This window comes from Eupeodes corollae, chromosome 2, assembly GCF_945859685.1.
Source record: "Eupeodes corollae chromosome 2, idEupCoro1.1, whole genome shotgun sequence".
Taxonomy (NCBI): domain Eukaryota; kingdom Metazoa; phylum Arthropoda; class Insecta; order Diptera; family Syrphidae; genus Eupeodes; species Eupeodes corollae.
Genome location: NC_079148.1, coordinates 130,745,532 through 131,322,247, shown reverse-complemented (window position 1 = coordinate 131,322,247; position 576,716 = coordinate 130,745,532). Strand labels below are relative to the sequence as shown.

General features: G+C 33.5%; 12 protein-coding genes across 15 annotated transcripts; 6 read left to right on the top strand and 6 right to left on the bottom strand.

Moving 5' to 3' along the window:
- The first annotated feature begins 204,908 nt into the window (after positions 1-204,908).
- LOC129944007 (uncharacterized protein DDB_G0271670) lies at positions 204,909-225,508 on the top strand. The gene is made up of 4 exons (XM_056053131.1): positions 204,909-205,044; positions 220,654-220,742; positions 220,823-221,186; positions 221,250-225,508. Exons 2-4 carry the CDS (start codon positions 220,654-220,656, stop codon positions 222,375-222,377), a joined length of 1,581 nt encoding a protein of 526 aa, XP_055909106.1. The 5' UTR covers positions 204,909-205,044; the 3' UTR covers positions 222,378-225,508.
- Positions 204,979-209,218, bottom strand: LOC129944008 (scoloptoxin SSD976-like). The gene is made up of 4 exons (XM_056053132.1): positions 205,924-209,218; positions 205,728-205,865; positions 205,318-205,664; positions 204,979-205,264 (listed from the first exon to the last, which is right to left on the bottom strand). Exons 1-4 carry the CDS (start codon positions 206,083-206,085, stop codon positions 204,979-204,981), a joined length of 933 nt encoding a protein of 310 aa, XP_055909107.1. The 5' UTR covers positions 206,086-209,218.
- A 37,184-nt stretch (positions 225,509-262,692) lies between the features above and the next one.
- LOC129947313 (uncharacterized) lies at positions 262,693-264,288 on the top strand. The gene is made up of 4 exons (XM_056057833.1): positions 262,693-262,807; positions 263,269-263,417; positions 263,582-264,034; positions 264,159-264,288. Exons 1-4 carry the CDS (start codon positions 262,779-262,781, stop codon positions 264,284-264,286), a joined length of 759 nt encoding a protein of 252 aa, XP_055913808.1. The 5' UTR covers positions 262,693-262,778; the 3' UTR covers positions 264,287-264,288.
- Positions 264,289-272,222: 7,934 nt separating this feature from the next.
- Positions 272,223-273,812, top strand: LOC129946118 (protein argonaute-2-like). Its single transcript, XM_056056159.1, has 3 exons — positions 272,223-272,375; positions 272,443-273,579; positions 273,640-273,812. The coding sequence occupies exons 1-3, from the start codon at positions 272,348-272,350 to the stop codon at positions 273,696-273,698; spliced, it is 1,224 nt and encodes a 407-aa protein (XP_055912134.1). The 5' UTR covers positions 272,223-272,347; the 3' UTR covers positions 273,699-273,812.
- A 5,890-nt stretch (positions 273,813-279,702) lies between these two features.
- Positions 279,703-280,800, top strand: LOC129947465 (trithorax group protein osa-like). Its single transcript, XM_056058028.1, has 2 exons — positions 279,703-279,961; positions 280,027-280,800. Exons 1-2 carry the CDS (start codon positions 279,940-279,942, stop codon positions 280,707-280,709), a joined length of 705 nt encoding a protein of 234 aa, XP_055914003.1. The 5' UTR covers positions 279,703-279,939; the 3' UTR covers positions 280,710-280,800.
- On the bottom strand, positions 280,766-281,321 carry LOC129947466 (uncharacterized). Its single transcript, XM_056058029.1, has 2 exons — positions 281,165-281,321; positions 280,766-281,092 (listed from the first exon to the last, which is right to left on the bottom strand). Exons 1-2 carry the CDS (start codon positions 281,193-281,195, stop codon positions 280,818-280,820), a joined length of 306 nt encoding a protein of 101 aa, XP_055914004.1. The 5' UTR covers positions 281,196-281,321; the 3' UTR covers positions 280,766-280,817.
- A 14,973-nt stretch (positions 281,322-296,294) lies between these two features.
- On the bottom strand, positions 296,295-297,065 carry LOC129946022 (uncharacterized). The gene is made up of 3 exons (XM_056056030.1): positions 296,906-297,065; positions 296,561-296,842; positions 296,295-296,494 (listed from the first exon to the last, which is right to left on the bottom strand). The coding sequence occupies exons 1-3, from the start codon at positions 296,937-296,939 to the stop codon at positions 296,451-296,453; spliced, it is 360 nt and encodes a 119-aa protein (XP_055912005.1). The 5' UTR covers positions 296,940-297,065; the 3' UTR covers positions 296,295-296,450.
- Positions 297,066-306,984: 9,919 nt separating this feature from the next.
- Positions 306,985-310,889, bottom strand: LOC129945668 (DIS3-like exonuclease 2). Its single transcript, XM_056055513.1, has 4 exons — positions 309,734-310,889; positions 308,315-309,680; positions 308,133-308,252; positions 306,985-308,078 (listed from the first exon to the last, which is right to left on the bottom strand). Exons 1-4 carry the CDS (start codon positions 310,755-310,757, stop codon positions 307,436-307,438), a joined length of 3,153 nt encoding a protein of 1,050 aa, XP_055911488.1. The 5' UTR covers positions 310,758-310,889; the 3' UTR covers positions 306,985-307,435.
- Positions 310,890-312,330: 1,441 nt separating this feature from the next.
- LOC129945669 (enhanced level of genomic instability 1) lies at positions 312,331-325,898 on the top strand. Its single transcript, XM_056055514.1, has 3 exons — positions 312,331-313,756; positions 314,519-317,332; positions 325,480-325,898. Exons 1-3 carry the CDS (start codon positions 312,954-312,956, stop codon positions 325,757-325,759), a joined length of 3,897 nt encoding a protein of 1,298 aa, XP_055911489.1. The 5' UTR covers positions 312,331-312,953; the 3' UTR covers positions 325,760-325,898.
- Positions 325,893-326,747, bottom strand: LOC129945670 (cytochrome b5). The gene is made up of 2 exons (XM_056055515.1): positions 326,408-326,747; positions 325,893-326,337 (listed from the first exon to the last, which is right to left on the bottom strand). Exons 1-2 carry the CDS (start codon positions 326,651-326,653, stop codon positions 326,227-326,229), a joined length of 357 nt encoding a protein of 118 aa, XP_055911490.1. The 5' UTR covers positions 326,654-326,747; the 3' UTR covers positions 325,893-326,226.
- Positions 326,748-337,035: 10,288 nt separating this feature from the next.
- On the bottom strand, positions 337,036-572,130 carry LOC129947898 (serine-rich adhesin for platelets). 4 transcript variants are annotated; one of them, XM_056058650.1, is made up of 12 exons: positions 571,108-572,130; positions 404,980-406,618; positions 346,841-346,952; positions 342,615-342,840; positions 342,366-342,548; positions 339,991-342,162; positions 339,807-339,925; positions 339,611-339,748; positions 339,274-339,548; positions 339,086-339,174; positions 338,843-339,007; positions 337,036-338,757 (listed from the first exon to the last, which is right to left on the bottom strand). In XM_056058650.1, exons 2-12 carry the CDS (start codon positions 406,197-406,199, stop codon positions 338,552-338,554), a joined length of 4,905 nt encoding a protein of 1,634 aa, XP_055914625.1. In that variant the 5' UTR covers positions 406,200-406,618; positions 571,108-572,130; the 3' UTR covers positions 337,036-338,551. The 4 variants fall into 4 exon arrangements, with proteins under 4 accessions (XP_055914625.1, XP_055914627.1, XP_055914626.1 ...); XM_056058652.1 differs by having other exon boundaries at positions 337,036-338,739; XM_056058651.1 differs by having other exon boundaries at positions 339,997-342,162.
- On the top strand, positions 538,910-539,749 carry LOC129947900 (uncharacterized). Its single transcript, XM_056058654.1, has 2 exons — positions 538,910-539,240; positions 539,293-539,749. The coding sequence occupies exons 1-2, from the start codon at positions 538,995-538,997 to the stop codon at positions 539,656-539,658; spliced, it is 612 nt and encodes a 203-aa protein (XP_055914629.1). The 5' UTR covers positions 538,910-538,994; the 3' UTR covers positions 539,659-539,749.
- Positions 572,131-576,716: the final 4,586 nt, after the last annotated feature.

Genomic DNA, 576,716 nt, shown 5'->3' with positions numbered 1-576,716 from the left:
AAAAATAAAGCTGAAGCTGAAGCTAATACTTGCGATGACATCTAACGAGGACGTTAATTTATGGATATATAATTGTTGAAATTAATTTTCGCACTTCGTGAGATAAGAGTATAGAGCTACATCTCGTAACTGCATTTCCGCTGTTTTTTTGCCCATTGATTCTTTTCACAAAAAAAAAAAAAAAAGACAAAATTGAATTAAGGAAGAATTCCACTATATGACCAAAAAGAGTTAGCAGTGAAAAGGTTTTTGACTTGACTTTGGAAAATTATGTAGAATTGTCTGTTCGTATTTTTCTTTTTATTATTAAACAAAAAAAGTTACGGCCATTTTTTTTGTGAACTTTGAATGCAAACATTTATCAAACTTCGTCCACATTGAATGTACCTAAAAATACATTTATCATTTTTGATGGACAAAAAGATTGCCATTGAAGTACATCATCAGCACAAGGAACAACTACATCATCATCATCCAGATATCCCATCATGAACAGTCGATTTTATTGTGATTTTGGAAGAAAAGCACAGGGTGTTATTGAAGTTTTGGTTTGTCAAAGATTTAAAAAATTCAACTCATTATAGAAATCAATTGACCTTTATGTCTGTTGGTTTCTGTAATAATGCTGTCAAGGACTTTTAAAATTCAGCAGTTTTTTATTCGTCGAACTTTTTTTATGGGAAGACAAGTTTGACCTTTCTTATTCCACATAGAGAGTTATTGTAATCGGTCCGATTTGGCGATTTGAATTCTTTGAAATTTGTGGATGGTCCCTAGAATCCAAATCAAACATTTTGAAAGAGATGTCAGTGTTTGGAGTGTACGTACTTTCAGGTTACCATTGTACATCAACTTCAAAGGGATTTTGTTTTACAGATAAAAACATCAAAAGATGCGGAAAGAACTTTCAAAAAAATGTATATAGTGCTTTATTTACTTTCAATTAAAAAAGTGAACATTTTAGTTTATCCCAAATACCTCAAAACAGAAATCTAAAAAATACACTATTAAAAGTTGGTAAAAAATGATCTTCCACTCGAATATCTTTTCAAAAATTAAAGATACTGCATTCAAACTAAAAAATTAATTTTTTGTCGTCAACAGTCAGTTTTTTTTTATAGAAATAAGAATCTTCATAAAATACTACGCAAAATTTGTGTTCTATTCAAATATTTAAAGAATAATTGAAAGTTTTGACTTTAAAATTTAAAAAAATCCAATTGGTATTTATTTTATACGAAATAAAAACGTTAAAAAAAATCTGTTAAAATTGACATAAATTAGTTTTCGATTGAAGATTTGGGGAACAAAAACAGATATTGAAGTCAAACTTAATTTATCATATTATTATTAATAAAATTGTTAACTTTTAATTAATTTTTATGAAAAAATGTTAATCAACAACTTGTTTTTCAAAACACTTTTTCTAGCTTGCACAAGAGTTGATATTAATATTTTTTGTTTAACTTTCAGAAATACCGTCAGACCGGAAAGATTCGTTTTAAAAACCATATTATTTAAGGAACCTTTTGTTTTTTTCTTTTGCAACACAAATTGATTAGAAAAACTTCCACCATTAAAATAAGCATCTTGTTTTGGTGTAATGCATTTTTTTTCAATTAAATGCAAAACTGCATTGATTGAGCAAATGACGGCATTTCGAAGATTTATCCAGCACCACACTAAGAATGTTCTTATTATCTCAACTCAACAAATATTTGATTTGGGAACAAAGGTATCGATAGAGAACGTAAATAATATATAGGTTCTCGAGTTTTTATTCGACGAATGTTCTTACTAAAAAGATCTTAAGAGATGAAAACTGAATTAAGCTTGGCTTTAAGAAAATGTTTAGTACTTACTTACTTACTTAAGGTGGCGCTACAGTCCGGGGCGGACCTGGGCCTCAACCAACAAGCGTCTCCAGCCAGCTCGGTCCCTAGCTAGCTGTCTCCAGTTTCGCACGCCAAGTTGGTTGAGGTCCTCCCCCACCTGGGTGCGCCACCTGAGTCGCGGTCTTCCTCTACTGCGCCGTCCCTCGGGATTGGATTCGAAGACTTTCCGGGCTGGAGCGTTGATGTCCATCCGCTCTACATGACCTAGTCATCTAAGCCGTTGGACTTTGATTCTGCTAACTAGGTCAGTGTCGCTGTACAGCCCGAACAGCTCGTCGTTATATCTTCTCCTCCATTCTCCATCTATGCGTACGGGACCAAAAATCACCCGAAGAATTTTTCTCTCGAAGCATCCTAAGACGCTCTCATCTTTCTTTGACAGGGTCCAGGCCTCAGCGCCATAAATGAGAACCGGGATGATGAGTGTCTTATAGATGGTGATTTTACTTGCTCGAGAGAGGACTTTACTTCTCAATTGCCTTCTAAGTCCAAAGAAGCAGCGATTTGCAAGAGTTATTCTTCGTTTGATTTCAGCGCTGGTGTCGTTGTCTGCATTAATAGCGGTGCCTAGGTAGACAAAGTCCTTAACTACCTCAAAGTTATAGCTGTCCATGGTGACGTTTTGTCCAAGACGTCGTCGTTCAGTGTCCTTTTTTGATGCCAGCATATACATGGTCTTGCCCTCATTGACCACTAAACCCATCTTCTTCGCTTCCGTCGCAATGCTCAAAAACGCTCCACTGACATCACGCTTTGATCTTTCAATTATGTCAATATCATCTGCGTATCAGAGTAATTGGATGGATCTTTGGAAGATTGTGCCTCTAGTGTTGACGGTTGAGTTTTGCACAATTCTTTCCAGAACGATGTTGAAGAAGTCTCATGACAGTGCATCGCCTTGTCTAAAACCTTTTTTTACATCAAATGCATCGGTAAGATCTTTTCCGACCTTGATAGAGCAGCGTGCATTCTCCATCGTCATTCTGCACAAACGGATAAGTTTGACAGGGATGCCAAAACTAGACATTGCTCGGTAGAGCTCTTCCCTATAGATGCTGTCATACGTGGCTTTGGAATCGATAAAGAGATGGTGGGTATCGATTTGAAGCTCCTGGTTTTTTTCCAAGATCTGCCGTAGTGTGAATATTTGGTCGATAGTGGACTTTCCTGGTCTGAGGCCACACTGATAAGGACCAATCAGGTTGTTGAAGAATGGCTTCAGACGTTCACATAATACGGCACAGAGGATCTTATACGCAATGTTAAGGAGACTGATGCCTCTGTAGTTGGAGGGTCTCCTTTTTTATGTATCGGGCACACTATGCTGAGATTCCACTCATCGGGCATGCTTTCTTCTGACCAAATTTTGCAGATGAGTTGGTGCATGCTCCCTACCAAGTCATCGCCTGCTGCTTTGAATAGTTCGGCGGTGATGCCGTCAGCGCCAGCAGCTTTGTTTGACTTAAGTTTAGATATAGCTATCTTCACTTCGTCAAGGTCGGGTAGGCGGAATTGTTGATCTGCGTCGCCGAGGTTGAGTGGTTCTATCTCCCTTACAGCGGAATTTGGTTCGTCATCGCCGTTATATAATTTGGAGAAGTGATCTTTCCATATTCTCAGCATCGACTGTGGTTCTACTACGATGTTCCCTTGATCGTCTTTACCTTTTGGTAAAATTTACGAACGTCATTCCTGTTGTGACATCCCTCTATATCCTCGATCGCGCGCTTCTCATGCTCTCTTTTTTTTCCGTCTAGGAAGCCGGTGTTCCTCTCTCCTCTTCTGCTCGTAGAGCTCGCGAGCAGCTCTCGTCCTTTTGTGCAGCGCCGTTTTGTATGCCTCTTGTTTCGCTGCGTGAGCTTGCCGGCATTCGTCGTCAAACCAGGGGTTTCGCTGTGGTGGCCGTGTGAAACCTAGCACTTCAGAGGCGGCATCTCTGATGGCTGCAAGGCAATGTTGCCACTGGTTTTCAATGCTTAATGCAGGAAGCATAGGACTCCTTAGGAGGTTATTAGAGACTCGATCGGAAAAGGACATGGCAGTCTCTTGCGATTGTAGCCGTCTAACGTCGAATATTCTCACAGTACTTCCTTGTTTTGGCTTGGATCGGGATATCCGTAGCCGTACCTTGGCTACAACGAGGTAGTGGTCCGAGTCAATGTTGGCCCCCCGGAATGTTCGGATATCCTGGATACTGGAGAAGTGTCGTGCGTCGATCGCAATGTGGTCAATCTGGTTGACGGTTGATTGATCAGGAGATTTTCATGTCCCCTTGTGGATATTAAGATGCGTGAACTGCGTACTAGCTACCAGAACATCTCGCCCCGCAGCGAAATCGACCAGCCTGAATCCGTTGTCGGAGGTAGTGTCATGCAGGCTGTATCTCCTGATTATGCCACCAAAGCTGTCTTCTCTTCCTAGCTTGGCATTAAAATCTCCTAAGACAATTTTAATGTCATAGCCAGGGCACTGCTCATATGTCTTGTCCAAGAGCTCGAAGAATATATCTTTGGTGTCTTCATCTTTCTCCTCTGTTGGGGCATGCGCGCATATTAGGCTTATGTTGGCGAATTTAGCCTTGATGCGGATTGTCGTGATGCGCTCGCTCACACTGTTGAAACTTAAGACTTTTTGCCTGAGCCTAGTTCCAACAACAAATCCACACCCAAATAGACGCTGTCTTTGTTCTCGGTAGTAGTCGCCGTAGTAGATATCGAGTCTTTTAGTTTGCGTTTGCCCGGTCCATCCCATCGCACTTCTTGGATGGCTATAATATCTGCCTTGCAGTAGTTTAGGGCTTCCGCTAATTGTTCGGCTGCACGTGGTCTGTTAAGCGACCTAACATTCCACGTACATATCCGAAGTTCGTTGTCCTTATTTCGTTTGCGTGGGTTGTCAACAGTGAATCCGTCCGTATCCGAGGCTTGTTGTTGCTTCGAAACTATTATGTTTTTACGTGGCCAGGAAGTCACCCCGTCGGCACAACCCCCAACCTGGAGGGCCAGATCCTTAGTATAACTCCAAGAAAGGGGAGCCGGATGAACCGCTCCTTATAGGCCTGGGCTCCGAATATGTCGAAGAAGCCCTATAAGGTGTTCACTAAGTAGTTCAACCTTACTGGAACTGTAGACGCCACCGTTGATTCCATCTCGAGAATTCGTCCGCTGCCGCCTGGATAAGGAGAGGTGCCTTAGTGGAAACACCTCTCCCCCCCTCTCTCGTTTGCTGCCCCAACAACTTTCCACTTTGGTTGGAGCCCAATCTCCAGTTGAGGTACTAGGCACCCGATGTTCACCGCGGGGAGGTGAGAGTAAGAGTTGATAGTCAGAGGTGGTGTTTGAGAAAAACCTGTGGACGCTTGTGTCCTCTTGAATGCCATTTCATCATCAACCATCATTCATCGTCTACCATTTGAACATCAAAAAAAATGTTAAGTGCTCTCTGATAATTCAAAAAATGATATAATTATCTTAAAACTTAGTGAAGAGCCTTCAAACAAAAATTATGTTGCGTAGAAAAACTCTAATTCTCGTATTTTTAAAATTAATATATTAATTGTTTTACGTATATAAAAATTGTGTTGAATTAAATTGAGGATTTATAAAACAATTTAATTTTAAACTGCAAATATCTCAAAAGCCAATCAAGATATCGATTAAATTTTATAGTATACTTTTTTGTTATAATTTCGAAATAAAATCTACGAACGGTTTTTTTAGATCTGAAACAAAAAAAATATTCGTCACCTCAAAAAACGTTTTTGAAAAGTGTTAGTTTTTTTTAAGAAAAATGGGATTGACAAAAAATACTATTAAAAAAGGTTGAAATTGGTTTTCAACTTAAGTATCTTAGGAACAGGGATAAAGTACTGAAATAAAACTTATTGTTTCATATGCAAAATATTGCTGTTAAAAATTATGATTTTTTATTTTCGAAGAATTTAGTTGATTTCTTTTGTAAAAAATGTAATTTAATTTTTTTTACAAAGTAAGAAATTCTACACAAATCAATTAAAAATTGGTGAAAATTAATTTTCGATTCAAATATCTTGAGATGTTAATAAGTGTTTTTCTTGTTTTTTTTGCTTGTTGTCATCATATTTTTTATTTATTTTCAATTTGTGTCAGTGCCGCCAGGTCTGGAGATAAAAGAAAAAAGTATGATTTAATCCAAATATTGAATAAAGAAAAATATCCCATGAAAAAGTAAGGGATTCTTACGAAACGATGGGAGAAAGAATGAAGTAGTTTTTATTTGCATTCCCAAACCAAAAAAGACCAAAAGAGCCTATTTTCAACACAATCAATAAAAACAAGTTCAAAGACTGGGTCAAACACAATCAACAATATCAAACAAATATATTTGTTTCAAACTATTTTTACTTTATACAAAGTCTTATTGTTAATATTTTGTTAACCTTTTAGAAATATCCTATCTGCAGTAAAATAAAAACTTAACAAAAAAAATTATAAACATTGCTAAATATTAATTTTAAAGTTTTTTTTTTTAATTTGAAGTCTAGTTGTTAATATTTGGTTACATTTTACAAAAATTTAAATAATTTTGAAGCTCTACCAAAATGACTACCCTATTAACTTATAGCCTTTTAACACCAAACCCAAAACCGGATTTTCGGCAAAAAGTTTTCGAAAACCCAAAAATCGTTCAAAAAGAACATTTACACGTTTTCCTTTGACATTTAAATTTGTTTAACACCGGCTGTCAAATTTTGTTGAGCAAAATATGAAGATTTTGTTAAACTTTTTTTCATTATCTCAAGCCTCTACCATAAAAAACGTCGTTTTCCAAGTACTTCCTTTCACAGTGAAGGTGTTCTATATGGTATGTATTCTGTCAAGATTAAATTTTTTTTAAACTCTTGAAGTGCAAACATTCTCCTTAGGATTTGTCTTAGCCGTCAACAGCCTTAAGTCGAAATTTTTTTCTGTGCTGTGATAGAGCAGCATATCAGCGCAGCGCTGTAACGCTAGCTTGTCTCGAAGAAGAGTTTCAACTGAAGTTCTGTGGATATATTGTAGCCGTCCGAGCAGATTCTGAACGATTTCGTGTAGGTCCTTATAGCCGGAGCAGAAAAGGTCAATTCCTAGTTGCAGATTCGTACCAAAATCACACTTATATAAAGCGATCACTGAAGCTGTTATGATGGGCTGCAATTTCTTCATGACTATCTCTTTGAGGACTCGCCTGACTTGTCCTGAGGATCTTCTTGATGTTGGCATCGCTATCCATCAAGGCGATAGCCCACTGTTGTGGATTTATTTACTGGAACAACGATTCCCACATTGTGTCGTCACACCACATGGCATAGTGAATCCCCGTTCCTCGCTTAACAAAGAGCGTTTGAAGGAGCATAAAAGAACCGCCAATGCCGGGGCTTTTATTCTCGCCGTTAGTAAATTTTCCCGAAATTTTTTCTGTTGCCACGCAGCTCCCCCAAAGTTTCCTTTTTTGTTTATTTTTTTCTCCCATATTCTGTAAATAAAAACAAAAGCAATAATTCTTATTTTGTAAAGAATTTGTATAAATAATATTACTTACTTCTACCAAATTTATTTCAAAATTAAATGTTTGCTTTTTACAGCAACCATCAGCTGTTGTATTTATAATAATTTGAGCGCTGAATGTGTCGAAAGGTTTGTTTGTTTAGTTCAACTTTGAATTACTACAAGTTTTCGATAGGTTTTATATAAAACTTGTGGTTTACGAAAACTTGTTATTTACCAAAAATGTATGGGAAAACTTGAGTTTTCGATGTAGGTTTTCGGAAAAAACCGATAATTTCACGAAAACCGGGTTTTGGACTTGGTGTGAAAAGCCTATTACTAATTATGTTTCCATATAAAACAACTGAAACTTAAATATTTGTTTGCAAATATTCGCAAAAGTGTAACCCTACTTCAATGCCAATATCCATGGGTGGCACTTGCAAAGAGGACATTGAACAGCATTCAATTCTAGGTATATTCATCACATACCATCTTTTGTAGAGTGAACATCACCAAAATAACTGTTAAGTTTTTATGTTTTCTCAGACGATGCGAGAAATGTTGTACCCTTTTTAATCTGCATTCGATTTACAAAGCATTTAATCGTCAGAAACTTCAGGGGGCTGGTGCCCCCATTAATTTACTTTAGTCTTTTGGATACAATTGAAAGGAGAGCTCTAAAAATGATAGAAAATCATTCGGTTACTGCTATTAAACACCGCCGTCGCCGCTGTAAGGTCCAATCCCTATTATTATTCTATCGTCATTTTCATAAACAATACCCTAGCGAAATGGCAAATTGCATTCTTCGCCTTTAATACCTGTGCTTCTAGGAATGCTCATCAGCTTACTCTAGAGTCCAATCCCGGACGTGCTTTTAAGTAGCACACTACACGAATGTGGAATGCTCTCTTATCCTATCCTCCTTTTTTTATTGTTCGCACTTTGTTTAATCATTATAAGGGTATTCAAACCCCGCAAAAGCCTAAAACTTATGTTTTAATTCTTCATTAAGGATGATGAAATTTTTTAATTATGAAATACCCTGTACAACCAAGAAAAATCTTACTAAGCTACACGGAAATAATCTAAGACGTTTTGTAAAAAAGAATAAAAAAAAGGTTCCATCATATCAAAAGATTCTTTGTTCAAATTATACGTTTATATAAACCGTGAACATTTTTTAACTACTGCCGCTGCTGCTACTTCTGCTGCAAGTTTCACGTAGCTCAATCAAGACTTCAAACGGTGGAGATAATAATTACACGAATAAACAAATTGCATGGTTCATTGCATCTTCTTTTAACAATGACGATGTTGAAGATTGTGATGATGATGATGGCTATTGCTATGGCGATGATGACAACGAGCTACGCGACGGACGCGAAGACTTCAGAGTCATAACTTAAGTCCAATGACTTTTAACATTTACTCTTTTTGTAACTCATTACACAAAAATAATTCAGTTTACTTAAAAGATGTGACATTTAAACACGTAGGACCATTATACATAAAATCAAATATGTTACTTAATTAAAACTTTTTGCCAGTTAGAGTTGTTAAAATTAAAACAAAAGAAAGCATAGGGTGGAAAAATAGTTTATCCTCCCCATTTCGATTAAGAATGGGATGAATTTCAAATATTTTGTTAATTAAAATAACATATTTGTTTTTTTTTTCAAAAAGCTGCTGTTCTGTGAAAACCAATAGATGTTATATTTTAATTTGCAAAAATTTAGATTTGAGCGTAGAACTCGTATAAAACGTATATTTTGTGATAACAATAATACAAACAAAAAATGAATAATCAAATGATGAGTACGCGTTTATAAGCAACCTACCCAAAGCTCCAATTGTACATTGAACTGCTTTGTTATACTCGAAATAATATCGTACTACATTTATACGAGAGTACGTAGAAATAAAAATGAACTAATTATGGCCGTCTAGACGAATCGAATCACAATCACACAAATGATAAGCGAAAGGGGCTGCGAAATTATACGCAGCTATATAATAACGTATAAATACCTAAAGTAGTTTAACAATAATTGATTCACCTGGGTTAATAGGTATACACGAGTATTATAGTGAGTTTGATTTGGCGAAAGTTTCACGCTGCTGGTCGTTGCCTTAAAAACGTATGGTTGATAGATTTTGGTCTATTTGGAGGAAGTGACTTATCATAAAATATAATTTTGTTTATATACAAATATTTGTATTTACAAGGAACCATATTTAATAAGTTAAAATATTAAAGAAGATACTGAAGTTATCAGTTTTATAGGATAGGTATCTTTAGGAGGTATCTAGATCCAAAATTACATTTTTATATAAATATATATTTTTTGGGAAACCCAGACACTTATAATCATTTTTCCACGGTTTTTGAAATTGTAGAGATAAAAATCCGAATATTTTTTAATACCCCATACTTTTAACTGATTGATTGATTAATTAATAACGAAAAAAATCAAATGTTGCCATGATAAGCTAAATTTTGAATATGGAAGCATTGGTTGTCTTCTACATGACTTATTCATGACTAGCACTTCTTTAGATATAAAATCTGGTTAGGTTAGTACGAAAATTAAATAGGGAAAATAAAATTGTGATTTTGAATACTGCTGACAAGTTCTGTTTGAAAAATTTCATATTTGATAAAATTTTATTCAATTACTAAAAAAATTGTGAGCAAATGATAGAAGCACCTGTGTGAGAAAGTATTTGGTTGATGATAAATTAAAGTTTTAGGGACAGGTTACAATCATTCTTGTTATCGAAATTCTATTAAGGGGGATTTTTTAGGTTTAGTATCCCAAGTATTTAGATTAAAAAGACAATAGTATATGAGATAACTATTTCAATGAAAAAAAAATGATCATGCATATCTAATACCAGAAATACAGAATTATCGTCTTTTTAAAATATGTAAGAAAGTTTTTCAAAACAAAACCACATAACATTAAAAAAAAGCATTAAATCTTTATTGGAATCGATAGTACTGTTCATATAATTTAATGTTTGAATATTATTTCATGCAAATGTTGACCTTGTTTGCGCCTCAAATGGTTGATCTGCTAGCTCCAATTTTGACATACTCTTTCCAACATTTCGGTTACGATTCGCATCATCTTTGAAGAAGTACGGTGCACTGTTGCCAACAGCCCAAAAACCGCTCCAAATTGTGACTTTTTCTGGATGCATTGGTAGCTCTTGCAATACTTCTGGCTGATATTCACTCCAAAATCGATAATTCTGCTTATTAACGTACCAATTGAGCCAAAAATGAGCTTCGTCACTGAACACAATTTTTCGGTAAAAAAGTGGATCTTCGGCTAACTTTCCAAGAGCCCATTCACCAAAAATTTTACGTTGCAGTAGGCCGTTCGGCTTCAATTCTTGTCCCAGCTGTATTTTAAAAGCCATCACACCTAAATCCTTTCGCGAAATTGTCCACGTTGTTGAGTAACAGAGGCCCAATTGCCACTAAGGGCGACGAATCGATAATTGATGGTCATCATTAGCACTGGCCTATACAAGAATATTGGTGGTGTAATGTCCAACATTGTAAATTTGGTGCGAAATTTAGTCACAATAGCCCAAATAGCCGTATCAGTGGGTCGATTAAACTGACCATAAAATAGAAGAAGCATGCGATGAACTTTCTTATTAGAGCACACATTTTGATACTAAAATTCATTATTTTGCAAGTTTTGTTCGTTTTTAAGACGATTCATGATTAAATTTTAGACCAAACTGAAGATGTTTGACAGTGAAATGCTGCTTCAGCTGTTTAAACCAGTGTTGCCAAAAAGATAATAATTAAAAAATCACCATTGACTCTGGTTTAGCTTGAAATAAAAGTCGGAAGTCGACATCATCTCAATTATGTTACCAAAAAAATATCAGCACAAAATTGTTGTTCGCAAAATTTTTAGTGCGAACAAAATTTGAGACGGAAATAGAAAAAACAAAATTCAACTTTTTAAATTTATTGGAAAAATAAACAAAAAATTGAGCAAGAGTACACATAAAATAAATAAAATAATGTTTAAAGATTTGAAAATATGCCTTAATATATCTTCAAAAATTTTAATGCCTTTTAATTTCTCAAAAAAAACTCATTTTTTAAAAATAATTTCCGAGCGTTTTTCCTAAGTTTATATTAACTTTTAATATATGTTTTGTATTTAGTTATTAAGTCCCTATTTATACAGGTTTTGCTTAAGAATGTCTTTAAAAAATGTTAGCACGTTCATGAGATACAGAATTTTGAAATAAAAATTCAAATATTTCTTAAAAATGCAAAAAAAAATTACACGTTTATATTAATATCAAATATTGTGTATTCCTAAAGAATTGTTCTAATGGGCTTATAACTTCCTAAGAAAATTTTGGAACAAGACAACAGTTCCTGGGGTGCATTCTGATATCCTTCTGGAGAAATACAAACATTAATTTTTATGTGAATACCATTTTAGGAAAAACGCCACCTAAAAAATCCATTGATTTAATTTAAATTTTTGTTTTTTTTAGGAAAAAATTGTATGTCCTCTAGATCTACTTGGTCTTCCATTTGAAATCTTAAAAAACAAAAGAAAAAATCCTGAAGCAAATCTGGTTAAAGTATTAGATTTCAAGTTTGAATTTTTTTAGGTTTTACCATCTTAGCCATGTTTTACTAGAATCTAGCATTTAAATTCGAATTGATTAATACATAGTTCCAATACGTCCCAAGTCAAAACATATTACGATATTAAGGAAATTCGAACATTTGTTGTCAACTAAACTTAGCAACCCTTGAGTCAAGTGGTTGACTTTTTAATATAAACCACTTATAAAAGGGAATGAATTATTAAGTTTTATTAAACAAAAAACAAAATTTTTGATTATATTAATATTTTTACTAATGCAAGACATTCCACTTATTTTTTTTTAAACATTTCTTGTAAATTCAAAAAATGTTATTTAATCTTTTTTTTGACTGAAATTCTTTTTTAAGCTAGACATTTTAAGCATGAATTGATTATTAAGTAGATACCGCACAATCCTATGAATTTTCTTCAAATGCGTTTTTGTTCATAAGTTTAATATTAAGTTTAGTAATCAGCTCGAATGTTGTGAAATTGCAAACATCAGATATTTTTTTAAAATAATTTCTTGGCATATTAGTTTCAAAATATTTTGCTTTAATATGAAAAACTCCTAGTATCATAATTGTACATTAATTAAACTTCTATAACATTTAAAATGACGCAGAATGAGTTAATTTTTAAGAAAGCTCAAAGTTTTGTTTCTTATTTACTGAAAAAAAGTTAATTTATTTTTAGTTTGAAGAAGAAATGACAAAATTAAGTTAAAAACTGCATTTATTCAGAAGAATATTCCAACAAGATTTTTTATTTTATCATTTTTATGACGTGCACGTTGATATTACAGTCCAAGCAAGAGTTAAAAGAGCCTCAAATTTGAAAATTAGTCATTCAACATTTCATAAAAGAGAGATTGTGCCATTGTTAATATGGCATAACTTTCCCTTTGCAATGAAATGAACTTTCATTGCCTTTAAAAAATTGTCCTAGTTTTGAATAACATAATGCAACCACTTATTGCAAACCGTCTGTTAGTCAGAATAGTTAAACTTACGAAGCATAAATATTGTCGTTTTTGGACTAATTAATTAAACTTATTGCATAAAAGAAAAATTCTGCTAAATGACTTTAAGTATGCTTCACCACTGAAAAAGTTGGCTTAGAGAAAAATCATACAAAAATGTTTATTTTAATTTATTAGTTTAACAATAAATACCAAACATAAATCAGAACGTCTGCTCAAGACTCTGCATAACAACAAGTTAAAGTCTGTGCTGATGAGATGGAAGATCGTAGCAATTAGCCCATTCTAACCTCTTCGACTCAAATTTCAAAAACCTTGCACCAGTTTTAGTCGGTATTTCAAAAAAAGCATACATTGGTGACCAGACCCTGAAATGCTATTAGAAAATTGGTCAAACAAATGTTATAAAAAGTACCTTTATAACAAAATGAACAGAAAATCGCTTCAATTCCCTTTTCATGCAACCAATAATTGAATTAGTCTTACTAATTTTTGAGTGAATGTGTAGTAAAAACTTTAATTTTCCATCAAATAACAAACCAAAGATAGGCATTTCATTCACACGAAATTATGCTACTCCGTCAAACATGTAATTAAAAGAAATTGCAGAAAGCTTTCTTGTCAAGCTTATAGTTTTACATTTATCAACGTTAGAAGCAGATATTTTCGAAAAACCCAACAAATACAGATTTGAAAGGGTTCATTAAAATTGTAATGCAATTAGAGTTCTTCAACACAGAAAAAAAACATTTATAAATATGGTAAAGGTAATAGGGCCTAAATGACTACCTTGTGGAATTCCAGAGTGAATTTTGAGCTTGTTTGATTTGCAACCATTACAATGTAAATAGTATGATATATCCAATAAATAAGATTATTGCCATTTTATGTTCACAAAAACTTAGCTTTCTTAATTCAACAAGTTAATCTTGATGTGAGAGTTTGTCAAACGCCTTACCCAAAGTCAATAAAAATACAGTCCAATTTTTGTTTGCGTTTAAGTTAAAATTAAAAAAGTAAAAGATGACTTACACATTTTTTTTAAATAGTAGATGGTACACCAGCAATACTTTGCTATGTTTTGTGGCATTTAATAAGTAGTATAGTAGAAAATTCCCAAGAAAACGCATCGGTAGTAGCCAGATTTTTGTATTTCAAAATTGGTGCAACTGAAAGAAAATCTGTCAGAATAAAAAGTTTTGGGAAAATCAAAAGTTAATATTAACTTCATCAAAAGAAACTAACTAAAACTAATTCATTGGACAATTCTCAAGAAGAAATGGTAAGAAAACATCTGGAAATTGAGGTTCTATAAAAATAGTTCATTTAATAATTGCATGTTTGGTATAAACTAAAGACGTCAAGACTGGGGTTTGTTCGTAGACTACTACATTAACATGTGGTATTGAAGCGAGCTTGAAGGTCGTCTAAATTCCTTTTATAACTGAATCGAGTTTAAATGAGCTTGATTTGACTCGATACCGGTCGGGAATCGGTGTCGATTTAAAATTTGTGAAGAAATCCTTGAGTTGGTTTTACAGATCATGCATTATGGTCTGTTTATTTGCATGTTTGTGTACAAAAAAATATAGTTTTGTTTTAATCGAAGTAAAAAATGGACATGGAGTAGGTAGCATATTCTTATATGCTGCTCAACTATTCAGTTCTTCATTATTCAACACGAATCAAACTATTTCACTTGCACTTCATAAGAAACATCGAAACACCATTTGCATTTAAGAAAGTGTTGTCAAACTTAATCATTTTTAAATCATCTTTTGCGGTGGAAACACCAAAAAGATTTATTTAATCTGAACTGAGATAAACCTTTGGTGAAAACATACCAAAACTCAACAGTCCATTTTTATTAACAAAACCAAATAATTTCAACAGTAATAGATTGTTTTTCGTTAGCCAATGGAAAACACATGGTTCCAATGCACAACTACTCAACGAACACAGCCATCGAGATACAAATGGAATATCAATCGTACCAACGAACGAAATCACATAAGATCCATTTGAGACTCGTATAAATGTCAAAAAACCATCCGTAGTAAGATTCTACTTTAACTTTTATCGGTAGTATTTATACTACGGATATTGTTTTTGTTATTTGTGTAAAAACCTACTGTACTTTTGATAAATTTTTAAACAAAACACGGGTAATATTAAAGTTCATATCAGTCAGTTAAGTAAAAGATTTCAATAAATCAGAGTCTTGATCAATGACCATCAATGGTTGGAATAAACCCAATATTCTGGTAGAATATACGAGGAATATTTTTTTTCCCAGGTAACATTTTCCCCAGTATTCCTGGCAAAAATATACCAGAATTCTGGTAGAATATACCAGGAATATTTTTTTCCTGGCTTGATAGGTATACTGTACTAAAATATGATTTTTACCAAAGAGGAAAATATATACTAGACAATAAAATTCCTGGTTTTATTTACCAGAAAAAAGATAGTTCTTAAACTCATAGAATTTCTGGTATTAAGTACCAGAAGGCTGGTTTTATGTACCAGGAAAAATATACCAGAGAATAAATTTCCTGGTTCTATTTACCACCTTCCAGATAATCTTCATTTTACCAGGAAAAAAATACTTTCTACCAGGACGCTGGTCTTATTTACAAAAAAAAAATTTCTGTCAAAAATTTTACCAGTAAACCAAATTTCTGTTAAATAAAATCAAATTTTTGTTTACGAGGAAATCTGGAGCTATTTACCATGAAATCTGGAGTATTTTACCAAAGAGGCCTGACAAAAGTTGAGTTCTTTAACGATCAACCCAACTTTTATGAAGTTCTGGTCTAGAATTACCAAACAAGCACTTTCCTTATTGTTATAAACTTTTTTACCTAATTTCCGATAAAAGTCAGTTTCATACAATTTAGACTCTTTTTTATTTGACTATCATAGAAAGTTTGTTAAACTTACTTATAAACACTTAACAATTCTTTTAAGCACTCCCTAATTAAATCCCTTTTTTTAGGTTATTTGGTGTTTTTGTTTGAATATCTATTAAATGAAAGCTAATGTTTCTTGCACAGTCTTTACTTTAATAGAATATAATAGATTCCTTTTTAATCTTCCAGATTCTCCCAATACAACGAATAACTTTCCATCAGACTTGCTGCATTTTATTTTACAAAAGGTGAGTTGTATTGTGTAGAACATCCTCAATTTGTATGTTAATTTATTCTTTCTAAATCCGCACCCGCTATACTTTCAGTAATAGAACTTTGAAAAACTGAAACAAAATTTAATTCTATTCTAAAACTTCTTTAATTGTTCTCAATGTTTTTTTTTCTTCTAATTTCCCTTTATAAACCTCGCTTCAATGAAAAATGCGCTTTGGTCAAAAAGTATTTTAAACAAAGATTAATCTTCTTTCAGTTACGTCGGTCGTCGTTACTGAGATAATATAATTAGAAGTATGTCAATTTGGTAAATTAAAGCCACTAGAGTTTAAATCATAAACTCAATCTATATTTCTTGACAGTTTTTCGAAAAGATACAATAACGAGAAAAAAAAATTGCAAAGTCTGGATAAGGTTTGACTGAATGTCAAGCAACCCCTTTTCTTTGTCATCACGCGAGTATGGTCTCTGTTTTTTAACCCTTTTATGAGTTCTTTCTTTTAACATTTTATTGTAACAAGTTAAAAAAGAGATGGACAGTTGACGGTTTAACTACCCTTGGATAGGCATTCGGTCTAGTCGACTTCCTGCTTCCTGTTTTTGCACACGATTAATAAGCCTTTTTTGTTGTAGGAAGGTTGTTTGCCTTATCCTTTAACGGTAGGACATATGTAGTATTAGAGAATTTAAAAGGGACAACAAAAACATACTAAAATAAAAAGAATTATGATTGCTTTCAAATAAAATTCATGCTAAACATGGAAATGCATTTCTTTTTGAATAAGAGGGATGACTTTTTAGCGTGCATGTCCTTTTTTAAATGTATTTTTATTTGTTCGTCCTTGATTTCGGCTAAGTTATTGCATTATGGGTAAACAAACACTGTCTGTCTTATTTCTTGTTTCAAAACATTTTGAAAATATACGAATTACTTGAACATGCTTTGATTTTTGTGGGTCTTATGTGCAGAGAATTCCTTTAAATGAGAAGCAAAAAGAGAAGAGATTAAAAATTTTATGCTTAGACTAAAAATATCTGAAAATATCAACTTCTACAGCTTCTTTAGTAAAAATAGGATTTTAATTAAAATTCTGTTATTTATTTAACATTTGATAGCTAATAAATCCAAAAAAGATTAACATACATGAATATTTTAACAGGACAAAGATCGTTGACATAAATTAGTGTTTCAGACAGTTTTTATGTATCACTTTAAATTAAGCAATCAATTAAAATAAAATTAAATAAATTTAAACAGGTTAGATAAAAGAAGCTAGGTAGGTACATATATCTACGAATGTGATAGCTCTTTACCGCAAACATGTATCCGGCTTTCTGATGTCTGACTCTGACTGGAGACATATAACTTTTTATGCATAGCTCTGTTAATTACTTGTATATAGTTTTTCGAAAACAAAACGATGAGTCGTAAAGCCGCAATTGTAATACATGCAACTTTATTTTTATCACATTTATTTGTTTCTTAATTCGGTGACCTTGTTTGTTGGATATGAGGTTTCTTTTTTTTAAATTTTATTTATTGTTTGTTTGTTTTTGCGGGAAATTCTGTCTGCGACGAGTCTGTTAATGTAATTCAGTCAAGCCAACCACCAGACAGGCGGAAAGCATCTGTGCATGTCAGAGAGTCAGCGGGATCAATTTTCTTCACCGACAAAAAAGATCATACCAACTATGCATGTATCTAGTTGTATCTCGTTGATTATGTTGCAGAATTATTTTTATTCCATTCGCCCTAGCTTACCCTAGAAAGTATTAAAATGCATAGAGACGCATTTAATATGCAGCACTGCCAGACGCAAAATGTTGATATTTTTTTTTATTTCATAAAATTATGACACAGCTTCAATGTTTCGTTTTTAGAACTCGTAGTTATTGCTCATACCCTAAAAACACTCATTTTTAAAAATTGAACTTAACTGATGGAACCGCAAGACTAGAGTCAGTAAAAAGTTCTTAAGACGAAGCACGAAGGGGAAGAGATTGAATATTTTTAACGGATATGGAGCAATACAGTAAAAAGGATTCAAAATACTGACAGAAAGGCCCAAAAGAAGCGAAATACCAAAGATCCCAAGAGATTTTAAAGAGACTTAGCCAAGGACAAAAACTTGAGACAAAGTTTTTAAATTCAATCACCTGGTAAATTGTTTAAAAATGCGAAAATTTCTACGGATACAACTGATTTCTTGACTTTTAAAGAGAGAATACAAAACCAAGACCTAGAAGTTCGTTGACTTTTTCTATTTTGCATAAATTCTTAAACAGAGTCGTACAAAAATATTAAAAAAACAAATTAAAAAAAATTACAATTACTAGTAATTGAATTACTTGTAATTGAAGTGATCATACACTTTTCTAATTACTTTTAATTGAAATTAAAAAATGTTAATTATTAACAAGACGTATTAGAAAAGCGTTTTAAAGCAATTAAATTGCGTAAAAGTAATTGAAAACAGATGTAATGATCAAATAAGCTGTAATGATCGTTTTTTAGGTAAACATTAGTCTTGAAATTGTAACTTAAAGTAATAGAAATCTGTATTCTTTCAATCATTGTTATTAGAAAAAGGTCAATTATTTGTAATTGAATTGAATGCTGAAGTTAATAAAAAGAACAAAGCACTATTTCTCAACTCTCTTCCTAAACTCTCCTAAAGTGACTATTCGAATTTTTTGTAAAAATGGTCTCTAGTAACTTTTGGCAAATAAAATTATAAATTATGTGGTGCAACAGTCCGTTGAGAACTAGGGCCTGTAGTGACTTACTACTCTCGACCAACTCTGCATGTGACCAAAATTGTCAGGGATGAAGGGGACCTACAACAAGTAAATTATTAAACTAAATTGACTTAAAATCATAGTCACAAAAAACATATTTTTTTAAAATTAAATTTTCTGTGAAAGTAGATACTTACTTACTTAAGGTGGCGCTACAGTCCGGGGTGGACCTGGGTTTGAACCAAAAATACGTCTTCAGCCAGCTCAGTCCCTAGCTACCTGTCTCCAGTTTCGAACGCCAAGTTGGGTGAGGTCTTCACCCACCTGCGTGCTCCACCAGAGTCGCGGTCTTAATCTACTGCGCTGTCCCTCGGAATTGGAATCGACGACCTTCCGGGCTGGAGCGTTGATGTCCATTCGCTCTACATGACCTAGCCATCTAAGCCGTTGGACTTTAATTCTGTTCAGTGTCGCTGTACGTTAAATTTTCTCCTCTATTCTCCATCTGTGCATACTGGACCAAAAATCACCCGAATTTCTCGATGCATCCTAAGACACTCTCATCTCTCTTTGACAGGGTCCAGGCCTCAGTGCCATAAATGAGCACCGGGATAATGAGTGTCTTATAGATGGTGATTTAGATGCTTGAGATACGACCTCACTACTAAATTGCCTTCTAAACCCAAAGAAGCAGCGATTTGCAAGAGATATTCTTCGTTCGATTTCAGCGCAGGGGCTGGTGTGGTTGTCTGAGTTTATAGCAGTGCCTAGGTTGGCAAAGTCCTTAACTACCTCGAAGTTATAGCTGTCCATGGTGACTTTTTGTCCAACACGTCGTTGTTCAATGTCCTTTTTTGATGACAGCATATACTTGGTCTTGCCCTCATTGACCACTAAACCCATCTTCTTCGCTTCCGTCGCAATGCTCAAAAATGCTCCACTGACATCACGCTTTCATCTTCCAATTATGTTAATATCATCTCTGTATCCGAGTAATTGGATGGACTTTTGGAAGATTGTGCCTCTAGTGTTGACGGTTGAGTTTTGCACAATTCTTTCCAGAACGATATTAAAGAAGTTGCATGACATCAAAGGCATCGGTGATATGTTTTCCGACATTGGGAGAGCAGAGTGGAGTCTCCATCGTGATTCTGCGCAAATGGATAAGTTTGACAGGGTGCCAAAACTAGACATTGCTCTGTAGAGTTCTTCCCTATAGATGCTGTCATACGCGGCTTTAAAATAGATAAACAGATGGTGGGTATCGATTTGAAGTTCCTGGGTTTCCTCCCAAGAAAGTAGATGGCTTAAAAATTTTACAAAAATATTCCACGACAAAAAGCAAATTAAAACCAACCTAAGGCAGCCAAAAAATACTGCATTTTTCATTTTCAATATGTTACTAAATTATTCAACAATTTTTTTAACAAAAATAAGCTCCAAATATTTTAAACAGATTTAAAAACAAAGCCTCAATAAAACTGCTTAAAAAATTCTTGAGCCTCTTTTAATCTTTTTCAAAAATTTGTTTTTCATTTTCCTACGTTGACCTTAACCATGAACTCTTTCGTCTATTGAGAATTTTTAGCTATACAAAAACCACTTCTATGAAAAGTCATGCTCTTCACTAAGAACAGTTATATATCCTTACCTTCTTTTTTTGTTTATTTGAAGGCTTTAAGCTGATAAACCTTCCAACTGAATCTTCTTCAACTGGTGTTTATCTTGAAACCCTTAAATCAAAAAAAAAAAGAAGAAGATTCAAATAAATGGCAATGCTGATAGTTATGTACGAGAGTGGAGTACCAACCCAAGACCAACCACCCGGGCATTTTTGTTGCACCAGAGAAAGGCCGGCTCGACACGGCTAGCTAGAAGACATCAGCGAGTCGTCTGCAGCAGCCATACACACTACACACTGTCTGTCATATTGTCTGCTTTTAATTAACGTCATGACGAATGATTATGCTGCTCCTCTACGTCGTCGTAGTCTCAGTCTGTGTGGCATGGCATCATCATCGTCAGAGTCAGCGTTAACGTCAGCCTCAGCTTCAGCTTCAGCAACAGAGCCAGAACCAGAGCCAGAGCGGCAGCCAGTCATCCAGTTGTGGTGGTAGTGATGGCCTTGTGCTGTCATATCCCATTGATTAACAAGCTAGGATAGCTTTTGAGGTTTTTCTCTTCTGTTCGTTGTATACATACGTACGAATAATACGACCAACTGGGCTCTTGTTTTTGTTTGTTCTACTATATTTTTTCTTACTGCTGTTGCTGCTGCTTCTGCTGCCATTTCTGTAGGCATATAACTCCATCGCCATCGTGCCGTGCATTAAATTTGATCTGTCAATAAGAAACCCTCAAGTGCATTCCGACCAAGAGAGCCATAGCACATCCAACAACGACACGATGCAATCAAAAAGAAAAAAAAAAAGAAAATAAGCAAAGACAAAAAAAGTTGTTATGCATTTTATTGTCAACAACAACATCAACCGCCGCCACGCCGCGTCGAGAGACCGCCATGGCCAAAAAATAGGGCTTGACAAAAACAAAATAAACACACACACACACAAAAAAACTATGTGGAAAAACAAAGGGACTTTTTCGCAGAGCCAGGATTGTTATTTGGTAGCGCAGTGGTGGTAGTGGCTTTGCCAAAAGGATTCAACGACGACCGACGGCGACGATGACGACGACGACGTTGATGACATCCTGCATGGAATTGGTATCAAATTACCCTATTTTTTTGTTGTTGATATTTTTGTGTTTTTTGTTGTTGCATTTTTTTTCGTCATTGCATTTGAAAACAAAAAATGTCCAAACTAAATTCTCAAATTATTATCGACGACTACGACAACGACGCTATGACGCTGTTCCAACCGACAACGATGATATTTCTGTGGCCGCTATCCAAGCCGCGTCGTCGCTGCTGAAACCGCCGGCCGCCGCCACTGCCGCCGGACAGTTGAACCTAAAGTTGATCCTGTACCTTTCGAGAGGACGAAAACAAATCATGGTTTGTTTTTTTCTTCCATCTTTTTTGTTGTTGCGACATTTAACTTGGAGCATGATGATGTTGAAAATGCACTTTTCTGCTGCAATGAACACACTGCATGCAACGCCTTCCACACGCTACAATGCTTTTGTTTCATTCATCCATCATGATTTTTTTTTTACATTTTATTTTAAACTTGTTTTATTTTTTGGTGGGAGCCATGCCAAGAGGGATTCAGGGAAAGAAGCTAAAAATCCACCATCCACCAAGGAAGGATTTGTTAGTGATTGTTGGTTCCTTCAGAAAATGCTCTGAAATAAGATTTACAAGGAAGAAAATCTCCACTCCACATGAATAATACTGTAAAATATAGGCTTTCAGAACTAACGACATTCAATGTTACTTTATTTTAAGGTTAAAAGAAAACGGTCGTAAGGATTGAAACCGAATAACTAAATAAGACAAAAGTTACGTATTCGTCTATGTGCACCATTAGAAAATTCAGCCAAGCTCATCATACTCCGAGTTTTTATGGAGAAAAAGGAAAGGGTTCCAGAGAATGAGCTTGGTTGTACAAATAGATCTTCTAGACATTCCAAAAGACAGTATGATCAAAAAATATAAATATTTCGAAACAGAGTTATGTTCCAAGAAAGAGTGGATAAGTAAAAATATAAACAACATCCTTAAATTAAGTACAACTTATAGTTTGAGAAACTCTGAAGAGACTGTTTTATTAGTCTTTGGCATAGAACCAAAATACATATTGGACAGTTCACTAGTTTCTTCCAGGTGAAAGTCAACGCGTTAGAAATATGCGCGAAGTGCAATATTGAAAAGTACTTCAGAAACCATAGCAGTACCATCATGTATCAGATGAAGAAGCAGAATCTCTAGCAAACCAGAAAGCGCCTTAGAGGGACCAGGAGCTGTATTGTGGCATAGGATAAAATTAGGTCAGAAAACAAATCAGTGGAAGAGGCTTTAAAATCAAAATTGATAAATAAGCTTCACAGACTAGGACAAATTCAAGTACTTGGAACAAGTTTAACCTGAAGGTTAAACGTTTGTGGCCTTATATCGAAAAAACACGATGATCGTTTCAGTCTTATTGACGTAGACTAGTGACTTCACTTAATTCCACAGAAAACGGCGACATTAACTCACAAGATCTTTGAGGACAATTAAGGGATCCGTCACGTGAAACTACGCGGTTAATAAATGTTGCCTTCCATAAATCTACTGTGGCATGAGCTGTAGGACATGCTACGCCTCGCCTTACCCGTCTAGTTGAAACTACAGCTCCTGATACACATCATGGTTCTTCGATGGATGAACGAAAAAGTGAATAGTCATTTATCTATAGCGGTCACCATTGATTGTAACGCTCTGGTCAGGATAGTTTTAGGAAAAGTACGAAACAATTATAATACCAACTCATAAAACACACCAAACAGTCAGTTTTGGTGAATGTGTCTCGACATACACTTGAGGATTATCATCATTCTAAATGCTGCAGTTTCGATTATTGATCGTAAAATTTTAACATCACTTAATTAATTATTATGTTAAATGGAAGCGTTGATCAGGCATCAATAACTTTTATCAACGAACTTAAAATAATTATACTCGTAAAAACAAACATACATAAAGAAGGAAAAGCATTTTATCACCTAGAAGGATTCAAACAGGAGGTGTTAAATCGAAATCTTTAAATTGTAAAGAGTTATCAGATCAAATAGGACAAATTAAAAAAAAAACGAATATTTACTCAAGGCACAACAACTTGAATTATCTGAAGAACTATTTGGACATGATGGTATCGAAAAGATTAATGAACGTAATAACTAAATACATACGAATTGACAAAGTTAATAGCGTAATAAATGCAGCCGTAATTGATAATGGTATTACCGATCAGGAAGCAATTATCCAGCTTATTAGAGAAGAGAATTGGAGGATGTACAATAGACTATTTCAAAAGTTTGATAATACGAGTATATATACAAAATCAACATACCAGCGAAAGACAGTTAAAAAAAGACAAAACAATCCATGGATAACAACAACATTAATAGATGAATGTAAAAGAAGGGATATTCTATACAGAAGATGGAAAAACAATCGGAAAAATTTAGCATTATGAAAAAGAGTATAAAACCCTACGTAACGAAATCAATAAACACATATCAGTACAAAAATCAAACTATTACAAGGACATGTTTATAGTTTTATTAACGAAATAATAGGACGAAAAGAAAACGAATATTGGCGAAGCATTGGAAAAAAAAATTAAAACAGAGATTAATGGAACTGGCGGAGTTTTTCTCTTCTCAGAATCTCCATAAATACAATATAAAAACGTCGAACAACATCAATGACACAGTGGAAAGTTAAATATTTTCATATGCAACTAATGTCACTGAGATTGAAAACATTCCCGAAACACTTGGAGAAAATAAGGCTTCAGGATTTGATGGAATCAGATCAATTGATATAAAAAGCTTTGTCTTTGTTCCTATTCTATACAAATTATATCATTTGAGTATAAATCAAACTTAAAAACCATCAACCTTAAAAACAGCAGTTGTAAGGCCGATTTACAAAGCTGGAGCAAAGGAGCAACCAAACAACTTTAGGCCTTTATCAATTCTTCCAGTTATTGAAAAATGTTTGGAAGGTTTTGTTGACAAACATGCATTGATTTACAGAAGCCAGTATGGTTTTCAGAAGGGTAAAATAAAGGAAAGTTACTTGGTGAGTTTGTGAATTGTGTCAACGAAAGTTTAGATAAGAGACATCACGAATTAGTAATTTTCATCGACTTTAGTAAGGCGTTTGACACATTAAAACACTCAAATCTTATCTAAGCTGTAAGAAGAATTGGCTCTATGGCTCATTGGCTGACAGAATATCTGCAAAACAGAACATTTTGTGTTAAAATCAAAGATGCTGTGAGTAAGAAAAAAGTGATGAGAAATGGAGTTCCGCAGGGATCTAAATTGGGTCCATTTTTTTTTGTCTTATACACTAATGAATTGCTACGACTCTTGAAACAAAGGATTTCCTTCGCTTTTGCCGATGATACGGCTATTGTCGTTCGTCATAGTTCTCTTGATATGGCAACAAAGATAATTCAAGAAGAATTCAACATGGCAGTTAAATGGTGTCACGAAAACGACTTGCATCAACTGCAAAAATGATGCATATCAGAAGTCCACAGTTTAAACCGAAAAAACAAAAGATTTATTAACAGAATGATGAATGCCCTAAAACGCAAAAAGAATGCATCGAATTAGTAAGCAACCAGAAGTATTTGGGAGTATTAAAAGGCAGTCACTTTTTATGGGATAAACACATAGACTAATTGAGGATGGATCTAAAGAAAGCGATGTTTGCACTATCTCATCTAAAATACCACACTAAGCACGATGTTTTAAAACACGTATAGTACTCGTTGATGGAATCTATGAAAGATACAATATGGTATAATTGCTTGTGGTAATGGAGCAAAAACTCACATTATAAAAAATACAGCTATAAAAGAAATTAACAACAACTATCGACAAACGTATGACACACTTTTTAAGCCACTACAAGTTGAAGATATTTTTAAGATGACAACCATTATAGAATACTTTGATGACAACCTATTCGAAACCAATTCAACACCAGAAGACGTTCATAAGGAATTTTACAGATACCGAGAAACAACAAAAACTACGGGAGACGTAAAATTCACCGTAAACGACACCGTACCAAGCATAATCAACGGACTATCAAAGCAAATTGTCGTGATTCTAAACTTTAAAAAAAAAAACGAAAAAAAGAACTAACAAAATATTTCATTAATTTTACAAAATAAAATTGTATATATACTTTATTATAATCGATACTTATATTTTTTTATTTCTTTAAATTAAACTTTGAAATTGCACTTTATATAAAATCGTAAACTTTGCTTACTTTTATTTTAATGTAATTGATAGATATTCTTCTGTAGACAAGCTTCGGCTTCGCAGATACTATCATAAAAACCGTATTCAGAATAGTGTTGCAAAGTTCCTTTATGAAGTCTTCTGGTGCAGTCCATTAGAGGGCATTAAAGATTTCTAGGTCGCAGTGCATTAGAACTTCATTAACCTACTTATTCATTCTTACAAGTGTTGTATTAATTTTTTTAAAGGAAAATTACATTATCATAGGAGCAGCAAAATCGGTCAAACTTTTTGAAACAATATGAACCCAATGGAAAATCCATATTTCGGAATTCTTTAAAAAAAAAATGTATTAATACACGAATTCTTGCGATAAACTCAATTATCTCCTGTTATTGCGTTAAACAATCCGTGTTACACCCGCTACATACAATTCATGCCTAAGAAGCGAAAATATTCTGAATTTAAAATTGCTGAAAAGGACATTTATTTCGGTTTCTTTGTACTTAGATTCTGAATAGCTCTCACTTAGCCACTACTCAGGCCCTAATGTACTTAAATGCAGCCCCTTTTTAAAAATTGAAGTTCAAGAAATAAAAAAGATGGCGAATGAATATATATGTAAGTACGTTTATTTTGTTGGCCATAAATGCATTGGCAGGACATCATATTGTGTCGCCGTCGTTCGTCGCCGCGCGTCGATGAATGCATTTTATGAACCGATTAACGATGACTGCTGTAAAAGTGCATCATATGACATAAACATTAAAAAAAAAATCACAAATACATACAAAAATCATGTACACACACAAGACATAATTCAAGTCGTCCTTTCCCATGGAAATTTACCATCAGCAGCAACAGAAACAGCAGCATCAACGTGTGCATTGTTGGATTCTTTTTTTTGTTCTGATAAATCCTAGAGACCTTGATGGATGGCAAATGTATGCAGAGTGCATATTGCATACTGCACATTGCATCTGTATATACGAGGACTACAAGGACAAAAGTGCATTGCATTTTGGTGGGACAGATTTTACTTGCTGTCGTTTATTCTTAGGTACTATACTCTGATGTGAAACTAAAGATTTTATCTACCAGTTTTAAAACTTGAAGTTATAACCCTCCCCTTTGTGTGCTGTTCGTTTTTGAATGCGTTTTTTTTTAAGTTGACCATTCAGGCTTTATTGTATAGCTATAAAAATGTATGTGAAAAGTAAAGGGATGAATGCATTTTTTGAAAGTGCATCTACATACCTAATGCAGTTTTTATTTATTTTGTTTTTTGTTGGAAGGACAAAATATAGGTATGCATATTTTTTGCTTATTTTTCGAGTGATTATTAAAAAATTGTGTGCAGCAATGGATAAAAGAATAAGTTGTTGAAGGTATAGATTATTTTATATCATATTTCACATCAGAACTGAAATGCAGCTCAGATTTCAAAAAATCATATAAAAAAATTATAATAAAACTAAAACAAAATGGTTGTGATGCATTCATTCAAAGTGCATTTAAGCGGATGTTCCTCAGAAGTAGAAATGTTTAAATAAATATGGTCGACAAATAATATATTTTTTATGGAGAAGATCCTGATCTTAATGTCACACACCACACATTCCAAAGTGTTTACAATCTAAAAGATCTTGAGCTCATTAAATGCCAAACTAAGCTTTAGTTTGAAAGAGTACTTTATTCAGACCTCTTAGAAGACATGTTCAATGATTTTTTCCGAAGTAAGAAATAAAAATAAAGGAGTATGTTTACATTATTAGATTTGTGACAGTATTGTTGTCAAAATGTGTAATACAAAATATTAAATCAAAAGTGTTCCATTCAATTTAGAAGTTTAATTTGATGTTACTAATGTGATTCTTAAATACTATCAATTTTCATTTTTGGATTGTTGTGCTTGTTAATTTATTTTTACACATAATGAAATGGTTTTGAAATATAGGAATTATTTTTATCAAATACTATAGTATATAGTTTTCAAAATATAAAAACTGTTACGTTTGTAACACAACTTTTAAACGAAAAGGAGTAAATTTGCTGAAAACATAAAAATGGTGTTTTCTAAAGTGTCACTGAACACATTATGTATATTTTAACTACAACCAAACGTGTTCTGAGTTGAAAATAATATAGAGGACATATTTTTAAAGATCTAAATTATTAAAAATATATCATAAAGTTTAAAAGAAAAAAATGAGTAACATTTGTTTAAAGTTAGCAGTTCAGTAAATTAAAATTTTTAAAGGATCCTTTCTTTTGTTCGTACCAAAAAATTAATTTTTTTTCCAATTTTTATGTAGCGGCAATTATCCATCAAATTAAAGAGACATCTCATTTTAAAATACAGCAGTAAAAATCCCTGGCTCGGTATTATATAATAGACTCAACAAGTGGCTCGAATCTGAGGAAATATTAAACGAATCCCAAGCTGGCTTTAGAAAAAACTACTCGACAACTGACCAAATTTTTTCATTAATAAATATTGCTGATATTTATAAAAGTAAAGGAAAAAAGCTTTACGCTTTTTTGTGGATTTTCGAACAGCCTTCGATTTAATCCCCGGGAAGCACTTTTTTAAAAGATTTATAAATATTGAATCTCAACTAAACTTATATCTGTCATTAGAGCCATGTGCGACGAAAATGTTGCATGAGTTTGGGATGGAAATTCTCTTTCAGATGAGTTTGGTACTTCAACGGGCGTTAAGCAAGGATGCGTTTTAAGTACTCTTCACTTTATCTTATACATAAATGATATAACTGATTCGGTGGAAGGTGGTATTCATTTAAAAGTTAAGAATATTCCAGGATTGATGTTCGCGGCCGATAAAGTTTTTCTAGCTGAAACTATAGACGGGATGCAGCTAATGATAAATAGGCTTCAACTTTATTACAAAACATGTAAGTAATGCTTTCTAAATCAAAAATGATGATTTTCAGAAACGGTGGTGGGTGATATTATGGGAGAGAGAATTGGATGGTTGACAAGGAACCGATAGAAATAGTAAAGGAGTACCAGTATCTAGGAGTTTTGACTGCATTTAACTTGAATCTAGAAAAACATTTACAATTCAAATTGCTGGAAGCAAAGCGTGCTATGTGTTCTGTGTGGAGAAGTTGCATTATAAGAAATAGCGTTTCGCACATAGCTAAACACAAAGTATTTCGAGCTACCGCAATTGCAATACTGTTTTACGGAACACGAGTATGGGGGTATCGATCGTTTCAAGCTGTGGAAAAGTTCCTCAGTTTTTGTTTTTATTAGAAGTACTTTCAAGTTGCCAAGTACGACGTCCAACTATATGTTACATCTTGAAACAGACATACTTAAATTACATTTCAACTACTTGTCAAGAGTTTTGGCGATGGGTGACGAAAGAATTTTGCGAATATTACTGACAAAAGCTATCAATTCTGAAGTTTCATGTGTTAAAGCGTGGAAGAAACTGACAATTGAATGCTAAACTTCTTTTTCAATAACAGCTGATGAAAGTATAGAGGTGCTTAAGTTGAATTTTGATGGCTTGCTGAAAAAAGTCGGCAACATGATGTACGATAAGTTTATCAGTGAATCTAAAGCATCTATTTACAGATCTTACTACAGTAAAGTTAACCATTTCTTGAACCACAACACCTACTTCTCGGCCAAAAACAGTACACAAAAAATCAGCTTGTTATTTAAAATAAGAGGTGAACAATTTGAACTACATTCCTCACCGTCCAGAATTGCCAATATTGTGCGATTTATGCAATCGCAAAGAATGGGAAGATGTATTTCATTTCCTGGGAGATTGTCCAATACTCAAGGAGTTCCGAAAGCGCTATTTTGGGATAGATATACTCGGTTTAGAAGAAACGATCAACATCTTGATTGGAGAACTAGTTTGTAACCTTCTGTTGTATGATTACTTATTGAAAGCTCTTCGCTAAAGAACCACAATAGTTGAGGAACATTTTTAAGGTTTTAAAGTTTAAAAAATTATAAAGATTATTTTATTGAATTGTATCTAATCGGCTTTTTTTCGTAAACAAACATTTAGAAATTAGAAATATGTTAGTGTGGTAGACGGCCTCCGGCCAAACCATTAAAAGACTTGTGTAATCTTACAACTATATAAGAATATAATGTTTTGTTCTTGTATCTTTTGAAGTAAATAAAACTAAACTAACTTAACTTTTAGGAACTAAGCACTTTGCTATTAAAGAAATAAAAATTAACTTGCTTTAAAGTAACAAACCGAACATTTTTCTATAAATAGTAGAGTAGAAAATTCCCAAGAAAACCCATCGGCAGTAGCCAGATTTTTGTATTTAAAAAAAAATTGGTACAACTGAAAGAAGACCTGTCAGAATAAAAATATAAAAAAAACACAAATAGAAGAAAGTTTTTTTCAAAATCAAAAGTTAAAATTAACTTCATCGAAAAAAAACTAACAAAAAATAAAAAAATGGACAATTTTCATAAAGAAATGAAGAAATGCTAAGAAAACTCTTGGAAAATGAGATTTAAAAGTTTTAACCAAACAATTTGACAAAAAAAAACTTCAAGAAACGGGGTTTGTTCGTAGACTACATCATTAACATGTGTTCTTATAGCGAGCTTGACATTCGAATCAATTCTTTATATAACTGTTAAACTTAATCATTTCTTGTGCGGTGGAAACACCAAAGAGATTTATTTAATCTAAACTGAGATAAGCATAACTTAACTATTTTTTCTATTGTTTTCTCTTGCAAAATAAGCCCAACTATCCATTTTCATTAACAAAACTAAATAATATCAACAGTAACAGATTGATTTTTTCCCCAATGGAAAACCCATAATTCCAAATGCACAACTACTTAACGAACACAGCCATCGAGATACAAATAAGCACATGATATTTATTCGAGACTCGTTTAAATGTCAAATACCCATCCGTAGTAAGATTCTACTTTAAATTTTATCGGAAGTATTCAAACTGCGTATATTGTTTTTGTTATTCGTGTAAAATACTACTATACTATTTATAGATTTGCCAATAAAACACAGGTAATAGTTGCAGAGTTATTTGAGGTGCTTTACTTGTTTCTCATCCAATTTCCTCATCTTTGTACGTTACAACATATCTATCAATCGACAGCGACAAATTGCCGCCATTTGCAAAAATGAATTCACATGTACATTATGACATAACTCTTACGTCTCTTTGACATTTGATAAGACTTCTTTTGCGTATGTTGCCTTTGATGTATAATTGCATTAGCAATGATATGTAATCAGCACTTTAGGTACTGAAACTTCAAAAATGCTATCAAGGCCTGTATTTGCCATGCAGATAAGTTGTTGATGACTACGTTGTAGAAATGTCTGCGTATTGAGGGTGCAACTCTATTTATAATGTGAATTCAATTAAATTAGAAACAACCAAATTGGTCCTTAGTTTGGGCCTCATGTGAAAACATGTTAACTTAAATTTACATTTGTATTGAATGTTTTTCAAGAACTGCATAAAAGGTTGACCTGTGTTTCAAAGCTTGTACCTTAAGGCGAATAATTCTTGTATGTCAAATTTGGAGTTTTGGTGATTCCTATTTAAAATCAATTTCAAAAACTATGTTAATGATTTTTAAATGTTGGGTCTTTTTGTATCCCTTGTTAGTTTTTATGGAATCTCTTATAGGCTAAAAAGTGAGTAGTTTTAAAAAAAAATTATAACACTTTTGTTATATATTTGAAAGTCTTGAGCGGCGTTCAAGAAAGAAAACAGAAGCACAGTTCGAAAATAAAAGTGCTTGAACTTGAACTAAGTTTCCTTAACCGAATCAAATGTCATATTTGTATTCTTAAAACTAAGTCTTACCTTGAATCAAATTAAAAAATGAGTTCCTCTTGGCTTAAATAAGTCCCAGTGATAATATTTAGCCTTAGGTTCTTTGGTCATATTGCCGCTTGCGTGTATTAAAAAAAAACTAGACAAAAACAAAAAATCTATCAGAAACCGCCTCCAGTAAGCTCGGAATAATTGCTCAATTTTTGTACAGTGAATGGACTTTCGTCATTCTCGTCATCATCATCATGCGATAAAACGAAAATTCTAATCATACAGTCAAAGTCTCTGTTTCTAAGTCTGATGATTGCGGGATTGTGTGAGCATTTAATTTGTTTTTAACTGTAGTACAGCAGATACTATCATTTTTTTCTCGGCGTTTTTTTTTCGCGTTGTTGGCGGCCATGCTACTAGTGTGTAGTAAAATTGCAATATATTTATATTTTTTTATTTCATTTTTCAATTAAAATAATTGCACTCTCCATCGTCGTCGTCGGTCGTCGGCGTAAATTGCTTTTATGATAACTTTAGTGGCAGTGGCAGTAGGGCGGTGGGCAGCAGCGGGACGACGCATTCATTTTCACAGAGAACGTGTGCGCAATAACTGCAATTGTTGCTCAATTAAAATATTCGCACTCGCGAACTTGTCCGGTAAAAAGTGGAGTGGAGCGGTGTGGCAGCAGCGTGTAGATTGGCGTTGTATGATGTGTAGTGTACAGTTGTACATTGCCAACGCGTTATGCTCGTCGTCGACAATTTTATTGAAGGTTTGTATAGTTATGTAAGGCGATATAGGTATACCCACCTAAGGCAGACAATCCGTGTTTGAATTTTTTCCACAGCTTTTTATCGCGTGCCGTCTTTTCATACTTTGTCCTACCTGCCAGCTAGTTTGATGCAAGCGCAACAATGTTGCAACGTTTTGATTGCAAACATCATACATAGGTATGTGCTAAGGTCTACTCAATAGAAAGGTACCTAACATTCCTTTGTTTTTAATACTCTGAATTGCGAATCGGATTGCATCTCCGTCACTGCCGCCGCCACCGCTGACGCCAAAGTAGCACCCGCCACTGAAGCTTTACAGAAAACTGTTTAAGAGTCAACAAAATTTACAATAAAAAAAGAAGCCTCTCATGCGATATATTAGCAAAGCTAATTGCAATATAAGTTCGCATCTTTTCGCTTCGCAATTCGCAATCTGTCTGAGAATTTTCGCTCTTGTTGAAGGCCACGCCATCAACATCATCAATGGAAGCATTTTACTGATGACCAGACGACTGACACACAATAATGCAAGACATTGTTATAAAAAAAAACTTGTCCGTCAAGCAGCGTGTTGTCGTCGCGTCGTCGTTGTAGTCTGCTGGTTGACCGTAGCCCAGTTTATATAAAGTATCCCCGACAGTAAAGATTCTCTATATGGTCAGTAGTAGAAAATGCATTTAAAGGGTGTTTATGTTGACTTTCAAAAGTAAAAAAGTTTTGAAATTGAAAAAAAAAGAATTCTCTCTTGTGATCTCTAGACTGCCAAAGAGCCAATTATTGAAATCCATTACTGACGGAGAGATAGCGGTTATTGTTAGCAAATTTAGTTTACCGAGTCGGAAGCTGTAATTCTGTAGATCAAAAAAGCTTATTCGAAATTTTTGTGAAGGGTGGTTTTTTGAAAGCTATAAGAAAGTTTTTGAATAAAACACATACAATTAAGAAAAATGAATAATATCTTTATTTGAATCGATAGTATGCTCTTGAACTCGATCAAAAGGTTGATGAGCTTACAGCAGCCCTCAATAAAGCCATGGAAACTGCCTGCCCCCTCACTACATTGCGGGGAAAGAAGAAACCATATTGGTGGGATGCTGAACTAGATATACTCAGGAAAGGTTGTAGAAGGCTTTTTAATCCAGCAAAAAAGACTAGACATCCCCAAGATTGGGACTCCTATAAAGAATCCCTCAAAAAGTATAAACTAGAATTGAGAATAGCCAAAAGATCGTCATGGAGATCCTTCTGTAACTCCATAGAAGAATCCTTTGGTGGCATCAAGTATAAGGAAGATTCTCTCGACAGATCGAAACATGCCTAGTTGTCTTAAAAACTCAGATGGTACATGGACTATCTCTTAGACACCCACTTTCCGGATAGCTCCCAATCTGTTAATACAACAAAAAGTTCCGGGTCGGGTATTAACTTAATTTTTCCTCAAGGTCTGGTTACAAAAGAAAAATTGACATGGGCTCTGAATAGTTTCATACCTTACAAATCTCCAGGTCCAGATCAAATCGTACCAGCGTATACTATTGATATAACTTCGCCTATCATTGAGATGATCTTCAAAAGTTGTATAAATCTGGTCTATATAACTCAGAGATGGAGAGATATAAAGGTAGTTTTCATTACCAAGGCGGGCAAAAGGGAAATCGGTAGAAACAGCCTTGCACACTCTGGTAAGAAGTATCGAATACTCCCTAGAGAAAAAAGAATATACTATGGTGGCCTTCTTGGATATTGAGGGCGCTTTCAACAACGTTGACACATCCGCTATCACTTCTGCTATGACGACCTTAAACGTCGAATACTCAATCTGTGAGTTGATTAATCTAATGCTTAAAAGCAGGATCATCAACTCTAGTTTGGGAGATTCTTGCACAAAAAGGTCTGTCAGTAGAGGCGCTCCGCAAGGTGGTGTTCTGTCCCCTCTCCTGTGGAACATAGTGGTTAACGAACTACTAATATCCCTTGTGAGGGAAGGCTACAGAGTGATTGCGTATGCCGATGATGTTGCTATCGCCGTCACAGGGGAACATCCTAATACACTGAGAGACCTCCTCCAAAATGCACTCAATATGCTCACTAGATGGGCTGATCACTCCGGACTTAGTATTAATCCTCAAAAAACAGACCTCGTCCTTTTCACACGGAAATACAAGATCCCAGTAATTGTACCTCCTTCAATAAAAGGTATACCACTAATTTTTACCAATGAAGCCAAATACCTTGGTCTGATATTGGACAAAAAATTAAGTCGGAAATCCAATATACAGGAAAGAGTTAAAAAAGCTACAGTAGCTCTTTTCCTTTGCAAGAAAGCTATAGGAAGCAAATGGGGTTTTCAACCTCGCATAACCTACTGGCTGTACACATCGGTCATCCGACCAATACTTATGTACGGGGTTGCAGTATGGTGGACTGCACTGGAGAAAGTCACATACTGCGACATACTCAGCAGAGTTCAGCGAACTGCATGTCTCTGCATAAGCGGGGCATTGAGAACCACACCCTCAGCAGCGTTAGACACTCTCCTCCATCTGACACCCCTCGACATCTTCAGTAAACAAGTGGCAGCGAGTACAGCAATAAGACTCGACGCCTCATCTCAATGGACCAACAACAATGTGGGGCACTCCATCATTTTGACCCTCTTTGGTTCTATACAAGTACATAGACTACACTATTTCTAAACCCCTATTTGGAAAAAAACTTCCAGGTATCCATTCCGTCCAGAGATGAATGGGAAGACAAAAAACTCCTGGATAACAAAAGTATTTATTTTTATACAGATGGATCCAAGACAAGGAGTTGGTAGTGGTGTGTAATCAGAAAAGCTTAATCTAAGCATCTCATTCCACCTCCCTAATCATTGTATCGTCTTTCAAGAGGAAATTTTAGCGATAAAAGAGGTTCTCTCCTGGCTAAGAGAAAACGTGATATCTACTTCTGATATCCGCATCTTCTCTGACAGTTAGGCTGCTATCAAATCCCTTGACGGTGTCTCAACCAAATCTCTAACGGCCCTGGATTGTCGATCGTCTCTTATGGAGATGGCGCAGCAATTTAACATTCACCTCTGTTGGGTGCCGGGCCACAGAGACATCACAGGAAATTGTAAAAACGATGAACTCGCTAAAAATGGAACCGTCATACCTATTTCACCTGAAAGTTAGAAGATAGGTATACCTATAGCTACAAGTAAACTTATTATAAAAGAAACAGCTTTTGCGATAGCAAATTCAAGGTGGCACAGCTTACCAATATGCGCAGCCACAAAACTCATATGGCCTTCACTGGACCTAAAGCGCTCTAAAGACTTGTTATCTCAAAGCAGACTTCATACTAGCTCCCTAATAGGTGTCCTTACGGGACACTGTCTTATAGGCAGACACGCAATACGACTTGGTGTAGCCTCAAATGACTTCTGTAGGAACTGTATGGACGAAGAAGAAGAGGAAACAATCTCTCATCTCCTCTGCACTTGCCTTGCTCTTTCACTCAGACGCAAACTTCATCTGGGGGACTACTCTTTTGATAATCCCAGTGAACTAGCTAAAAAGGATATCAAATATCTTCTTCGCTTTATACATAGCTCAAAATGGTTCGACTAGTAAGAAGTAATTCTATAGATTCATGTGGTCTAAGTGTGTGGATTTTAATCCGCAGCCACGTTAACCTAACCTAACGGTCCATATAATTTAATGTTTGAAGATTATTCCATGCAAATGTTGACCTTGACTACGCCTCAAACGGTCCATCTGCTTAATCCAATTTTGGCTTTCTCTTTGTATCTCAATAATAAATGATTCAATGTAGTCTACCAATAGTCTAAAGGCGTTAAACACAGGATCTGACGGCCAATTGACCAGTCCCGACCGTGAAATAAAATGTTCACCGAACTCGCCTTTCAATAAGTCCATTGTTGCGCGTGCTGTGTGGCATGAGGCACCGTCTTTTTGAACCCACATGTCATGCAAGTGAAGCTCTTGCATTTTGGGCAAAAAAAAGTTGGATATCTTCTCACGGTAGCACTCACCATTCACAGTAACGTTACGATTCGCATCATCTTTGAAGAAGTACAGTCTGCCAGCCCAAAAATCTCACCAAACTGTGATTTTTTCTGGTGCATTGGTAGCTCTTGAAATGCTTCTGGCAGATATTCACTACAAAATTGAACATTCTGCTTATTTACGTACCCAAAAATAAGATTCGTCGGTGAACACAATTTTTCGGTAAAAATGTGTATCTTCGACAAACTTTCCAAGAGCCCATTCACCAAAAATGTTACGATGCAGTTGGTCGTTTAGCTTCAATTCTTGCATCAACTGTATTTTGAAAGGCATCACATCTAAATCCTCCCGCAAAATTGTACACGTTGTTGAGTAACAGGGGCCCAATTGCTGTGAACGGTGCCCAATCGATAATTGATGGTCATTATTAGAACTGACCGATACGGCTGCGATATTTTCTTCAGTTCGAACACTTAGTAATCGGGTTGGTGGTTTAATGCCCAACAATGTAAATTTGGTGCGAAATTTAGTCACAATAGCCCGAATAGCCGATTCAGTGGGTCGATTAATCTGACCATAAAATGGAAGAAGCGCTCGATTAACTTTCTTAACAGTGCACGCATTTTGATAATATTTTTAAATACAATAATTTGCAAACGTTTTTCTTTTGTAAGACGGTTCATGGTTAAATTTTAGACCATAATGAAGATGTTGGAAAGTAAAGTAAAACAAAACACGAAACGTGCGTCAGATGTTTAAATCAGTGTTGCCAAAAAGGTAATAGCTAAAAAATCACCCTTTATTTCCAAAACACCCTGTCAAACGCATGCACTATTTGCCGTACCATAAAGCCTCCTCTCCTTTACATCTATTGGTGTAACGTGTTGAACGAGATTGATAATAATTGAAAATGCATACTAGCTTTACTAAATATAGTTATTGCATGCGTGCGTCATCCACGACTCACTGTCCGTTGGCATTGTCATATGTCGGCTATTAGATGTCTGGCTGTCGGTCGTCGCGTCGTCATCGTGCGTCGGGAAAAAATATGTCGTCTGCAGCTATAATGCAGAACTAAACTGGCCTGGTTCGTGCTTATCGCTATAAAAGTCAACCGATAACCATAGCTGGCAGCAAAAAGCCGACGTTAATTGGGGGAGACGCAACTTATATATATACAAAAAATTAATACTAAAAAAATAAAAGTCTTATATTTCACATGCAATATATTATGCAAACATCGTCGTTAGTCGGTTCGGTAGTCGATAAGTGTACAAACTCAGCTACTGGTATGTTTGATGATGGGGAGGATTTAATATGAGGCGGCCAGCACCCCGAACCCCGAACCTGAACCCGAACATTGCAACCGATAATTTATTATTTGCTGTCTGTCTATGGTCTACTGATAGTCTAGTGTCTGTGACACACTCTGGCCTCTAAGTTAAGAACATACCTATGTATACAGGGTGGCGCAAAAATTTGTTAGTGTGTGTGAAAATTAACACTACTCACAAATTTGTTCAGAAAAAAGTCCTTAAGTTTTCAAGTGACTTATATCTTTTTGACGTGCATTTTGTAACTGATGCAAATGTCAAAGTAGGAATGAAATTTGCCACCATTTGTAAGAATTTAGTAAGAGTGTTGACCGTTGCGCCACCTTGTGTGGACTTTTTATGGAGTGAGCCATTCATTTCTATAGACAATTTCAAAAGCTAGATCTAACACCTGTCATCAACTACGATCGACTTCGTTTGACAGCGACCATCAAATGCGGTCAGTGCTAATTCAAGAATAGATTTATGGAAATTTTGCCATGAAAATATCAAAATAATATGTTTTTTTTCTGCTTCGTGTGATATTCACGTGATGATGAGAAGTTATATTATTAAATATGGACGCGAAGTGTGTGAGAGTTGGGAAAAAATAATTTAATGGCAGATTATGACGGATCTAATCATCATCATCATCATAGGAGCTGTCAAACATTTTATTTTTGTTGTTAGTTTGAACTAAATAATGATTGGGTGGCAACAGCGCCGCAGACATCTGAAGTGATAAATGATTAGGAAATCACTTCATATATAGAACTGACACTTTTATTGTTGTAACGGACGGCGGCGGCGGCATAATGTTTCATAATGCATTGCTAACATGACGTGTCTATAAAATGACATGAAGTCATGCAATTTGTCAATTTAAAAGGCAATCATTTTTTGTACTTTAAAGTTTGCCTTTTTATGCAGAAGGCGGTATGTTTTTGATGATTACACATATGACTATTTGAATCTGTAAGAAATCAGAAATCAGTTGCGGTTATCGTTTGAGTTGCGAGATAATTCAACAAAAATAGTTTTTAATGAGATGAAATACCGAACTTGACATAAATGTTCTGCAACTATTGATTGTTTTAATTTGTTTTAGTTCTGAGAATTTCAAGAGAATAAAATAGTTTGTGAATTTTACTCGGGCGCCATTTAGCAACTTTTTCTTAGAAGCACAACTTTCTTAATTTATGATTTAATTGTTTTAGTAACCCCAAATGAAATCTCCATTGATTGATAAATTGAACATCATGAATTTTCAGTTTTTAACTTCTCATACGAAGTTACTGTAATCGGTCTAATATGCCATTTTGACATTTCTCGACGTTTCAAGGTCCCTTAGATGTTAATACAATTTTTTTTTAGAGAGATATGTGTATGTTCGCAAAGTTTTTTCCGTCGTCCATAGCTTAAGAACCAGCAGAGTCATCGAATTCAAATAAATTTTGTTGTACAAATAATAATGCAAAAAGATGAAAAAAAAGGACTCTCAAAAAGTAAGTGGGTGGTTATTTTAACATAGCAGTTTAAAAAAGGTGATCATTTCGGCTAACCCAAAATATCTCACGAACCAATAACGCTAGCAACTTGAACTTAATTTTATATTATATATAGTAACGTGATACAAAAGAAGTATAATTTTGGAAAAAAATTCAATTAACGGTTTTTTTATAAAGCAAAACAAATAAAAAAATATGTTCTTACCTCAAAAATTTTACGAATACAAAATGATTTTATCTCCAAAACAATTTTTGCAACAAAAAATATTGTTTTTAACATTTGGTAAAATTTTAAGAAAAATCAAATTGACAGTTTTTCTTATAAAAAATAAAAACCTAAACAAAAATATTAATAAAAGTTGGTTAAAATTGGATTTCAGCTCAAATATATTTTCAAAAATTTGAAATATTGGCTTCAAACTAATTTTATCTTATAAGAAATATTGTTTTCAACATTCGATAAAATTTTGAAAAAAATCGAATCGAGTGTTTTTTACAAAAAATAAAACTCTAAAAAAACAATACTAAAACTTGGTAAAAATTTACTTTCGACACAAATAGCTTTTCAAAAATTCAAAATTTTGGCTTCAAACTTATTTTATTTCACAGAAAATATTGTTTTTAATATTCAGTAGTTTTTAAATAAGAATCCTACAGTCCGTTTTTTCATAAAAAATAAAATCTACAAAAAATAGTACGCAAATTTTTTAAAAATTGATAAGAGTACATAAAGACAAACTTTTAAGCAAGACAAATCGACCGACGGGATGGGAAGTTATCAGTGTGGGTCGCATCCCAGCCTCTTTTTTGTATTAGTTCTGCAGCGCAATATAATTATACTTATGGCCGAAAAAATTGAATTTTTGAAAAAAAGCTATGAATTTCTGGATAAATAATAAAACAGTTTTTGCTTTCTGCTGTTCAGTACATTTTTCTTAGAAATAAGGATTTTTTGTTTTGTTGGTTTAATTGTTTTAAGAAACTTATTGGTGGGATCTAAATAAATATTAAATAGATTCATACAAAGGCTTTAGACCTCCGGCTGTTTTCAAAAGTATCAAATGTCTCAGTAAGAATGATGGCCTATTTTTGTATTTATTTTATTTATTTGTATGCTATTCAAAAATTGTATGTACATTATTTGGGCACTAGCCCAAATATGAGAATTATATTCAAATTTGGGACGAATGTTAACCTTGTAAATTATAGCAAGATCAAAAGAGGTAAAAAAGTTCCAAGCACTTAGCATAATTTTTGACGATGTTAAATATGTGATCAATTTCAAGGGATCGTTTGTGATGCAAATACTGAACTGAAAGCTGTTCAGACTCCTCGATGCGAGTACCACTTATTGAAAGTTTCATTGGGTGAGGGTTAAGCTTTTGCGACGGAAGACAGCATTGAGTTTTTGATTCCTCATTAAATAATGCTGTCAAAAATATAATGTATTGTGCTTACCACAAGTTGCCGTTGGTAGTTCAAATCTAAAGGACAAGGATAAGAATCTAAAACTCATATGAAAAGCTGAGGTTACTGGTCATCAGCAAAACAATTAAGTGGGTTAATAGTTTCAGAAAAAAGATCATTAGTAAAATTAACACCATCGTTTATTTTTTTGGATATCAGATTTAAACCCATCCACTACTACTTGAATTAAATGTGCTTAAACGTAATTTTAGTCCAACAAGAAAAAAAACTAATTAATACCAAATGACCGCATTTTCGTTAAAAGAGCTTGATGCCCAACTCTATCAAATACGTTAGGAAGAACAAGTACTTTCTCCAAAACAATTTTGTTCCCCTGTTCGGTAGGATAAACCATGAAATCACCAGTGAACGTATTGATTCTAAAACCATACTGCCTGTCATTAGGAAGCTTTTGTTATTGAAATTATTTCTTAAGCTGAAAACTGATTAGCTTTTCCATCACTTTGAAAATAAAGGACAAGTGCAATTGGACGTTAGTTAGTTCTTCCTCGGTTGTCATTTAGCGATTTTTATCTTTAATTATTTACAGTTACTTACTTACTTACTTACTTAAGGTGGCGTTACAGTCCGGGGCGGACCTGGGCCTCAACCAACAAGCGTCTCCAGCCTCTAGCTAGCTGTCTCCAGTTTCGCACGCCAAGTTGGTTGAGGTTCTCTCCCACCTGGGTGCGCCACCTGAGTCGCGGTCTTCCTCTACTGCACCGTCCCTCGGCATTGGTGCCGCTGTACAGCCCGTACAGTTCGTCGTTATATCTTCTTCTCCATTCTTCATCTATGCGTACGGGAACAAAAATCACCCGAAGAATTTTTCTCTCGAATCATCCTAAGACGCTCTCATCTTTCTTTGACAGGGTCCAGGCCTCAGCGCCATAAATGAGAACCGGGATGATGAGTGTCTTATAGATGGTGATTTTACATGCTCGAGAGAGGACATTACTTCTCAATTGCCTTCTAAGTCCAAAGAAGCAGCGATTTGCAAGAGTTATTCTTCGTTTGCTTTCAGCGCTGGTGTCGTTGTCTGCATTAATAGCGGTGCCTAGGTAGACAAAGTCCTTAACTACCTCAAAGTTATAGCTGTCCATGGTGACGTTTTGTCCAAGACGTCGTTGTTCAATGTCCTTTTTTGATGACAGCATATACTTGGTCTTGCCCTCATTGACCACTAAACCCATCTTCTTCGCTTCCTTCGCAATGCTCAAAAATGCTCCACTGACATCACGTGTCGATCTTCCAATTATGTCAATATCATCAGCGTATCCGAGTAATTGGATGGACCTTTGGAAGATTGTGCCTCTAGTGTTGACGGTTGAATTTGCACAATTCTTTTCAGAACGATGTTGAAGAAGTCGCATGACAGTGCATTGTCTAAAAGCTCTTTTGACATCAAATGAATCGGTAATATCTTTTCTGACCTTGATAGAGCAGCGTGCATTCTCCATCGTCATTCTGCACAAACGGATAAGTTTGACAGGGTGCCAAAACTAGACATTGCTCGGTAGAGCTCTTCCCTATAGATGCTGTCATACGCGGCTTTAAAATCGATAAAGATGGTGGGTATCGATTTGAAGCTCCTGGGATTTTTCCAAGATCTGCCGTAGTGTGAATATTTGGTCGATTTTTACTTTTGCTATAGAAGAACCTGTTGCTAGTATTTTATAAACTACTGGTTTTCTAGACCTTAACTCAATAAATAGTGAATAACTTTACATAAAACTCCGAAGTCATGACATTTTAGTTCTTGCTCGGGCACCATTTAGAGATTTGCATGTTCAATAATATACGGTTTTTATGAATTATTTAGTTTGCAGCTTAGGGTAAAAAACAATACTTTAGAAGAAGAAATATTTGAGTGTTAACAGTTGCATTGTTTTTTCCTGAACACCGTTTATTTTAATAAATATGATTTAAAATCATGAAAATGAAGTAATGGTTGGGGTCATCAGAAGATGACCATTACACCTTGTCTTGACGCATATTTTCTTTTTTTTTCATAGCAAGGCAATACAAATAGCTACAATTTATCTTCTTTGAAGACTTGTAGCAACTATATAATTCACAGTAGCTGTATGTAGCTCGGATTATGTGGAATCTCGATCTATTCGACAAAATATGCGTCAAGACAAAGTGAAGGTAATGGTCATCTTCTGATGAACCCAACCATTACATCGGGGCGAAACGCATATATGAAACGCATATATGAACACCATTTTCATGATTTTAAATCATATTTATTAAAACAATACTTTAGTTTTTCACTTATATATGTTTATTTGTCATCACTTGTAAAATTCAAATCAAAGTAGCCCATGAGTTTTTGTATATTGTAAGGGGAATTTCCTAATAATATGATCTTTTATGTTTAAATACATTCGTTCCTTCTTTTCATTCATTGCTTGTATGAACGCCTAAGCGGATTCATTAAAAAGATTAAAATCAAAAGGTGTTTTTTTATTTAAAATTCCAATATGAATTATTGGACTTCCAGACCTGAACTCTAAATATAATAAAAAACTTTATATAAAAACGTAAATCACCAATTTCGTGAATTTTGAGTTCTGGCTCGGGCGCCATTTATTGTTTGTTTATTTATTATTGCTATTAAAATGAATCTTGCTAGTATTTTCACTCAAAAATGTACTGAGTTGACATAAAAATACCCGTCATAAAAATAAAAATAAACCCTTTTTGAACTTTTATGTAAAAATTCAGATTTTTATCGAACAGAAAATGAAAAAAAATACAACAGAATTTGAAATTCAAACTATGTTTCTACCCTCTTTTATTCTATTTAATTTTTTAAGCAAGAGACACATCCACCATGTTGATATTGTTGGACTGTGATGTTTTGATTGTGTCTGGCGAATTATTATCCACATAGTATCTCCGACTCCGCGCATGTGCATTTGTGCATGCGTAAATCGTGATTTAAATTTTCTGTCGATTTGACATGCATCTTCCTTGGATCCTCAAAATATATAAGGTATCGGTTTTGTTGGTTTGGTATACGCTGTAGGGTGATTGCATGCTGCTTGCTGCATCAGTTCGTTCCGTTGCCCTTTTTTCCAAATGCAGCAATTGTTTTAATTTGTTTTATACATTTTTTACTTTTCGTTCCCCGATGCGATGTCTTTGGCTTTAGCTGTCCGGTCTGCATTCTGTATAATGTCCGCTTTGATTTTTCATCGCACTATCTGTCTGGCTTATTATATTCTCATTCAACAAAGCTGTACAGCTGTGTGGTGTCTTTTATTTGGTCCTGATGCATATATAAGAATCCCCATCTTCAGACACCACAATAATCATCATTATCATCATTCGCATCATTTGCAGCATCATCATCTACTTGGGGCAGAAACTGAAGAGAGCACATATTCAAAAAACATATAAAAACACAGAAACAAAACTTAAAAAACAACACATCAGAAAGGCAACATCTTTGACTTGTTGCCCATCCGTGCTATGTGCGGACAGACGGACAAAAACAAAATTGCTATCAAGTCCGCAGCAAATGGTAAATGGATGAAGCTGAAGAATTCCCATCCAGAAGAAGTTTAAGGCAACTACGGAAAAAATGCCAGTTTTAAGATGCAACGAATGAGATTAACTGAAGGGTTCGCCTCTCCTCGAACTTTGGATGCATTTTTCTGTTCCATCCGCACAGTCCAAGACCAACCAACCAACGACGGACCGACCAAACGTCGTCGACCAACGATGACAACGATGGAGACGTTGACGAAGGCAGAAGGAGCAGGGAGGCATCTGCTTTGTTTCGAAGATGCGCACATGCATTCTAATTTTTCCCAACAGACACCGGGAATTTATTCGTTTTTTTTTTTTCTACCGCTGCTGTTGTTGTTTTTGTTGATGCTAGATGCTGGATGCACTTAAACTCCACTCTTCTTCAGGGCGCAGCAGAATCAGCATCAGCAGCCTCCAGATACGACAACGACGTTAACGGACGGACGCGACGGTGTGTGTTGGTTCTTCGCATTCGTTCTGCCCATTTTCTGTATTCTTTTGGGGGTATTATAATAAATTCTTGTACTGGGATGTGCAGCAGTAGGACACATGCGGTACTCTGGCCTAGCCTGGCTTGGCCTGCCCTGCCACGTCAAATACAAAACGAAGCCTCTTCTGTTGCACATCCAGGAGGATAAGGCGAGTGTTGTTGTGTCCAGTCTGGCTTCAATCCCTATACCATGAAGGCGCACAAAAAAGTTTAGAAAACAAAAAACCTAAGCCAAGGTCCCGAAAACAGCAAAAACGTTGATGATCCTTGGATGTTTTGGTTTTTTGTTGTGTTATTTTATTCTGTCCCACCATCATCGTCGTCGTCTGTTGGGGATGGTGGTTCCCAATCAGAGAGGAATCGGCGAACCAGAGTCCTCTTTGGAATCTTATATTCTCGTGTTTTTTTCTTCCTGTTGTTGTTGTTACATTCGTTGGTTTTTTGTTTTTGGTTGCAGCTTGCCTGCCATCCAGCTAGCCATCCAAAGCAAAAGTCAAAACCAGAGCCAGACCCAGTTTGATGATGCGGATGATTGTGGCAGAAGATATTTTATGCATTTTCGCTGCTATGCACCTCTTTGGCCATCACACCATCTCCTCCGCATGACTCTGCCGCAGCCATAGGCCAGGCCAGGGAGTGTGTCCTTGGGTTCCAGATTACGGATGAGGATTACATTTTTTTTTGTCAATATTCCTTTTACCATCAGTCGAAGGCCAAAAATAGATGCACATACATATTTATGTTTGTAGGTATAGGAAGGAAGGATTGTTACAGACAGCTTCAGCTTCGAAGTGATGCAGTGGGGAAGGAAAAAATGAATATATTTTTGTTTGTCTTCGCTTGCAACTCGGTCTTGCTTTGGCCCGCCACCATCAGAGCAGGTGTAATAAATTAAGAAGGATTTAGATGGATTTCAAAAACAACAAAAAAAAACTTTAAAAAAAAAGGATAAATTGAAGCAGCATACAAAAAGGAAACATGCGTGATATAGATACACTTTGGCTGATTGTTGTTGTTCTCATTGTTTTGTTAGCTTGATGATGTTTAAGTCAGTTTTTTGTTTTTTTGTAACTTTGCTTCAACTTGTCTAGGAGGTTCTTGTTATAAATTGTTCATATAAGAAAAAGAGCAGCTGCTCCTGATTCGGATTCGGAATTAATGTTTGGACCTGGTTTTTTTCAAGGTCGATTAAGTGCAGGAAGTTGTTATTTTTTTGTACCAGAGTTTTTGCAGGGCTGTAATTGAAACAGGAAGAAATCGGACATTTGATTTGGTGGTTTGTGGCAGAAGATGCAACTTTTTAAACTGAAAATGAGTTTTTTTTTGAGTTTTTTACCATCAACCAACCAACCTTAGTAATTTGCTTTTAAATGGACGTACAAAATATCGTTTATTTTCAACAGCAATTCCGCAAGGACATTTTATTTCCCTTGTTGTCAAAAATGTTCTATGTAACATGAAAAAATTTGTTGTCTTCACAGGACCTCAAAACTTATTTTGAATTACCCACCCGCCGTTTGGGTTTAGTAAAGTGTTGTCAAATCCCTCAATATTAAACAGCTTAAAGCATATACCAGAAGACCGAGATCAAATCGACAACGTATAAGTATGGAACGAAATTCGCCTAGATTATGTGACACTGTCATTATAAATATTGAGTTAAATATTTTGTTTATTTAACAAGATGACCCGGCCACGCGTTGCTGTGTCTAACGTTTTTTTTTGTCATAACATCGGACATGGGCAGGGCACTACTATGGTTTCCTAAATAGATGCCATTTGTAACAAAACATGGTGACCTTCATGTCTGATTTTCTACTACCGTTACCCCTTTTTCAATAAAATAAATATTAACAAACGAAGATGGAAACGTCAAAATTTGTATAAAAAGTAAATGGTTTGGGATTTCAAGGAGAAAGGATTTAAACACAATTGATCAACATTTTCGTACAGTTCATGTATATATATAAATTTTTAGTTAACCTGTCTTTCGATACTACACTTTTTACTACACTTGAAAATGCAACACATAAACAAACCTTAACCAGATATGGATATTTTTTAGCCTTGATACTTATTTATAGTCATGGCAAAAGCTCAACGAATTGTAAACTGTAACCTTTTACGGTACGGTAAAATCTGAGGGTATCATTGAAATACGTGGCCATAGGACCACTTTAACTTTAAACTTCCCATTTAGAATGGTTGCTTCGAGAATACTTCCAGTGATTTATTCGATGACCAAACTTGTACCGTAGCATTATTAAGGTGGATTCAAATTACGAAGGAGAATAAAAGGTGAACCAATGATTAATCGAAGGCATTCCAAGTGCATCTAGAGAAATGAAAAATTCAATTGGAAAATAAACACTACCATTTTCATTAACAACAGTATGTTACATCTAGAAGTTAATTACTTAAACATCAACGTTTTTGGCTGCCAAAATAGCCCGTTGACTAAATCATCTGTATATCCATAAAAATACTCTGAATTAATTCATTTTTTTCCTGAAGAATAGTGCAGAAATTGTCTGGCAGTTTAATGCATTGCGTATTTCGTTGTATAATATTATTCACTGTAGTTTGAATTTAATTTATACTTCAGTCTAAATTGTGGTTTAAGTGGTAGGACGAGCAGAAAATACTCTTGACTTGTTTCTTACCTCTGACCCTGGTAAGTAAACTATTAGTGTTTTATCTCCTCTAGGCACATCTGATTGTGTCATATCAGCAAATTCTCGTGTAAAAACTCTCCAGTTAAAGAAAGAGCCCCTACGAGAACCGTTTGGCAATACGAGAAAGCCAACTGGGACGGACTCAATAATTATATTATGATCTTTAACTGGTCACTATGCTACCTCGACAGTGACGTTGAAGCCATCGCTGATATGATCACAAGTTTGATTTTCCTGGAAATGAGAACTTTTATCCCGAATAAGGTTAAAAGCATCAGAACTAAGGAAAACCCATGGTCCGATACGAGCTGTAAAGAGATTATTAGGGTCAAGAAGGTAAGTTTCCGTTGTTTTAAAGCGAATCCAACTGAGAAAAACCGGAAGCTTTTTCATCTGTCTTGCTCGTAAGGTCTCGTTCCGAACGGATGGAAAACCGCATTTTTCCAGCCTATTACCAAAAAAAGGCGAAACTTCCTCACCCTCTAATTACCGACCGATTGCACTTACGTAACTTCTTTCCAAGGTCATGGAAACGCTGATTAATTATCAGCTCAAGAAATATCTCGAAGATCGAAATCTTCTCAATGACAATACGGCTTTCGTAGCAATAGGTCCACATGTGATCTCATGGTTCATCTCACCGAACAGTGGAGAAAATCTTTACATCGCTTTGGAGAAAGTAAGATTATTGCACTTGATATTTCAAAAGCATTCGATAGGGTTTGGCATCAGGCTCTCTTATCGAAAATGCGTGCTTTCGGTTATCATGAATCCCTCCTTTATTGGATTAGTAATTACCTTTCAGTTGTTCAATACAAGTTGTATTGGATAGATTTAAGTCTGAAAAATACAAAATAAATTCTGGTGTGCATCAGGGCTCTGTTCTGTCTCCAACAATCTTTCTCATGTTTAATTAATGATCTCCTGTCTACAACTTCTAATCCAACATATTGTTTCGCCGACGATAGTACTCTTAGCTTTTCATATTCAATATAAGATTCAAGACTTATATACGTCGAAAGCTTGAGTATAGCTCCCATATCTGGGCTGGTGCTTCTGCAACTTACTTAAGCCTCTTGGATAGTATTGAACGTAGAGCATTTAGATTGATTGGTGATATTACCATCATAAGATCATTTACGTGACTTGAACATCGTCAAAATGTTTCTTGTCTCTCCAAAAAAGTGATGTGTATTTTTAGAGTTACTTTCATCAAAGTAATTTGGCGCCTCGGAATAGCCCAGGTTTCGATACTCGTCGTGGAATCGTGATTGAAGCACTCTATTTTTGTGTTTCGTTCAAAGTATTTTTAAACATTTTGTTGATGTTTTCATATGCAGTGCTTTGCATTGTTGTTCAGTTAAATTTAATGTTGACCTCAATAAAGAATTTTGATCACTTGATTGCTCAGTAGATCTGCTTTCTTACATTAACATCTGAAAGTTTTCTCAGTAATCAATTTTCGGGAAATCTGTTTTTTGAAATGAAGTTCTAGTGCTAAAAAGAAAGATTTTGAAAGTCCTGTTTCTCAATTGACCACGTAATTTGGTGTCTTACTGGATAAGGAAAAACATCGCTTGAAAAAAACCCTTTTTCACTTCCCTCTTTGAAGAAGTTCGACCAAGGTAGCATTTATTGACTTTTTAGACGTTGTAAGTCGAGTTACTACCAGACACTTGTTTCAATTAGATATTTTAATTTCATCGTTGTCAAAAGTCAATTTTTCTTCAGCTGCCCAGCACTCGCCGTTGCATTGTGAAAAATCACTACTTCAGATTTTGTTAACTTCACAAGTATATTCTATTTTAAACATGTGAAGCTATTTATTATTGTTTGTAAGGAAGCCGGATTATCGAAATCAAACCAAAATCGTTGGCATAAAGTAAGACCCGTTCAGATCAAAGTCTAGGTCGTTCCGAAACTAGATAAATAGCAAAGCACTGAAAACGCATAACAGGGCACCTTGATTGATAGGAAAGAAGTCCTGACGTTAGTTTCATTCCATTCCATAACGTGTGTACCTAGTTTCAACCAGTTTCAGAATGAAAGTTTGAAAGAGCGCGAGACACTAAATTCCAGGTTTAGTCCGAGGAATTTCTTCGGGCAATTTCTGGGCTGGCTGTCAAAATCGATTTGACGTTCACGGCAAGTAATTGCAGACGAAAAATAGACATGTGTGTCGCCTATTGGCAAAGGGTTGTTCAAGTAATTCTTTTATTTTCATTTTAGTTTTGGTAAATGTGAATATCGTTACTATTTTGTATTCCTTTAATGAATCAGATGATTTTCATTAAATTTGTAGTACAAAAAAAGAATATATAATTGTCAATATTTATTGAAAATTGAAGTGATTTTTTGAGAAAAAAACATATTTAAGTTTCATAATTAAAAGAATAATATTATTTTTATTTAATACAAACATAAATTTACTTTAGTTGATATTTATTTCACTGAATTCTTATTCATGATTAAGTTTATTAAAATTTATCAATGATTTTCTGTAACTCTTCTTGAGTATATTTTTTGTCGTTAAATAAATAGTCCAAACTCGTGCAAACTGGTGCGAAACCCTTTCTAGACATTTTGATAGTTTGCTTTCTGAGAGCATTTCATCCTCACTACTCAAATTTGACATTGGATTAAGTTTTAGTGCGAGAAATGTCTGGAACACAGTTAATTTTGTTGCAATAGAGAGTTTGGAATTCATTCAAAATTTGATTTTCTTCCACCCATCGATTAAATAAATTTAAAAGAACAATGCTGAATAACTTGCATATAGTATTCTTAAAAGACAGACCTAGTAGTTGACTAAATCGTTACAGTTTATGTTTCTTTATAATGCTTCCAAAGATCTTCGAGATAAAATGAAAATTATGTTAAAAGTCAAGTATTAAGCTATCATTTTGATGTCATTGTCCTTAGATTTGTTTTAAACCTTTTTGACATTTAAAAATCACTTAAGGTATTCCTTTTTATTATTATAAAAATTCCGTACCCGTTCTTAAATGTATGGCAAACACTTTACACACAATAAGTTCAAAAAGTAAACGAATTGATCAAATGTCATTATCAGTTATTAAATTAAGAACCATGATGAAACCAATGTTTCACAAGAACACAAACATGCTAAATATTTTATGACATCTGCCATTCATAAATAGTAACTCTCAACTATTAACATGTACATAAAAATAAATTAATGACATTCTAATCTGAGTCTGTCCAAAAAACTAAACTTGTTCCGGAAATTCTTGATAATAACAATAACATTCGATGATAGCAATAAATTTTATTAATTTTTGGGTTTATATGTGGTGCGGCGCCTTTCCAAATATGATTTTTTCCATAGAAATCACCTTTTAACCCACGCTTCCATCGAATGTTAGAAAAATGAAATAACTTAATCGATATCTTAGTCATTTTAACAAACGCAGCACACCATCATATTAGCAGACACAGAACAGAGCCATCCAGCTGAAGCACATCGAATTGTATTTATGTGAACGTGCATTAAACAAATACATTGTCCATACGTCCTACATACGTATGATGAAAACTTTGCATGGGCATGATTTTAAATCTCAGTTCACACTTCATTTGACAATCAACGCAAAACGAAAAACAAAATCCAGTTCAAACAAACAAAAACCCAAAGCTGTTGCTGTAAAAAAGAAACAAAAACATTATACTTTATATTTGAACAATAAGGCCATTCTTTGTGTTCCAAATTCAGTAGACACAAAAATCATCAGACAGACTGACAGCCAGATATAAAGAGTCAAATCAAATCGCGCACCCCCGCTCTACAACTGTCAAAATCACAGACACGAGACGATTATGACAAAATAATGCTATCAGACAAACAACACACATACTTACATACATACCTTCATACATACATACATTATACTTAAAAACAAAATACCAAATGTGTGCATTCAATCACGGATCACGGAATCGTTGTTTTTTTATTTTATTGTTGCTAAAGAGAAAATAAAAATAATAAAATACAAAATTGGACGTGATTTTCGGGTAGAAACAGAATTTAAAGTCGGATTAGCTTTGACTAAGACGATAATCACGACTTTGCAGATGGATTTTTAATCTTAAAGGACATCAGAAAATTCCAGACAAATTATAAAATATTCAAACAAAAAACCCCAAAAATAATGATGTTGTGTGGGTGAGAAATGGAAATTAAAAATTTAACAACAAACATTTTGAAAACAAAAAAAATGTGTCATCATCAGCAGAATGAAGTGTCAAGTGGTTTGTTTGGAGTAATACCTAAAATGTCAAGGGCGTAGCTGGAAAATGTTGATAGAGGAGTGAATATGACAGCACATCTCTAAATTTTCTTAATTATAATTTTAAAAAAGCTTAAGGTCATTCTTAGATGAAATTCAGATTCGCTTTACTTCATTTTGACGTTTCATCATTTGATTTCACTTTTATTTTGATAAATATAAAGAGAGAGGTAGATTTTTTTTTTCAAAAATTTCGAGTCTTCGAAAATGACAGGACTTTAAAACGCTCACAGCTTTTTGCAGTGTTCTAATAGGATTCCTCTGAGGCCACTCATTTTGCATTTTGACGTCTCAACATTGTTACTGTCAAAGCGACGTAAGTTAATATTTCGTTGTAAGGGTTCTCTTTTAAAAATTTGAAATTGCCAATATGACCAAAACCAATTTAGAAGGGTAAGTTTACATCGGTCAATTAACATTTTAACAATATAATTTGGTACAACTCAATATTAGCGTTTTAAACTGAATAGAAATATTTTCAATTGTAAAAATGTAAATTTAAGGAAAGATTAGAATATTCCAATATTTGCTTCACTAAATGGTTTCAATTAAACAAAACGACAACTGACAACTTAAGGATTTGAACATGCAAAATAATAAACTATTTTGTTTTATTAATTACACTTCGTGTCACAACCTTTTTTTGTTTTTATTTCACGATATTTTTTAAACCATCACGTGTTTTTTTTTGGAAAACCCCAAATGAATGAATGAGGTATATATTAAATTTATATTGTAAACAAATATTTTGAATTAAGTTGATAAATACAAGCTTTATAGCGGTGCTTTGAAAGAAGGCCATACAAAGTTCCTGTTTTTTTGTGTCACATGAATAGGGACAAGGTCTAAATTTACCCATAAGCGTGTTTCAAAGCAGATAAAAGGATGCTGTGATTGTATGGGAGCTTAGTGCGAGTATTAATTTGATAGAATCAAGACCGAATTCAAACTCCCCGGGTTCTCTACAAAACCATCCGTTTTATAACCAGTGAAATCAAAAGTCATATACAACACAAAGGAAGAGTCAGTAATGCAACATCATTTCAGGAAAGCCGGATGATAGTGAGAGCTCCTTCAAATTAAAGGATGGTATTATTACTGGACTATGGAGCTGGATTTTCAAAGCTCTAAAATCGCTCACATATCAATTCTGGAACGAGCTTTTCAGCAGATTCCTGAATTATTGGGAGGACAACGAATGACTTTCCAAAACGATAATGCACCAATACATAGCGTACGGACAATAAAAGCCTTGATTCAGGGTAAAAATTTGAACCTATTACCTTGGCTCGCATATTCTCCTGACCTGAACATCATGAAGGACGTGTGGAAATAGCTTTCAAGAAAAGTTGGGCTTCAATTTTGCTCAACTATCTAACAGCTTTCTATGAATCCATGCAACACAAGTAACTTGAAGTAAATCAGAAATCTGGAGGCAGCACATATTACTAAAAATAATTTTAATCCATTCAATAAAACCAGGGGTGGAATCGGCTAAGGTGATTGTTGACTATCAATTTTTTTGATAGTCAAATTGACTATCCTTTTCATTCCGTCTGTGTAAGATGATTCAACTCAATTCAATTCGATTGAACCATTTCAGATTCAAATTGTCAAAATTCGTTGTTGCCTTGGTGAAATTTTAAATTGATTCTTATAAAATATCTAAATAAAAGTTACAAATTGGTTTATTTTGAATAAAATTCTTACTTTTCTTGCTTTTTTCGAATGTCGTAAGCTATGTCGGTCACAGGAATGTGTTTTTTAAAAGAAACAAAGTGAAATTAGAAAATTTTCCAGTCGTTTGTGTAACGTCTGGTAGCTCTATTCGGAATAAACAAATTTGTTTGAACACGGCTATCACATTTTTTTGTGATAGTTTTTAAGGTATCAAATTGACTATCACCTTATGTAGATCAAATTCGATCATTTTGATTGTCATCTATCAACAATCACCTTTACCGATTCCACCCCAGTATTTATCTAAACCATAAGATTTGTTTGTTATTTTCTTTACTTTAAAGGGTCTAACTGGTAAATTTAGATTTGGTCCCTATTCATGTGACACAAAGAAACAGGTTCTTTTTATGACCTTTCTTTCAAAAAAAACCGCCATAAAACATACCTAGTTCATTCATTTGAAAGATATCGTTAAATAAAAACGAAAATAGTTTGTCCCTATTCAAATGACACCAAGTGTACTCTTAAAGTCTAAACTGACAGCTGTCAATTTTTTGCCAGAGCTAGCAACGAATGTAAATCTATCCGAATTTTTCGGACATGCTTCAACTTTTGGTAACTCAATTTTAATCTCAAACTTAAGGTTTCATTCGAAAGCATTTGGATACGGCCTTGCCATAAGTAGCCATTGGCTGTTTTGACGTTTGACTCCCGCTCTCAAAGTCACTCCACATCCACATCGCCCAACCCTGGAATCGAATGCACAGAAGCTGCTTACTTATGTCGGCAGCCAGACAAAAAGCCATAAACATTTCATTGTTATTTTGTTTTGTGGCTTTTAGTTTATTTTTCTTTTGGTTTGGTTATTTATATTTTTGTTTGTTTTAATTTTATTTTAGAGTTTCTTTTCGTCTTTTGCAACGCTTCTGTTTTTTTTTTTTGTTGTTAATTTGTTTGCAATTTTTAATTTAATTCGGTAGCCAAAAGAAGCAAACTACCACAAAAACGCATCATCATCCACATCGAGTGTGATGCGGGCTTGGGCATCGGGATTGGGATTGGGCAACTTGCGTCTCGCTGCTTTTCGCTGCGTCGTCGTCGGCAAAATATGGTGCGATGTTTATGTTTGACTTTATACTGCACCCAAACCCAACCCAGCCGGCATTGCCATCATCGCCATCGCCAGCCGATGATGATGGCGGGCAATTGAAGCTATTTTTGGCACACAAACGATATTTATCAGGGTAATAAAATAAAGTTAAACACGTGTGCGAACGAGCTCTTTTTGACTCCTTCAGCCAACCAAGCCTGTAGAGCTCGGGCAAGTGGTGATGAATTTTATATATACACTTTTTTTTGACCAATAAACCAATGGATTTTTAATAGTCACATTCAATTGAATTCAAATGAAGAAGAATTAATATTTTGGTTTTATTGCAAAATAAACGAAGGCATGAGTTTTTAATAGTTTCAACGTTTATTTTTGAAGAGGATTGATGATGTGGTTGATGTGTAGAGAGTGTTTTAGATACAATAAAAAAAGCTGAATGTTGGCGGTTGACGTTGCAGGTTCGGAAAAGGTATTCAAATTTGAAAAACAAAGAACCGTAAAAAAGCAGTTAAAAAGCAACTAAAGGTTTATTACTGTCTGCGGCATGATGATATGTTTGACATTTTAAATAAACAATCATTTTTATGATATTCACTTTCAGACTTTCACGCAAAATTAAAGACAATATGTTTTTTATAGATGTTGTGCTTTTTGAGAAATTTAAATCAATTGTAGTTATTATTTGTTGGTTTTAAATTTTCTAATGTTTTGCTAAGTTACTAAATTTAAATCTTAATTTAACAATCTTGCGAAAACATGATAGATCGGTTAAAATGTGTGAATTATGGCACAGAAAATCATCACTTGACACTAAAAATTCATTAAGCTCTCAAACTTGTGTGTTTTTTTCAAGTTGAAATGTTGTCGATCTAAAGTTTTGTTATGCACTTTTGAGTTTGAAAATTGTCATATTTTTAGAAATTTAAACAATTTTGGAATGACTTGCGTAATTTTGCATAATAGACACTTTCGAGTTTTGAAATATCTTCTTCCTTTTTACAACAACTTTTACGATTCCGCTGGCGTTCCCACGAGCTTTAATAAACCTGTTATATTTTCAATATTTAAGAAAGGTGATGCTAGCTTTTCAGAGAATTACAGAGTTATATCAATATAAAATTCCATTAGAAAAGTATTTGCTAGAATTCTATACAAAAGACTTATCAATTGTGTAGAATCAAACAATAGCCTAAGTATATTTCAAAATTTCTAAATTTTACGAACATTTTGTATGTAAAACTTATGCTGCAGTTTGGGATGGGGCTGACATTTAATGTTGGTTTCAGACTACTGCAGGTGTTCCCCAAGGATTTTAACTAATCCCAACCTTGTTTGCCCTCTACATTAATAATATTTCAGATAATTTACCCGGTGGGGTTTGTTTGCTGATATTCGTATTAACGGATAACCCATCTTCTCTCCAGCTACAAATCAATAGGGTCCAAACGTACTGCAATATCTTGGACCTTAAAAAAAGGTTGAGAGAAGAAAGGTGGTTCCTTAACAACCAACCTATTGACATACTACAGCAATTCAAATATCTGGGAGTCTTAATGTGTGCTAACGGTAGCTTCAATAAACAAGTTCAGCGTAAGAGTAAGGAAGCTAAAGTAGAATTATCACATTCGCTCTATTCTTAAAACTAAAATACAAGCCTAAAGTAGTTACTTTGGAAAAATTTCGGTTGTCATTAAACGGTTTAAATGAATATTGTTTTCGAAATTTAGGTAAGTTCGTTTTACTTCCTCATAGCTCAGCTGCTGCTAAGTGGACACTTTTTTTTATTTACTTTGACTAAAACTAAAGCCAGACTTAATTTTGATACCATTAATAATATAATGCTGCCCAAAGAACTTCAAAATGAGACAAATAATCAAATCGTTTGGTCTGCAAAATAATTTTTAATTTCCCATAGGAAGTTATTGTAATGGGTCCGATTTGTCAAATTAAAAATTTTGACATTTCTCGACGTTTCAAGCTCACTGGACTCGAAATAAAATGTTTTTAGAAAGATGTCTGTGAGTGCGTGTGTACGTATGTACGTTCGTACATCCGAACGTCCTTACGTTCGCGACGTTTTTTTCGTCCTGCATAGCTTAAGAACCAGAAGAGATATCAACTACAAATAAATTTGATTGTACAGATAATAAGGCAGAAAGATGCAGAAAGGGCTCTCAAGAAAATTGCGTGAGTGGTTTTTTTTACCATAGCACTTTGAAAAAAAGGTGAAAATTTTGGTTAACCCTAAATATCTTACGAACCAAAAAGGCTAGAAACTTGAATTAAATTTTATATAATATATTGTAACGTGATACCAAATAGGTATATTTTTTGAAAAAAATCAATATAACGGGATTTTTTATAAATCAATAAAACTGAAAAAAAAATTTGTCACCTCCAAAATTTTACGACTGAAATATGATTTCATCTCTAAAGCAATTTTGCGCAACGAAGAATAATGTTTTTGACATCTGATAAAATTTTGAGAAAAATCTAATTGACAGTTTTTTTATAAAAAATAAAAATCTAAAAAAAACATTACTCAAAGTTCATAAAAATTGAATATCGATTCAAATATCTTTTCAAAAACTTGAAATTTGAGCTTCAAGCTTATTTTTTCTTATAAGAAATATTGTTTCAACATTTTGAAAAATGTTGGGAAAATCGAATCGACAGTTTTCTTACAAAAAATAAAAGCCTAAAAAAAATGTATAAAAGTTGGTAAAAATGGATTTTCGACTCAAATATCTTTTCAAAACTTTGAGATATTGGCTTTAATTTATCTTGTTTTCAACATTCAGTTAAAGTTTGGAAAAAATCGAATTGAGAGTTGTTTTTACAAAAAATTAAAAACCGAAAAAAAAATTAACAAAAGTTGGTAAAAAATTATTTCGACTCAAATATCTTTTAAAAACTTTGAGATAAAAGCTTCTTACTAATTTTTTCTTATAAAAAATATTTTGTTTTCAACATTAGGACAAATTTTGCGAAAAATCAAATTGACAGTTTTCTTACAAAAAATAAAAACCTAAAAAAAACGTATAAAAGTTGGTAAAAATTGATTTTTGACTCAAATATTTTAAATCGACAGACGGGATGGAAAGTTATCAGTGTGGGTCGCATCCCAGCCTCTTTTTTAAAATTAATTTTATATAAATTTTACTAAGCGATAGTATTTGATCTCCGACATAATGTTAACATATTATGATCTTAAAAAAAGAACTGATAACTTTCCATCCTGTCTGTCGATCTGCCTTGCTTAAATGGTTTGTAGGCTTTCGTGTTTTGTTAAAAAGTTGTCAATTGAATTATTCTAACAAATATAAAAACTTACAACAATGTTTTGAATATGATGAAATAGTTTGATTTTAAAATCAATTTCTTTCAACGAAATTTTTAGTCGAAAAACTTTAGCAGCACTTCCGAACTATCTTTTTGTAGATTTAAGATTTGTATGAAAAAAACTGACTGTTGGATTTTCATAAAAAAACTACAGAATGTCGGAAACAATATTCTTCAAAGAAATTAAATTAAAGCCAATATTTTTTTTTAATTTTTGAAAAGATATTTAAGTCGAAAGTAATTTTTAACAACTTTTAGTAAAGTTTTTCTTAGTTTTTAATATTTTATTAAAAAAAATATAAACTCGATTTTTCTTAAAATTTTAGCAGACCTCAAGAACGTTATTCTTTGTTCCATACAATCATTTCGGAGATATAACCCTTTTTTTTCGTCAAATATTGGAGGTGACAGTTATTCTTTTGTAAGCTTTATTGATTTATACAAATTGGATTTTTTCATATTATTATATATTTCAAAATATAAAATTTAATTCGAGTCGCTAGCGTTATTGGACTGTGAGCTACTTTTTTGTTTAAATTGCTGCTGTTAGGAAAACTCCCACTCAATTTCTCAATTTCAATTTCCTTTCTGTATCTTGCTGTATTATTATCTGTATAACAAAATTTATTTGAAGCGATACCTTTACTGGTACGGACGTACGAAAGTACTCACACACATGTTTATTTAGACTCTAGAAACCTTGGAAATTTCCAATTCTACAAATCGAAGTTAAAAACTGTTGCGGAGAAATATTATTTTGGTCTTTTTTTGGTACGATTGGTCATTTTTATTTTCAGCTTTGGTCATGCAAATTTTTTTCAAGTGGCAACCGTGAACATAATGTGGCCAACTTTCTTCTCAAACAAAAACATAATCTTGGAATCTAATTACCCAGTTTTCCAAGCAACCATTAACACTTGCTTGTCTTACAGTATTCAAGTTTTTGGTCACACCTATTTTGAAGAACTTGAGTTGATACAACGTCTTTTTTTCAAAAGATTATTTCGGTTACCTGATTCGATTCCAACCTATGCAATTCATGTTGAGTCTGGAATTGCGTCGATTTATATTAAAAATTTGAAAATGCATTGAGCTTTTTTAACAAAATTAATGAGTCGAATCTTCCTACATCTATTATGAAGGTTCTTTTGCGAACAGAATCATCGCCATTTAAGGAATGGACTCAACTTGCCCGATTGCATAATGTTTCTCTTGAACTGAATGAGTTTAACATAGATAACTGTCAAGATATCTTTTCGAATGTTATCGCAAAAGTTGATGAAAATATATATCTTCAACATCTAAATAGAGCATCATTATCGTCAATAAAAAAAATATAAGTCAATAAGAGAAATATATATAAAAAAAACTTCTTAAATACTAATGCCACAAATTATTTCAATAAAAGACTTTCTGGGAGAGCTTTAGATACAATTTTCAGAGCAAGGGTTGAATTATATTTCTCATCGGTCAGATCTACCTCTCCTTTGCAATTATAGTAACACTGTAACAGAAATGAGCGTGACGATATTTGCCATTTTATAGCTATTGGTCCGATACTATAAGAAATTCGAAGGCTCTATTTTCAACATAGTGTCCTCTCTAGAGAACAAATGTTTGGTGTAATGAACGGAAATAAAGGAATAATAATAATACAGTCTGTTTTTATAAATTGGATTTTTATATTACGAATGATCCATGATGGTTCACGCAATTGTGCTTCAGAGAGGATTTTTGCAGGCAGTAAACTTAAGTTCACTGGTTCAAATAAAAATCTATCTAAAACCTTGTATCGACAAATGGCAAGATTTTTCGAAACTTACAAAAACGCGGCCTTTCGCAATCTAAAGCTCTGCAAATTTTTCTCCGTGACTTGGCCTTGCATCTGTTCTAAAATCAACTGGCTTATGTTTTCAAATTTAACTACTTACCATATAAAACGATATAATGTTCGCTGAATATGCTCAAAATATCTATTGACAAAATAAAATCCGGAAATCAGTCAAATTTCTATATAAACGGATGCATCAATGAAAAAACAGCCTTAACACTACGTGCTCCACAGGTGAATGGTAATCGAAGGTGATGTAGCTGTTGGTTATTCGAAGTTGCAGGTCTGTGTGAATAGCCGTACAATGCACACTGTCCCTTAAAGCTAAAATAGTATTTTCTAATAGGGATTTGACATTTAATTTGTGAACGCACCTTTTCACTTATCATCGAACTGTCATTACGCTCTAAAGAATTGGGCATCGCTCATAGCACATTATGGCGTAAGGTTTACTTAAACCTATGAATAATCAGGTTGACCCAAGAATTAAGGCCGATTTACAATTTGAAGCGAAATACGTTCTCCGATTAGTCAAAACCCCGTATCACCTTAGTCTTCCTTTAAATTCAGCCTTATTTAGGTTCCAGAGTCATGTAGAATTGGACTTTTTTGGATGCACTTCATTTATATCTTAAATTTGTGCATTGCAAAGGTTTCTACATGACAGAGAATCCTTAATTGCTTATACTAGATTGTAGGTAGTTGAATTATTTTTGCTAAACTATTCAACTTCGAATTATTATAATTTCATATCCTTCCCATTGACATCTTTCAAATAAATCTCCTTAGCCAATTAATTAATAACTTACAAATGAACATCTGCTGCTGCTGCATAACATTGCTCCAAGCATAAGAATCCAGCATTCAGCATCCACATCCTTGCTTATAAATTCCGAATATATAAAAGATATGTATACCTTCATGATGGTTTGCAAATCGAATAAATTTCGCGGCAACATTGTTGCTTATCGTGTTATAACAATCTTATTCCCCCCTCCCCCTTCCTTATATTACAAAGTCGTTTATCCATTATAAATAAATATATCTGCCAAGAAGCAAGCCGCAGAGAGCTCCTTCATAAAATGACTTTGACTTCACCACCCAGCCAGTAAATTGTGCCATTGAAGGCAAAAATGGCACAAAAAAAAAAGAGAACTCAGTGAGTGCTCCGAGCTTGAACTCACTAAGACTCACAATTCACTGTCACATCGTTCGCATGAATCAGATTCATCATCGTCCAATTTTTTGTATCTTTTAGATTTCTTCCAGCGCACATGAAAAGTCAAAAATTATTTATTTATTGCGCTGTTGTCGTGTTACTTGTCAGTGGTAAAATGCAAAAACGTTTACCTCGCATTTGTGTGTACAGAGTGTAGACACAGCTTCAAGGAGTCTAGCCCGCATTGACTAATGAGACGGAAAAGTTTGGCTTTTGCCTTGACCGCCAACTAGTTTGGCTTTTTGAATTCTTGAATGGATAATTATTATGTGAGTATAAAAGATACTTAGACTTTGTATAGTACTAGAGCTACCCTTCTGCTTTAGAGAGCTGGACGAGTAGGCACTTCCGCTGCCGACACTCCAGCCGCGCGCCACCGCCCTTAAACACCGTACATAATTTGAATAATCTTACCGCCAGACTCAAGTAAAAATAAAACTTAACTCCTTCATCACATCGTAAAAGCAAAAAAGTCAAAACACAAAAAAGGACCGGGAACGACGGAGACGGAGACGGAGACGGAGACGGAGACGGAGGACGAAGACGGGAACAACAAAAAGGAATTCTCTGTGAGGTCCTCCTGTCTGGTATTACGACTCTCCTGCCGCTGCCAAAACTTCTTCTGCCACAATCATCAAGCAATATACCAATACCAGCGCAGAGCGCAGCGCCACCTACCCCTATATATGCTCTTGGACAGCTTAGGCCCAGACCAGACCAACCTGCATGATATACAAAAAGTCTTTTCCTTCGTTTCGGTTTCAGGATGTTGATGGTGGCGGTAGCGGCGGACGGTGGCGGGCAGAATTAGTTTGTTGGCGATGACGAAGACGAAAACGAAATCGACGACAACGAGACGATGAGAACTCACCCCAAAAACGTCTGCTGACTTGATGCATCAGTAATGTAGGACTACGCATTTGTTATAATACAAAACGTAACAGTATTGTTATGTTTTTGTTTTCATACTTGTATGAGTGCAGACACCCTTTTTTATGTCTTTTGTGTTAATGTGTGTGTTTGTGTATGGATGTATGTTGGTTGCGTGGTGCAAAATTTAAATGGGTTAACCTTGAAAATAGTCCAGAGCCAGACGATATTTTTAGACGTAAAATTCCTCACGTGCACACAAAACGAGGGATGATGACGACAACCATAGATAAATTTCAGTTACTAAAAATGAAATAAATAAAAATGTATAAGGAATAAGAAAATGTATGAAAGAGATCAATGAAAATCCAAAAAGATAGAACGAGAGGGTAGATATTAAAGGGCGCGCAAATAATGTATACAAATAAAAAATAAATACAATATTTGTCTATCTATATAAAAGGGGGCGAGATTTTTGTTTTATTGTTGCGTGATGACATTGGCATTGGCTCTAATAATATGGTATCAAATTTATTAGGTAGGTACCCATTACTACCTGATTAAAGTTTTGGTATTTCCAAATAGACATTGATATTATTTTTTTTGTAAAAGAGTTCGTGAAGTTAGGTACCTTCCTAGGTACAGTAGAGGTCTTATATTGAAGAAAAGTTACTTATCAAATGAATGGATTTTACTTTTACTCTCGTGAATTTCCGCTTTACTTATTTATAGCTTAATTCTGAAATTAATGAAAAATATATACCTACGTTAAAAAATGGCCCAAACAATGTGCATATCTTTGATTGTTTGTCCTAAATTATAAACTTAACGAATTAATGTAACTAATTTTCCACATAATTAGAAAGTTTTAAAAATCTTTAATTTATAAATAAATCGATATTTACTATTATTTGTATACTTATTTTGCTGAACGCATTCATTGACAAATTCAACTCATCATATTGGCTGACAGAAGTATGGATGCTGGCTGTTTTTTTGTATATCTGTCTCAAGTTAAAGTTATTCATCTTGGCGTTATAGCCTTTTCACACCAAACCCAAAACCGAAAATCGTTTAGACCGAACATTTACACGTTTTCATTTGACATTTCAACTTGTTTAACACCGACTGTCAAATTTTGTACTGATGACAAAATTCGTAAGTAAAAAGTTTTGATCTTCTCAAAAAATTGTGAAAATAAACTGAATTCTAAGCAATTCAAATGGATTTTAACGTAACACTAGCTCGTCTAGAAAAAGAGTTTGAACTGAAGTTCTGGGTACGGCGGAAGGGGCTCACGACATGAACCAACAAGAACTACAAGCTCGCTTGGCTGCAGGAGATTTTTGCTGAGTTTAACCATCTTACTCAGCTTGACAATGAGCTTACTCGTATATCAGACGCTAACGGCCGAGCAGAAAATACACTTGACTTGTTTCTCACTTCTGATCCTGATAAGTACTGGGACGGTCTCAACAATTTCTTCAGGACCTTTAACTGGTCGCTATGCTTCCTCAGTAGCGACGTAGACAACTTATTTGCAAGGCAGTTCGCCAAAAATTCCACCTTACCAGATAGTGTCATGACTCCCCCAGTTCATGAACGCGTAAATGATTCTATGGGACCAATCTTTTTTCGTACTCCAACTGTGGCGAGAGTTCTTAAAGATCTTAACATTCATAAATCCGCTGGCCCAGATGGTATCCCCGCTATTATTCTGAAGAGGTATTCTTCCACTCTAGCAAAACCACTGCGTAAGCTTTTCCATCTATCCTATTCTTCTGGGCTCGTTCCGAGTAGTTGGAAAACTGCATTTGTTTAGCCAATCCCAAAAAGCACTAACGTCCCTTCTTTCTAAGGTCATGGAAACGCTGATTAATTATCAGCTTAAGAAATATCTTGAGGAACGGAAGCTTCTCAATGACCGGCATTTTTATTTCGGCAATTCGTAACAATAGGTCCACTGGTGATCTCATGGTTGGAGAAAGTAACATTATTGCACTTGATATTTCAAAGGAATTTGATAAAGTCTGGCATCTTGCTCTCTTATCAAAAATGCATGCATTCGGTATCGACGAATCTCTTCTTCGTTGGATTAGAAATTTTCTTTCGAACCGTTCAATACAAGTTGTTTTGGACGGATTTAAGTCTGAAACTCATCAAATAAACGCTGGTGTGCCCAGGGCTCCGTTTTGTCTCCGACCCTTTTCCTCATTTTTATAAATGATCTATTGTCTGCTACTTCTAATCCAATACATTGTTTCGCTGACGATAGTACTCTTAGCTTTTCATATTCGTTTCCAGACTAACAACCCTACTCTTCGGATGTGGAACTGCAACGGCAAAATATGATTAGCTCATTAAATTCCGATCTACACAGCATTGTACAATGGGGAATAAAAAAACGTGGGGAGTTTAATGCTTCGAAAACGCAATGTCTTTCATCGTTAAAGTGAGATAAACCATCTTTGCCACTATCTATCTAAATTTCGCAAGATGTCTAGGTTTTTTGAGATGTTGCAAGAAATTTTTCTCTCCATCTGATCTGGCTACAATATACAAAACCTGTATACGTCCGAAACTTGAATATAACTCTCATCTCTGGGCTGGTGCGCCAGTAACTTATTTAAGCCTCTTGGACAGTATTCAAAAAAGAGCTATTAAAATGATTGGTGACATTAACATCATCATCTCGTTTACATCACTCGAACATCGACGCAAGGTTTCTTGCCTCACCCTTTTTACCGTTATTTTAACGGACTATTGTCTAGACAAATAGCCAGTTGCATTCCTCCCCTTAAACAATTTAACCGTAATACCCGCGCTTCTAGGAATGCCCATCAGTTTACCCTTGAGCCCAACTTGGGCCGTAGTATGAAGTAAAGAGATTCTTTTTTTTATCCGTACTACACGAATGTGGAACGCCTTGCCACGCTCTTTCTTTCCCTGTCATTGCAATGTTCAGAAATTTAAAACCAATGTACACCGACACCTCCTATCCAACCCTTCCTTCTTTTCCTAATGCTCACACTGTGTCTTTGGGATATTAAAGGTATAAAAAAACATTTTAGTGTTTGCTAATTATAAAAAAAAGCCATCCTCTTAGTTCACTTCAACCGGTCCAAACAATTCATTAAGGAGAACCTAATTGTGTAGAAAATATATCATAGAATCAACAACAAACAAAATTGTTGCAATACAAATTTATTTATTTAAAAAAATTTCATTTTCTTTCACAACAAATTCAACCCAAAATACTAAGCTTATGACTATTACTTCTGTTGACCAAATGTGCCTTCAGAATCGCCATATATTGTGGCCGTCCGAGCAACTTATGGGCTGGGTTGAGAAGATTCTGAACGATTTCGTGTAGGTCCTTATGGCCGGAGTAGAAAAGGTCAATCCCTAGTTCCAAATACGTACCAAAATCACACTCATCCAAAGCGATCATTGAAGCTGTTATGATGAACTGCAATTTCTCCATGACTATCTCTTAGACTTCTTCCTTTAAAGACTCAGCTGGTTTGTCCAATGTACTGAGGAACTTATCGCCTTTCTCAAGTCTTCCTTGTCCTTGGGGTCGTCACTTTTCAAAGAGTCTGAAACTTTGGAGGATCATAAAAGAACCGCTAGTGCAGCAAATAGCCAACGGGGCTATTATTCTCGACGTTGGCAAATTTTCATGCAATTTTTCCCCAAAGTTAACTTTTTTTTTCTCTTCCATATTTTGTAAATAAAAACAAAAAGAAATAATTCTTATTTGGTAAGGAAGTTGTATAAATAATTAGCTACCACGACCAAACTCATTTCAAAATGAAATATTTGTTTTGACAGCAGCCATTAGCTGTTTTGTCTACATTAATTTGAGCGCTGATTGTTTCGAAACGTTTGTTTGTTTATTAGTCAAAAGACGATTTTTACCAAGTTTAATAGCATTTATTCTTAAACGTTTTTATTTCTTATGTAAGCAAATACAATTGGATGAATAAAATTAATTTGAAATCAATATATTCTTCTATTATTCACGAGATATCGAGAATCGAACATCTACAACTATTTTTTGTAGATTTCATATTTTGTGTACAAAAAACTCACAGTTGGATTTTTTACTAAACAATTACTGAATGTCCAAAATAATATTTTCTGTGAGGTAAAATTATTTTGAAGCCCATATTTTTTTAAAAGTAAATTTGTACCAAGGTTTTTTTTTGTAAAAAAAACTGTCAATTCGATTTGTCTCAAAATCCTACCGAATATTGAAAACAATATTTCTTATAAGATAAAATTAGTTTGAAACCATAATATGAAATTTTTTAAAAGATATTTAAATCGAACGTTTTTATCAACTTTTAGTAATGTTTTCTTTTAAGTTTTTAGGGTCCTTGAAACGTCGAGAAATGTCAAAATTTTCAATTTGACAAATCGAATCCATTACAATAACTTGCTTTTTGAAGTTATGTAATAAAAGAACGCCCAAACTGTTAGTTGTTAATTTGCCCTAAAGAATTTTGTAATTCTGAATTAAGGTGTTATGACATAGGAGTTGGGCTTTGTGACATTTATTTTGGGCATTACGACTTTTATCTTTCTTATGCCTTATCAACCAATGACATATAACCCAAATCAAAAAATGACATAAAGTTAAACATCGTACAAAATATAATTAAGAAAACGCAATATGGCATTGGTTTTGGGCTTTGTGCCATTTTATTCTAAAAAAGTCATAGGGCAATAAAACCCTTTAAGGCGATATTGCAGTCTCATTAAGACTGAATGCTTCTTTTTATTTGAAATGTCATAAGACCCAAAATAGTTTAAACGCCCAAGGGTTCGGTAATATTGCACCAATCCAACAACAACAAAATGTTAACACAATTGTTTTCAGCTCTATGACATTTTTAATTGTTTTTAATTTTTAGGCAAAAAGACCTAACTCCATTTAGCTTTGATAACTTTTTGGAATACTTTGGGTTGTTTCTTGTTGGCTATAATTTACATTAAAAAAAATCCCAACCAGAAAACGAAAATGAATATTGAAAGGTAAACTATGTATATGTTGCTTTTATTATTTGTACAATAGCATTCACGAAAAACTAAACATTTTCAAAAAAATGCATTAAATCTTCACTTGATTTGTCAAAAGAAAAAAATGCTTGATAAAACGAAACCGATGTCTTCGACCGACGAACCGAACAAACAACATCAACTGAAAAACTATTACATGCAGTGTCAAAAACCGTGAACTTTGATTTTTGATTATTATATTAAATACGGATAAAGTAAGTAATGGCTCTAACACAGTTAAAATGGCTCCCCGGAATGACCCTATCATTTTCTTTCTTACACTGCATATCCGGATAAAGTTTTATATTTAAAACCACCTTTTTCAAATTGGGTCCGGCTATTCGTCACTATCCATACATTATTTGTCATGAATCTCAACTATGGTTAGGATATGCTCTCTACAGACCGAATTGTTAACTGAACCTATAGTGTTTTTTTTTGTTATTCGGATATTCAAATCTTTAGTTCGGAAATAATAGCTAATATACGACCAAATTCAGCAAATTTGGTGATTGCGATAGACACAGAAGCTTAACCTGAATACAGCATGTCTTAAACTACCCGAAAATCTCCTTACTGACTTTTTGACCACACCCATTATTTAAAGAGTGCATATACAAGTACATATATGTTGGTAAGAGCATAATGGTCTTACGTAGGACTGTCACGTTAGGGTTCTTGGTTTCAATCCCTGTCTGTGCTTTTTTCACTGGTATTGGCTCTTGTGAGGAATTAACTAATCCTCAAGGAGTAATGCTTGTCCTTAAAAGTGCTTTCTCAAATCAGTCGTTCCGAATCGGCACATAAACTGTTGGTTCCCTCTATCCTTGAAATTACCCTCACGTAAAGAAATGGTTAAGAGCTATTGGTCTCTAGGCGTTGGTTCTTCACGAGCTGTTTCGCCATCTAATTTAAACGGTGATTTTTTAAGAGCTTGAGAACTTTAAAAAAAAAAAAAACGCATAAAATTTGCAAAATCTCATCGATTCTTTATTTGAAACGTTAGATTGGTCCATGAAATTTACTTTTTGAAGATAATTTCATTTAAATGTTGACCGCGGCTGCGTCTTAGGTGGTCCATTCGGAAAGTCCAATTTTGGGTAACTTTTTCGAGCATTTCGGCCGGAATAGCCCGAATTTCTTCGGAAATGTTGTCTTCAAAAGCTGGAATAGTTGTTGGCTTATTTGTGTAGACTTTAGACTTGACGTAGCCCCACAAAAAATAGTCTAAAGGCGTCAAATCGCATGATCTTGGTGGCCAACTTACCGGTCCATTCCTTGAGATGAATTGTTCTCCGAAGTTTTCCCTCAAAATGGCCATAGAATCGCGAGCTGTGTGGCATGTAGCGCCATCTTGTTGAAACCACATGTCAACCAATTTCAGTTCTTCCATTTTTGGCAACAAAAAGTTTGTTAGCATTGAACGATAGCGATCGCCATTCACCGTAACGTTGCGTCCAACAGCATCTTTGAAAAAATACGGTCCAATGATTCCACCAGCGTACAAACCACACCAAACAGTGCATTTTTCGGGATGCATGGGCAGTTCTTGAACGGCTTCTGGTTGCTCTTCACTCCAAATGCGGCAATTTTGCTTATTTACGTAGCCATTCAACCAGAAATGAACCTCATCGCTGAACAAAATTTGTCGATAAAAAAGCGGATTTTCTGCCAACTTTTCTAGGGCCCATCCACTGAAAATTCGACGTTGTGGCAGATCGTTCGGCTTCAGTTCTTGCACGAGCTGTATTTTATACGGTTTTACACCAAGGTCTTTGCGTAAAATCTTCCATGTGGTCGAATAACACAAACCCAATTGCTGCGAACGGCGACGAATCGACATTTCACGGTCTTCAGCAACACTCTCAGAAACAGACGCAATATTCTCTTCTGTACGCACTGTACGCATTCGTGTGGTTGGTTTAATGTCCAATAAAGTAAACTGAGTGCGAAACTTGGTCACAATCGCATTAATTGTTTGCTCACTTGGTCGATTATGTAGACCATAAATCGGACGTAAAGCGCGAAACACATTTCGAACCGAACACTGATTTTGGTAATGTAATTCAATGATTTGCAAGCGTTGCTCGTTAGTAAGTCTATTCATGATGAAATGTCAAAGCATACTGAGCATCTTTCTCTTTTACACCATGTCTGAAATCCCGCGTGATCTGTCAAATACTAATGCATGAAAATCCTAACCTCAAAAAAATCACCCTTTATTTTATCATAAACAGATTAATATTTAAGAAGTAAAACTTCTATATTTAAAACAATGTTAATAAGCTTTCAGAAAAAATAAAAGATATTTTTGATAGGGATCCATAAAATAACTATCTCTCATTGTGAAAGTCTTGGGTTGATATAAGTTTTTAAATTGGTGGATATGATCTGATCTTAAGAATTTCTATATTCTGCATTTTCAATTAATTTCTTTCAAAATTGTATTCAATCTCCTGTCTAAATTTTCTTGCCTTCACTTTAAATACAAAATTCAATAAAAATGCAATCTCATACCTAAAATGCATTAGATGGATAGGTATTGTGATATGCGTCCTGCAAAAAAAACAAAATAAATATCACACACACATTCATAAAATATAAAAACCATAAGACAGTAAAACAAAACAAAAAAAACAATCGTCTCCCTCAAGGGTAGTTCTTCACGAAAGGTTTGACATTGAAACTCTTTTCAAGCCAGAAAAACAAAAAAAAATACAAGCCAAGACAATAATTTGGTAAATTGCTTAAACGTCCTTCATCGTCCAGACCCAGACAGACACGCAAACCTAAAAAACACAAGAATAAACAAAAAAAAACAAAAAACAAAAAAGCGTCATGTATCTAAATTCAAAATAAAACTCATCAACAATGTCGTTAGTATTTGCTTATAAAACAAAGTATTTCCTTTTTTTTCGAATTCACTGGTTATGGGTTTCCCAGAAGAGTTCTTGAGTTTTGACTGCGTTTTAATGAACAAGCTTTATTCGTTTTCTGATTAAGAGTGAAAAGCCTCTGTTTGTAGGTATAAAAACTTCGACGGCATACATTTAGAAAACCACAAGCATTTGTACTATTCATTTTGAGCTTACGTGTGTCGTAATTTAGTGCTTAAGCCACTAAAGTCTTTCTCTATTCCTAATTTTCGATGATGAAAAATTCTTGAGGAGTTAAATTTGGTTCTTTTAAAATGAAAAAATAAAATAAAATACATTTTAAAAAATTGGGCTCTACATTAGCCTTAAGATAATTTGAAGATCTCTGACAAAACAAACACTACCCTTACTGGTTGATGCATTAAATGTAGCTACATTTTGGTTTTCCTTTTTCTTTTTTTGGGGATGAATGTGGACAAAAGTAATAGACCAAAGTGACATGAACACGAACAAAGTTGATAATTTTATTTAAAATACAAAATGAAAACTCCACCCTCTTGTCTGGTTTATAGTAAAAGCGTAATATAGGCATACGAGGATATAGGAAAGGAATATGCAACCCTTTTTGTCATAATAGACAGACACTTCATTCAGACTTCACTAATACAAATCATTCTTATAATATGCTTTTATAATACATACAAATGATTGACATCAATGCTGGGGGTCTTTAACTTCGAAAACATTTTACGTCAGGGAAGTTTTATTTTTTTTTTTTTGACAGGAGTGAAAAGATTTAAATTTTTTTTGTCCGGAAATGACCAAAACTTAAATGGTAATTTGAATGCAGTCATTCAAAACTGGCTGGAGATCGATATCAAAAAAACGATAGGAACATATTAGGTAGATGGACTTCCGTAGGGCGCCATTTTGAAGTGTATTTGACAATCAGTTTATGTATTTGAAGTTAAAAAAATAATAGTAGAGTCTTTGTGGAAGGGCTAATGATTAAAGAATATAATAGATGTTTTTTTAGTTATAAAACTTGAGTTGACATGGAATTTATTTTACTCAAAAGATAATTTTCTTGGATGCCCGCACCAACACGTTCGGTTTTTTTCGGACATATTCTAATCTGAAGGCCCAATTCTGTTGACTTTTTCTAACATTTATGGCCGTATATCGGCAATAATGCTGCGAATGTTGCCCTCCAAGTGTTCTATCGCTTATCAACGTGGGCTAGCTACTATAAATCTATAAAGTGAATGTGGTTAGGTACCAAGCGTTTCTTTTAATAAACCAATTGTGTCACGAGCTGTGTTTTATGTTTAGCCTTCTTGTGAATACCACAGCTCCTGCGAATCATTGATGAACCAAAAAGTCAGTAGTTATTTCTCTATAATGCTTATCATCGACCATAACCACCTGCTCAGTATCGTTTTAAAAGAATTATATACCGATAATTACTCCAGCAAACAATCAGCTTCTGTAGGTGTTACGCCTGTCTTGTGTTGTATTGAAAATTCAATCAACCAAAAGTGAGCTACATCACTAAACAAAATTCTAGCGATACGTATTTCGAACAGAATTAAGATTTTCAAAATAAATGTGCACAATTTGGAAGCGTTGTTTAGGAGTCAGTCTCTTTATGTTGAAATGTCAAGCTAATTGAAAAATAAATCACTTGACAGCTAACAAAATGGACACCTGTTAAAATAGTGTTGCCAACTAAAAGTTCTACATATCTTTAAAAAATAACACTCGGTACAAAACAAAATTAAAAAAGGCCAAACTGATAACTTCCCATCCCGTTTGTCGATTTGTCTTGATTAAAAGTTTGTCTTTGTATATGTACTAGTATCAAATTTTACCAAATTTGCGTATTTTTTTGTGTAGATTATATTTTTTATGAAAAAACAGACTGTTGGATTTTTATATAAAAATTACTGAATATCGAAAATAATATTTTCTGTGAAATAAAAAAAATTTGAAGCCAAAATTTTTAATTTTTGAAAAGCTTTTGAGTCGAAAGTTAATTTTTACCAAGTTTTAGTATTGTTTTTTTTTTTTTTTTTTTTAGTTTTATTTTATGTACAAAAATGTCAATTCGATTTTTCTCAAAATTTGTTCTAATGTTGAAATAATATTTCATATAAGTAAAAATTAGTTGGAAGCTATTATCTCAAATTTTTGAAAATATATTTGAGTCAAAATCATTTTTTAACAACTTTTATTAATTTTTTTTCGGTTTTTATTTTTTATAAAAAAAACTGCCAATTCGATTTTTCTCAACATTTCTCAGAATATTGAAAACAACATTTCTTATAAGATAAAATAAGTTTGAACCCTAATTTTTAAGTTTTTGAAAAGTTATTTGAATCGATATTCAATTTTTACAAACTTTGAGTAATGCTTTTTTTAGATTTTTATTTTTTATACAAAAATTTTTCTCAAAATTTTAGCAGATGTCAAAAACATTATTCTTCGTTGCACAAAATTGTTTTGGAGATGAAATCACATTTTAGTCGTAAGATTTTGGAGGTGATACATTTTTTTCAGTTTTTTTGATTTATAAATAAAAAACCGTTAAATGGATTTTTTTTTTCAAAAAATATACTTCTTTGATATCACGATACACTATATTATATATAATTTAGGGTTAACCAAAACTTTCACCTTTTTTCAAACGGCTATGGTAAAAGAACCATCCACGCAATTTTCTTGAGAGCCCTTTCTGCATCTTTCTGCATTATTATCAGTATAACAAAATTTATTTGAAATCGATATCTCTTTTGGGTTTTGAGCTATGGACGACGAAAAAAACGTCGCGAACGTACGGACGTACGGACGTACGAACGTACATACATACACATGCACGCACAGACATCTTTCTAAAAATCATTTATTTCTACTCTAGGGAACTTGAAACGTCGAGAAATGTCAAAATTTTCAATTTGACAAATCGGACCCATTAAAATAACTTCCTATTTGAAGTTAAAAAGAGGCTGAGATGCGACCCACACTGATAACTTCAAATCCTATCTGCCGATTTGTCTTGCTTAAAACTTTGTATGTTTTCGTGTTGGGGTAAAAAAGTAGTCAATTAAATTATTCTTAAAAAAATTAAAATTAACAACAATATTTAAAAAAAAGAAAAATTTAGGTTGAAAATCTAGTTTTGTTAAAAATTTGTTTACCAAGTTAAGTAGCATTTCTTAAACTTTTACATATTGGATATTCGAAATTTATTTGAGAGTTTTACCAAGTTAGGGTACTATTTTTTGTAGGTTTTATGTTTTTTTGAAAAAACGGACTGTTGGATTTTTATAAAAAAAACTAGTGAATATCGAAAACAATATTTTCTATGAAATAGAAAAAATTTGAAGACAATATTTTTAATTTTTGAAAAGCTATTTGAATCGAAAGTAAATTTTTATTAAGATTTAGTATTTTTTTTGCTAGGTTTTTATTTTTTTTTAAACTGTCAGTTAGATTTTGAGTTGATGTTGACAACAATATTTTTAAAAAGAAAAAAAAAACAATATCTCACAGTTTTGAGAAGATATTTAGTCGAAAATCAATTTTTACAAACTTTTGTTAAATTTTGTTTTAAGTTTTTATTTTTTGTAAAAAAACTATCAATTTGATTTTTCTTAAAATTTCACTGAATATTGAAAACAATTTTTTTATAAAAGATAAAGGTTGTTTTAAGCTAATATTTCAGAGTTTTAAAAGGATATTTGATTCGAAAATCTATTTTTACCAACTTTTATTAATTTGCTTTGTGTAGAATTTTATTTTTTGGAAGAAGACTGTCAATTCGATTTTTCTCAAAAATTTGCAGATATTTCTGCTTTATTATCGGTATTAAATTTATTTGAAGTCTATACTGGTCCTTAAGCTATCAACGACGAAAAAACTTCCCGAACGTACGGGGACGTACGTACACACTCACGCACAGACAACTCTTTAAACATTTTTTATTTCGACTCTAAGGACCTTGAAACGTCGAGAAATGTACAAATTTTCAATTCGACAAAACGGACCTATTATAATAACTTCTTATTTGAAGTTCAAAAGTTTTTTGTGACTAATGGGAAGAGTTCAATTTAATTTTTGTACAGTTTTGTATTAAAATTTCACTTCAAAAGTAATATTAATGTGTTTTACTTATTACACTTTGTTCGAGCCACTTAAAAAAGTTGATTGGGAAGAAATGCAGACAATGATTTATAGAAAACAAAAACAAATACAAAAGTCAATCTCAAAGTCAAATTCCCTTTAAGTCTATCAAAATTAAACCCTCTCACTCTCACCTATCTCTACCTCTGCAACATGTTTATGTCTAGCTATCAAGTTCTGCATGTGTTCGTGTTTATAATCAAATTCATTTTATGTATAAAATCCCTGTAAGCTCACAAAAATGTTCATTAACTTTTTCTTACCCAAAAATACCTACCTACATACATATGTATTGTTATATGAAGGCTAAAGGTACACCTAAGTTATACCATTTTCAAGTCACTTACTTTGATTCCACTCACATAAAATCTAATTCAATTGAAGCCAATTTTTAGCCTTGCAGCATATTCATTCAAGAAATCTCACTCCTATACTTTTCAGGGTTTTAAATTGTTGGCATACTAGTTATACCTATAAACATACCTAAGTATACCTTTTTCTCTGTTATCCTATTTTATGCTAAAGGCTACACAGTCCAGGCAAAAGTCTCCTCTTAAGCACCTCTTTCATTTACTCCACTTGGTTGCACCGTCAAGCAGTACTTTAATCATTTTTCTAATGTCCATTCATTCGACCTCATGGAAAGTGAACGTCTGTCCTTTGAAAACAAAACAAGACCAAAAAAGGAAAATAATCAAAAACAAAAAAGTAAGTCTGTTGCTGCTACATATTATACTGCTACTGGTGTGTATCAATCTTCCACGCAGCACAGACAAGACTTGAGACTTCATCTGACTGTGTCTAGCTACAAAGATGGTAATTCCTCGCCTCCACACTGATGCTTTCAGTTTCTTTCTTACTTTTTTCATTTTCATCAAAAAGATGGAATTTGATGCTGTTAATCCAGTGTTCCGACAAGGACGTGCTACAACAGAAAACTCAACAAAAAAAGTAGACACTGTCCGAAAGAAATAAAACGAAACAAAAAACAGACAATAAAATGAAACGAATACAAATAAGAACATAGAAGAAGCAGCATCAGAAGCACCAGGACCAGGACCTATTATGGCGCACTCCATCACACATAAGGTATTATAGCAAGGCAACTCCTCTGTTGAAATTGAAGCACCATTGTCATGATGACAGAGAGTTCGGGCACCATGCAAGAAACTGAACCGAACCAGAATTCAGTACCACCACAACATCCCATATAAGCTATAAAGTAGCAAAGACCATAACCAAAACGAACACAAGTCAAGCCAGACCAGACCAGAGTACCAGACACTGGCGTAGACTTCGTTATGCGAATTCGAGACAATTTCCTTGAAATAAGTTAATTCGATTCAATGGAAATGTGTGCGAGGAAAAAATGTGTGTCCTTCACAAAAATTTACCAACCAGACACCCCGTTTCTCACTTTCGTTCCCAGATACACGTAGCACACGCAAGAAAAGCCGTTTTCGTGTGCGTTGTATAGGATGGAATGTGTAGCCATACATGTGGAACCCAAATGCGGAAGAATTCCCGAGCTATGACAAGGCAAGTGGTTTTATAAAAGTTTCCATTTAATACTGCCTATTGTCATTTAAATTTTAAGTTATTTGCTTTGTGTTAAAAGTTTAAAAAAGAAAGATTTTACCAAACACGTTCCCATTTACAGAGTGTGGGACTTAGTTCATTTTCTACGCTCTGTTAAATAAAGATAGTAAGAATTATGCTTTGACCCGAATTATGCTTTGAAAAGACATTGTTTAAAAGACTTTTTACCTAGCCTAAAATTAGTCCAGGTTCACATAGAAATTAAGTTTGACGACCATTTTATGTAAAGTTTATTTGATGCCATTCAAAAGCAAGTTTGTCAGTGTGAAGCAAGTTCCAAATCAAACCAAGATTATAAAGGAGTTTTCAATTGGCGCGGGTAGATTTTGGTTCCCCGTGGCTGCCATTTTGTTTTGGTGACATCTATCAAAATGTTTGTTTATTATTCAGTTCTTTATGCCAAATTATTATTTCAAGTTCCACGATTGAACAGCACGTTCAAATTATCAAAATGATGGTTCGTTAACGCAGTTGTTGCACACGGCCATTTTACGGTAGATGTGGTGACAGTTCAAAGTCGACACTTCAACGTTTGGTGGCCAAATTTTAAACCACCGGTTCAGTAAACAATCAGCCAATACCCGTACGTTCAAGGAAAGCAAGATCGTTCGAGAAAATGGCCGCGGGCCATGTAAGTGTACAGCAGAACCCGAGGCAGTCTATTCCTCGCCGTGGACAAGAACTCGGCCTTTCGCAGACTTCAACTTGGCGAATTTTGCGTCGGGACTTGAGCATACACTTTTACAGGATCCAACTGACCCAGAAGCTAAACGTTCATGACCATAGACAACGCTGTTTGTTCGCTGACTGGACTTCGATTCGTTTGGAAGAGTACCTCAATTTTGTCCGAAAACCATCTTTAGTGACGAGGCGCTATTTTGGATGAATGGCTGTGTTAATTACAGTCTCCGTTAAACTTGAAGTTAACTTACCAAATTGCATAAGTTAAAAAAAAATGTAAATTATCTAAAGACTTAATTAATATTATATTTAGCAGTTTTTCTAAACTCAAGTTAAACAAAAGAAAACAAAAAAGCCTTTACACCAAATCAAAAACCTTAAATGCAATTCTTTGACTTTAGACCTTTTTACCTAACGCTAAAGAATTGTTTTGAGAACATTATTAATGGAGAATTGAAGTCAAATAGGGTTCGGAGTTTTGCAAAGTCTGCTGATTGCTGTCAAAAAGGAACTTATAGTTTTGGAGTACTTTGCAATAAATTATTCTACAACTCTGTCATCCCCTTCAAAGCAATCCTTTTGAGCAGCTACTCAACGGTTCCAACGCGTTTTCTATGCTTCATTTAACATTTCTTGAACGCTACGACTGGGATGTCCATAAGTACTCTCTAGGTACGAGGGTGCTATGGGGTTTGGTTTCCGGAAAATATTGGAAAAACTAGCTGTTATCTCCTGTTATAACTCCACTATTATCGGTTAAATATTTTCTGACTGTTTCACGGTTTAATTCCGAGGCCAACAATCAAACTGTTGAACCCCGCTAAACACGGATTAGAACGCTTACATGCTGAGCATTTGCATCAGGCTGCAATTTGTTTGGTCTCCCGTTCCGCGGCTTATCGTCCTGGGAAGGGATTTAATACACTACCATTTGCTCTTTAACAATTTTAGGATATGTTTCTGAAGCTGTTTCGCCGACATGTTACTCTTAATTTCGTTTCAGCATTTTTGTGACAAGCACCACAAGCTAGAGCAATGGTAAGTATATCAATTGGGAGGGAAAGGGGAAGGGAATTTCAGGGTCGCTAGTTCACCACAAGCGTTATAATAAAATAAGTCTCAGTACTTGTCCCACCTCTTGCCATTTAACCCACACTATTATTCTAGACCTAAAGTAAAGAATCTGAAAGAAGATCTTTAAAAAAGGAGTTGATCCTCCGATAGCAATAAGCTCTCAAGTGTACGCAATTACTTGCAATCGTTAATAATTGAACAGTACAAAAATGCTAAATGCTTTTTTAAAAGAAGACTTACTTCTATATTCTGGTGAACAGTCCTGGCCTTTAATTAAAAGCATAATGACTCATTTATAGGCCCAGGTCATAAAAGGCTCAAAACCAAATTTCTTCTATTACTATAGTCAAAGATTGTGTCCCTTCCCAAAAACAGATAAAAAGTTCAAATCTATGCAGAAAATGTGATCTTTTTTATTAAACCCTTATTAACATCCCCATAATTTTACTCTCCTTAATGCTTCTTAATGATATTCCCCTCCAAAAATGGACCATCGCTTCTGTTTCGCACATTAAAACAAAACTTGCATGTTGTAGCTGTTCCAACGGAATTAATAAATTGCTCATTATGTTATCAAAACCTACATACCTACCTATCTATACGTGTAGCTTTTATAAAAGCGGCTTATACCTCACATTGAACAGATTGCCTTAAAATCAGAAACAGACGCATTATAGCCTATAACGTCGTGTAGTGTCTGTTCAATAAGGTATAAAGGTACACACCACATCACTTTCTATAGAAAAGCACATAAGTTCTGTGTGTACAAATGCAGACTCACTTATCTCACCGCCTCTACGCCTATACCTATCGTAAATGTGTGACCACGTCAAAGCCTCAATAAGCTCGATAATACCTACCTTATATCTACCTTTATCCGAATACGATGGCGATGGGTATAGGCTGTGTGTAATAAATTGATTTCGTTCGTTCGTTCGAACACCCTTTCGAATTTAACTTAGCTCTGCCGAGCCGCTCGCCATCGCCATCGTAGCTCCTCTGTCTGCCTGTCTCATAAGTCCTTCCTTAGTCGTGTCTGATATGTATGGTATGTATTATGTCCTCGCAGCCCAAGCAAGGATTTATTCAATTCAATTCCGTCATAAAACCAAAGGATATGACATTTTAAGACTGCCCCCTGCGTGTGCAGCCCAATTTGAATACAACATCAGCCGTGTATTTATGGTAGAAATCGTCTACCAGCCTTTTCCTTTATCCAGGGGTTAACTGAATATACCCTTTCTTAAATATTATCTGTACCGACGGACGACGCGACGCACGGAGTAAGCGACGTGTGTGTACGGTATGTGGGTTGGTTGCAACTACTTTATTACTTTCGGAAAGAGCTCGTTGTTGGTCTGGACACCAACAAGCAGGAGGACACATCATCAGACATTTGGTCACTGGACACTGGGTCTGGGAGCGCATTAAATGTCATTTGAATGAGCCTCCGTCTGCCGGCTTCGTATTCGTCGTCATCGTCGTTCTCTTTGGGACAAATATCCAGTGCCTGGGCAGTTGGCCGAAACGAAAGTGTGTGTGTTTGATTCGATTCTTCGTCTGGGAGTCGTCCCTGCCGCTCCCGCATTGGACAGGATACTCTAACCGACGACACCAACACGAGGCACAATTCGTCTCTTCTCTATTGCTACATCCCTTTCTCTCACACATATGAGCGTATCTATATCGCCATCCCGACTTTCGTCGTCGTCGTCGGCATTTGGTTCTTTCTGTGGAGTTCCTAGTTTTTATTCGTCCTTTTTTCTAGACCGATTTTGGAAATGGTAATGGCCATCCGTTGTTGGTGCGGTCGGGTTTTGCTTTTTAGTGCCCTGTGTGTATCCTGTGAGTATGTCCTGTCCTGTCCTGAGTGCACAATTGGATATGCACATAAATTCCATGTTGCAATGGCAATGGCGATGGTCACTGGTCACTAGTCCGGTACACAGGGACACTGCCGTAAGGGATTTTAGGTCGGTTTTCCTGCAGTTGGTTTTGTTTACTGCCCGGCATGGCAATAGCAATAGTGGTGGACAATCGGTTTATGTATTTTTTGTAACGTCCCGTTGTTGTTTTTTCTGTCTGTCTGATTTTGAACTCGGAACTGCATGCAGCTTCCTACCTTCCCACATGAACAAATTGAAGTTGCAGGAGTTGCAATGCAATGTGCTAAAATATTTTGGGTCAGACAGAACTTACTTTGACCAACCACCAACGGCAAAAGCAAAAGCAACAGCAACAGCCACAGCCGCAACGGGTGGCCCCGGTCATCCAGGACAGTTATAATCGAAATGGTTTGGGATAAAGTGAATGTGAATTCTGATAGTGCAGACAGGATATAGAGAGATGGTAAAAGAATCCACTATGAGGGAGGCGAAAAAAACAAAAACCATAAAGAACCATGGCCAGCAATGGTATAGAGGCAGTCAGACAGACAGACAGACGAACATTACCACACATAGTAAAACTGTCATTTGAAAAGTGAATAAAAAATCGATTTTGGATTTTCCATTTTCCATTTTCCATTTTGCATTTCGAAATTTTATTTTATTTCATTTTATTCACTGTCTGCGCGCACAACACAAATGCCAACGCCAATTATGTGGAATTACAGCGTGCGGGAGTCTGACAACCGACAATGTACCACTATAAGGTGATTGAGTGATTCTCATTGACGATGATGATGGGAGGAGTTACCTCGCTAGAACTTACTTTTTATGCATACAAAGGCTGTTCTCCATTTCCAAAAGTTGTTGGCGATGAGGCGTGGCTGATGTGGATAACACTTTTGGTTGTGGATTAGGAGCATTTTTCGCCAATGGAAGGGTTAAAAAACAATTTTCATGTAAATATATGTGAACGAAAACAAAATTTAGGTAAGAAATCTACAAGGTTCAAGATTTGTGTATGATAAGGGATTCGAATGCCTTCAACAAGCCAAAGACAGTGTGAGCATTTGGGAAAAATGAAGACTTTAGGAGAAAATGTGCATTGGTTTGAATTCTTTGACATTTCTGTGTCAGCGAAAGACAGAGCATAACAAGGCTTTCCACATTCGTGTAGTACGGCTATAGAACGAATTTTTGTACCTAAAAGTTCGACCGATGAAAAGGGTTTTTCAATAACGGCGGGTGGATGAGCAAAATGTGAGTCGTGGAGTTTGCTGTGTGGCACAGTGGGTTCAATTTGAGCCACAAGAAATTAGTTATCATCGTAATTTAGCGCTCGCTGTTGACGGTGACCGCCTCGCTAGAGTCGTTTTAAAAAACTAGAGACCAATTACGCCGCAGGCCTAAAATCCACACCAAACCTGATGAACCTCGCGTTGGTTGGTGTCGTCCTATATGTGTCGCTCGTCCCATCACTAAAAAATTGAGATCTTCTTCCAAACGATTCGAAGCCCGGTCAGAGAACAAACGGCGTTGTCTATGGTAAAACAACCAAAACATTTTTAACCGATAAAGGTGGAGTTAGTACAGGAGATGACAGCTAGTTTTTGCAATATGTTCCGGAAACCAAACCCCAAAGCACCCTCGTACCTATAGAGAAACTTATGGACATTCCAGTCGTAGCGTTCATGAAGTGTTAAATGAAGCATAGAAAACGCGTTGGAACCGCTGTGTAGCTACTCAAAATGATTGCTTTGAAGGGGATGACAGAGTTGTAGAATAATTTATTGCAAAGTACTCCGAAACCATAAGTTTCCTTTGGACAACATTTAGCAGACATTGCAAAACTAAGAACCCTATTTGACTTTAATTCTCTATTAAAAGTTCTCAAAATAATTCTTTGACGTTAGGTAAAAAGGTCTTAAGTCAAAGAATTGCATTGTAGGTTTTTGATTTGGGTCAAAGGTTTTTTTTGTTCTCTTTTGTTTAATTTAAGTTTAGAAAAATTGCTAAATATAGTATTAATTTAGTTTTTAGACTGTTTACATGTCATTTTGGTAAATTAACTTCAAGTTTAACTAGTATAAGGTGAGAACAGCCATTCATCCAAAAATGCGCCTCGTCACTAAAGATGATTTTATGGCCAAAATTGGAGTCCTCTTCCAATAATAAACAAAATATTTGATAGATGTCAAGAAAACAAAATGACCGCCACGGGTTGCCAAAATCTACCCGCGCCAATTGAAAAACACTTTATAAAGGAATTTTAAATGTTAACAAGATGAAAAGAAGAGACAAATCTCTTGGATTGTTTCAAAAAACCCTAAAATTTTGCAGAATTTCCAGTAGCTTCATGAATATGATTGTTCCACAGAAGATGATTGCTGATGTATAATGCCATTGGCATGCCTTTGGTCAAAAACCACGAACGGTAAAGACGTTATGATAATGAGTTTATTCGCACAGAGTAGGACACTTGTATTTGTTTATTGGAATCTTTCTACGGTTATAGATTTATGAAACAAAAGTTTATTTACTTATTCTCATCAATTAGAGATCTAAACATCTACAATTAGATTACAATAGGTAATCGATGCTCCAACATAATTTCTGAATTAAAAACCTTGCAAATTTTGTTGGATCATTTTAATTCTATTTGAATGAATATTGTAGTAAGGATTCCAAATCACACAACAGTATTCTAAGTTTGATCTAACATAGGAGTTAAATAGAGATTTAAGAACAAAAGGGTCCTGGAAGTCTTTTGAAGTACGTTAAGAAAACTAAATATTTAATTGGATTTAGCTACAATATTCTATATTCTTCATAAAGTTTAAATTTGAATCGAAAAATACACCAAGATCCTTTTACTCTAAAATTCGTTTAAGAACAATGTTATTAATTTTGTAATCAAAATGAATTTTACCGAAAATTGCGACAAAGGGAAAAAACTTGGCATTTATTAACATTCAAGAATAATTGGTTAGTTGTACACCATTCTGTAAACTTTTGGAGATAAGTTTGCAAAAGAATACAATCATTTGAAGAATTTATGCATCTAAAAAACTTTTAATCATCTGCAAATAAAAGTGTACTAGAATTCAAGGAGATATCAGCCAAGTTTCTGATAAATATTAGAAAAGAAGGGGACCAAGATGGCTTCCTTGCGGGACAACCGAGGTAACAATAATTGGACTAAAGAGCACTTGATCAATACAAACGAATTATACATGACCCCTTAGAAAGATCTCCAACCTTTTCAACTATTTAAGTGAAAACCAAATTGTCTCAGTTTTTCAATCAAAATAGTTTGAAATTAAATAACATCAATTTGGTAGCCTTCTTTTAGTTTATTTAAATCGAAATTGGAAAAGAGAGAAAGATTAGTGGTTGTGGATCATCCTGCAATAAAGTCATGTTAAAAAGGTGAAATATGCTCTTTAATTTTCTCCGAGAGTTTCGGTATACTTGATAATTTACAAATAGGACGGCAGTTATTTACTTCCTGTTTAGGACCAGTTTTATTAATTGGAGAAAGAAACGATGTTTTCCAAACTGAAACAAATTCACCTTTCCCAAGAGAAGCATTAAAAATATAATAAAGGGGCTCAAATATAGCAAAAGCACATTTCTTCAAATAACTTGGTGGAATTTCATCAGGGCCTTGCTTACTTTTCGTATTAATTTTCTTAAAGATAAATCATATTTTCAAGAACGGATATACATAACAATTTTAAGCTGCTGTTAAAGGAAAATATAGCTTCTAGAAAAGACCAATAAGTTCACTTATTAAAAATCGTATTTATTTTTATAAAGTCTCTACTGAAAGTCTAAATTTTGTCTCTGGTTATTAAAAAGTGAAATTTATTTCCAACACGTAATAAATCAACATCACTGATGCGTTTAGGCTCAGCAGCGCAGGCAGTGCAACAATTTGCAACAATGTTGCAAAGTTTTATTATGCGTTATGTAAATACGATTGTAATCAAGATATAATAACGAGTTTGCTTTATTTTTATTTTTACGTTAACTGGACTTGAAACAAACAACAAGAAACCAAATGACAGGCGGCTATTTAATTTATGCCTGCATTGCTGCCGTGGATATTGCTGTCGCTCACCGCCGCCGCGCCGGCCGTGGTGTTGCGTGGTTTGATGGCCTGGCGGCAAAAATAAAAGTTATAAGAAAACAAAAGCAAAAGTAAACAGTAGCAACTTCTTAAAATCAGTAGGGATCATATTCACACTCTTAAAAACTGATAGCTTTATCTGCTGCACAGCACGCATTGCATCTGCATGTGAAAACGTTAACTGTGTCGCAAAAATACGAAGTGTATGGTCTTTTTTACGGCCTGAATTCAATAAAAAAAGAGTTATACAAAATGACGATCAGCAGAAGACCTTGACAAAATGCATACAAAGCTAAGGAAATAGGGATTATTGGTGAAAAATTTAATAAATTCACATCACACGAAATAATTTTTAAAATCCCGGTATTATATCACAATAATTTTTTTGTATTTGGCAATTTTTAAGTTAGAAGCATTGGAACAGTTTTGAATTTTAGAGTAAAATTTAATCTGTAGAGTTTTTCAATAAAGGATTTATTTTTAATAGACCACTTTATAAGGAGTTGTCACTTTTATAGTTGTTATATTTTGGACAGTTGATAGTTAAATTAATCAGAATGGAACGACACATGCTTAAACAACGCATTTAATATACTAAAATTCACTATAAAAATGGCGAAAGCACTGCCAGAAAAGTGTTCTGACCATGTCATTTTTAGATAGTATCTTATGATTTAAAACCATTGGGTAATTTTTTTGGCTACGAGACAAATGAAGTCAATACTATACAAATGAATCAAGAACTTAAACATAGGCGTTTTTCGAAGACATACAACCGGGAATTAGTCAATTCTTCATGGAAAATCTTATGAACAGTAAATGGTGTTGTAACTTTAACCGATGTGGTAATATGGCTGACATTTGTACATTGCTAATAGTTTATACCTTTTTAGGTGAATAAAATATTCTATACTTTATATTTTGCTTTACACTTTTCATCCTCTGTATTTAAAACATTTGAGTGTAAGAAAAATGTTTGAGAACTGTTTGCTTGATAATAAAACAGAAATACTCGTTAAATAGCCGTTTTTGCAATCTTTGGCAGTCTTTAACTTACGTCGCCGATGCTAGGTTTTATGAGACTTCTTCATAATGTTTAAAACACGAAAATGAAGTTATAATCAAATTTTTAACTTGCTATCTCTCATTCCTAGGTTAAACTCCTTTTTAACTCGACTTTGAATATTTCGAGCATCAAGCAGAAATCAGAGAAAATTGGTATTTTCATTTCATTGCAGGTTGGCCTTGAAAATTACACTTGGAAAATAAGAGCTTTAATTCCCATCAACATAACTAATTAAACTTTATCAATTTCTTTTCCTTAAACTATCAAATATTTTCCAAAATGAAGAAACTATCGAATTTATCAAAATTTGACCCTTAATTATTTATAAATAATTGATTTTTTGTAATATTCAAAATTATTTCAGCTTTTGTTAATATTTATATAAATTGAGGTATCATTCCTTCATATACCTGCCCCCATCTAAGGTATGTTCTTTCATTTGATTTGACTAGACTCTTTTCGTCTTAATTTATTCAAATAAAACCACTTATTGTGAAGTTGTGCATGAAATGATTCCATTCATCTCAAAGCATACACATATACAACACACTATCTGTCTAGCCTTTTTGAATTGCTATATTTACTTGAATAATTTCTATCGGCCAATGTGTCCTTGTGATACTTTGGAACTTTGGTCGGTCGATGTTTGAAAAGGGGATTCATAAGAGTTTTATACTGAATCCAAAAGAAGATTATATTTTTGTCTGCTTATATGTACGTAAACGTAATTGTTCTTTTGAGAGACGTTTTGATGAAATGGACTTTAGGTTATAGCTAAGATTTATTTATAAATAGGTACTATTAATATTCATAGGAATTTTTCGTCTCTTGTTCTTTCCACCGATCTTAGAACAGTCTACATGGGTGGGGATATCTAGGATGCTAGATAATAGATATGGTATCGTCTTGCTACATTCGTCAACTAGTTTTCGTCGTGAAAAGGCTTAAGTTTCTATATAAAGAATTCTAAATTTTATATCGTTTATATTTTATCGAGATTGAAAAATCATGATCAACTAATTCATCGTTCAGACTAAAAGGAACAACGATCCTGAAGACACCAAAAAAGCAACAAGTCTGACAATGTATAAGATGTTTGAAAAAAAGAAACAAACATTTTATGAAGGTCATGATAGGAGTGTAAGGAATTAAAAGGGTTACAAGCAATGCAGTTCGTTGGAACAAATTTTAGATGAACCACTGTTGACGGGTTCCCAAACAAGTAGGCACGATGATATTCGTCTGGTTTAGACTAGAAGGTACTAAAGAGCTTGTGACATATGGGAACTATGTATGTATATATGGCAAGTTTTGTATTCGTACAAAGTTCCGAACTCAAGATTTCAATCAAAAATGATATTACGATGGTTAAGAATTCGAAAAAAGTAGGTCCCGCGATTCCAATCTCCTACAGCCTAAACCATTGGGTGATTGAGTTCAAACTTGGAAGTTAAGGTTTTCAGCAGATTCGCGTTACGTGTTTTTCTCATTTTTTGTTTTAAGATCAAAACTAACAGTTGGTTAGGAGAATGCACCAACTTATCTGTAAGATATGGTCGGAAGAAAGCATGCCCAATAAATGGAACCGCAATATTATTTGCCGAAAAAAGGAGGCCCTCTAAACTGCATCAACTATAGAGGAATCAGCCTGCTAAACATCGCCTATAAAATCTTCTCAGCCGTAATATGTGAACGTCTAAAGCCCATCGTAAACAACCTGATAGGTTCTTATCAGTGTGGTTTTAGACCAGGAAAGTCCACAGTTAATCAAATATTCACATTACGGCAGATCCTGGAAAAACCCCAAGGACACCAAATCGCCACCCGCCATCTTTTCATCGATTTCAATGCCGCATATGACAGCATCTACAGGGACGAGCTGTATAGAGCCATGTCTAGTTTTTTCATCCCTGCCAAGCTCTAGCTAGGGACCGAGCTAGATGGAGAAGTTTGTTGGGTGAGGCCCTAGTTCACACAAGACTGTTGCGCCACCTTAAGTAAGTAAGTAAGTATTAGGAATTCTAAATTTTAAATAGTTTATATTTTTTATCGCGGTTGAAAAAATCATGATCAACTAATTCATCGTTGAGACTAAAAGAAAAACGATCCTGAAGAGACCAAAAAAACAAGGTTGACAATTCCGAAGAAACTAAAGAGACGAACAATAAGGACAAGACCAAAAACGACGAGGCCATTAAGACTGACGAGGAAAATAAGGACGAAGGAGAAAATAAGGACGAAGGAGGAAATAAGGCTGACAAGGCCAACGAGACTGGAGCGACGATACAGTTGATGAGACCAATGAGACCGACTTTTCCAAAGAAAACGGTAAACCGACGATACGAGCTCGGTGTTGAAAAAATGCAAAATGACAACGAGGCCGACAAGGTTGAAGAATTCGAAGAAACCAGCGAGACTGACTATAATATCGAACGAGAATAGGTAAATTTGACCGTAGAAAAACTACTAGATCGACAATACCATCCAGACCAGGAACCAGGAGGAACCAACCTGACCGTCGAGGTTGACAAATCCGAAACAAACGAAAAAACCACAAACAAGATCAACGCTACAGAAGAACTCAAGGAGTCTACTAATGTCTCACTAATGAGTCAAGCTTCGGTTCAATTAATCTACTAGACCTGCCTCTCCAAGAGTAATTCTTGTCATCAAAAGTGCTTTCTCAAATTTTCCGTTCGGATTCGGCTTAAAGCTCTAGGTCCCCTCCATCCCTGTCAACAGTACTCGCACACAGGAATGGTTGAGAGTTGTATGTCACTAGACCCTAGTTGTCAACGGACTGTTATGATACCCGATATATTAAATTCCTATAGGAAGTTATTGTAAAGGGTTTGATTTGAAAATTTTGACATTTCTCGACGTTTCAAGGTCCCTAGAGTCGAAATATGTAAGAAAGATGCAAACAAATTGCGTGGGTGGTTTTCTTACCATAGTAGTTTAAAACAATGTTGGTTAACCCTAAATATCTCACGAACCAATGACGCTAGAGACTTGAATTAAATTTTATATTATATATTGTAAGGTGAGACCAATCAAGTACAATTTTGGAAAAAATCCAATTAACAGTTTTTTTTAATAAAATTTTTACGACTAAAATACGATTTCATCTCCAAAACAATTTTGTACACTGGAGAAAGATGTTTTTGAAATTTGATAAAATTTTAAGAAAAATCTAATAGACAGTTTTTTTTAGAAAAAAATAAAAACCTTAAACAAAATTAATAAAACTTGCTAAAAATTGACTTTCGACTCAAATATTTTTTCAAAACTTTGAGACATTGCTTTTAACTACTTTAATATTTCAAAAAATATTGTAGTCAACAATTGATAGAATTTTGGAAAAAATCGAATTGACAATTATAAAAAAAAAGATTAAAAACCTAAAAAAAACTTAACAAAAGTTGGTAAAAATTGATTTTCTACTAAAATATCTTTTCTAAAATTTGAGATTTTGGCTTCAACCTAATTTTAACTTATAAGAAATATTTTTTTCAACATTAGCACACACTTTGAGAAAAATGGAATCGACAGTTTTTTTACAAAAAATAAAAACCTAAAAAAACACAATACTAAAACTTGAAAAAAATTTACTTTCGACTCAAATAACTTTTCAAAAATTAAAAATATTGGCTTCAAACTTATTTTATTTCATAGAAAACATTATTTTCGATATTCAATAAAATAAAATCTACACAAAATAGTACGAAAATTTGGTAAAAATTACAATAACAAACTTTGAAGCACGACAAATTGACAGACAGGATGGGAAGTTATTAGTGTGGGTCGCATTCAGCCTCGTTTGTTTTTATTTAATCGGCTAGACCGATGAAACCAATGGGACTGAAGAAACTAACGAGGTCAACGAGACTGAAAAAATTTACAGGATTGACGAGCCCAACGAGACTGATAATACCAACAAATTTAAAAAAAACCAACAAGTTCGACTAGATCATTAAGACAAACGTATTTGAAGAAAACAACGGGATCGAAAAAACCCAACGACTAAAACTTCGAAAGAAACAGCTTCGGTCTTGTCTGGTTTCAGATGCTTGAAAGCAATTTTCTTATCTTGTCTCTGCTTAATACAGCTTTTAAACTAAATTGAGACTTTTCTAGTCTCTTCGGTCTTTTTATTTTCAATGAACTAGATAAATATTCTGATAAATAGAAATTACCCAGAAAATGGTTGCACAAAAAAAGTTTTATTCCATAATAAACGTTTCTTGAAACAGATAAACCTTTTTAAGAAATTCTTCGTTTTGAACTTTCTTTATTTTCTCTTTACGACTTCTTCCATTTTATTCCACAATACAAACAATAAAATTCTTCAAATCATCACAATACCGCTTTTTAATAGCCCCCTGTATCTCCCAGGCTGCACAATTCATCGTCTTTACCACACATTTATCACCACAAAAAGACTTGAAGTCATCATTATGCGTCACGCTGTGAGCCGCCTTCCATAATCCAATCCTTTTATCCTCCATCCATAATATATTCTCGTTACAATATAACTCTGCAGACAGACAGCGAGAAATAAACTAATACCAACATACATATGTTTATGCAAATGACAAGTTGAATCCTTTTTAGCAAAACACATTGCAACAGTACTTAGAGCGAGCTAGTGTGTGTAGCATCAGCTTAAGCCTTAATGACGATTATTGGCAAAAAGACAAATGAAAGCCAAAATGGAATTCACTTTCCATCAAAAATAGAATAAAATCTATTTATGACAATGCAAGCATCAGTAGACATCGAAATTGCCAAGCCACACATTATGCCACCAACGCTCTACCTTACACCAACCATGCCACCATTTTTTCCAACTCTAGCCACAAAGTCAACCCTTCATAACCAAAGACCCCTGGATTCTCATTCTGATGACAAAAAAAAGAATGCAAAATTATCGTGAAATCAATGCTATAAGGCTCACATTTGAATACACACGCATCACCAACCCTTCCCCGACATCCATAGAAGATGCGATTCGAAGGTTGGACCTGGACCGATATTATTTGTCTTTTCATTTGCTACTAACTTTGCTCTCGTTCGTCTTCGTTTGCATTTGAATTGGAAGCTGTGTATCTCCAAGTCTACGATGACGATGCTGACGACTTCGAATACGACTACAACGAAAACGACTACGACGGGTAGTCCTTGCATTTAATGACTGCCAGACAATTATGGCAGGGGGTAGTCTCTTTACCACCCCCACGAAGTACAAACTTACTCAATGGCAGCAAGTCTGTCTGTAAAGTAAATTTCCCAAAAAAAACGTAGGTATATTCATTGGAACGAGCATACAGACAAAACGAGACGAAAATGGTGGAGGGTGAGGGAGAAGGACGATAAAATACTCGTCGTCTCGTAATAATAAAAGCGAAATTTTCGTCCTTAACAGACGTCCTCCAAACAGAAAGTGAGAGTGCATTCGAATGAAGACGAAGGGCGGAATGGGTTAAGGGCTGATGCCAGACGCTCCTGATTGTTGTAAGGCAGGCCAGATCCAGAACCAGAGCCAGACAAAATATTAAATACACACAGGGACACTATGGGATCAGGATCAGCAGCGGCAACGGCAGCCAGCAAGGGAAGGATATACTATACGTTACGTACTATACCATAGCTTTGGCTCTGGCTGGATGACTGCCTGACTGGATGCTCCTGCACTGCTTCTGGCTGTGGTTATGGCAGTGGCAGTGGGTAGTGGGTATAGTAGCAGTGCTGCTGATGCTCATTGACTATATGAAAAGAAAGGCAGACAGACGGAAAAGCGGCAGCAGCGGAAGTAAAATGGTTTCAGGACTTTCAATACAGAAATTATGTGTGCGCAGCCCTTTTGTGTATCTACCTACCTTACCGACCGACCGACCTATGTGTGTTTGTATGTTGGTTGTATTTATTTGAAAAATGGGCTGAGGGAGAAAAACCCTTTCATTATGGTTGCCGGCACGATTAGGGCTGATAAGTTTTCGTTGTTTTCTATATTATAGTATAGGTTGGCAAAGGTTCTATAGGTAGAAGGTGGAGTATTGGTATATGTAGCACGTGAGTTAGTGAGTGGGTGATGGATACTAGAACGCTTATGCTTCGGCTTTTAACTGCTAATGCTGCAACATGGCTATGAAGCACGTGGATTAAATGAAAAGATATACCCATGAGTTGTGGGATGATAAACGGCGAGACGGGTTGAGAGAGAGTTGGGATAAAATATGTTTTCTAGAATGTTCTGTTCATACCTCCCGCAAAGAATCGCAGTTATTTAAATTACAGATTGTTTTTTTATCATTTTTTTGGAAAAGGAAATGTATGTAAAAAGAAATGAATAACAATCGTCTAAGTAATAAAAATTCGACTTATTTCCTGAAGGCACTCAATAGAAAAAGATTTGATTTTATTTCTTTTTAGATGCCTTTTATTTAAAATATAATAGTGACGGTTTAAGAAAACTAGTATCTGCCTTGTTGTTGCAACTTTTTCCACCTGTATACCGATCTGACGGACTGAATATAATTACGATTGGATATTAGATTTTCGAATTAAGCTCAGCTTAAGGGGGGGGGGGGGGGTTCGATTAGGTGAATATTTTATTAATCAAAGTGGTCAATAAAATTGAAATAAAATTGATATCAAAATATTTTCGAAGTACGACGAGGTGAATTTCTACAAGTCGTATTGAAACTTTTTACTGGAAGTTTACCAAAACCAGCAGCTGAAAAATTAGCCTTCAAGTCAACTTACAAAATAAAAGAAAGGTTTTATTCTCCAGAAAGGAAATTTAAATTATGTTTTATTACCTGGAAAACCTTGGCCGAAGCCGGGATTAAAAACCAGGATCTTTTATAAAAGAAAGAGATACAAATTGAATTATTGAGATTGATGGAAGGTCAATTCTCGATAAATGATTTGCAAAAGAAAATGATGGATACAACGATAAAAACCGATTAGAGAAATCAAGAACAAAACAAAATTTTTAACTAAATAAAAACTTAAAGAAAAACCATCGTACGAAACAAAATTACTTTATGTAGGTCTTTCCAAAAAAAATTCCTTCACACAATTTTTCTTTCGTCAAAAGGCTTTGGGCGCAAATTCAAAATTGGCCATCATCATGCTTGAGCTTGACCCTACCGGCTACTTGCCCTCAGGCAATTCTCTCGGATCTTTGGCGTGGTGATCGATTTGTCTCGGTCCCGCAACTTCCTCTATCGATAAGATTGGAGTGTGCGACCGAGAAGCCAGGTATCTTTATTGCACGCGATCTCTTTAAAGAGGTGATGCGATCACCCAGTAGCTCAACGAGTGAGTTCAGCTCTTCACTTTCGAACCCATTCCAGCCAAGACTTTCTTGAAAAATCGTGTGGAATTCCTCGCGTTACCGAGTACCTACACGAGCTAGATTTTGGTTGAGGAAAAACTACTTATGTCGGGTTGAAGGAAGTCCGTAGCCAAGCCTATAATTAAAATAAAAGTTATTAAGATATTCTTGGAATGATTTTTCAATCGTTAATACTTTATGACGGGCCCTCGGCCATTCTAAGTTAAAGTTGGTGTGACTTTTCTACACACATTGTTGGGCATGGGTATCGTCTTCATGCCTTGATGATCTTGTGCAACCAATACGTGGGTCAACCGTCGCACAATTCGTTGGTGTGGAATCCTTTCGCACACTTTGGTGAGACCTGTTAAATTTGCTTTCTCAAAATGCTAGGAAAGTAGGTCACTGGCTGAAGGTTCAGGTTTCTACTAAACTCTTCTAGAATTTTGTGGCCGCAGATAGAATTCAAAAAAAAATTTAATGCAAGATTGTAATTAAATAATTTGAAAACAATGGTGGCTTTTTTGAACACACCATACTTTCAATTAATTTTTTAGAAGCTTTTCAACTATCATTTTTAGATTTCCTGAGCCCCAAATACAAACCTTGTGATTAATCACTACCCGTGTTTTTTGGTATTCTTAAAATAGCATAGTAGAAAATTCCCAAGAAAACGCATCGGCAGTAGCCAGTTTTATGTATTAAAAAAATAATACAACTTAAAGAAGATATGTCAGAATAATAATAAAAAAAATACAAATACAAGAAAGTTTTGTGAAAATCAAAAGTTAAAATTAACTTCAGCAAAAAAAAAAACTAACTAAAACTAATAAATTGGACAATTTTCAACATGAAATGTTAAGAAAACGTCTGGAAGATTCTATAAAAAAGTTGATTTAACCATTGCTTTAAGCAGGGGGTTTGTTCGTAGACTACTACATTTACCTGTGGTGTTGCGGTTCGAAATAAAGAAGAAGAGATTCGTAGATTCCAAAAGTATGGCGATTGATTGATTTGTGGCCTTTTGTTTACTGAACCTTCAAAGTATTAAGACCTGATGAATCATTATACAAAATACTTTATAATATCGCATGTGGAATATCCAACTCAAACGATCTAAGAGGACTGAAAAAATGTATGTTTTAAGTGCGGTTTACATATGGTGTCAGTTCCTTATATTACAAACTTGTACCAACGCCTCTCAATTTTCCACAAGTTAAACTATTGCCAATTGACAACTTATTACTCCAAAAAATGAAGAACTACAAAATGTTCCTCATTAGTTTATTGGATTTTAGAAATTTCAGTTTGTTGTTTTGAATGTTGTATTGTTTCATTTCTAGTTAAAGGGAAGTTCATACTTCTCGAGTGTCAAAATCTGACAGCAAAAAAGTGCCTGATGACTTAAAAGAAGACCATTTAGTATTGAAACATTTTATTGAAAATCTCTATATTTAAAGATTAGTTATATATCAATTTCAACTCTGACATGTATGACATTTGATTGAGTGTAAAAATTTAGTAAGCGAGCTTAAAGTAAAGCTGGTAACTAGGTATTAAAATGTTTAAATCAGTGCAAAGCTACGCTAGTTCTTGATATGTTTTCATTTCTGTAAATTTGGATGATGAAGATTAAGTTGAGATATTTTTCCGATTCACCATTTTTGTGTTATTAATCCTTATATCCAAAAACACCTGTCGATGACATCAACGTGAATATAGGAACACTAAGATAAACTCCCAAGCAATTGACCCCATTTACTTAAGAGCAACCGCAACTCCAACTATTTCACTAGAACGCAATGTCATCAAAAGTTTATAAATAAGTAGTATTATTATGTATATTGCATTTATATATTATTGAGCATTAAGTAATAGAAAATTATTCTAATCAAATAAGAGACAAATTAAAAATAATATAGAATAATTTTGTAAAACAAATAAGCTATTATTGAATCTAATTGCCCACCCGAGGTAATATCGATTTCAATAAAAAAATTTGGGGGCTCAACCGGGACATAAAGCTTCTTTTATAATATAAAAATCTCAATAAATTTTTGAAGTCGGACGGTTTAATTGTTTCGACAGCGGGATAATGCGTAGTCTTTATTTTGTTGGTAATCATTTTAATTTAATAACTGTTGGTTATTAATACTGAATATTTTTAGTGAAGCAAAACTATTCTACAACTTTAATTTCTATCTATACACATATATTCATGGAAATATTTGAGCTTCTTTAATTTTCAAGCTTGGACCCAGCGAGCTTACATCGGCGTAAGAACAAAAAAAACTCAATTTTTTCCCAAAAGACAGCTAAACTACTACACTCCAAAACTACTTATGGAAGTTCATGAAATGTAATTTCAACCTTTTGATTTTCTTTTAAAACGAACAATAACTTTCTAAACGAAATCCAAAAAGAACGTTTGATTAGACCTTACCCAAGCTGACAATTAGTTGGTTAAGCAAAACTATAATGTCACAAAAGGGATATATAGTTTTGTATTGAAATAGGTTCAAGACGTTAAGAAATTATATAACTAAAAACTTAAATCAGTCGTTAAAACTGTAATTTCAGAAAATCACACAAAAATAAAATTCTAGACTTGAAAAAATCGACAATGGTTTTGTCTACTTCCTTAAAATCATAATTAACAGTTTATATTTAATATTTGATAAGATATATTGAAAATGAGACAAATACTTCAATTTTTAAAAAATTCCACTTTATTAAAAAAAAAATGTCTTATCTAACCTAAAAAAAAAAAGAATTCATCAATGTTCAATATTTTTGAATCATCAATTTTAAATTAACATCTTATTTAATAGAAAAATCGGATTATCTTATCAATTCTATGGGCAGATTCAAAAAATTAATATTTTTATTTTGTCTAACCTCTTTAGTATCAGTTAGAGCAGCGATATTGATAAAGTGAGTGATGATTCCATTTTTTTGTTTGTATTAAAAGAAACTTCATAAAACTTCTAATGCAGTACAACCTGACGTGTTCGCTATTAGCAAAAATCAATTATCGTTACCTCAAAGCTTAAATGTATACTCGTATATTTTAAAACCTTGAAATTACACTTTACAATATGACTTAAGTTCTTAACCATACTATAAGTGTATAATAACTTAACTTACAGTGACTATTTTGTAATATAATACATATAAGGTAATTAACCTCTGCATTATCGATACTCGTGTTATTTCGAAATTGTTTAATAGTTTTATTAGTTTCCGTATAGTACATTCTATCTGTTGGAATAATTGTAATCTAGTTGCAACATTGTAACCAATTTGCTTTATCGCACGCTTTCAAAGGTTTCATGGTTTAAGTCTAAGTACTTTTATACATAAATATGTACTGGATGACGAATATTTCATCATTTAGTTAACCAGACATCAGCTAACATTTAGTTTTGTGATGTCTGGCATGAACTAACCACACAACTGATAAGGCCGTTGTCGCGTTCGTCGTTGGGGCGTCCAATGCCATTGTCTGCCTCAAGATAATGAAGTATTGTATAAGTTAAAAATTATCACTCACCATATAAAACATTATACACAAAAAAATTGATAGAAATAATCAAATAAAAGATGACAAGTTTTACAAACGGCGGCGATAATGGTAGCAATACATTTAGCTTTTTTTTAATGTACTTAGATTTTAGACACTTAAGTTGAAGTTGTTGAGTTTTATGGGTACTTTTGAGCAGGCGGCAATATCAGCAAAGAAATATGTTACAAGTTCAATTACATCATGGAATCATAGAGGGAGTCATTATACAATGCTTTTGAATGTTCTCCATGCATCTATGCACGGAAAATAGCTGCTTGGAATTATCACGTAGCAATGAAAAGATAATTTTTTTAAACCCCAAGAAAACATGTACAAACCTCCTTCCCTGATAACAGTTCTCGGCCACAGGAATGGTTCCAGAGTTGTAAGTCACTAGGCCTTAGTTTCCAAGGGACTCTTGTGCCACCTAATTTTTTTTTTTTTTTATAACCATACAATTAAAAATAAAAAGTACGTATACGCCCAGGTGACGTCTTTTATTTTTCAATATATAAATGTAGTTTAACTGAGGACTAGATCGTTGAGCATACCTTAACCTAAAACAATAATATTTGGATTTTTTTCCTTGCGAATGGAGCTTAAGAACTGTTTCGGAAAAGCAAATTTAACGAGTTGAACACTTTTAGAATAATTGTAAATTTACCTGGTATTTCATAACACACAAAAAGCACGATTTTAGTTTTAAGTCGGATTGATTTTTCAAATGTTTTTACTCGTTTTTGGAGCAATCGCAGTTCTTAACAACATTATGTTTCCAATAATCTAAAAGAAAAACACAAGACATTTGCGCAAAGGTTAAGGCCCAAATCTGGCTAAAATTCCATAACTGTCAGTTATTTCTTGGTCTCGTGGTTTTTCTCGTAAATATTCTAGTTTCGCAAAACTCCGAATGAGGTTTTAAGTTTGAAATAACGTCCAATAATAGTGTTTAAGAACTATGATAAAATAATATAAAAGTAAAGGGTTTTCCAATACCCTTGGTTTGATGGTAAGTGCGTAGGACTGCCATGCAAAAGGTCTTGGTTTCAATTCTTATTACTACCCTTATTTCTACATAATAAGCATTTTATTGTATGAGTACTATTAAAGGGAGAAAGGGGTTGAAATGAGGTGTCGGGGCACATTGGTTTTCAATTCCTAAATATTGCAATGACTTGAAAAAACAGAATGTAGTAACTCAATAAATAATCGTGTAGTTCGACTAAAGAACGAACCTCTGTACTTAACAATACAACCGAAGTTGGGCTCGAGGGTATATTGATGAGCATTCCTAGAAGCGCGAGTATTACGGTTGAACTGTTTAAGGGTAGGAATGCAACTGGCTATTTCTCTAGAATATAAATTGTCCAAATATCGGAAAAGGAGGGTGAGACATGAATCATTTCGACGATGTTCAAGCGACGTAAATGATCTTATGATGGTTATATCACCAATCAATCTAAATGCTCTACTCTCAATACTGTCTAAGAGGCTTAAGTAAGTTGCAGGAGCACCCTACCAGATATGGGAGTTATACTCAAGCTTTGAAATTTTATAAGTTTTGAAGATAACAGCCAGATCAGAGGGGGAGAAAAAATTCTTGCATCGCCTTAGAAAACCCAAACATCTTGTGGAATTTTTGGCGACATCGCGTAAGTGATCATTCCACAAAAGGTGGTTAGTGATACAGATAGGGAGAATATCGAGATGTTCCGTCTCCTCCCCCCTTGCCATCTATGGATAATGGCAAGGGCGGTTTATCTCGCTTTAACAATACAAGAAAGCATTCTGTTTTGGGAGCATTAAATTCCACGCGGTTTTTTAATCCCAATTGTACAATGCTTTTTAGGTCAGAACTAAATGAGTTTATCATATTTTGACGTTGCAGCTCCACATCCGAAGAAGAGGGATGTGAATCTGAAAACGAATATGAAAAGCTAAGAGTACTGTCGTCAGCGAAACAATGGATTGGATTAGAAGTTGCAGACAGGAGATCATTTATAAAAATGAGAAAGAGTGTTGGAGATAGAATGGAGCCCTGGGGCACACCAGTATATATTTTGTGGTTTTCAGACTTGAATCTATCCAATACAACTTCTATTGAACGTTTCAAAAACTAATTATAAACCAATAAAGAAGGGATACACCAAACCGGAAGCACGCATTTTCGATAAGAGAGTCTGATGCCAAACCCTAACAAATGCTTTTGAAATACCAAGTGCAATTTAGTTACTTTCTCCAAAGCGATGTAAGGGTTTGCTCCACTGTTCGGAGAGATGAACCATGAGATCATCAGTGGACTTATTGCCAAGAAAGACGTATTGTCGGCCATCAAGAAGCTTTCGATCTTCGAGATATTTCTTGAGCTTATAATTAATGAGCTTTTCCATGACCTTGGAAATAAGCTACGATAGTGCAATCGGTCGGTAATTAGAGTGTAAGGAAGATTCGCATTTTTTTTTGGAATAGGCTGCATAAATGTGTGGACAGATGATAAAGTGGTTTTTCCAGCGTTGAAGAAAAACTCTTCAGATCAATAGCATTGATACCATCTAGACCAGCGGATTTGTGTATGCTAAGATCTTTTAGGACTCTCGCCACAGAACTAGTGCAAAAAAAGATTGGCCCCACAGAATCACTTACGCGCTCGATGACAGGCGGACTCATAAGCAAAGAGATTAGTTTTCTCTAAAGAGCTAACAAAAGGAGTATAATTGACAACGAGCGTAGGAACCGAGGCAGAGGAAGAATTCCTCATATTTTTTTTTACAAATGACCTCAAATTTTTACTGCTTGTGTTTCTGTCTCGGTTACTGCCTCTTGCAAAGAATTCTTCAAGAGTGATTCGAGTCATATAAACTGTAGGTCCCTTTAATCTCTGACATTACTCGCTTTCAGAAATGGTTTAGACTTGTGCGTCATTAGACCCTAGTTCGCTTCTAGATGTTGCGCCATCTAATTTCAATTATTTATGTGCAGATGTATTTTTCTTTTAAAGTACGTATACGCCCAGGTAAACCTTTTTTATTTTCGATGTAAGAATATAGTTGGGCTAAAAAACCGATGATGGAAGTGTGGATCCTTGATTTTCTTATGAGGCTACCTTCAAGCAATTTTAATAACTTAAGTGTGCTCTTATAAAATTGAAGGTTAAGTACTCTAAAGCAAATTGATTTTTTTACTCTTCTTGAATAATTGTACACCTGCCTCTTAACATAAAAAGCACAATGTGAATTTTTACTATCGGGGCTTTTAAAGTTCCTGATGATTTTGTTTTCCCAGGTGATTAATTTTTCCAATGTTCCTTCAAACTTTTTAACCCATTTAATGCAGATCTTCACAATTAAAACAATTGACCGAGAAATAAATTTAAAGTTTTTGAAAAAACGAAGTGAAAATGAACTCCATTTAAAGCTTAGATAAGGCTTATAAAAGAATCTAAAATAAAAACTCTAGAAAGTTGTTGCATTTGCCGAAAATCTTGAGAAAAATATATTTGTAATTCCCGTGGCATGAGGGTTAGCGCGGTGGACTGTCATCCCAGAAGTCTTGAGTTCGATTACTGCCTGTGCCATCTTAATTTTTTTTGCAGAGGTTTTGCCTCTTGCAGAAATTGAAAATTTCTCCAAGAATAATTCTTTTCATGAAAAGTGCTTTGTCAAATCAGCTGTTCGGATGCGGCTTGAAACTGTAGGTCCCCTCAAATCTGACAACAATACGCGCACACAGGATTGGATTAGAGTCGTAAGTCACTAGATCCTTGTTCTGAACGGACTGTTGCGCCACCTAATTAATTTATTTATTTTTATTTTTGAATTTTTATTGCTCGCTTTTAACAAGCAATTCAGAGTCTTTTGACAAATCAGACAAAGGGCTAGCACCGAAATAAGACCTATTGAGATTTTTTGGAGATGACGAGATTTGTGAGCCTCGACAAAAAGGTATTCTTTTTCATTACATTTTAGATACCAGAGGACTTATCATAGCTTTATTTTAAAGACCTACAAAATTACCTTGTAGAGAGAAGATATCAAAATAAGTAAGCGCTTTCTTAGCTTTCCCTTCAGACATGTTGTTAATAATCGAAAACTTGGAATGATATCCTCAAACTTTTATGCTATCAAGACCTTTTGAAAGAGTTCACACAACTTAAGTGATTTGGCTGAAGAAGTTTTCACTTAAATTTCAAACATTAATATTTTAGTACCTAGTTGATGTTTAATCCATTCCTGACATCAAATTCCAGAATCATAAAATGAAGCTTTATAAAGGCAATATTAGTTTGCAAAAGTCCATGATGGCAACTATTAAATTTATGGAAAATTAATCGGGAAGTAGGATTCGTAAAGTGTTGATAATTGCAAATCATGTATATGTACTTTTTTATACATATGCATCTTGTAATAAAATTTTTCAAAAGTGTAAATATTGGTAGGTACATTGTACTCTTCAACACGTTTACCTTTCAACTCGTATATCCTCCTCCAAAGGTGCACAGACAACGCATGTATCATCAATTAACTCCGGCTTTATGCAATATTCATGCACTCTAAATCCAGGTCCAAAAGCCTATGCCTACATACGATATACCAGCAGAAGTTGCAGAATCAGCATCAACAGCAACCCAGTAACAGCAACAGCAACAACCATAGCGACATCGACATCAATGACAATGTACGATGCAGTATAAGCCCGCATATAAGTGCCAAGTCACTTAATATCTGCAGCTTAACTGTCAGAGCGCGGAGAATGTCGTATTTCATTCGTTAGTTGCATCGATTTAACACACCATCACCCTCCAAGTTGCAAAAATGTATGCAGACAACAAAATGTGCAGAAAGCAGCAAACCAACCAACAACGACGAGCCAACAATATACAAAAAAAAAAACATTAAAATGAATTCGACAATGACATGCGGGTCAGACGGCTTATCATAATTATATGCGCAGACAGCCAGACAGCACCAGGAAGGCTGACAACAACAACAACAAAAGAAACAATAAAAAAAAGAAAACACCATCCAGACAGACAAAGAGACAGACAGACAACACTGGTGCGATGGAAAAAGAACAACCCGCGCCAAGTCAAACTCGAGTGGAGTCGCAGTCGCAGTCGATAGGCCTCAAGCGTCAAGCGTCAAGAGAGTTTCACGAATAAGTAGAAGTACCAATACCTACCTAAAAAAACTTTAAGTTGAGTCTCGTGTTGACGATGTCAGTCGACTTTATGGCAAATAGCACTCGAATTCAATTCCATGGACATTGATGGTGGATGATTCTTTCTTTCTCTTTTTCTCTCTCTCTTTTTTGACGTTATTGGTCTGTTTTTTTCCTTTTTTTGCGCAGATGACAGCATGGAGGGTGATGAAGTGAAAAAGGACCCTTATGTTTCTTTCTGTTGCTGCTGCTGCTGATGCAATTTGCATTTGATGGTTCCATCTAATTCTTTGACTTGCCCGCGGCGCGGTGGTGGTGTTGGTGGCCGGCAACAGAAACAGCAACGACCGGTAGGTCGGTCGGTCGGCACGACGACGCCGATGTCATAAGCACATCGATATGGCAAACGATGACGGTATTTCAAATCTTAAAGTATGATTCAAGTAGAAGTTTCGTCTTCTTGTTATTTCTTTTTCTTTTCGAAGAAATCATTTTTGTCAGAGATAAGTTCGTGTTATGGGGTTCTTTTGGAAAACATGACCGCTAAACACGACTGATGTGCCTCCTTCCAGCAAGAGTCAAATGCATTTCTAAAGTCGAAATGTATGTCTGGAGAATACCTTTATAAAAACCAATATCCATCAAAATTAGTCTCATCATCGGAGTAGAATTTCAAGTTCTCAAGAATTTGCTTCAATTCTGCGAAAATGCTTAAAGTCGTTGCACAAGAAAGTAGAACTTGGGCCCACTACAATTCAACTCAATCTGTCAATGTTTTAAAAATGGCGGCATTGTCAATAACCAAAACACTGCATTACCCCATAGCTTTTATAAAAACTGACAGTTCACGTCTAAATCAGTCCATGAGAAAAATATATATTGCTACTTATCGTGACGTAGTTCTGGGATGAATTTATGTTCAAGCTTTGTTCTTTTTTTCATGGTTTCACTTTATTTCCTTGCATAGGTTAGTATAGCTTAAGTGCTAACCATTTCTTCTACCTGGAAGTTATATGTAGGCACACCGTTTCCACATGCAACACTGACGGAAACCAGACGCGAAAAACAAACTCACAAAATACAAAAAAAAGAAGAGATATCACGTTTGTGTCAAGGTGAATTTTTGCTACAATGTTGCAAACCATCTTATAAATATATGCTGCTGCCACGCCCGCCGCACCACATCGCGAGTAAATCCCGCCATAAGCCATCACCATTACTTTATCCCGCCATGAACGTGATTTTTTTTTTCTTAATTTTTTGTTTTCTATATCAACCGTCATTTTAACAAAATTTATGCGAATGGGTTAGGCCCAGGTGTGTGTCGTTGTTGATAATATTTTTTGTAGGCATTTTTTTCTTACCTTTTTTGAGTAGATTTTATTTTTCTTTTGGTTCAAAACAACACAAAGTAAAAATTCAACTCAATGTTTCCTGTCGCCCGTCACTGCCAAGAGCGTTACGTCGTCGTTTTTTTTAAGTTGTTTGAATTTGTCAAGGACGTTTAAGCCTTTGGCAATGAACTTGTAAATATTGTTTTAAAGGCTATATATTAGATGCACATAATGCAGGTCTATGAATTTATTGTTTTGCTAGCTCAGTAATTAACCCTGTACATACTCGTTTGTTGTACTTGGGGCTTAAAACGAGTTCATTTGATGCACCCGAGTATTCACACCTTAATGATATAAGGGCAAATTTCACCAGGCTTGAAATTCAATTTATAACAATAATATGTTCACTTTTGAGAAATAAATTAGAAATAAAAATTAATACATGCAAAAAAAATGTATACTTTTCAAAAAGAAAACATGCTCTGGCAACCCTTTTTAACTTTAACTTAACTTTGACTAAAAATTTGTTCACACATAAACATTTTCGGAAAATCCGCTTTAACCACAGAATAGGTACATAGGTCTAAAATTGAAGTATTTGGACGCTTTTAAGGAAAAAAGCCCTTCCGATTTAACAGCTCTTGAGAATTAACATCCGAGAAAATAGACATAACCTTTTCCTGATAGTACCTTTTAGGGGGATAAGTTAAGTTATTGTGATTCCTGAATGAACTTTATATACATTGACTCGTGTCTTATTAAATATTAATAAAACAATTCAATCATATGACTTACAGCTTTGAATTTCTTTAGTTTTATTTAGAATATAGTATAGGGTCTTGCGGAGAACTTTAAGTTGGCAACACTATTTTAACTGGCGTCAATTTTGACAGCTGTCAAGTGGTTTATTTCTAGTTGGGTTTGGCAAGGCAAGATTGTCTATAGTCTCATGGATACGTCAATTTACAAAACTGCAGCTTTTGGAGTGAAGATCTTCCTCAAGTGTATGTTGATACACTGTAAAGGGTCTTTCACATGAGAGCGAACAACAAATGGACGAACAAAAGTGATTTTACACATTTGAAAACGTCAGTTTCAAACAAAAACACATTTAATTTATAAAAAACCAATTGACTCTTATTTTAGGATTATAAAATTTGCATTTTGTTCTCTAAAATAAGACAACTTTGTAAAAACAATTTGGTAGTAACGAATTGCCGTGTGGTTGCTACGAACTGTCAAACAAACCTCAAACTGTCAAACCTCAAATGTATACCACTCTTGTTTTTTTCGTTGAAAAGGGTTATTATAAATTGACAGTTCGTCGCTGTCTGCGAATAGAAATAAAGCTCATGTGAAATAAAAGTCAAATATGCGAACATCCACAATTCGCAGTTCGTAGCTCATGTGCTTTACTTCTACAAAAACCCGTGAATTACAGCCCAAGATCGTGTGATTTAAAGCCACTTGACTATTTTCTGTGGGATATACGAAGTCGGTTTCCGACAAGTCCAAAGCAATTGAATACTTGGAGGACAGAATTCGCTGTGTTTTTGCTGATACACGGTTACAAATGTTGGAAAAAGTGTTGAAAATTTGACCTTTAAAGACTAGGCATATATTCAAATGAAAAAGCCGAAAGAACATCTTTTGAATAAAGTAAATTTCATGTCAATTGAAAAAGTTATCTTTGTTTTATTTCCCTTCAAAGTTCTACACCTTTGAAAACACCCTCTTTATATTGTCTTTCCTGCTACGTTGCGAATTTTCTTCATAATGAGTCATGGCTGTTGGAGTTTATTGAAAAACTCTGGGTCAATTTGCACACATTTTGATGACAGGGAATAAAAGCTTGCAACTTATTCCAAAATCCACTAAACTGTCAATATTACGAAAAAGTTGTTTAACTGTCAAAATAAAATTACAAAGATGAATAATTATTGAAGACTTAAATATGTGCTTAATCATCGACAACATGAACATGATAGATTTATATCGCTCGAACACCGCCGCACAGTGGTTCACCTAGTAGGTCAAAAGTCGAAAATTTAAGGTCAAAGTTGTTTACTTTTTTTTTGAAAATGTTATCTAATAACGGAACATTTTAATCCCAAGCCAGTTTTTTTCTTTAAACTGTTTTCTTTATGTTAAGATCAATCGTGTTAGTTGGGTGATTTTCCAATTTCGGCAAAGTTTAAATTTTATTCAACGTCGTGATTTATTTAATGTTTGGCGTGACTTGAAGAACTTAGGGGTTACTATCAAGTATAAAGAAACGTTGAACGCCTTTATTGAAATCTACAACTTGGAACAATCTAATGATAAGAAAAAAAGATCAACAGCATGTGTAAGTAGTTTTTAAAAAGATGGCACAAGGCTTCAAGAAATGATTGTTATTTCTTAACTAAGAATGAAGATTGGCTAAACGCTTTAGACACTAAAAATAATGATCCAGGTTCCAGTAGAACTCAACAAGGTAGACCAGAAAAAAGCTTTCTCGAAAGTTCATCCGGACTAAAAGGAGACGCATTGCAAGTATTGCTTCAATTGATCCGGATATAGCTTCTACTTTACGAAATTGTAAGGCAACACATAAAAAAGGACTTAACGTTTGTGATGCTCATCGTCAAAAAAAGGACTAAAAGCATGGATGAGGATTGTTCCCATCGTATGGAATGGTGATTAAGGCAAAGAAATAATATTATCTGGATCCGAAGGAAATTAAAATATGCGATTCATTAGCTGAAATTTCTCTTCAAGGTCTTTTAGACCACACTGCAAAGCTGATAGTTGAATCGCTTGGAGAGGGCAATAGTAATTTTAAAGAAGGATCGTGCAATTTAACGCTAATTGGAAAGTGGGGTTTCGATGGAAGTAGTGTACATAGTGGACATTATATGTCCCCCTTTCACTTTTCAAGAAGGATAATGACGAGAAAAAAATGCCCAAGATATTGCAGACCTGTGCATTTCCAGCTGAAAAAAGAAACAGTAGAGTTGTGCAGAGATGAGCAGTTGTACATTGAAGATCAAATCAGAAAATTGTCAAGCACTTTTGTTGCGTCTCTCGATACCAAAGTGCTTGTGCAACATGAATTAAAGCTTACAACGGTGGATGGAAAGGTTTGCAACACTTTGACAGACAACTTATCACAACAGGTATGCTATATTCGTGGAGCCAAACCGTCAACAATGAATGACATTAAAGGTTCCTTCCAAAAATCAATTAATGCAGATAGCTTGAATTTCAGCATATTTCCATTACATGCGTGGATACGTTTTTTTCTAAATTTTTTATTCATCTTGCGTATCGCACTGAATTCAAAAATTGGCGAACAGGCCCAGATCAAAAGCCGCTTTTCGAAAGACAGAAAAAGCGAATTCCAAATGAATTCAGGGAGAAAACCGGCCTTAATATTATAAACCAATGATGGAAACACTGCTCAAAGGTTTTTTGCAAACCCTTCGCTTTCATTAGAGATTACCGGAATCAAAAAGTCAATTTTGGAGAAATGTGCCGTGATTTTGAAAACTTTGGCTGCTTGCTTTGCTATCAACATCGATGCATTTAAAAAATACTCTTTGTAAGCTGCCAAAGAAATTGTTAATGAATATCCTTGGTATCCAATGCCTGCTTCAGAACATAAGGTATCTAGGCAAAATATACACTTAGCTAAGAAAAGAAATGTATGTAGGTACCTTGTTAATGTTTACATACAATACGAGTGAATTAAATGATTCGTTACATAAAATTAAACGACTTTTCTATTTATTTTATATATTTGAATCCTCCTATAGGTACTTATTCATGGGGCACAAATCGTCCAACATGCCATATTACCCATAGGCCAGTTAACTGAAGAAGCTGTTGAAGCAAAAAACAAAGAGGTTAAAATGTTTAGGGAAAGAAATACCCGAAAAATATCAAGAATTGCGACCAACACCGATTTATTAAATAGGTTGTAGCTTTCCTCGGACCCGCTTTTGTCAAACGCTCGTGTTCTTGAAAAAAGCAATAAATCAAGTTTACCCAAAGAGGTTGAAGATTTGTTAATCTGATAAGCTTCACTTCCTCAAAGTTTCACTAAGAGATTACAATCTAGTTTAAATTCCTTACTTAAAAATATACATAAAACATATTTATTTTTTCGGATTATCTCAAAATAAAAATTAGGATTGAAGGATGAAAAATTATATTTCAGCGTTCGGCCAACAAAAAAAATATTTTTTATTTGAGTGTGAGGAAAGTGGACTTTTTTCGGTTTCAAAAACCATATTTCAAAAAAACGCTATTAAGAAAATTAAAATAACATGTTATTTTATATTTGATTTGTATTATTTGTTGTTTGAAATAAAACATATAATTTTTACCGCTCCTCCCATATAAACGTAGTAGTACCCGTGGCATGATCGTTAGTGCGTTGGACTGTCATGCCAGAGGTCTTGGGTTCGATCCCTGATTATGCCATCTAAAGTCTTTTCACGGGTACTGCCTCTTGCGAGGAATTCTCCAAGAGTAACTCTTGTCATGAAAAAGTGCTTTCTCAAATTAGCCGTTCGGATTCGGCACATAAACTGTAGGTCCCCTCCATTCCTGACAACATTACTCGCACACAGGGATGGTTGAGAGTTGTAAGTCACTAGGCCATAGTTCTTCATGGACTGTTGCTCCACCCAATTTATTTTCCCATATAAACGAAACCACTGTGCTCCGGCCGTAATGCCTTTCGTTGTTTTACCAATATTTTTACAAACAATATTCTGTCCAATAACCAAGTTGCATTTCAACCCTTAAACAATTCAGCCATAATACTGTCACTTCGAAAACTACTCATCAGTTTACTTTTGAGCTCAATTCCGGCTGTACTGCCAAGTATAGAGATTGTTTTTAAACCGCACATCGAGAATGTGGAATACTTTTGTCAACTCTATTTTTCCCTCCCATTTTGACATTTAAACTTTCAAACCAATGTGCACCGGTATATCTCCTTAAATCTTTTCCTATTTTTTCTCACCGTATTTTATTATAAACTTATAAAGGGTATTAATAACCCTTTAAGTGCCTGTAAATTATAAAACTTATGGTACGCTGACTTTCATAGTGAGGAATTGTCATCAAAACGATCCGCTAGCTAGATTTTTATATCTAAAAATTGGTTCAACTGAAAGAAGGTCTTTTAGAATAATAATAAAAAAACTAAAACTAATAAAATAGTCAATTTTCAAGAAAAAATGGTAAGAAAACATCTGGAAATTAGATTCTATAAAAAAAAGTTCATTTAACAATTGCAGCTTTGACATCAAATAAGATCTTCAAAAAGGGGGTTTGTTCGTAGACTAATACATTAACATGTGGTGTTGAATCGAGCTTGAAGTTCACCTCAAATCTTTATATACGAGAATCGAGTTCAAAATTTGCGAAGAAAAGCCTGTATGGAGGAGTTGGTTTTACAGATAATGCATTTATGGTCTATTTATTTGCATGTTTGTGTACAAAAAATATAGTTTTGTTTTAATCAAATTAAAAAAAATTGCACATGTAGTAGGTATCATATTAGTATATGGTGCTGAACTATTCAGTTCCTCATTATTTAACACGAATCAAACTTTCTCACTTGCACTTTATAAGAAACATAGAAACACCATTTGCATTTTAGAAAGTGCTGTCAAACTTGACATTTTTAAATCTTTTTGTGCGGTGAAAACACCAAAAAGATTTATTTAATATTAACTGAGATAAACCTTAAGCGGAAACATAGCAAAACCTAATTATCTTTTCTATTCTTGCAAAATAAGATCAGGTAGTCCATTTCTATTAACAAAACTAAATAATATCAACAGTAACAGACTGATTTTTTTTCGCCAATGGAAAACACATGATTCCAAATGCACAACTACTCAACGAACACATCCATCGGGATATAAATTCAATATCAATCGTACCAACATTTGAGAACGAAATCACATAATATCCATTCGAGACTCGTATACATTTCAAAAACCCATCCGTAATAAGATTCTACTTTAACTTGTATCGCTAGTATTCATACTGCGGATATTGTTTTTGTTATTTGTGTAAAATCTTACTATTTTATGGATACACTTTTCAAAAAAACACGGGTAATGATTTTGGGCAGTAATTTATCCATTACTTCATTCAATTTTTCCTTTAAGAATCAAATCATAAAAATTATAAAAAACTCAACTAATGGACTGGCAAAATTCGCTTTATTTGAAGACTTCCGTGCTCTGTTCAATTCTCACTTAGATCCAGAAAAGTATGTAATACGTATATGAGCCTCATAATCCTTTATTATTTGATCCTCAAGAAAAAATGCTGCTGGAAGGTATTTACTTTTCAATTCCGTACATATTTCTCAACTTGATATTGTTCAGCAAGTTTAAAATATTACACATATTGTGGTTATACCTAAACAAAGTTCGTAACGTTATGTAATTAGCTGTCACCGTCATGTCTTTGTAACATTTTATTACGACAATGATGACGACGTTGCGTTCGTTGTTACGTTGCGTTGGTATAAGAAAACTTTTATTGTTGTTCATAGGTAATGAAAATTGCAATTTAATTGCTCGCACTTTGTACAAAGATGGCTGCGGCAACAGGAACTGGTTCGTTCTGAATCTGATGACGATGAGGATGGCGGCCGAGGTGATATTGTGTGGTTGGTTACATATAAACGATGTAAAAGCGTTTTGCGGAAGTAAACAGCATGTGTGTAGTACGTCTGTCGCTGCAAAGACTTTACGTTACTCCCCAGACCAGACGGTTACACACAGTCAACAGACACACCATATTCCTTACGCTTTACGATGACTGGGAACGTTCGTTGTACGATGTTGTTGTCTGCATTAATTGAATTCGTTGTGGACGCCACCACCATCATCATCCGGCAGCACCATCTACCTACCATTACCATAATGCTGCTGCTGCTGTCGTTGGTTGCCGCCATCGCATTATTGGCAGCAAAACTTGATGCTTGATGGATAATGTGATAGCATCGAACGAAATACTATGATAGTGCTGCAGGGCAACATAGCCACTAACATTTTGATGTGTCGATGTCGCTAAGGCTGAGCACTGAGCAACTGAGCAGCAGGGGCGCCTCCACTTCGTTTAGCCATTTCCACTAATTTGCTTCTCACCAGTCGATCCCGATACTATGCGACATTGAAAGAGGAAGACCCATGGTGAGGTGGTGGCGGCAGTGGCGGCGAGCGGCGGTGTCGGCGTCAGAATTGTCGCGTCGTCGTTATTATCGTTGTCGGTAAAAGCTACTGGAAGTGGTTTTGGTTTATGCTCAACTCATATAGATTTAGGTATGTCTAATCTGTTGTGTAGGTATAGTATGTCGCCATTCCATTATATTGTTAGATGGAGCTGGAGTCGGAGCGCCCCTTATATTATGGCGCTACACAGTTTGGCCGTGTTGTACCTTGATTGCCTGCAGGGATTTAGCGTGTTATGTCAAGGATGATCATCGTAATGATGGTAATGATAGGTTTTGTCTCCGCAGAACAACTGCGGAAATGGGTTTATCATCAAATACACAACTCCATGGACCACGGACCATGAGTTCTCTTAAAGAGAGGACACTGAAGTGGCTATTAATTGATAGACGATGATTAGAGATTATACAGAAACTATGTTGTTGTCATCGTCGTCGTCGTAGATGTTTGTCGTGTCGTGGCTAGTAATTTGATTATATTGTTAGTACGAAAGTTTTATATAAATAAATGATGAAAGTTGTTTATATAAGCAACACGGAAAAAAACATGTATAGCTTGTGAAGAGGTTTGAACTTTCGTGAAGAGTTCGTACGGAAGTGGAATGTTCTATTATCATGTTAAACTAGACAGTTTCATTTGAAAGAAATATAAACTTAATTTGAAAACTTATTTGACTTAAAGGAATGTGATTTTATAGACACCGGGGAGATGGAAGTTCAAGTCAAGGAATTTCGTAATATCAAACATATTTGCTCGGACTAGATTGTGTAAGTTTCAAACCTAGTTAAAGCGACATCGAAAATCATTCAATTGCATTCCAAAATTATAGTGCAATAAAAGTATAAATGTTAGTTGACCCTAAATCATGGCTAAAAAAAGTATTCTCCCTTTTAAACCTGAATTTGTATTTATTTACTTTTTTAATTTGAATGTAAAATTAGTTGAAATTCAAAAAGTGGCTTTCGAAGAATTTATTTAGTAAACAATACCATACAATTTAAAAGTATAGCCAAAACACTCTTTAAAGTAATTCAAATATTACAAAAAATTTAGGATAAGGTAAAAACTGGTCTATATGAAAATTATAGTCTTAAAAAGTAAGGTTCAGAAATTTTATTTCTTTAGAAAAAAATCGAAAAAATCTGAGTTTAACTGGAGATTTCCCTTAAACGCGTAATACATACTTCCAAAAAATATTGCACTTAATTTAGAGTGAAGCAAAAGGTTTCAGGAAGTTTTTAGGAACATAACTAAGGTTCTTTTAAAAATGTTATGAATTTCACTGTAGCCCATGTGCATTATATTACAGAAAAAGATTATCCTCCCAAAATTGATAGATTAAGCGAAAACGGTTGGTATTAAAATCACGACTGGGACTCTCAAACTTGATCTGGTATCCAAAGAGTCATTTCAAAAAAATTAAATATAATTGAAGAATAGCTGTGCCCCGCGGCGTTACTATAATGCAATGCGTGATGATATATAGCCTTCCAGATTAAATAAGTTATATCATACTGAAAGAATTTTTTAAATCGGGCAATCCTGAGATTAGCGCGTTCAAACAAACAAACAAGCACCTAAAATAAGATTGTCGCTTAACTTAAAATACCATCTAATTCCTAAAAAAAACAACATTAATTTCTTTATTTTTTATTTGTTTTTATATCTATATTAGAACTATTTTTAGTATGCAGTTACTTAGTGCTTAAAATAATACGTTTTATATTTAAATGTTATAAAAGAAAGTTGACCCGTTTTTGAGATATTATATTTTGAAGAGAAAATGTACATAACAAGTTATCCATTTTGCGGTTTCGAAAGTATACGACTGGAATTCGACATTTGTCAAACTAAGTTGTTAAATCAATTTTGTATGGTTTTGCTCGTAAAATTGAAAATATCACTGCTGTAAGTGAAAGTGTTTCCGAAGACCCAAATTTGTCGATTCCTTGTTGTTCTCAGGGATTCTCAGGCTGGGATGCAATATTTTCTGTGAAATAAAAAATGTTAAGACAATATTTTTAATTTTTGAAAAGATATTTAAGCCGAAAAACAATTTTTACCAACTTTTATTAATTTTTTTGTTTAGGTTTTTATTTTATGTAAAAAAACTGTTGGTTTGATTTTTCTCAAAGTTTTTCCGAAAGAAAGAGAAGACTGACTACAGAAATGATACGGTGAAGTAAAAACCACCGACGTAATTTTCTTGAGAGCCCTTACTGCATATTTCTGCATTATTATCTGTATAACAACATTTAGTTGAGATCGATATCCCGACTGGTTCTTGAGCTATGGATGTCGAAAAAAACGTCGTGAACGTAGGGATACAGACGTATGGATGTACGAACGTACGTACACACGCACGAAGAGACAGAAATTTCAAATTTTTCAATTTGACAAATCGGACCAATAACAGTAACTTTCTATGGGAAGTTAATAAAGTTGTCGAACATAAATATAGTTTTGTGGAATTCTGAGAATCCTCAAGTAATTGAAAAGAGGCATTAAATCCACTAAAGTCACTTTTTGTGCGTCACCTTCAATGCGGAGAGTTATGGTCACATGATAACCAACTTTTGTTGAAGAATACGACTTGGAGAATATGACGTGGTTTCCACAAGACGGTACCAAATGCTGCATATGGCTACATATGCTGGTATATGGCTTTATTGCAAGAGACATTTCCTGGCCGCGTAGTTTGTCATCGTGGCGATATCAACATTCAACAGGCCACCTAGATCATGCGATTTGACACCGCTAGCCTTTTTTTTGGGGCTACGCCAAAGACCGTATTTATGCAGATAAACCTTTGACTCTTAAGTACTTCAAAAACAACGTTCATCAAGTTATTGCTGAGATGCCGCCCAATATGTGTGAAAAAGTTTACTTTTGAAATCACAAAATGCATAAAACTGTGCTTTTCTGTAATTTGCTGAGGAAATTTGAAAAGCAAAATAACAATTCTATTTTTTGTGGAGCAATAATTTTAAAGGAAATTTCATTAAAATCTTTATAGTTGTTTTCGACTTTTTATACAAAAAATTTGGTCCTAAACAAAATGGAAATGATTTAAACCTTGTTCTTGAAGTTTGAACTCAATCGACCCAGTGGCTTAAGCTATTTGAGCGAGGACAGACACACTTTTTTTACTTCGAAATTTCTTATGAATATACATAAAAAAAGTAAAAATTGTGATGTTAATTAACTTCTTCAACAAAAAAAATTATAAATTTATATTTTTGGGTCGTACATCGTTCTGTTAATTTTGCAAAAATATTTAAGTTAAAAATATAAAATATAATATGTAAGGGATATCATAAAGAGTTTAAGTCTTTTTAGTCAGAATGTCAAAATTCTCACATTTTTTTCAATAATTTTAAAAATACTTTTTCGATTAATTTCTTATTTCATACATTTTGTTGACTTCACGTTCAGACTAGCCCATATTTTGTCTCAAAAGCCAAATACGTAAAAAGTAAAGCGATCCACCTAAAATGTTTCTATGTCAGAATGTTTTTCAAGAAATATTCTATTTTCTTGTCCAGAATCTTTATTTCTTCTATACTATCCATGACACCTTTGGTATTAGATGATGCTTTATAATTTAAATTCAGTAGACTAAAAATCTTTATATGATAAGTCTTTTTTTTTTCATTTCTTAAAATTTTGACAAAATCGGATCAATTTATTCAGGGCCAGATTTAGAGGTCCAGAGGCTTCGGGCAATAAAGGAGCGGAGGCCCCCTTACCCCAAATTATTTTCAAAATAAAGTAAACAATTTTTTTCACTCGAGTTTTTCAATAAATAATTTCTTGTGGAACAAAGTACATTCCTTTAGTATTGAACAAACACATATAAATAAAAATGGAAAAAATAATTATCTTAAATTTAAATTTAGGGTTAACGAACGGAACCTTTCGAGCTTATTTCGACGAAAAATCGTTGATGATTTCGTTGAAAACCATTTCTCGGAGTAAATCCCTTTCAATGCTCAGGAGATAAAGCTTTGATAAATGGTTTTGTCTCATCGTGCCTATTTTTTATAATTTTCATTTTTGAAAATTACTGCAATCCAGTATAATTTGTTACCTTCAAACCAAATACATTCTCAGTGCAATTTTGAGGTTTGGGAATGTAGCTCTGAAATTTTGATTTTCGAGAATTTAATAGTAAAGTAGTTAATTCAATTGATCTGTTCCATAGACCTTTTCCTTTTTGTATGAGTCAATCAAAGGCTCAAATTGAACCAACTCATTACCAAGACTAGGCACTAAATCATCTGGATACACTTTCACCAATGCCTCTGCTGCAGCGTGCAAATTTTTAGCATCCATCTTCTCGATGTGATTCAGGAATACAATCTCGGACGTAAAGCTACATAGGCATGCAATCTTTCAGTAAGAGAAACGGATAGCTGGTCAATCTCTAGGATGAAGGAGGATACTTTGTATTTTTCCTTGGGTGACAGTTTTACGTCTTGTGCTTTTCCGTAATCGATTGGATTCAACCTCACACATCTCGTTTTGGTGCTGGTGCGTAATTGAACATATTCATCAGTATGGGATATTTTTTTGGCTGCTTCCTCGTATTTATTAAAATCATTTCGTTTGGATTCCACGGGTCTTGCAACATCTTGCTTGTAGCGTAGAATAACTCTAAGATATCGTTCCAAAATGTTGTAAACAAAGCGGTTTCGAGACGACTCATCATCTGTTGAAGGTTCGTTGCTTCATTCCTCACGATATCTTTTTGCTCTTTATTGGAAGATATGCTCGTGAGAGCTTCTTCGATTTCGAGGCTTTCGATGAGGCTTTCGTAGCCTCAGCTCGACAAGACCAACGAGTGTCGCTGAGCTTTTTCAAGACTAAAAATTGGCCGCTTTGCTTCTCCGATAATTTCTCAATCAGAATTCTGTGCCCTTCTGTATTGGCTGAGAAAAACGTTTACGAACTCTCCACGAAATCAAAGAATTGAACAGAAGATGAACAAGAGTTAGCAGCTGCCTTTGCCAATAAATCTAGATAATGACCACAACAAGGTACGAACGCCGATAAATGATATTCTACAAAATAAGAGCCTTATTAAAGTACATATCAAAGGAAAAGATGTTTACTAGTTGAAGTTTGAAGTCTCTATTGTAGGAGCCCCCCGTTTGTGGAGGCCCCGGGGCTTCCTCCCCTCAATCTGGCACTGAATTTATTTTGAAATTATAATAATAAAATAATAATTGAGTCAATAAGGCAGGACATTACAATTATTATCATCTTATTTGAATCAAAAACATAAAACTTGTCACTTGTCTTTTCGAAAAAAATATTTCTCCAAAAAACGCCTTCGAATTTCTAAATCGAAATTGAAAAAAGGAAACTTTAGCGTTCATTAAAATTTTGATTGATGATATTGTATTTAGCCTTTAAAATATAAGTACTCAATACTTCTTCTAATAATCTTACGAAAACCTTCAAAATATATCTTGAATCTTATTAAATAAAAAAACACTATTTTAATTTATTATTCTCACACAAATAACGAACGAACGTTCTTAAAAATTACGAGTTAAATTAAATTGACTTTACTTCTACGACCTCTTACTTTTTTTCATACTTGAAAGAAGCTTCTTCGGTTGCGTAGCACCGTCTCGTAGCCTCACCGTCATTTAAGCCCTTTTCATAAAATTAATTTTATAATTTAAAATAATTTTTTGTTTTCATCTCGCCAGACAGTGAATTATTATTATATTCTCGTGTTCAAGGTTGCTCCTTAAAATCAAGAGATATTATTATTAATATTCTAATTTACAAATTTACTTTTGTCAGACATCGCACTTTTTAACGTCGTCATCAGGTCTTTCGTCCGTTTTCATTGTCGGTCATACACTTAAATCCATTGTTGTTGTAGATGCTTTTGGGAAGTCCTTTTGTCGTGTTTCAATTTTCCACTTTTCAACTTCTAATGAGTTTTTTCCCACCGACTGACATTCGACCACCCCAACGCCGCCGCCGCGCCGCGCCGCCAACGTCGCCCGCCATTGAACAAGGTAGTCTTTAACTCACTTTCTGACGTAAAAGTCATACCTTCGGATCCTTTTTGGTTTGATGTTGTTAATTTTTCTTAATAATAAAATAATAATTTGTATCCTTTGCACTACTGTATCTCCTTGGTGATGGCCATAAAAGTAGGTAAGGAAGTCCAGTTGATTTTGTGTGTATTTGTTTTCTTATAATTCCTAAGGACCTACTTGTTGTTTTTTTTAGAGAACAAAATCTCATTAAAAGGAAATTGCTCTGTCTATGTTTCTTTTTTGTTTTGTTTTAACTAAAAGGAGTCAAGGATAATTTGTTGTGTAGTGCTGATGGGATAAAGTATGTTTTGTAGGTGTTGTCGAAGGAGGATCCTTTTTTTTTTTTGAAGTACTAAACGCACTTGCATCAAGGACGTCTCTTCTTGATTCTATTTTTAATAGATGTGTGGCAAAGTGTCTCGTCTCTATCCATATATAGAAGATAGTCTCATATGTATAATCTCAATCCTTTTGTGCATCTATCTACGCACCAAAGTATCAACTTTTTCAACGACTATACGTCACGTCAACAGCTTCTATGAAATGCACTCCTTATGGTACATCATTGAGCGACACCTCTGAAGTACCCTAGGATCTCTTAGAATTTTATTTTTTCCAAACCCCTTCTGAAAGTGATTTTTTCTGTTTTTGAGTTTAGAGGGAACAAAGTGCACATATGTATAAGCAATAGTTTTGTATCTCAAAGAAATTTAGGGGTTAGAGAGGGTAGGTTTTTCATGGCTCATGAACTTAGTTCTTGGATAGCAACAAAGGATAATTATTCATATAACCCCCATAACGTCAACCCTTATTTAGTTTATTCTCTTGTCTGGTGTAGATTTCGATGCCTTCAATAATAAGGATTTTTGGTCACTTTATGCAACAACAAAAGCCTTGCAAATCGGAACTACTGAAGCTTAATGTAAATGTACATTTCGTACCGAAATTGTGTCCATAAGGTTCTAAAGTATATTTTGTTGTTCACTGAAAAGTTGCTGCACAGGATGCACTACTTTTAGTTTAACTGCTCGGTTCCTGTGATGGAAATCAAGTGCAAGGACATGGAAGTGAATTGTATATAACTTCATGGTGTATAAGTGGTGGAAGAACTCTTAATGTGTGTTGAATATTATTTCAAGGTTAACTAGTGCATTTTTGTATACGAATAGTATGCGAAAGGAATTCAACGAAATACAGGAAGTGAGTATACGTTTCTGGGGGTTGACCTTGAAATTGTGCATTCAGATTGCAGTTGTTCTACTTTTGAATATTGTATACAATATAAAATTGTGCATCTGGAAATGCAGTGGTTATGAGTGAAATACAGACCTATAGGTTTTTTTACGAGTTCTTTTTTTGAACAGGAAGCAAATCCTTGGGAAAATAAACAATTACTTAAAAATACTACAAAAGATAAGAGATTCTTTAGATTTTTATTTCTTGTTCCTCTGTGAAAAAAAATGTTTCTTTGGTTTTCGGATTTACAAAAAGTTCTTTGATGTCGATTCGGATTTTGACTTTATTCAGCAGAAATATGAAATGCATAAAAAATTATTATGTCATTCAGTTCTACAGAAAAAAAAAACAGGGGTAAATTTGAGAATTTTGAAAATATGGTTTAAAGTAATTAATTTTGATGTTTGATCATCTTAAAGCTAAGAAAACTTCGTACATATAGTGTAAGTTTTACTGTAGATCAAAAATAAGTAAATATTGAATAAATTTGAAGATATTGATGTGGAAAATCAATTTTTGCTATTCTTTTTGTAATATCAGTTCTGGTAATAATATTTTGTTCACGATAAAATAAGCTTGAAGTCAATAATTTAATTTTTACCGAAATTTTTAGTAGAAAACAAATTTTTACCAATATCAGTTGCTTTTTAAAATGTTTACAAATTGAATGAATGAAATTAATTTGAGAGATATCAAGAACCGAATATCAATTTTTAACAAATTTGCGTACTATTTTTTGTAGATTTAATTTTTGTATAAAAAAACGGACTGTTGGATTTTTATAAAAAATCTACTGAATGTCGAAAAAAATATTTTCTGTGAAACAAAAAAAAGTTTAAAAACAATACATTTTTTATTTTTGAAAAACTATTTGGTTTTTTTTATGTTAGGTTTGTAAAAAAACTGCCAATTAAATATTTCTCAAAATTTTACTGAATGTTGACAACAAATTTTTTTTAAAAGATAAAAGTACTTGAAAGCCAATATCTCAAAGTTTTGAAAAGATATTTGAGCCAAAAATAAATTTTTACCAACTTTGAGTAATGTTTTTAACTTCACATAAGAAATTATTCTAATGGCTCCGATTTGTCAAATTAAAAATTTTGATATTTCTCGACGTTTCAAGGTCCCTAAAGTCGAAATAAATTTTTTTTTGAAAGATGTCTGTGCGTGGGTGTGTACGTACGTTTGCGACGTTTTTTCGTCGTCCATAGCTCAAGAACCAGAAGGTATATCGACTTCAAATAAATGTTGTTATACAGATAATAAGGCAGAAAGATGCAGAAAGGGCTCTCAAGAAAATTGCGTGGGTGGTTTTTTTACCATAGCAGTTTAAAAAAAAGGTGAATATTTTGGTTAACCCTAAATATCTTACGAACCAAAAACGCTAGAGACTTGAATTAAATTGTATGTAATATATTGCAACGTGATATTAAAGAAATATATATTTTTTTTTTAAAGTCCATTTAAAGTTTTTTTTATAAATCAAAAAAACTGAAAAAAAAAATTGTCACCTCCAAAAATTTTACGACTAAAATATGATTTCATCTCCAAAACAATTTTGTGCAACGAAGAAAAATGTTTTTGACTTCTAACAAAATTTTGAGAAAAATCGAATTGACAGGTTTTTTTTATTAAAAAATAAAAACCTAAAAAAAAATTAATAAAAGTTGGTAAAAAATGATTTACGAGTCTAATATCTTTTCAAAAATTTGAAATATTGGCTTCAAACTAAATTTATCTTATAAGAAATATTGTTTTCAATATTCGATAAAATTTGGAAAAAATCGAATTGACAATTTTTTTACAAAAAAATAAAACTCTAAAAGAAACAAGACTAAAACTTGGTAAAAATTTTAATTTATAGCTTTTCAAAAATTAAAAAAATTGCCTTCAAACTTATTTTATTTCACAGAAAAAATTGTTTTCGATATTCAGTAATTTTTATATAAAAATCCAACAGTCCGTTTTTTGATAAAAAATAATATCTACAAAAAATAGTACGCGAATTTGGTAAAAATTGATACGAGTACATATAGACAAACTTTTAAGCAAGACAAATTAACAGACGTGATGGGAATTTATCAAGGTTGGTCGCATCCCAGCCTCATTTTTAGGTTTTTATTTTTTGTTAAAAAAAAAACTCTCAATTTGATTTTCTCAAAATTTTACCAGTTGATAAACAAAATAGTTTTATAGGTTTTGATGATGAATCGGTTCCTCATCCTTAGATGTAATAACATTTAAAATTGCTTCGTCTATAGGAATTTTCATGGTAGCAACATTTGCATCCACTGCAACATTATCGTCAAATGTAAAAATCTCTTGGTAAAACTCTGTTAAAGTTGCTGTTGTTCTCGCATATTAATGATCTTATTGTTGACAATGGAACTGAGTTTCCATCGGACCAATTATCAAAAGTAATTTTTAAAACAATTACGAATTGTACTTGTTTTAACATCGACGCACCAAGTCTTATAAACATCTGTAATGGCATCCAGAAGATTTGATTTGTATTCTCTTCCCTGATCCATAGCTTTAAGAACTCTCTTTAAGAATCGCTGACGATAGTAAACTTCTAAATTTTGAATCACCCCTTGATCCATTTGTTTTGTATTCGGTATTACAAATTTCAACTTTATTGCCTTTAAATAAATCTGAACCATGGGTGAGTGCGCCTTACAGTTATCAAGAAAAAATATAACTTTTCTTCCTTGTCACAAACAGTTTTGATCTTCTTTGATTGAGTTTTTATTATTAAAATAATCAACTGGCAAGGACTGTATTCCTTTAAAACAACGAGGATTTGCACTTTTCCAAATCACTACAAGCTTCAACTTTTCATCACCTGGCATATTTGATCCAACTATAAAAGTGAATTTCTTCCTGCTATTCTTTCCCCCGTAATACTTTAAAACATTTAAAAAGGACCCGTTTCGTCCACGTTGAAAACATTCTAAGGGCTGTATCAGTTCAGTAAAAATGGAAGCGTATTTTTAATCCAATTTTGACACACTTTACCTACATGATCCCTTTTCCCACATACAGTTTTTTGTTTGATGCCGTAACTATACAGATTGGTTTGCTTTAAATCAAAAACAGTAATTGAAGTAATTGTGTAGTATTTTACTAGCTGTAGCTTTTTGTTTGATAAAAGTGCCTGAGAGTGTTAAATTCATTTGCTTATCTGCAACCATTTTAGCATTGCTCTATCCACATTGCCGAATTTTGTTTTTCTTAGTTTTTTTTTTGGCGTCTGTTTGAACTTACTTTGTCAAACTTCAAAATTTTGCATTCATTCTTTAAAATTGTCGAAAATGCATTAAAGGATACACCAACATTTTTCTGCAACATCTTTTTTCTTTTCTCTCATTTAAATTTTTTCATTCATCGATAACTTCTCTGATAGCGAAATAGTTTTGCACTTCGACATTTTGGCAACAATTCGCGAACTTGTAATGCCAACTTAAACAATTGACCTGTTGATATGCGTAACATTCACTTTAAGAAAATTCTTCCCAAAACGGGAAGTTCCCTTTTAAAATAAGGAATAGAAATCGTAGTAAACTTTGTTTTGAAATTTAAAAAAAATAACATTTCGTTATAAAGAAACAACTTTGCTTTTGGGCCACAAATTTAGTTCCTATAAATAGAATTTCGCTATAGAGGATTTCGTTATAAGGAACCCCCTAATTCGTATGAGATATTTCTTACGGGGAAGGGGAACAAATTAACAAAAATTAATTTTTACCTACTTTTTCATTTTTTTTACTTTTTTACCTTTTGTTGGGTTTTTAATTTTTGTAAAAAACCATTGCTTTGAAACTTTGAAAATTTTACCAGGTATCAAAAACAATAATATCTTCAGTTTGGTCTATAATTTAAATATCAATCGTCTTAAAAACGAACAACGCTTGCAAACTATTGAATTTTATTGTCAAAATGCGTGCTCTGTTAAGAAAGTTCATCGCGCGCTTCTTCCATTTTATTGTCAGTTTAATCGACCCACTCAAGCGGCTATTCGGGCTATTGTGAATAAATTTCGCACCAATTTTACTTTGTTGGACATTAAACCAGCCACATGCTTATTTAGAGAGTGCGAACTGAAAAAAATATCGATACGTCTCAGCAATTGGACCTCTGTTACTCAACAACGTGGAAATTTTTGCTGATGGATTTAGGTGTTATGGCTTTCAAAATACAGCATGTGCAAAAATTGAAGCCGAAAGACCTATCGCAACGTAAAATATTGGGTGAATCTTGGTCTTGGAAAGTTGGCCGAAAATACCGAAAAAATTGTGTTCAGCGACTAAGCTCATTTTTGGCTCAATGGGTACATAAATAAGCAGAATCGTCGATCTTGGAGTGAATATCAGCCAGAAGAATTGCAAGAGCTACAATCAGAGTTTGGTGCGGTTTATGGGCTGGTGGCATAATTAGACAGTCCTTCTTCAAAGATGTTGCGAATTGTAACGTAACTCTAAATGGTGAGCGCTACCGTGAGATGATATCCAACTTTGTATGCCCAAAATGCAAGAGCTTTACTTGCTGACATGTGGTTTCAACAAGACGTTACCACATGCTACACAGCACGCGCAACAATGGACTTATTGAGAGGCGAATTCGGTGAACATTTTATTTCACTTTCGAGACCGGTCAATTGGCCGCCTAGATCGTGTGATTTAACACCTTTAGACTAGTTCTTGTGGGGCTATGTAAAAGCTCATGTCTATACAGACAAGCCCGCTTCAACTGACGCATTGAAAGACAACATTGAAACATTTATTTGTGAGATACCGGCCGAATTTTGGAAAGAGTATGCCAACATTGGACTAAGTGGATGGACCATTTGAGGCGCAGTCAATATTATACAAACAAATTATTAAAGCCGTTATTTAAAGTCGATATCTTTAGTGGTTCTTGAGATATGGACGAACTTCAGACATCTCTCTAAATATCTTTGATTTTCATTCTAGGAATCTTTCAACAAACTGGATCGATTAAAATGTTTTCAAATATAAAGTAAATAACCAATTCAACAGTTTATGATTTATGGGTCGCAAATTAAGCTTGATGGCTAAGGGAAACCTTGTTAACATATTCCAATTGCCTATGCCTTACACATTCTTTCAAAAAACAGAAGACATTTTAATGTCAATAATAAACTTGATAGAACACAAATTTGGTAGTGTTCATGACGAAATTGTTAGTGTGTAGAAATATCACGCCATAGGTCTTGGGTTCAACCCCTGCCTGAGCCACTTAGAATTTGTTTTCACTAGTACTGCTTCTTGCAAGAAATAGACATATCCTCCAGGAATAATTATTGTCATGAAAAGTAATTTCTCAAATAAGTTCAGATTCGCCATATAAACTGCAGGTCTCTTCCATCCCTGACATTATTCGCACACATGAGTGGTTAAGACTTGTAAACGACTAAATCCTGGTTCTCTACGAGCGTTTGTTAGTCAAAAAATACAGCTTTATATTTTGAAAAATTTTACTCACATATATTTATATGATAACTTCCCATCCCGTCTGTCGATATGCCTTGCTTTAAAGGTCTGTAGGTTTTCGTGTTTTGTTAAAAAAGTTGTCAGTTAAATTATTTTAAAAGATTTAAAAATTGCCAACAATATGAATTTGATGAAATAGTTTAATTTCAAAATCTAATTTTGTTAACGAGATTTTTTAGTCGTTAACCAATTTTTACCAATTTTAGTAGAATTTCTTAAAAGTGTTTATTTCTATATAAACAAATATAAATTGGCTGAATGAAATTAATTTGAAGTCAATACCTTCTATTACTCACGTGATATCGAGAACCGAACATAATTTTTACCAAATGTTCGTACTGTTTTTTGTTGATTTTATTTTTTTATTAAAAAAGGACTGATGGATTTTTATCAAAAATTCACTGAATGTTGTGGATATTTTATGTGAGATAAAATAAGTTTAAAAGCAATATTTTTATTTTTTAAAAGGCTATTTGAGTCGAAAGTAAACTTTATCCAAGTTTTAGTAATGTTTTTTAATTTTTTATTTTTTGTAAAAAAAATATCAATTTTTCTCAAAGCGTGACTAAATGTTGAAAGCAATGTTTCTTATAAGTTAACATTAGTAGGAAGCAATAATCTCAAATTTTTGAAAAACTTCTTGTGTCGAAAATCAATTTAAACGAACTTTTAGAAATGCTTTTTTCAATGTTTTTATTTGTTAAAAAACTTTCAAAGCGATAAAAAAAAAATACGGAATGTTTAAAACAATATTTTTCATAAGATAAAATTAGATTCATATTTAAGTCGAAAATCTATTTTTAATTTGGACAACAAATTTAAAAAAAATAATATTAGTTTAAAGCCAATGTCTGCCGATACTCATTTATGGAGTAGTCGTATGGTGGACCGCACTGGACAGGATGGTAAATCTAAATAAGCTCATCAAAGTCCAGCGGTCAGCAGGTATGTGCATCACAGTAGCACTTCGCTCAACACCAACCGCAGCACAGAAGTGCTTTTAAACCTAACACCACTTGACATCTTCTCTAAAAAGGTGGCTGCCAACTCATGTGTAAGGCTTAGAGCCACCTCTCAATGGACCAGTAACAATACTGGACATACTACTATTCTAGACAATTTCAGATCTATCCCAGATCGCTTAGACTATACCACCCCAAAAATGGTATTTGGTAAAAGATTCCATGTGTCCATCCCTTCAAGATCCTCCTGGGAAGAAGAGGGACCCCTGGAAGACGATGCGGTACACTTCTATACTGACGGTTCAAAGACCGATCACGGAGTTGGAAGTGGTATCTTTTCAGAACAACTGAATCTCAGTCTATCCTAAAGACTTCCCAATCAATGTAGTGCATTCCAGTCAGAAGTAATGGCGATTAAAGAAGCACTATCCTGGCTCAAAGAAAACGTCATATCTTGTAAGGATATACGAAGCTTCTCAGACAGCCAAGCCGCTCTTAAATCTCTCGCGTCTGTCTCCACAAACTCTCAGACAGTCCACGATTGTCATTCATCTCTGAACGAGATGACGGAACAGTTTAACATTCACCTCATTTGGGTGCCGGGCCACAGAGACATTCCTGTAGATTGCAAAGCTGATGAGCTCGCCAAAAACGGAACACTTCTGCCTTATGTTAGTCAAAAACATAACATAGGAACACCACTTGCTACATTCAAATATCTTCTCAAGCAATATGCTCTAAAAATAACAAATGCTAGATGGTCACAAAGTACCAACTGCCTGACAACTAAGCAAATATTGCCAAGTATTGACTTAAAACGGTCAAAAAGCTTGATATTACTGAGCAGACAAAGTATAAGCTCTACAACCAATTGTTATATTAACGCGACACTGCCTCATAGGAAGACATGCTCTGAGGCTAGGGGTCTACACAAATGACTTCTGTAGAAGTTGCATGGACGAGGAGGAAGAGGAAACAGTCCACCACCTTCTGTGTATATGTCCAGCACTCTCCATTAGAAGGAATTACTTTCTCGGTAATCCCTTCACACCAGTGAACTGGCAAAGATTGACACAAAACGTCTCTCTAACTTTATTAAAAGTACAAAATGGTTTGTTTAAATTCATTACGCTCCCATGAGTAACCTCATTAGTGGTATCACAATGGACCCTTGAGGTCTACGTGTGTCAATGACATCTGGACAGCCACTCCATTCTAACCTAATCTAAAGCCAATGTCTCAAAGATTTAAAAAGTAATTTGATTTGAAGATCAATTTTTATGAACTTTTTTTACATAATGTGCACCAAGATGTTGTCGTTTGAGGCGTGTGGTTGGTAATTTAAACGCAACAATTCCCCTTTGGTTTTAAAAATTAAGGCTAGTGTTCTGATAGGATATCGATTGTCGAAATAATTGTTCACACTTACATATGTCGTAATTTAATTGTCCATATAGTATTCGGGACTCACTTTGTTGAACCGACTCTCAAAATTTTACAAAAAAGGATTCTTCAATTTTTCCAAGCAACAGGTAGCATAAAGTTTTAAAATCCTCTATACCTGATTCTAGCAACTGGATGTCATGTTCAAGACTAAGCCGAGTCCACTCTTAAAAGAACTTTGATTTCCTAGAAAGCAGATGCATAACGATTATGCTAGGTAGCTGATGGTTTGGTAACTCTGTAAGTTTTAATATAAATTGCAGATGCATCTTTAATGTGAAGATATAGAGTGGCGCCACTCCTGTTTCTAGATGCAACAACAGGTATGTGTATTTTCTGGGAGCTATTTTTTAATCAAATATCTTTAAAGTTTTTCTACCTCGTCATACTGCTAAAATCCCCATTCCTGGCCAGCATAGCATAATGTCGATCGCAATACGAAATCAATTAGTTTAAACTTTGTGCTTGGGGCAATATGCTTCTTGCTTAAGACTCCTTTCCTGTTGCAATTGATAGCTTTTTTTGTTCGATTAGCTTTGCCTTCAAATTTTTTTAGGGATGGCGTTATGATTACCGCCAAATATTTATCCTCCCTCACCTCAAGGTATACATTTTTCCATTTCCGAAAAACCATTACCTTCGATTTATTGGTATTAACAGTCAGATTCCATAGGTTACTATATGATTGGAGTTTGTTTATCATTACTTGTAACATATTTGGAATCTCTGCAAATATGACAACATCAACTGCATATAACAGTGCATTAATTGTGGCGCCGGAAAAACGAATTCCACCAGGTAAAAGTGTAGTGAGATCATCTAAACAAAATTTTTATGAAGATAAAATCATTTTTATAAGTAAAATTTTCCAGGTAACAAAAATTTTTCAAGTTAATTGGATTTTTTCCAAAAATATATTTGTTTGGTATCAAGTCCCTAGCGTTTTTGAGTATCTCAGTCAATTTGCTTGAGAGCCCTTTCTGAACTTATAATTTTTGAATAAATAATGGACCACATCTTCACTATTTCTCCAAAAAGTCAGCAACATCACTTTTTACTTCACAACCTCATGTGCTTTCCAAAAAAACAAGGTGTTCAAAATTTTATATCATAATTTAAATTTTACTAAATGCAAATTTCTGGTTTTATAATTAGATATTGTACAACATTAATTTCCTCTAAACTTTTCCTGTAGAATTTCATTATATCTCAGGTTCTAATTCCTAGAAATCACAGACTTAAACTAAACTATGGTAACGTTCATTTAAAAGTTGACATCTTCTGTTTTTTTATCTTCCAATTTATTTTTTTTTCTCTGGCGCTAAACCACTTCAAAGTGGATTTCTTTCCTAGTTTGATTGTTACCTTTAATTATCAAGAAGAAACCGCGCGTGCCCCTTAGAAACAGACAGTTTATTCAGCAACAGCTGTACAATTTTTCTTATATTACATACCTACATTTATATACTTACTCATATTGTAACCTTATTCTCTGAATAAACATAAAATGTACCTATTTTTAAATAAATCATTATCAAATATTTACAATTCATAAACAAAGTCAAATGACACCAAAGAAAAAAAAATAATTCTGAGTCTTTTTAAAATCCAAAATATAAAACAAAATACTTGGGAAAACCAAACGGTTTTGGTAAAGATATAAAACAAATATTTCAAAATGTACGTATACTTTTTGCGCCGTATCTTTGTAAATACATACATACATATACATTGTATAGGTTTTCAAATCTTATGTCAATGTACACACATTTCGAAAACTCACACTGTCTTTTTAATATCTACGCTTTTTTTAAATTCAACTCTGAAGCTATAAATATACATACAAATATATCTATCATATGTATCTATGTACATATAATAATGGCCTTAGTAATAATAACTGTGTTAGTTAATATCACAATCGTTTTGTAGATAAACAAACATTTTACTAGACTAGACATTCATTAAACAATCTGTTAAAAATTTGAAGGCGTTTATATTGTTTGTCTTTCTGACACACCATATCGTCTGGGTCTAGAACCTTTATAGAAGGGGTTTATTTTAAATGAGTTCTCGCTATTTCACCACATAGTCACACATACCATACAAAAATAAAACCTTGATAAAGTGCAAACATTGATACAATTTGATTTGTATACAAATTTGTTTCTCGAGACATTTTGGAAGCATACCGTTTTCTTATCCTGAGGTTGAGAGAGGGATTATTAGACAGCTAGTGGGCAACTGCATCTTGTTACATTTCATCCTATAAAGCAAGCTATGAAAAAGTTAACTCTATTAAAGAAAATGTTATTTAAAGCAAACTCCCAAAAAAAGTAAGTATACGCCACAGTGTACATAATTGATATAGGACTGCATTTATGTTTCATTTCGCTTCATCAAGCTTGATTTTGATGTTTTGTTATGTAAAAAAACTTAAGAAGAACACATTTTCATCCACAAAATTCTAAAATGCTATTTTTGGAGTAAAATCATTGATTTGTCAACAGCGGGAAAAATGGATTTTCCACCAGATCTGATCTTATTTATTTATTTATTTGATAATTCGTTAAATACTAACGTTAACAATTCTTAATGAATATTTAAAATTTAAAAACTTAAACTAGACTGTTGAAAAAATTAATTCCCTGAATAATATTAAGTCTTCTTGCAAGAGAAGACAGTCAGATGTAGAGTTACTTACTTACTTAAGTTGGCGCTACAGTCCTGTGTGAACTAGGGCCTCATCCAACACACTTCTCCATCTATCTCGGTCCCTAGCTTCCACCTTCTACTTGTGAGCGCCACCTGATCCGCGGTCTTCCTCTACTGCGCTGTCCTGTGGGTCTTGATTCGAAGACTATCTGGGCCGGAGCGTTGGTTTCCATGCGCTCTACGTGACCCAGCCATCTTAGTCGATGGACTTTTACCCTTCTGGCTAAGTCTGATCAGCCCGTCGTTCCATCTTCTCCTACACTCTCCTTCGATGCATACGGGACCGTAGATCACACAAAGAATTTTTTTCTGGAAGCGACCCAAGGTGCTTTCATCCTCTTTTGTCATAGTCCATGCTTCTGCACCGTATAGCAGGACGGGGATGATAAGGGTCTTATATAGCAACACTTTGGTTCCTCGAGAGAGGACTTTACCACTCAATTGCTTTCTTAGTCCAAAGAAACAGCGGTTAGCAAGAGTTATTCTGAGCTTGATCTCAGCGCTGGTGTTGTTTTCTGCGTTTACAGCGGATTCTAGGTAGACGAAGCCCTTGACTACCTCAAAGTTACGTCTGTCGATGGTGACGTTTTGCCCAAGACATCGGTGTTGTTAAACCCATTTTTGCCGCCTCTGTCTCAATACTCACAAAAGCCCAATTGACATCACGCTGAGTTTTACCGATTATGTCAATGTTATCAGCATATACTAGTAATCGGACAGACTTTTGAAAAATAGTGCTTTTAGTGTTGACTATTCTTTCAAGCACGATGTTAAAAAAATCACATGACACCTTGTCTAAAACCTTTTTTGACATCGAAAGGTTCTGTTAAGTTGTTTCCAACCTTTATAGAGCATCGTGAATTCTCCATTGTCATCCTGCTTAAACGGACGAGTTTGGCAGGGATGCCAAAACTAGACATGGCTCTATACCGCTCGTCCCTGTAGATGCTGTCATATGCAGCCTTGAAATCGATGAAAAGATGGTTTGTGTCGATTTGGTATTCTTGAGTTTTTTTCCAGGATCTGCCGTAATATGAATATTTGATCAACTGTGGACTTTCCTGGTCTAAAAAAAAAGCTGATAAGGACCTATCAGGTTCTTGACAAGGGCTTTAGACCTTCACATATTATGGCAGAGAAGATTTTATAGGCGATGTTAAGTAGATTGATTCCTCTATAGTTGGTGCAGTTAAGAGGGTCTCCTTTTTTTAGGATCGGGCAAACAATACTGAGGTTCTATTCATCGGGCATGCTTTCTTTCGACCATATCTTACAGATAAGTTGGTGCATCCTCCCAACCAACGTATCTCCAGCTGCTTTAAAGACCTCCGCATTCAAGCCATCTGCTCCAGTGGCTTTATTAGTCTTCAGCTTAGATATGGCAATCTTTACTTCGTCTAAGTCGGGAGGACGGGATTGTTGGCTTTCGTCGTCTATGTTGAAAGGATCATCCTGCCTGACAGCGGAATTCAGTTCGTCGTCGCCGTTATACAGTCTGCAGAAGTGGTCCTTGCATATCCTCAGCATTGACTGCGGTTCCACTATGACGTTTGCACTTTAGTCTTTGCAGCCTTTGCTTCTAGGTTTATGTACCTGTAAATTTCGTTTCACCTGTTCATAAAACTTTCGAACCTCATTCCTGCTTTTAAACCTCTCAACATCTTCGACCGCACGCTTCTCATGCCCTCTCTTTTTCCTTCTGAGAATTCGGCGTTCCTCTCGCCTCTTCTGCTCATAGAGCTTATGAGCAGCTCTCGTCCTTTTATGATGCGGAGTTAGTTTTTATTTTTAATTATTAATGGCATCAGCATATTTATTAGGACTGACGAATTTTGTATGATGGAAACCAAGTCATTTATAAATAAAACAAATAGAATAGGACCAAGGTGACTACCCTGGGGGACACCAGAATTCACAACAAATGAACTTGAACACTCATTGCGAAATTTAACACTATAACGTCAATCTTGCAAATATGATTAGATCCAGTTTATAAAACAGTCGTTAAAAATTTGCTGTGATAGTTTTAAAAGTAATGTGTTATGACACAATTTGCCAAAAGCCTTACTGAAATCAGTAAAGATATATTCTACTTGTTCACGTTTTTCGAAAACATATAAATAAAAGGACGAAAAGTAAAACAGCTGAAGGCTTTTTAACAAAACCATGCTGTTTATCACAGCTAATTGAACTACAGTGAAAAGAAAGGACGCTACATCCGATTGACTCAAATAGTTTAGGTATCACAGATAGTTTAGCAATAGGTCGGCAGTTCATTATTTCGTTTTTAGGACCTTTTTTGTGTACTGGTATTATGAAGGACCTCTTCCAGATAAAAGGAAACAGCTTGTTACTTTAAGACGTGTTGAAAAGAGCACGGGTGTATAAAGTTGTAGGATACCATTAAGGACCATATATTCGCTTATTACAAAGTTTATAGAATTTATGTGGGAAAATGTTGACTGTTTTTAAATGGTTGTAGAAACGGTCAAAAAGAGTTAAATAAAAATTTTACACATATCGTCAATATTTAAGTTACAAAACAAGTGATCCCAATTGGTCGTACATTATAAATTAAAAAGGTTTTCAAAATTACACTTACTAAAGTTGAATTCTAGTTTGTTGTTATTAGATAGCATATGAGGTGAAGCAGGATGATGGCGATCTTCGTCCACAATTTTGAAAGCAGAAGAAATCACAGCTTCAGCACATGGTTTCGGGGGAAATACCAGATCGAGTGTTTTTCCAAAACGGTTATTCACACCCACCGTTAAGTTCACTGAAGCCACATGAAGATAAACCATCTGTTAATAAAAGATCATTTGAAATGACGCGTTTATTGGAACGTAGAAGTTTTCGTAGTCAATTTGAATCCAATTGAGATTGGGTAAATTAAAATCACCAACAACCAGTACTTCGTCTTCAGGCTCCAAAAGGGTATACAAACTTTCTATACAGCTGTTTAGTTTTTCATTAACCTCGTTCTTGGAGCTTGAAGGTATATATGCTGATATACTAAATAAATGTCCTGTTGCCATTTCAATTTTCAAGAACAGTATTTCGATGTCTGTTGATCGAAAGTCGTCAATCAGGTAACCAATGTAAGGATTGTTGATATCGACAAGAACTCCGCCACTGACGGCGTTTGAATCATCTGAATTATTACGATCACGTCTAATGGCTTGATAAGAGGAGTCAAAAAGCTCCGAGTCCGAGATAGAGTTGTTGAGCCATATTTCCGTCAATATTATGGTATTGTGAGGAAGATTGTTAATGTTTTTGTAATACATGTTGGTCTTTGTCCGAAGTCCATTTACGTTTTGGTAGTATATTAAAATCTTTTTTAACTGCTTTGACGGTGGTTTAGCGTTGTCCGATACTGACGAAAAGTCTTGTTCGACTTATTCATAAATTCATAAACTATTACTCCTTTAGGCCAAAACGATGTGTGGTTATAAGAGTGTACTATAAGATGTCAGATGAGAAAGGGCTCATCATCTTTAATGCCAAATTCGATCTAGACAAGCCTCTAGCGTTATTTAAAAATCCTCATGGTCCACTCTTAAAATGAAATAAGCCTTATAAAAGCCAAGAAGTACAATAATTCCGAAAAATGTTGTACTCATAATAATAATCATTCAAAAAAAGAGTCTAGCCAAATTTATGACACAATTCCTTTGTTTTTTTAACTTAAAAAGTTCAAGGAAAAAAGAGTAAGTATATTTATTCCTTGCAGTCGTGTAATTCACCCTCAAGGCTCAGATAATTTACAAAAAGAAAAACAAATCAAGACAGAAAATCCCCCCAAAAGAACAAGAAGAACCAAAGACAGAACAAAAAGTACAAATTCTATCATTCAGGAAAATACTTATCGACATCATCTTTGATGAAACATCTGTCTCGATTCGTCTATACTTTCAAGGTCCTTACAAAAAACACACACAAGTCTCAACGTTTTCCTATTTTTTGTATCTTTTTCTTTTAATGTCTGTCTTCTAAGAATATAATATTGACATTTTACTTATGTACTTAAAAACAGGAACAGGAGTCTGCTGATGAATGAAAGAAAAAAATCCAAACGCAGAAACAAAGGACTTCACCTCACCACACTCTCACACTCTCGCTGAGTCTGTAAAATCACAACAGCTTTACTTTGTTTAACGACTTTTTAATAGCTGTTTCAATAAGAAGGGCAAATCGAGCAATTTATTAAGTAAATTTAATCCCCCTTCCCCACCCAGTTTATACAAATACACCTATGTATGTACAAAGTTATACAGAATGAAGGTCTAGAGACTTATTATCATCAACCACAACAGATGAAACAATGGCCAAAAGCAAAAGGACTCCGCTTCGCCTGCTTTGCTTTTTATATCGTTCCCAATGAAGCATGGGGGCCATACCTAATTAAATCGATATTATTATATAAACGGATTATTCGTAGACGCATCAATTATGATGTCCTTGAAGTCCTTCCTTTTTTGCTTTTTTTTTATTATTTTGGTTGGTTGGTGTGTTGTGTTTCGGTTTGGTTGATTTTGTCTTTTTGTTCACTTTTAGCTTTTAATGCGTCTAGTCGGTCGGTGGCTGCTCAAAAGGTTTCGATTTTTGTGTGTCTTAAATAAGAATTAATGTGTTGGGGGATTTTCTTTCATTTTTCCTTATTAATATTGTGGATAGAAGAGAGACAGTTGACCATTTAATTATAATTAATTATTTAATAATAATCAATTGTTCAATTGATTCTTTTTGTTGGCAATGGATCTTTTTTAAAAATTAATAAATTGATGTTTCGAGATAATGGATGATTGAGAACCGAAATCATTCAACATCAAGGTAGATACACTTGTTGAGTATTGGTATAGGTGTCTTCTACAGCATAATGCTAAAAGCTTGTATGACTTAATAGAATTACTACCACTATAACTCAGGACTAATAGAAGATAGAACCAAATAGAACTTTTGTGCAACTTAAACCAAGAAGATCAACTCTGAAATTTTTGGAGCATTGATTTCAACTTTTTTACAAAATTTTACTGAATGTTTAGAAAAAAATTTTCTAAAAGGTAAAAGTAGTTTGAAGCCAATATCTCAATTTTTTGAAAAGATATTTGAGTCGAAAATCAATTTTTACCAACTTTTGCTAAATTTTTAAATTTTTATTTTTTTGTAAGAAAAACTGTCAATTCGATTTTACTCAAAATTTGACTGAATATTTTTTTTTTGACAGGAGGAAATCTTCAAAATTCACTTGGCAGTTTTCGACACCAAGTAGTGTGGGACTCTTAACCACTAAAACCACCTCTTCATCAGGACCAATCTTGAAGGATCGACTTCCGATTTTTCTTTCTTAACTTTTTACAATCACTTTGGGGGACGTTTAAACTTTTAATACTTTCCCTTGTTTTTTTAGACCATAAGCTCATAAGGCTTGGTTCTTCTTAATCTCCGAACACATTTCTTATATTCTAGACGGACTAAATTTCAGAATAAGTATGGCTTTGTAGTCTCTGGTTGTGCAATACAGCTGTATTTTTTAACAACTTCTGTAACTATTTCTATTTGAAGTCCACGAAGGACTTTGTTTTTTAATTTCTGGATGATTTCGGTATTTGTTTTCTTTGTACAGCCCCAAAATTGGATTCCATAGGTCCAAACAGGCTTTAGTAGTTGATAATACAGCATTATTTTGTTTTGGATTGATAAACCAAGCAACCAGTACATTTTTCTATATTTCTCTTTTCTTTCTGATGTGTTCTTTCCACTAAAGCCTTGCATCCAAAGTCATTCCAAGGTATTTGTCCGTATTGGTGTAAGGTACAGCTTGATTATTAATGAATATTGGAATATTGTTTATCTTTTTATTTGTAAAGTTTATATGTGAAGATTTTGCTTCATTAAGTTTGATACGCCATTTTTCGGTCCAAGCTATCACTGTGTCGATGCCATTTTGTAGTTTTACTGCTGCCTTAGAGACACATTTGTCGGGTACCAAAATTGCGGTATTATCTGCAAAAGTAGCCGTTATGGTTTGATTACCAACTGAAATATCCCTTGTGTATAGTAAATACAGGTTAGGACCTATAACACTTCCTTGTGGTACACCGGCTTCTATTTTCTTCAATTCCGAGTATTCTTGATCGTACCTTACTCTAAAAAATCGGTCTGTGATGTACGATTATAATATTTCCAAGTTCTGCCTGGGAAGATCCCTTTGCAGTTAATATTCAAGTCCCTCATGCCAAACCTTTTCAAAAGCTTGAGTAACATCTAAGAAAGTAGCTTAACATACTTCTTTTTCTTCTAATGCTTTTTCTATTACATCCGAATTCTATGAACTTGGTCTATCGTGGAATGTTTATTTCTAAAGCCAAAGTGAAGGTTTGGGATTAAATTTCTTTCTTCTATGATTTTGCTAAGTCTCTTCAGAAGCAGTTTTTCAAAAACTTTTGCCATGTATTGGTCTGTAAGCCGTCACTTCTGTAGGTGGTTTACCTTGCTTTGGAATGACAATTACTTCAGCAATTTTCCAATGGTGTGGGACATACCGGTGTTTAAGACATGCATTTATTATATATTGGAGTTTTATGAAGGCTTTCAATAGCATTTCTTTCATAACCTCAGCAGTAATTAGATCGTAACCAGGTGATTTTTTATTTGATAGTTGATGTAAACACATACTTTTTATTTCTTTAAGTCTTACAATTGGTATTTCACTTCCATCTTGAGATTTCTTGGGCGAGTTTTGTAACTGCATAACAATAACATACTTGTTTGGTATCAAGTTACGATATATAAACAACTTTCTTGAGAGCCCTTTCTGCATCTTTCTTCATTATTATCTGTGTACTAAAATGTATTTGAAGTCGATATCGCTACTGGTTCTTGACGAAAAAACGCTATGGACGACGAAAAACCGCCGCGAACGTACGGACGTACGGAAATAAATCTTTTATATCGAAAAATGAATTTTCAATTCGACAAATCGGAGCCATTACAATAACTTCCTGTGGGAAGTTAATAAAACAAGTTGTCTATGAGATATCAATTAGGTTTTATTCACATATATGTAAAATATAGCATCGTTCGAATTGCCAAGGCGGCTTCGTTGGATGACACGCATTTGAAAGGCTTATTCATATAGACATGAGACCTAAGAAAAAGTCTGAGGGGGTCAAATCACACGATCGAAGATTTTTAGCCCATCTTAAAGCTAGCACAGAATTTTGATTTCGATTTGTCTTTAGTGTCCATTTCCAATTCGGGCCACAAAAAATGATTGGCCATCGACCAACATATAGCGATCGGCATTAACGGTTATAGCCTGATCAGCATTATTTTCGAAGAAATACGGACCCATGACGCCTTAAGGCCAACATCCACATAAAACAGTAATTTTATTTTGATGCATTTATACCTCGTGTGTCTCGCTTGGATTGTTGTAGTCTCAAATCCGGCAACTTGGCATATCCACGTATCCATTCATCAAAAAGTTTGCCTCTTCGTTAAAGTTGTTTTTTCTAACAAAATTGGGATCAACTACTAACTTCTGTAATATCCATTTAGCGAGGTGTTGCTTGATACTGTAACTTGCATTGATAATTTGTCTTAAGTGGCTGATTAAAAAAAAGATGCTTTAACATTAAGTAAAAGAAACAATATGGCCACCACGAGCTGTCAAAATCAACTCATTCGGTTTCAAATGGCGGCCATTTTGTCAGCTGTCAAGTGATTTATTTTTAGTTTAACTTGGCATTTCAAAATTTAAAGCTACAAAATCAGCTAGCATGGCAAATATTGGTGAATAGGCCCAAAACTAGATTGCTGTTTGTCCCCCTAAACGTTACAACAAATGGTGACAGCTATAGAACTCTGAATTGACAGCTCGTGTTACAATTGATTTATTGAAGGATACATTTGATAACCCAACAGTTTCACGTTAAATCCTCCAAGATTGTGTGATTTAGTCACCATTTTTGTTTTTTTCTATTTTTAAATTGTATACCTCTAAAATAACACCCTTTAAATATATGCCAATTCATAGCTGACTTAGTAGAATCAGTAGTTCAAAATATTTAACCATATGGTTCAACAACTTCAAACAATCGCTTACAGCAGATTAACTTTAGTTCAATTATAGTTTAAACGTATGTATAAGATTAACGTCTGTCACCACACCCAGTAATCGATCTATGAAGCTCAGTTGAACCTGAATTCAATCTTCTAAGCCCAGTCTACAGGATTTATACTGAATTGTCAATTTTAATTGTATACCCATTTTGACAATTGATCCTAAGTCAAAGAAGAATGTCAAATTTAAAAACAAAAACATATAAATTGCTGTAAGCTACTTTTGACACTTCAATTTAAGACTTTGTACAACGTTTACATTTTCTTGTCTTGATAGATAAATGACTCAACATAAGAGCCGATTAAGAACAGTTCGTTTTGTGTCAAGTTGTCTATTTTTTTTTAAACTCTGTGTCTCTCTCTTTCGAAATTAATTACTTTCATGACGTTAACGACAGCTCCAAATGAGACATCGTCATGTCAACTTAGCTTAAATCTCAGTCACTGCCTCAAATAAGTGGTTCAGCTGACTGAACCATATCAACTGGTTTTCTATTATACTACATGTTCACCGACGGACACAAATTCTTAGCTGACGCCACCAAATGACAACTACCGACACCGACACCACCACCGCCGCCACCGACACCACCATTGCCGCCATAATAGCAGCCAATTAGACAAGAAAATTGTGTTGCATGCCATAGCACTAGCAACTAGCACCATGCACCATGCACCATGCACCAGCACCATCAGCAACAGTAACAGAACCAACAGTTGGTTTAAAGGTAGGTGCTCCTGGCTAAAGAAAACCACTTACCATGTACCTAAGTAGGTATCAACATAAATTTGGTTGCTGGCTGCTCCGCTCTGGTAAGACCGATCGATCTGATGATCCTTTTGGAACGAAAAAAAAACTTATAAGAGCAAACTTTTTGATTACTCGTACTGGACATGCACAAGCCACATGTCCTCTACGGGGAATAGTTTGGATAAATTTTAGGTGTGTTTCACGGAACACAGTAGCAAGACAACCGTAGCAAACCAAACCAACGACGAGACGCCAATCGCTGCCGCCGCCGACGATGACGATGATGATGATGACGACGATTCTCGGGACGCCAATGTACATTCATATGGCGACACTCATAACACAACACGTCCGTGAGCAAAAACATAAACATTTTATGTGCGCGATCTGGTTTTGTGGTCAATGGTTTGCTTGTCATTATGGCACAACCTTAAAGGAGGCTTGTTCGTTTTTGTTTTTTATTTTGTTAGTTTGTAGAAATATTATAGCAGTGATATCGATTGGTATACTTAAATTTTATGATTATGGTGACACAGAGACTAATGAATGACTTTAAGGCTAGATAGGATATTTTAGTAGGTAAGGTAGGTTTATCGTATGGTGTAGCAAAGAATGAAAAATGACGCGACATTGTGGAGGAATTGTAAAACATTGTGACATGCTGTTTATATGCGAAGTTTTCTTGCAATAATTTATAATAAAAAGTATATCAGATACTCGTATAAATGTATGATCCTTGATACGTTTCAAGAATAAAATTCACGCAGCGCCAGCCGGTGGATCTTTATAGCTTGTGCTTAGGGCTTAAATGTGTGTAAGCGATCGCTGTCGGTAAAGTCGTTGAACTATAACAAAATGGATGACGCTAATGTCATTCAGTAGAAGGTAGTCGCCATTTTGTTGTAACAACTAGTACTAGATTTTTCTGGTTTGAGCGAACTGAAGTAAACGTTTTCATTTAAGTGTCTGTCAAACTCTTGATATCCAAACTCATCTATAAGAAAAAGACTACACTTAGTGAGGTTAAGAGATTAACATTTATTTTAACATTTAAAATCACCTATGACTTCTTCAAGAGATGTACCCGTGGGTTTTCACGTAGGATTATCATGCTAGAGGTCTCTTGTTCAATTCCTACCCGTGCCACCCGTGCCAGTTTTGTTTCACCTGAACGGCCTCTTTGGAAAAATTGACAATCTTTCCAAGTATCTTCTTGTCATAAAAATTGCTTTATTAAATAAGGCATTCGATTCGACATAAAATTGTAGGTCTCAGTATGGCCAGAAATCGGTCCGTACTTCTTCGAAAATGATGCTGGCCAGACCATCACCATGAACTGCACTTCCTATAGCTCGAACTTTTTGTTGGTTAAATTGGATGATATGTGCACCGAAGGCGTATGGTCTTAGCTATGGCACACAGGTCAGACACAATAATATTTTATGCGAGCTGTGTCATGGATTTGCCACCAAGATCGTTTGATTTCGAAAAAGTTTTGAGATTAGAAAAAGTCAAATGGGGCTCTTTTAAATCGCAGTTCTTTGACAGTGCGTACCACCAAGTGAAGCTAAAGCTCTCAATTAAATGACGTCATATTTCACACCGTGTTTTTTGGAATTCTATAAATAGTTTAGTAGAAAATTTCCAAGAAAACCCATCGGCAGTTAGCCAGATTTTTGTATTTAAAAATTGGTACCACTGAAAGAAGACCTGTCAGAATAATAATAAAAAAAAACACAAATGGAAGAACTTTTTGTGAAAATCAAAAGTTAAAATTAATTTTACCAAAAGAACTAACAAAACCCATAAAATGGACAATTTTCAAGAATAAATGGTAAGAAAACATATGGGAATTGAGAATCTATAACAAAGTTTGACATGAAATAAAATCTACAAGAAGGGGGTTTGTTCGTAGACTAATCCATTAAAACGTGGTGTTGAATCGAGCTTGAAGTTAACTTCTTTACATACTTGAATCGAGTTGAAATGAGCTTGACTTGACTCGATTCGCATCGGAGATCGGAGTCGAGTCAAAATTTAAAGAAAAAAAAGTATGTGGAGGAGTTAGTTTTACAGATTATTATTTTTAAATCTTCTTGTGTGGTGGAAACACTTAAAAGATTTATTTAATCTAAACATAAACATAAACATTTTTGTTCTCTCTTGCAAAATAAGTCCATTTTCATTAACAAAACTAAATAATATCAACAGTAACAGATTGAATTGATTCCAAATGCACAACTACTCAACGAACACAGCCATCGATATACAAATACAATATCAATCGTACCAACATTTGAGAACGAAATCACAAAATATCCATTCGAGACTCGTATAAATGTCAAAACCCATCCGTAGTAAGATTCTACTTTAAGTTTTATCGGCATTACTTATACTGCGGATATTGTTTTTGTTATACGCGTAAAATTTGACTTTACTATTTATACATTTTCCAAAAAAACACGAGTAGTGTCATTGATCGGTCTCTCAAATAAAGATAAAACCTTATTGGTAGCTTATATACAACTTACTTACTTACTTAAGGTGGCATTACAGTCCGGGGTGAACCTGGACCTCAACCAACATGCGTCTCCAGCCAGCTCGGTCTCTAGCTAGCTGTCTCCAGTTTCGCAACCCAAGTTGGTTGAGGTCTTCACCCACCTGAGTCACGGCCTTCCTCTACTGCTTCGTCCCTTGGGATTGGATTCGAAGACCTTCCGCCCTGGAGCGTTGATGTCTATTCGCTCTACATGACCTAGCCATCTAAGCCGTTAGACTTTAATTCTGCTAACTAGGTCAGGGTCCACTGTACAGCCCCTACGTCGTTATATCTTCTCCTCCACTCTCCATCTATGCGTACGGGACCAAAAATCACCCGAAGGATTTTTCTCTCGAAGCATTCCAAGACGCTCTCATCTTTTTTTCACAGGGTTCAGGCCTCAGTGCCATAAATAAGAACAGGGATGATGAGTGTCTTATAGATGGTGATTTTAGATGCTCGAAAGAGGACTTTATTTCTCAATTGCCTTCTAAGCCCAAAGAAGCAGCGATTTGCAAGAGTTAGTCTGCGTTTGATTTCAGCGCTGGTGTCGTCGTGTTAACTACCTCAAAGTTAAAGCTGTTTATGGTGACGTTTTGTCCAAGACGTCGTTGTTCAGTGTCCTTTTTTGATGACAGTATAAACCTGGTCTTGCCCTCATTGACCACCAAACCCATCTTCTCCGCTTCCGTCGCAATGCTCAAAAACGCTCCACTGATATCACGCTTTGATCTTCCAATTATGTCAATATAATCTGCGTATCCGAGTAATTGGATGGACCTTTGTAAGATTGTGCCTGTAGTGTTAACGGTTGAGTTTTACACAATTCTTTCCAGAACGATGTTGAAGAAGTTGCATGACCGTGTCGCCTTGTCTAAAACCTTTTTTGACATCAAATGCATCGGTAAGATCTTTTCCGACCTTGACAGGGCAGAAACGTGAAATCAACATCTGATATCCGTATTTTCTCTGACAGCCAGGCCGCTATCAAATCTCTAGACTCTGTCTCTACAAACTCTATAACAGTCCATAACTGTCGATCATTTCTAATGGAGATGGCGCAACAGTTTAATATTCACCTTTGCTGGGTGCCAGGCCATAGAGACATTCCAGGTAACTGTAAGGCAGATGAACTCGCCAGGAACGGTACAGTATAGCCCATCCTACCACGTTTGGCAAGTACTGGCATACCAATCGCTACTTGTAAACTGCTGCTAATGCAAGACGCTGTGGGGAGGGCAGGGCAGGGCTGATCGCGTATAAGCTCGATAATAGGTGTCATAACCGGACACTGTCTAATAGGAAAGCACGCCACAAGACTAGGCGTATTCTCAAATGACTTTTGCAGAAGCTGTATGGACGAGGAAGAGGAAGAGGAAGAAACGGTTCTTCATCTTCTCTGCACATGCCTTGCTCTAGCTCGAAAACGCAAGAATTACCTAGGGGAATTCTTCTTTAACGATCTAAATCATATCGGTATAATCAGCCTCTCACTTTTCGTAGGGGACTCAAGCTGGTTCCATTGAGCTTAGGATTGAGCCTCAAGATTCATGTGGTATCACAATGGGCCATTAAACTGGCCTAAGTGTGTCCGTTTCCATCTTTGACAGCCACTATAACCTAACCTAACCTAACCTTGAAAGAGCAGCGTGCATTCTCCATCGCCATTCTACACAAACGAATAAGTTTGACAGGGATGCCAAAATTAAACATTGCTCGGTAGAGCTCTTCCCTATAGATGCTGTCATACGCGGCTTTAAAATCGATAAAGAAATGGTGGGTATCGATTTGAAGCTCCTGGGTTTTTTCCAAGATCTACCGTAGTGTGAATATTTGGTCGATAGTAGACTTTCCTCGTCTGAAGCCACACTGATAAGGACCTTTCACGTTGTTGACAAATGGCTTCAGACGTTCACATAATACAGCAGAGAGGATGTTATATGCAATGTTAAGGAGGCTTATGCCTCTGTAGTTGGGGCAGTTTAGAGGGTCTCCTTTCCTATGTATCGGGCAAACTATCCTGAGATTCCACTTATATACAACTTGTTTGATTCAATCAGGCCTTTTTTTAAAACTGACATAACTGATAAAAATAAATAAATGAGTCAATTTTGACCGATGCAGTTTTAATTAAGAGTTCTAATCAACTGTCAAACTTCAGAAGTTGCTATTGGCTGTTATTTACTACAAAATTTCAGTTCAGTTTTTATTGGAAGATTCTTTCCAAGAATTACAGAATTCGTTATTGGAACTTGAGTTTTTCATTAATTAAATAAAAATCTCACAACTGAGGTTATTTTTATGTCATTAGGTTGTTGTATTATTTTCTGTATTCATGTTTTACATCATTCAAGTTGTGGTTACGTTAAAAATCTATTCATACAAGAATTTACATATATTCTTTTCTACAGAAATCACCTTTTTTATTTCTATGAATGTGTCGAAATGATTTTGTTTTTAATTTTTTGATATTCTTTGTACGTTTCGTCATAAATGACATAAAAAAACACCATTCAAGCAAAACGACTGTACACACTCTGTATTATATATTTTCATCTTGATGCACATTATTCATCCCTGACCTGGAAACATAACATGTAAGGTTCTAAAGATAGCTATGCATAGATACCATCCTAGCTACTTGTATAGAGATGTACAAAGAGCACAAGTGAATGTCTGTGACTGGGATTCACTTAGATTTGGAACTTGGAAGACCTAAAGCCAAAAGAGCAGTCAGCCAGTCACCATCATCCAGCACCATCAGCAGTAGTACACCAATTCTTTGTATTTATGTGCATCTTTCTTATAGCGAAATGTATCTACATACTAGTCGTCGTAGATAATAAAGCTAGATAATGGTTGCTTGAGAAGATGAATGTGAATAAGACATAAGAACGAAAAAGGTATAGCAATCGGGGCATTCATTCTTCATTTCATGCATTTGCCTGGTTTTTTCTTAAATTTGTACATAATTAGTTGGAACATCAAGGTGTGCAGGAAAAAGATGCCATTGCAATTTCCTCAATAATAGCAATTGTTCCATTTTCATCTCCGTCAGGAATTTATGTTTTGCTTAACCAAAAAAATCTTTTGCAGTCATGACACGCCTAATTGAGAGAACAACGTCATGCCTATATTTACAAGGTTACGCAATTTATATAACAAAAACAGAATACAAAATAAGGATTTCCCATCCTCAAGCTCCAAAACTTAAAACCTCTGAGATCCAAAAATCCAATTGAAAAAAAGCTAAATTTTCATTTCAAATGTTTTAGTTGTTTGGGTTTGGTGGTCCTTCGACCCGAACCACGAATTCTACCGAACTACGTCTTAAAATACACACAAAAAGTCTCAAGGAAATCTATTGATAGACTTCATCCAGGAAGTCCTCCCTACAATAACAACCACCCTATAAATGTGACGCAAGATTTGTGTGTAATAGAAGTTCCGGATGAATTTTCATTTTCCTCTCATTTTCCGATGAATTCACCTGAATGAATGGCTGAATAGAGTTCGCCGAACACCAACATAAACAACGCTGAAGCAATTTTCACTCCAGCATCCAGCTAGAGAGGAGCTCTATAGCTCTCCATCACCAACCCGGCGTGATGAGAAATAAACTCATAAAACAGAAGAACGGCTTTTTTGTTGCGCATGATATTTGAATGTTTCCATTAATTATTTTAAGAGAAATTTAAAGAGAAATAAAAAACAAAATATTTAAGCGAAGGAGGAGTGTTTTGAGAAAAAGGGCGAATATTTTATTTTTCGCTTCTACTCATATTTGTAAGACTTCACAGATACTCAACTTATGTTATTTTAGAGCGAGAAAAGCTTTGCTTGGCTGTGTGTGACCCCAACCCGACCCGATCGATATTTTCTTCACTTCCTTATTTTTAACAAGTGTTTTCTTCGTTTTTCTTTTCGCTTGTGCATTCAAAAGGGGTTTGGGAAAATGTCGGTTCCAAAAAGCTTACAAGTGGTCTGGAGGGATGTTGCCATATTAAAAGAATAAGAAGCATTCTTAGTAGAACTACGTCTTTGTTACAGTTTTCTTAAAAATAAATATATTAAGGAGATGACGGCTCCGCAGATCAAATTATTATTACTTAACGTATGGTCAAAAAGGATTAAGTAGAATATTTTAAGCATAAACGTTCTTAATTCCAGATTTCAAAATATTCTTGGGGGGATCGTTGTTGATGTGGGCGAGGTAGTGTGTTCGATACCTTAACACAGCTCGTACAATTAATGATTGAATCATTGCATATAAAGTGAATCAGAAAATTGATTTTCTATGAAAAATGAAAATATTTTGTTTTAAGTCTAAAAAGTATATGAAAAACATCAAATTTCTTATGAAGATTTTATTTCAAATATAAGAAATCTTAATATTAACTTAAATAGTTGCATTTTCTATTTCAAAATATCAAACATAGACAAAAATAAATGTTCGAAACTTGATCGATTTTAAGTGTTTTCTTTTAAAAAAGCGTTGGATAGTTAATATTTTGTGTTTGCCCCTTTAGCATCAATTCCCAATTTCATTCCATTGGGAAAGCTGTGAAACATATTCTTACATATCCCTGGGCTTAAATTTTCCCACGCTGTTTGTATTTTTGGCCAGAGTTCTGTTACGTGATAGTGATTATTTTTTTTTATTTTTCAATTTCAATATATTATTGTAATTTTTTTTTAAATTTATATCATTTAACACTTCTTTGCAAAACATGGATTGCTACAGCAAAAACTACGAAGAAGGTTCTAATAATAATCCTCTATTTGCCTGTTTCGGACCCTGTGGTAATCTTTACCATGCAAAATGCGCTGATTCAACCAATGCGTTTATCGAAAAAATAGACACTCGAAATTTGCTTACTGGTACTGTCACGACTGCCGTAAGCTCTTCTCTTAAGGCTGACATTTTAAATCTTTCTGAAAATTTTGAAGAGCTTCTGAAGTCTTTCAACACTGCAGTTTGCAAATTAAATGCATACTCTGTAACCAACATCATGGTCGATAGTTCTACTTCGACTAATGATTTTGCGCAGTCTATTCCCACTACTTTCTCTTCTACATGTGAAGATATTCTCGCGCAATCAGGTTCTGGTGTTAATAACGCAGAAAGTGTACCTGAGGAACAAAAGTAAAAGTCTAAGAAAAGAAGCCGAGAAAACTCTGAACTTGCTAGAAATTCTACCCCACTATTAAAAAGAACAAATGTCAACACCCACCGGAACTCCCAATATACCTCAAATTGTTGTCTCAGATTTATCTTCCAATAGTGACTCCGTTAAAGGAACTGTAATAAACAACGTCATCCCTCCAAAGCTGTCTCGAAACCAAAAATAGTTTGTATATCTCGTCTGGACCCAGTTACTACGCCAGAAGATATGACTTCCCACTTAGTGTCTACCAAGAGCATACCTTAAAGCTCATCTATCAGGTGTACTAAGATATGTAAACCAAAAAGCTTTGTTTCCTCTTCTAAATTAATAACGAATACCTCTGATTTTGATTCTATTTGCAACCCTAATATATGGCCCGCAGAAACTTTAGTTAAATTTTAGTTTCTTTGAAAAACAAATCAAAAAACTTAACAGGCTTGCGCTCTTCTACCAAAACGTAATGGGACTTTATAGCAAGACTACTGACATTTTTGACAGAAACGTGGCTTAATTAAAGATTTTCCGACACAGAACTTTTCAGTCAAGAGTTCGAAGTTTACAGAAACGATCGTCATGTTGGTAATGCAAAGGATTTAGATGGACGTGTTCTCATAGCGGTAAAAAATACATATTTCTCTTCTTCTGTATCTTTTCCATTTGTATTATCAATTGAACTGGTATGTGTAAAGATAATGGTACAGACTAAGAGTTTTTTCATTTTAAACGTTTACATTCCTCCAAAAAGTTTGGAGTCTGTTTATAACGATCTCTCCTTGGCATTAGACTATATTATAAATTTGTCCAGCTCCGACACCAATATCTTACTTCTAGGTGATTTTAATTTACCACACATTGACTGGATTCCATCCAAAGATGAATCCTGCCTTGAAGCCTCTCCTTCTTCTTCACAAATGGAACTATTTCTTCTCGATAAAGTCCTTCTTACTGACTTACAGCAAACAAGCTGTATTAAAAACTCAAAAAATTGAATTCTCGATTTAGTCTTTTCTTCTGACGCTATAAGTACTCTTGTTCAAGAATCTAGATCAGGAATTACTAATATTGATGAATATCACCCCATGGGCATTTTTCTTGGCTTAAGTAAACACCTTACTGAACACAGTTATTAATTCGATTGCTTACATAATTTTGACTTCAGAAGAACTAATTTCCAGTTGTTGTCTGAAGATTTAACCATTTCTGGAATTGCTGATACACTAGCATTTTCTAACATTGACGAAGCAGTTTCAATTTTTAAGAAGATCTTTAATAGTTGTTTAAAAAAAATCTACCTTTTAAGAAATCAAAAATACTAACTTTTGGTACACGAAAGAATTGCGTTTACTACGTAACAAAAGAAATAAGGCATGAAAAACGTGTCTCAAAACTCTGCCTCCAGTCAACTTCTCTTTTAATGTTGAACTCTTTAACCAATTTGAATCTCTTTCTAATTTTGAACAGGCTTATTATGTTACTGATATGGGCACCTCTTTGAAAGAGAATCCTAAAAAATTTTGGAATTTTGTAAACACTAAGAAAAAATCAGATTGCTTTCCAGTTAACTTCACTTACAAGAACCTTTCGTTAGATAAAACTTTTAATATCTGTAACGCTTTCGCAACGAATTTCCGTGAGTCATTTGTTAATAGCCCTCAAGAAGTTGATGAAGTATATTTTTATAATCTTCACACTTTTTCACAAACTAGCTGGAGTCACATACCTGTGCTACAGAGTACGGTCCTTAATCTTTTATCTGCGTTGAATGATGACTGCTCAGCCGGTCCCGATGGTATTCCGCCGATTGTACTAAAAAAGTGTAGTTGAATCCCTTACGTTCTTATTCAAACTTTCTCTAAAAACAGGCCAATTTCCCAGTATATGGAGGAAGTCATTTCTAACACCAATTTTCAAGAAAGGTAACAAGTCGGATATAAGCAACTACAGGCCCATTGCAAAGCTTTCTTGCATTCCTTAAATATTTGAACAAGTTGTTTGTGAAAGCGTAGCATATTTTAGTAAAAATCTCATTTGCGAATAGCAACATGGTTTTGTGAAAAAAAGATCAACCGTTACTAATCTCCTCACATTCTTAAACATTGGTTCAAACGCTTTAGAACAAGGTTATGAAGTAGACTGTGTATACACTGACTTCTCTAAAGCTTTTGACCAACTGAGCCACTGATTTATTTTATTTAAACTCAAAGCTCTTGGTTTTCGACCATTTTTTATATTGGATCAAATCATAACTTGAAAACAGATCCTATAAGGTAAAATTTAGAAATTGTCATTCTGAACCTTTTGTTGCTCAATCTGGTGTTCCCCAGGGAAGCCATCTTGGTCCTTTTCTGTTCATCCTGTCTATTAACGATGTATCGTCATATCTACGCTCAAGTGAAGTTCTCATTTCCTTGAATATTGTGTATACTCCTCTCCCCATCATACATCACAAGATAATAACGGATCCCCCACCGAACTTCAGATTAGGTTTAATGTGACGAGGTTGTAACTTTTCTCCTGGTGTTTTCCATACCCATTCTCTTCCATCCGAGCCCAAACGGTTAATTTTGCTCTCATCCGACCAAACCACTCTGGCCCAGTCATCCGTTGTCCAAGAAAAATGTTTTATTGCGAATTCCAGCCTCAATTTTTGGTGTCGTTTAGTAAGAAGTGGTTTTCTTACTTTGGCTGTTCCTCTTAAACCTACGGATCTGAGTGTCCTGCGAACTGTTTCCGCTAAATGTGAATATTTTGGTCCTGGTCCAAAGCTCGTTTGATTTGAACAGCATTTTAAAATTTGTTTATTCTTAAATCTCGAACAATATCCGTTCTTCGACCGAAGTCAAGATGAACTTTCGCCCAGCTTTGTTTTTACAGGGTAAATTTTACTGATTGATCAATTCCGCAATTTTCCGGTGTAGTACTCCATTTCTCAAAAATTCTTCAAACTGCTTTTTTAGGTTATTTTTATTGGTTTATTGTCCGATCCCATTATAAGAAATCTGAATCAAAAAAATATATAATTTTCGCTTCATAAATTAACAAAACTAAGCACTGAATATTAATGAGCTCTAACTTCACTTTTTTTTATTAAATTAAGATCAATAAATAAGAAATGGAGTCTTTTGCATCTAACTTACAAAAACGATCACGATGCAACTGCGAATGCAGTCATATGATAAAACTTACTCTTGAGTAGAGGAGAATAAAAACCGTTATAAACTGTTAGAAGAGAAAATGATGTAAGGAATAGAACACACGAAATAAGAAAACAATTAAAATGAGAGCAATTAAAGAGAATTTGTATTTTGTTTATTTTGTGATTCACTGAAGTATCAATTTTTTCCCGAAAGTGCCAATTTCTCTCAGCACATAAATGTTCACAACAGAAAGAAAGAGTACGTGACCTCGCTGTAGGTTTTAAGATGGTCCGACATTTCTATACTAACTGAGTTCATTAATGATTGATAATTGATTTTGGTGATTGATGGAAACCAAAGACTCTTATAATTAGAGTTTTGTTAAAAGCACTCTGAATAGCGATAAAAGAAGTTTTGAACTTATTCCCTTGGTTGAACGGAAGAAGCAGCTGATTTTCTTGAAGAAGTTCTTCGTGAATTTATAGTTTTAAACCCATTTAATTGATTGAACCAAAGATGAATCATTCTATTATGAAGTCTTCTTTGCAAGTATGATGATGGGAAGATGATTCAAATCCAATAAAAAAGCGATTATATCCATAAGGATGGCAAACTAAAATTCAAAATCAGGTTCCATGGGACTAAACCCAAATTTGTCTCACCGTAAGATCCAAACACTGTTTCACTTCTTTCTCGTATTCCTTAAAGTTCTATTGTTTCCTGATGGCACCGAGAATCATTATATACACTTATCCTTTTTTATGTTAAATATTAATTTTACGTAGATATTTTAAAAGCTCTTATATTAATTAAATAAAAAAACACTGTAAGACTTTGAAGTACATTACAATCATAGATAATGTAGCCCCAAAAACTATAGATGGAGGTTTTTTCACTTGACCCCTTAAAAACACTTAGGCTCCTTCCACAAGTTATCAATAGGATTGTTATCAAGTGATTGACTTGGAAATGGGACAACGGATACTTGTTTTTCTCGAAACCAATCTCTCACAAGACCTGCAGTATGTTTAGGATTGACGTCTTGGTGAAAGTGCCATCGCAGAGGCAAATTTTCCTCAGAATATAAGACCTACACCGTACCAGGAAAAACAGCCGCAAACCATTGTATTCCCTCTTGCGCGTTTAATAGTTTTTGGTGCATAGCGGGGGTGGTAGTCCCTACCTTTTTGTCGCCTTAAATTGAGCCCAGAATCCGATAAAAACAAATTAACTGTTGTTTAATCAGTCCACATGATATTTCGCCATTTTTGTACACCCTCTGGTTCATTCCAATTAGTATGGTTTAAGGCAAATAATTTTCTGAAATAAAAGGATTAGATTTAGCTAGAAAAAGTATGATGCGGTCAGTGGTAGCTGATGGTTTTTGCGGCCGGCCTCTATTTTTGCGTATTCCTCTAGGCTTGAGAGCATTTATTATTAAATTTTGATGGCCAACTTCTAAAACACCCAGAATCTTATTCCAACTCAAATAACTTATCTGCTTAGCTTTCCATTACTTAAGTGCAAAAAGTTTAGCATCCTCATAGAGAGAATAACTGTTCTTTCTTTAAAAAAATGTTGGTTCCATTGCTTGCTTTCAAAACAACCGCTAATCAGCAACTAGTCATGAGTGGATATCAAAAAATATATCACAACTATTTTTTTGACAAGCTACACAATTATTTCCATTGATGAAATAAAAATATTCACAGAAATGTAATTCCATTGATGTCACCATCTTGAAACATAAGAAATTTTACTAAATTAAAGTAGTTTTCTTCTTTGTTAGAACTCTTATGTTATTTCTTAAAATGTTACTACAAGTTTATTCATACATGTACATATTTTCATTAATGTCATAATTTCATAACGCAGGTTCTTTTTACGTGGCAAATAATTTCACACTATCTGGCAACGTTTTCAATCAAAATAACAGCACAAAGCATAATGGACGCAAATGCAATAACTGCATCATTCACTGTTGGGCCGATAGACGAATCGTTCGTTATTTTCACAGACGCTTTCAGCGATAAAAACAAAACATTTCACTTAATTCCCCTTCCTAAGAAGCTCTCTAAGCTTTTTTTCTCACTCTCTCTCTCACACAATCTCTTTTTCTCTCTCTGCTCTGTCCGCCTGTCACTCTCTCCGAGATAAATCCTCTCTCTGAGAAAAATTTAATTGCGAAGCGAATTATGGCGAATGCAAACTTATATCGATTAAATCACATCACAAACGAACAACAGAGACCACACTATCTGCATCTTTTTCTCCACTTAACATGTGGTTGTCTGGTTGTCACCGTCGTTGCCACTATGTCTCTGCACCACACACAAAAATTCCGTCATCCACCAGACAGCAGACAGCTTTTACACAAACGCGAGCGAGTGAGACACAACAACACCGACACCGAGTTGAGGAAAAGAAAAAAAGAAAAAAAAACACCACCAAAGAATAATAATACAGCTTTAAAACTTCACTATACTCAAACTCAGCAGCCACTGTGCGACGACGCTATCACCCGCCATAATTTTTATCTCTGTTTCTGCCAAAACTGTGTTGTTTTTCTTTTTTTGAATTTGCTTTTGGGTTTGCTTTATCCCCGACGCGCTTTCGTCGGAATTAAAAAATCCAACCACAGCGAAGCGACTGCGAGCGACAGCACTCTAAAAGCCGTCTCCGTCTGTCGGTTCAGTTGCTCGGCAGACATCCAAGTGAGCGCATTTTTTCTTTTTAAACCGGAGATGACACCGCTTTCCGTTTTGTTTTTTGAGTTTTTCTTTTTTATATTTTTGACTTCAACAAAAGAAACATTTCCATCACGCTAACGTAACGGACGCCGCCATAACTAAACTTTATTTCGATTTCGAATGAATTTATATAAAGAACAGTAAAAAAGTCAGTGCAGAAAATACCGTTATTTGTTTCTCAATATAACAAACACAATAAAATACATAAAAAAGTTCGAATGAAAATTAAAATCAAAATCATATAAGAAAATATCAAATAAAAACAGAAAAAAAGAAAAACACTACGAGAATCGTGATAATTTTGATTCAGCACAGTCGTCGATTGCGGATTGAAAATAGAACAACGCCTCTCGTCTCGCATTTGCTGATTAATAAAATAATAATTTTAAACAATATTTTATGTCAAAGTACCCGTCGTCGTAGTCGTAATCGTCAACGTCGACGTCCCGTCACCAGCTTTTCGTCGGTTTTTTTGTCGATAAATGTCATCACAGCGTTGGTTTTTTTCAATATCGTTAATTTAATAATAAATTGTCGCCATTACCAAAAGAAAGACAAAAAAAAGCAAAAACTATTCACAATCTAATGTTAAAAATATCAACTTATTGAATATTTTAAACAACAGACAAATAAAAGACGATCAACAAAAATATTTATATTATTTTGCTTACGTTCCTTTGAAAAATAAATCATTCCTAAATAAACACACATACACACAAACACAAACAAACACACACCAGATCGAAAGGCAGCACCATTTTGTAAATGTCACTTGAACTGTCATCATCAACAACATAGCAGCATCACATCATAATAATATACAGGAAGCCCCTTTTAACAACATAAAAATAAATTAGCTGTACTGATAAGCAAGACTTATTCACAGTGAAAATAAACTTTAATTGTCAAAAAAAAACACCACCAATAAGGAAAACGGAAAAATCTATATGTCGCGTCCTTTTGCAATTTAAATCAGTGCATTCATCTGTCATAGATTAATTAAACTCTGTTTACACTGACAGTACGGAGTAAAAAAAAAAATAAAATATAAAAAAACAATAAAAAGCCAAAGATCGTCTTATAACGCCCGCCCTGACAAAATTAAAATAAAATAAATAATAAAATTCAAAATAGAAAAATTAATCAACGCGTTTGTGTATGAGCGAGAAATTTTTGTGTGATTAAAAAAAGAAGAAAGAAAAATTATTGTCAATATTTTCATTCACAAAAGCGAAAAAAACAAGTGGGCTTGAAATTAAAAAAAAAAAAAGAAAAAAAAAAATAAATACTAGCCACCATTTATTGTGAATTTAATCAAAAATAAAATATAAAATAGCTAATTTTTTTTTCGTGTGTAAGATTATTTCAATTTAAACAAATCTATTTAAAATTAAATTTAAGAAGAAGAAGTGCAAGATAAATTTAATTAGTTTATTTTTTTTTAATAAATTTAATCTTAAAAGAAATTGATAGTTTTAAAGTTATTCAAATAATAAAAAAAAATAGATAAATAATAAATAAAAAGTAGAAACAAAAATCAAATCACATCAGCAGACTTTAATCGATCTGTATCAGCGCCGAAGTTATCATCCTATCAAATCTGTAAGTTTCTAATTCTTTGATTTATTTTTATGAATACAAATATTATTGTTATTGTGAACTTTAAAATAACGGAGGGTTTTTGAAGTTTGTGTTGAAAGTTAATAATTCCTTGAAAACTGTCAAAATCCTAATAGATTTTTGGGAATTTAATTTATTTTTGAAACAATTTTCAGTATTTATGTTATACATTCTCAATTGTTTATTAAGATTTTCTATTAAATGTATTCTTGTTTCAATGGATGTTTCACACCTACAGTTAACGAAAGCTTGCAAAGGAATTACAGTATTTGCTGGCAATATTTTTTAAGTTTGACATTTCAACTGTGATTGGGTCAGACAAGTTGTCAAGTTTGTTTATATCATAATCATAGTTTTTTGGCGTTAGCTTAAAAGGTCTTAAGTTAAAAAATTGTATTTTAGGTTTTTGATTTGGTGTAACGACCTTTTTTCCATATCTTTCGTTTAATATTATGAACTTGAATCTTAAGACAACTACTAACTATCTTTAGACAATAAAACATTTTCTTTGATGGTAAATGTCTTCGGAACATTGAGTCTGTAAGGCCAGTTCCTGACTTAAGTCCTTTATGCCGTACGCCAAAAAATTATGCATAGGTTCGAAAAACAAAATAACAATCGCATTTTTTAGATTGTGAATTGATATCTTTCAAGAGCATTCAGAAATTGTTATCTTTTTGACATTTCTGTTTCTAAATCAAACTTCGTTGATGGGTCACTCTATATACAGTTGTGTTCATAAAAATAGCAGTGCTGGTCACATTTTATTAGATTGTCAATTATTTAAATAACGGAAATTCTTAAAAAAAAATTATCATGTTACTTGCATCTTACGGCCTTTCTTTTTCAGTTATACTTTACTTTTCCCGGTGAACACATATTATTTCAAACTCTCTGGATATAGAGTGTTCATAAAAATAGCAGTGCTTTTGATTTTATAATTAAAAAGTGTTAAAAATTCAATTTTGTTTTATTTTTCGGTAGGTAAATGTTTTAATATTTAAAGTTTTAAGTATTTGTAACATACTAGCATATACAAAACTAATAGCTATAACTCCAGCCTATGAACTCGGTGGTAGCACACACAAGTTGTTGTTGTTTCATTCTAAATATTCAAAACTAATAAATATTAGGTCAAAAATTAAAAATGGGACGGTCAAGACAATGCACCGAAGAAATTCGAAAACTTATCAGAAAACTGCTTATCCTATAAACTTATCAAGACATTCAAGGCTGCTCAGGAAAAATGTTCAGTTACGCCTTAAAATGGCAAAATAAACCGAAAACGCGAGGCCCATAAGGGGTGACTACTGAAAGAACTGACAGAAAAATTGTTCAATTAGCAAAACGGAAGCCTTCTATAGGCTCTAGGAAAATAAGAAATGGACTTCAACTGTGTGTTAACGCTGTCACAATATGAAGACGTCTTTTATAAGCAAAGTTACCAGTCAAAAGTCCACGAAAGGTACCATTCTTGAGAATGGAGTTTGTTAAAGCGCATAGAGATTAAGCAAAAGACAAATGGAGAAATTTTCTATGGAGCGATGAAAGCAAAGTCATCCTTTTTGGGTCCAAGGGTCGTCGGGAATATGTGACAAGATCTTAAATTGCAGTAATTGATCCACGGTACACTATACAGTGAAGCATGGTAGAGGAAAATTATGATATTTATTAAAGCGGGGGTATAAGGGATGCAACCGAGTATGTGAAAATTTTCGAGGAGGTTATGTTACCCTATGCTGAAGAGGAAATGCTGTTGGTTTAGTTATATCAAAAAGATGAAAAAATGAAAAATCATGGTTTGCGCAGAAGAAGTTATCCGTTATGCAGTGACCCGCTCAATCCCCCGACCTTAACCCCATCGCAAATTTGTGGGGGATTGTTAAAAACGCATTTCATAAAGCAACACCCAAGAATTTGAAAGAATTTTGGGAAGCAGTGCGTGATTCGTGGAAAGCAATATCAGTCGAGAGGTGTCAGATTTTAGTGGACTCGATGCCACGTAGATGCGAAGGAGCCATAAAAAGTAATGGTTATGCAACAAAGTACTAATTGTAAGCTAACATTATTTGTATACTTTCATATAACTTATTACGGGTTTTCTGACTTCTGACGTAATACATCCAGTACTTTACCATGCACTGATATATTTATGAACAGCCATATATTTAAAAAACGTTTTTTACTGTGACAAAGCTAACGGTAAAAAATCGGTAGTACTTATTTTGTTATTACGAATAAAATATTTTAGTTTGTTATTAGAAGTTTAATGAAATATTTTCTAACGTTGATATTAAAGGCCTTTTTGTTTTATTTGGAGAGCACTTTTATTTTTATGAACACAACTCTAGCATTTGATCTTTATAACTTAATACAACAAAATTTCAAGAAACAAATGATTCAACTTCTTCAAGTGACATTTGTTTTAATTTAACAGTTGTTTTCGACAACACAAATAATAAGTAAATAATAATAAACATAGATAAATGTCATAACTTGAGTATCAAAGATATTTGGGAATAAAAACCTCCTAAAATTAGTTAGTTTTTGAAAATAGTTAAAATATGGAGAAAAAAATGTTACATGAAAAGTTTCATATAGCACATAGTACCTTGAAATAGCCAAGTTAGGTAATAATTACCTAACAAAAGTTAGTAGACTGAAAATTAAAAACAAATAAATAATTTGTAACTACGAGCACCTATCTTTATGCATATTTTTTGTTGTTTAAACTACAAAAAAAAACTATAATTTATCTCTTTTTTATTTACACACAAATAGTTCTTACTTTTTTTTTTAATTATAATAATTATATTCAGGCCACATCCAGACGGTGGTGTTTTCCATTCACATTTTAATTAACTTGATGCGATAAGAAATTTTTATACAGATACACTAAAAGTCTACAATATGTATAAAATATTATAATAATTCTGAAAAAAAATTATTAAGCGATAAAGAATATATAAAATAATACAAGTGTAGATACTACACACATACATATTTGTGTGTTGTTACTTTATATAAAAAACAAAAAAAAGTTATTTAAATGTTGGTTGTTCTTAACAATAATGACATTGATGCATGTGAGTAATGTTATAATTCAGCAAAGTCATAGGCTAGACATAAATAAAACAAATATTTTATATTAAAAAGAAAAAATAAAAATAAAGTGGAAATATATAAAATTACTATCAGAAGCTTATGTTTGTTTGGTAAAGATAAAATAATACCCTATAAAATATAATTGTCAATTTTGAAGGCCAATCGCTTTGCGAGTTGTTTGAGGAAGTGTTTAATAACTCTTTAAAAAGTCTTTAATTTAAATGTGTTTAGTATAAATTACAAATATTAAAGATGTGGAAATTATTACAAGACATTCATTTTTAGTGAAATACTAATTTTGTTGATTTAAAAGGGTTTTTGCCTTTGAGTCGATTCTTCTGATGTTAAAAGATGTAAAGCAACAATATTTTTGGGCATTCTAAAAAACATGAGAAATTCTTCTTCTTCCTCGGTTCCTAAGCTCGTTGTCAATGATACTCCATTTATTAGCTCTCTCGAGAAAGCTATCCTCTTCGGCAAGCAGTTCGCCGCTAATTTAACACTGCCAGTGAGTGTTATGACTCCGTCTGTCATCGACCGCGTTAGTGATTTTATGGGTCCAATCTTTTTTCGCACTCGTATTGTTGCGATAATCCTAAAAGATCTTAACATACACAAATTCGGCGGTCCAGATGGTATCCCGGCTATTGTTCTGAAGAGGTGTTCTTCAACTCTGGCTATTCCTCGGGTCTCGTTCTGAGCGGATGGAAAACTGCATTTGTCCAGCCTATTCCCAAAATAGGAGAAAATTCGTCATCCTCTATTTACCAACCGATTGCACTTACGATCCTTCTTTTCAAAGTCATGGAAACGTTGATTAATTATCAGCTCAAGAAATATCTCGAAGATCGAAAGCTTCTTAATGATCGACAGTATAGTTTTCGTAGCATTAGGTCCACTGGAGATCTCATGGTTCATCTTACCGAACAGTGGAGCCAATCTTTACATCGCTATGGAGAAAGTAAGATTATTTCACTTGATATTTCAAAAGCATTTGATAGGGTTTGGTTCGGTTTTCATGAATCCCTCCTTCATTGGATTAGTAATACCTTTCGAATCGTTCAATACAATTTGTATTGGATGCATTCAAGTCTGAAAACCACAAAATAAATTCTGGTGTGCCCCAGGGCTCTGTTCTATCTCCAACACTCTTTCTCATTTTTATAAATGAGCTCCTGTCTGCAACTTCTAATACAATACATTGTTTCGCTGACGATAGTAATCTTACCTTTTCATATGCGTTTTCAGATTCACATCCCTCTTCTTCGGGTGTGGAACTGCAACGACATAATATGATAAACTCATTAAATTCCGACCTAAACAGCATTGTTCAATTTGAATTAAAAAAGCGCGTGGAATGTAAGCTTCGTAAACACAATGCTGTCTTGTATCTTTAAAGCGAAATACACCTCCCTTCCCATTATCGATAGATAGCACTCGCATCGAGGAGACTGAACATCTCGATATTCTCGGTATGTGCATCACCAACCACCTCTTGTGGAACGATCACATACGCGATGTCGTCAAAAATGGAGCAAGATGTTTGGGTTTTCTAAGGCGATGCAAGAAGTTTTTATCGTCCTCTGATCTGGCTGTTATCTACAAGTCTTACATACGTCCAAAGCTTGAGTATGACTCCCTTATCTGGTCAGGAGCACCTGCAACTTACTAAAGCCTCTTGAACAGTATTAACAGTAGAGCATTTAGATTGATTGGTGATATTTCCAACATAAGAGCCCAACTTCGGTCGTACTGTCAAGTACTGAGATTCGTTCTTTAGCTGTACTACGCGAATGTGGAATTCCTTACCACCCAGCCATTGCAATTTTCAGGAATTCAAAACCAATGTGCACCGACATCTCCTTTCAACCCCTCTCTTCCTTTCAAGTGCTCACACTGTGTCTTTACATAATAAGGGTAGTAATATCCCCTGTGCGCTTATTACGAAAAAAACATTATTTAAATCGATAAGTTTTTTAAAGTTACCTTTATAAACGAAATGGGCTTGGAAAGATCAGCGGGCTATTCATTTGGATAATAAATTGAAACTTCTTGTTATAACCCAGATGAATCTCAAAAATATCTCAATTCCAAGCCCGCAACTTTTAAAAATGAATAATAATTCGGGTGCCGAAAAGAAATTCTATTCCATTGAAGTCAATATCATTCTTTGTTCTCAAAACACTTGAATCCAACATCATTAAAGGCATTATTTTGTTGTTTAAGTAGGGTCTTGTGTTTTGAAAAAAAAGTTGTTATCAATTGAATATTTCTAAAAAAAAAAAACTGAAAGTTAACAAAAATATTTTTCAAGTGATAAAATTAGTTTAATTTCGATATCTGTTTTTGTTCAAGGCATTTTTAGTCTAAACCCAATTTGTATCAATTTTAACAGCATTTTTTGAAAGTTTTCATGTCATGTTGGATTTTCCTAAAAACGTTATTTTATATTACAGAATGCAACACAAAAAAAAGACATGTTAATTAAAAGTTATCCGAAGCAAGACGCAAGGAAAATAAAATTCGAGAAATATTCAAAACAAGTTGCTTGAAACTTTCTGTTTTTGATTCCAGAACTCATATGACTGGGAAGGTTATTCCACAGTCTAACAGCATGAACGAAAAATTGCCTGCGCGATGTCAAAAACATAAAGGTGGACGAACGCAATAAAATGGAACGGTTAGAAACATTTAAATTAAGTCTGTTACATAGATAACTTGATGTATTTTTAACAATCAATTAGAAGAGTAAAATACAACTACGAAACTTGAAAGCTACCAGATTACAATTGAAAAACTGACGAGCTTGAAAAGAGACATGATCGAACCTACGTTAGGTTAAAAACCAACCGAGCTATTGCATTAAAGGCTCGTTTACTATTACCACACCCGTATGTTACTAAAAGTAGGACAAGTGCTTTTACCAGCTTTAATTTAGTATTACGGATCTAGTAACAGATATTCCTCTAAGTGAAGCATAAATCTTTGATACAACTGTTCGACATGGTTATTCCAAGTTAACCTGTTGTTATAGACCAAAACCTCAATTTCTTACTTGGGTAATATATTCAATAATACAATTATTCAACATAATGAGAGGGATATTATCTGGGCTTGGTTTGTTTTTCGAGATTGGAAGAGCTTTATTTTTTTCTGGATTAAGTTAAGTCCGTTCCGTGTCGACCAATCATATATAGCCTTTAAATTAATGTTTCTTTTAGATATTGCATCCTTAAGCATCATCTCAGGAAAACTTGGACATCAACTGCATAGATATGAAACTGACAGCAAGACAAGACAGAATGCAGATCATTAATGAATAGTGAAAACAGTAAAGGTCCAAGGATTGACCCTTGAGGAACACCATTATTAACAGGGAGGAACGAAGACATTCTACCATTACTAGACTCGGCTTGTATACGATTGGTCAAATATGCGTAAATTAGTTTTTTTATTTGTGTCAGATAGCTGAATAGAGTCGTCAATTTATCACAGAGAAGATTATGGTTTACACAGTCAAATGCCTTACAAAGGCAAGTAAAGTTATCACAGTTGTAAATTTACTGTCTAAAGCATGTCTTATGTCTTCCACCTAATTAATTTATTTTACTTATCAGACTTTCAAAAACTGTAGATAGAAAAGATAGGACACTTAAAAAAATTTACTTGAAATCGATATTTCTAGTGCTTCTTGAAATATGGACGACGAAAAATGGTACTTCGAGCGCATCTCTCTAAAAATCTTTGCTTCAGATTTTTGGGACCTAGACACTAGAAATTTCAAAATTTTCAATTTTCGAAATAAGACTGATTACAATAACTTTTTATGAGAAGTTGATAAGAGATAATTTCAAAAAGATTTAATATTCAAAACCTTCAAAATATTTTACTGGGAATGTTTGGTTTTGAATGCAATCTTTTGGCTATATTGTAACAAGTGTTATTAAACAATATCCAAGTCCAAGATTATTTCAAATTATTCAGATATCAGGAAAGCAGGTACATATAGATGTGACGACTAGAATCCGAATAGTGTCAGATATCCGGATTAAATTTTCGAATAGACAATTTTGATGGGACACCATCTAGATGATGAGTTAGTTAAGATTCGGTACAATACTTTTTTAATAAATAATTCATTTGTCAAAAATATAAATCTTTAAACAATTTGGATGATTGGATACATACGGATAGACTATCCGGATAGTGTCAGATATCTGAAAACTGAAATTTATACAAATAACAAGGATCTGCGAATCCAATACTATCAGTAAATTGAAAAAGTTAAGACGTGGATCCAGTTATCTGATTCCAATATTATCTGGAAATATCCGATCTTTTTATCAGTAAATCTTTTAATTTTTATCTAACATCAGCCACAATATTGTATTGATATGATTACTGGTCTAGGCTTCATGAAGTTATGTCTTCTTTCGAACAAGTTAAACCCTACACTATGTTTTTTGACTTTATTTTATTTTACTATTAATTTTTTTGCCAAAATCTGTATTTTGTTTTCTTCTTTTTTTCCCAATTGACTTTGTAATCAGTTAACTGTAATTTATTGATAACGTTTAAATTTTGATATATGTACATATCTATATACATAACATTTCTTTATATACAAATACAATATAAATTCCATTCAGACAGTAAACATTAGATTGGTATTTAGAAGCAAGCCAAATGGCTAGCCACAAGCTTATATTTATCAATTGGACTTAGAACTTTGTGAGAATGTTATTTTTTTGTGTGTGTTTTTGTTATTATTATATTATTTTTCAAAAACAAAAAGTAAAGGGTGTCCCAAAACAAACGCCAAATTTTAACATTTCATCAATAGTAAAGTAAAGCGTTAGAAACCATTGATATTTGACAACTTCACACAAACTCTTTGAATTAAAAGATGGGAATTACTTGTTTCAATAGATGACTTATTCAAAATATTTTACTTGATTCCGAAATTTTAACTATAAAGATTTATTTTTAACTTAGAAAATTGTCTCCAAAACAAGAAGGACATTTCGGTCAAAAGTATCCTTACCCTTTTTTAACTGATATATTCAAAGAAAAATTACTATTTCTTATTGCAAAAATTTCCCAGAACAATACACAAGCTTAATTCTTCTAGAAGTTATTAGAATATTGTGCCATATACAATATTCTATATAACAAGTTTTGAAGAGCAAAATCAAGAAACTTGATTTCAATTTCTGCAAATACGGAATTTCCCGAAATCATAGAATTGCAAAGCCAACTGATTGTTTGAATGCTTTTATGAATAAAGAGTTATTAATTTGTTAACTGTTTTACTTCCTAGTGTTGTTCTAAGAATTTTTAATAACTAAGAATGAACAAAAGCCGAGTAACTTGTTAACTAACAAGTTTGAACTCATAGTGGTTATCGACTGATACTATTTTCTTTAGAAAATTCAGTCTTTCCAAGTTTTTTCTTGAATTTCAACTCATTTTGTTAGAAAAGTTTCTAAAATCAAGAACACAAATTCTCAACAATAACTTAAAAACACACATCTTATTTACGTCTTCAAAAATAGAACCTATTTTTCTACATTTCATGTATGTTAACATCATAATAAGTCTCTTCAAGCCCATTTGAAAAGCGCAAATTTTAAACAATAAAAATAACACCATTCAAACTTATAACTCCCCTAAAAAATGTTTATAATCTTTTTCTATTCATTAATTTTATGTTCAAATTCATAAATAAAACGAAACAGTATCCCCTTCTAATTTCTTTCTTTTCTTTTTTTGTTGTATTTGTGTTGCAAAGATTTGTATCTTTATATCTAACTACCTTACCTACGTAAAGAGGAAATAATGTTAAAAAATATTTGTATGTGCGTGTTTATGCGACCCAATTCTATAACCACTAAAGAATAACATTAAAAGAATATTGTAATAGAACTACGTCATCACACATAATCATTCTGACGATGATGATGAAGTAGAGTAAGGAAGAAGAAATAAAATAGGGAAAAAAATAAAATTTACATTTACTCAGCAATATAAAGAAGTTTATTCACCATTTCAAAAAAATATACATAACTATATGCATACACCTAAAGACAAGCTATTTTTTTTCTCAAGCACTATACATAAGTTAGAGGTAGGTTTATGTACCTAGTTCTTTTTTTTATGTAGGTACCAACGAACCTCTATCGATTTATATGTTATTCCTTATTCCTATCGCAAAAATCTTTAACCATCCACCGACTTTTGTGTGTAATAAGAAGAAAAAGTCCGTGCAAGAATATATGGAGACCATGGTTGCCACTATCATGTCGAAAAACGTCAAAGAACTTAGTTTAGCTTTAAGGATACCAAAACCAGGGCTTTTAAAAATAGCTAAAGCCAATAACTCTTAAAGTGACATGTTTGACCGATGCCATATTTAGATCTGTTGGTTGAACCTTCTTTATTAATGTTTTCTTAATTTATCTGTCAAATTTCATACAGTTAAATAAAATTCTTGTAAAATAGTCAATACTAGAACATGTGTTTCAATCTTTTTGTATAGTTTCCTCAAATTGATTGAAGTAAGTTTATCTCTACATCCAATAGAGTGTTTCAACTCAAAAACTCAGGAACTTGATATTAAATAGCTGTCAAAAAGTATTGTAAGTGATAAACTTTATCAACCTTACAGCTTTTGACACAGAAATAGTGAATTATAAATACAACCATGCCGACTACAGAATTCTAACAATTCTCAATCCACTCGTCTTTCACATTCGTTATAAGACTTAATTAAAAAATTCATCGGATAAACTACAACAATATCAGTTCCTAACACTACTTTATCATTTCTAAACTTGCCTATCGACGCTGTCTGTTTCTGACATCTAAACTTGCCTATCGACGCTGTCACTTTCTGACATCTAAACTTGCCTATCAACGCTGTCAGTTTCTGACATCTAAACTTGCCTATCGACGCTGTCACTTTCTGACATCTAAACTTGCCTATCGACGCTGTCAGTTTCTAACATCTAAACGTCATGTCAGACTACAAAATTGTCGGTTCCTAACACTACTTTGTCATTTCTAAACTTACCTATCGACACTGTCAGTTGCTAACATCTAAACTTGCCTATCAACGCTGTCAGTTTGTGATATATAAACTTGCCTATCGACGCTGTCTGTTTATGACATCTAAATATCATGTCAGACTACAAAATTGTCGGTTCCTAACACTACGTTATCATTTCTAAACTGCTCTATCGACGCTGTCACTTTCTGACATCGGTTAAACTTGCATGTGGACGCTGTCAGTTTCTGACATCTAAACGTCTTAAAGTAATTCAATTTACAAAGAAAAATAAAACTATGAAGTAAAATATAATATCATTTAGCTATTTAATTCTTTTAAAAATAAAATAATTGTTAAATTTCTAACATTTCTCTTAATTTTTGTGTATTAGTTGTCTTCTATAAAAATCTAAATAAACATGAATGACAGATAAAAGAAATTATTTTTACCGACATTAGTTTAACTTTTTTGAGTAGTATTTAGCTACAGCAAAAGTTAGTCAACTGCTCTATTTGGTCATATTTGAAATTTGACTAATTAATATATTCTCATTTAGATCCTGTTGCTCAACAATCGATCATATCTTTGTTCTGAAAAGCATTGCGGATTCATTTATAAGAAGAAGTAGAAGCTATATGCGTTTTTCGTGGATTTTAAGTCTGCATTTGACACGGTGAATAGGAAAGATCTTTTCTTTAAGCTCTTTGGTATGGAAATGTATATAGATACTAATGCAGTAGTTTGGAATAGTACAGAAAGGTCGGATTGGTTCAGAACTGAATCAGGCGTTAGACAAGGTTGTACAATGAGTCAAAGCCTATTCGCTCTATTTATCGAAGACTTAGTCCATTTCTTACCTGCTGGTATCGAAGAAGCGGAAGAATTATTTGAAGCACTCTTGTTTGTGAATAATATTGTGGTTTTCAGCATCACTACAGCTTATGATAAGCCGGATTTTGAGTACTGTAAAATATGGAAACTAATAATAATAAACATTTAAAAGTCCAAGATCATGATTTTCAAGAACGGAGGAGGAAGAAACTGCCTTAATAAAAATTGGATACTTTGGAGTGATTTTGACAAAAAACATTAAATATGGAAACGCATCTGAGAGAGAAGCTTACAAGTGCAAACTCCGCCATCAGCGCACCTTGGAGCGGATGTCCTCAAGCAAAAATATCGCACACAGCAGTAAGTACACTGTTTTTAAGGCAGTAGCAGAATCAATCTTGCTCTATGCAGCTCAAGTATTGGGAGTGAAGAAATTTGAAGATGTGAACAAATTTTTACGCTTCTACGTTAAAAGGATCTTCCGACTGCCTTCAAATACGCCGAACTATATAGTTATGTCGGAAACGGGACTGCAGCCACTCTTTGTACGAACACTTCGAATGCAGATTGATTATGTGCTCAAAATCATGAATATGGAGAACCCTAGAAAGATAACCTACGTTAAATTGACGTATAAATCATTTTATTTATTCGTGAATACTTAATAACTGTAAGATACAATATCTTTTAAAATAGTTACAAATTGATAGATCAAGCTAATAATTAAGTATCTAATATTATAATACACGATTGAAACTAAGTAATACGAAAATAGAAAAAAGAACAAGTTAAAAATTGGATAAACGATCATATCTTCGTAAGCCAAAGAAATAGCGAACAATATTGTTAAAAGTGACATTAAGTTACTTTCATAACAACCATAGCAATATAGTTCACAACCATAAATTAAAATTGGTAATAACAAGGTCTTGGCAAGCAGCATGCGTGTGTTTACTGGTGTAAAATACTGGGTTACCCATAAAGTACGTAGGGCACCATAAACTTTGCCTATAATTACATTTATATGGTTGTTCTAATTTAAAGAGCGATTAAAGTTTACACCAAGATTTTTGACAGTTTTAACATATTCAATGGGGGCATTAATTAACAAAATCGAAGGATAGTAAGAGAGATGAAGAATCTTTTTGGAGATTACTATGCATTTAGATTTCTTAGGGTTCAAAAAAAGACCATTTAAGTGAGACCAGTTTGAAGTTGAAAGTCGTCGGCATACAAATGGGAAGAACAGTTTTTGATTAGACCTGGAAGTTCATTCACATAGATACAGAATAGTAGAGGACCCAAAATCGACCCTTGAGGAACACCGGATGAAATAGGTAAAAAACTAGACAAACAGTCACCAATTTGAACTGCTTGTTTTCTGTTAGACAAGTAGGAATAAACGAGCTTAGGAGAGCTTGCCGAAAAATTAAACTACTGCATAAGTTTTTTATGCAGAATTACGTGGTTGACAGTGTCAAAAGCCTTAGAAAAGTCGAGGGAGACTAAGAAAGTTACATCAGCCTTATATAGCGCTTGTCTTATTTCTTCAGTCACGCAAAGTAGTGCTGCTGTACAGCTGTGCTGCTTCCGAAAACCAGATATTATCAGAGAAAGTCGCCCCGGTTGATGGAACTGGAATAAAATCTTTATTAAGTGAGTTTATATCAACATCGTTAGTAGGCATATTTCTTGCCTTACCAATACCAAAATTTCGCAAGTTCCTCCACAATTTACGTCCGTTTAATGAAGAACTCAGTTGATTAGACAAAATTTAAGATTTGGCTAAACGGATTTCAGCCGTAACTTTGTTATGTAGTGAACAAAACAAGCGTCGCAATTCGGTCAACCGATATCGCTTCCAGTTGTTATATGCATTATCTCGTTGTTGCATCAACAGTCTAATATTTTGCGTGAACCATGGTTTATCATTAGAATTTAGAGGTTTTGTTTTCAAAGGAACATGCGTATCGAAAAGGGGTTGGATATTATTTGTTAAGAATTGCCATTGTTCGTTAGTGGAGGGCATAGAAAATATACTCTCCCAATTGATGAGTCTAGTATGCTCTTCAAGATACTGAAAGTTAATGTTTTTGAAGTCATGTGTATCACTTATGGTCTATGAAATATGGTTATCTCTCTAGGTTACTGGTTACCGAAGATAGTGGCACTTCAAACTATTCGAGAGAGGTCGAGATGGTATGCAGAATGGATGAGATGGTATGCAGAATGGATGAAAATGCCTTAATAAAGCAACTGGGTCTCTGCACAGAGTAATTTACAGTCAACTCAATCACAACTTATAGTGGAGATTTCGATGATAATTAAGCTGCGCCGTTCAATCCGCATAGTGACGATTTACCAATATTATGCTCCTTATGTTATCTGCAAGTGAGAGAAAATGTATTTAACTTCTTGGGTAAATGTCCAATTCTTAAAGACATCAGGAGAAATGTTCTTAGAAAGTTGTTTTTTGAATGAAAATGAAATTGTATCATTGTTGAACGAAGTCGACGTTAAAAAACTGTTTATGGACTGCAAACTGGCTCTGAATTATAGGGGAAGAATTGTTAATGAGAGTTTCTGAAGATAATATTTAATTTCAATAGTAAACTATTCAAACAAAAAAAAAAACTTTTTAAATCATGTACCTTATTTGTTTATTTATAGATTTAATAAAAAACAAATTTCCAATTTATGATTTGTCAACTAGAAAAGCGGCAGAAAATTATGTTTTTTTTTTATTTTTGTAAACAATGTTAATTATTTAAGAAGAGCAATAAAAATCGAATCTAATCTAAAAAATAATCTATATTCTCATTAATTTGAATTGTCAAAATTGATGTAGACAAAACTCGAAGGTTTTCAGTTTCCAGTGTCTTGTCCGAATAACTTTAATCTCAATGAAATGTTTTCAATTTGTTTCTGAATAGAACTCTGTATTTTCTGTCAAAAAATATTAAGACGTCATTTCTTCTGTGAGCTCTCAGTGAAGATATAACCTATTTTCGTCGAAAACGTTAACACACAGCTAATGCAATACTTTATGATTTTGAAATGACAGAATTATAAACTTGTATCGATTGGTTTGACACAGTTTTCGAGCAGTCTATCAATTGCTACCTTCAACTGGCTGAGGTTTTGGGTTAAACTTTCTATACTTGATAAAATTATAAGGGAAAGGTTTCTAATTGTTTTTTTTTTTCTAAGACCGAAGTGGTAACCATAAACAGTCCATCTTGGGACTTGTTTTTCTTCGCCTTACGACGAATTCAAATTTAAACGTACATCAACAAAAAAAACACTTCCGTTCAATGAACCCATATGCGTAAGCGTATAATTATTTTTCTTCTTTCGTTTCTGCGTTTTATGTGTGTTTTTATTTCCTTATACACACGGACAACGACGACTACGACCGACGCTACGACGACGACATCATAGCAAAAGAGAGGGCCACAAATTATGCGAAAATAGGGAGAATAGTTCATAGCAAGCAAATAATAGATCTAAACATAAATATCCATAGGTTCCATGAACAAAAAAAAAAAGAACGAACCAAAATGGTAGTTATGTTAGGTATAGGAATAGGTAAGGTATATCTATGTGGGGTGTAAACAAAGGATAAAAAAAAACAGCACAATGAAGAGGATGATGATAAGGAAGAGCGAGGTGCTAGCAGAAGAAAAAAAAGAAACAAGCAAAATAGCTGCTAAAGAAATGCGCAACCACTTTGTATGAGCAGCACCATGGAACGAGTAACACAAAAGTATACAATATACGATATGTACATAAGAAGCCGCAAAAAAGTTCAAGAGGCATATAACCTGCAGGCAGCAGAGGCAAATAACCACCACCCCTTGACAGCTCGACCCGTGCCATCAGCTATAGCCATCGACTTTGCTAAGCTATACCATACCATACCATGCCTACTATTCCAATCCAACCATATCAAGCCTGACCCGGACTCTAGCACACGCCTGCCCTCGCCTACGTGCCTGCTACCACCATATCGACCGCGCTGTGCCTTTGCTGAATTCTCTCTTAACATTTTTGTGCCTATTGCACACTCTTTGACGGCTCCATGTTGAATTTGAATTTGAATGGATGGATTTGATTCGGATAGGTAGTACCTATTTCTATGACTATGAGGCCACGACCGACCGCGACGCTAGGCTACAATTACGAGTTGTATAAAATGGTAGTTAAGGTGATGTTCAAATTTCATGACTTCTCTACCAAATCGGACATAGGCAGAAAATAAGTACAAACATAAAATGTCTATGAATGACGCGTGAATGGAATGTTTTTTTTTTTTATTCTTGTGTCGTTTGGTGTCAGTACATATTTTTTTCTATGATTTCGTGATCTGAATTTATAAGTACTTTAAAAAACAAAAAAATAAGGAATATGCAATAAAGGTCGGTTTACAATTTTTCTTTATTTCGTATTTCGACATTCTTACTTTTTTTCTTTTATGGAGATTTGGATAGACATTTTGATTTTTTCACATACAGAGGGCAAAGAAAGTTTTTATTTATTTTATGTTATATCCACAGAAAATGATGCCAAAGTTCAAGTTAGTACTCGGGTTTTTTTACTTATACATAAAATTGCCAATTAAAAAATTTGTTAACATTTTCTAAGCACAACCAAAACCGATAAGCTAATAAAACAATTTGCAAAACATTTGAAACTCATTTATTAATTAAATCTTTGACTTTTCAACTCTGAGAAAAAAGGCAAGTCAAGGCAATTTTGATTCGTTAAAGTCAAGAAAACATGTTTTGTTGAATCACAATTAAGTGACTCGACATCCAACCAAAACTATTTAACCAGTTAAATGTGTTATGAATAGTAAAACGTAGCTACGACACCCAAGTAATCTAGTAAATTTACGATGTGTACTGTGGCGTATACTTGTTTTTATTTTTCATTTTTTTTTTAAGTTCACAAGCACTCAAGGGGTTATTAGTACCGTTAGGAAAATAAGGAAGGATTTAAAAGAAGATACCAGTGCACATTAGTCTCAAAGTTCTGAACATCAAAATGGGAGGGGAAAACAGGTATGGCCAAAGCATTCCACATTCTCGATGTGCGGTTAAAAAAGAATCTCCATACTTGACAGTACGCCCGAAATTGAGCTCAAGGGTAAACTGATGAGCATTCCTGGAAGTACGAGTATTACGGCTGAATCGTTTGAGGGTGAAATGCAACTGGCTAGTTCAACAGAACATTGTTTGTAAAAATATCTATAAAACAACGAAAGGCATGAAACATTGCGACGGTGTTCTAGTGATGTAAATGTTTCGATTATAGTTCTGTTGCCTATCATTTTTAAAGCCCTTTTTTCAATTCTATCCAAGAGATTTAAACTTGTTTTGGGGGCACCTGCCCAGATCTGCAAATTATATTCAAGCTTTGGACAAGTAAAAGCTTTGTAGATTATAGCCAGATCAGAAGGGGTGTATTTTAGATTCAAATGGAAGTAAAATTTAATAAATATCTGTTAAACTTCTCTTGTTTCCTTTTTTTAAATAACATGCCCTCAAATATGAGGTTTTTCGTACTTTTTGCAGAAACAGGCTTATAGCAAGCATTAAAACAGGAAGATAGGGTTGGAAACAAGGTGTAAGTGAATTTGAATTCCTTAATATTTCAATGACAATGAGAGACAGAATTTTTGTAGATTCCATTCCACATTCAAATTGTACGGCTAATGAACAAATCTCTGTCCTTTAAACTATGATCGGAGTTGGAATCGAAGGTAGAAAAGAACTATTGATGAGAATTCCTAGAGGAAGAAGTGTTCTGGTATGAGATCGGGTCGAAATCCTGCATTCTAAAATACAATATGTTCCAAATTCTCTATGATACTGTCAAAATGTTGTATGGTTAATTCTTTCTTACGTTTAGCTTAGTTCATTCATCCAACAAAGTTACAGTAGGTCCTTAAATGATTACTAGATAATATAATACAGACAATTTAAAATTTTAAACATTACCACCAGCAAAGTTATGTAGAATTAGCAATAAATTTGATTTAATTAAATATCTACTAACATTGTAGTCAATCATGTCGCAAACAGTATTTGCTTCTCTTAAACACCTGGATTGGTGGTTTTGGTTCATTGGTAGCATACACAGTTCTATGATATGGAACATTTAAAAACGATTGGTTTTGAAGTAATCTCGCAGGAACATTAATCTCAATTAGAGCTAAAATTTATGAACAATCAATATGATCTGCTACTATGTCACGAATGAACATAACCTCCGTGAACTTTTTACGAATGTTAAGAGGCAAAATACCCAGTAATTTTCATCTCGTTTCGTAGGTAGGAAGATCTCTGTCCTATTGAAGTCTTTTCACTACAACTCTCGTAAATCGTTTTTGGATCTTTTCGATTCTAAATAAATGAAGCAAATATGAAGGATAAGTTATGTGGATCCTAAAATTTCTTTAAGTTTCGCAATATGAAACCTAACATTGAACTGCCTTTAGCAACTAAAAAATCTATAGGCTTTACCAGTCCGGTAAAATATCAAGATCTTGTTGCAGACGAAAACAATCATGTTCAGATTTTATACAACGAAATATTTTTACATCATCTGCGTACATCAAGTACTTTGAATTTAAAAACATATTAAAATGTCGTTTATAAACAAAAAAACAGAAGAGGACCAAGATGGCTTCCTTGCGGGACACCTTGCATAACATATATCGGTGCAGAAATAATGTAATTTATACGAACGTACTGGATATGATCCCTGAAGTATGAATTTACCCATTTTAAAAAGTTTGATTGAAAACCTACTTTATTTATCTTCATAAGTAAAGCACCATGATTGACTGTCAAATAAAATAAAATTAGGTTGCGCAAAAGTCCGTAGAGAACCAGGGCCTAATGACTTACAACTCTCAACCATTCCGGTGTGCGAGAAATTGCTGAGAATGGATTATTTCCATGCTCAGTGGTAGGAAGATCCGAGCCACTCTAGGCAATACAATCACAACAAAACACGTGCGTAGGGGAACACCGCATGGTGGTGTCCTTTCGCCTCTTCTATGGCTTCTGGTCATGGATACAATTCTCGTTAAATTAGAGAGACGTGGATAGAAGACGGTAGCCTATGCGGATGATTTGGGCTATTGGTGTGACAAAAGTACACCTCTGTGATTAGTGAAATCACGGAGTCAGTTAGGAGTTAACCAAAGTAAAACTGAACTGTCGCTCTTTACCACCAAAACTAAAGTACCGCCCTTCAATCTACCTCGACTCGACGGTCAAATCTTATCATTGTCTTCCAGTCCAAAATATTTGGGAGTTATATTCGACCCTAAACTAAACTGGAAACTAAATATTGAAGTACGGTTTAAGAAGGCCGATGTTGCCTTCTACGCCTGCAGCAAAACTTTCGGCAAAAAGTTGGGACTTCAGTCGAAGATGATTTTATGGACGTACACAGCCGTAGTACGTCCAATCTTAACATATGGGTCGATTGTGTGGTGGCCTGCTCTTAGCAAAGCCTATAATATTGATAAGTTAAAGAAGGTTCAGAGAACAGCTTGCGTGGGCACCACAGGGGCCATGCGTGCTTGCCCAACGGACGCCTTAAACGTTATTTTGGATCTTCTACCAATCGACCTTTTTATTAAATACATAGTTTCCTGCACCCCTATTAGGATGATTGGACCTCAGGCTAGATTGCCTTGAGATCGCCATGGGATGGAGAGACGTACAGTTTATATACCGAATCCTAACGGATAATTTGAGAAAGCACTTTTTCATGCCAAAAATTACTCTTGGAGAATTTGACAAGTCCTCGCAAGAGGCAGTACCCGTGAATAAAACTTTAGGTGTCACAGGTAGGGATCGAATCCAAGACCTTATTATGATAGGAACAATTCATCTACAAAATGTGGGAGAGAAAAAAATCGAGAAAGTCAAGTTAAGAAGAAGATGACATTCATTATGTTTTTGTTTTTCATTCAAAAACTTGTTCTGTATTTCAAAAGGCTCAAAAATAAAAATCGTTTTGATAGAATTTTTATGTATACAGAATTTTGAAATACAGCGGTGGAATCGGTTAGGTGACTATCATATTTTTGAAAGTTAAGTTTGACTATCATTTTTATTCCGTCTGCGTAAGATGATTCAACTCAATTCAATTCGATTGAACAGTTTAAGGTTATAATTGTCCTAAACAAGAATGTGATTTTGTACCTTAAAAGGGTAACTGACAAAAAATGTCCGTTCGTTTTTTGTAAGCGTCTGAAAACTCTTTTCAGAAACTATATTTGTAGGAAATGACTATCACAGCTTTTTATGTATCAATTTGACTTACACCTTACATAGATTGAATTCGATTATTTTGACTGTGATTTATCAACAATCATCTTAGCCGATTCCATCCAAAAATTTTGAAATACAGTGTTTTGATCATACAGTACTTCGTACATACAGTATTTTGGGATACACTATTTTAAATACAGAATTATGATCCATACAATCCTCAACTCGTTCTGGCAATTTCACTGGATCTACATAAATCCGGTTAAGAAACTATAAAAAAAGATGACAGCTTCGGGCCTTATGTTTTCAAAGGAATAAATTTCTCCAATTTTAAAGAATTATGTTCTTTGAATTATTAAATTTTATGAACTGTGCAGTTAAAAAATTGGTATACGTTATTAAGCCAATAACTTCATTTATGCCCGAAACTTATACTTAAAAAAAAAAGAGTAAGTATACGCCCCAAATACTAGTAATATCAGTATTCTACCATTTCTATCAATGTTCTGGTTAAGTTAAGGAATATGTTATTGTTAAGCAAACGAATTTAGATTTTATACGAGAAAACGGCACTTCTCCATAAATCAGAAAAAAGTAAGTATACGCCCCAACAACTTTTTGTAATTTTATTTCCAAAAACTAAAAAAACCTTATTTGTTTCCAGATTTGTTCCTCATTCTTAAAACATTTAAGTGCAGTTTCCGAGTGTAAAATCTATTTCATGTCCAGTTATTGTTAGAAAAAATATGTTCTATTCCTTGGACTTAATCAATGTCAAGTTCTTCGGACAACCATAATTCTAAACACAAAAGCTTCATTCAATTCTAATTTAAAAAAAAAGGAAACCAAAATTGTGTTCTTTGTTTTCAATTCTCTTAAATCCTTTTGGATAGTATTACTGTAACGTCAGCACACCATTGAAAACTAATATTTCTCATTTCTAACTATAAAAATTCAAAGACCAAAAACAAGGATCTAACAAAATAGTAAAAAGAAAAATAACTAAAAAAAAGGACACACCACAGAAAGAAAAAGGAAGAAAATGTAATAAAAACTAAAAAATCAAGTATTAAACTTCAAATCTCAAAGCCATTGACCCCAAAAAATGGAAGTATTATAATTTTTGTTTTTTTTTTGTTTGCTTTTCGTTTCTCTATTTTTTCCTTTTTGTTCTTATGTCCAACCCAAGATTTTGTTTTCGGCAAAAAATCATTCTTCAAAGAAATTCTTTTCATACGAATATTATATTAAAAAAACGAAAAAAAAAATATAGGAAAAAAAGCAACAACTCTCAAGGCATCGGAATGTGTGGTAATTACAAGAAAACTGCTAACATAGACAGAATATTTTTGTTGTTGGTGAGTTTTTGCTATCTTCTTGTTGCTTTTTTTTTGTAAGTTTGTGCTCTTTTTGATTTGCCTCTTACTTGGAAACTAGACACTTTATACTTACAAAACAATATCATCTATACCTATCTATCTTTCTAGCCTATAAAAACAAAGAACTAAACCTATAGGTATATGGAAATAGGTATATACTACAGCAACAACCCACACAGTATCTACGTACCTATACTTGTACTTTTTTTCCTTTTTCTTAGCTTTGCTTTTGTTTTCTTGTCCAGATTTATAGTTATGATCGAGAAACAGAATTGTGAGAATATAAACCGACTTACAGCAAAAACAACAATAAGCTAAAAACAGTGTTGCAATAGAGCGTGAAATAGAGAAAACAACAAAATAAAATAAGAAAGCTAAGTTGAAAACCTCGAAATAGGGTTGCCACTTTTTGAACTCTAAAATAACTATTAAGTTTTCTAATTGCTTAAGATTAACATTTGTTTTGTTTATCTTATATAATCCTGGGTTAAGAATTGTCAATAAGTAGTTAAACGTAAGATCCTCTTCACCTTTTAAGACTTTACACTTGTTTTTTTAGAGTGATTAAGTCATATTAAATGATATCTCGAATAAATCTATTGATTATTTTCTATTCTACTTTAAAGTAAATTCAACGTTTTAAATAAAATTTTATCCGCTGTTTAAAGTTAAACAGGCTACAACCTTATTTCTTATTTTTTTAAGTGATTTTTAGTCTTGGTCTTAAGAATAATAGTTATCGATAATTCGATAGTTTTTTTGCCACTTTAATCCAGTGATTTTTAAATCAACTGTAATCAGGGCTTACTACTATTCACCAAGTAGTATCTAACTTGAAGTTTAAGATTTCAAATTACAGTTTATCTATTTTTGTTGTTTTTTGAACTTACGTTCAGTTCTACTTTTTCTTAACTACTCACTAAGTTCTGTCTAACTTGCAGTATAAGTTTTAAAATCACAGTTTATCTATTTTTGTTAGTTTTTGAACAACTTTTTCTTAAACAACTTTAATCAGTTCTTAATCTTGCTCACTAAGTTGTGTTTAACTTGAAGTTAAGTTCAGTTCTACTTTTCCTTAAATAACTTTAATCAGGGCTTAATTTTGCACACTAAGTTGTGTCTAACTTGAAGTTTAAGTTGTCAAAGCACAGTTTTTATATTTTTGTTGGTTTTTGAACTTCCGTTCGGTTCTCCTTTTTCTAGAATAAGTTTAACCAGGGCTTAATCCTGCACACCAAGTTGTTTATAAGTTGAAGTTTAAGATTCCCAATCACAGTTTATCTACTTTTGTTCGTTTTTGAACTTACGTTCAGTTCTACTTTCTTCTAAACAACTTTAATCAGGGCTTAATCCTGCACACTAAGTTGTGTCTAACTTGAAGTTTAAGTTTTCAAACCATAGTTTATCTATTATTGTTGGTTTTTGAGCTTACGTTCAGTTCTACTTTCTCCTAAACAACTTTAATCAGGGCTTAATTTTGCTCACTAAGTTGTGTCTAACTTGAAGTTTAAGTTTTGAAATCACAGTTTATCTATTATTGTTGGTTTTTGAACTTACGTTCAGTTCTACTTTCTCCTCAACAGCTTTAATCAGGGCTTAATTTTTTTCACTAGATGTGTCCAACTTGAAGTTTTAAACAACTTTAATCAGGACTTAATCCTGCACACTAAGTTGTGTCTAACTTGAAGTTTAAGTTTTCAAACCATAGTTTATCTATTTTTGTTGGTTTTTGAACTTTCGTTCAGTTCTATTTTCTCTTAAACAACTTTAATCAGGGCTTTATCTTGCTCACTAAGTTGTGTCTAACTTGAAGTTTTAAACAACTTTAATCAGGGCTTAATCTTGCTCACTAAGTTGTGTCTAACTTGAAGTTTAAGTTGTCAAAGCACAGTTTTTATATTTTTGTTGGTTTTTGAACTTCCGTTCGGTTCTCCTTTTTCTAGAATAAGTTTAACCAGGGCTTAATCCTGCACACCAAGTTGTTTATAAGTTGAAGTTTAAGATTCCCAATCACAGTTTATCTACTTTTGTTCGTTTTTGAACTTACGTTCAGTTCTACTTTCTTCTAAACAACTTTAATCAGGGCTTAATCCTGCACACTAAGTTGTGTCTAACTTGAAGTTTAAGTTTTCAAACCATAGTTTATCTATTTTTGTTGGTTTTTGAACTTTCGTTCAGTTCTATTTTCTCTTAAACAACTTTAATCAGGGCTTTATCTTGCTCACTAAGTTGTGTCTAACTTGAAGTTTTAAACAACTTTAATCAGGGCTTAATCTTGCTCACTAAGTTGTGTCTAACTTGAAGTTTAAGTTGTCAAAGCACAGTTTTTATATTTTTGTTGGTTTTTGAACTTCCGTTCGGTTCTCCTTTTTCTAGAATAAGTTTAACCAGGGCTTAATCCTGCACACCAAGTTGTTTATAAGTTGAAGTTTAAGATTCCCAATCACAGTTTATCTACTTTTGTTCGTTTTTGAACTTACGTTCAGTTCTACTTTCTTCTAAACAACTTTAATCAGGGCTTAATCCTGCACACTAAGTTGTGTCTAACTTGAAGTTTAAGTTTTCAAACCATAGTTTATCTATATTTGTTGGTTTTTGAACTTTCGTTCAGTTCTATTTTCTCTTAAACAACTTTAATCAGGGCTTTATCTTGCTCACTAAGTTGTGTCTAACTTGAAGTTTTAAACAACTTTAATCAGGGCTTAATATTGCTCATGCTCACTAAGTTGTGTCTAATTTACAAGTTTAAGTTTTCAAACCATAGTTTATCTAATTTTGTTGGTTTTTCAACTTTCGTTCAGTTCTATTTTCTCTTAAACAACTTTAATCAGGGCTTTATCTTGCTCACTAAGTTGTGTCTAACTTGAAGTTTAAGATTTCAAATCTCAGTTTATCTAATTTTTGTGTGGTTTTTGAACTCACGTAAGTCCGGTTACAAAAGTCTAGTCATAATTCTGAAATTTAAAAGAATTAATACAAAAAGTGTCACTTAATTTAAAAATATCCAGTTGGCAACTCTAACTACTCATGTCCCTTGAAAAGTTTCTTTTTTTTGTTGTATTCCTTGTTTTTGAAAAGAGTTTCTCAGAGGGACTTCTCTGCTTTTGCGCAGGACAAATAGTTCTATAAAATAATGAAAAATATGAAGAAATAAAAAATTGATAGCAGTTAGTATTTTTCATGTCGTCCTCTATGGCATCATCCTTCTTAGTGTTTTCTTCTTCTATCTTACATACCTACGAAAATATAAGTACGTACAGTGCATATGTTTGTCTCAATAACATGAAGCCCTCATTGAGAACATAGGGTATGTCCTTATGTATATACCTTTTCACAAGACTCTAGATAGATAGATAGGGATGTTATGTAGGAAGAGGTACAAGGAAAAATGGCAAAACTATTGTTGAAGTTTTGGTTATGGAAGAAGAGAAGAAGGAAAGAACACGTACCTAGTCTTCGTCATCATCATCATCATCATCATCACCATCGTCGTCGTCGTACATAGATGTCGTTGTCGTAGTCGTAGTCTCTATACCGCCACCAGAAGTGCCACCTATCTTTCGGTCAATGACTCATTGACCTCCTTTAAGCTCAATTTTCATTCTTTGTGTTGTTTAGTTGCTGTTGTTGTTGTTTTTATGTGTGTGTTCTTATGGTAACCATCACCATCATCAGTAGCAATGTTCCAAAAGGAGGCGAATGAGGCTTGGTGATGTACTTGTACTCATAAATATGTACACATACATAGGTACAACGAAAAGAGAATCCCCACGATTCAATGCAGATGGTAATTAGAGCCATGTTCATTTATAGGAAACAAGTAAATTTGACAGGCGAGAAGGGTGAAATTTGAAGAAAACATTACACACTATGTATACATTGTATAGTACATGAACTGTACAGTACACACTATACACACAAATACATTTACATTTTTATATGAATTTTATAGAGGAAATAAATTAAAACGGATATGAAAGTCCTATTTTTCTGCTTTTTCATACTGCAAAATGAATTGTAAATGTTAATCCTTGACTTTTATTTGGTTGTCCTGTTTTTTTTTTGTTTTTTTTTTGTGGTTGAATTTACTTAACTATTGTTTTGGAGGATGATGGCGCGGTTGATGCAGGATTTTTGTTTTTCTGATCCTCTGCAGAATTCTCATTGTTTGGGATGTAATTTATTTTCTGATTTTTTGTTTGTTTGTAAAATTTGCATTTAGGATTCATGATGAGATGCAATTTCTTCCTTCCTCCTCTTTTTTAAATAAACAAAAACTAAACTAAAAACAAATTGGATGCAATTGTTGTAAACAGATGATTGCTTTTTTATTTACTGTAGAAAATAAATTACTTCGTTGTTTTGTTTTGTAGAGTTTGAAATTTTTAGGTTAGAAGTGACAGATTAACACTTTGAATAGACATCAAAAGAATATTAAAATTTTTACTTGCAACTTTAATTTGTTTTTAGGCTTCTAATTAAATGATAAACAAAACTAAATGAAATATCAAAAAAAAGGATAAGAGGTCCTTTGGAGAGATAAGAGTTTATTTATGTTACTAAGCCTAGAAGTGAGTGGATTTTCGTCGTTCTTGTGACTTAAAAAGATAAGCAATGAAAAATAAGTTAGTAAAGTTTAAATTTGTGAAAATCAGCGGATACATGTACCTCATGGTACGTTCACATTTAAGTCTTAAAATTGTTATGTGACAATTAAACTAAAATTGAGGAACTTGCATAAAAAATGGAGCAACCGTTCGTGGGAAATAAAAATAACCGTCAATATCAATTATTTTCTAATATTTTAAATTGTTAAAAAAACTTCATTTTTAGTTAGTTCTAAAATATTTGATTGAGTTAAATAAATAATATAAGTTGTTAAGTTTGGATTCTATCTTAAAGACTACAAATATTTGACTTGTTTCCCTTTTGATGTAAGGTCCTTAATTGAAAATTTTAGATCGTTTCAAAAACTTTGTTCTTTATTTTCTAAGTGCCGTAAAAACTATTATTTAAAACATTTATTCAAAAACATATCTTTGAAAGCTTTGAAATCGAACTTAAATTTTTTATTAAAAACAAAATATACCTTAAACTATTGTTAACAAAAGTTACAACAAAAAACAGTCTTTTGAAATTATCATTCCGTTTTTAACGATTTCAAAAATTCATGATTTTTAACTTCCCATAGGAGGTTATTATAATTTGTCTGATTTGTCGAATTGAAAATTTTGACATTTATCGACGTTTCAAGGTCCCAAGAGTCGAAATAAATGATTTTTAGAAAGATGTCTGTGCGTGCGTGTGTATGTACGTCCGTACGTCTGTACGTTCGCGACGTTTTTTTCGTCGTCCATAGCTTAAGAAACAGTAGAGATATAGGCTTCAAATAAATTTTGTTAAACAGATAAAAAGGCAAAAATATGCAGAAAGGGCTCTCAAAAAAATTGCGTAAGTTGTTTTTTTCTACAATAGAAGTTTAAAAATAAGTCAAAATAATGGTTAACCAATTAAAGTTTTTTTTATAAATCAAAAACTGAAAAAAAAATTGCCACCTCGAAAATTGTTCGAATAAAAATGATTTTATATACAAAACAATTTTGTGCAACGGAAAAAAACGTTTTTACCATCTGGTAAATTTTTGAGAAAAATCGAATTGACAGTTTTTTTACAAAAAATAAAAACTTAAAAATGAAAACATTACTAAAAGTTGGTAAACGTGAATTTCGACTAAAATATCTTTTCAAAAATTTAATATTATGGCTTTCAACTTTTTTACTTATGAGAAATATTTTTTTCAACATTCGGAGAAATTTTGAGAAAAATCTAATAGACAGTTTTTTTACTTTAAAAAAAAATACCAAAACTTGGTAACAATTTACTTTCGACTCAAAATGCTTTTCAAAACTTAAAAATATTGTCTTCCCATTTTTTTTATTTCACAGAAAATATTTTTTCGATATTCAATAGTTTTTTTAGAAGAATCCAACAGTCCGTTTTTTCACAAAAATTAAAATCTACAAAAAATAGTACGCAAATTTGGTAAAAATTGATTTATATTCAAAACTAAGATTTTATAATCTTTGATTTTTCAAATCGAAAATTTTGACTTTTCTTGAATGTTCAAGGTCCATAGAATTTAAATCCGCGGTATTCATTGAGTTCTATGTGTTCTTACGTTTGTAAAAAACTTTTTTCGTCAGTCATATTTAAAAAAAAATGGGGATAGATATTGACTCAAAAACAGATTTTTTATACTGTTTAAAATAAGATTTTTTACTGGCATTAAAATTAAACTTTTTCAATGATTTTTGGTGGCCTTATTTTAAATCTGACTTGAAAACCAATGTATGACATCAGATATTTGAAATATTACTTTAAAAAATTCAGAAAAAAACACGAGTAAACGGATAGGATATCTAAATTTATTAAGAAACTTTTTTTAATAAAATTCGTGATGATTTTAAAAATTTAAAATCCTTTTCTTTAATAATCATTTAAAGTATTTTTATTCTTTCAAGTCTTAGAAAAATCTAAAGAAAACGCTAAACTGTTTATGAGAAAACGGTTTTCAAAAGAAAAAGGCAAAACGGCTAAAAAGTATGTTTCGTTCTTGTAACGAATCTGTTGTCTATACAATTCTATTTTGCCAAGTTCTTAAAATATATTAAAAATATAAAAATTATGTTGGGAACAGGCAAAAAGCAAAAAATACAAATTTGTATTTGAAATCAGTACTAAAAATTAACTCCAACACTTTTTTTCAAATTAATGAAAGTATTGGAAAAAGTCGAGGTTTGCTCAAAACTTCAAATATATTCAAATGAACCTTCACAATTAACGTGAATTTCCAGAAACTAATTAAGATACTAACAAAATTTGAATTGTATCTAAAAGAGTAAAGTTTGGCTTTTCAAAATCGTTTATACAATTTATTGTTAGGCAATTTAACTTAGTTTTAAATTAGGATTACAAACTCAATTTTTAATTGATTTTAGTATTTTCAAACTGACATATTTTAAAAACTTGATCTTATAGAAAAATTTTAAGTCTAAATTTGAATTTAATACATCTTAATCTTTTCAAAAAGTATTGTTTTGATTGTAGGACAGAGAAAAAAACGTAATTTTGTCAACCAATGTTATAAAATTAATTCATGCTGAAATGAGTTTCGAAAAATTCAACTTAAAAATTGAGTTAAAAAATCAATGAATTTTTTTGTATAGAAAATATTTTTTACTTCGAATATCTTACAACCCAAAAACGAGATATAAGCTTTGGAATAAGTATACAGAACAAGGAATGAACTTCAAGACATCTGGTTTAAATTTTAAGGAAAATCCAAGCAATAGTTTTTTTTTCTTTGAAACTTACAAATCTTGGTGGGTGAAACTATCATCTTAGAAGTCTTTCCACCTTTCATGAGTACTGCCTCGAGAATTTGCTTTTCCAGCCCTGTCATGACCCGCACACTGTTGCACCACTTAATTTAAATGTGAAGTTATCAGTGGAAGTCGAATTATAAATATTTTTAGATAAAACATACAAAATAAAAACATACAGTCTAAAAATTCTCAAAACGAATTGAAATACAATCTCTTCCAGTATCAACGCCAATTTTTATTGTGTCTGAATGTCTTAAATTTTATTTAATATTTCATCAGAAATTTAAATTTATTTCACAGACAAAACAAACAAAATTTTTAAATGGAATAAAAAAACACCATATGTACACATTTGATCTGTTAACTGAAATAAAATACTAAATAAAAATAAAACCTCGCACTTAAACCTTCTTTCATGAGCTTTCTGTCTATCTATCTAAGTACTTTTTTATAGCTAAATAATTTTATATGTATGTATGTATATTATTTATTTAAATCCAGTTAAATGTCATGTCTACGAGATTTAAGATTAAAAGAGATTTTCAATGTAAAATAAAAAATAAAATGAAATAAAATTGTTGCCAAGGGCTTTACATCTTTCATAAAATCCCTGTCAAATATTTGTTTGTTATTGTTTTGAAGTCGAAGTCGTCATCGTAGCTTTTTTTATTCATTTTCACATAATTTTTTTTTTTTTTGGATTTCGAAATAATTTTAAGAATTCTTTGAGTAAGAAGTCGACGCCCGTCACATAATAATCCCTAATGTCAAGTTAACGTTCTATGCTATATTATGTGTGAACAGTCTTGAGTGTTTGACAAAGACTAAGTATGTCAATAAAAAGAAAAATATTAGAAAATTAAAATAAAAAAAAATTCCCATATTAATCGTCATCACTTAAACAAAATAATCATGATAGACAGATACACGTGTATAGTTTTTCCTTTTATTTAATTTGATAATTTTGTATCTATGTATCTTAAAGCACGCATCCGTATGGTAACATTGACATTTTATGCTCTTTATCACATTAAACTCAATTTTTTAATATACAAACCATTTATGAATATGGTCAGGATTGTTGCACTTTAAATGGATATAAATTTGAAAAGATAACGACACGCAAATTTATTTGAAATAAATCATTTAATTTCAAAAAGTGAAAATAAAACAACATGAAGTCACAGAATGCTTCTTAGCTCCTTTATAGATACGTTTACAAACCTCATATGTAGAAAGATATAGAACACTTAAATTCACAAAATTAAGAACATTTACGATCAGCCACAGCCATAGGCACAATCATAGGCACAACAAAGCACCTAGTTTAGTACCAACAGGGGCTAGAAGATGAGCTAGATAAATGTCATGATCATAATATCTAAAAACAAATTAAGTTAAAAGTAGATACAGCACGCATAAAACTATGCGTGTGGAGGCGTCGTTGTCGTTTTCGTCGTCGTTGTTATCGACTATAGACCAAATGGTCACACGAGTAACACACAAAAACAAAATAGGCTAAATTCTAAATTGTGTTGCGTAACATTTTAAGGCACCACGCAATGGAAGGCGGCTGAGGCGCGAAAATATCACCATACTCATCTTATGATACATCATAATAATATAGTCATCTGGCTTGGTGTTCTTTTTTTGTTTTTTGAATTTCGAAAATAACATTCCAAAATTTGAGTGATGGATATTAAAATTTGTGTGAAAAGAAATTGTATCATATGAGTTCGAAACTGTGAGTAAAATGAAATAGTTAATTATTTGTGGAGGATGCTTGTTTATCGTCACTTAATCCCTGAGCACGTTTTTTTTGGTTGTGTATATTTAAATTTCGTGGGAAAAAATATCTTTATACTTTTATAGTGAAAATTTTTTAGAATTTTAAGATTATTATGTTGTCAATTCACAAACACACACTTCACGAATTTTGGCGGGAAAGAAGAGAATGGAATTTTTTTTTGAAATATTGATAATTAAAATTTTAGAGTGCCAACTTCTTTGTCGAAAAAATGATGTTTTTAATTAGGACATACTCACAGTAAATAGAGAACAGAACTTAAAGAACCCTAAGTGAGTAACATTAATGATAGTTAAAGGTTGTTGAACTTTATATCACATTACAATCTTCCTAAGGTTTTTGATAGCCTTAGTGTGACATCTACTTCAAAATCAATCTATCAAGGCGAATTCAAAGTTTTCCAAATGTTGGCTATCTTCAAACATTTGGCTATCTTCAAAGCCGTTTCAAGGCGCGGTCGTTTACGTCTAGAAAATATAATTTTCAGGACATTGTTCCATTCCCATTTCAGATTGCTACTGAAAGACGCACCTAAGACTTTTAGTTCTTTCTTTAAAGAGACGATGGTGTTGTGAATCGGCAAAGATGTAAAGCTTCAATTTTGGAAGGAAGAACGATTGCACGGTCAGCGGTCTAAAGTGTTTTGTTTACTTCTAGTATAGATCTAGAAGCGACTAAAAATATGTTGTCTGCGTAAAATCCTATTAAATCTAGACTAGTTTTTGGTTCTGCAAGTTGGAAAATAAGTCCATCAATATAGAAATTAAACAAGAAAACTGATAAGGGGGAGATGTTATTTTTAAAAATTTAAATAAAACTTAATATCAGGCATTTTGAGGCTATCGATATTAAAGTTGATGATTTTCTAAATCTTTAATCACCATCCTTAATATTTTTAATTTAAATATCTTCAGTCCTATCTTATTTACTTTGCAAAAAGTGTGTCTTGTAAGGAAAATAAAATCTTCACATCTAATTTAAAATGATTTTAGAATAAGACTTTTGAAAGACTTGTTTTTGTTATAAAACTAAAAATAAAAAAAATTACAAAATGCCACTTTTACCATAAAAAAGATGTGTTTTAAACTTATCATGTTGATAGATTTTTTCTAGACGACTTATCCAAACCTGCAACGCTTCAGAATTCAGAGGGTTAAAAACAATTTCTTTTACCTAACCATGTCTAAAGCTTTTGAATATCTTGTTCAAACTAATTCGTAGCTAACCCTGCGCCAGAGATACTTCTAAATTAAAGACATAACTAATGTTCACTGTGGCGTATACTCACTTTTTTAAATTATTTTTTCTTCCAATTGTAACTAATCGTAATCCTGTTCGATCAAATAATATTCATTGACTGCAGTGTGTGTTGAAACCTTGTAAAAATTTTTTACTTACCATAGGAAGTTATTGTAATGGATCCGATTTGTCAAATTGAAAGTTTTAACATTTCTCGAAGTTTCAAGGTCCCTAGAGTCGAAATAAAATATTTTTAGAAACATGTCTGTGCGAAAGATGTGTTCGCGACGTTTCTTTTTTGTCGTCCATAACTCAGATAATGATCCAGTAATGGCTCCCAAGAAAGTTCCGTGGGTGGTTTTCTTACCAAAGCAGTTTAAAAAAGCTGCAAATTTTAGTTAACCCTAAATATCTAGAGAACCAAAAATGCTAGAGACTTAAATTAAATTTTATATAATATATTTTAACGTGATACCAAACAAGTATATTTTTTGGAAAAATCCAATTTACAAGATTCTTTATGAATCAAAAAAACTGAAAAAAATCTGTCACCTCGAAAATTTTACGAATAAAAAATGATTTTATCTCCAAAACAATTTTGTGCAACGAAGATTAACGTTTTTAACATCTGCTAAAATGCTGAAATTTGATAGATTTTTTTTAAAATAAAACCTAACAAAACATTATTCAAACTTGGTAAAAATTAACTTTCAACTCAAATAGCTTTTCAAAAATTAAAAATATTGTCTATTGTTTTCGATATTCAGTAATTTTTTAAAAAAATCCAACAGTCCGTTTTTTCATTCAAAAATACAATCTTCAAAAAATAGTAAGCAAGACAAATCGACAGACGGGATGGGAAGCTATCAGTGTGGGTCGCATCCCAGCCTTTTTTTATTTTTTTTGTTTGATGTGAAATAAAATAAAACCGTAATTTTGTAAAATTTTGTTTCTATTGAAGGGATTTTTAAAATATATTCCCGTCCAACGATTGAATGAAAATGTCTCAGCTTTCAAATTTCCTTCTAATCAAATTAACACATACCACAAATATGCCCCCTACCACATTTCATCAGTCCAAAGACACAAAAAATATCAAAAACAATATTGTTAGACCTTAAGAAAATTTCAAAAAGAATAGAAAAACAAAACAACAAAATTCAGCAAAACAAAACCAATCCAACGTGACCTACATTTTTAGGCAACGAAGACTTCAAAAAGAAAATCAAATGCAAAAAAGGAACACATCAAAGGCCTATACAAAAGGATTTTTTTTGTTTGTATTATAAAAGAGTCCTTAAAAAGACAACACAAAGGAAGTACATAATATACCTATATAGGCTTTGAAAAAAAAAAAACAACAACACCGGCGACAATGAATATAAAAAAGAATTATTATCAACACATCATAAAATAAAATAAAAAAGAATTAAAAAAAAAAACGGAGACAAATTTCTTGGAAATTAGACTTGAGGCAGCCAAAAGTCTCTTTACCTCGAATTAAAATCACAAAAAGAAAAATAAATAAATAATAAGAAAATACAAAAAAAGGAACCCCGACTATGTGACTCGTCGAATACGTCTTGCCTCCACCGACACCGCCCCTTTTTATATAGTCTCGACGAGCCTCGACTCGCCCGGAATTGTAGGTTGGATCAGCAGACGGACTGGTTTGTTGGCTGTTCGCCTGCAGCAGTAAAAATATTGAGCGCGGCATCGCATCTTCTTCATTGGAACTTTAAAAAAAAAAGAAGATCTATATATAAAATAAAATATCTATAAGTATCCAACGAAAGATGCTTTTGTATATTTCCTGTGGGATGTATCTTGACATAGTGAAGCGTAGGAACTTTGTCATCGTCGTCGTTCTATAAACCGTTGATATAGAGGGACAACAAGGGCAACATTTAAAAAAAAAGGAAGGAAAAAACTATCTTAGCCAACGCAAGACTATAACTAAATTGATGAATATGCATTTTGTTGCTTTTATATTTATAAAAATGTGCCAATGTGCTACTGAAAAATAAAAATTAAAAGAAAAAAACTCAACATAGATATCTATGCCATGACCTAGGAAAAATATTTATATTTATTTTGGCAGACAAATAATGCATTTAAAATATCTTGATCTTTTTGTTGTATGATGTCTGGGGAATTATGTAGATATTTATTTATCTTTTTTTTTTTTTGACTGAATGGTGTTGTGTAAAAGTATTTTTATTAATGAATATCCACTCAATATATTTACCTGTCGAAGAGAATTTCTTTTTTTGATTTTTGTCATCAGTCAATTTGACAATTTTCAACTCATTAAAGTTAAAAATGAAAATTGTGGTGGAATGTTGAAATTTACGATGAACATCACAGTTTCAAAAACACATTCTCACTTTAAGAAAATATCAATAGAAATTTTAAAAACATTTGAACAGCAACGAAGCTTTATGGAAGCTTATCATTTCCTAACGAAAGATAGTTTAAATCTTTGAACACTCTTCTCTTATCTTGAAGTCGCTTTTAAAACATTAAAAGATCCCCTTGACATGATTAAATGTAAAATACATTTTAACGAAACTTTAAAGAAACTTCTGCAAAACTGATTTGAAATCTTTTGTTCGTTACTCTTTGATTTATTTTATGATTCAGTAAGCCTCAAACAAAACTAAACATATTTAAAAAAGTTAATAAATATAAATTGGGGAAAAGAAGATTTAACGAAGCTTATCAGAAGCTATTTAGAAACAAATACTTAATTCTTTTTAAATTTACGATTTTAAATGGAAATTAATTTTCTTGACATTTCTATATCCATCGATGCTAAAATTGGTTCAATTCGAAAGAGTTTAAAATGAAAAACTCTTGCAACTTCCACGCCCACACTAATAATCGTGACTAAAAGTATTAGCAATGAATGTCCGTTAAATGTTTACATGTCAAAGAGATTACCCTTTTGATTTTTGCCATCAGTCAATTTGAAAATTTTGAACTCATTTCTGGAACGAAGAATTTTACGATACACTTCACAGTTTCAAAGACACATTGCCACTGCACGAAAAAATCAACAGAAATTTGAAGAAATATTTTAAAGCTCTCAGAAATTATTGAATAACAAAGAAGTCTTATGGAAGCTAACTATTTCCTTAAAAACCACAATTCAAAGCTTAGAAAACTCTTCTCTTATCTTGAAGTGTTTTTAAAACACTAAAAATCCCCTTAACATGATTAAATGTATAGTAAATTTTAACGAAACTTTTTGGAAACTTCTGAAAAATTGATTTTTCATTCTTTTTCATCGTTTTCAATATTGTTGATTTAGTTTAAGATTCAGTAAGCTTCAAACGTAACAAAAAAAGAATATAAAACGTTAAAAAATATAAATTAAGGAAAAAAAGATTTAACGAAGCTTATCGGAAACTATTTTGAAACACCTTCTTCATTCTATAAATTTGGGATTTTTAGTGGAAATTATTTTTCTAGAATTTTATCCATCCATCGATGCTAAGGTTGCTTCATTTCGGAAGCGATAAAAAGGAAATACTTTTGCGACTGCCACGCCCAAACTTACAATCATGATTAGATTTCGATGATATTTGAAATTTTGCGCGTGTTACCAATTTTCTAATTATTTAAATAATTCAATGATGATAAAAAAGCAATTTCCTTATCTCTTCAATGAAACTTTAGTACATCTTTAATTTAATCTTGTTCGTACGCCTGATCTTATAAACGTACTAATTCATTTAGTTGAAGTTGTTTTGACAATTTTTATTTCCTCAATCAAAGACTGCTGATAAAATTATTAACATTTTTGTAAATGTGGCAAATTTAAATCTAAAGTGAAAAAAAGAAGGAAAAACAATATAAAATTTGATTTAATCTGTTTAAAAAAATATAGAAGAAATATTAGTATAAAATTTATACAAATTGTTTATCAAAAACATGCACAATATTGCTGATTTATTATGATGGGTTTATAAACCTTCATTGCAAATCAGCAAATCTGAAGATTGCAATGGCAGGAAAATAAAGACAAAATAAAACCACTGACTGATTTTGTTTATCAACTTCATGATAAATAATAATATATTCATTATCAAAAATATACATTTATACTATTTAAAAAAAAACATCAAAGTTCATTCGTGAATTTCGTAAAAAATTTAAAAACTATTTAATTAAAATACAAATTATAACGCCACTTATTTTAATTGGATATTTAGAGTAAATAAAATGCGATTTTTTTTTTAAATTAGTTTTTGAGAACATAAATAAAACGAAAAGAATATTATTAATTTATATTATTTATTATATCTTTAATTCTGAAAATATGTTTAGTTTTATATAGTTTTTAATTTCCTCAAAGTCTAAGCCCTCTCCTCCTTCTCCTCACCCTCCCGGGGTTACCTAAATTTTTAGTCTGCGTAAAATAAATTCCTTTCGGTATTATTTTAAAAATAAAAATTCTATTTGTGGATACAAAACATCAAGAAATACTTTTTTGAATCTTTGCCTGAATCTCTATGAGATAGATATTTTAGTTTGACAGCCAAGAAAAAGATACTTTATCTTTAGTGTAAAAATAAATATCTACAAACATCTCGATTTATAATATATATTTTTTTAGTTGTTTTTGTTTTTAGTCATCTTGCTTTGTAGAAGGTGGAAAAAAGTGTGCTGATTAACTTGTAAACTGAAAGCTTAATGTTCATTTCATGCCATACAGGTCATTCGCATATGTATAAGTAAATGTACGTATCTACTTTAATATTCTAAGAATTTATGTAGGCAACAAGTTGTTGAAATATTTGAAGAATTTTGTGTTAATTTCTTATTATTGTTCTCTTGCACGTGTGTAGGTCAATTCTTTTTTTCAAATTTGAATTGAATTTAGAAAAAAAAATATACAATTCCTAATTATGAATAAGTTTCATGTACTTATATTTATTTAAAGTCAAAAATGACAGACGTCAAATTGTCACAATTCAAGCGTTCTATTTCTTAGGCCCTTGGTGACGTTTTCTCTTCTCAAAAATAATAAGTAACAAATGTCATTTTTGACGTTTATTTAACATTTTTGGTTAAGTGACATTTCTCACCTCGAACATTGCGTGAATTGGGACGTCACTTTTAGTTTTTGACGTTTGTTTTTTTAAAATTAACTTTTTTATATACATTTAGTGTCTGAAGTGCAATTTTAAGTATATTTTATTTAAGTGACGTTTTGTCATTTCAATTACTAAAAATTATTTTTTTTTTTTAATTTTACTTATTTTTAACTTCCCATAGGAAGTCCGTACGTTCGCGACGTTTTTTTCGTCGTCCATAGCCCAAGAACCAGAAGAGATATCGATTTCAAATAAATTTGTTTAAAAAGATAATAAGGCAGAAAGATGCAGAAAGGGCTCTCAAGAAAATTGTCACCTCCAAAATATTACGAAAAAAATGTGTCACCTCCAAAATATTACGACTTAAATATGATTTCATCTCCAAAACACTTTTGTGCAACGAAGAATTATGTTTTTGACATCTGATACAATTTTGAGAAAAATCGAATAGACAGTTTTTTTATAAAAAATAAAAATCTAAAAAAAACATTACTCAAAGTTCGTAAAATTTAAATATCGATTCAAATATCTCTTTAAAAACTTGAAATTTAGGCTTCAAACTTATTTTATCTTATAAGAAAAATTGATTTCAAAAAAAATTTTGAGAAAAATCGAATTGACAGTTTTTTACAAAAAATTAAAAACCGAAAAAAAATTAACAAAAGTTCGTAAAAATTGATTTTCGACTCAAATATCTTTTCAAAAATTTGACATATTATATTCAAACTTATATTATTTCACAGAAAATATTGTTGTCGATATTTTTGATTTTAGAATCTAGTAAAATTTTAAGAAAAATCGAATTAACCTAAAAAAACCATTACTTAAAGTTGGTAAAAATTGAATTACGACTCAAATATCTTTTCAAAAATTTGAGATATTGGCTTTAAACTACTTTTATCTTTTAAAAAATATTGTTTTCAACATGCAGTAAAATTTTGACCAAATATAATTGACAGTTTTTTACCAAAAAATCAAAACCTAACAAAAAGCAATAATAAAATTTAGTAAAAATTTACTTTCGACTCAAATATCTTTTCACAACTCTAAACTATTGGATTTAAAGTACTTTTATTTTTTGGAAAATATTGTTTTCAACGTTCAGTAAAATTTTGAAAAAAAATCTAATGGACAGTTTTTTTACAAAAAATAAAAACTTTAAAGAAAATTTAACAAAAGTTGGCAAAACTTTATTTTCGACTCAAATATCTTTTCAAAACTTTGAGATATTTGCTTTTTGCTTCTTTTATCTTTAAAAAAATATTGTTGTCAACATTTAATAAAATTTTAAAAAATCGAATTGACAGTTTTTCTTACAAACAATAAAACTTAAAAGAAAATTTAACAACAATTGGTAAAAAATGATTTTCGAAACAAATATCTTTTCAAAAATTTGAGATAGAGGCTTCAAATTAATTTCATTTTATGACAAATATTGTTTTCAATATTCAGTAATTTTTATAAAAATCTAACAGTTAGTTTTTTCATACAAAATTAAAATCTACAAAAAAGTACACAAATTTGGTAAAAATTGATGTTCGGTCCTCGATATCTCGTGAATAATAAAAAATACTTCAAATTATTTTAATTCATCCAATGTATATTTGTTTTTATAAGAAACAAGAATTTTTAGGACATGCTACTAAAATTGGTAAAAAAAAACTGTTAACTACTAAAAATCTCGTTAGAAAATAGATTTTAAAATAAAATTATTTCATCATATCCAAAATATTGTTGGTAATTTTTAAATTTGTTGGAATAATTTAACTGGTAACTTTTTGAACGCAACACGAAACCTACAAACTTTTAAGCAAGAGAAATCGACAGACGGGATGGGAAGTCATCAGTGTGGATCGCATCCCAGCCTCTTTTTTAAAGTTAAATCAGCTTCACGTTGGGCGCCAAATTTATGATAAGACCTTAAAACGAGCAAACTAACCCTGTTCAATACAATTTTGTTTTATTATTTTTGTTTGTAACAATAAAAGAGAAAAAACACCCTTTAAAGTTTTTATAATAATCCAATTACAATCAAATGTCTGCGAGAATGTCTAGTTTGAAATGCAGGTCATTATACGTTAGGGTACACTACAAAGTGTCTACTTTAATGTTCTTATCATAAAAGGCAGCAATAAACTTTGAGTCTGTTGGCCGCCGCCGCCGCGCCGTGACAAGCCGACAATTATGTCAAAAACGTACCTAGTATACCTTCGAATCCTCTTTTGTTCCTTCTTAACAGTAATTAAAAACAAAAACTAAGAAAAGCTTTTGCCGTTTTTATTTAAAATCGTTTGACGTTAAATAAAAAAACTTCAAAAAGACATCAGACATCAAAGAAGCCTTATTGCGACTTTTCTCTTTCTCCTACTCTCCGACTACTACAACTTTGTACCTAGTTTCGTTTTTTGTTTATTATTTTGTCCCAGTCATTAATAATTTACAAAAGCTTCAAAGCTACGTTTGTAAAATAAAAACACTAACAAAAATTAATATAATAAACTGTTCTCTTTTGCCTTTATAATTTGCCGCCTTCGTCGTCGCGTCGTCGGTCCTCGCCAAAGTTGACGCGACATAACGACATAGTCGCCATTACCATCATTCGTTTTGTAACTTTTGAATACCATGAACCTACCTTCCCTCAACCTAGAGTTCAAAAATTCTTTGATGAACTTATGCTAAGTATACATTTCTTTCATATCATTCACTTTGAGTGCACCTAACCAAAAAGGAACTAGAAAGACTAAAAAAAATAATTTACAAATCATAAATACTATTCATATCCCTATTATGATGGTGAACAATAACTTCACGCATCTTTTTATCTTTTCACTGTGAATATGAATGTGAAATCCGTCGTTTTTTTTATAGTTTGCATTCATTTTAAGTGCGATTCATGTGCCTACCTATGGCGCTGAATTATGTTGGTAGACACTATTCTCGAAAACAACTAGGCTACAACTCTATAAAAGAGGCCTTAGAAGACCTCCGCTCTTGTCATATTCATTATAATGGGTCTGTCTCTGTTTAGAGATGAAAAGTAAGGCATATTATGTGAAATTATCTTTGCAGTCTTTGTGTCACATGTCGTTGCCGTTTGTCATCGTCGCGTCGTCGTCGTAGCAGTCACAGTCGTCGCCAGGAACTTTTGTGTGTCACAGTTTTGCCCTCGGTAATGATATCACATTTAATCGCAAAAACGACAATACTCTAGACAATGTCTTGCATCTCTTTCTCTTCTATAAAAAAAACATCAGACAGACAAAAACAACGCAAAATGTCATTACAAAGCAAGACTTTCCTTTGGTCTTAAGCCCTCTCGACCAAAAAGTATCCAATTTCAACCCCTTTTTCTTTTTTACACCGCCGCCACCGCCGGCCGTGCTGCCAACGACGACGCTGACGTATCAAAAATGCCGGTAGTTGAATTGATGTAGTATAGAGAAGTCACCGGAACGGAACAGGACAGAACTTCGACTGTGACAGTATTACCTGAAGATGTACTTCATTTCTTCATAAGTGATATTTTTCCTCGCATTTTGTGTTTCAACTCTTTTCCTCTGTACTATAAATTTGTACAAAAACTCCCCCCCCCCTTTGCCTTCGGCACTTGTTTTAAGTTTCATTTTTGCGGTAAAAAGCAAATGGTTGTCATCAGTTGACATTTCACAATAATAACAACAACGACAACAGCGGTGAAAAACTGCAACGCTGAGGTAAGAAAAAAAAAGTATTCGTTATCGTTATTTTGTTTCAGCTTTGATGTTTTGCCGCCGCAGCGCTGCACGATAGTCAAGGTATTCGTACTTCACTGCAAAACACTGAATAAATAAATTTTGCTGAGTCAACCCAAACCAAAGACCAAACCCAACCCAAACCCAATCCATTCCCATACACATAGCCAGCCCATCAGCTAGCTCATGCGAAACACCGACTTATATAGATGGAAGAAGTGACATAAGACTTTGTATATAGAGAGGCAATAGACACTTTCGACGAGTGACACCACACAGTCTGATGGTTTTTCACGTATCTATATCGTCTATAGGCGGCTAAATATGGGAAAATCAAAAAGAAAATCTTGAACCTTCAAGTTCTTTACCAATATATCGTCAAAAATAAAAGAAAAGTCTTATTTTCCTACAAATTGTGTATGAGTTGGTTGAAAATAAGTACCTATACAAGATTGTTGAAACCAAATGTCAAAAAGAAAAAACAAAAATAAGAAAACCAAATTCTTGGCGCAGACATATCTTCACTGGTGATTCTGGTTAATTTAATTGGTTGCAACATTGTTGCAAATGATTTTACATTTTCACTTCCCTTACATTACACATTATATTGTCTTCTTTTTTTTTCTAAATTTCCACTGACAGTTTATACAACAACGATAATTACATACAATGATGACACTTGTCGTCGAAATGTCAAATCCAATTGTACTTGTCTTATAATTTCGAATCTCGAATGTTGATGTTCAGATTAGCTAACATTCTTATTTTGATCGTTGCATTAAAACACTCGTACAGTTTTTTGAGATGAAAGAAATATTTTTAAAAGTCCACCAAGAAAAATTGAAATGAAAAATCATTTTGTTGATGGTGAGTTGTCAAAAAATGACATAATCATATCAATCAGAAACGTCAGCAAAATAATTAAACAAAAAATAAACACAAACGTCAGTGAATAAATGGTGCGATTTATTATGAGACTACATTATTTATAAATGTTTGACAGTTGTTTATGTTTATTAATTCTATTGAGTAAAATTAATACATCGATTCGATGTACACAATTTTTATTTTGATTTTTAATTTAATTTTGTTCTCTTTTGAACAAAAATATTTGTCTTCATACATAAATCAAAATTATTAAAAAAGTGTAAATGCACCTTTAACTTGAATAAAGAAGAAAACTGTCATGTTCAAGCAAATAAGTGTCAATTGTCCCATTTCTATTAAATTTAATTTTAGAGTTCATTAATATGGTGACGTTTTCTCTTCTCAAAAAGTAATAATTAACAGATGTCATTTTTGACGTTTATTTGTCATTTTTGTTCAAATGACATTTCGCACCTAAAACATTCAGTGGCTTGGTGCGTAACTTTAAGTTTTTCACGTTTGTTGTTTTAAAATGAACATTGTTATATAGGTACACTGAATTTCAAAGCTAAATTTTAAGTCTGCTATTTTATGTAAATAAGTAAAGTTTTGTCATTTAAGTAACTAAATATTGATTTTTTTTATAATTTTATTAGTTTTTTAGATATCTGATTTCTCAGAATGTAATAAGTTGAAATTTATTACTTAGTTTTTGAATTTAGGCAAGACGTCAGTTGACTCAGAATTCCGTTCCTTTTTTAAACTGAATTTTACGACAATAGTTCTCAGTTACTTTATCTTATTATATAAGTGTAAATGCAGCTTTAAATTAAATAAAGAAAACAACTGTCATAACTGTCATGTTCAAGCAAATTAGTATCAAGTATCCTATTTCTATTAAATTTGATTTTAGAGTTCGTTAATAAGTGACGTTTTCTCTTCTCAAGAAATAATAATTAACAGATGTCATTTTTAACGTTTATTTGTCATTTTTGTTTAAGTTATATTTCGCACCTCAAGTTTTGTCATTTAAGTGACTAAATATTGATTTTTTATAATTTTATTAGTTTTTTTGATATCTGATTTCTCAGAATGTAATGAGTTGACATTTATTACTTAATTTTGGATTTTAGGCAAAACGTCAGTTAACTCAGAATTCCGTTCATTTTTTAAACTGAATTTTACGACACTAGTTTTGAAATTCTTTATCTTATTATAAAAGTGTAAATGCAGCTTTAAATTGAATAAAAGAACAGCTGTCATGTTCAAGCAAATTAGTGTCAAGTGTCCTATTTCTATTAAATTTGATTTTAGAGTTCGTTAATAAGGTGACGTTTTCTCTTCTCAAAAAATAATAATTAACAGATGACATTTTTGACGTTTATTTGTCATTTTAGTTTAAGTGATATTTCGCACCTCAAACATTCAGTGGCTTGGGTCGTAACTTTAAGTATTTGACGTTTGTTGCTTCAAAAAGAACGTTGTTATATAGGTACACTGAATTTCAAAGCCCAATTTTAAGTCTGTTTTTTTATGTAAGTGAAGTTTTGTCATTTAAGTGACTAAATATTTATTTTTTTATAATTTTATTTAGTTTTTTTTTTGATATCTGATTTATCAGACTGTAATAAGTTGACATTTGTTACTTAGTTTTGGAATGTAGGGTTTTTTAAACTGAATTTTACTAACACTAATTTTCAAATTCCTTATCTTATTATAAAAGTGTAAATGCAGCTTTAAATTGAATAAAGAAGACAACTGTCATGTTTGAGCAAATTAGAGAGTTTTTAAACTAGAAACTTCAAAGATATGACGTTTCGCGAAGCGATATCTGCTAAAACTGACAGTTAAACTGATTTTTACACAGAAATATATTTGCTGCCAAAATAACGACAAATCACTAAAATATCAAATTTGTTTGTGAAGAAAAGACACGAGATATATAATTTCTTTATATATGTACAAAGAAACCCATCATAATAGCCTTCGTTACAAACCTGAACGCACCCAATTTATATATCGTTGGTATGTGCTTGACAAAATTTAACAGTTTAAAAACGTTTCAGTCGGTTCTTCTAATAGTACCGTAGAAAATTGATGACTGCCATTCTGCCAAATTTTTAAACGTCAAATAAAGCACATACTCGTATGCACATGTTTATAGCAGATTTGTTTATATGCACAACTATAATCTTGCCTAATTTCTGTTTGACTTGAATCTTTTTGATTGAAATTTAATAGTCAAAGAATGTGTCAGTGTCACATCAGTAGGAATTTGTAAGTGTCAGAATTTAAACGTCAGATATATCTTATTGTTATATTATGTGTGAAGAATTGAAAGAACACTTCCGAACTAGGACTGCATAGTTTAGTCTTTTGACAGCTGTCAAATTATTTTTTTCTTAAAAAAAGCTTCTAACAATGATCTTATTTCTAGACTGTTAACTCACGATTTTCAATAACACGTGTCTACGTCTGTAGAGAATTTTGGATTGAACTTACATAAAACTATTAATTTTGACGTTTGACATGAGTGAAACACACTTTGACACATGCAAGCTATCGGAATTAATTTAATTTTCATATATAACAAATTTCTCCACAAAACATCTTTAATTACAGTTAAATAACAGTAATTTAAATGCAATAGGTGATAAGCCGAGAACTTTTCAAACCCATTAAATAATAAATAGTTAAGGCGGGGCCAATGTGCAAAAATGTAACTAATGTTATTCATTTTTTATTCATGCACTTTTCACGTGTTCTTTTATTCAATTTTTCATTCAACATGCAACACTTTTTTATATGTATGTATATATGCATGTATGTAACGTATAATCACGCGTAGGTATGTCTACTGTGTTGACAGCTAACAATTGACACCATGAATCATTTGACAATATTCTTTTGTCATAATATTTATCTTTACATCACAAAAAAAAAATAGAAACTAAACAAACAAACAAACAAACCTAAGTGATGTTGATGTCTGGATGGCTTGCCTTTTGAACGCCTCCTGCATAGTGCATGCTCATGCCTTAACTACACACACTACACCTTTCTAGTCGTGTTTTATAATTTATAATAATCTAACTAATGCATTTTCTGCACCTATCTCTGTATAACTTTGTGACTCTGTGTAACTAGCTTTAGCTGAAGACTGTGGAGTGGAGTGTTGGCTTTTGAGTGTTAATCATTAGTCATAAATTCATTGTGACGTTTCCGTCACTATACAAAAATGAAACCATTTTGAATTGAAAATAAAAATGTATGCAGAAAGAATAGAAAAAAGCTTTCAGAAAGAGTCTTAACTGCAAAGGTAAAATAACCTAAGTTTTGAATACATTTTATTTTGGTTATTTTGAAAGCTAAATTTTTTTTCTATTTCCGCCATTTTTGAATTTTTCTACGTCAACATTATTCCATCCAAAATTTCAACCTTTAAATATAGAAAAAAATAAAATTTAAGAATACCTACTGCCCTTTACAGATAATACCTTGACCCACCCTAATTTTGTTGAATAATGCCCCCTTTACATTCATATACGTCTACGTATAGACTCTTACAGACTTTGGTTTTAATCTCTCTACGGGTATTTTATATTTATTTCGATGGAAAGGTGTAATAATGGCAAAAGGACCTATGTAGCTTTATGCTCGTATACCTATATTCCATATCCTACAACGCCCACTAACGAAACGAACGCAGCAAGAAAAAAAAAAAATCAATAAAATAGCCCCGAGCCTGGTAGACAACACAAACCACATTCCGGTCGGTGGGATTCAGAAGTAGACTTTTTGGTATGGCTGATGGGGGCTGATGGCATGGATTTATGGCTAAAGAGTATAGGAGTTCTCTATAGAAACCTCTAGCTATCTATAGCTCCCTGTGCTGCCCATGTGCCAGTTTCAAGAGATGACCCAAATTCAATTCCTCCCATCATCTCATCATCATCATCGTGAACAAACAAAGAAATGTTTGCTATGAAATTGTATTTCTCTATGTATGTATGTGTTCTGTATATAATACAAAAATATGTATGTATATGTGCGTATCTGTGTGTTTGGGATCATTGTTGTGGAAGAAATCAGCCATGAGAATGGTCAATCCATCATTCTATTAAGAGCAAGCACAAAATTTAATGCCATATCCTATCCATCCGTAGAGGACCAAAACAGCCTTCGAAAGGGATGATTAATGATTGAAAGAACGCGTAGATACCGCAAAACCCACACATCCATACATACATACAAATTTTCTGTCTAAAATTGATAAATCCGGTTGCCATGAAATGCAAAAAAGCAACCAAAAAAAAAAGAGAAAAAAGTCCCTAAAAGTTTTTCGGGTGGAAGAAAATTCTTATCATCGGAATTGGATTCATGGCGTGTTGACAAAAAATTTTGGTTAAGGGATCTTCCATTGATTTATCTTTTTTTTCCTCAATTTAGCAGGAGAACTTTACTTATTTATGAATTTAATATCAACGACTTTTTAACTGATTTACAATACAGACATAGATTTGCAGGTTTGAAGCTTTATTTTAAATTGCTTTTTGACATTGGGCTGAATTTTTTACAACACCCCTGTCAGATTTTTGACACCAAAATCGTAATCTTAAAACTACATACATTTAACGGTGTTCACAATAGACTTTATTGAAGTGGCTTATTTTGACATTTCATCATTTTATCTCGCTTCCACTTATTTAAAAAGAAATTAAAAAAAAATGTAGACGTTATTGAAATGGCTTATTTTGACATTTCATCATTTTATCTCGCTTCCGCTTATTTAAAAATAAATTTGAACAAAAATGTTTGGGGTCTGATTATGGGATTCACGGCGAATCGTTTTGTTAGCGAGTTTGCCATTTTTCAATTATTGCTTTCGCTTTCGCCTTCTTCGTTTTGAATTCGCCCAATTAATGAATTTGAAATGTCATAATGTCGCTTTCGCCTTCTTCGTTTTGAATTCGCCCAATTAATGAAAAAATTGGCGGATTCACAATGAATTCGAAGACGAATTTGAAATGTAATAAACTAATAATGTTTGTTGGCGAGTTGAAATCTGACAGCTTTTTTGGCGGATTCACAATCGAAAGAGTGTTCACTGTTCGAATTCATGGATTCTTTCTTAATTGTAGATATATAAAAGTGTGAGTCAGCTTTATTTTAATTTTCTTATAATTTATCCACAATCCACAATAAAATATAAAATTTTCAATAAATCATCGCAAATTTCACAAATTCAATCAACACAAAACAAAATTTGTAAAAGCAGTCAAATCACTGGAATATAGGGAAACAAATTCAAACCAAAAGTGTCAAATCACTGGAATATAGGAAGAACTATTTTCGCTTCGCCGCAAATTCGTTAATAAGGAAATACGACGTGAGTCGAATTTGAAATGTCGAATTGACAACGATCCGCCGCAAACGTCATTATTAGGCCCCTGCTCAATTTTGTGTCTCCTTTTTGCTATTAAATGAGAAAGAAATACAATCATGGGACTTTTTTAGCGCGGGTTGTTTTGACATTTCATTAGTTTATCTCGTTTTCACTCTCATCATGAAACGTCAAAATGTTTGACATTTCGGATGAGTATATTTGACATTTGATACATTTGTATTCATTGCTAACACCCCAGTTACACTTTTCAGAAGTGGGAAACGTTTTTCAACCAGAATAGTAGCAAATAAATAAAAATTTTATTATTGAAATCAAACAAAAAATCAAAGTAAACAACAACAAAAATAATTAACTAATTGTCTCGCCTTTCAGTCTCTTTAGAATTGACCTTCAAGACAATCCTCTGGTTCTGGTGTCGTGTTGTTTGTCACGTCGTCATTGTCGCTGTCGTTTATGCCATACTTACTTCTACATAAACCTAAGTTAAATATATGAATGTACATTTACTTTAGCCTTTTGGAGACGTTTTCTTTTATGCTGACATCTATAAAACTAAGTCACTGTCATTTTGGCAAAGTATCATATTGAATTGTTAATTTTTCACAATAGCTATGCATCAATTTCACCCTAAAGATACCTTCAAAAACCACAAGTCTTCTCGACAGTTTTTGTTTCGTTACGTTTTCTTTTTGTTGTTTTTTTTTGGTTTTATTCATACCCCCAGTCGCAGTCATCAATCTAATTTTGCTTGGCAATTTTTCATTGCGATGGCATTCTTGATTTTAAATTAGACGTTCAACAGACAATCGGGTAGTAAAAATAAAATTCAGAGGAACAAACCAACATCTAAAAAAAAAAAAAAAATGAATCAATTTAAATTGGCTTGCCACTGATGAGTGGGCAGATGTTTGGTTTTTATATTTGAATCAACTCAAAAAATAAAAACAAAATAAATTAAAATACTTTTGTGAACATTATAATGTTATAAAAGTCAAAATAGCCTAAATAAATACTTTGTATAGCTAAAATGAGGCTTTTTAATTGTTGGTAAAAATCTATTTTTGTGTTTCCCTAAACAACACAAAATGAGATACTTTTGAAATTCAACCGACAAAACAACAAACAGTGAGAAGTGTATCTATACATAAGTCTTATGGTTTATGCTATGGCTTAAAATATCATCTGCATTCACTTGCAAAACAAAATCCTTTACAAAAAGTTTTAAGTTTCAAAAAAGTGATTTATGTCCAACGAGGAGTATAAATCATTTTGTTCTTTCATAAAAACTGAATTGATGTGTCTAGATAGTGTATAGCCAAGTTTTGCAACATTGTTGCAAAAATTTAATGTCCTGAGTTTTTTTTTTGTTTTTCATTCGTATTTGTTCAACATGATAAGATATGAAATTTTTCAATTCGTCAAAGCAACAATGTTAAACATTGTTGTTCGCTTTAGCCATTGTCACTATCAAAAATGCAAATCTAATTTTGTGACACAGACTAATTTATCAAAAAACTGATAAAATAAATGATTGTAGATATCATAGCGAGTCATAAAAACAGCCAGTGGTGTCGTTATTATGGTTTGTTTTTCGTTCAATATATTATAAGCACATAGAATGGGGATGTAAAAACTCTTTTAAATGCTTTTGGGATACATTTTTCATTATTTTGCTAGAAAATAACTTGTAAGCACTTATCAGAAACATTGCTGAATAAAGAATTTCAATCAATTTTATACAAATCAAGATATTTTTCGAATTTTCTTAACTTTTTTACTATTTCTTTTCTTCCTTTTCTTCTAAAATGATAAGAATTTAGTATTCATTAAGTCGAAAATATGACTTTAAAGTTTTCGGCGTTTAATTAGCATTGTAAGCACATTGATAACAGACGAAATGAATACATTTCTAGTTAACACAGACATAAATGAATAATTTTTACTTGATTAAAATTGTAAGCACCAACTTGATTTGTTATAATTACTATTTTTTCACCTTTATTGCTATTTTGAAACAATTCAAATTCAAACACATTGCTAATTTTTTGTTAATGAGTGACTTTCTTTTATTATTATTCATCATAAGAGTCTTACTTAATGATTGTATAAGCTCATCAAAAACAAGTTCAAAAGTGACAAATATCTCGTCTTTTTTGTACTTTCTTTACATTTCATTAATATCATTTTGTTTTGAAGCATTGACTAAACTTTAAAAGAATGACGACTTACTATCTATTTATTGTTGTATAATAAATGAAAATGACTCACATTCAGCATATTTGTGACAAATTCTCAGACAGATAAATAGCTTTTGCTATAATAGTAACTTGTTATTCGTTATTCGTTGATGTGCTATATTTTATACAATAGAATTCAACAATAGATTGTCAAGTAGTATCTATATAGATGATGGACTTTGATTTTTGTTTTTTATTGTTATACGAGTACGAGTATGGCCAATTCATTATTTGGTAAATCTACTCACGAACAACAAGTAGAGTGCTTGATGAGAAGAGGACAGTCTCAAGGAGAGAAGACCAAAAAATATATAATCAAAATCTTTTTTTTATCAATTGTTTTTGTTGTTGTTCGAAGTAAATTCTAGGATTTAGCACAAAATTTAAGTCGGATATTATGCTACGATCCACTTCTTGATGAAAACTCTTGGATCGTAGGTTTTTATGTAACATATATGCGCGCTTACAACTTTTCTGTACGAAAATATGGATCATGTAACGTTTCAATTTTTGTGACAGAAAAAATTAAAAACTGAAAAATTTAATCAAAGTGCATAATCTAACCTTGGTAAATAAATTAATCAACAAGTTAATTTAGATAAATATAGCAAAGCCAGCAGTGAATTTCAAAAACAAATATCAATCCGAATTTAACCAACCGAATTCAGTTCGGGGCTAGAATTTTAAATTTCACCTTGCACGTGTCATACTTTGCCTAATCAAATAAATTCAAAAAGAAAAACAAACAAAAACTTTTTGTGTTACTTTTTTTTTAATAATGATAAAATTAAATAACTCGTGACTTTTTTTTCTATTTACTTTATTTTGGTTTGGAAAAAGAACTTCAAAAATTATTAAGATTTCAAAAGTGTATCAGCATCAAACACATGTCACGCCCATCAGACGCCACCACCACCGACTGACGCCGCCAAAATTTTGGATGGTGTGACAAATTGATATGGCTCGTGGTAGCTATTTAATTCCAAAACTCTTTGAAAAATATGAATTTATTTACGTCATTTGACGCCGGCCGCACCAACCGCCCGCCCTCCATCGTGAAATCATACACAGACATCTCTTAAATTAATAATTTTATTCCAAAGCAATAATCACATTTTTAGATAGTGTCTAAAAGTCAGCCAAGCAATGGGAATACATACATATAGTGGAGTTGGTGGTTTAATAGTGTTTGCTGAATTAGTGTCATTGATAAATTTTCAAACAATAATTACAAGAAAGCACTTATCTTTAGTTTTTTTTTTATTTCAATTCAAGTTTCCCCACGTGAATGACTAAAATTATATGACTAATATTCCTATTTGAAAAATCAGATAATTATAATTATTACTTGGCACTTTATGGCTATAATGGCTAAGCCTAATGGCATTTACCTTACCAACTACGTAGTAGGTATAAAATTTTCCGGTTTAGTTTTTTTTATTTTCTCTTACAGTATTTATTTATTTTTATGTCGTGCTATTATTATGCAATAATTATTTTTGGGGAAGGCTGTTAATTTCGTTATCATAAAGCAATAGGCGTCTAGACAGAAGCGTAATATTTGTTGTTCTTTTTTTGTTTTGTTTTTATTTTATTTTTTTTTCATCGTCTGTGTTTTTGTTGTTTTTGAGGGCTGTTTTCTTTCTCGGAAAGAATATTGTTTGTATTTAGATATCAACAGACATAATATAAAATTTGTATGTGTTGTGGATATAAGGTAAATTTCTGATGTTAAACAAATAGATTTATTGTGAGTATTTTAAAGTTTGGTGCAATAAAGTCCATAAATTATTGTAAGCACGTGATTTACGTAAAATATTTTGATGCAAAGAGGTGTTCTAGGCACGTAGTAGTTTTATCTTGTTCAAAAAAGTTGTAAGCATATCCAATAAATATAATTTTAAGTAGTTTGAAAACTCGTGTAGAATTTTTTGTTTTTGGACTAGTCGCTTATTTCATAATTTCAAGATTTTTAGCTTAACTAATCCTTAAAATGCAATTCTGTGCTTCCTTGGCGATTCTTTAGCATCAAATACTTTGTAAGCACGTGATTTTTATAGTTTATCTTGACATTAAGAAGACTCTAAACTGTCGTAATATTTGATTTTTATACTAAAATGTTGTGAGCAATAAATTATTTCTCTTTTATCTTTTGAAATTGTGTATTTTACTGTCTACGATATTGTTCTTGGTTATCAAACTTAAACTTTCAAAGATAAATTCAATCAAAAATGCTGTTTCATTGTCACATTTCAAAAAATGTGAAAAATGAAAATAATAATTGTAAGCACGTGATGATTGTGTTTTATTTAAATGGTTAAATGAATCTTAAGTAATAAGCTTTTGTTGTTTTAAAATGTAACTTATTTGTTTGCATTTATTGCTTTAAAATGTTTTTACTTAAAATTTTATCAAATTACTTGTTGTAAGCACGACCTTTATAATCTTTATCTTAGGTTTGTGAGGATTGAGAATGGATCCATATTTGCGTTTAATTAAACAAAATGTTGTAAGCACCCATTTTTTGGATTATGAATGGTACAATATGTGCGTTTATTAAAAAAAAATTATTGTAAGCAACCATTTTTTCATGCATAAAATACATGATTGAAACCAAACATTTAAAAGCATTTAAGATGATTTATCAAAAAAGTGAGTTTGTACAAGAAAAGTTGTTGCGTCAATGGTGTTTTTATAAAATATATTGTAAGCACATACAAAAGTAGCTGCAGAAAACTACTTGTAATATCAACGCCTATTTTAGATTTAATGAGACTTTAATTTTATTGTAAGCATCAATTGATTTAGGTTTTATGTTATAAAAACAATTCAGCTTACCAGTAACTGTTTCCAAATCTGAAATCATGTTTATTCTCTTTCTTAAAAAAAAAAAAAACAATATAAATGTAATAAAACAAAATTGCAACAAACAAAACAGGAAATAACATTTTTGTTTTGTTAATTTTTAATTTTTTTCACAATATGATCATACCCAGTCCCACTTCTTCCGGTGTTTTTTCTATTTTTCTGTCTATGTTCTGATGCTCATATACGTACCTATTATTGTTCGTTCTTTTTTGTTTTTGTTCATTTTAAATAATAAATTCAGCAAATAAAATAATTTCTCACGTGCTGAATTCCATTTTGAAGCTTATAAACGAAAAAAAAAAACAGAAAACAGAAAAACAACATCTCTATTCTCTTGAGTTTTCCTGCTGTTGGCAATTTGCCCGTCTCGTCTGTCTGTCTGTCTGTCTGTCTGTCGGACGCCATGTGCTCTCATACTCATACTGACGACAAATAACAACAAAAACAACAAAGATGATAATAATAATAAAAGCTGAAATGTTTCACACATCACACCACACCAACATCAGCAGAGCACCACATCCAACATACCGAGGTCAGGGAAATTCTGCAGCTGATATAAGAACCCCGCCGGGAAATGCTGTGCATTCACGCATACATATAAAACATGAAACTGCATAAAAATAAAATAACAAAACAAAAAACACTCGTGAGCTTTAACGGTGTATGTGGTATAAATGTTTTTATACAGCAGATAGTGTTGCCACCTTGATGGAATTTCTAAAGAATATTGTCTTCTAATTCAGCTGTTTTTAATGTCAAAAAATTTTGATACAACATCTGACGTGAATTTTGACACTTGAAACAGGAAAATGTGAACAAAATCACATAGAATAAAAACCCACAGAGTGGCAACACTTTTCACAACAGCCAAGCCTGCTATGTCTGCTCCTCGCCAAATGGTTGTAAGTATGGGTGTGCAGGCAGATGAAAAATCAATAATTGGAACGTGAGAAACTTTTCCGGTGCAACACCACCCATTTAGCACACCCAGCACACGACCCTAACCGACGAAACTATTATAGAAGTACAGGAGACAGCTGTACTAGATGTGCATGTGCTGTGCAGTGTGCATATATGCATGCAGTAGATATAGAAGTACATTGGTAACACAGACTAGACATGGCTACAGGATGGCTTCCGAACTGAAAATAGCAAATGTTGCCATTTCGCCTATGGCCGCTGCCAAAATGGAACTACACGGCAGCACACAGGTGTACCTGTACGACCGACGGAGACGATGCATTGCATTGCATATATTCTATCTACGTATGTCGATGTCAGTCGAATATTGTCTAAATCGGTTTTGGCACCAAAAACAGCAGCAGCAATAAAATTGATGATGTGAAGTCGGTGTCGTTGTCGTTATCGTTGTCGTTGTCGGTGGTGAGTTGCCCTCTTATACGGATGGATATGGGTTATGTGGGCTCTATCGATTTTGTGTCTAAATTGAATCACATTTCATTTCCTTAAAACTCAGAATTGAATGAATTTATTCTCGACTGGAAATTTAATCCGATTAATTTTGATAAATTTGTCCACACCCATTTAATCAAAGTGCTGAAGAATTAGGCGGAATTAATAGCTACCCCGAGGATAGCTTGTATACAACTCAAGCTTTCGACTAATTTGTGATGATCTTGGCCTTGGGGTTGATGATTTCACGCAAAAAAATAAAACTTAAAAATCATATAAAATTATATGTTCTTAATGATTTTGCCTTGATAGTTAATAAAAATGCCATTGAACTTGACTGAATTTCGGTTATGTGAATGTGATCACTTTAATACTCGTGTTTTTATGTATTTTTTAAGGGGTAACAGTAATTTTCTAATAAAATTTCTTCATTCGATTCAAGTGTAGTTTGAAGAATTAGAGCGAAAACATCCAAAACTTAAAGGCTCATCTTTCAAACATAGGGGTCAGTAGACTAATTTTGTGACTAAAAAATATTTCAATTGAAAATAAGCTCTGAATATAAATTTAATAGAAATTATTATTTTTTTTTTTGGTATGTACTAAGTATGCTTGGCGCACTTGAACTCTTAAGAAATAATAGTTTCAGAGTTCAATGTCAAATTTAAATGTCGAGGCAATTTATAAACTTGAGATATCTTTATTAATTTTTAATGAGCATTTAGAATTAGTTGAAAACGAAAATATCATAACATATGAATGAATGTTTGTAAGCACATATTGCATTGCTTCAAAAATAAACTTCTAACATTTAAATATACTTTAAAATTATTTTGAAAAAGTAAAATTTTGTAAGCACTGAGGTTTGTTTATTAAAAATGCTATTTTCGTTAGTGTTTGTATTAAGGAAATCCATTTCTAGAAAGTCAAAAAGCTTTTTGTAGCAAAAACAAAATTCAACAATTTCGATTTTGATTGTAAGCACACCTTGAATTCTTCTGAAAATACACAAATTATTACTTACATATACCACTACAACATCCAATAATTAAATTTTCCATAAAATTTAATGATCAATTAATAATTTAATTATTTTTTTTTTAATTTATTTTCAGGATATATTCTAGCTGTATCTGCAGGAATATCAATCTGTGGCACAACCATAAGCATTCTAATTGCGATTATACATTGCTACCGTTCAGCACGTCGAGCCACTACTGGGGCTCTGGCATTACCAATTCCACTTTTGCCAGAAGATCGAACCCCCTTGCACGCGGAGCCGGAACATCCTGTACCCGTAAGTATGCTTCAAAATTTCTAAAATACCCATCAATAAAAGTATTTTACTGATATTTGGTCCATAATTAATTCCTCGATTTGTGCAAGTATTCTGAAACATTGCTCCTTTTAGTGGAAAAAGATTTGGGCAACTGGTTGCAGGTGGGCCACGATCGAATCTTACGTTAGATTGAAAATATGGAAAGAAATAACAAAGCAGACCATAGCCATCTTCAAATCTATAAATTGGTTAAGAAATCAGTAAAATACCAATTAAAATTAAATTTAAGACCTGGCAAGACCACATCCAACTCTTGACAGGATTGGATTAGCCAATCGAGTGAAATTATTATGACCCTTTAAGACGCCATAGTATTCATTGAATTTCGACTTAGATATTTCCGGCGCTTTCATGTTATTCTTTTCGTAGTACCAATCTCTTAAAATTGATGGGAAAAAGTTATTCGGAAAAAAATTTGTTTTTCGAAATGCATAAGATTCAGCAATGTGATAGTAACGTGGTTCTTTTTCTGCAGCATTTTCCTTAGAATCACCCAAATTTGTACAGGGATTTTTTGCATATAGTTTACATTGTTCTAAAAATGTTTCCGCCATAAAAGTTAGTTCATCATCCCAGGACTGAATTAATAATTTATTCTATTAAGCTATTCAGCACCATGCAAAAATAATTATATTCCTTACCAGACTTATCATATTAGCCACCTGCATTTTGTCAGCAATTCTATTCCGAAGTCCATTAAGTCCCAATAAAACATCATTCTTCAGGTTTGACTCGTCCAAGTTAAAAAGATAAAAGTTATCAGAACATTTTGGTTGAGGCTTTAATAAAAAATAAATTTGAATAAAATGCAAAACCAAAATGAATATTCAATCAAACCTTAACATGGCAAAGTATATGCTTTGCCTTGCCGCAATGCATATCACAATAATTCTTTACATTACCAAATTTAAAAATCGATTCGTTATACCAATGGGTGTAGCTGTTGGCATTCCCAATGAAAATTAAGACTGCAATAGCGCTTACAACAATATGCACCATTTTGGTATTGTTTGTTTTTGGTTCTTCGTGCAATTTGGTCTTTTCTTCTCGGCTTCCGTTTGTGTAATTAAAAATCTTATTTTTTTTGTTACTCTCTTACTTCTCTTGTCACAGTGAAAATAATTTTCAGTGAATAATAGATGAACGTCCTTTTCGAGGTTCCTTTTGTTTTCACTTTTGTAAGTTTAACTAGAAGAAAAAAAAATTAATAATAATGAAAACATAAAATCTGCGCCAGAGGTAATTGCACTCCGGATTAGGGCTTCTCAGCTTTTCATTCAGGACATAAAAATAAGAGAATGCTGTTCTCATTACTATTTTTAAGTTTTTATGTTCTTTAATTTTGAGTCCTTTTTTTTTTGAAAACCCGGATATTTTGTTACTCCTGGCAAAGGAGAAGTTTCTTTTCTTTATAAATTTCTTAATTTAGGGCATAGCTCGAAGTGTGAGAATGAAGTGAATGAAGAAAAAAAAGATATATGAAGTAAGGAGAAAAGTTTCAGATTCCTCTATTTTTTTTTTCTTTTGCAATTTGTTATTTTTTTTTTGTAACTTCCTGTTCATTCAGCGCAAGTTAGTTTCTGAGACTCAATTTGTAATTGGAATGAGCTCGCTAACAATGGCTTTTGTTTAGTTACTAATATCTTTTTTTTCTTGTGAAGACTGATTGTGAGAAGTTTTAGACTACTTAATGAGCTATCACTGCAACAATAGGTTCATCTTAATAAAAATGTTTCTGCTGAAATGTGTAGTTTTTTATGAAGGTTTTAAGTTTATAGAAGTAAAATTTCATATTTATGAATCTATTTCCTTAAAATTTCTAATTCACTTGTACCTGGGAAAAGCTGACAATATATTCAAAGTTATTTTGTTTAAATTTCAATATTACCGAAGAAAATGTTCTGCATGTATGTAAGCACACATATTTTATTGAAATTTCGAACCAAGGTTTTCACAATGTCTAATTCCACTAATATGAACAACAAAACATTTGTGCTTACAACTTTTATCCATTCCTACACAAATAAGGAAAACTTAAATCATTAAATAATCTTATTTGAACTCAGCAGCACATGTGCTTACAATATTTTATCAGTAAATAAAATGTAATATCATCCTGATTCACCACCTAATACCTATTTCCGTATTATTTAGTCCTTGTCGTTGTCGTCTTCGAATTACTAGTTACAACGTATAAGTCTGCTTTCCTATACCTATTCATCATCCAAGGACGTTCCCAAAAACCTTATTTCGTTTTTATTTACATAACGCACGTCACAAAAAATCCCCAAGCCACTTCCATACCGCACATCTTACAGTACAATGACAACAAAAAGGTTTACCTAGAAAAAGCAAAATACAAAAAAAATGGAAAATAAAATACCAAAGTTCAAATTTTCTTTTGCACATCGCAGTTAGTTAGAATGAACGAGTAATTTCAATCAGCAAGGTATTGTGTGTGGTTGTTAATAACGTACACGTGCCCCGACACCATAAGCACCATCAAATCCTGCCTTTAGGCTATGGATTTTATATAGGAACCTAAAATGGAAATGAAAAAAAGGGTCAGAACAAAACGGATGCTAGAATCTGTCTCTCGTTTCTGGGTATGGCAAAAAAAAGGAATAATATGTTTTGAAAGAAGTGATTTCATCATCCCTCTGTCTTCTGCCTAATTTAAGCACTTTTCTCTTTCACCCGGATAATTGAATCGTGTACTGGCTCAATAGGTGATCCTTTGTTAATTTATAAAAGGACAAGGAAGGCGATGATGATGACTATACAAACCACCATCATGATTAGCCTGGTTCTCCTGGCCTGATATTGTCGGCTTTGTTTTCATTTCTTAGGTTTTGAAAATTCATAAACTACTTCCACTATATACTCGTTATATAAGGCGGGTATTCTGTATTTCTGGTATTAGATATTCATGATCCTTTTATTCAGATTTTTTGTATTGAAAATTTATATGAAATTCAGGAGATTTTAATTAAAAAATGTAAATTTCATCAGGTCAAACGCCAAAGAATGCCAAAATGATATTTAAGTTCAATTCTGCAAAAACCCTTAGGGTATACAATGTAGTTCAATTTACACGCATAGAATATGTGCAAAACTTGCTTCCTTCACATAATAACCATTTCAAAATACATGTACATATAAGTACCTACCCTCTACCACCCTATGGTAGGATAAATGATTTTTTTTGAATTCGATTTGCCCTACATTCTCGATAGCACTTTCGAGATGATGGGTTCCTACTTCCTACCTACTTATGTGTCTGAAATTGAATTCCTCCTACAACAGGAAGGATGTGGTGGCTGGCGGACGGAGGGCGGGCCCGGGTGGTACCAGGCACAGACGCACACGAAGATAATAAAAGGAAAACGATATCAATTTTATTTTTTTTAGTGTTGAAGCAGACATTTTCTTTTTGTTTTTGGAGGTGTTTTTCTGTAGGGCTTAATAAAACACAGCACCCGATACTTCGAAGTAAAATAAAATGAATACCAATGTAAGTCTCTGACGTAAACTGATGGAACATTAAACATGCCTCTTGGCTTAAGGACATTTTTACGAATTAATATGTCTGAGCTGAGGTAACAAAAACACACACATATGCAAGCAAAAAAAAAAAGAAATGCAGAAATCCTTGAGGACTTTATGATTTAATTCGTAAAATTCTTGCTTACGTAGATACATATATTAACTTGTATTGTCATTTTGGGTTGTTTGGTTGTAAAGTATAAAATGAGATACTTTTTTTGAAAGCTCTTGATAAAATTGTATGGATGTATTTTATAAACTCGTGCTCGTACACATATCGGATGTATTTATGTCCTTGAGAATTTAAGGCTTTTAAATTATATGTTGTTTGAATATATGACTGTTTTTGGGAACAAACATTTACTCCTTGAAATTAAATTAAGGAATAAGTTGTTCAATACTTTTTTTTCCAGAAAATGGATTGAATATGTATTTACATGTCGAAAATTCTTAGAAACAGAAAATTCAAGATTTCTTTCTTTGAATATAATATTTTTGAGTCGAAATGAAATCAAATACTTAAGTGCTTACAAAATCAAACGAAGTTTGTATGTTTTCAGCAGAAATACAACTTTTTCAATTGATCTTATATATTTATGAAAACTCAAGCATTTGCTATCAAATATTTCAAGTGAATCGCAGTTGAAATTTATGAACGCTGACAAAATTTAACGAAAACAAAATATATTCAGCGGATATATACACATTTCGTTTTTAAATTTAATGGCTTTTTATTACGGAGATGTTCAACATTTCTTTTGCTTATGAAACTTTTCTGAAAGTGCGCTTTAAATGTATAAGTGCTTACAAAATTATACGAAGCCAGAATATATTCAGCAATGAAATAAAAAATGTTAAGATCGAAAAAAATTAAGTGAAGTTAAAATAAATTCGAAAAAAAATATCTTACATATTTTTTACACATTTGCAATAGTCTTGTCTTTTTTATATATATAAAACCTTTCAATTACAAAATTTCTATCAATATGTCAAAAAATTGATGGATATAAAAATATTTACATAAATATTTTATTTAATAGCAACAAATTCATATTCAACTATTTAAATTTTGTTACTGCGATGTTACTGTTTTTATTTTTTATTTTTTTATTTTTGATGTTGATAAATTTCTATATGCTTAAACATATAGAAAAGGGAGAACAAAAGCAAGACAAAACCGAAAGAAAAATTTGGTTGCACTTGAATAATAAATTACCTACATGGGAGTGTTAGTGTCTCGAGCTGTCTTTTGTCTCTTCATGTGAGCTGAATTTGAGAAAAAAAAGGAAATGTATGTTCACAACTTCAAATGTGCTCTTATTTATTTAAAATAAAATGCGCTTACTATATTTTTGTGTGGTATCATTTTAAATGTCTCTAAAATGTATATATTTAAACAGTTTTATCATTCAGCTAAATGTGCTTACAAAATTTAAAATGTATTTTCTTCAAAAAAATAAAAAACTCAATGGGTAAAACTTTTATTTTATCTATACTATACAAAATTTTATTGCTAAGGCTCTTACAATATTTTGCAACTTTCAACTTTAAACTATGTGCTTACAAGTTTTTTCAACTGAATTTAATTAAATAATTGTTATGCTTTCGAATGGGTTAAAAAAATTCCCTAAAAACTGTGTGCTTACAATAATTTCTTGATGTTTTTACATAAAAGTACACTTTTTTTTATATATTCTATGCATACCCACGCTCAGAAAATATGATATAATGTATATAACTTCATTTGTTTTCCTGTCTTTATTTTTTACAAAGAGAAAGGATAATGATTCAAAAGTCTCTGTCTATAGCAGACAAACTCAGACCAAAGAAATGATAATGCCATGTCTAAGTGCTTGATTTCATTCAAAGAAAACGAACAGCATAAATAAATAACTTTAGTTATATTCTTCTTTCTATTGTCTACGCTTAGTTATTCATATAATATGCATATATGTAGGTATAGAACATATTTGTATGTGTGTTTAGGGCAAAGCTTATATAGTATACCGAAAAGGCAAAGTGAAAAATCTATTACAGGGTATGTAGATGAAGAAGGTACCCGGGCATATATATAATATCTGCAAAGAGGCAAGCCACATAGTCTGCCTTGCAACAAAATCAAATTCAGCACGTGAGCGCTTCATAGAGAATATTGTCGACTGTCAAGAAAAATTTTCAAAAATAAAAACAGAAGAAAAGGTGGCACTAGGGTGGAGCACCCCCTATATTTGTTGGGGGGGGGGGTAATTCAGCAAGTGACTGTTCATAGAGAAATAAGTCTGCATCCAACATAATTCACAATAAATATCATATAATATTCAAAAGAAGAAGACTCTCGGAACGGAACCAAAAATCTCCCAGAAAAGATAAATAGGAGAAGACAAACCAAATAAAATGCCTCTTAGAAAAAGAAAAAGAAGAGAAATAAGCGGTTGCTAGGGAGAAAGAGAAATCTAGACAAGATGCTGAATATTATGTTTGTAGAATTGACAAAGGAGGTGTGTATGTGCGTCGTCCGTTCGATTACGTATGAAGGACTATACATTTGTGTACGCCAGACTAGGTCAAACATTCTTCTTCAGAGGAAGTGCTCAAATAACCCGACTTAATGACACATGACGCGATAGTGGGTTGACGACATGATTTGGCACACCGCACACCGTACTTCACCCGCCGCTGCCGCACCGTGCTTTGAGTCGGTGAGAGTGTGAATTCTAAGTTCTTGACTTTTGTATTGCTAAGGATATTATTGTTATAAGCGGGTGGTATACAGTTTTTAGCACTGTGCGGAAACGAGTAGAAACGAGGAAAAAACTACAAAGAAACTGCACTGACGAACACTATAGAATACAAAATGGTATTTCTGAAGTATCTTACACTTAAAAGCTTCACACAACTACAACTAAAAGAAGTGAAAATCGATTTTCATCAGAATAAAGTTGAAGTACATTATATATAAAAAGGACTCCTTTTTATGTGTTATACATGTAGGTGTGTACTCTTCTTCACTTAAATAAATTTACTTGAATGTATTGGTGTGAGAAATTTGAGCAGTGTGAAAGAGAGAATTCAAACTACACAACAAAAAAAAATGGTTCTTGAATTTGATATAAACTTGAAGAAGAGGTTTTATTTATATTTCCTGTTCAAGTGGAGAAATCAAGGATTTTAGAGGATTTTATCTATCTACGTTTATCTTCATTTTTTTCTCAGCTCGTTGTTATTGTTGTTGCTATGTCGTCAGGTTTGATCTTTCTTGTTTAAATCTAATTAAAGCTGTGTAAATATTTTTGTTTCAATGTTTGCTTGACAATTTGAAAAGAAAGAGAGATTGTATTTGATGAAGAAAATTCAAGGATAGCAGACAGTTAAAGAAGAGAATAGCTAGGTATACAAACTATATATTGTTATAGAGTATGTCTTTGACAATATTGAATTATAAATTTAAATTTAGCACTTTTACCTTTGTTGCATCATTTTTAAGGTGACTATCTAGGTGCTTACAAAATCTAATTACGATAACATGTATTTTAGTATGCAACGTATTTAAATACACCACTTTTTTAACTTATAACTGTGTGCTTACAAGATTCTCTTATGGAAAAAGATTATATTATAATTTAAGAGTTAGTCTATTTTACCAAAACCTTGTTTATATAAGAATACTTTGATGTGATATCCAACAAAAATCATGTGCTTACAAAATCACAGAAATAGAAACCTTGATATCTTAATTTCTAGTATTTTAATATGCAACTTGTTTAAATACTCCACTTTTTTAACTTATAACCGTGTGCTTACAAGCCTCTCTTATGAAAAAAAATCTTATTATAACTTGAAAGTTAGTCTGTTTTACCAAAACCTTGTTTTTCAGCAGTAAATTGGTATAAATAAGGATTTTTTTCTTAAAATTACGTTATTTTATTGTGATATCCAACAAAAATCATATGCTTACAAAATTCATTCACAGAAACAAAAACCTTGATATCATAATTTCTTAAACAATACAAATTATTGCCAAAATGGCATGTGCTTACAATTTTTAAGGCCAAACAAAAAAAAACTTTCCATACAAAAATGGTGTCATTTACACCTCTCTTTCACCAATAGCCTTGTATTCATAACAAAACAATAGACAGTGACACCACACCACTTGTGCATCTGGAGTCTATACAAATTTTGTTTACATTATACAGCTGTTGTTATTTTCAAAAATTTTAACTTACGACGTAGTAAATTTTTTTGTTCATACCATACCATATCATATATACCGAATTACCTTTAGCCATTGTGTTATTTTTGTCATCGTACACCTCACCTCAATAGGATTTCAACAGAAATCAGGTTAATCTGAATTAAATTTCCACTTGAGTAAACATTTACAAGAAGTCTCAAGGTCCTGTGTGCGATTTTAACCTACTTTCCTTTTATTTTCTCTGTGCTAATCGAAGCATGACAAAATCATAAAGCAAAGCACAATATCAACAAAAATCTGGCTGGCTTCACATTCGCATTCGCACCAACCAACCAACCATCTGTGAAACACGATCCAAACATCCTGCATCTCACACAGCGAGTAAAACTGACAGCAGTGATCTTTCGTGAAAAGTGATTCATAAGATTCCTTTGGTGGCTGCTTAAAGACGAGGTTAAATGCACCGCATAGATATTGTTTGATCTATCGGAACTTATATTGAATAGTTTACAAAATCAAACTTCTTTATATGGCTTTCGAAAGTATAGGAGTGTCTGTCTTGGGAATTCCCTATTTGCGTCTTTGGTTTTCTTTATTTTTTAACATTCCACTGTGTTGTTGTTTGTTTTAGTAGCAAAGACAGTAGACTGATATCATATATTGCCAGATCATATTTCGGACAAACAAAAACTAAGACCGGAAACCCTTCAACAATGTTGCACGTTTACCACTATGCCAACCATACCACCACCACCGATCTATCGTCCGTCGTTTTGTTTTTGTTTTGTTGTCTGGGACGAAGAAACTAAATCTTCAACTACTATACTCACTATCTGCTTGGCTAGATATTGAGTTCAAATTTTATTTTTTTTTTCTGAGCTATTAATGTGCGACGCCATAGTGTGGCATGTAGCTCATTGAAGAGTTCTATATACATTTTCTTTAAAATGATTCATGAAAAAGTTGTCAAGCACTGCCTTTTCTAACATTGGGAAGGTGTGTTGGAGGAGCTAAAGTAGATGCTTACAACTTATTTCTGTATAATTCAATAAAATAAAGCCTAATCATTTAAAAACATATCGAAAATATATCAAATGTTCTGTGCTTACAATCAAATACGTCATTTCAATGCATGCTTACATGATTTTTTGATGTTCATGAAAACTACATTCTACCAATGATAAGCCCCTTAAATACTTTCTTATTTATCTGCTGTGCTTACAATTTTTTTTAAGCATTCGTATCTCCATAAATTAAATTGAGAAAAAAAAGAACAAAAATGGACATGCCTATGACCTTTATAACTCACAAACTTAGCCAGACTCAATGTTTACATCATATATTTCGGCTAGACACCAAGAAATGTTTAAAATTTGCCAAAAATAAGAACATTTATTCCAATATACAAACCCACATATCCGGATGGGTTGTTTTTCGGCTATTTTCTTCTTGTGTTTTTTTTTTTTGCTGAAATGATAATTTACCCACCTATACTATATCTACATATGTAAGCACTCAAATATTACATACAAAATATCCATTCTGACGCAAATTGGCACAAGATTAAACATTCAAAGCGAAAACAAAAAGAAAAACTAAATTCACACAAATATTTTTGGCTTTCTACGAGAGTTAATATCTAGCTGAATTGTTGCCAGCAAAGAACACAAACAAAATAAGAGGCTACGACGAACCAAATACTTCCAACTCATTATATGACACATTTGTGCAGCCAGTTGCTGCTCTAGATGATGGTATTTTTTTTTTTGCACTCAAACTGCATTTTAACGTCTTAATTTTTTATATATAACTTTCGTCTAACATCCCCAAAAGAGACGACACTCTATATCCTTTAAATTGATTTTTTCTTATCCCTAATGTCCTCGGAATTTAATTTCCAGAGTTTTAGCTTACTTATTATTAACCTCACAAGACTTGGAACTCACCTATTCTATAGATTTTTGTTGAAGGTTTCTGCATTTGTAAGATATCGACTTGGTTTACCTGTATACGGTATACGGTATGGGACGCATAACGACGACGAACGTAACACGACAGCAAAGTTGTGTAGTTGCCTCACTTGGAACGTTGCCAATTTTTGTATTCGGAGCAATGAAATGCTAGACTAGACTGCATGATGCTGTTGTCGGGTGTTATTTCTTTTCGTTTTGTATTTATTTTGTCGTCGTCGACGTTTTGTTTTTGTCTGGTGATTTTGAATGAAATATATTTTTATTTTTGTTTTTCATTTTTTTTTCCTCAGTGTTCTTGATGCTACTTTTTATTTATTTATTTTATTTTTATTTTACATATATTTTTCTGTCTTTTTCAATTCATTGTTTTGGGTTTTGCATCAAGCTTTTTTTTTGTGCTGTGTTGAATATCTACATACATCCATATTCAGCTAAGGCATATTGCCTGAAGAGGATATGCAATGCAAAAATGATGTTTCCTCTTAAAGCAAATTCTTTCCTCTTGTTGTATTTGACAGTTTTATTATTGAAAATTGAAAAAATTGTATTTGTTTATCATAAATTTTTTCATGTTTGTTCTAATGTTTAAATAAAAAAAAAAAAACATATATCAGTTTGAAAAAGTTGACAGAGAACAGAAAGTATTTTTGAGAATTCAGCTCATATTTTATTAGTGCTTACAACTTTTTTGTAATGTTGCTATAACCATCATTAGGTTAAATAACACTTAAAACAATTAAAGCTTGAATATGATTGTGCTTACAAAATTGAATGCGATATAGAGCTGTGATTTGGATTTTATATATAGGAAAAACGGAAGTTTTGTAAATTCAGCTCATATTTTACTTGTGCTTACAACTTTTTTCACTTTATTTAACAACCTTAAGAATGTTTCATTTAGAACATAATAATTCTAACCTTATAAGCATTGTGCTTACAACATTAAATAAGAACCTAAAACATAATCCTAGCTTTTCTCTTGAGTGAATTTCGTTTAAAAAAAAATATTAAAAGTGTCATTTTTGTTCCATCAATTAGTTATGGTTGATGGATTTAAAAGTTTCTTGTTGCCTAATTTAATTTATTATCCTTGTTATTTTTCCATTAGCATAGGGCTTACAAAATTTATTCCTCCAAGGACAATAGATTATTATTATTGCCTACCCCTTTTCTACTCCATATATATACAGATATCTTTATGTATATTAAAAACTCATAACTATCGTCCTCCACTTCTCAAAGTCATCTGAAGGTTACGCGTGCAATTTGTCCAATCCTTTAGGTTGATGTTTTTTTTGTTTTTCTTCTTATCGTATCCTATCGTTTTACTAGCTACCGCTGCTGGCTGTGTAATAAAATCCATTTGACTGATGATGTTGGTTGATGTGCGGTTATAAAATTGATTATACACATTTTTCATTTTTCTGCTATCCCCTTGGACAAAATATAAAACGAGAAGCAAACCAAAAAAGGAAGAAATTAAGAGAGAGAACAAAAAAATGACTATAAGTATGCAAATTTTTATTCAGGATATTTCACGGCGGCTGTCGTTCATGCGTATGAACATGAGAAGACATAAAGCAAAGGAACACACACACAAAAAAAACTGCAACGCTGCATTTGCGTGTCTGACAGCAACACAAACAACAACAAAATTCTGTATGAAACAAAAGGGAAGAGGGGAAAGAAGTCCTTGAAAGTCTTTTTAATGTTATATTTTTTTATCGTTGCGCTTAAGGGAAAATTTATTATTATTATCCAACACACCGGGATAATAATGTCAGCAGGGTTAGGTAAAATGCCAAGTAAGGTGTTGCTCAACAACGACAACGAACTCACGGGGGAATGCCAAAAGGTTTCACTGCTGTCGCGCTTGATGTCCTGCAGTTGAAGTTTGATAAATGGCAAGGAACAAAAAAAAATGATGTGTGTGCAGTGCAATCATATGTCACCGGGCTTAACGTGCTCATTGTGTTTTAACGCACGCATTTTTATGAATTTGCATTTATTTTTGTTAAATGTGAATTTACACAGAACTTCAATGAGGAAGTACTTGTATAAATTTGAATAAAATATCGTATTGTTGTTATTTGAAGGGAAAAAAAGACATTTTTCACGTTGAAATATTTGTAAGCACGTGTTAATTAGCTTCGGTTCCTAAGTCAATATTAACTTTTACTATTTTCAAGTCAAAATAATGCAAAAAAACTTGTAAGCACAATCAAATAAAATTAAAAGAGAAAGTTTTTGTAAGCATGTAATTAAAAACAAAGAAAATTTGTAAGCACTTAAAGTATCATTTAAATTAAAAAAATAAAACACAACATACATAAACGCTACCATCAAATGTAAATTAGTGTTATAAAGAAAACCCATTAAACTATTTACCAACGCACCATTTACTTAAAATTAGTGCACATACAAGCCAGCCAACTCGCTTCCCATTGCGACAAATATAAATTGCATTTTCAAGTTCAAATAACGAAGAAATTTATTTTAAGATGCAACATCACATATAAAAATATACTCGTATGCATCAGATTGTACTGCGACTGCGATGCGATGACTGCCTTTATAGTTGGAGGAGTTGCAAATGCAATCCAATGTCTTGCCTTATTTTTTATAGTATTTGCACCGAGACTGTGAAATTTGGGTCGTCGCTCGACGTCGTCGTCGTGTCGGTCGTATCGTATACGTTTCAGTTCAAAAAAAAATAAAAAGAAAAGGAAACTTTTGTTTCTGTGCTTGTGGATAATGGCAAATGGCGGCGACCGGCGTAGTGGCATAGCATGGCATAGCAACAACGACCAACGAAGCAGACACATAATCGAACTTAAATCACCCCAAAGACTGCAATTTATGTTAATCTTTTGGGAAATTGTTTGCATTTGCAATAAACATTTCGTTGTTGTTGCTGCTGTCGTTGTTTTTTGATATTGGTTGTCTGGTCGAAATGATTTTGTGATTATAATACAAAACAAAAAATAAATGCTCAACTCATGAACAAGTGTATTTAACAGAGGCTCTTTACCCCAATTTATGTCTGCTGACCACAACGCAGTCTGTTGCACTCCAGACAGACAAAAAACATACTCGTAATAATATATATAAATAAAAGTACGTACGCTGTGCTGCTGTTTGGACCGAAATAACATGAAACCAAAAGCAATAATATACAAAAAGAACGCACGAAAGTTGATAAAAAAAGAAAATTGTATGCACGATGTCGCCATTTTTTGTTTTTGTTGTTGCAGTGTTTTTTATCACCAATTATACGTAGGTAGTTGTTTGTGTGTTGAAAATAATTGTTTAGTGGCATGTTAAGTGAACTTTACATTGATGTACGCGTCAGAAGTGAAATCAATTGAAAACATGACAACAGAAACTCATCAAGCTAAATACATGGTTTTTTGTTTCGAGTGATCTGGACAAAACGCAAAACAAAAGTTGTAAGCAAGTAAATATTTAAATTGAAATATGTATTTTCTGAGAGGTGGTGTTATTTCCCAACTTAAAATTGACCTGCTTACAAAAAAATCAATACTATTCAACTTTTGGTCGACATGTTTTGAAGCAAAACAAATAATTCAAAAAAAAAAAAGCATTTTTTGATTTAATGGAAATAAAGTTCTTACCACATGCAACAGCTGTCATAAATGTAAAGCGTAATGATTGCTTTTATTTTTCTTATTTTTTTTGTAAAGAACTTCGTGTGTGAAAGTTTTAAAAATTGTTTTTGTTTTTCGTTAATAGGGTACCTAATTTATAATCGCATGATATTCCTTCATCAATCTCTATAGCGTTTACACAGATCCTCTTAATTGAATTTATCTAAATGAAAAACAATTAACTCATATCATGTTTTTATAACCTTCTTTTTAAAGGATTGTAAGCACACGTTTTCAACTAGCTGAATATTCATAATCTTGATGAAACACGCCCTACCTACATACCTCGTTAAAGATTTGATTTCATTCATCTAAATTCGTATATTTTTGTTCGAATATTCATGGCACGTTTGTTTGTCTGTCTGTTTGTCTGTCTGCTAACTTTGTTTCTCTTATTTTGTTTTTAAATCATCAGGGTGGACTTGAAAATAAATGGTTTTGCTTTAAATTTTGTTTTTTTACACCTTAAGGTATCCGACTTCTTAAAATATACAATTGCATTTGATTAGAACGCAGAGGTTGGGTATATCCCAAATATATACCAACAATTATTGTTCATGCCCAGTTTTAGCGTGCAAGCTTACTTGACTTTGGAATTTCGGAGTGAAACCCAAAAGCCCCGATTTACACAACAAAGTCCACATACCCTATAGTCTACGTCAAGACTATTTTCCTCGATTTTTTTAGGGTCTTATAGCTAATGTATTTTATTGAATCACCTAGGAAGCTAAATCCACGAAATTTGAGAATGTTTAAATAAGGAAAATAATAACACAAAAAAAAGCACGTGAGGAAAACTTCACTGCACTGCACTAGTGACGACGAACGACGCGACGCGGAGACCCCTTCCTCCTCTGAGTCAAGATCGAGACACAGGCAAGGTACAAACATTTCGGCATTCAGGAAAGGGAGAATTATTTTTGGTGTCACATTGCTTCGTTTGGTTTTGTTGATGTTGTGTGTCAGTTTAGTTGGAAGCAGTACAGTACCTTACCTAAATATATGATGGTAAATATAGCCTTGGTATTTAGAGGGATTTTCGCTGATTAATTGGATACCTATGTCTTTTTGTCTGATGAATTTCAGAATAGGATTTTAATGGCATTCAAACCACGGACACCTGTGCACATGGCGAATGTGAACATTAATTTGCCTTGAAGTGTGGAACAATCATTTGTCTCTCTGCAAGCACGTGCAATGTTACAAGCATTCAACAATTTATTAATGTGTGTGTTGTGTGCTTTGTATGTAATTGTGTGTATGTGGGTGGACGGCATTTTGTAAGAGGTTATTTGAGATAAAATATATGCAAGTGATCAGGTTGTTTATTATGCTCATAAATAATGTACACACAAAGTTACTAAGTAAAAATATATACATTTTATTCTAAGCAAGGTATTTCAGATAGCACTTATTTACAAGAATAATATGTAAGCAGGTTGTTTACATATTTGATTTCCAAACCATTTGCAACCTTATGCATGAAATTGATTATTCAATTTATAATAACCACTCAACACATTATTTTTATTTTCCTAAGAATAAATGGTTTTTTAGCAAGCTTACCATGAAAATAAATTTAAATCATGTAAGCACACTTATTACAAACGACTTTTGATTAAAGCTTATAAGAAAATGCCAGAAATCATTGATAAATCATCAAAAAAGTTGTAAGCATACATTATTTTTAAACACAGCTCTTATTTTTCGTTTGTATCGTATATTCAATATATCCTTGTATTCAAAATTAATATTTAGTATGCAAGCTTACCTAGAAAATATTCAATTTTCTTACCAAATCCAAGTATAAATCTTGTAAGCATACAGCTTACAATGGATCTCTGATTATATTTTGCTATAAAACTTCAGAAATTATTGATTGAACATCAACAAATTTGTAAGCATGCACTATTTCTAAATCTTAGTCTTATTTTTTTCTATTTCTGATCAATTTATTCCAACAAAATAGAATTGTATTAATATAGAGTTATCATGGGCTATATCACTCTTTTTGGGTAGCTAAAAAATGATGTAAGCACATAATTTTTTTCAGAATTTCAATTATGTACGATCAAAGAATTAACCAAATATCAGTTAAAAGTCAAAATAATTTGTAAGCACTCATGTTTTCCTTCGAATTTACCCGAATTTACCATTTTTAATCTTAATTTTTCTTTTCTTTCAGATGCTATCGGTACAGTCTGCCGGCTGCGCGGGAATGGAGCGGCTCGGCGTTCCGGCCCGCACATCTTTAAATACACCTCCTGACGACAGGTTAGATTCTTCTTTCTATATTAAACCCCCAATTATTGTATTTCTAAAAATTTTTTTTTGTTTTTTTTTTTTTAATATAGAGGCCATATAAGTCGAAGAATGCGTGTTGATACAATCCAAGCTCGTGATCTACTAGTACGCGATACAACACTACTTAGTGATAGACAAATTAGAAATAATAATCATTTACATCAGTATCATCGAGTTGGATGTGGTGGAAGTAGCAGTAGTAGCTATAGTATTTGTAATAGTAGCAATATTCGAGGTGGAATTGATGCAGCGACGATAATGACTGCTAAACAGCAACAACAAGCCGTCGCCGCTAAACTTAAACCAATTAACAATGAAAAGCAACAACAACAAATTCGATGTCCACATCATATTCCATTACCAGATAGTGAATGGGGTCAAGATCGTGACTTGCAGATACGAGCACAGTATCAGGTTAGTTCATTGAACTTTTTTTTTTTTAAATAACATTGAAATTAATTTTGTTTTATTTTATAGCAATCCGAGATAACCCGTTCGTATATCAAGCCACCTCCTAACAAAACAGTCTTAGACGTTCCAGAGCAATCCTATAATTTTTACTCATCAACAACGCTGTCATCGATGGCGGCAGCATCGTCAGCAGCAGCCAATTCGGGTGTTTCGTGCAATTTAAAATCTAGCCTAACTAATCAACATTCTAATATCCACCACAACTACCACCTGCAGCAGCAACAACATCCACTGCCCTGCTCAAGTGGTAACCAACAATCTGCAATATTAACACAACAACATCAAAAATCAAAACCCAGTGTAATAACAAAGCTGTTCTCGCGCAAAAGCAGTCCCAAATCGCCAACAGCACTCTGTTCGTCATCATCAATATCGTCGAACTCATCACTTTCATCGAGTGCATCGTCATCGTCCTCATCTTCATCATCGTCGTCCTCCTCTTCGTCATCATCACCATCGTCGTCGTCTGTCTCAACATCGTCGTCATCATCATCACTGTGCTCGGCACAAGCACTTCCAATATCAATAGCTGCCACATTGACAGCAACAACATGTAGCTTGGGAGCGGCAGCACCTTTCCAAAATAATCTTATGCCCACCAGTAGTAGCAACATTACCTCGAGTTCATCATTTATGACGACAATCGGTGCCACGGCCTCAGCACGAGTTTCGCCATCACCTCCGTTGGCGGTATCAGTTCCCGTCGCCGCATCATCTTCTACCAATATGTTGCAACAACAAAAATTCCATTTACAACAACAACAACACCAGCAACATCAGTTGCTTGTTGATAGTACAAATTCCAGTAACTTATCATCGACCTCTCTGCACTTATTAAAGAACAGTAGTAGTTGCAATTTATCATCAACATCGTCCACATCAGCTTTAGCTTCAGCTTCAGTAGTTACAGATGTTGCTTCAACATCCATTGATTGTTGCTATGCTCAAGCAACAAGTATCCAACGATCACATTCTTCTTCTTCTTCTGTGGCAATATCATCTCAGCTGCAACACCAACAACAACAACATCAACAATCAATCGATAACTGTGTTAATAGCAATAGTAGCAGCAGCAGTAGTATAAGTAGTAATAATAGTATGTCAAGTTCGAGAAACTATCAGCATCATATTTGACAACATAAAAATGTAGTTAAAATTAGCTGAAATACTAAATCTAGTAATTATTGTAGTTTTTCCAATAACCACCACCACCATAATATAAATAATATTAATAATAATAAAAATTCTGCTGCTGTATGCACTTTTTAAGTTTAAACAAAAATTGTACCAGTAGCAGGATGTCAAATGTATATTTTTCATTTCTTTAAACAAACAAAAAAAAAATTATTCACACTGTCTAGACTTAATGTGTATGCTTATGATGTAATATTTTATTTTCAAAAAATAACTAAAAAAATAAAAAATTTGATGTAAATTTAAAATATATACAAATATGAATTTGTATTAGGCAATTCAATGAACTAAATCAAAATCCATTTTATTGTGTTCCATTAGAAATTTTAATTATTATAATTATATAATTGGGTGCTGAATAGAAGCTGAATTGATAGTTGAATATTAAATATAGTCGACGAAACATTTTTAAAAAAATACTCACATAGTTACATATGTGCTGAATAAGTTTAAATGCAGCTGAATAGGTGGATTATAAAAATCAATTGTCTAAAAATGAGAGAAAAATAAGAATAAGAACCTGCTCAGTGGGACTTTTTTTTAAAATAAAAACATTATGTTCTTAGAAACGATGTTAACGCTTAGACGATGATATCAGTATAACATGAAAATCAACTCGAAACTGATTTTCTCTGATTCACTTTTACTGATTTAAAATTTGAATTGGCTTCAAAACATTCCAAATCTCACTGTTAATTCTCGCAACAGTTAAGATGTATACCTATACTTTACCTTCTTATCAAAACTTATTTGTAAGATCCTTAAAAATAAAATAAGTATGTAGATCAATACAAAATTTTAAATGGTTTATGTTAAAATATTCCCATAAAGGTTTTGAAAATTTCGTTAATATTTATTTAAAAAACAAAGATCTAATACCAATGGCAATTCAGCTTCAAGTTATTTAAATTTTATTATTATTATTATGTAATGTATCTCAATTTCACATTAATTATCTAAATTTTAAAAGAATTAAATCTATTTTTTCTAAATAAAATAATAATTTATATAGCTAAAATCAAAAAAAAAAAAAACAAAAGGTTTCATCCATCACAAAGTTAATTTTTTAATTTTGTTTACTTTGTTTAAAATTTAGAAGAAAACAAAATATAATCAAAATTATTTAACCTAATTACATAGAAAAAGCAACAAAATAAAACATTTGTTTATATCTACTAAAAACATACAAAACAAAACAAATTCTGCAAAAATTAATTAACAATAAAACACATTCATACATAATTCCAACTATTCCAACCTAACACACAAAAAAAATACAAAATTCAATACCAAAATAATAAAATTATAAATAACAACTTCCTCTTCAACATTTTTTAACAAAAAAAAACAAACAAAAACTTAGAACATTAAAATATTTAAAAATATGTGGTGTGGATATGCAATTTCAGTAAACATAAATAAATTATTTAAAGAAAAAAGTTAAAAGTAAAAAAGAAAAATGTAAATATGCTAACTTTTGGATTTTAAACCTTAAATAAGATTTATGGTGTTTAACTCATATGTATAGACAGATAGATAGAGAGAAAGAGCTTTTAGCTTATTTGCAAGCTACCCACCCCAACTGACAGCTCTAGCGCAAGTTACTGCCACTTAATGAGGAAAAACCCTTATTCTTGAAGAAAAAGCTAAGAAATACATTCACACATTACATATATTAAAAACCTTATTAATAAAAACAAAACAAAATAGTAGACAATTTAAAATCAAAAAAAAAAACATACTTAACAATAAATAAATAAATTATATTTTTTTAATTTCTATCTTTAAAACCTTTTAATTGATTTTTATAGCTATTTTTTTGTTTTTTTTTTGTTGTAAATTAAAAAAAGATACTAAACTAAAATAGAAAAACAAAAAACAAAACATAAACTAGATAAACTATAACACGGAGGTGCATCAGATACTATATATATTATATTATATTTTTTTATTTAACCTCTTTTTGTTATAAACATTAAATCACTTGTATATTAAATCAGTAAATAAAACCATTTTTTTTACAGAAAACACATCAAAAGAAAAAAAATTAGCCGAACTACCTCCTAATTATATTAAAAATAAAAACTGCATACAATTTAATCTCTTCAAAATTTTATATAATATATTATTATTTATTTAATTTCTCGGATATTTATAATTTTATATTATTTTTATTTTTCTTAGTAAAATATAAAAATCTAATAATAAAAAAAATATTACATCAAACAAAAATCTAAGCCGTCGACTGATATTTTAATGAAATGTTAATAATTCCGAAACAACGTGTAAGCAAGACAAAGAATGGGAACTGAAAAAAATAAAATAAAACAAATATAAATAAAAAAAAAACAACACTATATTTATCAAATATAACATTACAAAAATATATATATATAAATTATGTAATATTAAAATTAACAACAAAAGAAACAGAAAGAAAAACATACGACAAAATATTTAAACAAAAAAAAAAGCTATGTGAAAAGTATTACCATTTAAGAATAGTTGTGTATGAGGAAAAAAATTATTAAAATAAAATATATATATATATATATACATTTATATATATGTTTAATTAAATTTAGTTGCTTATTAGTTTATAAATTATTGAAATAAAATTTTGTAAATTAGCATTGAAAATCATTATTTAAATTAAAAGAAAAAATTATTTTAAAAATTTTTCTCAAGACAATTTTCTTTCTTTGTGGAAATAAGGAAAAACAATATTAAAAAAATTATTTATTTGTATAATAATAACAAAAAAAAGGAAATTGAGGAGAATATAAAGTAAATAAATGGGGGACTACAGTATATAAATATATATATAAAAAACAACATAAATAAATCTATATATATATTATATATAAATATATATAAAATATATTATAAATACAAACTACATTAAGCAAATGCAAAAATAAAAAATATTGATGTATAAACAAATTAGTGAAATTTTTTTAAAACAAGATATTGTTGTTGTAATAAAAATTTAAACAAAAAAAATATTATTAAAAAATATTAAAACAAACAAAAAAAAAAACAATGAAAAACAAAATGAATAAAAAATCATTAAATATGAAAATATATAAAATAATTTTGTTTTGTTTTTTATTTGGTGGATATAATTGACGAAAGGGTTAGGTTAGGTTAACGTAGCTGCGGATTGAAATCCACACACTTAGTGTTCTGTTAGTCTTATGGATATTTAATAAAGCGATGTTGTCTCTTTCAAGTTGTGTCTTCAAGTCTCTTAATTAGAGCAATTTATGTAATTTCACAAAAACTGTTATACGTTAAATATTTAGTATATAATTGTAGAATTTAGTAAAACAATAGATAATATAAAAGTTAAGAAGGTGAAGACCTACACTTACTTTTTTAACTAAGGCCAAGAGAAAGGCCCATTTTGATACCACATGAATCTAGAGAATTACTTCTTACGAACCATTTTGAGCTTTTTATAAAGCGAAGAAGATATTTGATATCCTTTTTAGCTAGTTCACTGGGATTATCAAAAGAGTAGTCTCCCAGATGAAGCTTGCATCTTAGTGAGAGAACAGGCCAAGTGCAGAGAAGGTGAGAGATTGTTTCCTCTTCTCCTTCGTCCAAACAGCTCCTGCAGAATTCATTTGAGGCTATACCAAGTGTCTACCTATAAGACAGTGTCCCGTAAGAACACCTATTAGGGAGCTTGTATGAAGTCTGCTTTGAGATAACAAGTCTTTAGGGCGCTTTAGGTCCAGGGAAGGCCATATGAGTTTTGTGGCTGCGCATGTTGGTAAATTGTGCCACCTAGAGTTTGTTATCGCAAAAGGTGTTTCTTTCAGCAGAAGTTTACATGTAGCTATCGGTATACCTATCTTCTCCCTTTCAGGTGAAAAAGGTATGACGGTTCCATTTTTAGCGAGTTCATCGGTTTTACAATTTCCTGTGATGTCTCTGTGGCCCGGCACCCAACAGAGGTGGATGTTAAATTACTGCTCCATCTTCATAAGAGGCGATCGACAATCCAGGGCCGTTAGAGATTTGGTTGAGACACCGTCAAGGGATTTGATAGCAGCCTAACTGTCAGAGAAGATGCGGATATCAGAAGTAGATATCACGTTTTCTCTTAGCCAGGAGAGAACCTCTTTGATCGCTAAAATTTCCTCTTGAAAGACGCTACAATGATTAGGGAGGTGGAATGAGATGCTTAGATTAAGCTGGCGGAATTGTAACCTTGCGGTTGCTTTTGGAAATTTAATTTTATATAATTTCTGGCTTGAATTTAGTTTTTGTATCTAAGAGGCAAATTATAGCTATCATTGAAATCAACCCAGAAACATTTTTGAATCGATATTTGACAGTGTTTTCCTTTGATCAGAAATGAAAATTATATACTGATCGATTGGAAATCATCATCATCAGGTCCTCTAACCCCGTGCGGGGCATAGGTCGTCAACAAAACGTCTGCCATTTGCGCTTACTGATGTCGATGTCCAAGCACCTCTGACTTGTCCTACACCACAATTCCTGGTTAGATATTGTTTGTGGCCAGCGAGTTTTAAGGATGTAACGCAGGCAGCAGTTCACAAAAGCCTGCGATTTTCTAGAGATGGTGGCCGAGACTTTCCATGTTTCACACATATAAAAGCAAGGATTTCACATTGGATTCGAAGTATCTCAGTTTAGTTCGTAAAGAGACTTGACTGGATTCCCAAATTTGAGACAGAGCACCAAAAGCAACGCGAGCTTTATTTATTCTGCTTTTTACGTCCAGTTCCGTACCACCATTTGCTCATACAATACTTCCGAGGTAATTAAATTGTTCGACCTGTTCAACTGGCAGAATAATACGATGTTGTGTTGGGGGGCCTGTTAGCATTATTTTTGTCTTTTTGCTATTTATTTTAAGACCGCACGATTCTCCTTTCACCCGTAAAGTTTGACACATCTCGTTAAGCCCACTGATGTTATTTGCCATGAGACATATATCGTCGGCATAGTTTAAATGGCTTAGCCTTTAAACGTTCTCCATTGAATACCTTGCCTGTCAGTTGTACCGACGCTGGCCGTCGGAACATCATCTATCGCCAGCAGAAAAAGAATTGGCATTAAAACATCCCCTTGTCTCACACCCTGACGCACTTTGAAAGAGTCGGATAGCTGCTCATTATGCAACACGAAACACATTGCATTGTTGTAGGACTCCATTATAATGGCAGCAATTTTTGGCGGAATTCCTCTCCCAAGAAGTGATCTCCATATTCATTCTCAGTTAACTCGGTCAAAGGCCTTCTCAAAATCTACAAATATGAGGTTTAGCGGTGTTTGAAATTCTGCAGATTGCTCAAGAACAATGCGTAAGGTGTTGATATGGTCAACGCACTACCGACCGCTGCGGAAGCCAGCCTGATTCCTCTTGATTGTAGTCTCAATTCTAGCCTATATCCGTTCGAGGATTAAAGTTGCCATTGCCACAGTTTGTATAAGTGGATCAGCTTTCAGGAATTCCGCTGGTACTCCGCCAAGCCCGGTGGCTTTGTTGTTTTTGAAAAGATTAATCGCTGTTTCAATTTCCGCTACTGACTGGGGGGTTCGATGTCAATACCCCTGCAGGATCTGCGCTTCTCGTTAAGTTGGGGCACTTCAGCACTCTGTTCAACGGGGTCCTCATTTAACAAGGCACACAAATGATCCTTCCATTTACGAAGTTGATCTTCAATTGATACCAATAGTGTCCCATCCTCATCCATTACAGGATGATTGTTGTTGCTTTTTTTCCCGACAACTTTTTTGGCTATTTGGAAAAATTTTCGGATATCTCCTCTTCTTGCAGCGTTTTTCTCACACAACGATAGACCATCTAGTGTGCAATCCGATATTCGATATTCGTTGAGCGTCTGTCTCGGCGTTTATTTGCAGCTTCAACGATTTACGAAACTCGATTTTTTCCCAGGTGTCTTGGGATATCTAAGAATCACTAACTCTCGTACACCTAGGTACAGTCTCGGATCCAGTCTCCATAAAAACACTTTTAATTTCACCACACATCTTTTCAACATTTTGTCAACTCACATTTAATGACAAAGCTCTGTAGTTAAGGGTGCTGATACAGCTACGACTTATGTTGGGATCACTTAAAGCATTCGTATTGAATTTTGGATTTCTTGCTGCATTCTGGGATTGTCTTAATACAGCCGCTGTTTTTAATTTGAGACTCATGACAACCAAATGGTGGTCGCTTCCCACATCGGCATTTCTTATATTTCGGACATCACACATAGACTTCCTCCATCGCTGAATCATGATGTGATCAATTTTTTTTTCGGTATGACCCTCTGGGTGCACCCCTGTGACTTTGTTGCACGTCTTATGTTTAAATACAGTCCCACCAATCATTACGTGACCCCAAGCCATTTTTTCCCATAACTCGTTCCAGACCGTAATTGTCTGCACAGACTGGAGCGTTGAGGTCTCCCATGACGATTATGATATCGGCTCTCGGAACACTGCTGTGAACATAGTTAAGATGAGTGTAGAACGTGGTTTTGTCTTCTATGGTCGCTTCATTTGTGGAAGCATAACACTGAACGATTGTGATGTTGCGAATTTTTGAGCGGAGCCTTGCAGTCATTATTCTTTTAGATATTGGCGCCCAGGAAATGAGACTGCGCCTAGCTACTTAGTTCAACATAATTCCAACACCATGCAGCCTTTGGCCACCCGCTCTTTCATCCTCTCCGGAATACAGCATTCTCGTTTGTCCAGTGTTAGATCTGTATTCAGCTCTACCTCTCCACTTTGTTTCACTTATGCCCAGGATACTGATCTTAAGACGAAGTATTGCGCGCTCTAGCTGTTCGTATCTTCCTTCGCCATACAATGACCGGTCATTCCAAGCTCCGATTTTTGTACGTATACCAGAGTCAAAAGTATCCATTGCATTTCTTGAAAGACTTCTACAAATTGTTGATAATACATTTATTATTATGGCGTCCCCCAAATCCGATTTGCGGTTTACTGCAGCCAAAGCTGTAAAAGTATTTCCTCTTGGGGACTCGTTTCCAGTTGTTGTCATATTTCATGTAACAGCATATACCCTTCCACCATGGTATTTTCCGAGATAAGATTAATGACAAACATACATAAGTTTAGATTCGACAGGAACACCCACCCTTTGTATAGCCGAACACATAACCCATTGATGCCGCACACTATGGGAAAACAGACGCCTTTTGTAGCCGCCCACTCTGGAATACAAACGCTAATTACTGCTACCGTTGGCCTACTTTAAAAGCTCATCCGCCACCAGACTTCCATGCCGTTGACCGCAAACTGCAGTTCCGCGGCCTTTAGGGAGATTTTTTTCAAACCACGGACAAGTCAGTGCCCGTCCAGCAAAGCTGGGTTGGCTGCTTATTCTGGCAGTTGTTCGGTCCCCTTGTGCGTTAGCGTTAACCGCTCTCTACCGCGAGGAGGTGCACATAGTGATTTTCCTTTCATTGACCCTAAGGCCATCGAAGTAGCGTTACCAAGAGCTCTCCAGTACTTTAGAGAACAAATGACACAAAGAATTTTTTTGGAGAAAAAAACCTTAAATAGCGCATTTATTTTTCGATAAAAATGTGTTTTTATATTTTTCGGAAAAAATTCATTTTCCTGAACAGCTGATTATTTTATTTTTAAAAATAGAACGAACCGTTCCAATGAGTTTGTTTCAATTTCACTCGATTCCTATGAAAGATTTGGTGGATTGAGGACATTTTATATAAACGACCTGTCAAAACAAATCTAATTTTTGTTTTCAATAATGAAAACCAATGATAGCTTTAAATGGAGCCTGAGGTCCTTTCTTTTCGCAGAACTCAGTCTTGAAAATAATTTTTGTTCAAGAAATGTTTTGCAAAATTACTAAGAAATATTTGTCTACACAGCGTAACTCTTTTTATTTCTTGAATCTTTCGCAACTCTTATACGCTTAATAACCGAATGTAGATGTAAGTTACATTACATTACAAATTATTTCAAAAAACGTCCTAAGCTTTGAATATAGCTGCCAAAGAGCAATAAACAAATAGTTTTCAACACAAAGTTGTCAAATGTGTAGCTGATTCAAATTTTGCGTCCACGTAGAAAGTTTATTTTAAAAAAACAACGTCAGAAATTGGCAGATGTCTTAAAAAGCTATATTCGGTAATTTCAGACCCTCCGCTTCCGATGTGTCGGTAGTGGTTGACAATAACTTAGGCTCGTTTGCTGATAATCTTCTTAAATCTGTGCCATTACTAAGTACATCTTAAATTTTAAGATAACATAATTTATTTTCAGTTGTCAGAATATTTGTATGTTTCACTTTACTAAGTTACACATCAAATGAAACGTAGCTTTGTTTATATGTAAAATGTCACAAACAATTAAAATTGTTTAAAAGTATGTTTGATATTTTATAAACGGTAAATTTATAAAAAAAAATTGTGAAACGTTTTGCGTTTGTTCAAAATTAATCAATAATGGCTGACAAGAAAAGGACAAGAAATCCCAATTTTTCTCAAAAATAAAAGCGAACAATTTTAGAATGTGCTTATCAAGAGAAAACAGTAATTGAAAATAAAAAACCAGATGGCGTTACGTTGAATGAGAAATAAACAGCTTGGAAGAGAATAACATCGAATTTTATTTCCCATTCGGATTCAGCATGTTGCAGGACCGTTGAAGTACTCAAAAAATGTTACCAAGGATATAAAAAAGAAATTATGAAGGTGGCCGATGATGTATATACATACATAGATGGAATTTTAATGTATTTCCTATTTGCAATTCCTTTGGCAACTCTTGAAACAGTTGAAACATGCACCCCTCCAAAATCAGCAAAACTTAAAGATGACTTCCTATAGCAATGAATCGTAAAGCTACCAATAGCTAGTTTATGGGTGCAATTAAATTATTTCTAGAAGACGGAAAGTTGTTGAACGATTTGTTATAAAAGTTATGTATCAAACCTGTTATAAGGCCATTCTAGATTTGTTCTAATACATGGATAGTCATCTTTTTAGTCAAACAAAATCTTTTGTAGAAGGCTAATTCATCAACATTAAAAAAATAATCATTCCTATCATAAACCTGACAAAGGACACCAACTTCAATTAGTTCAAGAACCTCAACATCATTTTCCAGTAAATCGGCTAATTCAAAATTCATTATTATTATTTTATTTTAGTTTGAACTAAGAATTAGTTTTTTTGGCACATCAATTTACTGAAAAGTCATCACACAACATAAACTCCTAAGTGAAACATAAGGTGTTATGCCCTACTATTTCTTCCCATAAAATAAGTTTCACTTAGGCTCAATTATGTAAAACTTTGAGTTTTGTGCAAACCATTAAGAAGAACTTAGCAACTTATGTAGAATTTAAAAAGTTATGAGTCGTATCAGCAAACGGGCCTTAATTATTAATATTGACAGCTTTCAATCTTTAAAAGATAGAGTATCCCGATACATTTTTGACCAGGTGATTTAACGGAAAGTTCTGATTTTGTTGATAAAGTGCATTTGATGTTGGCCTAATCAATAATCCAAGATTTCGTCCTCGAACGCAAATTTGGTTATTGGTATTTTATTCTATGTTGAAGAATTTTATTGAATACAGTCACGTTCTACGATTTTAAGGCAAATACATTAACTACAATTTGAGCCTAAAGTTGTGTCTGTAGATTCAGAAAACAGTCGTTCAAAAACTAGCAAAAATTTAAAGAAAAATTCGACGAATTAATACTAAAATAACAAAATAGACAATTTCTTATAAGATTAATATAACTTTAGAGTGAGAAGATTGGGCTAAAAGAAGAAATACATGGTGCGGGAAGAGGGGTCAACTATCCACCATTACTTTTTCGAGTAATGTTGTCAGGGTTTTTATGCCGAAGCCGGACGGATATGGACAAAACATCTTGGAGATTCCAGGCAAGAGGTGGTACAATCAGAATTAAACCCATGTCCCCAGTCCCATGCACTATCCATCACGCCACGAGCACTGCAACATCATAAACAAGTAACCAAAACCAGATATACAGGATTTAACGCAAGGTCCCAATCTATTAAAATGATGAATTTACGGGACATAAAATTATATTTGAATAAGTTTTATATACAATAGAAGATAAAGAGGTCTGACTCCGAGTCTTAGATGATGATAAGATCTATATTTATTTTTTGACTTATTTACTTATAAAAAGTAGACCTACAGTCCGGGATGAACTGGTCCTTAACCAACATGCGTTTTAAGCCCCCGTGGTCCCTAGTTAGCTGTCTCCAGTTTCAAAAGCCTAGTTGGTTGAGGCCCCCTCTAACTTCCATGCGCCACCTTTGCCATTGTCCCAAGTCGTTGGACTTTTATTCTTTTAACCAGGTCAGTGTCGCTTAACAGCCTGTAAAGTTCGTCGTTGTATCTTCTCCTTCACTCTCCATCTATGCATCAGATGGAACCAACAATCATCCGGAGAATTTTTCTCTCGAAGCAGCCACGAGCTTCTTACAGATAGTGACATTAGATGCTGGAGAGAGGACTTTAATACTCAATTGTCTTCTAAGTACAAAAAAGAAGAAGATTTTTGCGCTGATGTCGTTGTCTCAATTTGTAGTGCCTAGGCTAACAAAGAGTAGTACCCGCGGCGTGATGGTTAGTGTGTAGGACTCTCAAACTAGAGGTCTTGTGTAATCTTAAGGTTTTTTCACGGGTACTGCCTCTTGCGAGGAATTGACAAAACCTCCAAGACTGATTCCTGTAATGAAAAGTGCTTCCTCAAATTCGTCGTTGGGATTCGACTTAAAAACTGTAGGTCCCCTCCATCCATGACACCATTAACTGCACATAGTTGAAGGTCACTATGCCATAGTTTTCAAAAGACTTTTGTGCCACATAATTTTTTTTTCTAGGTTAACAAAGTCAATGACTACCTCAAGGTTATAGTTGTTCGTATAGTTGTGTCCAATTCATCATCGTTCAATGTCTTTTTTTTATGACAGCTTATACTTGGTCATGACTTCATTGACCACTAAACCCATCTTTTTTGCTTCCGTGCATCGCAAAGTTTAAAAATCAATGATCTTCTAATTATGTCAATATCCGGCGTATCCGAGTAATTGGATACACCTTTGGAAGATTCTGATTCTAATGTTGATTTTTAAGTCTTGCACAATTATTATTTTTCAACAATTATCTCTATGTGGAAATCCAATTCGTTCAATAAGGTCCCCTTAAATACACCTTACCAGGATATGAGTATCCAACAGCCATTGTAACATAGAATTGTAAGTTCACACGATTCTAGGACATTTGGAACAGTTTTTACTGACACATCTGACATACGTCTACTTAGTCTTACTTTCTGTTGTTTAAGTTCTTAAGATATCAAATCTAACACACGAAGGATTTATTCCTTCACAATTATAGAGTGATTTTGGGCTTCGACTTTCTCCAACTGTTTCATACTCACGACTTTGAAAAAACGTTTTTTTTTTTTTAATTTTAACGACTTATTTTTAAACACATTCAATCGGATTTTGAACTTGTTACTATGAAACTTTCATTCTTTTCAAACATTAATCGTTTGATTTTTACCAACCCTCAACTGTCAACTGTCGAATTAGAAAAGTTCGTATAAATGTCTTCTTATTTTGTTCTTAAAAATGTAAGTATTTGAAATTTGTTTAAATAAAATGTATTCCATTTTAAGATAGAAAAGAGTTTTTTTCTAATTTAAATAGGGACAGGATGAACTACAAACAACTCAATTTCGGTTAACCAAGTCGTCTCGCCTTTTCCTTTGACATTCAATTAACAACTTACATTTTGTCCTTATGTCCTTATTTGTTTTTTTAATAAACAGACCTACCTTTATCCATAAAATTTTAGTGTGTAAACCATCCCTCCAAAGTCTGCATCCCTTATTAAATTGTAGATCCTATGATATGTACATATATTTGTTAACTTAACTTGAGAAAGGGTAGGGAGTATATTCTTTCCTTAAATCGCCTGCTGTGTAGGTTTAGCTATTTTAGCGTAAAACCAAAAAGGTATACAAACAAACAAACACGTTTCCCAAGTTCATATAGTGGGACCATGCGGAGACAAAAGCCCCATCATATACTTAGTAGTCGTATAGGTTATTTGGGCGAAAGAAACAGGCCCACCACAGAGCCAGAAGAGACAGGTTGTCATTTCTAGTAGGTAAGGAATAAGAATGGATTCCTTTCAACAGCTCATATTATTTGGATCGATTGCAGACGGCTAGACGTCGTCGTCGTCGCTCGTCGTAGTCACTCACAGTAGCAGCAGCACTTCGGTAGTATTTTAGTGTATAGAAGCAACAAAACGATAATGATGATATTACAACCGACTTCGACGCCAACGACGACGATGACTAAACGCCGAAGAAAGTTAAAACCACCCAGAGCTATAAGTATACCTATAGTTACATTCGTAACGGTTTCATGCTGCTTTTTTTAAATGTTATTGTTATTTTTTTCTTTGTTTGTAGTATGTTTTGTACACTTTTTACTAAACCACTTCTTATTTCAAAATCTACCCCATGTAGGTATCAGACTTGTGAAGAAGTATGTGAAAGCCAGTAAGCCTAAGTTGCACGAAGTTGCTCAGACGTCCCAAAAGCTGCAAATAATTTCTAACGAAAATAGACTTTTTCCCAAATGGCTTTAAATTAAAGGTTTTCCAATAAGATGTTACTTTTTGAACAGTCGCATATTTAAACAGCAGTCACTTTTAAAGCTAAAATTATTACGCCATTACTAAAAGACATTTGCCAATTATTACGCCATAACTAAGACTTTAAGAATACGTATTTCTACAATAGCTTTTTTTCAAAAAACTATTGTATTACTAATGCTCGAAGAAGTGATTACAATTAGTCACCGATACCTTGTGAGTTAACAATTCTGGAAATTTTTCATTTCCAAGTGAAATGCAAGGTATCGGGTTAGATAAAACAAAAACGGTTTTGGATATCAATGAAATTCTTTATTCCTGTGAAAGTACGTTTGATGCCATTATTTATGAAACTCGATTTCTTTTTCATGGACGCCACGGGCACGCTTGCAGAAGTCTAGACGCTAAACCCAATTTTCGAAGGCTTTCAAGCATAATTCGGCCGATACTGCTGCAATTTTACTTTAGATATAAGTACGAAGTTTATAAATCGTCGCAAGCTTGTTGGCATGGACCATAGACTTGACGTAGCCTCACAGGGAATAGTAATGGCGGCGTCAAATAGGAAGAAGTACGGCCCATAAACCACACCAAACCGTAATTTTTCCGGGATGCAATGGTGACTCATGGAGTACGTGTGAATTGTTGCCGGACCAATACCGCATATTTTGTTTATTGACAAAGCCATTCAGCCAGAAATGAGCCTCATCGCTGAAGATGATTTTTCGATGAAAATCCGAATTAATTTCAAGTTATTGCTCAGCCCCATTCACGGACATACGAACGCTGCTTATGGTCAAGCGGCTTCAGTTCTTGTATCAATTTAATCTTGTAAGGATGTAGGCCAAGATCATAACTCACCACAACGACATCGCCGAAATGCCCAACACTTGAGAACGACGTGTGAGAGACATATTTGGTCTTTCTGCTACTGAAGCCTCAGCGGTAACAATATTCTCGACACTACGGCCATTTCTTTGTCTCACTAGCACGGGAACATTTTGTACTGTGCCTGTGGATTCACATTTGTTCACTAGACGCTTAATTGTTGACCTGCGGTTATGACGACCATAAATTGGACGTAGCACTCTTAACGTTAAGGCCACTGACTCCGAATTTCGTTAGTATTTTTAATAATTTTAACTCGTTGTTTTCATCATGAAATGTCAAACCTCACTGGAGAGAAATGTCAAAAAAGCAGCAAGAAATATGTCGTCGTTTGTTCCACATACTCTGTGAGTTGATTAATCTAATGCTAAAAAGCAGGATCATCAACTCTAAGATGGGGGATTATTGTACGAAAAGGTCTAACGGTAGAGGCACTCCCCAAGGTGGTGTTCTGTCCCCTCTCCTGTGGAACATAATGGTTAACGAACTACTAATATCCGTCGAGTGGGAAGCCTTTAGAGTTATTGCGTATGCCGATGATGTTGCTAAAACCGTCACAGGAGAACATCCTAATACGCTGAGAGACCTCCTCCTAAATGCACTCAATATGCTCACTAGATGGGCTGATCACTCCGGACTTAGTATTAATCCTCAAAAAATAGACCTCGACCTTTTTACACGGAAATACAAGACGCCAGTAATTGTAGCTCCTTCCATAAAAGGTGTATCACTAATTTTTACCAATTAAGCCAAATATCTTGGTCTGATATTGGATAACAAATTAAGTTGGAAATCTAGTATTCAGGAAAGAGTTAAAAAAGCTACAGCAGCTCTTTTCCTTTGGACTACACTGGAGAAAGTCACATACTACGACAAACTCAGCAGAGTCCAACGCACTGCATGTCTCTGCATAAGCGGGGCATTGAGAACCATACCCTCAGCAGCGTTAGACACTCTCCTCCATCTGACACCCTACGACATCTTCAGTAAAGGAGTGGCAGCGAGTACAGCGATAAGACTCGACGCCTCATCTCAATGGACCACATGGGGCACTCCATCATTTTGAACCTCTTTTGTTCTATACCAAACTACTTAGACTACCCTATTATAAAACCCCAATTTGGAAAAAAACTTCCAGGTATCCATTCCATCAAGAGATGAATGGGAAGACAAAAAACTTCTGGATGACAAAAGCATCCATTTTTATACATATGGATCCAAGATGGATCTCATTCCGCCTCCCTAATCATTGTAGCGTCTTTCAAGCGGAAATTTTAGCGATCAAATAGGTTCTCTTCTGGCTAAGAGAAAACGTGATATCAACTTCTGATATCCGCATCTTCTCTGACAGTCAGGCTGCTATCAAATCCCTTGACGGTGTCTCAACCTAATCTCTAACGGCCCTGGATTGTCGATCGCCTCTTATGAAGATGGCGCAGTAATTTAACATCCACCTCTGTTGGGTGCCGGGCCACAGAGACATCACAATAAATTGTAGAGCTGATGAACTCACTTAAAATGACCCTTAATGCCTTTTCCACCTAAAAGGGAGGAGATAGGTATACTGATAGCTACATGTAAACTTCTGCTAAAAGAAACAACTTTTGCGATAACAAACTATTGGTGGCACAATTAACCAACATGCGCAGCTGCAAAACTCATATGGCCTTCACTGGACCTAAAGCGCTCTAAAGACTTGTTATCTCAAAGCAGACTTCATACAAGCTCCCTAATAGGTGTTCTTACGGGACACCGTCTTATAGGCAGACACGCAATACGACTTGGTGTAGCCTCAAATGACTTCTGCAGGAGTTGTTTGGACGAGGAAGAAGATTAAACAATCTCTCACCTTCTATGCACTTGCCCTGCTCTTTCACTCAGGCGCAAACTTCATCTGGGGGACCACTCTTTTGATAATCCCAGTGAACTAGCTAAAAAGGATATTAAATATCTTCTTCGCTTTATAAAAAGCTCAAAATGGTTCGACTAGTAAGAAGTAAGAAGTAACTCTCTAGATTCATGTGGTATCACAATGGGCCTTTTCTTTTGGCCCAAGTGTGTGGATTCTGAATCTGCAGCCATTTCAACCTTACCTAACCTAACTTTGTTCCACAATAATTTCTCGAAACGGGTATGGCTCCAATCTCAGTCATGACGATAGAATGAAATAAACATTCATTATTTCGCCTAAAAGAAGATCTTAAACAACCTATTCCAAATAAAATCTCATCAAAAATTGTAAGGTAATGGCTATTAGACCAATATTTTCCTTGAACATAAAGTTCAATTACAAGACAAAAAGATGTGTATTCGCAGGTTGTAAATTTGAAAATGTCAACAATTCAAAATGGATGCTAAAGTGACTGCTTTAGAGAAATTGTTTTCATTTGAGGTTACTTATTGTGAGGTAATATTGTCAAAAATGTCGTAAAGGAAAGAAAAAGAAAGAACTGATGAGTGAGAGCGAATAATGAAATGTCACAAGGAGACACGTCAAAAGAATCGAATGGACAATACCTATTTTTTTGACAGTGGAGTTGTCGAACTAATTATTTTGACAGTATTGTAAAAAGCTTATGTAAAAATATGTACCCTTAAATTTTTGAATAAATTTATTAAAAACAAAGACGGAACCCTTAAACAATAACTCACAAGACATGTACTGTAAAATACACTAAAGACCGACTTCTTTCTAGCATCGGAATTTCAAAAACCCATCCTTTCCAGACATTGTCGTTTTTCGCCCACCATCGATGCTCTTGCATCAGGTATACTCACTTCACAGCTCTGCTATATGTACATAATTGTTATGAAGAGAAATTTCGAAGAATGGAAGGTATGTACAGGGCCTCTGGTACTTCCAAACTTTAGTAAAATAAAATTACGACATCAGACATGATGCTTTTGCATCATTTCCTCTTTCTTCCTTTTTTTTTCGTCGAAACATAGGTATACAAATCTTGATGTTGACAGGGTTATGTTTATGATGAAAAAGGAGGAAAAGAAGAAGCTTCAGCTTCACGTTTGACTGATTTCAGAGGAAAAATTTTGTAAGCTTTTATTTTTAAATATTCAGCCTTTTCCGATTGGGTTTTTTTTTGTTTGTTTGTTTTGTTTTTTTGCTTTTTCTTCTGTCTGTCTGGCCTCGTTCTTTAAAAGAGGAATTGGAACATTGTATGTAGTAAAAAGTGAGACGATGATTAAGGACTTAGGTGGTGTAATGACACATTGGAGAAGGGAGAATGTCATATACATGTTAAGAAGGTTAAAGGTTTTCTTCAAGGAAAAAAAAACTCAAACAGACATTTTGAGGTATATTGAATTGTACGTACAAACAGGTTTGTCGATTTTGTACAAAATGTTAGTTAACATATAATTCTTTTTAAATTCATTCAAAGTGAGATTTCTCCCATTTTTATATTATTGACATTTATTGACGTTTCTATTTTTAAATTAGGGTTTCTACTATTGTGTTAAAAAAAAAGTCTTCAATTGAAATTTTACACCTACACTATTTAAAAAGAAAAGTTTTTTTTTCACTCCCAACACCTCACTTATCACTTATCCCTTATCACCAAGAGTTCCGAAATCAAAGTTTTAATTAAATTTCAGTTTCCCTTGGCAAAAATGATTTCCTCTTTGGATGTGTCTAGCTAGAGCTAAAAACTCTTTCCTACACCCCACAAAATTCAAACAATCTAACTTTAAAAGTTTGTTCCTTCATTTACTATTACTATGCACAGGCACACTGTTTTTGGTTGCAGTAGTCCTTGCTACCGGAAGTACCTAAACTACCAGAACTCTAAAACTTTTCAACATCAACCACCATTTACCATTGGGCCATGTTATGTTTGAAGTGTATCAGAGATTGGTTAGATGATGCATTTATAAGTTCTTAAAATTTAGCACTATTATTCCCTATCTCTACCTTTATCGAAGGTTTCCATTTAAGATTAGTTGAAAAGACTTTCTGATGGAAATCGATGAATCGGGGGAATTTTCATTATTATTATTATTAAGAACTTTTAAGTGAGTTTTTATCTTGGTTATTAAAGTCAAAATCAGAACTATAAAAAATTAAAGCTTTTGAGCTATAAACAGACATGGAAAATATTCATTATCCTTGAATAGGTCCACTTTGAATTTTAAATCACTATTAACATAAACAAATATTGTGTAACCACTGTCTTAACTTCGATCAAATTTCGTAGAATCATACTTAACTCAGAAACAAAATGTCAAACGTATTTTAACCAGGGGCGCAATGGGGTTTTTCGTTCAAGGGGCCAATCTTTTTCGGAATTTGTCTACAATACATTTTCCCAAATAATTTGTTTGATTACTGGAGTACAAATAATTTAGTATATTTTTTTTTAAAGAAACAGACTTAAACTTTCTAAGCAATATGTTTTCCAATACAATAATGAACGAAATATAGCTGGCTCAAAATTACCAAGGTTGCAAATTTCAAAATTGGTTTTATGACAAACAAAATTGCATAATTATTTTTAGCTTACACTGTTTTAAAATTTGTATGTTAATAAACTTCAACAGGGCAGCGCACAAAGTTCTATACCTTTTTAGTAATATTTTTTAGTATTGAATATCTTACAGAAACCATCAATTCGGGAACGTTTTTCTAAGACATTAAATTGCTAGCAAAGCCAATTCTACACCTTGACGATTATAGGCCAGCTATCATTGGTTTTCATAATTAATACCAATCATTGATTTTTTTACGAACGTTTATAGCTACCATTACAAATTTCTGTCATTGAAAAAGTGTTCTTGATTGCAATCCATCGAAACGATTCTACTGACAGAAATCTGTTATTGCAAAACAAATCAGTGGAGAGTTTCGTTTCACTTTTGAATAATAGTATCAGTTGTTTAGGAAAATGATTTTCCGTTCGGAAAATAGAAAAAGAAATTTTTAGCGAAAAATAATTGCGAAATTCAGCTTTTTCTCCCAAAAATATTCCTCGTGTGATTTCCGATCAATCGGTATTTGCATTTCTAATCAAACGCACTCAATAATAGCTATAACTGGTCCCTAATTTCCATGGCTTTTTTTTGACGTTCATTGTGTTCCCAATTTTTGGAGATGGACAAAATTCGAGATATATTTTAGAAAACAAAATAAAATAGCTAAATAAAAGATCAATTTTTCATGACAAAAATTACTTATAAAGATGTTTTAAATTCCTTTTATGTGACTTGAAAGTCTTGAAACTGGGATTCAGGTTCCAAATCAGTATTGTTTTAAAATATTGCTAGATACATGTTCTAATAAACTGATTTATTTTCATTGCGGTTTTTTAAGTTCCCATAAGAAGTTACTCTGATTGGCTCAATTTTTCAAATTGTAAATTTTGAAATTTCTTGATGTTTCAAGGTCCCCAGAATCTAAATCAAAGGATTTCGGGAAATCACTGTATGTGTGTAAGTTCGTAATCCGTACGTTTGGGATGCTTTTTTTAATAACATCAAAAGATACATAAAGGGCTTTCAAAAGAATTGAGTGGGTTAAAAAAAGAGCAAATTTTGGTGGACCCCGAATATTAGAACAAATAATAATGCTATGGACTTCAAATAAATTTTACATTACACAATGTGACGTGATACCAAAAATTAAAATTAATAAATTTGTACATATGTAAAAAAGAAAATAGTTTTGCGCTGGATATAGAAATATATATTTAAAATTATAACACTTTGCTGAGCAAATAAATTTGCTAAGAAATAGGGAAAGTTTGAAGAGCTCAATGAAATGGCTAAATCCATTCCTTGAAGAGTGCAGGGGAGTGGAAATTGCGAAAGTAGGAGGCAGGTTGCAGAAAGTAGCAATTCCAGAAGAGCAGAAGCTCCCCATTCTTTTTCCAAGAGACGCTCATGTTGAAACATGTTTTGTCAGAGATATTCACTTAAAAAATTACCATGCAGGACCTAAGGCACTTTTAGCTCTTATAAGGCAGAAGTTCTGGATAATAAACGCAAGGGAAATAGCACGTCGTACGGTAAGAAGATGTATTCCTTGTGTCCGATATCGCCCAAAACTTATGGAGCAGGTAATGGGAGACCTACCTGCTGAACGTATAACTCCATGTTGATTTTTGTGGACCTTTCTTCACATATTTAAAAATTCGTGTGAAAACACCTTAAAAGACATATATAGCAGTATTTGTGTGTTTTTCTTCGAAAGCAGTTCATCTTGAAGCTGTGTCAGATTTGTCCTCTGAAGCATTTTTAGCAGCTTTAAAAAGATTAATTGGCCGTCGTGGTTTTCCACAGAAAATATTTTGTGATAATGCCACAAATTTTGTAGGAACGAGGTCCAAGTTAAACGATCTACAACAATTTTTGTTTTCAAATAATACAAAAAGCCATATTGAAAATTTTTGTACTAATCAAAATGTATCTTTTAATTTTATTCCACCTAGGGCTCCTCACTTTGGCGGTCTCTGGGAGTCAGCCGTAAAAATTGCAAAAGGCCACTTATACCGTACTTTGGAGAACGCAAAACTCACGTTCGTGGAGCTCTCAACGGCACTGGTGGAAATCGAAGCGGTGATGAATTCACGTCCTATAACACCAATGTCATCAGATCCAAGCGACTTAGAAGCCCTGAATCCTGGCCACTTTTTAATTGGTTCATCATTGAAGGCCATTCCAGAACCTATAATTGAAGTCGAAGATATATCCTACCTTCAAAGATGGCGTCGCATTCAGGCAGTAAAGTCACACTTTTGGCGGCGTTGGACATCCGAGTATTTAACCGAGTTACAGTCTCGCTCTAAGTGGGCGAAAGATCAGCCTAATCTCAACATTGGAGCCATGGTTGTTGTACATGAAGACAACACACCACCCCAACAGTGGTTGCTAGGAAGAGTCATCAAGGTCATACCTGGAAAAGATGAATGTGTTCGAGTAGCAGATGTAAGGACGACAAAAGGCATTATTCGTCGTCCAATTCGAAAGCTTGCTCTGCTTCCTGTTTGAAAGGAGTTCTTTCAAAGTGCGGGGAATGTTGGAGCCCAACACATTCAATAATTTTACTTAACAATAAAATTAATTAAAATACCTAATATTAGTTGTAACGAATAAGCTATTAGCCTTTTCAAAAAATTATATTTTAAATATACCGCCTTAATACCAAGGTTCGCCATATTTTTAATGTCATATTGAAGTAATAACAGAAGTTACATTTTAAGTAAAATCAATAAAGAAGATTATTGATATCAAGTCACGTTACACAAACAGGTCGTTTTCATTCTATCTAAAAGTAATTTTTACCATCGTTATTTCTTGCGTTTTATAATTAAAAAAGTTGGTTAAAAAAAAATATAATTCGTTTTTAAAGAAATAGAATTTTTCCTGAACATTAAATCAAATTTTTTTTTTTTTTTTTTTTTTATATTATACGCGCACTCAAGGGGATATGAATACCCTTATCATGATAAATCACAGTGCGAGCAATTAAGAAGGGAGGATAGGATTAGAAAGGAGATACCGATGCACATTGGTTTTGAATGTCTGAATATTGTAATGAGTGGGAAACATTGAGTCTGGTAAAGCATTCCACATTCGTGTGGTGCGGCTGAAGAAGGAATCTCTGTACTTTACAGTACGTCCGAAATTGGGCTCAAGGGTAAACTGATGAGCATTCCTAGAGGAACGGGTATTACGGTTGAATTGTTTGAGGGGAGGAATGCAACTGGCTATTTCATTAGAGCATTGCTTATGAAAGTAGCGATAAAATAATGACAGGCATGAAACCTTACGACGGTGCTCGAGAGATACAAAAGTTTCAGTTAGACAACGGTCACCTATCATTTTTAGAGCTCTCTTTTGAATTCTGTCTAGGAGACTCAAGTAGGTTATAGGAGCACCTGCCCAGATATGGGAATTGTACTCGAGTTTCGGACGAATATAGGCTTTATAGATTATAGCCAGATCAGTAGGAGTAAAAAACTTCTTGCACCTTCGAAGAAAACCTAAACTCTTAGCAGCATTTTTGGCGATGTCAAATATGTGATCACTCCACAACAAGTGGTTTGTAATGCACATACCTAAGACTGAAAGCTGTTCAGTCTCCTCGATGCAAGTACCACTCATGGATAGTGGCATAGGGGAAAGGTTACGCTTTTGTGACAGTAGACAGCATTGAGTTTTCGAAGCATTAAATTCTACACGGTTTTTGATTCCCCATTGCACAATGCTGTCAAGATCAGAATTTAATGAGCTCATCATACGCTGCCGTTGGTAGTCCACATCCGAAGAACAAGGATGAGAATCTAGAAACGAATATGAAAAGCTGAGGGTACTGTCATCAGCGAAACAATTAAGTGGGTTAGAAGTTTCAGACAAAAGATCATTTATAAAAATAAGGAAAAGTGTCGGAGACAAAACGGAGCCCTGAGGCACACCAGCGTTTATTTTGTGGATATCAGATTTGAACCCGTCCAAGACTACTTGAATTGAACGGTCCGAAAGGTAATTTTTAACCCAACGAAGAAGTGATTCATCAATACCAAATGCACGCATTTTCGATAAGAGAGCTTCGTGCCAAACTCTATCAAATGCCTTTGAAATATCAAGTGCAATAATCTTACTTTCTCCAAAACGATGTAAAGATTTGTTCCACTGTTCGGTGAGATAAACCATGAGATCACCAGTGGATCTATTGCAACGAAAGCCATACTGCCGGTCATTAAGAAGCTTCCGTTCTTCAAGATATTTCTTAAGCTGAAAATTGATCAGTGTTTCCATGACCTTGGAAAGATGGGACGTAAGTGCAATTGGACGATAGTTAGATGGTGAGGAGGATTCGCCTTTTTTAGGAACAGGCTGGATAAATGCAGTTTTCCATCCACTCGGAAAGAGACCTGTAGCGTAGGACAGATGGAAAAGTTTACGCAGTGGTTTTGCCAGCGTTGAAGAACACCTCTTCAGAACAATAGCGGGGATACTATCCGGGCCAGCGGATTTGTGAATGTCAAGATTTTTAAGTACTCTAGTAACTGAACGAGTGCGAAAGAAGATCCGTCCCATAGAATCGTTCACTCTTTCAAGTACAGGCGGAGTCATGTCACTCACTGGCAGCATCGAATTAACAGCAAACTGTGCTGCAAGCAAATTGGCTTTATCAATCGCGCTTACGTAGGGAGTGTCATTATAAACGAGCGTAGGAACTGACGATGACGTAGTGTTGCGCACATTTTTTACAAATGACCAGAAAGTTTTACTACCATTGGGACATTGTAGTATTTTTTGCCGTAATTTCTGGTCATGCAAAAATTTAATGCGTCGTATATGTCCGTTACAGGTCTTTCTAGCTTGTTTGAACTTATTCCGGTTTTCCTCAGTTGGGTTGGCTTTGTAATTCCGGAAATTTACATTTTTGATCCTAATAACCTCTTTACAGCTCGAATCAAACCATGAGTTTTCTTTGGGTTTAATAGATTTCACCCTATTCGGGATAAAATTTCTCATTCCGCAAAGAATTAAGTGTGTAATCATATCTGCGCTGGAATCCACGTCACTATCGAGGAAGCATAGTGACCAGTTAAAGCTCCTGAAGAATTCATTGAGACCGTCCCAGTTGGCTTTCTCATATTGCCAAACGGTTCTCGTAGGGGTTTTAACTTTAACTGGCGTTTTTTGGCATGAGAAATTTGCAGATATGACACAATGGTCTGATGTACCTAGAGGCGATAATACACTGACAGTATATTTATTAGGATCAGAAGTAAGAAACAAGTCTAGAGTGTTGGCGGATTGACCTGCAACGTCAGGAATCCGAGTTGGCTCGTCAACTAACTGAGTCAAGTGGTTTAACTCAGCAAAAATCTCGACATACCTTCCTTCGGATGTTGTCTGACCAGAATAGCGCAGCCACGAAGAATTATGTACATTGAAATCGCCCGTAACAACGATCTCACTGTGCGGAAAATGGGATAAAATTCTCTGGATAGAGTCGGACAGCGCATCGAATTCGTTAGAAGTCGAATTATTATCCAGACTTGGGCTACGATATATAAAACAAGTGTGAATGATGCGCCTTTGGACGGTGAATTTAAACCACATATAATTAAAATTTGTGTTGGTGCACTGACCATATTGTGGTAGAAGTTGATAGGCAACATCATTCCGTACATATACAGCAAGACCATGGTGAGGAAAGAATAAAGGCACTAAGCTGTAACCGAAGAGATTAAACTCAGAGTGATCGGTGGTCTCACCAACCTGAGTTTCGCTTAGTGCCAAAACAGCTGGCCTGTTCAAGACAGTATGAACGTATGCAGCATTGAAATTTTTTCTAAGCCCACGAATGTTGCTATATTCAACACAAAACTTACCAGTCATCACCTTACACAAAACACAAAAAAACCAAAACAAGACAGTTATCTATGAAGTAAATTTGTTTTGGGCACTAAAACTTCTCAGTTACAATTTACCATTAGTGTTATGCCTTAATGGCAAATTAAAACTGATCCGCTCCTGAACCCCAACAAAAATTTAACCGCAATTTATCAAGTTATTATTTCGCATAATCCACTACTGCACTGAATATTATGTATATACATAAGAAGCAGTACATGCAGTGGCTATGCAAAACAATTGTGAGCGAAGGTTAAACGGAGAGGGAGGGGAGCACAAGGGAGACTCGCTGTGTTTATTTTTTTGTTTTTTTGTTTTAATTTAAATTAATGAAACACTGCACTGAGAATTTTATAAGATTTTTGATTTTTTTCTTTTTTAATTATTGGGCTATTTTTTTTTGTAAGCACTCGCGGCGCGTTGGTTTATTTTGTTATTTAAGTGATAATTTAAGTTTGAAGGGAGAGCAGTAATTATAAAAGAAAAACTATTGATTTTTCTTTTTTATTATTATTTTTTTTTTTTGCTATAAACACAAGAGACTATGTACTACGCTCCCACGCGTGCGCTCACGATGGGATGTAGATCGGCACTCCAAACAAATTTTTCTATTTCACGATTTGTAAAAGAGCAAATCGTTCAATAATTTTGAAATTAAATTAATCTTTTTTTAAAAATGCAAGTATTTTGATGCAATTATCTAATGTAGGGTTTTTGATGACTTCTAGTAAGGCGAAACTGTTTTGGTTTGATTGAAAGATAAGGCAGATGGTTAGAAGATGTTCGATTGTCATTTTTGCTGGGTTGTTGCAGTAGGAACAGGAATCATTTCTGAGGTTACGATCCGTAATATAAGTTTAGATATCATTGGTACTGTAAATATGTGAGACTGGATACAACGACCTGGTAGCTTGCTTGGCAGCAAAGTCAGCTGCTTCATTACCTGCTATGCCTATGTGGCCTGGAATCCAGGCTAATTAAGGTTTGTTGGGGTATTGGGATAATTTGTTACGAATCGTTGTATTCTGAACTTGGTTATTTTTTAAGTTGGGAATTGCCTTTAAAGTGGAGAGGCTAATAAGAGCATTTGCTTAAACCGTATTTCCTCGCTGATCAACGACTGCGTATGCCGGAGTGTTGTTTATGTTTGAGCCGTCATGTCAGTATACAAAAAGGCAAAACTGTTCGAGGAAAAATGGTGTGCAAGTTCATTGTAAAGCTGTCTGAAGATGGCAGGATCCAGTGAGGTTTTTTGATATGCAGCAAGAGTTATGTTGATGATATCATTTTTAAGACACCAAGGCGGATAAGGGCTTCGATTTGGATTAACATAATACATTCCAATGTGAAGGTCACTTGCTATTTGCTTTGCTCTGTATATTGCATATTCTATGCTTGGTTTAAGATCTTTTTGTATAAGTGAGCCTTGAGAGGTAAGAAGCTTTGGTATAGTTTTGGCTGTGTCAAATTTAATACGATTTTCTAAAGAGGGAAACCCAGATTCGGCGAGCATGTTAGAAACTGAAGTAGTGTGATATGCATTTAGTTTTTTAATCAGTCTTGGAGCTGTTGCCATAAATTGGGAGTGCATAGTCAATTTTAGAAAGAATTGGGGCTTGCACTAGATTTAATATGGTGTTGATATGTACAACGCTCTTATTCCGCAAAAATATTTGATGATATTTAGGCGGAGTATGAGGGAGATTTTTTAGTTTAAGCATATGTGAAGACCATCGATACGATTTATTCATAGTAAGACCCAAGATAGTTAGTTCATTGGTGTTTTCGAAGATGTATGGACCAAAGTTTAAGGTAAAATTTTTACAACTGGTCTTGCGGCACAAATGCAACTGTTTGCTTTTTTCTATAGATAGCTTGGCTCCAGACGACTCTGATTTTATTTAGAACTCTTATGAAAGCGTCTTCTATGAGGACGTGGTCATTTATCTTTACAATTACTATGAGATCGTCATCGTATAGACCATGGTCAAGTATTTTCTCAGTGTTGATGATCGTACTGATATTGTTGAACGCAATTATGAATAAAATCACCGATAGCTGTGATCAATGAGGAATTCCATTCTCTATTGGATGTATTTGGGAATACTATTGTTAACCCTGGTTCGGAACTTGCAATTGTTAAGAAAATTTTGTATAAATCTAATCATTTTTGGGCCTAGCTGAAATTATTTTAGCTGATTAAGAATTGTGTGAGCTCCGATCCTTTCAAAGGCTCTTACAAAATCGATGGCTACTAGAGAGCCATGATTTCGTGTGGCAAGAATATTTGAGATTGTATAATCCATATGAAGCAGTGCGTTTAGAGTACCTTTTCTTGGTCTAAATGCCACTTGGGATTTCTTTATTAAATTTTGTTTGCTCAAGAAACCAAATCAGTCTTTTTGAAATTATTTTTTCAAGCACTTTGCTCAGACATGGGAGGAGTTAAATCGGGCGAAAGCTCTCTATTTTAATAGGGGGCGTTGTGGTTTAGGAATTGGTAGAATTGTAGAAGTTTCCCAAACTTGAGGGTGAATCCCAGAAGAAAAAATGTTATTATAAAGCATGCATAGTCGAGATTTACAAGATTCAGGTAGATGTTTTACCATTGGGTAGGGTATTCTGTCGAGAGTTGGGGTTGTCCCTTTAAGCGAGCACAGTGTAAAGCATACTTTTAAAATTAAAATAACTAACGGTTTTGTTTGTTAAAAAAAAACTGAAAACGAATATTTTAAAAACGTAATATTACCTCAAAAGTAAGTGTATGAATGAAAAAATTAAGTTGTATAAAATTTTAGAAACATTAAAGTGACAGTTTCTCGCAAGAAAATACTACAAAAAGTTTTTATTTGAAATTGATTTCCAACTCTTACTTACTTAAATTACTTAGGTCCTCAGACCTGTTAAGTCCGTTGGGAACCCCTTAAGGAGCATAGGGAATCTACTACGCCTAAGCGCCATCGTGTACGGTTTTTCGGAAAAGATTTTCAGCTTCCTCAAACTCTTGCCTCTTCCGCCTTGACTGTCCTGCGCCATGTGCTTCTCGGTTGTTCAGCTCTTCTTCCTTCTTGTGTGAGTGGATTCCACTGCATTGCTTTGGCCTCCGTTACCTTTTCAAAGCGGATGTCCAATTCATTACCACTTGCGTTTGCATATTATGGATTATAAAGGTTCCTAACCCGTCCTTTCATGAAGGACCTCTTTTGATATTCGGTTTGGCCAAAAAATCTTAAAGATGTTACGAAGACATCTATTCACGAATGTTTGCAGCTTTCTTGATATGGCTGAAATAACCTTCCAAGTGCTGCACCCATAAAGAAGCACAGATTCGACATTTGTGCGAAAAAGTCGTAGCTTTGTTCTTAAGCTGATAGAGTTACTCCTCCAAATTTTTGACAGCATACCTAACGTCGCTTTTGCTTTGCTGAACTCGAATATCTTGGCAATAACTACAAATATTGGCTTTAAAATAATTTTATCTTATAAAAATGATTTTTTTGTTACATTTGGTAAAACTTTTCGAAAAATCCGGTTGACAGGTTATTTATGAGAAACCAAAACCGATTCTAAAAAAAATCCAATCTAAACCTTTTCTTTCAAAAAACTACAACTACAGCAAGAACAGATAAGAATTGGTTTTCGGTTCAAGTATCTTTTTCCGTGATTTCTGGCATATGTACCCCCACGGCTAGTTCAGACGGTATCTAATCTGGAGGTGCAGTTTTCTATTATTTTTATCAACATTTGTTGCCATTCAACGAGTAACGGTTAACTCTTCGTTTACTAAATGTTTCTTTCGATATTGACTTTAAACTTTTTTTTGTCTTAAAAATATATAATTCAAAATTGGTCGCAAATGAGAAATTATAAATTCGGGTGCTGGATTTCGAAAATAATAGTTTTGGCTGTTATTGAAAAACAGTGAACTGTAACAGCGTGACAAACTGAAAGCCTATTATTTCGTGATCGTATTTGTCAACAATTTTGTAAAATAGGAAAAACTTCTGATAACACTTCCAAAATGTTGTTGAAAATTCAAGAATATTTGGTGTGGAAAATGTTTTTTAACGTTTATTTAAAAACAAAAATATGTCAAATTCATTTTTATACAATACTTAACTGCATATTAAGATTTCATGAGCAGCAGAAAATGTAAATGATAACGACTGGCAAAGCCTTTGAGGACAAATATTTAATAGAACATTTGAAAACTGAAAAGACCACAGTTCTTCGTTACGCCCCTGGGCTCAACGTTTAAAGAAGTCCTTCAAAGTATTCGACACGTGTGCTCCAACTTACTGCTCAAAATAAACCAAAATGCAAAACCAATAATGAAGAAAATATTACATGATTGTTTGTCGAATTCATCTCTTTTATGAATCGAAACATGAAATATATGTACCTAAACCTACATTCATAAATCTTTATGTATGTACATTAAAAAAGGGACAAACAATATAAGTTTATATATTTCTGCTTTAAGCAACAGTAAAACAAACCAACTTAACTTAATATTGGGGTAAAGTATACTCTTTCTTTGACTTATTTGGCCTGAAGTATATCATTATGATTCTGTCTTTTGTGTACTTGAAGACACCGTAAACCTTCCTACCTACCTCTGTTAAATTGTCCTTATTCAATATATGTAACAGCCAACAATTCATTTTGCTGACGCGACGGAATGTCTGTCTAACCTTTTCAAATTTATCACCCAACACTTATCCTTGAGACATTTTATTTTGAATATACTCGAAATAATATAATCCTTTTTCCATGTGGTATAAGATGTTGAGAAAAAGATGTTGAAAAAAGAAACAAACATTTTATGAAGGTCATGATAGGAGTGTAAGGGATTAAAAGGGTTACATGGCAATTTAGTTGGTTGGAAGAAATTTTAGATGAACCACTTTTGGAGGGTTCCCAAGCGAGCAGGAAAGATGATATTCATCTGGTATAGATAGGTTGGTTACTAAAGGGTGTTTTTTTTTAAGTACTTCGAAATAGAATTAAAGAAAACTGACGAAAAAGTCTGGAATTATGCCTCTAGATCACTTACCATTAACTGTAAGGATGTGACCATCATCGTTTTTATAGAAATACAAACCAAGTATTCCATCAACCCATAAAGTTTATCAAACAGCCAGAAGGACATATGCTAGAGCGGATTTTTTAAAAAACTTTTAAAGAGGAATAAATGAATTATCTAACACTGAAAAACTGTTCAAATTGGACCATTAGTTCCTGAGATAAGCGCATTCAAACAACCAAGCAAACAAACAAACAAACAAACTCATAAGCTTTATAAGAGAAACCAAATTAAAAATTAATACCCTTACAGTTGACAAAAAATAGTGTTGCCATCTTAAAGTTGAATACCTCTTAAACAAACACCCGTTGTTTGTCTTGACGCACAACAAAACAAAGGAAAGTGTAGGTTTGATTTAAAATTCGAGGCAGATCTTTTGTATTTTCAATAAAATTATGTACTTACCTATCAAATCGTAAAATTTTATGATTGATTCCTGTCGACTTGAGAAATAAGAGAATTTACAGACAGGAATGATAGGATGGAGTCATAAGATCCTGGTCCTTAATCAGCTTTGATGCCGTCCATTTGTTTTTTGAGAATCTTCGTCGTTCAATTTCAGTGGAAACAACTTACAAATAATAATGGTCCTCTTGAGCTTCCTTCCCTCATGCCAAATTCAATTTTAATATTAAACGCATAAAGTATCCTTCTTAAAACTCATCATCCGTCTGTCATCGACCCCTGCCCCCAAGAGTCACTATAATTATTATTTTCTTTGTAATTTACATTATTTTGAATTGAAGGTCAGAATCTAGCACCGTTCCCAAGTCACTTGTTAGACAGTTAGAAAAGCTAAAGAAGAAGACCAGAATACTATTTCTTCCGATGATGTGTAGATGTAAAAGACAGAGGTTGGTCCATTAAATATGGGCCAGAGATTAAGGACAAATAAAAACCAGAAACCACACACAGCTCAAGACAGTGTCAAAGGATGTAAAAAGTTTCCAGACAGCCATCGTCGTCGCGTCGTCGTTGTCGTTGTCGGCAACAGCGTGGTAGTCGTCGTCATCGGAGACTAGGTTACGTGACAAAAGAGGAAGATAAAAACAAAACTTAAAGTTGTCTCATCTGTAAATCAATTATGTGACTAGTTTTGGTTTGATAGAAAAATTACAAAAAGGATTGTTTGCATTGCATCCTTCGAGAAAAAAAAAACAACTTTGTAAATATGTATTTGTATGTGAAGTACATTTAACACATTGTGCACGTAAGAATGCGAATAAAAAAGGAGCACACAGAAAAATAAAAAAAGGACATACCTACAAAATAAAAAATAAAAAAAAAATTTAAGCTACCCGATAACGTTTAATTCTGAACTTATAGCGCGCAGTTTTTCCTAATGGACTTTTCTATAGCATAGCAGTGAAGTGGATGTGTGTATGACGTAAGGTTGGTTGGCTGTTAGTTGGTTGGCAAACGAAGGACGAACAGGATGAGTGCACCACTCAGACGACTAGACGTAGACGAAAGCAATTTTCACAGTGCGGTATTACAAAAGGATTTCTTTTTTATGCTCAGTTCTATGCTATTGTGTGAATGTACAAGTGTGCCTTGGTAAAGGTATACTTTACATGGCAAGGTATTAAGTTTCTTCCTTTTTTGTGTTTGCTTTTTTGTATTCGTTGTTCGAATTTCACGATTACGATGTTTCTCGAGAAGAATTTTGTAAAAGGAAGTTGTGTAAGGAATTTCAATTGAAACGGAATTAGGTCAGTTATAGGGCGATGATATTTGGATGTTAAGATGGTGTGGCAGATAATAAGCTATGAGATTTGGTATATTTCCTGAAGGCGACGTGGAATATAAGGAAAATATTAATATTTTAATAAATACTTGTATGGAAATGCATTGAAGTTAGATATATACTATACGATATTACATATCGTAATAAACGGTGATTTCTTAAGAGCTTGAGAACTTTAAAAAAAAAAAATGCATAAAATTTCCAAAATTTCATCGATTCTTTATTTGAAACGTTAGATTGGTCTATGACGTTTACTTTTTGAAGATAATTTCATTTAAATGTTGACCGCGGCTGCGTCTTAGGTCGTCCATTCGGAAAGTCCAATTTTGGGTAACTTTTTCGAGCATTTCGGCCGGAATAGCCCGAATTTCTTCGGAAATGTTGTCTTCCAAAGCTGGAATAGTTGCTGGCCTATTTGTGTAGACTTTAGACTTGACGTAGCCCCACAAAAAATAGTCTAAAGGCGTCAAATCGCATGATATTGGTGGCCAACTTACCAGTCCATTCCTTGAGATGAATTGTTCTCCGAAGTTTTCCCTCAAAATGACCATAAAATCGCGAGCTGTGTGGCATGTAGCGCCATCTTGTTGAAACCACATGTCAGCCAAGTTCAGTTCTTCCATTTTTGGCAACAAAAAGTTTGTTAGCATTGAACGATAGCGATCGCCATTCACCGTAACGTTGCGTCCAACAGCATCTTTGAAAAAATACGGTCCAATGATTCCACCAGCGTACAAACCACACCAAACAGTGCATTTTTCGGGATGCATGGGCAGTTCTTGAACGGCTTCTGGTTGCTCTTCACTCCAAATGCGGCAATTTTGCTTATTTACGTAGCCATTCAACCAGAAATGAGCCTCATCGCTGAACAAAATTTGTCGATAAAAAAGCGGATTTTCTGCCAACTTTTCTAGGGCCCATTCGCTGAAAATTCGACGTTGTGGCAGATCGTTCGGCTTCAGTTCTTGCACTAGCTGTATTTTATACGGTTTTACACCAAGATCTTTGCGTAAAATCTTCCATGTGGTCGAATAACACAAACCCAATTGCTGCGAACGGCGACGAATCGATATTTCACGGTCTTCAGCAACACTCTCAGAAACAGACGCAATATTCTCTTCTGTACGCACTGTACGCATTCGTGTGGTTGGTTTAATGTCCAATAAAGTAAACTAAGTGCGAAACTTGGTCACAATCGCATTAATTGTTTGCTCACTTGGTCGATTATGTAGACCATAAATCGGACGTAAAGCGCGAAACACATTTCGAACCGAACACTGATTTTGGTAATAAAATTCAATGATTTGCAAGCGTTGCTCGTTAGTAAGTCTATTCACGATGAAATGTCAAAGTATAAATCCCGCGTGATCTGTCAAATCCTAATGCATGAAAATCCTAACCTCAAAAAATCACTTTTTATATGTAAACATAGTTGCATTATGCAGGAAGGATACATTTGACTTGAAATAAATTAGGTACCTAAGTTAAAAATTAACAATTTCTTTGAAAAATTTTGAGAATTTATTGGTTGAAGTCAACGATATTTTCTAAAACGTTTTTTTAAAAGTATGCTTCCTAAACTTTAACTTCAAATGTCTCAAAAATTATGCATCACAATAAAGACTTTTGTAGAGCGTTCAATTCTAAGAAACATCGTTACTAGGCAAAATCGTACCATGAAATTCTGCGGGGCTATTGAAATTTGAAAACGAAAATTCCGTAAATAGCAGAGATGGGAAAAAGTGTTTACAAGAAAATTAAATTACAATTACTTACATATTATAATAAATAATAATAAAAAAAAATTAAAAAAAAAGGCTGGGATGCGACCCACACTGAAAACTTCCCATCCTGTCTGTCGATTTGTTTTCGAAATTTTTAGTCGAAACCCAATTTTTACCGATTTTAGTAGCATTTCTTCAAACAATTATTTCTTATATAAACAAATAAAAATTGGATGAATGAAACTAATTTGAAGTCAATATCTTCTATTATTCACGAGATATCGAGAACCGAATATCAATTTTTACCAAATTTGGGTATTTTTTTATAGATTTTAATTTTGTTATGAATAAAAACTGACTGTTGGATCTTTATATAAAATTTAGTGAATATCGAAAACGAAATTTTTCCTGTGATATAAAATAAGTTTGAAACGAACATTTTTTTTTAATTTTTGAAAAAATATTTGAGTCGAAAGTAAATTTTTACTAAGCTTTAGTATTGTTTTCTTTTAAGTTTTTATTTTTTGTAAAAAAAGAACTCCAATTCGAATTTTCTCAAAATTTGACCGAATATTGGAAACAGTATTGCTTATGACAAAAAATTAGTTCAAAGCCAATATCTTAAAGACTTGAAAAGACTACTGAGTCGAAAATCAATGTTTACCAACTTTTATTTTCTTGTAAGAAAACTGTCGATTCGATTTTTCTCCAAATTTTACTGAATGTTGAAAATAATATTTCTTATGAGATAAAATTAGTTGGGAGCCATAATCTTAAATTTTCGAAAATATATTTAAGTGGAAATAAATTTTTACCAACTTTGTGTAATGTTTTAATGGGTTTTTATTTTTTATAAAAAAAAACTGTCAATTTGATTTTGATTTTTTCCAGTTGTTAAAAACGTTATTTTTCGTTGCACAAATAGTTCTGTGATAAAATCGTTTTAATTCTTAAATTTGGATATTATTTGGGAAAGGACTTTTTATGGCAAGAATTACTGTAGGAGGATTTATCAATTCCTCGCAAGAAGCACTAACCGTAATAAAAACTTTAGATGGCATAGGCAGGTATTGAACCCAAGAAATCTGGCATGACGCACTAACCATCACGCCACTTGTACAACACATATTACTTATATTTTTAACTTCCCATAGGAAGTTATTGTAATGGTTCCGATTTGTCAAATTGAAAATTTTGACATTTCTCGACGTTTCAAGGTATCTAGAGTCGAAATAAAAGATTTTTAGAAAGATGTCTGTGCGTGCGTGTGTACGTACGTTTGTACGTCCGTACGTCCGTACGTTCGCTACTTTTTTTCGTCGTCCATAGCTCAAAACCAGAAGAGATATCGACTTCAAATAAATTTTGTTATACAGATAATAAGGTCGAAAGATACAGAAAGGGCTCTCAAGAAAATTGCGTGGGTGGGTTTTTTACCATAGCAGTTTGAAAAAAGTTGAAAAATTTGGTTAACCCTAAATATCTTACGAACCAAAAACGCTATAGACTTGAATTTAATTTTATATAATACTAGCTTTTTACCCGCGGCTACGCCCGCAGTGAAGAAATTAAATAAGTATGAGAAATAAAGGGTAAGGGTATAATAATAGAAATGAGTCAATATAATAACAAAATTTTATTGCTTGGCTGAGGTCAACAATTTTTAAAAATTACTACAGACAATGAAGTTTCAACACCTTAATATATGCTTATTGAAATGCAATAACAAATGTTAAAATATATTTCACCGTAACAAAAATAAATAATTCTGAATTCTAAATAAAGAAGAGTCCACCACTGCCGTAGTCTATTTTACGTAAAACTTGATGGAAAACATGATTTTCCTCTGGAAGTAATTGAGGGACTAATTCTGCCACTTGACGTTGCAGTGCTATGAAATCATAATCTAGCTCTCGTGCAATTTCATTTTCAAAATCATTCACATTGTCTCTTGGAGGGCTGGACATTCCAAAATCATCTAATTTTTTTTCCAACCATCGTAAAAACCTTGTTTTCGATTATAATTAGCGTTTTATTGTAGACATGTTCATTGAAAGTAATGTCTGTGTGTACTTGCTGCAGTTGATGTAAAATATCTTCAGCCATGTATTCTTTGTACTTATTCCAAAGAGTTTGAGGGTTAGAAAGACCGCAAGAAGATAAAAGCGTAGCGAAAAGTTCCCTGATTTTATATGGCGATCGACAATGTACTGCTTCCTCCATAGTTTCATCTCAATGATTGTCATTTTCTAACAGTCGCCGAGCTTCACATGCTTCTCGGTAGGTTTGACATTCCATTGACAATTTTAAGTTTTGTAAAGCTAATTGGACCTCTAACATGATGCAACAACATGCGCAGACAAAAGCATTCAAAATTCGTAACATGTGAGGTAAATATAGAAAAATTATAAACAGTTGAAACAATATTCAATTGAATTAGATATTGTCGTCACCGTCGGTAATACAGTGGGTTGGTATTACAGTATTCAGGGTTGAAACTTCATTACTATGATGCTAGATAGCGTTCAAGTAGCTAAATTTGACGATATTTTGACAAACAATTTTCTTATTTTTCGTACATTTTTTTTATTTTTTTTAATAAAAAGTATCCTATGTTACTTCTAATACCTTCAAGAGTGTATGTGCAAAGCTTCATGGTGATCGGTTAAGTAGTTTTTGCATGAAAGCGTAACAAACAAACTTACATTATATGATTATATAATATGATTATATGATATGATAGATATTGTAACGTGATATCAATGAAGTATATTTTTTGAAAAAAAAATGTATTTAACGTTTTTTTTATAAATCAAAAAAAAAAACTGAAAAAAATTGTTACCTCCAAAATTTTACGACTAAAATATGATTTCATCTCCAAAACCATTTTGTGCAACGAAGAATAATGTTTTTGACATTTGATAAAATTTTGAGAAAAATCGAATTGACAGTTTTTTTATAAAAAATAAAAATCTAAAAAAAAAATTACTCAAAGTTGGTAAAAATTGAATATCGATGGAAATATCTTTTCAAAAACTTGAAATTTAGGCTATAAACTTATTTAATCTTATAAGAAATATTGTTTTCATCATTCTGAAAAATGTTGAAAAAAATCGAATTGACAGTTTTTTTACAAAAATAAAAACCTACAAAAAAATCTCAAATATAGTTTCAAAACATTGAGATATTGGCTTTAATTTACTTTTATCTTTCAAAAAATGCTGTTGTCAACATTCAGTAAAATTAAAAAAAATAAAATTGACAGTTTTTATACAACAAATCAAAAACCGAAAAAAAAATTAACAAAAATTGGTAAAAAATCATTTTAGACTCAAATATCTTTTCAAAAATTTGAGATAATAGCTTCTTACAAATTTTTACTTATAAGAAATATTGTTTTCAATATTAGGACACATTTTTAAAAAGATCAAATTGACAGTTTTTTACAAAAAATAAAAACCTAAAAAAAATAGTATAAAAGTTGGTAAATTTTGATTTTCAACTCAAATATCTTTTCAAGAATTGTAGATATTGGCTTTTAACATTCAGTAAAATTTTGAAAAAAATCGAATTGACAGTTTTTGTACAAATTAAAAACCTAAAAAAAAATTAACAAAAGTTGGTAACAATTGATTTTCGACTCAAATATCTTTTCAAAAATTTGAAATATTGGCTTCAAACTAATTTTATTTTATAAGAAATATTTTTTTCAACATTCGATAACATTTTGAAAAAAATCGAATTGAAAGTTTTTTTACAAAAAATAAAACTTAAAAAAAAAAAACAATACTAAAACTTAGTAAACATTTACTTTCGGCTCAAGTAGCTTTTCAAAAATTAAAAATATTGGCTTCAAACTTACTTTATTTTACAGAAAATATTGTTTTCAATATTCAGTAATTTTTGTATAAAAATCCAACAGTCCGTTTTTACATAAAAAATGAAATCTACAAAAAATAGTACAAAAATTTGGTAAAAATTGATACGAGTACATATAGACAAACTTTTAAGCAAGACAAATCGAAAAGCAAGATGGGAAGTTATCAGTGTGGGTCGCATCCCAGCCTCTTTTTAAATTCACGTATTAAGTAATTTTGTTTTCAAAAATTTAAATGCCATTTACCTGACCAAACAAATTTTGATTTATTAATTTTTTTCCAAAGTCTTTAAAGGTATTTCTTAATTAGTTTTGTATGTATGCATAAAATTTTTTAATTTTACTTCAAAAAAATTTTTAGCATGCATTTATTTCGAGCTTATCCAAAAATTTTCAGTATAGCAGCCTAATTTTAGTGGTTTTATTAAAAAAAGTACCACAAAAGTGGTAACATTGAAAAAAAAGATAGTTTCTTTCATCACCTTTTTACTAGATTTAAGAAAAAAATTGATTGTGATTTTCAAGACACTTGTTTTTAATATATTGTTATATTAAAAATATTTTATCACAGAATCAACAAAAAGAGAGCTGCTGTAAAAAATAACTTATAACCCATTCTCGAGATACCGAATTTTGAAAACAAACAAATAATAATAATATATAAGGGTACACCCCGTCCCACTTCTAGAGCAATGCAATTTTTTTTCTTACTGAAAAAATCTAGGTTAAAAAAAAGAAAATTTAATAAAAATCTATCAGTTCGTTTTTTGAGATAATTCGAATTTTGGGTTTTTGATTTAAAAAAATTGTACTCTTAGACTTAAAATGAAAAACCTCTAACGTTAATTAACCTTAATTTTTAGGTTTGAGCTTAATTGACTTCATATTTTGGGCTTTATTAGTGAGGACAGCAGGCAGACCGACGCGACAAACAAATGGAATCGCGGGACCCACATTTTTTTACTTCTCTACTATCGTTATGTTATGTTTGATTTAAATCTCGAGTTCGACATTTTTTACAAAACGGTGCATTTGTGTGACGGGCGCTTCACAAAGTGATTGTTGGTATGACAGACGGCCTGCAGGCATACTTATCATGGTGACAGACATGTGGTCTGTTCACACCAAAGCAAACAAAAAAAGGGCACGAGCGAAGCTTGGTCCTCGATTGCTGATGTTACTCTAATGTAAATCAATTTCCTTACGTAAAAGATGGAACGTTAACACGAGTCCCTAATCCCCTAGTGTGCGCGAAAGTCCAATGACAAGAAGAGTAGAATCACGAGGTCAAAAACTACTGCCAACTTCCACCCTCCGACACTTAAAACAATAAAAAAAAAGACATTAATAAGCTTTCACCAATTTTTACATAATTGTAATTTCGTACAAAGGGAAAAATGAACACGTTAAACATTTGAGTTTCATTCAACTTATCAAAGTTTCTGTCAAAATTAAGGGGGCTGTGAATAGGGTGGCTGAATGCACCCATTGAATTCCCGCTCACTGGAAGAAGTACCAGAGGTCGGCGAATGTTAAACGCGCGAGTAGGAAAAATGGTGGTGTCTCAACTGCGTTCGCTCACTCTTGTAAATATGCTAGGTGTTGCTGAATTAAAACGCGAACGAGACTCACACTTTCTGAAAGCATGTGGGAATGAAAAAAACCGAAGAGGTCATCAAGGCAAGGTTAAAGCCTGGAAGATCACTTTTTTGCAAGCTTAAGACTGAACCGGGGTTAAAAAGAATTTAAAAAAAAAGAAGAAACGAAACTTTGACAAATTGAAAAGAAATTGAAGTGTCGGTAATAATAAAGTAGTAGAGATGAAAACAAAGTGAAAATTGGAGGAAGGCAGAAAAAAGAGAGGATTGGAAAACCACTAGGAGAGGGATGTTGGCAGGACATCAAGAAAATCTAAGGATTTGATTTGTATTTGAAGAGTAGAATTCTTTTATTTATGCGTTATAGTTACTATTGAGAATTGTTTAATCATCGTTTAGGCTTTCATTTTGTAAAAAAAGGTAATTCCAAATAAACGGAACTCGCGACCCGTGTATAAAAATTGTCTTTGTCCAGTCGTGACGAAAGGTTAACGGTCCATCTTCGGTGTTATACACAATTTCTTTGTCGTTTAACATTCTTAAAAGATCTTGGATTTTAATCCTACGTGTAAGGTTTCCCAATCAAAAACTAAAACAATTACAAATGTTTGTACCTACTTACAAAAATTTAGTTTCTAATTTGTTCATAAATTGTCTTGGTTGGTTCTGCTCCAAAAGGTTTGTGATTTCCTTTTACAAAAAAAAATTTGTTGGCGCCCATTTCGCTTGTTTTATTTTTTTTATATATTTCAAGAACACCCTATTTACAGTCTATAATGAAATTAATTTGATATTACTTAAATCATTCCGATTAATAAAACTAACCTTTTCCTAATTAATCAAACCCATCCCAAAGCTGAGCTATCGGGCGATAGCACTGTTTTTGCTGTCTGTCCGGAAATTAACTAACGAAACTATTCGCGTCTGACAGTTGTCTATTACTAACTTACTTAGTTAAGATAGCATCCTGTGTGAACTAGGGCCTCACCCAACAAACTTCTCCATCTAGCTCGGTCCTTTGCTAGATGTCTGCAGTTTCACACTCCAAGTTGGGTGAGGTCACTTTCCATTTGTTCACTCCACCTGATCCGAGGTCTTCCTCTACTGCGCCACCCTGTGGGTGCCGATTCGAAGACTTTGCGGGCCGGAACATTGGTTTCCATGCGCTCTACGTGACGCAGCCATTTTAGTAGTTGGACTTTTACACTTCTGGCTAAGTCTACGTCGCTGTACAGCCCGTACAGGTCGTCGTTCCATCTTCTATTCCACTCCTCTTCGATGCATACGTCATCACATGAAAAACTTTTCTTTTGAAACGACACAAGACTGTCTTTTATTTTAATTAATTACAAATAGGTACAACTTGATTAAATTGCAATTCGATTCCGATTTTAATTATCTTGTTTTCTTATTGAGTTTGCAGACAATCACTCCTCCATCGATCATTAAAGTTCTTTCCAAATTCGTGTTGCTAATTTCGCAACATGCCTACTAACAAAGTTTTGAACTTAAACCAAGAAGAATTTTGAAAAACGCAGTTTAGTCCTACAGAATTGCGACCTTGCAGAATTTTTGTATACATAATTTTGACATACAATATTTTATTTACATTGTAAAGTATCTAATTTTCCAAAAATCAATATATTTATCTTTCCCCAAACATTCATTTTTAAAATCATTACTTTCTGGAACATTGAAACCAAAACGAAACGGTGTAAGAATTTTAGGCAAATCAGTCCTGACATAAGAAAGCTTATATACCAAAGCGGACAAGCTTTGGTTCTTTAAGATCTTAAAAAATTAAGGAAACAGCATAGAATATTATCCCAAGACGACTAAGAAATACCACATTTAAAAACTTTCCATTCCTCGATTTTTTTTCTAACACAGACTCAATATTGAACAATTTTGAAGTTTAAATGATTCTAGGATAACCCTTAGTTCAAATATTCAAAAGTGAGAAAAAAATCAATGCTAATTTTTGATAATTTACCTCAAGCATTAAATATGGTTTTCCAATAAGAGGTTTTGAATAGCCCACTATGGGCAGCTGTAAAATTTATTCGTGAATTATATTCCTATATTTAAAAAGGGGTTTCAAAGCTTCCTATATGAATGTTTTAAAACATTCCTCATATTGATGTAAACAGTTTTAGTTGCATACCTACTTCATAATTTTGTTGTGGTTACAAAACACTCAGTTTCCAAGCAAAGACATTATTAATACTTCAAGTACCTAATCGTGGAGTCAGTGTCATATTGGTTTTGTTATTATTGTTAGTTGGAAAATAAAATTGTTTCATAAAACACCACATTTGTTTATACCACATTAGTAATGGACCCAACCAAAAGAATTGGTAAAATGTAAGTTCAATAACCTTTAAAATAAGAAATTGTAAATTATTATTTTCTGAGATTCTGATGTTTTCCTAATATATGAAAATTAAAAAATTACCCAGTACTTATTTCCATTTATTTTTGTATTAAATTAATCTATCTGAACTTTATACAGTCAAACCAAACTTTTAATTTGCTACTGTTCAAAAACAAACTATAAGACGAATTAAAAAAAAAGTTGCGTATACGCCACAGTGCACATATTTGTATTTTCGAATACTAGTTAATTTATAGTCCAACTTTGCCTACTTTCACCACAGTTAATAAAAGTAAATACGTTTTTATATTTTTACTCAAAAACTCTTGATTCTTCACAAGACTATAGCACATTCATTGTTAAGCACAGACATTAAAACAAAATCTCCCAACTCAATTTCTTCCTGCTGAAATCTCTTCAGACTTAAATTTTATGAACATTTTTATTTTAGAAAAGAACAAGTTGAACTGGAAAACATTTCACGACGTCGTTATCTCGAGAAATGGGGCAAATTAACCGGCAAAGATGTTAACCGTTTCTACAATCAGGACGAAGTCAATAAAATTCTTCGTAATACAAACGATAGAAATGTCAATAAAGGTAAGACCATACAGTGTTAGAATATATGTAGGAATATAGGTATAGCAGGAATGTACGTTTAGTACATAACTTTTAACTGTCTCGTCTCGACATTTTTAAACAACTCCAACAAAACTGTAATCACAATCTTGTGCTTGTGCTTCTGCTTCAAATTCTGCTTACAGACATTTGGCCATCATCATACATTTACACAGGACACGGTGATTCATACTTTGTCTCAAAGGATATGTTTGAATCGCTTGTGGCCAAATGCCGTTGCGGTCGCCGACGTACCGAAGGGCATTCAATTAAATGTCTACAAAAAGTGCAAAGCAAATATTTTAACGACGATGGCGATGGAGAAGGCGGCATCAGTGGTAACGGCAATAGCAGCAGCAAAAGCAGGAACGATGACATAGGAAGAGCACTTCCACTTCCATCGTCATCCTCATCATTGATTGCTTCAGGTGATAATGGTCCTAGTAAAAGGATTCAAGTCAAATACGACAAAGACGACAGTGAGACTGAGGCAATAGACACAAATGGCGGCGGCTGTGGCGGTAGCGTTGTCATAAGAAGCCAAAACCATCATGCTGCTGATGGTAATGGTCACAAACGTATCCCAGAGACGTCAAACGGTAATTAATTTTACGAATTTTAGTTGCTTTATTTTTTGTGGTGTTGATACAAGGAAGGTGCAGATGAATGGAGAGCTTTTGTCTGGGTAGAGGTGTTGGTTATAAGGTTCTCTTTATTTTACAGGAGTAATAGGATGGCCACAGAGCAGATTCAGAGATTGGGAACAGTCTACAAAGTATGTTTCTCCTGTCACCAAGATGTATGGCTATAAAGTCACCGAACGCCCTTACAATGTAATATTTATTGGATAAATTCTAAAAAGAAATTTTAATATTGAAATTGTGTTATTTTTACTTAAATTTCATATTTTTCTCAAATAAATGCTTTTCAACTTCTGTCATAAAGTAATTTTTATTCCAATCGAAACACTGTACAACATTTACAATTTAATCAATTTTTTAAATATATTCATAGCTATCTATTCATTATTTTTTTAAAATGCATTTAGACGCTATGTTAAGCCATTAAAGCTCATTTTACTTCCGGTAGCAGCTAAAACCCCAACTGAAATATCTATATTCTCGCTTAATCGACAATCAACCACATCTGAGTCCTCTCTGCGAGCACACAAACCATTGTAATTCACTTAACGTCTGACCATTTAATCCTTTGTTCATGGAAATAACATAAAAGATAACTTGTGTTCGTTGCACATACAAAAACAAAATATTTAAAAAAACAAAAAATCCTCTGCATTGAAACACCATTTTCGAAAAGAACGACAAAACAAACAAAACGAAAAAAAAAACATTTCCCATTTCAGGACATAAACTTAACCGACCTCCTGTGGATTATTTTGTGTTATCCTGCCTTTGTATTTTTACACAAACACAAATAACACACACACTTAAACTTATGTATGTGTAGGACGTAGGTATACCACCAGACCTAGAGCTGGAAAATATGAAAAGGAGGAAAATTATGAAACACAAGGATGCAATGGGGTTTCCGTTTTTGCCTTTTGGAATATGCCCAACTGTTGTCATCGTAAATTATATCGGTAAATCATTATCATTTTGCCATTTTTATGATATCTTAAAATTTTGTTGTTAAACTCGTCCTTCCTTTTATTCTATGTATGTGTATATGTATGTGCATACGGAAGTGTTCCTGTTTACCATAATTTATTATTTATAATTCAAACCTTTTGTTATAGGAAGGAGGCTTTTGACTTGGTGTTAAATGTCAGATATCGAGGTTTAAAAAAAATCTTACCGCACATTTTTCAAATAATTTAATCATCATTTTCTGTGAGTGGAAATGTTTAAGCTTTATTTTATTTTGCTTCGCTTAGAAGAAACGCTTCTGCAAGAGACATGAGACATGAGCAAAAAGGACTTGTTGATTAAGTCACAATAAGTTGAGACCATTTTTTCTTGGTTAATTAATTAAATCGTCTAAAACATTTTGAGTTTCAGATCCATCTTCATCCAATCAACATTTTTATTGTTTAAGATTCAACAAAAAAAAATATGATTTGAATTTTTTTACCTTCCTATACTCAGAGGTTCGTACTCAAGCTTTAGACAATAATCTTTTTAGTAAAAAGTATTGTCTATCAACAAGCGACTAACAACAACATGATGAAAATAAAAATGCAAAGTTTTTCAAAGTAAATTAATTTCAATAAATTCACAGATCGTTACTTTTCTTCTTGCAACACATCTGTAAGGTTTATAAGGCAGAAGAGCTTAACATTCTTACTTATTCAAAAGGAGCTAGGGAAAGAAACGAATGTAATTGTTTCAATCTATCTCAAGACAGACTAAAGTCGATGTCTAGGCCAAGTTTCGTTTTTTTTTCTTTGCTTTTTTATTGTTTGGTCTGAAACACCCTTTCTTAGTTTTTATAGTTTCCTTTTTTAAATAGGGTATGTTATGTTTTATTTGTGTTCTTTAAAAAAATTTAAAACTTAAAAGAATTTGTGTTTAATTTTCGAAGCTGTCATCTTTTGATAAGTACAAATTACGACATTAAGACAACACTAACGATACACTTTTCCATAATGCCTTGACAATGTTGAAATTTGTATTGTTTGTCATTGTCCTTTGCAAAAAAATAAGCAGGCACTTTTTTCTCTTGAAAAATACTCGTTTTTTGTATTATCAAAATTACAATCTTTTTAGAAAAGCGTATATTTTAATTTTTAAGTACATAAAAAAAGAGACATTCATTTTTAAGATAACTTTTGAAAGAATAAACAAAACTACAACATTATCTAAAAAATTGCATCTCGATGGCAGTGTTCGTTGAGTAGTTGTGCATTTGGGATCATGTGTTTTCCATTGGGAAAAGAAATCAACCTGTTACTGTTGATGTTATTAAGTTTTGTTAATGAAAATGGACTAACTGAGTTAATTTTGAATGAGAAAACAATAGAAAAGATAATTAAGTTTTGCTATGTTTCCACCAAAGGTTTATCTCAGTTAAGATTAAATAAATCTTTTTGGTGTTTGCACAGCACAAGAAGATTTAAAAATGATTAAGTTTGACAGCACTTTTTAAAATTCGAATGGTGTTTAGATGTATCTTATGAAGTGTAAGTGAGATAGTTTGATTCGTGTTAAACAATGAAGAACTTTCTTTCTGTACACAAACATCCAAATAAACAGACCATAATAAATTATCTGTAAAACCAACTCCTCCATACAGATTTTTCTTCACAAATTTTGACTCGACTCCAATCTCCGACCGAATCGTGTCGAATCAAGCTCATTTCAAATCGATTCAGGTATATAAAGAATTGAGGTGAGCTTCAAGCTCGCTTTAGCACCACATGTTAATGCAGTAGTCTACGAACAACCTCCCTCCTTGAAGCAATTGTTAAATGAACTTTTTTTTTGTAGAATCTCAATATCGAGATATTTTCTTACCATTTCTTCTTGAAAATTGTCCATTTTATTAATTTAAGTAAGTTTTTTTTTTGCTGAAGTTAATTTTAACTAACTTTCTTCTATTTTTGTTAACTTCCCATAGGAAGTTATTGTAATGGGTCCTATTTGTCAAATTGAAAATTTTGACATTTCTCGACGTTTCAAGGTCACTAAAGTCGAAATAAAAGATTTTTAGAAAGATATCTGTGCGTGCGTGTGTACGTACGTTCGTACGTCCGTCCATCCGTACGTTCGCGACGTTTTTTTCGTCCTCCATAGCTTAAGAACTAAGAGAGATATCGACTTCAAATAAATTTCGGTACACATATAATAAGGCAGAAAGATGCAGAAAGGGCTCTCAAGAAAATTGGTGGGTGGTTTTTTACCATAGCAGTTTGAAAAAAAAGGTGAACATTTTGGCTAACCCCAAATATCTTATGAACCAAAAACGCTAGAGACTTGAATTAAATTGTAATTAATATATTGTAACGTGATATCAGAGGAGTATAATTTTTGAAAAACATCCATCTAACGGATTTTATTATAAACCAAAAAAACTGAAAACAAAAATTTGTCACCTCCAAAATTTGACGACTAAAATATGATTTCATCTCCAAAACAATTTTGTGCAACGAAAAATAATGTTTTTGACATCTGATAAAATTTTGAGAAAAATAGAATTGACAGGTTTTTTATAAAAAAATTAAAATCTAAAAAAAAATATTACTCAAAGTTGGTAAAAATTGAATATCGATTCAAATATCTTTTCAAATCCTCGAAACTTAGGCTTCAAACTTATTTTATCATATAAGAAAAATTGTTTTCAACATTTTGAAAAAAGTTGTGAAAATCGAATTGACAGTTTTTTTACAAAGAACTAAAACCCAAAAAAAATGTATTAAAGTTGGTAAAAATTGATTTCCGACTCAAATATCTTTTTTTATAAATTGTAGATTTTGGCTTAAAACTACTTTTATCTTTCAAATAATATTGTTGTTAACATTCAGTGAAATTTTGAAAAAAAATCTAATTGACAGTTTTTTTTTTTAAATTAACAAAAGTTGGTAAAAATTGATTTTCGACTCAAATATCTTTTCAAAAATTTAAAATATTGGCTTCAAACTAATTTTATCTTATAAGAAATATTGTTTTCGACATTCGATTAAATTTTGAAAAAAATTGAATTGACAGTTTTTTTACAAAAAATAAAACTCTTAAAAAAACAATACTAAAACTTGGTAAAAATTTACTTTCGACTCAAATAGCTTTTCAAAAATTAAAAATATTGGCTTTAAACTTATTTTGTTTCAAGAAAATATTGTTTTCGATATTCAGTACTTTTTATATAAAAATCCAACAGTCCGTTTTTTCATAAAAAAGAAAATCTAGACAAAGTTTTATGCAAGACAAATCGACAGACGGGATGGGAAGTTATCAGTGTGGGTCGCATCCCAGTCTCTTTTTTATTTATTCATTTGGTAGCGAAGCAGTTTGATAAATGATCGAGGTCTATTTGAAGATTAAAGCTATCATAAATGGAGTTAAGTGGGCCAAGATGACTGCCCTGGGGAACACCTGAGGTACATTTAATAGATCTCGAGGTTTGATTTTCAAGTTTTACTTTTTGTACCCTATCAGTTAAAAAAGATGAAGGAGATTAGAGTAAATCCCAAAGTTAGGAAGCTTACGAAGCAGTATCTTGTGGCATACAGAATCAAATGCCTTACTGAAATCCGTGTAGATAGCGTCTACTTGACTTTGACTTTCTATACAATTAATAACGAAAGAGGAAAAACATGCAAGATTAGTGACAGTTGATCTACCCGATATAAACCCATGCTGGGCATCACTTACATGTTCTTTTATGAAAAAATCCAGTTTGGTCTTTACTAAACTTTCGAGCAATTTAGGAATTGTAATTTTCAACATCAGTAGTGTTTTTGGGCTTAAGACTCTGAAGACCATTTAAGACTTCTGATAATTCTAAGTGTATTGAGCCAATATCTACTTCAGGGGTAATATCTGAAAGAAAATCCAAGTTTCCTTGTGAAGTTGAGTAAACTGATTTAAAAAATTGAGCAAAAAGATCGAGAGTTTTATTAATGTCAGTAGATTTATCCCCTCTTAAATTCATTGAAGTTGGAATGCCAATTGATTTCCTTTTAGAATTAATAAAACTCCAGAATCGTTTTTAATCACTTATCAAATCAAGCTCCATATATTAAAAACATAATTCCTGTGCAAGAATTTGCTGAGGAACGAATTCTTCACGAAGTTTACAAAATGAATGTTTGTCATCTAAGGTGCTTGACATTTTATACTTGGCAAATGATTTATTCTTTTTATTTTTTAAATGAGTCAGTCTTTTGTTATACCATGGAGGTTTTGAGACATTCTTTTCTGTCCTATAAGGTACAAATAAGTTAAAAGCTGTATTTAAGATACCCGTGAAACGGTTAAGCATATTCTTAAAGTTTAGGTTTAAAAATTCAGTATTCCAGTGTATAGTTCCAAGATAATAATCGAGTTCAATGAAGTTTGATTTTAATAAATTAAATGATTTTGGATTGTTACAATAATTAAATTTTAGAAATCTATATAATTTTATTTCAATATATAATTTCTTATAGTGCATTGAATTGTTTATCAAACTATACGGAACAGTATCTGTGATTGAAAATTTCTGTGAAACTAAATTTATTTGAAGTCCATATCTCCACTGGTTCTTGAGATATGAGGGACGATAAATTATATCCTAACATACAAAAATACAAACGTACGGTACACACGCATATAGAGAAATATTTCTAAACATATTTGACTTAGATTCTAGGGACCGAGAAATGGCAATTTGGCATATCGGAACGATAAAAATATGTAACTTAACATATGAAATTAAATATTTGATTTCAATTCATAATCATCATAAGAATTATGTTTTCTTCTTCTTTTTAAATGACTTTAAGCTTTACAAATTTCCATGTATCAAATTTAAGGTAAATCAATTTATTAACCAACATTCGATGAGTTTTTTAATTTGTATTGAACATGTTTAAGTTTTAACTGTGAACACACCCTAAAACCAATGAACAAAATATTGTCAGTGTGAAAACAAAATTTTGATTATTCTTAATTTTTCAGAAGAAAAAAGTTTACGAATAATTAAAACTTATCACCTGAATCGGAAAGTGTAATTTTGACAACGTGAAAGTCAATTTATGTTTTTTGATTAAATAAACTATATTTTTCACTCTTTTGCTAGTGAGTTTTTTTGACAGTTCATTTTCATTTACAATCACAATGGTGATAAGAACGAGATGTCAAAATATGTTGCCTCCAAGAGTAAACTGCGATCACATTTTAGATTCAAAAAATCTTTTTAGAAAAAAATTATTATTTGACAGTTAAAATAGTAGCTGCTGTACAAATTTTAAAAGAAGTTAAGTGTATTACCCAAGCTTATAAGAATTATCATAATTTTTTATTTCTGGTTTAAAAAGTCCCAAAAACTTTTATAGATTAAATTTTGATGTGTTTGGATGGGTACCATCAGGTTTGAAGTTCTTTCAAGAATTTGATAAAACCCAAGATTTCTAAGAATACTGTCATTTGGATAGGGTATTACCCACAAAATTCCAAATAAACAACATATGTACAGTATTTGTAGTGCAAAAACCGTAGTCACTACAATCACTTGTAGTAGATAGGACTAGACAATATTCTAGTACTTTAACTCAACAAGGAAGTCTTATAACTTTATAAAACTTCGGCGATATCTTTTTTTTTGTGTCGAGTACGCAGACGAGAAAAAAAAGAAAGACGAATAAAGAAAAAAAAACAAGAGGATACAAAAATAGATGAGAATGGTGAATCGACTAAGACTAAGACAACGACGAGGACGAGAACAAGAACGACGACGAAGACCAAGGATGCAAGGCCAAAAGAGTTTAAGTGAAGTAAGCTGACTGGCAAGGATGAGGCTTGAAACTTATATAGACGATATCTCCTTTCTCTATACACAAAAATACATTACATGCATTCATATATCTTTCTCTTTTTCTAAGACACTATGTATGCACTGAACGACGCATTAATGGTTTCTTAAGTTTTCCATAAGTTTTATCCTGTTTCCGGCGTGGCGGTGTCGGCGGTGGCGGCGGTGTGTATAGGGTTCTTTCGCGGTGGGCGGTTTGGTTTTATAGTTTTAAAACTGTTTAAAAACCAAAGAAAAGAAAATGAGTTTGTTTTCTCCTTGAGGGGCTCTCTTTTCTTCTGGGAAGTTGTTTTTTTTTCGAGGAAGAGAGCAAACAAAAAAACTAAGAACTTCCTATAGTCAAAAACGAATTGTGTCTAGCCCAGTGATTTTGAAAATCAAGATTAACGTTTTCTTTGGGTTTGGTGTTTGGCGGTTTTTTTTTGTCTCGGTCTATAAACGATTTGCGTTACATGGTCTGATGGGTTTGCAAATATATAAGAATGTATTAATGAGTCGTTAAGGCATCGTCTGGGCCTGTTTACATCGGTCTAATAATGATGGTTTAGTTTGGAATTACAATTTCAGCACTGTTTGAGCAAATCTATCTACACCTTCTCTACTATTATTTCAAAAGGTCAAACAAATTAAACAAAATCTAAAGTTTCCGCCATTTTAAAGGGACATATTAAAATCTATTAAAACTTAGCAATTTGACAACTGACAGTTAACGTTGAGTTAGAATAGGGCATTACATATGAGAAAAATTGAACAATAATAATCTACCAAACCTGAACTGTCAAATTTTGTTAAGGGCCACCAACACTTTACTGCTCAATTCCCAGTAAATTCAAGCCTTGTGTACATTTTGGTAAACCCTTCAAACCGTATTTAATAAGAATTGAACTCAAGCTAATTCAATACTTTAATAATTTATTTATTTTAAATTTATATTCATTTGACTAACAAAAATGTTAATTAAACAAACAAAAACATTATGAAAACCACAACTTTCTTTGACCAATCTTCAAATCAACATAATTTATTTTAAAATTCATATAGAAACTAGTTTAACAACTATTAAAAGTTTTCCATTTGAAACAAAAATATTGTTTGTTTAATAAAAACAACAACAAAAAACTATTGTTTTACATTTAGCAAATGTTGGTCATAAAACTTTTAGTGTTTCTTTTCCAAAGAATACGTTCTTAGTTCCTAACCTTCAGCATCAAATCATCAAATAAGTTGATTTATAACTAATAAAGAAAGAGCCTACGACATGTACCTTCCTATAGTGTTTGGTGTGAGTCATTTCACAGGCCGAGTAGTTTTTAAGTTTTTTGTTTTCAATAAATCTGGTATTCCCGCATTGATTTCATTGTTTGCTTAAGCTTTGGAACTTGACGTCTGTATAGACCTTGTTATTTGTTAAATCTCATCCAAACGAAGTAGTTCGATTCGAAGTGATGGCTACGCGACAATATTTTGTGACCGGTAATTGGTTTATTTTAATAATTATAATTTGTAAAATTAAAATTTATAATTATGTTCATTTTTGTAGGATGTGTGGTCGTTTTATGCATTTGCTTTGGTGTTGATGGTTTGAGAATACGCCGTGAGAGTGATTTTCTTTTTCCTGATGAGTTTAAAGAGCTTGAAAGTAGAGGAGAATTCTTCCCCATTGGTGTGCCACCACCGAATCCATTTTTAGGGCCAGAATTTCCGGAACCAGATGATTTTTCAGAGGAACTGGGATTTCCCGAGGAACAAAGTTTTTCACAGCAACAAGGAGGTCGCCCACAACAACGTCCACAGCAACAAAGTTTAAATCAACAGCAAGGAATTCGTCCACAACAACGACCCCAGCAACAAAATCTAAATCAACAGCAAGGAATCCGTCCACAACAACGACCTCAGCAACAAGGTCTTTCCCAGCAACAAGGTCTTTCTCAGCAACAAGGTCTTTCCCAGCAACAAGGATCGTTTCAACAACAAGGTTTTCCTCAGCAACAGGGATCCTCCCAGCAGCCGGGGTTATTTCAGCAACAAGGAAATCGTCCTCAACAACGTCCACAGCAACAAGATTTTCCCCAGCAACAAGGATCGTCTCAGCAACAAAGTTTATCCCAACAACAAGGCTTTCCTCAGCAACAAGGAATTCCTCAGCAACAAGGTTTTCCCCAGCAACAAGGATCCTTCCAGCAGCAGGGCCTAGCTCAGCAACAAGGAAATCGTCCTCAACAACGTCCACAGCAACAAGCTTTTCCCCAGCAACAAGGATCGTCTCAGCAACAAAGTTTATCCCAACAACAAGGTTTTTCTCAGCAACAAGGTTTTTCCCAGCAACAAGGATTGTCTCAGCAACAAGGTTTGTCTCAGCAACAGGGTTTTACTCAGCAACAAGGGTCCTCCCAGCAGCAAGGAATTCGTCCACAACAACAAGGACAGCAACAAGGCTCATTCCAACAACAAAATTCTAACCAACAACCTTCAGCTCAATCAAATAACAACAATAACAATTCTCAAGCGCAAACCTCAACAACAACACCAATGCCGCAACTAACAACTCCATCGCCAGCTTTTCTAGCCTGCATGGCCAACTGTCCAACAACTTCCGAATACAATCCAATTTGTGGAACAAATCGTCAATTGTATTTCAATCAACAAAAGTTTGATTGTGCATTAAGATGTGGTGCTCGTAAGTTTTTTTTTTTGTTTATAAACATTTTGTCAGAGATAAAGTCTAATCTATTTACAGAGGTCGAAATTTGGAGGCGTGGCTCATGTGCGGGTTTATTCCAAATGATGAGAGGCTAAGATGAAGAAGAGTTTTTTATTTTGTGATAATATAGTAAATTAACATACTGGATGAACTTTTCATGGTTGCTGGTTAAACTTAAGATTAAATAATAATTTGCAACATGAAGCCTTTTTGTTTTGTTTATTTTTATTTTCTATTTAAGGCAATGATGTGGAGAAAAAAAAACATAATTCAAATAAGAGTTATTTTTGTGAGTGTTGTTATATTGTTATTAATTATATGCGGGTTAATATTTTTCTTTTTAACCAGTCAACAACTCAAAAATATACTTCCTGTCATAAGCTTTGAATAACATACTGAATTTGCATTGTTTTTGGCTAGAAAAAAGTGGTTTTGTTCGTCATGTAGCTAAGGCCCATTCTTTCAGTGCTCGTTTTAAATTAAACCTAAAAAAGTTTAAAAAATTTGTTTAACAAAAATCTATTGAAAGGGTTTTCATATTCGGTTTCCTATAAAAACAAATGTAATTATTTGTAATTCAATACTTTCAAAATTCGATTTTATTATTTAATAGCAAACGACTTTTTTAAAATTAAAATTAAAAGATTAAAAATTAGTTTTGTTTTAGTTTTTTAACAAAAGTACTTACAAAATGTTTTTATTAAAACTTTATTTAAAACTTTGTTCTAATAATACTAAAGTCGAAAACGATTTCTTATCAATTTTTCGTGTTTTGTTAAAAAAGTCTTCATTTGATTCATGGTTCTGCACCGTATAGCAGGACGAAGATGATAAGGGTCTTATATAGCAACACTTTGGTCCCTCGAGAGAGGACTATACCACTCAATTGCTTTCTTAGTAAAAAGAAACAGCGGTTAGCAGGAGTTATTCTGCGTTTGATCTCAGCGCTGGTGTTGTTTTCTGCATTTGCATCGGAGCCTAAGTAGACGAAGTCCTTGACTACCTCAAAGGTACGTCTGTCCATTGTGAAATTTTGACCAAGACGTCGGTGTTGTATGTCCTTCCTTGACGACAGCATGTACTTTGTTTTGCCCTCATTAACCGTTTAGCCCATTTTTGCCGCCTCTGCCTCAATACTCACAAAAGCCCCATTGACATCACGCTGAGTTTTGAAAGATAGTGCCTCTAGCGTTGACGTGTGAGCTCTGCATTATTCTTTCAAGCACGATGTTAAAAAAAAACACATGACAGCGCATCACCTTGTCTAAAACCTTTTTTGACATCGAAAGGTTCTATTAAGTTGTTTCCAACCTTTATGGAGCATGCACAAACAGACGAGTTTGGCAGGGATGCCAACACTAGTCATGGCTCTATACAGCTCGTCCCTGTAGATGCTGTCATATGTGGCCTTGAAATCGATGAAAAGATAGTGGGTGTCGATTTGGTGTTCTTGGGTTTTTTCCAGGATCTGCCGTAATGTGAATATTTGATCAGCTGTGGACTTTCCTGGTCTAAAACCACACTGATAAGGACCAATCAGGTTGTTGACAATAGGCTTTAGAGGTTCACATATTACGGCAGAGAAGATATTGTAGGCGATGTTAAGTAGACTGATTCCTCTATAGTTGGTGCAGTTAAGAGGATCTCCTTTTTTTAGGATCGGGTAAACAATACTGAGGTTCCATTCATCGGGCATGCTTTCTTCTGACCATATCTTACAGATAAGTTGGTGCATGCTTCTAACCAACTTATCTCCAGCTGCTTTAAAGAGCTCGGCATTCAAGCCATCCGCTCCAGCGGCTTTATTAGACTTCAACTTAGATATGGCAATCTTTATTTCGTCTAAGTCGGGAGGACGGGATTGTTGGCTTTCGTCGTCTATATCGAATGGGTCATCCTGCCTGACAGCGGAATTCAGTTCTTCATCGCCGTTATACAGTCTGCAGAAGTGGTCCTTCCATATCCTCAGGATTGACTGCGGTTCCACTATGATGTTTCCACTCTCGTCTTTACAGCCTTCGGTTCTAGGTTTATGTACCTGTAAATTTCGTTTCACCTGTTCATAAAACTTTCAAACCTCATTCTTGCTCTTAAACCTCTCAACATTTTCGACCGCACGCTTCTCATTCCCTCGCTTTTTCCTTCTGAGAAGTCGGCGGCGTTCCTATCGCCTCTTCTGCTCATAGAGCTCATGTGCAGCTCTCCTCTTTGTATGCAGCGCCGCTTTGCGTGCCTGTTGTTTGGCTGCATTTGCCTGCCGACATTCCACATCAAACCAGGGGATCCTTGTTTGTAGCTGCTTGAAACCCAGCACATCAGGGGTGTATTCTCTGATTGCATCTTGGCAATTTTTCCACTGGTTTTCGATACATTGTGTTGGCGGCAGAGAATTTCGAGAGAGGTTACTTGTAACTCGGTCGGAAAAGGATTTGGCAATCTCTGGCGATTATAGCCGTTCGACGTTGTACCTTCTCCCAGCACCTCCCTGTTTTGCTTTGGATCTGGAAATCCGAAGTGCTACCTTGGCTACATTGAGGTAGTGGTCCGAGTCGATGTTAGCTCCTCGGAAAGTTCGTACATCCATGATGCTGGAAGCGTGTCTGTCGTCGATCGCAATATGGTCAATCTTGTTGACGGTAGATTGATCTGGAGAAGTGCAAGTTCTTTTGATGTTGAGTCGTGGAAAACGCGTACTGGCTACCATGACGTTTCGCCCGCAGCAAAATCTATGAGCCTGAATAATTTGTCGGAAGTGTTGTCGTGCAGGCTGTTCTTCAGGACTATTCCACCAAAGATGTCTTCCTTTCCTAGCTGTGCATTAAAATCGCCCAGGACAATTTTAATATCGTAGCTTGGACACTGCTCATATGTTTTGTCTATGAGCTTGAAGAACATATCTTTGGCGTTGTCGTCTTTCTCTTCTGTGGTGGCGTGAGCGCATATCAGGCTAATGTTGCCGAATTTAGCCTTGATGCGTATGGTCATGAGGCGCTCATTGTGATGCACCTATAGCTCAAGCCTTCTTGCCTAAGTCTGGCTCCAATAACAAAGCCGCATCCAAATAAGTGCTGTTTGTTTTAGTGGTAGCAGTCACCATAGTAAATATCGCAGGTTTTCATCCTCTTTTTGCTCGGTCCATCCCATCGTATTTCCTGGATGGCGATGATGTCTGCTTTATAGCAGTCTAGGGCCTCCGCTAATTCTTCAGCCACACGTGGTCTGTTAAGGGACCTAACATTCCACGTGCATATCCGAAGTTCGTTGTTCTTAATTCATTTGCGTAGGTTGTCAACAGTAAATCCGTCCGTATCCGAGGCTTGTTGGTGATTCGCAACTATGAAAGCTTTGACGTGGCCAGGAAGTCACCCCAACGGCACAACCCCCAACCTGGAGGGTCAGATCCTAAGTATAACTCCAAGGATGGGGAGCCGGATAAAACCACTCCATATAGGCTTGGGCTCCCAATAAGTCGAAGAAGCCCTATAAGGTGTTCACTAAGTAGTTGATTCCATCTCGGGAATTCCTCCGCTGCCGTCTGCATAAGGAGAAGTGCCTTATTGTAAACACCTCTCCCCACCTCTCTTGTTTGATGCCCCCAACAACTTTCCAGTGGGGTTGGAACCTAATCTCCAGTTGAGGTACTAGGCACCCGATGTTCACCACGGGGAGGTGAGAGTAGGAGTTGATAGACAGAGTTGGTTTTGAGAAAAAATTCGGCAACACAAGTCTGATATATACGCCCCCACAGAAGAGAAAGACGACAACACCAAAGATATGTTCTTCGAGCTCCTAGACAAAACATATGAGCAGTGCCCTAGCTACGATATTAAAATAATCCTGGGCGATTTTAATGCCAAGCTAGGAAGGGAAGACATCTTTGGTGGAAGAATCGGAGAGAACAGTCTCCACGACAACACTTCCGACAATGGATTCAGGCTCATAGATTTTGCTGCGGGCGATACGTCATCGTAGCCAGTACGCGTTTTCCACAACTCAACATCCACAAGGGAACTTGGACTTCTCCAGATCAAAGGTGACAATAATGGCTAACCTTTAATATCTTACGAACCAAAAACGCTAGATACTTGCATTAAATTTTACATAATATATTGTAAACTAATACAAAACAAGTATATTTATTGAATAAATTTACGGTTTTTTAAAAATCAAAAATAATAATTTTTCACACCTCAAAAATTTTACGAATACAAAGTGACTTTATCTCCAAAACAACTTTGTGCAACGAAAAGGAACGTTTTTAGCATTTGGTAAAATTTTGAGAAAAATCAGTTTTTTTTACAAAAAATAAAAACCTAAAAGAAGAAAATAATAAAAGTTGGTAAAAATTGGTTTTCGACTCAAATAGCTTTTGAAAAATTAAAAATTTTGCCTTCAATTTTTTTTTTATTTCACAGCAAATATTGTTTTCGATATTCATTAGTTTTTTTTATAAAAATCCAACAGTACATTTTTTTTTTAAAATAATATCTACAAGAAATTGTAAGCAAGTTTAATAAAAATTGATGTTCGGTTCTTGATATCTCTCAAATTATTTTAATGTATCCAATTTGTAAAAATTTAAGAAATGCTACTAAAATTAGTAAAAATTTGTTTTCAACAAAAAATCTATTTAACAAAACTAGATTTTTAAAGTAAACTATTTTTTTTGATATGAAAAATATTGTTAATAATTTTTTTTGGACAACTTTTGAAACCCAACACGAAAACCTACAAACTTTTAAGCAAGACAATTCGACAGATGGGATGGGAAGTTATCAGTGTGGGTCGCATCACAGCCTCTTTTTCTTATTTATTTTATCATTCCGGACTGGAATTATTTTCAAATATACAAATTTAAAGAATGTGAAATATCAAAATTAAAAATTATTAATTAAGGAAAAATATTTTTTAATTTTTTATTTGTTCCTTTTTTTATAATAAATACATTTAAAACTTTAATAAACTAAATCTTAAGGGCTAAGACGTTCGACCGAAGTGAGCATTTAACTTTTTGTTAAATAATTTTGAATACTACAAAATTGTATTTACCTGATTAGCTAAACTATTTCAATTTCAATGGCATTTAAATACTCGCAAATAATACAACAAATCTTCATAATGTCACTCAACTTCGTTCAAACTATAAATTGATTGATTAAATAAGTCATTCAAGTTTTTTGAGGAAAGTCGAGATTCGATTATGTAAATTTACAGGGTGTTCCACAAACATCTTTAAAGAAGAAAACGTTCCAATTAAGAGAAAATTTTATGTAGAAAACCTAAAGTGTTAATTTGTTCTCTTTCAATATTAAAATGTGTTTCTTTTCTTTAACTGATTTTTATTTTGACAAATTTCGAAAATTGCAGTTATAATAATTTTTCCATAATATACGCTGAATTTATTTTTTCTATGGTATTGAAATGTAAGCAACGCTTAAAAAAACAACAACTGTCAATTTAGGTTAAGTGAAATAAAAGCACTCTCAGAGAATACGATAAGTTTTGGTTTTTATGTTTGCTGGCAAAAGTTTGACTTCGAAACACATTTCTTGTGTATTGCCTCAACATTGGAATTTAAGTATCATTGTTTTAGACAACCAACTATAAATGTCAGCTGTCAAATTAATTTGTTAAACAGTTGTCAGTTGTCAAAACTCAGTTTGAAATCTTGACTAAGTTCTGATACACCCTTTACACATGTATTTCTTGTTTTCATTTTTTGTAGAAGCCCAGCTGAGAATACAAATATTATTAAAATTCAAGATTGAGTATAAATGTAGTTATGTATTGTTATTCAGTCAATCAAACGCCATTTATTAATATCAGCTGTTATAAGACACTCTATTTACTTTGAGTTGTTTTAAACAAAGTTGAGCAAATGTCAAATTTGCATACAAAAGTCTCAAGCCACTCCTTATTTGGTAAATAATAAATTCTTCCACATCAAAAACCTAACATTAAATTCGTCTTAAGCTACTCAAGTGTCTTATTTGTTTACTCTTGATTTTTTTTAAATTGTTTAAAAAATCAAAAAAAAAAAACATCTCAAAAGCTATAAGCCTTAAATACAGGAACAAATTAAAGAAAAAATAATTTATACGAGATAATTCTTGAACGTGCGATAACCGCGCAACTTAAAAGATCATCATCTCTTATTTTAGCGGTCGGTATATTAGTTACGTACTGAACATTAGTCTAATTAAAATTGATTACGCCGCGTTGTCGTACTTGAATTCGAAACAAAACAGTCGCCTTCTAGAGCTTAACACATTGCGACGTTTTACTTTTTTGTTTCTGAAAAATTTATTAAAAAAAAAAAAACAATAATATTAAATTATGAGGTCAGCAATTTTGATTGGTAAGGAAAAATAGGTTAGTTCTATGAAAATAAAATTGTTCATATACGTTTTTCTTAACATTTAGGATGCCTTCTTTGGGCTGTGGTATGTGTCCACACTCTCACTCGAGAGGAAAATTCGGTTTCTGTTCAAAAACGTGCTGCTTCCCCACAAATTTATCAAGGTCCACAAAGTAACAATTGGAATCAAACTCAACAATTCCAATGGGTTAAGGTCAATGGTCAATGGGTACGGAGAGACGGTACTAATAAGCTTCCTGGATACTCCCAACCAAATGTACCATACAACCAAACTGGTGGTCAATGGAATGCTAGTCGTGGAGGTTCATCAGCTCCCGCAGTTCAGCCCCAACAGCCATCAGGACCAGGGCACGTTTCCCCACAACGTCAGAACTCAACAACCTCCCAAGGTTCAATCGGGTGGAATCCTAGTGCTGATCGGGCTCTAACTCAAGACGTCTTCAAAACAACAACTACAACAACGACCACAACTACAACCACCCGGGCACCCCAAACTCCACCACCAGCCCATAGACCCCAAGGACCAACCCCAACTCCAGTCCGAGCACCTTTTGGTTCGGGAATGGGTGGACAACAAAAACCACAAAATGGCCGCTTTAACCCTGACGCCAGTTTAACATACGGAGGGCTACCACCGCAAACAAACCCCAACGCAAACAAAGCCAATGTGAAGCCCACTCCAACAGGCCCACCTGGTTCAAATCCATGGGGTAACCTCTTCCATTAAAAAACAAAATTTTCTTATGTGAAGTTAAACAAATTGACAAAAAATAAACATTCCACTAAATAAATAATAATTTTTAATCAAACAAAAATAAGTGAGAAATGTTTGTGTTTATGGTAGAAAAGATTGTGTCAACCATTTGTCATCTTTTTGATTCCAAAGCAATGTGCCTTCTTTGATTTCGTCAGTTGGCTTCACAACTGTCCATACTTTATCCACTGGATCGTAGGCGAAAGTTTTGTTTGTATTCGATTGTGCGATGACTTCAGGTGAAGGTTTTTTTGGCCTTGGTTCTCGTATTACAATAGTACTTGGATCAACGATTTCATATCCCAGAGAATCATCTTTTGGAATGTCACGAGCACTCAGAAGTGCCACAAGTGATGCTAACAAAAAACAGATTTTTTTATAAAAACTAATAACTCCAATAAAAAATATTTTGAGATTTATTTATTTACCGATAACAAAGAACAAGAGTGTGATCTTCATAGCGGCTGCGGCTGTGAACTTAGTGACTGATCGATGATGAGTAAATAAGTAAATAAAAACAGATTAAAAGTTTTAATCTCATGCATTGTGTTGACACACTCAAGATTATAACAATTTTAATTCAAAGCTTAGATTGGAGAGGGAGATATTTAAAATTTTCTCAAAAGCTCTTTTTCTCTTAATCAGTGACGAAGATAAAAATGGTGAAATGGTAAGACTATCGGTCTTGCATCAATTATTGACGTCATTTTTATCATTTAGGAAGTTATTAAAAGTGAGAAGTTAATTGTAAGCTCTGATTTAAGAATTGTCGAATTGTTTATAATTTCTGCTCATAAATTAAAGTGCATTCAAAATATTATCAGTTGCTATAATCGAAATATTTAAAATGGTCAACACTTACTTCATAAGCGAAGATGTTTCTATTTTTCTAGAAGGTATCATACACTGAAAAACAATTTGTAAATTAATTTGGGGTAAAATTGTTCAGATCGCAGTTTGGAAAAACAATAAACAAAGAAAAAGTATTTATACGCCACAGTGTACAACTAATATCGCTTCCATTTTTAGCTTATAGTCATTTTGTAATTCAACTATGGAATTTATTTTACATGAAATTAGTGCGCCCCCTTTTCAAAGCAATTTTTTAAATAAATAGTAAACGATGTTCAAATGGTAGACATGTGCATTCAAGGGGATACAAGCGTCCACAGTTTTTTCTCAAAACCCACCTCTGTCTATTTACTCCTACTCTCACCTCCCCGCGGTGAACATCGGGTGCCTAGTACCTCAACAGGAGATTAGGTTCCAACCCCAGTGGAAAGTTGTTGGGGGCAGCAAACGAGAGGGGGGGTACAGGTGTTTCCACTAAGGCACCTCTCCTTACCCAGACGGCAGCGGAGGAATTCCCGAGATGGAATCAACGGTGGCGTCTACAGTTCCAGTAAGGTTGAACTACTTAGTGAACACCTTATAGGGCTTCTTCGACATATTCGGAGCCCAGGCCTGTGAAGAGCGGTTTATCAGGCTTCCCTTTCTTGGAGTTATACTAAGGATCTGGTCCTCCAGGTTGGGGGTTGTGCCGTCGGGGTGACATCCTGGCCACGTAAAAAAATACCTTTAGTTGCGGAGCACCATGTTAAGTCCCTTAACAGACCACGTGCAGCCGAACAATTAGCGGAAGCTCTAAAGTGTTGCAAGGCAGGTATTACCGCCATCCAAGAAGTGCGATGGGATGGACCGGGCAAATGCAAACTAAAAGACTGCGATATATACTACGGCGACTGCTACCGAGAACAAAGACATATGGGTGTGGATTTGTTGTTGGAACTATGCTCAGGCAAAAAGTCTTGAGTTTCAAAAGTGTAAGCGAGCGCATCACGACAATCCGCATCAAGGCTAAATTCGCCAACATTAGCCTAATATGCGCGCATGCCCCAACAGAGGAGAAAGATGAAGACACTAAAGACACATTCTTCGAGCTCTTGGACAAGACATATGAGCAGTGCCCTGGCTATGACATTAAAATTCTCTTAGGAGATTTTAATGCCAAGCTAGGAGGAGAAGACATCTTTCGTGGCATAATCGGGAGATACAGCCTGCACGACACCACCTCCTACAATGGATTCAGGATGGTCGATTTCGCTGCGGGGCGAGACGTTCTGGTAGCTAGTACGCGGTTCACGCATCTTAATATCCACAAGGGGACATGGAAATCTCCTGATCAATCAACCGTCAACCAGATTGACCACATTGCGATCAATGCACGACACTTCTCCAGTATACAAGATATCCGAACATTCCGAGAGGCCAACATTGACTCGGACCACTACCTCGTTGTAGCCAAGGTACGGCTACGGATATCCCGATCCAAGCCAAAACATGAAAGTACTGTGAGAAGATTCGACGTTAGACGGCTACAACTGCAAGAGACTGCCATGTCCTTTTCCGATCGAGTCTCTAATAACCTCTTAAGGAGTCCTATGCTGTCCCCTGGTTTGACAACGAATGAAGGCAAGCGCACGCAGCGAAACAAGAGGCAAACGGTGCTGCACAAAAGGACTAGAGCTGCTCGTGAGCTCTACGAGCAGAAGAGGATAGAGGAACTCCGGCTTCTTAGATGGAAAAAAAGAGAGCATGAGAAGCACGCGATCGAAAAGATAGAGGGATGTCACAACAGGAATGAGGTTCGTAAATTTTTACCAAAAAGGTAAAAAAAACCTCCAAAGGGTACCAGCCACGAACCGAAGCCTGTAAAGACGATCAGGGGAACATCGTAGTATACCGCAGTCGATGCTGAGAATATGAAAAAAAGATCACTTCTCCAAATTATATAACGGCGATGACGAACCGAATTCCGCTGTAAGGGAGATGGAACCACTCAACCTCGGCGACGCAGATCAACAATTCCGCCTACCCGATCTTGACGAAGTGAAGATAGCTATATCTAAACTGAAGTCAAACAAAGCTGCTGGAGCTGACGGCATCGCTGCCGAACTATTCAAAGCAGCAGGCGATGACTTGGTAGGGAGCATGCACCAACTCATCTGCAAAATATGGTCGGAAGAAAGCATGCCCGAAGAGTGGAATCTCAGCATAGTGTGCCCTATACATAAGAAAGGAGACCCTCTAAACTGCGCCAACTACAGAGGCAACAGTCTCCTTAACATTGCGTATAAGATCCTCTTTGCCGTTTTACGTGAACGTCTGAAGCCATTCGTCAACAACCTGATTGGTCCTTATCTGTGTAGCTTCAGACCAGGAAAGTCCACTATCGACCAAATATTCACACTCCGGCAGATCCAGGAACTTCAAATCGATACCCACCATCTCTTTATCGATTTTAAAACTGCGTATGAAAAGCTCTACCGAGAAATGTCTAGTTTTGGGATCCCTGTCAAACTTATCCGTTTGTGTAGAATGACGATGGAGAATGCACGCTGCTCTATCAAGGTCGGAAAAGATCTTACCGATGCATTTGATGTCAAAAAAGGTTTAAGACAAGGCGATGCACTGTCATGCGACTTCTTCAACAACGTTCTGGAAAGAATTGTGCAAAACTCAACCGTCAACACTAGAGGCACAATCTTCCAAAGATCCATCCAATTACTCGGATACGCAGATGATATTGACATAATTGGAAGATCAAAGCGTGATGTCAGTGGAGCGTTTTTGAGCATTGCGACGGAAGCGAAGAAGATGGGTTTGGTGGTCAATGAGGGCAAGACCAAGTATATGCTGTCATCAAAAAAGGACACTGAAAGACGACGCACGTCTAGGACAAAACGTCACCATGGACAGCTATAACTTTGAGGTAGTTAAGGACTTTGTCTACCTAGGCACCGCTATTAATGCAGACAACGACACCAGCGCTGAAATCAAAAGAAGAATAACTCTTGCAAATCGCTGCTTCTTTGGACTTAGAAGGCAATGGAGAAGTTAAGTCCTCTCTCAAGCATCTAAAATCACCGGTTCTTATTTATGGCGCTGAGGCCTGTACCCTGTCAAAGAAAGATGAGAGCGTCTAAGGATGCTTTGAGAGAAAAATTCTTCGGGTGATTTTTGGTCCCGTACGCATAGATGGAGAATGGAGGAGAAGATATAACGACGAACTTTACGGGCTGTACAGCGACACTGACCTAGTTATCAGAATTAAAGTCCAACGGCTTAGATGGCTAGGTCATGTAGAGTGGATGGATATCAACGCTCCAGCCCGGAAGGTCTTCGAATCCAATCCCGAGGGACGGCGCAGTAGAGGAAGACCGCGACTCAGGTGGCGCACCCAGGTGGGAGAGGACCTCAACCAACTTGGCGTGCAAAACTGATTTTTAGAAAGATGTCTGTGCGTGCTTGCATGTGTACGTTCGTACGTCTGTACGTCCAGACCCCTCTTTACCACTAGACCCAAGCCCAGGGCCCCTCAATTACCAAATGCCCCAAATTGTTGAAACATCATTTAACCTCTATTGGTCTATTTTCAAAAAAAAATATTTCGATACAATTTCTGATGAATAATCAGATTTTGTACTTTCCTCGCTGAACAACAACAACCTTTGCTGAACAATTTAATTCACAAATTAAAACATTAATTATTTGGGATGCATTGAGTTGCTTAGCGAGTGTGACCCGTTTCTCGTAGATCATTTAAGCAAATTTGGAAATCCAGGAAGTGGTCATGCGTGTTATCTTTCAGCAAATATCTATAATGAATTTATTCATGTCATGGGAAGACAGGTTTTGAAAATTATTGTAAAAAGAGCCAAAATGGCAAAATATTTATCAACTAGCGTTGATAGTACAATTATTCGTTAAGTGAAAGATCACGAGCCTGTTAAAAGGTTTTTGGACTTTATTCCAATTAACTAACATAGATCTGATTATTTAGCGGAAACCATACTGAAGTTTTTGGAGGATCATGACATTTCGATAACAGATTGCAGAGGTCAAAGCAATCAATTAAACTTGGTAAGTGTGCATGCCACTGAGTTTGTTTTAGAAGCATCCAAATTCTTTGACAGTATTCAAAAATTGTAGAACTTTTTTTCGGTTTCTTTTCATCGATGGTCAGCGCGAGCTGATGATCTAAGCGCTCTATATAAGAAGCTTTGATGTCTATCGCGAACAATTTAGGACAGGCACGAGAGGCCAGATGGAAGGATTTAGTCTTTGCACAAAATTTCCAAAAACAAAATATTACCCTGGAAGTTGCAATAAATTTTCTGAGTGCAATAGATGAATTTATAATTGGGCTCAGCGACAATTTTGATAACTGATGAATCAGCCAGACAAAAAAAAAACAGGATTCCGAATATAAGGACCTTTCTGAAAGGATGAGGTGTAGAAGCTCACGCCAGACTTTTTTGACTGCTCTGGACCCTCAGTAATTCTGACCCATTGTCGACACACTAAGCGTTTATTTGAAACAGCGAATAGGTTCGTATACGAAGATTGACCAGCGTTTTGACTTTTTTTTCGATTAAAAAATCTGAATTCAGAAGACCTAAACGAGAACTGCAAATCTTTTGCTAAATTTTACACCGAGGATGTGAACGGAGATGAACTACATGCTGAATTCCTGAATTTAAAAGACTACTTGAAAATTATCGCCACAAAAATGAAAAATCTGACAACATTCTAGAGCTTTATAATAACATTGAAGATGAATGTCCAAATGTTGAAATTGCACTAAGAATTTTCGTATGATGGTGACCAATTGCAGTGTGAACGTTACTTCTCTATGTTAAAAAGAATTAAAAACAAACGCAAAACTACAATGATTCAAGAAAGATTTACATGTTTTTTAGCTGATATCAATCGAAAGCGACATCCTCACAGGCATCGATTTTGAAGTTGTGATCAATGATTTTGCTAATCTCAAATCAAGAAAAAGAAAACTTCAATAAATATTCCTTTTTTTGACCTGAAAAAATATAGTCTGTGTCACTATATTGTTCTTTAAATTACATTCTCAATAACTTATTTAATTGTCTGTTATTTAAATTTTGTTTATTTTTTAATTTTTATATGAAATATTTGTTTTTATGTTTTAAATGCTGCAATAAAGATTTATTTTTTTAATGAATTAAAAAAAATGTATTTATTTAAAATAATTAAAAGAATAAATAATCGCAATTCAAAGTTATGTGATTTTTTCTGTATACATTTATTACACAACATAACATTTTTGTATAATCATACAGGGGCCCTATTTTCGAACAGTGTCCAGGGCCCAACATTTTAAAGACGGCCCAGTGTACGTCCGTACGTTCGCGAAGCTTTTTTCGTCGTCCATAGCTCAAGAACCAGCAGAAATATCGACTTAAAATAAATTTTGTTATACAGATAATAATGCAGAGAGGGTGGGTGGTTTTTTTACCATAGCAATTTAAAAAACAGGTGAAAATTGATTTACCAAAAATATCTCACGAACCAATAATGCTAGCGACTCAAATTAAATGTTATATTATTTATTGTAACGTGATACCAAACCAATATATTTTTGGAAAAAAATATTCAATTAACGGTTTTTTTATAAATCAAAAAAACTAAAAAAATATTTGTCACCTCGAATATTTTACGAACAACAACTAATTTCATCTTTGTAAAACGAAAAAAAAAAACGTTTTTAATATCTGGTAATATTTTAAGAAAAATCTAATTGAAAGTTTTTGTTATAAAAAATAAAAAAAAAAAAACATTACTAAAAGTTCGTAAAAAATGACTTTCTATTTAAATATCTTTTCAAAAACCTATGATATTGTGTTCAAACTAACTTTATCTTGTGAAAAATATATCGACATTCAGTAGAATTTTGAGAAAAATCGGATTGAGAGTTTTTTTTTAAACAATACTAAAAGTTGGTAAAAATTAATTTTTCGACTCGAATATCTTTTCAAAAATCAAAAAAATCAAACTAATTTTATCTTACAAAAATTATTATTATCTTACAAAAATTATTGTTTTCAACATTCGGTAATTTTTTATGAAAGTAAGTTTTTGCTTAAAAAATTAAAATCTACAAAAAATAATACCCAAAAATAATACGGTTCTCGATATCTCATGAATAATAGAAAATATTGACTTCAAATTAATTTCATTCATCCAATTTGTATTTGTTTATAGAAGAAATAAAAACTTTTAAGAAATTCTGCTAACATTCTCGACTTAAAATCTCGTTAACAAAAATAGAATATGAAATAAAACTCTTTTGTCATATGCAAAATATTGTTGGTAATTTTTAATTTTTTTAAGAACAATTTAACTGAGGACCTCTTAACAAAACTCAATAACCTACAAACCTTTTAAGCAAGACAAATGTACAGGTGGGTAGGGAATTTATCAGTGTGGGTCGCATGCCAGCATCTTTTTAACTTCCCATAGGAAGTTATTGTAATGGGTCCGATTTGTCAAATTGAAAATTTTGACATTTCTCGACGTTTCAAGGTCCCTAGGTCTGTGCGTGCGTGTGTACGTACGTTTGTACGTCCGTACGTCCGTACGTCCGTACGTCCGTACGTCCGTACGTTCGCGACGTTTTTTTCGTCGTCCATAGCTCAAGAACCAGAAGAGATATCGACTTCAAATAAATTTTGTTATACAGATAATAAGACAGAAAGATGCAGAAAGGGCTCTCAAGAAAATTGCGTGGGTGGTTTTTTTACCATAGCAGTTTGAAAAAAAGGTGAAAATTTTGGTTAACCCTAAATATCTTACGAACCAAAAACGCTAGAGACTTGAATTAAATTTTATATAATATATTGTAACATGATACCAAACAAGTATATTTTTTGAAAAAAATCAATATAACGGTTTTTTTTAAAAATCAATAAAACTGAAAAAAAAAATTTGTTACCTCCAAAATTTTACGACTGAAATATGATTTCATCTCCAAAACAATTTTGTGCTACGAAGAATAATGTTTTTGACATCTGATAAAATTTTGAGAAAAATCGAATTGACAGTTTTTTTATAAAAAATAAAAATCTAAAAAAAAAACATTACTCAAAGTTCGTAAAAATTGAATATCGATTCAAATATCTTTTCAAAGACTTGAAATTTAGGCTTCAAGCTTATTTTATCTTATAAGAAATATTGTTTTCAACATTTTGAAAAATGTTGAGAAAAATCGAATTGACAGTTTTTTTACAAAAAATAAAAACCTAAAAAAAAAATTTATAAAAGTTGTTAAAAATTGATTTTCGACTCGAATATCTTTTCAAAACTTTGAGATATTGGCTTTAATTTACTTTTATCTTTCAAAAAATCTTGTTGTCAACATACAATTAAAGTTTGAAAAAAATGGATTTGACAGTTTTTTTACAAAAAATAAAAACCTAAAAAAAAATTTATAAAAGTTGGTAAAAATTGACTTTCGACTCAAATATCTTTTCAAAACTTTGAGATATTGGCTTTAATTTACTTTTATCTTTCAAAAAATCTTGTTGTCAACATTCAGTTAAAGCTTGAAAAAAATCGAATTGACAGTTTTTTTACAAAAAATAAAAACCTAAAAAAAAATTTATAAAAGTTGGTAAAAATTGATTTTCGACTCAAATATCTTTTCAAAAACTTGAAATTTAGGCTTCAAACTTATTTTATCTTATAAGAAATATTGTTTTCAGCATTTTAAAAAATGTTGAGAAAAATCGAATTGACAGTTTTTTTACAAAAAATAAAAACCTAAAAAAAAAATTTATAAAAGTTGTTAAAAATTGATTTTCGACTCGAATATCTTTTCAAAACTTTGAGATATTTGCTTTAATTTACTTTTATCTTTCAAAAAATCTTGTTGTTAACATACAATTAAAGTTTGAAAAAAATCGAATTGACAGTTTTTTTACAAAAAATAAAAACCTAAAAAAAAATTATAAAAGTTGGTAAAAATTGATTTTCGACTCAAATATCTTTTCAAAACTTTAAGATATTGGCTTTAATTTACTTTTATCTTTCAAAAAATCTTGTTGTCAACATTCAGTTAAAGTTTGAAAAAAATCGAATTGACAGTTTTGTTACAAAAAATAAAAACCTAAAAAAAAATTTATAAAACTCAAATATCTTTTCAAAAATTTTAAATATTGGCTTCAAAGTAATTTTATCTCATAAGAAATATTGTTTTCAACATTTGGTAAAATTTTTAAAAAATCGAATTGACAATTTTTTTTACAAAAAGTAAAACTCTAAAAAAAATACTAAAACTTCGTAAAAATTTACTTTCGACTCAAATAGCTTTTCAAAACTTAAAAATATTTTCTTATTTCACAGAAAATATTGTTTTCGATATTCAGTAATTTTTATATAAGAATCCAACAGTCCGTTTTTTCATAAAAAATAAAATCTACAAAAAATAGTACACAAATTTGGTAAACATTGATACGAGTACATGTAGACAAACTTTTAAGCAAGACAAATCGATAGACGAAATGGGAAGTTATCAGTGTGGGTCGCACCCAGCCTCTTTTTTTAGTTTTATTTTCCGCATTGCTATTTTTGACGTTTGCATGACATTTAACATAAGCTGTGATCTTCCAATGAGGATTATTTTTAAGACAAATATCTACAATTTGTTCTTAGCTATCGATATTTTTAAATATGTTACTCAACAAATCGATTGCTTAAAATGTATAAATATTTAAAAATCTCTGCCAATCAACACTTCACGTATTTGAAATAGGTGGTTTTAAAGTCATGCACAAAGCACTTTAGAAGTTTGAGTTGAATTGAACAACCCATACTCATAGAATAATAAGAAGCGCAATTTTTGGTAACATTAATTTAAATTATTAAAAAGAGGCTGGGATGAGACCCACACTGATAACTTCCCATCCCGTCTATCGATTTGTCTTGCTTCTAAGTTTGTATATATGTACTCGTACCAATTTTTACCAAATTTGCGTACTTTTTTTTGTAGATTTTTTTTAATGAAAAAACGGACTGTTGGATTTTTATATACAAATTACTGAATATCGAAAACAATATTTTCTGTGAAATAAAATAAGTTTGAAACCCATATTTTTAATTTTTGAAAAGCTATTTAAATTGAAAGTAAATTTTTACCAAGTATTAGAATTGTTTTTTTTTTAGAGTTTTATTTTTTGTAAAAAAAACTGTCAATTCGATTTTTTTCAAAATTTTATCGAATATTGAAAACAATATTTCTTATAAGATAAAATTAGTTTGAAGAAAATATTTCAATTTTTGAAAAGATATTTGAGTCAAAAATCAATTTTCACCAACTTTTGGAAAATTTTTATTAGGTTTTTAACTTTTTGCACAAAAACTGTCAATTCGATTTTTTTCAAAATTTTATTGAATGTTGACAACAATATTTGTTGAAAGATAAAAGTTGTTAAATGCCAATATCTACAATTTTTGGAAAAATATTTGAGTCGAAAATCAATTTTTACCAACTTTTATACATTTTTTTTTAGGTTTTTATTTTTTGTTAAAAAACTGTGAATTCAATTTTTTTCAAACTTTAACTGAATGTTGACAACAATATTTTTTTAAAGATTAAAGTAAATCAAAGCCAATATCTCAAAGTTTTCAAAAGATATTTGAGTCGAAAAACAATTTTTACCAACTTTTATACATTCTTTTTTTAGGTTTTTATTTTTTGTAAAAAAAACTGTCAATTCGATTTTTCTCAAAATTTTTGAAAATGTTGAAAACAATATTCCTCATAAGATAAAATAAGTTTGAATCCTAAATTTTAAGTTTTTGAAAAGATATTTGAATCGATATTCAATTTTTACCAACTTTGAGTAATGTTTTTTTTAGATTTTTATTTTTTATAAAAAAACTGTCAATTAGATTTTTCTCAAAATTTTATCAGATATCAAGAACATTATTATTCGTTGCACAAAATTGTTTTGGAGATGAAATCATATTTCAGTCGTAAAATTTTGGAGGTGACAAATTTATTTTTTCAGTTTTATTGATTTATAAAAAAAAACGTTATATTAATTTTTTTCAAAAAATATACTTGTTTGGTATCACGTTACAATATATTATATAAAATTTAATTCAAGTCTCTAGTGTTTTTGGTTCGTAAGATATTTAGGGATAACCAAAATTTTCACCTTTTTTTCAAACTGCTATGGTAAAAAAACTACCCACGCAATTTTCTTGAGAGCCCTTTCTGCATCTTTCTGCCTTATTATCTGTATAACAAAATTTATTTAATTTGACGATTTCGAAAAGGACAAATCTTCATCTTCTAGATATAGTTTAAATCATTTTAATATCTTACTTAGTTTCTGATAGTTCTCATTAATTTGGAGAATTCATTTAACTCTATATGAATTTTTGAGAAATCTTGAATTTAATATTTTCATAGTTTTGTAAAATACGTTTTCTATCTGATTAAATTTTAACAATACCCGTTTGAAAAATTATTTTTATATTTTTACATTATATTTCGGAATTCGTTTAAGCCTTTTAGGAGACAGATCGTTACAGAAACAAAAATTGTTTTCACACCGTTTTGACTTTTTCTCTTTTAAAAACCTTTTTGCCATACATTGTTTAACATTTCTTTAAGATTTATGAAAGACAGGTTTAATCTAACGTTTTTTGGGTAGATTTTGGAGCCCCGTGGCTGCCATTTTGTTTTGGTGACATCTGTCAAATCTTTTATTTATTATTAAATTCTTTATGCCAAGTTAAACGATTGAGCAGCACGTTCAAATGATAAAAGACTATTATCAAAATAAGTGTTCGCAAACGTTGCGCGTATTGCGGCTATTTTACGGTAGACGTGGTGGCCCTACGAAGTCTACTCTTAAACGTTTGTTATCTAAATTTTAGACGACCGGTACAGTTAACAATCTGCCAACACCCATACGTTAAAGAAGCGCAAAATCGGCCGAGAACATTCCCGCTGTCCGTAAAAGTGTACAACAGAACCCGATTCAGTCTTTTCCTTACCGTGCCTTTTGCAGACTTCGTCTTGGCGAATTTCGTATCGGGGCTTGAGCCTACACACGTACAAGATACAAATGACCCTGGAGCTCAAAGTTCATGACCATAAACAACAAAGCTGGGATTCGAATGATGTACACATGCGCCTTTCAAATATAAAAATAATTTTGTTAATACCTCACACACAGCTAGATTTATTCCACTTCAACATCTAACCGCCCTTATTGCGAAACCCTTTATTTGGACTGAATATAAAGAAAAATATTATGGATTTTGAAAATCATCACGAATTTTATTGATAAAAAATTACTTCAAGAATTAAGATATCTTGAAAAATGCTAATAAACGATGATTTTTTAAGAACTTGAAAACTTAAAAAAAAAAAACCCATACAATTTGCAAAATCTCATCGATTCTTTATTTGAAACGTTAGATTGGTCCATGACATTTACTTTTTGAAGATAATTTCATTTAAATGTTGACCGCGGCTGCGTCTTAGGTGGTCCATTCGGAAAGTCCAATTTTGGTCGCCATTTACCGTAACGTTGCGTCCAACAGCATCTTTGAAAAAATACGGTCCAATGATTCCACCAGCGTACAAACCACACCAAACAGTTCATTTTTCGGGATGCATGGGCAGTTCTTGAACGGCTTCTGGTTGCTCTTTACTCCAAATGCGGCAATTTTGCTTATTTACGTAGCCATTCAACCAGAAATGAGCCTCATCGCTGAACAAAATTTGTCGATAAAAAAGCGGATTTTCTGCCAACTTTTCTAGGGCCCATTCACTGAAAATTCGACGTTGTGGCAGATCGTTCGGCTTCAGTTCTTGCACGAGCTGTATTTTATACGGTTTTACACCAAGATCTTTGCGTAAAATCTTCCATGTGGTCGAATAACACAAATACAATTGCTGCGAACGGCGACGAATCGACATTTCACGGTCTTCAGCAACACTCTCAGAAACAGACGCAATATTCTCTTCTGTACGCACTGTACGCATTCGTGTGGTTGGTTTAATGTCCAATAAAGTAAACTGAGTGCGAAACTTGGTCACAATCGCATTAATTGTTTGCTCACTTGGTCTATTATGTAGACCATAAATCGGACGTAAAGCGCGAAGCATATTTTGAACCGAACACTGATTTTGGTAATAAAATTCAATGATTTGCAAGCGTTGCTCGTTAGTAAGTCTATTCATGATGAAATGTCAAAGCATACTGAGCATCTCTTTCTCTTTCACACCATGTCTAAAATCCTGCGTGATCTGTCAAATACTAATGCATGAAAATCCTAACCTCAAAAAAATCACCCTTTAATTGTGTTTTTCCACATTTTAAAAAAATGATGTGAAAGAGAGATTTTGTATTCAAATTTAAATTTAAAACATCAAAAACCATCGGAAAAGTGTAATTTGATTGCCAGGAAAAAAATCAATGTTATCGGTAGAAATAAAGCCAGCAATTATTTAACGTAATATTTTTTAATTCTTTAAAAATACATATAGAAGATAATAAATACTCAGGCACACTGAATTCATGTAAAATTTCTATTGTCCACAAATGTTTCACTAAAGCTTGTTTAATGAAAATGTATTTTTAGGACGCTTTAAATAGGCTAAAAATGTGTGCTCTCGATTTACCTTTTAGGTAGACTATTTATTTATTAAGAAAGTCCTACGGAAGAAGGATATGCAGATACATGCACACAGAAACATCTCTCTAAGATCCATTTATTAAAATTCTAGGGATCTTGAAACACCGAAAAATTATATAGAAACACATTCGGCAAACTGGCCATATTATAATCGATTTGATCTGATCAAATGTCCGTCCATTATAGTTAATGCTAAAGCATTAATCTTGAGAATGATTTTATTCAAATATTTGTCTTATCTTATCAAAAATATACCTACATATCTGGGGTCTTACTATTTAACTCGATTCTACAATGAAAATGCTCCAATTCGAAAAATTGGTACTATGTATCTATTTGACTACTTTCGAACGAACGAGAATCGAATAATTCTAGTAGTGCCAACTTTATTCTTATGAACTTTCGAATGAACGAGAAACTACGTAATTCGAAAGTAGAATTCAAAACAAGGCAAAATCTAAAAGAAGCACTCTATATCAATTGTGTTTGCGGGCGAAGCTTTTTTTTTCAAGGTGTAAGTAAAGTATCCGAAAATTGCGTTTGGACTTTCGTTTCTCTTCCTCATTGACATCAAAATTCATCATCAGAGGGCACATGACTCTTTCGATTGAAGTCAAAACTTCGGCAAGAATTTTTGTCGTGGTTTGCTGTGCCATTTCAGCGTTCTTGTCACAACCGATTTCGTTTTTGTAACCTCCTGTTGCCAAAAATACAATTTTGCTGATAATTTAATGATAATCAGCAAGAAGTCATGTCGAATTATACGATGCTAAGTAAGAACATAAACCCGTCTTTAGAAAAATGATAGGTCTTAACAAAACTAAAACAAAAGTAAATATTGCTCATTAAGAATGAGTCCAAACATTCTATCATATACATATATATGCACAAACCTTTTCTCACTCAGCTGCATTATGTTGGAATTATCTCTTATTCTTCTGAGTTCAATTTCCAACCAATTCCACTTTGTAATAATTATTTTTGTCCAAAACATTAATGTTTAACTTTTGTTTTGTTTTTCAAACTGTCAAACACCTCGATACTCCATCAAGTACAACATTTTTTGAAAACAAGTTGGTATCACCGGTGCGCGTCCATTTCTACTTTCATACGTAGTAAGATTTAAAAGAAGAATCGAAAATGAGTTTCGAATAGAATCAAAAGTAGAATCGAAATACATAGTAGGCCCCTGTATTTCCCACTTTTATTTCGCATTTTTCAAATTCGCAAAGATGAGTTTTATGGAGTTTTTTCCATGGCTAAAATAAATCAATTTATTTGTGGTCTAGATCTGTCAAAACACAAATTTCCCCTTTTTTGCAGTCCATGGGACAAAATAAATTGATTTATTTTTAATTTAAGATCAAATTTCCAGGTCACTACTTTTTGGAGAATTCACCCCTATTTGCAATAAGCCTTAAAGCCTAGTACATACTTCCTCGTGAAGTGAACGTTCGCCAGTGGAGAAAGTGAACTTTTGACATTGCTCACTGGTACACACTTGTGAGTACACGTTGTAAACATGAACAAACCAAATGTCAAAGCTTCACCAACAGTTCCCGTACATTTTGCACGTGAATTGCCCGTGAACGAAACCTCTCCACTTTGTTCTCCACTCAGCTTCACGAGCAAGTTCACGGGTGAACCAAAAACTGAAATTTGTATGGGTTCACGAGATGGTTCACAAGTATGTACTAGGCTTAAAGAATTATAAAAAATGTTTAGTTGGAAATTTGACGTTTTCACACTTTCCACTTCAATAACGATTATATCAATCTAAAGCACTTGTCTTTTCTCACTCTGTTGTAGTCATTAATTATTACAGCCTTGAACTAACAAGATCAAGTTCGTTTTTTAATTTCACCATCAAAATAATCACCTATACACACGTTTTGATTTATTTTAAAAATGATGAATTGATAACTCTTCGCACAAAAGGTTCAAGAACTCAAAAATTCCCAACTCCACTTGATTCAAAATCTTCTGGGTTTTTTTTTTCTTCTAGATACAAGATAAAGTAAACGATTTGAATTTTTATAAAATTAAAAAACTAGTTTATTATGTTTTGTCTGTGTTCATTTGCTCGTGTCTCGTCGGCATATTTGATTTTGTAACTAACAATTAGCGCGTGTTTGATTTAATTGAACTTTAATCACTTCTTAGAATAAATGTGTACAAGTTCTAACCGGAAGGTGTACAAGTCCCAGCTCTTACCATAGTTACGTCTATAAAGAATTACAATTTAATTAGAACAACTATAAATGATATTTGATCTGAAAATATGATCTTACCTGTTCCACAACTAGCAGCACAATTTAATTTTCCCATGTTATGATAGTTCACTGAATCACTGCCACAGATCGGATTGTATTCGGAAGTCGTTGGACAACGCGACACACAGTCGTAGTATGCACTTGAAGGAGTTGTCCTTTGTACTGGGGCTGCAGTTGTTGTTGTTGGTGTGGAATCCTGAACGATTGGTGCTTCAGTTGCTTCGGTGGATTGTCTTGGTGGATTAAATCCAATATTCCAGACTTGAGGACGTCCAATAACCGATACCAAAAGAAGGGAAGCTAAAAGGAATATCGAACCGTTTGAGAAAATTTAATTCAGAATAAAATGTCAAAATTTCGAACCACAGATAAGAACAAGTTGAAGTCGATAAGCCATCTTTTTGTTCAATAGAGGAATCACAATCACAATTTAATTATATAGAGAGCTCAGTATTTTAAGTAGTGTCTGCCACAATGTCTATGATTAGACTCACGAGCTTCTAAATACTATCTTATTTTATAATCCCATCGGAATGTTGTTTTCCATTCCATCTTTAAAGAGAACACCAATCTTTATGCATTCGCTCTCGATCAAGGGAATTTATTCTCTGATATTAAATGGTCATTTAATGATCATTCTAAAGCCTCTTCCAAATCCACTGTCAATTAAGTTGAGTGATAAAGATTTTCAATTAATTTTTTTTTCAAGAGAATTTCAAACTAGTCTTTGGCTGAGAGAGTCAAAAGTCTGAGAGAAATGCTTTAATCTCGGAAAATCAATGAACAAAACAGGATTAGCGTGTTTAACTTTATTTTTAGCTTTACTCTTAATTTTGATTTCAACAGAAGTTCTTTAAAATTAACAATGACTGTTTTAAGGTCTATTAGTAAGTAAGGTACCTACTCTGAGTCATTAAAAATCAAAAAGGTCCAAGCGATACTTATAGGTGCTTAAAAGACATGTGGGCACTGAATATGGGGATTTCCCAAGATCTTTTAGGCAGTAATTGGAGCTTCATGGTAGACTTCTTTCAGATTTAAGTCTGATATAAGGAAAAAGAGTTTAATTACATTTTATGATAATAATCATAATAAACGATAATTACAAAGGTAAGATGCATGAACAGAGTGGTTTCTAGAACAGCAGGTTGGACAGGTTTCTTCTTTTTTTAAATAAAAACAAGGATGATGGTATAGTAAATAAAATTGAATCAAATCGGATAAACTTAAGCTTGTCCATTTAATTTAAAACAGTGCATCCAGTGCCAAGGTTATTAGTATATCATGATTCATAATTTATATCTGTTTACAGTAATAAGTTTGAATATAAACAGACATGTTTGGTCTCTTAATTCAGAGTAACTCATTCTTTGAACATTGATTTTGTATATCTTATAAGTATTGAAGTACTTAGGGATGATTAAACTATTTTCTTATGCTCCAAATTGTTCCCCAAGCCTACTTGACCTCATTATTGTATCTGAACCAACAAACATTATTCTCAATGATCAATTATGTTTTGATGGAATATCAGACCACGACTTAGTTTTTTGTACGTATGGTATTGATTTCTCTCATTCCCAAGTTTCTTCCACATTTAATTTTAGAAATTTTAAAGCCCTCGATGTAGAAGCTTTTTATATTGATGCCAGCAGCGTGGCCTGGAGTGATTGTTACAATTTAGTGCATGTAGATAACAAACTTAACTTCATTTACAACCATGTGAAGAGATTGTTCGAAACGCATGTTCCTCTAAAAACGGTAAGAATTCAAAACGAGAAATGTCATGGTACAACTTTGAAGTAAAGAATGCGATTAAAAGTCGCAGAAAATACTACCTCAAGTGGCGGCTTTCTCCAAATCCTACAACTTGGCGACAATACTGCTACTTTCGTAATCAGGCAACTCTCATTACCCGTTGCGCCAAACGTAACTTTTTCGCCTCGAAACTCAATACAAATCTTTCTTCTAAACAGCTCTGGAAAAATCTTCGTGACATTGGTATTGGTAAAAAGCCAATTTCTAAGTGTGAACTTGATCCTAATGACCTCAACAATCAGTTTACTCAAACAAATCAATTAGCTACTAGCTTTGAGCGCAAGGCTGGCTTACTTTATGATGGAGTTAATGATTTTTGCTTTGAGACGGTAACTGAAGACGAAATTATACGAACTTTTAAATCCTTGAGGTCCGAAGCTATAGGCGAAGACGGTATTCCGCTAAGATTTTTGAAACTTGTCCTACCCTGCTTGATTAACGCTCTCACTCATGTTTTTAATCACTGTATTGTCACTTCTACGTTTCCTATTCCGTGGAAAGCAGCCAGGATAACTCCTGTTCCGAAAAAGCCCACACCTTCCGAACTCGCCGACTACCGGCCAGTAAGCATTTTACCTTCCATTTCCAAAGTTCTCGAAAAAATCCTTACTAAACAAATTATTGACCATTTTACGTCCAAAAGATTGCTGTCTCCATACCAATCTGGATTTAGAGCTAACTATTCCTGCTCTACAGCAATGATAAAGATCTTAGAGGATATAAGACTCGAATACGATAAAGACAATATCTCAGTACTGTGCCTATTGGACTTCTCGAAGGCTTTTGACAAAGTTGATCATCGAGTTCTTTGTCAAAAAGTTGAGCACTACTTTGGTTTTTCGAATTCTGCTGTTCGTCTCATTGGTAGTTATTTGTGTAACAGAACTCAGCGTGTATGTGTTGGAAACAATTTTTCAGCACATACGTACTTGAAGATGGGCGTGCCACAAGGCTCTATTCTGGGGCCAATTTTGTTTTGTGCCTTTATCAACGATTTGCCTTCGGTTTGTGAGCACGTCTCTTTTCATCTATATGCAGATGATATACAAATTTATCTCTCACGTAGAATCGGTTTAATAGAGGATCGAGAATTTCTAACTGGGCTAAGGAAAATGGTCTAGTGCTCAATCCCAATAAAAGTCAAGCCCTACTAATTTCTAAGAAGACATACAACCATAGAGATCTACCTTCGATTACTTTGAATAGTGCCCATGTTAGTTTTGTAGATTCTGTGACCAGTCTTGGATTCAAAATCTCTAGGGATCTCTCTTGCAGAGACCATATAAATTATGTCATTGCACGTATTTACGGAACTTTAAGAAAACTATGGATATCTAATTCTTTTACTCCTCAAGAAACAAAACTTCGAGAACTCTACTTGTACCAATCATTTCCTTTTCTGAAGTCGTGTATCCGAAACTGGATTCTTTATCTGAATACAAACTACGTGTGGCGCTTAATGACATGACTCGCTACGTTTATGGTATTCGCCGATATGACCATATCTCTGCTTTCAGCAAAAAAATTCTTAAGTGCACTATGGTCGAATACGTAAATTTCCGTATTTGTATCTTTCTCCACAGAATTATTCGCACAAGAACACCTAAGTATTATCTTATTGTATATAGAATCAACCAGCACTTTAATTGTTCAACCAAAGTACAAATACTATAAAAGACATTGTCTTAGTGTATTGTTTACAATAAAGAACTTGAAAATTGAAATTGAATTGAATTATTTTTTCTTGCAAACAAGATTTGATTTGAGAAAAATGTGTTTTGCACCGTCTGATTTTTATTTTGAATCTCACAAAAATTCGTTCAAAATTTAAAAAAGAGGCTGGGATGCCACCAACACTTATAACTTCCCATCTCATCTGTCGATTTGTCTAGAACAAGATGCATATGAAAAATAAGAATGGGTCGAATATCTATTTTTGTTCCCGAGATTTTTAGTCAAAAACCAATTTTTTTGCGTTGGGCATCTCTATGATGTCGTTGTGGCGAATTTTGCGAACAGATCTTACCCTACATACTTACAAGATCAAATTGACGAAAGACATGAAGCCGCTTGACCTCCAGAAGCGTCATATGTTCGTGAATTGGGCTGAGCAACAACTTGAAAATGATTCGGATTTTCATCAAAAAATCATCTTCAGCGCTGAGGCTCATTTCCGGCTAAATGGCTTTGTCAATAAACAAAACATGCGGTATTTGTCAGGCAGCAATCCACCCGCACTATATCATTGCATAGTGAAAAAATTACGGTTTGCATTCATCGCACCGTACTTCTTCCGTGATGATCAAGACTTGCACGTTACTGTGAATGGGGATCGCTGCCTTTCAATGATAACCAAATATTTTTGGCCCTAATGGACTTGGAGAACATGTGGTTCCAACAGGACCGTGGCGCCTCAAACCACACAGCTATTGTTAAAATCAATTTATTGGAAACCAAGTTTGGAGAACGTGTTATCTTACGAAATGGTTCAGTCACTTGGCCGCTGCGATCTTGTGATTTGAAACCGTTAGACTATTTCCTGTGGGGCTACATCAAGTCTATGGTCTATGCCAACAAGCCAGCGACGATTGGACGAATATCAAACGTGAAATTGCAGAAGATCGGCCGATTTATACTTGAAAACCGTCGAAAATTGGGTTCAGCGTCATGGTGTCTGCAATCGTGCCCTTGGTGGCCAGGCAAAAGAAATCGAGTTCAATACATAATGGCATCGAACGTACTTTCAAAGGAATAAAGAATTTCATTGCTATCCAAAACTGTTTTTGTTTTATTTAAAAAAAAAACTTTTGTAGCGCTCTTATTGAAAATTCCGATGTAAAAAATATAGATTGAAACCATTATCTTACGTTGACAACAAAATTTAGCATAGAATGAAATCATTTTAAAGTCAATTTTTACTTACCCTCAGTAATGTTTTTTAAATTTGAGCAGATGGCAAATTATTTTAATTTTAATTTATTTATTATTCTTTCCATGGCCAAAACAAATCAATTTATTCTTGATCGAAATGTATTGAAACACAAATTTCTCCTGTTTTAGCACTCCTTGGGAAAAATAAATTGATTTATTTTTAATTTATGATCAAATTTTTCGGCAGATTTACCCCTCTTGACACGAATAACAATACAGTTTTTAACAATTTCAAAAAAAAGTATTAATTTCATTCAATTTACCAGCTTTACCGCACTTTTTAACACGTATACAAAGTTACACTAATACAATAATAAAAAAAAAAAAAAAAAACAAAAAAAAAATGAATCTTTTTAATCCGATCAGAATGATCTATATAAATATTACTCCAAATAACATCAGCATATTCCAAAATTTATCTGACGAGAGATATATACAGGGATAATAACACGAAAGGGTCTTTAAAGTCTTTTCCATTTCGTTTTATGAAACCTACTAGCGAGTTGGCCTTGGGAACCAAATAATCGAAATGACCTTTAAAATAAAGTTGGGAATCAAGAATAACTCCTGAGTCTTTAATACTTGAAACCCTATCTAAACCTACAGATTCAATTGCGTAGTTGAATAAAAAAATATAAGATTTTCTGGAAAAAGAAATCGTGTTACACTTTTTGATATTCAATTTAAGGCTATTGATGTGACACCAATTTGATAAAGAATCAATGTCAGAACTCGAAATTTTTGAAAATATTTTCAGATCGTCCGCATATAATAAGCATTCACAATAATTAAAGACCGAGACAATATCGTTAACGAACATTATGAAAAGAAGCGGACCTAGGTGGATACCTTGCGGGACACCTGATGTACACTGAATTTTCTTAGAGTATGTATCTCCAATCTTAACTTGTTGTGTTCTACAAGATAAATATGACGATAACCAACGAAGAAAGTTAGAATGAAAACCAAAAATCTCAAGTTTTTTTAGAAGTATTTGGTGGTTCACAGAATCAAAGGCTTTACTAAAGTCAGTGTATACTGCGTCCACTTGAAATTTTTTTTCCATAGCATTAGTGACATACGAAGTGAAATAAGTTAAATTGGTAACAGATGATCGACCGGATACAAAACCATGCTGTACTTTTGATAAATATTCACTTGTAAGAAAATGAAGCTTTTTTCACCATGCTTTAAAACAATTTGGGAATTGCGGAGAGTTTACAAATACCCCTATAATTTTCTACATCATTTTTAGAACCTGATTTATGTATAGGGACCAAGTAAGAAAGTTTCCATTCATCAATAAAAATACCTTCTTGTAGGGACTTGTTGAATATGCTTAGTAAAGGAGCACAGATGGAATTACAACAATTTTTTAACACTGCCGAAGGAATGCCATCTGGTCCAGAACTATAATTAGACTGAAGTGATTTTAGTCCGGAATTAACTTCTTCAAAACTTAACTGGATCGAATCAATATCAAACCTACTTTTTATGTTTTTAGTGAACTATTATTAAATCCTGAATGAGAATAAACGGATTTGAAATAATAAGCAAACAATTCAACTATGGAGGCTAAATCCGACGATTCAAAACCTCTGAAAAATATGGTATTTGGAATCCCTATCGATTTTCTTTTAGAATTGACAAATGACAAGAACGATTTACTGTTGTTTTTTATATTACTTTCAATATTCAAGATATAAGCTCTATATAGAAACTTACTAAGAACTTCAAAATCTTTACGTAATTTACTAAAATTATCATAATCCGATTGATTTTGTGATTTATTACGTTTTTTACTTTTTAAGTCACTGAGCTGCTTATTAATCCAAGGTGAATCCGATGATTTTTTTTTTTGAAAGAATAAGGAACAAATCTTTCAAAACCCTTAAATACAATTTCAATGAAGCGGTTGTACATATTTTTCAAATCAAGAAACATAAATTCATTTAACAAATCAATATCAGAGAAATAAGTATTTAGTTGAACAAAATCAGTTCTAGAAAAATTATATGATGTAACAGTTTTTTTAAAATCATTTAACGAATAAGTGTAAAACTCTATTTCAAAGAACAATTCCTTATGATGAATGGATTCGTTTAAAAGAGAAAAAGGTGCATTACTTAAATTAACTTTGATTTCATCACAACATATAAAAATTAAGTCTAATATTTTTCCTAAAGAATTATCGATATGATTAACTGTACTAAGTTTAAAGAATATAAAAAATCAATGAATGTAACTAAATGGAAATAACATTTTATCCGTTGCAGACCAATTCCAATGTATATCAGATAAATTAAAATCACCTAAGACACATAAATTATCAGATGTAGAACAAAGATTATTAATAAAATCAATATTGCTAATATGTTTTTCATACAAATCAAGTGAGCTAATTTCCAATAAATAGTTTTTTTAGGTCAAGGAACCATTTGCGAAAACTTTCTTCTGTAACGATTGCTCTGCTTTTACTTATAGATTCCGAGACTCTTAAACTTAGCTCTTTATGTCGCTTTAAAAAGTTATAATACTACTTTTTACGCGGTCTGTCGTTCTTAAATGGAGTGGTTCGCTTTTCGTCCCTAACAACTTTTTGAACAACATCTAACCGCTCATTTATTTTTTGTGGAAACCCGCACTTTGCAATATTTATGAGCCATTCTACAATTTTGGTTTCCTTATTTTCTGTTAAAACGGTATTCGGACCAATTCCTTTAAGCCCATCTTCACTCCTGCCTTTAATTTTATCGTAAAGTGTTGTAATGGGTACACCAAACTCCCTACTCGCTGTTCGGAAGCTGATCTTCTCTTCACGAATTTGTCGTAATCCGCTTATTAAAGAGGCTTCAGTATAATTTTGATATTTTCTTTTCATTTCTTCTTTAAATAGTTTTAAAATTAAATGTTAATAAGTTTCTTCATAAATGAAAATACTGAAACTGTTCGAACAAAGGAAACTAAAATCCTATAAATCCTTGATTCGAACAGCTAGAAAAGAGCTGTTGGAATTTTGGCCCCAGAGATTCTACGGCCTTATTTTATTGAAAAAGGTTAAACTCTTCAACGAAAGAAAACTTTTTGAGGGGATTTTCCTTTATTTGAACACACTTTATCACACACTACTCAATAGTTCGTTTTAAACACCAAAACCGCGAACTACAACTCACTATGAAATCGTAACACAAACAGTTTTTTTTTAGGGATTTGTCTGTTGTTGGACAGGTTGCCAGCTGATGAAGTTTAAGGGGGATACCCGAATAAGGATTTTGCGTTTGCAGAAGTTAAAAATATGTTATATACAGTGTTCCCATAACGGCATTTTTAATGCCAGATCTAGCATTATAGAGAAGAGAAAAGCATTATGAAATTTTAAAATAATGCTAAATGCTTTTCTGGCATTATTGTTCTTAAGTTTTGCATTCTTGAATGGCGTGGTAAAATCGCATTGTCACCTCCTAGCAGTGCCCACTGGATACCCAACTAACGACGAGCGTTGGATCCATTGGATCCATGAGCTGAGTCACCTGAGTTATCTTTTCATTAATTAGGAGCAAAAGAACAGAAATATCGCTCTGAATGCACCAGCTCACGATTAAATCCAAGAGCGTCTGACACATATTGTGCGGAACACTGGTCTGTTCTGTACCCTGTATGGCGGCTGAATATAAACTATGGATAGAAGTAACTGACCTATTCATGGTACGAACACTAAGTTAAACAAATTATGGCAATGAACAAAACGACTAGATTAAATACCCCAGATAGCACTCCAGTGAAACTAGTAAATCCAATCTCTTTCGACGTCGCGTCGGTCCTATGGATTCTGGGGAATATTGCTTTAAAATATTGAGAGACGGAGTTTAAGATGCAAAGAACTTCCCCAAACATCATCAGGGTTACATCATCGACAACCCCAAACAATACTATAGATGTTTAAAACATCAGCGAAAAAGTAACCAAGAGCAACCAAGTCAAAGACAAAGACCAATCAAAATCAAAGAACTACTTTGAAGAATGGCAAATTGAAATAGCGGCAAGAAAACACTTTGAAGTTCTAGTTCAATGTCTTCAGCTGCAAGTGAAAAAGCTCGAAGAGAAAGTTTCCTTGCTTGACAAGACAGATTCAGAGTCCACGCTTCAGTTAAGTCAAAAATATGTTGAACCTGAATATCAAACTAATGAAGAAGAGCTCTTGTTTGAAATTGAGAAAAAGAAAAATAAGCATACCACAAAGAAACGTAAACGTAGTCCCGAGACTCGTTCAAGAAATCAGAAAAGCTCTAAAACCGAAAATAACAAAGAGTTGATTACAGGAACTAAAGGAGCGAATAATGTGGTAGCTGTTGCTAAATCAATATCTCACGCTAAAAGCAGAAACAAAATTACACCACCACCAATTATGATCTCAGGATTTGTAATTTTTGGAGATCTTAAAAAAATAATAGAAAAATGTACTTAAGAGGTTGCAAATACACATCGTACAACAAAGGCAACTATAAAGTCACAGTAGAAGAAGCTGACGAGTATAGATTTGTCACTGAAGAACTGTGCAAACACCAAATACAATGGCACTCATATGAGAACAAAGCTACAAGGTCAATAAAAGTAGTAGCCAGAGGTCTTCATTCCTCGTGCTCTCCTGAGGAAGTAGTTGAAGATCTTGTACAAAAAGGCTTCCAAGCCCTTGATGCAGTCAATCTATTTAAGAATGAGACAATTAAAAACTCCTCTGGAGAATCAATGACCAAGTAAGAGGTTACTACTTTTATTTGCTTACTTTTGACAGCAAATAAAGTCTCGAGGAGATTTGTAAAGTAAGATCAATCTTGAGCATAGCTGTTAAAATTGAACCAATCAGAAAATCTAAAGTTCTTCCGCAATGCAAACGTTTGCCAAGCTTTTGGTCATACCCAAAAATACTGCAACCGAGAGTTTGTTTGTGTAAAGTGCGAAGGAAAACATGCAACTAAAAATTGTCCTATGCGCAAAGATCAAAAAGCAAAATGTGTGAACCGCCAGGGTAATCACATGGCAAGCTCTAGAGGCTGCCCAGTTGCCAAAAAATTTGAAGAGTTCAGAAGCGAAAATACATCTGCTAGAGACAAACCCAGAAAGACAGTAAATACCGATTTAACTGCTGAAAACAATACTAAAAAGGCTGTTCAAAGTAAAAGCGATGAAAATAAAGCCTATTCTCAGATTGTTAAAAATGTGCGGAAGAATGAAGATGTTTGTTTTTTAATTATCGATATGGACGTTTTATATGGATTTTAAAATTTAGCATTTTGTTTTTTGAGCTCCCATACGATCTAGCACTATAAAATTTTAAATATACGAGTAGCATTATGAAATTTGAGATTATGGCAACACTGGTTATATAATATAGTTTGAGAGGTTTTTTTTCTAAAAGTGTTCGATTACTGGGAGTGTTTGAAATTAGGCGACCCTACCCTATATGTCGGGACGCGTCCGGTATCAAAAGCCCATTTTTTCCTAATTGTTTTAATTTGTTTAATTTAGGTTTTGTCATTTAAACTTTTATTTCACATAATGAATTGCGTTTTGTGTCCATATAAAAGCAATTTAAGTCGCTTGAATACGCACTAAAAATATGCTGCTACTCATATTTTGGACTTATTTTTGTTGAAGCGCAAGTGACTAAGGTGATAAGTGAAGTAAACAATGAATTACTTTTTTCACAAAAAAAATTGTCTTTATTATTTTATCATTATGCTCCTTAAAACGGATTTCAATTAAGTATATTTGTCTTGAACTTGAATTCTAAGTATCACATTCTATTTCCGTGAAAAACAAAATTTGAAAAAAGCCTACATTTTAAACTCCAAAATAAAAAGGAAATTCAAAAAATTTCATTTCAATCCATCACTTAAATTTCCCATTTAATCGAGTGTTTAAATTTGTATCAATAAAAAAAATATCAATGTGATACCCGAAACAAGGAAAGGATATTTTGAAAGTTAAAAATATCTTAGCTTAAGGTCTATTTAGTCAGAATAAAATGCGCAACAAATACGTACAAAACGTGAACGTGTGAGTATGTGTGTTTTTGAAATCACACGAAATGTATGTATGAAAAATTACAACATTCTGAGTCATCATCCAAAAAAGATAAAAATATTAATCATCAGAATTGCTTTGTTCGTCAATTTTTGCATTATTCTGATTTCCTTCTGCCTTCTGCTGTTTTCTTAACGCCTTTGCGGCTCGCCTTTTTCGTTCCCTCCGCTTTTGTTTTGCATTCGATTCATTGGACGCAGACGATGATCGAACTTTTTCTGGATGCTTTTCGTCTGACTTGGATCCACGTGAGGATTTGATGTCATTTTTTATTCTCTGCTCTGGATCCGGCGACTCAAAGAACCCAGCCAATCTTCCCTCATAAACCATAAGGTTTACTTCAATGCCTGAGAATAACTTGAGTTCCACTGGTGGCTTGGAGGATTTTGGTTCTGATATGTAAATTGCGGCAGGGGCCTTGCTTATGTCTACTGCGACTTTTTGAATTTTATAAGGTATCAAAACTACATGACCAGTGTCTAGAGTAATGACCTCCATGCAGTGTTTGTAGATGTCCACGACCACTGCTTGGACTTTGATGGATTTCTTTTCCTTGATGTAACGCTTGAAATATAAATTGGAGCTCTCCTCGCCGGCACACTTCGCATTGAATTTCTGGTCATTGCAAATCCGCGCCAGTTGATGCAGTTCCTCGGTGGTTCGTTTGGGCGGTGGTGTGTACTTCAATGCCGCACTTAAAAGCCTAAAAAGATACATGTTAGAGAGAAAGAACATCCCGAATAAACTCAAAACCTACCTATGAACTATGATATCTGGATAACGCCGAATGGGACTGGTAAAGTGGGTGTAGATGGGTATGGCCAGGGCATAATGCCGCAAGTCTGTCTCTGCATCTATATTCTCACTACAGAAATACCTGAAAACAAACCAAAACAAAAATCAGCTTAAGCTTCTCCCTAATTTGCAACATTTTCCTACTTTGCTCTCATCATAGGCTTCGTGAGAAGGTAATTCATCGCTACGGACACAACCTTTGGATCACTACTGGAACGGCAAACCTTTGACAGTCCGTCGAAAATACTCTTCGAACTGCTAAAGTCCAACTCAATTCCCACAGCCTTCAGTTTAACCTTCAAGCTTTTTATGGCGCTCGGCTTCGGAGGCTGATGGCTTCGCAGGAAGGCTATGTCCGGGAAGGTCTTATAAATCATATCCGCCACCGCCTGATTTGCCAGCAACATGAACTCTTCGATCAGGAAGTTCGCCGTCAGACGACTGGCGATCTCGTACGATGTCGGTTCGCCGGACGTCAGATCGAATTGAAAGTAAAACTGAGGCTTGTCGATCGAGAGAGATCCGTTTGCGAAGCGCCTGGTTCGCATCGTTTTCGCCAACGAATTGAGCGTCTTTACCCTTTCGACGATGTCAGTGGCGGAGAATCCATTGCATATGGTGGGGAAGTCATTGTCGGTAAAGGTCTCGTCGGGATTGTCGATGATCTTCTGGGCGTGTTCATAGGCCAACTGTGTGCAGGATCTTATGACGCTTCTCGTGAATCGTGTCGATAACACCTTCGCGTCCTTATCCATCACCCAGAATACCGAGAACGCGAACTTGTCCTCGTTCGGCAGGAGGGAGCACTTCATGCAGAGCGTCTGGGGTAGCATGTGGATTACCTCGTTCACGAGGTAGATACTCGTTGCTCTAAGCTTGACCAACTCGTCTAGATCGGAGCTCTCCTGGAGGAAATGAGCTACATCCGATATATGGACTCCAATTTCATAACGATCATTGTCCAGCTTTTTACACGAAAGAGCGTCGTCTAGATCTCGTGCTGTGAGCGGATCAATTGTGAATATACAATCCTTGCGCAGATCCTCCCTCTGTTTCAAATGGACCGGTTCGATCTTGATGGGATCAGCCCACATGTCCTCGAAGCGCTGTTCGAACGGCTTCACATCACTCAGACGATTGTTCATTAGAATCGCCTTTATCTCGGATTCCAGGTTGTCGCACTTGCCCACTGGGGCAACCAATTTGGCAAGGCACCGCCCGTTCTCCTCGATCTTGACAACCTGAGCAACGAACAAGTAGCCGAGAATATCGTCGGATTGTTCCTGTTTCAGGAATTCTTCGCACGACTCGACCGGTATGCACATTATGGGCGCTTTGGTGTCACGCGTCTTGAATTTTAAGTACTCGCCGTCGTCGTGTTTGGCGGGATTTTTGAAAGCAATCGAACCCACAAAGGTCCTATTGCCACTTTCCTTCACAATTCGGATCACGAACGCACGATCTCTCCTATTAGCTTCCACGTCATTCACCAGAACGGCTTCGGGGTCATCTAAAAGAAGAGATTACAGATACGAAAAATATGGATTTCACTGAACTGCTCACCAATCGTCTCATTAAGATCCTCGAGAATCGGAATGGATTCGTCTAAATCGGTCACCGATTCCCTGGTGTCGTCGTTTCTGTTCCTAACGAATGCCCTGACCATATCGCCATCCATGGCATATCGCCGGGTGGCCGTCGACTGGATCATGGCATCGGAACCACCGTCCATAGTAATGAATGCCTGATGGTTGTTCTTCCCGTTGACCCTGATCTCGGCTTCAACAATCTGACCCAGTCCGGCAGCTACGCACTTCGAGGCGAATTCTTCCAAGTCGTCGCCTCGTTTGAATAGCGGGATATTGGGATCTTTGACTTTGGCGTCCTTGTCTATGATCTGGTTGATGTGGCTGACGTAGATCTCCTGCAATTGGTTCTCGTCGGTGATCTTTTTTGGTTTCAACTTGCGTCGGTTGCGATGTCTACGTTTTGCTTTTGACTCCTGGTTAGCATCACCGGGATGCGACAATTTGCCCTCATCACCATCATCTCCTCCACTTTCGGGACTTTTGTCAACTTCATCGTCTTTAGTTGGCTTTTGAATTGCATCTGATTTGCCCTCAGACGTTTCGGAGTTCTCCTTTTGCATATGTAACTTCTTCATGAGCTCCTGTAGCCGTTCGATTTCTCTCAAAATCTCCTGCTCTGATTGGAGTCCATCCTTGGGGGTGTTGGGTGGCGTATCAGCTATTCGCACTTTCGCGGCATTCGACGGATCCGTGGCAATTTTCTGCGGGAATTGTGATTTTCGCAATATCGATAACTTTGCTCGAACACTTTTTGTGCGTTTGTGGAGTTTATTCACGGCTTCATGAAGATGTGGATCTTTTGAATTGATCGCCGCTGTCCTTGCTGGAGGAGGTGGAATAGCCTTGACCTTCTTTTCTTGAGGTTTCTTCACCTTTGTAGTCGTAGACTTGCTTTGTTGGTTACTTTTATCGCTGCAGATACTTCCCTCCCGAGAGTTTTTTTTTGGTTTTTCAACATGTTTCGAAGTTGAAGCGACTGCTGGCTTTTCTGGATCCATATTAAACTATGATGGTGGGTTTATTTGTAAAAGAATAAATTTGCTATTCTGATGAAATACGATTTTATAGTAAATTTTCATAAACAAAAGACTCGAAAAGTGGATGGAACTGTCAAAAATTGGCCGAACAGATTTCAAGTTTAGAGAAATATAGAGAGAAAGAGATAAAGATGCGGTTGTTTGAAAGGGAGAGGTATTGTACTAGAATTATATATTCAGAACCAGAGGGCGCAAAATATTTACGCTGTGTACACAATAGTCGCATACAATATCCAGTTGGAGAGGAAATCCTGAATAGAAGAATTTTAAAATAATTAACTTCTAGAATTCGGCGCAAACAATTTATTCATCATCTATTCTATATGAAATTCCTTCGAATATAATTGCAACTAATTTTATTTGCCAAAAGCAATACGAATTGAAAATCAATCCAATTAAGAACTTTAAAAATGTTTGAATATCTTTTTTGACAGTCAGATTTTCAACAAAGTCTTGAACATATGAGAAAAAAATGCCATGAACTTGAAAACAAAATTTTCCCCGATTTACCTAGCAAGCTATAAGCACGAGGCACTGTTGGCAGTAAATCATTTTACAAAAAAGGAAGACGAACAGGCTTAAAGTAAAAACTATTTCCAGATCTGTAGTTGAAATTAGTCTCATCATATCACCAAATTAGTTCCCATTTACGTCACAATTATCATGTGGTGTACTTTTCAACCTAAAATTCTATTTTTTTGGTAATTTTGATCATAAAACAATTCTGCTTTCTCTTTAACCCAAAACTACACTGAAAAAATTAAAAGAATTTTCAAAAAAGTGACATTTCCCGAATTTTTTCTAATTTTTCAATTCAATTGTTGGGAATTTTTCTTTCCGTCTGTCATATTATTTCTTGTTTTTAAATATTTTGTTTTGAAACTATATCAAATTTCGAAAGCGATTAATACAAAAAATGGGTGACAAGCTTAACTGGATACAGTCATCAATTTTGTTAAAGCAATCGGTTGAGATGTCAAAATAAACTTAGAGACAAAAAAAAAATAGGTCTGATGTCAAAATTAGAAACCAACAAATTTGAATTCTGTTTTTGTTGTGCCATGAACAATTCAAAAACTTGAAAACTTAAAATCCATATAACTAATAGGAGCCCAAAAAGGAACTTTCTTTGTAATATTTCACATTATAGTATTTTTTGAGGCTACTTACATACTTAAAAGTCTTCGAATAAGACAAACAGTTTCAATTTTATTTAAAAGAATGAGTTGAAACAAGATAAAATGATAAAAAATCGCTATGAATCGCTTCAAAAAGAATCCAATGTGAACATCGTCTTAAGTTCACTCCACGGAAGAAATACAAAATCGCATATATGAAGAAAAAACCATTATTTACCCCACAGGAAAGTAAAACCGGAATATAAACCCGCCTTTATGGAAAACAATACCAACAAAAACCTGTTTATTATGTTAGTTCTTCGAGCCACCCTGCTATATGGAGAAATATCAATATTTTCCTCGGCTGAACACACTCCAGCCGTCAATTTGGCAGCGATTTTCCCGCCATTTTTAACTTTTTTTATTTATTCTTTTTGACAAGCGTTTAAACGATAAATTCGGGGTAAAGAAAATCCTACCAAGCAATTTGTTAATTAAATTTCATTTCCCTAAGCGAAAAAAAAATTACAAATTCCACTCGAAATAAACTCGTGTTCGATAAAAGTTTTCCCAACTCCACAAACTGCACCCATCTCACATTCAAAAAGTCCGCAAACATTTTCGTGCCCTAAAAAACAAATTCCAAAAGAAAAACCTTGAACCAAAACCAAAAAGAAAAAACTAAACTAAAATAAAAAGAACCAAAAAAATAAAATAAAAAAAAAACAATGCCAGTGAAGTGTGCTTTGCTCTGCTTGCTTTTGCTTTAAAGTTCTTCGTTCCTCTGCCCTGAACTGCTGTGAGATTTAATCGAAGAAAACTAAAGAAACTGCGGTGTCATCAGAACTTAGAACTCAAAACTTAGAACAGAAACTTTGTTAGGCCAGCAATTTAAGTACCTACTCATAAAATATCGACGGGGGTAAAATAATTATGACCAGAGTTATCTTTGAATTGAATTTTGTCGGGAATTCAACGTTTGCGTCTATTTGCAGCGCATTTTGAACGAAAACTCATATTCAATGAATACTCCGAAGAAATGAGCCAAGTATCGCAGACTTGTGGCCGTAGTTGTAGCATTTTAGCAGAGGAATCCGATTTGCTTTCGGTTGCTGATGATTCAACTGATGTCGAGTGCATCAAGTTATCGTCATCGATTGAAACTGAAAGCCCCGAACGTGAATTGAAGGATAGTAAAACTTCGTTACCTTATGTGGTGAAGACACCACGTGCCGATAGTAAACTCATTCTACAAAACATGGAGGAAGTTCTGAATTCCGTCAAACGCAAACACAAGCAAAAACACCGTCGCAAGAAGGAGCTGAAGAAGATAGCTCTGCAGGAGGCCGAAGCTGCTGCCGCAGCGGAAAATGAAGCCAATTCTGATGCGACTAAGGTGAGTCAGAAGAGTCCAAAGCACCCGTTGCAAGAGAGCAAGAAGAATGTCGATGAAATTGGTGGCGAATTGAAGAGTCCGCTGAAGAATGCAACGATCTTGGATCATTTCTCGAGGACTCCCAAAAAACACGAACCGGAATGTAGTGTATCGGTATCGGAGTCGGTTAAGCAAGAGGCGACGAGTGTGGTGACGAAGAAGGCGAACGCGTTCGAGGTGTTGATGAATGCTCGCAACAAGAGCATTGGATCGAATACTCCCGGCAAGGAACCGCCCACAACGCCTGCCGATCAGGCAGCTGCTGAAGACGAACACAAAGTTACACAGATTAAGAGGAAGATCGCCCTGCAAGAGTGGGCCGATCGCAAAGGGGCCATCAAGCGCCGATTGGATGATGAAGCCACCGAGGCTTACATCGAGAAGGCGATGAAACATCGGGCAAAGAGGTGAGCATAGTATGTGACCAGCGGCTAGGTTGTTTTTAAATTTTTAAATGATTCAAATATATGTAAGGAAACAGGGCGAGTTAGATTTTGATAGTCTTTTTTTCTACCTCAAAAGCGAACTTTGCCCAATGGGTTAGTTGGGAGTTGAGTTGGGTTAGTATTTTTAGAGAATTTTCTCCAGATGAGTCCTGAAACCAAAGGGTGCTCCCAAATCGTTCACCACACCCTCGGAGTTACGCTACGAAGACACTCCGTCCCTGCCATAAAAGATGTCGGGCTTCGTTTCTTACCTTACCTAAGATAAAACAACTTGAAGCTTTTCGCATTCTCTTATATTTCGCATTTGTATTTTTTCCAATTGATCTGGACCTAAGGAGTTACACCACTCTAGACAATGGTCAGGGTATCTGAGGACCCAATAGAAAAGCTAGCCACAGGTTAGACTTTTCCTTAGACCTGTTCTCGGTGTCTTCAGTGAATGGTATCGACGTGTTGCTTATTCCTACATCCAGTAGTGGAGGTGCTGGACAATATGATCCTTCCCTTATTAAAGATACGCATCTCTCACATCCATAAGAGACTCAAATTATTGCCTCTGGTTTAATTCTGGGATTTTCCTGCTGGAGTTTTCGGATCTATTCGCTCCATAACCAAAATATTGTTTTAAAATTGTAAAGTTCCAATTAGAAAATTCATCATTTCCAAAAGTCCAAAAAATTCATACTTATCACACATAAATCTTGTATCGACATTTCTTTTCAGATTCAAATCAATGCTCACCAATGGCCACGAAGCAAAATCCGAAGAGAAACCAGCAACACCGTTAGCTGCTGAGAGAACTGAGAAGCCAACTCCCCCCGAATCAAAATCATCAGCCAAAGTATCGCAATCGGCCAAATCTAAAGCAGCCTCAAAACCAAAACGCATTTCGAGACTTACACGTCGTGTGTCGTCAGTTGATTCTACTGAATCCATAGACAATGCCAGTCAGGACTCTAGTGGATTCCTGGCAAAACTCTCCTCACCAATAAAGAAACGTGACAGTTTATTGGGCTACTTTCCCAAGAAACCATCACCAGCAATCGAAGCTGTGGAATCGCAAGCAAAAGATAAAGAAAAACTGCCTCAGTCAAATGAAGTCCCAACAGAATATTTAACTCCAAAGCGTGGAAAAGGTCGCCCGTCAAAAAAACAAAAGGCAACAGCAACTCCAATTCCAATTCCAAAAGAACCCGAGGTGGCTGTGGAAGCAATTGAAATATTAATAGAAACTCCAGAACAATCAACGACTGGCAGTGGTCGCCCCAAAAGACAATGTTCTCGAAAATCTAGATACGATGAAGATGTGAGTCCGATTTCGACGACAAGGGTTGAAGAAAAACCACTCACCCGTTCAGTTAAAAAAGCTCCAAAACTCGACGCATCGGAAGTTGAAGTCATAATCGATGTGGATAGTGAAAGTCCAAAGCAAACTCCAAAGAAACTGGCCCCACTCTTTATAAAAGCAGTGCCCAAGCCAAGTATAGACCCCGAGATGTTGCGAGCCAAGCAGCAATTCCTGATGTCCGGTGTGCCGGAGAAGATGCGCCTTGAAATGGCCAAACAAAAGCAATACGAACAATCGTACGAGGAAGCCATCGAGGAGTTTCCGAGTGTGAGTCATGTGAGGCAGCTGAGTCCGAGCGAGAACACAGACAACGATAAATTCGAGATTACCTTCAAATTGCGTCCGAATCATGACGACGACGAGGGGGAGGAGCACAAAACGCCGTCGAGGAAAGTGCGAAAGCGGGCAATAGGTACCTTCACATCGTGTACGCAAAAAGATTTTCGCGCCGCGCCAAGAAACATGCTTATCGGACCAAATCCATTGACTCAAATCGATAACAAGCGACAGATCATCAAGGAGTGGAAGGTCGCCTACGATCGCTTCCCCACCTTCAGGTGTTACAATCAGCTGCGAGAGAAGTACCGTCACTTCTGTGCAATAGATTCGGAGCAGGAGGCGGAACAATTCACAGACACCTTCGTCGTGACTCGCAGCAGTAGTCGGCGATCCCTGACGAAGGCTAAATTCGATCCAGACGCCGAAGAAGAGAAACCACCTCCGTCGGCGCCCAACGGGGAACTCCTCTTCACAGAGAAATACAAAGCAATGTCCTCGGACCAGGTCCTCGTCAATGTGGCTCCGGTAAATCAATTGAAGGAGTTTCTATCGTCTTGGCGGGGGGTTTCCCGTGCAAACGAACAGAATTCCTTCGCCGAACTGAACGATTCCAGCAACAGCAGCAGCGCCTCTTGCAATTCAGTTGTGCTTCTAGGACCTAATTCTAGCGGCAAAACCAACGCAGTGTTCGCTCTGGCCAACGAGATGAACTTTGCCGTACTCGAAGTGAATGCTGGCATGAAACGCACGGGCAAGAAACTCCTGCAGGAGCTCCAAGAAGCCACCCAATCTCATCAGATTCGCAAGGACTCGAAAGTCAACAAATCAAACAAGAGTCTGCTGAAGAGCACGCTGAATGGCAACAACAAGAAGAAGCGGCAATCCGCCGAGGAAAACACCGTCGTCGATGATTTTGAGCAGAGCACCAGGAAGTCTCTGATTCTTATCGAAGATGCGGATATCATTTTTGAACAACACGACGCCGGATTCGTTGACGCCCTCTACACTTTGGCATCGACTTCGAAACGTCCGGTCATCATTATGGCCACGAATCCAAATTGCCAACACCTGCAACGTCTGATCAATCAAAATACAATTTGGTTTGCTCCGGCGAATGTACTTAATATATCGAAGTTCCTTTCTGTGCTCTCGCTCATCGAAAACTGTCCAGTTGAGCTGAATGATCTGGTGAGTTTGTACCTGTTGAATCGGAAGCACCTGCGAAAGACAATCCTGGAGATGCAGTTCTACATTCAGAGCGGTGGTGATCGGGTGGTCAAATCAATAAAGAAGAATGCCTCCTCCTCCTCGTCCACCACCACCACCAGCGACGACAAAGGCAATTCGTCCGCACAGTTTTTCGCTTCCCCACAAAAGCGACGCTTCTCTGAGGAACCTAACCAAGTCACCGAATCAGCAATCGACGATGAATCCGATAGAAATAGAAAGAAATGTTCTGCTTTAGGTTTGACGGGAGGCGGTGGCAGCGGCAGCGGCAGCAATGAAGTCAACTTCCACAAAGGTCTCTTTGAATTCTTCACCGTTTGTCAGAATATGAAGTGTCGAATACCATTTCCCGTTGATTTCCATTTGCTACGAACAAATTTGACAGATATCTTTCATGTTTCGAGAAATTTAACCGAGACAAATGCTTCGACACGTCGCAAGTCTAAGAGTCCGAAAAAAGCTTGGCTCTCTGCCGCCAATCGACCATCCGTCACAAGATCGTTGAGTGATTTCTATGAGAATCTTTCGGCGGCAACTATGGTTGCCGGGGTGCAGGAGCGTGAAGATCGTCTAACGAACAGTCTGAGCGAGGATTTGGCTCATTGTCTGGTGGAACGTGCAATTGAAAAGAATCTTGTTGCTGGATATTATGCTTATAATTTATTTGATACGCCGCAAGACGGGTAAGTTTTTTTTTTTTTAATTATTATTGTTTTGTTTTTTTAAAACCAAAGTCTAATGAATTCATGGTTTTGGTAAGCAGAAATTTGGCAGCTTAATACTGCAAACCTTCTGTTGTGGTTAAGGTGGAGCGTCAATGTTTGTTCTTTATTTTCATTTTAAAATAGCCCCAAAAAGTTGCAAATACGTAAGCTACCAATATTAAACCCATATTCAATCTCAAATTATGAGAAGGAACCCCTGATAATTTCAAAGAATTAAGAAACTCTGGGGTATGATGTTACTTGCTTCGTGTCCATGACGTTGCCTACTGAGAGCTACTCGACGATATCTTCCTCCACGTCCGACATAATAAGATAGTTTTTTTTTGATAGTAGTATAAAAAAACCTGAGCTGTACTTTATTATTCAAATCTTTGGTAATTTAGGATTGAAAGCGATCAGATTCACGGAAAAGGAATTTTTTTTAATAAGAATGCGTTGTTTTCCCGAGGTCAAAAGTAACTCATGTCCTTTCTTAAGTCTCAAACTATCTCTTTACCAAATTTCATTTAAATCTGTTCAGTAGCTTAGGCGTAAAACCGATCGGACCACCTGAATTTTCACATGGGAATGCGTCATTTTCCCGGGGTAAAAAGTAGCCTATGTCCCTTCTCGGGTATCAAAATATCTCGATACCAAATTTCATGCAAATTGGTTCAGTAGGTTAGGTGTGATTGAGTTACAGACAGACAGACAGAGTTACTTTCGCATTTATAATATTAGTAAAGATAAAGATATATGTATATATTTTTAGCCCTCTATCAAAGATAAGCAACATTTGTAGAAATGTCGTCAATTTATATTTCTGCCCTTCTTACTTATAAACTGCAAGTCAAACATAAAAAAGATTTTTCACAAAAAGGAGAGATAGCTTAATTTTTCCATGAAACTTTTCTATAAAAAGAATTGATAGTTCCAGACGACATAAGTGACTTGACAGTTAGGCAAGTGTCTAGTATCTGATTGGCCAGCTGGTAAAAATTTACCTTCCAATTAAGGCAACTTTAATGGAAAGTTGACTGGAAGCCAAGGCAACTTATGTCAAAATGACAATTCATGTTTTTTTCATGCAACTGAAAGCTGAACTTTATTACCCTGTGATTTATTTATTTTCTGCACAATTCCATTTAATTTTTTTGGTAAAATAATTCCTTGTCAATTTTAAAAAGGAATACATTTATTTTATTACAATACGAAATACAAATCGTGAAGGACTTGTAGCTAACCTGAGAAGTGTTTTGTAGACAATAATTTTGTTGGTACTTTTTGAACTATGAACTTAAGGTAGAGCCTTGCGAAGTAAACTTCTGAATTTGAAATTCATGACACTTGAAAAACTAACTAGTTGCCTTGGTCAAAATGTACGTTGAAGGAATGAAGTTCACTGCAAATATAGTCCCTTATGTTGCCTGAACCTGCCCAGTGGATGGCTCAAAGTTTCTCTTCAAATGAAACTGAAGGCCGCCTTCTTTGAAAGATTCTATTTAGTTTGTTTTCATTTCAAATACGTGATTTATTTGTAGCTTTATTGTGAAAAGTCTGAACGCCAAGTAGCTTAAATGTGACTTTACTTTTATGTTGTGTCCCTAAATCACTTGCTCCAAACTTGTTTGAGAATATGAAAACATTTCTTTTTAACAAACATTTGTTCGTATATTGTGCAAATTAAAAAATTGTGTCTCGGCTTAGATGACGAATAGCTTTTAAATTCACTGTTTTCACCTAAGTCAAAATTGCATATTTTAACACAAATAATTCATTTTGATAGACCAAAACTTTTATTTAAGCTCCCAAGCTGTGTTGTGGATTGTTACAAATCGTAACTATTTCACCCTTCAGCAATGAGATAGAAAGATATGATGACGTCATATTGTTACTATCTTAAAGTTAAGGAACGATTATAGTTAACATTAGGGTTAGAAAAAGAAAAGAACTAAAACATTAGTTTGTGAAAAACCAAGCAACCAAGCAACCAAGTTCACAAAGTGACTAAAGCAAAAGGGCATATTTAAATACTCACAGAACTGAAATCATACTAACTTTGACATAGCTTCCAACATTTACCGGAACGAGAAAAATTATACTTTAGATTTTATACATTCCTTCTTTTCGGAAAAATGATATTCTTCACATATTGATGACAATGCTTTTCGACAAAAGACCACATTAGGCTTAAGAAGAATTATCTCAGATACAAAAACACAGACAATTGGAAGTTCAATAAGAACATTGATACTGTTTCGAATCATAAGTCTCATCATCCCTTTTGTTTGATAGAAAGATTAATCAGGAATTGGAATTACTATTTTCACTTAGTTTTATATAAAGGGTGTTATTTTTTAAAGGTATAGAACTTTAAATTGGAATAAAACAAATCTCATGTTTTTTTAATTTACATGAAATTTACTTACTTACTTAAGGTGGCGTTACAGTCCTGTGTGAACTAGGCCTCACCCAACAAACTTCTCCATCTAACTCTGTCCATAGTTAGATGTCTCCAGTTTCGCGCTCCAAGTTGGGTGAGGTCACTTTCCACTTGTGCGCGCCACCTGATGCGCGGTCTTCCTCTACTGCGCTGTCCTGTGGGTGTGGATTCGAAGACTTTCCGGGCCGGAGCATTGATTTCAATGCGCTCTACGTGACTCAGCCATCTTAGTCGTTGGATTTTTAACCTTCTGGCTAAGTCTACGTAGCTGTACAGCCCGTACAGCTCATCGTTCCATCTTCTCCACTCTCCTTCGATGCATACGGGACTGTAGATCACACGAAGGACTTTTCTCTCGAACCGACCCAAGGTGCTTTCATCTGCTTTTTTCATAGTCCATGCTTCTGCACCGTATAGCAGGACGGGGATGATAAGGGTCTTATATAGCAACACTTTGGTCCCTCGAGAGAGGACTTTACCACTCAATTACTTTCTTAGTCCAAAGAAACAGCGGTTAGCAAAAATTATTCTGCGTTTGATCTCAGCGCTGGTGTTGTTTTCTGCGTTAACAGCGAAGCCTAGGTAGACGAAGTCCTTGACTACCTCAAAGTTACGTCTGTCGATGGTGACGTTTTGACCTTTCTTGACGACAGCATTTACTTTGTTTTACCCTCATTAACCGTTAAACCTATTTTTGCCGCCTCTATCTCAATACTCACAAAAGCCCCATTGACATCACGCTCTTCCGATTATGTCAATGTCATCAGCATATGCTAGTAATTGGACAGACTTTTGAAAGATAGTGCCTCTAGTGTTGACGTGGGAGCCCTGCACCATTCTTTCAAGCACGATGTTAAAAAAATCACATGACAGCGCATCAGCTTGTCTAAAACCTTTTTTGACATCGAAAGGTTCTGTTAAGTTGTTTCCAACCTTTATGGAGCAGCGTGAATTCTCAATGGTCATCCTGCACAAACGGACGAGTTTGGCGGCGAGGAAAAAACTAGACATGGCTCTATACAGCTCGTCCCTGTAGATGCTGTCATATGCGGCCTTGAAATCGATGAAAAGATGGTGGGTGTCGATTTGGTGCTCTTGGGTTTTTTCCAGGATCTGCCGTAATGTGAATGTTGTTGACGATGGGCTTTACACGTTCACATATTACGGCAGAGAAGATTTTGTAGGCGATGTTAAGTAGACTGATTCCTCTATAGTTGGTGCAGTTTAGAGGGTCTCCTTTTTTCAGGATCGGGCAAACAATACTGAGGTTCCATTCATCGGGTTGGTGCATGCTCCTAACCAACTTATTCCCAGCTGCTTTAAAGACCTTGGCATTCAAGCCATCCGCTCCAGCGGCTTTATTAGACTTCAGCTTAGATATGGAAATTTACTGTATTGTAAATATAATTTTCCGGACTTTGCATATTCGACAGCTTTTTCGAACATTTGTGATCGTAAATCGGGAATAACGCGGCGAAGTTGTCATTCAATTCATCTAGTTTTCGAGCTCTTCGGCGCAGACTAGCGATCACATAGCCCCACAGAAAATAGTCAAGCGGAGTTAACTCGCCCGATTTTAAATCCCAATTTACTGTTCCGTAACGTGTAATTATGCGGTTACCAAACATTTCCTCATGTAAATCACGAGCACGCGCTGTGCTATGATATGTTGCGCCCTCGCCGCCCTATTGGTAAAACCACAGATCTTGCACATCATAGATTAGCGATTAGTAATATAATAATAATAAATGGCTCCATAGTGGTCACCATTGATTGTAACGTTTTGGCCAGCATCATTTTTTACTTGTTGTGGTAAAATTTACCGCAACAAGAAGTACGGACCTATTTGTCGCACCAGCAGTGCCTAACTATGTTAAGTCCAAATTTCGAATTTTCTGCGCGTACCTGTGTGTTGACAGTGTTCTTACGAAAAGTTGATTGATCTCAGTTTTAATTTCAGGATTTCAATTTCATCTCACTAAACAGCCAATTTTTGTAGTTGTAACGGTGTCTCAATATACACTACGGCAGCTTTGATAATTGTCGTATGAATTGAACAAAAAGTGAGCTTAATAGCTAAACAGAATTCTTTTGGATTGGGATTCTGGTCAATGGCAACCTTGTTTTGGGCCCATTTGTCGAATCTACGCCTTTGATTCTGTGGCTCAATTCTTTAAATGCCAAACCATACTAAAAATAATGGCCAAATCACAACTACGCGGTCGGGCTTTTTCTACCGACTACGATATTTTACGATATCATGTGTCATAAACGCGACCTAAGGGGCCGGTTATAGCTATCAGTAAAATCCATCAGTAAATTTGTCATTAAATTAAATGTCACTTTGAGACTCCGCCCCTTAGACAATTTTTTTACTGTTGCTTTCATCAGTAAAAATTTTAATGATGTGATCGGAACAGTTAAAAATTGGAACACCAACAGCAGAACGAAATTAAAATGGATTTATAAATTACATAAAACTTTAAATGCGTTGTTTCTTTTTGAAAAAAATACTAGAATATAGGATTCACCTGATTGCATCAATCTTTTCCTAGAAATAAATCTGTAACATGTTCAAAAACTAAAAAACTAAAATTTTACTGATGGATTTTACTGTTGGCTATAACCGGCCCCTAAGAATTTGAAAAACTTAATGTAGCTTCAAAGTTTTTTAAATTTAACAACAGAATGCAAAACACAGATTCTGAAATAAAACAAAATATAGTTGTCAGCTGCCAAAGCGCGACAAAACAGAAAACAGATTTTTTACACTTCACAATTTCAGAAAGTAGTAAGCTTATAGCAAGCGTCAAACTACGATCAGAGGCTCATCATAAGTGCATGTGTTAGTTGTTAGTAAAAAATAATACAATTATAGCCTAACACACGCACAAAATACAAAACAAAATTAGTATTTAACTATTACAGAACAATTAATAAAATGAGAACGTTTACGATGGTGGAGCACTGGTTTTAAACAATGATTTTAATCCCACCTTATTTAAATTTAAATCTATCGATGAACAGTTTAAGTTATATATGTAAAATGCTCATTCGACTTAAAGCTTCGTTCTTCGCATAGTTAGTTCTATTGAAGTCAATATGTATAAAATCAAATGTGCGCAGGTGATGAGTTCCGCCTCGGTAATTCAAATGTACACAAGAAAGCAAATAAGGTGCATTAATTTCACCATTAATGAGTTGATGAAAAAATACTAAGTCATTATTAACACGCCTTTGATGGAGAGATTGCATTTGAAGAAGTAGAATGCGTTGTTCTTAGGGAGGCAGATCATAAGGATCTTCCCAAGGAAGACCTTTTAGGGCAAAGCGAATGAAATTATGTTGAATTGATTCAATACGTTTTCTTTGAATTTCGTAATAGGGAGTCCACACCTGCGAAGCATATTCAAGATGAGGACGAACATGGCAATTATACAAAGAAAGAGTAATATAGGGATTATTGAACTCCTTTGCCCAGCGTTTTATAAAACCAAGCATAGAACTTGCCTTATTAACAATAAAATTAATGTGATGTGTAAACTCTAAGTTGGAACAGAAACGTACACTTAACTCTTTAAATGTGGAGACACGACAGAGTTTTTGCTGTGATATACTCGTACAGTAGTCAAATACGTTACTGATTAGTTTTTTAGTGAAAGTTATCGTCTGGCATTTTAAAGGGTTGAGTAAAAGGCTATTTTTCCCACACCAAAATGTGAAACTATCAATGTCAGCTTGTAAAAGAATACGATCATGGGTGGACTTTATTATTTTGAAAATCTTCATATCGTCAGCAAAAATGAGAAGTTCACTTGAGCGTAGACATGACGATACATCGTTAATAGACAGGATGAACAGAAAAGGGCCTAGATGGCTTCCCTGGGGAACACCAGATTGAGCAACAAAAGGTTCAGAATGACAATTTATAAATTTTTCCTCGTAGCATCTGTTTTCAAGGTATGACTTAATCCAAGCTAAGAAAAATGGTGGAAAACCAAGAGCCTTAAGTTTAAATAAAATAATTCCGTGGCTAAGTTGGTCAAAAGCCTGTAGTTGCTTATATCCGCCTTGTTACCTTTCTTGAAAATTGGTGTTAGAAATGACTTCTTACATATACTGGGAAATTTACCTGTTTTTAGAGAGAGTTTGAATAAAAAATACTATCGGGGGAATACCATCAGGACCGGCTGAGCAGTCATTATTCAACGCAGATAAAAGATCAAGGACCGTACTCTGTAGCACAGGTATGTGACTACAGCTAGTTTGCGAAAAAGTGTGAAGATTATGAAAATATACTTCAACAACAATCTTGAGGGTTATTAACAAATGACTCACGCAAATTGTTGCGAAAGCTTTACAGATATCAAAAGTTTTATCTAACGAAAGGTTCTTGTAAGTGAAGTTAACTGGGCCATCTGATTTTTTCTTTGAGTTTACAAAATTCCAAAATTTTTAGGATTCTCTTTCAAAGAGGTGCCCATATCAGTAACATAACAAGCATATAAAAAATTAGAAAGAGATTAAAATTGGTTTAAGAGTTTAACATAAAAAAAAGTTGACTGAAGACAGAGTTTTGAGATACGTTTTCCATGCCTTATTTCTTTTGTTACGCAGTAAACGCAATTCTTTCGTGTACCAAGGATGGCTAAAGTTTGTATTTCTTGATTTCCATATCGGTACATTTTTTTCAAAACAATAATTAAGGATCCTATAAAAAGTTGAAACTGCTTCGTCAATGTTAGAAAATGCTAGTGTATCAGCAATTCCAGAAATGGTTAAATCTTCAGACAACTGCTGGAAATTGACTCTTCTGAAATCAAAAGAATTACTGTGATTAGTAAGGTGATTACTTCAGTCAAAAAAAAATGTCCAAAGGGGGGGTGATATTTGTCAATATTAGTAATTCCTGATCTAGATTCTAGAACAAGAGTATTAAAGCGTCAGAAGAAAAGACAAAATCGAGAATTTGATTTTTTGAGTTTTTAATACAGCTTGTTTGCTGTAAGTCAGTAAGAAGGACTTTATCGAGAAAAGATAGTTCCATTTGTGAAGAAGAAGGAGAGCCTTCAAGGTAGGATTCGTCTTCGGATGGAATATATCCAAAGCCAAAGCTTGAGCTAATATTTCAGATGGCATCATAAGAGTCCATTATTGTGTGATTCCGGTATAGCTATTAATCAAATAACAGCTGTGGTAAGTTGAAACAGTGACGCCAACTTTAAGTTATATACCTCTGATAAAACACCCGTTGCATAGACTTTTAATATTTTGTTTTTAATTTTTTACAAAGCTAATGTTTCAAACTTTTAGATTATTAGAATTCCAAAAACTAAACATATAAAATTTTAGATTTGTGGTCGGTTCGGTTCATTAATCAAAAAACTGTCTTTTATCCTGAAAATTGAAAAGAAAAAACAAATAAGGTGTTTCAAATTATTCAGCTCATCAAAATGCAACACAGTCGAAACTTTTATATAAATAGTTTTCCAAATATGTACATACGCTCCACCCTACTGTAAGCAAATCAATCGGGGATTGCGCCATAGTTTTTGGCTCATTGCAAAACTAAGATTTTGAATCACTCTTTATTTTCGTTGTTTTTTAGTTCGAACACAGTTCTTACCCTCCCTCATTTTAAATCTGCAAAAAATTGATAACATTTTATTATTCTACTTTTCAGCATCACCCTAACCAATTTTACTCCAGTCACCCCTCTGCGTTCCACTCGATCATTGGCATTGGACTACGAGCCGTCGCTGCGTTCGATTTGTCGCAGTGAAAAATCCCGTTTATCTAACGACCGACGTGGATCACGTTTCTATCATTATCTCCGCAACAGTTGTGTGAATCTGGGTTCATATTCACTGGATAATTTCGAAAATGCATGCGATATCTTAAACGATCCATCCGACATTGAAATACTCTCGTCGCAGGCCTCGTCGTCACAAAAATCCGAATAACAATCGTCGAGACGACAATAAAACAACACTCAAAAGAAAATAAAACAACAAAAAAAGAGAAGAAGAAAATTATCTTTAAAATAATAATTAAATTAATTTATGTTATTTGTAGAAAAAACAAAACAACTGAAAGTGTTCTAAAATAGTTCTCGTTTTTATTTTTCAGAGTAGGGATATTTTGCCTAACGAAATATCCGATTTTTTTTAAAACCAAACGAGCAAAAATAAAAATGTAAACATTTTTTTAGTTTTTTTTTTAATAATATTAATATTAAATAGTTTTTTTTGTTTATTCATTAAAAAAAGTTAAATATAAAGGAAATATATAAGAACGTCAACGTCGTGCGTCGCGCCGTCTCATTGGAAATGTACATAAAACTAAGAATTTCTTAAAACGAAAATTAACTAAGGACTCTTAAGTTAATCTATGAAATGAAAATTAAATGAAATTAAAAATAAAAATATTTTCAAACACAAAACAGGAACTTTATTCTTCGGCGTTTCTCCGATTTGGCACTGGGCGTCAAAGAGATTTGACTCTGATTGCTGTAACGGTTTTCTGCTGGGACAGGTACTTTCTGTAAATGATCCAAATAAAAATGAGATGAGTTTCGTTTCTTAAGTGAATGGAATATAAGTTCGACTTACCTCTGCAACAATACCAATTCGGTATTTCTTGAGATCTGCTGAAGCATCTGATGAATGACCGGCCTGGTTGAAGGCTTTTGTTGCATCTTTGCCAGCATATTCTGTTATCAATTCTCCACCGCCGGGATGTTTGTCAATAAAGTCGGTTACATCGTATACGACTCCTTTGATGATAATCCAAACACGACTTCCCTCACTGCCATTGTTTGCGGCCACTTGAGCTAGTGTGTAGGTTTGTTCAAGCATGATGATAAAAATGTAGGTATTTTAAAACGTTACACGTTCTGCTTTCGAGATTCCAACTTGAGTGAATGAATTATTGTTGGGCAATGGGTGAACTTTTATATGTCCAGAACATTCAAGTCATGTTTTGTTTGTTTAGTGATAAGAAGATATGTGACAATTCCGCCATACGCTCATGAGCAAGTTCTCTCTCCTTACAAATCTAAATTCTCAGAACATTTGACACACTTGAAATACAAAACAAAAGCAGAGAAATAGTAAGAGTAAGGAACCCGCTCAGGGAAGGGGATTCATGAAATTCTTTTGATAAAATTTACGTGCCTGATAAATGCTATATTAATTGTCATCTTGATTTGGGAAGCAACGGGCTTAAACGTTTCATGAAAGGTGATTAACTGTTGATCGTCTAGCTGCGAACCAGACGTTTTTTTTAAAGTTGTCATTTGTTGATAATTGGGTTTTTTTTTTGAATCAATGATGTGATCGCATATTTGTGGTTTTGCGGGAATTTAGTTAACTTGTATTTGTTTATATTTTATAAAAATATGAGGCGTTTTTTATTAATGGTCATTATTAACATCAATATTTTTTTGTAGATTGGGAAATGTGGGTTTTTTCTTATTTATTTTAAGAAAATTGTTATCAGACATCTGGTTTATTTGTTTATATATTTATTGATGATCCTCGGGGAAGTTTTTTTCAAGTGCATATAAATTCTGTTAGGTTTGTCGTAAAAATAAATTATATATCATGTTGTATTTTCTATTTATTTAAATGAGCTATAAAATTGTCGATAGCAACTACAATTAAATTTATGCACTTATAGAAAAGTTTTTAATAAATGTTTTGTATATTTTTCCGATCATAACATAGATTAAGCATTTAACCCGCCGCCGATATCAATGAGATAGGAAAAATTTTATAAATTAATTCAATCAGTAGATATCGTGGTTAATTTTTTGTTTTGTTTTTGAACGTGACTGATTGAACCTCTTCAAAATTAAAAGTGCCGGTAATAAGGTAGGTAGGTAGGTACTTGTGATTTTTCTTTTGTTTAAAGTTTTTTACGGGACACACTTAAGTGCCGACCTATAAAAAAAAGAACTCAAATAGAAATATGGATTTATGGGAAATTAAATCTAGAGGGTGACTGTTCATAGATGAATGAGATATCAAACCAAAAAGTCTAGCAGATTTGATTTATCAGCTGTTCATAGGAGTGGAATCAAATGGATACACATTTTATTAGAAAACAATATAGTATTGGAATTTTTATGAAAGAGTGGAGAAAATTTCACAAAAATGATAGGATTACTTCATAAAAGAGAATTTCTAATAGTAATTTCCGAAGTAGTACCCGTAGCATGATGGTTAGTGCGTTGGACTGTCATGCAAAGGGTCTGGGTTCAATCCCTGCCTGTGCCACCTTAATTGTAATAATTTTCGTGGGTACTGCCTCTTGCGAGGAATTGACAAATCCTTCAAGAGTAATTCTTGTCATGAAAAAGTGCTTTCTCAAAACTAGCCGTTCGGATTCGGCCCAAAATTGTAGGTCCCTTCCATTCCTGACAACAGTACTCGCACACAGGAATGGTTGAGAGTTGTAAGTCACTAGGCCCTGGTTCACAACGGACTGTTGCGCCACCCCATTTGATTTGAATTTCCGAAGCTATGTTCAAATCATTCGTCCATTCTTCATTATTAATCAGTTTCTGAAAAAAATAAATATGTGAGAAATACAACCAAAAGTACTTAAAACCAACACTTTCTTGAAGTCTTTTTGCTCATTTCCCACCAGTTGAGATTTTTGAGTTAGTTCACTTTTATTCTAAGTGTGCGAAATAGTCGAAATCAAAATCCAGGTTGCAAATCATGGCATAGGGTCTTTTCGCGTAAAAACCCAACATTTTTCACGAAGCTCAGAAAGTTAAACAAAATCGCCAAAAACGCAAAACGAATGTAGTAACGCCCATATAAATTTTAAATAAAAAAACGCCCAAATTCTTTGTGTCATTTTTTTAGTGTAGAGCTGTCAAATTTTTTAAAATTTTATTAGTTTCAGTGCATAAAGGAGTAAATATGTCGAAAAATCCAGATCAACAGATTTGATCTTAAATCAAAAATAAATCATTTTATTTTGTCCAATGGAATGCAAAAATAGGGGAAATTTCTGTTTTGACAGATCTAGATCAAAAATAAATTATTTCATTTTACTCATGGAAAATCCATATGATTGTTATCGTTTCTTATTTCTTATCACCTAACGACACATAACCCAAATCATAAAATGACATAAAGCCCAAAAACGGATACGTCGTAATCACTAGAAAAATGTCACAAAGCCCAAACCAAGTCTTAGTGTCGTAACGACAAAATTTAGAATTTTGATTACGACCAAACTTTTTTTATTAAGCAAACATTTAGATTGTTAGGAACTTTTAGACGCTTAGGTTTGTAACCCCCTGATACAGATTTGGGGTAGGTACACATTTGGGTGTATGCAGTTTCTTTGCATTTAAAGAATCTGGATTTAAAGAAACTTTGCAAACACAGAACCTAGTACCTGTGCCCAACCCTATAGTGAGCACAAGACTTCACTGTTTATACGTACGGTGAACAAGCAAACCATTTCGGTTTGTTTAACATGTTTGTTACGCTTTTTTGACGTAACGAGTTTTTGGGCTATCTGACATATTTTGCGTTTGCATGACATCTCTTGGGCGATATGTCAATTATGGCTGAAACACATACACGCTTCAGCTTCGGCTTCGTCTGCGTTACGTTAGGCATGCTTCGAGGTTGCTTTGAATGACATTTCTATTATATCATCCCTCCAAAGAGCAAATATTTTGTTTGTTGACATTTTTTTACAACTGATGAGCTGTCAGACAAAGCAAATGTTCAGATAATTGAACTAGAGCTTCCGTTTGGAGTCACATTACGTTACATTACGTTCTTTTCCTAACGATTGTCAAACGAAACGTGAGGTCGAAGCTTCATTGTGATAGCATGTATTGAATTCTTATGGCTGAACTCGTAAACGTCAGGCGAAGCCAAAGCTGAAGCGTGTTTGTGTTTCAGCAATTAGTAATTTAGGCGTTATAATAGTTTAAAATTATGACATTGGGCAGGTTCAGACAACATAAGGGCTCAACTATAATGACATAAGCTAGCTTTTAAGCGCATAAGTAAACGTGCGAATATTAAGAATCTCAACACGAGTGAACATAATAGAGTCTAGCACCATTTCGTTCAATTTTTCTCAGTTTCGTTAACTTAAGCAAACCTAAGCAAGAGCGTCGCATAAGTAAAATCTGACATGTATGTAGATACGGGACCAAAATAGCATTATGGCTACCCGCAGTATTTCACACACTTAAGTGAATTTTCGTTTGTTTTTTGACATAAGTTTATGTTTGCTTATGTCTATTATAGTTGGGCCTTAAGGGCCTTCATTTGCAGTCAACTTTATTCTCTGAAGGCAAATTTAAACTAGTTCGTTTTTCAAGTGTCATAAATTTCAAATTCTTGGAATGTAATAAAACCCAAACAAGTTTTAACTCCCAAGGTTCGGTAATTTTTGCCCAAATCGTATAACAACAAAATGTTAATAAAATATTTTTGAAGGCGATGACATCTTTAATTTGGGTGATATGGTATTTGACGAAGAGACTTAACGCCGTAACTCACAACCACCCGGTCTAGAGCAAGCAACTTTTGTATTTGTTGTAATCACGATTCTTTATATTTTTTTGATTTACAATACACCTTTTGTATTTTAACTAAATACATAAATTAAATAATGTATAATAATATGATAATTAAAATTTTTTAATCTACATATTTTTCTTTTTTGAAGGTGCCGAGCATTTGCGATAACTTTTTATATGGAAACCCTGTATCCATATCGGTTTTTGAGCAATTAATTTCGATTTAGAAAAAAATCTAAGGAAAACTTTCTACTCTTTGCACATTCTCAAATTTTGAAAATGTTCACAATCTTGGAGGAACATTTGTTTTATTGCAGTTCACAACAACAACTTCAGTATACCTTTGGGTTTTTTCCCAAGGAAAATGCCCAGTACTGTGGATTCTGAACGGGTAGTGCTTTTAACGATGTAAAGGCTTTGCTAATCTGAATGGCAATGACTTTTAACATGATTAATCACAATTATGACCGTGTAATGTAACCTACATATTACTATGTAGATATTTAATCAATTGTCAATAATTTGAAGTTGTGAGTAAATAAATTTTGAATGTTTTGAATTTCCTTGAAAATGCCGCTTAATAGTTTTTCGCACTTAAGAATGCCATCAAATTAAAACTGCTTGTTTTTGGTCGTTATCTCTAGTGATCGCTTTGTCTGTACAAGTATCTTTTTTATAGGAGCTCCATTAATTTAAAAATATATGGTCGAATATAAAATGCACGTTTCAAAGGGTTTTGGAATTTTTTCAAATTTATTTTAATTTGTTTGAAATAAGTAATTAGAAATGTAAATACAGCGTTCATGAACTTTTCTCACGGGGATCTTAGGTCCGTTTTGATTTGCAGTTTCGCTGCACCAGGAGGTGATGTTAATGGAAGCATTGGCTCTTGTCCTGCATTAGTCCATAACCGGTCAAACTAAACAATTTAATGGAAAGTTCATGTTCTTATTTGATTTAAATGAAGTTGTATCATCTTGTTACAAGGTAGGTAGGTGGTAGGTTGCCTTTTGATTGAAAGATGTGTAAGAGTGGCACGAGTACGATAACTTTGGCGACAAGATTTAATAACGGTTTTTGGTAGAGGGGCTTAATACAAGCATTTTTTACTATGTACATTAAATGAAAAAAAAAATTAAAAAATAACGGTAATACTTACAATTAAGTATTATACTTTTTTTTAAAGCCAACATTTTTTTCTATTAGCCTGTTTTTAAATCAAGACAAAACTATGCATAGTTTTTGAAAAAAATAGTTTAAAAGTAAAAATTTGTGCAAAAAAAAGTTAAAAAAAGGGTTAAAGTGTAATTTTTCAACCACCCTGCTTGGATATACTATAGGATTTGGGGTGGGTGTAAGTTGAAGTGTGTGCAAGGTAAGAAAGGAGCAAGGTTCGGTGGGTGCAAGATGATTGATTGATGGAAAAGAAAGTGTGGGTCTGCAACTAAAGCACTTCGACCCCCTCGACGTTCGCATTGAACTCCTAGAAGATATGTTACCGCCGAAACAACCTCTGCTCTTGACCATTAATGACGAATTTAACGAACTCCACAGTGACACTAGTACTGACGATGAATTCACTGACGAGACTATGCAAGTCTTCAACACATTGAAAATTGACGTGACTATTTTTTACTAACTCCTGACTTACTTAAAGACTAACTGACTGGGGCGCGGAATTCAATGCAATTCTACCTTCTAGTGGTGCATTCTGGGTTATGCTAAATGAATTGCTTTACGATGTAAACAGTGAGATGCCCCTGCTTGGCTACACTATAGGATTTGGGATGGGTGCAAGTTGGAGTGCGTGCTAGATGAATATATCTTAATCCTTATTCGATTGTTACTATCAAAATAAGCCTACGTTAATACTTAAGCAAGGAAAAAGTAATTTAATTGAAATATTTTGTTTTTGTAATTTTCAATTTTCTTAAAAACTAATAGACATAAAATCATCTAGTTTTCAGTTTTTGATCAAAAACAAATAAGAGCAATAAATTCTGAAATAAAAACAGTGGTAATTAATCTTGAAGTATTGAAAAATTACACTTTAACCTTTTTTTTTTGCACAAGTTTTGACTTTAAAACTATTTTTTTCAAAAACTATGCATAGTTTTGACTTGATTTAAAAACAAACTAATAGACAAAAATGTTGGCTTTAAAAAAAGGCATAATACTTAACTGTAAGTATTACCGTTATTTTTTAATTATTTTGTTTTCATGTAATGTACATATTTTTTTAAATTGCCCCTACCGCCTAAATGGGGGGAGATAGATCCCCCTCCCATACTAAAAATGCCTGTTTTAAACTGTTCTACACAAATCCGTCATCAAACTTTGTCGGCAAAGTTATCGTACTCTCCCCGTAAGAGTCAAATTGTGAACCTATAGGTTAATTTTGTTTTCCTCTGAATTTTCTTCACCTCAATATTTTTTCTAGTATCATCGATCTCCATCGTACTCCATATAAGGCGAAAAATGGGATCAACCTCGGAATGAGAGATAGTAAGATAGAAATGTGTTTAAACCCTCTATTTAGAGTTCTAAAATTTGTGTAAAAAGTCTGTAAAAATCTAGCTTCTATACCTCCAATGGTTTTATCTAACACCTTTCCCAAAAACGTGAAGGTTATAATTCGCCACAGTTTTAGTATTACTTGTTTTCTTATACGCTTAACAGTTGCAGAGATAAAAGGCCAGAGATATACATACATACTTCAGCGTTCCACATTTTGTGTGAACATATTAAAAAAAATTCTTTGCATTGTGTAAGCTTACTCCGAAAAAAAAAATAAGAAGGTAATGATAAAATTTCATTAATTGGCTCCAGAAATACATCTTGGACACCCAGTCCCATTATTAGAGGGTACTAAATCATGTCGTTGCCATTTTTGTATTTGATAATAGACACCGCTTAGATAAGCTAACTAGTTGAGCTTACAATCCTCAATCTCTGAAACGGTTGAGCGTATGGAAAAATGTTTGAGACACAAATTTTATAAAATTGTACGCTTGATAAAATTTTGGTAAAGGTATTAAGGGTATGTCTCCCGCAGAAGCGAACTCAGAACTCAAGTAAATGTATTTGAATGTATAGTGAAAGAACGTTACTCTTTTCATTATCAAATTCAAAATTTGAATTTCCAATTACTCTATATTTGCCTCTTGAACGTTGCATGATAAACAGTTTTTTTTTTGTATGGCTAGTCAGGTAGATTTGTTGTTGTCTCTTGCATATGGTTCGAATTTTATAAAGAAAGTGGGTATTTTGTTATCAAAGGAGATGTTTTTTTCTTGAATTTCTTTTTTTGGTCGACATTTTCTAATTATTGAAAATACCTATTTAATTTTAATATTTTTTAACTTCCCATTGGAAGTTATTGTAATGGGTCCGATTTGTCAAATTGAAAATTTTGACATTTCTCGAGGTTTCAAGGTCCCTAGAGTCAAAATAAAAGGTTTTTAGAAACATGTCTGTGCGTGCGTGTGTACGTACGTTCGTACGTTCGTACGTCCGTACTTTTGCGACGTTTTTTTCGTCGTCCATAGCTCAAGAACCAGAAGAGATATCGACTTCAAATAAATTTTGTTATACAAATACTAAGGCAAAAATATGCAGAAAGGGCTCTCAAGAAAATTGGTGGCTGGTTTTTTAACCATAGCAGTTTGAAAAAAAGGTGAAAATTTTGGTTAACCCTAAATATCTTCCGAACCAAAAACGCTAGAGACTTTAATTAAATTTTATATAATAAAATGTAACGTGATACCAAACAAATATATTTTTTGGAAAAATTCCATTTAACGGTTTTTTTATAAATCAAAAAAACTGAAAAAAAAATTTGTCAGCTCCAAAATTTTAAGACTTAAATATGATTTCATCTCCAAAACAATTTTGTGCAACGAAGAATAATGTTTTTGACATCTGATAAAATATTGAAAAAATGGAATTGACAGTTTTTTTTTATAAAAAATAAAAATCCAAATGAAAACATTACTCAAAATTGGTAAAAATTGAATATCGATTCAAAAACTTGAAATTTAGGCTTCAATATTATTTAATGTTATAAGAAATATTGTTTTTACATTCCGAAAAATGTTGAGAAAAATCGAATTGACAGTTTTTTTACAAAAAATAAAAACCTAACAAAAAATTAATAAAAGTTATTAAAAATTGATTTTTGACTCAAATATCTTTTCAAAACATTGAGATATTGACTTTAATTTACTTTTATCTTTCAAAAAATATTGTTTTCAACATTCAGTAATATTTTGAAAAAAAATCGAATTGACAGTTTTTTTTTACAAAAAATTAAAAACCGGAAGAAAAATAACAAAAGTTGGTAAAAAATGATTTTCGACTCAAATATTTTTTCAAGAATTTCATATAATAGCTTGTTATTAATTTTTACTTATATGTACATATATTGTTTTCAACATTAGGACAAAGTTTGAGAAAAATCGAATCGACAGTTTTTGTACAAGAAATTAAAAACCTAAAAAAAAATTAACAATAGTTGGTAAAAATTGATTTTCAACTCAAATATCTTTTCAAAAATTTGAAATATTGGCTTCAAGCTAATTTAATCTTAAAAAAAATATTGTTTTCAACATTTGGTAAAATTTTGAAAAAATCGAATTAAAAGTTTTTTTTACAAAAAATAAAACTCTAAAAAAACAATACTTAAACTTGGTAAAAATTTACTTTCGACTCAAATAAAAAAGAAAATTAAAAATATTAGCTTCAAACTTATTTTATTTCACAGAAAATATTGTTTTCGATATTCAGTAATTTTTATATAAAAATCCAACAATCCGTTTTTTCATAAAAAAATAGTAACCAAATTTGGTAAAAATTGATACTAGTACATATAGACAAACATATAGACAAACTATAGCAAGACAAATCGACAGACGGTATGGGAAGTTATTAGTGTGGGTCGCATCCCAGCCTCTTTTTTTAATTTTTGTTTTTAAAACTGTCAAACACCTCGATACTCGCTCGATAGTTAAAATTTTTTTGAGAACAAGTTGGTACTTTCATTTGTACGATTACGATTAAGATTTGAAAGTAGAATCGGATATGAGTTTCGAATAGAATAAAAAGTAGAATCGAGATACATAGTAGGGCCGCTGATTTTCAACATTATTTTTATATTTTTTGTGTGATAAAAGCAAATCAAACATACACCTTTTTCTTAAATGATCAATTTCAACTGTGAGATGGGTTTGGGCCAAAATGGTGTATTGATCATAATACTGTATTTAAAATACTACATCTCAAAATACTGTATTTCAAAATACTGTATGTACAAAATACTGTGTCCCAAAATTGTGTATTTCAAATACTGTAAACAAGGCTGAAAAAAGTTCTCACTTTTTTACAATATCAAAACGATGTTTATTTTTCAGTCTATTTACAGTATTTGGAAACAGTACTTTGAAAACAGGATACTATTTTTTAAAGAAAACTTCATAATAATTTTTTATAAGGAAAATGTTCTAATATACTTCCCTTAAACAGTAAAATGTATAAGTATGATAATTCACAAGTCTTAGCATTAATACAGACAAAAAAAGACGATGGTATCTTCTTATTTTTTCTTTCTCGTTTTCTTCGTCTTAATTGTTTGTAACACTCTCATATTTTTGTATGAATTGTTCTTATCATAATCAACAATTGCATAAACAATTGCACCCAACTAATTGATCTGTCAAAACCTTCCACTATTATACAGTATAATGATGTACATAATTTTGACAAAACAGCATTTTGGGACACGGTATTTTAAATTTACAGTATTTTGAAATAGAGAATATTAACCAAAAAGTGTTATGACCATGAAGTATCATACATAATTTTGACCTGCTCCCCTGTGAACGAAAAATCAAACTCAAATTTTATGTGTATATAATTTTTTCCTCAGTTTTTATTATTATATGTATAGTATTTTCGTTTAAAATAAAATTCCAAAAAAAAAAATATCTTTTGTTTTCTTTTTCAAATCAAATTAAATTCTTACATCTAATTTTTTTTCATTTTGTTAAACTTAAAACAAAAAATATACGTTTTTTAAAATATAATTTGTTTTTTATTTTTGTTTTGTTTTTCATATAAATATCGAAATGTGGCTTAGTTAGAGATAAATCCTACATATCAACCTCACTTAACATTATCTCCCGGAATAGTAATATTAATTTTAGACATTTTTTTTTTCATTTTTAGTCAGTCGATATATTATATAAGTCATAATGAAATTAAAAACAAAAAGAAGTAAAATAATAATTATTATGATAATAGCTAGCCGAACATATTTTTCTTTTATATAATGTTTAATAATAATAATTGTATATAGTATCTTTTTTTTTTGTTGGTTGTTGTTTAAATTAGAAATAAAAAAATTAAACTTAATATTTAATATATTTATTTATTTTTATATAATTATGTATATGCAAAGTTTTGTTTAAAAAAAGAACAAATTATTTATGATTGATTTATTAAATTTACACTACAATCTTTTTCAAATTTTATTTTTTTGAAGGCGTGTCATTTTCTGGGTTTTATATAATTTATTTTTATACGGTCTTTAAATGTTTAGTTTTTTTTGTTTAATTTAATTTTTGTATGTATACTCTTCTTCTTACTGGGTTGTTGTTAGTTTAAAAAAAAGTCAGCAAATTTGTTTTTCATTTTCTTTTGTAATGTATACCTACAAAAATTTGTATTTTTTTCAATAAGGAAACTTAATTAAGATTAAAATTTTATTTTCGAGTTGTTTTTTGTTTTTTTAATTTTATACATTTGGCAATGAGTGGATTTTCTCCTCTTATGAATCATAAATATTTTTGTTTTATTTTTTAATATTTTTATCTCAAAACACTCATAAATATTTAAAATTTAATTAATTTTGTTTTTATTCCATGGAATCGTTTGATTTGAATTCAAAATTTTCTTTCAATGTTCTTAACGTTATTTTATAAATGTTTTTAAACATATGTATATATATTTATATAATTTTAATATTATTAACTAAAATTGCCTTTATGCATTGTATGTATGTATATATATATAAATATTTTTGTGTTTTTAATTTTATTTTGCAAACAATTAATGTTTCGTACTTTTTCACAGAAAAAATAGATTTTTTTTTTGTTATTATATATTTTTTTAAAATTTATTTTCCATTTGATCGATTTTTATGTTTAATGAATTTAGTTTTATTTTTAATCGAAGATTTTGTTTTTGAATGTTTGGAATTAATAAAGACGACAGAGTTCTACACAGCAAAGACGAAAGTTTATCGAAGAGAAAAAAATACATCGATTAGAAAATACGAGATTAAGACCTTTTTAAGTTTTGTTTTATTTTATTTTAAGAGTAAACCTTTGTATATAACGCCTGTTCCACAAGCCAAATGAATAATTAAAACTAATAATAATAATTATTTATTTAATATGGAAGAAGACACTAACTACAATTTGTTTACTTTTTTATCTATTAATATATTTATTTATATTTATTTGTTTTTGAATAAGAAATAGCACATATAAAATCGTTATATAAGTTTGTTGTTTTGTTTTTTCTGTTTTGTTTATTAAATTTATTTATATAGACAATTACATTTATTTTTTTTGTTATAGAGAAAACTGCAAAGCTTAGTTTAGATTTATTTTTAATGTAGGTAATAATTATTTTATTTATGAATCTATCGTCACACTCTGGGGATATCTCAAGCATATTTTCAACTAACATTCCTTTTATTACATAAATGGTTGTAGAAAAAGAGGAATCATACGCACGCAAAAAGTTATAAAATACATCGTGTTTTATTTATTAATATTTTTGTTTTTTGTTTTATACGCATGTTGTGTATTTTTTGTTGATAAAGTTTACAATTACAATTAATTTTAATTTGTTTATTTTACAGTTATATATAACATACACACCCTCATACATGCAACAGACGATCAATCGTTCTCTCATTTGCACATAAAGAGAGAATTTAAGAGAAAGTGGAGAAAGACGATTTCATAAAAAATGCATTTACTTACAGATACGAACTTTTTTAAGAGAGAGAAATGGAATTTAAACTTTTTTCGTTTCCTATTTTGTTTTAGTTTTCCCTCGATTTAGTTTTATATTATTTTTGTTTCTGTTGTTGTTGAAAATTTTAGATTTTAATTGAAAACCTTTCTCACAATATTCCATTCGTGTAATATTGATAGCCATCGTAAAGTTTCGTTGAGAGACTCTTTAAAGAGTCTTGGACAAGTTGTTCGACTTTACGTTCCATTTCTTGTTCTGTAAGATTCATGTGGAAACGTTTTCGGAGATTCTGAACGGTGCCGGAGCAACCGTTTTTGAAGCATGGCAATTGAGCATCTAGAAAAGGGAAAGCATCTTTGATAAATAATTTTTTTTTATTAGTTTGTTTAGTCTAGGTGTTTTATTTTTATTGAAATATAAAAATTAATAAAATACTTACTGCTTCTCATTATTTCGACAAAATTTATTATTCTGTCCATGTGTTTGCGTGCAGTCATCATTCCAACGAGTAACAAACGATTAAATTCAGTCCATAAATCTGAGGATGTTCCATCCATAACATCGACAAATTCTGGGGTAAGTTTGAATGGGGATTGTTCAAACCCTGTTCAGAATAAATGTAAAGAAAAAATTACATAAGTTAGGCTCAATTGTTTAAGAATGTACTCGAGGCATTACGTACCTAAATTCTTTGGTGATATGCTAAGGATAAAACCAAAATCAATGTGTATCAAATGGCCATCTGAATGGAGGAGAATGTTTCCGTTGTGTCTGGAATTAAGAAAATTACCTCAATTAGTTTTTGTTCAAAGAATTAAAGTATCTGAAATATGTTTATTTCGACAAAATTAAGTTAAAAAAGAGCCCCACCTGTCTTTGACTTGCAACAAGTACGAAATCAAACAATAAGCTGCACAACTTTGCACAAAATTCTTTTGTGCTGTTCGGAATTTTTCACCCCCAGCATCGCCGTACTCATCAATAAAATAGTCTCTCAAACTTTTGTTTGAATTCTTTTTGATTTGATGCAGTGATACGGTATTTAGGATAGGTTCTATCAGACCACTGTCATTTGATAAGCATACAATTTTGTATGGTCTCACCCACAGATCGACGTTTTCTTCATCCCAAATAATTTTGAACATCTACAAAAAAAATAAATCATTTAAAAATCTAACACGTTTATTTTTGTATGAAGAAAACATACTTGAAGTAATTGCGTAGCCATCAATTCTTGTCTTAAATCATCTCCACATTTTACAATCGCTGAAAGGAGTCGCCAATTGGAAAGATGGCCATATGGTGAGGAATCTCTTATTTGCTTTTCCTTTTCGTGCCAAGGTTCCTGTTGTTTATTTTTCATGAGTCAAATGTAACAAAAAGAAAAAAATGTATTAACAAACCTTTAAAGCAGCTGCTGAAGGATCTTCTGGATCATTACTGAAAGACTTTGTGTTCTCACAACTCAAGCTATTACAGTGCCGCGTCCGGACATCTCCGATATTAAACAACGCTGGAATTCCTAAAAACAAAACAAAAAATTATTAGAAAAACCACAGAAGACAGTTTGTTTTTAAAAATCTTTACCATTACCTTGATCCCTTGAGTCACAGGAATCTAATGACATTTGTGACACAGAATCTCGCTCGCAAAGCTGTTTTCGCATATTCAAATATTGCGCTGTTATTTCATCGTCTTCCTGCGACCACACATCGTCCAAACATGAATGCAATAAAGTGTCCAGTGCGGTGTGTGATTCTGTTGATGATTCTGATGTTTTTCCAGCTCCAGCTATGCCACTATTACTACAACAGTCTTTCAACTCCAAATGCTCTTCACTCTTTGTATGCCTTAGGCTGGGCATCATTTTCAAAATCACCGGCGATGAATAGATGTCGTTAACCTCGACAACTTCAACATAAATGATGTACGGGGTCTTGTCCTTGGAATTCAGAACTGCAGTCTTTTCCTCAGTGATGCGAACCACATGATGTGGAATATCAGAATACAATGGCAACCATACTCGGGCGGGAAGATTTTTGTTTATTAAGTTTAAGAACATTCGCAACGCGCTTGTCTTTTCAGCTTTCGATGTGAGGGATGTAAGATTCTTGCCAACATTTATGAGCGCCTTCATGAACTCTTTTTGTGGAGCAGATTTGGGTGCACCACACATGCAGACTGTTTTATGGCCAAGAAGATCGTTGACTGTTCCACGAACTGACTCGAAACATGTGCAACCATTGTCGAACGCCCGTCCAGAGGTCAGATCTCCGAGGCAGAGTTTCGCCGGCGTTGAAGGGAATGGTAATGAGGGCATTTTCGCCGCTGACAGACGAGATCCACTGAGCAGAACCGTCGCATCCGACTGTGAACGATGATGAGTTTTCTTGACTGGTGACGCAACCACTTGTTGTGTCTTGAGTTGCTTGCGTTCTTTTTTCGAGAAAATCTCCTTCATCAACGCCAGCTGTGTCTTTTTACTCGAAAGGGAATTCGAATCGATTTGGTAGTTGTATGCTTCTAGCAGCCAGAGGCATTTCAACGAAAAATCAACCGACTTTCTACACCGAATGGTCAGATAGGGATCCAAGACCTCAGCTAATTCATCCATTTGGATGTACATTACAATCAATTGAGGAATGTAAAGATCCACTTCCTGATCGGGGAAACTAAAAATCTTATTCCCAATAAAACTTAGCACTCCGGGCTCCTTGGAATAGAACAAATAATGGATGGCAAAATGTATATTGAAGACGGGCGATTCGAAGAAACGCAAAAGCCCGTTTGGACCCTTCTCAGTCTTAGTTGGTTCACGTAGTGGTTCCTTTTCACGGACAAAGCACTTTACTACCCCAGGAACAGCTTTTAGCCTGTTAAGTGAGGACATCGAACCGGACGACTTGATTAGCGATGGTTTGACATCCGGTTCAGTGGGTGTTGTCCCGACTGGTGTCACTGTGAGCATTGGCAATGGTTGGACTTCTTCTGTGGGGGAATTTATTTTTATAGCCGCCGCTGCAGCTGCTTTTTTACTGCCATTCGACGAAATCAATCGCAGAAATTCCTTTTTCTTTGAAATTTCTGTCGGAGATTTGATGTCGCCACTTACAATCGATGCATTGTCCTGATGTTCGCCTGCTTTTATTTTGGCGGCATTCTTTTTCTCGTGATTTTCAATTATGCTCTGGGCTGTGCGAAAAATGGCATTCTTAGTGGCACCAAAAAAATTCTTGAAAAGTACTTCGTTGCGGATGTGCTCGGACTTGTTGGCCGGTTCCAGAGTATCGTTGGCTTTTTGTGCTGCTGCTGCTTTACCCGTCGTCGACGTCGTTGTCGATATGGGTAGGATGTTCTCCTCGGATGATGGCGATGTTGGAGTCGCCAAATCACTGCCACTATCATTGGGCACTGGTGACGATGGACTATTGTTGATGCAAATTGGCACACAAATACGATTGTTTTCGACATTATAGCGTGTCGTTGTTCTATCATTCTCGCCGCTCATCATGGACTCCGATGTGGGTGTTGTTCGTTCATCGTGCTTCTTCCGAGGCCTCAAAGTCTGACAGTCAGTGTCGGGGGATTGATAGAAACATAGGTCTGACTGCAGCATACCGTACTCCTCATCCATGGACGTGGTATCGAGGATTTCAATGCATTCCTCTTCAGCGTCCATTTCACCAGAATCAAGACTCTCGTGTGATTGACGAATGCGATTCAGGGAGACTTGGTCTGATTCAGATCCGCAAATTATTCCTTTAAATACAAAAAACAAATATTCAATGAACGTCTGCATGAATGTTAGCTAAATGGAGTGGCTTTCGATAGTAGGAACTTTTGGATAAGAACTTATAGCGTCATACCATACGATAACCAAGCCACATGAATAAATGTCTAGCACGTGAATGATAAAAAATCCTCTTCACTTTTTTTTGGTTTAAAGTGTGTATGTGGCTTACCTGAATCGTCAGAACCTAAACTTGTTAGGTCTTCACGCTTTTTACTGTTGTTATTATCTGCAACGACGACAGCAACTTTTGACAAAGGAACAACTATAGGAAGTTTATTACTTGAACTTGAACTGCTTATATTATTGTTACAGCTGGAACTTTCACTTGATTTTGTTCTTGAACAAGGTTCAACTGAAAAAAAAAAATAAAAAGAGTTAAAAAAGTTTGTAAAAATATAAAATAAATAAATGATATTACCAATTACACTGGAATTACCACTGGAAGCTGTAGACAATGATGTTGATGATGTAAGTGATGATAATTTGCATTGTTGTTCTGATGATTGGTCTACAATGCAAGTTGATGATATTGGACTATTGCTGCTTACTGTCGATGTGACAATTTTGGAGCACATTGTCGAACCGAGAATGGAATTTGTGCAGAATGTGTTTTCGCTTTCGGCATTTGGTGATGATACTTCGACCTAATTAAAATAAATTTCAATAAAAAAAAGAAGTTTACATTAATAAAAATTGATATTGTACTAAATTTTACTTTAAAATTATTGCAGATTATTAACGATTTGTTTAGGTCTAGGTCACTTGGGTGTAAGCTTAGTCAAAGTGCGAAATCATTTTTGTCGATATTTTCTGAATTACAAAATTCTGTTGTTTTGTGCATACAGTGTGAGATTAGTAACATAAATGCTCTAAATTTTATTGATAAATGCCATCTATGAACGAGTTTTGACAATTTTTTCGGTCAAATTAGTCACAAAGGGTGCAGTAGGAGAAACGCGTGAATGAGAAATTCAAAATTGAAAAACAAAATTACCATTTAAGCAAATAATATAAATACTATTGACAATATGAATTTTTTCGATTTTTTTAAGTAACAAGTACTTATAAGTTGAGAAAACGGTTTAGATAAAAGTGCGAGAGCTGAAAAAACGAAGAGGCGGGAGTGTTTTTTGCAAAAAGGTGATAACGAAACCGCATTATTCACAAGTGATACGATACGCCAATACAATTCTACCAGTACTTGTTTACAGATGAAATGGTCAAATATATAGAACAAGAAACAATCAGATACTCCTGTGAAAGACGTCCCGAAAAAATTGCCCATATAACAGAAATTGAACTTGAACAGTTTTTTGGAAAATGCCTTCACATGTCCATCGTACAGTTACCATCAACTAGGCTTTATTGGAATGCAAGCCTCGGTTACCAAAATTAACTCTGTAATGGCAGACCATTCCATAATGACCATTCATGGATCAAACAAGGCAGAGACTCCTTAATGTTCCTAGAGAAGAACAGATGGCAGTAGATGAACAAATTATACCAACCAAAAGCAGATCATCTATGCGGCAATACAACCCAAAAAAAAAAACACAAATGGAGATATCAAAATTTTGTTCTCAGTGGTAGCCCTGGGTTCACTTACGACTTTGAACTTTATATATGAGATCAAGGACATGTACAGTTGTACATCCAGTGACGTTGTTGTTCGACTGCCGACGGATTCACCACAAATTATTCTTTGACAACTGGTACACGTCCTTACCGCTGTTGACTATCTGTCAAAGAAAGAGATTTTACCACAAGGAACCATAAAAGCTAATCGGATCCGGGTTATAAAGTTCCTACCAAAAACGAATTGAAAAAAAGCAAGAGGTGCAACTGTGGAAAAACTGGCGACAATTGATAACCTGGATTTTTCTGTGGTATCATGGTTTGACAACAGAATTGTGAGCCTTGCTTCGACATATGTATGTTGGCAGCAAACCGTCTTCTGAAGTCCAACGCTTCAACAAAAAGAAAAGAGCTACCAAACTGTATCATGTCCAAAGGCAGTCATGACATATAATCGGCATATGGGTGGAGTTGAACTTTTGCTCTTCTTGGATACTATAGAATACAAATTAGACCAAATACATTTCAGCGCAGAATATTCTTCCACATGATCGACATGACAGCAGTGAATGCTTGGCCATTGTACAGATGAACGCTTTATGGTTCTGACGTGTGGCTGCCACTAACAGATTTCAAGTGCGCGGTAGCCGAAGATCTATGCCATGCCAGCAAACTAAGCACAACTAACAAACGAGGACTACGCTCTTATGTCATGGGAAATAATCTACAATTGAAGAAATTGAAAGAACCTGTTGCCATTATGCCATTGCAGGACTTTCGATTAGATCAATTAGATCACCTTCCTGTTTTGACCACAAGACTGCGGTGTAAGGTTCCAGACTGCCATGAAGAATCTTATGTGGAGTGCCGAAAATGCAAAGTAAATCTTTGGTTGAATGAGGAAACAAACTTTTACACGATATTCCATACTAGATACATATTTTTTGGATTTAATTTATTGACAATTATTTTGTAACTGCTCAATGTGTCATATTTGATCCAAATCAGAAACGGCTAAATTTTGCACTTTAAAAAAAAAAAAATCTGAATCCCTGAAACACGTGTTTTTTTAAATTATAATTAACTATCGCATATATTTTTTTCATGAAGAAAAAAAAATCATGCAGTAAGGGGTTAAAGGGTTTTTTTTTGTATGGGTATAGAACTTTGAAATGGAATAATCCAAAGATGAAATGAAGTTTAATGTATTCGAAAGATAATCTTCTGACTTTATAATTTAAATATAATTTCATAATACGGGCTCCCTTTTTTTCAGTCCATATAAACAGAATAGAAGGAGTACAAAGAAAATTCATGCGCTTCTGCCAACCTTTCTTCCCATGGTCCAATAGGCTCGAACTTCCACCCTACAATCTTAGGCTCACGCTCATAAATCTTCCATCGCTTTCTAAACACAGAGAGAACATTCAGCTGTGCTTTATTATAAAGTTAATCAATGGGTCAGTCATATTACCATCAATTTTGGAACAATTTAAATTTATTTATAGCTTTTCAAGTATTAGAAGACAAGTTCCTTTACGTCCCATATCAAGCAGATCGAACTATGGTAAAAAAAGTCCTCTCAACCAATTTATTTCAGTTTACAAGTATAACTTTTTGGTACATTCCGTAACCAATGATTTTAAAAATAAAACATTTATAGTAAATTTTTGTCAATACTTAGTTTAGTTTTTTTTTGCAAACTGCTTGAAGCATTTTAAATCTACAAATCTAAGAATAAATATAATATTAGTCATAGGTTCCAACGTAAGTTTTTTAACGAATTTAAGAAATCAGACACATGTCCGCCACTCAAATGATTTTTCTCTGCCGGGCACCGGCAATAACGTAGCGAATGATGACTTTTCAATGATCGAACGTTTCGGGCTTATCGTAGTAGACTGTCGACTTCCCATACCCACACATAAAATAATCAGGCATAAGACATATGCAACAGCACACCATTATTTTTATGGACGAAAAAGTCAGTAATCATGACTCTATGGAAGCCACCTTTGACTGTAACGTTCGCACTAAAATTGTTTTTAAAGAAGTACGGACCAACCTTTCCAGTAAACAGTCAGTTCTGTCTATTCATTTATTCAAAGTAAATTTCATCGCTAAACAAAATTCGTGTTCATATTTCGAACGGAAACATAATTTTCAAAATAAGTTTGTACCATTTGGAAGCGCTGTTAAGACGCCAGTCTATTCATCTTAAAACGTCAAACTAAAAATAAATCATTTGACAGCTGATAAAGTGGGCGCCAGTTATAATAGTGCTTCTATACCTCTAAAAAAACACCTGTTATTAATCGCAGTCATGCAAGTGGTTATATACGAATTAAGAAATTAAGATTTTGCCAAATAGAGTCATACAGAGAAGTATGAGGATGGAGGACCCTTAAAGGCAAACTAAAACAAATATTTATCCGAAAGCTTTCTTACAGAAATTTATCACCCAAAACTAGTTTGTTTACATTCAACAAACATATTTTAAGACTGAACTACTATTTAAAGTTGTTTTCAGCTTTAAAAAGCAAATCAATAACATATCCACAAACAATTTTTGCCTCTTTGACAAATATAAATAAAATAAAAAATATAAACTGAATAAACAAAAACCAACCACGAAAGCAAATTTAATGAAAACAAGAAAAAAGCTCTAGCTCCTCTTTCCAAGAGTCAAGAGTGTTGTGATGACAAATCGGCCATACGGCGAATAGCGAACTTCGAGCACTTATCACAATAAAAACCTTTTGATAAAATCACAATATTAATTCCAATGACACTCTCCTTTGCCTTTCACAATCAATAATAATAAGAATAATAATAATAATACAAAATATAAAATGAACGACACTGCTGCCTTTGCAACTGAAGTAGCTACGAATAATTAATTTATTTCAACTTTGCAAATGCAGTACAATCATTTTATTGGTTGTTCTCTTTACACTTTATATGTAAAAATAAAAAAATAAACATGAATAAATACATATGTAAATTTTGACTGTACAAATGTAAATTGTTATTGTTTTTTTTTTTTAATTTTTTTAAATTTTTACTCACCTCAGGTATTCGCTGTAGGGCACTATCTAAACTACGATTTCGATGATGTTGCGTAAGATTGATGCGTGTATTTGTCACTTGTGACACCGGAGGTAACAAAATTCCCATTGATCTGTAAAAAAAACAGAAAAGAAAACATTAAATTAATAAATTTAACAAAAATTGAAACAAATAAAAATATGATTACTCAGAATTGATAGAAGAAAAAAATGTTGCAATTGAAGAGTGTTTGTCTGTGTTTTTGATAAAAGTCCAATGTTTACACCTTACTTTGACACACTGACTGCAAAGGCTTTAAAAGCTAAACAACTACCTAACTAGGTACACTGCAAAAGTAGCAATAATTCGGATAGAAATTTGTGCTTGTTTCCAAAACAAACATTAACTTTTAATTCAAAATAACAACAATAACAAAATATTACTAATCAAGTGACAGCTAGAGAGTGTACTAAGTATGTTTGTACTTATTTTACTTGATTTCTAATGAATTTTATTTTACTTTTTATCAGTCTCGTATCGCTGAGCACTTATGGCAGAGCTTTAGAGAGTAATTTATCATATTGTCGCTGTTTTTGTGCCATTAAAATAAACAGATGATTAAGAGAGAGAAAAAGCTTTAAGTAGTCATTCATATATTATTTAAAATGATCAGCTGGTTGAGAAAATTACCAAAATACTCATACTCATACTTAATTTTTACAACTACAACTACAAAATTAAAATAATTATACTTGTTTTGTTTTTGTTTATTAATTTACGAAGAGAAAATTATTTTGTTGTGGGAAATTTCTCATTCATGGGAAATTGATTGAGTTAAAAGTTCTAAAGTGACTCCAAGTAAACAGTATCAACATCGACATGGTGACCTTTTAAACTAGTTTATGGGGGCGTATACGCAACTTTTTTTTTTGTTTGCCCAAGAGAATTTGTTTTTATTTTTAATTTGCTATACATTTTGTTTGATGTTTTTGTATAAAAATACAAAATTAAAAATGATAAGGATAAATAGGGCAAGATAGAAGTGCAAAATAAAGCTAAGATTGGTCAAAAGTTGTCATCAGTAAGAATTTGACGGTAGAGGTTTTTATGTTTAGTTGATGATTTTTACTGTACCGGTTTAGTTTACAAATGTCAACACGAATTGACAGTTGCCGCCATAGACACACCATATAAAGACCGGAAATTAATCTGTCGTTCTGATTTGCCTGCAAGCTGAAACGTCAACTTACACGCCCCCTTAGGTTTAACATCAATTCACCACTGCTAACATCAATTCACCACCCTCTAAAGTCAATTCACCAAGAAAATAAGGAATAGTGATGAGAAATTCTTTACGGGTGGCACCTAGTGGCTACGGCGACATTAGCTATTGCATTTTTTGGGAAAAGTACGATAACTCAGGCGACAAAGTTTGATGACGGATTTGTATAGAAAAGTTAAAAACAAACATTTTTTTAACTATAGGAGGGGGTCTATTTCCAGCCGTTAAGGAGGTAGGGGCATTTTAAAAAAATATGTACGCTAAATGGAAAAAAATAATGGTAATACTTTCAACTAAGTTTTATAAATTTCATTAAAGCCAACACTTTTGTCTATTAGCTTGTTTTTAAATCAAGTCAAAACTATGCAAATTAAAATAGTATGTTGAGATATTATATTTTTAAAAAATATTTATTTATCAGATCATCTCAAATGCCAACTAACATTGAAAAACATTTTTGCTGTAAACTGTCATCAAATATGGTTAAGTAAAGAACTTATGGTTTCTTAGACATTAATCACTTATAAGGAAAACAACATGTTCCTATCTGATTGTATTGAAATGTAACATAATATTTAATAGAGTATCGTGCTCATTGCTTATTATTATATTTTGGTTAACATTTTCTAATTACTAATGAAACAGACGTGTGTTGATTTGCATAGTTTTTGAAAAAAAAATTGATTTAAACTCATCTCATCATTGATTGTAATAATCGAATATGGATTAAGGTATACCCGGCATAAATTATTTTTTCTTAAATGCAGCTTATTTGAATACAAAAGAAACTTTGGCTAAAAGACTTTGTGATTGAAAGTGGCCAAAAATTGTTAATTTTTAACTTTCCTATATTCAAAAGTGTGTAGTACGTATAATAAACTTTTTAATTCAATAAAACGCTATAATTGTCTGAACAAGCCATTTGTTGTATTATGTAAAGAAAACTTGAAATATATTAGCAAAAATGTAAAACATTGTTGTTTTTTTTTTTTTTTATTTAAATGTAATACAAAAATTCATGTAAAATTATACATTCCAAAAATTTTCTTTTTGTAAATGTTATAATAATTCTTTTTTTCTCGAAATTCATTTAACTATATACGAGTAATAAACAATTTCAAATTAATTGATTAAGAAAATTAGAAAACAATATAAATTTGCATTTGCATTTTAGTAAACAAAACAATTCCTCGTAGACGTCAAATTCTCACCACAGCTATTTTAATGAAAAAAAAAACATCTGTCAAAACAAGTAAATACACCGCATCGAATCGTTGTTGGATTTCACACTTCAAAATGGACGTCATGTCAAATAACAAATACAAAAATGTAAAGAAATGGAAGTTGGAGGGTTAAACGTACGAAAGATTCCGGTCTTTATATGGTGTATCTATGGTTGCCGCCATTTTCAGAAATTACAAAAATATATCATGGGTTCATGAATTTTTCGGAATTCTGTAATCGTTCAGTTCACAAATGTCAACGATAAATTGACAGCTGTCGCCATTTTCAAACATTACAAAAATATTCCAATAGGTTTATTAATTTTTTGGAATTCCGTACTCGTTCAGATCACAAATGCAAAAGATGAATTGACAGTTAGTAGCGGCCATTTTTAAAAATTAAAAAATATACCATAGGTTTATGAATTATTCGGGATTCGGTACCCGTTCAGTTTACAAATTTCAAAGATGAATTGACGGTTTCCGCCATTTTCTTGAATTTGTCGGAATGTTATTATTTTAGCACCATCTCGGGAATAAAATTCTAAAGGTGCGTACAGATTTAAAAAAAAAAAAAAACATTTTAAAAAATTTCAGAAACATTTAAACAAAATTTGAGAAACAGAAAAGGATTTTTGAAATCTTAAATGTTTCTGAAATGTTTTTTTTTGGGCTGAATGGTTGCAATACATTTATGAAATATTTCAATGTTTCCAATTTGTAAATGTAAAACTGTATTTGTTTCCTTAGAATTTACATTGGTAGACAGTAGGTGGGGGGTTATGAATATAGAGTTAAAATGTCTCGAAATGGCAACGAGAATCCAGTGTCATCCAATTGAAAAATGAATGTGAGATCCACTTAACGAACATATTAGAAATAAAATAAAAAAATCCAATAATTTGTCACTAAGTTCCAAAAATTTACATTATGAATAAGATGAGGTTAATAAAACAAATCATGAAACAAAACATTTCAATAATGATTCTAAAGCGTCAACGCCAAAAAACTAAATCAGATACTTTTCTACAACGTTTCTGAAATGGTTAATAAACGTTTTTTAAACAAATGGGAATCATTTAGAAAAAGGTTTTTAAAGAATGTATCCTCAAATGTTTTTTTATGCTGTGGATACACCTTAAAGCATTTTCAATATGTGTAAAAAAAAGCTTCCTGATCGTGTTATTTCTCGAAGAGGTGATCACAAATGGCTGAGATGTTGTAGGAAGTTATTAGTCCGATTGTCGAATTGTTGTAGGAAGTTATTGGTCCGATTGTCGAATTGAAAATTTTGACATTTCTCGACATTCCAAGGTCATTAGAGTCGAAATAAAAGAAGCGTTCGCGACTTTTGTTTCGTTGTCCATAGCTCAAGAACCAGAAGAGATATCGACTTCGAATAAATTTTGCTATACAGATAATAATGTAGTACCCGTGGCATGATGGTTAGTGCGTTGGACTATCATGCAAGGGGTCTTGGGTTCAATCCCTGCCTGTGTCACCTTAATTTAAAAAATTAATTTCGCGGGTACTGCCTCTTGCGAGGAATTGAAAATTCCTTCAAAAGTAATTCTTGTCATGAAAAAGTGCTTTCTCAAACTAGCCGTTCGGATTCGGACTAAAATTGTAGGTCCCTTCCATTCCTGACAATAGTACTCGCACACAGGAATGGTTAAGAGTCGTTAGTCACTAGGCCCTAGTTCACAACGGACTGTTGCGCCACCACATTTGATTTGATTTGAAAAAGTAGACCAGCCGATACAACAATATTCTAAAACAGGTAGAACAATAGACATAAATAAGGTCTTCAAAGTATAGGGAGCCTTAAAATCTTTGGAGTTGCGCTTTAAGAAACCTAAAAGTGAATTACCTTTAGATACCAGTAATCAACATGAGGTCTAAAGTCAATCTTTGAATCAAAATTCACCCCAAGATCATTTACTTCAATTACCCTCAGAAGACTAACATCATATAATATATATTCAACGTCAATTAGGGATGAATACTTAGATACACTAAACATTTTACACTTCGAGTTATTCAGCTGAAGATGAAAACTTTCTTTTTGTGAAAACTTTTAAATCATCGGCGTACATCAAGCAGTTACAAAAAAGCAGTTACAAAATTTAAAAACAGAAGGTAAATCATTTATAAAGATTATAAAAAGAAGGGGACTCAAATGACTGCCTTGTGGAAGACCTGACACCACGTCTATAAGACTTGAAACACAATCATCTATTTTAACAGCTTGTTTTCTATCAGAAAGGTATGAATCTAACCACTGTAAAAATGAAGCATTCAATAATAACATCTTAAGCTTTTGTAGGAGAAGACCATGAGGCACGCAGTCAAAGGCTTTAACAAAATCAGTATACTGGACATCAACTTGTCTACTCTTTTCAACATGATTATATCAATAATTTGCAAAACGACTTAAATAAGTACACGTTGATCTACCCTTTACAAAACCATGTTGTTTTTGAGACAAGAAATTCTTGACAGCAAAATAAAGTCTTTGGGTGAGCTTTTTTTTAAAAAAGTTTGGGAATAACTGAAAGTTTTGATAAAAATAAGGGTTAAAACACTACAAAGTGACTACAAACATTTTGACAAAAGAATAGAAGGAATCATATCAAAATCAGGTTTTTTGACACATCAATTTCTTTTAAGCTATCCAGAACATCTTGTTCTGAAAAACTCTGTAGTTTAAAATCAATCAAAGGAGTTATATCAGGATACAAGCTGCTGATATTATAGCAAGACAAATCGACAGACGGGTTGGAAAGTTATCACTGTGGATCGCATATCAGCGTTTTTGTTAATTCCTGTTATTATCTATTATTTTGATTAAAACTCTTTTTTCTTCTCTAGTTCAATATTTATGAAACGTTTTTTGTGATTAAAGTATCCAGTTGATAGAGCTAGCATTTGACACCTGTCAAACTCAGTCGCCATTTTACTATTTACGATAATGGTTTCCTTAATAATCGAACAACGCTCTAAGTTAATAAAACTTACTACAAAAGTGCTGATTCAGACTTAGCTAAGTTTAGGACATTATGCTTTGATTATGTCGTTGCAATCGACTGACTACGCAAGCAATCCGTAAAAATGTGAACAAATTTAAAGAGAGTGGAACCGTTACTGATGTCGTAATGCGTGGTTAAGTGCGAGTGAACTTACTGACTTCCTGGAGTTTTGGCAATACGGTGGAATAAAAACCAATTTTTTTGGCCGGCGGTGATTGAAATTTTAACTTGAATGATATTTGGTTTCAACAAGACGGAAAAACTAGCTACGCTAAAAAACTTAAATTATTCAAGTTATGGCCAAAATACTGCTCAAAATGTCCGAATCCTCTCAAGACAACTATTTGAATGATAAATTGTTTTCACGCTTATTGGCAAAGTCCAAACTTCATAAGAAGCCTAGTGTTATGATTTCTAAGGTACAAACTGTCCATCATTTGCTAGGTTTATTTGGAGTGTTATATCCATTAAATTCTCTCAACCTTATAGATGCCTTTTCCCCTCAATGATTTCAAAAATATAAAAAGCGCGCTATTAACATTTCTGTTACAATTTTATTTCTAAAAAATGTATCTTTTTAAAAAATTCATAAACTTGATTGAGTTCCTTTTTAAACATTTCTCATTTGAAAACAAAAAAATATACCGCGCAATATGAAAATCAATAAAAATATAATTTTCCTGTTTACTAATGCACACTTTCTTTTCCTCCACCCACTGCACTTAGCTCCATCAACAATAACTCCTATATGTGTGTTTTTTTTAATGCATCAAATGTAGCTAGCTTCCTGTTAACAAAATAAAAATCATGCCCCAGCCCTTGTAAACAGAAATGGGAAAGGTAGATGTTTGGACTGACTAACATCAGGATTGCTAACATCATAGCAATAGACCTTCCAACAATCAAAGGAAAGGTGCAGCATATAGAATAAACATTTAACAAAAAACAAGACTACGAAGTGAAATTAAAATGCGGATTGAAACGCAGATGGCTACGACGACCGACAACGCGACGATGACGACACGGATTGCTGCTGACGAACGCCCAACTCAAAGTTTTATCGAATTCGACAGCGAAACCACCTCCACACCTGCATCAGGACCGAACTTCAAATTGGTTTTGAGTTCCTCCGTGCTGCTGCTGCTGGCCGCCCGTGATTTGTGTCTTCTTTTTTTTTGGATGTTCGTTTTCAACCAGGAGTGTTCCAGCTCCCAACCTGAGGCCAAACATTCTCGTAAATAAACAAAGGAAGCGCGCAAAAAGGATTCCATGTGAATTTTTTTGTAATTTTTGCGTAGTGTGGCGTTGGAGTAAAAGAACTGGTATATAGGTACACCTGTCACCACCTCACTGCAGCAGTCCAGACCAGCAGACCAACCCTGATGTGTACTGCAAACACACCTGCGCCTGATGTTGGGGAATTGGGAGGTCATGTTAATGGCCAAAGTGGCGACACGACACGTGGTAGTTATAGATGTGTATCTAAATCCTGTTTCTAACATTTATTCACTGGAAATAGCCATGTCGTAGAGTCTGTCCGTCGTCGTTGTCGTCGCGTCGTCGTGGAGAACGGTCGTGAGTTGATTCTGTTCGTTCTGAGCAAAGCGAAAGTTAATTGTCATGTAAGCTTGGCTAAAAGCATTTTATTCTTGTTTTTATTTTTTACGTTCTCATAGATAGACTTGGGTGTATATGTATATGTTAACTGGTGCTGGAGGTATTCAGGTGTGGTATAGAATAGCGACAGAACTCATCTGGACAGACGGACGGACGGACGCGACGCGACAGTCATGCTTGTTGCTTAGCAATTTGAATTTGATTGTATTTTTTTTCGTTGGCAGTTTTGCATAGAATTGTTGATGGTTTAAGCCGATATAGGCTAGAAGCTCGACGACTCACGATGATGATGATGGAGGGAGGAGGTGTAGCAAAGGAAGTGATTTCGATTTGATGGCAAAAGTATAATGTATCGCCACTCACAAAGTCACTTTTATACAAATCGACCAATACAGCTTTTTTCTTTTTAAATATGGCCAACAAGGGTTGAGTACCTTGTCAAGGTTTCGTTCTAATTTATTTTGTTTGTGTTTTTTTTTTTCTATTTCTCTCTTGTTTGTTGGTTTTCTACCCTTCTAGCCATATCCACTTTATGTTTTTTTGTTGTTTTGTTTTCATTTATCGCTAATGTAGCAAAAATCCTTTAACAAGTATGTATACTTATTTGTTCAAGGCGGCGGCAGCGACATGTTCGAAAGTTTGAAAGTGCAAGGGAAATTTTTTAGGTATTTCCTTTTTATATAAATATAGACTTTAGGTATTGATTTGTTCGATTTGTTGTAGGTATACTTAAAAGTTTTAAGCGAAAAAACATTAAAGTGCTTTCGGAGTTCCTTTTTAACTTCAAAGTTCAAAAATAATAGGGTAGCAATTTTTCTGACAATGTTTGAATTTCTTTAGGCCAAAAACGAGAGCACACAAGTTTTACTTACAACAGCAGATTATGTATGTTTTTTTTTTATTAAAATTCATTCAACTTGGCGAATTGAATATTGAACTTAAGAATTGAATTTTGGGTCTATTTTTTTGTATAAGCGCATACTCAAGGGGATAATACAACCCTTATTATGTAGACACAGTGTGAGCACTAGGAACGGGAAGGAGGGGTTGAAAGGAGGTGTCGGTGCACATTGGTTTTGAATTCCTTAATATTGCAATGGCTGGGAAAGACAGAGTGTGTCAAGGCATTCCACATTCGCGTAGTACGGCTAAAGAACGAATCTCTGTACTTGACAGTATGACCGAAGTCATACTCGAGGGTATATTGATGAGCATTCCTAGAAGCGCGAGTATCAGACCTGAGTTATACTCAAGCTTTGGACGTATATATCATATTATGTCGTTGCAGATCCACATCAAAAGAAGAGGAATGGGAATCTGTAAACGAATATGAAAAGCTAAGAGTACTATCGTCAGCAAAACAAATGTATTGGATTAAGAGTTGAAGACAGGAGATCATTAATTAAAAATGAAAAAGAGTGTTGGAGATAGAACAGTGCCCTGGGGCACACCAGCATTTATTTTGTGATTTTCAGACATAAATCCATCCAATACAACTTGTATTGAACGATTCGAAAGGTTATTTCTAAGCCAATGAAGGAGGGAGTCATGAAAACCGAAAGCACTCATTTTCGATAAGAGAGCTTGGTGCCAAACCCTATCAAGTGCTATGAAAGTTAATTGCAGGATGAAATTGAACCCAGAAGACCATAAAAACCTCCATGAGTTTGCCACTCGGGCGCTAAAAATTTGGTCCGAGCACTTATTTTTTCATATGTCAAAAGCAAAGTGGACTTTATTGCAGATTTTACACAAAATAAATACATGTTAAAGTACAATTCGTTTCACATTTTTTATTTGACGATATTTTTCAAACCCTTAGGATTTTTTTTTGTAAAAACCCAAATGTAGAATATATGAAGTACTTTAAGTTTATATTGCAAAAAAAATTGACTTAAGTTGATAAATACAAGTTTTATAGCGTTTTTTTTCTTATCAAGAAGGTCATAAAAAGTACCTGTTTTTTACGTCACATGAAACAATTTATAAATTTTGCTAGGGATTTTTGGAATTGTAAATTTTTTGAATTCTATTGTGTTTCTTTCTTGATCTTGGTTTGAGATTTATTTTAGCTCTGATTAATTACCCCCCTCCCTTCTGCGAGTTTTATGCAAACAAATCTTTGACAGCATTCATTTTGTTTAAAAAGATTGACAGTTTGAAATTAGAAGGAGGTGGATTTAGAGTCATTAATTTCGCGGTTTTAAGTTGGTAGTGCTGCCGTTTGACAGCTGTCAAACTCGGATGTCATTTGAAGTGTCAATACAAATATTTACTTTAGGGTGCGTTCATTAATTTGATTTGGATTTGGTCATAGTTGCGTTTCGTTTGTGTTATAATCATCTAGAGAGCTCCATACTGTATCCATGATCCTTAAACCTTAAACATTAAAGGGCTTTCGAAGTTATTTTTTAACTTAACGTTAAGTTCACAAATACTGGGGCAACAATGTTTCTGAGAATAATTGACCCAAATTTTACTTACAAGAGCAGATTATGTATGTTTTTTTGACATATTGAATCGTAAACTAAAGAATTGGATATTGGGGCGATAATAGAAACCGCTCTAAGTTTGTCAAACGGGCGCTAAAATAGTTGGTCAGAGCATCGGTTTTCAAAGAAAAACTTTTTTTTTAGAAGGAAGGGCATTTTTGAATCAACACGTACGTCAAAAAGCAAAGTCGGCTTTGTTTGTAAAGAACATAAGGTGCATGCTGCAGTATTCAAAAGACGGCTTTCGAAACAAGACACTGGACTTCCGGATACGTAAAATACTGCTCATTTTTTTAAAGTTCATATAAGTTTTGTTTTCTTTTTTTAATGGTTTTAAATGAATTTAAGCTCTGGGTAATTGCTGCTAAAAAAACGTTAAGTCTTTTGGGATTCAACAGCCTAAAATTAGAAGATCTTTTCGTCTTTGACATCCCCAATTTAGTATAAAAATATTGACAGTTTGACATTAAAAAAGAGGAGAATTTAGGGTCATTAATTTCGCGTTTTCAAGTTGGTAGTGCTGCCGTTTGACACCTGTCAAATTCAGATGTCATTTAAAGTGTCATAAAAATGGTCGAATTGCAATTTACTTTAAGGGTGCGTTAAACAATCGAACAACGCGTTTAAATGAATTAAATTTACTCAAAATGTCGTAGTTTTAACTTAACCACTTTAAGCGATGATTATGGATTTCATAACTGACTGAATTGTGAAGAAATTAAGAAAAAAATGGAAGCTTAAATAAAGTCGTGTTGAATTTGCACGCTTAAGTACAAGTGTTGCTGATGGTCCGAATTTATCGATTTCCCCACAAAGTCGATTATTGTCAAAGTCTAAACTTTATAATGAAATATAATTTTCAACAAACATCTATAGCTTTGTTTCTTCTATGAAAAAGAAATGGTTATTACTAAATTGTCCTACTTTTGTGACCAGTCCTTCATAAAACGGTTTATATTCTCTTATTTTCGTAAAAAAGTCAGAGTTAGAGTTCAAAGTTGAAGTATATAGCACGTTTGGTTTGCGTTTTATGCGCATTTTTTGCAAGTAACTTTTTTAGTTGCGTTGTAAAAATCTGTGACGTACATTACAAGAAACGTGCTGTGATTCAATTTTTAGTGAAATCTGGCGAAAAACCCTCAGAAATCCTCCGAAAATTGCAGGTTGTCTATAAAGACGATAGCATGTCAAAAACGCGTGTGTTTGAATGGGCGAAGAGGTTAAAGGAAGGGCGTGCATCTGTGGAAGACGATCCACGTGAAGGAGCTCCCGTCACCTCTCGTACCGACGCGAATGCTGATCGTTTGAGCATGTTGATCACGTCGGAACGTCGCCTAAGCGTTCGTGCATTGTCTTACGAGTTAAACATCAATAAAGACACGGTTCGCAAGATGTTACAAGAGAATTTGAACATGCAAAAGATCTGCGCAAAGATGGTGCATACGGTTCTCACCCATGAACAAAAACAAATGCGGAAATCGATTTGCGAGGATCTGTTGTCTCGCATCCTACACCCCCGCTATTGCTCCCTGCGACTTTTTTGTTCCCCAATATGAAGCCGCACCTCAAGGGAACTCATCATGGCGGCGGCGTACAGACTGTCCAAAAAGCTCTAACCGTGATGCTAAACGGACTAACTTCGGAGGACTATCAAGGATGCTTCCAATCATAGGAGAAACGTTGGAATCGTTGTGTAGAGTTAAAGGGAGATTATTGTGAAGGTCGATAGTAAAATTTTTCCTTAAACTTCTTGTTTTTTATTGACAAATTCCCGGAACTTAATTGCCACACCTCGTACAACTCGCAACAATTCCTGTGTTCGAGTACTGTTGCCAGGGATTTAGGGGACCTACAACTTTTAATCCGAATCCGAAACTAATTTGAGAAAGCAAGAGTTACTCTGGGAGGATTTGTAAATTCCTCGCAAGAGGCAGGGATCCTCTGACATGACAGTCCAACGCACTAATAATCATGCCAAAAAGTGGTAATAGTTCTGATACCTTAGAATTTACTTCTTCAGGAAATAGTGCTTACCAACTTAAAGACCATTTATAGCTATTATTGGTTTCCATCATTGAAACCAATCATTGTATGTCGATCATTGAAATTTTAGGTTAAAATTGACAGTTGAAAGCTAAATTGAAAGGTGTGTATACAAAGGAAATTGAACGGCTTCAGTTGAACGGTTTTGTCCCGAGTTATAAAATCAAAAATCAGCTCTTCATTAATTGATTTCATCATTGAAAAAATAAAGTTTAGTATGGCTCTCGTTGCAATAGGTCTATTGGTGATCTCATGGTTTACCTCAAAGAACAGTGGAACGAATCTTTACATAGTTTTGGAGAAAGTAAGATTATTGCAACTGATATTTCAAAGGCATTTGATAGAGTTAGGCATCAAACTCTCTTACCGAAAATGCGTGCTTTTGGTATTTTTGAATCATTTCTTTGTTGGGTTATAAATTACCTTTCGGACCGTTCAATTCAAGAAATATTGGACGGGTTCAAATATGATATCCACAAAATAAACGCTGGTGTGCAACAGGGCTCCGTTTTGTCTCCGATTCTCTTTTTTATTTTTTTTAAATGTTCTTTTGCCTGGAATTTCTTACCCACTAAATTGTTTCGCTGATAACATTACCCCCAGCTTTTCATATTTATTTTTAGATTCTCATTCTTGTTCTTCGGATGTGGATTACTAACGGCAGTGTATAATAGGCTCGTTAAATTCTGATTTTGACAGCGTTGTTCAATGGGGATCCAAAAACCGTGTGCTTCGAAAACTCAATGCTGTCTACTGTCTCAAAAGTGTAACTCTCCCCCAATGCCACTATCCATAGGTGGTACTTGCATCGAGGAGATTAAACAACTATCAGTCCTACGGATGAGCATAAAAAACCGCTTGTTGTGGAGTGATCACATATTTGACATCGGCAAAAATGATCCTAAGTATTTAAGTTTTCTTTGACGATGCAAGAAGTTTTGACCCCTTCTGAACTGGCGATAATTTACAAAGCTTTTATTCGCCCTAAACTCGAGTATAACTCTCACATTTGGGCTGGAGCCCTAATAACGTACCTGAGTCTCCTGGACGGAATTAAAAATAGAGCTCTAGAAATGGTAGAAGGTTGTTCTCTCTTTGAGACATTTGCTTCTCTTGAACACTCTCTTGATTTATCGTTATTTTTATAAACAAGGCTCTATTGAAATATCCAGTTGCATTCCTCTCCTTAAGCAATTCAACCGTAATACCCGTACTGCTAGGAATGCTCATCAGTTTATCCTTGAGCCCAATTTCGGACGTACTGTTAAGTACAGAGATTCTTTCTTTAGCCGCACTACGCGAATGTTAAATGCTTTACTGACTCAATATTTCCCACTCATTACGATGTGCAGACATTCAAAACCAATGCACCCAGGTTTTTCCTTTCTTATCCTACCTTCTTTTAATAATTGCTATATTTAAGCATTATAAGGGTTTTCATAACCTCTTTAGTGCGCGCACAATATATACAAATAGTTTCAATGATAGCTGTAATTGGTTTCTTACTACTGAACAAGTTTTTCAGTTCGGTCTTCCGAATCAATGTTTGTTTCAATTAATCAAAATTATTGTTGAACAAATCGACCATGGTATTTTGAAAACCTAAAGCATTTACCGTCTTATTTATTACAATTATAGACTTTGTTCACTTGCTATAATACGTTTATAAATAAGGTTCTAAATCCTTAATCTAAAAAAATACAAGTGTGAAATACGAATCGCTTTCTATATATTGTCGTCCGTGTCTACTATTTTAATCGTAAAGTATTGCCTTAAGCTTTTTTATTGTTGTAATTTATTTAACTTTATCTCAACCGCACATGGAACAACTAAGAAAAAAAAGAACTGAACAAAATGTTTTCTTTCTGAACCTTTGATATGGTCACTAACTTTTCTTTTACCTTTTTTTTCTATCTCAACAAAAAAAAAATACATATATTTATGGCCATCTTTACTCTTCATGTTTATTTCGTATAATTCCTTACTTATCCTTACATATACTCCGATACAAGATACATCCCCATACACATAAAATGTATATCTGGATATCGATTGCAATAAATCTATTTCTATTACTGTAACAGGATTTTCGCATCCTGATGGTATTTAGAGGTCAATCTATTGATAGACTCGAATACGTATATTTTATTTTTATTCATCTAATCTCGGAAAGAAGAAACAGTGATAAATTCAGACACAGGACCTGTCAATGAAGTCTAAAGAATTTATTTAGATTACATGCGAAGAAATGAAAAATGGTTTCGAAAGTTACAAAAAAAAGGAAATAAAAAAGGACAAAAAAAAACAGGAAAGAAAATTAATAAAATGCAATATGAGGACGAAGAACCTCGTTTCCATCAGCATAAGAATAATAACCCTTTGTGTCTTCTTTGTTATCCTTGACTGTACATAAATCCTTTTTTTACCTTCGTCATAGTCTTTTGTGTAAAATTTTGATGTAAAGCAAGATTCTGCAGACCTTAATATTTTATCCTTTTTTTTTTACTTTGTTTTCGTCTTAGGGCAAGTTGTGTCATCCTGAATCAATTTATAAGCATTCAAAACTGTATAGGAACTTTGTATATACTAAAGATGTCCGTTTTTTTGTTTGTGTATAAGTACTTGAAGACTAAGAAGAAGAAGAAGACTAATCGGGTCGCCATGTCTCAGGTTTAGCAGCTTCAAATAACAGACAATCAGGCAACAACTTTGAACTTTTTATCAACATTGTGTTTTATCAAGTGAAAAATAATTTCACTTTCACCTTTCAATTTTTTTTTATTTTTTGTTTGCTGTCGTAAAAAGAGATAGATATACGTAATTTAACGATGATAAAAATAAGACAAAAAATCCTTTTCTTTCACTTGATTTAAATTTATGAAACTTTTAGAGCTTTATCATCTTTTAAGGAATACAAATTCTTCTTACACTTCTTGAATGAACTTATGAAATTTTTTTACCTACACAAAAGTTTTTAGCCTTATTTAACAAAATTATGGTAATTGCATTGATATGAGTAAGTAAGTACTTGCTTCAATAGTGAAAGCTTCGGAGTCAATGAGACTTGAATTTCAAAGAAAAACTGAGCTTTGAGTTTTTTGATATTTAAGATATTTTAAGATGTTATCTAGTAAATACTATTCACAAAAAAAGCAAGTACTAATTCTACAAAGCTTGTCTTTCTAGCTACAACTTTAATTTGTATAAATGATAATAGCTTAAGCTTGAATATCAAAGTAAATTCTACGACAATAATTAAGTTAATAGTTCTATGTTCGACTTTAAGCTTTAGCTTTTGCAAAAAACATTAAGTTTAAGCTTGAATTTCTAAGACTACCCGTGTTTTATTGGAAAATCTATCAATAGTATAAAAGGATTTTACACGAATAACAAAAACAATATCCGCAGTATAAATACTGCCGATAAAACTTAAAGTAGAATCTTAATACGGATGGGTTATTGACATTTATACGAGTCTCGAATGGATCTTATGTGATTTCGTTCTCAAATGTTGGTAGGATTGATATTGCATTTGTATCTCGATGGCTGTGTTCTTTGAGTAGTTTTGCATTTGGAATCATGTGTTTTCCATTGGGGAAACATTTATACGAGTCTCGAATGGATCTTATGTGATTTCGTTCGCAAATGTTGGTATGATTGATATTGCATTTGTATCCGATGGCTGTGTTCGTTGAGCAGTTTTTCTCATTCTGTTACTGTTGATATTATTTAGTTTTGTTAATGAAAATGGACTTAGTGGGCTTATCTTGCAAGAATAGAAAAAATAATTAAGTTTTGCTATGTTTCTACCAAAAGTTTATCTCAGTTTAGATTAAATAAACCTTTTTGGTGTTTCCCCCGCAGAAGAAGATTTAAAAATGATTAAGTTTGACAGCATTTTCTAAAATGCAAATGATGTTTCGATTTTTTTTTTCATGGATTGCAAGTGAAGTAGTTTGATTCGAAAATCGAAATCGAGCCGAATCAAGGTCATTTCAACTCGTTTCAGGTATATAAAGAATTCAGGAGAGCTTCATGCTCGCTTCAACACCACATGTTAATGTAGTAGTCTACGAACATACCCCCTTGTTTTTTTTTTTATAGAATCTCAATTTCCAGATGTTTTCTTACAATTTTTTTTTGAAAATTGTCCATTTTATTAGTTTTAACTTTTGATTTTCACAAAACTTGCTTTTATTTGTGTTTTTTTGTATCATTATTTTGCCAGACCTTCTTTCAGTTGTACCAATTTTTAAATACAAAAATCGGGCTACTGCTGATACGTTTTCTTGGGAATTTTCTACTATACTATTTATAGAATGCCAAAACAAACACGGGAACTATGTGGTATTTGTTTCTAAGTCTTTTACTAGCTAGGTTAAGGCTATTTGAATGTTGCTTTGGGTTTAAAGTTTTCTTACCCCCTCAGAAAATATGAACCATGAAAACAAAAACTTCAAATTTTCAAAAGGCCGAAGAGATAGATATGGGGTTGAAGGTGGAAAAAAAGAAAACTACATATGTACATCATGCAAGCACCTCTAGACATTGTTAGTGGGTTGCTATAGGAGAAATAGGAGGAGGGACGGCACATATTCTATAGAAAGCGAGGAAACTCGATCTTGACACGTAAAGCAATTTCAAACAAGGATGCACAATAAAACAATGCAACAATAAAGTAGACATATCCCCCCTTCCTCTCTTCTTCTATTTTTTGTGATGCAAGTTCTTTCATATAAAGTGCTCACAATTTTCAAATAATTATTTCAAGCACAATTTTAAAAATAAAAAAAGAAGACAAATTGTCATCTAGGATGCTATCATAAGTTGAATAGAACATATCTAAAAAAAGTGAAAGACACAAAGGACTTTATAAGAAAACATAAAACATGTGTTATTATGAGATGGAAAAATATCTATTGAAATTTATGAATAAATGAAATGAATATCATCATAATGCAAAATTATTTTTGAATGCTTCTAGGTATAATTTTAAATTAAGTTTTGTATTTTTTTTTCAAGGTTTTGAGACTTCGAAAAATTAATAAACTTTTTAAACTACGAAAAACTAGTAATAGATAGTAGTAGATTTTTAACGAAAACTAATTTTAGTTGAAATGAATTTACAATCAAATCATGAAGTTCCAAAATGGATCAAACAAAAACACACATCTTAACAAATTTTTAAATGCTGTACATACATCAAATTGCCCTTTTTTGACGTCTCTTCTTCCATTTTAATAAATACAAAAAACGAGACTAAAGAGTTAGGCAGACATTTTGAAAAAAAAAAAAAAAATGCGTGGAAGGGAGATAAAATGATATGATACAAAAAAAAACCAACACAAACTCCTCCGTCAATTTTGTAACTAGCCCAAACTGTCAGCTGTCAGTGTCTTTTGTTTAAAGTTGGCAGCACTTAGCATAAGGGGCTTTTTAACAATTAAGAGAGGTAAACATTTTCGTTGATTTATAAACGTCAAACCTTTATCAGAATTTTCTTGTTTACGGAACAACAGTTCCTTTATCGAAAGTACTGGCTGTCAAAATTTATTTCGGGATTAACTTCGCAGAAAATTGTGTTTTTAAGCCTTCAACTTTTGACGGATCAATTTGAGATCAACAATTTTTTACAAAATCACCAGTTTCCATATTTCTCGTGAACTCCATCTTTTACGAAATTTAAATTTGGCGATTTTAACGTCAAATTTTGGGCCTGTTTCTGTATAAGATATATAAGTGACTGGGGATTCATTTTTCTGTTCTGCTAGGTATATTTTGACGTCTCTTCTTCTATCTAAATATATACATAAAACGGGACAAAAGAGTTAGGAACTCATTTTTAAGAAATGCGTGGAAGGAAGATAAAATAATATGATAAAAAGGGTCCAACGTAAACGCCGCCGTCAAATTTGTACCTAGCCCAAACTGACAGGTGTCAGTGTATTTTGTTTAAAGTTGGCAGCACTTGATTATACGCATAAAGGGCTTTTTAACAAATAAGAGAGGCATACATTTTCGTTGATTTATAAACGTCAATCCTTATCAGAATTTTCTTCTTTACGGAACAAAATTTCCGTTATCGAAAGTACTGGCTGTCAAATTTGTTTCGGGATTAATTTAGCAGAAAATTAATTATAAGCCTTTAACTTTTGAAGAATAAATTTGAGATCAACGGTTTTTTACACAATCACCACTATTTTTCTTTTCTTGTGAACTCCATCTTTTACGAAATTTAAATTTTGGCGATTTTAACGTCGACATTTAGGCCTGTTTCTGTATAAAATATATAAGTGACTGGGAATCCATTTTTTTTGTTTTGCCAGGTAAATTTTGACGTCTCTTCTTCCATCATACTAAATACATAAAAGGGGAAATAAGAGTTAAGCAGACATTTTTCCAACGTATACACCGCCGTCAAATTTGCACCTAGCCCAAACTGTCAGATGTCAGTGTATTTTGTTTAAAGTTGGCAGCACTTGATTATACGCAGAAAGGGCTTTCTAACAAATAACAGAGGTATAGATTTTTGTGAAAACTTCATCACAATTTTTTTTTTACGGAACAAAAGTTCCGATATCGAAAGTACTGCCTTTCAAATTCGTTTCGGGATTAACTTCGCAGAAAATTGTGTTTTAAGCCTTCAACTTTTGAAGGATACATTTGAGATCACCGATTTTTATCACCAGTTTTTCCATTTCTCGTGAACTCTATCTTTTACGAAATTTAAATTTGGCGATTTTAACGTCGACATTTAGGCCTGTTTCTGTATAAAATATATAAGTGACTGAGGATCCATTTTTTTGTTCTGCTAGGTAAATTTTGACGTCTCTTCTTTCATCATACTATAAAACGGGACAAAAGAGTTAGGCAGACATTTTTAATAAATGCGTGGAAGGGAGATAAAATGATATGATAAAAAGAGTCCAACGTAAACGCCGCCGAGCGGTCAAATTTATACATTCCCCAAACTGTCAGCTGTCAGTGTATTTTGTTTAAAATTGGCAGCAGTTGATTATACGCAGAAATGACATTAACTTCATTTGGCAACAGAATTTAAAATTAAATTAGAATTTTATGACATAAGAAGTTGAATCTGATTTTGTTTTGAAGCTTAACTCAGGATCTTCTTCTTTGATTTGTCGTTTTAAGGTTAGGCTTGTTTATGGAACGACAGACTCTCTAATCACTGAGGCCATTGTGACAGCTGATTTATCGACGAAATTAACGTTACTTATTTTGTTATTTTGTATGTTATATGAAAGCAAACCTTTTAGAATATTTTGAAATCTAAATGTCATTTGTAGTTTTGACAGGTGCTAAAACAAGGCCAGTTTATATTTCTAAGATCTCAGAGATTTCCGTATTTTTAGAAATATGCATAAATAAAATTGCTGAGAGAAATTTCGTACTTTTGCTGTCAGAAATCTGAGAACAGATAAACAGATAAAATTTGTAGCTCTGTCAGGTGGTGACATATAGCAATGACAGTTGGATGTCATTTGTAACTTTGACAGCTGTTAAAATATATCAATTGACCCAACGTATCATTTTTATCTATTTATTCTAGACGTTTATTAGAAAAGGGTAAGGAAATAAACATTTCCCGATTTAAACTTTGATCAGATTATATTTTTTCCCTTACTCATAGTTTTTTTCAACTTTTAAAATAAAGGTCTTCCTATAGAAAAGTTATACTTCTTTTTTCAAAAATATTCATCTCATTATAATTAGATACGAAGCTTTGTTCATTCTTCTTCTTCCAGAAAATAAACTTTAAAAAATATCCAGATTGAAGATTCATTTATTATTTTTTCCTATCAAATTCTCTTCGTCTTATCTTCCTTGTAAATCATCAACCTCCAAAGTTATTCTTATATTTCCCATTCATCATAAAGAAAACTTGGAAGACAACGAAAATAATCACAAATACGAACAAAAGGGTTTCCACAAAGAACTTCAAAAATAATAGAATCTTTTAAGCTTATGTAAGGACGAACTACGAGCGTCTGTATTCGCCGTTCGGCATGCAATATTTCTGCACTGTAAAATACTGTCGTCTACAAACTTTATCATTATTCTCAACAGTTTACATAAAATATTAAAAAACAAAAAAAAACAAGAACTCCTGTTTGACAATTTATGCAAGTGACGGTCAACTCTCTGTTTGTATAGGTATAGATTCATATCCTTTAACCAAAACCCACCCAGCCTAGACATACAAATTCCATGCTATGTCAGACCCTAGAGCTCGCTCAACTTATGTACTGTATCCGTTCAGTGCAGTGCTCTCATATATCTGGGGGCCACTCCACTATACTCTTTGTATATCCGTATATACCTATGTATAGAGCTGCTGCAAAAAGGTGGAAGGAATGTGGCATTGAACACAAGGACAGGGCACGATGACGAACAAAAAATCGATAAGGATAATAAAATGAAAACAAAAGCTCAAATGCAGAGAGTACACTAAGCAAATAAAACCAACACGAGAATGAGTCGAAGCTATATGAACGAGTATATCCACTCTTTTCGTGGTTGTAGTCCAGGATTGCCAGATTGGGCTTTCTTTCAGTTTGACAGCCAACTAATAATTGGGCTTCGAGTAGACCAAATACTGGATTTTAACATCTAAAAACTTTAACTATGTTAATATAGAACTCAAAGAAATTGGTCAATTATTTGGGCTACTTTTTCGGCTTCCATTTTGGGCTACAACATTTTTTAAATTGGGCTATAGATATGGCAACCCTGTTTGTAGTTGTATATTAGCAAGAAAAGTACTAGAAGGTTTAACAAGGAAGAAGGTAAGCTACTATACTGAATCAATGCCAATCTACATAGAAGCATATCCTTTACCTATAGCCTTCTATAAAATTCTTAAGTTGAGGTAGGAAATATAAACGTTGTTGGTTGACTCATTGTCAAACTCACGAAGGTGCGACGACTACGACGATGACTAGCAACGGTAGATGGCGGTGGTGTGGTTACTCGAGCATGGAGAATGAGTAAACTAAGGTGAAGATACGACAATTTTAAGGGTTTGAGTATGAGCACGTACTTTATCTACCTGTATATATGTATAGATCTTGAGTGGAATGCGGTAAATTGGGTTAGAAATTGAGGGTTGTGCCTTATGCATACAAACAGAAAAAAAAAGACCAACCATCATCAAGTTAAGAAAAACGAAAGGTTGAATAGATAGGTATAACTTTAGTTGCGGACATGTCCGTCCAAGGAGTAAATCCTTTTTTGATGAAAATGGGAATGAGTACATGAAGAAGGACTTTTTGTTTTTCGTGCTTTTGGGATAGGTCTTACAAAATACATATAAATCTCAAGGTTTATCTTATACTTACACCACAGAGGTAAGTCGTGTTATTGTGTCGTTTTTGTGATGGCAAAGAAAAAAAAACAACAGCCCAAATCTCAGTTAACACTAAATGACAGGTTTTATAAGGGATTTAGAAGTGCGAAAATAAAAGGACCTTTATAAATGCTACTATGTATGTTTGAAGTTTTGGTGTGGAGTAAGTTCAAGAAATTCTCTAGAGATCAACTTGTATTATATTTCGTGCTTGATGAAGAATGACGGTGGCAAATTTAACATTGTCTCGGTAGGTATACCTCATAGCCTTGAAAAGTTGAAATTTCAGGAGTTAGACAAATCTTGGGTTCACTGCACGAAGTGATGTATAGTTTAAAAGTAAGAAAGTTCTGAACCGTGATAAAAAGGGAGTTTTCCCATAGGAACAGTTCGATGTTAAAAGTTTTTGGCGGCCATGTTGTTTTGGTGGTATAGCTGTCAAATAGTTCTTGCCAAATTACCCATGAAAATTTACACGAAAGGGCTTTTTAACAAATAAGAGAGTTATACATTTTCGTTAATTTATAAACGTCAAACCCTTAACAGAATTTGTTTGTTTACGGTTTTTTGGTTATCCCCTTTATGGTATTGAAAGTACTGGCTGTCAAATTTCGTCGCGGGATAAATTTGTCCTTCAATGTTTGAAGGACAAATTTGTAGTCAACGATTTGGTACACAATCACCAGTTTTTCCATTTCACGTGAACTCCATCTTTCACGAAATTTAAATTTGGTAAATTTAACGTCGACTTTTGAGCTTGTTTCTGTATAAAATATATAAGTGATTAGAGATCAATTTTTGTATTTTCTATCTTTCCGGTAGAAAAATTAAAAATTTCGACGAGGCTCGTTTAAAATTTAATGGTAAAAAGTTTACAGAGGAACTTCCACCCGGCATAGCACTGGTTTCAGCCTAAAAAATACATGATTGATTTGGCCAAACTATTCTTAAGTTTTGACATTACTTAACCGTACTATTTTTGTATACGGTAGAATGGGGGTAAATGTGCCGTAAAGGATACTTTTAAGCCATTGGAAAATGTTGTATACCGTGAAATAAAGGTAAGGATATGAAGCGTTTCACATTCGTGAAGTGCGGCTAAAGAAAGAATCTCTATACTTAACAATTTGTCTGAAATTTGGCTCAATGGTAAACTGATGAGCTAGAACTACATGTATTACGGTTGAATTCTTTTAAGAGGAGGAAGCAACTGGATATTTCACTAGAGAATTGTTTGTGAAAATATCGATAAAACAATGCTGTCAAAATCAGAATCTAATGAGCTTATCATACGCTACCGTTTAAAGTCCACATTCGAAGATAAAGTATGAGAATCCAAAAATCGAATATGAAAAGCTGAGGGTAATGTCATCACCGAAACAATTTAGTGGGTAAGAAATTTCAGACAAAAGATCATTTATAAAATTAAAAAAAGAGTATCGGAGACAAAACGAAGCCCTGTGGCACACCAGCGTTTATTTTGTGGATATCATACATGAACCCGTCCAATACTTCTTGAACTGAACGGTCCAAAAGGTAATTTCTAACAAAATAAAGACGAGATTCATCAATAACAAATGCACGCATTTTCGATAAGAGAGCTTTATGCCAAATTCTATCAAATGCCTTTAAAATATCGAGTCCAATAATCTTACTTTCCCCGAAATGATTTCTTCAACTATTCGGTGAGATTAACAACGAGTGTACCTATTACTACGAAAGGCGTATTGCCGGTTATTAAAAAGCTTCTGTTCTTCAAAATATTTGTTTAAGCTGAAAATTAATCAGCGTTTCCATGCCCTTGGAAAGAAGAAAATTAAGTTTAATTGGGCAATAGTTAGAGGGTGAGCGGGATTTGAATTGTTTAGGGACAAGCTGTTTTCTATTCACTCGGAACGAAACCTGTAGAACAAAATAGATGGAAAAAGCTTGCAAGCGTTGAAGAACATCTCTTCAGAACAATACTCTCGGGCTAGCGGCTTTGTGATTATCAAGCTCTTTAATTACTCTAGCATGTCTTCAAGTGCGAAAGAAGATTTGTGCCTTAGAATCATTTAAGCTTTACAAGAGAAGCTTTTTGGCAGAATCGAAATTACAGAAAACTGTGATTTTATACAATTTGGTCTATGAAGAAAAGTTGATGGAATAGAGTTAAATGGACTTAAACAAAATAAATAAAGGTTTTTGAAAGATATCTGAGCCGTTGCATCAATAGGTATTAACAAAATTTAAATATTTTATGAGCAGATACGGATTTTAATGACCCTTAGCCTTTCTAGAGATAAAAAAGCATTTGATTAAAAAATACTTAAGTTTGAATTTGAAATGGTTTAAGGTGTATTTTTCAATTTTCGACAACATTTTAATTTGTCTCTCTAGTGAACCAATGGACACATGTAGCATAACCATGGGAAAATGGTGTTTCAAAATGTTGCCCATGCAAAACTTTCAAACTATGTACATGACTTTTTGATCAGATAGTACGAATTTTTGAACAGAAACTGAAAAACAGAAAACATCTTCTAATCCCAAGAGTTCGTTTTTTGTTTCTTCTTTTTGATTTGAAAAAAAAATCTATTAAACTAGAACGATATCTACTAATTAATCCCAAATGAATAAGTAAAGCAGAACCTACTATGTACATATTCCATCCGAACCAATCTAACTCAATTTGTTAACCCGCATCAGCATCATCAACATCGGGAAGGTAAGCAAATAAAAATAGAAAAAATAAGAAAAAAAAAAAATAAAACTTAAATGAAATGAAATGCAATTACAATTTATCTCCCATGTGGTTTAAGCTTGTTCAAACTTCTGCCATTTACGGAAATGAAATCAGAGATGTAACATATTTTATACTCTGAAGTCGAGTTAGACATCAAGCGACAACACCAACAACCAGTTAGTTAGCAAGCAGCAAGTTGGCGTTTGCTAAATGCAAACATACATTTTAGCTATTAAACTTGTCAGACTTGAAACGGCCGGCATATCGGGCTAAATGATGATGGTGAAAGTATCCCCCTTATGTCACCATATCATTGGGAATAGCAGCGGGCGCAGAGAGTATGTATGACAAATATACGGACGCTTAAAGTTTAGGTACACTTTGTTGTCTAACTATCTAATTTTTGTTCGGTTGAATTCCATGGGTAAGCAATTTTTGTGTCAACTTTTGTGAGATTTTATCTTTCAAAACAGAAAGAAGAAACCTTCTTTTTTAGACAGATTTTGTCATCGTCACCCCTTCGTCGTCGTCGGTCGTCGTTGACTTTGTGGAAGAAAGAAAGGAGTCTAGTATTGATTTATGACTGAGCTTTTTTTGTTGGTTTAAAAAAAGACCAACAAAGTTAGACTTCCACTTAACCTATACGAGGGGAGGAAAAATCTCTATTACCACACTATAACCCGTTACAACAAAGAGACTTCCAGGCAGACAAAGTATAAGCAAAGTTGTAGTTTAATAAAGTGGGTATAGTTACAGGCCCGGATTCGTTCAACAAATATCCTTAAAAATTGTTCCTATTTTTAAAAGTTCAGAATAAAATCAAAAGTTTTCATTAAATAATAAAAATAGATAGGGCTCCTCTGATTTTCGTAGTTGTTAACAAATTAAGAGGAGGGAAACCCTCACACGTTAACCCTAAAGATCTGCGACCAATCAGCCTATCATCCTTCCTTCTTAAAACCTTGGAAAGATTAATTGAAATTTATATCAGACATAATTTAAAACCATGTCTCATTTCCACACCTCAACATGCTTACTCTAAGGGAAAATCAGTAGAATCAGCACTTCACTCGCTGGTACGTATTATTGAATATTCCCTCGAATACAAAGAATATAACCTGGTAGCGTTCCTAGATATTGAAGGAGCTTTCACCAACGCCAGTTACCAGGCGATCACAACAGCAATAAATAAGCTGAAATTAGAGAAATCACTCGTCTCATGCTCAAAAGTAGGACAATAATTTCTAACATGAGAAGTTTTACTACCACCAGATCGGTGAATCGAGGCACTCCCCAAGGTAGAGTCCTTTCGCCTCTTTAATGGAACATGGTAGTAAACGACCTACTTACAGCATTGGAAGCAGAGGGTTTTAAGGTGATTGCCTATGCTGACGACGTTGCGATATCCGTATCTGGGAAGCACCCCCTAGTTCTCTCGGAAATCCTACAAAATGCCCTAAACAGGCTAACTAAATGGGCTAAGCAATGTGGATTGGACGTCAACCTACACAAGACAGAATTAATACTCTTTTCGAGAAGATATAAAATTCCTCAGATTAGCCCACCCCAGATTAGAGGAATACCATTAAGCTTTTCCGATCAAGCTAAATATTTGGGCCTCATTTTAGACAAAAAACTAAATCGGAAGGCAAATTTTGATGAAAGAGTCAAAAAGGCTACTGTAGCGCTTTTTACTTGTAAAAAGGAAATAGGATCAAAATGGGGCTTCTCCCCAAAAATAACCCACTGGCTATACACTTCGGTAATCAGGCCGATACTCATTTATGGAGCCGTCGTATGGTGGACCGCACTGGACAAGAGGTTAAATCTAAATAAGCTAATCAAAGTCCAGTGGTCAGCAGGTATGTGCATCACAGGCAGTGCTTTTAAACCTAACACCACTTGACATCTTCTCTAAAAAGGTGGCTGCCAACTCATGTGTAAGTCTTAGAGCCACCTCTCAATGGAACAGTAACAATAGTGGACATACTACTATTCTAGACAATTTCAGAACTATCCCAGATCGCTTGGACTATACCACCCCAAAAATGGTATTTGGTAAAAGCTTCCATGTGTCCATCCCTTCAAGATCCTCCTGGGAAGAAGAGAGACCCCTGGAAGACGATGCGGTACACTTCTATACTGACGGTTCAAAGACCGATCACAGAGTTGCGCTCTTAAATCTCTCGCGTTTGTCTCCACAAACTCTCAAACAGTCCACGATTGTCAATCATCTCTGAATGAGATGACGGAACAGTTTAACATTCACCTGATTTGGGTGCCGGGCCACAGAGAAATTCCGGGAAATTGTAAAGCCGATGAGCTCGCCAAAAACGGAACACTTCTGCCTTATGTTAGACAAAAACATAACATAGGAACACCACTTGCTACATGCAAATATCTTCTCAAGCAATATGCTCTAGAATCAACAAATGCTAGATGGTCATAGAGTACCACCTGCCTAGCAACCAAGCAAATATTACCAAGTATTGACTTAAAACGGTCAAAAAGCTCGATATCACTGAGCAGACAAAGTATAAGCTCTACAATTGGAGTAATAACGGGACACTGAGGGGGATCATGACGAAATCTAGAATGCCAAAAATCTCGAATGCCGAAAATCTCGAAAATAAAAAAAAAATTATCTAGAACGATAAAATCTCGAATCCACAAAAATCCAGAATTAACAAAAATCTCGAAAGACTCTATCTACAAAAAAAACTCGAAAAAAAATATAAATTCGAGATTTTTTTTTTGTATTTTTAACAGTTAAAAGTCAATAAAACACAAATACATCAGTTTACCCAATATTTTATTTTCTGAGCAAGAAAAAAAATGTTTGCAAACAATAAGAAAGGTGCATTTGTGTAGCGATGTGCAGTTGTATGATTGATGACTTTACTTGTCAACTTTAAGTTTGTTAAGAAGCAGTAAGTTATCCAGAATGTATGTTTGAATTTTTGAGGCAATGTTTAAAATTCGCGCGAATTTTGAACATTGCTTCAAAAATTCAAACATACATTCTGGATTTTTGCATTCGAGATTTTATTTTTCTAGATTTTGGCATTTCGAGATTTTATTTTCTAGATTTTTGTTTTCGATATTTTTTCCATTCTAGATTTTTGTTTTCGAGATTTTCATATTCGAGATTTTTACTTTCTAGATAATTAATTTCTAGATATCGTGGTAGACCCTGCTCTGAGGCTAGGGGTCTACACAAATGAGTTCTGTAGAAGCTGCATGGACGAGGAGGAAGAGGAAACAGTCCAACACCTTCTATGTACATGTCCAGCAATCTCCATTAGAAGGAATTACTTTTTCGGTAATCCCTTCTTCGATAACACCAGTGAACTGGCAACGATTGACACAAAACGTCTCTCTAACTTTATTAAAAGTACGAAATGGTTTGTTTAAGTTCATTACTCTCCCATGAGTAACCTCATTAGTGGTATCACAATGGACCCTTGAGGTCTACGTGTGTCAATGACATCTGGACAGCCACTCCAACCTAACCTAACAAATTCAGAGGGATATTTTATAAACATCTTTTTTTAAACTTTACTTCATGCGATTTATTTCAAGTTGCAAACACGTTTGCAAACTCCTTCAAAGATGCTTTTGTAGATTATGGTGCTACCAGTTTTCCTAACACATCTACCACTATTTTAAATTTCACCCACTTAAATTCTTTCAATTTCGTTCTAAGTAAAGATACTGTCTTTAATAGTATCCTACAACTTGACGAATGTTTTAGTTCTGGTTCCAACGATGTACTTTCATCCATTTAAAAGAAATGTGCTGCGTAATTAGCACACCCGTAATGTGTTCTTTTTAACAAGTCTTTTAATAACTCGCTGTTTTCTTTTATCTGGAAGAGCTCTTTTATAATACCAGTACACAAAAAAGGTCCTAAAAAAGAAATAATGAACTACAGACCTATTGCTAGACTATCTGTGATACCTAAACTTTTCGAGTCAATCGTATGTAGCGTCCTTTCTTTTCATTGCAGTTCAATTACCTGTGATAACCAGCATGGTATTGTTAAAAAGCGTTCGAATGTTACTGATCTGTTTCACTTTACGTCCTTTTGTTTATTGAGTGATCAAGTTTATTTGTTGTGAATTCAAGTGTCCCCCAGGGTAGCCATCTTAGTCCTTTTCTATTTGTTTTATTTATAAATGATTTGGTTTCGATCATACTGTCTTCTGTCTTCTCTTGCAAGAAGACTTAAGGGCCTATTATGAATCACAACTCAACTTAGTTCAGAACTTAAAAACAAAAAGTTTTATTTGTAAACAAATTTTTTGATGAGAAGTGTTGATTTAATGTCTTCGTTTTGTTGCAGATTTTTAAGTTTTTTAGACTCAAAAAGACGCATTTATTTGAAAGACAGAGTTTCTCCGCAAATCCGCCAATTCTCAAACCCTGCACTGCCGTACGTTTCATAGCAGATGGAAGTTAGCAAAAGTGCAGTGGTAATGATTTTAATTTAGGTCTTGCTCAGCCAATAGTGTCGGTAATATTAAAAGAAGTGCTAGACGTAGTAGAAGAACGTATCTGTCCACAATGGATTAAGGCTCATATGAAAAACACTTGCAATTTTGTTTTATTGTTGGAATAATAAATGGACAAATTTCATCACCATCAGTTGTTGGTAGTTTAAACTTTAGTTTTAGTCGTTCAAGTATAAGACTCCAGAAACCATTGAATACTAATTTTAGTAGATCAAACTATGGTCTAATGTATATAGCACCTTAAATCAATTAATTGAACAACAACAATTATCCTGTAATGGATGTGGATGGGACACTGTTGGTATCAATTGAAGATGAACTTCGCAGATGGAAGGATCAGTTTTGTGCCCTGTTAAATGAGGACCCCGTTGAACAGAGTGCTGAAGTGCCCCAACTTAAAGATAGCGCAGATCCTGCAAGGGTATTGACATCAAACCCCCCAGTCAGTAGCGGAAATTGAAACAGCGATTAATCTTCTCAAAAACAACAAAGCAGTCGGGCTTGACGGAGTACCAGCGGAATTCCTGAAAGCTGATCCCGCCACAGCAGCTAGTATCTTGCATCCGCTTATACAAACAGTTTGGGAAAACGAAACCTATCTCAGGGAATGGAAAGATGGAGTGATTGTTAAGGTGGTAAAAAAAGCTGATCTCAAGAACTGCAACAATTGGCGTGGTGTTACCGTTTTCTCAAAGCTAATGGCAACTTTAATCCTCGAACGGATAAAGGCTAGAATTGAGACTACACTGAAGAGGAATCACGCTGGCTTCCGCAGCAGTCGGCTGACCATATCAACACCTTTCGCATTGTTCTTGAGCAGTCTGCAGTATTTCAAACACCGCCAAACCTCATGTTTGTTGATTTTGAGAAGGCCTTGGACCGAGTTAACCGAGAATGTATATGGAGATCACTTCTTGGGAGAGGAATTCCGCCAAAAATTGTTGCCATTATAAAGGAGTCCTACAACAATGCAAGGTGTTTCGTGTTGCATAATGAGCAGCTATCGGACTCTTTCGAAGTGCGTCAGGGTGTGATACAAGGGGATGTTTTATCAGCAATTCTTTTTCTGCTGGCGATATATGATGTTCTGACGGCCAGCGTCGGTACAACTGAGAGGGAAGGTATTCAATGGAGAACGTTTGAAAGGCTTAGCCATTTAGCAAATAACATCAGTGGGCTGAACGAGATGTGTCAAACTTTACGGATGAAAGGAGTATCGTGCGGTCTTAAAATAAATAGCAAACAGACAAAAATAATGCTAACAGGTCCTCCAACACAACATCGTATTATTCTGCATGACACGCCTGTTGAAGAGGTCGAACAATTTAATTACCTCGGAAGTATTGTATCAGGAAATGGTGGTACGGATCTTGATGTAAAAAGCAGAATAAATAAAGCTCGAGTTGCCTTTGGTGCTCTGCCCCAAATTTGGACTAAACTGAGATTTCTCGAATTACTCGGTGAGAATGAATTCTGTTTAAATGTCATTTGTCCTGTCAATTTGACTGAGAAAATTCTTAGAAATATAAACTGGCCAAATGACAGCTCTACTTTTAATGACAGCTCAATCTGTCAAAGACGAATAAATCTGTAAGTAGTAGATATACAAACTATTAGTGACAGCTAATTCTGACAGTGGTAGGAACATTTTTCAGTAAGAAGGAAATTTTCTCAATGACAGTTAAATCTGATATTTTAATGTGACAGTGACATATGAATTTCATCTTTGACAGCTAAATTTGTCAAAGTAAGGTGAACTCAGTACCGATTGTCTAACATTTTTGGAGCCATTTTAGGAAATCATTTTCAGATCGACTTTAGGGTTTTGGCTCAAGAAAGTGTTCGAATAAACATCAGATCCGACCGTGGATAGTTTACAACGTCAAAACCTATATAGGTACATTACATATACCCAGACGAAAGACATAGAGGAAAAGTAGCAGCATCAGTCTCAAAAAAAAAATAGTAAAAAAAAACGATAGAAAGTGCTCTGGTTTTATGTCCATGGTTAGATGAATCAGAAGTAGTGCAATTGATGGAGCAACGAAGTTGAAGGTACTTTACTTCAAATGCCATTGAACTTGGGATTCTATGTACTTTTTCTTCCTTTTTTTGTTCGTATTATTATTGTTGGTGTCTCTTTGGGTTCTGTGTGATGGCAACTAACCAATTATTCAGGTATTGTGCATCCGGGCAAAAGGATGAAGCGTGACTTTTATACACTGATGGTGATGGTGGGATGGTGATGGTGGTGGTGATGGTTAAAATGGCAAGCAACGAGGTATACGGATCTTCCGCTTGCAGCTTCTGTATGCTCTGCATGATTTATGAGTAAACTTTTGTTCTATATGATGTAACTTTGCTCAATTATCCTGTGGGTAGGAAAGGGGCCAAGGAAATGTAATTAAATTGAGATGATTTTTTTTTTTATTTTTTCTGGCTTTAGTTTTTGTTTCTTATTTTTATTCTGTTTTTTTGTTTAAGGTGGATGCACAAATTGAAATCTAAGGGTGGGTCGAATGGAAAATAAAATATAAATGCAACTGCATTGGAGTGGGTCTATATGAAGTTACCCACTCATAATTTATACACTCGCTGTACAATTTGAGTGTTAATTAAAAAATTAAAATTAGTTAAAGAATTTGAAATAGAGTTCGGCGAACCTTGAAATGGAAGTGAATAATTTAAATTGCACAAAAATATCCTAGAAAAGAAGAACTTAACTAAGAGAAAGATTTTAAAATTATGAAGTTAGATTTGTTATTTTTTGTTTTTGTTCACATAAATTAAAAAAGAATACAATTTTTCACAGCTGTTGGTTTTAGAAGGAAAAGTTTTTGGCAGTTGTTCTTTTTAATTATTAATTTTAATGAATATTTTTTTGTTTAGTTTTCGCATTAAAAATATCGTTGGATATTTGTATAGAATGGTTTGAAAAATGCACACATATAATAAATTCGGGAGAAAATTAAATGAAACTTGAATTCGCACCCAGAAACAGTTAACAGGAAGTGGAAGGTTATTTTTTCAAGGGAACTGCCTTGCTATGAGAAACAATTTCATATCTTTTGGACAATATTTGGTTTCTAGTGGAAATGTTCGGCTTGAAATGAAACCTTTAGGAAAACAAAAATGTATTAACTTTAAGAATAGATTAATTAAGCCTTAAACAATTATTAAATATGACCTTTTACTTGGTCTAAAAAAACGTAGATTATCATGAAAAAGTGGTTTTCATGACTTTTAGCAGTCCATAATTTAAATTTCCCTGACCCTGAAGGACTTGACAACTTTCCGAACGAATAACGAATGTAGCTTTAAATGGCCCATCCGATTTATTTCTTGAGTCAGCTTGATCTTATTGAACGTCTAAAGCCCATTGTTAACAACCGGATAGGTCATTATCAGTGTGGTTTTAGACCAGGAAAGTCACAGTCGATCAAATATTCACATTACGGCAGATCCTGGAAAAACACAAGAACACCAACCATCTTTTCATCGATTTCAAGGCTGCATATGACAGCATCTACAGCGACGAGTTGTATAGAGCCATGTCTAGTTTTGGCATCCCTGCCAAACTCGTCCATTTGTGCAGGATGGCCATGGAGACTTCATGCTGCTTCATAAAGGTTGTAAACAGCTTAACAAAACCTTTTGATGTCAAAAAAGGTTTTAGACAATGTGATGCACTGTCATGTGATTTTTTTAACATCGTGTTTGAAAGAATACTGCAAAACTCACACGTCAACACTAGAGGCACTATCTTTCAAAAATCTGATGACATTGACATAATCGGAAGAACTCAGCGTGATGTCAATGGGGCTTTTGTGAGTATTCAGGCAGATGCGGCAAAAATGGGTTTAACGGTTAATGGGGGCACATACATGCTGTTGTCAAGAAAGGACATACAACACCGACAGACGTAACTTTGAGGTAGTCAAGGACTTCGTCTACCTAGGCCCCGCTATAAACGCAGAAAACAACACCAGTGCTGGGATCAAACGAAGAATAACTCTTGCAAACTGTCCAAAGAGGGCTAAGAAAGCAATTGACTGGCAAAGCCCTCTCTCGAAAGGCCAAAGTGTCGCTATATAAGACCCTTATCATCTCCGTCCTGCTATACGGTGCAAAAGCATGGACTATGACAAAAGCGGATGAAAGCACCTTGGGTTCGAGAGAAAAGTTATTCCTGTGATCTACGGTCCCGCATTCATAGAAGGGGTGTGGAGGAGAAGATGGAACGACGAGCTCTACGGGCTGTACAGCGACGTAAACTTAGCCAGAAGGGTAAAAGTCCAACGACTAAGATGGCTGGGTCACGTAGAGCGCATGGAAACCAATGCTCCGGCCCGGAAAGTCTTCGAATCCACGCCCACAAGACAGCGCAGTAGAAAAAGACCGCGGATCAGGTGGCGCGCAGAAGTGGAAGGTGACCTCACCCAACTTGGAGCGCATCTAGCTAGGGACCGAGCTAGATGGAGCAGTTTGTTGAGTGAGGCCCTAGTTCACACAGGACTGTAGCGCCACCTTAAGTAAGTAAGCAAGCTTGATCTTGTTTGGGTGTAAACCAAAATCCTTAAGCAAAATACGCCATAAAGAAAAGCTGAAATTCACCTTTAAATCTCACATCCTTTGCTCCACTTATTTTTTTCAGATTACACCAGAAGTGGGGCTTGATTTTTTGGTAAAACCTTTCAAAAACTAAATAATATTACTATTATAATATATACATTAATTATTTTAAGTAATTGTTGGGAATTATTATTTATTTGAATAAATTTCAAATCGCGCGCCCATCGGCCATATTTAATTTTAGTTTTCTAAATTCAAACATAGAAGAAGAAGCGCTCATCGGCCATATTTAATTTTATAAATTCAAACGCAGAAAAACAAGAAAATTAAATAAATATTCATTCTTTTCGAGTAACAACTAAAAGCGCCACTCATTACTTCTTTTAGTTAGTCCGTTAGTTCGCCTTTGAATTAAAAAAAAAAATGGTAATTTTGAGCTCTTAATAAATCCGATTATTATTGATTTCATTCTTGTTAAGTTATAGAAAAAGTTTATTTGTTTTGTGTCATCAAGAGATTGGAACGCACCGGAAATAGTTGGATAGGTTTCCAACCTACAAAGAGGTGATGCAGTTTTATGAGTGGACCCGACATACAATTAAATATGAAAGGAAAACTAAAAGAGAACCAACATATAAAGAAATAGAAGCTGTGGTAGTTGCAAAATTGGCAGATGTATGGGCGAAATCTTCAATTCTTACAGTAGAACGGAACCGAAACGAATCAAGGTAATACTACAAATATATCATTTAAAGTGCAAGAACCTTCTTAAGTCTCACCCAAAATTACCGGAAAAGAAGGTGAAAGAGCTTCATGTAAGACACAAAGTCGTATTTGATAATTGGCTTGCAAATGCCAAAACTTACTTAAATCTACTTGTTCTAAAAACAAAAAAGTACCTGTTAGAAAACGCAATTTCATAATAGACCTGTGAACAGCTAGGCAAATGGTGATAGATGATATTGACGTTGATACAACAAAAGAGATGACAAAAGCGCTGAAAAGAAAATCGTTACGAAAAGAGAAAAAACAACAAAAAGTAGCTAAACTATGCACGGAAAGGTTAAGTAGCACTTTTGAATCCGGATGTATCCAAACGAATTGCTAGGAACCAAATTTTCGAATTGGGTTGGCGTCTCCAGTCACTGAATCAGCGAGCACTTCTAAAATTTCAGATAATTTCGCTTTACTTTCAAAAACATGCGATAGATTTGGAGTGACAGACAGGGCCGAAGCCCTGTGGCCTACCCTAGTGCACATTGATCTTTAATGGTGTAATATGTAAATGTAATATTAACATTCTCGATGTGCGTTTAAACAAAGAATCTCAATACTTGACAGTGCGTCCCGAATTGAGCTGACGAGCATTCCGGGAAGTGCGACTATATATTTATAGATATTTATCCCATAACTCTTCGAAAGTACGCAAAGAAACAAAAGAATTAGAAGATTTCCTTCTTTTAAGTCCTTTGCATTGTAAAATTTTCAAAGTTGATTAAGATCAATTATAAAGATGCAGAACTTCTGCTTCTTTGGCTTCGTTTTTAAACGAGTCAAAATGACTAATTGGGATTATTGACCCCAAACAAAATTAGAAAAAAAGAAAACACAAAAATCCTTCAAGGATTATTGTCTGTTCTTTCTGTAATTAGATATCCCTTCTCCTCACCCCTCCCTCTTTTTCATCAACCGTATAAGATTTTCTGTTGAATCCTTTGAATCAGCAAAAAAATAATAGATACTCTTCGTATTTTGATTCAATGATGGGTGGGTTTTAATTGACTTCTCATTTCATCTTATTATATATAAATTGTGGCAATTAATATTCCCAATAGCTTTTGACTTAGCAAATTTTGTTATATATATTCGTATATATGTAGGTTCATAAGCTTAATGAACTTTTTGGCTAAATCAGTGTTTACAGCCAAAGAAAGAAAGAAAAAAAAGGAGCAAGTAATGTAAAAGATAAACGCCTTCTTACAAAATTCTTTTCTTCTTATTTTCAATTAATTGAAAATGAAAGTTGAAAATTTCTGCAGATGTGCCAATGGAGATTATGAGAATTTAAACAATTTTTTTTTCTTGTTTTGGTTTTGTTTTTGTAAATAAAAGTGAACTTGAAAGCATTAAGACAAAAGAAATAAAAATAAAAGTATATACTTATAAACATACTATATACTATATACCTGTTCACTGAATTATGCCCGGAGAGAGATAAATTTCCGCGCTTGGCTTGGCTTTGACTTTCATGGAAATATATATGTATATAAATTTAATGTGAGAAAAATCATTGGAGCCCAAACAAACAGTGAGAGTTGGATACCATTTATTTACCATCATCAAAGGGACTTGATGATGTGAATTTATTTGATTGTTTTGAAAAGTAAAAACAAAAAGAATAATAAATAGAGTACTATGCCATTGGAAAGTTGTTTTTCAGTGGAAAATTATTTTATTACATTTTAAGGGGTACAGTATTACCCGCTTATTTGCATTGACCATTTTGTCAGATTTTTCGATCAATTACCCGAGTGGTTCAATTAGCAAAACTCCGCTTAATTGACATATCTGTTTAATTAGCGAAACCCATATAGTTGCACGAGTAGGCCAACTAAAAAATAAAATATTCATACCAGAAATTTAGTCTTTAAACATTTCAGTGTCAACTTAATTTCGGCGTCAGTTATCTGCCATACCACGATATGTTATGCCAAATAAGCATTGTAATCTGCATTATCCTCAAGAACGTTATCTATGACCACGAGATTATTTTCCGGCTGCTCTTCTTCTTGCATGAAGCCTGCCTTTAAAAAAAGAACTGGTAAATGTAGTTTTAGTACAAAATATTTCCAATATTACCTTCGGAAAACAATTTCTTATAGCAAAAGGTGTTATAGGCCACAAATAATGTTTGCTCAAGTGTATTGCTTACAAAGATGTGATCGACTTCAAAAATTCTTCGATAGTCTTGCCACGTTCGATGGCTGTAAATTGTTTCCTTGTTATATTTTCCTTAAAGTAAGCTTTGAAACAGGAATAATGGGCTGAATGATGCACGTTGTATTTGGGAGTTCAAACTGAACGTTTACATTTTTAAATCGTCCAACTTCTTATGACAGGCAGCATTGTCGACAAAAAGTATTATTTGTCTGATAATTTTTTCTACTTTTTTCTTTACATAAAATTTGGGCCCATAAATGTTGGGTCATCTATGCCTCTTTGTTGTAGAAATATTGTAAAGTTACAACCTTATTTTTAAAACACCTTGGCGTTTAGGTTTTTCCAATTATAATCATTTTTTGGCCGTCAAATTATCCGAAAAATGTGTATGTATTTAGTTCTTATGCTGCATATTTTTAAGATCAATTAAGTGAGTAATTCAACTAAGCGGGGTTCAATTATCCATCTAAAAAGCTTTGCTACTAAAGGGTGATTTTTTTGAGGTTAGGATTTTCATGCATTAGTATTTGACAGATCACGCGGGATTTCAGACATGGTGTCAAAGAGAAAGATGCTCAGTATGCTTTGACATTTCATCATGAATAGACTTACTAACGAGCAACGCTTGCAAATCATTGAATTTTATTACCAAAATCAGTGTTCGGTTCGAAATGTGTTTCGCGCTTTACGTCCGATTTATGGTCTACATAATCGACCAAGTGAGCAAACAATTAATGCGATTGTGACCAAGTTTCGCACTCAGTTTACTTTATTGGACATTAAACCAACCAACGGATGCGTACAGTGCGTACAGAAGAGAATATTGCGTCTGTTTCTGAGAGTGTTGCTGAAGACCGTGAAATGTCGATTCGTCGCCGTTCGCAGCAATTGGGTTTGTGTTATTCGACCACATGGAAGATTTTACGCAAAGATCTTGGTGTAAAACCGTATAAAATACAGCTCGTGCAAGAACTGAAGCCGAACGATCTGCCACAACGTCGAATTTTCAGTGAATGGGCCCTAGAAAAGTTGGAAGAAAATCCGCTTTTTTATCGACAAATTTTGTTCAGCGATGAGGCTCATTTCTGGTTGAATGGCTACGTAAATAAGCAAAATTGCCGCATTTGGAGTGAAGAGCAACCAGAAGCCGTTCAAGAACTGCCCATGCATCCCGAAAAATGCACTGTTTGGTGTGGTTTGTACGCTGGTGGAATCATTGGACCGTATTTTTTCAAAGATGCTGTTGGACGCAACGTTACGGTGAATGGCGATCGCTATCGTTCAATGCTAACAAACTTTTTGTTGCCAAAAATGGAAGAACTGAACTTGGTTGACATGTGGTTTCAACAAGATGGCGCTACATGCCACACAGCTCGCGATTCTATGGCCATTTTGAGGGAAAACTTCGGAGAACAATTCATCTCAAGGAATGGACCGGTAAGTTGGCCACCAAGATCATGCGATTTGACGCCTTTAGATTATTTTTTGTAGGGCTACGTCAAGTCTAAAGTCTACACAAATAAGCCAGCAACTATTCCAGCTTTGGAAGACAACATTTCCGAAGAAATTCGGGCTATTCCGGCCGAAATGCTCGAAAAAGTTACCCAAACGATGAGATTTTGCAAATTGTATGCGTTTTTTTTAAAAAAAGTTCTCAAGCTCTTAAAAAATCACCGTTTATAAATAAATACAAATTGAATGAATAAATTTAAGTCAATAATTAAGTCAATATCTTCTATTGTTCACTAGTATCAAGAACAGAATATCAATTTTGACCAATTTTGTGCAGATTCAAAATTTTTATAAAAAAATGACTGTAAGACTTTTACACAAAAATTACTAAATGCTGAAAACAATATTCTTTAACAAATAAAATTTATTTGAAGCCTTTATCTCAAATTTTTGAAAAGATATTTGAGTCGAAAATCAATTTCTACGAACTTTTAGTAATGTTTTTTTTTTAGGTTTTTAATTTTTTTGTAAAAAATTGTCAATTCGATTTTTCTCAAAATTTTACGAAATGTTATAAGACAAAATTAATTCGAAGCCATAATCTGAAATTTTTAAAAAGATATTTTGTCGAAAATCAGTTTTTACGAAATTTGAGCAATGTTTTTTTTAGATTTTCTACTTTTTTTAAAAAACAGATGATTGGATTTTTCTCATAATTTTACTGAATGTTTTAAACAATAATTTTCATAAGATAAAACTAGATTCAAGCCAAAATATCAAGATTTTGAAAAGATATTTCAGTCGAAAATCAATTTTTACGAACTTTGAGCAATGTTTTTTTTAGGTTTTTATTTTTTATAAAAAAAAACTGTCAATTCAATTTTTCTCAAAATTTTATCAAATGTTAAAAACGTTATTCTTCGTTGCAAAAAAATGTTTAGTAGATAAAATCATATTTTATTCTTTAAATTTTCGAGGTGACAAATATTTTTTTTCAGTTTTTTTTTTTTTAATTATAAAATTAACAGTTAGTTGGACTTTTTTCCACAAATATATTTGTTTGGTATCACGTTACAATAAATTATAGAAAATTTAATTCAAGTCTCTAGCGTTATTGGTTCGTGAGATATTTAGGACTACACAAATTGTTTACCTTTTTTTAAACTAAAATAAATAAATAAGGTGGCGCTAAAGTCCATGAAGAACCAGGGCCTAGTGAGTAGTGACTTACAACTCTCAACCATTCCTGTGTGCGAGTCATGTTGTCAGAAATGGAAGGGACCTACAGTTTATTTGCCGAATCCAAACGGCTAATTTTAAGAAAACACTTTTTTTGACAAGAATTACTCTTGGAGGATTTGTCAATTCCTCAGAAGAGGCAGTACCCGTAAAAACTTTTTTTTTTAATAACCATCAAGGTACGTATACTACTTTTTTTTAAACTGCTGTGGTAAAAAACCACTCACGCAACTTTCTGAATCCTTTCTGCATTATTATCTGTATAACAAAATTTATTTGAAGTCGATATCTCTTCTGGTTCTTGAGCTAGCGAACGTACGAACACACGCACGCACAGGCATTTTTCTAAAAATCGTTTATTTTGAATCTAGGGACCTTGAAACTTCGAGAAATGTCAAAATTTTCAATTCGACAAATCGGACACATTATAATAACTTTCGATGGGAAATTAAAAAGACTAAAAAGCTTACTGTGGCTGTTCTAGTTTTTAAGTAGTTTTAGGTAATTTTCAGACTTCCCAATCAATGTAGTGTATTCCAGGCAGAAGTAATGGGGATTAAACAGGCATTATCCTGGCTCAAAGAAAACGTTATATCTTGCAAGGATATACGAATCTTCTCGGACAGCCAAGCCGCTCTTAAATCTCTGCGTATGTTTCCACAAACTCTCAAATAGTTTACGATCGGCGATCATCTCGGAATGAGATGACGGAACAGTTTAATATTCACCTCATTTGGGTGACGGGCCACAGAGACATTCCGGTAGATTGCAAAGCCGATGAGCTCGTCAAAAACGGAACAGACAAAAACATAACATAGGAACATGCAAATATCTTCTCAAGCAATATGCTCTAGAATCAACAAATGCTAGATGGTCACAGAGTACCACCTGCCTAGCAACCAAGCAAATATGGCAAAACATAGACTTAAGACGGTCCAAAGGCTTGATATCCCTGAGCAGACAAAGTATAAGCTCTACAATTAGAGTAAAAACAGAACACTGTCTAATAGGAAGACATGCTCTGAGGCTAGGGGTCTACACAAATGACTTTTGTTGAAGCTGCATGGACGAGGAGGAAGAGGAAACAGTCCAACACCTTCTATGTACATGTCCAGAAATCTCCATTAGAAGGAATAACTTTGTCGGTAATCCTTTCTTCAATAATAACACTGAACTGGCAACGATTGACACAAAATGTCTCTCTAACTTCACTAAAAGTACAATATGGTTTGTTTAAGTTCATTACTCTCCCATGAGTAACCTCATTAGTGGTATCACAATGGACCCTTGAGGTCTACGTGCGTCAATGACATCTGGACAGTCACTCCAACCTAACCGAACCTAACTTAGGTAATTGTCAGTAGTATTATTGGTTTGGTTTGGGCCAATAAGATATTTTTATATGTTTTTGATATTGACGTTAGTTTGTTAAGAATTTTTAACTTCCCATAGGAAGTTATTGTAATGGGTCCGATTTGTCAAATTGAAAATTTTGACATTTCTCGACGTTTCAAGGTACCCAGAGTCGAAATAAAAGATTTTTAGAAAGATGTCTGTGCGTGCGTGTGTACGTACGTTCGTACGTCCGTACGTCCGTACGTCCGTATGTCCGTATGTCCGTACGTCCGTACGTCCGTACGTCCGTACGTCCGTACGTTCGCGACGTTTTTTTCGTTGTCCATAGCTCAAGAACCAGAAGAGATATCGACTCCAAATAAATTTTGTTATACAGATAATAAGGCAGAAAGATGCAGAAAGGGCTCTCAAGAAAATTGCGTGGGTGGTTTTTTTACCATAGCAGTTTAAAAAAAAGGTGAAAATTTTGGTTAACCCTAAATATCTTTCGAACCAAAAACGTTAGAGACTTGAATTAAATTTTATATAATAAATTGTAACGTGATATCAAACATATATATTTTTTGAAAAAAATCTATCTAACGGTTTTTTTTATAAATCAAAAAAACTGAAAAAAAAAAATTGTCACCTCCAAAATTGAACGACTAAAATATAATTTCATCTCCAAAACAATTTTGAGCAACGGAGAACAATGTTTTTGAAATCTGATAAAATTTTGAGAAAAATCGAATTGACAGTTTTTTTTATAAAAAATAAAAATCTAAAAAAAACATTACTTAAAGTTGGTAAAAATTGAAAATTGATTCAAATTTCTTTTCAAAAACTTAAAATTTAGGCTTAAAACTTATTTTATCTTATAACAAATATTGTTTTCAATATTTGATAAAATTTTGAAAAAAATCGAATTGACAGTTTTTTTACAAAAAATAAAAACCTAAAAAAAAAATAATAAAAGTTGGTAAAAATTCATTTTCGACTCAAATATCTTTTCAAAACTTTGAGATATTGGCTTTAATTTACTTTTATCTTTCAAAAAATATTGTTGTCAACATTCAGTAAAATTTTGAAAAAAATCGAAATGATAGTTTTTGTACAAAAAATTAAAAACCTAAAAATATTTAACAAAAGTTGGTAAAAATTAATTTTCGACTCAAACATCTTTTTAAAAATTTTAGATATTGGCTTCAAACTTATTTATTTTACAGAAAATATTGTTTTCGATATTCAGTAATTTTTATATAAAAATCCAATAGTCCGTTTTTTCATAAAAAATAAAATCTACAAAAAATAGTACGCAAATTTGGTAAAAATTGATACGAGTACATATAAACAAACTTTTAAGCAAGACAAATCGACAGACAGGATGGGAAGTTATCAGTGTGGGTCGCATCCCAGCCTCTTTTTGGTCTAGCTTTAAGATTTTGATAAAATAACAAAACAAAAAAACATCATGGACTCAGTGCAAGGTAAAAACGCAAGAATTACCTAGGAGAATTCTTCGTTAACGATCTAAATCATATCAGCATAATCAGACTCTCACGTTTCGTAAGGGATTCAAACTGGTTCCATTGAGCTTAGGAGGAAGCCTCAAGACTCATGTGTAATCACAATGGGCCAATAAACTGGCTTAAGTGTGTACGTTTTCATTATGGACAGCAACTTTAACCAAACTTTTATGAAAAATATGAGTCACTAAATCTTGAATGGGATTAAATATATTTTATATGATTAAAATTAACGTGCGATAATGATTCATCATGGCCCTCCAGGTTGGGGGTTGTGCCGTCGGGGTGACTTCCTGGCCACGTAAAAGCATCATAGTTTCGAAGCAACAACAAGCCTCGGATACGGACGGATTCACTGTTGACAACCCACGCAAACGAAATAAGGACAACGAACTTCGGATATGTACGTGGAATGTTAGGTCCCTTAACAGACCACGTGCAGCCGAACAATTAGCGGAAGCCCTAAACTGCTGCAAGGCAGATATTACAGCCATCCAAGAAGTGCGATGGGATGGACCGGGTAAACGCAAACTAAAAGACTTGGCGTGCGAAACTGGAGACAGCTAGCTAGGGACCGAGCTGGCTGGAGACGCTTGTTGGTTGAGGCCCAGGTCCGCCCCGGACTGTAGCGCCACCTTAAGTAAGTAAGTAAGTAATGATTCATCATACATGTTTGATGTTCTATCGAATATGTTCCATCAAACAAGTTGCATGATGCATCGAACATTTGCAGTTGTATAGAACATTATAACTGTGTTCAATAGTTTTGCGAACATATTTTATTTTAATGTCTTATTTGCATTTTGCAACATAACTCATAATTCAAAGTAATTATTTCAGCAATCGAACAATTTGCATCAAACATGTTGCATCATTTCTTGATGTTTTATGGTTGTATCGAACAATTTGCATTATTTTCTGATGTTTTGTGGTCCATGAGTCCATTTATGAGACACAATGTAAAGTACACCAAAAAAAAGGCATTAACCTTACTTTGTATCATTCCGAGGTTGACAGCTTGTCAAGCCTTATTTTACTGGACTAATAAGCGTGTTACAGTGACATTTATGGACATTTTAAATTTTAAAATGTAGCAAACACAAAAAAAGAAAAGTCAAAACATTAAAATGTACTCCCAAATTGTTGCAAATTTTGAAACACAATTCTGAACAAGTGCATATTACCCTTATTTAAATGATATCAAGTATCTTCTTACAAATGACACGAAAATCTTAATATTTTATTTTTTTTCGACATCACTTTCAATAAAAAAATAAAGTACATCAATTTCTTTGATAATTCCCACTTTTACATGATGTTCAACCCTATGACATTTATTTAACACCTTAGTAACACTTTTAGAATACAAAGTGGTTTATTTTAAAAATGTCACCATCCACACAAAAACATTTACATTACGTGAATTTTTGATAACGTTGGTGTATAGTGTAGGTCTTTATCACCTGTTGTGGTTTCAATTCCAAAAGCTTTTTAAATGTGTTTATTTATTTGGTCTTAAGTGACTCCACTAACAATATTTCCTGGAGGCAGAAAATGTAATTACAAAATTTGCTATAGCCATTTGAGTAGGAGGTCATTTGACCCATACGTCAAACCAAGAGAAAAATGTATGAACTGCAATGTATGTAGTACGGACATTTCTCTAAAAATGCATCATCGAACATGTTCGATGTAATATGCTTGACGCAACATGTGTGATGCAATTTTGTAATTTAAACTAATTTTATGAAATCGAACATCAAACATGTTTCACATATATTTAGCGCAACATGTTTGACGCATCATGAAACATGTTGGGTCAAATACGTTTGTTTTTTGCATCATACCTGTTTTATGGAACATGTTTAGTGTTTCATCGAACATGTTGCGAATTTTATGAGACACAATGTTCAGAACACCAAAAGAAAGGTAATAACGAGTTTCCACCTTCTTAGGTCTTAATTTACTGAACTAAAGGGTTTCTAAATAAGGGCGGGTAGATGCTGTGTATAGATGTTGTGGCGTTTGCTGTGCGGCACGAAGTGCCATCCTGATGGAACCACAAGTCGTCTAGCTTCATATGGTTCAATTTGGGCCATGAGAAATTAGTTATCATTGTTATATAGCGCTCCCTGTTGACGGTGACCGCCTCACTAACGTCGCGGACGTTTCAAAAAAGTACGGACCAATTACGCCACCCATAACCCGCACCAAACGGTTACTTTTTGAAGATGCATTATCACCTAGTGAACCTCGGGTGGGTTGGTGTCGTTCCATATACGCCTCGAGACTAAAGATGATTTTTCGGCCAAAATTGTGGCCCTCTTTCAAACGATTCTAAGGCCTGTCAGCGAACAAACGGTGTTATCTATGGTCATGAACTTTGCGCTCCTGGGTCAGTTGGATCTTGTCCGGGTGAAGGATCAAGTCCCGACGCAAAATTCGCCAAGTTGAACTCTGCAAAAGGCCGAGTGCAAAGCGAGGAATAGACTGCCTCGGGTTTTGCTGTACATTTTCACGGACCGCGGCGATGTTCTCGGCCGATCTAGCATCTCTTGAATGTACAAGTGTGGGCAGATTGTTTACTGAACCGGTAGTCTCAAATTTGGCTACCAAACGTTGAAGAGTCGACTGTGAACTGGGCCACCACTTCTAACGTTAAACGGGCGCAATACGAGCAACGTTTGCGTTAACGAACTCTCGTTTTGATAATGAAGTTTAATCATTTTAACGTGCTGTTCAATTGTGTAACTTGCATTGATGATTTGACATAAACAACTGAATAACAAACCAAAGATTTGACAGATGTCACCAAATCAAAATGGCCGCCACTTGGCGCCAAAATCTACCCGCGCCAGTTGAAAAACCCTTTATAATTAGCAAGCAACGGTGAAATTTGTGAAAATTTTACAATGTAGCAAACACGTATTAACGTATTAACTCCTTAATTTGTATCAATTGTAGTTACTTTAATGAATACATTTAATTTTCCTATATTTAACTTATATAAAGTTATATTTACTCATTTGGAAAAACCTATTTATTCAGTTTTTTGTTTTCATTTAAATGAAATATATTTTGTCAATATTGACCAGAAAATTAAAACTCTGGCAAAATATATAGTCCAACACAATTTAATAAATCTCACTCAATTCTTCATTGTACGACATATAAGGTATATTATAAGTTGTCTCTATTAATATGAAACTTTTTATTATTAATATTTTGTATTGTATCCAAAATCAATACATCATAAAATGTATGTTTTGTGTTCAAAATTGTTCTATAGTGTATTGTTTTTGCATTATATTTGCACTTCAACAAAAGCATTCATTTATATGAAATTCTTTCACGTTTGTTCATCAACCACAAAAAAGAAACAAATTAAACTGAACACGCGAATATATTTTTTCAATTTTTAAATTATTATTTATTTTATTGTGAATGCAAAAAAAAAAAAAAACACATAAAATTTAACCGAACGAAAGGAAATTGATGGAATATAGCCACGAGAAGAGCGATGCATATACTTACCACACCTACAGGGTGGGTTAAAAGTTTCTTAATAAATTGAAACAAATTATAAATTTTTCTTTTCACTTGAAGAAAGTTTACGCAAAAATTATTAATTCAAAATTCAATCCATAAAAGTTATTGAGACTTATCGTGAATTTCCCGGGAAGTTTAGTTCAGTAATTGTGAATCTCCCTGAAAATAAATTTCCCTCGAACAAATATTCAATAAAATGACAGATGAATTTCCCTGGAAATTTTTACGTTTATCATTTACGTTCTTAGGCGCCAGTTACTGTACTGGGACCGCAAGATCCGGTCAGTTATTTCGAGTGACCCTAGTATGTTCCCGAAAATCAACAAGATATTCAGGAAAAAGAATGACAATGACCTTCCGAGTCTGAAACTCCAAAGAACCGAAGAGAACAGGGACGTACTCATGACTGCGCAAATAGATCCAGAGGAAGCCATCTTTGACGATGACTTTTACATAATTGAAGATCCGAAGGAAAAAGTGGAGGCGGTGGGAGCTGCCTTCCAGCAAGTGCACAAGGTGAATGTTAGCATTCGCCCCAACCACGACCTGGAAAACAGAGCCCTACTTAATCACTTTTACCTTCGAAATGATATGACACAATGTCGATCTGAGAACCGCGGTTTCATGCGGTTCAATGACGATGCCTTGGTAAATGCCATAATCGCTGAGCAAAAGGGACCAAGTCCCTTGTTAGTGACGAAAGTTGAGCTTCAGCTCATCTTCAATTCAATAAAAAATAAAAAGTTAGCAGGTGTCGATGGTATATCCAACGTTGTACTAAGACATTTACCGATGGAAGCAATTGACATTTACACCACACTCTTCAATAATGCACTGAATAATGCATATTATCCAGTGCATTGGAAGACCGCTGTGGTTCATCCTCTCCCGAAAAAGGGAAAGGACAACTCCAACCCGTCAAATCTTCGGTCGATAAGTCTTCTTCCGAGCATCAGCAAAGTTTTCGAAAAGATCATTAATAGGGCTCTGACTAAGTGGGCTGCGGACAACAAAATAATTCCGGATAATCAGTTCGGGTTCAAAGCGGGTCATGACACAATTCATGCTGCGTCTAAACTTGTTTCTGATATCCAATGGAATAAATCAAAACAACAATGCACAGGTGCTGTTCTGGTTGATTTGGAAAAGGCCTTTGACACCGTATGGTTAGAGGATCTTTACCTAAAACTGAGCAGGTTTGGCATAAGCAAGCCATTGTTGTATATACTTTATGATATGCTTAACGGTAGAAAGTTTGTTGTCAAAAGTGGCAATGTAACTTCTACCACAACATTCTTAATTAAAAATGGTCTACACCAGCGATCTGATAGGTAGTCTTACAAAGGCAATTGCGTACGCCGACGATCTAATTGCGTACAGAACGGCCCGAAAGGTTGAGGTTATTAGAATTCTCTTGCAGCGTGATTTCGACAAGATTCAGCGATATTGCGACGACTGGAAACTGAAAATAGTTGTCCAGAAGTCGGAGACAATTCTGTTCCGGACTCCGTTGGCTAGGGCCACGATGGATACGTGTAAGAATTGGCGCAAGATGGTCATCGTTGATCTTCACGGGCAGCCATTAGCGAGCAAAAGTGTAGTGGAATACCTCGGTATCTGGTTAGATCAGTATTTATATTTCGACAGACATATAAATGCTGCTCTGACCAGGGCCAGAGGAGCCTTCGCTCTGACGAAACGGCTGTTTTTTCGCAGTCGGCTTGACCCCAGAGTGAAGGTAATTTGCTACATGGCCCTCATACGGCCAATGATCGTGTATGGTTGTCCTGTGTGGTTCAACGTTGCCCCTACCCAGATGGAGAAGTTTCGGGTGTTCGAGCGGCAGTGTTTACGACGCTGTACCGGCTTATATCGAACAGCCGAATCTTCTTATGTGCATTACTATTCCAACGAGGTCCTATACAACGGGGCTCGAATCAACAGAATTGACAATTTCGTGATAAAACTCGTTCGAGGTCACATTGCAAGAGCTATGTCTTCGACCAACAATTTAATTTTCGGGGCGTTCTATCCGAACGTTTAGTTACAACGCTAGTTTCATGAATTTTTGTCTAGCTTTAAGATAGGTTTAAGATTGAATAAATAAAAATGAATTTGAAAAAAAGGCGCCAGTTATAGCTATCATTGGTTTTCATAATTGAAAACAAACATTAGAATTTTTTTGACGGGTCGTTTATAGCTATCATTAGGATTTTCTTTCATTGAAAAAATTTCCTGATGTAAATCCACCGAAAAATATTAAGTGACAGAAATCTGTCATTGGAATTGTGTGAAATTGGATCTCAAATCATTGGAACGATTCGTTTCAATTTTAAACATAAAAGTATCAGCTGTTCAGGAAAATGAAGTTCCGTCCGGAAAATAGAAAAATACATTTTTAGAGAAAAATAAATGGGCAATGTGTGATTTCCGATCGATTAGTATAATTTTAATTTTTAATCAAAGGGAAACACAATCGATTCAACATTTTTTCGCGATCGATTTCAATGATAGCTAAAGGGTGACCCAAAATTAAAGCAAGATTTGAATTTGCCGCCATTTGTGCAGTGAAGTGTTGGCAACCCTGAAAAAAAAGCAATTTGACAGCTAACAGTATAGGTTTATTAAAAATGGAGCGTTACACTATAGAACAACGTGTCATCATTATTAAAGAATATTTCAAAATAGTGAAAGCTTGGCAGCTGCAGTTCGAAAATTTCATACAAAATATGGTCGGAATAGTGTTTTAACTTCGTCAACTGTGAAGATATTAATTGAGAAATTCATGGAAACTGGATCCGTTGGAGACGCCAAAGACACTGGTCGTCCAAAAACAAGCCGTTCAAATGTGAATGTCGAAGCAGTGCGTGAGAGTGTTGCTGACCATCCAGGAACCTCAATTCGACGTCGTGGACAAGAATTGCAAATTTCAAGAACCTCTCTACAGCGTATACTCACCAAGGATCTGTGTCTTCATGCTTACAAAATTCAATTAACACAACAATTGAAGCCTAATGACCATGGAAGAGAGTTCGTTGAATGGATTATTGAACATCAACAAATGGACCCTGATTTTTCGAGCAAAATCATCCTAAGCAATGAAGCACATTTTCATCTTGATGGCTTTGTCAATCGCCAAAATATTGTCGAAAAATAAATGCATCTACAACGCGTGAATGTATGGTGTTGATTTTGGGCTGCAGGCCCATTTTTTTGAAAAAATGATGCTGTTCAAGCAGTGACTGTTACTGGTGCTCGATATCGCGACATGATTACACAGTTCTTTCTGCCAAAATTGGATGATATGATGTGCCCAATATGTGGTTTCAACAAGACGGTGCCACATGTCATGCAGCCCGTGAAACAATTCAATTACTGCATGAGACATTTCCAGGTCGTGTTCTCTCCCGTTTCGGTAATCAAAATTGGCCTCCTAGATCGTGTGATTTAACACCATTAGACTTCTTTTTATGGGGTTATTTGAGTCTAAGTCTATGTCAACAAGCCCACAACCACCCGTGCATTAAAGAAGGAGATTCAACGCTGCATCAACGAAATTCAGCCACATTTATGCAGAATGGTCATGGAAAATTTCAACAAAAGAGTGCGCATGTGCATGCAAAGCCGTGGAGGCCATTTGTCCGATGTGTTATTCCATACATAACCCTATCCTATGTACTTTACGAGTCAATAAAAATATAACTATCAAAAGACTAAAAACGGCGTTTTCTATTTAATTCAAATCTTGCGTTAAATTTGGGACACCCTTTATAACTGGCTCCTTAATGTGAGATAGAGACAAACATTCCTAGGGAATTTTTTTATTCACAATAGCCCCTAATGTCACTTAAAATCAGGAAGTCACTTCTGAACCACCTTGTATATTCACACATCATTGTAGGAATACATACAAAAGGTGTGTTAAATTTTTGATTGTCCTGAAATACAACCGATAAAAATATTGCCTTTTTGAACGTCCAGAAGTCCAATGATTTCACAGTAAAAAAAAAAGAGGGAGAAGAAAAGGGAAATTACCAAAAAAGGAAAAACAAAATAAAATGAAATGACTCATAAATTATGTTAAAATTATTGACAGCAATAAGTCCTTCACGTCGTCGTGGTTGTCGGTTGGTTCAGTGAGGTGAATGTGATGTGCATAACAAATTTTAAATACTTTTTTTCAATATGGCGTTAAATTAAAAACAAGAGAAATACTTTTTTTTCATTGAACTTCACTCAAGCTACGAGTTTATTCGTATACAAAGATCACCATGAGACAATTTTATTGAGTGCGGAAGTTTTTCATTTCACCAAATGAACAAATAGTATATGGGTATATTATTTTACGAACTGTTTGTTAACACTATAATTCATTAAGGCTCATTGACATCCTTTTTACAAAGTTAATCGCATTAATTAAATTGGTTATCGCCTGTTAAAGACACGTCAGTCGGTAATACAGAATCATATCAATTTGTTCGACTTATTTAACAGAAATAAAAATAATTTTTTTTATAAAATCTTGACTTCGTCATATCATTCATCATATTTTAATTAAAGTAGAAATTTCTATTTTTAAAACGAGCTGTTGTGTCGGGAAATTGTTTATGATTAGACATAGTTAAGCTTACTACTTGAGTCAAAACTTTAATTAATCACTTTTGTATTTTATTTTGGTTTCGCAAAATAAAAGAAAAAAAAAAACGTGGAACACCATTTCAGAGACTGAAGGGGTGAGGTGCTACTCAAATGAAATTTCATTAAGAAAAATTATATTATTTTCGTTATTATGGGAATCTAATGTTTAGATGAACCGCATCATGATGTTAAATTAATCAATAAAAAAGATGAAAAAAAAAAAAATGTGAAAGCGGCAACGTCTACGTTTTAATGGAACAAATTCAAAATGCAGACACAAAGACCAAAAAAAAAAAACTTTTGTTTGAGCTTTTTGAAAATAAATTCAAGGTCGTTTGCTTTAATGAATATTTTTATAAAGTGTCTGACATAAAATTTTTAGACTAAAGTAGACAAAATAGTTTTATATACATGACACACACACATGTTTATTTTAAGTTTACATAGAGTAGTCACAAAATTAAGAAAAAACGGTTTTCTACTTTAATGACTTCAGAAATTTTGAGAAAGATTTTTGGAGTACTTACTTTTTCTTATCAAAAAATGAGAATTTTTACAGAAAACGAAATTTGTGTTATGAAATTTCTTCAAATTGATGAATTCTGTCGAAACCCATAATTTTGAAACTTTAGGACAACAAAATAATCGCAATGCTTTGGAATTTTTAGCGTTCTTAGAGATACTTTAAGGTTGATACAAACATTTTCATGAAAAAGGGGATGTGTTCGGAAATTAAGCTTGTTTTTCGATCATTGTTTTTAGAGTGAGTTATTATCAAAGTAAAAATTGACTTTTTTTGCTAAGATCGATGATATCTTCACATATAAATAATCGTAATCCCAGAAATGTTAGAAACACATTTTTAAGGAGAATCAAACATTTGTTCCTGATATTTTTCTTGATAGCATTAGAAAATTTTTTAACAAAATTCTGAGCCGGTGGCTTGATGTTAAAATACTTTAAGTTGTTAAAAAACAATTGAGCAAATATGAAATATTTGATGGTAAAAATGGTTCGAAACAATTGGGAAAATTATTACTTGACGAACACAAAAGTGTTGATACAACAATGTTACTTTCCTTGTCTTCCTTTCTTAAAAGAATGTATTCCTTGACAATAATTTATTGCATTCTAATCAGCTTTTAATACTTAGTACCACTTCTCAAGTATTCAAGAATTCTGTTTAGAGTCAAGGATGACTTTGTCGATGCAAGAAATTTGTTAATTCTTCTGATCTGGCTGTAATCTACAAGTTCTTAAATTGTAACAAACTTGGTTACAAATTATACATTCAAGCAGTTGCTTCTTAAACAAGCTAAAGACTTTGGAACAAAATTATTCTTGAGCACTACCGCAATGTTTCATGTATTACCGTTTTTTATCGATATTTCATTCTACTCATCAAAAATTTCTGCCACAGCAATCGAACTTTTGATATGTACTAGTTTTACGTTGATGACAATTTCAGAGGTATTGTCAAGTATAGAGATTATTTTTTTGGCAGCACATCAAGGAGAAGAACCACTCAACCTAGGCGACGCAGATCAACACTTCCGCCTACCCGACCTCGACAACGAAGCTATATCTAAACTGAAGTCAAACAAAGCTGCTGGAGCTGACGGCATCGATGCCGGGCTATTTAAAGCAGCAGGCGTTAACTTGGTTGGGAGCATGCACCAACTTATCTGCAAAATATGGTCGGAAGAAAGCATGCCAGATAAGTGGAATCTCAGCATAGTTTGCCCGATACATAAAAAAGGCGACCCTTGGTCCCGTTCGGACACAACCCTACTGAACCGAAGGAGCTCTGCTCCGCCTTGTGCCATGACGTCCCGATTGTACAGGAGTCGCCTATCCACGGTTCTTCGTCTGACGTGGTAGATTAACGGAACTGCCAATCTATCCTGTATCAGGACGCATTTGTCTAAAAAGAGGAATGCCTCTGGTGGAATGAAGCCGCTCAAGCGTGCACTTTCAAAATACTCGTCGTTCGGATAGAACGCCCCGAAAATTAAATTGTTCGTCGAAGACATAGCTCTTTCAATGTGACCTTGAACGTGTTTTATCACGAAATTGTCAATTCTGTTGATTCGAGCCCCGTTGTATAGGACCTCGTTGGAAAAGTAATGCACATAAGATTCGGCTGTTCGATATAAGCCGGTACAGCGTCGTAAACACTGCCGCTCGAACACCCGAAACTTCTTCACCTGGGAAGGGGCAAAGTTGAACCACACGGGACAACCTTAAATGATCATTGGATGTATGAGGGCCATGTAGCAAATTACCTTCACTGTGGGGTCAAGCCGACTGCTAAAAAACACCCGTTTCGTTAGAGCGAAGGCTCCTCTGGCCCTGGTAAGAGCAGCATTTATATGTCTGTCGAAATATAAATACTGATCTAACCAGATACCGAGGTACCTCACTACACTTTTGCTCGCTAATGGCTGCCCGTGAAGATCAACGATGACCATCTGCGCCAATTCTTGCACGTATCCCTCGTGGCCCTAGCCAACAAAGTCGGGAACAGAATTGCCTCTGATTTCTAGACATTTATTTTCAGTTTAAAGTCGTCGCAATATCGCTGAACCTTGTCGAAATCACGCTGCAAGAGAATTCTAATAACCTCAACCTTTCGGGCCGTTCTGTACGCAATTAGATCGTCGGCGTACGCAATTGCCTTTGTAAGACTACCTATCAGATCGCTGGTGTAGACCATTTTTAATTAAGAATGTTGTGGTAGAAGTTACATTGCCACTTTTGACAACAAACTTTCTAGCGTTAAGCATATCATAAAGTATATACAACAATGGCTTGCTTATGCCAAGCCTGCTCAGTTTTAGGTAAAGACCCTCTAACCATACGGTGTCAAAGGCCTGTTGCATTGTTGTTTTGATTTATTCCATTGGATATCAGAAACGAATTTAGACGTAGCATGAATTGTGGCATGACCCGCCTTGAACCCGAACTGTTTATCCGGAATAATTTTGTTGTCCGCAGCCCACTTAGTCAGAGCCCTATTAATGATCTTTTCGAAAACTTTGCTGATGCTCGGAAGAAGACTTATCGACCGAAGATTTGACGGGTTGGAGTTGTCCTTTCCCTTTTTCAGGAGAGGATGAACCACAGCGGTCTTCCAATGCACTGGATAATATGCATTACTCAGTGCATTATTGAAGAGTGCGGTGTAAATGTCAATTGCTTCCGTCGGTAAATGTCTTAGTACAACGTTGGAAATACCATCGACACCTGCTGACTTTTTGTTTTTTATTGAATTGAAGATGAGCTGAAGCTCAACCTTCGTCACTAACAAGGGACTTGGTCCCACAGTTCAACGCACTGACCATCATGCCACGGGTACTGCATTTTTATTCACAATTTATATCAACCAAATTTTCATGGTAGGTAGAAATGGCGATCTCAAGGCAACCTAGTCTGAGATCCAATTATCGCTGTAGTGCGCCGTTTTGATAACCAAATGTTCATACTTTTGGCATTTTTTGGCATTCTTCTAAGTTACTTACGTAAACTTGCATACTTTTGAATTTCTTTACAATTGGTTCAATTGAATGCACTCTTTTAGGGAATTTATTTATTCTTTTGAATTCTTTTTAAAGTTCTTTTTTTATTCTTAAGAATATTTCACATGTTTCTTTTATAAAATTTTTAAAAATTAGTGTGCATTTAGAGAATGAAGATGAAATGTGTAAAATGTCTGTCTTCTATAAACTTTGGTAGTTCTCTATTAACAAGACTTCTAACAATGTTAACCATTTTAAATTTTAATTGTTACCTAGCCTAAAAAAAAGTAAAAGCTACATTGAATGGAAAAAAAAACGCACCTGTTAAGCTCGAAATAATTGTTAAAGTTATAATCTCCTAAAACTATTCAAAACTATAACTAACCATAAACCACTTTTCCATATCTAAAATTCACCATGAAAACAATTTTGTTCAAGCACGCTCCTCTATGGACGGTGACCTATACTTAACCTCCTGTCAAAGCTAATTAATCTTGGAACGTTATTATTTTTTATATCAACTATAGATATTTTTAAACAATTTAAGTATCAAAGTAGATCACCTTCTCTATCTATCTTAAGAGTAAAAATATATTTTAAAATTGGCTTCAACACCAAATGGTGCACAGAGTCAGAGCGTAGATTTACTTTATGGTTATGTCGACCAAATCATTGGCACATATGTAAGTGAAACTAAAACCAAAACCAAAAACCACTTCCCAACGAAATGGAAAAATGGCCAAGAAATCTTATAAGCCGTAAGTACGTCGACTTCAACATCGTCGTCGTCGTAGTTCTTCGAAGTAATGGTGATATCGTCGTTGTCTAACACCATAAGTTGTTGCTTTAATCCCTGCTAGCTGGCTGCAACCATGAGGCTGATGGGGAGTCCAACCTGCATATTGGAATTTTAACAATATCATGGCTTTGTAGCTCAGCAGCAACAACAACAAAAAAAAAAGTTATAAGAAAAAATGCATACTGCCAATTCTGCTTCAGTGGCTTTTTGTGGCACTGCTGTTGACTTGGCTCAAAACAAAACAAAAAACCATAGAGACTTTTTCACTTAGTCTAGGCGTGAAAAGAGTAGGGGCCAAAGAAATGAAATGTTGGCATGCAGCAAGAGCTGAGCACATGAATATGGTACTTTTATAGTAAACCAGTCGACCTTCCTAAGATAAAAAGGTTCAATCACGATTGTTAACTTCAAACATTTTTTTACAACCAAAAAAGAAAAAAAGAATATATAGAAATACAGGTTAAAGCAGTAAACAAAAAAGAAGCTTTAATCTTTTTTTTTCATCGATAAGATTGTAAATTTTGATGTTGGCAAATATAAAAAGTTGAAGTGTTAATGAACTTTGACACTGTGCTAGATTTTGTAATGTTTGATTTCTTGTTTCAAATGTTTTCTAATGTGTCATTTTCTATGTCTTTAATTTAATTGACACTTTCAATGACAGAAGAGTAAAAATTGATGTTCACTATATTTGAGTATACAAATGTCAATGGCAATTATTTAAAATTATATTCTAACTATAATATTGAAGGAAATGTATGTAAATATTTGTGTAGAATTACGTTAATTGAATTAGTGTTAGGATAAAAACAATAATGACATTTGCCTTCAAACTGTCAAACATTGATGATGGATGATGACAGAAGCTTACAACCAAATTCAATTAAATGACATAAAGAAAGAAGAACATTTTTCAACCGAGTGCCGGTGGTGGAGGTGGTTATTTAATTACCGTTGCATGTAAAAAAATACATAAGGAAAGTACATAATTTCACATACAGGGAGCATTCATTAATTTGTTTAACCTTAAGGATGTTTTGGAATGGTTTGAAGTACTTCCTTTATTTCCTGTTCATTGAACTTTCTTTTAAGAAAAGGTAGGAGAGTATACATATGTATCTATGGTATGTATATATAAGTTAAATGTAAATAGTATCTATTTTTTATGCGCAACGCATAACACATTTTATCCCCTATTTCACCTTCTTCTATCTTCATACCTAACCTATACGAAATGTACACATACATATGATGTTTTTAAATTTGTTTTGCAGTGTGAACCGACCGTAATGACATATTGAACTTTTGACAACCTTTTCCTTATGTGCAGAGTGGTGGGAATTTAAATAATTTAAAATGTATAGCTAAGCTATAAAGGTAAATGTCAAACTTGAATAATGTCATTTTTTTTGCGAAGTCGATAAAAAAAAGTGACAACTGTGAATCCCCAAATGACAAATAGAGAAATATATTTGTTCATTGTACATGTACATGTGTTGTAAGTGCTGAACTGTTATTTAAAGCTAAAATGTCAATTGAACAGGAATATTTTTTTGTCATATGTATGGATTTAAACATAAATTATAAAAGAAGAATTATAATGACAATTATTTAAAAAATAAATTTACTTTTACTCTTATTTCATGTCAATTTGGGCGGAATGTATCATTTAAAGGTCTAATTTATGAAAAATCGATACTTTTTACTAAAAATAAATCATCTGTCAACCATAACAAGAACATGCGCTGGTTAAATGACATTTCAAAGGATATGAGTCTTAAATTTACAGTTTTTTAACATCTTCGAATACACATGTCAAATTAACTGTCACTAGAAGTGCATGACAGCTTGTAACGTTTATCAACAACAACATGTACATTTTACGTTAAAATTTATACGGAAAAATTAACTAAGTAAAATGTATCTGTCAGCTGTCAAATTTAATAAGTCAGTGTTGTCAATTCGAAAGAGAATAGACCTTTTTAAAATAAAACCATTTAGCTTTATGACAACTGATGACGTTTGCATACAATATGTGTATGGAATTTCGAAGATTCCTTAGTCAGCTGTCACATTTACTGTTCCTTCAATTATAATGGTTTATTTACAATCTTAAAAATCTTAAGTAAATCAAAAGAAATGTTGAGGAAAATAAGATCTCTAAGTTGTCAATCATCTTAGATTATAACGTCAAATAATTATTAACACATTTTTGGATTCCTTGATAGATCTAGCTTCCGAAATTGTTCTTGTCATTTATACGTCAAATATATGATGCGTAAAACACTTGACATCTGTCAAATTAAATTTTTACTAAGAAACTGTGTTGCCAATGCTCTAAATCAGGAGGCTTCGTTTAAAAATATTTGATTAGGTCAATTTTTTTAAAATACGACAGTGATCTCGAATCTTTTAATGATAGAAAGGAACAGGGAGATTCTTTAGTCAGCTGTCACATTTACTGTTAATTTAAATATAATGGTTTATTTACAATCTTAAAATCTTAAGTAAATCAAAAGAAATGTTGAGGAAAATAAGATCTCCAAGTTGTCAATCATCTTAGATTAAATGTCAAATAATTATTAACACATTTTTGGATTCCTTGATAGATCTAGATTCCGAAATTGTTCTTGTCATGTATACGCGAAATATATGATGCGCAAAACATTGGACAGCTGTCAAATTAAATGTTTACTAAGAAACAGTGTTACCAATGCTCTCTCAATCAGGATTCTTCGTTTAAAAATATTTGATTAGGTAAATTTTTTTGCATACGACAAATGTTAGTGATTTCGAATCTTTTAATGATAGAAAGGAACAGGAAGATTCTTTAGTCAGCTGTCACATTAACTGTTCCTTAAAATATGTTGGTTTACTTAGAATCTTAAAAATCTTAAGAAAAACAAAAGAAATGTTGACGAACATCAAATACTAATCAACACATTTTAGACTTCTAAACTGTTTTTGTATACTCCGAGTATATGATGCGCAAAACATTTGACAGATGTCAAATTAAATTTTTACTAAAAAGCAGTGTTACCAATGCTTTTTTTATTAGGTCATTTTTTTTTGCATACGAAACATGTTAGTGATTTCGAATCTTTTAATGATAGAAAGGAACAGGAAGATTCTTAGTCAGCTGTCACATTTACTGTTCCTCAAAATATTTTGGTTTATTTAGAATCTTAAAAATCTTAAGAGAAATAAAAGAAATGTTAAGGAACATCAATTACTAATCAACACATTTTAGATTTCTAAACTTTTCTTGTATACGCCGAGTATATGATGCGTAAAACACTTGACAGCTGTCAAATTCAATTTTTACTAAGAAGCAGTGTTACCAATGCTCTCTAAATCAGAAGGCTCCGTTTAAAAATATTTGATTATGTAAATTTTTTTGCATACGACAAATGTTAGTGATTTCGAATCTTTTAATGATAGAAAGGAACTAGAAGATTCTTAAGTCCGATGTCACATTTACTAGTCGTTAAAATATTTTGGTTTATTTATAATCTTAAAAGTCTTAAGGAAAACAAAAGAAATGTTGAGGAACATCAAATACTAATCAACACATTTTATATTTCTAAACTGTTCTTGTATACGCCGAGTATATGATGCGCAAAATATTTGACAGCTGTCATATTAAAAATTTACTGAGAAACTGTGTTGCCAATGCTCTTTAAATCAGGAGGCTTTGTTTAAAAATATTTGATTAGGTCAATTTTTTTGCATACGACCCATGTTAGTGATTTCTAATCTTTTAATGATAGAAAGAAACAGGAAGATTCTTAAGTCAGCTGTCACATTAACTGTTCCTTAAAATATTTTGGTTAAATCTTAAAAATCTTAAGAAAAACAAAAGAAATGTTAAGGAACATCAATTACTAATCAACACATTTTAGATTTCTAAACTTTTCTTGTATACGCCGAGTATATGATGCGTAAAACACTTGACAGCTGTCAAATTCAATTTTTACTTAGAAACAGTGTTGCCAATGCTCTTTAAATCAGGAGAATCCGTTTAAAAATATTTGATGCGTAAAACACTTGACAGCTGTCAAATTTAAGTTTTACTAAAAAACAGTGTTGCCAATGCTCTCTAAAATCAGTAGACTTCTTTTAAAAATATTTGAATAGGTCAATTTTTTGACACGAATTTAGAATTGTTTAAGTTTTTTTTTTAAGTTTGTGGACGTCTCTGACTATAAGTTTAAGGAAAGGTTATTTTATAGAAATATTTTCAAGTTATTCTGAGATCTAGAGATTTTTTTTTAAATCAAAGTAAAAAAATCTAACTCACCGAAAATCCAAGCTCAGATTCCTTTGATGTGTCGACAGTCGTTTGGGTTGTCCCCCATTCGTCGTTGTACCATTGACCCCATTTGCACCGCCAACATTTCCATTCATGCCATTTGCATTTGGCCTCCCATGCACTGAAGGCATTGAGTGATTCACAAATCGACTCAAACTCAGTCGAGGTTTTGAATAGCGGGCACTTTTCGGCGTTGTTGTAGCTGAATTTGATGTTCCTTGTGTACCGTTGCATGACCCCAAGCTGCTATTTTCATTCGGCATTATAATTGGCAATGTTATGTTACTACCGCCCATAGGTCTCATCGTCGGAGGAGTCTTCAAGGTCACCGAAGACGGCAGCGTTGTTCGCGCTGCAGCTGAAGAAGAAGGTGAATTGGGAGCAGTCAAAACAGCAATAGGACTCGTACTTTCTTCCAGATCGTCCTCCATCGAATTACTACACTCATTTTGAGTGCTATTTGCTGAAGCCGTTGTAACGGTTGTTTCGGTATTTGTTGAGGGCGTATCTACAATTGTCGTTATGTCACAACTACTACTGCTATTACTACAACTACTATAACTAATGCTACCACTCAGACTTTTCGCAGGACTACTCAATGTTTGAGTTGGAACAATAACAGTACTCTGGCTCAATTCACTCGAACTGCTCGTGCATGCTGCTGACGATGATTCATCATCGTCCTCCGTTACCGTACAACTACTGCCAGTCCGATGGGGACTGCTGCTGCTTGTGCTGACTGCTGTATCACAATTTTGTTGGCTCAAATTATTACAATTATTACTCCCGATGACGTCTAAAATGAGTGGTTCGATAATAGAAGCCGGCTGTGGTGGTCCCACAATTGTTGCATGATCAACCACATCGACGCACATCCGAGGACGGAAATTCATTTTATCACCCTCAAGCAGATCATCGGGGCTGAGTGCTACAGATGAGAGCATTTTCGTCGCAGTATCTATTTCGCGTATGTGTCTAAGGTACTGGTATCCATTTTCTTGTGAGCTCAAATTGAGTTTTTTACCATTTGGAGTTGAGTGATTTGAGTTATTATTACTCGATCGATGGTTTTTCTCGTTATTGCATGTGGTTATGTTAGGGGTTGTTGTTGTTGCTGTCCCTCCCCCACCACCACCACCGCCTCCGACGCCATTTGTTCCACCATTCGAAGCTTTTTTCGCCTTAAATGCTGAAATGACCGAATTCATATTGAGTGATTTTTTCTTTCTCTCTCTCTCTCTCTCGTTGTTGGTAGGGTATGTTTTGAAAGAGTGGAATTTATTTACTCATTGAGTTAGACATAAAAATTGAGTGAGTGATTATTTGTTTTGATTTGTTTAAGTGAGTGAGTGGGATGAAAATGATGAGTTTAAATTTTCTGTTTTGGATCAAAGTTGATTCCTATTGAGTGATTTTATGAGTTATTTTTTCCATTTTGTTGCTGTTGTCAGATAAAAAAAGTGCTTCACAACCATTATTCATTTTTTATATTAAATGACAAATTGTTTCGTCGTTGTTTTTTTAAACTTTTTTTGTTTAACTCATTTGAAGAAGGTTAATTATTGAGTTCCTACTAATAGTACTTTGAGTTGACATCATTCTGGTGTATCATTTCGTGTCGTCTTGCCTGGAAAATGCAAATAGCAAAAAGAACAAGATAAAAACAAATGAAAATTATTAATATTTTTTTATTTTAGCATGATAATGAAAAAAATTAAGAAAACTAAAATATAAGTAAAAAAGCAGTTATGACAAAAAGAATATACACACAAAAGATTTATTCATTCTTTTTGTCATCAGAATGAGGGCTAAATTATATTGTGAGTAACTCGTTATGACTTAATTAGCGCAAGCACAATTAGGTCTCGTCCTTGAAATGAACCACACTCATTAAATTGTCTATGGTGTCATACTGTTCACGTGCGAATTTCTTTGAGGCTTCACTGTTTTTTTTTTGTTAAAAATAAGACAAAAAAATAAATCCTCACCGTGATCAAAGGTGTGTGTCTGTCTGTTTTGGGGGATGGGCTATGGAATTCGTGTCGTCAATGTTGTGTATAGTGAAATGAATGTCATAAGCAAAGTATTGAGGTCACATCAACAAAATAAAAACAGACTTATGTTTACATTTCACATGACTTGAGTTCCAAAAAACAACACCTCAAGTACAAAATACAGGTTTAAGTGCGGTGAGCTTTGGGGGTTGACACAACGTTAGGCAGGAGTAGACATAGACAATGCTTGTTGCTTTCATTAAATATTTCGTACTTCAAACTTACTTGAAGACCTGAAAACGTGATCCTTGTAATTTTGGTTTGTTTTTATAAGGTTGATGCGATGAAGTAGTTTGTAGCAGAAATATTACACCCTTGAAGGACACTCCCAAGGTAAGGGAAATTCGTAACATCAAAAACACCCCAAATGTACTTTAAGCCACGTCAAAAAGAGGACTGCTTTACGATACGAGAGGACTTAATTATTCCTCAAATAACAATAATTCAAAAACTATTAAGGTTACATCTGAAGGTTTTAACTAGCACGAGTTACGAGACTGTACTATTATTATATTGTGGTTATAAATATATTTCAGGTCAATGTTAAGCAAATAAATAAACGACCTCAAGTTTATTACTCTGGTCTTTGGATGGTCATCAATTGCAATGTCATCGTGTGTCCTTCATCAATTTTATTGGCAGATCAGATTTTAATATAAAGCAAAAGTAGATATTTTTGACACAAATCCATACATAATTATATAGAACTGTCATCATTATTTCGAGTTATTTATTATTAACTGTAAAATTATTTGCTGAATGTAGAGCAAGGAAAAAAGTTATGACAGGCAATAATCGATTATGCCGATGATGATGATGGTGTATACTTATTTATTTGTATAGCCTGGGAGTAAAAATCAAGCCTGGGAGTAAGGATTAGAAGAAGAGAAGGTGAATGAAATAAATTTCCAAAATAATATTATGGAGACAAAAATTCAACCAACCAACCAGCCAATTGATATTCATAGAAAATAATAAGTTTTCTTTCTTCAGAAGAAAAGATTATTACCTTTTCTCAGCCAAAGGATAAAATAAAATTCTCTTTAAAAAATATAAAAGATTTTATCAGTCTGAGGAGAAAATCAGAAAGAAAATCAATTTGGTAGTTAATTTTAAATGTCAAATTCAGATTTTCTTTATTTTTTTTCTTTTCTGAAAATTCAATCGATAAAAAGTTATTATTCGCTTGAATGATGTTTTTGAGAATTTATCTATAAAAATAAAGTCTTTCAAAGACTTTAAAGAAATAAAGGTTATATATTTCAAAATTGGCTGACCTGACAATATTTTTTTAGTCTGTCAAAATTCAATTAATTAAATATTTTAGTGAAGAAAAGTCGTTGTTGGAACAACTCAAAGGACTTTTGTATAATAATTGCAACTTGCAATTTATGAACATTTTTAAGATGTTGTTTTAACTTTGTTGAGTTTTTATTTTTTAAACAAGTAAACACAACTTAGCCTGGGAAAGAAAAAAAGTTCTAGTTCCAGGAATTTACAAGTTATTGGTATAGGGGTTGGATTTTTGAAATTGACATTTTACTTATAATTTCTTTGGAAAACCTGAGTGGGAATTAAGAAAATTCTGTAGAAAATAAAGGGAGACATTGAATTGGGAAATGTAACACAGCTAAATATTTGTCAGTCTGAGAATTTTGACAAAGACTTATTAATTTGTAATGCAAACATCTTTTGAACCCCCTTGTTTTTAAGCGCAAGTAAAAAATTAGAAAAAAGGAGCAGCGAAATAAAAATAAAAAAGAGGCTGCAATGCGACCCACACTGATAACTTCAAACCCCGTCAAGGTAAATCTTGCTTCAAAGTTTGTAGGTTTTCGTGTTTTGTTGAAAAAGTTGTCAGTTGAATAATTCTTACAAATTTTAAAATTACCAACAATATTTTGCATATGATGAAATAGTTTGATTACAAAATCTATTTTTGTTAACGAGATTTTAGTCGAACACCAATTTTTTCCAGCTTCAGTAGCATTTTTTAAAAGTTTTTATTTCTTATATAAACTTATACAAATTGTATGAATAAAATTGATTTGAAGTTAATATCTTCAATTGTTCACGAGATATCGAGAACAGAACATCAATTTTTACCAAGTTTGCATTTGCGTTTATTTTTTGTAGTTTTTTTTTTTTTTAAAACAAAAAACGGACTGTTGGATTTTTTTATAATTTACTGAGTGTCGAAAACAATATTTTCTGTCAGATAAAATAAGTTTGAAGCCAATATTTTTAATTTTTGAAAAGCTATTTGAGTCGAAAGTAAGTTTTAGTTTTAGTATTGTTTTTTTTTGGGTTTTTATTTTTTGTAAAAAAAACTGTGAATTCGGTTTTTCTCAAAATTTTTCTGAATGTTGAAAACAATATTTTTTATTAGTAAAATTAGTTAGAAGCCATAATCTCAAATTTTTGAAAAGATATTTGAGTCGAAATTCAATTTTTATGAACTTTTTTTTTTAAATTTGTTTAAGTTTTCATTTTTTTGTAAATAAAATGTCAATTCGATTTTTCTCAAAATTGTATCGAATGTTGAAAACAATATTTCTTATAAGTTAAAATTAGTTGTTAGCCAATACCTCAAAGTTTTTAAAAGATATTTGAGTCGAAAATCAATTTTTATCAACTTTTGTTAAATTTTTGGTCAGTGTTTTTTTGATTTATAAAAAAAAACAGTTGGATTTTACAATACATAATACAAAATTTAAATAAAGTCTTTAGCGTTATTTGTTCGTGAGGTATTTAGGGTTAATCAAATTGTTCACCTTTTTTTAAACTGCTAAGGTAAAAAAACAACAAACGCAATTTTCTGGAGAGCCCTTTCTGCATCTTTCTGCATAATTTTCGGTATAACAAAGTTTATTTGAAGTCGATATCTCTTGTTTCTTAAGCTATGGATGACGAAAAGAACGTAACGAACGTATGCACATCTTTCTAAAAATCTTTTATTTCTACTCTAGGGACCTTGAGAAGAACTTAAATCAATTATTTGACGAACTTCATTGAACTGTTTTAAAGCCCTAGAATTTGGTTCATTAAAACCATAGCAGGTCCGATGGTATCGTACAAAAAACAAATGCCTTAAGCGAAGTAATCTTGATGGTGTACAGATTGGTATTAAAGAAAGCAAAGGAGGGCATCTAATATGATAGCATAACACGTCCTTCACAAGCATTATATCATGAATGTTTCGTCTCGATTCCAGGGACTTAATTCCTAGCAATAGGCATCTGGCTTTTTAATCGGGAACAAAACTATTTCATTTTGAAAAATATGAATTTTGTGAAACTCCGTTAGACTTTTTTGATGCGTTAGAAAGCCAACATGACATTTAAAAGATAGAGTTGAATCAAGAATTATACCAAGATCTTTGATATTTTCTACACGGGAGAGTGTGTTAGACTCGATCAAGTATTTAAAGTCAATATGAGTGTTTGATTTAAAAAAAGAGATAACATTACATTTTTTTTATATTTAACTTTAAACTATTTGAATTACACCATTCAACCAGACGTTTGAACACAATAGCACTCATCAACACTTTCTATCTCAAGAAATAATTTTAGATCATCGCCATATAGGAGACACTGGGAGTGATTTATGGCTAACGTAATGTCATTAATAAAAATATTAAAAAGTAGAGGACCCAAATGACTGCCCTGCGGGACACCAGAAGTACATTCTATAGACCTCGATAGGAAGTTATCAAAGACAACTTTTTGAGACCTACCTATGAGGTATGACGAAATCCAGAAACTTAGAGTGGAATCCAAATATCTCAAGTTTAGGTAGCACTGTGTGATGGCTAACAGAATCAAAAGCTTTGCTAAAATCTGTGTATACAGCATCTAAATGACTCAATGCCTCAATAGAATTAATTACGTATGTTATTAATAGAAACACAATACATCCTAGGGGAAGTTAAAAATACAGCTTTAAGAAATACACAGGGTCGATTAAATACTTTGAGTCTTTGTTGTTTTATTCTCAAACATCTTTAAGCTCCAAACAGTTTTTCCTATAAACACTGGCAACCCAGAAGTCCATTTAAACTGCACATTGTAATGGTGAAACCAACCATTCCTGCGTGAGAGTACTGTTGTCAGCCATGGAGGGGGCCTAGAATTTTAAGCCGAATCCCAACGGCTAATTTGAGAAAGCACATTTCATGACAAGAGCTAATATTGGAGGGTTTGTCAATTCCTCGCACTAATCATCAAGCCAAAAAATGAACGATCAAAAGACTTGACCGTCAACCCGGAGATCTTTATTAAACCCTTTATCGAAGGGATAGGTAGATCCTGGTTGACGATATTTGTTAAAAGTAAAAAGACAGCGATTTCCTTTAAGGGTTGTACAATAAGAGTCCTGTATCGTAGGACCGACCATAAGTATTCCATTCAAGAATATTTGTGATGATGTTCGGCAAGATGCCTCAAATACTACGCGCAATTTTGTAAACACGCTTTCAGGCTTAATTATTTACATTACATTGATGTGGCAAGTAATAGTAAGCGATTTCGAGATTGGGATTGTGTACGACTGACAAGTGACCTAAAGATTCATATCGTTTCATGAAATCTACGTACTCCGTTTTCAAAGGTGAGTTTTTAGATAACCTACGCTCCAGAGATAAACATCTTCTGAAGGCTATATCATAGGAAGCTCCAAGACAGTTGGGATCTCGTTTGAGAGGTAGGTCAACCATTAGCCTACCGCTGGGTAGAACTTCGATGTTGTCCTTGAAGTGTTCCTCACATGCAGTTTGCTCTTCAGACCACTTGGACTGTTGACACTGAATCTCTTCAAGTTCCCAGAACTTCTCTAAATATTTGCTTTTAGAAACTCTTTAGGTTGGAAAAATTAGCATATAAAGTGCTGGCCAGGCCATCACCGTCAACAGCGATCGCTATAGACCGATGATCACCAACTAATTGTGGTCTAAATTGGATTATATGGACATATAGTTTCAACACACAATCGATATTTTGTGGTTTTCTTGCACCAAGGCTTCGTAAATTCGCCACTAAGATCGTGTGATTAAACCCATTCAGACTTTTTCTTGTGGGGTTTTCTTAAGTCCCATATCTATGTTAATAAACAGAACAAAAGTGAACATAATAGCTGCCATTGGTCAAATTCAGCTTGATTCCTGCGCCAGGCATTGAAAACAGGGCCTTTCGAATGCGCGCCACCCAACGAAGCCCTAGCGGCCATTTTTAGAATTTTTATACATAATGTCATTAACAGGGCTCTCAAAGTTAAGCCCTTATTGATATCTGAAATACAAGTTGTTGCATTCAATTTTAAAAATTGACCTGATTTGAATGGAAAACCCATAAAAGCTATAGTTTCTGAGATTCAGCTTTGTAAGTATTAAACGGAAAAAACAAGTATTTATTAAAAAAACAAACTTTATTAAAAAGAATTAATCGTTGAGTTCTAAAAAACTTCGTTTTAAAGCTTTTCGGTGATGTGTAGACTTTGTAAAGTGGCGCATTAATGACCAACAATAGTCAGACATCATTTTCGTATCCCAGAAAACCTGGTAACGCTCTCCCTGCTATTCGCTCATATCTCCTAAATTTTCCGGAAACCTGTCCAGGTGACTGTGGAGGAAGTGGAGTTTTATGCTCATATTGCACCCCATATTTTTTAACTGTAGCAGAAGGCCTTCTACGAGTTCAATGTGATTTCCGGATTTCTTATTTCCGAGAAAATTTTGAATTACAGAGACGAAAGCTGTTCAAGCCTTTAGTTCTATCTCAGTCATAGAATTTATGAATTGGGTATCTTTCGTTAGTTGTCTGATTTGGGGGCCATCAAAAATACCGGCTTTAATCTTTTCCACAGTGACCCGAGGAAATTTTTGGCAGATGAAAGCATAACAGTTCCCGCATTTATCTAGTGATTTAACAAGCTGTTTTATTATACCCAGTTTTATATGTTATGGTGGAAGAATAATTTTGTCACGAGCTACTAATGAATTCTAGATTATGTTTTTCTTTCCAGGCTCCATATTTTCTTTCAACGGCCAGTTTCTCCTTATCCAATGCTCTTGCTTAGCCCTACTGTCCCAAAGACATATAAAACAGAGAAATTTAGTGTAACCACTTTATTGACCGAGAAGAATGTTCACCATTTTATTATGTGAACGTCTGAAGCTATTCGTCAACAACCTGATTGGTCCTTATCAGTGTGGCTTCGGACCAGGAAAGTCCACTATCGACCAAATATTCACACTACGGCAGATCTTGGAAAAAACACAGGAGCTTCAAATCGATACCCACCATCTCTTTATCGATTTTAAAGCCGCGTATGATAGCATCTATAGGGAAGAGCTCTACCGAGCAATGTCTAGTTTTGGCATCCCTGTCAAACTTATCCGTTTGTGCAGAATGACGATGGAAAATGCACGCTCCTCTATCAAGGTCGGAAAAGATCTCACCGATGCATTTAATGTCAAAAAAGGTTTTAGACAAGGCGATGCACTGTCATGCGACTTCTTCAACATCGTTCTGGAAAGAATTGTGCAAAACTCAACCGTCAACACTAGAGGCACAATCTTCCAAAGGTCCATCCAATTACTCGGATACGCAGATGATATTGACATAATTGGAAGATCAAAGCGTGATGTCAGTGGAGCGTTTTTGAGCATTGCGACGGAAGCGAAGAAGATGGGTTTAGTGGTCAATGAGGGCAAGACCAAGTATATGCAGTCATCAAAAAAGGACACTGAACGACGACGTCTTGGACAAAACGTCACCAAGGACAGCTATAACTTTGAGGTAGTTAAGGACTTTGTCTACCTAGGCACCGCTATTAATGCAGACAACGACACCAGCGCTGAAATCAAACGAAGAATAACTCTTGCAAATCGCTGCTTCTTTGGACTTAGAAGGAAATGGAGAAGTAAAGTCCTCTCTCGAGCATGTAAAATCACCATCTATAAGACACTCATCATCCCGGTTCTCATTTATGGCCCTGAGGCCTGTACCCTGTCAAAGGAAGATGAGAGCGTCTTAGGATGCTTCGAGAGAAAAATTCTTCGGGTGATTTTTGGCCCGTACACATATATGGAGAATGGAGGAGAAGATATAACGACGAACTGTACGGGCTGTACAGCGACACTGACCTAGTTAGCAGAATTAAAGTATAACGGCTTAGATGGCTAGTTCATGTAGAGCGAATGGACATCAACGCTCAAGCCCCGAAGGTCTTCGAATCCAATCCCGAGGGACGGCGCAGTAGTAAGACCGGGACTTAGGTGACAGCTAGCTAGAGACCGAGCTGGCTGGAGACGCATGTTGGTTGAGGCCCAGGTCCGCCCGGACTGTAGCGCAACCTTAAGTCAGTAAGTAATATCTGAGGAAAGCACATTTGTTTCTTTTAATATTGATGCTAGCAGTTCTGAAGCTTGTTTAGACAGACTTAAATCTCTTACAAGATCATTTAACTCCTTTTGGGAAAAACATTTTGACTCATTTGACATACCTTGAAAATCAACATCAGCATTATTACCATTTTGTGATTCAATGTCTTCTTTTAAGGGTTCAGATAAGGTGAACACTGCCCTGGACGTCGAACACAACTAGTACTTGGGTACTGCTATTTAGCTCGATTTTTAGTGTTTAAACCGTTTATATTCACTCTGCAAAAATAACAGTCCTCGAGATGATTTCGTGGTTCTTGAAGGTACTTCTTTTACCACTTTTCCATAATCTTAAATATTCTAAACGCGACTTACAAACACAATTGGGAGCCCAGCACTTCTCATTTTTATCCAAGAGGATGTCAAAATACTCCAAATAGGTATTTTTAACAAATTCTGATATGACTTACGATTTAGTAACACATATTCTCCGCAACGTCTTTTTGAACTACTCATGACGCAAAAACTTGAGATAATAATCTTATCACCTTAAAATAAGTCTACAGGCTGCAATAATAAAAATCAAAACCTAAGTCACGCGAGCTGCTAAAAAAATTTTAACGGTAAATTTGAAACAAATAAGTCATAAGTAAGTACTATCAACTACAAAATTCGTGGCAACAGACAAAAATATAAATTTTGTAGACCAATCAATTAAAATTGATGCATAGTACCAATTTTCTTAACCAAGAACCTATTTGACCAAAAAAAATCTTCAACTTCAACACTTGTACCATTCGCGAATATTGAAATGTTGGATTAATTTAATTAGAGAACATATTTCAATTTCCATTGCTTTCATTTTCATTCAAAGTTTGATAATTCTCTTCGATAAATAAGTTCCACTGCCCCGAAAAAAAATTCTAACATTGAACTTTTTTGTTTTATATAAAAGAAAACAAAATTTGGCGTAAGTGCTCACGCAATGCTTACTGAACAATAAGTTCTTAATCCAATTTCTGGTTTAAATTCCAAAGACGTATGATGACCTCATGAACCATTTCGATTGATTTTCTCACTAAACCAACAAAAAAAAAACCTAAAAAGCTGAAACTTTGCTACTTGTTAACCTTGAATATTTCATTTCTCTTGAATTTTCTTTTTCTTAATCTTTTTACTTATGTACACGGCGTAAAGGGATAAGCAGAGGGGATTTACTTTACTTACTTTCTAGGCACGTGTTGGTGATTTTTCATCACAAACTAGACGAAAAGTATATACGCACATTTTTGCTATAAATTAAGCATATAGTTTTATAGTTTACGCTACTCGTATAAGTTGAGGGCGAAGTGGGTGGTTTGATTCTGATTAAGGGAAAAACCATGTTGCCGCCAACGCACGACACACGCACGCCATGACACACTATCTACAGCATCTACAAAATGTGTATGGTTATGTTTAATTCATCTTAGGAGACAAAAATATAAGTCTCATGACAATGACGAAAACTTCAGATAGTTTGTGGTATTGTATAGAAAACCAAGAAAATCATGATAATTTTATTTGTGGCATTCTAAGGATGCAGCCTCGAGGGATCTGGAACCCATCAATATTCAGGAATAGGGTGAGATATGAATCAATAATCCAATATTATTGTGGATTTGTGTCCAATCACTGAAGTAACTTTAACCAACTTATAGTCCCTCTTAACAATCATAATCTATAAGAAAACGTTGACTATATCACAAAAGACATTCAGCTAAATTTAATTGTTAATAAAAATGTCTATATGTAAACAATAAGAGACGTCTCGTCGCTACCGCCATCCACCGCCCGGCCCGTTCGTGTCATATACATGACACGTATAGATAGTAGTAAAAAAGAAGGTGCGTAAAATCGGCATTTATCAATCTACATTGCCGACAAAAAGAAAATGACAATATACGAAGTGGAAAATAGAGAAGATAGAAGAATAATATTGCTTTTAAGCACTTTCTTGGCTTCTTGTTTTGCATGAAGGTAAACATAATAACGTTGTAGTACGTAGTACAAAAGACGACGACGCACGTAATACCGTACCTATTGTTATGGTGTCTGAAGTCGTTCGTAATGTGAAAAGCTTGCGAATGCTTATTACGTTTGTTTTTGATCATCAGGGTCTAACGTGATAAGTTGATTTTAGTTCAATTCATTATTACAGGGTTTACTATTATTGGACTTTTTTAATATTGGCGCCTCTATCGCTTAGGAACGTTAAACTTACAACACTTACTTCAAGATAAATAAATTCTTTGAATTACTGAGCTAAATGATGTAAAACTTAATTTAGAAAACAAAATATTTGAAAATTATTATCAAGTGCCTACCTATACCTAATTTAATTATTTTGAACTCGAAAATATTACGAAGGAAAGTAGTTCAACAAGTTTTTCCAATACTTGAAATACTTCAGAGATAAGTATAAAATAGAAAACAACCGCCTTCTTATGAAATATAAAATTCTTGTGTTTACGAGCTTGTAAACACTTTATTTGTAATTTATTGTGGTCTATTATTTGTGGGTAATCAATACGGTGGCGAAGTTTTTTGAGCTTTCAAAATACATGAAGGTATGTACAGGGTGCGCCAGTAGTTCAGTTATTGTGTTAATTTTTTTTTTCATGCAGTCTTAAAAATGACATCGGATAAATGGCGACCTCCATTGCGCGTACATCGATTTTTGAAATTCGTATCCACTCTTGGCAGCATATCAATCGTTATGTTGGCAATGGATGGAGTCGCGAATGTTGTTCTTGAGGTGTGCTATGGTCCGTGGTCGATCGACATAAACCAGGGATTTCAAATAACCCCATAAAAAGAAATCGCATGGAGTCAAATCTGGAGAACGTGCCGGCCATTGGAGATCGCCTCTGAGAGAGATGAGGCGGTCAGGGAAATGTTGTCGCAACAAATTCATTGAGTATTGTGCTGTGGCTCCATCTTGCTGAAATCACACGTTCCTAACGTTCATTTCTTCGAATCTTGGAAGAAAAATTTCCTCGATCATGTTCGTTTTCTTCAAAAAAAAATAAGGACCAATTATTCCCATTACCGACACAGACAGTAACTCGCTCACAATTAAGTGGCTTCTGGTGAAGCTCACGCGGATTTACACCACACCAATAACGCATGTTTTGCTTGTTGGCGCAGCCGGAAATGTGGAAGTGAGCCTCGTCACTGAAAAAAACGACCGCGTCTTCAAGCAGATTATCAATCAGCATTTCACATGCATTTTGACGGGCAACAAAATCGCGTTCAGTTAATTCTTGCACAACAGCTAATTTATAGGGATGAAATTGAAGGTCTTTATGGAGAATTCGTCGAACAGTGGTGTCAGAAATTCCCATAGCTGCTGCGTGTTTGCGAGCCGAACGCCAAGGAAAACGCACAACTGACTGCCTCACTCTTTCGATATTTTCTGGAGTTCTGATGGTCCGTTGAAGTCCATTTCTGGGTTTAGCGACACTTCCACACTCCCGAAATGAGTTAACCCACGACAGAATCGAATTACGGCCAGGAACGAGTCGGTAAGGAGAATTTTCAAAGCGAGCTTGGAAGGCACGTTGCGTAGCAACAAGTGAGCGAACGTTAGAAAAGAAGCTCTCAACTGCAAAGGCCCGCTGCTCTCTAGACCAGAGCATGATGGCAACTGACTGGAGGGAGAAATAAACTTGGGAACTTCCCCCTCCAGATGCACCCCCTCTTGCCCCTCTACCAAACCAACTCACTGCGCGGGAATTTTTTCAATTAAGTAAGTTTCTCTGGCGCACCCTGTAGAAATAGGTATAAAAACATTCCTATGATTTTAACAGCGAAGTTTTTATCTTTTTTCACCTCAAAGAAAAACCGATTTTTTATTAAATAAAATAAATTGGGTGGCGCAGCAGTCCGTTGTGAATCAGGGCCTAGTGACTTACAACTATCAACTATTCGTGTATGCGTATACAGTTGCTTGTGGAGTAGAGTTTGAAAGCTTGAGATTGTCATTTTGGCAGAGTCTCCAGCTTTACTTCAGCTTATGATCAATAGTCTATATGATCACTGTAAAAAATGGGGATTGGACGTAAATTCTGCAAAATCTAAGATGTTGGTATTCCAAAATAGTGCAAGAGGAGAAAACTGGAGATATGATGGAGTAGTATTGGAAGTAGTCAAAAATTATGTTTATCTGGGAATGACTCTCACGTTTAATTTGAACATGGACAAACACCTCAAAGCCAAGGCTGATGCTGCTAGAACGGCCATTTGTTCGAGCTGGAAGAAAATTTTAGCTAGGGACCGAGCTGGCTGGAGACGCATGCTGGTTGAGGCCCAGGTCCGCCCGGGACTGTAGCGCCACCTTAAGTAAGTAAGGAAGAAAATTTTCAAAAATAACAATGTATCAACAAAAGTCAAGTATGAAGTTTTTAACGTAACTGCAAAAGCAGTTCTGTTTTACGGAGCACAGATCTGGGGTGTTCGAAAATACGAAATTGTTGAAAATTGCTTCGATTCTTCCTTAGGAAAGTATTTATCCTCCATTTAAGTACTCCTAAGTACATGTATCATTTGGAACTAGGATTTTCGACACTCTACGTATCAACATTGAAGCTGAGCCCTGACTAATTCATACAAGTGTCATGCGTCGAAAAATTGGATTCTACAAGGATTGGATTGATCTTGTTGCAAATTTTGGTATTATTCTAGAACTGAGTGGATGTACTGGTCTCCAGATGAAAAAAGCACTGCACGAGGTTATCCAATCGATCAATGAAAATGAAAGGAAGACATTCATAGAAAAGGCGAGAACATCTACGGAAAAAGACAAACTTAATTATAATCTAAATGAGCATAATTACTTTAGGCTCGATTTTTTAAGAAAAACTATTGGAACTATTTTTAAAGTAAGAGGTAAACTTCTTAACCTGAATTGTATGCCACACAGAAACGATTTAGTTAATATTTGCTCCCTATGCAATGTGGGAGTGAACGAAAACACTATCCACTTCATTGGTGTATGTCCAATATTAAAGCAGCTAAGGAGACTCTTTTTTGGAAAAAGCTATCTAAGCGACAATGAAACAATAAGTTACCGAAATGGAGAAGATTGGTTGCTGATAATATACCACAGATGCGATTATCTATAGAAGAAGAATCTTAGATGAACATTTTTAAACTTCTTTGGATTCTGTAAATAAACTTAAAGTAAGCAAATTTTCATTTTTAAGTTTAGACCCAAACTAAGAAAATCGTAAAAAATAACCCAAACACACATTTTGATGTTCGAAACGTCACTCTATGAAGCTTTACGGTTTAAGCGCTTTAACTTTTTCCGAGCATTTTTTTAATGCTTAAACATTTTTGAATATTTTAATATTTGACAGTTGATAAGTTAAGAAATTGGTTTTGAGATTTTTGATTTTTTTAATTTTTTGAGCTAACTGAGATGTTTATAAATGGAAACAGTGTTTCTTTAAGCGATTTTTTAGTAAATCTATGGTGGAGTTTGATGACTTCCTGCTTAGTGAATTTTTTGACATTATTATTACAAAATTATGGGCTGTTTCCAACATTATACAATTTAAAAAAAAAAGAGCCATGGTAACCAGTCGATAAGCCCTATTTTGCTAAACGTTCAGAGTAAATATCTATGTTCTGATATCCACCGGAAATAAAAAGTTTTAATCAATTGAAACTTGACAAAGAAGTGAAATATCAAAAAAGAGTTCTATTGGAACTTACACATGTATTAAAGTAATGAAAGAGCTTTTAAAGTTATTTACCAAAACCAGATTTGATAAAATGGATACAATTTTCTAGAATTTATTTAATTTAACAAGGAAAATAATATTAAGAGAGACGCTAAAAAAGTTATTCCAATATTTAGGACCGATTTCGAAAAACAGCAAAGAAATAAATTGCACGACTGGACTGGATCGCACGAACTTGCTCCTTTATGCAAAGAGTCTGTTTAAGAAAGTACCTACATATATACAATTTAAAAATATACCTGTAAAATAAGTTCGCCTTCAAAGATATAAATGCCATTTGATTTGTCAAAAAAACCTCCATTTTTCATTTTTTGTTTCAAATCGTTAGACTGGTTTTATTTAAATAAATTTTTGTATTTATACAAATTTTCCATTTTTTCTTAAAAATATTTTTGTTATGCAGTTGTTTAGTAATTGAACAGAAATTTAGTCTGGACGAATAATTATCTTATATGTATATTATTTCGTTAGCATGTCTCCCTTTTTCGGTTCTCATACGGAACTAATTTTAACAATTAAGGTGTCAAAACAAAGAGAATATTCCGTAGACTATGCGAAATGCTTTTTTTTTAAATATTGATTTATAGTTTATTAAAAAAAATCTTAATTTTTCATTATAATAAAATATGAAATACTCGGAAAATATTATGGTAAGGGAAATGGTTTGTGTATTTGAATGAACTTATCGAATACACACCTTTTTTTTGTCGGTAAGCTAGTTTCATCCCAAGACACAACTCATCCCAGAAATGAACAAAACTTGTAAGCACACTTAACGAAAACAATTTGTTGTGTATTCAACAAGTTCGTTAAAAGCTTTTTTCTTTGGATATCTTTATTTTAATTTCATATTAGAAGAACTAGGATGGAAAATAAATTATCTGAAGATAAGAAAGAGGAAGAACATGTATGTTTAACTTGTAAAGCGATCGAATATTGGTTGTGTAGTTAGGTAGGTGTCTAAAACGAGTAAAGACTAGTTCATTATTTATGCAGATAGATACAGAATTTTGTTAAAAAATTCAATATTTGTTTAAAAATCCAAACAAAAAAAAAACTGCACTATTGATAATCATATATTGTTAAGGCAATAAAAGAGTTTATTTTAAAAAAATTATTGAAATCGATCATAAGCTGCTGAGAAAATTAAAAAACAAAACAACGAGTGGTACCTTTCCTGAGCAATACAAAAATATGTTTTTCTTATTAAAAGAAGCCAAGTTAAAAAGCAAAATTTTAGAGAAAATTAAAAAAAATCTATAGGTTTGTTTGTGAGAAAATTCGAAGTATCGTTTTTTGAACAAAAAAACTGTATGGGGGCCATTATTAGTTTTGATCAAAAAAAAAATGAAAAACGGGTACACGAATCTGCTCAAAACCTTAACTTCCAAGTTTGAACTCAATCGACTCAATGGTTTAGGCTGTAGGAACGTGGACCGACAGTTAAAATCGCGGGACCCATTTTTTTTTTCGACTTCTCTACCATCGTAATATCAAAAAAATCAAATGGGGTGGCGCAACAGTCCGTTGTGAACCAGGGCCTAGTGACTTACAACTCTCAACCATTCCTGTGTGCGAGTACTGTTGTCAGGAATGGAAGGGACCTACAATTTAAGGCCGAATCCGAACGGCTAGTTTTGAGAAAGCACTTTTTCATGACAAGAATTACTCTTGAAGGATTTGTCAATTCCTCGCAAGAGGCAGTACCCGCGAAAATTAGTTTTTTAAATTAAGCTGGCACAGGCAGGGATTGAACCCAAGACCCCTTGCATGACAGTCCAACGCACTAACCATCATGCCACGGGTACGGCCATCGTAATATCACGTTTGATTAAAATCTCGAGTTCGAAATTTTGTACGAATGCAAAACTTGCCATATAGTTCCTCTATGTCGCAAGTAAAAAAAAGGTGATTCAAATTTTACAAATTAATTCCGCAGTAATGAAAGAGCTTTTAACATTGTTTATCAAAACCAGCTTCAATGATTTGGATACAATTTTCAGAATTTATGAAAAGTTACAGAAAAAGTTCTAATAATAAAATATTGGTACTCATATTTAATTCTGAAAAAAAACTTAGGTATGAAATCCAAACTTTTCGAACTGACAAATCAAATTCAAAAACCTCATCATTGATTTTTTAAACGTATTTCGGAATGTATATTGCGTATATTAATTTGAACTTTCTGATGAGGGTTGACAGGCTTAATTTAAATCCGATTCAAAAATTACCCTATCATGTCAGTTTTTTGAGATAAACATTTTTTAAATATAAAAAAAAACACATAATAAAGAGGTTTTTGGAGCTATCTAAATTTAAGAAGTCATTTTTTTACAATTCATGATTTCCAAATCTATAATCTCGTTCTTCAATGCTCAGTTAGTTTCAATATTAGTAGTATTTCATAAAATATTAGAAACATCTTCACAGTGTAAAGAAATGAAAGCTGGTCTCAAGAGCAGGCTTTTATTCTTGAGATAATTTGAAATCGTGTTGAAAAAATCAAACGTCTTCTCAAATTATATCCTCATTAATATACATCTGCTAGGAAACCTTACCCCTTTGAACCCACCAGGACGACACAAATGTTTACAGGTGCATTCAACCCATCTTGGCAGCAAGGACTAAGGGCGTCTGGACCATAACCGCTAGGCATGCTTGCAAGTGCACAGAGTAGCTCGCCGGAGGGGGGTTCTTTCATGTTCTTAGGTCTAGGCGGTCGTTATGCATTTTCATGCCTATTCATTTTACGAAGCCGAGGCCTGATTTGTATCGAGTTTTGGTATTTTCGTACTCCGAGGACTTACCCACCCACATACTTACACCGAGTTTTAAGTCATAAAACAGAATGGCCAAAAAGATCCGCGCTCGCTGCTAATTGTTACTCTAAGACTTTGCGTTCCAGGACATCTGATATCAAAACGATTTTCACCCAAGAATCGGAATCAATATTTAAAAACTTATCTAACAATTTATTAATAATAAATGTGAGGTTCTTAGACTTTTTGAGTCAAAATCCTCCGAAATATCAGGCACCGGAAGTCTTCCATGATCGCATACACTTGCATCTAGAAAAAATGTATCTATCTAGTATACTATCATGAATTCCAAACTAGTCGGAAACGTTTATGAGTACCGCTAGAAAACTTATACCCAACACGTTTGTAGAGGACAATCTCAGAGAATGTGCATTACCAACAGATTTGGTGAAAGGATTGGTAAAAGTTTTTGAATACATACTAGGAAATTTATAAAGGGTGATTTTTTTGAGGTTAGGATTTTCATGCATTAGTATTTGACAGATCACGCGGGATTTCAGACATGGTGTCAAAGAGAAAGATGCTCAGTATGCTTTGACATTTCATCATGAATAGACTTACTAACGAGCAACGCTTGCAAATCATTGAATTTTATTACCAAAATCAGTGTTCGGTTCGAAATGTGTTTCGCGCTTTACGTCCGATTTATGGTCTACATAATCGACCAAGTGAGTAGTACCCGTAGCATGATGGTTAGTGCGTTGGACTGTCATGCAAGAGGTCTTGTGTTCAATCCCTGCCTGTGCCACCATAATTTAAAAAAAAAAAAAAAAATAATTTTCGCGGGTACTTCCTCTTCCGAGGAATTGACAAATCCTTCAAGAGTAATTCTTGTCATGAAAAAGTGCTTTCTCAAACTAGCCGTTCGGATTCGGCCTTAAATTGTAGGTCGCTTCCATTCCTGACAACAGTACTCGCACACAGGAATGGTTGAAAGTTGTAAGTCACTAGGCCCTGGTTCACAACGGACTGTTGCGCCACCCCATTTGATTTTTTTGAGCAAACAATTAATGCGATTGTGACCAAGTTTCGCACTCAGTTTACTTTATTGGACATTAAACCAACCACACGAATGCGTACAGTGCGTACAGAAGAGAATATTGCGTCTGTTTCTGAGAGTGTTGCTGAAGACCGTGAAATGTCGATTCGTCGCCGTTCGCAGCAATTGGGTTTGTGTTATTCGACCACATGGAAGATTTTACGCAAAGAACTTGGTGTAAAACCGTATAAAATACAGCTCGTGCAAGAACTGAAGCCGAACGATCTGCCACAACGTCGAATTTTCAGTGAATGGGCCCTAGAAAAGTTGGCAGAAAATCCGCTTTTTTATCGACAAATTTTGTTCAGCGATGAGGCTCATTTCTGGTTGAATGGCTACGTAAATAAGCAAAATTGCCGCATTTGGAGTGAAGAGCAACCAGAAGCCGTTCAAGAACTGCCCATGCATCCCGAAAAATGCACTGTTTGGTGTGGTTTGTACGCTGGTGGAATCATTGGACCGTATTTTTTCAAAGATGCTGTTGGACGCAACGTTACGGTGAATGGCGATCACTATCGTTCAATGCTAACAAACTTTTTGTTGCCAAAAATGGAAGAACTGAACTTGGTTGACATGTGGTTTCAACAAGATGGCGCTACATGTCACACAGCTCGCGATTCTATGGCCATTTTGAGGGAAAACTTCGGAGAACAATTCATCTCAAGGAATGGACCGGTAAGTTGACCACCAAGATCATGCGATTTGACGCCTTTAGACTATTTTTTGTGGGGCTACGTCAAGTCTAAAGTCTACACAAATAAGCCAGCAACTATTCCAGCTTTGGAAGACAACATTTCCGAAGAAATTCGGGCTATTCCGGCCGAAATGCTCGAAAAAGTTACCCAAAATTGGACTTTCCGAATGGACCACCTAAGACGCAGCCGCGGTCAACATTTAAATGAAATTGTCTTCAAAAAGTAAATGTCATGGACCAATCTAACGTTTCAAATAAAGAATCGATGAGATTTTGCAAATTTTATGCGTTTTTTTAAAAAAAAAAGTTCTCAAGCTCTTAAAAATCACCGTTTACAAAGGCTGACTACATTACTTCTTTTAAAGATTTAGAAAAAATTAGTACGAAATGGTTTTTTAACCTAAAACTGTGTCCAGGTCCAAGGAACATTATTGAAACATTTCAGAAAAGTTCCTCAAAGCGTCTACATGAAAGAACCAAATCAAACAATGTTTCTTCGGTGTGGACATACCTCAAAAGAACAGTGTTGCAAAATAAAGCATACCGCACTAATGTTCTTTATTTTTATTTTAAATGCAACTTTATTCAATAAAAATTCTTAATGTCTAATTCTTATCATTTCTTTATCGAAGGAAAAAAATAAATACAATCAAAAAATACTATAAACAATTTTATAGTTCAAAAATCTTACCACACCGATTTTGTGATGCCAACATAATAAAAAGTTTCCTCACCTGCAAACAAAAAAAGAAAAGAAAAATTAAGTATCAAAAAACATTTCAGACAAACTTAAACCAAAATAGAATCCATAAAACAAATAAATCAAAACAAAATTATTATGCAAACATATTTTTATTATCATTATTAAATGAATTCCCGCTTTTCAACACACTATACAAAAATATCAACAACGCATTCCATTTCAATCAAAAATAGATAGACGAACTATCAACATTCCTATTTCAAAAAAAAAACAACTGCATTTCTAAATTATTATTATAATTTTGACAGCTAGCTGTCATCTCAATGGTATTTCATTATTTAAGACTGATGTGATGTGAAACTCCTACAAACTGAGTAAACGCGTCCGTCGACGACGATGCGTGTAAATGTTGCAAAACAAAAACATTTCAAATCGCATACAAGGAAGGAGAATCGGTACAAACAAAATTCGACTGCCCGACCGACCTCCATGTGGTATAATACAACATTGCTAGTGTCATTGGCATTCGTTCCAATTTTCCAGTGAAAAATATGGAAACATTGAACAACTTAGAGGAAGCTCCATAAATTCACCGTCGTCGTTGTTGTCGCTGTCATCGAATAGTGGGACAAACTTCCAAGTCTTCAAACATGCATATACATATTTGAATGTACATACATAATAATGAATATTGCACCAAGGTTTATTATAATGTTTAAGCTCACTGACCCCCTACAACACTACCTCAAATCATAGAACGCAAAAGCGAGAAAATACGAAAAAATGTCGTGTAAAATATAAAGGCATACGTGAAATGCATGTCAATCAATAAAATCGATAAGTTTCTATTGTTTTTGATGTTTCTCTTTGAAAACTACCACATTAGTTTGAGAACAGAGTTGCCAAATCATTTATTCACAAAACCAAAAACTCAGAGATTTAAGTGACATAAGGACAAGAAAGTACTCCACTTGGTGTCACTGATGAAGTTTGACGTTTCTGTTAAGAATATTTCTTAAAACTTTGTGTGATTAATTTTTCTGTACACCTTTTGACGTGTGACATTTCACATGACACTTGACGTTTCAGTGACAGTTTATTACTAAAACTGCATGTTATTGTTGGTATTCGTAAAATACATTCCGGTAACCCTACCTCAAGAATTTAAATATTGACTTTGGTGAATTATTATTCATTTTGTTCATTATATGTCACACGTTAACAAACAACAATACATCCCATCCAAGTTTTGTGATCGTTCATTTACATAACCTAAAGTGGGGGAGGTTTTGTTGTGCGTTCATAAAATATAAAGTGTATCTCTCTCGCTAAAGTGCATCCTTTAAAAATGAATACATACCTTAATATACATAGAATGGGTGTTTTTATTTTGTTTCTATTCATATTTAATATGCATGTAAGACGGAGAGAGAGAGAGATAGAATATAACAATTCTGAAAAGAGTGAGTGAGAAATAAAGATTGAAACAAAAACAACTTGTTTACGTTCCATTGGAATTCAAAGAATTTCTAATTGATTTTAAATGCAGGGTGTGAACTGTTTGTAAGGTTCTCATATTCTATGAATAGAAAATATAATATAATAGATATTGTGCACATGATGTGAATATAATTTTTGCGTTTATTCTATTCTATTTTTAAATATATATATACGGATGCGCAGTTATAGATATGTGTGTATATAAGAGTATATCTATTATTCAACACAAAGTATCCACTTTTAGATATACGTTGAACAAAAATAATATCTGTCAGATAATGACAGCTAAGTGCATTCCATATCCAGAGGAGTTCTTTTCATTGATTTAAGAGGAAAATGAATGGGAAAATAATGGAGAGAGTGTTTGATTTGTATATTATATTATTGTTTTGAGGCTTGGGAAATAATAGAGATTCAATTTAAGTATTAAGATAATATAACACCGTTTAGGAACAATATAACAAAATAGATAGTTAAAGTTATAATATTTGTTCCTAAATATTTTTATTTTTACAGTACAACATGAACAATCAATGAACAAAATTCAAACATTCTCTGTCAGGTATAAATTCTCCATTTAAAATTTCCAATACTTGCATAAGTTTTTCTTCTTTTCTTTGCATTAGATCTTCTTCAAAAAGTTTGACATTTATAATGGCTGAATCACAAATACGCTTTAGCTTCGGCTTCGTCTGCGTTACGGTGGGCCTGATTCGAGGTTGCTTTAAATGACATTTCTTTTATTTCATCCCTCCAAAGAGCAAATATTTTGTTTGTTGACATTTATAATGGCTGAATCACAAATACGCTTCAGCTTCGGCTTCGTCTGCGTTACGGTGGGCCTGATTCGAGGTTGCTTTAAATGACATTTCTTTTATTTCATCCCTCCAAAGAGCAAATATTTTGTTTGTTGACATTTATAATGGCTGAATCACAAACACGCTTCAGCTTCAGCTTCGTCTGCGTTACAGTGGGCCTGCTTCGAGGTTGCTTTAAATGACATTTCTTTTATTTCATCCCTCCAAAGAGCAAATATTTTGTTTGTTGACATTTATAATGGCTGAATCACAAATACGCTTCAGCTTCGGCTTCGTCTGCGTTACGGTGGGCCTGATTCGAGGTTGCTTTAAATGACATTTCTTTTATTTCATCCCTCCAAAGAGCAAATATTTTGTTTGTTGACATTTATAATGGCTGAATCACAAACACGCTTCAGCTTCAGCTTCGTCTGCGTTACAGTGGGCCTGCTTCGAGGTTGCTTTAAATGACATTTCTTTTATTTCATCCCTCCAAAGAGCAAATATTTTGTTTGTTGATATTTATAATGGCTGAATCACAAACACGCTTCAGTTTCGGCTTCATCTGCGTTACGGTGGGCCTGCTTCGAGGATGCTTTCAATGACATTTCTATTATTTCATACCTCCAAAAAGCAAATATTTTGTTTGTTGACATTTATAATGGCTGAATCACAAACACGCTTCAGCTTCGGCTTCGTCTGCGTTACAGTGGGCCTGCTTTGAGGTTGCTTTAAATGACATTTCTTTTATTTCATCCCTCCAAAGAGCAAATATTTTGTTTGTTGACATTTATAATGGCTGAATCACAAACACGCTTCAGCTTCGGCTTCGTCTGCGTTACGGTGGGCCTGCTTCGAGGTTGTTTTAAATGACTTTTTTTTTATTTCATCCCTCCAAAGAGCAAATATTTTGTTTGTTGACATTTTTTTTACAGCTGTTGAGCTGTCAGACCAAGAGAGCTTCCGTTTGGAGTCACATTACGTTCTTTTCCTTACGATTGTCAAACTAAACATGAGGTCGAAGCTCCACTGTGATAGCAAGCATTGAATTCCTATGGCTGAACTCGTAAACGTCAGGTGATGCCGAAGCTGAAGCGTGTTTGTGATTCAGCCATAAATGTTAGAATAGGTTCGTTTATGAACTATGTTTTAGGCTAGTTCAATTGCAGTTTTTAATTAGGATCTTTGAGTATGATTTTGTATGGTTTTAGTTCTTTAAAAACATCATTTTTTTGGGAATGGTGCTTTTTTAGAGACATATACTTTTGAAATGGATTGAAACTAAGATGATTTTTTTAAATTGATATATGATATATGATTTCTCACTATTAAGCATCTTTTTTTAATAAAAAACGGACGAATGATTCCAACAACCCATAAAGCACACTAAAAAGTCAGTTTTGGAAAATGTAACTTTAGCAAGAGATTATCATCACTGTAAAAACGGCAGTTTTGTTTATTGACTTTTCTATTGAACTAAAAGTGAGCTTCATCGCTTAACAAAACTCGCGTACTTCGTATCGCAAACAGAATCATGATATTCAAAATAAATTTGCACAATTTGGAAGCGTTGTTCAGGCGCCCGTCTATTTACGAGTATGTTGAAATTTCGTACCAAAATAAGAATTTCTCACTTGACAGCTGTCAAAATGGCGGCCAGGCTTTATCGCTTAACAAAAATCGCGTATTTCGTATTGCAAACAGAATCATGATGTTCAAAATAAATTTGCACAATTTAAAAACGTTGTTCAGGCGTCTGCCTATTATGTTGAAATGCCACACAAAAATAAAAATTAAACACTTGACAGCTGTCAAAATGACAGCATTGTCAATTTAAAGTTGTATGTTTAAAAAAAAAACTGTCATTTTACTATGCCAATAATTTGTGATCAAGCTATTAAAAGTTATGATACATTGTGGTGTAAATTTTTATTTTTGGTTAGCAACGTCAAAAAAGTGACAGATAGAGAAAAAAGAACTTAAATTAAGTTTTTAAGAATATCCAAAAACATGCAACCATTTTAATGTCGAAATTTTGCTACCTGGCGATTTTGTATATATTTCTAGCACATGAAACAGAAACAGAGTTTACTTTCGTCATTGAAACCAATTACTTGAATTTGAAGTTTGACAGTACACATTTCTGTCATTGACAAAATTTTCCAGAATAATTGCCAGTTATAGCTATCATTGAAATCAATCCGGAAATTTTTTTGAATCAATATTTGACTGTGTTTCCCTCTGATTAGAAATGAAAATTATATATCGATCTTTCGGAAATCACACAAAGAATTTTTGGGAAAAAAAAAAGTTTAGTTACAAATTTATTTGTCTTGAAAAAATAATTTTTCTATTTTCCGGACGGCAATTCATTTTCCTGAACAGCTGATACTTTTATGTTCAAAAGTGAAACGAATCTTTCCACTGATTTGTGTTCCAATTTCACACCATTTCAATGACAGATTTCTGTCGGTAAAAATTTGTCGGTGGCTTTCAAACAATAATATAATTTTCAATGACAGAAATTTTGAATGATAGCTATAAACGACCTGTCAAAAAAAATTCAAATGTTCGTTTTCAATGATGAAAACCCATGATACTTTACCTGACGCCTTAAACTGAAATTTGTTTTCGACTGAAATCTGTCATTGGAATTGTAAAAAATTGAATCATACACCGGAACACAATAAAAATGAAACGAATCCATTAATTTTTTGACATAATAGAATCAGCGTTCAGAAAAATAAATTTCCATTGAAACAATAATAATAATTGTCTTTCAAAAACAAAAATTCCTTGTGTAATTTCCAATCAAAACGTCAAAGTTATATTGAAGACAAAAATATTAATAGCAAACTGTCAAACCACTTCACATACATGCTTTAACGGTTCATTTAAAGAATGAGAGGAAAAGGCCTTTTAAAAGAAATTTGCAAAGACCTTACTTAACCGCTCCACTTTGATCAGAAAAGTTCTTATTTAGTAATAAAAAAAAGGCTGGGATGCGACCCACACTGATAACTTCCCATCTCGTCTGTCGATTTGTCTTGCTAAAAAGTTTGCAGGTTTTCGTTTTGGGTTAAAAAAGTTGTCAGTTGAATTGATCTTAAAAGTTTTAAAATAACCAACAATATTTTTCATATAAAGAAATAGTTTAGATTTTTAGTCGAAAAGAAATTTTTACCAAGTTTTAGTATTGTTTTTTTTGTTAGGTTTTTATTTTTTGTAAAAAATTGCACAAAATTGTTTTGGAGATAAAATCATTTTGTATTCGTAAAATTTTCGAGGTGACAAATTTTTTAAATATTTTTTTGATTTATAAAAAAAAACCGTTAATTGGATTTTTTTAAATGTACTTGTGTGGTAGCCCGTTACAATATACAATAGAAAATTTAACATAAGTCTAGCGATTTTGGTTTGTAAGATATTTAGGGTTAACCAAATTTTTCACCTTTTTAAAATTGCTATGGTAAAAAAAACCACCCACACAATTTTTTTGGGAGCCCCTTCTTTCTTATTATCTGTATAACAAAATTTAAGTCTACATCTCTTCTGATTCTTGAGCTATGGACGACGAAAAAAACGTCGCTAAGTACGTACGTAGACATTCACGCACAGACATCTTTTTAAAATTCTTTTATTTCAACTCTAGGGACCTGAAACGTCTAGAAATTTCAAAATTTTCAATTTGACAAATCGGACCCATTACAATAACTTCCTATGAGAAGTTAAAAATAAAAATAAGACTTAATTTATTGAACTGTATTGTAATACTGAAGTTGGAATATTGTACGAGCAAAGCTTTCTTCACCCGCTCTGCTAAGATTTTAATCGCGAATGATCTGATTAGCAAATCTTCGCAGATAATCAATTATTCGACTTAATTCCAAACTAAAAAAGTCTTTGGATAATTCGACCAATAAAAAGAGCGACGACGATGGTGGAGCAGAAAACGCACGCAAAAAAAAACAAAGTTCAACTTTTCGGTAAGGTGGTCAGTGCTTGAATGCCCGACCGATCCTTCTTTTATTTCCTTCTTTCTCTTTCTCCTTTTTTTTTTTTTTTTTTAGTTTTAGTACATTTTTTGTTACATTAAAAGATGGCCGATGATTTTTAGTGGCGGCAAATTTGAAAGTTTAAGAATTTTAGTACAAATTTAGGATCTTGGCATTTTAAGCTACACTCGCAATGATTTTTTAATTTACATTTAAGAATGTTTACTTCGAGATTAGACTTTAAGTTTTACATTTAAATTAAAGTTTAAGTATTAATGTCATTTAGGTATAAATTTTAAGTGAATTCAAAAAATTAGTTTAAAAAATTCAATAATAGATTGATGCACTGCTTGTGCTTCAACAAATATTTTATGATAAATCAAGTTATAACGACATTTTCATGATATTAACTTATAACGGCTCTATTTTAAGAAGGAAGTTAGATCCTATTTTGTGTGCTATCTTATTTAAAACAAGGATTAATCTTTTTAAACGTGTACACTGAAGTTCCACCAATTAGGGTTAATTTCGAGTATTTTTTTTTTCTGAATAAATACAAATTTCCTTGAATGATCTAATGCAAAAAAATGTAAAATTATTTAAAATAAGGAATAATAATTTGTTATAGTTTTGTTGTTTCCAAGTACTGAAATACCGTTTCGTTTAACTGTGATGATCTTTACTACCATTTTACCCATGATTTTAAATGGTTCTTTTCCAATTGAATTTTTTTTGTATTCACTTGATATTTAAACTTGTTGCAATCTTTAAGGTTTAAGAAGACTCACAGCTGTTGATTCGGTTTTTCTTTGGTTACGTAACCTTAGATGTTTTTTGTTACCAAACTCAAGGCTAATACATCGGATTTATCCACTATGTACACAAAAACGAATAAATCTATATAAAAAGCTATTCAGTTGACTTAATTTGATTAAGTTAACTTAATCAACCATCAGTTCAAGCGAACTATTTGTTTTTCTTTTTCAATCTAAATATTTTAAGCTTGAGGAAATTTATCACAATGGAAATGCTACCGCCACAATGTTGTCACAGTCCATCAAGGATTTAGCTTGACGAAAAAAAAACCTAACAAAACAAACAATGGAAATATGTATAACAATGAGACCACCGAAGCGGTTATGGGTCTTCTTTTTGTGGCCAACACCAGAACAATAAACAATGAAATTCATCCCTCTCTACCTACCCTATGTAGGTATGATGGCCAAAACAGACCACCCTGTGTGAGCTAATTTGGCTTTGATTGTTTTTATTCTATTCTAGAACATCAAAACCACAAGAATTAACTTTTATTCTTTTTGGTTTATATATATTATGTGGCTTGACCAAACTTAATACCGTTATGGTTAAACCCATTGAGTTGGAAATGTCAAATGTACACCTCTCCAAATCACTGTGGGAACAGAATTAAATTTGTAGTCCTTTGTATGTCATGTTGAAAAAGGGTCGTAGCAACAATTAATATATGTAGTTGCAACATTGTATTACTTATAAATTATTTGTTGCTTCGTGTTTATACTTTTTTCTTTTGTTGAAGCAACACACGTCACGTCACACTTAACTCAAAAAAAAAACAACAATTAATCAGATTTTGATAAATTGCTTTAAAATTTTCATTTTTAACGTGATCCATAGAATTTTTCAATCTTTACCCCCCGACCCCCCTCCTCAACACTCTAAAAAAGGTATTGATTTCGAGGTTGGATAATCTGTGGGTTAGGTTAAAAAGTATCTTTTTGTTGCACGAGTATATATTATAAAAATAGATTGGCGATAGTGATTCTGAGAGTCTGATGGAAGTCAGTCAGTGATGCAACATTGGCTGTGGATACGTGAGAATCTTACATTTATTTATATTTTTCTATAGAAATAAATTATAGGGTGTGGGAAATTTATTTATTTATTTTTTTATTTCTGCTTAAAACTAGATATTTAATGCAGGGGCATGAAATTAATATATCTACGTGTTGCGCATTTAAATTGCTACGAGATTTTTTAAATTAATTATTTTGTTCATATAAGATAAACATCAATAAAGCGCTGGGCGGTGTAATACATTGTAAATAGGGGGGTTTCCATATAACAAAAGAAAGTGTTAATAAAAAGTAAATTTAATTATTTATTTGAAGAATCCAAGGGCGCACGCCCTCACTGAAGAAAAGGATGACAACACCAAAGATAAGTTCCTCGAGCTATTAGATAAAATATATGAGCAGTGTCTTAGTTACGATATTAAAAATGTCCTGAGCGTTTTTAACGCAAAGCTAGGAAGGGAAGACATCTTTGGTGGAAAAATCGGGAAAAACAGCCTGCAAGACAACATGCTAGCCAGTACGCGTTTTCCACACCTCAACATCCACAAAGGAACTTGAAGTTCTCCAGATCAATCTACCGTCAACCAGATTGACCATATTGCGATCGACGCCAGACTCGCTTCCAGCATCATGGATGTCCGAACTTTCCGAGGAGCTAACATCGACTCGGACCACTACCTCGTTGTAGCCAAGGTAGCACTTCGGATTTCCAGACCCAAAGCAAAACAGAGAGGTGCTGGGAGAAGGTAAAACGTCGAACCACTACAATCGCCAGAGATCGCCAAATCCTTTTCTGACCGAGTTACAAGTAACCTCTCTCGAAGTTATCTGCCGCCAATACAATGTATCGAAAACAATCAGAGAAGCCTCCTCTGATGTGCTGGGTTTCAAACAGCCACCAACAAGGAACCCCTGGTTTGATGAGGAATGTTGGCAGGCAAATGCAGCCAAGCAACAGGCACGCAAAGCGGCGCTGCATAAAAGGAAGAGAGCTGCTCGTGAGCTCTATGAGCAGAAGAGGCGAGAGGAACGCCGACTTTTCAGAAGGAAAAAGAGAGGGCATGAGAAGCGTGCGGTCGAAGATGTTGAGAGGTATAAAAGCAGGAATGAGGTTCGAAAGTTTTATGAACAGGTGAAACGAAATTCACAGGTACATAAACCAAGAACCGAAAGCTGCAAAGACGAAAGTGAAAACATCATAGTGGAACCGCAGTCAATGCTGAGGATATGGAAGGACCACTTCTGCAGACTGTGTAATGGCGACGACGAACTGAATTCCGCTCAGGCAGGATGATTCATTCAACATAGACGACGAAAGCCAACAATCCCGTCCTCCCGACTTAGACGAAGTAAAGATTGCCATATCTAAGCTGAAGTCTAATAAAGCCCCTGGAGCGGATGGCTTGAATGCCGAGCTCTTTAAAGCAGCTGGAGATAAGTTGGTTAGGAGCATGCACCAACGTATCTGTAAGATATGGTCGGACGAAAGCATGCCCTATGAATAGAACCTCAGTATTTTTTGCCCGATCCTAAAAAAAAGGAGACCCTCTAAACTGCACCAACTATAGAGGAATCAGCCTACTTAACAACGCCTACAAAATCTTCTCTGACGTAATATGTGAACGTCTAAGGCCCATCGTCAACAACCTGTGTGTGTGTGGTTTTAGACCAGGAAAGTAAACAGTACAAATCGACACCCACCATTTTTTCATCGATTTCAAGGCCGCATATGACAGCATCTACAGGGATGAGCTCTATAAAGCCTATTTTTGGCATCCCTGACAAACTCGTCTGTTTGTGCAGGTTGGAAACAACTTAACAGAACCTTTCGATGTCAAAAAAGGTTTTAGACAAGGTAATGCGCTGTCATGCGATTTTTTTAACATCGTGCTTGAAAGAATAGTGCAGAGCTCACACTTCAACACAAGAGGCACTATCTTTCAAAAGTCTGTCCAGTTAGTAGCATATGCTGATAACGTTGACATATTTGGAAGAACTCAGAGAGATGTCAATAGGGCTTTTGTGAGTATTGAGGCAGAGGCGGCAAAAATGGGTTTAATAGTTAATGAGGGCAAAAAAAAGTACATGCTCTCTTCAAGAAAGGACGTCTTGGTCAAAACTTCACCATCGAGAGATAGCTTTGAGGTAGTCAAGGACTTCGTCTACCAGCGATGAGATCAAACGCAGAATAACTCTTGCTAACCGCTGTTTCTTTGGGCCAAGAAAGCAATTGAGTAGCAAAGCCCTCTCTCGAAGGACCAAAGTGTCGCTATATAAGACCCTTATCATCCCCGTTCTGCTATACAGTGCAGAAGCATGGACTATGGCAAAAGAGGATGAAAGCACCTTGGATCGGTTCGAGAGAAAAGTTCTTCGTGTTATCTACGGTCCTGTATGCATCGAAGAGGAGTGGAGGAGAAGATGGAACGACAAGCTGTACGGGCTGTACAGCGACGTAGACTTAGCCAGAAGGTTAAAAGTCCAACGACTAAGATGGCTGGATCATGTAGAGCGCATGGAAACCAATGCTCCGGCCCGGAAAGTCTTTGAATCCACACGCAGCAGAGGAAGACCGCAAATCAGGTGGAGCGCACAAGTGGAAAGTGACCTCACCCAACTTGGAGCGCGAAACTAGAGACATCTAGCCAGGGACCGAGCTAGATGGAGAAGATTGTTGGGTGAGGCCCTAGTTCACACATGACTGTAGCGCCACCCTAAGTAAGTAAGTAACTTGAACTGCGTGTCTTCAATTTTTAGTATTCATATAGCTTTTAATAATCAAATGTCAAAAGATGACAGCTTCAAATAGAGGACTATCGAAAATGAAATTTCTTATTGCAAAATTCTATAATAATCAAAAAAAACCATCATTCTGGATTAAATTATTGAACGCGTCCTTTTAACATACAAGTTTCAAAGTTGTCAAGTTTCCATTCTAAAAACATTAAGCTCAAGAACTCACCTAAATAAGTTCACTGAAAATTAACCCCCAATTAACTTTTTGGTAGGTTAATTTCACTGTCTATTTTCTAGTCACAACTCGCAAATTACTAAGGTAAATATATATGTATCTTATTCCTACTTAAAAGTCAAATTATAATATAATTTAAAGTTTCTTTGAAAAAATATTCATTGGAAATCCACAATTTAATTATAACAAAAAGAAAATTAAATTTATTATTTGTATTTATAAATGCTCCCCAATTTACGTAGGTTAATAACATTTAATGTCTTTTCTCTTATTTCCGTTATGCCTTAGGGATAAAGTAATTTCTTATATTTTCATTAATGTTTAATTAGTCTTGGATATTAAGGGTAAAAAGACATAAATATTAATATTTAAAACGGAAAAGGCAAATAATATTCTATTTTGGTAACAAATCTTTTTAAATCCTTATTTTTGGAAAATATTTAACGACAAACAACAAGAAGGCAGGTACAAATCAAAGACACAGAAACGACCTCAAGGGCATTAAAGAAGAATGCATTTTAAATTATGAGACAATCTTTATAAAGTTCTTGAAATAAATAATAAAGATTTCAAAAAGAAATGCTGAAAGTCTGAACTTTGACATAAAACAAAGACGTAATCACATCGAGCAAAAGTTTGCAAAGGGAATTAGCACGGATTTGCTTATTTATTGTTTTTATCTATGACCATCTGTATGTTCCACGTTGGGCGCCAGTTAAAGATTTCTTAAAAAATAGACTTAAATATATCTACCAAATGAAAATTTTCAAACTTTTTGGGAATTCCAACCAATCACAAATCTTTGGAAACATTAAAAAATATGAATCCATTAAAAAACAAAAGAAAAACAATTTAAAACCACTCGCTGGAACATCGAAATCAATAAAGTGACCACCCATATAACTTCCTTGTTTTCTCATAAATACATCAAGGTAAATAATGTTCCGTGTGAGTTATTTTTCATTCTTGGCGATAGTCATTTTCTTGATTGTTTTTCTCACTCTTTGATATGCGTGACTAGACAGAACTTCAATATCGTATTATAGTATTATCGCGTGTATAAAAAAATTGTCTAGACTGGAAATCGAATCAAATTATCCCTTTGAATTTTTATCAACAAATACATACCGGATCCTAGTTTGTTGAATTTGTTTTTGTGCATGGATGTCTGTAGAGGAAATTTCCACCATTATAGAGATAAAGAAGTCATAATCATCATTATGAGTCATCAATAAAATAGCGGTTTTAAAATGATATCCTCCAAAGCAACAAAACAAAAAAATCACATCAAATTATAATCATCGTTTTCTTTGATGGTGCATGAAAAAGCATAAAGCACAGTACAAACGCGCTTATCCGAAAGCTTTTATTAATTCTATTTTCATCAAAACCTGTCTCTTTTTTTTTGATAAAAACCTCTTGATCTAACAGTCGAAAATTGTTCATAAGCTTGCTTTTGACAAAGTCTATTACTTAAACGCTAAGAACATAACTTTAGATTCTCACGAATTTTAATAAAACTGAAAGAAAAAGGAGTCCCACAAGACTCTATACTGGGTCCAACACTTTTTCTCTGTCTATAAGTAAATTATATTGGGAACTTAAATGCTCTATAATTTAACTGAAAACTTGTTTAAAAGCCTGCTTTTGGCACAACTTACTATTTAAACTTTTGTAGGAATCTACAAAACTGAGTTTAAATTCTCAAGAACTTCAACAAAACAGTAAACGAAATGGAGTCTCGCTTGGTTTTACACTTTTTCTACGTGTATTAAGGAACTATATTGGAAGTCTACTATTCGATAAAACATTAAAAAACGGGGTCCCACAAGGGTCTTAATTTGGCCCTGCACTTTTTCTCAGTATATTAATTAAATATATATAGCAAGTTAAATATTATTTTATACAAAGTGCACAACTCAGTGTATTGATCATAGTTTTCATTTTTTAATGAAGATTACAAAGGAAATGGCTAAGTTCTATTTGGGCAACTCAACATTGCATATTGGTTAATACCAAACTATTTCTGACTCATAAGATAATATCAGTCAATTCAATTTGATTTCTGAAACAATGAATTGAAAAATAATGAATAAAATTCGGCAGAAATAGAACGTATTATTTTTCGCTATGCATTCAATTTAAGAATACTTTGGTATATATAAGAAAATAAACCTAGTTTCAAACATTCATATTATTCGCTAAAAATTAAATTAAATTTAACAACACATTACTATAACTCAAAATGTTGTAGAAAATTACTATTTTTTTTATTTTCTTTCAAAATCTAAAATATACAATTTTCTTAAAATTTTAAAGTAAAAATTGTATATGAGTTGAATTGACAATTCACAAATGTCATCACGTGATTAAAGTGTCAAAAGGTAGAACTGTTTGTATCGAAGAAATTAATAGCGAATTGTGTTTATATTCCATTTATCTGCTCCTTTAATCCGCATGAGGGAATTATCAGAAATCTTAGAAACATAAATTGCCCAAATTTTGATTTTAAGTGATGACAATTCACAAATGTCATCATGTAAATAAAGTATCCAAATTAAGGACTGTTCGTATCGAATACACCTGTTAAAAGTATTTGTCGATAACTTGTCGAAAATGTCATCATTTGAAATAAAGTGTCTAAAATTGGTACTGTTCGTATCGAAAAAACCATACACATATAGTTTCGTTAACGTTTAAAAATAAAACTTTTGTTGTTTCGATGAAAATTAGCAGATGTAATCACGTGAATCAAATGTCAAAATTTGGGACTGTTTGTATTAAAACAATCTAATGCACCAAGTTTCGTTAAAATAAAATTTGTTTTTGTATGATGAAAATTTTTAGAATTTTAACATAAGACTTGACAATTCACATATGTCACCACTTGAATAAACTTAGAACTGTTCGTATCAAAAAACGTAATAAATAAAGTTTCGTAAAACAAATTGTTTGTGTTGATTCGCAGATTATTGTAAACCAAATGTCAAAATTTCGAACTGTTCGCATTAGATACAAACACTAATAAACATAATTTCGGAGATGTAACTATGTGAATTAAATGTCAAAATGACTGTTTGTTATGAAAGAACCTAATACATCAAGTTTCGTTAACATTTAAAAATAAAACATGTTCTGGTTGATAATAATTCGCAGATGTCATAATTTGAACAAAGCGCCAACATTTTTGAATGTTCGTATCGAATGAATCAAATATATAAAACTTCGTTAAAATTATAAAATAAAATTTGTATGTGTTATGATAATTTACAAATGTCATGTGAATAAACTGTTAAAATTTAGAACTATTTAAATCGAAAAAACCTAGTTCATGAAGCTTCGTTAACATTTTTTTAAACAAAACTTGTTTATGGTGCGACAATCCGCAGGTGTAATTATGCTAATCAAATGTCAAAATTAAGAGCTGATTGTATCAAAAAATAGTTTAAGTTAAAATTAAAAAAAAACCTGTTTGTGTTGATGACAATTCGCAGGTGTAAGAACGTCAATATAATACATAAAGTTTCATAAAGTTTCACAAATGTATAAATGGGAATAGAGTGTAATATTTGAGAACTCCTTATTTCAAAAAAACAAAATATGTTTACATAAAGTTTCCTTAAAAAGGAAAAAAACCTGTTTGTGTTGATGACAGTTCGTAAATGTCATCATGTGAATCAAAATTTAGTACTGTTTGTAGTACCCGTGGCATGATGGTTAGTGCGTTGGACTGTCATGCAAGGGGTCTTGGGTTCAATCCCTGCCTGTGACAGCTTAATTTAAAAAAATTAATTTCGCGGGTACTGCCTCTTGCGAGGAATTGACAAATCCTTCAAGAGTAATTCTTGTCATGAAAAAGTGCTTTCTCAAACTAGCCGTTCGGATTCGGCCTTAAATTGTAGGTCCCTTCCATTCCTAACAACAGTACTCGCACACAGGAAAGGTTGAGAATTGTAAGTCACTAGGCCCTGGTTCACAACGGACTGTTGCGCCACCCCATTTGATTATTTGTATCAAAAGAACCTAATACACATAATTTCGTGATAATAAAAAAATTGTTAGTGTTGATGACATTCGTAAATCAAATGTCAAAATTAAGCACTGTTTGTAAAATAAACAAATGAAGTTTAAATTTAAAAAAAAACTGTTCGTGTTGACGACAATTTGCGGATATAATCATGTCCATTAAATTGGACTGAACAAATCTAATACATAAAGTTTCGTTAAAATAAAACTAAATTTTGTGCGATGACAATTCACAAATGTCTTTACGTAAATAAAGTGTCAAGTTTAAGGACTAATACATAAAGTTTCGTTAAATTTAAGAACTGACACTTGTTTTTGTCGCTAACAATTTACAGATTTAAATACGTAAATCAATTGTCATAATTTGGGACTGTTTGTATCAAATAAATCTTATACATAAAGTGTCTATAAAATGTTTTTTTTTTTATGACAATTCACTAATGTCACCATGTGAATAAACTTTTAAAATATAGAACTATTTAAATCGAAGAAACCTAATTTATGAAGCTTCATTAACATTTTTGTGAACAAAAAAGTTTTTATGTTGACTACAACCCGCAGATGTTATCATGTTAATCAAATGTCAAAATTCAAGATTGTTTGTACCAAAAAACGAATTAAAATTAAAAAAAAAAAAAAACCTGTTTGTATTAATGACAATTCGCAGATATAATCACGTCAATCAAATACAAAAATTGGGACTGAACAAATCTAATAGATTAAAGTTTTCTTAACTATTTTCTATATAACTGCTTATATTAAAAAACATAATATCTTTACATAAAGTTTCCTTAAAAGGAAAAAAAAACCTGTTCGAGTTGATGACATTCGTAAATCAAATCAAAATTATGCACTGTTTGTATCAAAAAACAAGTGAAGTTTAAAAAAAAAAAAACTGTTTGTGTTGACGACAATCTGCAGATATAATCACGTCAATCAAATATACAATTTGGGACTGAACAAATCAAAAACATAAAGTTTCGTTAAAATAAAACTTAGTGAAGACAATTCACAAAAATGTCATCATGTAAAGTTTCGTTAAAGTAAAACTTAGTTTTATGTGAAGACAATTCGCAAATGTCATCATGTAAATAAAGGACTGTTCACACCGAAAAACCCTAATACATAAAGTTTGGTTAAATTTTTAAAATTTAACTTTAAAGTTTCGTATGTTAAAAGACTTGTTTTTGTGTGATGACAATTCACAAATGTCACCATGTGAATAAACTGTTCGTATCAAAAAACCTAATAAATAAAGTTTCGTTAAAAATGTTAAAACCAGATTTGGTTTTGTGGATTGGCATATGTAATCATGTAAATTAAATGCAAAATTTGGAATTGTTCGTATCGAAATGCCTAACTCATAAAGTTTAAAGTTTCGTTAAAATAAAACTTGGTGTTGTGTGATGACAATTCAAAAATATTTTAATTAAAAAACCATAATTACTTTACATAAAGATTCCTATTTTTGCTAATGACAATTCGTAAATGTCATCATGTGAATCTAATGTCAAAAGTTGGGATCAATCGTATCGACAGAATCTATTACAAAAGTAAAAAAAAAACCTGTTTGTGTTGATGACATTCGTAAATCAAATGTCAAAGTTAAGTACTCTTTGTATCAAAAAACAGTTAAAGTTAAAATTACAATGAACAAATCTAAACCATAAAGTTTCGTTTAAATAAAACTTAGTGAAGACAATTCACAAAAATGTCATCATGTAAATAAAATGTCAAATTCAAGGACTGTCCGTATCGAAAAAAAATCAGAATACAAAGTGTTTATTGATATCAAGTCGAAGATGCCATAATGTCAAGTAAAGTGACAACTTTCAGGACTGTTCGTACGGAAAAAACCTTATACATAAAGTTTCGTTAAATTTTTAAAATTAAACTTGTTTTTGTCGCTGACAATTGACGTGAATCAAATTTCAAAATTAAGTACTGTTTGTAACGAAGTGTCGTATGTTAAAAGACTTGTTTTTGTGTGATGACAATTCACAAATGTCACCATATGAATAAACTGTTCAAATTCAGAACTGTTCGTATTAAAAAACCTAACAAATAAAGTTTCGTTAAAATTTTAAAGCAACATTTGGTTCTGCGGATTGACAGTTGTAATCATGTAAATCAAATGCAAAATTTGGAACTGTTCGTATCGAAATACCTAACATATAAAGTTTAAAGTTTCGTTAAAATGAAACTTGGTGTTGTGTGATGACAATTCAAAAATATTTTCATTAAAAAAACATACTAACTTTACATAAATATTCCTGTTTGTGTTAATGACAATTCGTAAATGTCATCATGTGATTCTAATGTCAAAAGTTGGGATCATTCTTATCAAAAGAATCTATTACAAAAGTAAAAGAAAAAACTTGTTAGTGTTGATGACATTCGTAAATCAAATGTCAAAATTTAGGTTCGTTTATATTTAAAAAAAAGGCACTTAAGAGTTACAACAAAAACGATTTATTTTCTAAATTGATTTGCATTTGACACTTCCAATAGCGAGAACGAACTGTATTTGTCCTCTGATATTCTAATCTCTTTTCATATAAAATTGATAGATACAATAACACCCAAAACATAAGTCACATGAAAAGAAGAGATTTTCTCAAAAATCTACTATCTACAATTCAATAGAAGAATGAAGAAACAGAAACCATAAGATGAAAAACGGTCATCATTACGAAAAATAAAAATACAATATTGAAAAAAAAGAATATTCTTCAACATCAAAAACGGTCTGTGACAAAAGATGAAAGTCGTAAATTTTTGTTTTCATTTAACGAGCACGAGAGATAGAAAAATAAAGTCTATGAGTGTTGGAGAGGGATGGAAAGGAGAAGACACGTCTTCTTTTGAAAATATTTTTATGTTTTTGACTGTTGTCTGTTTTCTTTTTTAGTTTTTTTTTTGGACTTCCTTTTATCCTCATATTTTTCGTATTGTATAGTTTTTTCGTAGGATTGTGACACACAAGTTATTGCAAAAATAAAAGTCCAAGTGAGGCGGAAATTTTGAGGGGTGAGGAATATTTTGTTATGAAGATTCTATTTTACAAATTTTGTGATATTATGACTCGAGGGCGATGGACATTTTTTTAATATCTCTTGTCTAACAAAGAGTGCTGGGGATGATTTCGGTTTTTTTTATTGTTATTTATTTCAAAATATACTTTTGAGTCTTTAGAAGGGACAGAATAAAAAAGGCGATTTTCAAACAAAAGAATAAAATTAAGCAGAAGGAACGAAGAGGAAAAATAATACATAACAAATGGCAGACGGAACAAGATAATAATAATATTTTCCTGAGGGTTTCGTTCGGTTTTTTTTTCGTTAAATGCGTTTTTACAACTTTAACTTCAAAACATCTAACAACATGATGGAGAGTAGATTATGCAAAATAAAGAGCAAGATGTTGTTGGACATTTTTATTGCACCAGGGATGGCCGGAGGAATTGACCATGTCCGTCCATTTATACCTCTTGGTTTTGTAAATACGGAAGACTCCACGGGGAATAATGTCGGTAGCCGTTTAGGTTTTTCACATTCGGTGATTTTGCGGTCTATAGTCATGCATTAATTTATCTACGTGGGAAAATGAATTGTCTTACATTAGGAAGAGGAGGTGAAGGCTTGTTCCTCCCAACTTTTGCAACATTTATTATTTTTTCCTCCTCGTCTAGGTATCCACGGTCCGTTGAATCCTGATGTGTTTTGTTGAGTAATGTATGACGATGTGAACAAATAGGTAAGTCCGTTTATTGGACCCCCATTGGGCGAGATGCTTACTCAAGTGACGCCGCCACCATCACCACTACGGTCCCGAGTCGCTGCCGTTGTCGTACGTTGCAAGTGACTGGTACTGGACTGGCTTGAAGGGTACTATATTTTATTAAGTAGGTAATTCTGCTTATACGTGATATGGATAATGATGTGTTTTATTTTATTTTGTTTTGTTCATATGTTTTAAATGCTGCTACGTGGAATTCCTTTTAAAGTTAATAAAGTTTAAAAATAGACAATAGCTTTTATATAGCTGGGATATATACTATGAAGGGCTGAATTGAATAAGGTTGTGACAGATAAATTGCACAGTGTGCATATGATTTTGTACGCTTCAGGAAACTTGATTAAGTGGAGTTTTTTTTTGTAGATGTTATGTTAAAAGGGTTCTTGAATTATGCTGATAGCAATCGGATACAGATTTTTTGCTTGTTCTTTGTTTACATAAACTTGTAAGATCTATAAATTATCATTGTTAACTTAGAGGGAATAATTTTTAAGTTTCTAGATAAAATTTATAACTTCCGTTTTTGTTAATTCCGATAGAGGGTATTTTTGTTCATATTTTGTTTTCATAAATATGGTATCGTAAAATATGGCTGTGGAAGAGTAAAAGAATAAGGTATATATACGGGATGAATTTGTTCGAATATGACGTACAATTAAGGGGCCTTATCTCTCCTAAGTGACCTGATAGTCGAGGGTTGTTTAAGATTAGCCCCAACGTGCATATGAAAGTATTGGTTCAAAGCAAAAAATTTGGTATTTTTGTTTTGATTTTAAAAAAATTTGGTAGTTTCCAGATTCATAAATCATAGACATTTAGTTTCAATATTCTTGCTTTTAGTCTTGTTTTGTAAATTTTTTTGACGAAGAGAAGAAGAATAAGGCATAATAAGGGGTAAAATTTCTTCGAAATTGAAATCCAGTTGTAGGGCATGATCATTTTTAGATAACCCAATAGTCGAGGGTTGTTTAAAATCAGCCAAGACGTACATATGAAGGTATTGCTTCGAAAGAAAAAATATTTGGTAACTTCTCGACACTTGATTTTTTTCTTTTATTTTTAAGTTACTATAAAAATGTATATCTCCCGTTTAGCTAATTCTGATAGATGATATTTTGCTGGGCTTATAAATCATAAATATTTGGTGTCAATATTCTGATTTTTAGACTTGTTTTGGTAATTTTTGCTGTCGAAATGAAGAAATAAGGCATATCCAAGGTTCAAATCTGTCCGAATTTGACACATAATTGTAAGGCCTTACCATTCCTAAGTGACCTAATAGTTGACGGTTGTTTAAGATCATCCTTGATGTACATATAAAAGTATTGGTTCAAACAAAAATGTTGGTAACTTCTAGAAAATTGGTTATTGGTTTTTTATTTTTAGTTTACAGATACAAATTTTAAACTTCTGTTTTAATTAATAGATCTTGATGGATAGACTTTGTTGTGCTCATAAGTCATAAGTATTTGGTTAAACTATTCTTGGTTCAAATTTGTTCGAATTTGGGATTGAATGGTAGGGTCTTATTATTCCTAAGTGACCTAATAGCTTAGAATTGTTGAAGATTAGCCTCGAAGAACATATTAAGGTATTGGTTCAAAAAAAAAAAATGTTGGTAACTTCTAGAAACTTGATTGCTTGCTTCCAGATAAAAGTAATAACTTCTGTTTTAAACAACTTTGATGTGCTCATAAATCATAAGTATTGGGTTAAAAAAATCTTACTTTTAGTCTGGATTCGTCAATTTCTTGTGTCGCAGAGGAGAAGAATAAGGCATATTCACGCGTAAAATTTGTTCGAATTTGACATAAAATTATAGGGCATTATTATGTCTAAGTGACGTAATAGTCGAGGGATGTTTAGGATTAGCACAGACGTACATTTGAAGGTATTGGTTCAAAGAAAAAAATTGATAACTTCTGAATACATGATTTTTTAGTTTCCAGACAAAATGTATAACTTCCGTTTTTGTTTATTCAGATAGAGAGTATTTTATTTTCGGTAAATTCTGTTGTCGAAAAGGAGACGAATAAGGCATATTCATAGAGATATTTTGTTCGAATTTGACATACAATTGTAGGACCTTAGTATTCCTAAGTAACCTAATAGTCGAGGGTTGATTTAGATTATCCGAGGAGAACATATGAAAACATTTCTTCAAAAGAAAAAATATTTGGTAACTTACCCAATTTTTTGCAACAAATATTCTCATACACAGTATTTTCAAATTTCAGTTATACCTTCTTTTAATATAAACTTCTGTTGAACTTATAGAAGAAAAGGTCAGAAGACTTACAGATGCAAATAAGAATTAAATCGCAAGAAGTTTGAAAATTTTAACATCTAACTCCCAAAAATGTAAATTTTTCATAGTCTATCGAAATGTATCGTATCATCATCATATTTCTTTTTTTTTTTAATGTTTGTTTCTTGTATCCCCCTACTCTGGTGTTTACAAAATCCTAAAATTACGCTTCGATAATTTCTATTTTCAAAGCGTACTGGTCGTGTTTTTTTCTGTTTTGTTCTTTATGTGCTCATTATTTTTGCGGTCATGTCGCCTGACTTCCTTCTTAGTAAAATAACATCTTCTCCAAAATCTCCTCCAGGAAATTGACGCGACGACCAACGAAGCGACGCCACCGATGGATGGACAAACGTATAAATAAGGGATACAAGTACATATTGCAAATCATGGTCTCTATACAATCGAGACATTATCCAACTTATAAGTTGTATTTTTTTTTTTTCTGAAGCTCTTAGTGATTTGGTTGCACAAAACAAAATAAGATACAAACATCTTCAATGGACGTAAGATATCAAAAAAAAATACAAACGAAAATAAAGAGAAGTAGCAAAAGAACTTTACGTCAATCACTTTACAGTGTCTTGTTCTTCTTTTTTAATACTACACTTATCCTGTCCTTACACAAAAAAAAAAAACATAAAAACGCATAATAAAAGTCAGACTTAAAGGAACAAAATCTATAAAGAAAGAAAAAACTACACAAGACAAAACCTACCTACACTTCGTACCTAAATGCAAAATTGAATGCAGCCACACGAATATATAAAAACATAAAAAAGAAGAACTATCATTAACGCAAATGAGGTTCTCTACTGTAGATAGATACAGAACCAAAAAAAAAATAATAATAATAAAATAAAAGACTTTAGCAAGATGACTATTTCAGTGCTGAACGCAAAAATTGAGTGAATTTCCTGTAATGTCATAGCCACAGGCTTTTCTAGAAGCTCCAGACCTTCTTTTTCTTCTCTCACTCCCTGTTAAACATATATACCTTCAGAAAAAAGTTCCAAACACAACAAGAATAAATAAAACAATTTTTACTACTTCATCATAGCAGAATTAAAACTCATTATGATTGCCGCGTGTGGCGCATAGGACGCGGATTAAAAAATTTAATTCAAAATTCGGAATATCAGATCCTTTTTGGTGAAATTCAAGAAAATGTCTTCATTTTAAATAAATAAGATTTATTCTTAATGCTTGTGCAATTCTTATAAATATAAGTTTTGTTTACCAAATCTAATCCTCCCTAGATACAAAATATCTAGTCCCACCAAAACAAATCGAACGAACCTTTATCAATTAAAAAATATAGTGCTGAACGCATTCGTTGGATGCGTTCACTTCTTTTGACAGTAATTTAAAGTTCCATCTCACTCGATCATATGTAGTGACAGAAATGTCAATTTTATTTTGCTTTTTATGACATGACAACATTAGGCCTGTTTATTTTCTCTAAAGTTCTGTGCTTTTTTGTTCTAGTTAGTTCAAAGTTCTGTCAAACTTATATTTAAACGAAATTTGACATAACTACTATTAAAAATTAAAGTGTGCTGTTTTTTTTTCTAATGTTGTTGACAGCCTTGAGCTATTTTCTTTCGTGAAGATCAATTTTGTTATGATTAGCAAGTATTGAATTTTTCATACTTGTAATTTGACAGATTTGTAAAACCATTCGAACAAATGTGTAACAATGACACTTGGACATTTTTTTTGACAGACCAATATTGCAAGGAATATCTAGTCCCACCAAAACAAATCGAACGAACCTTTATCAATTAAAAAATATAGTGCTGAACGCATTCGTTGGATGCGTTCACTTCTTTTGACAGTAATTTAAAGTTCCATCTCACTCTATCATATGTAGTGACAGAAATGTCAATTTTATTTTGCTTTTTATGACATGACAACATTAGGCCTGTTTATTTTCTCTAAAGTTCTGTGCTTTTTTGTTCTAGTTAGTTCAAAGTTCTGTCAAACTTATATTTAAACGAAATTTGACATAACTACTATTAAAAATTAAAGTGTGCTGTTTTTTTTTCTAATGTTGTTGACAGCCTTGAGCTATTTTCTTTCGTGAAGATCAATTTTGTTATGATTAGCAAGTATTGAATTTTTCATACTTGTAATTTGACAGATTTGTAAAACCATTCGAACAAATGTGTAACAATGACACTTGGACATTTTTTTTGACAGACCAATATTGCAAGGAAAATGCCAAAGAAATTAAGAGTTAAGGAAAAGAATTATCATTCAATGTTAAAAAAGAGATGATGTTTCAAAGGATTTACAGAAGTGAGTTTAAAATTTAGAAAAATCCTGCTTAAGGGCTCCATTAAAAGAAGCAGATGGTAACCATTTGTATTTTTTTACTGCACTCAACAAATCTGTGTGAAGAAGATGAAGTCGAGTACTATAATCACCACGATGACGATGAGGACGATGGCGACGATGACTATGCCGATGATAGTACCTTATACATGAAGATACTGAAGCATAAAAAGTGCACATAAGTTCATTGCAAAAAAAGTAAAAAACTAAAAAAAAAAACATAATGGTTGAAGTGAATATCGTAAACGTATATGAAAGAAAAACAAACCAATGTTTTCATTTCGTGGGATGTTTTCAGTTTGTTAGATGAGAGTTACACATTGTGAAGTGATTTCAAGAATGAAGACCATTTAAAGTTTTTTTCTATATTTTTTTTACAAAGAATAAAAACATAAACGAACTTTGTTTCACATGTGAACAGAGGACCTTGTGATGAGAATACAAACATTATCCTTAATTTTGTTGTAAAGTTTTATTTGTTTTAATTTCACTGAAATTAAACTTACTTGGAACTTTTTAAAATACAGCAGTATAATTTGAGAAAAAAAAATTAAATTTGATTTGAAATCATTAAAAATATTGTAACTTTTGCAAGGAAAGTCTGTAAATTTGACAGTTGAATGACATTTTTTGTACAGGAGATTTTAATTTAGTTTCCGTGTTGTGGTGGTTGGTGCATAGAACTGTCATGCTAGAGGTCTCAAGTTCCATCCTTGCCTGTGCCAAGGTTTTTCATGGTTACTGCCTCTTGTGAGAAATTGTCAAATCTTCCAAGACTGATTGTTGTCATAATAAATGCTTTCTCTAATAAGCCCTTTGGATTTGGCATAAACTGTAGGTCCCTTCCATCCCTGAAATGACTAGCACCCAGGAATGGTTAAGAGTTGTAAGTCACTAGGTCATAAACTATGGTTTTGAAACGATCAAGATTCAAATCTTCAAAAAAAATATGAGGCTATCGCATATAGAGGGCCTCCAATAACACTCGAAGGCGTAATCGCGGTTGGAAGCCCTGGGCCCTCCCATCAGATTTTGGCGATGTACCCATAACCCCTCCGATGACGACTCGACTTACCACTAATACTAATGTCTACAACAGTCATACCTCCATTTAGACTGAAGACTATCTCAATAGAGTTTTTCTGAGTGAGGACGAACTCTGGGTTCATCACTTTTATACAGATGGATAAAAAAAGAAGGGTTCGGTGGAGGTGTGAATTCTGAACGATTGAAATTAAGTTTCTCATTCCGTCTTCCCAATCATTGTAGCGTGTTCCAGGCGGAACTTTTGGCCATAAAAGAAGTCTTAGTATGGCTTAAAGAAAACCTGATATCAACATCTGATATCCGTATTTTCTCAGATAGTCAGGCCGCTATCAAATCTCTTGACTCTGCCTATGCAAACCCTATCAAAGTCCATAACTGTCGATCATCTCTAATGGAGATGGCACAACAGTTTAATATTCACCTTTGCTGGGTGCCGGGCCATAGACATTCCAGGAAACGGTAAGGCAGATGAACTCGACAGAAATGGTATATTTTTTAATTCATTCTACCACGTTTGGTAGGCATACTGGTAATGCAGGACGTTATGATGAAGGCAGGAATAACATCACCACGTGTCAGGTCACAAAAAACATCTGACCTACACCAGATTTAAAGCGAACAAGATGCTTGCTACATCTAAGCAGATGTCATATAAGCTCGATAATCGGTGTCATAACCAGACACTGTCTAAAAAGGAAAGCGAGCCACACGGTTAGGCGTATTATCAAATGACTTTTGCAGAAGCTGTTCAGTTCTTGACCTTCTGTGTACATGCCCTGCTCTAGCTCAAAAACGCAAGAATTACTTAGGAGAAGTCTTCTATAACTTCCTCATGTTTTGTACGGGACTCAAACTGGTTTCATTGAGCTTTGAAGAAAGTTTCAAGATTCATGTGGTATCACAATAGGCCATTAAACTGGCCCAAGTGTGTCGAAATTATAGCAGACCTTCATTTTATCATCATATTAAATGATGTAGAAATACGAAGGTCTTCAAGTATGAGCCTTAGTTTAAGTTGCTAGAACATAGAACATAGAGAACTTGACTCTGAACAAACTTCAAATATGTTTGGGAATTTTTTCAAAGATGCTTTCGAAGTAGCGAACTCCTGTAAAACGCCGGAGTTATTGGCCCTCTTATACACAATTTCCCTCATTTAAATTCAATTAGTCTTTGGATCTCTGAAGATCAAATCGTTCGCAAAGCTTCAGAACTTGACGTTTATTATAGCCCTGCGCATCCTATTTACCCTATCCTCTTCATATTTCTTTTTAATAAAGCGCTCAAATCTTCAATTTTTCCTGAAATTTGGAAGAGTTCGTACGTAATAACGATACATTTCTGTTCGTCATTCCTAAGTTATTTGAATCCATTATTTGTAAAGTCATATCGTTTAATTGAAAGCCTATAATTTGTGTCAGTCAACATGGTTTTATTCAAAATAAGTCAACACTTACTAACCTCTTTTATTTTAGTTCTTTTTGTTTTGATTCGTTTGAAAAACGGAAACAAGTTGACTGTGTCTTCACAGACTTCAGTAAGGCCTTTGATAAATTGTGACATAAAACATTAGCTTCCAAACTTAAATCCCAAGTCTTTAACGATAAATTTGTTAGTTGGGTTTTGTCGTAAGCGTAGGAATGAGCGGTCATCATATTTTTATACGAACTCTGGCGTACCACAAGGTTGCCACTTAGGACCTTTACTGTTTATTTTGTACGTTAACGACTTACCTTCTATTATAAAACACTCATCTGTTTTAATTTACACTGATGACATTCAAATTTTCAAACTTCAAACGTATTGACTCACTTGACGAATGTTTATTCCTAAAAGATTATCTAAATAGTTTTTGCGAATGATGTTTTATAAATAAGCATTACTTAACATATACAAATGTAAATCAATGTGTTTTACACGCAAACAAAATGTTTTGACTTTCAAATATCAATTAGACTCTTTTTATTTGACTTAACTCTCTACTTCCTCTTACCTAGGTATTATTCTTGACTCAAAATTAACTTTTACAAATCATTATGACTATAAAAGCAAATAAGACACTAGGATTTATAAAACGGTTTTCACATGATTTTCGAGACCCTTATATTCTTAAACTTTGTTAAACCAATATTGGAATACGGTCCATATAAACAGAATAGAAGGAGTACAAACAAGATTCATGCGCTTCTGCCTCCGTTTCTTCCCATAGTCCAATAGGCTCGAACTTCCACCCTACGATCATTGACTAACGTTTATAAATCTTCCATCGCTTTCTAAACACAGAAAGTACATTCAGCTGTGCTTTATTATAAAATTAATCAATGGGTCAGTCATATCACCATCAATTTTGGAACACTTAAACTTTATTTATAGCCGTTTAAGTATTAGAAGACAAGTTCCTTTGCGTCCTATATCAAGCAGATCGAACTATGCTAAAAAAAAGTCCTCTCAACCATTTGATTTCAGTTTGCAACAAGTATAACTTTTTGGTACATTCCGTAAGCGATGATTTTAAAAGTAAAATATTTAAAGTAAATTTTTTCAATACTTCAGTTTAGCTTTTTTTTTACAAATTGCTTGAAGCATTGTAAATCCATAAATCTATCTATCATATTTGAATTATGATGCCACAAGATTATATTTCGAACAGAGTAAATTTTATATAAAATTCAAAGAAATCGTCTTTGTTTTATTCCATTTCAAAGTTCGATACATCTTTAAAAAAACACCCTTCATTTCATCAAAGAAAATGTTCTTGCTTAAGAAGAAGTTCTCATCTACAAATTCTCCTATCCTCGTTACAATCTTTTAATTGCTTTAATTACCTTGTCATAGGCTACCACAATATGATTATAATGATAACTTATACAAAATGAGTTATCTTACATCAAATTCCATCTCTTGAACACCACAAGACACACTTCATTAAAATACTATCTACGAGTATTGTAATCAAAAAGCAAAACCATTCGTCTAGCATCAAATTTATAAAGTGTAAATGAAATTTCAATGAAATAGAAACAACACTATACATATGTCCATAACTTCGGTACTAAGTTACGTAATTAAGCTTAATTCAAAACATGACCGCACAAAATCATTAAAACATTAAATGCATACGTTCGTTCGCCGTCGTCGGTCGTTCGTACTACAAATTTGTTGGAACATCTTAAAATAATTACTTAAAAATGGTAATTGCAGCAATGCAATGTTTTTTTCAATTTGTATTTTACTTATTTTATAATCATGATTGCAACAGACCAAACCCTTTTTTCTTATAAAAAAAAAAAACAAAAAACCACACAGCTTCAAACATAGTATTGGGGTCAAAATTATTCACTTAAAAATTAATTACTATGGTAAAAAATTGTAATGAAAAGGAAAGGTGTGTCAACAACACCCTTAAAAAAAAATATAGTACTTTTTGGTTGTGTGGTTGTTAATGTGCTTAATTGCATTTATTGCCTTGAAATTTTAAAAATCATTGTTTATAAATGTAGCCCTTTTTTGGTGAAGCCATTTTGATTTTAATTACTCGAATTCATTGTCCTATCATTAGAGTAAGTTACTAATTATAAGAAAATGAATTATTGATATTGATCTTAACCTCTGTTTATTCACCCTTTTTATTGAAAAGATGTCTTTAAGCATAATTGACTAGAATTGACTTGAAATACAAAACTGATTATAAAGCTGCAGGGGATGAAGTGAGAGGAAAGTTATAATTTTTGTTTTCTATTTTCTACTCATCACAATTTACTCACTTATTTAAAAAAGGAGTTTTAAGAAGTATCCATAAAATGATCAAATAAACTTAACAGACAAATTTGGAACATTACCCTTGTTTTTTTGGCATTCTATAAATAGTATAGTAGACAATTCCCAAGAAAACCCATCGGCAGTAGCCAGATTTTTATATTTAAGAATTTGTACAACTGAAAGAAGATCTGTCAGAATAATATTACAAAAAAAAAACACAAATAGAAGAAAGTTTTTTGAAAATCAAAAGTTAAAATTAACTTAAGCAAAAAAAACTAACTAAAACTAATAAAATGGACAATCTTAAAGAAGAAATGGTTAGACAACATGTGGAAATTGAGATTCTATAAAAATAGTTCATTTAACAATTGAAGCTTTGACATAAAATAAAAACTTTAAGAAGGGGTATGTTCGTAAAATACTACATTAACATGTGGTATTTAAGCCAGCTTGAAGATCGTCTCAATTCTTTATATAAATGAATCGAGTTCAAATTAGCTTGATTTGACTCGATTCCGGTCAAAATTTGTGAAGAACAAACTGTGTGAAGGAGTTGGTTTTACAGATAATGCATTATGGTCTCTTTATTTGCGTGTGTGTGTTCAAAAAATATGGTTTTGTTAAAATCAAATTAAAAAAATTGCACATGGAGTAGTTAGCGTACTCTTATATGTTGCTGAACTATTCAGTTCTCACTTGCACTTCATAAGAAACATCTGAACAATATTTGCATTTTAGAAATTGCTGTCAAACTTTATCATTTTTAAATCTTCTTTTGCTGTGGACACAGCATACAAATTTATTTAATTTTAACTGAGATAAACCTTTAGTGGAAACATAGGAAAACTTAATTATCTTTTCTATGCTCGCAAAATAAGCCCAGTTAGTCCATTTTCATTAAATGATATCAACAGTAACAGATTGATTTTTTCCCCAATGAAAAACACATAATTCCAAATGCAGAACTACTCAGCGAACAAAGCCATCGCGATACAAATGCAATATCAATCGAACCATCATTTGAGAACGAAATCACTCTTATAAATGTCAAAAAGCTATCATTAGTAAGATTCTACTTTAACTTTTATCGGCAGTATTTTTACTGCGGATATTGTTTTTGTTATTCCTTTAAGATCTTAATATACTGATGATAGATTTTCCAACATAACACGAGTTTTTGTTTGTATCAGGAAATATCCCAGTGAACTCGGCAACACTTTTGTCAAAATAAACTGAACGAAGTGCTAAAAAATAAGTTCTATAACAAAAATTGATACAGAAACTTAATTTTTGTTGGAAAAATTAAATACAATTTACAACTAACTGAAAGAACTTTCTATAACTCTCAAAATTAACAACTCTCTCTTTAAGCATTACTTAAAATAATTGTGATATATGTAATTTGAAAGAACACGAAGGATGAAAATAATTGAAGGTCAGAAAAAAACTAAAACAAATGTTGACAGAAATTGTTGCTGTAAGAATTGAGGATATCTAATATTGAAAGTTAAGACTTTTCCAATAAGGTGTTTCATTTTGAACAGCTTTTTATTTGTTCAAGTGTCACTTTTGAAGCTGTCATCATTTGACACATGACAAGTTAAAAATACGCCATTAATAAAAATGGAAGTTCGTTTGAAAGTTTATAAACTGTGAAAAATAAGATTTCGTTCTGATTTTTTCCAGCAGACTTATACTTCGTACAATCCAAATGCTATGAAAATTCAATTCGACATCGAAATTTGTCTATGATAAACATTTTTAAAGCCTGACTGAATCAGAAGTAGTATAATATATTGACAACTTAAAAGGAAGATATTCGCTTGATCCTGATCAATATCCCATCAATATTTGGTAAAACCTGTAAGTTTAACTTATATATTTTCTGAATTATGGAATTCTTCGTATATTCTACTTTTTCATAAGTGTGCAAATAAAACCAAAGCTTAAAATTACAGCAGAATTCCAAAAATAGTGTCGAAACATATTTTATTTGTCTTTAAATCAATAATTGTTTCTGAATAACATGGTGTTTGACGGCAAAAGTCTACAACACCAAATTTTATAGAATTTACAAATCAACAATAATGCAGGTTGGGGCGTGGTTACTTCCGTAATTTAGAAAATCATAACACAAAAAGTATTGTATATTTTCTTTGTATAGAAGAACACTTAAAGTTTTATTTTATTTGATTTTAAAAACGACATCTCGAAGGTGGCCACCGTTGTCATAAATGCACTAAGATAGTCGGAATTTGAAATGGTTTTCCATTTTTTCTAGCATATCTGTGATTATGTCGGCGATAGCAGAACGATAATTATTTTTAAGGGTCTTTGGACGATCAGTGTATACCAACGATTTAAGGTAGCCCCACAGGAAACAATCATATGGGGCTTAATCTGGCCATAGTGCTGGCCACTGAAGATAGCTTCTAAGAGAGATGAGCCATTCGGGGAAGTATTCACGCAAAATAGTCATTGACCTTCTTGCAGTGTGAGCTGTGGCGCCATCCTGTTGAAACCACACTTCCCCTTCATTAATTCCTTCAAGTTTAGGCAGACAAAAATGCACAATCATGCTGACATAACGTTCAGAATTGACCGTAACTGCTCTTTTGTTCTCTTCAAAGAACCATGGGCCAATAATGTCGATTCTGAATCTTGCACACCAAACAATCACGTTCTGTAGGCTGAGGCTGCTCATGAAGTTATCTCGGGTTAGTAAGGCTCCAATATCACATGTTTGTTGTAAGTTGTTGCACCATTGCCAATTTGTATGGGTGAAAATATGGTTCCTCATGAAGAATTCGTCTCTCTGTGCGCCGAATGTTCGCTCTACTGTTAATAGCCGCTCAGTTGCGATTAATATACACAAAAAAATCAGCAAACGGACAGTTTTTCACGCTGATCTATCAAAGTATGTTCACTTTAGTAGCTGTATTTCAACAATTAAAAAATGTTCTGTTTGGAGTTCCTCAATGCAGTCGTGCTGGACCTCTGCTCTTTTTAGTGTTCATTAATAACATGGATGAAGATCTACTTTACTCAAAAATCCTTAGCTTCTAAAATCAAAGTTTTTTTCTGTTTTTTTTTTTTTTGCAGTACGATATTGCCAGAGCCTTTAAAAAAAAAAAAACAGATTGTACTTTCGTATTTTATTAGCTTCCCATCGAAAATTATCGTTATCGGTCCGATTTGTCGAATTGAAAATTTTGATATTTCTCGCGTTTCAAGGTCCCTAGAGTCGAAATAAAAGATTTTTAGAGAGATGTCTGAGCGAGCGTGTGTACGTACGTTCGGGAAGTTTTTTCGTCGTCCAAAGCTTAAGAACCAGTAAAGATATTAACTTCCAATAAATTTTGTTATAACAGATAATAATGCAGAAAGGAATCTCAAAGTTCCCACACCAATTTAAAAAAAGTGAAAAATTTGGTTCACTAAAAATATCTCACGAACTAATAATGCTAGAGACTTGAATTATATTTTAAATTATAGATTGTAACGCCAAACAAACATATTTTTGGAAAAAAATTCAATTTAAGTTTTTTTTTAATAAATCAAAATTTTACGAACAAAAAATTTAATGATTAATAATTTTTTACAACGAAGAATAACACTTGGTAAAATTTTGAGAGAACTCGATTTGACATTTTTTTTACAAAAAAATAAAAACCTAAATAAAATTGATTAAAAATTAATTTCCTACAAAAATATCTTTTAAAAAATTTCAGATTATGGCTTACAACTAATTTTATTTTAAAAGAAATATTGATTTGAACATTCGGAAAAAATTTACGAAAAATTGAATTAACAGTTTTTTTTTACAAAAAATTAAAACCTACACAAAACAATACTCAATCTTGGTAAAATTTACTTTCGATTCAAATATCTTTTCAAAACCTGTGTTTTTTTTTCAAAATAGTGTTTTCGAAATTCAGACATTTTTTTTTATAAAAATCCAACAGTCAGTTTTTTTGAATTTACGACCCTCTCTCGGGTATTTATAAGATACTCAGCATCCCGGTTCTCATTTACGACGCTAAGGCCTGGACCCTGTCAAAAAAAGATAAAGAGTGTCTTAGGATGCTTCGAGAGAAAAATTCTTCGAGTCTTCAAAGATGGAGAATGAAGGAGGAGATACAACCACGAACTGTACGGGCTGTACAGCGATAACAGAATAAAAGTCCAAAGAATAAGACGGCTAAGTCATGTAGAGCGAATGGACATTTACGCTCCAGCCCGGAATGTCTTCGAATCCAATCCCTAGTGACGGCGCGGCGCAGTAGAGGAAAACCGCGACTCAGGTGGGTAAAGACCTCAATCAAGTGAAACTGGATGCAGCTAGCTAGGGACCGAGCTGGCTGAAGGAGCATGTTGGTTGAGGCCTAGGTCCACCCCGGTCCGTAGCACTATTTTAAATAAGTAAGTAAGAAATGAAATTTGCTTTGTCACTCTGTAAATAAGTGACGTCACTTCATCTATCTTAAATTTACTATTTTTGTATTTATTTTAATGATATTTGACATTTGAGGCTGCAGCTTAGTGACGCTAAAGATTACAATTTATTGCTTTTGTTATCTCAAATAGATATTAAGTCAACTAAGATATAGAGTTAATTTCTGCTATTTCAGTCTTTTATCTAATAACGTTTGGAATTAATACCCAAGACTAAAATTGTATGCTTCTAGATAGTAATTTCAAGACATCAAAACACCAGAAGATTTGCTTTTTCATACTGTAATAAAGTGACGCTTGTTGTCTTAAAGTCTAATTGCATGACGTCTGAAATCTAATCATAAAATTATCTACAGCTGGTTATAACTTAGTCACGTCTATCAGCTCTTGTTATCTCAAACCATCAGAACATGAAATAACACCATCTGCTCTTTATACTATGACCTTGTGTGTAAAGTCTTTTATCTTTAAATGCAATTTAGTGACATTTCATGTCCCAAGTGGCTGTATTTAACATGGGTTATCTCATTACAATTCACACTTTAATTTATTGACGTTTATTATCTTAAACTGTCAGTATACTTAAGCTCTGAGTCAATGACATTTTATCAACCTTCTCTAACTGATTTTATATACATTGTAAGGATAAACTTCCTTTTTTGAAAGTTCAAATGTCAAAAATTAAATGTATATGTACGTGTCTTTTGATAGAGACTAATAAAATGTCAAAAATTCTATGTCAATAATATTTAAAAAAAACTTCCTCTGAATCAAATAACTTTTTACTTTTATCTAAACTTAGGTACTGAGTAAGTTCCCTTTCACAAATCTTAAACTCATTACTTTACGAGAATACCCGAGCACCGGAATTAATTAAACACAACATTGAGTGCTAAAAAAATAAACTTAAGAACAAACAAATCAAATATAGCCATTAAATTAAAACTAAGTTGAAAATATAAAATTAATGGCGCCATATAAATAAGCAGGTTCCATGAAGCCTCATAGGATAGGATTCATAGGTATAAGTTGATAGGTATTTTTTTTTTCGTTAAAGGTACACCGTAAAATTCATCCAAGTTCCAATTCCAATTATACGACTCCTCGCACTAGATTAAGCGTTTTGATTCAGAACTTTATAGATTGAATTCCAGCCGTGACTTGAATTTTAAATTTTGTTGCTCATTTAATAACATTATTTGCCTTCGATGCAGAACACACAAAATATAAATAGATTTTTACTAATAAAACGAGGAAAATTGTGGTTGCACCCCATTTTGCTTCAGCATCATCATAATCATCATCATTGCGCCCGTGTGGCAGGAACATCACAAACCATCATCATCGGGACGGGATCCATAATCTGATTCGTCAGCTAAAATTCGCTCTTTTCCATCCATAAATGGAAGTACTAATCTTAGGTGAGAAAGAAACATGGATGACGATGACAGCTGCCACATGGTACATGGACCAACAACGACGATGAACGTCAACGACAACGACAACACAGAAACATCACAAGCACAACTCAAGGCAATTCAAGGCAAGGCAGAAGCAGAATCACAGAAGGCACAACACGTCCGACCTTTTACAGAGATTTTCCCTGCCGCGCGCCGTTAAAGCCAGTTCTAAATTTAGAAATCCACATGATTCACTTTGCGTGTGTTGCTACACTCGTTCTATTGACATATGGACACGAAGATAGCTTTTCCTTGTTTGGTATGGTGCGCTCTCACTAATGGCTGATGGAACTGGCGATGGTGCCGGTGCTGGAGAATATTTCCTATGACTTTGTGACTATGGCTATGACGTGAGATTCGTCCGGACTGGAGTGCCTTCCATGTTTTCTAAATGTTTTACTTTTTTCTAATATGTAGGTATTTATTTTTGGCTTGCAACACAACAAAGCTAATTTCACTTTGGCATTGAAAGTTTATGTTTATCTATCTTTTTCTTTGTTAAACAAAAACTCTTCGTTGACGTTTCTCGTCGTTCGTGGTGAATATTGAAATTGATTGAATCAATAGAAGACACACAACGCAGAAAAAAAGGGGAATTTAAAATGCAAATCACTTCCTGTTTATACAAAATGTTTGTGAAATTTTGCAGAGAATTGTTTAAACAAAAATATTCTGTTTCGAATATTAAAATAAAGAAACTGGAAAAAGGATGTGATTTTATTTAAAAACTTAACGAAGAAATCATATTAAGAAAATGTCAAAGTTGACAGTTTAATATTTCCTCTTTTTTTAGGTAAATTTTGAAATTAAATTGTTGATTTGCTTTCACTTTTCTGTATAATTATGTGAATTTATTTATTTTTCTCAGAAAAAATGACCACTTTACGCACCGCACACTTTAATTGACATGAAAATAACATTGAACTTGAAATTAATAGCATTTTGTTTTTCTTTTTTTTTGAAAAAGCCATAATTTGTTTTAATTTTTGTGTGATTCGTTGAATTACACGTCAAGCACAAGTGATGTAGTCTTATTTCATTTATCAGTTTTTTTTATTTTATTTTTTAATTTAAGGCGGGATGTAGCAAATTAAGTGAATACTTAACCGTGAGAAAATTGATTTAAATTTTCGAGTTAAATAATAATGTGTTTTTCTTCTTTTTGTGGACTTAAGTTAATCGGAAGAGGTCATCTCCATTATGCAAGTCGAGCATAAAATTGAGATATTAGTGTGGTAAGTGATGAAGACTTCAGAAAAATTAGATGGGGTTTAAGGATTTTCAAAATTGGTTCAAAAGAACTGAAGAATGATTTTTTTGCAAGAAATGTATTGCTTTTTAAGATTTTTTAAAACACGACAGTCTAAGAATTCGATTCAACTTGATCCAATTTACATTTTCCAGTACCAGTACCAGTATCAGTACACGTAACTTCAACTGAAGTACTCGGTACTTGATACTTGTAAATTACTTGACTTGATACTCATGGGTTATCCAGTTTACGGTTTCAAAAGTATAGGGCTGGAATTCGACATCTGTCAAACGAAGTTGTACACCCGTTTTTTTTTTCAGTTGAAAGTCTGACAGTCTGTAAGGTTGAACTACTTAGTGAACACCTTATAGGGCTTCTTCGATTTATTCGGAGCCCAAGCCTATGAGGAGCGGTTTTATCCGGCTCCCCATCCTCGGGGTTATACTTAGGATCTGGCCCTCCAAGTTGGGAGTTGTGCGTCGGGGTCACTTCCTGGCCACGTAAAAGCTTTCATAGTTGCGAAGCACCAACAAGCCTCGGATACGGACGGATTTACTGTTGACAACCAACGCAAACGAATAAAGGACAACGAACTTCGGATATGCACGTGGAATGTTAGGTCCCTTAACAGACCACGTGCGGCCGAAAAATTAGCGGATGCCCTACACCGCTATAAAGCAGATATCACTGCCATCCAGAAAATACGATGGGATGGGCCGGGCAAAAAGAGAATGAAAAACTGCGTTACTTACTATGGTGACTGCTATCACGAAAACCAACAGCGCTTATTTGGGTGCGGCTTCGTCATTGGAGCCAGACTTAGGCAAAAAGTCTTGAGCTATAGGTGCATCAATGAGCGCCTCATGACCATACGCATCAAGGCTAAATTCGGCAACATTAGCACGACAACACTTCCGACAATGGATTCAGGCTCATAGATTTTGCTGCGGGGCGAAACGTCATGGTAGCCAGTACGCGTTTTCCACACCTCAACATCCACAAAGGAACTTGGACTTCTCCAGATCAATCTACCGTCAACCAGATTGACCATATTGCGATCGACGCCAGACAAGCTTCCAGCATTATGGATGTACGAACTTTCCGAGGAGCCAAGGTAGCACTTCGGATTTCCAGACCGAAGGCAAAACAGGGAGGTGCTGGGAGAAGGTACAACGTCGAACGGCTACAATCGCCAGAGATCGCCAAATCCTTTTCCGACCGAGTTGCAAGTAACCTCTCTCGAAGTTCTCTGCCGCCAACACAAAGTATCGAAAGCCAGTGGCAACATTGCAAAGATGCAATCAGAGAAGCCGCCTCTGATGTGCTGAGTTTCAAACAGCCACCAACAAGAAACCCCTGGTTTGATGAGGAATGTCGTCAGGCAAATGGAGCGAAACAACAGGCACGCAAAGCGGCGCACAGTGGGGAAACAGCGGAAAAAACCTATGTTTATCAAATTAGGATTTTAAAAAATTCAAAAACATTTTCGCAAAGCAAAAAGGGTGGAGAATCCGAAAATAGATTTAAAAAAAAAAAAAAATTGTAGCGGATAATTCCGATTAAAGTTGAAAAACAAGGAAATTTGGCAAAAATAAGAGTAGTTTTGAATTGCTTATTTTCTGAAAGTTTTGTACCTTTTAAAATGTTTTTTTTTTTGTAAATATGTTTGAAATAGAACAGGCAAATAAAATCAGAGGTTTTTTTTGAAATTTGAAATTGGATAGAATTTTTTTTTTACGAAAAACTGTTTTTTTAAAGGTTTTTTAAATTCAAATAATGTTTTGACTGTTAGCGCTGTTTGGCGCTGTAAGCAAATTAATTGCGTTTGAAAGTCTTGGGTCTCAGCTATTTTTTCCAAAAAAAATCACACCCGAAGACGTCCGAATTCGGATTTTATAGCCATTTGAATATAAAAAGTCAGCTTAAAATAATGAGAGTTTCGCTGGTAGATATAAAGAGTGCGTTTGATGATACAACGGTTTTTAAATATTTTTTGGAACGTTGAATCAGAATTCGAATTCTGATTCGAAACTTCTTTTCACTACCTACCCCAGACAAAAAAAATGTTCCAATTTTATGGTAAATGTGAAGGAATTTTAAACTTTTTTTTTGACAGGTGGAGAGCAAAGTGGGTTCGAGTCCCAGATATGAGATAAGTAGGCAGTGTTGTATACATACATTATATATGAACATACATATGTACATACATACATAAGTACAAAGATTGACCTTGAATTTACATCATTACTAATTTCAAAGTCAAGGTTTTGTCTGTTTACTTAACTGTTGTAGAAAAAAATTAACCGTTTATTTGAAAACAAAGAAAAACTTTAAAATTTGTACATTAAAATTATTTGTCACAATCGAATAAAGTTGCTTTGCCAAGATGGCTGTTTTGTTTTCAATCTCTCGATCTGTCTTAGTTGACTTGATATTGAAAAAAGAAGAATCTTTTGAACAGTTTTTATATTGCTGTTAAGTTATATCCTTGGTATTACTTACCAGCAAGTGTTTATAAGATTCTTTTACACGGAAAGGAAATTATAGAATCTTGTGAACTTCCCATTGGTACCTTGTCAGAGGAGGCCCAAGAGAACCTAAATAAGGATTACAGATATTTTCGATCCAACAATAGCAGGAAAATTTCAAGGACGGCTACAAACGAAGATGTCCTGCATATGTTCCTTATATCGTCAGATCCCTATATTTCATTTTTAAGGCCTGAGCCGAAGTCCAAAAATTATTTGATGAGTGAGGAAACTAAACACTTATTAATATAATTTTGAAAAAAAAACTCTAAATTCTTTGAGAAAGATTTCTTCAAAAATGGCCCTTTTGAGGACCCCAAATATTAAATAAAAGATATATAAACAAGATTTCAATTCAATGAAAAAAAACACAAAATACTTTTTCCAAAGAAAAGTATGTTTTTAAAATAAATTAAAATAATCTTTATATTTTTTTCAATGTTGGATGTTGGTCAAAAGCCATTTCCTCTTCTTGTGGGCGTGGCAGTGGGTGGTTATTTTTAGAGTTGATTCTACTTGCTTTAATCAATCTTCTCTGAAAATTTCATGAAAATCAATTCAGTGGTTCAGATTTTATGGAGTTTTTTCCGGTTCCCCATACAAGGTGCCCCACTGTGCGGCGCTGTATAAAAGGACGAAAACTGCTCATGAGCTCTATAAGCAGAAGAGGCGACAGGAACGCCGACTTCTCAGAAGGAAAAAGAGAGGGCATAAGAAGGTTTAAAAGCAGGAATTTTCAGGAATTCAGTATTACGACTCGGTCTCTAAATATGTAACTTATAGCTTTTGAAGAAAACTCGTTACTGAAATAATTAGCCTGTGTGTGTTGTTGAGGCTCTTGAAAGATGTTCACTGAGGATATGTTCATCAGTTCTGGCGATCAGATCATTGAACATGGTGTGCCATTGATTGAAATTGGACTTCAAAAAGAATAGATTACTGCCTTATCATAATTTGTGAAGGCCTCTTTCATCCCCGCTCATAACTTTCAATATGTAGTCTGAGTTGGTTTTCAGGTTTGTAATGTAAAGAGGTTTTATGCCAGACTCTACATATATAGCATAATATGGCGTTGAAGAAGGCAATCTGAACAAGCGTTTGACGAAATACCTTTGTACGGCTTCAAATTCCTCCAGTTGTAAATATCCAAAAACTTGGGTTACGAAGCACATGCAGCATTTCACAGTTGCTTCAAAAACACGATATTTGGATTTAAGAAAGAAATCTTATTTCCTTTGCCAAATCGTTTTTTATGTATAATACTTTGTATTATCAAAATTTGGTTTGGGTGAGATTTCGGTAAAAATTCTTTTGTGTGTAGTTTTATACATAGGGGAAATCCCGTAAAGGCGTAATTGAATTTTCTCGAAGTTAAAATTAGTTGAAGAAAAGCTTCGTACCTTATTTTGAATGATGAAATTTAAAACGCCGAAACATACACAACTTCAAAAAATGTTCAAAAACAACTTTTAAATAATTAAAGTGACCTTAATTTAATTTAAATTTAAAAGTGAATCACAGACTTTAAACTTTTACACTTCCAACTTTGACAGATGAAATGTCAATAAAAAAAAAAAACAACAAAAATAGCGATTTGCCACAGCCACATATCGTGCTTTAAGAGCAATCGTCCAAATACAAAAACAATTGGCAAAATTGTGAAAAAATTTGAAGAGAGTGGATTGGTTAGAGATATTATAAGGCCTCTGCATCATCGTTTCCCGTATAACTGAAAATATTGCTGCTCTAAGTGAAAGTGTTGCCGAAGACCCAAATGTGTCGATCCCTCGTCGTTCTCTGGAATTAGGACTGTCTTACGGCACAATATGGTATATTTTGCATTTGGAGTTACACCCAAAGTCCATATAAAGTCCAGCTGACACAACAATTGAAGCCAGCTGACCATTCACAACGTAGTAAAAACTTCGAATGGGTGATTGAACAGCAGGCGGAGGTCGGCGGTTTTTCAAACAAAATTTTCTTCAGCGACTAAGCTCTTTCTCACTCGGTGGTTATGTTAATAAATAAAATTGCCGTATTTGCGGTCCTGAGAATACTCAAGTAATTGAAGAGAGGCCATTACATCCACAAAAAGTCACTGTTTGGTGTTTTCTTTGGTCCGGAGGGGTGATTGGGACCTTATTACTTCGAAAACGACGATGGAACGACTGACTGTCTCCCTCAATTCGGAGCGTTATGGTTATATGATAACCGACTTTTTTCTGCCTACTTTTGAAGAATACGACTTGGAGAATATGTGGTTTCAATAAGACGGTACCACATGCCACACAACTCGAGCCAATAGGGCCTTATTCCAAGATACATTTCCGGGCCGCGTTATTTTTCATCGCGTGTTGTGACGATATCAACTGGCCACCAAGATCATGCGAATTGACATCGCTAGACTTTTTTTTTTGAGGCGCTACGCGATACACCGTGTTTATGCAGATACATTTTTAACTCTTGAATACTAAAAAAACAACATTCGTCAAGTTATGTCTGAGGTATCTCAATATTTATAAAAAGAATTGATATTTGCAACAATTGGGGGGGGGGGGCGGCGATGTCATTTAAATGATGTAGTGTTTTACATATAATGTCAACGTTCAAAAATATTGTATATGTGTTTTAACTACGTTTACTTTTCAAACCGCAAAATTGGAAAACCCTGTACTTATTCACGTACTTAGTTCAAGTACTTTTACTGCGTACTGCAATACTGACAAAGGAAATGCTTAATTATTTTTGAGTACTTTTTTTAATTGTTACAAGTATTTTAGAATCAGAGATGGGTAATTAAGGAATTAATTGTATTACATGTTAAATTCATGATCAATTAAAAGTTTCTGATTCTAAAAGAGACTTATACATATTTTGGAAGTACTTGAAATATTCTTGTAAATGTCTTGAAAAATATTGCAGTACTTGAAAAATTACTGGTACTGGTGTTTTTCTAGCGCCAAATACCAGGTACTTGCTTCTTCCAAGTACACGCACCAGTAACTTGCCGGTAAATCCAAATTTGAAATTGGTTTTGAGGGGGCAGTTTTAGCTTTCATTGAAATCGATCCGTGAAAAATGTTCGCTTCGATATTTGACGGTGTTTCCCTTTGATTAGAAACTAATATTAGAAACTGATTCTTCTGAAATCACACAAAAAATCTTCTTTGAGAATAAAAAGTGCAATTCCGCTTTTATTTTTCGCTTAAAATGAATTTTTAACTTTCCGAACCGCATTTCATTTTAGTGAACAGCTGATACTGAGTTGTTTCACTAATTTGATGTCCAATTCCACACAATTCTAATGACAGATTTCTGTCAGAAAAAAATGTTCGGTTGATTTCAATTAGGACATTTTTTTCAATGAAAGATAATAGCTTTAAAAGAATTGTCGAACAAAATCCAATGATTGTTTTCAATGATGAAAATCAATGATAGCTATAACTGGCGCCTAAGTTTTATCGGCAAGTTGAAAATTGTTGTTTTTTTTACTATCTCCCACATTAGAAAATTATTCATTCAAAAGTGAGCCAGCTTTCAGTTTTGAAAACATTCCTGGGATATTTGAAATGTTACTTTATATTAGAATCAACTTTCGATTTGAAATTTTTGAATACGGTTATTCTTTATTTTTTTTAATCGATACGTTTCCAAAACTTGAATATTTCTTCTTTAAAAAAAAAAAAATCGAAAATAAAAAGACGTACGGTCTTACCAATCGCAATGAGGAGAAAGCGTGGGAGAAGATTTTAAATGCATTCAATGTTGCAACGCCGGGCAAACTATGTAAGTCGATTTGCTAGAAATTTTGGTTGTGTACTTCATTTCTTCTCATTCTCACTTATAATTTATATTTTTAACTACTAATCAAGCAGGCAACAATTGGATTGAAATTGAATAAACAAAAATCAAAATAATCTCAAGTTTGCTACTTAAACTTCTACTGTTTTGGGCAGTTGAGCAAATCTAAAGTTGATCAACTTTAGAGTATAAAATCGAAAGTTGAAAGCGCCAAATTTGGGAGAGTAAAACAAAATTACAAATTGAAAATGAACATCTTCAATTTTAGTTCAACTTTGAGTAAACGAATATCAAGAAATTTGATTCGAAAATCAATAATTATTAATTTTTTGTAATTTTGTTTAGGTTTTTTACGAAAAAAACGAGGTCAAATAATTCGTTGTATACAAATATTCTGGAGGTATTATCACTTTTTTCGCAAAGTACAGGGTGACGCACGAATCGTGCTACAAAAATAAAACGTAATAACTTTTTTTCTGTGTGAGTAATCGGCTTATTTTTTTTTTATTTTGTAGGTTACTATTTAGATTTATAGAAATGGATGCTTGGGATACGGAGAAAAGAATTTGGATAGTGCAACGGTACCATTCTTTGCAATCCGTCATTTCCGTCCAAAGGCGGGAGTTTGGCGGTATTCCCCCGAGTAGATGGCTATTATGAGGTTTGTAAACAAGTTTGCCGAATCTGGAAGCATCGCACGAAGGCCGTACCATCGAGATGCCAATTTTCGGGTTCAGGATACAATCGCAGCAGTAGCATATGCAATACAGGCCAATCCGAGCGTTTCGAACCGAAACTTATCGGGGCAAATTGGAGTTAGTAGACGGTCATTACAACGGATACTTCATGACGATTTAAACTTTTTTCCGTACAAAGTCCAAATTACTAGCAAGTTAAGCCCTCAGGATTTGCCTCTTCGTCTGGAATTTTGCAAAAAAATGATATCAATGGCCGAAAAAGACAACACATTGATCAATTGTTTGTTCATGTCGGATGAGGCCCATTTTGATCTTAACGGCAATGTAAACAAGCAAAATTGCCGTATATGGAATGAGTCTAATCCAGAAATGCTCCATGAGACTGAACTGCACCCAGAACGTGTCACTGTTTGGGGCGCAGTTTCATCAAGGCGTATTGTCGGGCCGTACTTCTTTGCAGAAAACGGTGTAACCGTAACTGTCAATGGGGACCGTTATTTAAAGATGTTAAAGGAGTTTTTTTTACCCAGAACTGCGCCGAAGACGTATACCATTCAACAGCGTTTGGTTTCAGCAAGATGGAGCAACTGCACATATTGCTAGACCAGTTATGGCGGAGCTAAACAAAAAAGTCGCAAACAAATTAATTTCTAAGAACTCCACTCTTCGCTGGCCCCCAAGGTCACCTGACCTGACTGCACCAGACTTCTCTTTAAGGGGTTATGTCAGCAAGAGGTGTATAAAACGAATCCCAGGAATTTAACTGAATTAAAGCACTCCATAACGACAATAATTGAGGCGATCCCAACTTCAACTCTTCAGGCCGCAATGAATAATTTTTTGACCAGGTGCAGCATATGCGTGGGAGAGCGTGGAGGTCATTTGCGGTCTATAATCTTTAAAAACAACTAACTATTTAAAATAAAATTTAATTTTCTAACCAATAAAGTTATAAGAGTTATTTGAATTTCTTATCGTAGCACAATTGATGCGCCACCCTGTATTTGAGTTGACAAATACATTTTTTAATAGAAGCAGAAACAAATAAGTTCCAACTTTTTTTCCAAATTATTTTTGGAGAATTTCTGTAGTGTTTGATTTTTTTTTTGTTAAATGGAATATATGTACATATGTTTAAAACTTAAAAAAGAAACTGAAATATATAATAAATAAATTGAAATCATTGTACCTTTAATGAGAAAAGACAGAACAACGTCTAACGGATCAGCTAGTAGGTTATAAGCACAAACAGATTGTGATACAAGTTTGTATCTGCAAAGTTAGAACTCACCTGAAAATAAATAAAAAGAAAAATGTAGATTAATATTTAATTCAAGAACTATTGGTTAGTAAAATTAAAAGAGAAATAAATAAATGATTGTTTTAAACGACCTGAAAGATCTTATTAATATACTTCATATTTTTGTCCAAAAAACAATATTAACTGGAACAAACTACGCTTAAATAATTCTTATTTAAAAGTAAAGTGCACGACTGAGCCGCACGAACTTGACCTTTTATTTTTGATATATCGAATTTTAAAAAGTTATTAATATTTTTTTTTTTAGAGCTTGGAAAGGGAAAATTTTTGACAATAATTCACTTAGAAGAAATTTAATAAAATTGATTTTAGACCAAAAAATGTGTTTTATTTTTATTCCAATCCCATCTGATTTGTCTTGCTTAAAAGATTGTAGGTTTTCGTGTTGGGTTGTCAGTTGAATTATTCTTAAAAATTTTAAAATTACCAACAATACTTTTCATATAAGGAAATAATTTAATTTAAAAATCTAGTTTTGTTAAATAGATTTTTAGTCGAAAACAATTTTTTTAAAATTTAAGTAACATTTCTTATCTTTTTACAAATTGGATGAATTAAAATAATTTGAGAGATATCAAGAAGCGAACATCAATTTTTACAAAATTTGCGTAATATTTCTTGTAGATTTTATTTTTTTTTATGAAAAAACGGACTGTTGAATTTTATAAAAAAAAAACTACTGGATATCAAAAACAATATTTTCTATGAAATAAAAAAAGTTTGAAGACAATACTTTTAATTTTTGAAAAGCTATTTGAGTCGAAAGTAAATTTTTACCAAGTTTTAGTATTAGGTTTTTATATTTTTTTAAGAAAACTCTCAATTTGATTTTTTTTTTCAAAATTTTACTAAATGTTGACAACAATATTTTTTAAAAGATAAAAGGAGTGTTAAGCCAATATCTCAAAGTTTTGAAAAGACATTTGAGCCGAAAATCAATTTTTACCAACTTTTATTAATATTTTTGTTTGGGTTTTTTATATTTTATAAAAAACTGTCAATTCGATTTTTCTCAAAATGTTACCAGCTGTTAAAAACGTTATTCTTTTGTACAAAATTGTTTTGGAGATACAATATTTTGTATTCGTAAATTTTTTTTATTTTATTTATAAAAAACTATAATTGTTTTTTTTTTTTCAAATATATACTTGTTTGGCACGTTATAATGTATTACATAAAATTTAATTCAAGTCTCTAGCGTTTTTGGTTCGTAAGATATTTAGGGTTAACCAAAATTTTCACTTTTAAACTGCTATGGTAAAAAGACACCCTCGTAATTTTCTGTATACAAAATGTATTTGAAGTCGATATCTCTTCTGGTTCTTGAGCTATGGACGACACAAAAAAAAGTCGTGAACGAGCGTACGTACACACGTACACCCAGACATCTTTTATTTCGACTCTAGGGACCTTTAAAAGTCGAGAAATGTCAAAATTTATAATTTTACAAATCGGACCCATTACAATATCTTCCTCTGGGAAGTTAAAAAAACGCCCAACGTGAATTGGCTTAAAACCTTAATTTGAAGTTAATTGACCCAATGCTTTTGGCTGTAGGGGTCTGGACAGGTGGACGGGATCGGGGGACTCATTTTTTTCGACTTCTCTACCACCGTAATGTCATGTTTTATTAAAATATCAATTTCGAATTTTTGTACGAATGCAATACTTGCCATAAAGTTTTTATGTGTAGCAAGTAAAAAAGCCATCTCAATGGCTTCAATAAATTTTTAAGAGGGTTTTATTTAAAAGAATAAACTTTAAACTACGAAAAAGTTTCAATTTTAAATGAAATGAAATTTTGATTTCTTTATGTGCAGAAATGTTTGCTTTCATAATTTTTAAACAAAAAAGAGGAACTTGCCCCAGTTTTAAATCTTTTTTAAAATATAGCTTCTTACCAATAGGTACTTAAAAAGAATCAAAAAACATATTAAGAAAGATAATATTTTATTTAAAAAAAAAAGAAGATAAAATGTCAAATACTAGAAGAAAAAGGACAAATAAGAAATCCAACCCAATTAAAAAAAAAAAGAAATAAATAAAAATATTTCGGTACTTCTCGTTAACTCTCTGAAAATTGTCAACCAAAGAATAAAAAATGTATCTCCAGACATTTTGGTTTGCTAGGTAGTAGTAGAACAATAATAATTTAATTATTCTCATTAAAATTTTAAGATACAAAAAATAAAAAAAGTATAAAGAAAATGAGGAAATGAATAACAGTCACACAGATGATGATGACAACTCATTAATTTCTATCTCTCTATCTCTTTTTACCAACAACAACAAAATTAAAAAAAAAAATGTCCTTCTTTAAAAAGTTTATAGCTCCAACGAGTTTTATGACGATGGTGAGGACGATGATACTTTTTTTTTTATTTAAATGAACTCGTTATTCATTCAGAAAATGCGAGAAAAATTTCTATCAAATTAACGGTTTTAACCACTATAGAGGTAGGGATACATACTTTTCCCTTTCTCTTCTTCGAGTAAAAAAGAGAAGAAGAACAAAAAATAGAATCTACAGCTTTTTACACAAAAAAAAGTATGTCAAGTTAGGATGAATAACATCAGAACAAGAAGTAGACATTTACACGCTCCGAGGCAATGAATTGACTGACAACAGTACAGGCACAGCAACACGAAACACAAACTACGAGTACATCCAATTAAAGGGTGTCTCTTCAAAACGTTAATAGGCCTTAAAACTAATTTTTTAAAGGCAATCACTCACATTAATACACTGAAAATTTGAGTATTTATAAGATTGTAGTTTTTATTTAAAGTGATATTAAAAAAGTTTGTATATATAAATCAAACAGATAAAGTTTTTGAAAATATTTTTTGGCATCTACTCAACTTTTTGTATAAAGCAACTACTCTGAGCAAGTGCTTCAACCCTTACAATAAGTTTTAGAATACATTTAGATATTAATAAAGTTCTTGATTAAATTTAAGAGCATGAACTCAATTCTTTACATAATTTTTTAGCATCTACTCAACTTTTTGTATAAAGCATCTACTCTGAGTAAGTGCTTAAGCCCTTACACTAGGTTTTAGAATGAATTTAGATATTAATCAAGTTCTTGATTAAGTTTGGGCGCATGAACTCAATTTTTTACATGGATCACCTATTTTGAGTAAGTACTAACGACCCTAGACTTTATATATAGCACCTACTCTAAGCAAATGCTTAAACTATCAGACTATGTCTAAGACTATATTTTGAATTGGATACTGTTGTTGATTAAGTCTTAGAGCATATGCCAAACATTTCACACTGAGCAAGTACTCAAGTCCCCATTAAATCTTGATATGAATATGGAGCACCTACTCTGAGCAAGTGCTCAAACCAGTACACTAAGTTTTAGAATAAATTTAGATATTAATAAAGGTCTCGACTAAGTTTAAGGGCATGTACTCAATTTTGTACATGGATCATTTATTTTGAAAGAGTACTAACGAACCTTAACTTTGTATGGAGCAGCTACTCTTAGCAAATGCTTAAACCATTAGATAATGCCTAAGACTTTATTTTGAATTAAATAATGGCCTTGATTAAATTTTAGAATATGGAGCACTCTAAGCAATTGCTCAAACTATAACACCATGTCTAAGAAATACTCGACCCTAAACTAAACTGGAAACTAAATATTGAAGTACGGGTTAAGAAAGCCTGTGTTGCCTTCAACACCTGCAGAAAAACTTTCGGAAAAAAGTGGGGACTTCAGTCGAAGATGATTTTATGGACGTACACAGCCGTAGTACGTCCAATCTTAACATATGGCTCGATTGTGTGGTGGACTGCTCTTAGCAAAGCCTATAATATTAATAAGCTAAAGATGGTTCAGAGAACCGCTTGCGTGGGCACCACAGGGGCCATGCGTACTTGCCCAACGAACGCCTTAAAACGTTATTTTGGATCTTCTACCAATCGACCTTTTTATTAAATACATGAAGGAATCAAATAGCTGGTTGTCAAAACCTTATGGTCACAGCAACACAACGAAATTGGTTCCCTCAGATATTATCTCGGTAGACACTGACTACTGCACTCCTACTTTGAGCCTTATTAAGGGTTTTAAGGTTACTTTCCCATCGAGAGAAGATTGGGAGGATGACATCGTGTCGATAGGTTTCGACACAACCATCTTTACTGACGGCTCAAAGATGGAGTGCGGAGTTGGTTCTGGGATCTTTTCTGAGTCCCTAAATGTAGCCAAATCCTTTAGGCCAAACCCAAAACCGAAATGTAGCTATCTTTACAGACAGTCAGGCAGCTGTCAAAGCCATGAACTCGGCCATATCCTCATCTAAATTGGTCCAGCAATGTCGCGATGAGTTTGCGAACCTGAATATTAACCTCGGTCTCACCCTGATCTGGGTTCCGGGCCATAGTGGTATCGTGGGAAATGAACGGGCTGACGAGCTAGCCAGGCAAGGATCGGCCCTTCATAGCTCACTTGCAGAAATGGTTAACATTCCTCTTGGTTCTATAAAGGATAAAATCTTTTCTACCTACCAAACTGAATCAAACCGGAGGTGGAGCAATTTATCCAACTGCATTATATCTAGAAAGATATGGCCCACCTATAATAAAGCCCGTACAAACGATATTCTATGCAGGCCAAGGCAAGACATAGCTAGGATTGTTGCGGTTTGTACCGGACATTGGCCTATAGGAGTTCATGCAGAGAAGTTGGGTATCTCTTACAACACCTTTTGCCGTAGTTGTAGTGACCAAAGAGAAAGTGAAACTATAATCCATTTCCTCTGCAAATGTCCTGCTTTGGCAAGCACTAGAATGAAATACTTTGGAAAAGCATTCTTTCAAGAACTTGATGAGCTATCTGAGACAAAGATTAGAGACCTAATCTTTTTTCTCAATGCGACAAAATGGCTCTAACATAATCGCTATGAAGCTTCTCTATCAATCTTTCCCTTTCAATCAAAGGTCAAGCGAGTTGTTGGTATCAAAACGGCGCACTACAGCGCTAATTGGATCTCAGGCTAGGTTGCCTTGAGATCGCCATTTCTACCTACCTATGTCCAAGAATATATTTTCACTCTAATAAAGTTCTTGATTAGGTCATAGATCAAGTAATCAACATTTCACACTAAGCATCTACTTTGAGCAAGTTCTCAAGTCCCCAAAACTTTGTGTTAAATTAAATCTTGATATATGAAGCACCTCGTACTCTGGTTACTCAAACTGTTAGAATCTGGGTAAGACTATATTTTGACGTATATAAAGTTCTTGATTAAGTTTAAGAGCATATACTCAACTCTTCACATGAAGTAAATACTTTGAGCAAGTACTCAAACCCAACATTTTGTGTTAAATTAAATCTTGATATTAATAAGTTCTTGAACAAGTTTATGAATGTAAATATACTCAACTTCATATTTGAAGCACTTGCTCTAAGCAACAGCTCAAAACCATTTAATTTTCTAATAGGAAACAATTTACATTGGGCTAATTTTAGAACACCCTTTATTCGACCACATCTACACAACAGCTGAACACTGACTCCAACGCATGATGACATGAGTACCTACATTATTTTGTGGGTGGTTTGGTTATAGGCTGTGCATGATGTTGGGTGAAATCCTTGAATAAATCGTACAAACAAAAATGGAAGATACTACAGTCAGAGAAAAATTTATTTCACTTTTGGTGTGCGGGACCAGTTGTGGTTATACGAGAGTATATGTATAGTGGTTATGGTTATATTTTATAGTATAGGACTTAATAGCAAAAAGGCTTGGTCTTTCGTGAAATTGCCTGTGAATTTAATACAAGGCGAGGAGGATATCTTGTATTTAACATCGCACAGCCGTAGGAAGAACTCATGATGATGATGATGTGTAGGTGTGTATATGAAAAACCAGGGCGGACGGTTTTAAAGAATTTTCCTACATAGGTAGGTACAAGGTATTATAGGTACATCTTCTACCTCCTACATACATTATTCTTATATAAAGGTGAACAATTAAGTAAAATGAATGAAAGTGCCCTATGGAGATTATAACCGAACTCTTGCTTCCCTGAAAAATATATCCTTATACCGCATCCATTCCTTTCATACACAATGCCTTCTTGTGTCTATCTTTGTAAAAAAAAAACAGCTTATAGGTATGATGCGATGTTAAGGACCATTACACACATCATCGTGCATATGTAAATTTTGTATTTTACAGATATGTGTTATGGGGTGTGTAGAGTACACCTACTTTTCTCCAATTCAAGTATTTTCGAGTTTGCACATTAATGATTTAATTTGCTAAGATTGTTTACAAGAGTAGGAACGCTTTTTAACCTAGCTTGGCCTAGATGATGCGGATTTGTTTTTTGTTTGGTTGCTTGTTCTTCCTGAGAACTCTTCCGGTGCGATGGTAGTGCGGGGGAAAATTGCGTGGGGCTTAACAACAAAAAAAAGAAGGAATTTGTCAAGTAGTCTGATTATAGGAAGGCTCTAAGAGGTTCTTATGATTTGCTCCAATTTTATTTTTATACAGAATATTTGAAAAATATATTCGTAAGTAGACAGGATTTGGTGCTTCGAAAGAAAATGTCCTAAAATCGACTTAGTTTAAGAGTCTTTAGAGACTTTTCATAATAATGCAGTTGACATTCCCTTGAGCTCGATATGTTAGAAGGAGACTTTAGAAAATTATTGGTTTTTCTAATGAGGACTTGAAAATTATTTTTACGTTTTGTTTTTCTGGGCCACACCCACTTGTTTTGTTAAAATCTTTGTATCTGAGAACGTCTAAGAAGTGACAGTTCTTTAAATAAGTCAACGAAAAACCAAAGTTTGTAGGAAGGATTTATTAATTCAAAGAAAGAAACTCATGATTAATATTGATTGTAAAAATTGTAAGGTTACAGGAGCGTGATTTTAACTTTAGTAAAATGTTAAGAGAACAAATTGGAAAATAACTGTAAATTGATGTTTATCAATTGACTGAATCAAAAGGATGGTTTAGGTAATTTGAATAATTTTATAATCTAGTTCTTTTAACTTTTTGCTGAAGTTAAAATCACGAAATGCATAATTTGATTTTTAGTAATTTTCTAAATCCACTTTTAATTGAAAGAGTTGATTTTTGTGTTTTTTTATTTTCAATAACATAAAATGTCTTCGAAAGACGAAGATTTTTGAAGCACTTGAATACTGAGCTTTGTGCCAAAAAAAAATATATATACAGTGACCCCCAGGACTAATCGGACACAGAAAAGAAACATTTTATCGGTGCAACTTATCTAATTAAATGTATAGAGGGTGTAGAAATTAACCTCTGATTTATAAAATAGAAACCCTAAAGTTAATTTTCATCAATAAAATCTTATTAAGAATTAATAAACAAAACAATTTAGACTAAAAACTAAAAACAACTCTAATATTCCGTCTCCCACACATAATCGGACTCTTGCTACTGATGTAGAGTGCTCAGTAACAGTACTTTTCCCGTCAAATTCTGATAAGCTTTAGGAAATGTTTCATTGCGATTCATATTCAGTTTGTTAGTTCCGCTAAAATGGCCCCTAAAGGTAAACAGACGTCTGTTGTAATACGAAAATTGGTTATAGTGAGGATGGAAAATCAGTTCGATAAATAGCCAAAATTGTTTAGCGGAACCATTTAACAGTTCAGGACATAATTTCACGTTTCAAAAATAATGGTAGGATCCTTAATGTTAGCAGGAAAGGACAAGTGAAAAAGTTGGATATGTACGAAGAAAAGCTACTTCATCGGAAAGTGAAGGAAATCCTCGGAATCTCTGAAGATGTTTTTGAAGGAGACTAGGAATAAGGAAGTGAGCAACGAAACGATCTGAAGAGTACTGCGAAAACAAGATCTGAGTGGCAGCGTAGCTCGAAAAAATCCATTCATAAGAAAAAAAAATAGAAAAGAAAGGCTTAAATTTGCTAGGGAACATTTAACTAAGGATACGTCGTTCTGGAATAAGGTAACATTTCTTGAATTTGTATTGTTTGTTTGGATGCACATTACAACATCATAAAATAGGTTTTTTTCACGGATAAAAGCAAATTTAACTTGAAAGGATCAGACGGGCGAATGTTTGCATGGAGAAAAGCAAATGAAGAATTCTCTCATAAACATACACGGGCAGGCATACATCTTACACAGCAAGTTCGTGGTTATTGTATAATTGTCCCAATGTGCTTAAAACACCTGCACAGTCCTCTGACCATAATGCAATTGAGCATATTTGGGATAATTTGGGACGTCGAGTCGCTGAAAAGAATTTGTCGAAATATTCAGGGGATAAAGACGGGTCTTCAAGAAAAATGGACAAAAATACCCCCTGGAGTTTGTTGAAATCTGGTTCCTTCAAAACTGGCTTCTGTGACGCCTTGAGTCGGTAATTAAATCAAAAGGATACGCCACAAAAAAAAATGATGGCAGAGATCACCAAGCTTTCGACTGGTACCATTCACACCGTCCTTCATGACCATCTTAACCTTTCAAAGGTCAGTGCAAGGTGGGTGGCACGAATGCTCACAGCGCCTCAGAAAAAAGTGAGAATCGCATGCTGTAGAGAGCTTTTGGAGACCTAAGCTTTTGTGTAGTGAGAACGCGGACGGTGTTATGCATCAGATTGTTACTGGTTACGAAACATGGGTTCACCACTATGACCCTGAAAGCAAACAAGAGTCCATGCAGTGGCATAAAAAAGGAACAGACCATCCGAAGAAGTTCAAAGTCACTCTGTCTGCCGGAAAGATCATGGCCACAGTTTTTTGGGACTCAAAGTTAATCTTACTCATTAAGTAAAAAAAAAAGGTGAAACCATCAACGCCAAATCCTACGCTTCCCCTTTCATAATTTGCGTGAGGAAATTAAAAAGAAAAGATGGGGTAAACTCGCAGCGGGTGTGTTGTATCTTCATGACAACGCTCCTGTTCACACGGCGCGAGTTTCCAAGGCAGCTGTGCGAGATTGTGGTTTTGAAGAAATTCAACATCCACCCTATAGTCCAGACCTTGCCCCTAGTGATTACTTCCTGTTTCCGGATTTGAAAAAATGTCTTCGTGGAAAAAGATTTTCGGATGATGAAGAACTCAAGTCGGCAATAAATGGGTATTTTGCAGGGAAAGAGGAAACTTATTTTTTTGAGGGTTTAAAAAAGCTTCTCAAGATGTAACAAATGCATTGATGTTAGGGGAGATTATATTGAAAAATAAAAACAATTTAAATTGAATTCGCATTTTCCTTCATATCGATACCGAGAATATATTGAACGCCCCTCGTAAATGCAATGTATCCGATTATTTGTGAGACATGAAATTATGGAGTTGTTTTAGTTTTAAGTTTCCTTTTTTTGAATAGTACTTTAAAATGTTGTTATTGTTTATTTAAAATAAATACGATTTTCCTTATGAAAAAAATATGATGTTTAATTTAAAATATCATGTTTAATTTTAACACCAACATATATATTTCTTAAAGAAATTGCACTGTGAAAAATTTTCTTGTCTATGTCCGATTAGTCGTGGGGGTCACTGTATATATAAAGTTCTCGAGCAAATCCCTTCTAAGAGCTAGACCATTGAGAATTTTAGTCTAGACATAGAATTGATAAGTTAACAGTTTAGTTCTTCTAAGACCAACAAATTACAAATCTTACTTAGGTCTCCAGACCCATAGAGTCTTAGCGGAACATGGGACCTCAAATTTTCTATCGTGTCCGTTTTCTGGCGATGTGTTTGAGCTCTTTCTAGCTCTTCCTCAAGTCATTACCTTTTCTTAAGGTTTGTCCAATCCACTGTCAGTTGTGCTTTAAAATAGTATAAATATTCATTGAATATATTACTTGGACACAAAACCAACAAGATGTTTCCTTAGCACCTATTTAAGAAGGTCTGCATTTTCCTGGTAATCGTTGCTGTTATTTTCCAGGTTCTATAAGCTAATAACAGTACTGGTTCGACGTTTGAGCCGGAGAGTCGAAGGTTTATCATCAAGCTTAAAGAGTTTTTCTTATAAACACTGGCATCCCAAACGCAGCCTTAGATTTCCTGATACGGATAGCGAAATTTTATTATGATCTACCTTCAGTAGAGACCATACTTTCAAGATAATGAAAACTCCCTACTGTTTCTACTGGTTGTTGAGCAATATTTTAAAGAGAGGATAAGTAGGAAGTTCCTTGGCTGAACATCTTACTGAATATCTTAGTTTTCCCATGTTGTTTTTTAGCCCCACGATTTCTGCTTCTCCAGCCTTGTTGCCGTATGAGATACCAAGTATACATTGTCTACGTTATCTAGGTATGGTTTCAGGTATTTTGTCAGTCATTTTATTTCTCCGTTGTATGCCAAGGCCGCCCGTAGAATATCACTAATCACCAATAAAAAAGAATTGGTGACAGTATGCAGCCCTGTGTGACTCCACTTTAAATTTCAAACTTTTCTGACAACCTTTCTCCGTGTAAGACGTGAAGTTTAGACTAATCATAACCCCCTTTGATAAAAGTGACAAGCTTTTCTGGGATTCTTCTCTTCCACAAAAGCACGCTAGACAAAAACTCCCTGTTGCCTCTGTAAAAAGTCTAAACTGAATAGGAATGCTTCAACCTGCAGTTGGGAAAATAATTAAAGAAAAACAAGCAATTGAAGACAAATTTCTTCGTTCGTTGAACTTGCACGTCTTATTTTTTTCTCCCGATATATCGCCAGATTATACTCCCTGTTGCCGCTGTCGAAATCCTAAATTTAATAGGGATGCTTCAAACTACAATAGGAAAAATGAAACAAGCATTTCAAGTAGAATTGCTTCGTTCCTCCAAACTTTCTTGAACTGGCACGTTTTATTTTTTACTTCTGAATGCAGAATTTCTGACGTTTCGACTTGAATGGTAACTTATTTCTACCAATTTTCACGGTTAAAACTTTTTCATTTGCTTAATTATCAAAAAAAGGAAGAAATTATCAATAGGTTTAAAATCTTGGAGAAGCTAGAAAATTGCTAATAAATTAAACAACAGGTTGTTTTAAATTGAACAGCGTTCCCTTTTTCTTCAAATGTTTACAAAATGTTTACAGCCTAGTGGTGTTGAAAAAATCTACTGTTACAACCAATGGCTTATTGAAATTGACTAAAGAAATATTGTGACAACATTTTTCTATCAATATCCAGTGACCGTAATGTGACAATCATTTTGTAATAAGCAAATAAAAATAACGATTTTAAATAAGAAATTTCTTTTTATGGATTCGAACAAATACTCCACCTAGTATGATCTTCTCAAGTCTTTTAACCATTCTAACGACTCAACTTCTTAACAAGAATTTCCCGTTAACTTTTATCGAAAACGGTATCTTTTAAATCTAATCAGCAATTCAGCCAGGAAAATTTAATTAGTACCTAAACAAAAAAGTCACTTACTCAGCAATTTTTGACGTTTGACTAATTAAATAGTTCAAAACTACCTACGAACCTCAACACTATATACGATCCTGTTCCCATAAGAAAAACTTATTAAATCGTCTATAATCAAGGTTTTCATTATTCAATTAAATGTCATTAACCTTTTGCAGAAAATCATGCCACGTTCGCAGTTGATTAAACCTCATTAAACATCAGCATACCAAAAAACCTAAACAGAAATTACACAACATTCTAAAACAACAACAACAAAGAAAAGCGCTTTTCTTTTATGCTTGCTTTTCAACACATACACTATACAACATACAACATATATATATGTATGTAGGTACTTTCTCCCTTAAGCGTATAAAGTATTTTCCATTAAAGAATACAATGCCCTTTCAACTCGCTAAATACCGTTTTATTTATATAAATTTTACGCCCGTGCCTTTAGTTTAGTTTAGTATTCAATTCGGTGTCGGTATATATGCGGCGGTTTCAATTGAATTTCAATACAATATAACTGTATGTAGTCTATAGGAAGCTATGTATGTATAAACGCCGCTACGCAAGTAGCAAATAGCTCCCTCTAGCTGTATATTTAGCTCTTTGTATAAAGTAGCTATGGTAACCTTCGCCTTAATTGATATCGTTTGTTGTTCATTGTACTTTTTTGTGTAGGATTCGGTTCAATCTTTGAATGTGATGATGAAGGCACAGAGCTTCACACTATTTTCTCTCATCATCATTATTATTGTTATTATTTTTTAATTCTAAGCTACGAGCTACGAGTACACATTTTGACGACAACGACTTCGACGATGAACGGCAACGACCCGCATTCCATGGCAATTGAACCAATTAACAAGTCCCGCGTGTGTCTTTTTTAGTCAATTGATGTGATTTTTACACCCAAATGTCCAAGATGGAGAAAAACCTTCATTACTTCTTTTTTACTCTTTACAAAAAAATATAAATTTTAACTAAATTAACGAGAATATTTTTTCGTCAATGAAATTGAAATGAAGAAAATACTTTTTTTGAACTTGATATTTTTTTATAGGCGCCATAAATTCAATTCCATAATTTTTTACTAAAAAAAAGGTACTATATAAGTTTCAATGTTGTTACCAATTCAAAAGAATTCAGAGATAGAAAAAGAGAGAAATAGACAAAATCAAATGTGTGAGGAATGCAAAACGAATCGAAATCAAGCGAAGTACGTTGAAAAGAAAAATGCATTTGAAAAGATGCAAAATGCAATGATAATTGATTTGGTCTCATTTTCGTTCTTTCTTTCATTTTGTTGTTGCTGTTGTTTTGTTTGCATTTCTCTTTTTTAGTTTCTGGTTTAGTTTTCCAGGAAAAGTTGTCATAAATCTTTGTATTGATACTAGTGACTGATAAAACTTCAGTGGAAAGTCTTCTAACATGGATTTTTTAAGTTACCTTTGTTTTTGGTTTTTGAGAAGTTAAAGGCAAGTTATTGTCTCGTTATAATTTTAAAGGGTTTAGGCAACTCTAGGAGACGAAAAAATTGGATTTTGTGGCTTTTTTTCCAGAAAAACTAAATATCAGCCATATTCTGCAATTCATCTGTGGGAATTTTGCTCGAATTTTTACTAATCACTTTTCTGCTATTCATTCGAAGTGAATCTGTGAATGTCGGTAACGTCGGTAATATTGCGCGATATTCTTCTAAAAGGGTTTTTTAATATGCCAAAGACACAGTGTGAGCATTAGGAAAAGAGGGAAGGGTTGGATAGGAGGTGTCGACTGTCGGTGTACATTGGTTTTAAATTTCTGAACATTGCAATGACAGGGAAAGATAGAGCGTGACAAGGCGTTCCACATTCGTGTAGTACGGCTAAAAAAAGAATCTCTGTACTTCATGGTACGGCCGAAGTTGGGCTGAAGGGTAAACTGATGGGCATTCCTAGAAGTGCGGGTAGTAGGGTTGAATTGTTTAAGGGGAGGAATGCAACTGGCTATTTCACTAGAGCATAGTGCGTTAAAATAACGGTAAAAAGGGTGAGACAAGAAACCTTGCGTCGATGTTCGAGTGAGGCAATCGAGTTGATGATGTTAATGTCACCAATCATTTTAAAAGCTCCAAGCTACTGTCCAAGAGGCTTAAATAAGTTACTGGAGCACCAGCCCAGAGATGAGAGTTATATTCAAGTTTCGGACGTATATAAGTTTTAAAGAGGGTTTATCTCGCTTTTACGATGCAAGACAGCATTGCGATTTCGAGGCATTAAATTTCACACGATTTTTTATTCCCCATTGTACAATGCTGTGTAGGTCGGAATTTAATGAGCTAATCATATTTTGCCCTTGCAGTTCCACAACCGAAGAGGAGGGTTGTGAGTCTGGAATAACGAATATGAAAAGCTAAGAGTGCTATAGTCAGCGAAACAATGTATTGGATTAGAAGTAGGAGACAGGAGATCTTGTATAAAAATGAGGAAGAGGTTCGGAGACAAAACGGAGCCCTAGGGCACACCAGCGTTTATTTTATGAGTTTCAGACTTGAATCCGTCCAAAAAAACTTTCTCCAAAACGATGTAAAGATCTGTTCCACTGTTCGGTGAGATGAACCATGAGATCACCAGTGGACCCATTGCTACGAAGCCGTATTGCCGGTCATTAAGAAGCTTCCATTCCTCAAGATATTTCTTAAGCTGATAATTAATCAGAGTTTCCATGACCATAGAAAGAAGGGACGTTAGTGCTATCGGTCGGTAATTTGTGGGAGAAGACGATTCGACTTTTTTGGGATTGGCTGAACAAATGCAGTTTTCCAACTACTCGGAACGAGCCAGGAAGAATAGGATAGAGGGAAATGCTTACGCAGTGGTTTTGCTAGCGTGGAAGAACACCTCTGCAGAATAATAGCGGGGATACCATCTGGGTCAGCGGATTTATGAATGTTGAGATCTTTAAGAACTCTCGCCACAATTCGAGTACGAAAAAAGATTGGTCTCATAGAATCATTTACGCGTTTAAGAACTGGGGGTGTCATGGCACTATCTGGTAAGGTGGAATTTTCGGCGAACTGCCTAGCAAATAAGTTGGCTTTATCAATGGAGCTAACTAAAGGAGTGTCATTGACAACAAGCGTAGGAACCGAGGAAGAGGAAGAATTCCTCATGTTTTTTACAAATGACCAAAAATTCTTACTGCCTTTGGGACATTGCAGTATTTTTATACCGTAAGTTGTGGTCATGTAAAAATTTGGTCCTTCGAATCTTGATGCCTGGTTTGTTAATATTGGTTTGCAAAATTTAAATACAAAATAATTTATTGGTTAATTTAGAATATTTGTTTTATAAATAAAAGATTATAAACATTTTTAGGGGAAGAACGACACACAAGGAACAATTTTCAACAACGGGCAGGTTGAAACAACACAAGGGACTTCATTTCAAGTCAACTGCATTCTTTGAACGTAAATTTTGACAAAGCAAGTAGTTAATTGTTCAATTGTCATAAACTTCAAACTCGGAACTTTACTTCAGCAAGCTAAACTTTCAGTTGATTGGTCAAAAACTACCAAAAACGTAGTTGTCTACAATACACTCCTTAGGAAAGTTACAAGTCCATTACGATTTGCATTTTGTATTGTAAAGAAATATTTCTTATTTCTTTTCCGATTTGACAGGGGAACCTTTTACACAAAATGGAATACAAAAATCATAAAGTAATAAAGTTCAGCTATCAGTTAAATGAAAAAAAATGATCAGTTGTCATTTTGACATAAATTGACTTGACTTGGGACTAAAGTTGCCTTAATTGGAAGGTATTTTTTCGGCAGCTGGCGAATTAGATCCTAGAAACTTGCCTAACTTTCAAGTCCCTTAAGTCGCCTGAACCTGCCCAATATGAATCAAAACAATTTATCCAACATTCTTAAGATTGCCACATGAAAAGCTGTTTACGTGAATGTCAAATTGATTTTGGATAATGTAGTTCACCCGATGGATAGCAGAATGCAATAGCAGAGTGAAAAAGATTCGAATGGGTGAATCGAATATACGATCCACGTGAATAGCAAAATAGGGCTTTGCAATTTTTTTAGATTTTCCGAACAAAAGACCTCTCAAAACTTGCGTAATTGGACTTAGATTACAAAAATATACAAACAAAAATATTAAAATTTGTCCGTCAAAATTTTGATAAATTGATATTTTTATGCTTTTTTTCCCTTCCTTTATTTCGGTTCCTGAGCTACTATTTATTATAAAATATTTAATAACAAATTTTTCTTCAAAATCGGATAGGTATAGAAACTTTAATTCAACGGGAAGGATCCTTCCCATTCAGAAATACATGCGATTGTTGAAGAAATCGACAATATTTGGGCAAAAGCTTCGATTCCAATTCTAACTAAGGAAAAAGTTATTCAATTACTTAAATCCTGTTTCGAAAGGTACAATATTGTGAAGCGTTTCCCCAAAAGCAAACAAAATGCTAGTTTCGAAAACAAACTGAAGTTTTTTTTAGAGTCATCTGATAAGCTTTTCGACGTTGCTGCTTGTAAATGCACTTCATTTGTAACTTGTTCGGTTCGTGTTTAAAACCAAAGAAAGTTCCCATCCATGAGAGAAGTTTTTTGTTAGATCAAAGAAATGAAAGGAAATTGGTTATAAGCGGGATTGACCAGAAAGAAACCAATATTTTGAAGAAACGACGGCAGAGACAAATTGAAGAGTCAAAGAGGGAAGCAAAAAAATGGTCTACGCAGGAAACGGATATTGTCTCAGGTAACTGCAATGAAGAGTTGGTGCGTGAATCTTCCCCAGAAACACATTCGGTAACAGAGACATCCCCAACAAATCCCCCTTTGACAGAGGCACCATCGACTTTAAGAGCTTATCGCAATAGATTAATGTTGCCAGTCAACCGTTGCCAAGGTATGTGATCGATACGGTTTATCGACGCGATCTGCTGCTGCTGTCGCTTCTGCTGTTTTAACTGATGTCGGCTTGGTTTCTTCCAAAGATTCAACTATTGATCCATAAAAAGATCCACCGAGCTGTATCGAAATCACGTAAAGAAACTTTAGAAGATATTGGAGATATTGCTATAAAAAGCATTTACTTTGATGGAAGAAAGGTCAAGACCCTGAGAAATGAGAAAATAGGGGTGCGTTATCACCGTAAAGAAATTTTTGAAGAACACATCTCAATTTTGGCAGAACCTGGATCAATTTACTTGGGACACACAACACCAGGTGCTTTTACTTTCATCACAACATTTTTAGAGAGTCAAGGTTGGAATTTAGATGACGTGCTTTGCATTGGATGTGACGGAACTGTAACTAACACTAGTTCGAAGGGAGGCGTCATTCAATATTTAGATATAATATATTTGCATGCTTAACGCCAATGAGTTACCTCTTCGTCATTTATTCTTGACATTAGATGGTTGTGCTTCGGGTCCTAGACCTATTGGGAAACAATTAGCTGATTACGAAACCACCGTGAGCTTTTGTGCAGTGGCTGGTAATATGCCTGACTTGCCGAAAAATTTGGTTGATGAACTTAGTACGGATAAAAAATATATTTATCAGATATGTCAAGCTGAATCTACTGGTTTCTGTTCTCCTGAGCTGGAAAACCGTCAACCTCGAAAAATGGCGCACTCGAGATGACTTACTTCAGCTAATCGCATACTAAAACTTTATGTTGGTACTTTTCGTCCATCAGCGAATTTGCTATTGCTTGTCAACTACGTCGTGAAAGTATACGCTTCAATTTGGAATCAAGCGACAGGCGTCTTTTAAGGATTGAGCCAAACATATTTTCCAATTAATTATGTATTCTCGATATTAACCCGAAAATTTGAGATTTGTTGTGGATTCTGTTATAGAAAGAAACACTTATTTTGCACATCCAGAAAACCTGCTTATCAGTATGTTGTTTGATGAAAAGGGCCACATTCGGGAGCTGGCATTACGAAGAATAAAAAAAGCTAGAGAAGTTGAATCAGTATGTTGTTTGATGAAAGCGTGGCAAAATTACCGATGTCGATCTGTTCGATGTCGACATTCTGATTTTTTCAAATAGATGGCTAGTAGACGTGTTTTCAACATTTTAAAAAACAGTATCAATGTTCGAAGCTTCATGAAGTCATTTAAAGGAATATTAAGTAGAATCTCTTGCAAATGTGAAACATGGTCGTACCTTCTTAACCTAAAGATGTATCGAATGATACTATTAAAGGCTATGTTTAGTTTATTTTTGCTGATGGAATCGCAGTTGTAAAAAATTTCGCTGAAAATATCAACAAACGCAGGATATATAAACCACCAAAGATCAACTTCTCTGCTACAGATTATACCCAAATTATTTTGTGGAACGAATGTCAGGTAACATCACCCCCGGTTCTACGACATATTTCTTTTGAAGACCTTCACATTATGGCAAAAGATAAGAGCTTGGAAATTGTTGACTTTCCCTGTCACATCCAATCTGTGGAAAGATGTGTTAAACTGGTAACAGAGGCATCACAGAGTGTAAATGACCCTACTTCTAAAGATGGCTTTATTAAAAACAAGTTGAAATCTCGTTGGACACAAATTCTAATGGGTTCTCGTTTTAATTTATGGAAGGAAAGTATGTTAGATCTAATTCTTTTCTTGATATAACCCGGCATTTGCATTTGCTTGCGTTTAGAATTAACCCATTGCAAGACGCCTTTTTCTAGTCCTTGATTCAGGGTGAAAACGCAGTTTTCAATTAAAACCAAAGGACAGCTTTTGTAAATTGATCCTTGTGGAACTCCTTGTTGAATCGAGAGAAAATCGAAGAGATTTTCATTTAAGAAAACGGATTGCTTTCTATCATTCAAAAAGGAAGAAAGCAGTTTAAGAGCTTCTGAAGATATGTTGAATTTGTGATGTAGTTTATTCAGAAGTATCGAGTGATTCACCATGTCGAATGCTTTTGAAAAGTCTAGAAGGACTAAAAAAGTTACTTTGTCAATATTGAGTTCAGTCCTTATTTCTTCGATTATAAGTGTGATCCAAATTTCAATGGTCAATAGTTTGAAAATTGTTTTGTAAAACATTTAAAAAATGAGCAGTAAATAGTTCTTTCCTTCGATAATACTTTGGCACTACATTTTCGGGTCTTATTTTTCGAAAATTCTTGGGAGGCCTAAACCTATAGACATGTAATAAAGGACATGTGTACAATGTACCTAAAACATGTCTGATTTCGACGCGTTTCTCTAACGTCAGTTTGTTAGGTAATTTTGGTTTAAAAGGCCGATGTTTTTTTTCAAAACTTTCTAGGAGTGGCTGTGCCATCTAAAGCCTTTTCACGGGTACTGCCTCTTGCGAGGAATTGACATGTGCTCCAAGAGTAATTCCTGTCAAATTAAACGTTCGGCTTAAAACAGCAGGTCCCCTCCATTCCTGACAACCTTACTCGCACACGGGAATGGTTGAAAGTTGTTAGTCAGTAGGCCCTAGTTTATTCAGGAGGCAAATAAATATTTAAAGGATGCATTAAGTTTCCTCAAAAAGTTAAGTTTTTATAATTTTTCGAGAAGGTTTGGAATCAATTTTAATAGAAACCGTTTTTGGAATTTATACATAACATATTTAACATAACATATTTTACCTTAAAGCTTCAAATTGAAAAAAATCATTAAAATAATATATAAATGTTTCATGTACAAATTTTCAAAAAAAGGGATAAAACATAAGATAAAAATCTTAACTTCACTTTTTTTCAAAAGTTTGATTTCTTAAAGTTTGCCAAAAGTTCAAGAAAATATTTACTTCTTTTAACATAGTAAATATTTAAAAAATTAAGTTGAATTTAAAAATTAAGAACTAAATACATATCCCAATCTTGTGTCGAAAATATTTTGTTTAAAATTGGAAAGATCACAGAAAACTATAACAAATCATGAGTTGTTTTTATAATTATAAAAATATATTTTTAGAACTTCCAACATTTGTATATTTTTAGAATTTAAAAAAATTTTCGAAAATATTTTTTTACTATTATCAAAAATATTTTTACAATTATCAAAAATATTTTTTGATATACAGAATATTCAAAAATTTCGGCAATATTTTTAAAATATTCAAAGCTCCTTTAAGAATTACAATTCTGGTTTGGTTTAGTTTAAGTTGAAATTTGTGATGGTAGACAAAATTGAAATAGATTGCAAAATTACTGGAAACGTCTTCAAATAAACAAAAGCTAAAAACCTCATTTTTTCAAGTGTTTTAAAACTCTTAAAGAATTTGTTGTGTATCCGAAATTTGATTTAAGATGTTTTGATAGGAGACTTAAGCCAAACGTTGGAAATGCCAGCTTTTACTCTATTAGTACAGTTTCAGCATTTTCATTCGAATCATTTGTATGACTTAATTTTCCATCACAATTTCCTCTCCACGAGGTTATCTCATCGTTAACCTTAAGAAAAGGAACAAGACCTATGAACCTACATGTGTACTCAAACAAAACACGTGTAGGTAATTTGAACTCTACGACAACCCCATTATCAAGGAAAATGAATAATGATTTAAAAAACAAAACACTGTAATACATATCCATATACGCGTAGATATTGTATCTTCAATTTATATGGTCTACAATTTATATGGTCTACATAAAACTATAGATACATTATGTGGCACAACTCAATGTGTTCCTATTATTTTTACAGATTATGCCAATTTATCTGAATCTCGGGTTCATTATATTATGCGCTATATATTAAAAGTAATTGAATGCACCTATTTATGGAATTGAATTTAATTTAAGTGTGTTCTACAAAGGCGCATGGATTCTAACTACTATAATCTCTTGAAAGTAGAAACCATCATCATCAGAGAAGTTGGGGCTTAGATTAAAAAACAAAAACGTCTATAATTTATTTTTATGTTTTTAACATTTGCTTACCAATAATTTCTGTTTTTAGTTGAAACAAGTGTTTTAATAATAAAAAGGTATTGTTGTTTTTTGTTTAAAGTGCGCAGTGTGCATTATGTTTGGCGTCTCCATTTTTTTTTTTCAAATTATTATAAAATAGCAAATGTACAAGGTGAAGAAAAAGTTATGACTATCAACAAATTACTACTCATACAAAAACGTCGAGAGCAAAAAGATCAATTTTTTCCATGTATTGACGTATAATTTGTGTATGTTTAGTTCACAAATTTGACATTTGACGCCATTTGTAAAATTGACTTCCTTCAACTTGTTGTTTATATTAAAATGAAGCTTTAAATGTAATTCACTCATTAATAAAACACTCTTTTTATAAAGATGAAACAAATATTTTAATACATACTTAAAATTCGGATTTTGAAAATGTTAAGACATAATGTAGACTACGGTATTTTTGAATACTTGAACTCAAAACTTTAAGTTGATATTTCAATTGGTAGCCATTTTTTTCAGCTGTCATTCACTTTTAGTTTGGTTTGACATTTCAAAGTGAATGAACTGACTCCTGAACAACACTTCAACATTGAACAAATTTATTTTTGTAATTCATGATTCTGTCAGAAATATACATTCACGATGCTCAGTTTTTGTTGAATGTTTACGTAACGGTCACATGGCAGAAATACTTAAATTGTAATGCCAGAAGATTATTCTATTTCGAATGAAGTAAATTTTTATCAATTTAAACAAAAAAATCTTCGTTTTATTCCATTTCAAAGTTATGTAGCTCTAAAATACACCTTTTATTTATTCTCTCTAAATGTAAAAACAGAGTTGACATTTGACGCCATTTGTAAAATTGAATTCCGCCATCTTGTATTTGATAAGTTCAAATGTTAAACTCACAAATTAGTTGACATTTGTCACCATTTGTAAAATTGAATTCCGCCATCTTGTATTTGATGAGTTCAAATGTTAAACTCACTACTTAACTTTGATTTTGAAAATGTTAAGATAATATAAAACATTTATCATAAAATAAATGTATCGTTTGTTAAAGCACAGTTTAAGAGCTTGTGCAGAAAAAAAGTATTTAAAACGGTTATTAGTTCTTGAGAAAACAAAATAACAGCTCTTTTGGGGGTACTCTATCGAAGACATAAAGGACTCCGCAAGGCTCAGCAAAGTTTTATCGAAGGAACATTGTAATCCTTCATTTCCAAAAAAAACCCGTATGGAACCTGAACAGCCTCTCCAGCCGAATCTCTTGAGCTACTGATGAAGACGCCCTTTCCGGGTTGCGAGAGTGATAACCCCGAATCGCTTGAACCCACAGAGCTAAACGTAGCTCATGTGGAGCAAGTCAATTCCGTTATAACCAGAGAAAATATTTTGTGGGTCATTAATAATTTTTCTCTCAAACATGTGCCCATGTCGTGGAGACAGGTCAAAGTAGTTTTTATCCCGAAAGTGGGTAGGCGAGGTCACGAATCCGCGAAGGATTTCAGACCAATAAGCTTAACATCTTTTGTGCTTAAAACCTTGGAGTGCATTCTTGATTACCATATTAGAGAAATCCTAGTTGGACGACCTCTCGAAAGCTCTCAGCATGCTTATCTTAAGGGCAAATCTACGGAGACTGCCTTCCATGAGGCAGTGCGTACTGTAGAACAAACAATCCATTATAAAGAATTTACTCTTGCCACCTTCCTAGACATAGAAGGTGCTTTTAACAACATCCTTACAGAATCCATAGAAGAATCTCTCGTTAAGTTCGGTGTAGAAGACTTCATTCGAGAATGGATTATTTCCATGGTAGGAAGATTCGAGCCTCTCTAGGCAACACAATCGCAACAAAACACGAGAGTAGGGGAACACCCCAGGGTGGTGTTCTTTCGCCTCTTCTATGGCTTCTGGTCATGGATACAATTCTCGTTAAATTAGAGAGATGAAGAGTGAAGGCTTTAGCCTACGCGGATGATTTGGTGCTATTGGTGCCAGGAAAGAACACCTATGTGATTAGTGAAAACCGAAACCAGCTTTGAAGAAAGTTAGCAACTGGGCCACGAGTTGTGAACAAGGAGTTAACCAAAGTAAAACTGAACTGTTGCTCTTTACCACCAAAACTAAAGTACCGCCCTTCACGCTACCTCGACTCAACGGTCAAATCCTATCATTGTCTTCCAGTGCAAAATATTTGGGAGTTATATTCGACCCTAAACTTAACTGGAAACTAAATATTGAAGTACGGGTTAAGAAGGTCTGTGTTGCCTTCTACGCCTGCAGCAAAACTTTTGGCAAAAAGTGGGGACTTCATTCGAAGATGATTTTATGGACGAACACAGCCGTAGTACGCCCAATCTTAACATATGGTTCGATTGTGTGGTGGCCTGCTCTAAGCAAAGCCTATAATATTAATAAGCTAAAGAAGGTTCAGAGAACACCTTGCGTGGGCACCACAGGGGCCATGCGTACTTGCCCAACGGACGCCTTAAACGTTATTTTGGATCTTCTACCAATCGACCTTTTTATTAAATACATAGTTTCCTGCTGCGCTATTAGGCCGAAGGAATCAAACAGCTGGTTGTCAAAACCTTATGGTCACAGCAACACAACGAAATTGGTTCCCTCAGATATTATCTCGGTAGACACTGACTACTGCACTCCTACTTTGAGCCTTAGTAAGGGTTTTAAGGTTATTTTCCCATCGAGAGAAGATTGGGAGGATGACATCGTGTCGATAGGTTTCGACACAACCATCTTTACTGACGGCTCAAAGATGGAGTGCGGAGTTGGTTCTGGGATCTTTTCTGAGTCCCTAAATGTAGCCAAATCCTTTAGGCTTCCTGACTTTGCTAGCGTCTTTCAGGTTGAACTGCTGGCAATAAGGGAGGCATGTAAGATACTTAAACAAAACCCAAACCAAAACCATAATGTGGCTATCTTTACAGACAGTCAGGCAGCTGCCAAAGCCATTAACTCGGCCATATCCTCATCAAAATTGGTCCAAAATGTCGCGATGAGCTTGCGAGCCTGAATATTAACCTCGGTGTCACCCTGATCTGGGTTCCGGGCCATAGTGGTATCGTGGGAAATGAACGGGCTGACGAGCTAGCCAGGCAAGGATCGGCCCTTCATAGCTCACTTGCGGAAATGGTTAACATTCCTATTGGTGCTATGAAGGGTAAAATCTTTTCCGAAGGTGGAGCAATTTACACAACTGACATTATATCTAGGAAGATATGGCCCACCTATAATAAAACCCGTACAAACGATATTCTATGCATGCCAAGGCAAGACATGGCCAGGATTGTTGCGGTTTGTACCGGACATTGGCCTATAGGAGTTCATGCAGAGAAGTTGGGTATCTCTTACAACACCTTTTGCCGTAGCTATAGTGACCAAAGAGAAAGTGAAACCATAATCCATTTCCTCTGCAAATGTCCTGCTTTGGCAAACACCAGAATGAAATGCTTTGGAAAAGCATTCTTTCAAGAACTTGATGAGCTATCTGAGACAAAGATTAGAGACCTAATCTTTTTTCTTAATGCGACAAAATGGCTCTAACATAATCGCTATGAAGCTTCTCTATCAATCTATTCCTTTCAATCAAAGGTCAAACGAGTTTTTGGTATCAAAACGGCACACTACAGCGCTAATTGGATCTCAGGCCAGGTTGCCTTAAGATCGCCATTTCTACCTACCTACCTGGGGGTACTCTACTCGAGCAATGAAAAAATATTTGTTTTTTATTCAAAGAAACCAAATTTTAGAGAAAATTTAATAAAATGCTATCGGTTCGATTTCTAGTCTTGACCAACAATTTTGTAAGGGGACCAGTTATTTTTAGTCTTAAGAACCAAATGAAAAAAAAAACGATAAGCTTAAATTTGCTTAAAACCATAATTTTCTAGTCCGGACTAATTTATCTTATTGTGGAGTCAGTAAAGGCGAGGACAGGTAGTCATACGGGCGGAATCAGCGGACCCATTTCTTCAACTTCTTGTTTACTTCATATAGGAAGTTATTGTAATCGATCCGATTTGTCGAATTGAAAATTTTGACATTTCTCGAATACGAATTGACAGTTTTTTTTTACAAAAAATAAAAACCTAAAAAAAGACTACTAAAAGTTGGTAAAAATTGATTTCGACTTGAATATATATTCAAAAATTTAAGATCATAGCTTCAAAATAATTTTATCTCATATGAAATATTGTTTTCAACATTCAAATTGACAGTTTTTTTTTACAAAAAATAAAAACTTATAAAACAAAAGCTAAAACTTGATAAAAATTTACTTTCGACTCAAATATCTTTTAAAAAATTAAAAATATTGGCTGTAAACTAATTTTATCTCACAGAATTCAGTAGATTTCTTTTATAAAAATCCAACAGAAAGTTTTTTCTTAAACAATTAAAATATATTGAAAAAAAGTACGCAAATGGTACTAAAATTGGTAAAAATTAGTTTTCACTAAAAATCTGGCTAACAAAATAGATTTTAAAATCCAAAATCATCAAAACATTGTTGATAATTTTGAATTTTTTAGAACAATACAAGTGAAAACTTTTTTAACAAAACAAGAAAACCTACAAAACTTTTAAAGTAAGACAAATCGACAGACGCGATGGGAAGTTATCAGTGTGGGTGGCATCCCCGCCTCTTTTCTTGATTAAAATCTCGAGTTATAAAATTTTTACGAATGCAATACTTGCCATACAGTTCCTATACGCCGCAAGTTATGACACAACTTTTCAGTTCTTTGTGAAACATTTTTGACAGAACTTAGTGACTTTTACCTTTTTGACCTATGAAATTCAACTTAAAATGTTTTCATGTGACTTAAATCTTTAAAATATTTCTTTTCTAAAAAAATGACTTGATTTTCTTAAGCAATAAAAACGTAAACACATTTCTGCTTATTATTTTAAATGTTTGTATTTCTTTTTAGAAAACTTAACTTGCAACCAAAGTAAATTAATTCTAAAGTTTTAATGGCGTCCATCTTGAAGTCTAAGTATCTTCTATCTCCCGTTGTAATTATACAAACTATATAAAACCACTCTTGTATTTTTAGTGCCTTTAGCAATTTGCTAAATGTTTCTTTAACTTCTAGTGAACAACAATCATAGCCATCATCATCGTCTGTTGCATGTTGCAAAATTACTCAGTGTAAGGGTTTAATGTTTGCTCCCTTATTTGCCAGAGCTTTCAATTAATACAACTTCATTTCGAGGCATAATAATATTCTTCAAATTACAAACAATAACCAAGGACTATGAACTAGAACTTATCCTGTCTCATATGTTTTCCATAGCTATACTATAGATAGCTAAAGTATTGCGTCAGTCTTTCGGACGCATTTTCATATGCTTCTGCATTTTAATATCCGCCATTTTTGTATTTTTTTTTTCTAAATGTATAAACCCTTCTTATAGCACGTGCCCTATCTGTAGGTAGATATATGTACATATATTCTGCAAAAAGGACTTTAATATTTTATGTATCGTAAATGTTTTTCTATTTCATACTTTAAATAATTAAAAAAAAATGGAAGGAAGGAGAACTTTCCGGAATCACAATCTTTTTTTCTGGATCTCATGAATTTTGCTTTATATCTCCATTCTTTGGGGTTTTGTATATCTTTTGTTGTTTTGTTCTTTTATTTCATATTTTTGCTTTAATTCTGTTTTTCTTTTGCGGCTACAGTAGAATAATACAAAATATATACAAAGGCATAAATATATATGAACTCTCGCCCCATTGCACTTTGTTCGAAATAAATTTGAAAACAGGGGCCGAAGTGGCAAACATAAACCGCATCATTTCAACCAACAATTATTCAACAAAGTGTGAAATCTGCTCCTGTTTCTTGGATGCAGTGCAATGGGAATTCAAAATTATTGAAAAGGAAACGAATCCAAGAAACAATAAAACAAACATTTTAAAAAATATAAACAAAAACAAAAGCAATGAAACTTCAATTATTGCAAATGACGCAGCTTTATATTTGTTTAAATTTATGTTTTGCTTTTAACTATGTTCCAATTTAAGTCAAAGTTTAAAGTTTTTGAAATAAATTTAAATAAAAGCAAACACAGCTTATCAAAAGTTTTTAAAATTTTATTTTAAAGAAAAGCTTTTCTATCCGCCCTATTCTACTGGTATTTTTCAGAGTTAATGAAAAACTGCATTTTTCAAGCCTGTCCTTAAAAAAGGCGAATTTTATTACCCCTCGTACTATCGACGCTTATCAATTTCCAGCTTAAGAAATATCTTGAAGAACGGAAGCTTCTTAATGACCGGCAGTATGGCTTTCGTTGCAATAGATCCACTATTGATCTCATGGTTTATCTCGCCGAACAGTGGAACAAATCTTTACATCGTTTTGGAGAAAGTAAGAATGTTGAACTTGATATTTCAAAGGCATTTGATAGAGTTTGGCTTTAAGCTCTTTTATCAAAAATGCGTGCTTTTGATGAAACTCTTCTTTGTTGGGTTAGAAATTAACTTTTGGACAGTTCAATGCAAGCAGTATTGGACGGGTTCAAATCGAATATTCACAAAATAAAAGCTGGTGTGCCGCAAGGTTCCGTTTTGTCTCCGATACTCTTTTTTTATTTTTATAAATGATCTTTTGTCTTATTTGTTTGGCTGATGACAGTACCCTCAGCTTCTCATATTCGATGTGTGGACTACGAACGGCAGTTTATGATAAGTTCATTTAATTCTTATCTTGACGGTATTGTTTAATGGGGAATTAAATACCGTGTAGAATTTAATGCTTCGAAAACTCAATGCCGTCTACTGTCGCAAAAACGTAACCCTTCCCCAATGTCACTATCCATGTGTGGTACTTGCATCGAGGAGATTGAACAACTATCAGTCCTAGGTATGTGCATCACAATCCACTTGTTGTGGAGTGATCATATATTTGACATCGCCAAAAATGCTACTAAAAGTTTAGGTTTTCTCCGACGATGCAAGAAGTATTTTACCCCTTCTGACATGGCTATAATTTAAAAAGCTTTTATTCGTCTAAAACAAGAGTATAACTCTCATATTTGGGCTGGTGATCCAATAACGTACTTGAGTCTTTTGGATAGAATTGGAAAAAGATTGGAGATCCTTCTCTTACAGAGACATTTGCTTCTCTTCAATACCGCCGCAGGGTCTCATATCTGCTATTGTTTTACAGTTATTTTTATAAACAATACTCTATTGAAATATTCAGTTGCATTCCTCCCCTTAAACATCCCAACCGAAATACCTGTACTGCTAGGAATGCCCATCAGTTTAACCTTGAGCACAATTTCGAACATACTGTTAAGTACAGATATTCTTTCTTTAGCCGCACTACACGAATGTAGAATGTTTTACCAGACTCAATATTTCGCACTTATTGCAACGTGCAGACATTCAAAACCAATAGGCATCGGTTTCTCCTTTCCTAATTGTTAGCACTGTGTTTAACAATTATGAGGGTATTCGTAGCCCCTTAAGTGCGCGCACAATATACAAAAAAATAATAATAAATAAATTCAATTAATTTTGAAAATCTTTAAATATTATTAAAATTAGTCAACGTATACTTTACATTTTGTTTAAATTTAAAAATGTCCTTAGAAGATGGAAATGTCAAGAACTAATTTCAAAAATAAACTTTATTTCATATTTTGAAGTAAAACGAAAAAATGTTATTTTCCTAGTTGTCGTGAAATGAATAAAATTGTATTCTATTATTTTAGAGGCGAAACAAAGGAAGTTGTTTTTTGGAATTGAAGAACGCATATTCAAATTAAATAAACATTTCTACTCTAATTATCTTTTTTGAAAGCGGTATATTGATGTTTCATTTAATTTAGCTTCAGGGCATGAACTTGGCTCAAGGCATGACAATCGAAAATGTCCCTGTTCTTTGTCAAGCGGTTTATTATTATTTATTTATTTCCTATGGAAGTTAAACTATCGGCTATGTCACAACCAAAATAGTTTTGCATTTTAATTAAAATTTCTGGATGAAAAATGTATATGGGGAGGAAGAGGAAGCATTCATTTGCCTAAAACATGAAAAAAGAGTTTCGAAGATCATAAGCAAACTTTTACATCGGTCGAATTCAGGCGTAACACCCGCACTTTTAGGACTTTCCAGTGGGTTATGATTGAGCTTAATTTCGGTCAAGTATAGAGATTCTGTTTCTTTACCGCACATCGAGAATGTTGAACACTTTTTACCCAACTTTGTCTTTCCTGCTGTTTCATATTCAAAACTTTGAACTCAATGTCCTCAGGGATCTAGTCTTTAATCGTTCACTTTTTGTCTAAAGCTCGCACTTTAAACATGTTAAGGGTGTTTATAAATTACCCAAAAATGTTTTAAAAAAGAGGCTTTGATGCGACCCACACTGATAGCTTTCCATCCTGTCAATCAACGTGCCTGGATTAAAAGTTTGTAGGTTTTTGTTAAAAAAGTTGTCAGTTGAATTCTTCTTAAAAATTTTAAAATTACCAACAATATTTTTCAAAAACTGAAATAGTTTGATTTCAAAATCTATCTATTTTTAGTCGAAAATCAATTTTTACCAATTTTAGTAGCATTTTTTAAAAGTTTTTTATTTCTTATATAAACAAATTGGATGAATGAAATAAATTTGTAGTCAATATCTTCTTTTATCACGAGATGTCGAAAACTGAACATATATTTTTACCACTTTTGCTTACTATTTTGTGTTGATTTTAATTTTTATGAAAAAAAAACTGAGTGTCGGATTTCTATCCAAAAAATATTAAATGTCGAAAATAATATTTTCTGTGAGGTGAAATAAATTTGAAGCTAAACCTTAAATTTAAAAAAAGATATTTTAGTCAAAAGTAAATTTTTACCAAGTTTTAGTATTGTTTATTTTAAGGTTTTTGTTTCTGGTAAGAAAACTGTCAATTCGTCAATTTTTTCAATATTTTACCAAATGTAACAATTTCTCTTATAAGCCAAGATTCGTTTGGAGCCATATTCTTATTTTTGAAACGATATTTGAGTATAAAATCAATTTTCACCAACTTTTGTAATGTTTTTTTTTTTAGGTTTTTATGCTTTGTAAAAAAAACTGTGAATTTGATTTTTCTTAAAATTTTACCGAATGTTGAAAACAATATTTTTTATAAAATAAAATTAATGTGAAGAATGTATCACAAATTTTTGAAAAGATATTTGAGTTGAAAATCAATTTTTAACAACTTTTAGTAATGTTTTTTTTAGCTTTTTATTTAGAAAAAAAACTGTCAATTCGATTTTTTTTTTAATTTTACCAGATGCCAAAAACGTTATTCTTAGTTTCATAAAATTATTTGGGAGATAACACCATTTTTTGTTCGTAAGATATTTGAGGTGACAAAAAAAAATGTTAATTTGATGAATACTAAAAAGAACACAGGCCCAACATGACTGCCTTGTGGAACTCCATTAATAAATTGTTAAAACACAGCTATCAAAGTTAACATACTGTATACGGTGCTCTTAATAAGATTAAGTTCGACTTATGATCCACTCTTTAAATCGATATCTCTCGAATTTTAGCAAGAGTATAGATTGTTTAACCCTATCATATTAGTGTATAAAATTTCCGTTTGCAAATTATTTTGAAAATTAAATTAATTTGTTTTGTGAATTCGATAAGATTAATTGTTGTGTTGGAACAATTATTATTGATGTACAGAAAAAATGAATATTTTAAGAGACTATTTTTGAAATTTCACGATAGGTTTTCAGCATGGGATTTATTTTCAAACTTACGAACAGGTAAAATATACGCAGACTTCCATTTTACCAAAAATTGACGGAATATTAATCAGGACCATACGAATATCTTCGTTTTAAGCCATCAGAACATCGCACTAATTCCGCTTCAGTCAGCCTTGAAAAAGGTATATCATAGTTATAATTTGACGTTGGGACTGCTCGAAGTATAATTCAGCTGGACAAAAAGCAGGAGGAGATCTTACTATTGCATTGCACGGATGGCGCAAAATATTAATGTCTTCTTTCAGAGTTTATAAACTTTCAAAAGAAAATGCAGTAGAATTTACTTGTCAAGTTTCAAATGATGACAGCTTCAAAAGTGACAGTTGAAGAAACAAAGAGCAACTTTATAAAGCTGTCATATAACATTGTTAACTTTAAATAATGTTTGTTTTATACGTAATAACTTTTTACTGCTGTCTTAAGTGTGTTGAGTTGTATTTGTTTTTTCAACAAAAATTAAGTTTTTGTATCTAATTTTTGTTTTAACACTAATTTTTTTAGCGCTGCGTTGAGTTTACTTTGACAAAAGTCTTGCCGAGTTCGCCGGTACATTTTCCGATACAAAAAATAGTTCCAAATTTCTTCGTTAAATTTTATCGATCATTTTAACAAAACTGAATTCTAAAATAAGTGAGAAAATTTTGGAGCAAAATAATAATGTTTCTTTTCAGAGTTTATAAACTTTCAAAAAAAACTTCCATTTAAATTAATGGCGTAGTTTTTACTCGTCAAGTGTCAATTGATGACAGCTTCCAAAGTGACAGTGGAACAAATAAAGATCTATTCAAAATAACCTTATCGGGGAAATCTATACATTCAATATTGGGTATCCTCCATTCTTACAGCAACAATTTCTGCCAATTTTTTTTTTTTATTTTTTTCTTATAAAGGGTGATTTTTTTGAGGTTAGGATTTTCATGCATTAGTATTTTACAGATCACGCGGGATTTCAGACATGGTGTCAAAGAAAAAGATGCTCAGTATGCTTTGACATTTCATCATGAATAGACTTACTAACGAGCAACGCTTGCAAATCATTGAATTTAATTACCAAAATCAGTGTTCGGTTCGAAATGTGTTTCGCGCTTTACGTCCGATTTATGGTCTACATAATCGACCAAGTGAGCAAACAATTAATGCGATTGTGACCAAGTTTCGCACTCAGTTTACTTTATTGGACATTAAACCAACCACACGAATGCGTACAGTGCGTACAGAAGAGAATATTGCGTCTGTTTCTGAGAGTGTTGCTGAAGACCGTGAAATGTCGATTCGTCACCGGTCGCAGCAATTGGGTTTGTGTTATTCGACCACATGGAAGATTTTACGCAAAGATCTTGGTGTAAAACCGTATAGAATACAGGTCGTGCAAGAACTGAAGCCACAACGTCGAATTTTCAGTGAATGGGCCCTAGAAAAGTTGGCAGAAAATCCGCTTTTTTATCGACAAATTTTGTTCAGCGATGAGGCTCATTTCTGGTTGAATGGCTACGTAAATAAGCAAAATTGCCGCATTTGGAGTGAAGAGCAACCAGGAGCCGTTCAAGAACTGCCCATGCATCCCGAAAAATGCACTGTTTGGTGTGGTTTGTACGCTGGTGGAATCATTGGACCGTATTTTTTCAAAGATGCTGTTGGACGCAACGTTACGGTGAATGGCGATCGCTATCGTTCAATGCTAACAAACTTTTTGTTGCCAAAAATGGAAGAACTGAACTTGGTTGACATGTGGTTTCAACAAGATGGCGCTACATGCCACACAGCTCGCGATTCTATAGCCATTTTGAGGGAAAACTTCGGAGAACAATTCATCTCAAGGAATAAACCGGTAAGTTGGAAACCAAGATCATGCGATTTGACGCCTTTAGACTATTTTTTGTGGGGCTACGTCAAGTCTAAAGTCTACACAAATAAGCCAGCAACTATTCCAGCTTTGGAAGACAACATTTCCGAAGAAATTCGGGCTATTCCGGCCGAAATGCTGGAAAAAGTTACCCAAAATTGGACTTTCCGAATGGACCACCTAAGACGCAGCCGCGGTCAACATTTAAATGAAATTATCTTCAAAAAGTAAATGTCATGGACCAATCTAACGTTTCAAATAAAGAATCGATGAGATTTTGCAAATTTTATGCGTTTTTTTTTTTAAAAAAGTTCTCAATCTCTTTAAAAATCACCGTTTACCTTCAATTATTTTCATCCTTCGTGTTCTTTCAAATTATATCACATTTATTTTAAGGAAAGGTAAAAGAAAGAGTTTTTAATTTTGAGAGGTATAGAAAGTTCTTTCAGTTGCATGTTTTTACTTGCGACATATAGGAACTGCCAAGTTTTGCATTCGTGCAAAATTTCGAACTCGAGATTTTATTCAAACATGATATTATGATGATAGAAGAGTCGAAAAAATGGGTCCATGCTCCTATAGCCTAAACCATTGGACCGATTTAGTTCAAACTTGGAAGTTAAGGTTTTGAGCAGATTCACGTTAGGCGTTTTTTTTAAAGATAAAAACAAATAGTTTTTTTTGTCAAAAAATGAAAATTCAAATTTTCTCAAAAACAAACCGATAGATTTTTTTTTAATTTTCTCTAAAATTTTATTTTTTAACTTGGCTTCTTTTAATAAGAAAAACATATTTTTGTATTGCTCAGGAAAGGTACCACTTATAGAACCGTTATTTTGTTTTTTAATTTTCTCAGCAACCTATGAACTGATTTCAATACATTTTTTTTTGAATAAGCTCTTACATTGCCTTAACAATATTTAATTATAAAAAATTCAATTTTTTATTGTTTAGATTTAAAAAAAATATTGAATTTTTATTTTTCAAAATTCTATATCTCAAAAACGGGTCATCATTTTTTTACAAAATTCAAATGCAAAACGTATCTTAACAATCACTAAAATATTTTATTTCGAATCTAGGGACCTTAAAACGTCGAGAAATGTCACAATTTTCAATTCGACAATTTGAAACGATTACAATAATTAACTACAATTACTTGAAATTGTGATTTCCAAATACTTTTTCAATTACTTTAAAATGTAATTCAAGAATTTCAATTACTAATTACATGTAATTAAAAAGTTTCAAATACTTGTATTTTAATTACACAAAAATAATTGGAAGCCAAAGTAATAGTGAAAAATCTAGTAATGATTGATTTTTGTAATTAAATATTTTGTTCGTCACTTTAATAACTTTAACGAATCCATTAAAATGTTCAATTACATGTAATTATTAAGTGATTAATTTTGAATTACAATTACAATGGATTAAAATGTTATTTTCAAATACAATTACATGTTTTTATTGTTTTATTGTTAAGAGTTCAAAATTTTATTAGATAACAATTTTTTAAATATTTAGTAACTGGAAACTGGCCTATTTATTTGAAAGGTCAGAAACTCAGATCAAATGGATGGCTAAAACTAAAAGTAACCATTGTACATTTTTTTTAATGGTTTAAAATTAGCAAAATTGACTTTTAAATATATTGTAACTCAAAATTTACGTTTTACTAAATTGATTAAAATCTCCCTTTCATAAGTTGATAAATGTTTAAAATTGGAACAATGATAAATTAATAACATTCACCGTACTCTTTTATATTTAAATATATTGTTTTACTATTTCTATATTTCTTGAGAATAACTGAACTAATAACATTCTGAATAAAATCACGAGCCTGTCAGTTATCTAATAACAGTGCCATTAGCCAAATTTGATGAAACTTGAACTCTGTTTAAAATGTCTGTAAATATTTTTGTATGATTTTTTACACTTAATTTTATGATATTGCCTTTAAAAAAAACACACAATTTATTTTGTTTAATCAAACATCAATCAACTACTAAAATTAATTGCTGGCATTTATTTTTTAATGAATAAAATGCAAAAGACAACAACTAAACAAACTTTTACTATAGCGATAAGAAAATGTCAAAAGTTCAGAAGGTAAAATAAAAACAATCGAAAATACATTATTCTTCTTTTCCTTCAAATGACAGCCTTTTCGTGTCATTGGTTCGTTGAACTTGATGAGTTTCCGGCGCCACCTTCATCGCCAGCACCAGCCCCAGTCGAGACGACCGACTTCTTCTTCGTTGTCGGCCGGGTAAAGTTCAATTTTGCGCGTTTTTATCGCAAGCCCATATAAACACACACAACACGACAACACCTCGTGTGTTATGTATGATTGTGTATTGGCGATGCCTTCCTCAGGAAAGACCCTTCAGGACTATATAGGAAGTTCTTCGCTATCTTGATTTCTCTTCAAAACCAAGTGCGTGTTTTTTTACTCATAGTCAATTGTATATTTGTGTAACTATATACGTAAAGAGGGCGTTGCAATTTTTATTTTTGAAATGCAATAAATGAGTTTTTGTAGATATACAAATATATCTGTGGTAGAATATCTTATGTCACAACATTCGATTTCATTTCTGTCGTCATTGTGTCGCGCCAATGCATCCATGATGTTATATCGAAAATATAGGGTGAGCCGCCGGCCGCACCGTACCGCCCAAGTTGTTGTAAGAGTTTTTGTGATAGCGACACACAAAATTGAAGTTACTATATACATTATACGATGACGATTCTAGAACACGTACCTACTTGGCATTGTGTCTATGTGGAACAGCCCAAGTTCCTTTACTTCTTTTTATTTTGTTGAACTCAAATTGGCAGAATATGTGTTCTTTTTCTTGTATTCAATTTTTATATGAGTGTAATTGGAAATTGTTGTAGTTTAGATTAACACTAATAGATAAGTGCTTCTACAGAAAGAAGTGAAATTAGATGGAATGTAGGCATTCTTTAAGCTTTGCGTCATGGGTTTAGGTTTGATGCTGATAAGGCAATTAAAAATTACTTATAATAATTTTTGTAAAACATTTTTGAAGCATTTTTGTTAATTTACGAATATTAAATTCTAAAAACGGATTAGATGATTTTTAACAAAAAAGACCATTTTTAAGAAAAACAATTAAAATAAAAATATTGGCCTTGAAAAATAAAATACACCACTGGGTTGGACAAGATTGCTTTTGTGTGGAAAGGATCCGTTTTAAAAGAGAACCTTCAATTTAAGATTGAAAAACTACGCTTCAAAATAAGTAAACATTCTCTAAAAACTCTACTTTTTTGAAAATCCTTAGAGCGGTCTTATTTAAATTTCTTTTTCTTAACGTATATAACTGTTTAATTATTCATATAAAAAAAATTTTTGGTATGTAGTTATTAAGTGCTTACAAATCTAAATTTTGCGTATAAATTTTGTTTAAAAATGTTGACCCGTCTTTGAAAAAAACAATTTACTAAAAACTTTTTTAAAAATATAAAAATCCTTTTAAAGCAATATAAAGACTTCTAGTAAAAAGTCATTTTAACGGGTCCAATGTGTAAAATTCAAAATATTGACATTTCTCGACGTTTTAAGGTCCCTAGAATCTAAATCAAATATTCTTAGAGAGATTAGAAATATGGATTTTAAATGGGAGCTGCTCGAAATGCTGTATTTTAAAATACTGTATGATACTGTACGATACTGTATGGTCATAATATGGTATGGTTAATATTCTGTATTTCAAAATACTGTACATTTAAAATACTGTGTGTCAAAATGCTGTATCGTCAAAATACTGTAACTCATAATAGTGTACAATACTGGAAGTTTTGAAAGATCAATTAGTTTGGTGCAATTGTTGATTATGATAGAAACAATCCATGTACAAAATGAGAAAGAGAAAATAAAAAAAAAGATACAATTTGTATTATTTTTATTTTTATTTTTTTAGGGACTTATAAATATAAAGTGACTTATGCCACTTTCAAAATAAACGGTTCATATGCTACTGTTCAAGGCAGTCATATGAAGTTTTCTTAAAAAAAGTATTCTGTTTTCAAAATTCTGTGTTTCAAAATGCTGTTAATAAGGCTAAAAAATAAAAATCGTTTTGATAAGGTAAAAAAGTAATTATTTATATTTACAGCATTTTGAAATACAGTATTTTGAAATACAGAATTTTGAAATACAGAATTTTGAAATACAGAATTTTGAAATACAGAATTTTGAGAAACAGCATTTTGATCATGCAGTATTTTGTACATACAGTATTTTAAAATTCAGTATTTTGAGATACAGTATTTTTAAGATACAGTATTTTTTTGATACAGTATTTTTTAGATACAGTATTTTTTAGATACAGTATTTTGATCCAAACAGTATTTCGACCCCAGTCCCTCAAGAACCATTAGAGATATCGTCTTCAAATAAATTTAGTTTTACAGATAATAACACCGAAAGATGCAGAAAGGACTTTCAAAAAAAATTAGTGGATAAAAAACAATTTAAAAAAAGAGTAAACATAAACATGATACGAATTTAGTATAATTTTGAAAAAAAGTCAATTGACAGTTCTTTTAAAAATCAAAAAAAAAATAATTTGATGACAAAAAATGATCTTGCCTACTAAATAATTTTATACAGCTAAAAATAATATTTTTGACATCTGATAAAATTTTAAGGAAATTCGAATATTTCAAGAATAAATGAAGGTATTGACTTCAAAGTTATTTTATTCTATGCGTTGGAATGTCATGTAAGGGGTCTTGGGTTCAATCCCTGCCTGTGCCACCTTACTTTTTTCACGGGGACTGCCTCTTGCGAGGAATTGACAAATTCTCCAAGAGTAGTTCTTGTCATGAAGAAGTGCTTTCTCAAATTAGGCGTTCGGATTCGGCATATAAACTGTAGGTCCCTTCCATCTCTGACAACATTACTCGCACACAGAAATGGTTGAGAGTTGTAAGTCACTATAGGCCCTGGTTCTTTATGGACTGTTGCGTCACCTAATTTATTTATTTGTTTATGCAAACAAATTTGTATTGACTTAAAATAATGTTCTTAGACAAATAAAAACGGTATTTTCTCATGAAATATTTTTTTTAAATCTGCTAAAATTTATAAAAATAGGTTTTCGACTTAAAATATCGGTGACAAAAAAAGATATTGAAATCAAAACGTTTAGTTAATTCTTTAGAAACGTTTAAATAACTACTTTTTCACAAAACATTAAAGCGATAGAAAATTGATAATAAATGATTTTCGACTCAAGTATAAAAAGATTAAAGAATGTTATCGACTTAAAATTTGTTTAGATTCAAACAAAGATTGTTTTTATAATATTTTGTTTAAGTTTTAGTTTTATTCAATTTTAGAATTAAATTTAAAAGAAAATTTCATTAAAATCTATCGGGTTGTTTTTGAGAAAATTTCAATTTTAAATTTTTGACCTAAAAATTAAATAAAAAAGAAATACATAAATGTCTAGTTGTATAATTTTAACGACTTTCTCAATATTTTTTCTTTTTATGATATATGTAAATTCTTTGTAAGAAAATATAATAAATAAGTTTTCGAAATGTATAAATATTTTAAGGTAGGGGTAGCTCTTAATATCTTTACAACTTTATTTCCACTGTTAGTTAAAAAAAAGAAAACAAAAAGTCAATGGAATTGTTTTCGAAATATTGTTGAACGCTGTAAAATTCTAAATATAGTGTAATATTCCATTTTTACCAATCATAAACTACATTACAAAAATAGCAATAGATTAAAATCATGTAGTAACGGGTTATCCATTTTGCGGTTTCAAAAATATAGGGCTGGAATTCGACATCTGTCAAACTAAGTTGTTAAACTAATTTTGTTTTTCATTTCAAAGTCTGATATTTAATCGTTAAAAAACTTCAACAAAAATGATGGAGATTATGGTTTACCTAATCGTCCAACTACGTAAGCGATTAGCAAAATTGTGAACAAATTTGAAGAGACTGGATTGGTTACAGGAAAACGATGGAACGTCTATCACCATCAATTCGGAGCCTTTTGGTAATATGATAAACGACTTGTTTTTGCCTGCTGTTGAAGAATACGACTTGGAGAATATGTAGTTTCAACAAGGCACATGCCACACAATTCGGGCGAATATGGCCTTATTGCAACAGACATTTCCAGACCACGTCATTTTTCGTCGCATCGTGGGGATATCAACTGACCAGCAAGATCATGTTATTTTGACACCGCTTTTTTTGTGAGACTACGCGAAAGACCGTGTTTCTGCAGATAAATCCAACATTCGTCAAGTTATGGCTGACGTGGTCGAAAATTACTTCAAAAGAATCGATGCTTGCAACTATTCACGTGGTGGTCATTTAAATAGTGTCATTTGTAGGGTTTTACACATAATGTCAACGTTCAAACTTTATAATACAAAATAAATATCATGAACAAAAATATTTGATGTGTTTTATTTATGTTTACTTAAAGAACCACAAATTAGACGACCCTGTATAATATTTGGAATGGTACACTAGGCGTATACATACTTTTTAATTTGTATATTTTATTTGAATTTACTTCTTATTCAATTTTATTTTTGCAAGTTTTATTGTTTTTGTTTTTCTAATTTTCCCCGTTTTTTTTAATAGTTCGACTTCTTTTAATTTTTTATTTGATTCTATTTTTGTTCTTGTTTTTTATTTTAAATTTTGTGTATTTAAAAATTTGGACATTTCTCCAAACTAAAAACTTCAAGAAGGGGTTTTTTCGTAGACCACTACATTAACATTTGGTATTGAAGCGAGCTTGAAGCTAGTCTCAATTCTTTGTATAACTGAATCGAGTTAAAATGAGCTTGATTTGACTCGATTGCGGTCGAGGATCGGAGTCGAGTCAAAATTTGTGAAGAAAAAAATGCACATGCAGTAGACTGCATATTATTATATGGTGCTGAACTATTCAGTTCTTCATTGTTTAACACGAATCAAACTATCTCACTTGCAAATCATAACAAACATCGAAACACCATTTGCATTTTAGAAAGTGCTGACAAACTTAATCACTTAAACTTAACAAACTAAACTGAGATAAACGTTTGGTGGATGGAAACATAGCAAACCTTAATTACCTTTTCCATTGCTTTTCTCTTGCAAAATAAGCCCAGTTAGTCCATTTTCATTAACAAAACCAAATAATATCAACAGTAACCGATTGATTTTTTTCCCCAATGGAAAACACATGATCCCAAATGCACAACTACTCAACGAACATAGCCATCGAGATACAAATGCAATATCAATCGTACCAACATTTAAGAACGAAATCACATAAGATCCATTCGAGACTCGTATAAATGTCAAAAACCCATCCGTAGTAAGATTCTACTTTAATTTTTATCGGTAGTACTGCGATTATTGTTCTTGTTATTCGTGTAAAATCCTACTATACTTTTGATAGATTTTCCAACAAAACACGGGTATTGACTTTAAATTAATTTCATCTCATACAAAAAATTGTTAAATTATTTTTGACTGAAAAAACTAAAACTTATATTTTAAGCCATTCAACTATTATAAAATTAAACAGAAAATTCCTTGTTTTTCAATTGACATCCATTCTATCTTGAACAAGCTAATGACTATACCTACTCTTTAGAAACTTACTGTACTTTATATTTATATACAAAATATGTACTGTTCTCGAATAATTATAACTCTGTAGATGTCATTAAATTAATTGGCCCTTATTTTTGTTGTCCATCGGCAGAAGTTAAGATTCTGCATGAGTATCTATTATAACTTTATATAGCCTTTATCGTGATGCTCCTCAAGACAAAAAAAAAGATGGATAAAAGAATGCGTGGTGTTGCATAGTAACTTAAGCAAGCTATTTGCAGTTTGTTGGGGGAATTCTTAATTGGAAATTTTCTTTTTGTTTTTTTTTATTTGTTTGGTATTTGATAGCTTCGAGATAAAAAATTTTGTTCTGGTCTTATAACAAAGTTCTATATCTTTTGCTAAATGACTCTACAAGAAAGTTATGCTCTGATCACAAACTGAGCCTAATTGAAGGGTGTAATTAATTGTGTGCTCTTCTTATTGAGGTAAAATTATACAGAGACAACTTTTACTATCAACCAATAGACTTATCTTATAAAAATCATTGAGTCTAAAGAAGCTTGAAGTTCTTATTATATGAAATAATATTTAAAATAATACCTTTTGTAGTTAACAATTTCAGTTCAATTATAGTTTAACCAACCTGGAAATAGAAGAAAAGAAAACAGAAATTAAAATTTTATCAAATACTGTTGACAACAAAAAAATAGTTTACTCTTCAAAAGGTTTCACTTAACTCATGAACAGACATTGTTTCTTTATTAAATCACAGGAAAACAAATGGCAAACACAAAATATTTCTCAAACCCCCTCTCATAGGTTCAACATTATCAAATAACAAATAAGACTTCAGAGTGACTACGACGATGAACGACAGACGATAGATATGTATCGTATTTCCAAGAAATAAAAAAAAAACTGAAATATGAAATTCAATATGCCACAAAGTTAAGAAATAAATCGAAAGAGAATTGATGCTGAAACTGCTCCGAATGCCTTTGAGATACTTGATGGATCGGTTTTTTTTTCTTACACAACACCCACTTTTTTATAATTCATATTTTGAGACAAACGGAAACGTTTGCTGAAATCGCCTTCTAACAGGGGAATTAAATATCATAATCGCATAATTCAATCAGAATGTTTAAATAGCATTTCTAAACGCAAAAAATTATAAAGATTGATTCACGAAGAATGCCAAACAAGTTGCAAGGGAGGAAAGAGAACGTTCTTCTGGGAATTATAGACCTTCTTTTTATAAAGTACTCCCTTTTGACCATAACTATCCTTAAACATTCGAATCCGCTTGGTTGCAACTTATTTTTGTTTTGAATTATAAGCGGAGTTAAATGTATAAGGAAATGTATGGTGAAAAGGTTTCATTTAAAAACTTCAGTAAAAAACTTATTCAACTTTTATGCACTTTCCCCTATAAATAATGTGATTCCAAAATTTTTAATTTAATAAACTTTTTATAAACATAAACATCCTCGACCAAAAAAACAAAACAAGTTGAAACTTTGACAGTTGAAGGATGCTGATGAGATAAGAATGGAATTAAATGTCAAATGTCATTTGTGGGTGTGTTCAAACTTAAAAAAAATTATGAATGCGTTCAGTGGCTGACTTAAGAAAAGTTTTCTGTTGTTTCAGAACACAAGTAATTTATTGAAACGAGTTTTCAAATTAGCGGAGAACATTTAACCGTTAGTATTTATATAAAATCAATTTCTAAAAACGCCATATTTCTTGTCGCTGTTTTGACATTTCTCTTCTGTAGGGTTTGACATTTCATGGTGGAAAGATATACGAGCCAACAAGGAGTCGAAATCATTAAAATTTATTACCGATATTCGGAATCAATGGCCTCAACGTTAAGAGCGCTACGTCGAATTTATGGTCGTCATAATCGTCCTAGCAGATCAACAATTGAGCTTCTAGTGGAAAAATTTGAATCTACAGGCACTGTACAAAATATTCCCGTGCCAATGAAACAGAGAAGTGTCGGTAGAGTCAAGAATATTGCTGCCGCTAAGGCTTCAGTTGCAGAAAGCCCAAATGTGTCTCTCACACGTCGTCGTTCTGAAGCGTTGGGCATCTCTTTGACGTGTCGTTGTGGCGAATTTGCGAAAAGATATTGGCCAAAATCTTTACAAGATTAAATTTACATAAGAACTGAAGCCACTTTACCACAAGAAGCGTCGTATGTTCTTGAATTGGGCTGAGCAACAACTTAAAATTTTTTCGAATTTTCATAGAAAAATAATCTTCAGCGAATAGGCTCATTTCTGGCTGAATGGGTTCGTCAATAAACAAAATATGCGATATTGGTCAGGCAGCAATTCACACTTACTCCATGAGGCATCATTGTATCCCGAAAAAATTACGGTTTGGTGTGCTTTATGGACCGGCGCGGCGGTGGCATTGGCCATACTTCTTCCGTGATGATCAAGACCAGCACGATACTGTGAATGGGGATCGCTACCGTTTAATGATAACCGAATATTTTTAGTATAGGATTGTTTGGACTTTGAAGACATGTGGTTTCACATGTGCAGTGGCTTGGCCGCCTTGGTCATGCGATTTGACGCCTTTAGACTATTTCCTGTGGGGCTACGTCAAGTCTATAATCTATGCCAGCCAGCGACGATTGATGAACTTTGTTAAAATATCGAACGTGAAATTGCAGTAGATTTATGTTTGAAAACCGTAGGTTCAGCGTCTGGACTTCTGCAAGCGTGACCGTGGTGGGCATGCAAAAGAAATCGAGTTCCACATATATAATGGCATCGAACGTATTTCCACAGGAACAAAGAATTTCATTGATATCAAAAACCGTTTTTGTTTTATTCAAAAAAAGAAAAACTTTTCTAACGCTTTTATTGAAAACCCCGATATATAAATTTAAACTTTTATTCAAAACAGAAAAAGGTCAAATTTTTTGTAACGATGTAGTAATGTTAAAGCCATTTTTAACAATTTACTAAGCTTAAAAGATGATTTAATTTACCTAATTTTGAACAATAACCGCGTTTTGTTTCAAAATCTATCAAAAGTATAGTAGGATTTTACAGGAATAACAACAACAATATCCGCAGTATGAATACTACCGATAAAAATTAAAGTAGAATCTTACTACGGATGGGTTTTTGAAATTTGTATGATTCTCGAATGGATCTGAGATTTCATTCTCAAATATTGGTACGATTGATATTGCATTTGTATCTCGATGGCTATGTTCGTTGAGTAGTTGTGCATTTGGGATCATGTGTTTTCCATTGGGGACAAAATCAATCTGTTACTGTTGATATTAGTTAGTTTTGTTAATGAAAATGGACTAACTGGGCTTATTTTGCAAGAAAAGATAATTAAGGTTTGCTATGTTTCCATCAAAGGTCTAACTTAGTTTAGTGGTACCGCACAAGAAAATTTAAAAATGTAGAAGTTTGGCAGCACTTTCTAAAATGCAAACAGCGTTTCAGTGTTTCTTATAAAGTGCAAGTGAGATAGTTTGGTTCGTGTTAAACAATTAAGAACTAAATTGTTCAGTACCATATACGAATATTCTGACTTACTCCATGTGTAATTTTTTTTTACTTTGATTAAATAAAATTATATTTTTGTACACAAACATGCAAATAAATAGACCATAATGCATTATCTGTAAACCCAACTCCTCCACACAGTTTTTTCTTCACAAATTTTGACTTAATTTCGGTCGGAATCAAACTCATTTCAACTCGATTCAGGTTTTTAAAGAAGCTTCAAGCTCGCTTCAACACCACGTGTTAATGTAGTAGTCTACGAACAAACCCCTTTTTTGAAGTTTGTATTTCATGTCAAATTGTTTGGTTAAAACTTTAAAATCGACTATTACATTACACAGACGTATTTTCTTAATTTTTATAGTCGACTATCTCAAATCAGCTTACACGATTTCTTCCCTTGTCTGAATTTCTGTATTTTTTTCTTTGAAATTTTTTGATAAATTATTCTACCAAATATTCAGTTGTACCAACTTTCAAATATAAAAACCGAACTACTGCTTATCGTTTTTGTTGGCATTTTCTCACTGTAAAATATATGGAATATCAAAAAAACACTTATGTTAGCATTTTACTATATTTAACAATTGGTTAAAGTTAAAATTCCATAAGACTTCTTTACAATTATTCTTATAATAGCACTGGATGGAATGATCCAATCAACAGTTGGAAATTTTAATTTCAAATTCCGTTTGAGTGCATTTGCTTTGTTTATGTTTACGAACTGTCACTTTTTAGACATGTTTGGATGCTTGTTTTTTAATAAAAGACAATTAGCAATTTACTAGCTAGCAAAACGAAAAGAATGGTTTAAAATTACGGTCTACAATAGTAAATTGCTAAATATTTAGCAAATTGCTAACTAGTAAATAATTATTAAACCATATTTTTAATTCACTGTCGGAAACAATATTCTTCAGCGAAAAAGTATTATCCAATTCGACTTAACTTTAGCTACAATTGTCATCTTTATATTGCGGTTAGAATAAAATCACACAAAATTCCAGTTGGAAGTTCAACAAGAAAACAGAATTATTAATATTATTTTTTATTAATAAATCCCCTTACAATCACTTTGCGGTCAGCAAGAGCGAGAACTATTAACTTGATTAGCATAAATCGCAAGGCCTTTTGTAAGATCAGCAATTTATTGTGTGTTTTACAAAACAAAAAAAATAATCACAAATCAAGCAAATAAATATTCTCAGACGCTGACTAAGTATTTCTAAAGATAGATTTTACCGATGTCGATGCTGGTGGCGACTGTGTCGAAGACCGCCGACCGTCAAGTAAGCAAAACAAATGACTCTCTTTATACACCCTCAAGTTGATAGCATTTGATAACGTCTCTTATCAAGTCAAACCAAAGCTTAAGTTCAAAAATGTGCACTACTTTACCATATTCAAAATATATAACAACTATAAAAAGAAAACATGCTTTTAATAGATCTTAAAAATTCATCCGAAAGAAGGAAGTTATACAAAATTGAATAAAAGCAACAAAAGTTGAATAGAAATAAATAAATAATTAGGTATTTAAAATATGTGGGAAGTGTGTGTGTGAGTTTGTGTTTTTCTTATTGTCTATCTTTTAATTCGATGTAATGTGTGTTTTTGATTTTTTGTTGCATTTAGATTTCTTGAATAGTTTTTGTTGTTTAAAAAAGTTGAATCATCGACTTTAGTTTTGCTATTGAATTCACAGAATCCGGAAGTGATTATAATGCTTCCATTGTCACGTCGATTTGGCAGTTTGTTCGGATACTGTGAGACAGTTGAAAAACATTTGTTAATTTTTTTTTTGCGGCAAAAACATCAATCACTTGACTTCTTTGTAAAAAAAAAAATAACAATATGACTTGTTAAACAAATGTTTAGGGGTTGTTAGAATAAAAACACTGATATTGTACTCTGTAGACTTATCATTAACATCTGACTACAAAAACAAAAACACAACAAAAACACATTTTGACATTGTTTTTATCATTTTCAAGGATTTTCGAATAAAAATAGATAACAAAACTTATTTCAGCTCAACAAAAATATGTTAAACTTTAAGAATCAAAAATATTGTGAAATATTTATTTATCTCAACATTTTGATCAGATCAATGAAAGTACACACTGATACAACCAAAGAGTGGCTTTGGAAAATTGAAAAAAAAAAATTTTTGTTGACTTGATGGCAAAGCACTTAAAATGCTGTAATTAAAGAAAAGGGTTTTGAATTTAAAATGAAAAAAAAAATTGTAGCAATTTGTTTGCAAGCCAATTATTCAATTTAGACAATGAAGAAATCTATTTTCAAAAAATGAGAAAAATGTAATAAAAATGTAATAAAAATATAAAGTTATAAAATACATCAAGATATTCACATTCAAAAAAAAAAACCTCAAATATTAACGACTGTCAAGTTCCCACTTCAATTTTCGAAATTTAAAAAAAAATCAGTAGAGAAATTAGTGTGGAAATATTTATTTTTTGAAGTAATCAAAAAACAATCGTAATATTTTCGAATATCCTGGAACCTGTTCGTACGAAATTGTTTCTTTACCCAAAGAGTCTGTTAAAAATAGGACATACGATTTTAAGATTAAAAAAGAGGCTGGGATGCGACCCACACTGATAACTTCCCATCTTGTCTGCCGATTTCTCTTGCTTAAAAGTTTGTCTTTAAGTACTCGTGTCAATTTTTACCAAATTTGCGTACTATTTTTTGTAGATTTTATTTTTTTATGAAAAACGGACTGTTGGATTTGTATATAAAAATTACTGAATATCGAAAACAATATTATCTGTGAAATACAAAAAGTTTGAAGACTATACTTTTAATTTTTGAAAAGATATTTGAGTCGAAAGTATTTTTTTACCAAGTTTTAGAATTGTTTTTTTTTTTAGGTTTTTATTTTTTGTAAAAAAGCTGTTAATTCGATTTTTTCAAAATTTTATTGAATGTTGAAAACAATATTTTTTATAAGTAAAAATTAGTTTGAAGCTATTATCTCAAATTTTTGAAAAGATAATTGAGTCGAAAATCAATTTTACCAACTTTTATTAATTGTTTTTTTTTTAGGTTTCTTTTTTTTGTCAAGAAACTGTCAATTCGATTTTTTTCAATATTTTTCAGAATGTTGAAAACAATATTTCTTTTAAGATAAATAAAGTTTGAAGCCTAAATTTCAAGGTTTTGAAAAGATATTTGAATCAATATTCAATTTTTACCAACTTGGAGTTATGTTTTTTTTGGATTTTTATTTTTTTATAAAAAAAAACTGTCAATTCGATTTTTCACAAAATTTTATCAGATGTCAAAAACATTATTCCTCGTTGAAAAAAATTGTTTTAGAGATGAAATCATATTTCAGTCGTAAAATTTTCGAGGTGACAAATTTTTTTTTCAGTTTTTTTCATCTATAAAAAAAACCGTTAAATGGAATTTATCTAAAAAATATATTTTTTTTGGTATCACGTTACAGTTTATTATATAAGTTTAATTCAAGTCTTTAGCGTTTTTGGTTCGTAAGATATTTAGGGTTAACCATAATTTTCACCTTTTTCAAACTGCTATGGTAAAAAAAAAACACCCACGCAATTTTATTGAGAGCCCTTTCTGCCTTATCATCTGTATAACAAAGTTTATTTGAAATCGATATCTCAACTGGTTCTTCAGCTATGGACGCCGAAAAAACGTCGCGAACGTACGGACGTGTGAACGTACGTACACACGCACACACAGTCATCTTTCTTAAAATCTTTTTATCGACTCTAGGGGCCTTGAAACGTCGAGAAATGTCAAAATTTTCAATTTGACAAATCGGACCCATTACAATAACTTTCTTTAGTTAAGTTAACAAAGCCCAAATATTAACTAACGTCTTGTTACTACTTCTATTTTCGAAATTAAAAAAAAAAGTAATTTTAGTATTTTTTGTTTTGTTTTTGGAAAATCGTTAGAGCAGAGATTTTTTGTAATAACGTACACTTAAAGGGTTTTGCCTTTTATATGCCAAAGGCACAGTGTGAGCATAAGGAAAAGAGGGAAGAGTTCGATAGGAGGTGCCGGTGTACATTGATTTTGAATTTCTAAACATTGCAATGATAGGGAAAGATAGAGCTTGGCAAGGCATTCCAGATTCGTGTAGTACGGCTAAAAAACGAATCTCTGTACTTCATATTATTGCCGAAATTGTTCTCAAGGGTGAACTGATGGGCATTCCTAAAAGCAGAGATATTACGGTTAAATTGTTTAAGGGGAGGAATGCAACTGGCTATTTCACTAGAGCATAATCCGTTAAAATAATGGTAAAAAAGGGTGAGACAAGAAACCTTGCGTCGATGTTCGAGTGACGTAATCGAGTTGATGATGTTAATGTCACTAATAATTTTAAATGCTCTTCTTTGAATACTGTCCAAGAAGCTTTAATAAGTTACTGGAGCACCAGCCCAAAGATGAGAGTTATATATGGAAGCTTCGGACGTAAACAGGTTTTGTAGATTGTAGCCATAGCGGATTGAGAGAAACATTTCTTGCAACGTCTCAAAAAACCTAGACATCTGGCGACATCGCTTGTGTCAAAATGTACATCAACTAACTCAAAAGGTGTTAGCTGATGTACATTCCAAGGATGTCAAGATTTTCCGTTTCCTTGATGCAAGTGCCACTCATAGATTTTGGCCAAAAGGGTTAATCTCTCTTTAACGATGCAAGAAAGCATTGCGTTTTCGAAACATTAAATTCCACACGATTTGTTTTTCCCCATTGTACAATGCTGTGTAGGTCGGAATTTAAGGAGCTAATCATATTTTGCCCTTGCAGTTCCACATCCGAAGAGGAGGGTTGTGAGTCTGGAAACGAATATGAAAAGCTAAGAGTGCTATCGTCAGCGAAGCAATGTATTGGATTAGAAGCAACAGACAGGGGATCACTTATAAAAATAAGGAAAAGGGTCGGAGATATCGAAATTTAAAAAAAAAATATTTTTGTATATTCCAACAAGTAACATTTAACATCATTAAATATTATTAAAACAGTATAAGAACTTGGGTACAAAAAAAGCATTGAAATCAAATTATTAGTTCTTGAAAAAACTTAAAAACAAAATAGCGGTTCTATGTAGGTACCCTTATAGAGTATTGCAAACATATTTTTTTTCTATTAAAAAAGCCAAATAAAGAAAAATAATACTAGAGAAAATTTAATAAAAATCTATCCTTTCGTTTTTGAGACAGTTCGAATTTTTGACTTAATGTAATTAAAGCACTTCATTCAAATGCAAAATAATTTGTTGGACGACCAGAAACTTGACTTAATTCTTCTTTCTCAGAAAATACCTTTATTTAGCTTTAAAAAATTATTTTTGAATGAAAAAAATTGTATTGGGACTACGTTTTTTTAAGGTCTTTAAAAAAACGCCCAACGCGAATCTTGTTAAAACCTTAAATTCCAAGCTTAAACTCAATGGACCCAACGGTTTGTTCTGTAGGGGCGAGAACAGACAGACAGTAGATTGAATCGGGGGACCCACTTTTTTCCATTTCTTTACCATCATAATGTCATGTTTGATTAAAATCTTGAGTTCGAAATTTTTAACGAATGCAATACTTGCCCTATAGTTCTTATATGCTTTAAGTAAAATGTTGTAACTTTTACTTAAAATATTTATCTTCAAAATGACGAATTAACGATTCCTATGCGTCAATTCGTTTTTAAATTACAGAGGTTCAAAATGAATTCATTCGTCAATTTTTTTTTTCGTTTGGAAAGTCTTAAATACATTTTTTAAATAGCTCGTGGCAACCTATAAAATTTGCCTTACATTGTGAATTTTGTTCAAAATACCAGATACCTCCGCTACAAACCCAACAACTTTTTCTAAGGGCCATTTTAGCGCTAAAAAAAGTTTGGTTAGTAGGGGCATTAGTTGATATACAGTACTGTGCAAAACATTTGCAACTATGATCTCAAACATTTATCTTCAAAAAAAAAATTGTTTAGAAAATTAAAGAGCAAAAATTCTTTATTTATAGTTTTCTAAATTCTTTTGATATTACCTTAAATGTAATTGTTGGAAAAAAATTAAGATTCTTCACTTAAACAAAAAATTAATAACTAAGTACTTTCATAGTTGGTAAATTAGCTGTACAAAACATTTGCAACCCTTTTTTTTATAGCGGCTGTATATCTCCGGGCATTAGAGCTATAGAATTATTAATAGCCGTTTTTGGAATGTCATTCAACTCTCAATTCCAGCGAATAGGTCACTTATGTGCTTAAAATGATGCTCCAAATTCATCTCTTTACAATTTTCCACAGGTTCTCTATTGGTTCTAGGTTTGAGTATTGGGCTGACCCAACCTCAATCTTTTTTTGTGCAATCCACTTTTTGGTCAACTTCGACTTGTGTTTGGGATCATTGTCGTGTTGGAACGTCCATTTCCCAATAGGCTTAAGGCAGCATGGTGTTACAAAGGATGCCTACATAGTCTTTAGACTTTATTATGCCCTCTACTTTACGAATTGGCCCGATTCCTTGGCCAAGGAAGCAGCCCAAGACCAAAATAAAGCCACCTCTATGTTTGACCGCTTTTTTAGTGTATTTTGGATTGAGCCTCTCACCTCTTAGCCTTCTGACATGTTGTTTTCCATCCGTTCCGTGCATATTGAACTTGGATTCGTCAGAAAATAAGAACGTTTCCCATTTCTGGGGACAACAATTTGGATGAGCCAAACGAGCTTTCTTTGAAATTTCTTTTTGTGATGCTCCTTTTTTGAAAGCACTCAACATTCTGAATTTTATTTTATATAATATTCATTTTTAAAACAAAATCTTGTTTTTCTTATTTAAAAAAAAAAATGTATCTTAAAAACCCATTTTATCGATCAAAGTGCCGGCTTAAACTAACTTTACAAATCAACGTTAAAAAAAAGTCTAGAGCAATACAGCAATAATGTGATTGGAACAACTTTAATATACTCGTACACTAATGTTCGACTTTTTGATTGGTGGTGATAGTTGCAAAAGTTGTGCACAGTACTGTATGTAACTAAAGTTAAGCCCACTACACCATCCTAAACCCTAAGGAAGTGTTAAAAACGTAAACACGAATCTTTCAACCAAAATTGAGATTTTCCTGACTGTTTGCAATTGAAAAATGTAATTAGATTTTATTCGCACTTTCACACTGCTTTATTAATGATCCATTACACGAAAGCCCAGAAAAGCGTACGTAGGGTCAGCTAACATTTCACTTACCTACATTTATAAAAAAATAACTAATTTTAATTTCAAAAACCATAAAATAACTCAATCTAGAACGACCTTGGCCCTTATTTGAAGTTATTTATTGTTAATCACTAACAAAATTAAGAACTACCACAAGGTTCTATTCACAGTCCACTAATTTTAACTTGATGATTACTTTGATGTCAATATTTTTTTTTTTATTTTTAAAAATTACGATTGTTTCATGTGGTATGGAATTAATCAACATTCATTATGTTTATTATTACTGAACTGACCTTTAAACGGGAAATAAGTAAATTAACTCAGAAAGAAAAAAAAGGCTTCAAAAGCATCAAAAGTTAACCAAGTAGGTAACATGAAACTGTACATAAAATATCACTGCAATGACAAGAAGACAAGAGACAAGCGTATAGTACGCGGTTGAACAACTATGTCAATGCGTACACTAACTTGAATTATTTTTATCTTTTTTTTATTGTATTGTTTTTCATACATTATTCTCTTCTTCCATCATTCATCAGTTTTTTTTTGTAACTCTGATATAAAGACGGAAATTGCATGATGACAACATCATTGCGACTTGCTTGAGCTCGCTTATCTGAGGAAACGCCAGTTACAACGCGACGACAACAGATGGACGCGAGGACGGGTATTTCTGGTATATCCGCCACTTTTGCGGAACCTATGCATCCATATCCAGAATAGTAGCGCAGTAGTGAAGTGAGTTACACAAAGCACAGCAAAAAAAAACATTTCCTCACTTAGCCTACTTGTGCAACATGCAACGCAAAATAAAATTCAACCAACTGGCTTGGTGGCAGATATGCAGCTCGCTGTGAATGTGGAGTGATTTTATGTTGTTGGTTTTCTAGGTTTTTTATCGGCTTCTGTCAAAAAAAAAGTCTCCACTATTTTTGACAGAATCTGTGCAATGGGAAAAATTCAACATGACTTGATGTGGATTTAAAGGTTCTCTTCCCTTTCCTTCAAACTTTTAACGCAAATCAACAAAAACAATAAAAAAAGAAGGAATGGAAGCCCACCACCAGGCTTGATGGTAAAAGAAGAACTTGACCCTCAAAATGTGTAAATTCGTGTAGAGGTTGTAAAAGGTTTATAGATATGTTTAGGTACACGGTTTATTCGTGCCCCAACCAAGAATGATTGGTGTACTCGCCAAAGTAAAAGCGGGTTTTTTATGGTTTTCTCACTGTTTCAAGTGAAACTCAACTCAACTTGATGATAATAAAATGTTATGCTTGGATGGTGGATTCAACTGTCGGCAAAGACGATTTATTAATTAAAAAACCAAAAAAAAATTAAAACCCTGCAACCAATGTTTTACCCAGTTGTTGCAAGTAAGTTCAAAAAAGAAATTGAAGACCTAGTAATTTTATGCTGACTTAAAAAACCTCCCCCTCCCTCTTCATGTTGACCCTTTAGTTGTTTTTTTTTCTTTTTTGTCGATAAAGCCTTCTTCTCTGGACATCATGGCCATCACGGTAGAAAGACTCGCATTATGAGTAAAGCGAGGGATGAAAAGTTGTACGGTTCGCTGCACTACTGACGAATAGGGTGAACAATAGATGCGGTTGTATTGTTAATAGGATTTGGTCAGGGCAATGTGTGATAAACGACTTACGAAAAACCAAAAAAAATACTTGCAACATTATACCTTCATTATACAGCTCTTCGGTTATTGCAGAAGGGCTACACAAAATCTACAAAAAAAAAAACCTCAACCAAGTACGTTGCTAATGTGTGTTTGTTTGGGAAATTGTTTTATGGAATTTATTTTAAACTTAATGGTTTTATACGTTTACCCTTCTCTCAACATAAGGGTTTTTCTTGTTCTTCCTTAGGAAATTACAATGTGAAAAATGATTTATTTGACATGATTTAAGTTTGAGAAGAAAAAAATAAGTAAAGTAAATGGACTGTGGTAGAAAAATTTCAAATTGCAATTTTTTTACTTTCAGAGCAGCATTAGGGTCAATTTTTAAAAGACCTGAAGCCTGATGGTTTAAGAAGCGTAGTGCTTGGATAATACGTCTATTAATAATAAATTGATGATTGATTAACGAGCTTTATACTTGAAATAAGTTGAATTTCCATTCTTTATAAGATATTATGAGCACGCTCCTCTTTCCAATAATAAAAATACTCTACTGAAGTATCAACAATGTCTTAGTTCTGTCATCCTGATCCTTGGAGTGGATATTAAAAAGTTACCTTTGCTTATCTGACAAAAGCAAGAGTAGGGGTAAATGGTTGATCGATCTTTAATGGAGTTATTACAATTGTTTTAATGTACAACATTTTTTAGACGATTTATTAAAATGATTGAAGTTAATTTTAAGTTGAAGTAAAAAAAAATAAACAGATTTGATTTGACAGAAAAAAAATAAAGTGACAAGTTTGACACTTTTAAATTAAAAGATATGTTCCATTTCCTTTCAAGAGTAAATAGCTGCGTTCAGTGAAAGTTTAAGTTTAATTAGAAAAAAAAATAAACAAAGTTGATTTGACAGAAAATATAAAAATAAAGTGACAAGTTTGACAGTTTGGAATCAAAAATGGTGTTTAATTTCCTTTCAAGAGTAAATGGCAGCCTCTAGTGAAAGTTTCAGTTCCTTCTGAGAGAAAACTCTGTTAAACATCTTAGTCAAATATGTTATTTTATACGCCATATTACTGAGTTTCTTTAAAACTTTATTTGCAACTAAACAAAGTTTAAATGGGTTTTATGTTTTAAGTTTTTCAAAAATTTGATTTAGACCTATTCAAAATAGTGAATGAATAACTTCATTTATATTTTTTGACATTTAAATTAAATTTTTAAACATTCTAAAACCTTTTTAACCAAGTTTCGGGGCAAAACTTTGTAGTTTTGAAAAACTTAATAGTAAGGCCGTAAGGGTTTTTAAATCAATATTTGCCAAAATTGAAGTTTGAAATTTTAAACAAACATACAATTTCAAAACAGTTATACAAAAAAAAAAACATTGTATAATATTTTCAATTTATTAAACGTCAAATCTTTTTAAATCAGAAATGCGAAAAAAAAGCTTTAAAATTAAGAAAAGCTTCATAAAATTAGTGTTACAGCATAATTCATACAATTTTACTGTCTATTCCAAAATTAAAATAATTTGCGAACTAGAAAACAACTAATTCCTTTCAGTTAAAAGCGGTGTATCTGAAAATGTCTAAAAAGTAACAACTAGTGAAAAAGAAAGCAATCTAAATTTGGGTAAAAGACCTATTTATAAGAAATGTCATAATTCCAGAAGACTTAGGAAGTCCTGAACACGTCTAAAAATTGACAGTTCGTAAAAAATGGAAGCGAACAAACCTCAATTATTTATTTGAAATGTCACAATTTTAGAAGACTTGTGAATTAAGCGAAATCTGAACATGTCTACAAAGTGACAGTTCGTGAAAAATAGAAGGCAAACAAACACAAATTTGGGAAAAGATCTACTTATGTGAAATGTATGATTTTCAGAAGACATATGGATTAAGCAAGTATTGAACACGTCTAAAGAGTGACAGTTCGTGAAAAAGTACAAAGCAAACAAACCCAAAGTTCGGGAACCATCCTGTTAATTTGAAATGTAAGATTTTCAGAAGACATATGGATTAATCCAATTCTGAACACTTCTAAAAAGTAACAGTTCGTGAAAAAAATGCAGAGCAAACAAATCTTAATTTGGGGAACAGTCCTATTTATTTGAAATGTAAGAATTTAAGAACACATGAATTCAGAGAGTTCTAAAGACGTCTAAAAATATGACAGTTCGTGGAAAAATACAAACCAAACAAACCTCAATTCGGGGAACAGACCTATTTATTTGAAATGTTAGAATTTTAGAAAACAGATGAATTTAGCAAGTTCTGAACACGTCTAAAAATTGACAGTTCGGTAAAAAATAGAAAGCAAACAAACCTAAATTTGGGGAATAGATCTATTTATTTGAAATGTCAAAATTGCAGAAAACATATGGATTAAGCCAATTCTGAACACGTCTAAAAAGTAGCAGCTCGTGAAAAAATGCAGAGCAAACAAACCTTGATTTGGGGATGTCTTTATTTGAAATGTCAGAATTTAAGAAGACATATAGATTTAGCAAGTTTTGAACACGATTAAAAAGTTACAGTTCGTGAAAAGGTACAAAGCAAACAAACCCAAAGGCCGGGAACAGACCTACTTATTTGAAATGTCAAAATTTTAGAAGACTTGTGAATTAAGCGAAATCTGAACATGTCTACAAAGTGACAGTTCGTGAAAAATAGAAGGCAAACAAACACAAATTTGGGAAAAGATCTACTTATGTGAAATGTATGATTTTCAGAAGACATATGGATTTAGCAAGTATTGAACACGTCTAAAGAGTGACAGTTCGTGAAAAAGTACAAAGCAAACAAACCCAAAGTTCGGGAACAAACCTGTTAATTTGAAATGTAAGATTTTCAGAAGACATATGGATTAATCCAATTCTGAACACTTCTAAAAAGTAACAGTTCGTGAAAAAAATGCAGAGCAAACAAATCTTAATTTGGGGAACAGTCCTATTTATTTGAAATGTAAGAATTTTAGAACACATGAATTCAGAGAGTTCTAAAGACGTCTAAAAATATGACAGTTCGTGGAAAACACAAACCAAACAAACCTCAATTCGGGGAACAGACCTATTTATTTGAAATGTTAGAATTTTAGAAAACACATGAATTTAGCAAGTTCTGAACAGGTCTAAAAATTGACAGTTCGGTAAAAAATAGAAATCAAACAAACCTAAATTTGGGGAATAGATCTATTTATTTGAAATGTCAAAATTTCAGAAAACATATGGATTAAGCCAATTCTGAACACGTCTAAAAAGTAGCAGCTCGTGAAAAAATGCAGAGCAAACAAACCTTGATTTGGGGATGTCTTTATTTGAAATGTCAGAATTTAAGAAGACATATAGATTTACCAAGTTTTGAACACGTTTAAAAAGTTACAGTTCGTTAAAAGGTACAAAGCAAACAAATCCAAAGGCCGGGAACAGACCTACTTATTTGAAATGTTAAAATTTTAGAAGACATGGGAATTTAGCAAGTACTGAACACGCCTGAAAAGTGACAGATAGTTAAAAGGTACAAACTAAACAGACCTAAATTTGGGAAACAGATCTATGGGTATTTATTTGACATATAAGAATCTAAGAAGTCTTATGGACTACGGAAGCGCTAAACACGCCTTAAAAGTACTTGAAAAAATTCAAAACAAACAAACCCAAAGCACTGGAAGAGACCTACATTATTTGAAATGCAAGAATTTCAGAAGACATATGGATAAATCCAATTCTGAACACGTCTAAAAAGTAACAGTTCGTGAAAAAATGCAGAGGAAACAACTCTTAATTTGGGGAACAGACATATTTATTTGAAATGTAAGAATTTTAGAACACATGAAATCAGAGAGTTCTAACGACGTCTAAAAATATGACAGTTCGTGGAAAAATACAAATCAAACAAACCTCAATTTGGGGAACAGACCCATTTATTTGAAATGTTAGAATTTTAGAAGACACATGAATTTAGCAAGTACTGAACACGTCTTAAAAGTGAAAGTTCAGTAAAAAATAGAAAGCAAACAAACCTAAATATGGGGAAAAGATCTATTTATTTGAAATGTCAAAATTTCAGAAGACATATGGATTAAGCCAATTCTGAATACGTCTAAAAAGTGACAGTTCGGGAAATAGAAAGCAAACACACCTAAATTTAGGGAAAAAATATACATATTTAAAATGCAAAAATGTCAGAAGACAGGATTTAGCAAGTTATGTTAAAGAAGTAATCTCAATTGAAATTTATTCAGTTTAAGCTAAAGTTGATTGTCAATTTGTTGATAGTCGTTTTAATTAACTCTCCGACATGATAGAGACGTAGTACCCGTGGCATGATGGTTAGTGCGTTGGACTGTCATGCAAGGGGTCTTGGGTTCAATCCCTGCCTTAATTTAAAAAAAAAAAATAATTTTCGCGGGTACTGCCTCTTGCGAGGAATTGACAAATCCTTCAAGAGTAATTCTTGTCATGAAAAAGTGCTTTCTCAAACTAGCCGTTCGGATTCGGCCTTAAATTGTAGGTCCCTTCCATTCCTGACAACAGTACTCGCACACAGGAATGGTTGAGAGTTGTAAGTCACTAGGCCCTGGTTCACAACGGACTGTTGCGCCACCCCATTTGATTTTATTTGACATGATAGAGACAGGTATTGTCAAAACGATTATAATTTTGGATTTTTTGTTTTACTTCATACAGGTCCTGACTTTTGTTTGTATCAAAAACCTATTTTCCAAAGTTACATATTTGTTGTTATTTAAAAAGGTCACAGTGCATAACTTGAAAACAACTAAAACAATTTTAGTTACTCATATTGTTCACCTTTACTTTTGTTTGTTTAGAAATAAAATTGAAAAAAAAAACAATATCCAATTAGTAGTTTATGACGAACATGTGCGCTAAACAAAAGCTACATCCATACTTTCCTACCAACCTACACATTATAATGTGTTTATACTCGCCGCCCGCCACCACCGCCTGTCGAACAAAATGACACAATTAAACTAATTTGTATTTCTATATATTTTTTGAGTCATTATAGATATAAAATCTATTTTTATAATCAGAAATTGCAGTCTTCTAGTGGACTTTAGTACAAGTGGTGATTAAAATTTGATTGCAATCAATTTTACATGGAAAAAGTTTGTGAGTAAATTTGTATTTTCAATAAATTGAAAAACAACCCGAGCAATAAAATAAAAGAAAAAAATAGAAAAAATTAAAATAAACACGTAAGTAAACTGTATTGGAATTTAAACACCTTCTAGCAGGTTTCACATGAAAATCTCTTTAAGATTCTTTTTTTTTCACTATGTAAATCGTGTAATTGAAATCAACGTAATTTTAAGCCATACATATTTAATTAAATTGAGAAAAAAAAAGAAGGAGAAACACCTCGTAGCTTCTATTTTTTGTTTTTTCTGTGTACACATTTATTTCGGCCTTAATGTAATTTAATGCCCCCAACTTAAACATTTAACTAAGCCCATTTATCAGACCTCAAAAAGGTGGAATATGTACATACATAGAAGGGTGTGATAAAATAAAAATCTGAATCTCTTTACATGCAAATAAAAAGAAAATAAGAAGAAAACATAAAATAAATTTAAAAAAAAAACTAAAACAACATAAGGGAAACAGTTAATTAGTTTAAATGAATAACAACAAGAATTAAACAAATATTGCACATAGTCTTGGAATGTAATGTTGCAAATAAGTGAGTGTGATCCTTTTGACCACAGAAGATGTTTAATTGTTGTACTAAATCGCAAACGAGTTAAGATTTCACAAACATCTTTGGAACTGCTTGTTTGCTGCTTCTAAAAAATAATCATTTAAAACGGTGATTGAGAATTGTAAGGAAAGAATGAAGTAAAGATGATGTCAAAAAATCGCTATTTTATAAAGCCGGAATGACATTTTCGAAGAAATTTAAAATTCACCTAATATTTCAAAATTCTAACAAAATTGTCAAATGAAATTTTAAAATCCAACTAAAATTGTAAAATGCAACTAAATTTGTAAAAATCAACCAAAACTGTAAAATTATACTCAAATTGTAAAATTCTTAATAAATTCAAGTGAAGTTGAAAAATGTCGCTTAAATTGCAAACGAACATTTTAAACTCAATTTTAATTCAATTAAATGTAAAAACTTCACAAAATTGTAAAATGCAAACAAGATTGTAAAATTCCACCAAAATTGTTAAATTCGCCAAAATTGTTAAAATCAACCAACATTTTATGGCTCATTTGTAAATTTGAAGTAGGATTATAAAATTAAACTTCAATCGTTAAATTTTACTGAACTGTAAGATTCAATTAAAATTGTTAAATTCCACTAAAATTCTAGAATCCTACAACAAATTGTGAAACCCTACAATTGGAGTAAGATTTTAAAATTCTACTTTATTTGTTTTCTTACAAAGATTCAATTTAAATTCAACTAAAAATTGTGAAATTCAACTAAAATTGTTAAGCTGAACTAACATTTTAAACTCAGCTTAAATTCAAATGTAAAAACTTCATCTAAAACTGTCAAATTCCACCAAAATTGTTAAATTCTTAAAAATTGTAAAATTCAACCAAAATTATATGGCTCATTTGTAAATTTGAAGTAAGATTGTAAAATTTAACTTAAATCGTTACATTTTACTAAACTGTAAGATTCAATTTAAATTGTTAAATTGCACTAAAATACTAAAATTCAATTAGAATTCTAGAAATCTACAAAATTTGTGAAACCCTAGAATTGAAGTAAGATTTTAAAATTCTAATTTAGTTGTAGGATTCAACTTAAAATAGTAAAATTCAACTTAAATTGTAAGCTTCAACAAATATTTAAAACCAGCTTAAATTTATAAATTCACCTTAAATTGCAAAATTTAACCATAATTGTCAAATTAAATTTTAAAATAGATACACAATTGTAAAATTCAACAAAAACATTAAAATTCAATTAAAATTCTTCAATTCCATTAAAATTCAGTTAAGTTGTAAAATTTCACTTAAAATTGCAAAATTCTAACAAAATTGTCAAATGAAATTTTTAAATGTAACTAAAACTGTAAAATGCAAGTAAATTAGTAAATATTAACTTCAACTGTAAAATTCTATTCATATTGTAAAATTCTTATTAAATTCAAGTGAAGTTGTAAAATGTCACTTTAATTGTAAACTAACATTTTAAACTCAATTTTAATTCAATTAAATGTAAAAACTTAACAAAATTGTAAAATTCGACCAAAATTGTAAAACTCAACCATAATTGTATGGCTCATTTGTAAGATTGTAAAATTCAACTTAAATAGTTCAATTTTACTAAACTGTAAGATTCAATTAAAATTATTAAATTTCACTAAAATTCTAAAATTCAATTAGAATTCTAAAATTCAATTAAAATTCTAGAATTCTACAAAATATCGAGAAACCCTAGAATTGAATTAAGATTTTAAAATTCTACTAATATTCAATTTAAATTCAACAAAAAATTTGTGAAATTTAACTAAAAATGTTAAGCTCAACTATAGTTGTAAAATTCATTAACATTTTAAAATTCAACTTAAATTTTAAAAATAAACTAACATTTAAAACCTTAAAAACTTAAATTGCAAAATTCAACCATAATTGTCAAATGAAATTTTAAAACGCTTCTAAAATTGTAAAGCTCAACTAAATTTCAAAAAATTTAAGAACTTAAACTGTAAAATTCAATTAAAATTATTCAATTCCACTTAAATTCACTAAAGTTGTAAAATTTCACTTAAATTGTTAACTTAAACTATAAACTCAACTGAAATTCAATCAAAATTGTAAATTCACCTACAACTATAAAATTCAACCAACAATTTTTAATTTAACTTAATATGTAAAATTAAATTCAACTTAACTTCAAATAAACTGCAAAGTTGAACTAAGGTTAATTAAAGTAAAATGTTTGAATTCCACAAATTTTCAACTTATATTTCACCAAAATTGCAAAATCCAACTAAAATTGAAAATTTTACCTAAGATTGTAAAATTCGATCAAAATTGTTTGGTTCATTAAATTTGAAGTAAGTATGTAAATTTGTTGAAGTAAGATTGTAAAATTCAAATTAAATCGTTAAATTCCACTAAACTGTAAAATTCAACTAAAATTGTAAAATTCCAAACAAATTCAAAAATTCAATTAAAATTGTAAAATTTCACATTGTCGAACAAAATTGTAAAACCTTAGAATTGAAGTATGATTTTCAGATTCTACTTAAACAATTTAAATTTAACTAAAAATTGTCAATTTTAATTTTTTTTTGTAAAATTCCAAAATGTTTGTAAAATTCAAACAAAACTGTAAAATTCAACTAAAATTTTAAGACCCTAGAATTGAAGTAAGATTTTGAAACTTCGCTTAAATTGTAAGATTCAAATAAAATTCACCTAGAAATTGTAAAAATCAAACTTTTTTTGTAAAATTCAAATAAAACTGTAAAATTTAACTAATTTAATTTAAATTTAATTTTGAATCAAACAAAATTCTTTAAATTTATTAAATTTGTAAAATTCAACTACAATTGAAAAAAATGGCCAAAAGTTGTAAAATTTAACTAAAATTTAAAAAAAAAACTAAAATTCAAAAAAATCACCTAAAATGATAAAATTGAACCAACATTTTATAATACAACAAAATAGCAAAACAATTTTCAAAAAATTTAGGTAAAATTAGGATTTAATTGTAAGAGTCAATTAAAACTGTAAGATTCAAAAAAAAATTTAAATTTAACACACATTTTAATCAAAAAATATTCTATAAATTAAATTAAATTGGTTAAAAAAACCCTAGAATTGTAAATTTTAACTGAAATTGTAAATTTTAACTAAAATTGTAAATTTTAACTAAAATTGAAAATTTTAACTAAAATTGAAAATTTTAACTAAAATTGTATATTTTAAATCAAATTGTAAATTTTAAATAAAATTGTAACTTTTAACTAAAATTTCAAAATCTAAATTCAACCAAAGTTCTAGAATGTCACTAACATTCTAAAATTCAAGTAAATTGTAAAATAATTATTATTAAAAATCAAATAAATTTTTTTTAATTTACCTAAAACTGCACAAAGTTTACATTTTAAACATTTTTCGTAAAATTAAAAAATTAAATTTTAAAATTGAAGTAAAATTCTTGAATTTCACAAATTTTCAACTAAAAGTGTAGAATTAACCAAAGATTGTAGAATTCGATAAAAGTTTTAGGGTTCATCAAATTTGAAGTAAGTATGTAAATTTTTTGAAGTAAGATTGTAAAGTTCAACTTAAATAGTTGAACTCCAATAAAGTGTAAAATTAAATTTAAATTATAAAATCAAATAATATTCTAAAATTCAACTAAAATTGTAAGATTTAAAATTGTTCAATGAAACTGTAAGATTCAACTAAAATTGTATAACCATAGAATTGGAGTATGATTTTCAAAATATACTTGAATTGTAAGATTCAATTTAAATTCAACTAAAAATTGTAAAATTCAAACTTTTTTTGTAAAATTCAAACTTTTTTTGTAAAATTCAAACTTTTTTTGTAAAATTCACATAAAGCTGTAAAATTTAACAAAAATTTTGAATTAAAAAAATTCTTTAAATTTATTAAATTTGTAAAATTCAACTACAATTAAAAAAAATCAACCAAAATTGAAAAATTCAACCAAAACTTGTGCAATGAAATTTAAAATTGTAAAATTCAACCAAAACTTGTGCAATGAAATGTAACTAAAAGATTAAAATCCAACTTAATTGTAAAATTAAACAAAACCTGTACCATTTAATTAAAGCTGTAAAATTTAACCAAAATTGTAAATTATTTATAAATTAAATAAATCGGTACAAAAATTAAATTGTAAATTTTAACTAAAATTTTAAAAATCTAACTCAAATTTTAAAAATTGAACTTAAGTTCTAAAATGTCACTAACATTCTAAATTCAAGTAAATTGTAAAAGTACCTATACTACTATTGTAAAAATCAACTTAATTTTGTAAATTTACCTAAAGCTGCAAACATTCAACAAAAATTGTACATTTTTAACATTTTTCGTAAAATTCAAATCAAATTGTAAAATTTGAATCAAACAGAATTCCCTAAATTAATTAAATATTGTAAAATTCAACTACAATTGAAAAAATGACCAAAAATTGTAAAATTTAACTAAAATTTTAAAAACAAAGTAATATTAAAAAAAAAATCACCTAAAATGATAAAATTGAACCAACATTTTATAATACAACAAAATAGCAAAACAATTTACAAAAAATTTAAAATTTAAGTAAAATTAGAACTTAATTGTGAGATTCAATCAAAGCTGTAACATTCAATAAAAATTTTAAAATTTATCAAAAATTTTAAATCAATAAATATTCTATAAATTAAATTAAATTGGTTAAAAAAAACCCTAGAATTAAAAAAAAAAAAAAATAATATTCTAAAGTTCAACTAAAATTGTAAGATTTCACATTGTCAAATCAAACTGTAAAATTCAACTAAAATTGTAAAACCCTAGAATTTAAGAATGATTCTTTAATTATACTTAAATTGTAAGATTCAATTTAAATTCAACTAAAAATTGTAAAATTCAAAAATGTTTGTAAAATTCAAGTAAAACTGTAAAATTCATCTAAAATTGAAAAACCCTATAGCTGAAGTAAGATTTTGAAACTTTACTTAAATTGTATTCAAATTAAATTTAAATAAAAATTATAAAATTCAAACTTTTTTTGTAAAATTCACAGAAAGCTGTAAAATTTAACTAAAATTTTGAATCAAACAAAATTCTTTAAATTTATTAAATTTGTATAATTCAACTACAATTGAAAAAATGACCTAAAATTGTAAAATTCAATTTAAATTTAAAAAACAAACTACAATTAAAAACAATAACTGAAACGATAAAATTACAATAATATAGCAACATTTTACAAAAAAATTTAAATTTAACTAAAAATTTTAAATTTACCTTAATTTGTAAAACACAACCAAAATATGTCAAATGAATTGCAACTAAAAGAGGGAAATCCAACTTAATTGTAAGATTCAACTTAAACTGTAACATTCAATTAAAATTGTAAAATTTAAATAAACGAAAATTCTATAAATTAAATAAATCGGTAAAATAAACCTAAAGCTGTAAAAATCTAACTCAAATTTTAAAATTCAACTAAAGTTCTAAAATGTCACTAACATTCTAAATTTCAAGTAAATTGTAAAATTATACTAACATTATTAAAATCAACTAACATTTTTTAATTTACCTAAAGCTACAAATATTTAGCAATATTGTACTGAAAAAAAAAATTGAAAATTGAACTAAAATTGTAAATCAACGAAAATTCTATAAAATAACTAAATTTTTCAAATTCAACTAAAGTTATAAATTCTTAAATTCAAGTGAATTGTAAAATCAAACTAAAATTTAAAAAACCAACTAAAAATGTAAGATTCAACTTAAAATGAAAAATGCACCTGAAATTGAAAAATGTAACGAAAATTCTTTTTACGATTTGTAAAATGAAACTAAAAACGTTGATTTCAAATAAAATTACAAAATTCATCTAAAATTCATAAAAAAGTTGTTAAATTCAAATTAAATTTTAAATTTTTTGTTAAGCTTTCAAATTTTACTAAAGATTTAACAAAATTGTAATTTCAACACGAAAAACAAAATTTCGACAGACAATTGGAGCTCTGATAAATCTTACACCCCATATCCCTTCTTTTAGATTTATATTATATTACAACAGTTAAAAGTTATTTTAAAAATCGATATATTGCTTCTTATTTCTAAAATCCTGCCAAAATACAGCCTAACTTCCTATACTATAGCCCATAATGTATACCAACAAAATATTTAGTTAATGCACGCAACCCCATCAACCATCAACGATAATATGATTTTTATTTTGTTTTGTTGTTGCCACTGCCAGTCTCTATTAAGCTTTAAAAATATACAAAATCTATATTGTATATAAAGGTTGTATCTTGAAATTCATTGTGGGCTGTGGACCGTGCAGATGATACAATAAAGTCCAATTTGAATACATTTTATGGCTCTTTCAACACTCTTGGTGGTACATTTTTGTTGTTTTGTTTTTGTTCCCGCAGTTAAACCAGTGCAACGGTCCAAGACCAAAATAATCAACAGATTTATGGACTTTGACTCGGTTTATACTTCTCTATATTTGTATAGACGTTTATTTAACATGAAAAACTTTTACTTTACTTTTATCACTTTTTGCACGGATTTGTATTTTTTGTTGTTGTTGTTTTTTCTGTGGTTTTTTGATGCTTTTTATGATAGGAGAATACCAACATTAACTTTAACCCTTAAATTATGCTTAAAAATTGTTCCACCTTGACATCGAATAATACCTCCTACCCTCATCAGCGCAGATTCAAATCTTTCCCCCACAGATAAAAAGATACGTACCTACTAACTAATGTGAATATTTTAAGATACATATGTATATTTGTATCTGTAGCTAAATTTCCATGATGACAGTTGTATTTGTATATGACGTGGGTAGAAAGAGAATTTTGTCTAAAATTAAAGCAAACAAAAGTGTTAAAATTGTCTGGGGTTGTGTTGTGTGACGATAAAGAGAGAGGTTCAAGGTAGTTTACTTTTTTTTTCTGTTTTTGTAGGTAGGAGCTTTTTTTTGGATGTTTTGACGAGAGTCTTACATATTTAAAATATGCTGTTTATTAGAAAATGCTTACGTTGTTCCTAGGTAGTAAGTACATACTTACAGTCACTTCCGTTTAATTCAAATTTAAAAAAGAGAAGTCAATTAATAACTGACAATTTATTGAAAATTCTTAAATTCACCACCAATTAGCTAAAGATACATTTTTGGCTGTCAAATTGAAATGACAAAAAATCATAATGTAACTCATAATGGCCCGCATTCCATTTTGTTCTCGTTTTCTTTAAGTGAACACATCCATTCAACATGTGACACATTTGACAACTGGATGAACTCACATAATGAACACGTTCAGGGAAATAATACCCCACTTAAAAATTGGCAGCAATATTATTGTTTATTTGTATGTCAAACAATGTGACAGAGTGCTTACTTTTTGACACAATAATTATTGATATTAATCTCTTGTGGACTTTTTTGAAGCAACATTTAACCGTTTTATCATTCTGTCTCCCTCCCACTTACTAAGGGAGATAAAATAATAAAATGTCAAAATAAGAAACCTTATAGAGTGGAAACCGTCTCGCTCTTTATTTCTTTCTTTCAAGTTTATAAATAAGAAAATCAAATTGACATTTCTTAAGCCATTAGATCGGAGAAAGAAAGCAGATGAAGGGACCATTATTATCAATTCTTATAATTTATGCAGTTCAGTTAAGCAGAATCGACTCTAATAACTTTTTTTATTGGATAAACGTGTAGGAACTGATGTGGGAACGTTTGGCAAATTGCGTAATTTTTTTTGAGTTGATGAATTTTGATTTTGTTTGAATAAAATTGTGTGTTTGCCTATTTGTCTGTCTATAAGTCGGGTTGTTGGATATTTTTAGATAGAGTGTATAATAAATAAAACTGACCACGGTTACCTTTAACAAAGTGATTATTGTTGGGATTTAAATAGTTTATAGCGTTGGTATAGACAAATTTAGTATAAATTCTTAGTATGGTGGGTAAAATATTCTATTTCAATTGTTTTGTATTCAATTATATTTACAAGTATTGCGCCATGAGAAGCGTTTTTTCTTTTAAGACAGAAGTTTGTTTATCACAGCTTCCGTATGTACAGTGTACATATTTCTGTCTTTTGTCATGACCGATGCATGACTAATGTGTTTGTCACAAATTTTTTGTCAACGAAAAGAAATGAATGTGACACCGTTTAGACATTTGAAGAGAAATGTCATTCTTTGAGAACATATCACTTTGTTAATATAAAACAAACAAAAAACAACTTGTTTTAAAATTTTTATAAGCTATCTTAATCATCACAACTTTTTTAACGAAACAATAAGTTCCTATATAAGAGAAAACTGTCAGAAGATGTTTGTTGCACTTAATAGCCGCTAGAGCTCACATCTAACTCACTTTTACAGTTTACCTTTTTGTTTCTCGTTTCATTTGTCAATGACAGATAAAATGACATTCTCAATGAAAGCTTTTTTCAAAACTAAACAAAAAATGATTTAATTATTTCTAATTGTTGACAGCTGTCAACTCCTTGCTTTAAAAACTTCAGATAGCTACCTGTCAAACTTTGTGCATCAATGAACTTGTCACCTGTCAAGTTTTAACACCCATTTCGATCCTATTACAGCGATTCTATTTATGACAGAACGTTCACGTATTAGACGGTGTTTACATTGCACTTTTTTTTGAGGCAAATTATTTTTGACATCTCTCCTTTTTATATCCCTTCCAATTTTGTTTTCTCTTTTTAACTATCAAGTGAGAGCGAGTTGAAATGAAAGTTAATCACCACAAGAGAGTTTAATGTGAACACTGTGGTAGGCAAAAATACTCCATTTAACAAGATGGGAATATCAGACTGACATTTCGGTTTGCCTACAAGTGTGCGTAAAATGATGCAAAAACGAAACACATTCTCACACTTAGTGTTCGGCCCATCTAAATGCTTCATTTTGGCCTTAGTTCAAAAACGAAACAATCCGAACCAACAGAATCTGAAGTGCTGACATGCTTCCAACATTATGGATGTACGAACTTTCCGAGCAGCTAACATCGACTCGGACCACTTTCTCTTTGTAGCTAAGGTAGGACTTCGGATTTCCAGACACAAGGCAAAACAGGGAGGTGCTGGGAGAAGGTACAACGTCGAACGGCTACAATCGCCAGAGATCGCCAAATCCTTTTTTTCGAGTTACAAGTAACCTCTCTCGAAGTTCTCTGCCGCCAACACAATGTGTCAAAAACCAGTGGCAACATTGCCAAGATGCAATCAGAGAAGCCGCCTCTGATGTGCTGGGTTTCAAACAGCTACCAACAAGGAACCCCTGGTTTGATGGGGAATGTCGGCAGGCAAATACAGCCAAACAACTGCGCTGCATAAAAGGACGAGAGCTGCTCATGAGCTCTATGAAGAGACGAGAGGAACGCCGACTTCTCAGAAGGAAAAAGAGAGGGCATGAGAAGCGGCGGTCGGAGATGTTGAGAGGTTTAAAAGCAGGAATGAAGTTCGATAGTTTTATGAACAGGTGAAACGAAATTCACTGGTACATAAACCTAGAACCGAAGGCTGCAAAGATGAAAGTGAAAACATCATAGTGGAACCGCAGTCAATGCTGAGGATATGGAAGGACCACTTCTGCAGACTGTATAATGGCGACGACGAACTGAATTCCGCTCAGGCAGGATGATCCATTCAACATAGACGACGAAAGCCAACAATCCCGTCCTCCCGACTTAGACGAAGTAAAGATTGCCATATCTAAGTTGAAGTCTAATAAAGCCGCTGGAGCGGATGGCTTGAATGCCGAGCTCTTTAAAGCAGCTGGGGATAAGCTGGTTAGGAGCATGCACCAACTTATCTGTAAGATATGGTCGGAAGAAAACATGCCCGATGAATGGAACCTCAGTATTGTTTGCCGGAAGCATGTTTGATCCTGAAAAAAGGAGACCCTCTAAACTGCACCAACTATAGAGGAATCAGTCTACTCAACATCGCCTATAAAATCTTCTCTGCTGTGATATATGAACGTCTAAAGCCCATCGTCAACAACCTGATAGGTCCTTATCAGTGTGGTTTTAGACCAGGAAAGTCCACAGTTGATCCTGGAAAAAAATCCAAGAACACCAAATCGTCACCCACCATCTTTTCATCGATTTCAAGGCCGCATATGACAGCATCTACAGGGACGAGCTGTATAGAGCCATGTCTAGTTTTGGCCTCCCCGCCAAACTCGTCCGTTTGTGCAGGACGACCATGGAGAATTCACGCTGCTCCATAAAGGTTGGAAACAAGTTAACAGAACCTTTCGATGTCAAAAAAGGTTTAAGACAAGGTGAAGGGATGTCATGCGATTTGTTTAGCATCGTACTTGAAAGAATAGTGCAGAGCTCACACGTCAAAACTAGAGGCTCTATCTTTCAAAAGTCTGTCCAATTAGTAGCATTTGCTGATGACTTTGACATATTTGGAAGAACTCAGCGTGATGTCAATGGGGCTTTTGGGAGTATTGAGGCAGAGGCGGCAAAAATGGGTTTAACGGTTTATGAGGGCAAAACAAAGTACATGCTGTCGTCAAGAAAGGACATACAACATCGACGTTTTGGTGAAAACGTCACAATCGACAGACGTAACTTAGAGGTAGGACTTCGTCTACCTAGGCTCCGCTGTAAACGCAGAAAACAACACCAGCGCTGAGATCAAACGCAGAATAATTCTTGCTACCCGCTGTTTCTTTGGACTAAGAAAGCAATTGAGTGGTAGAGTCCTCTCTCGAGGGACCAAAGTGTTGCGATATAAGACCCTTATGATCCCCGTCCTGCTATTCGTTGCAGAAGCATGGACTATGACAAAAGCGGATGAAAGCACCTTGGGTCGCTTCGAGAGAAAAGTTCTTCTTGTGATCTACGGTCCCGTATGCATCGAAGGGGATTGGAGGAGAAGATGGAACGACGAGCTGTACGGGCTGTACAGCGACGTAGACTTAGCCAGAAGGGTAGAAGTCCAACGACTAAGATGGCTGGGTCACGTAGAGCGCATGGAAACCAATGCTCCGGCCCGGAAAGTCTTCGATTCCGCACCCACAGGACAGCGCAGTAGAGGTGCGCACAAGTGGAAGGTCACCTCACCCAACATGGAGCGCGAAACTGGAGACATCTAGCTAGGGACCGAGCTGGATGGAGAAGTTTGCTGGGTGAGGCCCTAGTTCGCACATTACTGTAGCGCCACCTTAAGTAAGTAATTGCATACACCTTTTTTATGAATCAAATTTATTTCAGTCGTCAAATGGACCAACGCTATGACTGTTTTTTTAAATCATGACAGTTTAGTGCTCAAGTTGTTTCAAAATTAAATCAGAGAGCTATGAACATACTCTGCTCAGAATTCTTCTCTATTCGCTCAGATTCCGCTCAGTGCTCAGCTCTAAAGTTAAAAAAAGGAAAACGCAATAAATATCATGTGAGAGCGAGGTGAAATAAAAGTTAATCACCACAAGAGATTCCAATGTGAACACTGTCTCACGACATTAAACCTTCTAATGGTTTGTCAACACCGGATGACTTTTTTTCAATACAGTTCACTAAGTTGTGTCGGTTTGAGAATTTCAGAACTAAATCCTTATTTAATTGAGATTCAATTTCACACTTAATGACATTTGTTTTGACAATCTTGAGGTGAATATAAAATGTCAACATATTTTAATTTGTGGTAGAAAGAAATGTAATGAACGTAAACAAACATCATTTTAAGTAAGAAAATAAAGTAAAATTACATTTCAATCAATAGAAGAACATTTTTAAACTGTTTCAAAACCTTACAGAAAAAAAAAATCTTTTTTTAAAATGATACTCTAGGAAAAATATATTTTTATAAATTAAGTTAAACGACAAAAAAACGTCAATTATTATTTTATAAATTTTCAGTGAATAGTAACAAATTTTTACGTATTTTTTTCCAAATGAATCGAAATTATTGTATTTCAAACTTTAAAAATGAAAACTTAACAGACTATAATCGAGTTTCGAAGGTCTCGGCATTATTCGATAGTCAACCAGAATTATTGTATAAAAATCCATACATAAATTTTCTCAGAGAATTTCGTATAAGACATTTAGATTTGAATATTCCCGAATTATATCATGAAGCTGCTAATGCATGGATACAACTTTCCAAAAAAGAAAAGTTGGGTTTTCGATGTTTAGATGTAAGTTCTATCTTTTATAATAATAAATTAGCTAATGTAAATATTTATCCAGATTATAAAAGATATAAAACAACGAAGAGCAATGAAACGAAGATTCGAAGTAGTTAAGAAGTGGCGTAAGCCTAAAAAGAAAATATTTAATCCCCGTCGAATAATGCGAAGGAAGAAAAAAGAGATTATTCCAATAACAAAAATTAGAGGTCGACGACAACGTCGTCAAACTAAAACGGCTGAAAAATTGAACAAAGAAAAGAGGAGAGTTAAAAAGCCTTCGAAAAATATCCAAAGAGTTGAAAGAATGTTAAATAGATTAAAAATGATAAATAATACAGCAAAGACGGGAAGAAGACCCCGGAGAAGCGTAAGAAGAAGCCCACGATTACGACGGCTAAGGAGGCAAATCAAACGTCGAAAATAGTAGTTATATAAGACCACTTCAGGTCTTATCACTGTCATTACTTTAGTAAATATGTCAAATAGTAAATAAGAGTATTCGTCCCGAAAATCAATGTCTATGTTTATTTGTTTCGATAAATTCGGCAAACTTTTCTCGTGTCCCACATATTAAAAAGTAAGACAGAACAAAAAGACACCTTAAGGCTATCTTTAAGGGAGGCCCATAATAAACACGCACCCATATCGCCAGCATATATAAAGCCAATTAGTATTCCCCTATGGCCACTAGATTCAAAGGCAATCACCAGCCATATGAGCATAGTTTCAGTATGTCTTGAATTTGTGAGACAAAGAAATCAAAGACATCGAATGTCGGAAGTCATTAACGACCATCACGATCGAAGTGACCAACGACTGACTTTGAACACGGCCACGAGTTTAGATTTTTTTTTTTTTGTTCTCATAGTTTTTATGCTGGTTTTATAGTTTTTTATCTATGGTGGCACATTTATTTGAGTGGAATATAATTTACTATTTCTAGCACGTTTCGTACACACAAATTTATACGAAACAAAAATAAAACAATACTAATATCAACTCTTAACTGCGTCGAGTGTGGTTTAAATATGGCATCCAACTTCCCGGAACTAAGATGCATTTTTGTTTTTGTTTTTCATTCCGGTATTGTGCGAGAAACGAGATAAATCAAAACTTTTAACCGATAACGGTATTGTTCTTCCAGAAGTAAACTATAAAAGGAAATAAACAATGGGAAATGGAGGGCCTTGGGTGTTTTACCTAAAAGTTTTTTGAACATGGCTAGAATTTATAGCTAAGACCTTTATACTGATTAAAAATACAATAATGTTTCTGTTTTTGGCTTGAAAAATGGTTATGGTTTACATGCTATGCATGTATAAGACACTAACCCTTTTCAAAATTAACTTTACCTCGGGTGAAAGGTTTTTGTATATTTAGAAGACCCAGCAAATTAGTTTTATGTTATTAACAGAATCATCTTTAGCATGGCTACAAATTGGAGTTATATGATTTTGCCCTTGTCTGTGACCCACAATTGACATTTGTGGATATTATTTTACTTAAACCATCGTTAAAATCAATGTTTGTATTTCCTGTCAATGTCATTTTCATTTGTTCACCAAAAATTTATAAGGAGACAACATAAACGTCAAGAAACATTTTTTCACCAAAAATATTGTGGTGAATAGAATTTTTTCAAGTGGACGCTCCCATATTTTGACATTTTAACATTTCCTCTCACTCTTTCTTTCTTATAGTTAGAAAGTGATGGGAAGGTGAAGAGAATTAAGATTTTGCTTTTAATTTTATGGGAGTGATAAAAAGTAACAACACAAGGGATAGAGATGGGAAGATGAAGAGAAGGATTATTCATTTTTTCACCAAAAATATCGTGGTGAATAAAGTTTTTTTTCCGTGGACGCTCCCATATTTTATCATTTGCTCTCGCTCTTTCTTTCTTATAGTTAGAAAGTGATGGGAAGGTGAAGAGAAGGAAGATTTTTCTGTTAATTTTATGGGAGTGAGAAAAAGTAACAACACAAGAGAAAGAGATGGGAAGATGAAGAGAAGGATTATTCATTTTTTCACCAAAAATATCGTGGTGAATAAGATATTTTTTTCCTTGGACGGTCCACATTTTGACATTTTAACATTTCCTCTCGCTCTTTCTTTCTTATAGTTAGAAAGTGATGGGAAGGTGAAGAGAAGGAAGATTTTTATTTTAATTTTATGGGAGTGAGAAAAAGTAACAACACAAGGGAAAGAGATGGGAAGATGAAGAGAAGGATTATTCATTTTTTCACCAAAAATATCGTGGTGAATAGAATTTTTTTAAGTGGACGTTCCCATATTTTGACATTTTTACATTTCCTTTCGCTCTTTTCTTCTTATAGTTAGAAAGAGATGGGAAGGTGAAGAGAAGGAAGATTTTTCTTTTAATTTTATGGGAGTGAGAAAAAGTAACAACACAAGAGAAAGAGATGGGAAGATGAAGAGAAGGATTATTCATTTTTTCACCAAAAATATCGTGGTGAATAGGATATTTTTTTCCTTGGACGGTCCACATTTTGACATTTTAACATTTTCTCTCGCTCTTTCTTTCTTAAAGTAAGAAAGTGATGGGAAGGTGAAGAGAAGGAAGATTTTTCTGTTAATTTTATGGGAGTAAGAGAAAGTAACAACACAACAGAAAGAGATGGGAGGGTGAAGAGAAAGATGATAAATTTTTCACCAAAAATATCGTGGTGAATATAATTTTTTTTTTCTTGTACGGTCCACATTTTCACATTTTAACATTTTCTCTCGCTCTTTCTTTCTTATAGTTAGAAAGTGATGGGAAGGTGAAGAGAAGGAAGATTTTTCTTTCAATTTTATGGGAGTAAGAAAAAGTAACAACACAAGAGAAAGAGATGGGAAGATGAAGAGAAGGATTATTCATTTTTTCACCAAAAATATCGTGGTGAATAGAGTTTTTTTCCGTGGACGCTCCCATATTTTGACATTTTAACATTTCCTCTCGCTCTTTCTTTCTTATGGCAAGAAAGAGATGGGAAGGTGAAGAGACGGAAGATTTTTCTTTTAATTTTGTGGGAGTGAGAAAAAGTAACAACACAAGAGAAAGAGATGGGAAGGTAAAGAGAAGGATGATTTGTTTTTAAAATTGTGGGAGTGAGATAAAGTAACAATACGTCAAAATAAGTCGCTTTAAAAAGGAATTTAATTGGAACTTGTGTTTTTACAAAGCATCATCATGCTGAATGTTAAAAAATTGTCTTCACAACAATAAACAAAATTTTATTGCAAATCAATGCTTTTCTACAATCTTCCGTCAACCAAAGTCTTCTAAAAATGTATTCCTCATATTATAAATTCTAAGGTAATTGTCAATATTAAAGAGCTTCTTAAATTTTAAACGGTTTCATGAAGTTCAAATTTAAGATAAGATAATTTATTAAATCTGTTCACTCCCGTCTTGTTTTAACTTCTAAGCATTTTATTTAACTTTCATTCATTTTTTTAATCGAAATTAAAAACGAAACCTGCATCTCTTCGCTTTGAAGTGGTTTGGAAAAAATATTTGGTTATATTACCCGAGGCATTTTAATTTTGGGTAAGAAATAAAACAGACAATATTTTCCTTTGAGACGTTGCTCCAGGATTTTTCCAATTTAATTCGAGCTTAAATCTAATCGGTTGGATAACTTTGTCTGATACATTGTTACCAGAAGGAAAAATTAAATTTTGTATCAGCTCATCTCGAACACTGGCAAATCTAATGTAGATTTAATGTAATAAAACTGTGAGAAATTAAACACTGTTATTCGCATGTGTCAAAATGAAAAGTGACGATTTAAAAAGGTCCGTAAAGCTGGAAAAACCAAAATCGAATTTCGAAATTCTAATGATGGGCTCTTTTTGTGCTAATTTAATCTCAAGTTGGTTCAAAAATCTCTCCCCTTCAAAACTTGTGGTGTTCCCAGCTTGACGTCAAGCTGGAGAGACCAAACCTTAAGGTTCATAATTTCAAAAAATGTATGTATGAGGGAATTTAGGACTCTTTTTGGGCTCCTAAGTTAGCAAAGCTGCAAATTAGTATCTCTTCCCCCTAAATTGAATCTCAAAGTTGAAATTTTTGGATACTTTCAAAACCAAAAAAAAATTCTTAAAAAAACTAATGATGGGGTCATTAAGTGCTATTTTTGGGCTCCTTAGATCGCAGATCTCCAAATTGTTTTTTTAAGCCCATTGCATCAAGTCGTAAAGCTTAAACTTTTGGAGAATTTCTCAACCAAACACAATTTTAAAAATCTAATGATGGTTTAATTTAGGGCTCATTTTATGCTAGTTATGTGCTCTTATCTCGGTTTGGTTCAAAAATCCTCCCCCTAAAAATAAGTATCAAAACTTCAAACATTTTTCTATTGCATTACCCTGACTAAATTTGAACAATTTTTAAATTTTAAACTCAAACTTAAATTTCTGTGGAGAAATTCTGTACCCGACGTTTTGAAAGAAAAAATACAAAAAATACCATTCCGTTAAAGATAAGATAATTTGCAAACAAAATTTAACCTATCAAGTTTGAGGGGGAAGGGATTTTTGAACCAACTCGGGATTAGAGCATCAAATTAGCACAAAAAGAGCCCTACATCACCCCATCATTAGAATTTCGAAACTCGTTTGTGGTGTTTCCAGCTTTACGGACCTGACTTAAAATAGAAAATTACATGAGAAGGGATATTATTTTTTAATCTTTTAAATAGCCAATTTCTTGGCAAAGTTTGAGAGTCTAGGACTCGTTTTTTTTGTTCAAAAATTATAACTCGATTGATATCTAACTTTTTTTATCATCAAGCTTCAAGCGTTAGAACTTTTATTTAGATGAGATAGAACTTCGATTTATTGGGCCCTCAAATTCGAGGATCTACGATTTTAGAACTTACTTTAGCAATTTTTTTTAAATTCTTTAAACGATTTAAAGATCACGTATTGTTTTATTAAATTAAAAAACAGTGAAGAATTTTGAGAAAATAATGTGCATTTATGGACAGAAATAAGTCTAGGTCAGATTAAAAAAAAATGTAGGTGTTAATGTTGAGTTTCTGAAATATAATATAACTACACACGATAATATAAAAGCCTTTTACATTATGTCGAAAACAGCTTGAAATCTAACACGGGAATCACGTCGAAGAACATTATATTTTGATAAATTCGTACGCAAACATTTTTTCTTAACCGTCTTTTTGGATATTATGCCCTTATGTTGAAAATCGATAAACAAGTCTCAATAAATAATGTATCACTGTGTTGTTCTCTCCTTAACTTAAACCTTTTAACTTTCATAGAAGACATAAGGTCAACGGACTCTGTGTCAATTTGGGCAACCTTAAGATCTACGAACTTTCTAACCGCAAAAATTATGTAATGCAATAATGCCCAAAATTCATCCATTCTTCCAAATTAGTGAGAACCATAAACTCAAAGCATTTTTAAAGCCAACAATTTCAAATAGTTTTGAAACTATACAAACAAAACAATAAAAATGTCGAAAATTTATTTAAAAAAACTGAAATTCAAAACTGACAAACATTCCATTTTATTTACTGATAGAATGTCAGAAATGTGTAAGTCAAAAATATCTAAAAGGTTCTAGAAAAATATTTGTTGGAACTTTGTTTAATTGAAAGAAGATTTAAGTCCTTAAGCTCCCAAATAAATGTACAGTAAGTTCTAAGCGAATTATGAAGGTGAAGAAATGCTCGAGTTCTAAATATTTTTAAACACGAATTTGAAAGATCAACCAAAACTTATTAGGCCGAGTTTTAAATTTATTTTAGAACTTTGGCAAGGAATTTGGCTGTTACCGTTTTAAAAAAGGTGGCAACAAATTTCTTTTTACTAAAAACGATTTTTGATTGTTTTTTTTTTTCAATAGTTCGATGTGGTTTGTTAAAAATTAAGCAAACTTTTATAAAACTTCACTTTTTATTATAGAATCATTTTAATAGCCTTGAACTAGAAGAACGTGTTAGTTAGCTAGTTAGAAATAACTGTTATCCATAGAGTTAACTCTTTCCAAGTATTTTATTTTATTTTATTTAAAAAAAAACCAAACATTTTAGCTAAAAACTTGTTATCTTTGTGATAACCTGAAAGTTTCTATAGTTTAAATATTCCACAAATAATGTTTAATAAAACATAAGCAAGAATGTTAAGAGATTTTATTATAGATTTTCGTTTTCTATGCCTTACAGTCAAAGAAGTTAAGTTACACAATTTCACTACCAGTATAAAAATAATAATAAAGAGTTTTTTAATTGGCGCAGGCAGATTTTGACGCTCCGTAATTGCCATTTTGTTTTGGTGACATTTGTCAAATCTTTTGTTTATTATTCAGTTGTTTGTGCCAAATCATCATGGCGTTCCGGTAGAAGTGGTGGCACTTCGACTCTTCAACGTTTTGCTGGCCAAATTTGAGACTACCAATTCAGTAAACAATTAGCCAAAACCCGTACGTTCAAGGAACGCAAGACCAGTCAAGAACATTGTCGCGGTCCGTGAAAATGTACAGCAGAACCCGACGTAGTCTATTCTTCCCCGTGCACAAAAACTCGACCTTCCGCAGGCTTCAACTTGACGAATTTGGCGTCGGGACTTGGACCTCAAAATAAACAATGGGACGGTCAAGACACTGCATCGAGGTAATTCGAAAACTTATTCGAAAACTGCGTTTGGAAGGAAAAACCTAACAAAATATTCAAGACATCCTAGGCTGCTCAGCAACGCCTTAAAATGGCAAAATTAACCGAAAACGCGAGGCCCAAAAAGAATGACTTCTAAAAGAACTGACAGAAAAATTGTTCAGTTAGCAAAACAGAACCCTTCCATAGGCTCTAGGAAAATAAGAAATGGACTTCAACTGTCTGTTAGCGCAGTTATCAGCCTGAAGTCCACTCAAGGTACCATTCTTGACGAAAAGGCATGTGGCACAGAGAATGGAGTTTATTAAAGCGCATAGAGATTGGGCAAAAGAGAAATGTTCTCTGGAGCGATGAAAGCAAAGTCGTCCTTTCTGGGTCCAAAGGTCGTCGAGAATATGTAAGAAGACTCTAAAATGCAGCATACGATCTACGGTACACTATAAAAATAGTGAAGCATGGTGGAGTAGAAATTATGATATGGGCTTGCTTTCCATACTACGTGGTCGGGCCTTTTTATCAAATCGGGGGTATAAAGGAAGCAACCGAGTATGTGAAAATTTTCGAGGAGGTTATGTTACCCTATACTGAAGAGGAAATGCCGTTGGTTTCGGTATACCAACAAGACTATGACCCAAAGCATACGTAAAGACATACGTTATGGAGTGGCCCGCTCAATTCCCCGACCTTAACCCCATCGAAAATTTGTCGGATGATGTTAAGAACGAAGTTCATAAAGCAAAACCCAAGAATTCGAAAAAAAAATTTGCAATGCGTGATTCGTGGAACGCAATATCAGTCGAGAGGTATCAGGTTTAAGTGGACTCGATGCCACGTAAAAAAACAATGGTTATGCAACAAAGCACTAATTTAAAAAATGGTTTTTACTGTGACAAAGCTAACGGTCAAAAATCGATAATACTTATTTTCTGTTATTATTAATAAAATAATTTAGTTTGTTATTAGAAGTTTAATGAAATATAAAGGGTGATTTTTTTGAGGTTAGGATTTTCATGCATTAGTATTTGACAGATCACGCGGGATTTCAGACATGGTGTCAAAGAGAAAGATGCTCAGTATGCTTTGACATTTCATCATGAATAGACTTACTAACGAGCAACGCTTGCAAATCATTGAATTTTATTACCAAAATCAGTGTTCGGTTCGAAATGTGTTTCGCGCTTTACGTCTGATTAATGGTCTACATAATCGACCAAGTGAGCAAACAATTAATGCGATTGTGACCAAGTTTCGCACTCAGTTTACTTTATTGGACATTAAACCAACCACACGAATGCGTACAGTGCGTACAGAAGAGAATATTGCGTCTGTTTCTGAGAGTGTTGCTGAAGACCGTGAAATGTCGATTCGTCGCCGTTCGCAGCAATTGGGTTTGTGTTATTCGACCACATGGAAGATTTTACGCAAAGATCTTGGTGTAAAACCGTATAAAATACAGCTCGTGCAAGAACTGAAGCCGAACGATCTGGGACAACGTCGAATTTTCAGTGAATGGGCCCTAGAAAAGTTGGCAGAAAATCTGCTTTTTAATCGACAAATTTTGTTCAGCGATGAGGCTCATTTCTGGTTGAATGGCTACGTAAATAAGCAAAATTGCCGCATTTGGAGTGAAGAGCAAACAGAAGCCGTTCAAGAACTGCCCATGCATCCCGAAAAATGCACTGTTTGGTGTGGTTTGTACGCTGGTGGAATCATTGGACCGTATTTTTTCCAAGATGCTGTTTGACGCAACGTTACGGTGAATGGCGATCGCTATCGTTCAATGCTAACAAACTTTTTGTTGCCAAAAATGGAAGAACTGAACTTGGTTGACATGTGGTTTCAACAAAATGGCGCTACATGCCACACAGCTCGCGATTCTATGGCCATTTTAAGGGAAAACTTCGGAGAACAATTCATCTCAAGGAATGGACAGGTAAGTTGGCCACCAAGATCATGCGATTTGACAGCTTTAGACTATTTTTTGTGGGGCTACGTCAAGTCTAAAGTCTACACAAATAAGCCAGCAACTATTCCAGCTTTGGAAGACAACATTTTCGAAGAAATTCGGGCTATTCCGGCCGAAATGCTCGAAAAAGTTACCCAAAATTGGACTTTCCGAATGGACCACCTAAGACGCAGCCCCGGTCAACATTTAAATGAAATTATCTTTAAAAAGTAAATGTCATGGACCAATCTAACGTTTCAAATAAATAATCGATGAGATTTTGCAAATTTTATGCGTTTTTTTTTTTTTTAAAGTTCTCAAGCTCTTAAAAAATCACCGTTTATTATAACGTTGATAATGAAGGCCTTTTTGTTTTATTTGGAGAGCACTGCTATTTTTATGAACACAACTGTATATGGGACGACATCAACCCACACCAGGTTCACCAGGTGACAATGCATATTCGAAAAGTAACCGTTTGGTGTGGATTTTTAGGCCGGCGGCGTAATTGGTCTGTACTTTTTTGAAACCGACGTTAGTGAGCAGGTCACCGCCAAGAGCGTGCGCTACATAACGATGAAAACTAATTTCTTATGGCCCAAATTGAATCGTATGGACCTAGGCGACATATGCTTCCAGCAAGACTTTTTGCATGAATTGGCCACCAAGGCCATGTGATTTGACTCCGCTAGACTTTGTCCTGTGAGGTTTCTTGAAGTCGCAGATCTATGCAAATAAACCTCAATCGACCGATGCTCTTATGGTCAACATAACACAGGCCATCGCTCAAATTCAGCATATCTATGCGGACGAGTCATTGAAAGTTGGACCACTCGGATCCGTGCAGCAGTAAGAAGCCGATGCGGGCATTTCAATGATGTCATATTCCACACTTAATGGCATACATTCGCCTTTCAAATAAAAAAAAATATTTTCTTGATATTTGACACACAGCTTGTTTTTCAACATCTTACATACCTTATTTTAAAAAAAAAATCTTTATTTCAAGCTTTTTAAATTCAAGACAAAAATTTGGTAAAGACAGATAAAATCTACAATTCACAAAGTTGTATGTTTCTCACAGATTTTCTTCATTTATTTTAACGGTTTTAAAAACTTAACATTTACATGTTTTAAAGTTTTGAAATTCTTATAATTTTTTTTGCAAATTTTGTATTCAAAAACTATTGTCCTAAAATCCAATTCTACACTTTGAGAAATCTTCTGCAAACAATGTTTTTACTGAGTTACAACGTTAACTCTCAAACTATAAACAGACAAGATGAGAACTAAACAAACCTTTGATATGTTATTTTTCAAATAAATTCCTTGGCCCATGCCTTGAGAGATAACTCAATCAAAACTAGACACATTTTCCCATATGCACATTTTTAACGGTCCCTATCCCTTATTGATCAATTGATGCTATGATCCAGGCCCGCTTCAGAGTGAATGTGATGTTGTTCATGCGCTTACTGCATGCGTGGCGGCGATACATATTCACCGCCTTTTCGATTTTAAAAATTACAACAACAAAAAAGTGGAGTACAGTGCCCTATGTCAATCGTTATCAACCAAACCATTGGAAATAAATTTAAACAAAAAACTTGTTGCGCAAGATTTTTGTATATAAAATTAATTTCGAAAAAAAAACAAAGTTAATTTATATTATGGCCTGAAATTGAATTTTTATTTTTGTTAGGCCTTAACTCTCTCTCTCTTCTTTTTCTTATTCTTCTGATGGTTTTGACAGTATTTTTTAAAAATTTGTTTAATGTTTACATTCGACAGGGAGAAGAAAAAATTCTTATCTTTGCGTGAAATTGTAAATTGAAGTTAAAGTTCATAGCGCCGCCGCACACCGCCAACCGATCGACACAATGGCGGCGACGCGGACGTGTGCTTAACTTTTACGGTCGAATCGATTTAAGATCAAAAGTTGTGCGTTTGTTTGTTTGTTGAATTTGGGGTAAATGACTCTTGGGTTATAGTTTGGGTGTCATGTTAAACTTGAAATTGATCAGATTACTACCTCTGCCTTTACCTATACACATACACACATGTGTACATAATTCGATTAGGTATTCAAGGTTATAAATATATGTACGTGTGGTTTGTACATATGAATGTTTAATTATTTGTTTGTAATTGAAAGGGGAATTGTTGTTTATTCAAAACGACAAAAATATAACAACTGTTGAGCGACATTTTTAATGTTAATGAACTATTTCAATAAAAATCAATTTATTTATATACAAACAATTCAGGAACAACAAAAACAACCTACCTACCATTTATATATTCAGGTTTTAATTAAATTTTAGATTTTAAATTAAAAGAGTTCAAATCAAAATGTTAATTAAAATCAAAATATTTTGAAGCAAAACGGACGAGACGGGATAAATTGACATTTGAATTTGATATATTATGCAACAGTCTTAAATTTGGACTTAATTTCGCACAATCACTTGTGAACGAACACAACTGTTTCAATAAAACTTCTTTTTTTTTTTTGAAATGTTGTTGAAAATATTGTGTTAAACATAAATATTTAAATATTATGTCAATATGTGTGTGTTTTTTTTTTTTGTTGTTTTCAACTGTGACAATATTTGACGTGGATGGCAAACGTTTTGTTTAAAAAATGAAAGTAAGAGCATAATATTTACTTTTTAGTTTTAGTTTTGTTGTTTTAAAATTTTTATATAAAATTAAAAACAAAATAACAAGAATACAATTTCCTTTGAAAATGCATAAATGCAAAATCACAAAATCAAAAATAAATATTGATTTCAAATTACACAAGTCACACTCTATGTCGAACAAGCAGGATTCCTCGCTGGATCCTCCTGTATCGATCATATCAAAACCCCGCGTATCATTACTGAGCAGTGTGTTGAATATCGAGCGGAGGAGAGGCATTCTAGAAAAACTAATTGCTATAATGAAAGCAACATATGATGGGTCCAAGTGTCACTTTCCGCACGATAGGAATAACGCTATCAGCTTAAGAACAAAGCTACGACTGTTTCGCACAAATGTCAAATCTGTGCTTCTTTATGGCTGCAGCACTTGGAAGGTTACTTCAGCCAAAATAAGAAAGCTGCAATAGATGTCTTCGCAACATCCTAAGAATTTTCTGGCCAAACTGTATATCAACAGACTATAAAGAACGAAGGCGTAAGTTGCAATGGATGGGACATACGCTTCGAAAAAGTAGCGAATGGAGTGCAGGACAAGCAATGCAGTGGAATCCGCTCAAACAAGAAGGAAGAAGAGCTGGTCGACCGAGAAGCACTGGCGCAGGACAGTTGAGGAGAAATTAGCGTCACTAGGCAAGAGTTAGAGGCAGCTAAAACACATCTCCTGAAACCTCACACAATGGTGCATAGTCGTAGTAGAAGCTCTATGACCCTTAAGGGGTTCCCAAAGGAATTAAAAGGTCTGAGGACCGAAGTAAGTAAGTAAGTAAAAAAGTGGGTAGCTTTCTAAGATGACCAAAAAAAATAATTGAAGGTTCCGTCGAGTGAAACAAAAAATTATTATAACTTTCAATGATAAAACCTTCTAATCAAGAAAATACGATTTTTAAGAAAATTGACATGTAATTTTTACATTGTTATTAATGGCACTCAAAGCATCCTCGTAATTTTTCTTCCCTCACACTCTTTTACTATTATTTCAAAGGACAATGAAATAGACAGCTACATTTTGCTCCTTAAATAGTTCACCCGAAATCCCCGTTTTTTGTTAAAAGCCGTAGAGCCCAATCGCTAATGTTTTCTACATAATGATTTGGTTTTTTGCCGTACTTTGTGAATGTGAAATACCGTACCATTGTTTAAGAATTTGAAACTTATCCACACTGTCATCTTTTTTAAACACTTTCTTAATTCGTTAATTCTCAAACTACATAGCTTTTAATATCAAATCATAAATGCATCAGTGAATGCCAAATCAAATTATACTTTTTCAAAGGTTTTTGATGACTTAAGTTCAAATCTGACTTCAGAATTAATCTGTATCCACAAGGTTTTGAAATACAACCTTTTATAATTCGAAAAAAACTTTATATTAGGCTTTTTAAGGCCTTTTAAATTCAAGAAGTATTTTTAATGAAAACGGGAATTTCTGAATTTCAAGCATTTAAGCTCGTTATCAATGACACTCTATTTGTTAGCTCTTTAGAGAAAGCTAATATCTTTGCTAGGCACTTCGCCGCCGGATGGATGATGAGCATTTGTCCAGCCAATTCCCAGAAATGGCGAATCTTACTTACCATCTATTTATAGACCCATCGAGAGAAGATTGGGAGGATGATATCGTGTCGATAGGTTTCGACACAAGCATCTTTACTGACGGCTCAAAGATGGAGTGCGGAGTTGGTTCTGGGATCTTTTCTGAGTTCCTCAATGTAGCCAAATCCTTTAGGCTTTCTGACTTTGCTAGCGTTTTTCAGGCTGAACTGCTGGCAATAAGGGGGACATGTAAGATACTTAAACAAAACCGAAATGCGGCTATCTTTACAGACAGTCAGGCAGCTGTCAAAGCCATTAACTCGGCCATATCCTCATCTAAATTGGCCCAGCAATGTCGCGATGAGTTTGCGAGCCTGAATATTAACCTCGGTGTCACCCTGATCTGGGTTCCGGGTAGTGGTATCGTGGGAAATGAACGGGCTGACGAGCTAGCCAGGCAAGGATCGGCCATTCATAGCTCACTTGCGGAAATGGTTAACATTCCTCTTGGTGCTATGAAGGGTAAAATCTTTTCTATCTACCAAACTGAATCAAACCGAAGGTGGAGCAATCTACCCAACTGCATCATATCTAGGAAGATATGGCCCACCTATAATAAAACCCGTACAAACGATCTTCTATGCAGGTCTAGGCAAGACATAGCCAGGATTGTTGCTGTTTATATCGGACATTGGCCTATAGGAGTTCATGCAGAGAAGTTGGGTATCTCTTGCAACACCTTTTGCCGTAGCTGTAGTGACCAAAGAGAAAGTGAAACGATAATCCATTTCCTCTGCAAATGTCCTGCTTTGGCAAACACTGGAATGAAATACTTTGGAAAAGCATTTTTTCACGAACTTGATGAGCTATCTGAGACAAAGATTAGAGACCTAATCTTTTTTCTCAATGCGAAAAAATGGCTCTAACATAATCGCTATGAAGCTTCTCTATCAATCTATCCCTTTCAATCAAAGGTCAAACGAGTTTTTGGTATCAAAACGGCGCACTACAGCGCTAATTGGATCTCAGGCTAGGTTGCCTTGAGATCGCCAATTTCTACCTACCTTTAGCAAAAAATTACTAAAAATTGCATTTTGATTTCAATATCTTGAGAACAAATAACCCACAAAAAGGGTTGTTAATATTTTGTTACATTCAAAGACATACTCAACGTTTTTCAAAAAAAAAAAAAAATACTACAATAACAATTGTTCTAACGCATAAAATATTTCTCGCCGGAGAGATAAAACTTAAGTTTTTGAATCAAGCATCAGTGAGCGTGTTTAGTAGACAGATGGGGCACCGTCTCCAAACCTACCGCGTGCTGTTGTCATGTGTTCTTTCTCTTCTGTCCTTTTGTCTTGTGTTGTTATCACCTTTCATAGTCTAGTCACTCAAGGTAATGTGCCGTTTGGATTCGGCTTAAAACTTTAGGTCCCCTCTATCCCTGACAACAGTACTCGAACACAAAAATGGTTGAGAGTTGTAAGTCACTAGACCCTAGTTCTCAACGGACTGTTGCGCCACCAAATTTGTTTATATTTTTTATTAGGGGGGAGGGGGGTAAACTCATCGAACTCAATTATTATGTCAATTTTTTTTTCAAAGACTGCTAGAGACAACTGAGTAATGCAGCTTTCATGGTACTTAAACCACTCTGGATACCTACTTAATACTTCACTCCAACGAATTTATGAGAATTAAAAAGAAACAATATTTATTCAATTCAGCTCATTAGGGTAATCATATGCCCAAGTTGTTATAGGAAACCTAACCCAACAACATCACAATGCCCATTTAGAATATTTGTAAACTAGTTAAACCTTAAAAAATAAAGAAAATAACTACTTTCACTTTCATATGCAAGAGCTGGCGCTACTCTGATGGCTTTAGTGATGAGAGTAGGTTGGAGTGATTTTCTTTTTTGTTTCTTTAATTTCTGACAATTTGAATACATTTTAAAGCAAATAAAAATAAACTAATGACCGCCGACAGTATGGTTTTTATTTTTTTCAACAAATAAATTCCTACATATTTACGTAGCCGATTCACACTTGGAATTCCATATTACCTAAGACTTAGACTACCTAATACCTTGTATACCTATCCCATGCTCGTATAAGTTAAATTATTCGATAGAGGAACGAACTATTTTACTTTAGTTTTTTGCATTCCGCATACAAAACAATTGCCACTCAATGGTGCTGTCAATATAACTTATAGTGTATCTATATTTGTTTGCTCGTATGTATACTAAATAGTTTATTGTTTGTGCAAACGTAATTCAAATAGTTCAAACTCTAAGCATTTAAAAATAAACTAACGCCATCACAATGTGTTTTTATCGGTTTTTGTTTCTTGTTTTTAGTTTTGTCTTTTAGTTTTTTTTTATTAGATAACAGAAAAATACGTCCTCGTAGTTTAGGTACTAACAAAAAATAAAACTTCATGATGTTTTTTGTTTTATTGTTTTTAACTTCTATTTTATCACGTTGTCGTTGTTATTTAATTCGCATTTTAGTACCTATCTTCATACCTTATACTTATGGTTTCATAACACAATTGTTATTACTTTTTTGAGATAAAATATTATAATAACAAAAACGAAGATAATATAACTTAGTGTACTTGTACTTGTATTTTATGGACTTACTGTTAAATCTAGAAAAAACAAACAAAACATAAAATATCTAATTTGTTTGTTTTAGGCTTAAAATGTAACTGATGAATGTGCAAAGATAAATGACTTTAGAGTGTTGCATTTTAGTTAATTTGATAAGATCCAATTATAATGAGGTATAATTTTTTGAGAGTGGAAAATGACAATGACTTTTAATGACTTTACTGTATATAATCATACAGTAGAGACTCTTTAAACTAAAGTTGACATCAACCCTTTAGTGAAAGTCAAAGCCAAGTGACTAACAACTCTTTAATATTTCTGTCAACATAAGAAGAAGAATGTTGGAGATCTGAGATTTAGTTGCTCAACTGAAACAATCTCTTTCCAATAAGAAATTTAATTTTGAATAGCTTGCTTTTGGTGCAGCTGTCACTTTTTTGGCTGTCATATTTTGACTTTTGTGAAGTAAAATTTACGCAAGTACTAAAAACAATAAACTCTTTAAAGAAAGCTTTAAAAACTGTTAAATTTTTACTAAAAAAATGGTTAAAATTTTGCAGCCACAGTTTCCAAAACTAAAGCACTTAAAAATCGTCGTGAAAAAGCAGAAGCTGGCCTATCGTGAAACTGGTGTAGAAACTTAAGCTGTTGAAACTAGTTATAGTGATATGGAGAATGGAAACATTACTCGTGTTTTTTTGGCATTCTATAAATAGTATAGTAGAAAATTACCAAGAAAACCCATCGGCAGTACACAGATTTTTATATTTATGAATTGGAACAACAGACCTGTCAGAATAATAATAAAAAAAAGGAATTTTTGTCTTTATCAAAAGTCAAAATTAACTTCAGCAAAAAGAAACTAACTAAAACTAAAAAAATGAAAAATTTTAAAGAAGAAATGGTAAGAAAACATCTGGAAATTCAGATTCTAAAATTTGTTTATTTAACAATTGCAGCTTTGACATAAATAAAAACTTCAAGAAGGGGGTTTGTTCGTAGACTACTACATTAACATGTGGTGTTTAAGTGAGCTTGAAGCTCGTCTCAATTCTTTATATAACTGAATCTAGTTGAAATTAGCTTGATTTGACTCGATTCCGGTCGGAGATCGGAGTCGATTCAAAATTTGTAAAGAAGAACCTGTGTGGAGGAGTTGGTTTTGCATGTTTGTGTACACAAAATAAAGTTTTGTTTTAATTAAAACTAAACTAAAAATTGCACTTGGAGTTGGTAGCATATTCTTACTTATATGGTGCTGAACTAATCAGTTCTTCATTGTTTAACACGAATCAAATTATCTCACTTGCGCTTCATAAGAAACATCGAAACATCATTTGCATTTTAGAAAGTTCTGTTGAACTTTATCATTTTTAAATCTTCTTGTGCGGTGGAAACACCAAAAACATTTATTTAATGTAAACTGAGATAGACCTTTGGTGGAAACATAAAAAACTTAATTATCTTTTCTATTGTTTTCTATTTTCATTAACAAAACTAAATCATATCAACAGCAAAAGATTGATTTTTTTCCCAATGGAAAACATGCTTCCAAATGCACAACTACTCAACGAACACAGCCATCGATATACAAATGCAATATCAATCGTACCAACATTTGACAACGAAATCGCATAAGATCCATCCGAGACTCGTATAAATTTGAAAAACTCATACGTAGTAAGATTCTACTTTAACTATTATCAGTAGAATTAATACTGCTGATATTAATTTTGTTATTCTTGTAAAATCTTACTATACTATTGATAGATTTTCCAACAAAAAACGGGTGTTATACGTCGTTCAAAATTCAGTCCTCATTGATGATTGCCAAAATGACACTAGACTTTTTTTTAAGACTTGGTTCTGAAATCTTTTAAAGTTCAGTTAACACAAGAACATAAGCTCCGTGCGTCGATCGCTATAGCAATCTAATTTTTGCTGATCCTCTTTGGAACCTTGCACAGAATCAAATGAGCTGTGTTCCAGGCTTAGTTTCAAACATTTTCAGACTGAAAGTTTTAGTCTTTATTTTTCCGAAATCGTTTGACTTACATACGTCCAAAGCTTGAGTATAACTCCCATCTCTGGGCTGGTGCTCCTGCAACTTACTTAAGCTTCTTGGATAGTATTGAACGTAGAGCATTTAAATTGATAGATGATAATATCATCTTAAGTTCATTTACTTCGCTTGAACATCGTCGTAAGGTCTCTTGTCTGACCCTTTTTTACCGTTATTTTAACGGCTTATGCTCTAGTGAAATAGCCAGAGATTCATTCTTTAGTCGTACTACGCGAATGTGGAATGCCTAACCACACTATGTCTTTCCTAGTCATTGCAATATTTAGGAATTCATAACCAATGTGCACCGTCATCTCCTTTTAAACCCTCTCTCCTCTTCCTAGTGCTCACACTGTGCCTCTGCATAATAAGGGTGTAGTAATATCCCATTGAGTGTGTGTTTATTATAAAACAAAAAAAAAAAAACAATTTTCATAAAATGTATATCTTTTTATAAAACTGTTACTGAAGAAGAAATTTGTAGTACAAAAAATGTATATTGAAAATTACTAATATTTATTGAAAATTGTAGTGATTTTTTGAGAAAAAAAAAAACTCATTAAAGTTTCATAATTTAAAGAATAATTTTATTTTTTATTTAAAATAAATATAAGTTTTCTTTTGTTGATATTTATTTTATCAGGTTCTCATTCATGATAAAGTTGATCACAATTTATCAATGACCTTCGGTAACTCTGCTCGAGTAATTTTTTTTTGGCTTTAAAAAAGTAGTACAAACTCGTGCAAATTGGTGCGAAAACCGTTCCAGATATTTTGACAGTTTGCTTTCTCTCTGAGATCTGAGATCATATCATTCCCACACCTAAAATTTGACATTTGATAAATTTTTAGTGCGAGAAATGCCTGGAACAGGCTTATGGCTGAAACACAAACACGCTTCTGCTTCGCCTGACGTTTACAATTTCAGCCATAAGAATTCAATATATGCTTTCACAATGAAGCTTTGACCTCACGTTTCGTTTGACAATCGTAAATAAAAACAGAACTGAATGTTACGTAGTGTGACTCCAAACGGAAGCTCTAGTTCAAATTTGCTGAACATTTGCCTTTACTGGCAACTCAACAGCTTTAAAAAAAGTAAAAAAAAAAATACATTTGCTTTTGGAGGGATTCCCATTGGTTATTAGAAAAGGTTAAAAGGTGAGTTATTGAAATATACACACGATAAAAAATTCATATTTTTTATTGCTGCTAATGACAGAAGCGCCATTTTAGAAATGTCATATTAGAAATGTAATTCAAAGCAACCTCAAAGCAGGCCCATCGTAATGCAGACGAAGCTGAAGCGTGCTTGTGTTAGAAAAAAGCATGGAAATTGTTAATTTTCACTACAAAAATGGTTGAAATTTTCAAGTCACAGTTCGCAAGATCAAAGGAACTTTATAATCATACTAAAAAAGGTGGTAGGTATATTTCCAAACTGGTGTACAAATTTAAAAGATGTCAAGTTAACAAGTTAGTGATATTAAGAAAGGAAAACAATAACTCAAATTTGTATCATCTTGAGCAATGAGGTGCATTTTTATTTCGGAGGCTAACAAGCAGAATTGTAGACAGTCAAATATTTCTTTTTCAAAAGTCCCATAGCAAGGCAATAAAAATAGCTACAATTTATATTCTTTGAAGACTTGTAGCAACTATATAATTCACAGTATCTCTATGTAGCTCGAATTATATGGAATCTCGATTTATTCGATAAAATATGGTTCAAGACAATGTGTAATGGTCATCTTCTGATGAGCCCAACCATTACATTGGGGCGAAACGCATATATGAACACCTATGCTGGTTTATATTTATTTTCATTTTCATGATTTTAAATCATATTTATTAAAATATTAGAATTGTAAAATTGAAGTATATTTTCAACAAATGCCACAAGCAACGACACAAAATTAATTTTGATATTTCCTAAAATGGCCAATGACTTGAAAGATAAGTTCTTAAGCCAATGCTCTAGAATTGATTCAAGAACTTATAGATGGAGTTCATTAAGCTATCAAGGACTTAGAGCCACAAATATGGAAATTAGTCAAATGCAAAAACATCCATAGAATTCTGTTTGATAATATTCTTTTTTTTATATCCAAGATTCAGGACCAAGCCCAAGATTGATCGATTCCTCTTCTAGGTTTGGAATTCAGCATTCAACAAACCATACTAGACAGGCAAGTTTTTTTAAACTTGGGTCTAAAATCTATTAGATTTCTCTTAACACAACACCTCAAGCCTCCGTCAATCAATGTAGCAATCGAATATTTGCTGATCGAGGCCTTGCATAAAAATGTTCTGAATTTTTTTTTGAAAAAAACATCTTGAGTGATGAGGCCCATTTCTACTTCGGAGGATTACCTAATAATCAATCAGAATTGTGGTTCAGAAATCCCAAGAAATATTGTTTAAAAGCTTCTCCAGTTTAACTGTAACTGTTTTGTACCGTTCTTGGACAGACTGGCGCTGTGATTAGAACATATTAATTGTAAAATGATGCTGTCGACACTTTAACTGCGACTGCTACTGATCTATTCTTTATGATTTGTTTAGGACCGGAATTGAAAGGTATTGATGTCTATGAAGTCTATTTTCAACAAATTCCACAAGTACCGACATAAACGGAATTTTGATATTTCCTTTAGTGATTATCACAATTGGCCAATAACTTCAAAGATAAGGTCTATGCCAATCGACTCCAGAGTCGATTCAAGTAATTAAAGAAGGAATTCCCATGGAAATTAATCCTGGAAAAACATCCATCGATTTCGGTTTGATAATATCCTTTTTTGTATATCTAAATTAAGCCTCTTTTCAGAAAACCCTGTTAGGTTAGGTTAGGTTATAGTGGCTGTCCAAGATGGAAACGGACACACTTAGGCCAGTTTAATGGCCCATTGTGATACCACATGAATCTTGAGGCTTCCTCCTAAGCTCAATGGAACCAATTTGAGTCAATTACGAAAAATGAGTGGCTGATGTACAGGGAAAACCCTGTACATGTGGAAATTTTTTAAATGTCTCGTAAAAGGTTATAAACACTATCTTTTAAAGGCCGATTACAGCTATCAGTAAAATCCATCAGAAAAATCTGAAATGTTTTAGTGATGTGCGTTTATATCAATCAGTAAATTTACGTCATTAAATTAAATGTCACTTTGAGGTTCCGCGGCTTAGACAACTTTTTTACTGTTGCTGTCATCAGTAAAATTGTTAATAATGTAATCGGAACAGTAAACAATTAGAACACCAGGCTTTTGGCAGTCGACTCTTCAGTAAAATGAAATTTCATCATTAAAAAAATTTAAATGGATTTATAAATTAAATAAAACCTTAAAAGTATTGTTTTTTTTTTTTTGATAAAAATAATTGAATATTGGATTCATCTAACAGCATCAATCTTTTGCTAGAAATAAATCTTTAACATGTTCAAAAACTAAAATCAAAAATTTTATTGATGGATTTTACTGATAGCTGTAACCGGCCCCTTAGACAAGTTTTTTTTTTAAAGCTTATACGTACGTATGTATATCTGAGTTTATCAATGAGGAGAAAAAAGCTTTGAAAAAAGTTGCTATTACTATTCTGTTCGCTATTTCCATCTTTATCAAAAAATATCGTTCACATACAAAAATTACTGAAGAATGTTGAATATTTCAGCAACACAAAAATCAAGTTATTCAAATAATCATCTTGTTTTTCAAGCAAACAAAGATTCCTATACAGGTTGTTTAATTTTTGTTTTCATCAACATTTATTCATTTAATTCTTTGAAATAAAATTCCACCTTAATAATCACATTCAGAAAAAAAGAAAGAAACAAAAATGCCAAAAAAGCTACTTCAAAATATAAAAAAGCAACAATGTTTAGAAAATAAAAAGAAAAGATACAACAATAGAAGAAAAAAATTTAAATAATATGTAAATACAAAAGAAAGACAAACAAACAAAAATTCAACAAAAAAAAGAAATTCTGAAAAATGTATCTTTAATTCAAGAGACGAACATCATCTGAACATGACGTCTATCAAATTGTGTCATTGTTAAATAATTCACCCTTTTTTTTGAATGACCCTCGCAAAACTCGTGATTGATTGTGTGAAACAATGGAACATTCGAAAAAATAATAAACACCGAATATTTAATAATAATAATTTTCAAAATAAACCAAAACACACACAAAATAGTGACATTAAGAAAATATCAAAAATAAACTAAAAACAAGAAAAAAAAATAAAAGCAAATAAATAAATATATAAATATAGTATGTACATATGTTAGGGTGGTCCTTATTCTTAAGTTAAACATTTTTTTTTCTTAAATTTCGGGGGCCACCACGTAATTTTAATATATACCATCAGAAAGAAAATCAGTATTTTTTTTAGTGTTTTTTAACCAAAATCTGTATTTTTCAAATTCTTATGTTTTCATAATCACGACAAACAAATATTACTTAATTATTGTGGTTCTTATGAATTAACATATTTAGATCATTTATTTTAAAGATATAAGGATTGACTTCTTAGTTTTAGGGTATTTTTTCCTATAACCTTTTACCAACAAAACCAAATATTGCTTTTGTTCTTCATTAGTTGAAAATAATTTATTAAATTCTTCCATTAAAGCAACACCGCGCTCAACTAAATCGTTGACTACTCGCAAAAAATGACCAGAATTTTTGGCAGCTACATAATCTGAGTCTTCGTTCCAAGTTTTAACGTCTTTTTCCAGAAAACTGGATATACCTAGAATCTGGATGAATCTTAAGGAATTACTACTAACGAAATTTTCTACATTTTTTTCATGAATATGTGTGATATCAAGGCTTATTCTTTTTAAGCAATCTTCTGTGCCTTCAATTCTCAGTGCGTCTACCATTTTTTTCTTCTGTTCAACTAAAAGTTCGTCATCGAAAAAGGCAAGTGGAACTAGCTCTTCCGCAAAGTACCACAAATGATTTAGAATTATTTTCAGCGCAACAGAAGCAATATTTTTGTTGAAGATTTCGAAGGTCTTAAGGTCTTTCAATAATTGTTGGTCGTTTCTTGGTGCTAACCATCCGCTATGAGTTTGAAAGCAATGTTTAACATAAATTACCACTGTGAAAATGCATATTTCTCTCACAGCCTTTTCGTCTTTCTTTGTAAGCTTGAACTGATGCTTGAATAAATAAATTTTCAAACAGTATAAGGCTCTTGCCATCCACCTAGCTCGATATACACCAGCAGACCTCCTAAATGAAAAACCTTTTTCAGGAACACCTCCTAAGAAAATGGTCGTGAGATTCAACAGTTCTCTGTAGTTATCTCGAGGTTGATGTACTTGTTGTTGTTTTTTAGCAAAAAAAATCATGTCCGCGGCCACTTCTGCAGGAATATTTATCTCAGAGTCATCTGTTATTGTTTTGAAGTCACTTTGGTCAATAGTGTTCCAATTGTTCTTAAATCTTTTAAATGATTGTATATCAAGACCACTAGATGAGGCCAGCCAAAGAATTTTTTTATTTATTTTTCGTTCCAAAAGAACGCATACTCCACTTCTTAAGCCCGTATTTACAGCAGTAGAGTCAAAACAGAAACATTTAACTTTATCACTAAAATTCCATGAATTTATAGCTTCGGAAATAGCCGACGCACATGCTTCGCTCGTTCCACGTTGCAATTTTGGAACTGCGAGTAGCTGATCAACTCCATGTCCTGATACCAAAATTGGCAGCCGATCTACAGTTTCGTGCCCAGTAATATCTTCTATCAGTTTACCGTCCCAATATATTGTTAATGATGAATTATGTTTAAACTCACTTTTGAGACACTCTGCAACAGCTTTGCGATTTTTCACACGCTGCCGACGAATAGAAGATCTATTGACATTAAATTCTGATGGATCATAGCCTGCACTTTTTAAAGAAGACGTCACAACCATAGTTGCTCGCCTGTCACTCAATTTAGAGACATCAAGAGTGGATGCTAATTGACTGTTAATTATATCTTTTCGAGCTTGTTTCTGAGGTGGCTGCATTTCGGACAATTGTGGTTTGGCAAAGTTTCTTCTTCACTGGTGGTTTCAAACGACGAAATAAATTGAGATACTAAAGAAATTGAGGACTTTTCTGATAATGCCGAGATATTTTTGTTTTCACGCTCGCGCAATTTTTCAAGGCGTTCTTCCTCTTTTCTTTTATTTTCCTTAATTTTCTTTCATTTGTTTAAAGTTTTTCTGTCAACTGAACCAATTAAAAATTGATGTCGATTTTGTCGTACTGCTATTAAAAACTGCTTGTCTTCTTCGGAAGTCGTAATATTTAAAGCATCACAATGAGCAATGTCAAATAAACCTTCTAATTTTTGTTGCCAGTTTTGTTCTTTTATCTTCAATGTTTCTGAACGTTTGTTCTTGTTTTCTTAGTTATTTTTTTGGATTTTGCTATTTAAAGAATTAATTTTTCAATTTTACTGCTGATATGTATTTTAAATTGAATTGGCATACTAGTTTTTTCCCACAAACTTATAATTGCACAAGCCGTCAAAGTCGCAGATTCACGTACGCTTTTTTTGCTTCATTTTTGTAATGAAAAAAGGACCGCAGAACTTCACGGATGGATGGCAACGTTGATTGGCTTAATGCGGATAATAATTGACCGATAAGACAGACTTTACTTTGATTTCTAGTAGCTTTACAGAGTCCGCTACTTGTAGACGCCATTGCAAGTTAAAACACGTCACTTTAACTTAAACTGAAGTGCGCGGGGGGCTAAATCTCGACGCGTCGGTACAGAAAAGCCCTCGAGGGGTGGAGGGGATAGACAGCGATTGTCTATGCGAGTTTCACTTGTTGATGTGATTTAAACACCTAAATGAAACATCCTGAAAAAAGGAGACCCTCTGAACTGCACCAACTATAGAGGAATAAGTCTACTTAACATCGCCTATAAAATCTTCTCTGCCGTAATATGTGAACGTCTAAAGCCCATCGTCAACAACCTGATAGGTCCTTATCAGTGTGGTTTTAGACCAAAAAAGTAAACAGTTGATCAAATCTTCACATTACGGCAGATCCTGGAAAAAACTCAAGAACACCAAATCGGCACCCACCATCTTTTCATCGATTTCAAGGCCGCATATGACTGCATCTACAGGGACGAGCTGTATAGAGCCATGTCTAGTTTTGGCCTCCCCGCCAAACTCGTCCGTTTGTGCAGGACGACCATGGAGAATTCACGCTGCTCCATAAAGGTTGGAAACAACTTAACAGAACCTTTCGATGTCAAAAAAGGTTTAAGACAAGGTGAAGGGATGTCATGCGATTTGTTTAGCATCGTACTTGAAAGAATAGTGCAGAGCTCACACGTCAACACTAGAGGCACTATGTTTCAAAAGTCGTCCAATTAGTAGCATATGCTGATGACGTTGACATATTTGGAAGAACTCAGAGAGATGTCAATGGGGCTTTTGTGAGTATTGAGGCAGAGGCGGCAAACATGGGTTTAACGGTTAATGAGGGCAAAACAAAGTACATGCTGTCGTCTAGAAAGGACATACAACAACGACGTTTTGGTCAAAACGTCACAATCGACAGACGTAACTTGGAGGTAGTCAAGGACTTCGTCTACCTAGGCCACGCTTTAAACGCAGAAAACAACACCAGTTCTGAGATCAAACGAAGAATAACTCTTGCTAACTGCAGGTTCTTTGGGCTAAAAAAAGCAATTGGTTGTTAAAGTCCTCTCTCGAAATACCAAAGTGTTGCTATATAAGACCCTCATCATCCCTGTACTGCTATACGGTGCAGAAGCATGGATTGTGACAAAAGCGGATGAAAGCACCTTGTGTCGCTTCGAGAGAAAAGTTCTTCGTGTTATCTACGGTCCCGTATGCATCGAAGGGGATTGGAGGAGAAGATGGAACGACGTAGACTTAGCCAAAAATGTAAAAGTCCAACGACTAATATGGCTGGGTCACGTAGAGCGCATGGAAACCAATGCTCCGGCCCGGAAAGTCTTCGATTCCGCACCTACAGGGCAGCGCAGTAGAGGCGCGCACAAGTGGAAGGTGACCTCACCCAACTGGGAGCGCGAAACTGGAGACATCTAGCTAGGGACCGAGCTAGATGGAGAAGTTTGTTGGGTGAGGCCCTAGTTCACACAGGACTGTAGCGCCACCTTAAGTAAGTAAGTAAGTAAATGAAACATCACTGTAACTATCATTTAGACTGTCATTTGATGCTTTTTGTAAAAAGTTTGACAGCTGGTAGCAACCTCTAAATCTTAACAAAAAAATTTAATAAAAAAAACTAACTTCATATTTAAGGGTATGTATTCGAATGAGAAAGTGCCCTGGGGAAAATTCAAAAGTCATAAAATAAGGACCACCCTAATGTATGTAGGTACCTAAAAATGAAGGTAGGTGTTTTGCATATTTTTTTATTTTTTGCAAACTTTTAAGTCAAATTTTTAAGATGATGTCAGAATGTATATTTTGCAAGTGAGGTCGTATCTTGTCACCTTCGATTGTGTTTTTTTTTTTCGTTGTTGATGTCGATGTCGATGCTGTTTCTGTTTCTTATATAAATATATGTATTTACCTACCTAGAGAAAAGATGTTTTATATTTTTCTACCTACAGATTGTTTACAGTTTACTTTTGCCAGCTCTATTCTCAGGAAATTCCATTTTTATCTTCATGGCAGCAGCAGCAACAGCAGCAGTTATATGTAGACTTAGACTGTGCTGAATCTGAAGCTGATGCTGTTAACAAAACCACAAATGAGGGGCAAACAAATTTGCAAAACGACACAAAAAAAAATAATAATAAAAACTCGTCGAGAGGAATGAAACCTGTCTGTTGTGTACATAGGGTTGCCACAATATTCTTTTAAGAATTCATTGAATAATTCAATAAAACACTTAACAAGGTTAAGAGTTTGATTTATAAACTAAAAATGTAAGGTCGTGATATTTTTGTTCTTGAAACCTACTGTCGAGTATTATCTTTGAAATTTGATCTTTTTTGTATCTAAACTTAAGTATGGCAACCCTGTTCCTTTTTTTTCATTCAAGGTGTGTCCAATAAAAAACATATTAACTTTATTCTACAACACCACCACCGACCGTAGGTAAGTACAACTCGAACTCCATTCGCCATGTTTATTCCATTGAATCTAAAGATACTATCTATCTTTTTACCTACCTACAATACATACTTAGATTTATGCACATTTTGTTTTTCTTTTTTCCTTTTGCACAAAATTTATTTGGAGTCGTTGGGGAAAGTCCATCCAAGCTTCAAGCACAAGGTAAATGAGGAAAACAGGAATATCCTGGAATTAGTAGTTTTTATCTTGTTGGAGTTGTAATTTGTAAAATGGAAAGGGTATTTTCAAATGCAGGGAATTTGGGATAATTATGGAAAGTTGTACGAGAACTTGGGAATTAAATAAAAAGAATGAGAACAGTGTTGCCCGTTTCAATGAGACTTTGGGTTTGTTTTATCTTGTAAGAGATTTCGAAAAATGTATTTAATCATCTTGAGAAGGGAGTAATGAGGTTTTCCATTGGTTAAATAAATCAATCAAAATCAAAAAATCAATGTCAAAATAAGCTACACTGTATCAAAAAAAAATTCGTACAGGTGATTCTTCAAAATAATAGCTAAGGTATTAAAAGAAAATCAGATTTGCAACCATTCTTTTTCTTAATTTTGGTGTTGTTTATTATAGAAAATAAATTGGGTGGAGCAAAAGTCCGTTGAGAACTAGGGCCCAGTTAGTTACAACTCTCAACCATTCCTGTGTGCGAGTAATGTTGTCAGGAATGGAATGCCGAATCCGAACGGCTAATTTGATAAAACACTTTTTCATAACAAGAGTTACTCATGGAGAATTTGTCAATTCCTCGCAAGAGGCAGTACCCGTGAAAAGACTTTAGATGGCATAGGCAGGGATCGAGCCCAAGACCTCTGGCATGACAGTCCAACGCACTAACATCATGCCAAGGGTACTACCTCAAGTTGTTTATTATATGAGGATTAAAAATAATACAAAATAAATTAGTACAAACTTCGTGAAGAAAAAAAAATGCAACAGATTAGGCAAAGTAGGAGATCAAAGGTCAAAAACTTGCACGTACAGTGATAAAAAACTTAATTATATATATGTATATGTATGTTTTAGTAGCGAGTGTGATAATCTTTCGATTTTATGACATCCTGAAGGCGATTCTTCATAGAGAGAACTAGTTTTGAAGTGACTTCCGGCAAAATTTTGTTCCATTCTTCCAATACAACGGCTTTTAGCTGGTTTTTATTACTTATTTTTAATTCTCGGACCTTTCTTCCTAAATAATCCCAAAGATGCTCAATGGGATTAATGTCTGGGGATTGATGACGATGAGGTAATTGCGATTTAACAATATAGAGAAGCCACTCCTTTACTATCCTTGATTAATGTGTAGGATCGTTGTCTTGCACAAGTAAAAAGTCGTCTTTAAGGCCAATTTTTAACGCGCTTTCAAATTTCTTTTTTTAAATTTGTAAATATTTGTTTTTATCCATTTTTGTTTCTATAAAAACTAAATTTACCACACCATTGGACCCAATAGCTCCCCAGACCATAACATATCCGCCTCCATGTTTCACCGTTGATTGCAAATTCTTCGCATCTAATGCTGTGTTTGGTTTCCTCCACACAAATCTGCGACCGTCCAACCCAAAGACATTAAACTTGCTTTCGTCAAGGAATAAAACATTCTTCCAAAAATCATCTGGTTTCGAAATGTATGCATTCGCATAGTTCAAGCGTTTTGAAACGTTTAATTTTGAAATATATGGTTTTTTTTTGTACCGTGCGACCATTATATCCCTTTGAATGCAGAAAGGTCCGAATAGTTTAAGTGTTAAGCGATATTCCATCATTTGCTTGAATGTAAGCAGCTATTTTAGGATCACTGAACTTGGGATCAGCCTTTACCATTCTTTTAATTTTTCTTCCAGGGACAACTTCAAAGCTTTTATTTTCAAATAATTATTTTTTGATACATTTTGAACTGTTGACCGGGGTCTACCAATAGTTTACGATATCTCAGCATAACTTTTCCCGTCGTTTCTTAGCTCGAACTTTTTGTTGTAGTTTTGTTGCATTTCCTATTATACATTTTAATTTTATCAAACAAAGTCAATAAGCTCAGATTTGTGGTAGGAAGTTCATAGCGTAAAGGAAACCCATTTATTTTCAATTTCGATTAAAACGTTTGGGTAAGTGACATTTTATCGTTCTTCTATTATTTCCGATAAATAAGAATGCCAAGAGAAAACTTAAAAAAAGTCACATGTTTTAAAACTTATTACTTTTCTTTTTATTCTTTTTTATTTGTTTCTCGACATTTTTTGGGATCAGAATACGAAAAAAGTTCTGAACATAAAACTTCCGAGTCCTTAATGGCTGAAACACAAACACGCTTCAGCATCAGATTCGTCTGCGTTACGTTGGGCCTGCTTCGAGGTTGGTTTGAATGACATTTCTAATATGGTATTTATAAAATGACACTTCTAATATGAATTTTCTAAAATGACACTTCTGTTATTGGCAAACTGTTATTTTTTTCAAGTTTTTGCAGTAAAAATATGAATTTTGAAATCAAAAAAAAAAATGTATCGCGGAAGTAATTTACACAGCCTATAGTGGGTATGTTCAGCTCATGGAGCAAGAAGAAGCGCAGACTCAAAGACGTTGGTGAGTCCTGGAGCTCAATCTACGGAGTTCTTTAATCTATGAGAAGTTCTTCGAAACTAATTTTCTGTTCTACAAAATTAAAACGTTTTTAAGAATAAAATGTATAGTTATTCTACGTATATTTCAATAACTTGCTTTTCACAGGTATTCTTGCCCATTCTTCAACTAAATCCATCTTTAGGTCATTTTTGTTAGAAATATGGCTCTCGCATATTTTTGTGTCCAAAGGTTTTCGATGACATTCAAATCTGGACTCTGTGCCGGCGGTTTCATGACGTGAGGGCAGTTATAATTTAGCCAAGTTTGAACAATGCCCGATGTATGTTTCGGATCATTGTCTTGATAAAATCGAAATGTATCCTTTATGCGCTCTGGAGCAAATTATTTTTGAGAATATTGACGTAATTTATGCATGGTACTCTCAATAAATTGCAACTTGCCGACTCCAGCTGCAGACATGCAAGCCTACACCATGATATGTCCTCCTCCATGCTTCACTGTTGCTCTTAAGTTTTTTTCTTGGAGCTCTGTGTTCGGTTTTCACCACACATAAGACCGCCCATCGGATCCAAACATATTAAATTTGGATTCATCCGCGAATATAACACTCTTCCAGAACGTGGAATCCTTTGTTGTATGCTCCTTTGCAAACTGAAAACGACTAAGTCGATTATTTTATTGATAAAAGGTTTCTTGCTTGCTACTCTTCAGTGCAAGTCATTATTTCTAAGGCAACAAGGTTTTCGCCATCTCACTAGCCAGTTCTGGTGCCGATTACTTTAGATTTTGTTTTACTCTTCGCACAATATATCATTCATCCGATGCACTAAATATTTTGTTCGGAGGTTTTCTTCCTTTATTTCCAATTCGATTCCCGATTCGGCTATTTTTCGCCGAGAAAGTCCATTGTTATGATGATGAAGCACTAATTTACGCTGTTCAACTGTTGTTTGTTTTCCCATCTTCGTAACACGTGTTGCTTTTGCGAAAAATAACCAAAACTGGTAATTTTATTTGAATATAAAACAAATAAGAGCTGCAAAAATCACCGTTATCTCGATATTTTCACTAATGCAGGTGATCTTTAAACACTGTTGGTCAAATAAGCTTTAGTTCTAAAAAATGTACTTATTTCTTTGTTTTTAAGTTAAAAATGGTGTTTCAAATAAATTTAATTCATTCAAATGTCATGTTCAATTTAAAAACTTAATAAACCATTCTGTGTTTGTACTTTCCAAACAACTTTTATTGTTAAGGATGTATGAGGTATGGATCAAATAAGCTGTAACCCACTGCACATACAATTGGAAGGCAATGAACTTATTATCTGACTTTTAAATTTTAAGTTCAAAATAGCTTTGCGGCTTAAAGTTCATCCAAATATTGGTATATTGGGGTTTCGTCTGCATTGTAATCAAAACGAAATGCATTAACTTTAATTGGGATCTTTTTAAAATTTTAAAACTTATTGCATACACCGATTGAAATAAACCTTATCACTAATTAAAGAAATCGAACTTGAATAGTTTCATATTGCACTGAACGCATTCATTGTCAATGAATATTTTTTTCACAGAAATGAAAAACATTAGGCCTGTTCATTTTTAGTTCGTTGAGAACTAGGGCGCAGTGACTTACAACTCTCTACCATTCCTGTCTGCGAGTACTGTTGCCAGGGATGGAAGGGACCAACAGTTTTAAACCGAATCCGAACGGCAAATTTGAGAAATCACTTTTCATGACAAGAACTCTTGGAGAATTTGCCAATTCCTCGCAAGAGGCAGTACCCGTGAAAGAAACATTAGATATCACAGACGGGGATCGAACCCAAGACCTCTAGCATGACAGTCCAACGCACTAACCATCATGTCCTCTTTTTCGGTCAAAGATTTAAAAAACAAAATTTATAGGAAATAGAAGTGTTAAAACATTCAAATGAAAGTTATATTAATTTATTTTTAAAATTGATGTCAAATAGGCGTGTTTTTAGAAAATAGAAATCTCCAGTTTTGAAAATGCCTGAAACATACTTAATTGTCAATGTCTTCTTTTAATTTATTCAGTCTTAATTTTGAACTTTTAAATTACATAAATCTGTAAAAACCTTAACTTATCTGAATTCTAAGAGCAATTCCTCATAACCAAATTTAATTGCTATAAATAGTTTTGAAACGGAACTGTATAAATCTCTGCTTTAATTTGTAACAATAATTCCATAATCTATGTTAATATTTCAATTAGCATAACAAGTTAAGTTTCTCAGCCATTCTCAGAACATTGCTTTTGCTTTTATTACATTCTCCATCATCAATCAAAAAACTTTCACGGCAACTCTGGTTTCTGTTGATTTGTACATTGGAAAATGGAAAACACATTTTTGGAAGCTGAGAGGATTTGTTATTTTTTTTTGATTTGACAAAATGACAATACACCTTATTGGAATATGGAAGGAAAGGAGAAATGCTTCAAACAAAAAAAAAGAAAAACAGGGAATCAAGTTGAGGTAGCAGCGCCCTTTTTATCATTTTTCCCACAAAAACACACAAAAAACAATTTCAACCCAATGGAACTTATTCAATAATTAAATTTAATGATCGTTTTATTTTTCTCATCCAAAACTCACCTTAATTCATTTCCAAATTAAATCCTCGCAATTGAATTGCAGCAGCAGCAAAGCAATCAAACCAAAGCAAAGCAAATAAAACAACAACAATGCGCCGACGACGAATACAGAGCGAATCGACAAAAATCCAAGCGCCACTCCTTTTTCCTTTTTCACACGAAGAGAAGTTAAAAATCTCGTGTATAGTATTTTGTGGTATTTTGTATCCAGGGATTCTTTATCTTTATTATCCTAGTTCTGGACTCTGGAGCAGCAGAAGCAGCAAAAAGAAAATGCACAAGTCACTGGGAGGAACACGAAAAACAATTAATATTTATTTTCTTCGATTAGTTGCGAGGCTTTTGTCTGCCTTTTATTTTCTCAAACTTGTTTTCTTTGTTTTAACTTTCTTTTTTATTTTTCTTGTAAAATCAATTTGTATTGAACTTTTGTGTTTCTTGGCACAAACTTTATTCGGAAAAGCAAGATATTTCGAATTTAATTTTCACTTGTTTTTCTTTTATGTATATTTCACTGAAACGCGACCAAACGACGACGAACGAGAAGAGAATAATGCAAAACAACGAACGAACGAAGACTTGAGATTGAGATAATGCAGAAAAATAGGCTTGATGTTAATAAAATATGATTCTACAATATTGAAGAAAATCGAATAACAAAACACCAAGAATCGAGATTGAGAAGAATCATCGACATCGACGAACAAACGAGTGGGAGGCAAGAATGGGACAACAATTTTTTTTTTCTTTTTACAAATTTTCACTTTGATTTTGATGTTTTCTTCATTAAATTGGAATTTTTGTTTCACTTTAGGTTTACGCGATTTATTTTCTTTAGATTTTGCAACATGGAGTTGGTTTCTCAGTCGAAGAACTTGAAAATTCAATAGAATTGCAGTTCACAAACACTTTTCTTTTGATTTTTTAAAGAATTCAAAGAGCAAAACTTTTTGCAGAATGAAGAAAAAACTGTATTCCGCGAAATTCAGGACGAATTAAAAGTTACGTCTTTTTCAGTGCTCGTGTCAGCCATTACTACACTAGAAAATCCCATTCGACCTCGGTGGACTGGAATTCGATTGGAAAATTGTGAGTTCTTTCGCTTGAAGTTGGGGAAGTTTTTTGTTCCCTTTTCCAATGCAATGGAATACACGGAGAATGCTGTGGAAATGAAATGGGATATTTTGTGTTGTTTTCGTTTTTTTTTTCAATGCGCTGGGTAATTTTGAGGAATTTATTTTGACAGTTTCTTTTGTGTTGTGCATTTTATAGTATTCATGGGGGAAGGGAATAGTTTTGTGGTGAATTTTAGTTTCAACTATTTTTATTTAAGGTGAATACAAATTTATTGTTATTTGTATAGAGGGTCTTCCTTTAAGTGGTTTTTATTTGGAAATTAAATCAAAACAAGAATTTTTAAAAAGAAACCAATTGATGTGTATTTTATTGTGCCATTTGCAGTGGATGAGGATGTCATCTTATTTGCGTCTTTACGCCCTCGATAACTTTACAAATTCCATCTTAATGGTCTTGAATCGATTGTAATAGACCTTATCTTTTTAACTTCCCATAGGAAGTTATTGTAATGGGTCCGATTTGTCAAATTGAAAATTTGGACATATCTCGGCGTTTCAAGTCCCTAGAGTCGAAATAAGAGATTTTTAGAAAGATGTCTGTGCCTGCGTGTGTACGTATGTACTTTCGTACGTCCGTACGTTCGCGACGTTTTTTTCGTCCTCCATAGCTCAAGAACCAGAAGAGATATCGACTTCAAAAAAAATTTGTTATACATATAAAAAGGCAGAAAGATGCAGAAAGGGCTCTCAAGAAAATTGCGTGGGTGGTTTTTTTACCATAGCAGTTTGAAAAAAAGGTGAAAATTTTGTTTAACCCTAAATATCTTACGAACGAAAAACGCTAGAAACTTGAATTAAATTTAATATAATATATTGTAACGTGATATCAAAGAAGTATATTTTTTGAAAAAAATCCAATTAATGGTTTTTTCTATAAATCAAAAAAACTGAAAAAAAAAATTGTCACATCCAAAATTTTACAACTTAAATATGATTTATCTCCAAAACAATTTTGTGCAACGAAGAAGAGTGTTTTTAACATCTGATAAAATTTTGAGAAAAATCGAATTGACACAAAAAATCTAAAAAAAACTTACCAAAAAATTTGGTCAAAATTGAATATCGATTCAAATATCTTTTCAAAAACTTAAAATTTAGGCTTCAAACTTATTGTATCTTATAAGAAATATTGTTTTCAACATTCTGAAAATGTTGAGAAAAATCGAATTCACAGTATTTTTACAAAAAATAAAAACCTAAAAAAAAATTAATAAAAGTTGGTAAAAACTGATTTTTGGCTCAAATATCTTTTCAAAACTTTGAGATATTGGCTTTAATTTACTTTTGTCTTTCAAGAAATATTGTTGTCAACATTCAGTAAAATTTTGAAAAAATCGAATTGGCAGTTTTTGTACAAAAAATTAAAAATCTAAAAAAAAATAACAAAAGTTTTTAAAAATTGATTTTCGACTTAAATATCTTTTCAAAAATTAAAAATATTGGCTTCAAACAGATTTTATTTCACAGAAAATATTGTTTTCGATATTCAGTAATTTTTGCATAAAAATCCAACAGTTCGTTTTTTCATACAAAATAAAATCTACAAAAAATAGTACACAAATTTGGTAAAAATTGATACGAGTACATGTAGACAAACTTTTAAGCAAGATAAATCGACAGAAGGAATGGGAAGTTATCAGAGTGGGTCGCATCCCACCCTCTTTTTTTTATAATTTACAGTCACTTAAGGGGTTTTTAATACCCAGTGCGAGCATTAGGCAAATAGGGAAGGATTTTAAAGAAGATACCGGTGCACATTGGTCTTAAGGTTCTGAACATCAAAATGGGAGGGAAAAACAGAGTTGCCCAAAGCATTCCGCATTCTCGATGTGCGATGTAAGAAAGAATCTCTATACTTGACAGTACGCCCGAAATTGAACTCAAGGGTTAACAGATGAGCATTCCTGGAATATTATGGAATAATAATAATAATATACAGAACATTGTTTGTAAAAATATCGATAAGACAACGAAAGGCATGAAACATTGCGGCGGTGTTCTAGAGATGTAAATGTTTCGATTATAGTTATATCGCTTATCATTTAAAAAAGCCCTTTTTTGTATTCTTTCCAAGAGATTTAAACTTGTTTTATGGGCACCTGCCCAGATATGCGAATTATATCAAGCTTTGCACGGATGACGGCTTGGAAATTACAGCCAGATAAGAAGGAGTGACAAATTTCTTTCTAAGCACCTGGCAGGATTTTCGGCAATATCAAATATATGATCGTTCTGACAGCTGATTAGTTTCTTGGATTCAAGTGCCACTCATAGATAATGGCATCAAGGGTGTGTTACGCCTTAATGACAGGAGACAGCATTGAGTTTTCGAAGCATTAAATTCTACACGGTTTTTGATTGAAGATCAGAATTTAATGAGCTTATCATACGCTGCCGTTGAAGTTCCACATCCGAAGGACAAGGGTGTGAATCTAGAAACGAGTATGACAAGCTGAGGGTACTGTCGTCGGCGAAACAGGTTAATGGATTAGAAGTGCCAGACAAAAGATCGTTTATGAATATAAGGAAGAGAGTCGGAGACAAAATGGAGCCCTGGGGTACACCAGCATTTATTTTATGAATTTCAGACTTGAAACCATCTAATACAACTTGTATTGAACGGTTAGAAATCTAATTTCTAATCCAACGAAGAAGAGATTCAACAATACCAAAAGCATGCATTTTCGATAAGAGAGGTTGGTGCCTCTATCAAAGGCTTTTGAAATATCAAGTGCAATAATCTTACTTTCTCCAAAACGATGTAAAGATTTGTTCCACTGTTCGGTGAGATGAACCATGAGATCACCAGTGGACCTATTGCTACGAAAACCATACTGTCGGTCATTAAGAAGCTTCCGTTCTTCAATATATTTCTTAAGCTGATAATTAATCAGCGTTTCCATGACCTTGGAAAGAAGGGACGTGTGTGCTATTGGACGATAGTTAGAAGGAAAGGAGGATTCACCTTTTTTAGGGACAGGCTGGACAAATGCTATTTTCCATCCGCTCGGAAAGAGACCTATAGAGTAGGAAAGATGGAAAAGTTTACGCAGCGGTTTTGCCAGCGATTAAGAACACCTCTTCAGAACAATTGTGAAAAATTAAATAAAAATGCAAGTTTTTCTAATGTTTTACTGTTTGCTATAGTGTCATTGATTTTATTTTTACTAAAGGATGAAAGTTACGAAGCCAAGTGAAATGAATTAATAGAATTAAATCCTTCATTCGCAACAAATTTAAGAACAAAAAAAACCATTGGGAATCCGTTTCAAATACCCTCAATTCCTTGGTGCCACTGGTTCGAACGGTAAAGGAGTTGCAAAAGGTATGGTTTAATGCCAAGTTTAAAGCAAAACTTCATTTACTGTTTCCTTCTTGGCGGGATCTGAATGGTGTTATTAAAAAGGTTTCCAGGGGATAGCCTTTATTCAAGCTATTCCTGTTGTACTATACGATGTTGTTCATCTTTTTTTGGTACTTTACTTTTTATGTGGCTGCCATCTACATACATGTCCAATTATTCCCGGAATCCCAGCCTTTTCATAAAAAAAAGCTTAAGCATGTCTTTTTTCTTGGTCCAAATAGTGAGAATTTATTCAACGAGGGCAAATGTGTGCTTCCAAAATTCCGGGCATTTCTTTGAGAATAAGGCTCATCGTTGGTTGTGCAATTCCTCAATTCGAAGTCATTGCATACACCCTTTTGGTAGCTGCCTTCAGCAAAAAAATCTCCTGCAAGCTTTAAAACTATAGGCAGCGATAACATTCTTTGCCTTTTTGGAGCCCTAATGTATATAACATGTCTTGAATAATAACAAAATAGAATGATTTGCCCAATGAATCATCCTTGAATGTAAACTTTTAAACGATCTTATTCTTCTTCTCTCTCTCAATAAGTTTGGTTTTTTATTCTCTTCCAATCTATCCTCTTCAAAGCTCACGTAGGAAGCGTTATTTAACGGAAAAATCAGTCCAATGCTATACAATTGTGCATTTTTTATAATTTCGCTAAAAAAAGTTTTATTTGAATATGTGCGTTTTGTTCGCATTTCATATATAGTAAATTGAGAAATTCCCAACAAAACGATCCGCAGTGGCCAGATTTTTGTATTTAAAAATTGGTACAACTGAAAGAAGATCTATCAAAATAATAATAAAAAACTTCAAAAAGGGGGTTTGTTCGTAGACTACTACATTAACATGTGCTGTTGAATCGAGTTGAGATTTATCTATTCTAAACTGAGACAAACCTTTTTTGAAAACATAGCAAAACATAAATATCTGTTCTATTGTTTTTTCTTGCAAAATAAGCCCAGTTAGTCCATTTTCACTAACAAAACTAAATAATATCAACAGTAATAGATTCGTTTTTTCCGCAATGAAAAACACACATGATTCCAAATTTAGAACAACTCAACGAACACAGCCATCGAGATACAAATGCAATATCAATTGTACCAATATTTGAGAACGAA

Coding starts and splice junctions, on each gene's coding strand:
- LOC129944008 (XM_056053132.1), bottom strand. CDS start 206,085: ATGGTGCATATTGTTGTAAGCGCTATTGCAGTCTTAATTTTCATTGGG. Junction 205,866..205,923: donor ATATACTTTGCCATGTTAAG/GTTTGATTGAAT, acceptor TTTTTATTAAAG/CCTCAACCAAAATGTTCTGA. Junction 205,665..205,727: donor TGGCTAATATGATAAGTCTG/GTAAGGAATATA, acceptor TTATTAATTCAG/TCCTGGGATGATGAACTAAC.
- LOC129944007 (XM_056053131.1), top strand. CDS start 220,654: ATGCTATCGGTACAGTCTGCCGGCTGCGCGGGAATGGAGCGGCTCGGC. Junction 220,743..220,822: donor AATACACCTCCTGACGACAG/GTTAGATTCTTC, acceptor TTTTTAATATAG/AGGCCATATAAGTCGAAGAA. Junction 221,187..221,249: donor AGATACGAGCACAGTATCAG/GTTAGTTCATTG, acceptor TTTATTTTATAG/CAATCCGAGATAACCCGTTC.
- LOC129947313 (XM_056057833.1), top strand. CDS start 262,779: ATGGACCCAACCAAAAGAATTGGTAAAAT. Junction 262,808..263,268: donor ACCAAAAGAATTGGTAAAAT/GTAAGTTCAATA, acceptor TTTTTATTTTAG/AAAAGAACAAGTTGAACTGG. Junction 263,418..263,581: donor CGATAGAAATGTCAATAAAG/GTAAGACCATAC, acceptor TTCTGCTTACAG/ACATTTGGCCATCATCATAC.
- LOC129946118 (XM_056056159.1), top strand. CDS start 272,348: ATGGCTACGCGACAATATTTTGTGACCG. Junction 272,376..272,442: donor GCGACAATATTTTGTGACCG/GTAATTGGTTTA, acceptor TCATTTTTGTAG/GATGTGTGGTCGTTTTATGC. Junction 273,580..273,639: donor TGCATTAAGATGTGGTGCTC/GTAAGTTTTTTT, acceptor ATCTATTTACAG/AGGTCGAAATTTGGAGGCGT.
- LOC129947465 (XM_056058028.1), top strand. CDS start 279,940: ATGAGGTCAGCAATTTTGATTG. Junction 279,962..280,026: donor GAGGTCAGCAATTTTGATTG/GTAAGGAAAAAT, acceptor CTTAACATTTAG/GATGCCTTCTTTGGGCTGTG.
- LOC129947466 (XM_056058029.1), bottom strand. CDS start 281,195: ATGAAGATCACACTCTTGTTCTTTGTTATCG. Junction 281,093..281,164: donor ACTCTTGTTCTTTGTTATCG/GTAAATAAATAA, acceptor GTTTTTTGTTAG/CATCACTTGTGGCACTTCTG.
- LOC129946022 (XM_056056030.1), bottom strand. CDS start 296,939: ATGGCTTATCGACTTCAACTTGTTCTTATCTGTG. Junction 296,843..296,905: donor TCAACTTGTTCTTATCTGTG/GTTCGAAATTTT, acceptor TATTCCTTTTAG/CTTCCCTTCTTTTGGTATCG. Junction 296,495..296,560: donor TGCTGCTAGTTGTGGAACAG/GTAAGATCATAT, acceptor AATTCTTTATAG/ACGTAACTATGGTAAGAGCT.
- LOC129945668 (XM_056055513.1), bottom strand. CDS start 310,757: ATGGATCCAGAAAAGCCAGCAGTCGCTTCAACTTCGAAACATGTTGAA. Junction 309,681..309,733: donor GGATCTTAATGAGACGATTG/GTGAGCAGTTCA, acceptor CTCTTCTTTTAG/ATGACCCCGAAGCCGTTCTG. Junction 308,079..308,132: donor CCAGATATCATAGTTCATAG/GTAGGTTTTGAG, acceptor GTATCTTTTTAG/GCTTTTAAGTGCGGCATTGA.
- LOC129945669 (XM_056055514.1), top strand. CDS start 312,954: ATGAGCCAAGTATCGCAGACTTGTGGCCGTAGTTGTAGCATTTTAGCA. Junction 313,757..314,518: donor ATGAAACATCGGGCAAAGAG/GTGAGCATAGTA, acceptor ATTTCTTTTCAG/ATTCAAATCAATGCTCACCA. Junction 317,333..325,479: donor TTTGATACGCCGCAAGACGG/GTAAGTTTTTTT, acceptor TCTACTTTTCAG/CATCACCCTAACCAATTTTA.
- LOC129945670 (XM_056055515.1), bottom strand. CDS start 326,653: ATGCTTGAACAAACCTACACACTAGCTCAAGTGGCCGCAAACAATGGC. Junction 326,338..326,407: donor GAATTGGTATTGTTGCAGAG/GTAAGTCGAACT, acceptor GATCATTTACAG/AAAGTACCTGTCCCAGCAGA.
- LOC129947898 (XM_056058650.1), bottom strand. CDS start 406,199: ATGAATTCGGTCATTTCAGCATTTAAGGCGAAAAAAGCTTCGAATGGT. Junction 346,953..404,979: donor AATCTGAGCTTGGATTTTCG/GTGAGTTAGATT, acceptor TTTTTTTTACAG/ATCAATGGGAATTTTGTTAC. Junction 339,175..339,273: donor TTGTTGCAAGTCAAAGACAG/GTGGGGCTCTTT, acceptor TCTTAATTCCAG/ACACAACGGAAACATTCTCC.
- LOC129947900 (XM_056058654.1), top strand. CDS start 538,995: ATGAATCGAAATTATTGTATTTCAAACTTTAAAAATGAAAACTTAACA. Junction 539,241..539,292: donor TGGGTTTTCGATGTTTAGAT/GTAAGTTCTATC, acceptor ATATTTATCCAG/ATTATAAAAGATATAAAACA.